The 514,225-nt window shown below is 41.1% G+C and overlaps 1 protein-coding gene across 5 annotated transcripts; it reads right to left on the bottom strand.

The window, feature by feature from the left end:
* Positions 1 to 39,800: 39,800 nt before the first annotated feature.
* PLCB1 (phospholipase C beta 1) lies at positions 39,801 to 464,867 on the bottom strand. 5 transcript variants are annotated; one of them, XM_075413470.1, is made up of 33 exons: positions 464,429 to 464,867; positions 452,897 to 452,974; positions 343,588 to 343,656; positions 207,149 to 207,289; positions 200,518 to 200,597; positions 190,269 to 190,322; positions 189,832 to 189,907; positions 184,039 to 184,139; positions 182,479 to 182,645; positions 160,241 to 160,387; positions 151,767 to 151,924; positions 147,451 to 147,533; positions 140,614 to 140,698; positions 139,947 to 140,124; positions 133,472 to 133,542; positions 132,772 to 132,868; positions 128,906 to 128,990; positions 127,690 to 127,814; positions 126,508 to 126,662; positions 124,597 to 124,761; positions 122,575 to 122,674; positions 120,494 to 120,598; positions 119,952 to 120,061; positions 114,773 to 114,905; positions 113,810 to 113,863; positions 112,034 to 112,253; positions 108,029 to 108,209; positions 105,772 to 105,848; positions 105,590 to 105,679; positions 103,238 to 103,295; positions 102,032 to 102,118; positions 63,564 to 63,628; positions 42,967 to 43,052 (listed from the first exon to the last, which is right to left on the bottom strand). In XM_075413470.1, the coding sequence occupies exons 1-32, from the start codon at positions 464,525 to 464,527 to the stop codon at positions 63,590 to 63,592; spliced, it is 3,468 nt and encodes a 1,155-aa protein (XP_075269585.1). In that variant the 5' UTR covers positions 464,528 to 464,867; the 3' UTR covers positions 42,967 to 43,052; positions 63,564 to 63,589. The 5 variants fall into 5 exon arrangements, with proteins under 5 accessions (XP_075269582.1, XP_075269581.1, XP_075269583.1 ...); XM_075413469.1 differs by having other exon boundaries at positions 42,968 to 43,058; positions 464,429 to 464,866; XM_075413467.1 differs by lacking the exon at positions 63,564 to 63,628 and having other exon boundaries at positions 39,801 to 43,052.
* Between the last annotated feature and the right edge of the window lie 49,358 nt (positions 464,868 to 514,225).

The raw sequence follows: 514,225 nt of genomic DNA, 5'->3' as shown, positions 1-514,225 counted from the left end.
CCTAGGAATCCCTGTGTGGTTTGTGTTCAGAACTCTGTAGCTTCCACTGGCTGTAAGGACAGACACTGTTATTCTGGTCCATAACGCTGTCTGGCTTTTCCTATGATTTCTTATCTCCTCCCCCCCTCCCAAATGACTCCTGCATGACAACAGGTCATGGCTGCCTGCCTATATGAGGGGATTTTATTCCAGGGTAAAATTCAGGCCTATTATTTTCATTATTGTGGTTCTTAAAACAGTTTTAATAAAATGTAGGGACTTGAAATTTTTTTATAACTGCATGAAATGCAGTCAAGTAGTGGCATTTCAGAATTTAGTGGAAATATAATTTCCTCAGGAAAAGCATTTATTTGTTCTTTCGCAGTCTTTCCCTTTCTGATGTCAGCTCTCTGACCTGACTTGGTCTTTGAAGGAAGGGCAGTTATCAAAGGAACAGTTGTCAGGACCATGGCTCTGCAAGAAAACTAGAGGTACTGACAATGTCAGTTTTAACAGCAAGTGGACTTCACATTAAAAGATGTTTAAAATCGTAAAAAGTAAGGACATCTGGAGGGTCTGAAACTCCCCACACAGCCGTTAAGTGGCAGGGTCAGGCCCACATATCAAGATTAATCCTCTTGTTACGAGGTTCATTGTGGTACAACCCTGTTTACACATTTGAACTTCTAAACACAGCACAACTGATGTCAATGGTTTCATCTTTGTTTCTGCACTAATTTCCTCCTGACTTCAGCAGTCAGTGTGACTTGGCCAGTTAGGGGTCAGTTAGGCGTGAATCTGAGGACCTCAGATTTTACAACTAGTTCTTGGGTTGACTTGCTGCCTTGGTGTGGACAAGATACAGCTGTACTGCTTCATTTTCCTTCTTGGAAGGCAGTATTTCCCTCATTAAGAGTGGCTTGTCAATAAAGGATAGGTTAGTTATAGCTTTACAAACAGTACATATAAACGTATGCAAATGCTAAGGATTTCACCCTTGTGACTTAGAAAAGACTATAGAAAAGACAAACAATGCCAACAATTCATGTCAATTGAAAACAAAATGCCCCAGGAAACACAGCAGCAAGGTCCTAACCTATGAAGTGATCAGTTGAAACCTGTTGCCTTTAAAATGGTTGTCTCTGTTAGGGGTAGAGCACCACATCACCTGATCTTGTCAGCAAAAAACTACAACTGTCTTCAGAGGAACCTACTCAATCTAGCAGGTTCAGACTCAAAATTATTTTTCCAAAGACACTGAAAGTTTGGTAAAGTCACATGATCTTTTGCTTTTGTTTCTTATCCGACACAAAGGTGCAGGACACTTTACAGTCACAACCTCGCTGTGTCTCAGAATATCCACACAAAGCAGTTTATTCTCAGTGGTTTATTTCCAGGTTGTCGAAGGCAAAATTTTTCTTGGACATCAGCGTGATTGAAAGTATGCAGTAGGTGTAGAAAAATGGTAGATCTTTCAAGTTTGAACATGTAAAATTCAGTGAGAATGTTGAAGCTATAGGTTTACATCATTTGCTCACAGTCAGACAATCTGTGATATAGCCCATGTTCATCTAGCATGTATAGTGCTTCTAGCTGATTTATACCACCTCTTGGTCAGACCATTAATTTCTTTATTTCTAAGCCTGGATGTTCCTAGTAAAAATATGTTGACATGGAATACTAAGAAAAGCTTTGTGTCCATAATTAAGCACTGTTATAAAATATTTGAATAAATGCCCCTTTCGCAGCTTTTATTTTGGTCTTCTTGTACATAGATACCATAGTACTGTGACACAAGTCGTTTCAGAGCTAGCAATACAAGACATTTTTTCTTGGTCACAGTCCTTAACATGTATAAGCTTAAGAGGACACTCTTCATCTTTTTTAGCCCACATCATTGAAAAAGCTTTGTGCACATGGCACAAAAATGGTTTCTTATGACATAGGTGGTTTATCTGCATAGGCTCTTGAGGCAAACTACTCTGCCTGTGCTCAGAGCTTACTGGAAAACTGCATTAGGGTGATGCTCAGTTCCTCACGATATGGCTTTATTAGCCTGGGACTGGGGCTGTACACAGTGGCTACAGTGCATGTAGCTACATGGCTTTGGATCTGCACGCTCCCCAGGGAGGACTTTGCTGCTTCTTCTGCCAAAAGGCTCTACTCAATCTGTTATCATCTGCCACTAATGGTACTGCGGTTGATATTGATGGGTAAAATACTGGTCTCAGTAAAGTCAATAACAAAGCATCCACTTATAGCAGTGATTTTCCAAGTCTTACATTGCAGCCAGATCTGCACGTCTTTAATGCGAAAGGCAATCCAATGGTCGCTCAAGAGGGAAATTGCAGGCTGAAGCAGACATACACTGATTTCTCATCTACTTCCAAAAAAATGGCTGGGGCGAATAATTTTGATTAAAAATACTTTTGTTTTTTTATAACCATTTTTGTGAACATTGCTGGACCATTTTGTTACAGCTTGAGGCAGACAGCAAGCTTGGAATATTTTTGTCTGGTAGTTAAAATTTTGGCAAAATACTGAAAGTCTTGGCAGTTTTAACTGTAGATGTCTCTACCAGCTCTCCCTTTCAAAATGCTTGGCTACACAAATATTTTGGTTAGGTAGGACACAGCAAAATGAAAGAGATTTTCTTCAAGAAGCTTTCCTTTTTTGCAGGGTTTTTTCCCAACGCCATTCGTTTTCCACACTTGTAAATACCATCCTGTTCCAGACCATTCATGGTCCCAATCATTTGTATTAGCTGTGATATTTTTGTGTTGTGGGCTCATATCCCGTCAAATCCTTTGATATCAAAAAGCTAAGGTTACCTTATTAAACACTAGCTCTCTTTACAAGCAAGATAGTCTGATCCTTGATTCATTATAAAAGAAAATTATCTGTAATTTTTCAGAAAGACTGTCACCTTCTTCTTAGGCTTTTCAGGACGCTACACACATGTGAAGATGCACGTAATAGGAATGAGTGGGAACAAAGGGAATGTTTTTCCTCTGCCTACAATATAATATTAATGACACATATTGCAATTATTATTTTTGAGGTCCTTCTTATTAAAATGAGTGAATGTCACTACGCAAAAATGAGATAGTGGATCTGTTCAGGATACTAAATAGTCTCCTCATTGTTTAGCTTTAGGCTTGTGCTCCAGGTCTGCTGAATACAGCAGAACAGAAGCATGATACTGGAGAAGTATTCCTCTAGCAGCTGGATAACGCAGCAGAGAGGAAGACAGAGCTTTCAGGATAATGCTGCTAAATTGATTGTGTTTTTCCCTTTGGATGTTAGAAGAAAGGGGTTGAGTTTCTTTTCCTGATTTAATGGCAAGAAATTCAATTTAGCATTGAACAATACTTTTTGAATCTTTTAAGGTACCAGTATCTGCACCTTCCAAAAAAAATGGCATCAGTATAAAAAAATCACAGTACTATTAAGCCTTTCAGACAAGGAGCGAGTCAGCTTTTATGTGTCTGAGATGAAGATCTCTGTCCTTCATCAGCATCCCTGTCCCCATCTACTGTGACCTGAACGGGGGGCAAGATTTATTGCTGTTGGACTTTGCTATGTGGCTCCTTTCTTTTCACTTTTGAGAGATCATTTCTCATCACTGTCTTAAGAAGAGCAAAGCCCCACTGAACCCAAACATGTATGAGAGAGTGCATTTCACCTCCAATCTCTCCCTCCATGTATTTACGCATCGCTGATGAGACTCAGATTGCCTGCTGAACTGTAGAACCTGCTGGTACTCCTCCCTCTCAGTTTACTAAGTGTCTCTCTGCAGTGGTGCAAACCAAGCTGACTTTTGTCTAAGTGTTCAGGTGAGCTGAAGGGGTTTGGCATTACCTGCAAGTAAATCGTTAAGAGTATCAACACAACCGCGCTGAAACAACAATATTTAGTACTGTAAATGATATATAGAAAGACAAGCAGATTATATAAAAATGGCTCATCGCAAGTCATAATGGAAAACTTGTTAATCAACTGTAACAAATCTGTGCTCTCTTGGAAGTACTCCAATTATTAATGCAAAACACAAGGACTTTTCCGTTCAGGATTTTCAAGTCTAAAGAAACACTTCAACCCTACCAGAAGACAAAGTGGTTCAACCTGTGCATCTTCCTGTGTGATTTTTAGTTTAGCAGTTGACTGTCCTTTGTTTTCAGTTCCATCAGATGTTATTCAACACCCATTTTCCTAGTATCTCAATAGCTGTGATTGGTTTATAATAATGAAGGTAAATTCACCATCAATAAATTTAAGTGGGAAATCCGAAGATGCTCTCTAACATTTGTGGCAAGTTTTTGCAGTAGCCCTTCAATGTAAACAGTGACGTCTAGAGACCCTTCAATTCGTGGTTTTTATGTTTTTGTCATGGATTATATGACACAGTGCTTGCAGTGGAAGGTCCTTTCCAGTCCTACATAAACATTTTCTGAATCATCTTCTCTATATTTTTCTTTCGATCTTCCAGGAAAGTAACTTGACTTATAACGTTACCCTGTATACCACTCCTACAGACATACCTTCCTGTTCTTCCTTTTCCAGGGCTCAGATTGTTTTATTTTTCTCGAAACTTCCCTGAGAAATTTTTGCATGATGTCATTGATCTTACTGAAGTGCAGTGAGCTTTTTGGTGTCGTCTCAGTCTGTATATGCGTTTGCACAATGCAAGTCCTGGTGCATGTGGAGTACTCGGACACTTTTGATACTGCCTCAGCATCAGAGATGTCCTTTGAAGGTGGCGATGTGTGTAATCAGACTGTGATTCTGGACAGAATAGTGAATAAACAAAAAAAAAAATTCACATCAGCAAACTGCCTAAATATCCTTGACACTTCAATTCTTCTGCAGCTTGTCACATTGCTCCTCTGGTACCATTGCAAAAAGTCAGTGACGTGGGGCGGACTTGCCTGCCTTTCCTCCCCAGTCGGGGAAGGTGTGCAAGCCCACTGGGAGCCGGCCAAGTGTGTTTGGTATGACAGCGAGTTGCTCGCTTCACCTGACAGTCAGCAACAAGGTGTAGGGCTGTCTGTTGGTGAAAAGGGAGGGTGGGAAGGACACTGCAGGGCACCTGTACACCAGAGGGGCCCGAGTATATTAATGCCACCCACTGCTGAGCCATCTGCAGGTTATTACACATGATAGTGACTTGATGGACAGTGAGTTATTAGAAGGGGGTCACACCACACGCACTGTGCGGGCTCAAGTGCATCTCCTCCTGCTATGCTGTTACTTATCTCTTCACCTTATTTTCAGCATTTGCTTTTAATTCATATACTGGCAGTGACACATGGCAGGAGTCCACAAATGCATAGCATAGCAGCTGGTTGAGCCCCAGAGGAACTGTCTTTTGGCAATAAATCTGAGGAGCAGACAGCAAACTACACTTCAGTAGGTACAGAGCAGGTTGGTCACTTGAATGCTTACATACATGCTTACTGCAGGGTATGTTGCTTACTCAGACAGGTAGGGTCAGCAAGAATGCGACATCAGTGCGATGCCGATGGCAGGGTCATTCCCTAGAGACCAGTGGGGTGGGGATTACAGGAGGTCCCTGGGACCTCTTTGACATTGGTGCAGGATGGATAGCCAGTGGGTATACTGCATGCACTGGGCGTGCACAAGGGAACTGCAGTTACTCACCTCCTCCCTCCTTTTGACATGAATAGTTGCCAGATCCTTTTCTTGAATAATTAAGCTACAGCTGAACAATTCAGAGAGATTTGTCTAATGTCTGGTATGGAGCAGTGGTTGGCTTGCTGCAGCACCATACAATGGTGTGATGCTCTTGGGTAACCTTTTTTAGTAGAAGGCCACAAGTATTTTTTTGCATCCTCTCTTCTCTGTGTTAATACTTACCTAACCCTGTATCTTCAGGTATGTGTAACCAACCTGCCCTTGCCACAGAGTGGGGAGCAGTCTCTACCATCAGAGCAGGGAAGAAAGGACGTCCTTCAAATATCACCTGGACAACAAGCTGCATCAAAAAAAAATTTGGTGTCCTTACTAGCAGCCTCGATCAGTCACACAATAGGAAGGCTCTGGCTTTCTCCTCAGGCTGCGTAACAGGATTTTATCCCCTGGCCCTAAAGAGCTGACAGTGGATGGGCTTGACGGAGCTGGAGAGAGGCTCTGGTGACTGCAGCCAGGAGGAGCTGAGATGCAAAGGAAGGTTCCCACTTCTCTCAACTACAAACCTGCTATGAGAGGCACATCTCCAATCTTCATCCCCACCATTACCTCAGTGGGGTGTTCTTGCCCTGCACTAGGAGTACAAGACCTTTTCCTGCTTGCCAGCTTGACCCCAGGCTGAATGGAGGGTGTGATACACCGCTTGAACTGAAAACTCAGCATTGCCAGCCTCAGAATATATTCAAAACAGATACTAAAAAATACTGTTTGTGCATTTCCTTTTTCTCATCCTCCACTCCCCCTCACTTTTCTTCCCACCGTCTGTTACTACTGCCATCTCCCACTCCAGACCACCTACCACAAGCCTTTTGCCCCCCATTCTGCTGGCCCAGCAAAGGAAGAGGCTCTGCCCTTGGAGCAGTAAGTCTGCCCCAGCAGCACAGGGGGATTTGCAGCAGCAGAGCCAGGTGCTCACTGGCTGCACCACGTCTCCAAGCACTGCCAGGAGCAGAGGAGACACATACCAAGACACCTGACCTGAGCAGACAGGAGATGCCAAGCAAGCAGTTTTGAGCAAAGGAAGTCAAATAAATTACTGATGCAATTTCACCAGTTTCACCAACTCTGCCAAGGATGGATTTGGCCCAAAGAAGCAGCAGAACTGCGACACATAAAAAAGTTAGACCCTGAGAACAGGAGTCCCATGCCCTACAACCCATGCTGACAATGCTGCATGCACATGAAGACAGCTGTACAAGTCTATGATTGCTCATCTTCAGTTCTCTAACTCTGTAGTATCACTCCTCAGACTAAAACCTTAATGACTGCTTGCCAAGTTCTTGTAATCACACCAAGTTTCATAATTTAAACATGTTTTGAAGCTCCAGAGAAAAAATGTACATCAGTGGGAACCAGCCATCTGGAAAGCTTTGGAGTCTTTTTTTGCTCATTTGTTTGTTTGCGATTCAGCTATTCCAGTACTGTAAGTGTAATTTAGTTAGTTATTTAATTTTAAAGTTTTTAGGTTACAACATGAGTTTGAAGGCACAACTCATGCAGGGATAATTCACCACTATGAAACGTAAATGATTCCCAAATGATGAATGAGGTTTGTGGTTATGCCAAGGTGCGATCCATACCCTTATGACCTGTTACTTCTTCCTAATGCTCTTTGCACAATGGTTTCTTGTAATGTCACCTTTCTCCTGCCTCCCAAGTTTTAAGCAAGGAGCAGGGTCTTGAACTTACTTAGGGTACAAAGGAAGAGACAGAAGCAAGCATCACCAGCCATGAGCTACTAAAAATATTATTGGTCAAATCATCAAAAAAAGAAGAGATAGCGATAAAAAATGCCTTCTAAACCCATCCTTCGGAATATGCCATGAACCCAGCCCATGTGCACTGTATATCATGTATTACAATATGTGCCAGCTCTGCCTTCATACAAAATCAAAACTGCTTTAAATAAGTGATTAGGTTATTCCTTCCAGGTTCACACCTTTTTTTTTAATTATTTATCCTTGCTGACATGAGTTTATGTACCATGTTATTCCTTTCTTGATACTAGTCTATAGATGTTGCATAATTCTGTTTAAAGAAAAATAAATCAGAGTGAAAAATAGATTTGTAGATTATGGTTTCATCTCAAAAATCCTCCCAATTTTTTTCGGATAGCCCTGCACCCTTCACACACTCCCATTCACACTGTGCAGGGAAAACTTCAGTGTCAGTCCTGCCAGCATCGGAAATGGTGGACAAAGCCGTAAGTGAGAGACCAGAAGAAGCAGCTGTAAGGTGGATTGCTTCTCAGTGCTGCTGTTTATTAGAGAAATCACAAGACTATCCATATCATACTGATATTTGAGAAGCAGCAGTAGCATTTTTAGAAGTAAAACACAACTTGGATGTTCCTTATGGGATGCCTTGATGTTACCTTAACCAGAAGGACAGTCTGATGTTATTTTACATGCTTATATTTTACTTTTCAGATCTGATGCTTCTAATATGATCCTCCCCACCAGTAAATAAAAAAAAATAAATAAATAAATAAAGAAAAAAGGTAGACTGAATTGAATAAGATCTGCTCAATATTCAGTACAGCTGTCCCCAGCGCTGTATGGCTGCTGCTTGTGAGGGCAGGAGAAGGCTCTGTCCACTGCAGGTTCTTGCACTCAGGGGGACAGACAGATGTTCTCCACCTTTCTGCCCAAAGCAGGAGCTTTTCCAGAAAATGAGGATGGTGGAGAAAAAGAGAATTAAGTTACCTCTTCCCTACAGCAGCTAGATAACCTACAAAATCATCCAGCACCTCACAGTTAGAGGTGGCAAAAGCCAGCTAGAGTGGGGCTAGGACTCCTAATTTCCAATCCAACTGCCTTTCTTTTCAGCCTCGGGAAAGTTTGAATACCAGGCTTAACCTTTCTCTTATTGCTCTCCATAACTAGGATGGTCACTTGTCCTAGTTTTGGCCCTGTGCCATCTTTTTCTGGCCAGTGTTTTTGTTTTGTTATTTTTCTTTATTTGTTTTGAGTGGTGCATTTGAGGCACCTAAATGAGAAAACAGAAGAATTGAACATGCATTAAAGTGTAGGAAGAGAGAGACAAGTGAGCTTTGATAGCAAAGACGACTTCTGTGGAAAGGAAAGCAGCATAGGCGTAGGAGTGGAAGGACAGAGAAGAAACAATAATGACAAGAAAGAAACAGAAGACACAGAAGTTGGCAAAAAAGTGTAACACCAAAGAAAAAGCTACACAATAATCTGCTATAAGGGAAAGAAAAACATTGGGCTGCAGAAGTAAAATGAAAAGGAAGTCAAAAGAAAACACAATTTTATTCCAAAAACAATTAAGAGGCCAATAAAATGTCAAATGTAGAATAAAATTGAATATTCCTTTAAATGGCAGGATATGACCTTGGAGGAGATGGCAGCAGTTTTAAGGGGGTTTTTTCCCAGCCATATCTCAGGCAAAAACTGTAGGTGTTGAGTAAATTTTTAATTGGGAGCATAAATGATTTACGTGTTCACAGCAGTGCATCCCTCCTTCCTCTACCACCAGAGAAATTCTTTCAGCAAGTATCAAATCTTGATTTCCAGTGTCCTTGCCATAAATAAAGGGTGGTTCTCTATGCTTTCTGTACCTTCTGAGAGTACATTGTTTTGTCCCCACTGCCAAGCAAAGCTCCAATTGAGAAATTTCTCTTTGAAAATGCATTTTAGTGGAACACGGCAACCTAATCAAAATAGCTGTTTATAGCCTTAGGAGGCAAAAAACCAACTGTTAACATTTGGATGATTTTACAATTAACATTTGTATGATCTTACATCTTAATGTGAATATATTTGAATGTTTTTGGGTGCTGCATAATAAAGAGCCAGTTACTAAACTTAGCAGCACTTGATGTAGATTAGACATTATAATTGATGCTTACAGAACAGGACCCAGAGAAATTAAATTTATGTTGCTCCAATTTCACTGGTTTAAATTAAAGAGTTATACAAAGGGCCTTTACCATGGGAAAAAAAAAGAAGTGCCTGTATTCATGGATGATCGCAATTGTGTTTATTTGTTCTCTGGAAGTGGGTGGATGTGTTATTATTCCTGCCCAGGGTGGGCTCCCCCTACCTCAGTGCCCTGTGCTGCAGTGTCGCTGCATCAGACTTCAGCCTCCTCCAGCATCCCTGGGCTCAGGCACTTTCCCTGTTTGCCTGCCCTCTGCTTCACTTCTTGTACACCGATGGCATTACAGCCTTGAACGATTTCCCCATCCCAAACGAAACAGAACAATACTGCTTACATTGTTTGTGGTTATTTTTCCAATCCTGTTCTAGCATTAAGGCCTTGGACATACCATGGGTTTTCAGCTCACAGTTCAGGAGCAGTAGCGGGGAAGGCATTTAGCCAGGCTGTCATTGGGGAGTATCTCAGAGAGCAATCTTTCTTTAGCTGGCCTAGACAAAGAAATGACTAGAAACCCTCGTATCCCAGTACACACTCCTCTGTCTCCATTCCCTCCCCATCCCTGCTCCTCTTCATGCTCCATTCAGCTCATCCAAGGAGTCCAAACATGTACTAACATGTGCTCCTGCTAGTCTAGGCTTTAGCAATTTTCCAGTCAAGCTCTGGCTCCTTGCACAAAGTTTGGAAGAGGAGGGCCTTATCTAGAACAGAAATACGCTCGTTTTTTTTCTCCAGAGCGTGCTCATGTACCAAGAGCCTTTAATAATCAACCTGGATAGGTCCACTGGTACCGCACTGTGTCTTATGCAGAAGAAAGACTGCCAGAGACATAAGGTACAGATAATTCATAATAGTCAGGCTGGAACTTGTATATTGGAATAGATAACCCAAATCATCCCAATATTATATTATACTTGGGAGACAATTTGCTGTATAGATGCCAGACCGGAGGCCAAGGAGCAAGATTTACACCTTCAGAGCCAGGAACGTAATTCAGCTGCAGCTGATCAATGAAAGCCTGAAGTAGATGGAACAGCTCCAGGATTGTATTAAGGTATGAAACTCTTAGCCCAAGCACAGGCTGCAGCCCTGGGCATCTTCCTCCCCAGCAGGTGCCACAAGCACTGACTCCTAGAGATGCTCTCATTCACTGTCTCAGCAAAGTCAGGAACAGGTTCTGCACACTCTAGTATGATCTATTGTGGTTAAGAAGCTCCCTAAAGAGATCAGCCCCTCCCAGGCAGTGAAGGGGCTTAAACCCAGGCTCCTCACCTGGCACTGAAAGGCAAAGGGGTACTACGACATTATGGAGTAAAGGAATGGCTTGGGAGTCTGACCGCCGAAGAATACTTCGAGTTATGCCGGATTCAGTACTCTAAGATACTCCTCCTGCTGTGAAAGGTGAGAAATCTCATCCTTCTAATTCGCATATCCTGGGAAGGAGTATCACAGGAGACATTTTTTATGTCGCTAAGGAAGAAGGAACCCCCCAAATCTCGAATTTAACTGCAGCACAAATAATCCTGAATCATCACCATCAACGAGCACTGATAATACTATTATGAAATTCTGTCCTAGTGGCTCCTAGTTAAGCTGGCCCATTGCAAACACTCTAATCTAAAATGATATTTATCAGGAAAGTCATAAAAGCAGGAACTCTAATAAACAGTGATGAAAGGAAGGAACAGATAAGATTTTTTGTATGTGTGGAATCCCTGGTTAAATATTGGCAGAAAAGGGAAGTGAAAACAACAACAGGCAGGGAAAAACCTGTAATCAGGCCTCATTAATACTGTAGCTAATTGATTTTTCTGCTTAGATTCCAAGAAGTGGCAGGAAGCTTTCTTTAAGGTGGGTAATAGATTATTACCCATTGGAGAGATGGAGAGGAAGGGAGATACTCAGATGTAAAAGATGTGAACTCTTCCACTTTTGAAAACTTTGACCATTTGCTTCAGAAGTCAGTATAAAACTCAGTGGTGCAGTTTTCATACCCTAGTTTAAGCCTTAAAAGAATTTTTTTTCCCAACTTTACGTGATAAAAAAATTATATAATTTTCACTGTTTGTGAAAACACCCCTCTCCTTTTATCATATCTGGCATACCATAAACTGAAGAATCCAGAATTCCTCATCTCTCTCTAATCGCTTGGCCTACATTTTGATTCTCTTTTCATGCAGCGATTCAGATGCTATGATTAGTGAGACATGGAGAGAGAAGCAAAAATTATTTTCACAGAATGAAAAAGGACAATAATATCCCAGGTGCTACCCCATCGTGCTGAAAGAAACACCAACACAGCTTGAACTGCTCTAAATTCTCAGCATTTGTCTACACAGGGCTGTTTTAATTCAGTTCAGTTAAACCAGTACAGACTTTTAAGTGATTGGTGCTGACTAAGCTTAAACAAGAGCAATACGGTGCCAGAAGGGTTGTCCAAGAATATTATCAAAGTAGTGGTCTAAACACACAGATATGTTTAGATGGGATACAATGGGACTTTATCCTCATACAGATGCAAGGCAGGTAAAGATGTCCCTAAAAGGCAGGTTATCTCCTACCTACCTACTTGTAAACACACCCTCTGAAACACTGTTGGATGCTGGGTATGGTAGAGCAATAGCCTCATCACTGCTGCAAAGCCTGTATGCCTTGTCTTTAAGGATGCCATTGTAAGAAATCAGGAATCAAGTGTGCACCCAAATGCTCACCTGCTATACCTATGATATTGCTGTGTACGTAGACTGAGTATTGCAGGCAGGCTCTGGTGTTACAAGAGTAGGCAGATTAGTGTTTATTGCATCTCGAGATAACTCGAGCCCAGGATGCAGTTCTCATGGTTGCTCTCAGAAATCCCATGCACCGTGTCAGTCCCAGACAGGTTGCAGAGCAGGGGTGTCCGGTGGCACGCCCACACGTCCTGGCTCATTGCCCTCCCTGCTCAGGGACCCTCCTGGTGACAGCATGCCTTTGCCCTTCCCCCAAGCTTTATTATCAATGCAAGGACACACAAACAGACACCAGCCCCATTATATTAGTGCTGAATTCATCCTGATAGTCTAAATCCAAGAGCAATGCTGCCTTACCTAACTTTCTAAGTCAAAGTGGACCTTTTTTTTCTTCTAAAATCTTTTCCTATTTATACCCTCCTTCAACAGCTGTGCCTTATTCCCCATTCAACATCCATTTTCCCTTAAGAAGGATAATTAATTTAGAACTCCAGGCAATAAGACATAGGTACAAAACCAGCTTTTCCTGGTGTTACCTTTCTTAACCATTGAATGGTGCAATCCTGCGTCACATTTACATGGGAATAGGGGAATACACCTAAAATCAAAACCAAAACCAGAAAATAATTCCTTTCAATGCTATGCTAACATAATGAAACACAGGAGGAATTGCAGAAGTCATATTCCTCTACTGCAGTATTAATTCATCATGGGTTCTTAGGTACTAAAAAAGTCAAGAACTGACAAAATTAGGCTTTGATGTGTCATCTTCACTTAAGCAACCACATCCTTGCCCAAGTAAATAGTTTCAAGAAATATTTTCAGGAACCTCAGGTGCAGGAGTACTTCAGAGATTTATTTTCCCCGTCAAAGCGTACCAGCCTGTCTGCATTTATTTATGCTTTCTGTACATGCTTCCTACTTTCTAGTCCTGAAGGCTGCTAGTAGTCAGGTGCTTCAGTTACTGAATGAATCTCAGCCCTTTCTTACCTGACATGATGGATCCAAAAGATCATATTGACCTCGCAGAAAGGCAAAGATGTGTCCCTAGGCTAAGGGAGCTGTCCCCTTAGGTCTTTTGTCTGAACTGGTCTTAGGATGCTATTGGCCCTTACAAAGAATCTCATCCTCTGTGACTGGAAAAGGAAGAGGGGAAACTGAGGAAGACTTGGTGTCATCCTACTCCCAGTCAGGTTTTAAATCCTCAGTTCTCCAAGGGCCCATAATCTGAGAGATTACCTCCCTCGCTGTCTTAGGTTACTTTGGTGTTCACAGCAAGCTCTCCCTGATCTCAGGGAAGCTGCAAATGCATGCAAGTGTCACAATAGGGCATAGATGTCCTGAGAACATATAACTGGGGACATATCGATGGTCTCAGTTATTTAGTGAGGCTTCTGCTCATGTGCAATCACCAACCTAAGACTGAGGTCAAAGCCTTTTTTGATTTTAGTGCATAGAAAAGCCTTTTCTCGATGATGTAATTAAGTATGTGTAGCTTACTCCATACCCTTCATGCAACAGGAGACTTCTGCTAGCCTACATTTTGCATCATTTCCCTTCAGAGCTAAAACCCGAGTCATCATGGTGAAAAAGACATTACCTTCCTCCCCCCACTCCCCTAAAAAAAAGGCATAGTATGTAAAGTATGGAAGTGAAAACATTCACGCATGGAGTGCTCTATGACTGTGACTCTACTTTGACTCCTCTTTTAATAAAACCCGGGTGATTCCACCTTTCCAACACAGCATGTGCATATGCTATATGTCTTGTGTTTTGCAGATGCTACGAGAGAAGCGTTATGGAGATAAATTTGCAGACAAGAGTGAGAGAAGATTACACTTACAGTAAATAAAAGCACCACTGACAGAGGATCGCTCAGCTCCTAGCCACGACCTTTGAAGCTGAAAGGACACGTAGCCTGGACAGGTAAGGGAATTACATTGCTGATTATTTCATGATTTTTTTTTCTGTAAAGCATGCTTGTACAAAGAAAGAGCAGTTTGCAAAACTGTGTTTAAAAAGAACTGGATTTGTCAGCTATGACAATAGCTAGGGGAAGATTTAAATAAAATAATAGGTGTTTTTCATCTTTAATGTCTATAGTTAGTTAATGCAGTGTAAAAACCAGCACATCATTACTCCTCCTCTCTCTGCTGGAAAAAAAGATCAACAAAGAAAACATGCAAACCCAGTATTTTGTTAGCTCATCTTTTAAGAGCCTGGTTCCTGCTTAGTATGCGTTTAGTGATGATGCATTCAAATTAATAATTTAGACCTTCGATGACAACTTTTCAAGAGCTGTTTTATCAATGTCAGACAGCTTTCCGTTTTTGACCATATAAACACAAGACAGGAATCACCTCTTGACACTATTAGTTTTGGCTCATCTTCCTGCTGTTTGGACAGGAAAACCCCATTTTTTTTCTAGTGGTGAATTAGCATCATTACTTTTAGAACTTCTTGATTGTAAATACTGAATCAAATGTATTACCATGAAAGAGAAAAAAAAGTCCTGCCTTGCACCAGCACTGCCAAAGTCGCAAAGCCAGACACTAGAATTACGTTTACACCATCTTAATTTTGCAGGTTACTGCACCTCTGTTCTTTAGCACAGACAGCAACCTTACTGGTAATAACAAGCCTGCTTACAACAGATACACTGATGCCACATTCACTCATACAGATGCTGAAAGCAGGAGCACGTCCCCACTTAGCAAAGCACTTTGCTTCCTTGGCAATACTTTTGGTGGCAGTTAAACACATATGTAAGTGAGAATTATCTTCAGCACTTGTATGTTCAGCTGCACACAACTGCAGCATATTCTGGTATTCACACCAACAGCTTCACTGGGAATAATTTTAAATTATGCAGGACATTGTATTTGCTTTTTTATGGGTGTATATAGCTAGCGGGTGCTCACCTTGTCCTGTACAAAACATCTCAGCTGAAGGCAAAAACAGCTCCAACCTGGTAAGAATTTTTTCCCATTTTTTCATGTTGTGGCTTACCATTTCGCTTTGTTCAGAGAAGCATATTTAGATTAAAAAGCACTTTTAATGAAAGAGATTAGCTAAAAAAAAAAAAATCACTAAATGTTTAGTATTCTCTTCCATATGCTCATAGAGATATTTTTCCCAGCTTTCTCTTTCCTGTTATCAACGCAATTTTATCTAGGTGCACACCCCACATAAGGTGCCAAGCTGCATGGTGTTCTGTTGGATTGAGTAATAGACTTAAATTTAACAATTTTCTGATTGAAAATAATGCCATTATTCATGTGCCCTTGTACCAATTCCCAAGCTACTGTGTGGCTCTCTTGATAATATTATGTTCCTGATGCACATTATCTCAGAGGTCAATGTGAAAGGAAAGGTGTTACACAACTCTCAAGAACAAATCCTCCAGGGAGGAGATCTCAGATAGGCACAAAAATGTTATAGCCTAATCTTGGTACAACATCTGCTGGGTTCTTGCACACTTTAAATATATGCAGCACTTCCTTTCTAAGTGTTACTTCTAGCTGAGACATCTGCACTTCTTCAGTACGCTTAATATAGTTGTTGGAATATCTGGCCACAAGAATGATAAAGAGCAGTGGTCTCATCGGTTGAACTGGGGGAAATATGAGCTTATTCTTATTTTTGAGGTTACATGGAGGGGTTTTTAATAGCTTATGTTACTATGTGAGTAACCTGCAAAGGCAAATACCTAAAGATGGCGATCTAAATCCAGAAGCAACTGAGTGATGACAGTCAGTTTGTATTCAGACTTTTGCTTCCCCTACAGGCCCAAATTTAAAATTCTGAATTTAGTTTCTTGGTGGCTTGATTGCTGTATCTGAAAATTATGTGTAACACTCTCTATCAGAGAGGGTATTGTGAAGAAGCAAAGACTAAAACTGTGTCAGCACAACAGTCTATGTGTGAGCACAGAGTAAACTGGAGGTAAAGAGCTTAAATTACCTTGGGTACTAGAATACACATTGGCCTGCGCTGAGCTCCCTGCTGCTGCGGCCAGGCACCTCTCAGCAGCCAACCTTACCCCTGCCTCTCTATTACAGCCCAGTCACTCATGCGACTGCAATGCAGGCACAAGTCAAGGCTGACGCAGCCTGGTTAGAAAGGGAGAAGCCATGCAGCTGCAAACAGCTGGCGTGGCCTGGGACAAGAAGCCATCGCCTAATGAGCGTTAATGGGGATGAGAGCACCTTTAGGTTTCTCCTCTCCCCTCCCCGCCTCCAGATCTGCAACTCTGAGCTTCTTCATGTAGTCAGTTGCAGGCAATTACGTATGAGAGCTGTCAAAAGCTGGAAATTAAAATATTTGATTTGCCCGAGAGGAGAGGACTCAATGCCACAAGCCAGGAATTGTGATGAGATCTTGTTTACCAGGCAGGTGTGGGGCTAGAAATCAATACACCACAATTGCCGTGACCAGAAATTAGACTCACTTAGTGAACAAAATTCATTAAGACAAGCTATGCCTCACAGCACACCTTTGCGTGACTGATTGAACACTGTTTCTTCCTTTCTGCTTTCTCCCGGAGTGACCCTTTTAGAGCAAAACAGTTCTACAGTGTCACTTGAAAAAATTCTGAAGGAGAAAATAATAAAAAAAATATTGGCAGTCCTTTCTAATGAAGCACTTACTAATAAAGACTTTAATTAGAATGATGTTGAAAAAATCAACAGAAAATTTTAAAAACCACAAATGTGTTTAGAAAGTCACTTGTGCAACACCTTTAGCAGTTGCTTTTAGAGAAGATTCAATGGGAACAACTTAAATATTTTTGCCTTATTCCTTTTGCTATAAACATCAGTTGTCCCACACTTGCGCTGGTTGTAGTCATATTAAGTAGGTAAAATATTGTCTTACCAGCACCAGGCTAGGAGTTTTTCTGCAAAAGTGATCTGAAGATGAAGAGAGAGTCTTTATGAACCAGAGAGGTAGCAGACACAATAGCAGCAGCATGTGAAATTGTAGAACAAGGGGAGAGACAGGAGTTGGTGAGTAGGTTACTGATAGAGCTGGGGAGCTCTGGAGAAGGGACAGGTGTGAGAGAGAGCCACGAAGTACCAGTATCTGATAAACTCCGTGTATCTCATGCTGATATGCCTTTCTTCAGGTAAAGGACAGAAAGCCCCAAGGCCCTGCTCACAAAAATCAGCATGGAGCTGCTGGGTCTAATGACAACTCTGGCTAATTTAGGCAAGCAGAAGATGACAAGCCCAATAAAAGCAATCAAAGGAAAATTTGTCTCTCTTGGGTCTTCCTTGCAAACTGATAGCTTTGGGGTGGCAAACAAGAGTTGGTAGAAGGGCCACCAGTTTGTGGTACAAGCATCTTGTATGTTTGCTGCATGTGCATTTTTGTAAAGCACATTTTGGGGGCTGATATTTCTTCTCTTTCCCTCCTCTTCCATGTTTTTCCTTCCAAACAGAAATCCTCCAGCTAGTGCTCGTCCCAGCAAGAATAGTAGGACATAGACTTGCAGATAGTGGAGAAAGAAAGCTTCAGTCTATATAGATATATGCACATATAGCTGGCATTCAGCAGAAAGCATGTGCTGTGAATTGTCTGCTTTCTCATAAATCCTCACCTACAAGCTCAGATTTCATCTGAACACACTAACCATGCAGTTGTGGTGCGCAGAATTGCCTAGCCCTCAGGCAGAGCTATATAATAAGATGTTAATTGCCAGCAGATTAAAATTCAGTTTAACACCTATTTGCCCACACAGAGCTGAACTGGCAGCAAAGCCAGATGAACGGGGATCTCCTTAGCACTCTGCTGTGCTGCCCTGCCGATCCAGGAGCTGATAATGGTTATTTTATCTTTGCAAAGTCAGTATAAAACACAGAAATCATTATGGCTGTGCCTAGACTGGGAGGCACAGGCGTGTCAGCACACCCTGTGGTGCTCGTGCCCCAGGATTTGGGATGCGAGGCTGGTCTGGGGAAGGGGTGGGCAGGGCACATGCGCCAGGGAGAGAGCAAGTGGTTCACTTGGGTCCAGAAGCTGAAAGATGCTAAGTGATCCTGTGGTCTGGTCATAACCTTAGGTAGCACCCAACAGTGAGGTAGCCACTGCTCATGGGCAAGTCCTCTGAGCTGCACAGAAAGAGTGGTTTTGTTAGGAAGAAATTCTCTGCTGACAAGGGACCGGTGCTATTGCCATTAAAAAAACCCCCAAACATAAGGAACTGGGATTTTAACTTTTGAAGGCACAGAGATCCAGAGCTGTATAACTGTGGTTGACTTTCATTGCAGTTGGTTTCAAACAGGAGTTTTAAGAGACTCATTCTTTGTGCAGATCTTTCTTTCAAAATATTCAGTAAAAGATTGGGACTAAGTTGCTTTTAAAGCTTGACCATGAGTCATTCGTGCATGTCCCACACATTTGGTAGACAACATATCATTGCATTATATTTGTCTTGGCCTTTCTGCTTGTAGCAAATGCAGATCTTTCCTAGGAAACCTACAGAAATTAACCAGTGATGAATTTGAAGTGACATCAAAAAAGTTGGTTTCACAAGAAAAAAAGAAAGTAAGAAAAAATTCTACTGATTAAAGTTACCGGCTTAAAATTATTTGTTCAAAGTTCATCTACTGAAGTGAAAACCCCTGTAAAAAAACTACACTAGTGTATATAGTGTATGCATATAATTTTAATAGCTGTCATTCAGAGCCAGAGTGGAAAATTAGAGACTACACACTCTTCAAGCTCTAACCCCAAGCCTCAATTTCTTCCACAGTCTCAGCACAGCTTGAGGGTTTTTTTTGCTAAATTTGTCAGCAGTAAAGTAGCGAACAACCGGGAAATATGAAAACGGCATAATTAGACTTCAGGCTTAGGAACCCAGGGACAGAAGTGAAGCAGCTCTGCACTCCTTGGAAATCAAAGCCTAATCTCAAGAACTATCACAAACCTGGCTGAAAGATATGTCACTTAGTGGTTGCATTTCTATTTGGAATAGTTAAAAAACCAGAACTAAATTTAATTGTACTTTTGAAAGAGAGAGTTCGAAACAGCTGCAGATTTGATTTGAAACTGATATACTGTTCTGGTTTGTTTTGCAAGTGTCTATAGATGTTGCACTTCTAGATGATTTTTTAAAAAATATTGGTGAAATATAGCAAAGCTTTTCGCAACAGTTACAGCAAAGCAGTTCTTCTGGGGTAGTGAGGTTATCGCACATTTTCTGAAGTATGTATTAAAACATTGGATAGGACTTCCCATAAGTGCCAAATCTCACTGACATTCTAGATTATCTAAGCATATCTTCCTGTTTTGGAAAAGAAAAAGGCAGTGAATTTTGAAAATTTTGCCTGTTTATCCTTTAGTTTCTCAAAACCCACTCCATTTAGGGCGATGTTACTGAAGTAGCTATTGAAAAAAAATGCTACTCTGATCTGAGGATACGAAGTTTCTCATGAAATCAATACCATGTGTTAGTTACCCTCCCCATCTCTGAAAAATCAAGTTATAAATCTTTCTGGCATCTCTGTTCATTCTGCTAATGATACTGTATAGCACTGATGAACAAAGCAAGCTTTTTTTTGCTAAATTGTGTGTGGAGAAGCTTGTGAGGGGGCTGTGTAGTTGTGAAGATAAAGTGTCTGACTCCACATTAGTACATAGTGGAAAAAGAAAAGAAATAGGAGCTGCCATAGAGTATGGAGTACAAGATACTCCTTGCATTAGCATTTCTGAGCTAGGTGGCAGAATGTTCTGTATTCTATTTAAAAAGTATCATTATCATCAGAGAACATTTAATATAAATCCTTCCTACATATTCCCTGCAGGAATAAGGTGGCCTAGCTAACAAAGCCTTGATTTATTCGATAAAACATACCCATTTTTTCTTTAAAATGTAGACAGGGCACCTACTTTTGCCATCTCCATGGTTCAGCTGCTACTGCACAAATGTTCCTTTATATCCAAGGACTACCTGGGCGCTACTGCATGTAGCAGTAGGTACAACGGTCTCCATACACACCCTTTGTGAGAAAGAGCAAACAAGGATACAAGCAATTGCTAAACACACAAAACTTATACAAACTCCCACAGACGCGTGATTTGCCGCCCGCCAAGATTTTCACGTAACAACCTGTTAGCAGGCACGTGAAGGAAGTCAAAACAAGAGCAGTACTTGCTGCCTTAGCTCTTCCCTTTGCAGCCTTGCAGGAGAGAACAGAGAACAGAGTCCTCACAACCCGTAGCTTGTACAACCTATGTCAGTACAGCTTTACCTGTTTACCAAATATGCTTTTTGTTCTCATTTATCAATCCTGCCCCATGAAAACGCTGTTCTATAGATACTTCTTGATCTCTCTCATGCATTACATGGTGCCACCAGGAGCACGAATGCCCCTTAACACCCATTCAACGCCTGCGGTTTGGGGCTGTTGTGGTTTAACCCGGCAGCCGGCAACTAGGACCATGCAGCCGCTCTCTCGCTCCACCCCGCAGTGGGATGGGAAAGAGAATGGACAAAAAGTAAAACTTGTGGGTTGAGATAAAGGCAGTTTAATAAGACAAAGGAAATAATAACAATAAAAGCAATAGTAATAATTAATATGAAAAAAGCTATACACAATACTATTTTCTCACCGCCCGATGACTGGTTGCACAGCCTGTCCCTGAGCAGCAATAGCGGATTTCCCGGAACTTGCATATTTTGCGGAGCTCATGGATTTCGGGAAAAAGACCAAACTCATGGAAAAGTAAAAGTTTGAACTCACAGCAAAGGATTCCTGCCCCCAGCCAACCTCCATTTATAAACTGAGCATGACACCTATGTTATTGAATATTTCTGTTGACCAGCTTGGGCTAGCTGCCTGGCTGTGCGCCCACCCAGGTCCTGCACACCTGCTTATCAGCCAAACACGGGAAACTGAAAAAGTCCTTGACTTCTTAGCAACAACTAAGACCATAAGTGTATTATCATCATTCTTCTCATACTAAATCCAAAATGCAGCAGCTATTTGGAAGAAACTTAACTCTATCGTAGCCGAAAGCAGGACAGGGGCACATCGCACAGCTGGGGCAATCCAGAAGATCTCCAAGAGTACAAGAGATGGAGGATCCCGCTAGCAATGCGTGTCAGGAGTGGTCCTTGGGGTGACTGAAAATAACATGCCCATAGACTGAGTAGGTCTTATTTTTCAGCATCCCAGTGGGTGCTGACCCACTGACAAATTCCAGCCCTAAATTAGGCTTGCAAGGAGCCCCGCTAGGGTCAGGGAGACTGTTCAGCTGAGCAAGGCTTACGCACAAGAGCTGCAACTGAAGCTCCTGCTAATTGCAATGAGAGCAGGCTTGGCCCCAAGGAAAGGATGTACCGAAAACATCGAAGAGGATTCTTAGGGCAGGAATCGTGTCCTTGTGTGAATTTATCTGTAGAGTACACTCCAAATATAAATACATAATAGGAATGAGTGATATAGAAGCACCGATGGCATCAAGAAAATACACCTTTCAGCCAGCACGCTGTCTATCTGATTATTTTCCTACATCCAGTCTGCTGTGTTACAGCCGTCCTTCAATCCAGCACCTTACCTTAGTGCAATGATTTTTCCAAAGGAGACTTTCACCGACTGTGCATCAAAAACCTGCTTTATGAAAGAAGTTGCAATGCTGTTTCTGATACAGTAATCAGAAACTCAACAGGGAGAGAAATGCAACTCAGGAAGCGTAACTCAGAATTACACTGCTGTAACATGTCTACTTTTTAGTGCATAACTGATCAAATCACAAATAGCATGCGGCAAAGAGCAACCTCCAGATGTTCACAGCTGAATCTATAAAGGCACATGTTACTGCTACAATTAGGCTGAGGACATAGTGGGGTTTGGTACCTGTGTTATGAATTAGAACAACAGATCACTTCCATTCCCATGGCTTTCACAACCTGGCTATAAGAAAATTGCAGTGTAGGGAGCTGGCAAGTTATGGTCTGTGTTTGCGAGAGAAGATGGCAAATAACTGCACGTAACATTTAGTGCTTTGCATTGGGAGTGCATTACACTATGAAACCCTCTCCTATTTTTCTCTAAACAATTATGCATAAAATAAAATAGCAGCCTGTCTTAATGCAGTCCAAACCCAGCCCCTCTCCAATATGTGATTTAAAAATGCCTAAACCTAGTTTATAAGCAGCATCTTTCTGATTAGGATTGAAAATTGTCCTGCATTCTTCAGTGGGCTTAAAAGAAAATACATATCAAAAAATCTTCACTAACCAACATTAGCGCCAGGATGGCTAAAAAAATGCTTTCTAAACATCTGTGATAATTCAAGGATCATTTGCGTTCGGGAAGGAACACAAATACTTGGTTACTTTGGGACAATACTCGCCTACCTCCCTTTGGAGACCATTTGTGCTATTAAATCATTTGTTCCCGGTACTGTGCTCAGCTGGCAGTACCATACATCAGCTCGTCTCTGAAGAGAAGATCTATATAAAATTTATCGAGTAGCATTTCCCCAGCGCAGGACTCTCGCACCTTGTCCTGAGGCTGAGGCATTGGCACAATACAGCACCCTCTGCTTCGAATTGATCAAGCCTTAGGGAAGGCTGGTAATTTCCATTTCCCCCCTAAAAACCCAGACCTACTTTCCTGTAAAAACTTTGATCTTTGCATCCTGTCCCACCCTCTCGTACACCACAGTTTCTATAATCGGCGACTTATGTAAGAGACCCAGAACCGGGAGCAGTTATTTATCAGTGTTTGCGTGCCCTCACTCTATCCCTAGAGAGCACTAAAATAACCTAACAGATCCCCGTTTGATACGCAAGAGCCATTGCATATCCTTGTGCCGGGTGGTACCCGCCACCACCCTAAGGCGATCGACGCTGGGGAAAGAGAAAAGAGGTTGGTGCTGTTGGCGCCATGGGGTCCGTGCTCCGGTGCCCCCCCTCTGCTCGCGGCAGGGGTCCTGCGAGACACAGCAGGTGTGCGTGGGTACCCTGCTCTGCTGGTGCCCTGGGTTTTGCACGAAGGGAGAGATGCGGGAAAGCAGGAGGGAGCATCCACAGCCCCAGATTCGCTGCAGCGTACAAGCCCGTGCACAGCCAGAGGGCATCCCGCCTTTGCCCTGGGAGCCTGTCCGCGTCTTTTATTGTTTGCCTGTTTGTTGTCAGGTGGCTCTTTTGCAGCCTTGTCGCTCAGCTGGTTTGTAACTGCCCTGGCAGGTTTTTACTGCTCTCTTCCTGCTCGCTGGCAGAACAAAGTCTGGGGGATTTATTGTGCCCCGGCTCCCGCACAGAAGCTGCAAGCAAAGCCTCCTCCCGAAGAGAGGAAGTTTTTGCTAACAGATGCCTCTGTTTGAAGTGTCCATGTGTATTTAGGCCCAGATCCATCAGAGCACGGGAGCACCCACTCAGCCTTAGTCAGATCTATATTGCTGTCACCATGCTATGTAAAGTAAGGTGGGTGTTTAAGTCTTTTGTGGGCTTAAAGCTTTGGTTTATTGTCCTGGCAGCTCATGCAGTCATTATGTAGCCTGCAGTGCTCTAGGTTGATGATTTACAGAGGAGCTAAAAAAGAAAGTTTGCAGCATGCACTTATTTCTGCAGTGAAAAAACACAGAATATCTTCTTTGATCCATTCTGGGGAAAGGCTTTTACAAGCAAACATGCATTTACCCTTTTTAATAGGTACTTTGGTCACAAAATTTATGAACTCAGCAGAGTTTTACCCTGTGCAAAGCACCAATAGTCAGGATTTGCTCCAGAAGAAGTCAGTGGTGCGTGCCCCATAAATGCCTGTTAGACATCATACAGGGTGCTGGGGCTAGCAGCAGCCTTATAGGGATAGATATGTTCTGCAAAATTTAGTCACTGCTTCAGTCCACCCTTTGTCTTCACTACTTGGTTCATGACAATCTCTTTTTTGTTTGTTTGGGGTTTTTCTGTTTGTTTTTTAAATCTCCCATAACATTGTCATGAGAAGTTACTTTGAGGGGAGCAGGTGGGAACCAGAGCTACTTCAGAAGTCTGCAACAGTTTCTAAAGAAGCCAGAAAAGTCTCACAACAAAAACAGTCTGTAAAATAATACTTTTTATAAAGAAAAATGTTTATTTTATTGTGAAGAAATCTCAACTTATTATCAGTGAGCCGACTTTTTGCTGCAGACAAACCAGCATCCTAGTTTGAGCTGTGTGTTACTGGTATCCTCTACTGGCTTTGGGCAAACCATTAATTCAGTGAGCTGCTGTAGCCTGGTGCCCTCAAAAGTTGATTGTCCCTGCCCCTTGCCAGACCATCTTCCTTCTGCTTCTCCCCCGTTTCTGCAGAAATTAACTCCAAAGACTGTACAAACCAAATTAAAAGACCTCATTTTTATAACTTGCCAACCAGACAAAATTAGTTTTGCTGATAGGGAAAATCCGGTTGTTTGCTGGAAGAGAGACGGGAAGCAGCCGTGACAGCTTGGGGTATCATACACAGCCAGGACTGGAAATAGCAGCACTCAACCTCAGAGTTCATCAGTGAGCCACTTTTTCAATAAAATAACCCAAACAATTTCCTGATGCTTCCCTAATTGCCGCTCCCTGAAATTCTTCTCCTCCTCCTTTGGCTTGAAAAACAGTACTGCAAGTCCCTTTTACCTTTCTTCTCTCAAAAACTCCATTGCTTTTACTGACAGGGTTGAAGACTTGCCTCAGTATTTTGCTAAAGAGAAGTTAGGCTTCTTGATTTTATTATTCGCTCAGCTTCCACAGTGGTAGTATATAGCAATAACCAGTAAATAGTAATTTTTACATTTGAAATGTAAAGCTACCTGGTGTTATCATTGCATAATCCAGGTTATAATAATACCTGGTTTTCACCTGACCTTTAGAAATCAGCAGTTTCAATTACTTGTAGCATTTGCTGAAGATCCTCCAGGGATCTCACCATAAATTATACTGTATTCTACAAATAGGTATGACAACACTAATCAGCAAATTAAATGACAGCAATCATTCCTGCAGAGATACTTAAATATCTGATTGAGCTGGCACATTGGACCTACGAAGCCTACAGCTTCAGTCTGCAAGTGATACTGCTCTCATGCATAGGAAATGCTGACCTTGCAACAGGAACCTGTAGGTTACTTAAGATGTCTGATAAAGGAACAGAGAAAAAGATGGATGCCTCCAGATGAACACTAATGGACATTGATGGATGGTGGCTCCAGTCGCTTCATTAATATTTTGCTCTGATGTTGCCACCCATTTGACTTTACACAACTATTTCCAGACTGACCAGAGCTGGACACTTTCTAATAACCACTCTTTCCCCAGAATGGGGTGAGGCATGGCGGAGCTGTCACTGTACTAGCACAGAGATGCTGCCTCCCTCCAGGCAGCCCTTGCCAGATTGACCTAAGGCAGTACCTGCTGGAGATGTACTCAATAGCCATTTCTCAGTGGATGTGGACCAGGCCTTGTCTCAAATCTGTCCTCATTGCCCTGTCAAGTTACAGGGGAAGAACCTTTTCTTGTTAAAACCCCACAACATCAACTGGCTGCTGCTGGGACTATGCCCTGTGTATTGCCTGCACAGCACAACGAGAGCTAAAATGCTGGGCAGGGACGGCAGGATGCAAAAGGGCAAGACTGTTGAGTGCAAAAGACCTTCTACAGGTCATGGAGCAAAGGAGACAGTAGTCGGGACCAGGTTTGGAAACATTTGGCAAACAAACGTGGAGGAGCCCGAGGCCACAGCTCCACTAGGAAAGTCAGCTGAGTGAGCACCAAGACATGTCCTATACTCACAGGCAGTGTCACCTTGATTTGGCCCCATCCTCAAGCCTTTCATTAGAAGCAGGTGCTGCAGGAGGTGGGGACAGCATGGAGTGGAAAGGTGCGATCGCATGCTCTACTGCAAGCTGTTATTTTGACAGCTCTATTACACTCATATAGAAACAACTCCTGGGAAGCGTAAAGCACTGCTAAAAAAGTCAGGGAAATCATCTGTCCTGCAATATGCCAGCTTTCACTGAGGAAGAGGACTAGATGCCAGTGAGAATATATACAATGGCTTCTTTCTCTGGGCATAGCTGGCTGCTGCCCACCTGAAAACCACCATTTCTTCTCCTGCTTCTGTCTACTTAGTTCATCTTCTGTGTTTCATAGTAGCCCTCTTCCCCAGGGAATTAATTCATTTTTAATATGGGCATGAAGATTTCAACCCCAGCTGAGGGGAAGAGGTGAATAGCCCTTTCCCAGGATACCCTTCTTGGAAAGATGCCGAACAAGCTCATCCCAGGAATCACAAGCTATGCTCAGAGTTGAAGTTTCAATTCCACATCCACATGAAATAGTACTGTTTGTGGGAGATACCGCAGTGATTTCCCACGCTAAGTGCCATCAGTGCCAGGTGCTTGTGTGTGATGCATGTTGTGCGTGTCCATACCAGGACTTTGATGAGGGGTTTTGTGGAAGCAGCTGCATTTCTTGGTTTAACAATGGAGTCAGAACCTGTATAGACAAAGACTTATCTCATATGAAAACACAGCAGCCCTCGAAGGAGCAGGATATAGCCTAGCCTGGAGCCATCTCTGCAAATAGAGCTGTGTGCTCAGCCCCACACGTGGCTGCAGTGAGGCAGGCCTGCTGGGACCCAATCACACGCTCCCACCACTCTGCTCCGCTGGGAGCCTGCCGCAGCACCTGGAAGGGTTGGTCACCAGAAGAGCCCTGCACACCTCTGGGTGATAGAGATCCATCTTCCTAATCCAACAACATGCTAGAAGCAGATATACCCAGCCACTCTAACACCAAAAATTCAGTATTCGATTTCTTTCTCCTTTCTCTTCTAACTTGCACATACTGCTTTGTAGCAACACCATCTGATAACCCAACACGAACATTCATGCTCATTTATGTTGCCTCATTGGCATTCTCCACAGAGACACACACACAGTTTTACTTAGCACTCCTCCCACCTTGGGGAAGCAAAGCAGCAGAAGTGCTGATGGAGGATCTCCAGGCACACTTGCTTCCAGCTTCTGATGGTATTTGCTCAACAGTGATAGTTTGTAAGGAAAAACAAATGGCTTGCGAGGCAAGTGTGTGTTATGGAGCCCTACCCAGAAGAAATGCCTGTCAAGCACTCCAGAAACTCAGTGACTTTGGTACATTTTTGTTTGACAAGAGGCAACCTGCAAAGTTTAAATTTCATCCCTCATTATTGCAGATTATTCTCCCAGCTGAAGTGCCTTTTCTCTTAGGCAATACACTGCAAATTGGTGCTGCATTCTGGCAGTCAAGGGAGGCTCAATCAGCATCTCGCTTCTGTCAAGGGAATGGCTTCAAGAGCTTCACTCTGCATCTGACACTTCTTGTGAAGGGGTCCTTACAGCAAAAGGGAAAGTTTTTAACCTAAGGAACAACACCTGAGTACTGCTGGCAGGAGGCATTCTCACTAGCAGTTTAGAGAAGCTTTAACTACTGCACAGACTGACATACTTAATCTCTTTCTTCCACTTACAACCCAATACACCATCAAACACTTCCACAGGAGATGAGGTTGCATAGACTCAACTGCAGGAAGTAACACTGCATCCTGCTGTAGCAAATCTGCATGCCAGCAGAAAGTGATTTCAATTTGGAACAAAATACAGTTTCATTCATTTCTACTCTCATTTACTTACTCACAAACAGCCAAGAATACACATCTGTGTGATACTGGTATCCAGGTTGCTTATCCAGGAGCTTTCATGGTGCCATGGAGGAAAAATGACAGAAAAAACCACAACCTCTTCTTAAGATGGTGACTACACCCAAGCTTTGGAGCTGCCTTTTTATACCCATCTGGAGCTAATGAGTGTCAATCCTTCCAGCCTGTCCCACCCATGAATCATCAGGATTGACTCACTTTTCCCCTGTCTTCTGTGTCAGTTGGCCTGAGAAGCTGCCTGTAGATGTATGTTGGCTCTTCATGGCCTACTAACATCCGTGCTGAAAGTACTTGTCTTCCCATTGCCCTCATCCTGTTGCTTGCTCTTCCTGGTGTTTTCACACCCAGGTGTTCCCATTCACACCAGGAACAATTCTACTTCTTAACACCTTCTATAACCATCTCTGCAGAGATGCACCAGGTCTGCAGCACTGCTGGCAACTTCATCCCATGGGTTCTGTGCTTTGGTGGTGATCTGCTGCTTGTTTAGGTTGTCCTGTGTTGTTGCTGTGGCATGACAGATGCTCAAATGTAGCACGTTGAAGAGGTGGGTGCACATCTTCCAGGGAGAAGATTGTGATTTTGCTGTTAAAGCAGGTCTCGTAAAGACTGAAGCTCTGTGCCCTTATTGATCTTTCAAGCCCACATTGTATGGCTGAGGAAGTCGTACTGATAGCTTCTGCTGTGCTTAAGCAGCACGTTTGCAATGACATTACCATTTCTCCTCTCAACAACACACTTCCAAGTGCTGGTGCCAACCTCAGCAGATGGCGCCGCCACCCTGCCTTCAGTGTTTTAGGGTGCCAAAAAGTGGCAGATATGTTCTCAAAGTTTAGTTCTTCAGAACCTGTGTGTACCTGCCAGCAAACCCTAATTCCTTGCTTCCCAAACTTCCTTTCTTTGAAGCCCTCCAGAAATCTAAAATTTTGCTAAGGAGCACACTCGGCCTCCATACTCCTTACAGGACAGCTCAGGGCTTAATTCCTGCAGGGAACCTCAGGGGATATCTATTCTGCCTCATGGGCAGAGGTGTCCTGATCTAGGGATTAGTTTTAGACTACCTCAGAGGAGAGGACTTCAAGCCCCACAGAGGACGGCAGCTTCTGGCCGACGCACTTTCTGTCCATCAGGAGGGTGGTATAATCTTGGAAGAGGTACTCCTAGCATCCTATCCCTGCACATCAATCTGGACTATGGGGAAAGAAAATGCTTTTGCTGAAGTGCAGCAGCTCTGCTCAGCCCAGAGGTACACTGGGAATCATGGCAACTTGAGGACATTTTTAAGTCTCCACTTTGTCTCCACCACCTTGGTGCTGTTTGCTAAGGATGGAGCGACAGGCTCCCAGTCCCACAGAAACTAAACCTTTTTCTCTTGCTTCCTTTTTTGTCCACATATTTTTAGTTCAGCACTTAGTCCACCGGGGCCACGGGCTTAGTCAGGGTTTTGTGGGAGGCTTGTCATATAATATTAATATAGTAAAAGCTACAAATAAGGCCTCTTGCTTTCTCCTTTCCCCTTCCCTGTGTCCTCTGCCACGGGTATCACGGTGTTGTTTTGAATGTTTATACAGCACCTCTTGCATCTGGGAATGGTTACAGGAAAAAATCAAGACAAGGCAGATATTTTAGCCGTGGAACACGAAAGAGAGTTTCATTTGTCATAAGCTGGAGTAATTAAAAGTAATTTTTGCGTGTTTTGGATGAGGGATGCTGACTTCAGTCAGGGCATGAGCTGTGCATAGTGCTTATTTTTATAGTTTTGACGTAAATCATAGAATGTTTTCATTCTTAATTTGGAACACTTGCCCCTCATGTTCCAAATCTCTGTAGATAAGTCCAGGCTCTTTTCTTCCTCACGACATACATCCATACACATTAAAGTCCCAGGGTTGACTGCCCGAGTCATTTAGCTGGAGTGAAGACAGGACCGAGGCATCTTCTAAAAGTGGTAACTTCCAACTATTTCGATAGACCACTGGCCCCAGGTGAGAACCATGATTTTGCTATCTAAAATCTATCTTTTTCTCTGCAGAAGTGCCATGGGTCATTCACTTAACCAAATAAATCCAACCTCCTCCCCCAAACCCAGCACATACATAAAAATAATTTCCTTGGTTACATTTTCCTCTGGGGATGTTCAAACTGTCAGCTTTGCTGAGCTACATTCTCCCCTCTCATTCTTTCTCTTGGAAGATGTCCTGTCATGGGGGACTCATTGCAAACTCATATTTTGAAATTTTCCAGAGGATTTAATATTAATGCACATACAAGAGACTTGTAAAATCTGTCTCTCTTGAAATGGAAATACGCTGCCAATAGTTTGTAGTGCTGGTATTATTCAGCTTTTGGAGCTAGATGAAAATATAGTCAATGCAAACACTTCTGATCCCAGGATAACACGGATATATCATTTTTGAGGTCAATCGCTGTCTCAGGATACGTGCACATGAACATTGGCTCACCGACATTGAGACCCATTTCAAATCAACCCATGTTATTGGTGTCACTTAGCGTTGAATGAGGAGCGCTCTGCATTTCCAGTTGTATGTTCTCTTGTCCATGGAAAGTCCTACCTTGTCATCAACAATAAACTCTTGAGAACGGTAGGGCGCATCTCAAACCTCTAGAAGGAAACGTGGGAGAACAAGAAGCTTTTATTTTGTTTAATCTAAGACATTGGCTAGGAATCAGTTATTGTACTGGACAGCAATACAAAGATTTGTGAACCCACAGGGCCTGTTTCATATGAATACACCCTTAAGAAAAGGGTTTCTTACGTGCAGTCTCAGCTGTGAATATCTGCACCCATGGTCAGAAGTAACGGTGCAAGACCACTACCAACACCCTCACTTTGAAACTTTGGCTCAGTATTTAACATCTGTGACAATCCATCAGTTAAAAGCCACTAAAATTCAATGCTCAGAACAGTTCAAGTGATTAATAATTAAAAGCTGCCTATGTAGGAATGTAATGTGCCAAAACACTGGCTAGAACAAGCAACTTTGCACAACAACTTGCTTTACAGCCTTTTAATCAGTTACAATAAAGAGGATGGTGCAATCACTATTTTGTTATTAAATGAATTCTTTTTTTTCACTAATGTTGCAGAAATGTCTTTGTGGCAATAGGAGGAGTCTTGGCAGGCTTGTGCCTAAATGGTGTGTCGATGCCTGCTCCTCTTGCCTTATGAGTCTCCCATAGGGAGAGCACAGATTGAGCCCAAATCCAGCCGCTGTGATCATGAGTGCCTGGCTGTCAGCATGCCTGGATAGGCTTCATCTGCAATCAAAGCCACAGTGTAGCTCCCATGAAAAGCTGCCCGGTAAATTGATGTGATTTATTGTAAGATGAGTCCCGTTCCTGCTGTAACCGATGGCAGATCACAATTTTGCCAGGAAAAGCAGGATCAGGCACTGGCGGCTGGTGCCTGTATTTCTGATGTGGTAAGGGAGTGGTAGCCAGAGAGATAGCCCAAAATGGTTGTGTAGAAACAGCCCCTATCCCTTTTTCCCCCTCTTTCATAGAAATACTGCACGCTTTTAATCAATTATCTGTCTTCTACAGCTTCCTGTGTCAGTGGGTTTGTGGCCTTCACTGATTTAGAGTCACTGGCTCTGATTTTACTGCAGGTGTTACGATGTTTATTGCTTTTTTTTGGAAGTAGCATCTAGAGCCATGTGAAAACAGTTTCCATTTCACAGCTCAGGAGCTGTCCTGCCTCTGCTGCTTGCCAAGGAAGGTGCAAGCATGCAGCCAGTAACTGCTGTAAGCACCAGTAATATTACTGGGGATAATATCATTACGAATAGAAATTAATTCTTTATTTAAATAAAGCTTCATGAACGTCTCAGTTTGGTTTTTCAGTGGGTGGTAGTACTGAGTGAACCAACTCCTGCCTTACTTGACACCACTGGTCCATCACCCTACAGTGTACACATTTCACTGATTTACACCATACACCATACTGAGTCTTACATCCTTACAAACCTGGCCACGATTCTGAGGAGCATGAGAAATTAATTCTAGTGGCTGATACTGGGTGCTGATCTTCCAACACTTGCATTTTTGCAGGAGTTTGTACCATCTGCATCCACGATGATGCTGGGTTGCTGAAAGACAACGTGGTTTGGACCAGATCCTCCTCTTGGCTTGGGGCGAGCACAACGTCATTTTCATTCCACTATCTGAAGGAGGCAGGTCTGGTGGCAATTTAAGAATCACACATTATCATAGGCTGTGGAAAGAATAATTTATGCCCTTAAGCCTTTCTCAGATCTTTCAGCAAAATCAGACATCTAAAGGAAAATCTAGTTCTTTGGAGAGACATAACGATGAGTAATGCACCCAAGAGGACTTGGGGTCCAGACATAAAGGGATTAGCGTAGTCCACCAGCGTGGTTTTGTCATCTGAGACAGACTCAAGCACATACTTCATGTCTCCTTGTTTCATAATGGCCATCTGGATGTGAAAATGGGGAAAGTCGGAAGCGTGTTTCATGGCTCTGGTTTGTCTTCTCATGGGCAATACATCAGCTTTGTCTTTTGCAGAGGGCTGCAGGACGCCTTTTCTGCTGCGAGCTTGCTTGTACCACTCCCTTTTCTCTCTGATACACATTGCTGTAGACTGCCACAGCCCTTGGTACCTGTCGCTCTGAGAGAGGGGAAATACTCCAGCAACACTTTACTCAACATGATCACAATAATCCAAAATGCTTTTGTGGGGTGGAGCCCACTGCTCTGTTGGGCATTGGTCAAGCAGTCAAACAACAGAAAAAAAACCCCTTGTGCTCCTCTAGGAGCATGCTGCATTCATGTCAGGAGTCACTAAGGCAGCTTTGCATCTGTTGGTATTTGCTTTCTGCCTAATGCTAGGATAACTTACTCCCCCCAAAAAAAATACCCCAAAGGCTGCCTGTTAATTGCTGCAACTGGGACAACTCCCATTGGAGATGGCGGGATCTATCGGCAGTTACCCAAGCGTGTGGCAATGGGCAGTCAGAGTCAGTTGACCTGAGGCAAATCTAAGATGATCTAGGGATTAAAAATAAATATCCTCCCTCCCCTCTAGAAATGAACAATACCATCCAGAACTCGTGCAAACGCAGGATTTCCAGTCGGACTCCCTCCCAGAACATTTGATGGTTCATTTAAAAAAAGAAAAGACAAAAGCAGAGCAGAGGGTTCCCTGGTGGGATGTAAGACCTCCAAAGGACTTTTGGCAGCATCTAGAGATATTATTAAGTTTTCAGACTAGGTATGCATGGCACAATAATTAGTTCCCCTGAAGAGACCCCAGTAATTGATGGAATTTTCTGATGTCTATTATGAAAGTACAAAACGGCTCTTCATGAAAAACAGTGTTGGATTTTTTCACTCTATATTCCAGATAGGCTAAAAATCAATGTTAATACCTGGCTAGTAAATTCTGACACTTAAGGAAGTTTGTAGCATGAAGAGCTCACAACACTGTGCGCTAATTGCCATGGAACTAATGAGGGGAGTGAGAGTGCACGGTGTGGAGGTGATGCTGAGGTGATGCTCCTTAGGTGCTGCTGCCTGTCGGTAGGTGGACACGCACCAGTGGAGAGGCCAAGGCTCCCATGTTCCTGCGTGGACACCTCACCAGAACCCAGAATAAACAAGGCAAAGCCGCAGGAGACCTGGTGCCTGGGGTGGCTGTGGGTGAGCAAGGTCCTACTAAAGGGGTGGCAGCAAGCACGACACACAGTGGTGAGACCCAGGAGGGAAGGAGGTTGGTCTTTTTGTGCACATGAAGCTGGTTTCAATCCCCCTCAATCTCTAAATTGGATTAGACAGGCTGCTCAAGAAATACTCTCTCTGTTTCTTTAAGAAATATCAAAGAAATCCCTTTCTGGAAGAAAAAGTGTTATTTTGTAGAGCCCGTTCTTTATTTCTGGTGATGCTCCAGAGTGCTCAGAAACCAAGTGAACAAGGAAGAAATGGGACGTGCACTGCACATCAGCATTGCAAACATCTTATCAAACATGGTGCAATTTTCATGCATTTTAGCATTGGGGCTGCAAACTAGCGAGTCAGGCAGAGAGGGCAAGCGCCATTCCCTGCCTGTCGGCAGAGCGGCTGCGGAGGCCGTGGGGTCTGGCAAGGCCTCCCCTCACCTCCTCCATCCTGGGTTTCTGCTGAGGCTGCTGCAGAGCGTCAGCTGGCACCAATGGATGGCAGAGGTTTTGAAAATGAAAGCACAACCCAGGAGAAAGGCAGGAACCTGCAGTAGGAATCCGTTTGTGCAAAAACCAGCTCATTTCCATTTCACATGCAGCTCCCAGGCCGGTTTTCATGCAACTGTTTTTAAAGTAGCACTATATATAGTCAACTAGTAATTTGCTGAAACTATCCTGGTGCTTGTAACTGATTGGAATACATGGAAGAAAAAAATACATTGCTCTGTATTAACTACCTCAGGCAAGATATGATAATTGTGTCACATTCACCTTAAACCATAGTAGAGAAGGTCCAGTTAAATAAAAAAAGACATGAAGTTTTTTTTTATTGCTATGTGTAACATTGGTAAACACCTGTCCCCATGCCCTGGCCCCTGTCCGGCACTGCCAGCACCCTGGTCTGCAGCCATCACACAGCACGTCGCAGTGTCGGTTTGCAGGTGGGGACCTGCAGCATCCCCCAAGGAGCTGAGAACAGCAGCATTTCCATAGAGAGCCAGATAATTTCCTTCTCATTAGTTACTTTGACACAAGAAAGTTATCACAGCTCCCCGGTCTGTCACCAGGCTGAGGGAATGGGAATTTGTAAAGCCAGATACAGGTTTTAAATTGTAGCAACAGAAAATAGTTTCTTCCATGGAAAGCTGCAGCACAAAGGGAAGCACATTCCTAAAGCTGAATTTCCTTTGGGAAAGCAGGGCAATTATTTTGTTGCTGTCAAGGCGAGAGCAGGGTGTTTTATTCCTATTTCTAGGACCCAAATATAATAAAAGGAGCTCATAGCAGCAAGGTGTAGGAGGCATTCACTGATGAATGCTCCAAAGCACTGGGCTAAATCGGGTCCTGTGTGAGAGAGGCAGCACAGGGTTTCTCGGCAGCGCACAGAGAGCAGAGACCCCGTGCTGCCCGGGCTCCTGTGCTGCCTGGGCTCTCACAGCACAGTGGTATTTCATGGCGTCACTCTATGTGTGGTACAAAGCTGGGTGACAGGAGAACACTCACACCAGCTCTGTGCCATCCCCAGCCCTGCCGAGGGGGGACCAGCCCCATCGCCCACCCAGCGCTTTCTCAGGTGCAGGAAAATACCTCCTGGGGAGCAGGGAAGGACCTTTCCCCCTTCCCTCCCTCTCCAGCTGGGCCTGGCAGCTGCCTGCAGGTTTCTGAGCGAGGCACAGAAGGCAGCGACGGTGTGAAAGGGCCTCTGTGGTCTCCTCCAGTCCATAAATCACAGCAGCTAACAGCCCTGCTGACGGTCTGCCTGCGGTCTCAGGCTTAACGACCAGAGGGAGCATTTTGCAGCAGCAAAGTGAAAGCAGGGCATAATATTTATTTACTGAAGGCAATACAGTGTGTTTCTTTCTTCTAGAAGTCCCCTCTCACCAGGAGAGGCTTTTCCCCCAGATGGAGAGGGAAGCTTGAGGAACCGAGCTCTCTGCTGAGATCATTGCACCCTTGGATGGAAATCGTGGCATGCTGCGGCTGCTGCCTCCTCCTCCTCCTCACTGGGGCTCCATCTCCAGCTGTTTCCCCAAGGCCAACAGACAGCACTCGATGAGTCAGAGACGCGTCTTACCACAGACTCTCCAGCTTGGGTTAGCTTCCAGCCAGGGAGTTCGTTGGCTTCGCTCAGCTGGTGGTGAGCTGCGAGAGCACTTGGGTTGAGTTTCCTTTTTATTGCTGAGGTCTCCTGGGAAGCCACCCTTTTACTGATTTACACCCTCGGAGAGAGGCAGCTTGTTTCCTGGGAGACATCCCGTACGGCTGAACTGCAGAGACCATGCTCAGGGTTACTTTACTGACCCTGGCAATTAAGAGGACATTACAAAGCCTTTCCAAAGGGAATCACAACCTTTTTGGTGATCACATGTGGAAGTGCCCTTCTGAGGCTAAAAAAACCACCAAGAGAAGAACATCATGGTAAGATTCATGGACCTTAAGGCTAGAAGACACTGTGAGATCATCTGGTCTGGCTTGTCCATCGCATTCCTCTCTGCTGCATCCACACTGACTGCATGGCGCGAGTAACACGATGGGGCGCCATCCTATGCAGTGCATCATCCACTTTCTCTGTCAGTACTTATAATTAATCACCTCTGATGTGCTTACGCAGAAAGGAAGAAAATAAAGAAGCTTGTGCTCTAACTCGCTTGCTTCCAGCTTCTGTCTGTCAGCTGGTGTTATGCCTTTCCACCAGACTCCAGTGGTTTCCCTGTGAAGCCCAAGTCTCAGCTGTCAGCCCATGGCCCAGGCAGGGCACAGAGCTGGCTTTTCTCTGCACTTTCCTGACAATGCCGGTATGAAACCTGGACAGAGTATTTCACACCTGCAACCTCTTTCCCCGCTGAAGGCAAGTCACCTGCCCTGCGTGCAGCTCCTGCCATCGGTAGATTAGATCAATGCAGCAACATTTACCAACTAAACTTAATCTTATACAAGAATAGTACAAAGCTTGATTCCCCCCCCCCCCCCCCCCCCGTCTTTTTTCTTTTGAAATGATTTGATCCCCATTACACAGGCTATAATCACTTATTTGAACAGGCCAATTATCCCACCGCAGCTCAGTAACTCTAATTACATTACAGTTCTCGGCAATGGAAGTTGCCAAGCTCTCCTGCTCATTAGCCAGGCTTCCTCCATTGATACAGCAGCAGGTTTTAAATTTCTTCCCTTCACATTTGACAAGTTGGCTTCAATTTGTTCCTAATTAGAGCTTGGCTCTTGCAGTATTACTTAAAGCCCTTCTATCTGCTCTGGGTTGGGTCCAGCTGAGACTATTAGCACCCCTCACCACACCATGGTCTCCTCATCATTTTTTACACCCACCATTCCACAAACCCCTGGCCTTTAAAATAGTATCAGTTGTACAACAGTTACTGTGTTACCTCCAAAATTTTCTTCTTTACTGTCTGCAAGCTGAACACTTGGATTTTTCATCTCTTCAGGTTTTTTTCCCCTCAGATCCTCCTTTCTCTCATGCTGTTCCCATGATACAGATCCCAATGAACTCAAGAACTGAACCTCTAAACGCACCCACCTAGAAGAAGTAAAAGGGAACTGCACTGTGGAAAGCAGCACAGGCCGCAGGCCTTCCCTCCCGCCCACTGTCCTGCCAGTGCACACCAGCAGATATAGCCTCTTATTTAGAGGACCTTTTTTTAATTCTAGAACGCATTTCTGCAGTCGGCTTCCTTAGCTCCACTGGTGACCATCACCTGCTGCTTTTTGCACGTGGTGATAATTTCCTGCACTGGCCCTTTTGCTAAGGAGCAAGTTGCTCGCTGCACAGAGACTCCTCCTTCTCTTGCTGAGCCCTTAAAGGAGAGCAGAGTAAGGCCAGTTCCCTGACTCTGAGGAGGAGCTAGGTCTAATGATGGCCAAGCAAATGCTGCTGTGTGTGTTTAGTGAAGCTCCATGTCTGGGCAGAGCTGGGAAGGGAGGTCAGCATTAACTGTTTCAAATCTGTGGGCAATGGCAGGGTCACAGAAGTGGTCTCAGTTGGCGGTCAGGTGTCTTCTGGCTAAATCCAGGAGAGGACTTGGCTGTTTTCACATTAAGTAATGCTACTGTAGCCAGAAATTACCTCACTCCTTGATGCCTGATGTCAGAAGTGAAATTCAGATTTAGAGTTAGGTTCTACTCCCTCTACAGTTACTGGAGCAAGCAAGAGGACTTTGAATGAGCACCCAAACCAGCCAAATGCAGTTGTCAAAGCCAATCTGTCAGTAAGAAATGCTGACCTGAATTTTGTAGCTGAAACATGGTGGCTTCAGGAGCTTGGGTACTTCAGTCAGGGCTGCCAGATTTGACTTGTGCAGCTCCCACACTTGGAGCAATCCTGAAGGTCGCGGGTATGATACAGGTTTTGGGTGTTTAAACCCCCATTCATGTCTTTCACAGGTACAGCTGCTTACCTTCAAATGATTTCCTAGGGTTTGAGTGCATGCCCAGGTCTTAGGAGGCCTGGCTGTACAACCCTTCAGCCTGCTCACCCGCTCCAAACCCTTCCTGCCCTGCTCCGTGATGTTCCCCAATGCCCAGCCCAGCATCCCTGTTGGATCCAGACACCCTCCAGCCCCTGCCTGGAAGCTGCATCACTGTGAAGGAAATGATGTAAGGCTCACGAAGCTGAGGATCAATTACTCGTGGTGGAACCTGGCACTGGCAGCAGTTATCAAAGCATTCACTTTGAGGACAAAATGAAGTCTTTGGTCACCTTCCCCAGCTGGTAGTAGCAGACACCTGCTGCTGTGGTGAGACTGGTTTTCCTCTGGCCATCACCAGGAGCATTTGCAGAATCCACTTGGAGTTTCAGCAACCCAATGGGCTTGCTTTGCATTGTGTCTGCATCTGCAAGAGAGCCCACAGCGCTGGCCCTGCTGCCTGGCCTCTGCAACACCATCTTTCTCTTGGTTGACCTCCAAACAGATATTCCACACATTACAGCCTGTCGCCCTCTCTCCTCCGCAGCCAAGTCAGTCTCCCGTGGCCCAAGCACAACAAGCGCTGAGGTCGCCTACTCAGCCGGCTGTGAGAATCCTGCCTCGCTGGGCCCCGTGGGAGCCAAGGGCTCTTTCTCAATCCTTCCCATGGCCTCCTGGCTTTTCTCTCTGTGCTCGCTGTCACCATCTCCGCCTCATCCTCCTGAAATTCTCACCACGCTGCCTCCCTGCCCCACGGTCCCGTCTGCCTCCCCTTTGCCTGCCTCGCTACACGACGGGCAGCTCCCTAACAGGGCCTGGGCAAACCCTGCTCTTGATTTCACACCCCACTGCTCCTCCTTTGGGAAGGAAGTGTACACAATTTTGGGGTTTTTTTTTTTTCACTTTTCCTCCCCTGTTTCTATTCTAATCTTATTCCCCTCTGTCAAATTCACAGGCCCGACTTTCAGCTCTGTTCCTCCCTTCCCTGCCTGCTTTTACTCCGTGCCGTGTCCATCCCCCTCGTCAGACCCCATCTCCCCACACTTTTCCCTAGAGAGCAATTTGACTCTAGGTGTCTTGGAGACTGTTTGTTTTAATAGGTATATCCCTTTCCACACTGGATTAATACACCTGCTTCCCTCTTCTCCCAGAGATAATTTTTCACATTGCAAATTAAATAGAGAAAGGCAAGTCAAAAGCCAAAGGAATAGATTTATTTTTCAGTGCTCTCAGTGGAAGGCCCCTGCGAAGGTACATTTCACAGCACATATATAATTGCATAGGTGATTAGCGAAACAGCTGGGGCAGTGGAAGAGAAGTAAGGCCGCGATAATTTGTCGAGTTTACAGGTATGGCTGAAAATCATGCAATTGCTCTTCTACAAAAGCCTGTCCTGTAAACCAATAAATTTTCTTACCAGTTCATTGCCTGCTGTGCACTTTTTTGGTTTCCCGTTGTTTCAGAGCACCAGCAAATGCACATTGTGCTGGGCAGGGCAGGGGATGCCCAGGCACGTGCAATTTCTTGTTCTCATTGTTGTGAACACAAGAGCCTGCAAGGAAACATCACTGACTCCTCATGGCACTGCCCTTCCCGGGGGCAAAGGGGTCAGGGTAAGGTCTTCGAAGTCAGTAAGGTCTCCTGACTCTACTGAGGCTTTTGAGTCAATGAACAGAGAAAACAACCGTCTTGTGTTAAGAAATTTTTATTTGTCCTTTGGATCTGTAATGTAAGCACATAAAATTACAAGTGGAAGAAACATCATGCCACAAAATTGCATAGAATTTTTACAAAAACGTGAATTATGCCTCTGAAACAATCATAGATTGAGGAACCGAAAAATATGTACATGTTAACTGAAAAATTTCATCCTACTTTGAAAGCAAATCATCAAGGACTAATCAATCACAGACACTATTAATACAATGTACAAGAGCAACACTGATTTCAAAGAAAGGCAGGCAATGATGTCCCTTTAGTTATCTCTCAGTGAATGTTTAGCTAATACATGAGCATTAATCAACATAATTATGAACATGTTAAATCTAAAATGTCTGGCCTTCATTAGAATTTTTAAAATTCTGTTTATACTGCCAAAACCAAGCTATTTTCAGTAGTGTAAAGATATCTGAAGTGCACGACCTAGTTTAATATAGACAGCTCTATTCTATACAGCAGGAAGTCCACGATACAGCATTTCCACACATTCAACACGGAACAAGGCAAATACATAAAAGGCACAAGACTTGCACATCATAAAGACCCTTTTTTTCATTATCTTACTCTAGTTCAAGTAATATCAATATTAAATGATATCTGTTTCACTGAAATAGTTTGACCAATGCAAGATGTACAGTATTACACACTACCTTACACCTGCAGAAAGTGGCACTGTACAGATATAAAAAAATGTGAGTACAGGAAATGGTCAAATACAAACGTCCTGTAAAATGACTACAGCTGATAGTATATTTAATCCAACCAGTATATTTATTTTTTTTTAATATAAATAAAAGGTTAATTGGTGTTTGCCCAAGATTCTTTGAAGACTGTGGTGAAGTCCTGGCTCCGCTGAAGTCCGCGGGAACGCAGCGCTGAAATTCAAAGGAGCTAAGATTTTACCAAAAAGCCTGCACTGTACAACAGTTTCTGTAATCCAACAGTCTTCAGTTTTATGTGAACACTGCTATCAGTTCATTCTTTTAATAATTTAGACAATATGTCATTTTTACTTTATAAAATGCAGCATTACATCTTGACTCTCTACATTTTCAGTGAGTGATTAAGATTGATTTCAAAGTGCAAAACGAGGATTAACAGAGGATTCACCTTTCCTAGCATTAAGATGAAAGTCAGAGTTTTGAATTTCACGTTCACTAATTTCATCATCATAAACCAGAATAGTTTAATCCAAAATATGATCTCCAAACAGCGTGCAATTTTTCTTTCTTTCTGCTCTAAGTTTAAAAAAGAAACACCAAAATACTGTTTGTTTTCCAAGATTTGAACTTATATATACATACACGCCATTACTTACACGCCATTACTTAACTGAAAACTTAACCGTGATTTGTATTTTATTGCTTAAATTTAAATAAAATAAGTTACTTTAAAGTACTAAAATCCTGAGGGAATGGAAGTAAAGTAACTTAACTGTTACGATGTATTAAAACGCCTTCCTATGTCATTGACTGCTTTCTCTGATTGCTTTTTAATACGAAGTAAGGCCGCGATCTTGCAAACGTACGCGAACATTATTCCCCAGCAGAGCTGCACTGAGCCCAGCGGTGCGCAGGAAAACGTGAGTTTAGCACGAGGCACTCGCTTGGGTACAAAGAGGAATCTGTCCGTAATGTTTCGTAATTCCCATTTCTGTTAGCACAGGAATCCAGAGAATAGCATTTCTTTACCTTTTCAAATATCCTGACTCTCACAAAGTCCCTCTGTCGTCTGATACAAATTTCTCAAAATGTGCTGTTACTTCTCTCATGCATATCATACAGTACACTAACTTTCATTGTTCTTATTTTAAGAAGTCAGTTAAATGGATTAATAGACATTTTTAAATAACAGTGATCAGGTTTTTATATTTTGCTTTTAAATTTCAGACCTTAGTAAAACTGAACCTCAGTCTTAAAAATAATGGAAGATTCTGTTAAATTTCAAATACTGTAGTCCTAAACATTTTATAATCCTATCAAATTCAGTAAGCTTAAAATATGATACTTAAAATCAATACTTTTGAGTCTGCAAAATATATATCAAATTTATATTCTAAACCTACTTTGATTTACAACACTAACACCACAAAAAAGAATTTTAGGATTCAATGACTATTTTATAGCAGTACAACCCAGATGTTAGCTTTCATAAAGGTTCTCTCTAGTCACGTATCCCTGAAACACTTCGTTTGGCCAAGAGACCACGTCAACTTCAAAGAGAAACATGCCGTGTGTGTATACAGGCGGATGTGCGTGCACATATAGCTCTATATATATATATATACACAAACATATATGCACTCACACAGTGTAACAAACACAGACATGCACGGACACCGACAATCTCCAGGCAGAGTTCTTCTCTTTGTTTTCCTCTTGTCCCCACAGTTCCAAGAATTTTCAGCAGCAAATACAATTTCTTTCCATGTGATAAACATAACACCGAGACGGCAAGCCACTAGTGCCTGCAAAGCTAAAAAGGATTAAATGTTTCAGTGCAAATGTAAAATGATGGTACAGCTGTCAAGGTGCAGTTAGAAAGAAGGAAACAAATATGACTAAGTACTCTTATAATATTCTCTAGGATTTGTATCAGTTTGGAGCACTTTGCACTAGCACTTCAAAAGGAAAGCTGCACACATTTGTCTCTGTACAATACACTGGTCTTCATTAAACATTCTTAACAGTGAACATGGCCAGAAAATTACCCATTGTAAATTGGCCAAAAAAAAAGAGAAACAAAAAGAGGGGGGGGATGGTTCACATTAATTTTCCCATTATGACTGCACTAAGCTTTAGAATAATAATAAGATGAAGAAAGAGAATGAAGACCTTTGCACAATACTTTTTATAAAATGTTCCTTTTGGGAAATGTGCACTTGAATGCAGACTCCGCCTGCCTCCCAAAGCGCTTCAGCGGCAGTTGACATCGGGAGACTGGAGACGGGCAGCTGGGGAGCGGTGCGCCCTGGCGCACTGATTGTTGCTTGGGCAGTTAAAAAGTAGTATCAAACACTTTTTCTGGATTATCTTCTTCCAATTCCTCTTCACTTTGCAGAGGTTTATGATTTGATTTTCCACTGTCAGATGCCAGGGAAGAGGGGGCAGAACTGTGGTCTCCGTCTTCGCTGATCTTCCCTTTCATGGCTTCCTGTACAAACTCCAGAATTTCCAAAGGCAATCTTTTGAATTTGTCTTGATACTCCTGATCCAGTTCCACCTGCAACTGCAACAAAAGAGACAAGCTGTCTTCCGTTGTATCTAGTGAGACCAGTGCTACAGTACGGGGAACGCACCACATGAGGCAGGGGGTGGAATTAATAACGCATTTTTGCCTGCTTCAGGAATACATTCCTTTCTTTTTCATACCAGCGCCACACATCCAATAGGCCCATTGATTTCCATGCAGCCGTTGCAAAGCTGAAGGGATGTGTGGTCATTTGTGCGTAAGGCTGGTTTTGGGTACCGGCCTTGGGTACCCAAATCCTTGAAATATATGTGGATTTAACTGTATTGGTGTCCATACTTGCACTGGCTTTCACAAGATCTCATTCAAGTGCAGTATGGATCACAGATAAGCCTCTGAAAGAGCAAGGCCTTAATTAAGCTTCAGGTAGTTAATCACACATTAATCACACCACAGACATTGCTCGGAGAACAATATAATAACTTTTGCCAGATTTCTTGGGTTGGAGAAACCATTAGGAAAAAGTCCGTTGTCAAAGGGAGTCAAAGAGGGAAGGAAAAAAGTTCAATTACATTTCTTAGGGCTAGATCATGGAAAGTTACGTTATCTGATTAATGCAGTATGTATCTTGGACGTTACCAGGGAAAAAGTGTCTTATCATCAACAGGATGCAAAAGGCATGCAGAAAGAAATCTGGCTATTAGTCTTCAGGAAGCTGTGGGTCCCTTCCCAGTATTTATTTGTATAGCCTTTGTTTTTAGTGCCCGTATTAGGAACATTATTTAAAAAACATTAATGTGTGTGAAGATTTCAACTGAAGACAAAGCCAGTTTTTGCACTGTGACCAATTTGAGCACGGCAGGAAGCAAAAGGGGTGAGTTCCAAAGCCAAACCTGCTCCATCCGTCTGTCCATCCATCCAACCATCCATCCAGTCACCTTCTTAAAAAGAAGGGGTCAGGTTCTGCTAACTGTAGCTGCAGCAGTTTCACAATAGTTTCTTAGGCAATTGTGCTTTGAGCTGTTTTTTTCCAGGATGTATAAAGGTGCTATGAATTCCGATCCTTCAGCTCTATGCTTGAGTCTATCCTGTCTGGTTTCAAGTCTCCTTCACCCCATTGCGATGGCTCTCAAAAGGTAATAGAAATTTTCACTTGAACATTAGGACCTACACAACTCTTACCATCCTCGACCTATCCACAGCATGTAACTTTACCACTGCCTCTCCCTCTGAGCCCTTCCAATCCCAATCCCCATGCTTCTGCCCTGGTTTTCATCCTGCATCTCTGATTTTGTTTTTGTGAGGCCTCTTCTCCTTTCTCCTGATGTGCAAATCAAAGTCCTTAGCTCACCCGGTCTAGTTCTACATTCCTAAATTAGACAAATTTTGCAGTTTTTCTTCCTCAAGATCTAAGATCTGGCTTTTTCCTGTTGGTTTTCCAGCTTAAGCTCCTTTCCTGCCTTGTTTCTGGCAATTTTCCTGCTGTTCTGCCCTCAGTTTCCCACCTCAGTGCCACAGTGCTGACAAACACTGAGTCTGAGACACAAACAGTTGCATTAAATACACCCTGCCTCTAAATTATGTATTTGTAGCACCTGTTCGACAATCACTACCATAACACCCTCTTTCATGCAGTACCTTTCTTTTTTTCCTGAACAAATTTCTTTGTTTTCTGGTTTTATGTCTAGATACAAGTTTTTGAAGGCATCCTCCTTTCGTCTCCATTTTGATAACACTTCCAATAGTACACATATTGTCAGAGGAACAGTGCCGTAGTGTGGTTGGTAGGAAAAACCCACAACAGACGCTGATCACCCCTCACTGCCCAGCTTACCGCTGGGGCCCTGCAGCCCTGGACTCCATGCCTGCTGCCCAGTGACTTTCTCAACCACCAGGAAGCTACATCTGCACTGGTCTCTACCTCAGAGCGACGGCAGCATGGCCCTCACGTAGGTCATACTGCAAATCCAGATTATGTTCTAGGCAAAAGGTCTACCACCATGGTACAATCATGCTTTTGGTTACAGTTCACTGCTAAATACCTGCACTGCTTAAAAAAACAGGAGGGAGGGAGGGAGGGGCAGGTGAGTCCTGTTTAGTTACGACAATTACCCAAAGATGCTATCACAGTTAGAGGGAGACTTACGCCAAGCGTGGCACAAAACATTCTCTGGGTTAACCTGAAACAGCAGCGATGGCACATCTTTGCCTTTTCAGGAGCATTTCTAGCCGGGCTCTGGGCTGCCGATGCAGATCTGTAGCAGTGTCCTAGCACCCAACAAAGCCAGCTAAAGTTCTTGCAGGGAGAGGCAGCTCTGCATGCAACATTTTTTATAAATCTGGGAATTGAGGGATAGGCTCCGTAGCACTGGAAGACAAAGCTTTATAAAAGGGCATGAATTTTTTATACAGCAGTGTCTGAGCCAGAGATGGGCTGCTGCACTTCCCCACATCATTGCCGTACATGGAATTACTGATTTTGTAAATTTTGGGCACCTCAGGTATAGAAGGAGGTATGCAAAATCGAAAGTCAAAGTCTCCTGGCTCTCAACTTCCTTCAGAACCTTGATTTGCTTAATTAGGTTTACAAGCGATAGAAATATTTGAAATCCCTCAGAAACTGAACATTATCTGAACCCTGTGCAACCGTAAGCATGTTGTTAGATAGCAACTGAGTCTAATATTCACCTCCTAAAGCGCCTCCAGTTGATAATCCCCCCTAAGTCGAGTGTTTAAGAGAAATGCCATGCATCTGGAGCTAGCTCTCTCTCTTCAGTGTCTCCAGAGACAGTCTATATAGATATCTAATCATGAGAAGGTTGAAGTTAGTTGAGAAGGAGCAGACAGTAGACAAGGAGGGGTGATTAAAACTACAACCATGTGTAAAAGTTAGTTTTCTTTCTCATTTCAAAGGCACTGTCAGTCCTTCCCCTTGCTTGGCTTCAGAGTGGCACCCCAGAGCCCATTCCCTGACCCCCAAGCTATCATGCAAGACCCCAGCCACAATGAAGAGCACAGGGGTGAGCCTGGGTGCAGTGCAGCCATCCCACTGCCAGAGCTGACCCCTCGCTGAAGGCTACTTTAGCAAGCCCGGGGCTTGCAAACCCATGGCAGTCTGACAGTGCATTGCCGTGTTTCTCCTTAAACCACCACCTCCAGGCACAACACTGGCAAACAGCTGTGGGTCAAGGTTAAAGAAACAAGTTGCCTGCTTAAAACCAGCTGGCTCAGAAAACCCCACTGTTTTTCTTTTAAAACCCTCAGTATCATTCTATTAGACAACGATAACCATATTCTACGGCTTTACAGGGACATTACAGTTCACTCACTAATGGAAAGCTGCCCTCCTGTTAGTGGCAGTAGTCACAGAATCATGGAATGGTAGGGGTTGGAAGGGACCTCTGGGGATCATCTGGTCCAACCCCCCTGCCAAAGCAGGGTCACCTAGAGCAGGTTGCACAGAACCACGTCCAGGTGGGTCTTGAATATCTCCACAGCCTCTCTGGGCAGCCTGTTCCAGGGCTCCGTCACCCTCAGAGGGAAGAAGTTCTTCCTCATCTTCAGACGGAACTTCCTCTGCTTCAGTTTGTGCCCATTGCCCCTTGTCCTGTTGCTGGGCACCATTGAAAAGAGCCTGGCCCCACCCTCCTGACACCCACCCTTAAGATATTTATAAGCATTTATAAGGTCCCCTCTCAGCCTTCTCCTCTTCAGGCTGAACAAGCCCAGCTCCCTCAGCCTTTCCTTGTAGGAGAGATGCTCCAATCCCCTCATCATCCTCCTAGCCCTCTGCTGGACTCTCCCCAGTAGCTGCTCATCTTTCTTGAACTGGGGAGCCCAGAATTGGACACAGCTCAGCTAGTTATGTATTCCTTTTACTAGGCATGCTGATGGCACAACAAAGTGCCATGTCAGTGTGTGTGTGCGTAAGTGAAAACCTCTCCGCACAACCAGCACCCCCCATTCTCCAGTCACGTGTGGCCTTACTATTCAGTTTGCTGTCTCCTTGGGTTGCTTCCCACCACAAGTACAACTACCCCGATTTCTCTACTCTCCAGCTAGTAGACAAAGTGACCTACACTTGCTTTTAGGATTTTGGAGCCAGACAAGGCGGGGAAAATGAGACTGATGATTAGGCGGGCAGATCATTATCTGGACCACTGTTCCCATTAACATGTAACAACCTTCTTCTTTCTATTACCTCACTGTCTCCCACAGATCCTCTGTCCTCTCTTTAACCCCCAGCTAAAGCCACTTACTAATGTCACCTCCAACGCAGCTTTAGTATCCCACAAGGGGTTGGAAACATTTCTTGTTCAGGTAAATCACACTCCCATGTATTTTACTTACAGGCAATTAGTTAATATTTTGGAGCCATCATTACGTGTTTGCAGGGGGGTCCTTGGGGACGAGATGAATGCGTTAGTCACTCTTGATGGCTGTGGCCAGAAGCTCTAACTATTGAATATATGCTTCTATCTACCTACCCTTTGTTTTTTACCCAACAGTGCTAGTTAAAAAACATCAGCTGATACTCGCATCAGCTTTACAAAATCAGTAAGTATCAGTATTATTATTCCCAAATTACAGATGGAAGGAGAGAAATTAAGCTTAGGTAGGGATCAAAGCTCAGGAGGTGCCATGCTCAGCTGCCTCTGGTTTGAAAGGGCTCTCCTGAGTTCTCTTTATATGATTGCTTATCAAACTAGACATACACCAGCACAGGCTTCCAACAGGCTGCAGACCACTGGGCCACCAAGTTGTCCTACTCAAAGTAACAGCAGATACAGTGAGGCTTTGACTGCGACTGTCCTGCCTCTGTTAGCTACACCCCACAAGAGTTCCACAAGGAAGCTGTGCCTGAGGGTCCTCCTTGATGTCAGCCCGCCGTTAGGTGGGTGACTGAGGGGCTTCGGCTCGTGCACCCTCACGCCCTGGACGAACACTACCGTATCCTTTGAACCTCGACTACAACCAACACAGCCCCTAGCCTTAGGGACGGAAAATGAGCAAGGCTTTACACGACTTCAGGAGCAGAGCTCCTGGTGGGCGGCCAGCCAGCTGCCCAGCTGATCAGCTCACATTCCCTCTCCATTCAAAGGGCTCTTCGGCATCCTTGGCTACAACCGCTTTCCAAAAAGGGTCATCATTCAGAGAGAGGCCTCAGCAACCCTTCCTTGGAATGTGGGAGGTGAAAATGAATATGGTTATTCGGCTTAAAGCAAGGAAAATGCAGTCAGGAAACAGATAGTATTATTAAAACTATTTATAGCATTTAGACCTAGCTGTTATTATTAAACCTACCAAAATAACATAGCATAACATAGCATTAAAATATTGACTGTGATCAATAAAGAATTACTGAAGCAGAGACTGTGGTTTCAGACTATCCTGATCAAGCCCCGGTAGACTTTTGCATACTTGCAATGTGATCTAATGAACTTCTGTTTTTACCAAGAATAAAAATAAAACAATCACATGAAAAATGCAACATGCTGCCAACACAAGTTACCAGGAGGGCTGCAGTTCACATGGAGTGTTTAGGTTAAAAAAGATTAGAAAAATTAAAAAATAAAAATGTTAAACTCCTTAATCCTTAATTATTCCACATTTACGGTGTTTCATATTATCTTCTCCCTGAGTTTAAACTTCAAATACTGAACTCCTTTCCCTTCTCACTACCTGAAATACATCTCATCCCTCTTTCCTGTTGCAGAATCTTTTTTTTTTTTTCATTTCAGGATTATTTTAAGATAACTGTGGAAAAGCAAACAAGCTGGGCTAATGAGGTATAAGAATCTAATAATGAGCTACCAGAGGTTTCAGATGTAGAGCAAAGTTAAGAAAAGTTTTGCTGTAGCTCAAGGCATGGGAAGTAGATATCTGCACAAACTTAAATGACATCCGGATCTAGGACCTCAGGTGTCAGAAGCGAAGAGCTCACCGTGTGTCTTAAAAACAACCAGCAGACTAAAACGTGACCCTATGACACACACAGGAAATTTGGGAATATCTCTGTGGGCTGGTGTCGTTGCCAGCATCTTGTGAAAGTCTGCTGCATCTATCCCACAGCCAGCCTCCATGGCTTGAAGACACGAGGTGGATACACAGCTGGCCGATAAGCAGCACCGTTTCCATCTCACCTCCTTCACTTCTCCCCGGCAGACCAAGGGAAAGGGAAATGGTGGGAGAAAACACGTCCAGCCCGTCTCCCTTCCTGGCACAGCAACACCTTTGAAGTTGCTAATGCGAACACTGCTGCTCCTTCCCATTGGATCTTAAAAGCAGTGTTTCGGAAGTAAGTAATGAAAGTGTTTTCCAAACAATTTCCCCCTCTCTTCCTTCCCCATACAGCTTGAGAAACTGCATGCTTGGCCTGCACAGCGGTGTGACCTCGTACCGTCATTCTCCTAATGTAAGATCCCTGCCAGAGGCAGTCAGTTAGCAAAACCAACCCGCTTCCACATGGACTGGGATTCATTCCAGCTCACATTTTTTTTAAAAATGTATTTTTGACTCAAAAATAATGGAAGGGTCACTACTTAAATAGCATCTAAAGAATTAATCTTCAAGCAAAAATGTTTTGCTAAAGTTATGTATAAAATACAACTGGTGAAGAAAACCCCACCAAAAATGCAATTTTGTTGAGTTAAAAACATTCATTACGGCCATACTTGTTTTGATGACATTCTTTCACTGCAAAAATTTGATACGACTCAAAATAAAGTTTTTTTAAGTCACACATTTTCCATTCCACTAGCAATTTTTCTGTAAGGCCATTTTTTTTAGTTTCGTATTTCTTTTATCCCTCCTTTTAAATCTACCTTATTTTGCGTTATTCATAAATACTTTGTTTCCCTGCCTGCACTCTTTCTTTCCCTGAATGATGCAGTGAATTATGAATGAAAAACAATCCAAATATCCCGGCTCAATGCTCCAGATAAAAATGCACTCTGAGGACTAACTAGTTTGGTATCTACAACAATGTCTGACATTTCCAACAGCGAACTATTTATGCTCAAATTTTTGACAAGATTTTAACAATTTCTGAGTTCTGAATCCAAATGTGAAAAATTTCTAAGTTGCATTATTTTCCCTTGAGGCAGAGGGCAGCAAAATATCAAAATAATGTGTTGGGTTTTTTTTTTAATATTTGGTTATTGCATTTTTTCACCAGTTGAAATGTGATACTAATTTGTATCCATAATTACTGTGGCACTACCCACATGCAGTATAATATTTAATTCCACATAAACAGTACCTGTTCTTTTTGTTTCTCTGATCAGAAACTCAACTGCATTAATTCCTTCTGTGCAATTTCAGCACAATGTATTTTGACAGGAGGCAGTACCTGGTTACTACACGATTTGTAACGAAAGGGGGACTGCAACCTCTACACGATATTTCTGTTTAGCAAAGCTCCCATTTTCTTTTTCACATGTCATTGGAGCTGTTTATTGTCTTAACACTGGTGACACTGATCTTTTTACTGGTCAGTGAAAACACATGGCAACAGAAATACTGGTAGGAGATTGTGGCCCCTCTTTCACTCCTCCCTTGTTTCTCTAGATCTGCTAAAGCTCCAAATACTTATTTTTCTTCCTGCAAATATTTGACCTGTGTGCCTAAAGACAATTTTGAATAGAGGATTTGGGGCTTTTAAGACTGCATCAGACAACAAATATGCATAATGTCAGTGACCTCAATTTAGCTTCCAAAATAGCACATAGAGGACTCCCAGATTAAGGGTACAGAGAGCAAGCAAGCTGCTGTTCTGCTGCTTTTCATTTTCAGAGCTTACTTAATTAGAAAGCCATTCTGGAGGGATACAGCATTAAAAGACATATGAGTAGAAAAAATTGTTAAAAGCAGATGGAGGCTCAGTAACAGGGAGAGTGAAATTGAGGAACAGAGCTCAGGGATCAAGTGATTTATAGGCAGCAATTTTTGTTTAATTGGAAACAGAAGGAGTTTCTTATTAAGGACCATGTTGTTCCCTCCACTATGGAGATTTCTGCTGGGAAGGCAAAGGAGTAACCACTGCTTAGTTTTCCTCGCGCCTCATGGCTGCAGTCCCTCTGCAGCACTCAGCGTGCTACAAGGGGCTGCAGGAGACAGGGACTTGAGGCGAGGATGATGGGTTTGAGGAGAACCCGGGACTCCTCTGCAGGACCTTTCCAAAAGTGATGTACTGCTGTGTGGAAGAATGGCCCAAAGAAAGCAGCTGGGAAATGCAGTTTCTTGGGAAGCTGTTTATCCAGGTCTGGGAAATGAGCTGGTATCTCTACATGTGCAGAGAGCACCTAAACACTCTTTTTCTTTTTCTCCCAGTGACGGCAAGCAAGTGCAAAAAGGAACATGCCACTGTGTCAACATTAGGGCTTAACATAGCTACTCAAGGACAATATAACTAAGCATGAGATGAAACTGTTCAGATAGCTGAGGCTTTACCTCATAAGATGCTGGATGTGGAATCACTAAAGAAAACCTAAGGGCACTCATCATCAGAGACAGTGCAGGGAACACCATTGCACTAGGCAGACAACAGCCGGTGCGGGAAATGTCTTTATGCTGACTGGGAAGCTCCCATTTATGATTCCTGTCTCCAGACAAGTACATCTCAGTCTTGGTGCATGCCCTTGGTGCGTTTTCAAAGAACGGTTACTTTTCAGACCATGACAGACATGAGAGACACCAATTCTAGGACCTTCTCTTCGCCAGCCCCACCCCACACCCTTTCTCTCCCAAATGAAGCTACCCTAGCCCTTGACACAAGGTCTAATACCCCAAGCCCATCTTCTCACCCCCCCAAGGTCTCCATGCTATTCCTGACACCAGGGACACTTGCTCAGGAGTCGCTGTATTTTTGACTGATCGACTACTGCTGCCCCTGCCTTCCCCTATTGACGGATTGCACAGTCCACATACTGTTCTTCAGAAATTGCCCCAAGGTGGGCTTGAAAAAATAACTGTAACACCCCAAGCATGTTACAAGCCAAGAAGTCTAGAAATTGTAGACTCTGTTATCTTCCCTTATTCCCCCTTTGGCTTCCCCGACAGTTATCTTCCATGTTTCAGCTTCGTGCCTCTTCCCGTTAAAGCAAAGGTGATTTGCTATGCCTCCCTGATGTACAACAAGTCCCCATATAAAAGAGTCCTTTAATATCTGCTGTCTCAAGGCATTAGTCTGTAACCTTAGGGCCTTCATCAATCTGTGTCTCCACCTTTATTAACTGCAACCTCAATTAAACCAATGGGACTGTGAAGAAACCTGGGACCTGGGTTCCTAGATTTTAGCACCTGTACAGAAACTCGTATCTTCTTTCTGTATAGTAAACCAACACCTGTTCCAAGAGGTAATGAAAAAATAAATGTTTGAGGGATGAGATGCCTATCTGTGTTCCTCGGGTTATACAGGTATTACACATACATATGCCTGCACTGTACCTTTGCTGAAAACTTATGAGTTAGAGAAGCTTGTTACAGCAAAAGCCTAAACTGGTGATCTTCTCCTACTGGCAGCTGTATTATTAGTAGTAATTTGAGATCTCTTGCATTTTCTTTAAAGAGATAGCTTGTACTGAATTCTGTGGGAAGATTTTCTTCACAATAACTTTTGTTTCCCATTTCTTCATCAGTACAGCAGTTTGTTCTCATGCAAAGCCGTGCTCTGTGCATTGTAAGCTGTATACTTGGAATCACTCTTCTTTTTGATGACTATTTTGTGTAATTGTTTCCCTCTGTGGATAAAATGCTTTCTTAAGCTGTCAAGTGGGGGTTTTTTTCTGACTATAAATACGTGACCTATGCATCTCATGATGCGTATGAATAAAGATAATTTGAGCTGGTATGAATGGGAAAAAAATCCCCTCTCCGTGAGCATGTATAACATTTTAAGGCTAGATTCTGCTCTTTTTTCATTATCACTGGAATAAGCTAGCTTCACTGTAAGCAAAAGAGAATCTGTTCAGTTTCAATGCAATAAATCCAGAGAAACTCCACTGAATTCTCATCTATCATCTGATACTGCCCTTAGTTTACTGGTGTGGATCCAGGATAAATAACTCTAGTGACATAGCTCAAATACAGCTTCATAATTGCTGCTTTTATAAAGTGCTGTCCGTATTTTAAACACAGTCTTCAAAACAAACAACAACAAAAAAAAATCAGTGCATCCATTGCCTTCTAGCAAGTGATTTTTTTCCACTTCCAAAATGCCTCCGAGGCACCATGTAAACAGGCAGCTGACTGTCTAACAGCACAGGCCTTGGAAGAGTAGCAGTATTATAGTTCTTAGCTCAAGAGGTCATAACAGTCCCTTGGAAACTACTTTTAAATGACATCTTGAGGTTACAACAGCAACAATATATTCCAGAAAAATTTCAAATCCCGGGTGGACCAGAGAACGCGGGACTCTGAGAGCTGTGCAGCACCACAGCAGCTGAGCAGGATGTCTCCAGGGAGCCCTGGAATCCGCAGGGTCACTTTATGTACAATGCGTGTTGCCTAAAAGTGGTGCTGTCCTGCAGAGCGAGAGACTGTGGCTATTTTTGAAAGAGGAGAGAGGGAAGAGAAGAAAAGAAAGCTTCAGGTGCTTAAGGCTTCCTGTGTGAGGGTTCTGGAGCTGACAAAGTACAGATCTGAAAAAAATGTGGTGAAACCCACACCACAGCTTTTGGATCCTTGCCTAAACTGAACTCTGAATACAGTCTAACTTTTTTCAGTCTCTCACCTCCACCTCGCTAATAGATAATTATAGTGTCGCCTCTGTCTGACTCTCGGCAGGACATCTCTAACAGATCCCATCAGCATTGCAGAAAATTCCCTCCAAGTACAGAGATTTCTTCTCAGATACAGCAATGAAAATGAAATAAATAATCTATTTCTCTGTCTTTCTCTAGTGGCATCACCGTGCTGCTCAATGGAAAAGGAACAGAGTCATCCTATGATTAAGTCTGGCACCTCCTTTTGCTGTGATGTCCCGCTCTGCCCTTCCTACGCAGCCCAGACTCTCAAGCCTGTTTAGAGTAATAAGAACTCCTAGCATACACTGAGGTCTGTGTATTTGTGACGGCATGTTTCTTAAGGTACACGCTCACTATAATTTCCATGTCATTGATAATTGTCAGGGAACTGAATGGAGGTTTAGAAGCAAGCCATCATTAGTTCAAAAAACAATATCACACTGATAGAGCCTTATGCTGCACTTTGAAGTTTACCGTGCACTGACTATACCTTTTCACATTAGAAAGCCTCTGCGGGATGAAGCCTTATTGAAAAGTCTGCTTGGAAAATTACTGAGGAGTCAGTCCTTCTGTTAATATCCTGTTAAAAATGAATGTTTTTAGACTAGGAAGCAAGCACTCTCTCCATAAAGATCAAAGCCTTAGAAGTTTCTTTGAAAACCTTTTCAAGTAGTTGCAGTTCTGTAATCCCTTGTAACAAGGAAGGTTATTCCAAAATATTTCCTAACTCATTAGCAACATGAATCTGGCTTCCTCTTTACTATTAACAGGGATGTGCATTGACTATCCCCAAACGATGAGCCAATTTAGTGACCGACCCATTATTTTATAACATAACAAGCTAATAAAAAAGATCTATTCAGAACCTGGCAGAAGTTTAACAGCAGAGACAGAGCTAGTGTCTCTCATTTTCCATCTTCCAGAAATGATGGTTCAGTATTTTGGCCTTTGTACTTCCAAGTGCCAGGAAAGTTTTGAGGCTGAGTTTAGTAATGACAAAAAGTTGGGACTCAATTCAAATTTATATATTGATGTATATGTTCATTATTATATACTTAACATCAACTGGAGATGTATCACTGCTGCTAAGGATACAGAGTCTGATACTGTTTATGGCTGCTCTGCGTTTCTATATTCCTATTATCTTCATGTCTCTACTGCCACAATTATTTCATCCATCTATCCACCACTTCTTCTTTCGTGCTATATTACACAACAGACTTTTGGGTTTTTTTGACTTGAGAAGCAAAATCAGTGTGGAATTTTAACTGCAGCTCTTAAAAACTTCATAGCTTAATGTAAAAGCTGCACTGCCCAGAGGTTCAACCTAATTAAAAAATTGCCTGAAGATTTTTACTTCTTAATACAATGAACTTAAAAGGAAAAAAACCTCCTCTTCTTGTCTGTACTGCTATTACTGGATTAAGTAGTACTATGCAATGGGAGGTTAACGGAGCCATCCTCATGATTATGTTTAAGGGATTAATATTTCAGTTCAGTTGCTTTTTATTTAAACATTTTTTGCAAAGTTCATATTAATGCCGACTACTGCAAACTCAGGCAACTCTCTAATCATCCACCGAGTTTAAATGAACCACACAGAAAACTTTATTTCAATGCTGTTCAACAAGCATCCTGTAATGCAAAAACTGACATATAAGGTAACTTTATAAAGCTAGATAAACAAGACACAGCCTGTCCCAGTGCTGCACAAAGTAGCTTGAACTCATGCCTGTTAAAGGGCATACCCAAAGTTCACTTCAGTCTACAAGAAGACAGTACTTGACTTTGATGGGTTTTGGATCTGCAGTACCGGCAACCATATAAGTACAGGCACAGAGTAACCCGGTCAGATGAAAGAATCACTGGCACAAGATGGCATGAAGTGCACGCTCCTCCCCAAACAGTGACCTGAAGTTAATCTGACTCACAAAGGAGCAGTGCAAATGCCGTGTTTCAGAGGTTCAGGATTTTCAACTGTCTTGTGCTAGCAACTTAAGGAAGCTGCAAAGCATGAAAGGGTCTAGGAAACAGGACCAGGCTGCTGTTTAAGATCCAAGCCTGCTTCAACAGACTGCTAGAGGTAACAAATTCCCACAGAGAAGGTCAGATGACATCCAGACCTGCCCACCTTTCTCTCTTTTTGCCTATAACCTGATATGGGTTTCTGTTGAGCACCTGAGCTCCATGAAGAAGGGGAACCTCTGAAGGTGTTTTGCTCTTTTAATGCTTAGTATGGGTGAAGGACTACCACCCTGAGCATGCTACAGCCCAACAAGCCTGCACAGATCCTGAGGTCAGCTATTCTCAAGTGCAGTGCAGCTTGTTCAGTGAGTTATGGTGACAGAAAATTCGTGTGTGTCACAGCGCTTGCATGTTTTAAGTCTGCACTGTGGTATGCTTTTCATCTTGCTGTGCAGTTGGACATCTTAAAGTCCACTTGAACAAATCTCTTAATGACATTGCCAATAGCACAGACGGATTTTGTGGTCAGACCTTCCTGTTGCTAGGAAAAGGGATATGCACATTCCCTAGAAGCCAGCAGAGACAGGAAAATAAGGGATACTACAACTTACACCCTCCCTCCCCCGCCGATCTCAGTGGGCCACAGCACGTGGAGATCACACTGGGGCCTCATCCAGATCTCAGGCCTACTACAGGAAGAGTAAGCTTGCCTACCGACATTAGTGTGTGCTGGATTTGGTCCCAGGCTTCTCTCCTTCTGAAGTTAATACAGTTCATCCAAGTTTAGTTCACCACAAGGTCAAGCCTGAACTGAGACGAATCTCATGGAACTTCACTAAGTCCTTTGCTTTTTTTTCCACCGAGAGGCATGCCATCAGAATGTATAACATGATCTCCACAGAGCTCTGATTTGTTTTTAATCTGATTTCATTTATGTGTATCACTGTTGGTAGCTTCTATCTTGGAAAAGTTTTGTACTGTGCAAAACCTTATTTAAGAAAAAAAAATTGGCAGGAGAACAAAACCTCTTTCCATTATAAGAACTTATCCTTTTAATGATCTATCAGTGTTTTATTATTACTTCGGTACTTGACATCTTCCAAAAGCATTAAAAAGTTCTTCAGATGTCTTACGACTTTACAGTGTATCCTGTGATGCCAAATCTGACCACAATCTATTTGAAGATAAGTTTAACGAACACTAGAAAAATAAAGGCCTTTCATAAGTGATCCAGTTATTTGAGGAAGCAAAAGAGTACTTTCAAAACATTGGTTGCTTGGTTTAAAGCTCTATTTAAAATACGTGTGGAGTACACATTTTTGTTGAGGATAACAGAAGTTTTTCTTGAATTTTGGGAGTGTTGCAAATGACGGCAGGCAAGTATCAGAAATGAATGAGATTATTAACTTGCAAAAAATCCTTTTAGAACAATGACTATAAAATGTCATCTTTTCCCCATCTCATGCAGATGTATTTAGAACTCTATAAATACAGACAAGCATTAGGTTTAGTGATGGTAAGTGAATAATTCAGTCATCTGCTACTCTGTAAAACAGTAAAAAGATTATTCTTAGTCACAGAAGTTATTCCTAAAAATTTCTTATCAGTTGTGTTATTTAAACTTTCTTACATATCAATTAGTTTGAAATAATAAGTCTTTAGGCTATCCATTAATTGCAGCACTGTATTTAAAATTATGCAATGAAAATTAAGCCGAAGCACCAAGCTGTCTTGGCTAACAAAAAAGGTTTCCTCAGCCCTTCGGATAAAGAAGGAGAGATAATGGGGGCACTGAATTCACAGGAGAACTCTTTCTCAGTTTACTGTTCTCTCTCATCACACAGACTACCGAAGCCACAAGCCGTTATCCACGTATTTAATTTGCAGTGTTGCATTTTCAGTGCATTCATTTTCCGATCGTTTGGTATTACTATTTTCAGACACAGAAAGAAAAGAAGTGACTAATGCAAAGGAAGGAGAGCAACATATATAACCTGAAGGAGAACTGATTAAGAAGATTCTGCAACAGGATCATTTACAAATGCAAGGTAAATGTGGACGGGAAATTTAAATAGTTTAGTTACTCTTGCGGCAGTTAGAGGGAGGCTTGTTGCAGAGGAACATCTGGTCTATACATCAGGAGAAGACACCACTTTTAGTTTCTATCTCTCCTGCTGTTATGGCTCTAGGCTCTCAAAGCAGGCTTCAACCCACTCTTTCAAGTCTTGCTAGTTTTGCAGAACAGATCTTAGGACAACTGAATTTCTCTTGTCTGGTCATATTTTGCTTCACTGATACACTGAAACTACAATTTGGCATTTGTACAATTATTGCTGGTTCATGCTGGCATCTGTCAGAGGCACACAGCATGGACTGCCACTTCAGTCACAGCTGCTGACCGCAGCCGCTGTTCTCAGTGGCAGCGACGATGGGAAGCAGGATTATTTTTAAAAGTGCAGCCATTAATTGATACGTTTTTTTCCCCAATCCTCTATGCCTGCAGCATGAATGAGGAGTCAAAGACAACATTCAGCTGACTCAAACAAATCTTGGAAAAAGTGTGTTCCTGCCACAGAAATTGGCAAAAGAGCAGCTGAAATATTCTGTGTCGAGAAGCGCGCCTGATGGAGGTAATCATACCCGAGAGTGATGCTTCCTTAAAGTCAGCCAAACTGCAGCAGCTCGCTGTCAGTCTTCTCTGCATGCTACGCCAGCAGTTACAGGGCTGTTCCACCTTACTGTCTCCTGTATCCTACGCTTAATCGTACTTTTTAATAAGAAAAGGCAGAGCACTGGGCAGTCAACTTTCTGTGTGCAATACAGCTCTTATCCTCAGACAATTGCGGTTTACACTTCTGTTCACAAAAAAAAAAAATATCCCTTTTAACACTCAGCCTAGCCACTTTGATATTTCCTAATGTCAGGATCCTGCACTCGATGTGTGACTCTCCTAAAAGATACTAAAAAATTTTCTCTATTATATGCATGTTTATTAAGAGTGCTCCTACTGATATTAATAAATGGTTATAGGAAGGAAATGAGGGTGAATACTGAGTCAATCCTCTCATGACATGTCTGTGTGCTTGTGGATGCATATACTCACAAAATCAGGGAAAAAATGGAAGGCATCTGATTATTTTTAAATAAATCAAAGTGATGACTTCACTGGCATAAATAGAGATTTTGTATAAAAATTCATGTTACTGAAATATTCATGCACAAGACACAGTTTCTTCAGGAGAACAGGTACAAAAAGGGTCTTTGGTGAGATATTTAACAAAGTTCTTAATTATGTTTCTGATCTCCAGCATATTGTAAGAGAGGGAGCTGCTGAAAGTCTCTGGGTAATGATAGAATTAGACACGAAAATGGACATGGTCGTGGTGGACACCTATAACAGATGGTCACACTAGGAAGACTGGGTAGCAAAGCTTGTGTAATTGCCCAGAAAACTTTTCAAAAAGGAATACATCAGGGCACAGAATGCTTCAATTTCTTAGCAGGCAAAATTCGTATTTACAGTATGTACTCTCTACTTTACTGGTGATTGGATGGGAAAACAGAAACCTATTTCACATAAAAGATCTGGACCTTTGAGCAGGCTTATTGTTTTTTTGCACTGTATCAATTCCTGCAGCAGCCAATAGAAAGGATCTTGGCCTATGTAATATCCTCAAACATAGTTCATATCACTGAACTAAATCTGCTTATGAGGGAGTCGTAACCATTAAAGGGAAGCTGATATTACAAGAAATTAACCCCAGTCTCAAAAAGAAAATCACTTAAAAAGTAAAAAAGCCAAGTAATAATTTAAAAAATTGAATTCATTTTCAACCAATTAGTATTTTGAAGTGTGAGCCGCAGCAGTGTCTGTCTGAATACAAATGGGAACGAAGGGTACTCCAGGCTAAGAGGAGACATTAACACTGACATAGAATTGGGGAGAAGTTACTGCAGAATTTATTCCATTATGCCATGGAGAGCATGAGCACCTGCTCAGAATTACAACGATTCCCCAAGAAAAAGACTGACAGTGAATTACCATTCCCAGGAGCTTCTACAATTTCCATGCTACTTAGCATTAGAGGCTCATACATCTATCACACCTCAACTTCAGCATCATCCAACCTATGCAGTATATGGTATATTACCAAAAGAACAGGGCAGGATTTAATTGCCACAAAGGCCATCAGTCCTGTCAGGATTCCTGAAAACCGATCTCTGCTTTGAAAACTGAACCTGCAGAATTTTCAGCAGAAAGGAGCATTTTAAGAGCGGAAATGTTACACTGAGATCTCACTGACCTATGTAACATCCTCCAGAACAAAACTCTGAACCAAACAGGCGCTTTTAAATAGACTAGTATAAATCATCTCAAGAAGGGTCACAGATAAGCTGTTCCATATACTAAGAGTTTCTAGAAATACTAACCTTCAGTATCAGCAGTTTGTGAAGAAATTTGTCCTCTGAGTGCCATGCCATATGTTTTATTCCGGCATTAACACTTTGTGAAAATAAAGCTGTCAGAATGTGAGCTACCACATGCAATATCATTCCCACAAGCCACACAGTAATTAAACGGAGGCTGACATTGCACTGTGCACAATTCTAGTGGTGTATAACAGCTATTAAGACTTAAAAAAAATGCTCGTTTAGAAAAAATGCCAGCTTGATTCTAGACAACACCTACACGTGGCTGAAGTCCCACTGAAAAACTCTGTCATGCACTTAAGGGTCAATCTGAAACACAGCTTAAAGGATGAGGAAAGTGTAGCAGTAGCTTTTAGGCCCTTCTTTTTAGAGCTCTCTGGAGCCTTCCCTACCCATTCAAAATATCCTAGTGGAAAAGGCATTTTGCATGGAATAAAAAGAGCTGCATGCTCAGAGCAGACTTGTAAGTCTACATTTTCTGACTCAAAAATTCTATCTTACGTTTCTGCTGTTGACAAACATAACTGTTAACTAAATGGAAGTTCATCCTATAGATGACTAACCTTTAGTCACTGGTGGATTCAGACAGTTCCTGAATGAAGTTGTAAATCTAGGTCATTTCTATAGATTTCCGCACAGCTGTTATCATGGCTTACAAGGACTATATACCTCTTTTGCATAGAAATATTCTCTAAGATCATTACACAGAATCACAGAATGTTAGGGGTTGGAAGGGACCTCTGTGGGTCATCTAGTCCAACCCCCCTGCCGAAGCAGGGTCACCTACAGCAGGCTGCAGAGGACCTTGTCCAGGTGGGTCTTGAATATCTCCAGAGAATGAGAATCCATGACCTCTCCGGGCAGCCTGTTCCAGTGCTCCATCACCCTCAGAGTGAAGAAGTTCTTTCTCATCTTCAGATGGAACTTCAGTTTGTGCCAATTGCCCCTTGTCCTGTCACTGGGCACACCACTGAAAAGAGTCTGGCCCCATTCTCCTGACACCCACCCTTAAGATATTTATAGACATTTATTAGGTCCCCTCTCAGCCTTCTCTTCTTCAGGCTAAACAAGCCCAGCTCCCTCAGCCTTTCCTTGTAGGAGAGATGCTCTAGTCCCCTCATCATCTTTGTAGCCCTTTTTCAAATGTTCACCGAGTTGTTTCAAGGCAGCTCAGCTCTATTCTTATCCTCCTACTTTTCAGCAAAGGAAGACAGAACATCCCTCAGGAAGAGGAATCAATATTCTGGTGACACTTAAACAACAAAGAAATCCCAGTTCCCTAGTGAGCAATTGCCAATTTAATTTTGCCATCTTCAGTAAGTCTGTCTTTTGAATGCTGTCAAGGTGCCAACATATTCATTATGGGCTCAACTTTCTTTTGTCACAAATACTTTGCTCAGGAAACATACACCTAGTCGCCTTGCCTGTGTCTGAGAGGAAAACAACATTCAATAAATCAAGGCCCTGCCTAGCAGTTTTAATCTCTAACCTTATCACAATGAGAGAACTAAACAATATTTAGAATTTTAACCAGTGTTTGAAAAAATGATCACTTACTTTGCATAAATAAAAACACTAAAATAAACCATAAGCACGTAATGTTATATATAGATACATGAAGAACATGTCAGTGTCCATGCGGGCAGACAGGTGATTCATAGCAAAAAAGCCTGACAAATCAAGTCATAGCCACACTTTATAAATCAGCCAAACTTACTTAGGATTTATTTGCCTTGCAGTAAAGTATGCAAGTCCATCTGTATTTTGCAAGGCACAAATGAAACATACAGAGTTGGTTCCTTCTGTCTTACCAGTACATGTCCATAGAAGTAAACATGGTAATTATTTAAGAAACAAACAAAATACCCTAGACAGGCTCATGAAACAACCCATGGGAAAGCACAAGGAACCACCACACTGATGCTGTCCAGGAAGCAGAACAGCGCTCACAGTAAATGTACACCTTCTCACCTCTACTGGCACCCCACAGACTGGAAGAGGAGTAGCCCCAAAACTGAGCCTTTGTTGTCATTAGGAAGGACTATGAATTACAGAACAACTGTCAAGACTTTGTGCGGGATGGTGAAAAGCTACAGAAGGCTCGTTTGCCTTGAGAAGGCTCGTTTTACTCCTGCACACATGTGTGAGTTGAGCCTGGAGACACTGAAAAGCAAACACTGCCTGCCTGGCAATTAACCGAAATCCTCTGCATCCAGGTAACTACAGCAGAAAGGCAGGTTTTGTTACCAAATACAGTCCTCACTGAGAAGCCACAGCAATTCTCTCCTCAAAGACAAGCAAAACATATCAAAGCATTCCAGAATAAAGCAGTAAGAGGTGAAATATTAAATAAAAATACAAAGCAAGCAGCATTCACTGATTCAGTAACGAAGGTGTGTGGCTCACTGCTACCCCTAGACAGTGAAAGCTCAAGACCTCCTGGCATGACTACATTTACAGAAGTTTTCAGGAACTTTGCTTATACATAATCACGTCTCCTGATAGCAGAGATACCCCTGAAATAGTACTTCATTCTATCAGCATGTTCTAATCATCAGCCTTTCCATAAAGCAACGAAAAAAACTCTTTTACTTTCCTCTTCTTTCATCTGTCTTCCAGGCTTTGCTCGCCTTTCCCCAGTCGTCTTTTGTTCCCTTCCTCCTCCTTGAAAAACTCACTCTCTTATCTCTAAATCTTCCACTTTAGGCTTACACTAATCCTGGTTTACTGATTTACATTCATAAATTCTTTCTCTTTGTCCCTCAATTTTTCCTCCTGCTCTGATGCCCTGGTTAATCCTTTCTTTATCCCATACTCTGGTGTCCCAGATGACAAATCCGTTATTTATCTGTTTGGTAAGCTTAATCTTCAGAGGTACCCAGAATTCCTACTTTCAACACCTTTCCCCATCTCATACCTCTACCTTTACATGCTCACAATTCCTACCCCCATATCTATCTTCTTTACCTCTTCAGAGAGACATTTCATAGTGCCTGGTTTTCTGATCTGAGAGTACTGCAGCTACTGTGAGCAGAGAACAGAGGATATTCTGAAGACCCAAAGGGCTGTGGGAAGCAAACTTGTACAATCATGCTGTTACACACAGCCCCTGATGGCTGCATTTAGGTGGGGCAAAAGCAGCAATAAAGAAAACAGGCAGGGAGACAATGGGGTGGGGTATGATTTGAAGAAGCCACAAATTGCTTTCCCGGTATAAAAAGGATGTAGTGGCCAGTGGCAGCATATGTTATGCAGCTAGCAGATAATAATCAGGGCTATAATTGCTCAAAGATTTCAGAAGAACCACCAGGCAGTAAATTGTGGATGCTCCTGACTTAGTTTTGACATGTGAAATGCAAACAACATTAGCATTACTAGATAAAAAGGGGAATGTTTCACTCACTTTCACTATAGTCTCATATTCCATTTCTACTTCTGTTTTTCCTCTACTTCTTGTTCTTCTATGCTCTTTAAAACAAAACCAAGGATCATTTCAATTTGATGTGATTAACAATTACTCTAAGCTGAAATTACATAATTCTGTGCATTACAGTAAAATAACATCTCTTTAAACTATGCGCTTAATGAAAAACAAAAGATTACTTCATGCTTCTGTGTGCTGGCTCATTAATATTTGACTAGGTACATGTTAGTCAGAGAAACCAGTCTATTTATCACAACCTGTCACTCCATACTAACAGAGAACAATGTTTCAACTGTGTTATGTGGGAGATCCGGGTTTACTTGAAGTTGCAGCTCATGCACATCACAAGAAGTGTGTCACTTTTTTCTGGGAAGGGGAAAAAAGCATCTCTCTGAAGGCAAAAAACGAGCATCAGCCATGCTACCTGAAGTATGTGCTTGAAGAAATACCTCTGGCCATTGCAGCAGGAAGGCCTCAGACTGCAATCATGACCAATCCCATGAACTCAGCGCCATTTGGATGGAAAACCGTCAAGGACATCATCACGTGCTTCCAAGAGCGGTGCTGCTCTTTCACCAGACAGCCTACTCCCTTTGAGTCAGTCTTGCACGAGTGCCAGGGTGAGCTATGGGACGTGCTGTTGCTGGAGATGTTACTACTGTTCACTCACCCTCATCCTGCGTTGGTGTTTATCTCTGGAGCTGAAACTTCTGTTTGACAGTTCAAAAGAGTGGCAGGATTTTCAGATTGTCCCATCAGCCTAGAAGACCCTGACGTGCTGTAGGCAGCTAGACGCTACTCTGAGCTGACTCACTGGGATAGCTGTGGCTCATCACGCACCACTCCGGGCACCCCTGAAATTAAACTCTCTTTATTGAAGAGGTCTAAGGTCTGGATCAGAGAAGTCCTGAAGGTAATCCAGCAGCAACCAAAAAGATTCAAGGTTTTTCGCTTGTGCAGCTACTAGGAGATGGCTAGAAAATTACAGCCAGGAACTGAAAAAAAGGTGACTTTTTGGCTCTTGCTAAGTGCAGTCTTTAAACAATGTTGCCATGCCATTTTCAAGTGGCTGCAGTATGTTTCATTCTCTGTCGAGTTAAATCATTGTGGTAACTGTCTTGTTTTCCTCTAAAATAAGTGTTATTGCAGTATTCAGCGATATGCTGCTTCATACGGATAGTGATTACATGAGTATATTGCTGAACTTCGTTCTGTTTGTAGAAGTTAAATCACAGCTCTTTTATGATACATTTGGTGCCACTAAAATCATGACACTTTCCACATCATATACTTTATACTCTATCATGTATTCAAGACAGTATTGTATTGACATTGTCCAGGAGCCAGAGTTGTAATGGCATCCAATGTAATATGGTGTTACTAGGTGAGAGTCAGCCCTGGAATAATTGCATGCAAATTCACTGAGGTAAACTGTATTTTGTCTTAGCTGTCAGGCTGGTTACAAATGAAATTGAAACTTTTAAAAACAAATAGAAACAGACAATAGCACAAAATAAAGTTTCTCCTTTAATATTTAAAGATTAAATAGCTTAATAACTGAAGTAGTACTTTTAAAATTTGTTACAAAACACTTCCTCTCAAAGCATTTTCTTAAACTGAATACAATTATTGAGTCACTCCCTTGGTAATGGGTGAAGGAGCAGAACAATACGTTTGAGCACTGTGTCCTCATTTTACTTTCATGCAGATTCATAAATGCCTTCTAATTGAGTCACAATGGCAGGCAAAAAACACAATTAGCTAACAACGTGGCTGGATTTCATTGAAATCCTGTGTAAGGGAACTTATGCCACCTTCTCATATTGTGTTGCAACAAATGAATGAAAGCATTTTAAAAATTTTCTCCTTGAACTCTTTCTCACCTTGGTAGCATTGGGCTGTAAAATTACTGCATTAACACTGACACAAATGGTGTTATAAGATACATGTTGGGTATAAGATGGTCAGGAAATGGGTGCCAGTGATTGTGGTAGCTTGCACCATTTTGACATGCAAAATGAATCTAAAATTTTAGCTGAGGAAGCAGAAGGTGACTGTGGCAGAAAAAACATAGAAGCAAGAAGGTGAAATGTAAAGTGCAAAAAGAAAACTACTTTGTTTTGCACAGTTCCTTATCACTTCTCCTGATGCACTTCATTTTTCCATCCCTTTCATCTATATACTTCACTGGTTTTGTGTTCCCACTGACACACAAATCAGATAAAGTGCCTTACTTAAAATCGGCTTTTTTTACAAAATTACATAGACGTTTGCAGCACACAAACATTTTGGTACTGTGGATGTTGGTCTAGTTACTTCAGTGAGACTTTTAACTACTGTAGGCAGGTTAAGGTTTGATTAGAAATTTCTTTAAAGCCAGTCTTTGAAAACACTACTAAGCATCCTCTTGCTAAATTCCTTAGTTTGTGCAGCATTATTACTTTTCCTTACTTTTGGCACCATTTTTAGCCAGCGTCTCTGTTAAAATACACATCTTGGTTTGTGAAGATGTGTGTCTACTTTGCATGCAGGTGACTGCGGGTACATATCGGGCACTGCTCACACGCCAGGATGTGGCTGTGCAAAGTAAGCACGCATTTGCAAATGTGCAGATTTTACCTACCTGGAGGATGAACATCGGGCTCAAAATAAATAAACATTTCAAAAAAAGGAACATCCAAAAATGATACCAAAAACATCTGCTTCATCAAACTGAGGATTTTCCCTTTGATTAGTTATCAAAACACAGTCCACTGAAAGTAACAGAGATATCTGGATAGCATGAATTCCACAGTGATAGATTATAAGGTTACAGGATAGAACTACTTAGTTGTAAGTAGGGTACACACCACTTGACACCTACAGTGTTTACAGAACTTTTAACAATATAGTCTGTGCACTTGCACCATTAGGATACTCCCGATCCAAATGACGCTAGTGTAGCAGACGTATATTATATATTAGGCGCACATATTTACCACAGGGGTGCTCACTAGTTTTGGAGCTCCAGTCATTGTCTTGCAGCGTAAGAAAGAGAAAGTCAGAGAGAAACACAGGGATTAAAACAGACACTGAATTTCAAGCTCTTTTCTATTCTGATGGTCATGACTGTAGTTGTCATAATTAGCTGTTCTTTAAAATCCCCAAGGAACTTCTCGATTCTAGTGAGAGAAGTATCTTTCTGTATGCACCGACATCGTGTTAAGCAGCCTTTCGTGAAATCTCTAATACGTAGAAAATACAATACAGATAATACATACACTTTCCAAATCATAACTAAGCAGCCAAATATCTATTGCTTTTATTAGCCCTGCGACAACATTTTAGAGAAGACACACAAGAGAACTAGACTGTAGAAGAACACTAATGACAGGGGGAAATGTTAAAACACTATCTACTATCAAAGTCAATGTCTACCTAATGCTGGTTTCCCAGCAGTTTTCTGGAGACACCAGACATCAGAAAGTCCAGAATTCAATCCAGTGCAAGTTTAAGCTTTTAAAATATTGAAGTAGAATATATTCTGGTTTATCTGATGATCCTAGATGTGTCCTCACTTGTGCAAAGGGCCACAAAAGAGGTTGCATTTTATATTTCTGGTTTCTAAGCTGTGGTGAAAAGCTGTGTTGTGTTCTCGTTTATTGTGACATTACTATAAAGAGCTTCTACCACAATTTGTCCAGATTTATATTCTTACCAGCACATAGAACTGTGGCACAGAATCATGTCATTCACCACAACAAATTGTGCTGACCTAATACCTCCAACCAAATGTTGTTAATATGACTATTCTTTACAATTACCTTTTATGAACCTTTAAAAACACAATAAAGAAAAGTTTATTGTATCAGGGAAAAGAAAAGAGAATACTGCTTATCGACAAGGGCTGCCTTACAGCACATCATGTAGTCCTCTTAATAATTCACACCTCTCAGTTATTCAGCAACTTTGCATGTGTTGCCATTGGCTCTGCCTTTGCATACGCTTACGGTGTTTTCCAAGATCACAGCAGCACAAAATCACCATGTTAAAGGAAGAAGAAAATATTTTAAAAAGCAGTTTGAGAGGAAATGTTAAAGTTTTAAGCAATAGTGCAACCCAAGTGACTTAAGATTTTTAGAAATAAAACATTCATGCCTAGCTCCTTCTCCTGTTTCGGCACTATATTGCTCTCATTAAGGGTTCAGTTAGCTAAAGGAGACCTCTTCACTGGTGGCAACTGGGGGGACATATTTCTGTTGAAACTCTGGCCAGTTGACTAAGAAGCAAGCAGTGTTCGCTGGCTACTAAACTGGGGGAAAAAAACAGGCTATGTGGAAAACAGCATATACTGTCCATTATTTAATCAACGGACCAAGCAAAAGTTTCTTGGTCTTTATGGAAAAACATCTGGCCTAAATTACTAAGCCATGACTTCTTTTCAAAATTTGTTTCCAGCTGTTTTGTGTGTTGTAGAGTTCATCTTCAAAATGGTGTGCCATATGTGTTTTACATAAGAGTGTTCTTTATATAGGTATCTACAAACAAAAGATTGAATTGCAAAACCATGTAAAAAAGGAAAAGATAGAGGGCACGCTTTCCCATGGGTGTAATCTACAGCAAGGTTGCACAAACAGACACTTAGGACAAAATCTAGCTCATGGCAACACAGAAACAATACAAAAAACTTTTAAGGTAGCAACTTGTATTCATATTTTGGAAGCTGTGAAATCTTGTTATATTCTCATCATCCTTGGATCAGAAAAGATCCTCCACACCCCTATCACAAAGACAATGCACATGTTGTTTTGCTTATTAATTGATCCGGGACTGACTGTGAAGAAGATAGATGGAGGAAAAATGCAAGAGGCAGAGAATGGTCCTGGCTTTGATATCACCCAGTGAAACAGTAAAACCAATTCAGATGAATTCTACTGCGTGCCCGTGAAAATCCCTGGTTTAACAGCAATGTGAGTGAAACTCACCACTATGCAATTTCACCGTTAAGTTACACATACACAATCGAACTGCAGCAAGAATAGTGTGTGTGTGCGCATTCCTGTTTCTCATCCTGGGCAAGAGAAGTACATTTCCATTCCTGCTTCTTATTGATTACTTTAGTTAAAACTTTTCTAAAAAATGAACTACTGTTATACAACACCAGAAGACGAAGTCATAATACATATTTTTCAGCTCCCCCCCGAACACAACTCCTAAACTTCAATACAAGGTCCAGGCAAAGTATCACTGAAATTCTGTAGGTACAAAACATTTTATCTGTCCCCTTTACTATATGTGGAATAACATTTATTAGCTTGCAAGCTAGCAAAAGATCAAGAGAATAGAATTTCCTTCTCCGACACATTTTTCCATTAATATAATGAACATTAGATACAAAAAGTCCAATCTGGGACTCTTTTATCCAGGGTCCATGTTCCTCTGGTCAAGCATGAATAGTTAATGCACTGCTGTAATGAGGCTGACAAGATTCTGTGACTGTCTCAGTGGATGACTTGAACTGAGTCTCAAAGACTTACCCCTTTAGGACACGGGCTTGCTCCACTGAAGTCAGTCTGAATTTTGCTATTGATACCAGTCAGAGTGCATTAAAAGTTCACTTCCCACTCCATGGGTGTATTTGGCAAATTGCCTTAGTCTGAGAGGTAGTCAGGCAACCCCTGTGAATCAACAACTCATCACAAAGAAGTCAAAATTACTTTTAAAAATGGAAAGAATGCTAAGGGAGTCAGTATTGCTATAGCTAATCCAGAACAGCAGGCTGGCGAGGGATTATTTTAGGGTTCATCAGCCGTTATGAAAGAATGCATTCCGATCTGGTCAATTAAAAGGAATGAGAGAATCAAAGAGACTTAGACTACCATTGGGAGTGGGCTAAACAAAGAAAGAAAATACAGAAGTATGTCGTATTTTTTACTAGGCAGAATGACTTTTTGTTATTATTCAGTAAGCAGTAAAATAACTGATGCCATTTCTTTCACTGGCCATGATGACAAGGCCACCAAGAGCTTCAGGAACTACTAACTTCTTTCTTACAAGATAATGAAGCCTTTTTAGCTGTCCTATAATGATCCCATTGTTGGAAAGCTGGATGCTTGTCGGAGACTTCTCTACAGAAAACAATCAGTGTTCAGAAAACCTGCTGCATCATAGGAGAGTACGAAGTTGTCAAAGACTTTATGCAAGAATCTATCTTACTGAGGATACTTTTCCTCCTGTAAAGATTTAGTCTGTCTAGATCACACATTCAAACATTCCTTTGACACAGATTAAGTATCCCAATATTTCATGCTAAGCAATACTGAATTCTCATTCATCCTTTAAAACTCAAGTATTGCAAAGATACATATATCTACATGCACATGTGTAAGAACGTAACAAGGACTGAGAAGGACCTCTGCTTTCTGAGGTGAACCATAAAACTAAGAGAAATCAGCTTAGCTCCATCATAAAAATAGCATTCTGTCCACACAATGCATAATTTTAAAATAAGGTATATAGTACCCAAAACTGGAACTACTTGTCTGATGCCTAGTTAAGCATCAGCTAACCTAGTTAAGTTATTTCTGTAAGAACACAGCCTGCAGCAGTATTCTGCGATGGCTCAGTCTTCCCTCTGTCCTTATAGTAAACAGGTCAAAGAGAGTAAAGCCCAAAAGCTTTTCAGTGAAACATACTCATTGTCCCAGTTTAGCAAGTGTACCATGTTATTTGATTGTTTTAAAGTGTAAAGTTTAACATGTGGATTTTGTAAGTAAATTATCTTCAGAGGATGTAAAGGACCAAGTCTTCTGATCTTGATGGCGAGACAGAAATCACTTTTCCATAAATTATACTCAAATTTGGAAGACTGTAAATTAAAGAAAATTATTCTTGTATTCCAAAATGTCATTCTAAATCACACCAGTACATATTCAAAGCAACACCAATAACATCTCTGAAATGATTATGAGCAAATGCCAGTGAAATTGAGATAAGCATCAGCCAAGTGGACGTCTCATTGATTCAATGGCTCATATAAATGAAACAGTTCAGTCGTCTTATCTGGCAAACTGATTTCCTTTGCAACTTTCCATAAGTCATTTCCCATCTGCAAAATTGTATGAAATGTAAGTTATTAGTTCAAATTTTAATACTATTAGAATCTGACAGCAATAGCATAGTCTTGTCTTAAAGAGCTAACATGAGAGCGTAGGCAATTTTAGGTCCTTCTCTGTGTTAAATATAGCAGATTGCACAGCTTTCCCTGCAGTAAAAGGAGATTAATTTCCTAAGTATGCTGAAAATCCAAATCCTTTTCCTAATGAAGTGTCAGGTAAAATGATCTTTTACACAAACACCACCATCAAGAAAACGCCATCTCCCAAAATTTCATTATACATTAAATGATTGTGAAATAAGCAAACAAAAATTTTGTTTTTTTTGACAAATTGTTATTAGTTCCATTTATTTTGTAAGATGCAATACATATGCCAATTAGTTCTTCAGATGATTACATGGGGGAAGTCCCTTCTGTCCCAATGCTCCATACTCTATGATAAGCTCATTTGTTTGTGTCTATGAACAGATTTTCAGCTTCATTCTTTTCTGAAACCAAAGTTAGCCTCGGACAGATAATGTAGCTACTGCTGATAAACTCAAGATGACTTCATATCAATTTGCTCAATGGAAAATCCTGCTTATTTTGAACTAATTTAGTACAGCAGTAGCTGTTTAAGATCAATTCACAGCAGACTATTTCCTATTTATTGCTAATTAAAATCACGGATTTCCTGTTCCAAATGGCATATAACCCTGAAAAATTAGCTACAAACCCAGTGTGTTATTGACTCAGCTGGTGGACTATGTCTAGAATTACCATCTAATTCTGAGGTTCATAAAAACAACCACTCTAAGTAATGGCAAAATGGCAAATGTGAGGTCAGGTGATGAGGTAAAAATAGGAGACAGTCAGATTTATCTTCTCAAAATTATGAAGTGCAGAATGGCCTAACTGTGTTTTTTATCTTCAGCCTGAGGAACCAAGAGCACAGTAGGCTGGAACTCTTTCTTGGCATGTTCAATTTGAGGACCACCCAGCCTTTCTGTCTCAATTCCAGCCCTTTCCAGCCTTGAAGAGAATAATACTCTAGCGGTGTGCCAAGGGGCTATCTGCAGGTGGCATCTGGGTTTGACGTTACCCACCCACACTTCTGTTGTCACGTCTATACAAAAACATTTTCAACTGATTGTGCTGGGTAGATACAGCCAAATTCTTTGAATTCTGGAACGCAGTTAAGTCAGGAAAGTACACAAGCATGGGAACAGCTAAGAAAAATGGATATATTGGAGCGGCCCTGAATTAAGGAAGATTCCACCCAATGCTTTCAGTACATTGCTCCTGAGCATTCATGTTCCTGAGATTTGAGCCTGTATCTGAACTGTGGAGTTACCAGGAAAGCAGTACCCACTGGACTTCATCATGATACCGAACAAGGATAAGGAGAAGGGCAGTGCAATCCCTGTCTTTTTTCACTAAACCTCATAAACTGAAAGAAGATGCAATTACAGGAAGAGTCTGCGTTACTTCTGCTTACTAGGGAATCAACTTTTTTTTTACTTCTGCAAAAATCTTTGCCTCATTCCCACTGTAAAAGGCTAAAATCTGCTTAGGCTTACCTTAGGGCGATCTAATCAATCACAGCAGCCTGAACTGCATTTCCACCAAAAAGTCTGAATTTAGGCTGCTATGCCAAAAGTGCCATACAAAGGTAAAAACCCTTTAGGAAGCAACCCTGCAGACTTCAGAACAGGCATGTCTTCAGAGCTTTGGCAAACCAGGTGCCAACAAATGTTTCTTTATTTGCACCAAGTCCAGCAAAGCCTTGGTGAGATAGACACACATCTCTTCTAAAGCTTTTATTCTGTGTGCTCAGATAAGCTAGCTGCCTGAGCATTGTACACGTCAGTAATTTTACAAACTCCAACCAGTAAATGTTATGAAAAGTAACATTAGCAAATGTCAGTCTGGAAGATTCCTAATTCTCAAAAGCTACAGTGATGCTTATCTCAGAGCAGTAAGATTCAGAAGCAATTATGAGACACCAGACCAAAACTGTACCAATTGTGGGCCAGCCGGTAAAACTCTCAAACCGTAAATAAGTGGAAGAACTCCTTATTCACCAGGCTAAATAGACTGTGAGGACTGATGCTAGGCTGCTACTATGTCTTAAAATGGTGCATTGAGTCTTGCAAGATTTAAAAGGCAAATAAAAAAATCTCAATGCTTTATAAAGCCAGGCCTAAAAATTTACTTCAAAAGAAATTCGATTTTAAAAGTGTCCAACTTTGTTACCAGCATTTTCTTTGACACCCCAAAAATACTTATTCAAACTGCTATCCCAGTCTGTGTCTTACAAGTTCTTTAGTTGCTGGATTTTTTTTTAGAACAGTGCTTAGAGATATTAATCACACTGCAAAAAATATAATAGGTGTATAATTAATCTAATAACCATGCTGAATGTATATTCACTAGGTTTAGTAAGAAAGAAGTAGTTCAAGTTGACTTTCATAACACAAGTGTTTAGTTCCTGCTCCAATATTTATGTAATTCATTTAGTTGAAAACGGTGTTCAGGAAGCAACTAGGGCAGGGACTGTCTTTTTGTGAGAGGCCCATGCAGAACCAAGCATTTTAGGGTCTCTGTTCCTGCACTGTGCTATTGCAAATTCATAAACACTATCATTTCTTGAAAAGATGGAATCTTACTACATCTGCAAAAATATATGGAGGCTAAAGTACTCTTGTCATATTTCACATTTACTCAGGGTCCAGATTTTTTTCAGAAGGAGGGCCTCAGTTCAAATTCATGGATAAATTAAACTGGTGTAGCTAAAGCAGATAGTATTCCTAGCAATCCTCATTTTCTCTCCTGAAGTTGATGCCATTCTTGCAGGCATGGCTGAGTAAATTCTGTATTTGCTTGCTAGTTGCTGTAGCTTAAATTAATTAAATGCATTAAGGTAATCTGCTGCCAACTGGAATTTACATTAACAGACAGGACCACGAATAAGGAAGAAAGTTTGGGGCTACTTATCTCACTCTGTCAACTGCAGGGAAGGGTAGGGCAGAAAGCTAAGGTCCGTGTCAGATGCAGCTCTTTCAACATACAGTTCTCGAACCGATCAAAGAACAAGAACCTATACATTGCCTGTGAAGGCTGATCAAACAGCAACTTTTTTGGTTTCCTTCAAACTCATTTGAGTAGTTCCACATGCCCAGCAAGTCAATAAAACCAGCAGTGCTGATACTCTTATGAAGGGAATTGTGAAGTGACAGTGGGCAGTTAATTCCCCCTGGGCCACATCTGAGTTCTGTCAGGAGAAGGGCTGCAACTCTGAAGCTGTTTAAATGACAACTTTCCCAGGGCTTTGTGGAGGTGTCTCGGCTGGGGTCAGTCAGTTTTGAGGCTGCTCAACAGCACTAACCACTGATGACATTCAGAAGCAATGGGAAGTGATATGAATGCAAGCAAATATTTGCAATAGCACTCAGCTTATGTGCATTTCTTATTAAAATAATGCAACCAAATTAATAACAATAAAATGAATATAAATATCAATGCATGTGTTGATATTTAGATGATGAAATGTACAGTTTCTGTTCTTTGAAAGCTTGAAACAGTCCTTCATTTATCTTTATCTTGTTTTCTGACATATTTATTTACTGTATGTCAGAGGAGAAACCTAATTTCTAAGGACATTTTCCAATCAACTTTCTTAATTAAAAGAAAAAGTTAGACTCATTTGGCTTGTAAATTGTATTATTTAAAACCACAAAATACTAAGATTCTGGTAAACAGTACTATCAGAAATGATCCAAAAACATTATTATCAGAAACGATCCCAACTGTCAATCTCTAGGTGTTACAGAAGTTGTCTGGCATTCTGAATATCTGCTCATTATTGCCTGATTTGTAGACAATTTCATTTGCCTCAAAGGTCTCTAACATTGTTAAGGAATTATTGTCCTCTTTGGTTTCTGTTAGACAGTGCTATATGCAAGTGCTTACATGGAAGTATGCACTGAAAACTATTGGCTTTAATGAGTTTTATGTTTAAGTCCTGCTCTGAATATAAATCTGTAACAGGTGCCTGCAGAGATCCAACTTCATGAATTTGTGCTAGAATCCAGTAATATCTTATGAAATGTCTGCTGCTGCACTGATTCAAACATCTGCCATTCAGACTGAGTTCTTCACAAATCAGTGTAAAAATTCACAGTTTCAGGAGGGACCATGATTTCATCTCAGATCCAGTGAAATCCTTAATGAAGTTAGCATTTAAGTCTTTCAAGTTGTAACTTTGAAATTAAACCAGACTCATAAATAGGACCCTAGAGATTACATCGCTGTGTCTGACTTGGTGATCAGCTAGAAACAGTCATCCAACTGAATAGTTCACAAGTACCGGAGAAAGAATTAAATCCAATAAAGTGAAAAAAAGATGACTGCAAACCACTCAAAAGCACTAAAATTACTTATTTCCCTAGCGCATTTATACCAAGTGAATAACCACACTCTTTGTGGATGCAAGGATATTTCACATCTAAAACCAACTTGTGCTGTCCGCTGATCACAAATCTAGATATACCCAAGGCAGCCTGTAGTCATAGGTCAATCTATAATACTTATGTAAAACAAAAAAGAAAATAAGCTTAAAGCCAAAATCAGACGTTATACTTTTCACGTATCCATCATGGACATACGCTGTGAGTTATCGCAAACTTTCTCTGAGACACAGTAATTTAGGTGAACGTACTTTACAGTTTCAGTACTAAACGACATTTTTTCCCATGTATTGAAAAAGTGACCTTCAGGGACAATAATAACCTTAGATTATGAGAATGTGTATTTTATTTCAACATTTGCCATTTCTCCTTTCGCAATGCCAATTGACTTTTAGCAAGAAACAACGTCAACCTCAAACATATGCAGGTGAGTAAACGGAAAGCAACACAACTTCTTACACCCTCACGTAAATGTTGGCCTGAAACATTCGTTATTGTGGGCGGGTATAAACATACGGCTAACTCCTACTCACATTCTGACTGTCATACAACAGCTTCACACAGCTTTTAAGCAGCAGTTTTCTTTGCCTTAGTACTACAGGAACAGAAATAAATGTGGTTTGATACGCTCACTGTGCAAGAAGAGAGTTTCTATGTGCCCATAAAATGCTTTCAGAAATAATAACAATAATGTCAAAAAAGCTGGAAACTCCAATAGGACCCAGCTGTAACTAGAGAAACCAAATAACTCCAAATTTTTAAGACAATTAGTTCACAGTATGTGAACACACATTTTAAATTAGCGTGTTTGCACGCAGACAACAGCATTGTGTTCTCATTTTGTAGTGGAATTTTTAACCACATGAGTCATAATGTGGGGAAGGCAGGCTGAGGAACCTGATGGCTTCCACGTTTCACAGTGTTCCCTTTGTTTAAGAAGAAAAATGCTTCATCTGTTCAGGACAATGTAAGAGCGAACTTCTTTACTGTAGGTTTAACATATGTTAAACCCATTTTGTAGATAGCATGAACCTGGAAATCCATAAATCTGCCTTTCCTCTTTTTTTGTTTTCCATACAAGGGAAACTCTGACTTCATTGTTAATGCAGTCAACTAGGAAAACTTGAGTAGACCACAAAACTGCTTCACAGGATTAGTGGTTTCAAAACAGGACTGGGAATCATCAGAACTGGATTCTAACTTTGTCGTGCAGACTTCTCACTCTGAAAGATGCTTAAGCCAAAGACTTTGAACATTGACACCTAAAGTAAGGTAGCAAAACTAGTTAACTATGCACTCCAGCAAAGCCTTTAATACACAAAAAATGCTGTACTGTTCTGAGTTGGAAGCAACACAGGGAAGTTCTATTATACATTGTTTTCCTTTTGGAATTTTCTATTCATTTTAGGTTTCAGACCCACATATTGAAAACTCACAGCCAAATTTGTCTTGATAGTGACATTTCAACTGAGCTACAAATATTTTCTGTTTGCTGGGTTAAGCTTCAGAGATTTTTAAAAACTGAGTGCTTCAAAAGCTAAGTTTCCTCAAAAACACATCCTTGGGTAATATCTGGAATCTCTCTTTTTATTAGCAATTGACTATAATGAACCATTTTCACTTTTATTTGGTGTTTTCCGCCTCATTTATACCTACCATGAATTTCAGTGAATTCTCAGTCATTCATACTCAGAAATGTAAGTATACATGTAATAATTAAAGTAATCCCTGATTTGAAACTAAACATAGTGACCGCTGACAAACAGCAGACTACCAGGGGTGGCCGTAATATTTCCCAGAATCAAGAAGCCCTACTTTCAGATTTCCCTTCGCGTGTTCTTGTGATTGCAGGTAACCCTCCTGTAGTCTCTGCTCAGTGGACCAATCCTGTTACCAAGGTCACCTTCGCAGAGTTATATTTGCATCCAGCTGACGTTGATTCATGTTACCAGATGGCTAAGGACAAAGCACAATCGCTCAACATGTGTGACCTACTTACCCGCCTAACAATCTGCTGTTTAATACTTTGGAAATGCATGGAGACTTTGATTAAAATTTTAATTTTGTTTCATAGTTAGCCCACATGTGGCAAGTACATTTTGCAAACCAGATACATCTGTTCCAACAGGGCAGTAGCATGATGCCTCCAACTTCTTTCTAAAATGGGGCACATGAATGCATAAGTGTCATTTCCTTATTTCCTCAAGGCACTCTGAAAAATAATTACAAGTTATTGGTTTACATATGGACAACTAACGAAGAGCCAAACACTCTCACACCGGTACCACAGAAGCAAATAATGACGACAGTAATATGTCAGCTCTAAAAAAGAAGAATGAAGACATGATACACACAAAATTCATGTAGAGTTTCTAATCAAATATATGGAGAGTCATGGGGAGACTCTCCTTCTGTGCTCAAAGTCTCATATATATTTACAGGATAAGTCGAATAATATAATTTGTGCCTTAACTACAATGTGAAGATATGTAAGAATACTAGAGATGACATTTGGTCATTGTAGGCCAGATTCCCGAAATTGCTCAGGGCTTTAGGAACTTAATAATTACCAGACTGAATCAGACCCAAGGTTGACCAAGAACCGCACTCTGCCTCTGCCCCAGACTAGTACCAGATGCTGTAGAAAGGTAAAAGAGAGTTCTAGAGTACAAGTAGCTAAAAGAATTTCCACCTTCGGGTACGCCTTCCTGGTCCTGATCTCTAGTAGTTAAGATTTATCTCCTTGCAAAGCACAGATCAACAAGAATTTCAGCTCTGAAAATATGCCATTTCTGAATCGGTCTCCAATCCCATTTTGAAGGTACTTAGCTCTGACAGATTTTCAAGGGCTCAGCACCCATAAAATGAAGCCAAACTGTTAAGAGTTTTGAGCATTCAGCACCTCCTGCTGCGAAAGTTCACAGCCAGACCCTCGGGAGAGTTTAGTGTGGTGTATGAAGCTCAGCACGTGTGACTCAGTAACTCTTCTAAATGAAAACAGAATGCTTTATAAAATGTAAATCCTCCAGACTATGAGAAAGGGAATCAGAAACCAAAAAGCCTGCAGAAAAACAAGTCTAATTTTACATTACAGATTAAGGAGGTGATAGATGCAAGCTGGAAATCGTCCCATCGCTTATCAATGTTATATATTCAGGGGGAAATGAGAAGGGAAAGCCAAAAGCAGGGAGAAGCAGTTGTACCATCTTAATGCAGACAGTGCTAATACGGTGACTATAGATAAGAGCATAAATGAAAATAATTGGCAGGACATAGACTAAATTAAAACTTTATGAGTGAACTGAATACTTTATGATTGAATAAAGATGTGAAGAGTCAGATTAAGGATCTATCATTACCTTATCTGTCATTCTCCAGTACTCTTGGTGAATACTACCTAAAAGTAGACACCAAATTAGGCTGAAGTGTACCAAATTCATAAGGGACCACTCCCTGACAAAGTTCCTCTCCAACTTGCAGCTCTTGTGAGCCTAATTTTGTCTAGCACCACAGGTTTTTTTCCCCATAGCTCTGCAAGGTTATTTCACCAGTAGAATCACAGGAGGGTGCATGTAGAAACACTTTGACCTTGCTGTGCACCTGATGTTTGCCACAAAGCCAGACATGGTGTTATTTTTACCAAAAAGTTCCCTGCCCCTCTAAGAAAGATGCCTAGAGAGGACATTCCAGCTGTGGATGAGAGACATCAGAAATATCTTAGAAAGCAAAACAAAAAAAATACAGCTATGAGTTTGTACCTATTATTTTCTCTACATCTATGCATTATAGAAAAGATTTACCCAGAAAAATGCCGTATCTTTAAGTTCTGTTACTTTGCCATAAACCAAGTTTTGAGAGACAAAATAATGCACACATACAGAATCCAAAAGAAGTAGTAGAAAATTAGCATTTATGTAATTATTGAGGAAAGCACAACTGTTCTGGAAAAAATACCAAGCACATTCTTCATGTGTAAATTGGAACTTTTACTATCCATGGAACAACAACTTGTTTTAACTTCTTACGTATTTGCAGGAATTATACTATAATTATTATGATTACTCTATCACACAAAACACAAGTATCTTTGTCCTGAGCAGTGCATCAGCCTCAGACTTTGGTTAAGAGCCAACCCTCAAGGCACAGGTCTAGATCCTGTCACTATGTCCATCTGGTGGACTTGATTCCACAGCTTCTGTTCTGTTCTGTGTAAACCTTTTTACACAGAAGGTCTTCAATTAGAGACACCAAATGCATAGCAGAAACCCTGTTTTAGCCAGTGACCCCATTACAAATTTAAGGTTGCATATTGCCCTCTACCCACAGCAAAGCTCCCATAGCTTTCAGAGTCAGAGATCTGCCCAAAGAACCAGGAGATGACCCGACCTTCATTCAACAACAGTGCTATTTACAAGCACACGTTATTATTTTTCTAGTTGCTGGACACCAAACATGATAATGTTGCGTGGATAACATTTTACTGCATCTGATTAAAACTTCCAATGTCTCGTGTCCATCAGGGCTGTGCAGTGGAATAACAAACACAGTCTAGTCCTGAAAGCTCAGACTAAGTGAATCGAGATAGGTCTCTCTGGGCTGCTTGGCAGAAAGCATCCTCCTCCTCTGCTGGCTCTGATTATTTTTCGATTTAAAAGTGTGTGGAGGGGGCAAAGTGTCTGTTTAATTTGCTGTTGTGTGGGAAAGAGGCAAAGGTGATGGGACACTATGCTGTGCTTGGAAACTGTTCTTGGTACAGTCTGCAGTTTTCAAGGAAGATCCCACAAAAACCAGACATAATTGAAGAAAGGCTCCTTAAATGAAAACAAAGGAAACAGAGATTCTTCATGAGAATTTACATCCCCTGGTCCTGCTTTTGCTGTCAAGCCCACTGATTCTTTTTGTCCTTGGTTCAACTTAAAAATTAATTACCTTTCATAGAAAATACAAGTTGTTATAGTTATGTTAAAAATACTTTGAAGAAAAAGGGTTTCTTTTGGCAAGTCTGTCTTCAAGAGAATAGATAAATTTAGTAAAAATCATACTTGCTTGCTCTTTAGATCCTTCAAACAGTAGTTTGCAATTGCTTCACGTGCATTGTAGCTTAATGTTTACATATGGGCTATGCCAACACATTTACAGGGAACAACAGCAGTGTCTGGAAGCAGCCAAGTGCAGTAGGACAGGTTTTGAGGGGTTCTGCCACCTGTTGACAAGACACGGCAGTAAGGGACTCGTGGACGTATGTGGAGATGTTGCAGGTGCCCAGTAGCATGAAAAAGTAAGCTTGCAACATATGAAGAAATTATGAGTAAAGCTCAAATACTCCCTCACTCCAATTATCACTAGTGCACAAAACATCTGTCGGTGTGGTGCCTTGGTTTAGAGAACACAGAAGAGAAAGATAACTCTGTCCGTTATGTTTCCCCAGCAGATACACCTTCCTTATGTTCTTTTCAAATTCTGCATCTATGGAATATTTAAATTTTAATCAAAGAGAAAACAAAGAAAGTAGGTTAGATAAAAATATATTGAATTTAAGGAGTGGAATAATTATTTCAAAATGTTTCAGTTTTGTCCCAGTGATTTGTAGGAAATAATGGCAAAACTAAAGCAGCAGACTTGAATTCTTTCTAATGATCTTTAGCAAAGCTATAGGAGACTGTTGGCTGTAGACCTGATGCAGACAAAATCTTTTAGTCTTACAAGCCTACTTGAATTTAGGATTCAAAACTGGAGTTCTGATTGTCTGTCTGTGCTATGTTCTGCTATGTTTGGGTTGAGAATAAAGACAGCAATGATAATTTGAGGTTACTTGATGGGCATTAGATATTATATTTTAATCACACTCTCAGAGGCACAGAGTATGTTAGAAAATATCATTAGTTTTACCACTCAGCTGTGGTTTGAGACAATCACTAAGCAATCAAAAAGGGAGAAACATCTTAAATAGTATGGAACTGGAGTAAACTAGGAGTAGCAATGCAATTGAACGGTTTTGTTTGGGTTAGTGCTCTGTTTTGTTTTTTTAGAAGTGTTAGATGGATCATATTCAGGATAGCTCTTTATTGAAGGAACAGAGAACACACCATAAATTAGAAAGTATAAATATTTAAAGTTTTGTTTAAAGTACACAACCAATCTATTACGGCTCAACTCCTTTTTCTAGGCAATGGCTACAATAGATGTCCTTAAAAGTGATCACTTAATATAATACTGGCCAAAGACCAAGAGAAACTCCGTTTCCATAATGGTGTACTGGAGAATTCTTTACTTTGAAGTGCCACATGCAATGTCTAGGAGCAAAAAAATTTATGGTATCCAAAACCTTTGCTTGGGCATACACTTCATGGCATCACTCTGTTAATCATACTGGAGCTAAACAGAGCTGTTCACCAATTAACTCAAATGATCAACTGCTTCAAAGCTGTCAAGCTTGATACCAGCTCTTTTCAGAACTGTACTCTTGACCACAAGTTTAGATGTGCTTTTAGGTTTATAATGAAGAGCAAGCTAAAAGAAAAAAAAAAGTGTTCAAAGTCCCATAGTCAAGCAGCAGGAATTTCATACAGTTCCCAATTTGGAAATCGCTGAGAGTAGAACATGAACACAACAAAAACCAGTCCCGGAAGCGCATGCTTGGAGAAAAGTATAGTTCAGTGAGCCTGCAAAAAACCTCCAAAAACTACAGGATAGTAAAGGATGAAGGCAAGTGAGGAATATCAGCACAGACTGGAAAGCACTGAGTTTTTTCCTCTCTCTGAAATCATTATAGAATGAATTTCAGAATTAAAAAGCATGGCCTGTCTATCAGGTATTTTCACCTATGGTAGATTTTTAAGTCATAAGCACTACTTTAAGGTTCCTCTCATTTTGTCTCTCCACTGTCTGTGAAGCTCTTCCCTGGGACTTAAAAGCACTGTGTTTCTGTAGAAGTGTGAGTACCAGGCAGGTTTCACCTTGATCACCAAGCTTTAAAACATTTCCCTCCCCTCTCATGCCTTGTTATTTACTGTCAGCTATGATCTGGGGTGATGTATCATCTCTGTGAAACTCTACTCAGGGAAGCAGTTAACACTCATCTTTGTAAACAAAGGAGAATGACCTTAATTTTTGCCCTCGCGCAGCCAGTGAGCAGAGCACGGAAAGCAGCTGCGCCGGGCCCCAGTGCTGCCCCATGTACCACCACGGCTCCGCATGGCTCCACACTGAGCATCTCACTGTCAGCTGTTCCCAGGGATGGCCTTATTCTGCTTGGGAAGTGAAACTCTCATCGCTTTCTGAAGACTGTGACCAAGTTTCTAGAAAATGTGCCGTTTTACACTTTCATGCCTCAGCATTTCTCTTTGCTTTGTCAGTAAAGCAATACCGCCTAATTCTCCATGGATGAGCAGCAATGGCAATTGAAATTTTTCTGAGTAAAAGCTTCTTCAACCAGTTTTAGAGGCTAAGCAGACACTGAGCAACAGAAATTCTACTGTTGTTCTTACTGCACTAAAAGTCAAATCAGGAAAGCCAAACTTGGATGTATACCTAGTTCTAAGTTGTTCACACAAGCAAAAAGACAGATGAAATATGACATGTCTTTCTTCTTGACAATAAAACCTACTCTTTCTTACTTGAATAGTCGCTCTTCAAATTTCTTTGATTCAAAATCTTAGTAATTTTTGAAAGGTAATGAGATATCTGAATGATCAAAACACTTGGCTGCTTCATGCTAAAGGTACGCAACAGAAATGCCTGTCAGTAAAACCCACATGTGAACAGATACAACATACACCTGTAGCACAAGCCTCTGGCTGTGTGTCAGGATACATATCAATGTATTGATGAACCTTTCATGCAAGTGGAAGAATTCTTCTCATAATAAGTCTTAAAAAAGAAAATAATGTCAGCTGATGGTATGCAATGTAAAATTCACTTCTTGTTTTTTTAGACCAGCTTTTACTAGAATGTCAGATTTCACTCTTTGACATGATTGACTTTAATTAAGCTCATGATTAAGGTCTGAATTTCTCTTTTAAAATTTTACTTTGTCTGAACAACAGTCCCAAATTAATAAAATGCAAGTGTAAAACATTGAACTTCTACCATTTTCTCTTTTTTCTGTTATTAAATACGGTGTATATAAACATAAAACGAGGACTTCTAACAGAATGGTACTAATTATAAATCCTTTTGATTTGAAGGCATGCAATGAAAGTCATAAATCTTATTTAAACTTTAACCTAAGATTCTGAGTACGCTTGGGGTCATTTAAGCTCTTTGGAACAGTATAAAACACTCAGAGCACATAGGCACTGCTTTGTATTGCCAGGCAACAAAACAGCTAAATAAGTCTCCCAAATTTCATCATCTTCTTGCATCTCTAAACATTCCCTTCCACAACATCCCCTGTGAACTGTCCATACCCCTGTTCTCTCATACATTTCCTACTGTTTTCTTCCTTCTATTCTTGATGTTTCATTTTCCCTGGAAGCTGAAGAATACATTCTAATAGAACTAATCTATTTTTTAAAATTTTTGCCTTCCTTCATTTCTTATACATGATTAAAACCTTAGGCCGCCTGAGTAAAGATGCTGTTGTTTCATTTTCTTGCTGTCCATCCGTTCTGAAAGAAATGAAATTCCCTGAGGACATGCATTGTGCCTCACTCAGAGACCGAGGTAGGTATAGATGGCCATTTAGAAAGGGGATGGCTGGGACCAGAGACTTTAGTACATTTACATTTAGTACATGACTTTAGTGGTGTTTATGTAAAAGTTTGAAAGTACTGCAACATAGTGTTATCAAATTCATTTAGAGATGAATAAATAGCTAACATAAATAACTTTTTTTTTGTTTTAAAGAGCCATTAAAAAATCTTCTTTAAAAGATAATCTAAAACCCAAGAAACGTTCTTCTAAAAACATTCATTTCGCAGACAAAAATTTGGTGCAGTTATTTTGAGGACATCCCATATTCATTTTCATGTACATCATGGAAGTTTCATGCCTGTCAGAAGAGTTAAGCTCTATTCATCTGTTGCTTAAGAAATGCAATGCCTGTCTTCTTAATTAGAGAGGTTTTTAGCTGGTTCTGCTGACACCATTTAAAACCCACACATTCAATATAATTTTTAACCAAAATGTATGACATGGGTCCTATTGGAATCTCTATGAGTTTTACGCTAATCTTCTCGTAGAGCAGGCATATAAAATGGGTTAGGTGAGTTGCTTCCTAGCACAACTTGGCTCTCTCAAAGCACTTGAGGACTTGCACAGGTACACAGGTTTCTTTAGATACCAAAATTCAGATGAGCTAAGTCTTACCTCCAGTTTTGTACCTATTGCCCTTGAAGCATTCTACAATTACATTAGACATAACATGATGTAACAAGACATGGCCTCTTTAATTAATAAAATTTTTTTAGAACTGTAAGACTCATCATTTAATTTTACTCAGTTAAAACAGCGCAGGAATGTAGAAAGATAACAGCCTTGAAAATAGAAGAAATGCAGGTAGAGTATCCCACTTGGTCAGTTCTTGAATTGTTATTCATCTCATCTGCACAAATCCACACAAAAATAGGAAAAGGTGAAAGGGATGAAATATTCCCAGGGTAACAGTACCATTTTGTATTGCTAGTTAGCAGCAGCATTAAACTTTAACAAATGATCTGCAGAACACACTACACTTCCACGTATGTGTAGAACCTAAGACCCAAAAAAACTACAAGGAAGCGAAATATTACCTTTATGATGAAACTTAATCTGTCTCTACTAATATAATAGTAATTATTTTCAAAAAAGTAATCATAATTTTCCTCAAAGTAAAAAAAAAAAGGATAAAAAAGGATGGCATGATTCCAGCCACTATACAAAATTAAATAAAACCTTTTAGAAATACGGAATGGAATGATCACAGCCCACAGCTGTCTGCTGTTTATGGCACTAGATGAATTTCTAACTATAAAAACAGTGAATATTCAACATACAGCAAGATATATAGGATAACATCACAGGCAGACATCTGGATGTCATTATAGGTAACATTTTCAAAAGGGCATAATTCACTGAAGTACTTCAAAGCTGGCATTTGTGTTTATAATTTTACCTTTACCTATTTAGCAACTCTAAAGGTCTCTATGCTAGGATCATTTAATTAGGAAAATGAAGTGCTATATGTAATCTTCTGACCACATAATGATCTACATGGTGAACTACGCACCACGCTCTTAAGTGTATGTGTTAAGAAATGAAATTTACAGTCTAAATAAGCCCAACTATTCTAAAAATAACCCCAAACCCCCTTGATTTAATGTATTGGAGGTTTTGAAAGTATAGTAGCCTAAAACAATAAATATGAAAGTTCAACAATATCTCACATATTAAAAAGACAGGTACCAGCTTTAAAGTTACTGCTCTGAATCAAGAACTTATAGTAAAATAAAAACTTTCATCTCAAAAGAAATAAAAAAAGCAATCAACTATTCAAATAATAAAAAATCAGGAGAAAATGTTGCCTCTTAAGATATGTTTATTCAAGTCTTCTTGTTCTACCAGCTTGTCATTATTTACATTACTTGTCCCATGGGTACCTCATGTGCGTCTGAAGTCCCTAGTACCGTTATTTGAGAAACTAGTATCGCCTGCACAAATGTCTCCTGGATGGCAAGAAGTACCATCTGCGATAGTCAAGAGCACCCTGAAAACTATTTAAATTTTTCTGCTGCTAAATGGTGACAGAGGCAAAATCAAACCACTTAATACAGCTCGTCTTTTGCAACAACAGAGAAAGACTATTCAACTGCACATTATCTTGAGTTGCGAAGAGAGTCTGGCAATGAAAAAGTACAAACTGGGGAAGAACAAGGAAAAAGTGGAAACTGGTAAAGCCTGACTTCTGGCAGCGAAGAAGAGAAACTGCTTCATCTAATGGGCTAAGATCCAGGGAAAGTTCAGCCTGATTCGAACCCTGTGAACGAGACAGATCTATACAAAGAGCAGTGCTGAGCTTCACTGCTGCACCGTGACTGTCTGATGCCTCTGAATGTCCCGAGAAGCTGCAAGCCAGGGACAGAAAACTCTTGAAAAAAATGCATTGGAAAAGAAATGTCTACAAAGCAAGTAAAACAAGGACAAAGGGAACCCACCACATTCTGCTCAATATCTTCGCTTGGTAGTCCCCCGAAAGGGTTACTTTCTATTCACGCCACAAACCGATCCCAAATATTAACATGCAACACTGCTATGGATTAATGCCGTAACTGAACATAGCTCTACAGAAATAATACCCAAATGTCACTCCCAAGGAATTAAATCCTAGTTTTTAACTTGTGGATAACAATAACAAAAAACCAAAAACAACAACAAAAAAAGCTATTTCAGTGGAATTAGAGAGTCATAGGGAGGTCAAGGACAACACTTTGGTGTGTCTTCCAATACAGTATTCTGCACCAAACAAAGAGGGAAGAGCAACACATATGCAGAGAAAGAAAGGGGGGACACACGATTAAACGGTAGGTTAAAAGTTGGTTAAGAGGCAGTTAAAAAATGTTAGAAATTTTGTTTCTTCACAATTGAAATGTTTATGTGACAAACTGCCTCAAAAGCCTATATCTAAGCGCATATTAAAAACACACAGAACTAAAATGGTAGCTGCTGAGTATTTAAAGCATTTTAAAAAGCTATTATGTGAAATCGAGTAAGAAATATATAATGTGTAACTGCTTCTGGACATTGCTTTATTTCCTCCCAAGCTGTGATGGGAAGCCTGACAAGAGCAATTTGCTCTATGCTGTGGGAAGGCTCCCCTGATAGCTGGTGTCTCAAGAGCCACACTTCTAGTAACTAACGATCCAGTACTGCAGCCTGTGCATGCACTCTTACAAAAATTATTTTAAGTCTTATGTATGAAGGACTCAAGTGTGAGTGACAGGCTAAAACAAGAAGAGCATTAATAGTTGCAAATAGGATTGAGAGGGCCAGCTGAGGAATATTGAGGACTCCTGTGTCTAAGTGATAGGAAACTAAGGGGGAAAACTGGAGTATTAAATAAGGGTAATTCGCTGGTTCATATGTCACAATAATAGTATAATGCACAGAATATAGGATAGCACAGATGATCCTAATTAAGGTACCTCCTCAGGGAAACATAAATCTGGTAAGGCAATAGATGAAGTGGGATCAATTAATGCTCTCAAGGCAGCTTTTCATATAAAACCGATGGCCAAGTTGTTACTATTCGCATAACGTGAATAACACACTTATAATTTTACATGCTATCTTATTAATATTGCATGTTGTCATGGACTTATACATCAGACAATAACTTTGCACAGATATCCGAAGGAGAAATGGAAGCCTTGACCTGAAAAGCCATCATAAAACTTACTGGAGAATATTGCTTTTAGTGGAAGCTGTGCAAAGCCATTTATAATCAAGAAAACAATCAGTCGGTCACCACAGAAAGGACATTCATAAGTGCCCTCTGCACAGTGAGGAACTCTGCAAGTGAGGCAGACAATAAACTCAACAAACCAACACAAGACGTTGGAGAATTTTTTCACGATATATTATCAGCTCTAAATACAACAATTTTCTGTAGTTTTGTGAGCTAGAAAGTAGCATGACTTTTTTATGATACAACAATCTACGAATGAATCTGACTGAAATGGCCTTGGGAAGGGGTTAACTAGATGAGCATTGACGACAGCAGCATTAGCAGTCAAGGTGATCATTACGAAGCTTTTGTACTTCCTGTGTAAAGAAGATTAAAAATGTTAGGACACAGCCCTTCAGCAAGATAAAAATCAAAGCAAAATGCAGGCGTTCAGATCACTAAAGGATGTCAATTAGCCTGCAAATGTACTTAACACAACTACATGAACAAGCAAGTTATAGCGGACATATACTTAATTATGCGCTTACAGCAGTAAGAAGTCCAGTACTTCTTGTCTGCATGAGCAAAAATTGACTATCAGAATACAGCAGAAAAAACTCAATGTAGAAACAGAAAATGTGTTTCATTATAGTAAGTATCAACATAATAAAGAATGTCAAACTATGAAACTACCACTATTAATCTGAACTTTGTCACTAGAAGTTCTCACTGAAAGAGCTTTCCCTATCTCCCACACCAGACGTGGCAGGTAGGGAGGTCAGGGCATCTAGGTAACCCCAGGAAGCCGGAATATCAGATTAAAAAACACGAAAGCAAATGAAAAATACCATTTACCATTAGAAAAATGGGAAAGCGATTGGAAGGAAGAGAACGTTTATTTTCAAGCTATTAAACTAGGTATTCACAGTAAACAGGAGTGAAAAAATAAACACATGTGAAGCTATTATTAAGCAGTACGGTTTATGTAGCTCTAGATGCACAGATTTATTCCATTAAGAGGAGTCTATGCATTAACTGGGAAGTCATGCACACAATGAATGCATGACAACATTTTGATGCTTCACTTGTCTTCTACCCTGCCAATCCACCCCTCTGGTTTGCAATCTGCCATTATTCACAACGTGTTAATCTTCAGGGTGAGGATATAAATATCTTTCAGGTCTTTCTGTAGGAGAGCATTCAAGAAAACAGGTACTTGCTTAAGCACTGCAAAGACTCTCTCCTTGGAGTGAACAGTCACTGCAGTTTACACAGAGACTGCTGAAAAGAGAATTTATGTTGTAGCTAATTTTCAATGAAACCCTCTTTTTATGGCTTTCTCCTATATTTATATCTAATTTGCATTTATATACCCCTTATTATCTAAACACCTCATAATCTCAAATATGCTTAACCTAACAAATCCCTAACATAATTCAGGAGCATTAGCGAAGTTTTATATAGATAAGCAGGGATGATGGTAAATTATTTTGTCTAACTTAGGCACCAGAGCTAGAAGCTTAGTCTTCTATTTTCAAAGGAGTAAAAGGAAGGAGATGGGTCCTCTGAATTGCTAATCAGCTGCTACCCTGGACATGTTCAAGCATGGGCTTCTTCCTAAGCTGTGAGAAGCACGCACTGATGTTCAGTGCTGTGTGTTGCCTTCTCTTGGGTTGAGCAGATCCCTGTGGCATTACACCTCTAACTCCCATCAGCTCATTGCCTGAGGTCCCTTTCCTCATGCCATTTTGCTGCGTTTGCTGCCAAGGAAGACTCCCACTGGGTGGAGAAAATTCTTTCCCCATTTATTGTCTTTCCAGAAGGGAAGCAGAGTATTAAGCAGGCAATTTTACAGGACAGAAATCAAAAAATGGGGGCGAATCAGAGTATAATTAACAGAAAGGTGACCACGCCAGTATTAAAATCACTAATATAATTTTATAATAATGAATTTTACATACTGCAAGGCTGTGAATAACTTTAACAGATGCATCCAAAATGTATATATCATCATATATATGTATAATATATACAATCTCTACAAACATAGCATATGCATGTTCTTAATATATCTAGTGAGCATGCATGCGTATGAATACATAATCAAATATTTCACAAGGGCATGCAGTGATAGGACAAGGGGTAATGGCTTCAAACTGGAAGAGGGTAGGTTTAGATTAGATATTAGGAACAAATTCTTCACTATGAGGGTGGTGAGGCACTGGAACAGGTTACCCAGAGAAGTTGTGGCTGCCCCCTCCCTGGAAGTGTTCAAGGCCAGGTTGGATGGGGCTTTGAGCAACCTGGTCTAGTGGAAGGTGTCCCTGCCTGTGGCAGGGGGGTTGGAACTAGATGATCTTTAAGGTCTCTTCCAACCCAAAACATTCTATGAAATATTTACTATCAGATACACAAAACCACACATTCATCAATATAAACAAATATCTACTCCATGTAAAATTTCCTTATAAACTTCCTTTGACTAAAATTTACACCAGCTGGGAGGCGGTTAGTGAGGTTACAGGTAACAGCCTGGCTCATGAGCAATGTTTCATTCATTAATCGTCAGAAGATGCAGGGTGCAGACAATCTGATCTCCTCTGTAGCAGATCAGGAATCAGACTCTCAGATGACAAACCCACAGGGCCATTCAGTATCTCGGAACCATGGGGCTGGGACACAGTCTGCTCCAACCAAAGCATCACTCAGGAGGAACTTACATAGATTTAAATTACATGTAGGCAGTTATGGTAATGCCTCCTCGTTCCCAGGGCTTTGAAGATGTGAATCTCTGTGCAACTGGCTATCAGATGCACTGTAAAATGTTATTGTGGTATTCCATTACAGGGTATCTGCACATTATTGCACGCATTTCATTTGTTCTGTGATATGTACTTGCAGAGTATATTTTGTAAAAAAAAGAAAGCAGGTAATATTTCCGTATCACAGAAATTAGCTTTTCTGTTTTTATCTCATCTTAATTGAGGTCTGTTTCTGTTGCCAAGCAAGGTTTAGTAGGCTTCCTTGATTTATAAATCAAGGGTGTTTGTTTCAGTAAAACTGGTGTATAATTGCTTGTCACCAGTCACCTTTGCTTCAAGAAATGACTGAAAGAAACCAAAGGAAATGTAGAATATTACTGGAAATTGTCGTTGAACAATGAATGGGACTACGCAAATATCTGATCAGAACCCAAAGAGGAAAAAGCCCCAAACATACAGGGAAGGATTTTGATGTAAAAATGTTTAGATTTATTCATGCTGAAAATATAAGCTAAAAAGCTTTCATTCTGATTTAAATGAAATTCAGTCAAAACTTTGTGTCTGTCTGGCCCTTCCAAACAAAAGCACAGCAATGGAGATGGTACGTGGGCTATTCACAAGGAAAAGAGGGAAATCCACACTATGAGCTATATATATATCAGTACTTCTGTATTCAGGATATTCAGCTTGTGCTCTGCCTAACAAGATTCAATCTCCTTCTGTGCATTGGGAAAATGGCCCAACCACTCTGACATGGAGTGGTTTGGATTAGGTAGTTCAGTGTCTCTGGAGCTAGTACTGTTCCTCTACAACCAGAATATTTAAGGGGCCAAAGGAGGAGTGAGGGAAATGATAGGGGCATGGGTGTAAGCGGATTACTTCCCTCTGCATCATATGACACTATTTTGCAAATTCACTTCTGGATGTATCAAACTCACATTCTGGAAGGAGGAACACATTATTTACCGAAGAATCTATTTCCACACCGCTGGGCTGCACAACCAAACAGAATGTATCTATCCTTTAGACTCATTCTGGAAATGTGTTTGTAGTTGCTCAACAGCTTCCTTTACACTTGCTCCAGCATTGGAAATGTCAAACAATGCATGCAAGACGACCAAGTGGCCTGAACACAACAGAGAATTCAGAACAACTGACAAATTATTGGTAATTTTCCTTAGTAGTTTGATACGTGTAGTGCACTGAGTGCAGCGCTGCTCAACTCCCCGTGTTCATCAATCCCGTGCTGCTCATGACCACTTACATGCCACACGCCCCAGCGGCCCCTCTCCTTATACAAAAGGATAACTAATCTGCCACTAATCTCCATGTCAGGGACAGCAATTTTCACAAGTGCTAAGCAATCCACGTCTAATCCACTGTCAGTCCTTGGCCTTGATCTCCAAAGCAGGAGTATAATTGCCCATTCCCTCAGTGTGCAACGGTAACTATAACAGCAGCATATCAAGAACTACACCTGTCAGAACTCAAGTGGTAGCCATAAGGTGCACCAGTTCACGGGTTGCACGCTGTTGCATAAAATTGGAATCATTAAACTGCTTGTCAGAATAAAGCCCACTGGGCTTACAGCTCACAGATTTCTGAGCAGAGAAGTCACGATTGCCACTTGGATAGACGCAATTCCATTGCATTTTTTACTGTGTTGGACTGGAGATAAAATGAAAACTGCAATAACTGATAAGGAGCCAAGAATCTATACTTCATTTCCCAGTAAATATCCTTTCATCTATATTTCTCATTTTCTCCCTGAAGTCTTCACTGGTTCTCAATCTTGAATCTAAATTCTTTAGGCCCACTATCACATTTTTTTTCTGTTGTCTTCTACTAGTTTCGGTTGAGGTTGTTTTCATTGATTTCACTTCAAGTATTACTCTTCCTATTACACTAGTTTTGGGGTGCTTATGAATGATCATTTTTTCATACATCTTTGGAACTTGTGTAGCATATCTTTTATCTGATGGAAGACTTTGGAATGTGTTCCACATACACAGTCAAGCTCACAGACATGCAGACCACATCATGTCAGCTCTTTTAACATCTCCTCTCTTCAGGTTTCTTCTTCAAATTTGTCTTCTAATTTGAAAGAAACACTATTCCTACAAGTACTTGTAGATACCTTTTGCAATTTAATAACACCAAGTGATGGCAAAGAGGAAGAGGGAAGGAAGAGTATAAGAAGTAAAGAAAGACTATGGAACGGTTATTAGAAAGAAATGACATACCATGAAAAGAATCTCAATGCAAGATGAAGCACGGCAAGTAGGAGAACAGGTAAAACTGAGGAAAAGGGAAAGTGGAGAAATAGAAGAAAGAAAGAAAAAAAAAAGACTGAGAAAATACTTCATACCATTATCAGTAGGGTATGGTATGCCTGATAACCCTTTTCTCTTTAGTGAATGTCTTCATTAATTTCTACAAACCAGAGGCCAGCCTGGAGAGCTGTAAAATGGATAGAATGAACCAAGACTGAGATTTCCTGTCCCTTACTCCTTAGGCTTGAAACGGAAAATTTTCTATCAGATGAACATCCAGACTCTGATTTTTCTTTCATTTTTTTACGGGGGACAAAAAGAATGTTTTCCTACAAATGATCTCTGGACTCACCACTTACTTGGAAAAGTCACTGCTACAAGAGTTTAAAATCTTGCCTTGACCATCCTTGAGCCAGGCTCCATATCTAACAGTGTCTGGATTAGGCTTCCCCTTCCTGGACACATCCACTTATTTCAATCAAAGCTTACAAATCCCTAGGACTCCATAAAAGAGATCATTTACAGGTACATAGGTGTAGTTTATGTGCTTAGTCACACTCCACAGTCTCTTGGCAAGAACCTCCTTCCAAACAACAGCTGAATAACAGGAAACGTACTGAGTCACTATAGTCAAACCTATATACTATGATCATCCACAACTACTGTATTCTGCAACTACTACAATTATACGCAACTACTGTCAGAAAATGTCGATTTGCTGGAAATGAGTCACAGGAGAAATTTAATGAGAAGTAATCTTTCCAGGCAACATCTTTCCCAGTTATTTTGCTACCGACTAAGGAGGGCTGCCAGGCCCTTGAAAGCTGCACCCACGTAGCACGGGAAGTACATGCTGAAACATGGCTGAGATGCTGGTTTCCCAGTCACCGTGGATGGGAGCACACTTTCTCTCCCTTCTGGATGTACAGGGTTTTCTTCCCCTATGAAGCTCAGTACTCTTAAACTGCTCAGAAAGATACCGCATCTTAAAATAACAACATTGTCTTGTTGCAGAAATTTTTGTTGTTTCTAAAAATAAACACCCCACCCCCAACAGAATTAGGATTTTCTTCATGATTCTAAACATACTTTTTAATCTAGCTATACTTTTGAAAATCTCACACCACTTTTGTTATTTGTTACCCTTTCTACTATTTATCATCCTGAAATATCTCACTGTAAATATGATAAACCCATCTTGTCATGAGTCTACTGTAACATGCATCTTTAACATGTTCTCCACTGTGCACTACTACCTCGTTTACAGAAATACAGTACTATTTTCATTAGTGGCTCCACTTTGCAGACTGATTCTGCACAAAGACAAAAGCACTGTCTTAACAAATGACTTGCATATACAAAGCTGTTCATATGCTACAGTCTTTTCAGGACCAGTGACTTTATTTCTCTGCTCATTAAAGAACATATTTTCTCACCATTTCATAGATTTTAAAACGTCTCTCTAATGTGTTTACATACTAAGCATTAATATTTCTTTTAACATTTTTCCATTAGCTGTGTCAAACAATCTCTTGTCAATTGTCATATTGCACTGAAGGTCTGATAATTAACAAATATGTTGCTGCTGTTGCACAATGATGAATGCAATTGTATAAGAGCACGTGGCTCTGCCTTTGTGGCAATTCTTGTTCAATCTGACTGACATAAGAGCGATGAACATGTGTGTAAGATGCTATATAAAGAACTGTATTTGAAGTATGTGTGTAAGTGCGCTACCATGCATTTCATATATACTATATATACAAACAGAAACTATGCATAATTTAGCTTATGTTTTACATTGTATTTTCACAGAGTACTATACCAGCTCATGAAAAGCTGAAGAAGAGTCAACAGCTTGTTGGTGCCCTGTTGCTCACCTACACTTAGCATACAAAACACTTGCCTTTGCAGAATGACAATTATTTTCCTTGCAGGGACTTCTCAGGTTTAAATATTGCACAGTCCATGCTAAACATCCTGACACAAAACGTTGGAAGTCCCTGGACTCTTCAACTTTCCCACATCATTTTCAGTTTTTTCTTCAGAAATAACAATGTTAACACACCAGTTAGTTTCGTGCTCTTTTTTTCTCAAAGGCACTTGCTGCCTTGCAGCTTGCTGGCCACCTGTCCACACTTTGGGAAATTTTTGCTGCTGAAAGCAATAAATGCTGAATGAAACTGAGTGCAGGAGTGGGTCAGAGGGATGCAGGTTACTGAATGACACCTGGCACTTTGCTTTAACCCTAATAGATGTGCTCTACATTTGAGCAGAGAATGGGACAGTGCAGATGAAAGTTCTTTGAGAGGTTACAGAGGACAGATAACGGGCCTTTTAATGTTACACTGCTCACTCCAGGTTGGTATTTTCTTGTCATCCTTATCCATCTGCAGTACACAGAGGACCATTTTCTGCACAAACAATGTGCTCTCTCTAGGATGTTATCATCCTGAACTTGACTTTGCAGAAAGATGCTATATATTCATTTTTCATATCCTTTTCCCAGTTTTCTATGGTAAAACACACTGCGCTCTTCTCTCCATAGGAAGTTCACTTGTTTTGAGAGCGATTAAATATTCACAAATGTTAAAGTTAGAAGTTAGGTCTACGTTAGTAATTTATGTTACAAAGGGAGACAAGATCATTTTTACTTTTTGATGTTTATTACACAGTTGATCATTTTTATGGCATTTTATGACTTCCTTTTCCTCCCTTTAATTGAACTGCTTTCTAACTCAAATTAAGCATGTAAGAGAATTACAGTAACAGCGCAGTATTGTAAAATCAGTTACTGTACAAATGCAAGTAATTGTCTTGCTTTTAACAAGTGGGCTTGTTTGCACATGGTGATGGTGTTCTGAAACAACAGCCCCAACTACAAGAAAACACATTCTGCTTTGTCATTTTGATGGATCATCATTGCAGCAGTCCGTTATGAATCAGGGACAAGCATATTTTTATCTGTATAATAGTAAATAACAACACATTTATAGCTTATTATTCATACCCAGTTGGGCTAATCTGTCCTCCCACCCAACACCTCCATGATACTACAGAAGCCAACAAGGGTGGTAAAGGCATGCAGCTTGCCCTGGAGGAGCAGTATGGCTGCCATATACTGCCTGTGCTGCTGTGGTCATTGGTGGATGCAAAGCTGGATGCCTCTTTGAAAGCTGAAAGGGGTCTTTTTTTTTTTTTTCCAAACAGATGGTAGCTGGAGTCTGAAATTACTTTTCTCAAAAAAAAGTCCTCACAGTTCTTATTTATTACCACGTTATCCAGGAAAATCTCACTAACTTCCACAAATCAAATCTGTCTGCCACATGACCTCCATTATGGACCATACTCTTGCCTTCACTCATATCAGTTTAAATCACCAGTGACTCTGCTAGCTTCATAATGTTCCTTTTGATTTACACTACTGCAAACTGGAAAAAAGCTTGCCCTTTCAAGTAATTTATTTTCTATTATTTTTGCAGCTCCAGATCAAACCCAAGATTTTCTCTGATTTCCAGTAGAATGATCCATGTGAGAAGAATATCACCCTCTATCAATAAACTCCAGTCTAAATTTCTCTTATTGTCACTCATGTCCTGTTCATTAAATTATTTCTTTATGTTTACAGTCTTCCTACAAAGGGTTTGTGACGTTTTCATTTAAAGGAAGTGACATCAGAATTCATTAAAAAAAATTTTAAAAGTATTTTGAGTATTCACACTGGAAATGTGATGCTACTGATTTCAAAGTTAGTGTTCCCAAGACATATGCATATGTACAACATCAACACTGGAAGATATTTAATTAACACAATAAATATCACCTCAAATTGTTAGATCTATCTTTTGTGACCTGAGATCCATTTCTCACATTGCCATATTTATTCTGCTGTAAAAATAAACAATCATTAAAAATGTGGATTTGTGAAGAAAGAATGTAAACAAGCAAGCAAGCAAGGTCTTAATTGAAAATAATCCTTTGAGCTTCCTGTTATTCAGGCTGAAGTCTTTTAATCTCAGGCCTAGTGATGAGCTAGTCACTTCACAGAACTTAAGGGAGTTTTATTGGTACAAACCTGGCATAGGATAAAGGTCAGTCTATTTCATTTGAACGAGTGAAGTGAGCTTATTTACTACTCAGTTTACAGACTGAAAGTGCATTCTGCAGGGTTATTCCATTGGGAGAAACAGAAAAAATGAGACAACCCTAGTTTGCTGAAAAAGTACTCTGCAACTGGGGAATGCTTAGCAATTGCACTAATAAAACATTTAAGTAACATCAGGGCTTAAGCTACTTAAAGCTTATTAGATAATTAGGCTGATTGTCACTTAGGACTTGATGCTGAGAGTTGCTGAGCAAAGTGCCAGGATCCTCAAGTGAATAGTCCATGAAAACTACCTTTTTCAATTTAAGTGCAAGCTCTGGTTCGGAAGTGGGAAGATACCAGATCAAGTCACAGGGAGATTTGGAAATCACAGCCTAGAATATATATGTTTTTTTGCAAATATTCCTTTTAAATATTTGTTGTTCACTGAGGCTAAGAAAATTCCATTCATTTTCTCTATGCTGTTGCCCATTTAATGAGGCAGAGAAGCATTTTATTATTCCCCTCTGAGGAATATACAAGCACCAAAACCCAAAGCTGAAGAGTGAAACAAACAGTAAATTATTTCAATCCTCTTAATTCTCTGCTTTTTTGGCAGATAATGCCATAAGTCTTTTTTGCTTAGCAGCCACGGATTCAAGAGAGATTTCTTTTTAAACATTTGGAATGTTTAAACTGAATGAACCAACAGAAGAAATAATTTTTACCTGAACAGGGAGAAAATAAAAGGAGAACTTTTCAAAATACTACAGTGGCTATCAACTAATTTTTTTTTAATGAGCCTGAATATTACTTTAGGACTGCAACTTTCCCCCATTCAATCCAAATCCATGCAATGCAAAGTCCCATGAAACTCAGTAAACTGAAATAACCTTTTCCTCCAAACTCCTTCCCCGAAATTCTTGAATAGTCGCCTGTGGTTGAACTGGAATGCATTTGGAAGGGTCTGAATTAAGTGCAGCTAGCCCAAAAGACAGTTTGGCTTCCTACAGAGGTGTAAAGGATAAAAAAGGGATTGTGGTGGACAGTGCATTGTTATTGTGAATTATGCAGCGAGCTGAAAGGACACTGCAATAGTCATCAAAGTTCCTAAGAGCCACTCTCTTCCAGATGAGGTAATAGAGTGGCTCTGAGCTCTGAGGTTAACTAAAATCAAATTTTACGGTGCTGTAAAATACATTTGCTGTATTTCACTTATTTCTAAAGTTAGAGGGGTGATTGTGCTGACCCTATTGTCAGTACCACCTCCACTTAACCCAACATGATCTGCATGAAGATGACCACAAAGTTTTACCTAAAGCACATATGACAAGCTGTAGCCTACGCAAAAATTGATGTATTTTTGGATATTCTAAGGAATCAGAAAGCATCGATCAGAAATCTATGAAACCATGCATTGGGTTTTCAAATATCTTCCTTTAAATAACAATCAGAAGGATGGACTCATTGTCCTGCACTGTTTCATTAACAGGCTGACATATGTGATTGCTTCTGAAAGCAGCTACCCCTGAGAAGAAAGACCTTGGAGGTCCTTTCAAGCCCTATGTAATGGAAAGACAACACTGAAGTTATGTGAGACTTAGTGCTGTAAATGATCAGCATCACATTAATTTGTTCTCTAACTTGAATATGTATCATTTATGTTCCTATAAATTTTTTAGGTACAGTGCTAATATTAATTATTGATTGGATGTACAAGTGTTGACTCCCACACGGTACAATTAATAATGCATGTCAAACAGAGACAATAAATGTGTGTTCTTTAAAAGTGAGTTAGAATGCATCAGATGCTTTTATTTTCCATCATCAAGAACTGATTTATAATCTTACAAAATTGTTTTCCTTATACTTTTTGAGGGCAAAAAAGCAATTTTATGCCTTAATGTTGTATTGTTTTCATTCATTTGGATGACCACAGATATGCAACACTTAGAGGAAAGTTGGCACATCTTAAGATGCCTCTGTAGAGCTGTTGCACCTTTTCCCACAGATAAAGCCTCACCCTGAACAGTGCTATTTTCCACCTCTCTACAGGAGCCCATACAATCTGGCAGGCCTTGGCTAAGCTGGGGTTGTGAACAGTGGAGTAGGTGTGAGCAGAGACATGAACATGGGCTACAAAATGAGGAACCACACAAGTTACATCTTCCTTGACAGCTGGGGCTGTAAGAATATGGTCCAGTGAAGCCAAAAGAGTCCAGTTAACTCAGCTGGTAGCAGGAGCTGACTGCAAGAGCACAAGAATCTCAGCTATTATATTGAGATTTAAATGTAACTCTGACCCATGAGCATGAATAACAAAAGTCTCAGTGATTTCAATCAGACGAGGCTTGGGTCTATTTACCGTAACTGAGTCTGTCCTCAGAAAAATAATTAATTCCTTGCATTGTCTCACATGTATTGATTTTTGTAATTACAATGAAATTGGAGGCAAGGGTGAGGGGAAGGAAATGCACTTGATTTATGTTTAATTTGATGCACAAGATGTCAAGGACAAAGAAACTGAGATGCAACGACCATGCCCATCCTCGATGCACTCCTCTGTGCTTAGATAACGAGTGCCAGACATGTTATAGTGGAGAATCTAAAAATCACACACTGCTCTAATGTACAGAATTCAGTACTGTGGTGTACAGAGCTGTGTTTCTACAGCAGCCTCCACAGCATGCAGAAGAGATGCCCAAGGGGAAGAAGATAAGGACAGGACAAGCTTAATCTGTATCAACGACTGAGGAGGAGACAAAGAATTAGAAGCTGTTGCTTTTAATAAAGTTGCCAGGGGATAATGTAAGGAAAAAAAAAAAAAAAGGAGTGAGAGAAAAGAAAATACATGTGGACTTGCTTGGTAATGATGCTGTTAGGAAAACGATAGCAACAGGAGAACATTTGCGTTTCCATTGTGCTTTCACTAAAATGGCAAGTTAAAAAATCTTTTGACCTAGTGTCTGTCAGTATTTGACTTCTTAATTAGGTGACAGTCTCCTTTTCCCAACATGTTTGTGAGAGTGGTTGGCCTGTTTCCATACACACACAGAGATTTGATGATAAGACTCCATTTCTAGTTTCCACAGCACCAGAAGTTAGTTTGCCAAAAGATATCCTCATTACTTACACAGATACAGTTCTGAGTTAAGTACTTTCATCTAAACACATGATATTTTAAACAAAAAGTAACCTGTCTGCCTCCAGTACAGAGAACTAATTTGCATCCAGTTTGTGCAGTTTCTAAAAGCTGTTGTATAAAATGTCAGCACCCTAAGGGAAATTTTACTCTGGTGACCTACACACACCGCAGCAAAGGAAGATGCAAACTCATACTTTGAAAAAAAAAAAAAACCCACCAGCAAAAACCCTCACTGGTGTGGCAGTCTGTTGGCAACACTTTGTGAAACAATATTCTTCCTGGCTATGAGAGCGCTCTGCACACAAAGCATAACACAACGAACTGTGAGTCAGTAATAAATAACCAATTGACAGTGATTGATGATGGCATCTGTCTCCAAAGGAATTATTGGTAAAAATACTAAAAATTCTTTTCCTCTTAATATATTAAATTCTTTGTCTAGGGGTTGAGCTGATACTGCCAGAAAACCCTTTTAACACAGCTAGCATAAATTTTAGTGGGCGTTTGAATACTGAAGCACAAGAAGTTAGCCTGTTAAAAAAGCTGCCCTTGGAAAGGCTGCTGTTTGCGTAAAATACATTGGTTCTTCTCAGCTGGGAAATCATTTGATCTATTCTGTATCATAAGCTCTGTCACTACAGACGCAAATATGGATATGAAATATGAACATGAAGTAAAACATAAAAAGAGACTCAATAAAATGAGTAATTATGTTTTGCTCAAATCCTCTCACACCAGCGAGAGGCACATACCATCACAAATTCAGCAAAGTCTGCCCATTTCAGTATGTGGGGGAAAAAAAAAAGGCAGCCAGGCCTTGTGGGGCACATTACCGCAGAGGGTATTCTCGGGAGAATCTGAGAGCACTGACTGAGGAGGGCTGATTACTGCAGAGCTTTAACTGATGGCCAGATGCAGGGGAAGACAAGGAGTCTGGAGCTGCTCTGTGCCATGACCTAACACTTGGCACGTGGACAGCTGATCAAAGAGTCTAACACTACTGGTCCAGCACAATCTTTCAAAACGCAGCCCAAGTCCTTAGTGACAAATTTTCAGTGCTTTATGCCATTTCCCAGTATACCGATAAATTAAAAAGAAATCAAGAAAAAAGGACACAGACACAGAGAAGTAATCAAGTACCTAAATATTTGTGAAAAGTCAGTGTTAGACGTACTAGCAGATTATTCTTAGAAATTTAAAATTCCAGCATTTAAATTCCAGTCTTTTTAGTTCACATGCCTGAGAAGCTCATGATCCTACAGTGCCAAATATAAAACTTAATCTTATGTATAGTCTTTACGCTCAGATGCCCACGACATTGAAAAGCTGAAGCTTTTTTATAAACATGATTTTATGAGTTTCTAGCTATTCAGACCTTAGCCTAATTTATTCTCTGAATATTTCACAGAAATGACAACACATCAGTTGACACCCAATGCTAGAATTCAAGCTGTATTACAAGCACGGAAACAACAGGACTGTGGATACAGACTAGAAATGAAAAGTGAAGCCCAGAACACACAGTTGAGCAAGTGCAGAAAAAATGAAAGCAGACATGACATAACGGGCTGTGAAGAATCACACTTGGATATGAACCCTGCTGAAAAGCAGTCTCCCTCTGTACAGAAGTCTGATTATATAGTTACCTAGGTCTTCCTACAGGAAAATCATGTAGAAGTGGAGGACTCTGAACCTCCCCTACTGAGGTTCAATGGCAAAACTATCACCAGCTTCACTAGGAGAAAGAGTCAGCCTGCAATCTTTATGATGAAAAACCGTATTTCAGAATATCACACGTAGACGTAGTGCAGAAAATGAAACAAAATTCAGCAAGCAATGTAGAATATTAAGCACTAAAATTATGAAAACACTGTTTTCCACAGAAATATATCCTTATCAATTATCACAAATATCTGTGGCAACCATGCTAAAAAGATATCTCTTTTTCTTTTCAATGTAAACTGTGTTTTGTTTTTGTGTTGCTAAAGCACAACAGAGTGAAGGGCACACTCTGCTGGACAGAAGCACCATTTACACTGAAAGCTTTCTAACAATATGAGTACTGAAAAATAACCCCCGTTATATGACATCTGGACTTGAAGTGGTGCTCCATAATAGGCTGCTACTTGACGTCTTTTCATCCTGAATATTAAAGACAATGGCTATGATGCTATGAATAGACTTTCTCATGTTTAAACATCAGCCTACCTGCTGTAAGAATACTTTCTTTCCTGAAGGACTTTTTTTAGCAGTATAACATTGTTCAAAAACCCTTTACCTTAGGCTTTTCATCCAGTATTTGCTGACGAATCTCCTTGTGTTTTTCTACAAGTTTCTCCTGTCTTTTACTCTGAGCATCTTCTAGCTGTAAGAAAAGAGCAGAGAATCTTCTTTAAGAGACTGCACGTCCTCACCTTCCCACCTCTTCCCAACAAACACTTCATCCATCAAAATTAAAATGTTATCATCAAAACTATCAATAATTCTAATACAAACTTACACATCATTTTCACAATCGTTCCAGAGCACAACTGCTCTACCAGTTGTATGTGGACAATGTATCTCAGATTTCACAAGTGATTTAGAATCAGAAGTGTCTAAAGGACTAATTGTAGACTTCTAATGCTATTAAAAGCATAATGCATTTTTAAAGATCGTATTAGTTTGCTTTAGCTTTTATTGTGTGAGCTGTACAAGATGGACCCTGTTCCTAGAAGAGGATTTGCATCCTAGAGTCCTAAATGAACATGCTGACAAATTTTGGGACTCATTTAATAAGCGCTCAGACATGTGTCTGACTCCAACAGGAATTAAGCAAACTTAATTTTCTAACTCTTTAGGTTGCTGCCTGAATCAAGGTCTCTGATTAAAAATGGGCCAGCTTTTGATCTGAACTATCTCTGCATTGAAATTAAGAGAAAATTCAATGGTGGCATATGCTTCATTGTGACTTCACACATCAAAACACTGCAGTGCACACTTTCAGCCCAGTGTAAACCACCTGTATCTTCAGAAAAGCTAACACCTGTACTGGAGTTCTTTGACACGTATTTACAGAGCTCACAGAATATTTTTTGCATTTCAGTATCTTAACAAATGTAATTAAGGTTAAAATATACTGTGCAATTAAATGTTTATTGACTTTCAGAGTTCCTTATGTAATCCTTGCATTCATGAGACAACAAGCCAATTAAACAAAATTGGTACATTTTCCACAAATAAACACAGGATATTCAGAGATGAAATCATAACCATATTAAAATCTGCCTCCTTTAGCACCATCCCCCAAACATTGACTAACAACTAATCAAGATTTGTCTGAAATTCCAGTTTTAACTGGAATGTGAAGTCTACACTGCATCTGTTAAAAATTGGCACTTGCAGAATCTTTATACCGAAATTTAGAATCTGCAGTTTAATATGACCTAAGATAAGCCGACATTTTACCCCCCAAAATGAAAAATAAACATACAGCCTGACTTACCCGTTTTATGTACTGCACCACCTCCTGGATATATGATCGAATCATTTCAGTCTTCTCTCTGGAGAGAAGCAATCAACAAGTTATTGTAGTCAATAAGATCACATCAATGTATTTTAATCCCCAACAACTCCTTAGAAAAATAAGTAAGGCCATGTTTTAAAAGTACGGATCTGCCTGCTTGACTTTTATCCAATTCCTGAACGTGCATTTCATAACAGGCTGCATCTTCATGGTATGAAGGGCTCAGACTTCCCCATGACCTGCCACAGCAAAGCCCCTACTCTTTCTCAACAGGCTTTTCCCATAGGATATTGCCACATCTTCAAAGTGATGGTGGTGTTCCTTAAGGCCCAAATGTCAGTCTAGGAGAGCGCACGATCATCAGTAGATGCACACTGCCACATTGTGGCACATTATATAGTAGAGAAATAGCCTCTGTCAGCAGCAGATACTGCTGGTGACATCTCAGAGACAACGTCAAACCTCCCACAAAGGGCAGGGCAGACTCCACTTTGGTCCCCAGCTTTGCTATGTAAACCACATAAAGCTGAACTTAGAGGAAATACTTGAACTTTAAGTGACTTGGTGAGATAGCTATTAGGTAACCTTTGGTCAAAGGCTGAACATGAGATCCCCCAAAGAGTTAAATGAACATAAAACAGCAATTTGCAGATACCTGAGTTGACCAGATTCAGTACACCACTCCAAAACCTAATTACAGAAATTTCTATCTGTTCAGGTGGCACTAAAATCTGATGGTTTCAGGTAGCCACGCAATCCCTGGGTGCATGCAAGAATTAGAAAAATTAAGTAACAATACAATGTATTATCTCTGTGTAATATTCTTTCCCAGATTTGTCTAAAAGCTTCAAATAAACAACAGCCTAGCCTGGATGAATCGAAAGGGATTCACCAGAAGGTCTCACTACTCTCTGTCCTACCGCAAGAACGAGGACAACCTGAGTTATTTGACAGAGGAAAGCTGAGTTTGCCATGTAGTTCCCATCTCACCTTTCCCAAGCGTTCTTTGAAAAGCCTGGCAAAGGAAACTCCTTGGGAAAAATGAGAAAAAAAATAAAAGGAAAACAAAAAAGAATTTCTACTTGTCCATTTCTAAGCCCTTCTCACTAGTGTCTCATTAACCTCTCAGCAAATCATTTTCTATTGCAGTTGATCTTTAATGCTATAATGTTTTCATCATGACTAACTACTTTTTTTCTAATATGACTTTCATGTCCTCTGACCAGCTCTAATCATATTAAGTATTTCTCCCTTTTTTTCATAATCCGTTATTCTCATTTTGTTATCTTTTTTCTAGGATGTTTATTAAAATTCTATAATATAGATTTTTAAATGCAGTTCATTTTGCGTGTGTGTGACCTTCTTTCAGTGTTACCAAACACACAGATTCTATGTTCAGAGACTCCAAAATCTGTATAAACCTTTTTACCTGTAGAAAACCAAACACAGTCATGTCTTTCGTACTTGGTAAGACTCGGATGTTCTGGATTTTTCTTTTGTCCTCCTGTATTTTTCACTGTCCTTAAATGTTACTAAAGTAGAGACTGTTGACAAGAATATCCCAGCAAACAATGTAAGATTAAAATGCTCCATTTTTTTTTCGAGCTGCTTGTCAAAACAAATGAAGGAGGACAAACAAACCTAGATGCTGTGCCCTTGTGAAGAATATAATCAGCTTGCACAACTACAGTTTGTAGTGTCTGGTGGTGCATAAAAGAAATTAATATTCCCGTTCCTGTTTACAGAAACCGCATCCTTAGAGATCAGCTTTCCTCCCTCTCCCACCCAAAGTGACTGCATGCTGCATAACACTGTCACTGGAGGAGAATCAGTAGCATGGCATCTGAGTGGAATTTGTCATGGAAGTAGAGCAAACCTTCCAGCGTGTTGCTGCTATTTCTTCTGAAGAGTTCTAATAGAGTTATGAAGAAAAGATAACTCACAAATAAAAACCTATGTTAAGGTGAAATCAAACCCTGCAGGAACTGAAGCCAGTAAGTCTATTTATACTCAGAGGAATAGTGTCTGGATTAGCAGCATCTTGGTGAATCTCTCTGTCATGCCACTCATAGGCATGTCTCCATACCACACATCAGCACCTTTGCAGCTGACCCAGACACTCAATACTTGCACAACAGGAGATTAGATTAGTCCCAGGAAATTAAACTAGTATCAGGGGAAGGAAGAAGGACTGCACTGCTCTGGTGAGGTATCACAGTCTGACTAAAAGGTGCCTTGTGTTTAGGGTTGAGACCTTTCTTTGTTTTTCCATTTGTGAAAAGTCTTGTTTCCTCATAACATATAAGGATATTGATCTAGGGATATACTTACTCTTCCATTTGATTTTTATCCTTGGACTTTGCTTCTGTGATCTTCTCCTGCCTCTTCTTGTCCATTTTTTTCTTCAATTCTTTCTTTTCTCTAAAAGCATAAAAAATAAAGGCAAGTTCAAATTGCATCTAAACAAAACCCACACAGAGTAGTAATCAATTATAAGGGGAATAGCACCTTACTTTTCACATGTTTCTTTCAGTTTCTTTAGCTGGCTGTTCTGACACTCCTCTGCTACATCTGTCAACTTCTGAATAAGCTAAAAAAAAAAAATCCCAAAGAAACAAAAATACGTATTTTCAGCTAAACATCATACATGCATCTAGGTTTCCCCAAAAGTCTGCAACAGACATGAAAGTGTTACACCATTCCCTGACTAATTACCAATGATCAAAAACCAGTAAACATTCTTATAGGTGTAAATGCATTCTTAACTTGCGGAGTCCAACCAGACTTGTGTATGTCCAACTTACACAGAAACTACTACTTCTCTGTACATCAAGGTGACATAGTTTCAGAATATTAAATGTAAAACCAAAATATATCTTGCAGATTTTACCTCTGTTAGGAATTAAAATGTTTACAAGAATTAATAAATGGTCACAAACTGAATTAATGCAATAAAAACTACAGATTGAATTCCTGTAGGACTGAATATTCAGGGTTCTCTGTGAGCACTGAAAACATTCCTCTTGAATTGAGCATTATTACATGGAACAGCTTGGATTTCAGGGTGGTCAGGTAGATATTGAAAATTCATGCACGATAGCTAAGAAAGGTAAGTATAGATAAGCATAGCCTACATTTTGATCACTGAATTATGGATTGAAAAAAATCTGAGTCATTGGTTTGAAATCTGCTGTGCAGCGCTGGAGCCAATCTCATTCGTGCTGACACTGCTAACAAAAAGCATGCTTGTAGTGGTGATGCTGACGGGAAAGGACACATGGACAGGGCTTGTGTGCAGCTTCAATGAACGGTGAATTAAAGTGGGAAATGCGACCAATTTGGTTCCATCACTCCCTCTAGTTTAAGTCTGATTCTGTAAAATAATCCTCTCAAGATGATGAACCATGGAATGTGTAATAACGCCTAGCTAGTCTGATCCAGCTTTTCATTCCTTAGATAAAAGAAGAAAGATACCGACAATAGGCTCTCCTCTAAAAGAAAGACATCAGACAGAATCTCTCAGCTGCAAGGCGGATTTTAATCAGAATATTAACTCCTGCACAGCTCAGAGGGAAAACTGTCTGAAGGTTCTGTGCTAAAAAATTAATTTATTCTGACACTACCGAATTGGACCATGCTGGAAATGTAACTTTGCTTTGAGAAATGCCATTTCCCATTTTGAAATGAGAAACAAGCTAGCTTACAACAGAAGTCCAACTATGTGGGTCCAAAATGGTTTGTTTCGATAAAAACTAAAATCTCTGAGATGCAGCCAGCAACTGTTACTTAAAGGTGGACTCTCTCCCTGCGGCACAGGTAACCGTGTCCATGCGCCCACGCTGGAGCAGCTGTGATTCACATACAACTGCTGATAAACAGGATGCTGCTTAATGGCAGCACCATGTGATGATCCACAGGAATTAATTTGTAAAAAGGCCTTGCTGAGTGATATCCATGCATATCACTGCTCTGACCTGCTCTTTTTGGATGGAAGGGCAGAACAGACAAATCACTTCACCCAACCGTAATGAGGCAAAACATCATATAACAGAAAAAAAACTTGAGAGAGGATTGTCTGGAGTCAAGGAACAGTTTGCACTCCCATAAAACCCTTTAAAAACTGCTCTCTTCTGCCTGAGAATATCCATCTGCATCAGCTGCCATCTGCCCAAGCTCTTCTATTTCAGCTCAGAGGGTCTATGATTCTTCTGTAGTCGTCGGTGAAACTCCAGCTGTAAAAACAGAAGCTGGCTTGGACTGATGGATGCAAAATATTTCTCCACCATATACAGATTATCCCCTTAGGATCCCCTTAAAGCATTCATCTGCAACAGGAACACTGTTTGGCACAACTCTGTGCCCTGGGGAATGTTTGAATCTATTTTCATTTTTTCATGGCGTTTCAATTTATTCTCCAGCTAATCCTGCCTCCTTGAGTGTTCAACATTTAAAAAAGTGGCAGAACAAAATGGGAACGTCATCCAAAAGCTGCAGTAAACCGAGACCCGTAACTAGAGTTAAGGACTCTCTGCATTAGCAGTAGTAATAATCCTGTTGCCTTTCTGCCTTCCATCCAAAGCGTTCTGAGTTGTTAGAAGTGTTAGTGACAAAGTGACACAACAACTCCTTGAAGTTGCAGCAGACCACAGGGAAAACAAGCTCTGAAATGGACTCCAAGCAAGAGGAAGCCCCACTTAGTTAAAATGTCATGCTGCTTTCATTACTCACCCTGAGACTGCTAAAGAAAAGCAGACGACATTACAAACGTACCAGCTTAATGTGCTCTCGTTTCTGGTACTTCTCACTGTAATACTGCTCCTGTCGGAGGTTTAGTAGCTGCTGTTGTTGCTTCTCCTTCAGCTCGACTAGCTTCTGGGTCATTTCAGAGTCCAGCGCAGCTAATTCCTGCTCAATAGTTGAAGAATTGTGATCGGGGCTACCTGTTTCAGATCTGCAAAGACAGACACGCACACATGACCAAGGTCTAAGTCACTAGGCATGTGCACTCTGCCCCTTATTTAAACCTTGGTTTTAAGGCAGCTGGTTATAGTAGCTCATTATGAAGTTTCTCTGCACCATATATAGGGCCAGAAGATGATTTTAGCTTTAGTAAGTCCAATAATGTCACCTTTTAGGAAAAAAAATAGTGTCAACAGTTTATTAATAGGATGGCTATTGCTTGTAAACCTCATTTTACTAACCCATCACGGTGGTGTGAACTGGACTTCGTATAAATGAGTTATAAATGCAACTGCCAAGATTTCCCATAAACATATGCCCATAGAACTTGTTTATCCACCTCCAGACATGTAACTTGAACTTAAAAGCTGCACAGTCTTCAGCAGAAATGATGAATGCCAAGTATTTTGAAAACCAAGTCATTCTTGCATGCACTTAGCAACAAATCTAAGAGCCTAACCTTACATCTGCATTTATAAAATGCTTAAAATGGTAGGAACATCCCTACCATCCATTTATTTGGTATCCCCCTCCCCCCCCCTTCAGGAAATGCCATGCATAGCACACACAGAGGAAAGTGCAGTATGGACTGCTGACTTAAGGAGGAAAGTTAACACCCCAGCGGGGAATAAACCTCAGAAAGGCAGCACGTAGGAGAAAAGGAAAAATACAATGAGGAAGTTAACTAAAAAGCAACACTAAGGAACAGTTCTGGGTTTTTTGTCTTTCTTAAGACAAAAGGAAGGATAGATGTAATTGTGAAAGGAGACATGATATGACAACACTACAGTGCTCAAGGAAAAAGTAGGTAAGTATCATTCTCAGGCCAGCAGTAAACTAAACCCAAGGAAAACATAAAAAATAAAAAATAGCTGTATCCCTGCTCTGCTTCTGTGTTTACTGCTGTACGCAGGAGTTAAATCAGTTGCCTGGGAAACCTCAGGAACAGTGCATGAGATGGACAAAACAGCAAAACCTTGAACAGAGTGGGCTGACACTGTGAGAAAAATGAGTTTGCTACTCAGAAATTTGCAGAGATTACAATGCAGAGAAATTGCTACAACTGGCTGCCTCTCTTTTCTCTCCCAGGTTCAAGTCTGCAGCTGTTGTCAATTAAAGAGTTACTTCAACTGAAATAATGTGAAGCTGCTTTCATCAGTGTGAGGACATGAACCAAGGTAGCCTCTTTTTATTTCTTGTATTTTTATTGTATTTGAATATTCTGCTAAGAGGTTAAGTGGTGTCAGTGTGATAGGTGAGGATAATTTAAATACAGAACCAGATGACAGCATTAATGAATATTAAAGTCAGCACATTATGCCACTACATTGTACATATTAAAATTGACATTTCTTCTGTATTTTTGGGAAAAAGAAATACAGCCTATTTCTAAATGCTGGCTAAAATACTAGGACCGTCTTTTAAGGAATATGATCATTCAAGAAAATTCAGAACACCACCAGCAAAACACTTGTGCATGTATACCAATAAATACTTCAACCTTCCTATAGACAATGGCTTTACTGAATCTTGGCCCAATTTTAGACAAGGGCATGAAACATTAATTACTTCTGACCAGAGACAACATGTTTTTATGGCAATCTGATACAGGGACTCCTGATGAAGTAGTGATTTATACTTTGCAGTTACAGGCAAATAGCTACAGTAATAATTTAAAATGATAAAAATCTCCTTTTTCCTTGAGATGCAGTACTCTGTTAGAAGTCTGCTGCTTGAGATAATACGTACTTGCAAGTTTGAAAATCCCTAAAAATATATTCTTGCCTTTTAAAAATTCAACCTCAGATTTTTTAACCTTCAGATTTCTCTGTATCTGCACATAAAACTTCACATCTCTGAAATCACTGTGACAGCTCTACATAATAGACTGCAGGGTTTTATTGCCTGATATCATGAATGATGCATAGTCAGATCATAACGAGATAAAAACAACAAAATCCTTCTTATTCAAAGACAAATGAGTAATTTTATTTATTCAGTTTGTTTTTCTGCTTGAATTTGAACAGAATATGCTAGAGGAAAGACAGAAACATGACATTGTTTTGGCTGCCACTATCTGTCACACACATTGATGATGGAAAATACAGTGGATAAAATACCACTGTGTGTGCAGTCGACAACCAGTCATTAAGGGAGCTTGTTAAACTCAAGTGTAGAACCTGGAAGCCTGGAAACTGGCAACAGTTAAGGCCAGCTGAACATAGATATATTATGAGTGTTAAGCTCTTATTAAGCCCAATGACATACTGTCATCAGGCAAGCATAAATGAATAAGCTCATTCCTAGGGACAAGTTATGGCCTGAATCCCAGTCACTTACAATTAGAGGTACTATCAACATTGTCGGCAGCCAGAGCATGCTTGCAGCTTTTTTCTCTAATAGTCTCCTACCAAAAAGTGTCAAGTAATTGTTTTAACATTCATTCAATGTCTTCATATTTAAGAATTGCAGCTATATAAATTTTATGTAAAAGTTAGAGGACTTTCGTGCTTATCTAACTACTTTCCAAATAAATTGTGTTTAAAACATGAATGCTGCACTAATATGAGAAGTAAGAATTCAGTTGTAACAGTATTAAATGCTGGTTGTACCTACACGTGTCTGTGTTTTGCCAGGAATTAAGAACTGATCTTTGTTAATACATAGCTCCTTACCAGATGAACAAGACCGTAATTGTGGAAAGATTCATAAGTCATAACAGACTTTGCATTTCAAACTGATAATGGTAAATACAGGTCTCCTTTATTATTATTACCTAAACAAGTAAAATAAAACTGTATCTGCATACAAAAAGAGATAGGGCAATGTAAGCCTCAGAAAGACACATGGCACAGAACTGGTGTGCATGCAGAGGCAAAGCCAAGCCATCATTAAGAGATCGCGAAGTGGTCTGGATCAATCATAATTTAAACACTAGTCAGATGTTAGTAACTTTCAGGTGTTTCTTTCACTTGATTATACATTTGGTGCCCTCTACTCTAGCACAAGTTTTTTCCAGGGCTCTAATTTGGAGACAATGCTCTTCAGCACCAAATTTAGAATCTCCGTTTTACCCATGAATAAGAGTACTAACTTTTGTTTCTGTTTCAACACTTGCGTCTCTTCCACCACCAGACAGCACACCGTGGTGGCCCAGAGTAAACTATTTGCTTAATATGGACAGGATGACCATATGTGCTGGCTGCAAAAACTTCTCCTTGCTTCAGAAAGGAACTACGTTATAAAGTTCTATTATTAAGTGTAGGGCAGAAGATTCCATGGAACTGATACTCCTTCTTCTGAAGGAAGTCAGCATGGGAGAAGATGGGATGCTCTGATAAAACATACTGCAGTTGACCTGAGCAGGACGGTAAAACACTTCATCCAGATAGGTTTGATTTCTTCCGTGTTGCAGTCTGGCTTCTGAACTGTCCCAGTATGTAGGTGATGCCCCCTCCCATAGTTTGTGATTAAGCTCACTTCCTAACTACTGGTCGCTGTTGCCAGTACAGCTGTCTCACCTACCCACACCAGAGGTCTAGGGAAAGTCCCAAGATAAATATTGCTTGCCCTCACTTCCAGGGAAAGAGGTGTAACATGGTGAACAACTTACCTGGCTTCTAGCAGAGATGCAGCACATCACAGAGAGGGCTTTTTCTGATGATTTCCACATCGAAGGCCCTGACTTCATTTACCTAGGAATTTTGCTGCTTTTGATTTTTTTCTGTGCTCTGATGTCACCTCCACATTGACTGTCTACTATAAAAGAAGACCTGAGTGAAGATCTCCAACATCAAGAACAGAAAAGCTACATACCTTTTCTTACTGTCTCTTTTTGCTGTTTTTTCTAAAACTGCTCTTCGTCGCAGGTAGTCACTTTGGATTTCATTATACTTTGCAGTGTGCTCTTTGATAAGGTCTGTGGTTTTCTTGTGGTGCCTCTTCACAAGGTCCTTCATTTCCTTGTAGTGCTTCTTCTGAAGCTTAACAAAAGACTTCTGCTGTTTTAGCTCCTCAATAGTCTGCGCTTCCACTTCTACAATGATAACAACAAAAACCGCTTCCATTTTCTAATAATGTCTGATTTCAATCACAGAACCCAGGAATTGCTATTAGCAGGAATGAAACAAAGCATGCTTGCTTACTGCTGGTAAGTGAAATGTCCTAGCTTCAACTAACCAAGTAGAATTCTCTGGAAATAAGCTAACCAGATTGAAAATACTGTGGCAAATTTAATTGATAGAAGATTAAGAAGTGACATAAAAATTTACAACACCAAAATGTGTAGTAAAATAAAAACCATGTACTTTCTCTCCTCAACCTCTTTCAGATGCAAAAGATTCCCATCAGCTAACATATAAAAACATGATCTTACATAGATATGATCACAGACCTTTTCTGTACCCACTGTACCAATGCTTCAAGTCTCCCTTCTCTCTGGATAGACTACGTAACATGCTGATGCCTAAATCCCCTTTGCAAACAGCACTTCACCTGCCTGCTCTCTTGCCATGACCTGGGCACTAGCTGGAGGCATCTGTCCTGGTATCATCACAGCATCTTGGGAGAGACTTCGCTTCTCTCTTGATGGAAACACTGCATCAGAGGAGTCATGGCCAGCTGGTTGCCAGTCCAGCAAAGGATCGGTAGCTAAATGCTGAGAACTTCCCTCCAGTGCTGTCACTCCAACTGCAGCTATGAAGGATGTCTTGCTCTGTGAACCCCGATCACAGCTCGAGCTAGGGTCCACTAGCCTGACCTGCATGAGCTCACTCCAAACCAGCAATTAAACAAACAAAAAAAGGTGCTGGAGGGAATGATGACTTGCATGATCTGGGGTCACACCTCTGGAAAAGCCAGACTGAAGATCCCCTCCCAGACAACAGACTGATTGTGTGAGGCCAGCAGGTACTTCTATAATTCAGACCAGTCTCTACTGCACATGAGGGAGACTGAATAAGAGGCAATCAACATGTGGCATTTCACATGTCTTATCTCTTTTCCACAGCTAAATGTAGGCCTACACAAGATCTGGACATGAAGTGAGTGCTAATGTAGGAGACTGACTATAAAATAAACTGAGTTAGAGTTTAGATTGCAAATCTCATAACTCCAAGCTGGAGGATGTGACTCCCAATTGGACGGCAGGGCATGATCTGACTGACAGGCCAGTTTGCTTAATGAAATGGTTAATTTCAGTTTTCTAGGAGCAATGGGAACACTGCAAGACTAATGAAGATAAAATGGTTTCACAACTATTCACAATATTCAGAGCAAATTTGTCTTCTGTTTTCATAATAATGCCGGTCTTTAGTCTGCATTAGATGGTAGCACTGCGCTTATGAAACTACAACAATGGAGTACTTTTAAAAAATTCCCTGTTGACACTCATTACTGATCTCATGAAACACATGCTCAAACATTTCATAACTTCAAAGCTGAGGAATAAAACATGGTATGAACATTTTCTATGAGTTACTGCAGTGCTAGTCACTCAAAGAAATGTCTAAGCCAGATTGTCTACTTCATAAAAAATGTTTCTCTTGACAAAGAAGTGTATCATTCGTACAGTGTAAACTGTGTATTTATTACCTGTGAGGACACTCTGAATAAGATCTTCTGTCTTTGCAGGTGCTTTCACTGAGCCTAGAGATAAAAGAAATGACTGACTAATTATTTTAAAACAAAAGCCATTATTGTGCTGCTTGACTGCATATTAAAACATGGCAGGTGACACAGCACATACACGTAATGGCATTTACTGTTCATTTGAGAAAACACATCTCTTGCGGAGAAGACTAGCAACAAGGAAAACAACGCTGATCCTGTGAACCAACACGAAAAGGCAACCTTCCAAAAACCAAGCTGAGCTTTGTTCTTTTTCTTATGAGGAAGATGTTATTAAACTCACTGGTACGACTCATACAAACCATTTAAGCAGTATTAGACTGACAACTAGTACAACTGCCCTATGTTATGCTGTCAGTGCAAAATTTCTGTACAGGAGATGAATCCAGCTCCTTGGAAGTCAGTTAGATCAAGCCTATGAAGACTGCAGCCATAAAATTATAAACCCTGTGGTTTAACAAGCATTTGTTATAGGAGATACATACATACAAAATATATAAGTATCTAAGACTGTATTTTGTGTGTGGAGTAGGATGTAACTACATGCATAAATTAGGCATATTTGTAAAAACAATTTAAAGAGATTCCTGCACTAAAAATGTCAGACACCACCAAAAAACCCCCACCAAATTTCATTGCTTGTAATAAACTTCAGTTCCATCACAAAAGCAACTCTTAAGTAGAAGATACTTGTATATTTGAACAAGACTGGCCCTAAGAGCATACTGCAGTATTGGGAAAATTTCTACCTATTTTATAAAACCAAACCAAACACACACAACCCCACCTTTGTTCTTTAAATGCAAAGCACATGAAGAATTATTATCCAGATTTATTTTGAAAAGATGGGACTTCTTTGTTTTCCTTTGGGTTTTTTGGGGTGGTAGTTTGTTTTTTGTTTGTTTGGTTGGTTGGCTGGTTTTTTACCTGGTGCTGGTTGGCTATGGACAACCTGAGTTGCTGGCTTCGGTGTAAGAGAGGCAGTGTAATTTACTCCATTTTCTGCTGGTGTTGGCCTAGGTTCATTGTTAGCTTCAGATTGTGCATCTCCATGGTCATTCTGAAAATACATCATGATTTATATTACTCTTCCCAACTAATAGACTTAAAATTATTTATTTGCAGGTCTAGTTTAGCCTCTTTTTTAATAATGTAAAATTCTGTAAACGTTATATATAAATCATTCTACAAGAAAAAAACCCCAAAATAAGATATCCTTATGAACCATGGTAATCCAGGTGGTTCATTTTTGCAGGACAAATTTCAAGAAGAACTAGAGCATGTATTATTCTGAAAAAGTATTTTTATTTTAAGTGGATATAACTCATCAGGGATGTCTTTCAGCACAGCATATATTAGGTATACCAGATGTGAAATCTGTGTTTCATTGAAAAGCACTGTTCTTTGCTATAAAACCTTTCTAGAAACAATGTAGAAGCTGGCATGAAAATGCTACTCAAATCCCTGCTGTGAAAAAAATGTGTACACAAAATTACTTTAAAATTTCACAGATAACACACAGCACTATCATTATTCACTGTTCTTACAGAACAGAGACATACTTCTGATTCCCCAGATCTTACATTCTTGCAATTACACTCCAAGGATAATATGTAAACAGTACCTCCATCCTGCTGCATAATACATCTGTGGTATCCAAATATTTAAGCATTTTCCACAATCTTTTCTTTCTCTCCAGTTTCCCAAAAGCTCAGGATTACAGTGTTTGTTGTACTATGCACTGATCATCTTCTAATTTTCCTTGTGACCATCAGGATTTAAGCAAGCACCCAGCATTCAGCAAACAGAAGGTCATTCAAAGCAATTTTTATTCTGAAATGGCCAAGCCTCTGTCCCTGCTGTCCCTGTGAGGAGCCAGCTGCCATGGTGTCTCAGGGTAGTTTTGGATTTGTTCCTTCAGCTGCTCCAATTTCACTGATTGATGGTAATCACATTACATGCAGAGGTAGGATACCACAGTTGTTGGGTTTTTTCCCCTTAATTACTCCACACTTGCAAAATATCAGCCTGCACTGCATCAACAGAGGCAAACCACATTTTGATCTGTTTTGTGCTGCTCCTGCTGCTGATTTCCTTCATCTTGGCCCTGACAACACACTGCATACTGCAGAAGGATTTCTGTCTCAACTGCCTATTTCCACCAAAATTATAGGAGAGAGATACTGTAGTCAGAAACATGATGCAATTGAAAACCAATGCCAACAACTTCATTTATATCAAGCAGGAATTACTGCAACAAAGTAAGGAAAACCATGATCTAGCCAACATTTATGACAGTAGCACAATGTGACTGGCAAAAGCTGTAGATACAGACAAATTCTCCTTAAAATACGCTCCTCGCAGGATGCAATTAATTAGTTTAATAAAAACAATGTTTGCTATATAGATCATCAACATTTAATACAAATAACACTGGAATTCCTAACTTCTGGCAAGTTTGTGCCCCAAAAGTCACTGCAATGGAAAGTGGGTATTATCTTCTTTTTTTCGAACTAGGTTTGCATGTGGTGCGAAATGCTGCATCACAGGTTGTTGAGAAACTACTAATATAGCCTGTCAGTTTTGGATATAAAACATCTGTTTTCTGAAACTAAAGCAGAAATGTGAGACAGGATCAGGAAGTGAATGAAGAGTAATTTTCACTATATCAAGCAATCTAATTCATTAAAAAGAACTTTCTCATCTCATAATTCATCACACAGAATGCTAAACATAATTTTTCCTTACTGGAGAATATTTTAGGCTCTTTTTAAAACATGATGTAATCCAGCCTTATAATTTATAATTTGAATATTCACAGGAAATGGTTTATATTCCACTTGTTGCCATGTCTTTTGCAAGACAGCAGATTTACTAAGAAGAAGGATACATACCCATACAGGTACATACAGATATGATCTATTTTTGTTTCTACAGAGAAAAGGAGCTGCCACGTATTGGGGTTGGCAGATCTCCTCTATGCTGTGCTGTTGGACTAGGTGGGCAGTTCTTATGTCAGTTTGCCTCTATCCTTGTCGGCAAAGTATAAGCAAGGTCTCCCTATAAGAAGTGTCACATCAACTTAATTTCCATTACTGTAACTTGGTGTGATCATTACAATTTGCAAAATTATGCCTGAATTTTTATTTTAAATAGTGGTATCACATATGCTAAGTGCAGCTGCTCTCCTGGAGATGTTTTTTGTTTACTTTTCCTATCAAAATCACTTTATTTAACCAGAGAAGCCAACTGGAGTGATTACACACATTTGATTTATATCCAGGCATGCAAAACAACAGTTTCCATTTCAACCCTGTTTTATGGGTAGAAACAACAGGTCAGACGCTCTGCTGCTTCCACGTCAGACACATTAATGAGACAGCAAGGCCTCCTGACTCCCTGACTGTGGCAGGAATTAACATGCAGCCCCAGTGCCATTACACCAGCAGGCACAGCCAAAATGCATTTTACTCTGGCTAGCTTTTCCTAAACCCCTACACGCTTCTGCTCCTGTGACTGTGGGGGTGAAAACATACAAACTAGTTACCTCAATCTACTTTTGGCTGGGATTAATTCACGCCAAGATAATCCCAGCTGCAAATTTCTATGGTTTATTCCTCCCATCTGTAAAGCACACCAGGCAGAGGAAGAGAAGGCAACCTTCGTTACCTGTATGCTCATAAAGATTTACTATGTGTTTAGATAAGTACACATAAAGGTGAAAACCCACAATGCAGGTATTACAATGCTTCAATTCTGCAAAAATTGCTATTCTAAGGCCAGTCTGGAAAGCAAGAACTGGAAGTTATGCAATGACCAGAAAGCTAAAGGTAGGAATGCACATTATGCTCATGTTGGGAACACTGCAAATAAATACAGAATAGATGCTGTAAATATTGTTGGTTCTTCAGCATTCTTCATTTATATTATTCCACTGAAACTAACAGGCAGTGTAATTCGAAGCCTAAAGAAAGGTTAATTTATTTGTTCAAAACAATTCACTATTAGGTAGCTTATTTAACTACTGTTCTGCGAGAAGCCTAGGGAATTTCTTACACAGATTCAGTTAGCAAAGAAAAAAACCTCTGTTTTCCTGTAACAGCTGATAAATAAATGTGTGTGAGGGGAGAAAAAGAGGTGTGGGGGAGGTGGAATTTGTACTAGAAGACAGAACAGCTTTGCACACAAACATTTATAGTGTGTGAATTTGAACCTGTACTTTGGAAAACTGAATGTAGGTGCACTCACGGGTACATTTCTGGCAAACATACTGAGGTTTATTTAGCTATGTTGCCAGTGAAGTGTTTCACAAACACAAAACAGTCAGCCCTGCTGAGTGATGAGGAAAACATTATCACGACATACCATGATCAGGCAATTCAGGATTTCCAAGTACAGCCCAGCTGCCAAATATCTTAGCCAGAATGGGCGTTTATAAATAGAGGGCAACAATGGTGTATTTATATTGACATTTCAAGCAGCAATCTTGTAATTGTCCCTTGTTACTGCATCTAACCGAATGGTTATATATTTTTAGCAAATGCGCCATACAATCATTAGAGTTTTCTTTCAAAAAATATTTCTCTGCTACTCCAAAACAGGCTCCTTTATTCTATGAGCTTTCAAGCTCCCTGACATATGGCAGTACTACCTAAGCACTACAGTTTATCTTTGCTTCTTCTCATCTGCTTCAGAAGCTACTCTGTGACAGAATTTTTCTAACTGACGAATAAGCCTATACAGACCAGGAAAATCTGTACTTTTTCAAAAGTAAAAATGACCTCTAAGGTATTTAAAGGATTATGTTAAAAAAAGACTTTGCTATTAAAATAGAATCTCATGTGTAGAGTGTCCTAGATAAATGTCTAAGATACTATAGAGCATTTCACAGTGTCCTCATTCAGCCGAACTTGTGACACTGCACAAAGAGTAAATTGTTGGCCACAGAATTGTAATGACTTTCACTCATCTGGTCTGCTTTGGGAATGTATTCTTGGTTACAGAATCTAGTTCAGTGAGGCTCTGCACATCTGAGAATTGAAGCAGACAGGCACCAGAGCTGAGGGCAATTTCAGATAATAGAGCATTTCTCCATCTTTGCCAGAGACCTGTACCAAGTGCCTTTTGATTCACACGATGCACGTAACATCTGACACAAGCCATCTTTAAAATACAAGGTTGATATTTTCAAACACTGCTAGAAGACGTCCCAATTACAATGTCTGGAACAGACAGACTGAACAACTGAATGTGCATAGAGTTTATCAGAAACCAAAGCTGAACTGCCAGTACTCTTGATTATGATCAAAGTAACAGCTATGCATTTGTATGCACAACACCTCCAATTATACAGAAAAATAGGGTTTACAGGTAAGTCCGTAGGTAACCACATATATCCAAACAGATACCTAACCACTGAAAATGTGGCTCCCATAGCTTTCAGCTACACTAGAATAGACATGAACATTTATTTACTCTGTAGTTTCCTCCCTCTCTATCTCTCTAAGATCTGTGAAGGTTCGGATCAGTTGACCACTAGAGGCTCCCTCCCATCTAAACTATTGTATGAATATACTGTGTCTCTTTAGAGCATGTTTGCTCATGGAGAATGTATAGACACATCATAATCTGATATACATGAATGTTTCTGAACAGAATAACCTCTCCAGAAACACAGCCTGAAATTCTGGAAAATTTGTAATATTTTCAGGAAAAGCCGCTGACACAGAACTGTGTCTTTTTTGTAAGCGGAACTTCAGCATCACACTGGAAAACAACAAGCAATGATTTGTGAAGATTTAATTTACTATGTAACGAAGTTCCAAATCAGCATACACATAACATGATTTTCATTCAGCTTTGGGTGTCTCGCTACCTCTGAACAGGAACTCCACGCACAACATGCTGCCGTCAGTGAAACCACACGCACAGTGCAATGCTTCTTGGCTGTAATGTACCCAAGTCTCCTTCTAGGAGAGATGTTTACAGGTGCTCAAGTAATCCATACATACAATTCCCAGGGACTTTCAGTATTTGTCTTTCTAAGCAACGTAGGTGCTTTTAAACACCATAGCATAATTTGCAGAGACTCTGAAACCTCACTTACCTCTTTCTTTACCTCTTCTTCATCTTCCAGAGTCAGTGCGGCCAGTTGCTTAGCTCTCTGCTCCATCAAGTTTACGTATCTGATTGGATTGGATAAGGCCTCAATCACGTCTAGAAATAATGCAAATACTTCAGTTTCAAACCCCCTATGTTATGGTTCCAGTGCTCCTCAGGTTTTAAGAAAGAGAATGTATTTTTCATACAGATCTGCTGTTGATGGGTAGTCCTAGGTCCTACAAACAACAGTGGAGGGGAGTACATCATCATGCACACCCTAACATGAACCCTCTTTGAGTTTGTGCTTGGGTCTTGTGGATGTGCTTTTTCTGCAGTGTTTTATGCTGCATTTTCAAAGCTTACAGTATCAGCCAACTAGGACCCTGCTTCACATGAGGCACAGAAGAGTATGAGTAAAAATGCTGTTTTTAAAAAAAGCCAAGTTCACAGGACTCTTATCCCAATATGGTAAGTCATCTACACCACATTCACTTTGAATTTCAATTAACCTTTGTATTTCCCACTAGGAAAATGTCACAGAATTACCTGCGTAAGTATCAGGTACATAGTCTTTGACCTCTATGTACACAAAGAGAGCTGGCAGTGTCAAAGGTTGGTTCCGCTCATTCCTCAAACAGATGTAGTGATAGCCTGCAAAATAAGAAACAACCAGTTCACAGCATAAACTCTTCCACAGGCGTTTCCAATGTAATTGTGTTATCATTTGTTATTTATAGTGTGGCTCCAACTGAGCAAGCAACCCTAGGGACTTCTGCTAGGGAAAGATTCACCTGAAGGTTTTCAGAGATAAGTATACAGACAAGGGGCTGTTAGAAATGCACATGGCACTGCAGTTTAAAATAGTTATTTGCCCTTCTTTTTTACATCTGTGAATAATGCTTAAAATTGTAATTTATATGTTTTGATGCATTCTATATTATTACCTTTGGCTGGATTTTTTTTTTAGTTTCGGAGCTCTTACTTGATTTTCAAAAATGACCCTTGTCAGTCTGCAATCTGAACAGCCAAGTAAAACTGAGATGTAATAGTCCATCCACAACACAGTATCTAATTTAAAAACCAGACAACGTACCACTATATCTACCAAGTGCATGTGTGTATGAACCCTATCATGTGACCGACCTTAGAAATATTATCTGAAAAAAGAGTATTTTCAGACTGTTTTGAAAGCTGGCTGTCTTGTAATAGCCGGGGCACATATTACAGTGCAGCTTAGCTACCTTAATGGTGAGGTACCACAGATGGGGCAGCCCCAAACTCCTTCTCCCAGTCACCTACCACCATCTCCTGCTCCTTCTCTGGTGCACTGACACTTTTCTGACTTTGTAGATAGGCAGGTCAGCAAGCTAAACTCCAGAAAAAGCAGCCTTCAGAAACTGTGAAGAGTCTTCCATCAATTTAGCTCCCCAAAATGCCTCACCATAAGGTCAGATGTATTAATGCCAGTTTAAAGACAGTGATGGAAGTGCACCAGTAGGGGTGGGAGAAAGGGACTTTCAGTCCCAGCAAACTGTTAAATGCATCACAGTGCTGCAAAGTTGGTGCTGGTGTGTCCCACACCATGGCTGAAGCTGTTCTTCTAGGGCATGATTACAGTCACACACATCTCCCATGGCTAGCCTGTGGGTGACCCAGGCCAGCTAAGACAAAATGGCTTGGAGCTCTTCTTAGCAGAGCCCTAACATCACCAGCCACAAAAGAAGGGACTGATTTACATATTACCTGAGATCAGGTCTTCAGGAATAATATGGTCAACAACTGTTAAGATACAGGGACATGTGAGTTTTGTGCTACTGCTGGGACTGGCTAGATAAGGTATGGGGTAGATACAGATATTCTTCCTTTTCCAGTGTGAGTGAAGCTGGGAGCATGTTTCTGGCCCATATGCTTGCCCTGATTTAGTTTGCTCCCCTCCCCTCCCTGGAAAAGCTGGAGCTGAAGTCGAAGGCTTCTCTTACTCAAAATGCCAATGCCACTATATCTTTCTGAAACATGATCTCTAATTCTGGACTGGGAAATAAGGGCTGAGTTGTGGCACAAGACAATTTTCAGTTAAATGACTACTAATTATAATTGAAATAATAATATGGTAACGATATTAAAAAAAAAATTTCAGCAATGAAGATGAAAGTAATTTTGGGTTGATTTAAAGGTGTAACAGAGATACAACAGCTTGCATATAGGTCTGTCCATCCTTGAATGCGTGTAAAAATTACATTAGAGGAGTATAATTTGCTTTCATTCCCAGCCATCTGCCATTCTCAAAAAGATGACATCAAAATTGGCTGTTGCTGCCCTCTTTCCTCTTAAAAGTGTACAATTGCAATTTCTAGCACAAACCTGTGAGCACACAGTTGATCTACTGAAGACGACTAAGTACCAACCATGCTTCTGCTGCTTTAATTCTGTTGGTTTTCCTGGATTATTATGAATTTAAATTTCTGGTGAAATATGGTGTTTTCCTTTTCAAAGTTGAGACAGATTATTCAAATCCCCAGTTGCTATAAAACTGCAGAGTGGCTGCTGATTTACTACAGCAGCTGAGATTCTGGCTTGCTGTTTCTTTTCTCTACACCATGTCTATTACAATGGAGGAAAAGGTTTACCTGGTCGAATTGCTGAGACTGGTAATATCCGATGACCAATAAATTTCCCTCCTTCTTCATACACTGCTAGCCTCAAACATGCCAGCGTAGGTAAAACAACCTAGAAGGTAATATTGTTGCATTATTAACTTTCTGTTATGAATGCAACAGCTCCTTCCAGACATAGGCTATACAGCAGATAGAAAGTTCAGTCCAGCGGACAGTAACATCTACACATCCATAGGAAGGTATACATGTAAGAGGTCAGGGGTGTATGCATCTATGTGTCAGATAACTCATGGAAACATTTTTCAGTCAAGAAACATGAGGTGGGATGTGTATGTTGAACCCAGCAATTTGACCCTACATTTTCAATATGATACAAGCGACTATAGCAGCTCAACTCCTATCACACTTGAATGCCGCCCTGTTTTCTGCTTATTACTCAAAGCCCTACAGGTTTTCTTACTTTGTGTTTGTGCCAATGGGATTACTTAGTCCTAAGAAAAGTCACTGACAGGCATATTAGCGTTGAAAAGTCAACAAGCAATTCAACCTGTTTTGCAGAGTGCGAATGTATGAACTACATGAACCATATCAATCCCAGTAGAGTCTTCCAGTGCTGCAGCATGCTCACTGGCTGCGTTAAAGAGGTTTAATCAAGCAGGATGTTTACTAGCATTGGATGCTTTCTTGGCACTACATAAGAAAGAAGGTCAAACAGTGAAACAAGAAAACTAGAAACTGGAAAAGGTCACCAAACTACCCTACTAAGATAGAACCTTTAATTTTACTAAAAAAAAAAAGTGTAGCATAATTCATTTCATTTTCTTACTTAATGCAAATATAAATACAAATACACATATTTTTAACCTGGGCACAGATATGCATTTTTTCAGAATGTATGCTAAAATTCATCTAGACAACGAAAGGGAAAAAACGCCCAAAACAATCAACAATCCAAAACTAAGAGCTTCTCTAATTTATTTTCAGCATTACTAAAAATAGTAATCTCTGCTTCTCTGAGCACAGAGGCAGTAAGACACAATTGTTAGCTGAATAGGGAAACGAAGTACACTAATTAGAAGTTCATTACAGAAGAAAAATGCTAGCGATGTTTCCAAACTTAAGCTCTGGCAGGCTGCCAAAGGAAAATCATTCAGAAGACCAAATATTCAGGGAAAAGGGCTGTTAACTCCCCAGAAAGCTGCGTTGCAAGTACCACTTGTATGAACATCTCTGTGAACTACATTTGCTGAGAGAAATATGAAAGAAATTGTTTTATGAACACCTGGACTCAGGATCCACTTCACCACAGTGCCCAATAAGCAAATCCCAGAGAGTCTGTTAGAAAACTGGCTGCACGCATGTTGCACAGTAAGACATTCACGTTGCACAATCCTAAAACATGCTCAGTATTTTCTGCTCTCTCAAAGTTCAGAGAGCTGAGTCTGAGTAACAGTGTTCAAATTGCATGAGTAACTCGGGAGCCTACATCTTGTTTCAAGTGAATGGGATTTATGTGGTTTCATCACCTAGTTTATATTTATGTAGCACAATCTAGTGCTAAGCAGAGGTAGCAGATTGCTTTGAATGTATTAGCCTGGACAGCCAGATTGTTATAGCTGTATTCACATTGTCTTGCTCGCAGGTTGACGGGATCTGCTTTTCAGCAGGGCTGTTCAGCCAAGGCAAAATGGTAATTCAGCTAAACTGCTGCTGGGATCTGTGCTTGCTCGTTCATAGCATGGCATTGCACCATGCCACGCACACGAGTCTATTAACACGTCTGCTGTTTCCAGCTGTGTCATTGAAAGAATCAAGGTGACTTTAAACTCATTTATTATAGTAGGAGCTGGCATGACAAAGAGCAGCTAAATTGCACCAAAAGTGGTTAAGAATAAACAGTTCAAGAAACAACTATTTGGAATCTCTTTATCTTCTGTCTAACAAATGCAAAGTTTCAGTAAACCACAGTATTACCCTACTGGACAGTGACAAAACAAGCGCAATGCACATTTGGGAAGTAAGTGTTACACTGACCTTCTTAAACACTATGGTTTCCTCTTCCCAGACGGGATTAACTGCGTTGCCTTGAGAGGTCTTGGTCTTCAAAGCTTTTCTTCTTGTATCCACAGGCAGGCCAAACATGTCGACTTCTACATAGGTACCAACTTTTTTATCAGAAAGAAACTGACCTGAAATTATCTAAAACCGAAACAAAGAAGGATCACTAAAGATGCTTTGGTGGATTAGGAAATGAGTGGCTGAAATGCAGATTGATAATTCTCACTAATGATCAGACAGGACACACATAAAATAAAACCAAAACAAACCCAAAACCACAATAAACAAAAAACCCCACTGTTTAATATTGCAGACAGAGAAAAACAACTTAAGAGGCCTTATTTTCTGTGATCCTGTGGTCCTGAATTCCCCTATGAGCGATAACGCAGTTGAGATTATGCTGCTGCCCTTCCCTCAGCAGGAATACTTGTTTGCATCTAGTTCCTCAATCTGGCTGACTATTTCCACAACACAGTATCTTTGAGAACTCCCATTTCTATCTAGTTTCAACAACAGGTTCAAAAAATGCTAGAAGAAAAGAGGTATAAGCAGTAGAGAAAGTACACACGCTTTTAACAGCAAGGGAGAAAACAAGCTAAAAAGCTGGTACTCTAACAAAGGCTCTTCACAGAGGGTGAGGAGTTTCACTATGAAAACAAGACAACTATAAAATAGCTGGTATTTTCTAGTTCTTATTTTTAACAGGAAACACAACTCTCAGCTTTAAAAAGGTACAGAAAGGCCTGCAATTACTTCAGAAAAAAAAACAGGCACAGAAGCATGTAGCAGTGTCACTGTATCTTAACAAATCCAAGTTTGCCTACAGCATGTCTTCATCCGTTCTCAGCTGTATCATGTATGGGCACTGACATCACAACCAGCAGAGTCCTCATCAGCGGACTTCTGACACCTGTCTCATGACTCCTGGATGCTCATTCCTATTAAAAATGCTGTGCATCTCCTAATAGCTATTGAATGACTTTCACCTCCATTTACTAAAATAGCAGAAGAAAGTGCCTCTAAACCCACAGGAGGAACTGAAAGCTTCCATGATTACAGGTCACTGCAAAAGGTCATTCTCACAGAGTCATCTTTTTTCACCATGCATGTCATCAGATTATTACTTTTTTCATATCTCCCCCAGCACTGTTCTTCTATGCTTGTGTGTGTAGCCTGAGAGGAAACACTTGTTTTCTGTCAATGAAAAAAGGAGGATACTTTGCAGGTGGATTCTGTAATGCGGATACTGTTGTAACGGACAAGTCCATTAAAGGAATAGCAGGATTTCAGAAAGTCTATGTTTTTATAACTAGAGATATACCAAGATTAAATTTGTGATCTTGTCATAGCCAATGCAATCTATCCTCCTAAACATTCGTACAAGTAGTTTTCAATCTGCAGATTCCTGGCGGTCCTTGAACTTCATTAGAGGACCTTAGAAAGGAATGAAGAAAAGCAAGTTGGCAATGAATTGTAGATGACATTTATGGTTCCACAGTTCCACTGGAGAACTTCTAAGGAACCAGAAAATTTATTTATACTAAACAGTGTACTGTTCTACCTATTCCAGGGCAACCTATCACTTCATAACAGCATGTCTTAAATTCAGCTCTTTGTTACTAAAAACACAGCCAAACTACTCTAAAATCCATTCACTTCCCAGTTACTTCTACGGAAAAAAATACATACAATAAAACCACATTTATTTACCCTACAATATGAAATGTGAGGCAGAAGATTCTCTGCAATTTAAAAATGAAATGTCACTCCATGAAATGAAATGTATTTTCTTTCCTTGACTTAGCATGGTCATTTGCTAGGCCACTGCACAACAGAATCTATGCTCTGATATCGTCATGAAAGCATTTTCACCAGCTGCGTACGTACCTTAACAGACAAGGTGTTAGCTACTATTCCATCCACTATACTTTCAGTAAATGGATCAAAGTGTTTGTCTGGTCTTCTCATGAATTCTGGCTTTAACCTGTATCCGCTTTTGCCATTGTACTCATACATTCCCATGTTTATTTGCATAGACAAATCTAGGTGTTAAAAATATTGATAAGAATAATGTTCTGGTTAGACAACAACTTTAAAAAGCAATAAAACAATACTACTTATTGTAATTTCAAACTGACTAATGTAAACAGCTACTTATGGCACACTGTTGCTTGTTAAAAGAGGTTTCAGGTGTGATCGCAGCCACTCTCTTGGATTGTTTTGACGAGAGAAAGACATCTGTAAGACATCATTCAGAGACTATTCAACAGATAATATTTTCAAATGTTAAAAAGTACTTACCTGATAATCAGGTTTTGAGTCCCTCAGTGTTGTACTGTTTTATCTGACCCAGCAGAGTTTCTAATCCCTTCTAACATCAGACACTGGGTGCCTGATAACTTGGTTGAAACTGGCGCAGAGAGGTTTTTATTACTCTGCTGAATCCCAGCCTGTGTAGCGTGTTTTGCTTTCTATGGAAAGGTGGTGTATACATGGGCACAATGGGAAAGGAAGAAGGGAATGATACCATGGTACCACGCGCCCAGAGGCAGAACTTGGCCAAGATATGTCCTGGGATGCAGTAGATGGGAATATTTGCATGTCTTGGAACAGACACAGCCTTGGAAGACAACACATTCTATTTCAAAAGTGATTCATGCATCTAGAGGCCCAAATGTCTCTGTTTCTTAAACACTCACTTTTAAAGTGGAATTTGCTGTCTAAGTCCCTTCTGTCTTGATATACTGAGATTTTGGAAGACATAGGAAAAAATTCCCTGCCAGATCTGAAATGCTGCTCAAAGATAACCACTTACAAATGATGGCAATATGGAGGGCATTACGGATGTGTATTGTACTAGCTACAGCACACTAATTATGAATATTCCTAGTTCAAAAAAACCAACAAAACTGTGTTAATGTTAATTAAAATGTTAATTAACAGCTCTATAGTACCATTCAATCACTAGACATCTTTTGATGCATAAGCATTTCCTACCGATGAATCAGAAACTGTACCAGAGCAGTGGTATGGTACGGCTTACAAAATCTAGAGACCAGCATAACTTACCTACAGTTTGGAAGTTAAGAGCAACCATTTGGCAGCCGGCGTTCCAAAAGACTTGTGGCATGTAGTTTGAAGAATCTACACGTGTTCCCTTTGGGTAAATACGGCTTAGCTGCATTTTGTTGTATCTAAATGGTGAGTAGTTAAGATACAGTATGTATGACAAAAACCATTTTACAGAGAGGTGCAACTGCAATACTGAAATGCAGGTGATCTTTACAGAATGGCCGTGGGCTTCTTATTGGATTTCTGCAAACATAATGCTTTCAGACATCCACAATTTTGTAGGAGATAGGATAAATATGGAGTAATTAAAGGTGCTGTTTGTTCCTCTACAGAGTACTCAAAATAAGCAAGGAAATACCACAGGCATATGCATTAAAAAGACAGCATTCGTAAAACTCCATTTATCACTATGGTTACTAATTTGAGAATCTCCTAAGATTGCATTTACAGAGGCCAAATAGCTGTAAACAGCAAATCTTTCTCTGGTGGGGGGAGAGGTGCTCAGTTAAAAAGTAAGTGCTCTTCTGGAATAAGCACTAGAACCGGCCTCTACATATGGACAGAAATGATAAGTGTGCACTTCTTATAGTTGAGTCTACAAATCTCAGAGATGAGAACATGCTGCAGGTTATCTGTGGAAATAGCTTTCCATTAATCTTCTTTAAAGCACTATTTTATCTTGACTGTTCATTCTTAAATGCGGGCATGATGAGAGACATTGAGAAACACTGAAAAGTCTAAACAGAATGCTCCTTAGCTTTTCTTTAAAAGTCATAAAAAACCTCTAAATAAAAAAAAAAAATGTGTGGCAATAAAACAGCTCAGTGCTCTTAGAACTAGAGGTGTGAAAAGAAAGCAAGCTCTCTTGTATGACTTTGCAAAAGTCACATTTTGACAATTTGCTCACCATAACTCCTACAACCTCATATAGAATGATAAATTTAATAATGAGAATACAAAGTATCAGGTCTTCATTATGTAGTTTATGCCTATTCCCTCTAGTCCTAGCCCACAGCAGAAGGACTCATGCCAGCTTTTAAATTAGCGCATCTGAACTCAGGCCAATTAATTCATCTAGGAAGACAGTCAAATCTACAAATTTCATTTGAGCTCCCTATTTCCCCAGCTTCTGTCTCCAAATTTCAATAAAGCCCTGTAACAGATCTCAAACATAGCAAAGCTAAGAAAGCAGCTTTCTGAAAGTCAAGGATACTCCACAAATTCCACAGGAGACTTCGTAAGTTGCTCAAGCCCTTTGGTTTCCACAAAGGAAGACATTTCAAAACTTTTGTTGCGTTCTGGAAGTTTACAGGGGAAATAAAAACAGTGATACATTAGAGCATGAAATCATATGCAATACACGAGCTGCAAACAACTGGTTTAATCTCAGTCCTCTTATCCCATCTACTGTTCACCAGCTCATTTCACCTCTGTTTCAAAGAATTTACATACACAATTGTTTGCTGACAGCAGCAAGCTCACTCTGCACACACTTCAGAACTCTGTCTGAACTCACATCAGCACTGCCCAAATTCAGGGTGTTGGTACTGCCTGAGGTTGCTACTGTCCAGCTGCAGGCAACAGAAATTCAGTACATGGGCAGAGATCTCTCCTGTTTGCTTGCAAAATACCATGTTGATGTATTTGAGAGGTAGAGCCCAAAGCTCACTGGTGAGATGCAGACACAATATGGCAGCTTTTGTGGGGAACACAGAGAGCCCTACTGGATCTCTAGATTGTCTTTGCAGGCAGATGCAAGGCCTTTGGGACAATTTGAAGCTATAATAACTAATGGCCGTATCAGATTAAACTAAGCAGTGTGCCAGCTGTGCCTACAGTGGTTCTTGTTATCTTCAGTATGCCAGAGTAAGATCACATCTGTCTCAAACAGTCATGAAAACACTGCTATCTAATCGAGCCTGAAGGTACACTCCTGTGTCCCAGCAGGTCTTCAGACCTGACCGCAGACTGATATGGAGTTTCTGGGATCTCTTTAATTTGGTCAAACTTTCTGACCTAACAGTGGTGAAGAGCTACTCCTAAGCTTGTAACTCCATGGGACTAAACACTAATTTGTGTATCATTTGTCACTCACCTTTGACTGATGTGTGCACAGCCTTTGAATGTACCCATGTGACATGCTGTAGCAGAGAGCCTAAGTTATGACCCTTCTAGCTTCAGTATTTTTTCCCTTTACACTTTTGTACAGAAGGTAAGGATTCCTGTAAAATAACAGCTTCCCATTTCATCACAATCAGCTGTGTAGATTGCCTAGAAGGGGCCACAGCACGGGGACGTCACATCCATTAGATATCTCAGCACTGCTCTCTCTAAAAATGAGGAAAACAGCGCCTGTGTTGAAACACGAACACTCTACCCTCCCCACTTTATTGAAAGCGAACAATAAGGCAGAGAAAAGTCTTGACCTCATCTGGTTTTAGAAGTAATTGTGCTGCAGTAATCCAAGCATGGCCAGGAGACCAGCCTGGCCAGCTCCTTGAAGTCAAACTGCGAAGCTGCAGGAGAGGGATAAAACTGAACAAAAGCCCTTGTCTTGCAGAGAGAAGCAGGACAGAAACAGGTGGGCACTTTCCTTACAGGAAGCCAAAAAGGAAGCAGTGGATCCAAAGAAGTGAGGAGCTAGTTTGTTTGGGCCAAGGGGAGAGGAAAATGTGTTGCCAGTTTGTGAACTACAAACTATGCTCAGTATATGTTGAAAAATCAGAGGATGACCATGCTGTGCAAAAGTGATTCTCTCCGTCTAGGAGAGCTGGGACACAGACTTTATCACGGTCCCTATTTCCAATTAGCAACCATCATGCTACTGCCATTATTCATAGCTGTTATCTCCTAATGGTGAAAGAGTCCTGCCATTCCCTAGAGGCTGCTCTCCTGTGACTCCTCTTCCTTTCCAACAAGCAATAGCCTCTCTTCCTCCAGATTCTGTTCCAGCCAGCTCGCCTCCACCTCAGCTCCTTATAAAGGCACTGGGATTACTCTTCTCTCGTCCTTCCCCCTTTCTAACGGGATAGCACTAGCAACACACATGTATAGCGGTTTTATTCTAGTTAGAATACAGGTGCTAGCATTTGTTGAAGTAATACACTGTAACTCTCAGCCTGATCTTAAAAGTAGAGCATCTGTAGGAAACCAGAACTAGTAGCTGTTAAATACTTGGTTACTAAATGTCCAGGGCTTAATCAAACTCCTAGTTAAAATAAGAACAATTATTTCCTTGTAGTATCTGGAGAGGAATAAGAAACCTGCCCTCAGAAGAAAAGACTGCAGAGACACATTTCTCTGTCATGATACATTACACTGTGCTATCTTATCAGAAGGAAGTCACTATGGAGCGGACAAACAACTCATTAAAAAACTGCCTGAAAAACTTGTAAAAATACAGCTACTTGCTTTCAGAGAGAGGGAACATCTCTAGTGAGGGCAATCAGGGGACTGTTACAGATCCAGTGCTAGTCAATTTTTCTGTTAATAAGTTGGATGTAAGACCAGAAAATGCACTTCTGTAATGTGTGAATGACACACAGGTGCTGTTATCACCATGGAAGCCAGGATCACAAATCAAAACAAATTCTGAATTAGAAAATGTTAAATTAGAAAAATGCTGTAACACTGAAACAATGAAACTGTATAGAAGACAAGTATGGAGCTCTACACTTAGGGAAATGAAGTCAGGTGAACAAAAATAAAATCTACCATAAGCAGCAAATTAAACAACAATCCTTATCTAACCCCTTCTTTATCCACCTCATCTTCGCTGAATTTAATGAAGGTTCAGCAGTGATTCCAGGCCAGGACTAAGCCCAGAACCCATAAACCATGCTGTGTGCCCACTGCTTTAACCAGCCAGCAACATTTACCACATACGGCCACTGCTTTAACAAGCTGGTCAGATTTACCACGTAATGATTTTTTCAGCACAAACATTAGGAATATTAATTCCTTAATATTACGAGTTCACAGAAACAGTACGATTGATCAAAGGTCACATCAAGACTGAGCATTAAAAAGTCAGCAGTTCTTTACAGAAGACACAACTCAGAAAGGCACAGGCATGTGAACAGAACAAATCTACACAAGACAATTTTATAACAGCTGCATCAACTCGTCCTGCTAGGATTCACATGGCTTCCTTTCCAGAAGGAGTATCTCCTTCCCACTGTGTACGTGTAACTCTCATTAGAGCTAGAGGAGATTATAAGCATCCAGAGGGACATTACTATAGGGAATAAGCATAGCTCTCTGCATGATTTTGTGAGTGCTTGTGTGTATGTCTGTATAAATACCCACATACAAATGAACTTGTAGATAAATTCTTCTATGTTTATTATTCATGATGAGTAAATCCAAAATCTTGTATACAGACACAGACTTAGGCACCAATTACCCGTCCTCTACCAAGGCCTCCACAAACCCATAATAAATTAGAATGCTATACACTTCTTTAACTAAAAAGCTCCAAGATACTCTTGCAACCTGTCAAAACAGAGTGAAAAAGGGCAGGCAAACAGCAGGGGGTTCTGTACCAAGAAAGGAAAAGATGCTGCCGTGTTTACTGAGGATGGCACTGAGTGCTTTCCTAGCAAGGCATCTTCTGTAAAAGCCAGCGGGGGATGAAATTATGGCCTTCTCTATACAATACACAGAGGCAGAAACGGGTGAATTTGCATATTGGGAAGGATAGGCTGCTGAATTCTCTATAAAAGTAGCAGAGGCAAACTATAAAGCACTTGCTCAGTCCAAAGGAATATTTATGCCCACCTTTCTCAAACTGCTTAAGCTACTCTTCAGTCATGGACAACAAAGACAATAGAAGTACAACATTTTCAAAAATGTTTTTGAAATGGCAGCACATTTACCATTGATAAAGTTTGATATTTAGACTAATACAGGTTTCAAAAGAAATATGGATTTATTTGGCTGGATACCAAGGGAACGTTTTCTGCCCGTGTGCCTGTACCTAACTGAGAAGCAGCCAAGTAGCATTTCTCCAGAACTTTCTTCCGAACATTTTCTAGGCAATTTCCAGTATAAGATATTGCTCATGCTTAATTTACTTACTTTTTGATACTTCAAATGACTCAAACTTTACAGGCTGAATGTAGTTCACCAGGTTAGACATCTCTTCTGTGGCCATAGCCTCACTTCCAGCAGTACCCTAGGACAGAGAAGGGAAAATACCGCAGTTTTCATCTGTCTGTGGAGGCCAGCAGAGGCCACAAATACCAAGGCCCAGTTTTCTGTCAACCGTGATATCTTTCACTGATCCTGGCTTAGTGAAGTCAGTGCCTCATGCAGGGAGCTTCACACAGTAAAGAAGAAACTCTGCTATAAAATTTAAATGTTTAATTAAACTGCTGCTGTATTCATGCTTTTTACATGGCTCCTAGGGCAGGGACTGCATTACTTTTACACAAGCATAGTGCTGAGCGCACTTCTCGATACTGTTGGATAAATAATAAATACAGTTCTAAGTTTTCAACATCAAGTTATTCTTCCAACAATGCTAAATACATCACAAGCAGCTGTCTAAAACAGTTCAGCTGTGGTGCTATTAATTCTCATTCTTCAGTAAATGAAAATATAAATAAATAAAGATATACTTCCAAACCAATTAACAACCAACTTCTGAAAGCTGGTGGCGTTTCCCAGTGCTCTGCCTCCCTTTCTCCACTAGATGGTAGTCCCACTCCTAGTAACACAAGCCAACCCAAGGCTGCTGGAACCGACCCATCACCATAAAACATATCTACACCCTTACTTCATCCATCGACGACTTTTTACAGTCATCATCATAGTCGTCATCATCATCGCTCTCAATCTCTGCTTCTCCTGAAAAGTTATAGGAAGATAATTACTGGCTGAAGCAATGGTCATAAATACCAGTGGTAAATTTGAGAAAGATGTGCAAGCAACACTGCTTAAAGGAGACTACATTACGCGTGTGCTTTTTGTCACAGCACAAATCAAATACACTGTCCCGAGGGATTCATCCATCCTCAGTACTGATAAGTTCTTATTGTCCAAGCAAATAAAATCTCTTCCTTTGCAGTTGCTAGATGCTCAGTGTTTGGAAATCATGGGGAAGGCATCAGCACTGAGAAAAGAATGTCATGGTGTGCACAGTGTGTGGGCATAGTATCACGAACTACTCTGAAGAGATGTTCCCATGCTTGCGGCATGGCCCTGGGGTTTGGGAGATGCGAGTTCAAACTCCCTCTCTGTTGCAGGATCCCTGCACAACCTTTATCGCCTCCTCCAGGAAGTGCATGCGCAACAGCTTGCACGGGGTGAAAAACTCATGAATGAAAACCGATGAGACTCTCATGTGCTGTGGTAGCAGGGCCTGTTCAGCACAATCCATCTGTTCTGAATGTATCACAGTGCATGTACTGAGGTAGAGCACCTGGCAGGAACAGGCACAGGAGCCTAACTGCAACACCTTGACTCCAACCGTAGTGAGCTGTGCCTTACTGCTAGGACTCCAGTGGCAGAGCTCAAATACACCGGCTGAGGGCAGTGCAAATCAAATAACGTGAAGAAGACGCGTAAGGCTCAGCCTTTCCCTGAAAACGTGTTGATGGAGCACACCGGACCAACCAAAACACATTTTATGCCTTGCTCCCAGTTGCGGTGTACTCATCAAATTCCTATGGGCAAGATATAGATTCTTCATTGTTAATTAACAAATGCCTCCCTTTGCCTCCAAATTTTTTTATTTGGTTGTGCCAGAAATTACACCATCAGGGAATATCAAGCTTATCTTTCTCTTTTGTGACTCCTCTTATGGGTTCGGCTGTCATGAAGTATACACTGCATCTTACGAAGGCTCTGAAAAAGAAGGTTTATACTTATTCTGCAGTCACCTACCCACACCTATAAGATTGACAGCTCTCCCTAAAGATTTTAGTCCACAAACCTTTCAGCTTTCTTCAGCAGTGGCAATTTTATTTTGGCAGCACAAAAATCTAACCACTGTGCAGCATTCCCAAACTCTCCAGAGAATGGTAATTTGGCCTCAGTTCCTCCTGGTCAATTTAGGGTCTAATCCAAAGCCCAATGAGTCAATAAAGAAACATTTCTTTGTTCCAGCAGGCCTTGAATCATGCCCAGTGGGCCCCTTCTGAACATGGAGAGCACATATGATTTAAATAATGAGTGTGCCTTTCACAACCAAATGATGACTACCCAGACTGCGTTTCCTTCCAGATGCAGATGTTGAAATGTCAGGCTTTTATTCATGAACACATTTCTTCCTGAACATTTCATTGAAGAAAATAACATGATTGCTCAACGGGCTCAAGGGATGGCTCAGGGAACCTCAACACATTGCGAAGAGCCAGCCGAGCTCTCACAGGATTTGCAGTGACAGTCTTTGGATGGGAAGCTCTCAACTGATTTAACCAGACTGGCAAAATAATACTTCACACAGTCCACAAAATGGGGCACACGGGCAGATTCCAGCCAACTTGCACTGCTGACACGCCAGGTAGGCTATGGCTTGCTCCTGCCCAAAGTGTCCAGGGAGGACAGTATGCAACATATTCTTCATTTCATTAAAAATATTTAACAGGAAAACTCCCAAAGAGCTGAGGTCTCATTTTCAAGTTCTGCATCAGACTGCAAAACCAGGACAAATAATACATAGGATTGCAAACACAGAATAAAAATTAGTAAGTGTTTTAGAAAGTATGACTACAGCTGCATTGCCTTTCACCTAGCAGCATGGTCCTATGGTCAAACCCAGCCTTGTTTTACCGTTACAACACTGGGAGACAAAGTCAGAGCAAGCCTCGGTCAGACTGAGGAGATGTCTGTGCTGCGGATGCCTTCATGCTCACCCTGCCACAGTGGTGGTGCGATCAGCTCCATGTCATCATTCCTGTCTCTTTCCAGGAGGGCACAGACACCGTGTATCATACATGCATGTGGGCTGGCCCATGCAGCTGTGCTGCAGGTCAAGTCCAGTATGTACATGTGAGTTTGTCTAAGGGACAACTAGCTGTAATTGCATAATTATTACTTTCATTTAAATAGGACTACAAACCCAGGTCAAAACAGGACCTGTCCATGCTATGTGGCATATAAATACAGTGAAAATACAGAGGTCCGCTCCAAGAGCCTGCCCATGGACAGACAGAAGAATATCAAGAAATAAGAAGATACTGCTCCTACCATAACAGGTAAGTTGTAACACAGATACTGTCAACCGCTCATATGCAGAAGGGCACAGGAAACTTCTCAGTGGAGTAATGGGGCAGTTTCAAGAATGTTTTTAAGGAGCTGCCCCTAGAGAGTGGAGCAGTATGGGGAAGGTATACAAGTGCTCACTGAACAACGTAACAAGTGGACAAAGGAGGCTGAATCCCAACTGAGGGGTAGAGGGATTCAACACAGTAATACTGAATGGAAGATGATTAGGAGAGGGGAGCTGGGCATGACAAGCCAAATTCCTGTTACCAAGGGTTGAGGAAGCAGAGTGCTAAATATTATCCATTCTCACCAGGCCTCAGCAGCGTGACAGATATTGAGAGCCTAATAAAACAAAAGGTTATACATTGCTGGAAATTCAGAGGAATTTGGTAATTGGCTTTCTCAGACCCCTTTAAAATAACAGCCAGAACAGATTATAAATGTAGTACTTGCTGGTGTAGCTTGTTAGCTCTGTAACATTTTGGCAGCCATCAGCATCTTGCAGGAAGACTTTTGTTTTTTCCACAGGCTGTACCTCAGCACTTGCTGATTTTTTAAAAAGGAAAAAAAGAACTTTGTTCAGCTTGCTAAAACATTTTACTTTATAACAGTGGGCCATGGCCTCAGCTGGCATGCAGCAGCAATGTACCAATGCATTTACATACACTGAGCCTAAAATTTCTGATCTGGTTTTCTATTTAGTCATCATGAAATGATGTAGCCAATTCTACCCTCTTTCTCTCTGTCTTCCTGTGACTGTCGCCTTGCAGCACCCACTACTCTGACAAAAACGTCATCCTATCAGTGAGAAATGAACAATTCACTCGAAAATTTAAATACTGTTCAATGAGCAAGTTTTGGCTGCTTTCAGCAGAGGCATTGTACTTTTCAGTACAATGTATGTACCTGCAGAACTGCCATGGTTCTCTTTGCAGCATAATCTAACTTCCGTGAAAATTTTGCTTCTTTATGTCCGTTCGCTGTGCTAAAACAGCCAGGTCTAAGATGCTTGTTTATCTAAATGACAATCTATCTCACAAGTGTTATCTCAGAAATTCTTTTTCTGCCTTGCCAGCTTTGCTGTACCTTTAGGGAAAGCTTTTTCCACTGACAGATATTATGCCCTGCTAAAGTTACTTTTTACATCAGTTTCATGAACATCTTGGAAGCCATTCTGCAAAGCTCATTTCAGAAATTTTTTAAATTATTATTATTGCTACTACATCACTACCACTCAGGTTTTTTTTTTCTATAAACATACCAAAAGAGTGGTTTATTTGGATTTAAATCTCACCTCAAGCAGTGTAAGACATAGTGAAGCTTGCTAACAACTGAAGTACGAATTTCCATATTTTTTGCACCGCTGTGAAAAAACTAATTTAAAATCTTCAAGAAGGCAAAATCAGCACAACTTTCTCCTGGAGATCAGCAGTAATTCTGACAGGAGCTATACAATACAATAGAGTTATTTGAATAATACACTCAACTTGCTAAATGTAAAGATTATATTAAGGTTGGAGAATCTAAACACTTCATGTTAATAAATGTTATGAATTAGGCTTCCTTTAGTGAGTCTTTAATTGCACTACTCTTCTCATGCTCCAGAAAGAAATTGGTACTGGGTACAGAGGAGCATAATGCATGCAATGCTCCAGCATTACATGTTGCAGATATTGAGATGCACATACGGAACAAGGCAGTCAAAATGTGGGTGTCACGGTGACTGTTGAGCACTGTCCCACAGAACCACGCTCTTCACTGGGTCTTGCCACAATGGTCTTATAAAATGGTGAATATTTTTGCTTGTTTTTTTTTAAAGTTCACACACAGAAATCTGGCATCTGATTTACAGATGCGCTGCATGCTCACAGCTGCAAGCTGCAGTTGAAATCTCTGGAGCTGTGGTCTGAATACTTAAAAATTCGAAGTATTCTTGAAAAATCAGATCCTAGATGTTCCTTGTCAGTCACCCTAAAATAGTTCTTAAGCTCTCTCAGACTTGCTGTCCTTAGATAAAATTGGCTTAACTTTATTTCACTTCCCACAGGTATTGTTCAGATAAATCCACTGCTGTTTGTCAAGTGCTCATATGCAGTCTGGATACCCCCACAGAAACTCACTGGAAGATGAGGATGCTAGGTCTAGGATCAAGTATTGAATGACAGAGAGGGAAAAAATAATTGACTAACTGCATTCTCCAAAAGAGGCACAGGTCCTAAAGGAGAAACAATGGCTGACAGCAGGATTCCAGGTAATACATTTTGGCAGTCACAGATGAACCACCTAAATTTCGCCATCTCAGTTCTAGCATTTTCTAAAATTTAAATGTTCATCTTCACAATCCACACTTAACAGAGGTTGTTACATAGGTAATACATATATAATATTCACAGTTAGTTTGTAAAATTACACACCCTATTATGTGACTGACCCCCCTGCCTTGTGTCATCATCAATATCTAGATTCACAGCCCAGGTCTTCTATAAAAGCTCATAGAAAGGCTCCTGGAAGACAAAGCTATTACCCTCTATGCAGATGAGGCAATAAGAAGAAATCACATTGCAAGAGAGATATACTTTGCCACTGGGTTCTCACTATGAGCTGGTAAAAAAAATGTAGAGTTAGGAACACAGGGATGATTTTGAAGTGTTGAAAAGGAGTCAGTGGCCATACACACACTTGTTTTTCTGTTGCTTGGGATTTGACTAAAAATCAAGAAAACAGTATTAAATAATTCCTCACACCAGGATGAATCTTCCTCTGAAATCCAAGCCCTACTTGAAAGCATGCCCTTTTTAAAGTTTCTTAACACAATAGTTGAAAACTCTTTCTTTGCTTCTAATAGGATAAATAATGTTATCCACAAATACAGCAGGATTTTTTTTTTTAATTCAGCTTGAGGCACACTGCTAGCATGAAAATTTTCAGCTCAATTAATCAGAGTTTAGAAAAAATTACAAACAACGGAAAAAAGTTTTTTAATGACAAATTGTAAGCAACTTAAATTCCAGTTTGCTCTATAAGTATTCTACTACTGGGGCTTAAATGTCTATGTTTTTAGCAATCCAAAATTTCAGTCTTAATAGGAAGAAGAAATCCTAACGCAGGGAACACACACTGGGCTGGGAATCAGGATATACAGATTTTGTTGTTTGTCCTGCTGCTAATCTGCTTTGTGGTTTAGACCAAATCCTTACTTTGTATTTTTCTCTGCACTTTTCTCTGTCTTTTCTGCTTAGGTTTTAAGCTCTTCAGGACAAAGACCATCTCTTACTCATTTTTGCATACCAACACTCACAATTGTTCCCTGCAGATCGCATAGGCATTAACAGAATATACGCATTAAATTATAGTAACTTATCTATTTCATTTCTGATTTTAAAAATTCTGCTAATACTGAACAAGTTAAATGCTAAACTGTGCTTTCCACTGACTACATTCCCCACTTTTCCTGATGGTAAGAAATATTTGTTTGCAGTATTATTTTTCGCCTGTTCTCTGGAACAGAAGAACATCTTACAGCACTTTGCATATAGGTCTGTGACCTGTTCCCAACTAATGCAGGACAACAGCGGGTTGAGTCTTGCCTGCCTGAGGAACAAATATCTCATTCATAGTTACCCTAAATCTTCAGACACTGCAGAACCACTGCAGTTCTCCTGTGCGATGGGTTAAGTCTGAAAGGGCGCCAAATGGTGGGCACATCTCAGAGGCAAGAGCAAAAAGAGAACATTTACATTTGCTGTCGGGCTTGGGCACATAGAAAAGGCACCCAAGGGTGGAGGAGTTGGCAGCTTGCTCTACTTCCTAAGCAGTGCAGATAAATGTTAGTACACATCACTGAGCTTTAGGTCACTCTGTAAGTGATTCCTCACCCCCGAGCCTTCTCACACTCCCGGATCAACAACACTTAGCATTGTTTCCTGCTGAGTACGACCCACAATGGTGTACCTTTGCCTTGCTAGAGGTAAATGGACTGAACTATAGCTGTAATTAAGCACTTGTGTTTTAGGGAGAAATATATTTGCAGTTCCATTTCACACCTGCACCGGGGGAGGAAGGTTCAAACATGCTAGATGCGTCACTGCATGTGTTGGAAGCTTGCTCCGAGAGCTTCTTTTTTGCACTTCCATCTGCAGACTTATGCGACTTCTTCTTATTCTTCACCAGAATTTTGTACATTAAATCCATAGGGCTTGGAAGAGGAACCCCAGCTTCAAGCTTGCAGAAAAAGCACAATAAAGTTGTTACAACAACAAAAGAAACAAACTTCTGGCAATTTCTTAGGGGCCCACATGGTGCAAGATAATTTCATAACCTCTATAAGCCGTGCTAAAATGAAATGTATTTTGCACAAAAGGTAACATCAACATTCAATGAAACAGGGCTACTGAGGGGACTTAAGAAGAAAAGAAAAATGCCATCCAAAATGTCTACAGTAATAACAGAAATAAGTATTAGTTCAAATATGAAAGCCCACATTATAAAGTGGCAGCTATGAGAATCAATTACATTTAGAAGATTACAATTCACTGCATCAGAACAATCTCTGCATCAGAAATTATATGCTTAAATCACCAACCGCTCACATTAACCCCCTCCTTTCAACTGTTTTGAAAAGCCATATATGAAGAATGACACAGGACTGAAACACATAAAATAAAAATTCACACTGATATTTGTGATCTGATAAATACAAAACCATATTACCGGGTATTTTTCCAATGGATCCATAAGTAATGCATCTCCAAATATTAATCTGCAGTACTCTGCCATTTTTGCCTGTTGTTTAGGGCTAAAGGGGAGAAAGGAAAGAAATAAATGAGTCCTACTAATGCTACAGAGTGAAAGCAGCAGTAACCAAATATCTACTATCCCTGAACTAGATATAATTTCCTGATCCAATTGCTGTGAATTTTTCAGAGACCTAGATATATCATGCACGTACTCTGATTCCTCTGATAGAGTTTATCAGAGGGTAATATATGAAGTAAAGGCACTAGTCAATTGAATAACAGTGAAGCTGAACTTTTAATAGAGGCATATTTTTCCATGCACTCAGTAGAAAATAAAAAAATGCGGCTGTCAGTTGCTGCCTTTAGGGAAATAACTGTTATATGAATTTGCCTCTTTCGGGCCACATTTTTATTCAAAGTTTAAATATTTTCCTCCTCATGTTACTTTATACGCATGCTAGGCACTCTTCGCACACACAACCTCACCTGGATTTCTTCCTCTTTTTGTCATACCTGACCTAATGCATAAAACCCAGAACAGTTAAACAGAAAGCAGTCTCCTGTGCAGGTGTGTCTGTTAAATTTCCCAAGCCAAGGGTATCTATCACCACACTCCGCATGTCTATGGCACAGCCATACAGAAGAAGGGGCAGAAGACATTACCTGGGTCTCAAAGCCAGCAAAGCTGCATCAGTTACAGGCGCTGGTAGAGAAGCAGCAAGTTTTACTGCAGATTTCTAAAACGCAGTTAGTTTTACTGTAGATTTTCTGCTAAAATGCAGCCCACTTTCCCACCTTATTTGTGGTAGCCTGTGTGAGGTGGGTGCTGTGCCTGTGCAGTGGGACAGCCCGTCCAGCCACAGCCCTGCCCAGAGCTGCAGCCACACCTCTGCGCTGCGCTCCACGACAAAGCACTGAACCATCCACACAGACCTCCTGGGCTGGGTTTGCACCAAAAGCTCGTGCTGCTCTCACCAGCTCACTCAGAAGTATTTCCCCTGACATATCCTCACTGGCAGAATTCATAGCGTAGATGTAATCGTGCTACTGCTAATATTTATTACGTCCATCTGCAGAACTGCTGTAATAAGTGCTGGTATAACTGCATTTTATATGCATATTATTACATGCTGCATGCATGTTACGTGTGTCTAACTGTGACCAGTGTATCAGGACAGCCTTCTTAGTGGAGATCTGGATGTAATAACAAGCTGCTAGGTGGAGCTGCTCAATGATCATTTTAGCTTGTTTGGGGATGTGGTCAGATTCCCTTTTTAAAAATTTAAAAATTTTTTTTAAAAATCAGATAGAGTGTCAAATTTTGCCATAGTAAATTGCTTCAGCAGTTTTCATGACATCCCCTAGAAGTAAATTGAACCTCAGTAAACTCTACTTATAATCAATTTTCGAAAGTGCAACCAAAGAACCAAATCATTCTTGCGTATCAGTGATGGGAGTTTTAGGACTGAAGACAGGTTATATCGCTCAGAAATATTACTCAGATCATCTTAAAATGCACCTTAGTGCTACAGTCACTCTTCTTCTGATTTTAGATGACTATTTTTGACCTGTGTGCCTGTTTAAAATCTGTAACATCTGAGTTTAGGTATGGTTAAAAGCTTCCGTTTTTGATACTCTGCTGAGAAGTCTTGATTAAAGGACAGTTTTATATTGCTTAATGTAACTTCCTCGACTACTGTTAATTATGATCTGCATATCATGGAAGATACATGAATGGTATAAGTGGCTATGTTACCATGGAGCTATTTTTCATGGCAAAATAGAACTGGCTATATAGGAAAAAAGGAGCACTCATTTTTCTCTTGCAAACTTAAGAGTACAAAAAGACACTAGACCACTGTGTCTAGTTTGTCATTAGCTACCAACTGAGCACCTGGCACTGAAGCCATTCCTGAGGTCAGCAAGGCCAAACCAGAGCTGAGATAAAGGCTGGAAGGCATTTGAATCAGAAAATGTAATTTCCCTGAGATAAGAAATCTGGATGTCCCTTGAAGCAGATATAGGGTGAACCAGTCATTAGCTCAGTCATAGACAAAGCATATTGCAAGGAGGCTTTAAGTCATTCCACAAAGCTATGCAAGTGCTGCATGCAGCTTAAATAACTGCAGCATTTCATTAATGCTTTCTTTTGCGTGCAGCCAGTTCTGCAAAAAAGCTAAAAGCCAGTTATAGCTGAGGACGGAAAACTAAGATGATGACAAGCAAGGCAGTGGAAGTAAGAACCCACAAGGGAGAAGGTGATGGGAAAAAGAATAGATCAGGCTACGACAGTTTGCTATTTCTCACCGCCCGCTACCAAGGAACATAAAGGCACCTCATCCTAGCAAGCCAACAGACTGAGTATTTGCTACAGGGCTACGGGTCATTACAGTGAATTTTATTTCAGTCTTCTCCACCTGTGTATACTTTGAATAGACCCATGCCCTTAGAACCCAGAAAGTTCAAAGGACATCTCCTTAAATCAATAGAACACAATTACTGAAATCTTCGTAACTAGATGTGACATCAGCATTTTTAAATGGGCACATCAACTCCAGAAAGAACTCTCAACAGGAATCCCCCAAAAATATGCAAGAGCTAAATCTAATTAATTTCAAACTATCACCACAACTAGAACAAATTCTTCTGATCATCTGTGTTTAATTACATGTTTATCTCAAAGAGAGCACAGTGAGAACTTTCATTTTTGCAAAAGAGAAAAATGTAATGCAAGATTATTTTGATTTAGCGTATAAATTTCAATGTCACTGCATCCCAGAGGCAGAAAGACGGAAAACGAAAATTATGTGACAAACTAACAGTTTTTACTACTATAAAAAAGTCTTGCAGTAGTAGACAAGGCCAAAGTAGGAAAATCTTGACAGTATAAAATTACTTGTCTTTGTGAACTGGACTATATGCACAGGTATTTTTCAAAGCTCCTCAGAGGCAATAAATAATATTTAGGAGTACCAGCATTTAACCGAGTGCTATTTTTTGTGTGTTCTCTCTCTCTCTCATACATATATATATATATTGCTTCAATAGACAGATGATCAGTAACAGTATAGATTATGAATTACTATTACAGTATTTTAAAAGTTGGAATATCACTTTCTTTTTATTTTCCCTTTTTTCAAAACTACGAACCAGAGCAACAGACTGAAATATCAACTTTTCTAATTCAACATATTTCCCCATTTGTGTAAGGGAACAAAAAGGCAGGTATTTCCTGGTCCACATATACTGTTACTGGAAATTCTCTCAGCATTCATGTATTGTAATGAAAATTGATTGCCTCAAAAGAGCCGACTTTATCTGCTTTCTGATTTTCCCTGTGCGGGCATGGACAGATAGCACATATAGACTAATTATTTATGCCCCCAAAATGTGCTAGGGCAAGGGAAGATAAAGTGAGAACATGATACCTGAAGATATGGAAATATAAAGAATGTTAAGAAATGTTTTCATTACCATTACTGTATTGCTTGTACTTTGTTTTACTGTGTTTGTATTATGCCTATTATGAAGGTCAATCACAGAGGCTCTTTGGCACTACTGCACGACTACTGCTTCTAACATTATATTATTGTCACTTCTGCAGAGATCCTTCTTCTGCATAAGACAAAGACACAGATGCTTCCCAGAAGAGTCTAAAATAATTTAAAGTGTAGGAAGAAAAAGTGATAAAAATCCTGTTAATATTTGAAATAACAATTACAGCAAGAAACCAGCAATATGAATAACTGTAATTAAATTTAATCTTGGAAGCAATCTTCTATGGATACCGCTCAAGGATCACTTAACCTTTTTGCTATGTCATCAGTGCATTTCTAATTATAGTGTCTACTTTCAGATTTGCAGATTGCTTATCTTCTTGCAAGCCCAATTTCAAACGTCAAGGTCTTCTTGAGGTCTTTTCAACATTTTCAGGGCACTTTTCTATTTTTTCATAGAACCACATCTTTTCTTAGCACTGTCTTTTTTTCAGACTGCATGTTTTGACTTCAATATAAATGATGGCACACATAATATTTTATATATTCTAAAAGTTATATGTCTGCCTCTTTTTCTAAACTTGTTACTGCATAAAACCAGGAAAGAATGAATATACTACACAGTGGAGTTACAGTAAAGGAAATGAAAATTCTTCACATGCTATTAAGATATCAGAGAGCAGTCCTACAAAAAACATTGAAAGAAAGTAAAATGAGATGACTAACACTATGTACTAATAAGCAATTTGTTCCGTAGGTGGACAAAAAGTGTTCAAAAAAATATTCTCATGAACATAAATCAGAAGGAAAACAAATCACATTTTAAATCCAGTGGTGATTAACATTGTCATATCTATGCTGGTGATGTAAAACTAATTTAACTCTGATAATCGCAGTCTGTTAAGCCATGAATACAGAACACAGGCTAAACCATATCTCTCTTTAAGCCAATGCCAAAATTTGTACTGATTTGTACGAGACCAGCATTTCACACATGAATACTGACTCTTGTAACTTGAAAATCATACGAAAAATTTGGTCACCCAAAAGTAGGAATTGATGTCATAGTATTTGTTTGACAGCAATTCTATAAAAACACTTTGCATTTTTCATTAATATTTATGGCAAAGTCCATCTTTAAGATCTAGGAGAAAAGCAACATTCCAAGTAAATGAAAAGACAAAAGGAGCATTCCATGAAATTAGGTGAAGGTTTCTGTGAGTGGCATGACTAATTGCAGATTTCTCTAGCAACTAGTGAAGAAATGAAGAGATAATTGTAGCAGTCAGTAAAATAACTAAAAATTATTTTCAGCCAAAGCAAAATTAGAAATCATACACATTAAGTCTGGTGATATACTGCAGCAAAAAATAATAAATAGCAATAAAGTCTAAGAAAGAGAAACTACTTGTTTTTGCAGATGTGCTTTGCTAAAAACCTATGTCATAGCAACGCATGGAAAAGGAAATCAAATAACACACTTAGAGATAATTCATTATTCTGTGACTGGAGTTTTCTGAAGAGAAAGGTCCAATGGCTTCGGTGGGGCAAACTGTAAAGTTTGGAGTGATGCACTAGTAACTCTGTTCCCTTTTTGACATGTTCCTGCAGTATCACACCACTTCTAATTTTTCCAATGTTTCATTTTATGGTTTTAAACCCACTTCTGTACATAACTTCCATCTGGCGAGTTTATATTATACAATTGTTTACTTTTTTTTTTCTTCCTAAAATAGAACAGATGACACTGGATTAGTCGAAGATTTCAGTCTTAATGACTTTAAAGGAAGAAAAATGTAACCCTTGTCGTTAAAATACATCGGATGTTGCTGCTTCTCTGCTTTATAGTAACACAGTGAATGTATACCTTAAAAAATACAGAATGATGAATATAAAATACGATACATTGAAGAACGATGGTTGAGATCTTTTCTGAAGACCAGAGGTTGCATTTGGAAGCACTGAAAAAAGCACTGTGAGTTAAACCCTACAGCGGTAGCTGAGCATAAGCAAGTCCAAAGTGATGTAACTTTCACAAAAAAAAGAAAGAAGTGAGGGAACTGAATAGAAAACGAAATTGAATACAGTAATTGTGATGTTCTTCTGAGGAAGACAGAACTAATTAAGCAGGATTTAACAGGTAGCCATTTGAATCATAAGCACGTGGCCTTTAAATGTGCACAGAACAAGCACATATTTGCCCATGAAAGGTAAACATATACTGTAAGGTACAGATGTAATGTAGTTCAGCTCTCAGATTTTAATTTTTTCTACCTACATCATTTTTGATCAGTATTGTCACATCTGTTCTTAAAAACATTCTTATATAGCTTCTTCTACCAGTTCCTTCCCTTATGACGAGAATGTTCTCCCTAAAACAATGGAAAAGCAGTTAGCCCTCACCCTTTTCCTCTTCAAGAAGCAGAACTGCCAACATCTTTTCTGGTTTGTATTAAATCACTCACAGCTGCCCCAAATGCTAGTTTTTATTTCACATTAAAAAAAAAAAAAGTTTCTCAGTCCAAACAGGCCCCAGTAGTGTTGAAAATGGTTTCACAGCAGAAAATAAAAGAATAAAAGGCAAGTGAAGTTAAGGCACATGTTATGTGTCAATGTCACCCCACTTGGAACCATGTGGTCTCTATATTCAAAACCTAAGTTAATGCCAAACTTAAAAGCAAAATCAGAACTAAAATAATAATGATAATAATACTAATAATGTAGATCGCTAATATGAATTTAAAGTGTTCTCACTTATTTTTTCTTTTCATACACAGGAAAATGTCCTTTCTTGTAATTAACAGAAAATAAAAAGAAAATAGATTAGGCAAACTGGTATTTTTTAGCAGAAACTGAACAGCTCCTGGCCTTCCATTACACCTATTTTGCAATCCTAGCTAGTCTATGGTTCTGGTCTCTACTGCTAACACACAAGAAACAGACCAAATTCTGTGCATAGAATATGCTTATAGTGCAGAACAGGGTCACAAGCAGGTGAAATATTGCTTCTTTTTCTTTGATGAATTACTGCTACATTCCAACAGGACATATTGAGACTGCAAATTTATGAGAATTTGTCTCAAAATTATACAAACTTTCGCTTTTATATAAAAGGTTCTAATTCAGGAAGGATTTTAAGAACATGCCTGATTCATTCTGATCTTCTTGGTTAATTAGGCTGATACAAGTTTCTTGGGGGGTAAGAGCTGTTGATCATGTCATATAATAAAACTGCCACAAGTGCATACATAATACTGTGTTTAGACCTTATAAAAAAATATAACACCATACAGGAAAACATGGTAATTACTTACGAATCCACATGATTTTCAAAGGAAAGGAGGATTGGAAAGGGTGATGTCTTAAATGCACATTCAGCAATAGCTTCTATTACTTCCTAAAGGATCAAAATGCATACAGTTACAAATTTATGTCTCTAAAGAAACAGGGTTTTGGTCTTTGAAGACAGAAAAGACCCAAAGAGGTCTGAAGTCACAGCCAAACTGCCTGAAATCAGACATTCCATTCTGAACATCCCAGAAAGCTCTGAATGTGCTTTTGCAGCAACCAAATTTTTCAACCTGAACTGTAATCAAATCTCCAAAACGTCTGATGAGCCTCAAGCATTGCATTTCTCAAGAAATGACTTATGTCTGCCTAAATCAATATTTTAAATGTAAAACTTGGTCTTTGTGTAGAGTTGTTCCATGCCTGAAGCCATGGCTTTCACAAACTATTTTGCATAATAATAAACAAACACATATCTTCTAAACATCACCAGCACAAGCACACATCCATAAAATCCTTAGTTACTCTGACTCACAAGCTTTAGTTCCCTCTTTTTTGATGAGAGAAATCCCTTTAAGGCAAAAAAAAGAAAGAAAAAAGAAAAAACATCACTCAGTTAAAACAATTGGCTGCATAGCAATCTTCAGAGGACTCCGAAACTGAAACTTCTGTAGAAGTTTCCTTTCAGCTCTGATGGAAAATGGCAACTGTAAATGTAGTAGAGGAATCATTTGATAACACTATTTTTAGTGTAGTGCACAATATAGTAATGCACTTACTGTTACAAATTATTCAATGTTTCCGTATTGGAACACAAATCTTTTTTCAAAAGAACTCAGAAAACACTGAGGACATTCCATGTGCATTGCTGTCAGACTCTGGAGTTTATAAGAACCCATAAGCCTGTTCCCTCCCAAATCATGAGGATGACTAGAACCTAAAAGATTTATTCATTTTAAACAAGCCTCCTCTGAGTATTCCTTTTGCTCATTTTCTGCACTTTTAAAGGCTCAATTGAGAAGCATATCAGTAAGAAATCCACTTCCTAAAATGAAAGCTGAGCTTCTGGTACATTCTGCTGATGTTGGGTTGCAGAATCCAGGGCTGGAAGGAAAGCACAAGCCATCTAAAGATTTGCTGATATGAGCTAGGATACAAACAAAATTTACAGCCTTCATGTAAGAAGAAAAAAACCACAGCTCGTGCACAAATTGTTGTAGTATCTCTTATAAGACGAGAAACGAGCTCTCTCAGCACACTCAGGTGGTGAATGACTATATTTAATAAACTGCAGTCACCAAGTATTTAAATACTTCACATATCACTAACCGTTTATGTGCTTCAACTAAGACCACTTCCAGTCTTTAAAGAAAGCAGAAAGGCAAAGCGTTTATTGGAAGAATAGTAAATGGTGAAGAAGGCTGGGTGAAGACAGGCAAGAAGCTGCAGTTTCACAGCAGTGCTTCTCCCACAGGGGAATGCACAACTGAGTGATTCCTGCTGCACACTTTCTTTCCAGCTCCAGTAAATCACCACGTGCTGGCACCACCTTAACACTGTTCAGAACCGGTGGCATTCTCAAAAGCATCTAAGGAAATTTTGCCATTACAAGGGAACAGCAGTGCTGAGAATCGGGTTACATATATTGAGTCTTCCCATCTTGATGCTCTCCATCCAGATCATCTGCACTGGCTTGGTCTCCATCCACCTGCACCCTCCCCGTAGTTATGGAGCATCACACAGGGCTTAAGAACACTTCAGGTTGGATATAAGAGGTACTGCTGAAAGCAGTCCTGAGGCCTGAGGCCTCTCTTGCTCCTACACACTGCTCAAGTAATATAATCCATAAATGTATTTTCAACTGCAAAAACGAATTAAATCCAACTTGTGTGGGGAAAATAACCTGAAAGAGTAAAATCAGGATTACACTGACGAAATCTGAGCGTAAGAAGCTCAGGCATTGGTTCAGTGGAGAAACAGGTATGGTGATGATTCAGTCTTGCACTGCATTCAAGTGTAAATGCAAATTCTTTACGGTCAGACAGGAACAACACAGTAAGTTCCACACTTTACTCCAGCTGCAGAATGACTCACCTGAAACCTGTCTCCAAGGCATATATAAAGTACACAAAGAGATTCCTGGTTATGGCATGAAAAATATTGTTGGTTCCCTGTAAGATCTCACCCTGGCAGCAGCTCACAATCTGCAGCTGAGAAAAACCTTACTGATTTCTGTATGTCATGAAGCAAGGTAAAAAGCAAACAAAAAACCCACAAAAACCCCAGCAACATAAGGATGGGGTGTATATATTGCTTCTATCTCCACACTTCAGAAAGCCTATCTGAGGCAGTGAAAACTGACAGACTGAACAGAAGCCTTATGTGCCATGGTCACGCCAAAAGCGTGAGCTGATAAATGATTCAGCATTCAAGACCTAATGATCACTCTGAATTGATTCACATACTTCTGACACATTATTTCACTACCATTTTGCTCCTCCTCAGCCAAGCAGCACACTTTCAGTGCTGAAAAGAAACCAGCAGTCGATACATTTTTACATTTTTCTGTATCGAGAAAAAATATTTGCCCTGAAGTGACAAAGGAAATATTCCTCAGTAGGTTTAAAACACCTTCCAGTATCTCTCCTGCAAACACAATGCCTAAGGCTGAACACGTAAATAACCAGGGATAATCCTCATTCCTGCTAACGATCCTTTTAGGAATTAGATTAACTTTGCTTTAAATTCCTGCACATGATCTAAGGCATTGAGAGATATTTTCCTTAATTAAAGGACTTCCAGCAATAAAATTCTATGTGTATAAACATAATTGGCTTCATATAAACATAACTGGAAAGTTAATAACAAACGTGCATGAAGGTTGTGTTTTACATTTTCCTGTGATTAACTCAATCAGTGAAGAGTTAGAGAAAACAAATTGAAAAAAAGAAAGGAGTGTTCTGGTGCAAGTGAAATTTGGTGTTTTGTCTGTGTGGCAGTATTGTTTGCCTTCTTTTCCTAGAGAAAGGCCCTAGAAGAGAAAAAACCCCAACAACTCATGCTTCAAGTGTGGGAGACATGCTTCAAAGCTGTAGCTAGTAGAGAAGCTACACCTAACACCTGTAACATAACCAAATTCAGTAATGAATATTTTTCCATGTCTTGTTGCGCACAGGTAAGTCTAGAAAAGTATTTCCAGTGTGAGTTCATGTTTTAGATGAAAAAGAATTATTTCTTCACACTTCAAAAATTATATCCTGATGTATCATTATAAGCTGTGCTGACTACCAATCTTAATACTATAGGAAAACACCTCCCATCCTGCTCCTCCAACACCTCGGATCAAAAACATCTTTAAGAATAACAAGAAGAAAACAATTTAAAGTTATTGCTAAGGGTATAGTATCTACCTTTTATTACAGAAAAAGGAAATGAAAGATGAAATTCAGAAATACGGGTGATATTTTTAGAGTGAGTGTCACAAATATCCCGTCATGCACTCCAAAGATAGTATTTTTTTTTCTCATCCTCCAGTGCTTCAAATCTAATCCCAAGTACCAGGGATAAGGGTAACATTGCACACACCATTATTCGTTTTTAAATAGTTCATATAATGATGACAGTCTGGTCCCTGTGGATGGGACGTGCCCAACTGGGCATGAGTAGCCTATTCCCTGCTCATTGGAGTTTAAAGGCTTGCAGGTTGTAGAGATTTCCATGCTAGCTGCTGTTTCCCACCCCAGTTCAGCACTTTTGTCTTCCACTCCCATTTACCATGCAGAGAAGTGAAAAAGAATATCCTGACACATTGCTTATTGCTGTTCAAATCCTTGCGACCTTCATCTCAGCTCTCCTCCCTGCTGCTCACCATGGAGCTGTAACACAAACCAGTCCTTCCTCCCTATCCTCCTTGGCTCCAGACCCTTCCGCAGACCTGATCCACACTGTGTAAAACCAGTTGTGCTAGCAATACCTGGTCTTTCAGCCCTGGCTGTGGTCTACCCTGTTTCTCCCCCTTCATGAGACTTGATGCAGAGACATGCACAGGAGTATGGACCTGGGCACGGAGCCCAGTCCCCAGATGGCACAGACTATTACATCATATAATCGCTTTTCCTCCTATTGCCATGGAGGAAGGCAAGAATCAAGACCTTCTCCTGTGCAAGGACCAAGTAGTGCAATTCTTCTTTTCCAACGATTCTTCTTAAAACATCCTTTTGCCCTCGCATTTCTCTTCCTTGCACCTTTGCAGTAATATTCAGCAATCTATTTGTGACGCATTTTAGACAGAAGAAACTGCCCCAGCTAAAGCCAACTACACCAGTGTGCTGTGCTGCTGTACCTTGAAGGATATTTCCGTTGTCATAGTGAATCCATGTGTAATGACTGGCTCTTCTTCAGCTGTTCGTCCTTTCCAGCAGTCCAGCTCCACACAGCGGCAGCCTGACAAAAGCACTTGCCGATACATCTCCACCGATGAGTTACCGGCCAGCTGTCCAGCTGTGACAGCACGAGAACATGAAAGAAGGGAAGTCATTTTGGACCTCAGGAATAAATACAAATAATCTAATGATAATTAGAGTTAACAGCATCTTTTACCCTCAGTTGAGAGGAATAACACTCACAGGCATACAAAAAGCATAAGAATGTAATAGAAATGACTTGGAGTCAATGTCATGGTTTGGATTCTACCCTCAGTTAAACTGCTGTGAGTGAGGAGAAACAAGCAAACCGAAGCCAATTCAAAAAATTCTGACAGCCTCAAACACATAAAAATAAAATAAAATAAAACAAAACAAAATAAAATAAAATAGCTTAATTCTAAAAGACTCTTATCCTTTGACAACCAACGTGAAATTCAGAGGCGACCCAGGAGAGCAGCACCACATTTTCTCATAACATGCAATGCAGTTTAATACAAGATAAAACAAACCTCCTGCAGAGTCACTAATGGTACCATTACTAGGTCTCAAATCAATATTTAATACACTAATCACCGCACTGAGTTGGTCAGTTAAATTTCCTGATACTGCATTATGTAGGAAGAAATTTAATTGAACTACCAGTTTCCAACAATGACATAATATAAATCTACAAATAAACAAGGAAAACTCAGCTTTTCCCAAACTCAGGAAGTATTAAAAAAAAATCCCCCAAACCCAAAACAACCCAAGAAAGAAATCCAGCTGTATTCAAAGAAGGATATCCAGCCAGGGTGTCTTCATCTGCTGCAGCAGGTTTGATTCCAGTCACATGGATACAAATTTCTTGCAGCAGAGAGGTAAAGATAATGGAATAATGGCTTAGTGCTTGTTTTAGAGTGAAGCAAACAGATGCAGTTTCCTGCTATCTAGCAGTCTTCCAGAGAAGACCTTCTTCCTGGATTTCTTGAAGGGAATTCACTGGTTTTTAAGGAGGCAGCAAGTTTATTTATGCTAAAGATTCTCCACTGATGGGGAACGTACAAATACTTCATCCAGACTGGTCTATAATACAATGCAGATTACTCTAATCCTCATTTTATTGCCTCTGTGGTTCTGTGTTTAGATTTTAAGCAGGGAACTACATGTTTTACGGTTTGCTTCGCTAAATAGCATTGTCTGCCTTCGCTGTGTTTTTACCTTCCACTAAAAACCGTAACAGAAAACCTCTTCTATTTGAAAATTCCTGTTTACCACTTGGTCTCTTATACATGAGCTGGAGCAATCATAAATACTCCACAAGGTATTAGCATTAGTGCTGTTGAAATCCATAAGTTTTCTCAGCTTCTGCTGGAACCAATGGGAAATACATATTAACAACAGAAGAACTTGGCCAGTGCTGGAAGGTTTTCAAAATCTAAATGGAGTCAGCAAAGTGACAACATGTCATTTTTTTCCACTTAACTTTCTCCTGTGTTTCCCCTTTCATTATGGCAGGTTATCTTTACTCATACAAAAGCCTTGTTGGTGCAATCTCAATGTCTGGGGTAAGCAGTGGCTCTTTTTCTTTGCAGAATGCAAACAAGCACAAATATGGATCAGGGTATAGCAGCATACATTTCTGTGTACGCAGTCCCTAAGCATCTGCTTATGAAAACGTGGCTCTAATTACACGGACTCACTGAACACTGCTGCCTAAAAAACTACACTCACCTAGAAAACTGTTTTCACGTGGTCTTTCTTTTCCCTCAAAGCATATTGAATTTTGATTAACAAACTATATTATGATTAACAAACTCTATTATACTTCCTGAGAGACTACTGTCCATTACTATTGCTAAGCATTTTGGACTGCAAGATCCTTAACCTTTAAAAGTGCTTAAGTAAATCATTACATGCATCGCTTGCCATATGACACTTATCCTCACTAACTTTTTAGTAAGGCTTAGACATTTTGGAAGGATTCCTGCTAAGGATAAGAGCATATTCAACTTCCAAAACATTCAAACTTCAGAAAGACTCCCATCAGAGTGTAAAATGCTAGCAAATGTTTTAATAGTTTCAGTAGCTTATTTTTCTGAAATATGGAATATTAGGAATGTTCCCTCCAATGTTTTTTGCATATATTATTTATAAATTTCTGTTGTGTGAGTCTCTACTTGCATCTAGTCCAAACTATCTCTTTGATAGATGCATTCTACAATGTGCTAACACAGACACTAAAGTGAATACTTCCAGTCTGATACTTATCATATCCTGAGTACAGATCAATCTTTTAATACTGGAAATTGAAAGTATTATGTATTCCCTTCTATAATATACAGTAATACCATACAATTTCTATCCCATCACCCTATACTGAATAAGGAAAAACAGATTTTGACAAAAACTCGCTTTTCTAAAAAATATAATCGGCCAAATCATACCTGACAGGACCCTAAGCAAACTGAGCCTGTGCTAATTGATATAAGCTGAGGATATGAGCCACGTTTCCCCATACAGATCAGTTCCACACTTATAACTTTAAGCTGCTTATTTCTCAGCAAGTGCGTGCTTGTTGGGTTCATCATTGTTTTTCCAAGTGCAAGTTATTTGCAATGCATGGACTTAAATTTGGTTACGATTTTCTGATGTATCTCTGATGTTTTTCTGATGTTTTCTGATTTACGATGTATCCTCCTAAAACTGGGAGATATTTGGATCCAGGTGTTTGGAATCATGTGACTCTTCACTACTCCAGAAACAGAAGCTGCTTCTGCCCCCTCGCTTGCCGATGACACCATCTTCTCTTGGCATGATGAAGTGCCTGTAGGCTCCCTTTGCCCTGCATAAGCATGCGTTGCTAAACCTTCTCTCTTCAGGCAAGTCCTGGAAAAGCAACCAGTGCTCCAGACCTTACACTGTAGTTTGCAGTGTGCAAACTCAGACCCTTATACTGCTGGGAGTCTGGCTCTTGACTCCAGCAGCAACAGAAGGTGCTGGCAGTGAAGTTTTTTTTAGACACAGTACATTTATCTCAATTTATTTTCATTCCGGGCTAGGTTGCCATGCACAGGACAAGCGAATTAGACCCCACGCTGTGACATATTCTGCTACTGCTTCTATGTTATTTTTAACACTTTACATTGGACCAAAGCAAGACATGCGGTCAAGCTTGCTCCAGCCAGCAGCAGGAATACACTTGCTGTCAGTACTGATTCAGGCCCACCCAAGCAGAAGATGCAACACTGCGTATGCCAGGAGGGCTGGGGCTGGCCAGCCTCTGAGTTTGCATTTCGGCTCAGCTGCTAGCAGTGCCCAGGCAGCTCCCACGCTGCAGCCAGGCTACGTGACGGACACTATCCGGCGCAGAGTGACCCTTGTCCTAGCTGTGGGACCCACTTGAGAAAGACACACTGCATGACCAGCTGAGTCTCTCCAGCTGCAGTGAGGGAATGGGACCCACCAGGACCTACTGACAGAGTCCTTTCCCTGCTGCTGGCTCTGTATCTTTGTCTTACAGAATTCAGCTATTTGAAGATCTTCAAATGCTGCTATTGGAGTCAGAGAGGTTACCCAATCCTCAGCACAATTTTATGCTCCTCGAAGTGGGGGTTTAGAAAATCACCTGTCTGTTACTTCAATATGCTTCAACTGGTTGGCCTAAAGAGGTAAGTAAGAGAAGGCACAGAGCATCCTGAAAACTCACTAAGCAGCAGTGAATGAAGTATTGTGTAAAAGAAACAAAACACTTTCACGATTTTGACTTCTCCTTCTTGAGAACCCAATATCTCAGATCTGACCAAACAATACTGTTTTTAACTCTTTATGTTCACCTCCGCTGCTACTGAAGGCAAGCTTCCTCTAGAAATGTTGGCGTCAGTTGCTGAGCTGTATTAGAATAATTAATTTTGCTTTAAGGATACAATTGACATGATTTCGTTTTACAAGGTTTCCACTCCCTTTTAAAAGTAGAAATTCCCTCACGAGTATGGCTTCAGAAAGAGGTAATTGGCATGGGTGAAGCTGGTAAGGAAGGACAGGTATCCCTTAGGACAACAACAAGATAAACTGAAGTTTAACAGTGCTAGCATCAACACTCCGCTGTCAAAATCAGAGCAGTCATCTGAAAACATGATAGCAGAAGACCTAAGGAATTTTTACTCAAAGTTTGCTTAATCGAGCAGTCATCTTCTCACAAAAGCCAGACTGCCTCAGAGGAAGATGCAAGAGAGTCAGGCAGAGGAGTACCACCATCTTATTGAGGCTATTTTTTATATACAGGGGTTTTTTTTGAAACAGGGCACCGAAATGGTATCTCGGAAAGTTTCACCTAAGACCTTCACACAGACCATCCTTCCACTTTGTGAAGCAACAACAGCTTTCCCTCCACGGATTTTTCTTTTTTTTAATGGCTATAGTCAATTCAATGATGTAACTGTGGAAGCAGCTTCCACAGTTGCACTAAACAGGCCACAGGGCCCAGATAGCGGTCTGTACTTTCCTTCCTGTGAGGTGAAGTAATCATGTTCAAATTAACTTCTTCTCTCAAAACCCAGCCATCTTCCTTAGTGTTACACAAACTCTTGACATTCTGAAGGGGAATCACAAAAAATAATGACAGCTGGAATGTAAAAAAATACCCACATAAACCGCTGACAGATAGGCAAGGTGCACAACAACCACCACTCCTCCTTTTTACCAGTTAGCCCTCCTGCTAAGATAAACTGTGACCCCAGTGTCAGGAAGAACCTCATCTATCTGCCTTAGATTTCTGGACAGCATTAGATGGGTCTGCTGGCGGGAGGACAGCTACGGCTCCTCCTCACCTCAGCTCCTTTCTGCTGCAAAAGCTCCCTGATCTTTCCTACCCTCTAGTCCCTCAGGAAGGACGTGGTGGGGCTGGCAGAGAGCAGAGCCTCGGGTCTTGCCAGCTGATCTCCTAAGCTCAGTGCAGCTTGAGAGGCACAAAGCAGCCAGTCAAAACCAGCTGTTGGTGGTATGACAAACTCATGCTTAGAGCAGGCATTGCCCCCCTTTCCTTCCCTTACACATGGTGCTTTCATCTTGAAAACTGTGAAGATACTGTCTTGGAGGCTTTAAGGTGAAGAAGGCTTCAAGGAAGTGTTGAATGCAGATAATAAGCAGCAACAGTTAGGACTAAGGAACTGCTGAGAACAGAAAAGCTGGAGGACTGTAGAGCAGAGGCCACAGCAGCAACAGAGAAGAGAACATGCCCTTCATGAGATACTTTTCTAGAAACAACTGAAAGTACTGGACTATAAGCAGGGAAACAGGTCCTGAGGGTGAGTGGCACAGTCCCACATTGGCTATATGCGCTAAACTGACAGCTCTGCAACCTTCTGCTGCTATTGTTTTTCTTTTTAGCCACAGAGAAAACATACATTAAAGGCTTGTGATTGTCATATTTTACATTTCACTTATAGAACAGCAAGTTGCATAGCTACTGAAGTGTACAATGCTGATAATGATACGTAACCATTTGTCTTTGTCTCTGGGTGCTGCTGAGAGACATGCTTCAAAGTCAGTCCCCACTGTGACAACAGCAGTAACCTGAGGTAAGACTGGTGAGAAACCAGAAAAAAGCTGGGTTGCACATTAAGGGTTCAAAGGAGTGAATAAATAAATATGATACTAGTGAGAAAAAAGATGAGACACTGTGAAAAAAGTTTCCAAAGAATGACACTTCTTTAAGCTAGTCTAAGTTCACTGTAAATCACTTCTTTCTTCACGGATTTTTACCTTTGTTCTTAAAAATTACATTTCCCTAAGAAAAAGCAAGCAGTAACACTTCTAAATAAATAATCAGGACTTGATGTACTGCCAAGGGCTTCTACTAAAGGGTAGGAAAATGATCAGGGTAATTAAAAATAAATTCAGAGTGTGCACATGTTTCTTTTTATGTTATAATGTTGCTTCTTTGTGCGTGCCCTTTCCGGGCTTAAGAAACTAACAAAGAGAGAGATAATTGGTAGGGCATTAAGCACAGTAATCATAAAGTCTTGCTAGACTGAATGGTTTTCTTATTGTCCTAATAATTACTACACAACTAGTTGCTCTTTCACAGCTCCGTTGAGGGCAAAGGTGTTACCAAAGCTTCCCTTCCAAAGGCATGAGCACTTGAGCAGACTCTTTGGAATCTTCTTGGGGAACAGAATAGTCTGCCACCATTAATTTTACAGTTTTAGCTGAACTACGTCCTTGTTGGAAGAAAGCAAATGGCAATGCGATTGCTGTATCTGGTCTCGCCTCAAAGCAAAATCTAAGGCTGTCAGTTTTTGTAATATGCAGATAAAAATCAAATCATTAATCCCATTCTCAGCCAGCTGCCACACATTTACTGAACATAATGAGCTCACTAGAAGGCAAAGGCATGTGTTTTATGCCTCTAAATGTGAAAATACACACTCAGAAAGAGAATTTGAAAGACACTAAAACCTTGAGTTTACTCTGATTTACGCCTCCCAATTTACTAAACCAAGAATATTATGTTAAGAATTGAGGATCATACTTCCAAATGTAGCTTCTGAAATTATCTAGAAATGCAGGCTAAGAAACCTGCAGATGCAATCTGAGATGATATGCAGACTTTCACATACAAGTCAAAGTGAATTGAAAAGTTTCAAGGTAAGCTTTCTTTCTCCTAAAATAATTAAATATGTTAGGTCACTTGTGGTGCAGTGAACAAATTTAGAATAGGCTGGACTAATCATGAATTCTGGTCCTTAATTCTTTGTCTTTGGCTTCTGTGCTTCTAGACCTTTAGACTCTGTCTGATCAGCCCTGATAAAAATCTGTGGTACAGTACTGGCTATAAATTCATGCTGATAGAGAGGAGAGTAGTATTTTATCTCTTCAGACCAACTTTAAACTGCACCATCTGTCCTCCCTGTGGGCCTATGCTTCCCATATTTGTCCAACAGCTTTACTGTTTTCTATTAGAGAATCTGTATAAAGCTGCAGCTTTTCGCTTAAGTGGGTCCTAATCCTCACTGACAGAACAAAGTCCATACTGGAGGTAAGAGGCCTGCAAAATATTGTAATTAAAAACTGCTTTTGCTTTGGACATGTCTGCACTCTTCCAAAGAGCATAAATTTCTGCATATTGGAATCATAACTTAAAAATGGCCACACTGATTTTCATTTCTTTTAATTCAGAGAAACAAAATAGCTGTCAAGCCAAATACTTGTATGACAAGTTTTAGCACTAAACACATTTTGCAGCCAAGATACAAACCTGAAAAATGGTGTCTAACGGAAACAATGACTGTTCATTCACCTTATGAAAGCACTAGAAGGTGCTGTGGAAAGTGCTATAATAAACACAAAACAGATGACAGTAACTACCACACGGTCTGTTTAAACTGGACATTGCCACTGCATGGTTGTATTTATGTTTTGGCATACCGGCATTCTGAAGAACTCAGTCAGTCAAGGCAAGTCTGCTAACAACATTAAAAAGCCTGCATTATCCATAAGCCACATTTTTAGCAAGCACTGTAGCAGTATTTATTTTTTTTTACATAACGCTAAGACATCAGCAAACATGACAAGACAAAGTAAACATGAAATCAAATAGAACACCCTGCACACATCTCCTTGTCAAGAATGTTTGTTCTTACATAAACCAACCTAAAATTGCAAATTTACAATTATTTTCTCACAGGTTAACAGCATCTTAGACTAGAAAATGGGTGCCAAAAGTTGGTTGCCTAAACTGTCTTACTTTTTTAGGACTCTTCAAGCATTGTTGACTTTGCTGTGCAAACAATATAGTTCAGACTCATTAATTCCAGTTAACAGGAGCTTCTGGGTGCTCAGCCTGTTTAAAGACACTCTAGCACCTAAAAATCTCAGTGCGGACATTAGATATAGTCAGAGACCAGATTCCCATTCCTTGCAGATATGAATGGACTGTGAGAAAGCTATCTGCCATACCTCTCTAATCTCTGAATCAAAGCAAATTTCATGGAGCTCAACAGACTGTCAGATTTAATGTTTAGAGGCAAATTTATTAGCTACAGAGATGTTTCCCATATTCTGCTACATACTTGTTTGTACATCCTTGGTTGTCATAAAAAGTACATCATTCCCTCTCCACCCCAAATAACGACCTTAATCTGGAATCATATCTAAGTTGAGGGAAAATTTCCGGGGACTTCACTGGGCTTCAGGCAGACCTTATCTGAACAACACAACTGCTGTTCACCTGTTACTAAGGTCTGTTTGATGTGTATGTAGCAGCTAGAACAAGAATCAAGTGCTACCCTTGCATCCTTGAAGACTAAGCTCCGTCATCACTTAGTGCTGATGATTTTGGTGTATTTTATGGTATCACTGCAAACATGCTATGAATTTTTGTAAGGTAAGAAATCAGATGTCTCCAACATTGTACCTGTGAGGTAGGTGTTGTGTGAGGAATTGATGAAATAGTGAGACAGTGGTTGAGACATATCTTCATTTAAATCCAGCTTCTCAGGTGGAACAACACCATTTTCTTCTCCACTCAGATATCGCATAAATCCATCCACCGATATCTGCCCTGAGAGAAACACAGATCCAGGGAAAGCACCAATTAAAGTACAGAGTTTGCTACATACAGATGCTACATTCAATATACACTTACACAACGGTGTGTGCGAAAGAGCGTATAATCATCAGACTGGCCTTTCTCTAGTTCCTCATACATTACAGAATCACAGAATCACAGAATCACAGAATAGTAGGGGTTGGAAGGGACCTCTGTGGGTCATCTAGTCCAACCCTCCTGCCGAAGCAGGGTCACCTACAGCAAGCTGCACAGGACCTTGTCCAGGCGGGTCTTGAATATCTCCAGAGAAGGAGACTCCACAACCTCCCTGGGCAGCCTGTTCCAGTGCTCCGTCACCCTCAGAGGGAAGAAGTTCTTCCTCATGTTCAGACGGAACTTCCTGTGCCTCAGTTTGTGCCCATTATTTTGTTACTATTACCTCATTTTCAGCCACATGAGTTGCAGGTAATACACATCCCTTTACCTGTACCAAAGATAAATCATTTCATAATCAGTGTCCACAGATAATCAAAGGACCAGCGGAATCAGAGTTACAGAGGGCTGTAAGAACAGAGAAAATAAATCAAAGCTTATCAAGGAAAGGGGTCTTCTGGGGACAAAAGAAAGCATGCTTTCCAGAGAAAACCAAGAAACTAGGAAAGAAAGCACCATGAAAACAGGTAACTTTGACCTCTTCTGAATGTGATTCAGCGTGTGTAAATGAATGCAAACAAACTGCAAAGCAAAGCAAATGAAATCAACCACCTTCCAAGTGGGAACTAAGCTTTGCTTTGTAATTCTTATATCTGTCTTCCAATTAATATCTCACTGGAGCGCCAGCATAAATGATCATTTCATATTCTGCTGGCAGATTAGAAAGCTGTGTCCTATCCTCAGCTTAAGTATCACCATTGATCTCAGTGGACCTGTTCTTATTACATCAGGATGAATTTCTCTGTCAAGCCTTCTGCATAAAGTTGATTTTAGGGTTAGTGTCAATTTGTACATTTAGACACCCCACCCCCCCAAAAAAAATCCAGTAGTCTATATTTGAAGATTAATGCTTAACCAAATCTGAGACTTCATTCTTTGCCATCTATTCTTGTTATTTTGTCTAGATTTCATCTGTAGATTTACTCAACCAATTAGTTTAAGTTAATTCAGTTACTGCCTATAGTAAAACAGATCTTCTGTATCTCTGAAGAAATTTGAAGCAGCTATGTGCCTTGGTGACTCCCAAAACCGAGAATTTCTTAGCTCATCCCCAGTCCAAAATATTCTGCAAAGTATCTCTATCGGAAAAAGCCCCAATCCTTTGTTGACTGACTATGGCACTGAAAAATGGAAGACTTCAGTTCTACTCCTAACTCTGCTACTCTCTCCTTTAAGGGTCAATCCCTTTTTATCCTAAAACATATAAATTTACACATATTTTTCTAGTATATGAAAAAGTAAAGGGCAACCCTGCATCATTTTTATAAAGCTTGTAACCACATGATGCAAATATAGCACGTAAAGCATTTACTTAAAATCTGTGCTTGGACCCTGGGAGTTGGCCCTTGATCAGAGAGGAAAAAAATGTAACAGTCTTCAGATGCCTCATTTTCATAACAACCCAAGATGGCACTAAATCAACCTATTCATATGACAAGAAATGTAGTGACGATACGGAGCAATGCAATTATCATGCATTCTTATGACAACAATTGTAAGACGGTTGGAAGGAAAAGCTTCGAGTCTATCCACTATTTTAAGACTGTAATCTGAGTGCAATCTTGTTAGGCTCCACAGCTGCTTTGTTATAGAGTAATTAATCATCCACAGACAGAGGCCTACGTACGTTTCACAACAAAAAATGTAAGATGCAGAAAATCAGGAAAAAAATATCCACCACTGAGGTTTTTCATGAAACTCGAGATTTGTGAACAACCTATCTGCTGCGTGAATCTACCAGGAGACATTATAAATGCAAACAGTATCAGGCACTATCAGGGAGTTAGCTTGAGCTAAAATTCACTCTGCACCATGTTCATGGGGATATAGATATAGTCTGTGGTGTACATTCACACTATGCAAGCACCATCATACAGAAAAAATGGGGAAGATCTGAACAGGATAGCTCCTACACGGGGAGCCAGCAAAGCCATGTCACGTTATAGTGATTTGCAGCCTCTGATGCTTGAGATAGCTCATTCAGAGTCATCTTCAGTATCTCCATGTTGTTTTGAATGTATTCCTTTCAGCCAGACTAGGAGGCTCCAGGCTAAAATGAAACACTGGTTTCCACACATATGCTTCCTCAAATAACAGTGGCATCATAATCACCCAGTCTTCAGAAAGAAAGGCTGCTATTTTGTTACATAGATACTCATTTCAATTCATGTAGACATAGTCTTCAATCATCTCAAAGTGATGCCTGTGTTTAGTCCTCAGAGTGGACCTGAAAAACAGGGTCCTTGCAGTCCTTGTTTTTCAAATGGAGACCTGAACCCAAGGCTAAATCAAGTGACTGGACAATATCCCATGGAAAACGTGTGGGTTAAGCTGGGAGTCGAACGGCGCAGTGTCTTGAACCCTGTTTGGGTGCACTTGAACATCTTCGGGATGAAAGGAAGCAAGGCCAAGGCCTGCGCTTCCTCCCTTCTCTCTAGTTTGTGGTTGATTCTGCTCCTTTGCTCCCGTCCACACTGAAGACAGACAAGGTCTTCAGAGTGGTCCTTCTGTGTATTGCCACTGGTACTAACATAAATCGCAGAAAGTATTATTCACACGTATAATTACATAGTTTCTGAGTTACAGAGTTATCTTAGCTTATGGTTATAGAATGCTATTTTCCCCCCATCATAATTAAGCAGTCAGCATTTCAGAAAGTGAAGCAATTTACCGGTTCAATTACAGCCAATATTGCACCAGTGAGAGTTTGACTGTGGAATGGAGGTGGCAGATGTCACTGGGACTTTGTATCCTGGATGTTAAAGAGTAGATTGTTTGTGACCAACGTCAATGACACTCTAAGGCCAGCTGCAGTGAGGACAATCCTCAGTGGACAGTCATCCAAAATGAAATGGCCTCAATTTACTGGTAAGATTTGTTCTCCATTTTCTTAAGCATATAACAAATTTACTGCAGACATTGCCAAGAAAAAATAATTTTTGATCGGTTCTTTCCATTACAGCTGTCACCTTTTATCTTCATCTATATATTAGGAAGATTTAATGATATGATTAGACATAAAATGTTAGAGGGAAAAGAAACACTCAAGGCAAAGACAGAGGGACACGACCGCTTCACATTTTTTTCCTTTTTCTATGCTTGCATACATTTGCCTTAAAATCACCTGAACCCTATGTCTTTGATGAAACTTCCAAAATAACCCATGTGCTTTACTTGCTTAAAATCGTGGAGTTAACTGGCTTGTTTTTTTTCACTCACCATTGCTGTGTTAAATTCAATCTGATGTCACTTATTTGGACAGAGGCAGACCCAAAGCTCACTAGGTGTTTGCTGAAATGCTACCGAAAACTTCAATAATGTTTGGTTCAAGAGCTTACTAAATAATCCTAAACACAATGCAAAGAAAGAGGAGACTCCAGATGACTCTCTTCTACCTATGTTGGCAAAGCCAGATGGAGCAGAGCAAACACAGATGTAAAGGTAGCACAAGCTATGTCAACAGCTACAGTACTCAGTGAAGATCCTTTCCTCTGTGCGATTTGGAGTTTACCAGCACAAGAAATTTATTTTCAAATATCTCTTCTCTCATTTATCTGATTAATTAGAATTTCCCTGTGGGGTCACTCAGTAGTGTGTTATTAAAAGGCTTAGACAGCGCAAACTTAAAAATGCCTCCTTTTTCCTCTGGTGTCTGGCCTATTTAAATGTCGAACACTTAACTCTTTCACACCATGCCACTGGAACGCCGCCTACTCTACAGAGTAATGCCTGCCCGGGCCTGCAGCTCCTCCTCCTCTCCTCTCAGGGCTCGCAGGGCCACTGCTCACACTCTTCCCCTCACTCCTTGCTGCTGGCAGCCTTTTGTTGGTTCTTGTTCTTAAACCTGCTTTCCCCATGCCACCGCCAGCATGGCTGAGGGGCAGGGCTGTGCCCTGCTGTGGGGCCGCTGGCGCTGGCCGGAACCGGCGCCGGGCAGCCCCGGCCTCTCCCCACAGAAGCCCCACAGCACCCAGCTGCTGGCGCCTGTTGGCCTACCGACAGCCAACCCAACGTGGCAGCGAAAACGAAGGATATTCTGCCCAAACTTTCCGTTTGCAACTTAATGCAAATCCACTTCTGCTCACAGGACGAGTGCTGTCTCAGCACCTCCCGCCCGAGAAGCGACCGCATAACGTGCCACAGCTGGATGAGCTGCTAGGTTGGTCAAAACCACCCAGCTCCTACACAGGATGGAAGATGCTCACATGCTGTGTTTGATGATTAACCTGGGTAATTTTCTCTTCTCTGGACTTGCTAGACTGAAGAAATTTGTGATGAATGCCAGCTGCAGGACATTTGATTGTCAAAGCACACGTAAGTGACTGGTTAAAGTTTTGTGCAAGCCAAATAAGTAACATCAATTTTCACATTTTTATTGTGCAATGGGAAGAGGTCTGTGAAATAAAAGAGCAAGTATTGAGGAGAAATACACAAGCATCTAATGTATTCTTAATCACAGACATTCCCAATACCTCAAAATTATAAATGTATAGCTGAACACTTGCCTATAAATTATAAACTTCTATGTACTTGTAAAAATGTATCTGAATTAAAAACTTACAAGAGTTAGAAGCATTGGAAATTCTGGAAATGCCTTTACATGCCTCTCCAAACTTATACATCTATATACCTTCCAAAATGCGTTCTCCAAATGGGAAGGAAGCTTCTAACAGAAAAGGACCTCGACTCCTGCACGTCTTTTGAACATTTTACCCATTACCTTCTAGGTATGAAATGCATGGCAAAGTACCCTCACAGTCAGGACTACCTGCTTGCCCACGCAAACTGTTATTCACACTATGAAGTCCCCAATGCCATCATTTCACAAAACACACCTAGTCCAAACTCAGACAGATCTACTCGAAACAGGTTCTGGCTTTATCCCTGCACTACTTTTCTGCACCGTGGATTTAAGCTCTGCTTGCACTTTAGGTGCATGTGCCAACAGTCCTTTTGTGGCATGCCTGCAATACCCTTCTCCTCCTTCACTTTTCATTTGGAAGCCAAACTTCATCTGCCAGTTGCTGGGCAAGGAGTTTGTCAGCAATTGTCCCACCCGCTGCATCGAAACTTCATCCTTTATGCAGAAAGGAAGAGGAAGCCCATATAGGGGACTCCAAAAATGTCTCCAATGTTTTACCTGCAGCAAAGTGTAAAGCAGCCCATTAGCAAGAAGTTCCACAGGACACCTTGAATGGCTGCTCCATGTGACCTGCTTGGTGGTGAAAATCGTGCAGAGATCAAAGAACCACCACCAGACTGACAGTCAAGTGAAGTCATCCAAATCTGCTATTTTCTTCACTAAAATTTGGTAGGAAGAAGTACTAATTTTTTGCTAGAAGAGTAATACATTTAATAGGGATGCTGAGAGAGTCTATTGAATTCCCCAGGCTGTGATCAGCTTCATTATGTGAAACACGTGAAGTGTTTGTGCAGCAGCCTGATCTTCTGCCTCCCTGGCTGCACCTGATTGCTCCAAGATAGTTACAAGGGAGAGAAAAAAAACAGTAATAAAAAAAAAGAAGTGGCAAGCTCTGAGTATTTCACATTATCTCCTTATTAGCCACAGCTACGTGATCCCATACTTTTCAAGATCTATTACATTGGATCAAAGATGTAAATGTTCCTGTATGCCAGTTGTAAGGAAAGCACAGAAAAATGTAACTGTTACTTTGCCCTTAAGAAACAGGGCTCCTTTGTGGTCAATGTCTGTCAGCTCTACAAGCCAAGAGAAGTCACTTCCATCATCCCAAATTCTTCTTCTTGGAAGCTGTCTTCAGACAGGGGCATACTGCTGGCAAAGGACCTATTGAAAAATCACATAATCTATAGGGGCAATGAAGTGAACCCTCTGTTCTATGGCTCTTGGATATTGTCAATATTTATCAATCACAATGTTTTCTTCTGCAGTTTATGGAAACTGGAATCTCCCCATTCCTGGGAGATGGTGTTTGCAAATTTGTCATGAAACAGGAATTCCAGCCAGTCAGTTGAACTGGTTGGTAGGATAGACTGTACTTTGTGAATATATTTCTCCGAGGCTCCTCTATTTAAAGGTTTACTGTGTTACCACAAGGCTCTTCATAATCCTCTTTGATTAGATCTAAAGAACCTAGCATATTTCTCTCATCAGGACTTGTGACAGTCCTTGTGTAGGGCGTCAGAGCGCTATGCACTTCCCTGTGCAACTGCAGACACAGACAATATCCTCGTGTAGAACTGCTCTCATGTAGTTTCCAGGGCTGGAAAAAGCATAGGCTGCTTTTGACACAACAATCCTCCTGCAGCTTAATGACACTTAGGTAACTGGACAAGTTCCTGCTTTCCCATCCCCTCCAGCGTGCCAGCATGACCGGCATACTGTTCTGGATGTGGAAATGCTTGTGGCTCCCTGGGAGCTTGCCAGCTCATCAGCTCGAGGATGTAAACAAACCCCTGCTCACTCAACACCTGCAACACTCTGCCAAGCACAAGATAAGAGATGTGAGAGTTCAAAGTGGGGCTGAGCTTCTAAAAGCAGCTTTTTCACCAGTGCAGCACCCTCTGTAGAGGCCCAGGATAAAGGTCAAAACCCCAGCAGTGTGGAAGTCTGGAGGAAATATAAAAGTACAGCTAATCCTGCAAGCTTCTCAACCGAACTGCTCGATCAAAATTTTGTCCCCCTCATTTCAGCAGATAAGCTGTATGTGCAGCTACTTGATTTTCCCCTTGTCTGCCCAGCAGGAGCCTTCCTGTCCTTTGGGCAAAGTCTTGGGTCAGAGTAGGGGACAAAACAAGAGAGCACAACTGCCGGCAGAAAAGGACCACTTCTCTGAACACTTCTCTTTGCACTTCAATCTTGCAACTTTAACATCAGCCTTTGCTTGTCTGTTAAAATTTATGGGCCTTTTGTAAAACAATTAAAATGTGCATTTGCTTGCAAGTAGTCAACTGGTTTGGCTGCATGAATCTTAAACATTTCTTCCCATACATTTGCAAACTTAATAGAGCCTTCCATTTGTTTACGCCCATGCTGTTATCCACTCAGTTATAATGTAACTGAAATGCACAATTGTGCCAAGAGATGTTATTAAAGTAAAAAAGAAAACAAACAAACAAAAAAGGAAGAGAGACAATTAATTGGCACCTCGTATCTCCCAGCCAGCAACACAGAATTATGTTAGTATTTTGTCTGACAGCAAACTCAGGTCTATTCCAATGCAATCTGCAACATTAATCACATTCACTATAATCCCATACAACTGAGCAGCCCTCTCAACTCAAAGATTAAAATCTGCCAAGTAAAGCAGATATTTTATAATCATGCAAGAGATCTGTACGATGTGCCCCACTGGGAATTCTATTTCACAAACCAGCACTGCAATTTACAACTCATTAGGTGTTAACATTTTGACGCATGGTGTAGAGTAGGATGCATATACCTCCGGTGTGTCTCTTGACACTGGGCACACATTAGCTACTCTGCTTTCTAGCTTTGTGAAGCAAGCAGAGAAGTTCACAAGGGCGAATTTACATAAAATTCACACTGTGTGGGACACAATGTGCCACAGTCACTCTGATAACACTTGCAGTATTTGCATCTAAGTGATTTTGGAAGTGATGCTGAAACCCATTCGGCTTTCCAGAAACACATGCTATTACTACATTGCTGTGGTGTAACTGGAATTTCTGTATGTATTCAGTTTTGTAACCTAGGGCAGGACAGAACTGCATTGTCCAAGCAACATCCTCATAACAGTAAAGGCATCACAAGGAGACAATGTGGTACAAGGTCAGCCCAGACTGAAAATGTCACAACCCTACAACTGCGTTACTGCACTTCACCCCAGGAATGTCAGTGCTGCTCCATTTTAGAAAAAACACTGGGGAAAGAAAAGATGCTTAGACCTCACGTCAGGACATGCAGATGCTTCAAAACATCTATGCACCAAGCTTCATTTACACACAACAAGCAGAAATCGTCAGTAACTCCTACATTTTAGCAATTTTTCAATGATCAGCAAGGGGTAAAATTCATGCTAGTCAGACAGTTTTATCAAATCAATAAGTAAGTAGAGGAAGAGCAATACATGTGAATCGCTGTATCTGAGTATTAGTGAAGCATTTAATAGAGTTTCTAAATTCTAATTTTTCCTTATTGGAAAAACCAATCTGCAGAAAGCACAGACAGAAATAAACTGAGGTCAGACTAGATCAGAGTTTCTTTGAATTTGAAAGCTGAACTGCATGAAACAAGCCCAGAGGCTGCCACACTGATCAGCAGTAGGTCTAGTTTCATAGTCTTTAATAATCTGAAAAAGTAGAACCAACAACACCAGGTTTAAAGAACAGACAGTTCTCTGGGAGCTGTTATCAAAACAAGATGGTAATGTTGTAATGAACCCGGTAAATGGGAAGAAATAATAATTCAAGCTAGGTAGCTGATCATTCAAGCACAGAAAAATCCAAAATATGGAGCTGAACCAGGAAGAAGATGCCTAGAAATCCATCACCCTGAAAAGCAGACCAGACGCAGAGAACAGCAGCAATACACTTGTATGCGGCTGCATCAAAAAAGGTGGTTGGAAAAAAAAATTCATTGTTTGGCAGGACATTTCACTAACAAGTCATTGATAAAGAGGTAAACATGCATAGCATCAAATATATCAACATACATATCTGTAACTAGAACTAATTATATAGGCAATCCTAGAGATTTAATGGACACAGGTTACATTTAACTATTGACAACATCAAAGATTTTAATGGGACCACTGACACTGCACCTGGTCTCACAATTCTAGTTTTTGACTAATTAATCTGTATACGAACACACCTGATACCATTTAGAGAAGTGTTATGAATAATAACATATGTCACAATATACGCCAAAACAAGAAAGATCAAACACGCAAAGCTGAAGTGGCAATAATACAATGGTCAACAAGTGTTTTAAGTGTAAATGATAAGGATGAGGAAGAACACTTACAGTGGCCAAGGGCAGAACCACGTAATGAGATCACAGTAAGCAGTAGAAAACCTCAGGTGAGTGTCTGAAAATCCTGGCAGTGCCACTACTAATTCTGCTAGGAAATAGGCTTGCACTGGTTGTCTCCTTGCTTAAATCCTTTAAAATCAAACCAAGAGGACATCCTGTCGTGTTCAAATCTCATTTCACATTTCTAAACTTAAAGGAAAACATAATGGATCCAATCCTGCTCTCAGTTATACTTGCTCAACTACTTTCCGTAATTAAGACAGTTACCTGGCCACAAACCAAAACAAGCTTTCTTTGGCAGCATGTTCTTGAAAAAGAAACAGAAAACTTAATAAGAAAGGAATAGAGCAAGATTCATTGCTCTACCCTTGAATGGGTACATTGTAACAGGACACAGGAAAGTCTGAGTATGAACAATCAGAGAATGGTAACTCCTATACAATAACAGAAATAAAGGCTTACTGAATGACAAGCAGTCAGCGAGGAAAAACATGGGAAAGTAAGCAGGTTGTTCTTAAGTAGCGTACATGAAAAGAGCTTGCTCAGTATTCGTTAATCCATGCAGAAATATCACATGCCCAAGGACACCAAGATCCAGAATATTTTGCATAGTAAGCATCATCAAGCAAGTAAAGCAGAATTCAGTATGTTTGAATCAGAAATGCTTGTCATTCTAATGAAGCTATTATACCCGTTTTGTCATCTGTACAAGTGCACAGCGAAAATCAACATTGTATACTTTTTTTTTTTTTTTTTTTTTGCAAGTAAATGTTTGCAAATAGAAAACCACTTTTCTGAATGGGTTTCAGAAGAGGTACTGCAGCTCAAGACACTTCAGGTAGGAGGTATTTCCTATAAGCTTCTAGGCAAGTCATTCCAAAAGCAAACCTCGTATTTTTTATGATAGAGCATTTTCAATCAGAATGAAAACTTTGGGAGCATTCCAAGGACACTGCCATCTCATAAGGGAAAGGAAGACAGAGTGTCACCTGAGAAGAAACAAACGTTTCCAAATCTCACTTGTGTCTGTTGGCATAAGCCATTCATTTTAACCAGGTGTTAGAATCACTGTGTGACGTTGAGCATGCTATTTATTTATCTCATTGCAAGCCACAAGTTTTTTCAGCCCTTTACAAACACCCAAGAAAGAAGGGCTCTAACCCATGGGGATAACAGCATATGAAATTTAGATATTTTTCCTCTAGCAGTGCCAGAAAACAGCAAACCACACACACAGGCAGGGAAGATATTAGATAATCAATATTTTCTCTTACTCTAAATTTAAATGTTGGAACATATTAATTTTAATGGATATTGATTATCTCAATCTCCACAGCAGCTTTAAAAACCTCTTTAACAAAGCATGGCCACAGTTCAGAGATTCTGGTAAGCAGAGGTATTGTGTTAAGAAGCACAATTATTGGAACCTCTTATACCTGTAAACTAGCATTTTATTAATTCCAAATAGTATGTGTATATATTTATATAGGATATGCCTACGATAGCTAACAAACACACAAGTATCCAGTATGTTGAATCAAGCACATCTGTGTTACAGTTCACATTTAACCAGATGCCTCCATGTAGTATCAAGCAGTTTCTTACTGGTTATCATCCTCTCTTTTGAGCCACAGATAGCTCTTTCTTTAAACAAAAACGGTTTTTAAAACATTAGCAGACATATATATATATACATATCTCTGACTATTTAGTAATTTTTAAGGAGTGGGAGAAAATCCCACTCTAGTGTACAGAAGCAAGCAATCTCTTCTAAGTCTCAAGACTAAAGCAGGGTGATCAGCATCATCTCCAAGTTGGACTGTGAAGAAATGCTACATCTAAAGTTAGCTAGAAAACCACATGGGACTGCAGCTTATTCCTTGGCAGGCATTTACTTTTCTGCTTTTTCTTTTTTGTTCCCTGTCCAAATTCAATTTTGCTTAAAAGTGCTGGCCTGATTTGTGCACACTTTACATTAGCAAGCCTCAGCTACTGTCTTCCAGGTTCTCGTCCAAGAGTGTGGCCTTGGCTATTAAAAAGACCAATGAATCTACATTTTGATGATTTCAGCGGACACTACAAGATAATGCATAGCAACACAGGATGTAAAAGATGTTCTTGCAGTGTCAAGGAACTCTGTCCTCAAGACCCACTTTCTCATTATAACTACTGTCTACATACAAACACATCTGCTGCTCTGGACTTCAGTCGAGGTCTAGAGCTCGATTCAGCAGAAGGAGGTGCTAAGGGCCCTGTCACACGGGCAGGTCTCATTCATTACATCAGGACAAATTAAGCAAAGGCAAACACAGTGAGCTACACCCAAGTCTCCCAGCAGACACCTTAAGCTTGATATTTCTGAACATTTTGAGATCAAACTGCAACCATCTACGACAATTACTGTGGACAGAAAGTCTGTGGGGTCACAGGGTATTACAGACACAAGCCCATTCTCTAGCTGCTCTTGACTTTTCAGCACACACGTAGTAAGAAACTGTTTCTGACAAGATACAACAGACAGTTTAAATCCGATTAAATCTGTAAAAACACTATGAAACCACACCTGCGTTATAGTTCCTAGCTAGCAGTGGAATGAGCACTTTACAACACGGCAGATATCTAAGACAGGCAGGCAACTAGCAAAGTGGAAAGATTTTAAATCAAACAGATAAAAATATCATTAATCCCAGCAATACTACAGTTATTTCTGACAGACTTGAAAGAGGGCCACTACTGGAATATGTCACTGTCTTCCCAAACCCCTGAAAAACATGCTCTGTAGAACGCCTCAGAGTGACCCTGGAAGATGTAATAATATTAAATGTTGGCTTATTTCCAATTGCTAAGTTGCATTAAAAGACATCTAAAAATATATACTTTTTTTCCTCTTAAAGCTATACTTCTCTACATAAGCTATTAATGCACTTGCCAAAAAGACTGTTCTGCAGTAGAACAGGAAGAGAGAAGAGTAGAGTGTGAGCATGTTATAGGTGGTAAAAAACCTAGGAAATGCCTTCATCGTGGCTACTATTTGTACTTCCAGAAACTCCTTCAGTTGAAGAAGAGATTAATATTAAAAAGAAGTGGAAAAGAATCAAGGCATAGCTCTGCAAAGACAGTTCAAATAAACTAAAAAAGGGACTTTAGTCCCTTGAGAGGGACTTTCCTGTCTGTTGCTTAAATTTGGTCCTGCAGCTGCAAGCACTGCATTACACAATCCCTTTCATAAACAAATTGAGCTCTATCCTAATAACAATTGCTTTTTTTGCCCTCTTTACTACCTCTGGTATACAGTGCCAAAACCATAATGTTATGAAACTTCTCTTAGTTTCCAGTCTAAATTTATTCAAGGCCACTTGACACCTCTGTGTTCTTCTGCCAGCATTGTCCTTCAGCCTACCACTTCTTTCTGCCTCCCCAGCATTTAACCCTGTTGTATTTATAGGCAACAGTCATTTTCCAACTAAAGGATATTGTTGGAATAGATGATTACATCTGACACTGTAAGGGAAACTTCCTCATATGGTTGTTGTATTATAGTAGTGCACACACTCCAACTATGTTAACAGCCCTGTTATGACAGATACCAAACATATCGAAAGACTCAGAGGTTATTGCTCACTCCTCGAGGCAGAGACGGTCTATTTAGTCAAGTCAACTAAAGGATGAGGCAAAAAACAAAGCACTTGGAAGGGGATGGCCAAAAGTCAATGAGCTCATTTGTGGCACAGCCAGGAAAATCACCCTCCTCTGCCACCAGCCCTAGATGTCACCCACTGGATCAGAGCAGCCTTCACTCCCTTTGTCCTCAGGGGCCCTTTCCAGCTGCAAAGCACTGCATTTGTAGCAGTCATAATGAAGAGGCAAACCCCACAGTGCTTATTCAAAGTTTATTTAAGTTTGTTTCCTTCAGCACATGAGTCCGTGCTGCTTTATGTTTTCAGAAGTAAACCTTATCTGATATTCATCTTCAAATAATAAATCCTGCTGCTAAAATTGAATACCTCCTTGTGTTCCATAGAAGGGGCGGTAAGGCAGCAACAAGCACAAAGAAGCTGTTTTACTTTTAGAGTAAGTTTTCTGTTTATGGGCTCTGACAGTCTGAGGCCCAGCCAAACTCAATGCAGGCGGGCAGCAGCAGAAAAACGCGTGTCCATAACCCCTGAAATGCAGTACTGATGTAAGACTCTCTTTACCTATCCCTGAGCAAAAACTCCAGCTGAAGGAAAGGATGCAGCTCTAGGTATACTTCAAAATCTCTACTAATGTTTCCTTTGCAGTCCTGTCACCCCAGGTTCTTTCATCCATTTTCAGTGTTAGGATGTAGGGTTTAAGTCTGCCTGTAGGGTTTGAGCCTGGGGTCCATCAAGCAGACTATCAGGTTTCCAGGACGTGGGTCAGGAGTTACTGTTATGGTCAGCTTCCATACTAGTTAGAGCAGGTCTGGTGTGACTGCTAAATTTACATTATCACGATCAGTTGATGCTCTGCAGCTCTGAAGATATAAATTCCACAATAAGTCTGTCCATTTTACATTCAGCACAGTTTCACTGACATCAGTGCAGCTATTCCTGGTACCACACACCAGTCCCAAAATGCGTTTCTGCAAAGCTCATGCTTCTTTCAAAGCATCCATGTTAAACACAGAAGATTAAGAAACTTGCCCTCCCTGGAACCCTAAACACATTTTTTATGAATGCTATCACTAATCCTAGTGCCAACACCAAAAACTAACTCTATGCGTAAGCATATGGGTCTCAGATCCAAGCTAGGTATGATGCTTTCAAAATGCAGCCGAAGAACAGAAGGTAAAAACTTTTGCTTATCACTAAGCCAAATCCATTACTACTAATCCACATCACTGTTCCATTTTATATTATCAAGTTGTTATAGTTAAGTTAGAAAGATGAAGCACTTTACCTGTAAAGCAGATGCAAAAACCCCTCATAACTGACTATTTTCCATTCTAAAAGATTTTTACAGGATTTAGTCTTTTACTTGAGATGCAATCTTCCAAACTACTGCAAGATCTGAAATGAATTTTACAGCTCAACTAGTAACTAAACCCCAAGAAACTAAAAAGAAAATACAATGCATTATAGAAACATATTTTGCAAATTCCTTTTGACAAGTATAGTTTCCATTAATTTATTTCTGGTGATGTATTATTCATACTAACATTTATTGCGTATACATATTTTAAAATAACAAAAAAAAAGGGCTGCGTGGCAAGCTACTTAGCACTTGTTGCTGACAGCGTGTGTTAGGCTACGACTTTTGAGTGGCTTACAAATTTTAAAGAGTAATAAATTGTGACTAGGATCTATTGTTCTGTCATCACTTGAGAATGAGAAACAACGCTGAGAGCTCTTCTCTTGTAGAACTGGAATGCTGGAAAGCACTGAAAATCCAAAAATTAATGTTTTTTTTGGTAAGTACTCTTAATTGCCATTGCTAGTTAGGTGGCCAAAGGGTTTCAACCATTTTGTAACACTTCCTACAAATGCTGCAGTGCCACAAAACCCCACCGTTTCACTGCATGGTTTATACATCAGAATTTATGCTTTAAATATTATGACATACATCTTCAAAGTGTAGCCACGGTTGCACGGTACTTGTTTTTGCCATTAAAATCTGTTGCTTAGGAAATGACCCCCTTCTGCCATTGAAAGGCTCCAATGCGTAATTATTCTTAAGCAGTTACTAAAAGGTGAATTTAATGTGATGGGATGAAAATATTTAAAATGTATTGATGTTTAAGGGAGGAAAAACACATTTGTGCTGAAGTGAATACTGCCTGGTGTTACAGCCACCATGAGAAAAACACATGTAGTAAATGCTGTATAAAATTGAATATATCTTCATCTAATGTTAATTGCTTAATTTATTTTATTACTCAAGAAAAACCCAGCACAACAACTACTAATAAATGTGCACTAGCAAAACAGAATTAATATTGGAATTCAAGGAGAGTCATGAAACCAGCTCACCTACAATCCTTCTAAATACATGTCTAACTAAAACTGACATACAGTATTTCCAAATAGGTACAACTGGGAAAATCTGGAAAAAGACAGACTGTGAAATATAAGAAGAAAGCTCTTTTCTTTCATTCAGATCTAAATGTTTGGCCTTGTAACATTAAATGGGCAGAGATATTATTTAAACAAATGCATACCTAAGAGAAAAAAAATAATATCTTCATGTTGTTATTTATCTCAAAGATGCCTTATAGTAAGTACCATCTAGTTATACAGATCCACTGGCCAGGAGAATCTCCAAAGCACTTCCAGACTTTATTTTCAAAGCTTATACTACAGTCAGGACAATCTCTCTCAATAAAAAACACTCTAAAAACAATGGCTAATTATAAACCTAACCTATGTCTTTTACTCCCTCCAACAAGGATGGTGGGAAGCATATATTTTACTGCTATAGCATGATTCCAGCTTTTTCACATCTCCTTTCCCTAGCAGGCCTTGGTTTCATATTCTTCACTGCTAGTCTTGTACATGGGTATAGCTCTTCTTGCATGCCTAGAGTCTTTAAGAGACACTGCGTGCCCCTAGGGCCAAGACTGTTAGTGGTTTTCAAAACACTTCTGGGTTTCAGAAGGAAAGGTTTAAACTCAGACAATGGGACTTGAGCTCTCAAAGCTCCGGGGTCCTCTTGAACTTAGAAACTTTTAGAAATGAATTGCACCGTTAAGTCATGAAGAACCAGCAAATTGCTACAGAATTTGCACCTAATTTATATGGCAAATTTCCCATATTTCTAGAAACCACGACTGTCGCTCCTGGGAGCCTGGACACTGCAGGCAGAGACACCTGAAACTCCACATCAATGTCCCATTTCCCATCCATAATGTAACGAGATCCTGAACAACTTACTTTTATACAAGCCTTCTTAGAAATAAAAGCAAATAAGGAAATTCCCAATCAACCCCTTGGCAATCAATTTATTGATATACATCCTCTTAGCAACATGATAACTTGAAAGGGAACATATTTAGCAGTCATGCCAGCCATCTAATGCAAATGCTTTACAGCCTGAAAATACCAAATGACAAGACGCTACTTAACCAGGCTTAACAGCCCCCCAGCACACTTTTGCTGACAGCAAGAGACTGCTCAGTAGTACCAGGAACTTCCTTCTGCTTCCACCCGATAAGCAAACGTGCTGTACATAGTGCATTAATTTCCTTCACTGTATGACACAAAGCATTAATCACAACAGCTTGCTTCAACCACAATAAAATACTGCTCCAGATGCTTAACCTATGTAGATATCAAGCGCACGTATCTGCTGATGTTGCAAAAGCTCAGTCACATCCCAGCAATACAATACCTAAAAATACATTAGCTACGAGCAGGAACATGGGCAGCCTTTTAAGTCAAAATTGTGCAATCTAAGGCCCTTCTACAGTAAGCACACTGGGATTTGATTTTACCAGGTACCTGAAAAGCCATGTTGAAGAAGTTTAAAAAATTATATACAGTTCTTGCTTATTGTTTTCAAAACACTGAAATTTAGCTGCAACAGGTGTAGATAAAAGGCCACAATGGCAATCAGAGGAATGGAGAATTATGAGATGTCACAAGCATTTGACTAGTGCTGTGAAAGTTGAGAGACAGTACAACCATTCTTTAGAAATTCATTTAATTAGCTATAAGAGAAGAATAATTAAGTTAAAAGACAATGTTGTTGTACACTGGATGTGCACATATCATGAATACAGTCAGATGGGAACTTAGAAGAAGATACAATCATAAAATGAGTGAAAGTCTAGAACTGTCCAAACAGGGCAGTGGAAGCAAGAAGTCAGCTGCTGTACAAAGGCACATAGTTTCTATTTTATGAATTTGGATTTAAGTTTTCAAGGAAAAATCCCCAATTCTATTTAAAAGAACTTTTCAATGCATAAAAATTCTGTTTGCTAAGAAATTTCACTTTAACAACACTGGGAAATAGGTAATCATGGGAATTAAGCTTCAACAGAGAATTAATATAATCTTCAAGGAAACAGAGCATAAGAGATTTTTATAAAACTACCCTTTCTTCCCACATCACCCATAAAGTTAAGCATTTGCATTAGTGATTTACTACATCGAGGCCAGGACATTCTGCATGTTGCAAACATGAAATCTTACTCCCACAGCATAAATGTTCTTACTCTAGTGAAATGCAAGCAGTAAGTATAAGTTTGCATCTTGACATGTGTGACTGCACACAGGAAAAAAAAAGAAAAACGATATATATTTTGTCAAACTTTGTGAAAGATGCTTAGACAGGTAGGCCTTGTGGCTTTATAGCATACCTTAAAAGCAAAGATGTTTACCACTAACTTTGTTTCAGGCTTTTATAAAAGCCATTTTCTCTGGCAGTTTAAACAAGGACTATGTAGGCTTTAAAGTTCCAGTGGAAACAGAATAGCTTGGCTTACTTCGTAAAGATGCTGAACATGAATCCCTTTTTTTTTAGTGGGACACCTGAACATGAGATAGACTGTTTAATATAGAAGTACTACAGAAATGACAATGAAAGGGGACAGACCTTCACTATTTATGTGTACATTTGTCCCTAACCTCTCTGCAATCTGATTTTATAATAATGAAATAAGATAATGAACGGAGCTGGTCAGAAAGGCAGCTTATGGAAAGAAAACAATATACCTGTGTGCAGGCATGTGTGCACAAACACACACGCACACACACTAAGCAGCTGCAAATGTTCAAACTCTATAACAACCTGCAGAAAGTGATTTAACAATCAAGAAGGTAAGAAGGCTCGCAATTTATATCACCTAATTCTCGCAAACAAGCCTTTAAAGTCTCTACCACCACAAAGCACTTCGAATCACTGATTACTCACCAGAAGCAGTTAATCACAACTTTTACATTTCTTTATGGTATTTTCTTCGGTACTGGACCTGTATCTGTAATTTACTTCAAAGGAGTAGCTTCTCATTGGAAAGAAAGAACAAATACATATACCATGCTGTCAGATCTTCTGGCTTGTTTCTTGAACCAAAACTGCAAAACTGCTCCAAAAGTCCAATTATTTAATTGCATTGCTCTGGTACAACAGCGATGAAGTCACCCTTAGGCCACCTGTAACTCCCTTTCCCATCCTGCTGTTTATCATGTTACTGTATCACATCACTACCTCTGCTCTGTGTGCCTTGTTACACTACTCCTCTCTTCCCTACGCTGCTCTTCTATTTTTCAGTGTACCCCATTAATCCTGTGGAGTTGTTTAGCTGGGACCTCTTCCAGCCCACTTTGAAATGCAGGAGCATAAAGGAACATGTAGACAATGATCCTAAGCCCACCTCTCTTCTTGGAGCTGTTGGGCCCCGTTTTCTTTGAGAACTATGCTGGATGAAGGCCTGCAAGTGGAAGAAAAGAAGGTTATCAGGAGTAGTCAGCATGGATTCACCAAGGGGAAATCATGCCTGACCAATCTAATAGCTTTCTACGATGACATGACTGGCTGGGTAGACGAAGGGAGAGCCGTGGATGTTGTCTACCTTGACTTCAGCAAGGCTTTCGACACAGTCTCCCATGATATCCTCCTAGGGAAGCTCAGGAAGTGTGGGCTGGATGAGTGGTCGGTGAAGTGGATAGAGAACTGGCTGAATGGCAGAACTCATCAGCGGCGCCGAGTCTAGTTGGAGGCTGGTAACAAGTGGTGTCCCCCAGGGGTCAGTACTGGGCCCAGTCTTGTTTAACTTCTTCATCAACGACCTGGATGAAGAGTTAGAATGTACCCTCAGCAAGTTTGCTGATGACACCAAACTGGGAGGAACTGCACCTGGGGAGGAACAACCTCATGCACCAGTACAGGCTTGGGGTGGACCTGCTGGAGAGCAGCTCTGCGGAGAGGGACCTGGGTGTCCTGGTGGACGACAGGTTAACCATGAGCTAGCAGTGTGCCCTGGCTGCCAAGAAAGCCAATGGGATCCCGGGGTGCATCAAGAAGAGTGTGGCCAGCAGGACGAGGGAGGTTCTCCTTCCCCTCTACACTGCCCTAGTGAGGCCTCATCTGGAGTACTGTGTCCAGTTCTGGGCTCCCCAGTTCAAGAAAGATGAAGAGCTACTGAAGAGAGTCCAGCGGAGGGCTACGAGGATGATGAGGGGACTGGAACATCTCCCCTACGAGGAGAGGCTGAGGGAGCTGGGCTTGTTCAGCCTGAAGAAGAGAAGGCTGAGAGGGGACGTTATAAATGCTTACAAATATCTGAAGGGTGGGTGTCAGGAAGATGGGGCCAAGCTCTTTTCAGTGGTGCCCAGTGACAGGACAAGGGGCAATGGGCACAAACTGAGGCACAGGAAGTTCCGTCTGAACATGAGGAAGAACTTCTTCCCTCTGAGGGTGACCGAGCACTGGAACAGGCTGCCCAGGGAGGTTGTGGAGTCTCCTTCTCTGGAGATATTCAAGACCCGCCTGGACAAGGTCCTGTGCAGCTTGCTGTAGGTGACCCTGCTTTGGCAGGAGGGTTGGACTAGATGACCCACAGAGGTCCCTTCCAACCCCTACTATTCTGTGATTCTGTGATTCTGCTACCCTCTCATCTATTTTAGCTGCTGGCCTGGGTGCCCTACAGTTTCCACCGGCTCTTTTAACTGACAGCACCGGGGCCATTCCAAACATCCTACTCCCATCCCTACCTCTCCACTGACTTTGTCCCCAGCAAATAAGGGGACATAAGCAATGCCACCACAAGAAATATAGCAGAATAACAGAGCAGCAGAGGTGGCAAGTTAAGGCCAACAAGTTCATGGGTGTGTAACAGCGCACCACATCTAACTGTGGTTTGAACATCCACAGGTCTACAGAAAATAACATCTCTGCTCAGTGGCCCAAGTGAGTGGCAGGGAAAGCGTCTCTGAAGCTTTGCACTTTGGCCTGCCATCCCTGCAATTCAGCCTACGAACAGTCCTTTCCAACATCAGCAAGCCTGCGCAACAATCCCTTTTATGAAATACCATATTAAAAGGTTAAATCATTATTTTGAATATGCACTGTTATATTTTGGTGACATTTTACAGACACGCAGCATTTGTTTGCAATTATTCTATGAGTGTAGGATTGAGCCACACCTACACTTCATTTAATATACAGTGAATTGCATTCCCAGCTCGGAGCAGATGTACAGAAAATACTGTGTCCCCATGTCATTCCTGATTAGCCAATTCCTGTAATTTTAAGGCAGTAAGCTTGGGATCTGCACTGGGGTCTGATTAGCAGAATGGGCCAGTTACCGCAGCTCAGCCACCAGACAGAGTGCTATATAAGAGCTGGTGTCTGCAGCATGGAGGTGACCTGCAGGTTGTGCCAGCTTTGTCAGAATTTGCTGGACCCCAGTGCACAGGTTGGAATCAGAAAAAACAACAAACCAACCACATGAAAGGAATTTACTCTCTATGACCCGCCTTTCCCTTCTGAAACTCAGCATTTTCTGTGAGAACTGATTCCATAAGATCACATCCAGGAAGAGGGACACCCACAGAAGGGCAAGTGCCTGCAGCAAATGTGTGCATCAACATAAGTTAGGGTAAGCTGGAGGTTTCCCACAAATCCTACCTGGAGGTTGCTAGCAAACAGCATTACAGCTCCCTTCTTTCTGAGGTTTCTTTCATGCTTCCTTCTTATTGCTAGTCAGAACGCGATTTCATTTTGACTTTGGTGTTCTGCTAGCACACCCCCTTCTAATAAATCCGCTACTTGGTTTATATGAAGTGCCAATATTTGCGTAATAAGAATGATCTTTACGGTACCAGACTTCCCTGTTGCTGATGTGAAATTAGGTAAGCACAGAGCAATATCTTTGCACAGATGAGAGAGGAGGTCACAACATGTTTTCATCTACTTGTGCTAGTATTCTCACTGACATCAAAAGACAGTTTGCATAAGCATGACAAAGAAGCAGGATTTAACTCTCCATCAGAACCTCTGGAAACACAAAATTTGATTTGACTAGAAAAACAAAAGCCTTATGAGAAAAATTAGTGTTTGCCTTGAGATAACATCAATCATGGCATGAAGAGCCACCAGTTTCCGTCAGGAAGTCATCTAGGTCAGAAGGTTTCCAGGGAGATGGGCAGGAGTGCCTTCAGTTAACCTCCAGACTTTTGGGAAAGATGCCTTTGTGTTTCCTCTGGATCTGAAGTCTCTGGGCCAAACCAATTTTTTTTGTATCAGTTCTGTTTTTCAGGATATTCCCATGCCCCTAAAATTTCTAAGGTATAAACACATTAAAAGGTGGGGTAATCATTAGGATATGTGGATTGGAATAAAACATGATCCAGACACAAGTTCAATACTATTTTAAGACTTGTGGTGGTAGCAAAAATCTGCAGAGATTTGAGCAGGAGTTCTCTCGCTGGTTTTGGCAAAATGCCCAGTTAAGCCCTGACAACAGTGGAGATATTCAAAAGGGATTGTCTGTGATTATGGCATGAAACACACTCAGCTACTCTCACATCTTACTAGGTGTACTACTTTATCAGAAAGCAGAGGGCTGGACTATCACTATTATTAAATGACACAATTATCATCATATTAGTGTCAATGCCACCAATTGTTTCTTTAAATTTCACATTTCAGATGCCGGTAAATAGCCATTGTGTTAGCTGAAGTTTACATACCAGAGCAACTGTTCTAAACTATCAATTACACATACTGAAAACTAAATGCTGAAACCAGCCCCATCCTTCCTGAGTTGATCCCAACCAAATACATCTAAAAATGAACCACACGATCTCTCGCAGGCTTGTACAGTCCAAAAGCAGGTAGCTGGAAATGCCGTTTGATTCTGAACCAAACTTAGCTCTAGCATGCAGATAAAGGATGACTGAGTCATTGTTTCAAATTAGAAACAGAGTGCAGTGAGAATATAAAAACCACTGACCTTTCTTTGCTAGATTATTGTTGGGTTCATACTTCTCAATCAGTTGTTGAACTTGTTCTTGTTTTAATGGTGGATAGAGGATTTCATTTAATCGTGGATCACGTTGCTTAAAATTTATAAATTCCATCATCTGATCAACAGTAAGGTATGGTTTGCTCTTGGCACCACTAGAGAAAAATTAAAGCAACAGCAAAGCCATTAAAATATGTTTCCTTGATGTCTTGTTCAATGTTCTGTAATTTCCCAGGGAAATCGAAACAAGATTCAAGCTAGCGTATAACAAAAACATTGTCCTACTGTGTCTCTAGACTAATTTACTTTGCCTGCATGTAACAACAAACTTTCTTCATCAAATATCTAGGAGTACGATTTTTAAAAGCATTCAGCATTATTGGCATCAATGGGAAGAGTCAGAGCAATGCTAAAAGCTTTTCACTCCTCCGAATTCCTGGAACTAAGCAATTAAAAGAAGTAAAAGAGAAAACGATGCGGAATTCCATCCTGAGCTTGCCACAAACACTCTGCTGGCATTCCTGGCCCAACTATTTGCTTTTGCTGCTGAATAACAGCATCCCTGGCTTCATTATTCCAGTATTTGCCTGAGTTTTTGTTTTTTTTTTTTAATAAACCTGATAAAAAATGCTAGGCACTCTGCAAAGCAAGCAAAAAGATGTCTATCTAGAGCAGAGTTTGGGTACAATTTGTACCCAGATGGAGCTCCAGGAAGCCTCCAAGCCAGGTGATGTGCTCAGGGCTGTCTACAGCACTTGGGACTGGCCTCCTCCTACTCTGCAAGAGAGTGACAGAAAGTCTACCCCTGGGTTCAATGGGAGCAAACTAGGTCACAGCTGAGTGCCACCAAAACCTCAACCTTAGAGAAAATAAGCACAAAAGGAGTATGTGAGCACATCCATGTTGCAAAGATAAATTCACTAATTGCTTTGGCAGTCTTGGGATGTATTTTGGAAATTACTTTGCTTTCATATTGCTTCATGTTCTGACTCCATTGATCAGGCTCTGCTGAAAGTGGGAAGCAGAAGGACTTGCTGCAAGGGGTAGAATCAACATGAGTTATGCAGTTTGTAACTGAACGTATGAAATCCGTTGTAGCGGGCTGCTAATTCAGTTTCACAGTGTGAATTCATGATGCACAAATCCTAAAAGTTGCTGCATTTTTCGGAACTCCTAATTAAACTTTTGGGGTGATTATACATATTCTTACGCCTATTGCACGCTGTTACTGCTTATCACTCTTCTTCCTTTGCCTTCCTGGAAGCCTAAACTATCCTAATCCATACAGAAAAACAAGACCCAGCAGTTCTGCTCCTGTAGGAACAAATCACTTTAAAACTCTGGCCATTAGAAACAGGGACGCAAAAGCTTGGGAGAGAACGAACCCTTGATCTGAGGTTAAATAACAGCTCTGCTTGACATTGAAATCTGTTCTTGGCAATCACTGCATGGTGCTGTAGTCTAAATAACCTACTTTGCCATCCCCATCCCAGAAAATCAGTGCAGGGTGGAAAATAAAGAAATAAATAAATGAGCGTATTTTCTTACAACTCAGAAAAGATGTGGTCGATCTCAGGCCGAGGGCAGAGGTTGTTTAAGAACACCCTGTACACGTCTGGTGTGAAGTCGTCTTGAGGGATCGAATCATTCTGCAAAATGGGAAAAAATAGTAAAAGAACAACACAGTACTTTCGTACGCTCTTTGTAAACAGATCGCTTGCTACTGTGCTGCTTTTGATTTGCTTCCTGCAACCTAAAGGAGCCCAAATTTTGAAGAATAATGAATTCCCCTGGACAACAGAGTAGCTTAAAGAATACCTCTTCAACAAAAATACAAATATGTTCATCATATTAGTTTCCACAAGGCAAATTTATTTCTTTCTCTGAGCACCTGTGAAGAAGAAAGAGAGGGCATCTCTCCATCTAACCCCATTACCTATAGCATAAATAGGTATAGCAATCCTGATGAAGCCTCCGAGCCCAATCGCAGCAGCGTGGCTGACCAGTGGTGCCAGGCCTGCACGCTCCAGCAAGCAAAATGGCAGCGTTCTATTGCACGAGCACATCACTCATCTTTCCAAAGCTTTCAAAGAACCAGGGAACAAATTGGGTCACCGACTCATCATTAATACACTTGTTCTGTGACAGCAGCAGCAATGTTTCCTTTTCTTTCCTGAAGATACATGTTCAAGATACCACAATTCTGGGCAAGCCTCATGCAATGTAGCTCTTCCATACCTCTTTGCCCCAAACACTCAGTGTAATGCATTTGGCAACTCAATTTCTTTTACAGAAATTGATAAAAATGCTCTCCTATAGAAGAGATACCAGCATTTTTTTCTTACATTTTATAAAATTTAGAACAATTTACATTTAATCCTCCTTCTAGATGACGCCTTCCTCATCCCTATTATACTTGCTGGCTTTTCTCTGAAAAAAATAGAATTACTGTTTTTAACTGGAGCGAATTAGTGGACTGGATAAGGAAAACAGTCCTTTGCATGAAAGCTCAAGAGCCCTCCTCCCACTTGCACGTGCTGCCTTCAAGCTCCTGAGTTTTTGCAGCAAGAGCTGCTTCTTTAGTGGGGCTGGGAAGAAATGAGGACCCCAACAAAGGTGCAAAGTTTTTTTCCACACAGAACAGTAACAGTGTGCTCACTGGCTTCTGCCTTTGCATTAGTGCACTGAGAAAGGAAAACGGCACAGAAGCTTGTATTTTGTGCAGAGAAAACCTTATAAAGGAACAAGAAAAAGGAAAACACAAAAAGCATGAAATGCAAATACTGAAAATCTGATTTTTTTGTTTCTTTCACACAAGCTACCTTTGTCAAAAGCTGTAACACATAGTCTCTGGAAGCACCATGGACGCGTGTGATGCCTCTCCACAGCTCCAAAATAATGCCCAAATCTGATGAACTGGAGAAGGAAAATTGTAACTTGGAAACAAAGCCATTTGCTTTTAACGCCGTTGAACCTGGTCATCTCAGAAGCAAGATGCTAACAGCGCAAATCATTGCTTTTATTTATTCCGCCTGTTTAACACCGTTGCCAAGGGAACTGGCAGTGTCGATTCAAGCCTTTGTTAGACGGAAGGAAACTTCTGTGTATTTTTCCTGCTTTAGGTTAAAATAAATAAATAAATGCCACAGGCGTCACTTTATCTCTCCTTTTAATCTATGAAACTCGCAGAGGCCAGAGAGGGTTTCGTATTGTGACCATTGTTCAGTGTTTCTGTCCACAAGCGTGGATTGAACCTGACCCAGCTCACACTCAAACTGAGCTGGACCATTTCCCTGCTCCGCCTGGGTATCCAGCTCCAAGCTTCAGTGGTCTGAGGTCACCAGTCCTTAGACCCTTGTGCCTTCCTTTTTTTTTGGCAGACTATGCAAGCAGCTGCAGGGTGAACTGGTTCCAAACACACCCAGCCAAAACAACCCTGTGCACTTCACCGTGGGATCAGTTCGCTAAGCCATGTAACTCGACAATGGCACAACTGCTAAATCCAGTGCAAGGGTGGGTGGAGAACCCACCTGAAGTTTCCTGAATTTCAGGGATGGAAATAGCCATATACCTGAAGTTCAAGGATGGAAATAGCTCTTTTCGGCAACAGCCGTTGGCGACACAGAACTACATGTGAAACTGCACCTACTACACTGATAAATTTGCACATGCGGTGCTTTCTGTTGAGAGTAGAACTGCTGATACTTGCATTTTCCTAAAGGCTGGGATTCATAAAGCTTGTGAATTTTCTTGTTACAGCCAGGACCCCAGTCACCTCTGCTCCCTGTACCTATAACCCTTATTCAGCAGGCTACTGCCTCTCAGCCAGCACTTCTCCTAAGGGCATTTTAAACGTTGATTCTGTAATTACCACAGAATTACAGTCTCCCATTGACCTAATATATTTTTTCCTTCACAGGGGATTTGAAAATACTGAACAGAATGTGGGTCTTTTCCAATAACCTGAGATGCAGGCTTTTATTTGCCACTCCAATTAAGAAAACATACCGCGGTTTCCCAACATGTATCTCCAAACGCCTGTCTACAAAGGAGATAACCAACACAAGTCTTCAGGCATAAGTACAGAACCTTTTAATAAATTATTACCTACCAGTAACATAATCGGTGGGCTATGAAACACAAAGATTTAGATGAGAGACGAAAGCCTTGCTGCAAGCATTTGCCAAACTCAGACAACTATATTTGGACTCCAAAAGCCTGTCTGCCGAAAGGGATTAAAATACACTGCCCCCTTCCTCAGCCTGGTCTGAGCCATCCACATTTCAGTGGAACCACCCACACACCTTATGTTCTCATCTCTTTTTTGAGACCAAAGAACAAATCACAAACTTTCTGTACCACATAAGAGCATCCCTCATTTCCAGCTTTGCTGAATATTGGCATTCAACTTTATTCTGTGTTTAAGACTCTCTACTAATTTCAAGCACTGTTGATTTATGTCTGGTAACCTGTCTGCTTTTATAACATCTGTATCTAGTCTGTTATATATTCGGCAGCACAACAGCTAATACAGATTATTTGCACAGATGGGACTCAATAGCTGGTTGTTTTATTTTAAGTTAACAGTCAAACTCACTGGTGCTTCATTGTGAACCTCTACATTAACTGGAAGGCAGAAACCAGTCTTCACAGACAGTCGACTAAAATAAAGCTCTTCAAACTCTATTTTAGGCACCTTTGACTAAAACTAAAACAAATAAAAACACCCAACAATAACAAAAAGCACCCTGCCTTCCCCAAAAGTAGCCAAGACTTAAAAAAAAAACCAACATAGGTGAAATACATGCCAAACTCAAAACCTCATTGGCGTATTTTAAAACTTCATTTCAATATTTATTTCAACATTCGCCTGCTTTGAGATCCACTAGGTGCTAAATGATGCCAAAAATCAGATCACACAGGGTTTGGCCTTGCAAGACCCTACATGTGCCAGGTCCAACCCAAAAATACATAAATAAATAAATAAATCCATGCTTTGAAAATGTGCTTGACTTGAGGTCCATGGGTCATCCCCCTGCAGCCACACTCAACTGCTCAGCCGAATCTGGGCTGGAGCGCTCAGCGCTCTAGAGTCTCCATCCCTTATTAAGGTCTCTAAATATGAAATAGTTTATTTTTGGCACTTCTGGGGAGCCTCTCTGGTGCTATTCTTCTATAGCAGGATGAAGGCAATTATCCAGGCAATGAGAACTCTTCCTCCTCTCGTACTAAATGCAGAGCCTACACATTGTCCCATGAGATGTCCTGGCAAGCACACACAGAGGGAAATTGCTAAAGAGCAGGGCTAGCAGATGCTGAAGTTTGTACTGTCACAGACAAGTCCATGCAGTGATACTATCCCCTGGCAGCACAGCTCCAGCTGCCCTATGCTCAGGTCACTGTGTAAGATGCATGATGGACTGTCCCAGCTTTGAAGCTATGAATCAGAAAGAGTGAGAAATGCTGATTTGGCATCCTCTTACGCATGACTGCGAATTTCATTTTGTGTTTTAGGGTCATCCACAGGTTCTGGGAGGTGCAGCAAAACATCCCATGAAACTCTTGGCCAACAAGCCCCGTATCTTCCTAGAGCAATGAGAAGTATGGAAACTTGGGGAGCAAAACTTTAGAGGGATCTTCATGAGGTATGAATACGAAAAACCAAAAAGCCTAAGCTGTTAATGTCCATGAGAGACTTTCACGAGTTCTCTGAATAATTTGGTGTGGTTTTACTGAGGACGATTCCCCGATATTCATGTCTTGCATGCTGCTTGGAGTCCAGTGCTCTTCAAGGCTTTACCAGAACACCACTTCTCCTGCAGTACAATGGGGCAGAAAAGCTGGAAGTTGAAGTTAAGAATCTTACTTGTTCAAATAAACAGGAACACAAAGGAAAAGAGCTGTAGTTGAAAAATTGATTTTCTTCTACTCCATTACCTCTACCAGATTCAGAGTTTCATGCTTCTTAAGCACTTAGCTTCTAAAATATTTTTTGCAAGACGATCAACACAGTTGTCTTTATTGCATGAAGCACATTTCTCTTTTGTCCCAACCAGAGAAAGGCTTTACTTCGTACTATGAATAATTTTCAAGATGGTATCCCAGCAACAAGTATACAGCAAGGTCTATGTAAAATTGACTGTACTCAAGTAAATTGCAGAAAAACATTGCAGTTTCTTTGAGGGACTCCAGTGATGTTTAGATCTTTTTTTCCTGAGATATGTAGTAAAGAGAAGCAATAAATCAACTGATTTAAAAAGCAATGCTTCCATGATTTTCTCCACATCTTACCTTGTTTGCTAACAATTAAATGAAAACCTCACAATCTTACTTCAGTTGAGATTGTTATACTCTTTTATACCTAACTTTACAGACATTCTTTGGAATTGCAAGGAATTAAGCTCCCAAATCTACAAAGAAAGGTCTCACTGGTAAGGGGTATCTGAGGTTTGGCTCATGAAGCTTTTGCCCCACTATTCTTCTGGAGCCGTAGGAACTGGATCTATTAAGAAACCATTGGGGTAGCAAAGGTTGAGCAAGTATCACAGCACAGGGTGTTGTAGTAGAGGAGATGCAGTCTCTCCTCTGCTGCAGGTCGGTTCTGCCCCACCTCTTGGACCTCCAAAGGTAGGATTTATCCTGCAAGAAGCTTCCTGGAGGAGAATCTCCACCTGGGTGGAAAGACTAAAAGGACATCTTCACTCCAGTATTAACTAGAACTGCCCACTCGAGCTCATTCCTCTTGAAAAAAGCCTTCCTCAGGGTGAGATACCATCCCTCAAATGCTCTGGGTTGAGGAGAGCTTCTGGATTAGCAGCATACAATGGCTGCATCCCTGTAGCATTAATACAGCATTTCAACATTTACTCCATGCACCTTTTAGATAAGCTACAGAAAGTTTAAACTGTCACTTAACTCAAGCTATAGGGTTTTTTTCTTTTTCCTTTTTTGAGAAGGAAACAGATTACACCATTAGCTACACCTCAAGCTAACACTGCTCTGAAATGCCTTGAAATTGTGTTAACAGTCACCAATTCTGAAAATATTCTCCCAGGATTCCTCCAGGAGAGGTCACACAACCTCCTGCCCTTTCCTTTAATCCATTCACACTTCTTCCAGGCACTCCTGTTCCCTACACAACTTCAAATCAAAGGTACTCAGATTTGCAAATGGGTATCGGGAACTTCTGTGTGGGAAAGAAAGACCTGCTGCTGAGGACCTATCCAGAAGCCAAGCCAGCACAGCATGATCAGCCTTGAACAAATTGTCCTCAATAGAGAGAAAACACTGCTGAATACAAGCAACACTCTGTAAGGGCCAAGAATAAATTCAGATGCTTACCCTGGAAGATGGAAGATTACAAGCTTCTAATGCGGTCTCTACTCGTTTTCTGTCAGCGGAAAACAAGCGGTATATGCTGCAAAATGAAGACAAACCAGAGCGAATTGGCTTAAAGACACACCGTGATGGCCCAAGTGGCGTACAGACTGAATATCACTTCCCAGACTATCACATCTTTAGCTATTTATTTCCCTTTGGCTGACTGCTCAGTAACACAAGCAAGTTTAATGATGCCCACAATGAGTTTAACTCTACCCAGACAAGTCCCTGTTACAGGAAATAGTTATTTGAAAAAGTCATCACTGCTGGCTTCATATTACCCCAGTGATACACAATTTGAACACATTTATCCTCACAACATGTCTCTGACATCTCAAACATATATTCACACTAAAAAGTCAGAGAAGAATGTGGCAAGGAAGGGGAACAAAACTTACTTCTTCAGAGGAATGCGCCCTTCTGGAGTCACCTGCAGCTTAAGTTTTGTGTAACTGTGGAGAGAAAAGCATCCTGTTTTATTTTTACAGCATTTTCAAGTACCTCCCCACCAACTTTACAGCTCAATGACATTGTTCTGATGATGTGGCAAGCCCCACTCAGCTCTTTTACCCAATATGAAAACCTGTTGGGATACCATTAATCAGCACATATCTTTTTCATCAACAGTAATGCACCTGTAGTGTCAAATACTGTCTGTCTTGCAACAGGACATTGCAAATACCATTAATGCACAAATTTATCATTCCCCCCGCTGCAAGCTCCTTCTCACCCAGGCTGCCTGCCAGTCTACCGGCAGACTGAATTGTGGCACACAGGCTACACAACTTGACTGGAAAGGTGGCTGTACTCCTCCCTCTACCAGGGGCTGAAATTTTCCCTGAATGTGGCACGCCAACATGCCTGTCTTCCTAAGTCCTCCTCATCATGCTTCTGTGAAGGTTACTCTGTTATCACTCCTCAGCTGAAAGGAAGTCAAATTGCTGCCAACTGAAATGTCTCCACACCAGCAAAAGTGTCAGTATATTTGGCAGCCCTGGGCAAGCCCAAGACGTTTCCAATGTGAAGCAATATGAAAATTACATGCTGAAATAATCTACAGACAGGCAGTTATGCCACTTTTGAACTGTGTATTTAGAGCATCTCAATATCTCAGAACCTGTGATTTCTCTTGCATGCTCATTTATGCAGCAGGATGGAGATGTATCTCTCTTTGTCCAAATCTTTCAACACACTGATTCAAAGCCTACTGAAACAGGAGTTTTATCTGGTAGCTTTAACGAGAAGCAGTTGGGCCTACAGCTGTTTTCTGATGATCCTCCTGGTATGCTAGGACTACTGGCTACCAGCATAATGTCTACCAGCAGCAGCCTGTAAAGAGCACAACTTTTTGAGTGCTTCAACTTTTCCACTCAAATATAATTAAAACTATAAATGAGTTTTTCAGTAATACAATCTGGTGAAAAATGTAGCAACATTTAAGTATCTCAGAGGAATATTTATTTTTTGAACTATTTCACTTTACCCACTGGCCTACCAAAATTAAAAGAAAGTGCATGCTTCAAATAAGCTTTCCTCCTCTTCCCAACTGAAAATGTCATTAGCAACCACTTCAAAAACAAAGTATGTGCTAATATCCCTAACTAGGATAGGAACATTTTTACTAATTGTTGTCTCCTCATATGCATCTTCTGGAAATTGAACTCTCATGTGCTACCGTGTCACCAGTGAAAAATATTAACCCCTCTGCCCCCAGCTCCCAACACTAACCTAATTAAAAAGAAAAAAAAAAAAAAATCATCACATCAGTTCGCTAAAAACTTTTCTTTTATTTAGACTTCTATTTTTTGAAACTTTTGAGTACCTTCTGGTCGCATTTAATGTTTTCCTCTACAGCCAAGACAGCTAGAAATAAAAGAAAATACGAGAAAAAAAAAGGGGATTTTGAACTTCAGTTAGAGCAATCTAAAAACGTTGGCTGAAGAACAGTCAACCTCCACCAGTACTTGCCACCTTTTTTCCTCCCAGATTCTTTCTTACACATGGAACACTGTTTCTTCCCCTACAGCCATTATCCATCCACCTGAGAAAACCAAGCATGTTACCCCTGTTAAAAAAGCTTGGTACGAGATAGTCCCCATCCATAGCAGCTGAATGGACTCCTTTTAGTAGTGGAGTGCTGAGTCCAAGAACGACAAAATCTGGACGTAACTGTCCTGGGTTTGGCCAGGACAGGGTTAATTTTCACCGGACTCCAGGAAGGGGCACAGCTGGGGGGGCTGACCCAACCTGGCCAAACAGAGCAGGGTATTCCATACCATGTGCCCTCATGCTGGGTTCTGGTGGGGGGCAGCTGAGGGGGCAGGAACGCTCTCGCGGCTCGGGAGGGCACAGCGGCAGTGCGGTCTGAGAGAGCGGGTCTGTTCTGCGGGCTCTGTTCTGCTGGTTTGTTTTGTGTATTCCCCTTATCTGTATCGTTGTTGTTACTGTTCCCTTTGTCTGCTGTTCTGTTAAACTGCCCTTATCCCGACCCACCAGTTTTCTGCCTGTTTCTTCTCATTCTCTTCTGCACGCTGGCGGGGGGAGGGGCGGCCGCGTGGCGCTTTTGTTGCCGGCGGCAGCCGAAACCAAAACATTAAATTTGGTGCCCAAGCGTGGGGCGGGGATAACGGCAGGGCTGAGCAGCGGGTGTTAAAACTGCTTTCTAGATTTTGTTATAACTTGTTGTACGTATTTACTGTGTTAGTTAAATAGTCGCCGGTAAAAAATGTTGCTGACTTTGCTCAGATGGCTGTGGTTTTTGAATCCTTATTTGCAGTATGTGTTTACTGCCATGCTGTTCATCATCACTGGAAAAAGGATTAGGATGATGATTTTACTGTACTGTATGATACTGACTTATGATATGATAACATCACTGTGCATGAAATTAGGCTTGTATTTGCATGCAGCACTGCGGTCATTTCCGTACCTCGGATCCTATGTCTTAGATTTTGTTAATAATCAAACCCAGTCTGTGGGGAAAACCGAAGGGGATACCTTCCCCCACTGTTTCACCCCCCCTCTCTCCCTCAGGCTGTTTCTAACTGCTTTTGAGAATTTCGAGTACCCGTGGGATGCTCAGGCCAGCACTCTCCTACTGTTCTGCCTCCTGAATGGGTTGCAGGTTTTGTTTAGGGTTAAACAAGTAGTTAAGAACATCGTGCAGAGACCTGCCCCGGGGCCGGATAGCTGTGAGTGGCTGGGTGTGTGGGACAGCATGGGCAGGTGTCTAGAGCAGTGGGCACCTCCGATGCTTTTTAAACTCACCCCTGAACACGTGCAGGATCCGGACAAACTAGTAAAATATCTGCAAAAAGTGTGCTGCCATCCTGGGAACTCGAGAGAGATACAAATCACCACAATGTGCTGGGGTCTGGCCCATGCCTACCGAGCTGCCCTGTTCAACCTCATTCAGTGCCCTAAAGGGGAAAGGGGGAGAAGCGAAGCGGCAGGCACTGCGGCTGGTGCTGCACCCCCAGCCGGCCCTGCAGCCCCTCCAGCCCAGCAGGCAGTCACAGCCCCCCCGACCGGCACCACGGCTGCTGCAGCCACTGGCGTTGTCCCGGCTGCCCCGGCGGGCACAGCAGCAGCTCCAGCCCCAGCTCCAGCTGCAGGCATCGCGGCTGAGCCCAGTGACCAACCTGTGCCGGTAGCAGTCACCCCCGTAAAACTAAAGAAAGACGCAAAGAGAGCAGATCGCTCCGGGAGGGATGACGATGAGCCAGCGTCATCGCGGGAGATAGAGACAGAGATCATCACCCGGTCCCTGTCCCTGGGCGAGCTGCGAGACGTGCGGAAAGATTTCACCCGCCACCCAGGCGAGCACATTGCCACCTGGCTGCTGCGGTGCTGGGATAACGGGGCCAGCAGCTTGGAATTAGAGGGCAAGGAAGCCAAGCAGCTGGGATCCCTGGCCAGCGATGGGGGCATTGACAAGGCCATTGGGAAGAAGGAACAAGTCCTCAGCCTCTGGAGGAGACTTCTGTCAGGTGTGAGGGAGAGGTACCCCTTCAGTGACGATTTTGTATGTTACCCTGGCAAGTGGACCAATATGGAAAGGGGTATTCAGTACTTGAGGGAATTAGCTGTGCGGGAGCTGGTTTATAATGAACCAGACGATGACCAGTTACCCACAGACCCAGATGAAGTCCAGTGCACACCATCTATGTGGAGGAAGTTTGTGCGGAGCGCACCCTCCTCATATGCCAACTCACTGGCAGTAGTAAACTGGAAAGGTAAAGAGGCACCAGCAGTGGATGAGGTGGCTGTCAGACTCCGGCAATATGAAGAAAGTCTCTCTTCCTCCCTTGTCTCAGCTGTGGAGAAACTGGCCTGGGAGGTCCGGCAAGTGAAAGAGAGTAGGTCCTACTCCCCTCCTGTACGAGCCAGTGTCTCAGCTGTTAGGGGCAAGCGTTTCTCTGCTCAGGAGAGGGAATATAGAGGCTATACACCACGGGGCACCCTGTGGTTTTACCTGCGTGACCACGGAGAGGACATGAGGAAGTGGGATGGAAAACCCACCTCCAGTCTAGAGGCACGAGTGCATGAGTTGCGAGGTAAAACAAGCACCAAAGGGGATTCTGTTAGGAAAGATGCCGCTCCAGTTTCTAGCAGCCAGCTCTCCAGACCAGGTAGACAGTTTGATTTTGATTCCGATCCTCTGGAGGGGACCTCCAAGTCATTTTTACCGCAGGTGAGCAGCAAATTCTCTGACCAGGATTAGAGGGGCCCTGCCTCCAGCCAGGTGGAGGAAAGGGACAACCGCGTTTATTGGACGGTGTGGATTTGGTGGCCTGGCACGTCAGATCCACAAGAGTATAAAGCTCTAGTGGACACTGGTGCACAGTGTACTTTAATGCCATCAGAGTTCAAAGGGTCAGAGTCCATTTGCATTTCTGGAGTGACAGGGGGGTCCCAAGAGCTGAGTGTACTGGAGGCTGAAGTGAGCCTCACTGGGCAGGACTGGCAGAAGCACCCCATTGTAACTGGCCCCGAGGCTCCGTGAATCCTTGGGATAGACTATCTTAGGAGAGGCTATTTCAAGGACCCAAAGGGGCATTGGTGGGCTTTTGGCATAGCTGCTGTGGAGAAGGAAGAAATTAAACAGCTGTCCATTTTGCCTGGTCTCTTGGAGGATCCTTCCGTTGTGGGGTTCCTGAGGGTTGAAGAACAACAGGTGCCAATCGCGACCACAACGGTGCACTGGCGACAGTATCGTACCAACCGAGACTCCCTTCTCCCCATTCATCAGCTGATCCTCCAGCTGGAGAGTCAAGGAGTGATCACCAAAACTCGCTCACCCTTTAATAGTCCCATATGGCCAGTGAGAAAATCTGCTGGAGAGTGGAGACTGACAGTAGACTACCGTGGCCTGAATGAAGTCACACCACCGCTGAGTGCTGCCGTGCCAGACATGTTAGAACTTCAATATCAGCTGGAGTCCAAGGCAGCCAAGTGGTATGCTACAACTGACATCGCTAATGCATTCTTCTCCATCCCTTTGGCAGCAGAGTGCAGGCCACAGTTTGCTTTCACCTGGAGGGGCACCCAGTACACCTGGAATTGACTGCCTCAGGGGTGGAAACACAGTCCCACCATTTGCCATGGACTAATCCAGACTGCACTGGAAAAGGGTGAAGCCCCAGAACATCTGCAGTACATCGACGACATCATTATATGGGGCGACACAGCGGAGGAGGTTTTTGAGAAAGGGGAGAAAATAGTTCAGATCCTTCTGAAAGCCGGTTTCGCCATTAAGCGAAGTAAAGTCAAGGGACCTGCTCAAGAGATCCAGTTTTTGGGAATAAAATGGCAGGATGGGCGCCGTCAAATCTCAATGGATGTCATCAACAAAATAGCAGCTATGTCTCCACCAACCAGCAAAAAGGAAGCACAGGCCTTCCTGCGTGTTGTGGGTTTTTGGAGGATGCACATCCCAAATTACAGCCAGATTGTAAGTCCTCTGTACCATGTGACTCGGAAGAAGAATGATTTTGAATGGGGCCCTGAGCAGCGACAGGCATTTGAACAAATTAAACAGGAGATAGTTCATGCTGTAGCCCTTGGTCCAGTCCGGTCAGGGCAAGATGTTAAAAACGTGCTCTACACCGCAGCCGGGGAGAATGGCCCAACCTGGAGTCTCTGGCAGAAAGCACCAGGGGAGACTCGAGGTCGACCCCTGGGGTTTTGGAGCTGGGGATACAAAGGATCCGAGGCCCGCTATACTCCCACTGAAAAAGAGATTCTGGCAGCATATGAAGGCGTTCGAGCTGCTTCAGAAGTGCACTGAAGCACAGCTCCTCCCAGCTCCACGATTGCCGGTCCTGGGCTGGATGTTCAAAGAGAGGATCCCCTCTACGCATCATGCCACCGATGCTACGTGGAGTAAGTGGGTCGCGCTGATCACCCAGCGCGCCCGAATGGGAAACCCCAGTCGCCCAGGAATTCTGGAGGTAATCATGGACTGGCCAGAAGGCAAAGATTTTGGAGCATCGCCAGAGGAGGAGGTGACATGTGCTGAAGAGGCCCCACTGCCAGAAGATAAGAAACAGTGTGCCCTGTTCACGGATGGGTCCTGTCGCATTGTGGGGAAGCAGCGGAGGTGGAAGGCTGCTGTATGGAGCCCTACATGACAAGTCGCGGAAACTGCCGAGGGAGAAGGTGAGTCAAGCCAGTTTGCAGAGGTGAAAGCCATCCAGCTGGCTTTAGACATTGCCAGTCGAGAGAAGTGGCCAGTGCTCTATCTTTACACCGACTCTTGGATGGTGGCCAATGCCTTGTGGGGGTGGCTGCAGCAATGGAAGAAGAACAACTGGCAGCGCAGACGCAAACCTATCTGGGCTGCTCCATTGTAGCAAGATATTGCTGCCCGTCTGGAGCAGTTGTCTGTAAAAGTCCGTCACGTGGACGCCCACGTCCCTAAGAGTCGGGCCACTGAGGAACATCAAAACAACCACCAGGTAGATCAGGCTGCTAAGATTGAAGTGGCTCAGGTGGATCTGGACTGGCAACATAAGGGTGAACTGTTTATAGCTTGGTGGGCCCATGACACCTCGGGCCACCAAGGAAGAGACGCGACATACCGATGGGCTCGTGACCGAGGGGTGGACTTGACTGTGGACACCATTGCACAGGTTATCCACGAATGTGAGACATGCACTGCAATCAAGCAAGCCAAGCGGGTAAAGCCTCAGTGGTCTGGAGGACAATGGCTAAAATATAAATATGGGGAGGCTTGGCAGATTGACTACATCACACTGCCACAAACCCGCCAAGGCAAGCGCTATGTGCTCACAATGGTGGAGGCCACCACCGGATCGCTGGAAACCTACCCTGTGCCCCATGCCACCGCCCAGAATATCATCCTGGGCCTGGAAAAACAAGTCCTATGGCGACACGGCACTCCCGAAAGAATTGAGTCGGACAACGGGACTCACTTTCGCAACAGCCTCATAGACACCTGGGCCAAAGAACACGGTATCGAGTGGGTGTATCACATCCCCTACCATGCACCAGCCTCTGGAAAGATCGAGCGGTACAATGGGCTGCTAAAAACCACTTCGAGGGCAATGGGGGGTGGGACTTTCAAAAACTGGGATACTCATTTAGCAAAGGCCACCTGGTTGGTTAACACCAGAGGGTCCACCAACCGGGCTGGTCCTGCCCAGTTAAAACCTCAGCGCCCCACAGAAGGAGATAAAGTCCCTGTAGTGCACGTGCGGAACATGTTAGGGAAGACGGTTTGGGTTAATCCTGCCTCGGGCAAAGGCAAGCCCGTCCACGGGATTGCTTTTGCTCAAGGACCTGGGTGTACCTGGTGGGTAATGCGGAAGGATGGGGAAGTCCGATGTGTACCTCATGGGGATTTGATTTTGGGTGAGAATAGTCCATAAATAAATAAATTGTATAAAGTTAATTGTTAAATAACCCTGTCACTCTCTGTTATCACTGTTACAATTGTTATGTGTTGTACCAGTAGTATCGTAGTAAGAATCGTCCAGATTAAGGAACGATGGACTTTTTGATGAAAACCTAGCAGAGCACAGCGATGATGGGACTGGACCTGGTTTTCAACAACTGGCACCCAGCAAATTCATCGAGATCGACATCTCCAACCTGCAGACTGTGGGCCCGGGCCGCACCAGATACATCAGCCGTGAGCTCCGGATGCAGCAAGTGACCGCCCATCACCACACATCACCTCTCCTGCCACGGAAGACCATTACGACAGATGGAGCCTGAAGTCATGGATTAAATGAACTCAATGGACACTTTAGAGTGATGATCCATAGACTAAGGGAATGATATCTGGAGACAGGAGAAGTGGTGGTGATCAACTGGACAATGGGGGACCTGGGCATGACGTAGATGGTATGGGATAAGGGGTGGATAATGTCCTGGGTTTGGCCAGGACAGGGTTAATTTTCACCGGACTCCAGGAAGGGGCACAGCCGGAGGGGGGCTGACCCACTTGGCCAAACAGAGCCTGGTATTCCATACCCTGTGCCGTCACTCTGGGTTCCGGTGGGGGGGAGCTGGGAGGCGGGAACGGTCTTGCGGCTCAGGAGGGCACAGCGGCGGTGCGGTCTGAGAGAGAGGTTCTGTTCTGCTGGTTTGTTTTGTGTATTCCCCTTTTTCTGTATCGTTGTTGTTACTGTTCCCTTTGTTTGCTGTTCTGTTAAACTGCCCTTATCCCGACCCACCAGTTTCTGCCTCTTTCTTTCCATTCTCCTCTGCACCGCGGCGGGGAGAGGGGTGGCCACGTAGTGCTTTTGTTACTGGCTGCAGCCAAACTAGAACAGTAACACTGACCCCAAGGTTTCCACAGCAGTCACCCTTTGCTCATCGCATTGATCAGTACTTCAGTTCTAATGTACTCCACCATCCCATTTTGCACCCCAACAAAAAATACACTGCACAGTTACAACAGAAGAATGAGCACTTTATAACCAAAATGGCAGGTTTTATTAACCATCCTCCTCCCAAATTAACTCTATTTTTCTTATGTGACCAAACCACAGGAGAGTTGCTCAAGCTGTTTATTATTGCACTTCCAATGCTGCAAGAAACTGAATGCCACAAAAAAAAATCCTCTTAATTCTCCTCTAATGCAATTTGATTTTCTAGTTCAACAAAAGTGTTATGATAGGACTACAACCAACCTTTTGCTTAGTACAGTAATTATAATGGGGAAATATTTTTAATCTTCAAAGTCAAAGATTTCTTAAATGACTCTGATTTGGCATCTGTGCAGAGGATCCTCGAAACCTTACAGTTCCAAACTGATTTATTAATTATGGAAAAAGAAAAAGACACACAAATGCCATGCTTGTCTGCTACTGAATCTGTGCAATGTGTCCAGTGACTTAAATCTTTAATTACCATTGCTTGAACAACTGCCGAAAAATGGCTCCAAATAAGATTGGCTCTACTATACTGTGTGATAATACGTTCCTCCTTTGAATCTGATATGAAGATGCCCATTAGGTACAGCCACAGTCCTCCCAATTACAGACCTGTTGGCAAAGTCTGCTGGCCACCTGGGGATCTGAGAGGTAAGGGGCATGGAAATAGTAATATCAGACTACCCCCGTAACTCATCTACAACCTATGGAGCTGCAGGCAGTCACCTTTCCTCTTGCTCTCACACTTGGGTCTGCTCAGGTTAGCACAGTGCTCTCTCCACTGTCAATATGCAGACCCAAAAGGAAATGTTAGATGTTTCCATCCATTTGCGATTTTGTTTGTCTAATATATCATTGCTGTCCCAACACAGCATTATCAGACACCAAGCTGTAGCTCCTGCAACATCCAGCCTTCAAAGTTTCTTCAAGAATTTCTGTTGACTTCAGCTGTGCCACTATGAACGCAGTGAGAAGGAAACACACACATGGACACACCCTCCCTTCCCAGAACAGGCACCTCTGAATACGCACATGGGATTAAAGTTAAGCAGCTGGGAACCTTCTGACTAAATACGGGTGCATCTAATGAAATTAGGCATGCGTAAACTTAGAAAGTCCAGAAGAAGGGTGGGTTAACTTGCTTCTTGGATGGAGGCAAGTTGTAGGAACCTAAGCCCCAGCTTGGTTTTCAGCTGGAGCGAGCCTTTGTCTGTGAGCAGAAATTAAAAGGCGTTTGGGGGAGACACAAAGCTGAATTTAACCAGCCAACTTGTAGGCTGGGCAGGGTGTATCTTCCCTTTTATAACCCCAAAAGCCCAGCACATGAAAGCAATAGAGATTAGACTGAGGAAAATGGACTTTTCGCATTTCTCTTTTGATCAGTAACAGAAAAAAGGGAAAATAAACCAGGGGCAAGTCAGTCCAGAATATTCTTCCATTTTAAATTGAGAGCTTCAGACTACAGCTGAAGCTACTACTTTTGTATACAAGGGGAAGATGGCATTTAATTCTGTTTTTTTTTTTGCTACAACTTAGCAGTTTGCAAGAACCCTAACAAGATTTTTGTTTAAATGACGTTTAAATAACAGGCTTTTTAAAACCATGAGAAAGGACAGTCTGTGTTTACAAAAGTGACAAGTCATCAAAGCAGAAACAATAGATGACAATGTGACTAACAAGAAAAGAGGAAAATGACGCGGAGAAAAGAGCAACACCCACAGCATTAAACACGACAGCCACTTACGCTTTTTCCAGAAATGCGTCCCTTGACATGTTCTGTGCCAACAGATTTGTTGCCAGACTGAACACTTCATCTGACCATTCCTATATAGAGAAAATTTGATTAAATGAGGCTTCATTTAGATGTTTACTTACACAATGCAAAATATTTTCAAAAATTATATCGTTAGCAAAATGTGCCTAGTTAAAGTCTGAACTTGATTACAGCTTCTTTCCTTGTCTGAAAGACCTGATTTTCTCATGCTGCAAAAAAATGAAGATGCTTACAAATGTTTTATTAAAAGGTATCTTATTCCACTGAACTGAAAAACAAAAAAATAATCATGCAGATAAATGTCTGATGCAGAACACATTCAAGTTCCTGGAGGATGTGCAATAAACACCCCAGAAAAATACATTTTCTTGTGTGTTGGACACTGCTCTGGTTGACACACTAAGGATAACAAAGGAGCCTCTAAACCACCATTCTTATCAAATGAAGCTGAAATGGGCTTAAATCTCTCTGAAGACAGACAGACCTGACAGGGTGGGATACAGACTGTACCATAGCAAGACTCTTGCTTCAACATCCCCTCTTGTAAGAGTTCATTGTGACAGCGTCTGCATCACTCTCTCCACAGATCGTGAAATAATTCAGACAACAAATATCACGCCTTATCTTTTCTGAGTGCCAGATTAAGAACTGTAAGTACCGACTCTAAGAATCTATCAGCCAACATAAGAAACACGCTTGAAAAACCCAAACCAGTAGAAATACATAGGAATAAATTTAAATTATTCTGATATACTGGGAAGAAGATGCAACTCCAAACAGAAAAGCTCTTCTCCCCCCTACCGTACATCCTTACACTGTGGTCCTGTCCCTCGCTAAAATTATTTTTCCCTCTTGCTACACTGACACAGAGAAGTAATGGCCTCCAGCTCCTCATGGGACATCTCCTCATCTTCTCATTTCTCTGCATGTTGATGAAGTCCTTCCCTTAGGTTTCTGCCCTTTCCCAGGTTCCCAGCAAGGCTGATCCATGATTATAATTTGAAGTTTAGACTCTCACTGCTCGTCCTGTCACTCTCCTCCCTTGCAGCTTCTCATTGACAACTTCAGCGCATTCTTCTTTGCTAACCTGGTGCTTATTTACAGTCTTTAACTGCAATCCTTTTTAATCACAACTGCAGTTTTGGATTGGCTTTGTTTCATCTCTATAAACGAAAGGAATGAAAATAAACCATGCCTTTGCAGACAATGTGATTTTCTTTTTTTTTTTTTTTTTTTTACTTGATGAAGTTTTCAGAGTTTCTTTGAAACTGAACCTGAGCTTCCTGTCACATCAGTCCACATCCAAATCTCATCACCACACACCCTTTCAGATGCATAGTCTTTGGAGGCATTGCCTCTCCTTGGTCCTTCTTCTTCTTGAGAAAAAATACAAAAGAAAAGAGATGTCATGCTGACAAAAATTGATAACGATGAAAAATATCAGTGACTTCCAATGAAACAAATATTGTTGTCACTTTGGACATTATGACTTCTTTTACCTAGAAAGTCTCAAGTTTCTGCGTGACTAGGTGATCAATTTGAGAGGATCAGAAGGTACAATTTTTTTTCTATTTTTTTAATGTGCTAAGATTTGTTCCCTAAAGTTATCAGATCTTGTTCCTGAAACAGGTCTATCACAGTTGCTCCCAACAAGGAAGAGATAAGGCTACCTGTATGCCTACTGTTACATGGGCCTTTGACATCCTTCAGCTACCAGATCCTTCAGCCCACCCCAGCACAACCTCAGCCCTAAGCAGCTGGGACAACACACCTCGCCGTGACGGGTATTTCTGGCAGAGAAACCTTCCTCCCTCACACTCAGACTTGTGTTTCTGGAGGTAAACCACTGCTGCCAAGATAGCCCTTCTCTCCCCCTCTAATGACTGGTTCCACTTTTTTTCTTTTCTTGTTTTTCCTTCTTAGGTCTAATTTGAAAAAAGACGTGTGTGAGAAAGAAAAGAAGGACTTGGGTTTGTTAGCAACATCACTGCTTTGCTGTGACTCCTGGAACTGAAAGAGTATTAAGTGCAGCATTTTTTTTTCTTCTTCTTGGCAACTCATTTTTCCAGGCTCAAAATAGGCTCATTTTGTAAACACTGCTTTGTTTAGGTGCTAATAATAGCAGTTAAAACTTCTCTCTGTGACAGTAATGGCTGCAAAGATTAATGGCAACATAAACTATCATTTAAAAATTGAAAATACATTGGCCTTTAACAGATCTTAATAGACTTTGCTTAGATCTCACTGACTCTGCTGGGCTTAAAACTGAAGTATTTTGTACAAAACAGAAGTAGGGCACTTCAGGAGCATCTCACACCCGAGTTCCTCCTTCCCTCTGTCCGAGCACTTATTGACAAGAATGTAAGCGGAACTCCATTTTTATATAAATAATGCTTTGTGACGGGCACATAAACAGTCTTTCTATGTTTCTTGCTAGTTTTTCCTGGCTTTTCAAGTGATCACATTGCTCTTGCCAAATACTTCAAGGGCTACCTCCAGACTGAGCCATTTCTAACGATGCAGGTGGCAAGTCAACAAGTCACAAGCAATACTTGCTCATTGCCATTCCCATTTTAGGGTCTTCATTCCAGCCACCCTAGAACCACAGCCAAAAAACCAAGATCAGAAAAATATGCTGAGGATAACATCATCTTTCCAGTCACTGGTCTGAACCCTCAGCAGGAGGGGAAACAACAGCCCTGAGCACAGACTCGAGGAAATAAAGGAGATGCTTTGGACTGACTTTGATGGGCTTGCATCAAGCTGTGAGCCAAGATGCATCTCACCACTTTAGCTACCAAATGGCTCTGTTTCCTTGGTTTTGCTGCATGGTACAGAGCAAAGCCCATACTCTTAACTCCTTGCATGATGCACTCTGCAGCTGTCTTTACCAGCAGCAGCGACTCCAGAAGGCTGCACTCGGTGAGAGCGCTCCGCAGGGTAGAAAGCTTTTATGTGTAGAAAGAAAACAGCCTACTGCGGAAAGGTTATAACAGCCTCTGAATCACCACAGTAGCTGCAGACTCCTATACAGATGTAATGCAAAAGGAAAATATAAATCTGGGTATTCTGAAATAGAACTCTACTAGTGCTAACAAACTTGTTGCAGACTGGAAGACTCTGATCCTGTCTGGTAGCAGAAGAACCCAGCCTTCCAACACTCCACTCTAAGCAAGTCCCGTCCATCATGATAAGAGCTCCCTGAACTCCATCTCCTCTTGGCTATGCCCTGTTACACCAATTCATATTTATATAATTCCTGTGAACTTTACTAACAAATTATTTAGCTGTTCTGTGCTTTGGCAGGTAGCAAATAAGCAGCAGTTCATTTGAAAATCTGTTGCTCAGTGAAGTAATTTCTCTCCTCTATTACATGCATCAGGATGCATACCGTAAGACATTTATCTGAACAGAAGAGATGAGATTTTTTTCATAAGACAAGACAGCACACATTTTTAAAAACACTTCCTTCAAATCAGAACTGACTACGTGTGAAGGCAATGTTTCTCGCACATTTGTTTTTGGTGGGAGGTTAACAAAGCAAGCTGCTGCAATTCTACACTTTTGGCATCCTTATGAATTTTACATTAAAAAATATATCAAATGGACATGAATTTATATGGTTTGTTTTACCATTTTATTATATTGATCAAGCTCTTAAATATGCCTATGGAGCTGGAAAAATAAAGACGTATGCTGGAAAGCATAGTATAGCACAACTTGTGAATCATCTTTGACTACATCATTTTACTTATGGAGGAATTTGTCAGCTCTTAGAGGTGGATCTGATCCAAAGCTCATCAAACTGAGGAGAAACAGAATTCCTTGGCTTCTGGATAAGGGTCTGTATAGCCAGGATGGACTAGTGTGGTGAGAACAGAGTTGGCATGAGAGGCACAAAAGAGAGCGAGAAGAAAGAGATGGCAAAAATGGGATGTTTGCTTTTGAAGTTACTGGATTTGGGACGAGAATGAAATGCTGTAGAGGAGACACAGAGGTTCACAGGTTGGACTTCTGCATGTTGGGAATGGAGAAAAAGAGGATCCGATCAGAATAAGGTTCTAGAATAAACTACTTTCTTTACCCTGGCTTCTGCAGTGGTATGTTTGTGGATGCTCACAAATCCTACCCCAAGACAGATACACCCATCTGAAAATAAGCAAGCACTGTATCAGTGCTTCGTCTCTTCATCATCAAGATGTGTATAGCGATCTGCCTTTTAGACCATTACCTAACGAATTTCAAGCTGCATTCTTTGAACAAACCAGCTGCTCAGTGCCCTTCAGCTCATCACTTGAAACATTAGTTACTTTTTCCTGCACGAAACAGTACATCACAACTACATCATCATTTCTAGCTCTGTATTTATTTCACTTAAAGCAAGCCGAATAGCCCAAGGCTTGTATTTTCACAAATTTCCCACAACCTGGCCAGTAGATGTGATGAACAGAGTTTGTAGCAGAACAGGAATCCTTCTGCAAAGCAAGAAAGCTCCACAATTGAATAATTTTAACTGCCTCACTAAAACCATTAGAGTTTACTTTGCCTTTATTCTTCTCCAGTGAAGGACGGATTGATACTTGTCACACAACTTGAAAAATGAGGTACCACAAAGGAAAGGTTAATCCAAAAAATATTCATACACTGAAAAGGGAAAGGTGGGGGAGATTTTCACTGGCACTTGCTTTCCCTGGAACATCAGCAAGAGGAACGGTCAAAATTTGCATGTGTGACATTGAAAACTTCCTGCATTTACATGCCTTCGCAGGGGTTTCTGAAGAGATGGTTTGTGTCTGATGTGCTTATTTATGATGACTTCTCTGAGTCACTACATGGGTCCTGGAGATAAGGACCAGATTCCATGGCCTAGCTCATATAAAGTTGGAAAACATGTTAAAAAATTAAGAATTTTTAGATGCATTCAACAGTGATCAAACTCTCCTCTCGTTGGAACAATCAGGTTATTTAGCATGATTTCAGGGCAAGCACAGCTAATCTGCAATGCTTTGAAAATCCATCCCCAGGCTACAGTGCTGATTGATAAAATATGGATTTATTTGGTCTGCAGCATTTACAAATAACAAGGAAGACTCTGATTCTTAGCTACTCAGATTGTGGGATTTACTCAGGATTTAGAGCAGCCAAGCTTTTCTAACATAATACCAATTTCTGCACTGTTCTAACAAATAGATTGTGGTTCACTGATTGCTGGCAAGACAGGAAAGAGAAAAAGAAGGACATACGCTTCTGATTTATGTGATTTTTCCTCTTCCTTGGTAAGGGCTAACAATTTTTGCTGTTAAACTTTAGCATATCTTTTCATTTTCCATCACATGCTTAGGTTTTTTCCCAAAGAATTGTTTCAATTGCTTTCACTTTTGTACCGTTAAGATTTCTTAACCACCCCTGTGGGGTATAGCTCAGCATTTTCAAGTCTGAGGACAGCACTTCCTGCTCAGCAGTCCAGGGACCACCACTCCTTTTGTTTCTGTTCTTTCATATCACAGAAACAGTGCAAACTGTTTTTACCAAATAGACTATCGGTTAATGAAACTTGGCAAACAAAAATATATCTTTCCTAGGTTAAGGTTTTCATCCTATGATATTTTTTTAACCTGGTGTGGCTATCCTTGTTGCCTGTGAGGTGACAAAGTAACTCTTTACTGTTGTTAAATAACAGCAGTCAAGGGAATAATTTTCTTTTTAGCTCAATCTAGTGGACTGGAGGATGTAAACCATATGAAAGTGTGTTCTCTGCGTGGTTATCTGGTGGCTGTCATCAGTCTATTTACACGAATGGAAAGAGGAGTAGCTTCTGAATGTCGATTAGGATAGGTAAATCAAAGAGCTCCCACTTCATTGAACACAACTGAGTCATTTAGAAAATGGAAGAATAAACAGGCACTAAATTCAGTCATAACTTTCTTGTCACACACAACTGTTTTACGTGGTGTGTTGGACAGAAACAAAAGGACTCTATACCTGCATGGAAAAAACCCTTTACTAAGGTAACGACATTGACTTCACAATTCTTATCAAGGGCTATCAGCAGACAAAACACTATGCTTCAAGTTATCCTTTGAACGCGAACAGAAGCAGTCACGTCCCTTATATTAAGCGTCCGACTGGTGACATACTTCAGTATACAAGGTAGAGCTATAGATTCCCACTACTCTGATATACGCCAACTTTTAAAAGGCAACCATTTACAACCCTTGATCTCACAGATGATCCATAATTTTCACACACATAGAACAAGCATAAAAGGCTGATAACTACTGAAAGATACTGATATATGTTTGGGGAGTCACAGCATGCTAATAGCTGAGTAAAAATTTGCATGTACCATTATTTTCACAGTGCTTATTTGGGCTTTACAAGCAATGTTCTGAAGATGAGCACACAGCAGGGGCACAAACTTTGCTGAATAAACTCCCTAAAAAAATGATCACACACTTCTTCTCAGGTACCGAGCGGCACAGCTCCGTACCGGAACTGAGGTTCATTTTACAGCAATCTCCACTTTTATCTCATTTAAACATCTCTCAAAACAATCCTTTAAAAACATTAATTTTATATGACATAGATTAATGTATATTACCTTTGCTATATCCTCTTGGAATGCCACCAAGTTCAAGTATGATATATTGACCAGGTCTGGACCATAGACAACAGTTATCATTCGATTTTCCAGTCGACCTCCTAGGTTCCCAGCATCCAACAGTTCACGCAGTTTCGGATCCTACAGGTAAATACATTACAAAATAGTTAAAAATCTTTTGCAAATACTTACACTAGAAGAGGTGAATATTTTCACAAATACTTCAATTTTGAAAAATTGTGTTATTTTGAACATTTTCAACATGATGGCAGTAGGTTTCGATCCAGATAATTATTAATTAAAATATTTAAAGTTATTAACCCAGAATATAAAGAAAATCACTACTGTAAATCCTTCAAAGCCATTGAGCTCTGTATTGGTACAGTACAGACTAAAAGCTGTCCAGCTGATGGCCACACATTCCTATTCTCAGCTATTTTGTCTCATAATTTAAGCACATGTAACTTCTTTTGCTTGTCAAAATAACACAATCTGTTCAAAGACTACTGTCCTCAGCAGAGAGATTCTCTGTGATTTTCATGGATTTTTGATAAAGCTCAAAATAGAACTTAGTTTTGCCTAAAGTACTGACAAGGCAGACGGGAATTAACTATCTTAAACACTATGCATTGAATAATGGAATTTTTGTGATGCCATCCTCATTCTTCTTCATGTCCAAAAGACCACACATTATTTAAATTATGAGAAATATTCCATTTATATTTAGATTTAGTAATTTTTTCAGGTTTATATCCAATACAGAAATGACTACATAACATTTCTGTGAAGGAAAGATATATTCAGTGACTTTTATCAGCTAATAATAGCCTGAACCACAGCTTCATTGGTCACATAAGCACGCGAGGAACAAGTGCAGGTTTTTCTGCAACTCTGCTACTTTCTCTTAGGCTGTAGAAATTCCAAGAAATGAGCTCAGTGTTTTTCAAGCGAAGAAAACTGCTTGGTCCTTGGCCTCAAGATGAAACTTATAAAGGCAAAGATAGATGAAAAGAAGCCCTGCATGACTGAATTCAATCCTTTGAATAGGGCCAGTATAATTTGAAAGCTCAGGTTTCCTAAAAGGCAGCATTTTTCAGCCTGGTACAAATACTAAAAAATGGCCAGCAAATAGTATTACTGTGGGACAACAGATTCTGTGTAGAGATCAAATGATTTCAAAACTGACACAACTACATACTGCAGTTTACAGTTCACTCTCATGTGAACCTTTTTCCCCCACTGTTTGCACACATTTAGTGTCTATGATACTTATTAATATTTAATTACTTTTGAATAAGTATCTAAATCTCCACTGACTGACACAAATTAAATGTAGTGTAACAGGTTGATAAGCTTAAGGTGATAAAAAGGGGCATTTTTCATGGATCTCACAGGAAATCCTATACCGACAAGACTATGCTACCACATCTGCTCGTAGGCAATGGAGTTAGTGTATGTTCACCAAATACTTCACAAGGTTTAGGAGAGTATTTTGAAGTACGGCACATTAAATGGAAAGAAACTGCAAGGCTGTCTATCATAAAATTCTGTGCCTCATTAAATACTGGGTATGATGGCAAGTGTTGCAAGAAAACAGACAAAATAATCCCATTTGAGGGTTCTGTAAAGAAGGAATATGATTGTGCTCTGAGACAAAGAAGATTTCATGGGTAAACAAGTTAATGACAGGCCTTCACGTAAGAGGAAAAACAGAAGAGGGATATAAAAATAGTAGTTGCATTCCAGAGATGGCGATCTGAAGGAGAAAGACAAATAAATTGTGTAATTTGTATCTAGCAGAAAAGCTAGAGAAAAGCCCTGAAGACGCTAACTTAGTGCTGGTGTATTACTAGATGGATTACTTTGTCTTTTGTTCACAGGCTGAATGCCACAAAGCTTTGTTTAATTTCTCTGGGAGATGAGAACGCAACTGCTTTTTACTCCCCACCATTTCAAACCCAAACTCACACTGATAAATGCTTCTGCTAACGAGCCTGTCCGGGAAGATCATCATTCTTTCTGAATGCATTGTCTATCTGGTTTCACTCTCACATATTTGTCACTCCTTTTTTCCCTTCTTTGGCTGAACCTCTTGCTCAGTTTCACTCTTGCTGATGAACTGCAATTGTATCAACAAAAGAAGAAAGAAGATAACCTTTTTCCTTCGTATTTATAGTGAACTATAGGATGTCTCTATGATGGATCACACTCTTCTTAGCCTAAGACACTCTTCAGCCATGCATCACAGAGTAAAAAAGAAACATATTTGAAATGGGATGTTTTTCCAAAGCAAATTCAGCAAAGATTCAAATCTTTCCAAAGCAAGATTTTCAGAAGTGCAGTGTAAGTGGCCAGTCTGGCAATGTGAGTAACAATCTGGTCTTCTAAATCACAGGACTTATCTCCAGGTTTTAAAGGCAAGAAATCAGACAGCTCATTCTCTTTGGGTTGCTGGGTTTAGAAGAGTAAAATGTCGAATTCTTCTATTCTGTTTAAGACTCATCTAACAAACTTTGAAGCATGCAGTCCCTTACAGCAATATGTTTTCTGGCCACCATCCAGCACCTGTTAATAAAGGGCATACACTGCATATCCTGGGCTAACTCAGTGTAACCTGCAATGTACTCCACGGATGTAAAATAGATATTTTTATTGTAAGTTCAGCAAAAGGGAGTAATTTTGATGCTAACAGGATTCACAACCTTTTTGACCCCTGCCATGGGTGTATTTGCCCTTTAAGGGTGACAGCTGCATTCCCACTTGTCAGTGACAACTTAGCCCTCAGCTGATGATCTAGGTCTTTTCTTTGGTCCTTAGATCTGAAGCTCCCAGCTACCAAAGCACCCTGTCAGCTCTTCACATTCCTCATGATCAGTTCTGCTCCCTTATTACCACAATTAGCTGCAACCACTACTAAGGAGATGAGCAAAGTACCCTTTCTCAAAATCTTGAAGATTATTGAAGCTCTATGCATCAAATCCCTTTTAAAATTGTCAGCAAGTTTTCCCTAGGAGATGATAAGAAAGCACATGGCAAAAAAAAAAAAAAAGGCAGCAAGACCAAATTTAGCTTCCTTTACGTAAATCGGATTATTTTGATTCTGATAATTCCATTTTGAGGAACGAGACTGAAAGTCTGCTGTTGTTTGGAGCTGCATTTGACATACTGGCTCATGAGCGGACAGATTGGCTTTTGGCGTAAGCTCTTTGCTAGACCGGGGCCTTATTATGAACATATTGAGCTCTTTGAGAGACACTCAGAACAATGACACCTATTGAATATTGATTATAGCCATTTTCTGAACACCTGAGCTTCTGAAGCTCTATCATGTTAGGGAACACATCCATGGGACGCTCAATAAACAGCAAGCTATTGACAGTGCCCACCTAACTTGCCCAAGTTCCCTTCGTAGCGCAATGATTTACGTCTGCTTCGATGTTTTCTGACAAAGGAGCATCCTTTCACCTCTTTTACTCAAAAGGTCTAGGGGTCAGCTTTCTTTTTCCCTTCCACTAAAGTCTAGCACGAGCTTCAGCGCAAGGACCGGAGCTGCCTGAAGACTTACCCTGAAATCCGGTCAGGAAAAACAGTGTTTCTGATGGGACACCTCTGCAGTTAATGGGCTCACAGATTCCCAGAGGGGGATGCAAATTGTGAGCAGAAAAATATAGAGCAGGCGACAAGGATGGTACTGACAGCACAAACAGCTTTAGAATCCATTAAAAATAAGATTAAGCATGTCATGTTGAGCCAAGAGTTGGCCAGAGGACTATCTGCTCATTTGGCAAAAAGTCCTCCCTATTTGCTGTCTTGACAAAACTGTCAAAAGAAAATATACCTTAAATCAATGTGAAACAGAAAATGGAAAAAAATAGCCAGAAACATGGAAAAAGTAATTAAAAAAAGATGATGAAATTTCTACAACATTCATGAATAAAAGCTGAATAATGATGTTTTGTTAGAAACCAGCATCCTGCAGACCGACAGATGAAAATACATTTCAATCAGACTTCCAAAACTTTCTCCTGTTGGATTTTCCTTTCACTACAAATGACAAAAATAATGTTAACTTCAAGGGGCTACTCAGCCATGCTACCAACAATCTCTGTGAAGACTGCTTTCAGCTGTGGCTTGTGTTACTAAAATGTAGCTCTTCACACTGAAATCCCAATTAGTGTGTGCTCTGCACATTGCGCTAAATGCCGCAAATCTTTTAATAGTATCCCCAGGTCTCTAAACTTTCTTCGAAAATTTGCAACACACCATCTGTCTGCAAAAATTCTCTGTTTTTATTACATGGCCATACATATGTATAAAAGGGTGCCATGCAGTTCAGTAAAACTCAAACACTGATTTAAACTTATGAAGGGGCAGCAGGTCAGCCAAGGTTTCACCTCAGATGTAATGCACCACCTTTTTCTCCTGATGCTTCTCCAAACTACAGCATCATCTCTGAAAGCAGCTGTCTCTGATCCCAGACCTACATTAAATAGTAAAAGAATCTGTCCGATACTGAAGATTGTCCTCAGGGTTTAACAGTTACAGGCAACGTGATGGCCAAACTGGGTGACTATCAAAAGACTCAGCCAGTACCTCTGGGTTGCTAAAACAGTTGTGCCATGAAAGTATAGGAAATTTTTTGGTGTTTGAAGACTTTGGTTTACAATGCAAAAAATCTAAAGGAGTCATTATAGACTCCACTACACGTATAGACTACATACAGTACATACTACATTATCTAGACAACATTCACTCCTGTGCATGCAGACTGCCATACACTCCCTGCCTCCAGATACCAAATAATTTTTTCACGAATCTCATATAGTAAAAAAAGTCTTTAAATTGTCAATTAAATACTTCAGTCCTACTGAAGCTAGAGTTACAAAATAGATCCCAAAGCCTCCAAAAAGCAGATGTCTAAAAAAATGCAAAAAACCCCAAAAACCTCACAACCCCGCAAAAAAACCCCAAACCCCACCAAACCATACACACAGACTCCGTGTTTATCAGCTATTTTCATGACTTCTGTCAATCTGACTTGTGATTTCCAAACGCTTTGTGTTTCTGGTACTAAAAATATGTCACACTCCTTACTTTAAATGACTGTATTTAATGAAGCAAAAGTTTATTTCAGCAAAGCATGGCTGGACAGAACTGTACATTTTGTTGTAGATTTTTAAACTGTATTACATATCTATACAGGTACTTCAGAATTTGTTAGACTCTATATCATAATCCCAAATTGTTCTGTTTGTGTCCTGATAGCTTCAAGACTGGAGCGGTTCAAAAAATTTGCAACAGAATTTCATCTTAGTTCCTCACCCATCAGAGTAAGATCTCCAAACATTCAAAATGGCATTTATATATTTCTAGCTCTTTATGTATCCCAGGAGAGGAGAGAAGGGGCGAAAAGCAGCATAATCAGATAGTTACATGTGCAAAGACTTTTCCAGGAAACATGCAAGTTTGTGCTTAAATTAAATGATGAACCTTGCTAAAATAGGACCTTACACTGTGACTGTCAAAGGCAAAACTCCCACAGATTTTCTTCAAATAGAACAAAGCCTTGTCTTCAGGAATGCCTTAGCACAGAGCGTTTATCAACAAAAATGTATATACACACATACACATAGCATGCATATATCAAATATTTGACCCAGATTTCAAAATACTAGATCTTAACACTTTAAGCACCAGGTAAGTAGCTGTAGTGGGGTCAGCATGAATCAGAAACACAAGTGTTTCTTAAAATCAGACCACTTACCCCTATGGCTAGCTAAGGACTTCAGCAAACTTCCCAAGCCCCAGCTCTGCTGACCTGAACCAACTGAACTCCGCAGTGCACGATGCTCAGCACAGAAGACCAAATACAGGTCAGAATAGCTTTCTAACACTCTGTCAAAATGATTTTGTACCACCTGTGGCAGCTAAAGCATACAGATCTGGTCTGTAAGACCTCTTGGGTCCACGCTGATACTTAAGAGTGGCTTCTTATCTTTGTCTCTACAGGTTAAGCATCTCATCTTGCCCAGTCACTCCATCTGCAACTACAGCCAAGCAAGAAGTGAAGCCCCTCCCTAGACAGATATTTCCCCACCTGTGTCAGAGAGGAATAAATCACCCACCTGACAGTCTGTGCTCAAGTACATGAGGTGCAGGTGCAAGCGGTGTACTGCAGAAGTCCAGCTTCTGGGGGAGAGACAATCCCACAGCAAGTGTCACACCCCAAATCTCTCCGCGCAAAGGGAGCATCACTCTGCATTGCCTCTTACGCAGCTGTGAACTGCTGCCGTGCACCAGTGTGACCCTCACAAACAAAATGCTCTTGGCTAACTGGGTTAAACATACTGTTAACAATCTCGACACAGATAGCAAAGCTGGTTCAAATACCCTTTCTGTCACACATCACCTAGCAACAGTACAGGACTAAGAACTTCCCATCACGTGGATTGACAGACTCATCCTTCAAAGAAATGCGTCTTTCTCTCCTTCCTTTGTTGAGACCAAAGCCAAAACTATCAATAGTTGATTGTTCAGCAATCCCTTTCACCGATTAAAGAAAATGTCCACACATGGGAATCACACCTACAACACTCAATGACAAGATTTTGTCTGTCTTCGTTAATGACAGTCATGTGAAATGAATATACTCCAATTACTACATCAAAGATACTCAAAACAGTGTTCTCCAAACTCTCTCTTCTATTATTACACAGAATTCACAGGAAGTTTGATACTTAAACATATTCAATTATATCACCAAGACATTCTTACCAAATTCATTATCATTAAACCAGAAATACATTTAGTCCAATAAAGATAAAAACTGCACAATGGCTTTTAATATAAATACACCTTCATGCATTTCACACAAGTGTATCAGATCAATATATGGCCAAAATACTTGCAAATACTTCTTCTGTGAAATTTGTTCTCATTTCTACGTTTTCAGAATGGATTCCAAATTTTGCATGACATCACCGTAGCGACCTATGCACAGAAACAGAGCCAACACCTTGTTTAAACCTCTCAGCCTTCAAGATACCATTTTTGTGCACATTAAGTCAGTGTGTACAAAACCAAAGGATGTTTCTTAAAAAATATCTCTCAATAATCTAAACCAGACTTAAGTTGCTCATCTGCTCAGTTAATATGGTGGAATATTTCTAGCATATAACACAGTATTAGGTAAAAGGAGTCAGAAATGCTTTAGATGAAGGGTCAGTCCCTGAAGAAGGAGATCAGAGATGCCCACTGCCTTCTAGGACAGATCTTGCTTGGTACCTGCAGCAACAGTGCATGCCTCAGATGCAACTAAAATCCAAGAGCTATTATTCCCATGGAAATTATCAGGGATGAAAGGATACCATAAATCATACATCAAACAGTCAGTCCTGACTAACTCTCTCTGTGAAACAACAACTGGTTTTAGCAATTCCATGCTTGAAGTGAGAACATCAATACATCCCGTTTACCAGGAGCAGGTTATGAAAAATAATAAAGCTACTTCTTTTTCTATTATGTAAAACTTTTGAAGAAGACAGATTATGTGCCAGCAAAATGCATGCTTTTCTTCAGTAGAAAAATAAGAGGTAAGCTGACTTATACCTGTACAAACGATATTTTACTTTGGAGAGGTCTCTGTCAATACGCATTTCCAAATACAATTCTGTGTTCTGAAAATGCTAGATGAATTCAGAGATTTCATTCTGACTTTCTACAATAACCACAGTTACTTAAAACCATAAAATTTTGATAATACTTACAAACACCCAAAAAAATAGTTGAGTATTATGTCAGCAACCGGGTCAAGAGGAAAGAACGCATCCGTAGCAAGTTTGCAGCCGACACCAAGCTGGGGGGAGCAGCTGATGTGCTGGAAAGCAAGGCTGATGTGTTCCTTCCAACCTAAAATTTTCTACAACACTATGATTTCTGTACCAGATGTAACCACCTGTGTCACAAGAACCTACCGGAGACGATACTGTGCACTTTCTGATACATACTCAGCGCCAGCTTTGCCAAAGATGGAATTTCTCCTTACAGTACAGAATCAGACTGACTTCTGGGGGAAAGGGAGGGATATACCCAAATGATGTCAACTTCAATGCTGTATTCAGTGAAAACAAGATTTTATATAACAACCAAAGAGAATGAATTGTATGTGCTAAGGAAAAGCCTGTAGACAAAAATAGGGCCACCTCCTTCCACTTTTTCTGACCTTTCTCACAGTTCAAGTGATCCAAATCCAGCTTCCCTGGGTCTCTCATGACAGAACATTAAGCAAATATTCAGCCTACATATTTGTTTCGTTCTCTTTCTAAACGTCCATATCTCTTGGAATTTTTTTTAGGTTCATGGTATTTTATTTTTAAAATGGTTGCAAGGCTGTGTTCTAACAAAAACCAAGTGACAGTATAAACTATCTAAGTAAAATCAGATCAAATGTGGTATTTTTCAGTCCTTTTCGATGTGGTTGTGATTAACACGAAAGTACTTTATATCTCACAGTGTACATCTTAATTTAAATGACAATTTAAAAAAGGTGAAATACCTAGAAGCTACAACCATGCACAACCTTCATCTAGATGTTTTCTAACTCGCTAACATTTCTATCAATTTTTATTAGCTGCAGATGGTCCATTATTTTTAAAATGACCTTTAAACACACACATTTCCTTTCACTGCCTTTTCTTTCTCAAAATACTTCGAGATTTTCCTCAATATAATTATAAGGGAAGAGATGAAGAGATAACGGAGAAAAGAAACTTCTCTCATTTTCATGTTACTTTTGTTAACTCATTTTCTTTGGTCTGTATGAGACTATTGGAACTATAAAAAGTCTTAGAATGAAATGATTTCTACAGCAGGTCACACAGCATGTAAGGGCAGGAACAGCTGGAACAGCAGCTTAATTTTCACTTATCTATAAATTTCTTATGCATTGTTCTTCCAATTCTGAATTGCTGCATAGAGTTATTTTAACAGAGTTACTTCAGAGGTTGAGGTACAATCAGCTATTCATTTATACATCATTTTTAAAAATCTAAGATGCTTGGAATGAGCTGAATGAGAGGTATTGCTTTAATGCCCACTACGCTTTTTGGAATGCTCCATAAGGGCTGGAGTATGATCACTTGCATTTTAATACTTTTTTTTATCTCATGGAAGTATGCACATCCAGACAGACTGTAATGCTGAATGCACCAACTACCCACCCTGTATAAAAATAACAGAAGAAACACAGAAAGCTATAACTGAAAACATCTGACTAACGAGCTGTTTATTATTGCAACATTTCAGTCACACTCATCAGGAGAAAAAGAGATGCTCTACTTGGCCACATGGGCAGTATTCTGTTCTTTCTTACCTGTTTGAGACACGTCTTGCTATAATTTTTTTCAATTACACAGTCATGTGGGATGCTTACTGGTAAAGGTTTCAATTTACCTGATCTTAATTATTGTAAACACTCACTATTCCCATTACCTTTAAGGATTTAATTCTAGAAAACGCATTTGCAGCATAGCAAAGAAAAATAAACCGTTTCAATGATGATGCAGCAACAACCCTCATTTCTTCCTTCTTGGGCTATACTAGATACTCAGCTCCCACAAATCAGACTGCGAGCTTCCAACAGACTCTTAATGGTACAACTATTTAACTATTGACTGCCAACAAGTTCTCATGCGCTGTCACTTGACACAAAACCTTCACTACTTCTTACTACATATCAGTAACACTAATTCAGAAGTAGAAATATATTTAGACTCTTGACATTTGAAAATTGGTGCATGATTAGCCAGCACAGATGAACTTCTTTCCTGCAGATCTCAGCAGAGGTGTCCCGGCTCATGGTGACTGTCCAGCTCAATGCGCATTAGAGCCAGGGTACCACAAAGGTGAGGGAGTGCTCATTAGCTGAATGGTGCCTTGACTCTGAAAATGTAACTACAACCATAAAATCAGCTAAAAAAGCACACGGCAAAATCATACAGCAGATGCCACTGCTTGGGATGGTAAAGTTAAAAGAGAAGAAGTAATGTACAATCAAAACAAATTATTGAAGACTGCTCTTTAAAAGTTGGTTGGTTTCAATTTACTCCAGAAAGAATGATCTTCTGTAAGTACATTTTAACTTGTTATATGAATATCTAAGAGAAAAAGACTAGAAACTGATTCCCATTTTAGAAGACAACATGACTACTGAAAAAAAGAAGTAAAATGTATGACGAGTATGAATAAGAACTACAAATACATTTTTTTGGCTGAGGGGAGAGAAAATAATGAATAAATACAGAAACTGGATTTCGGTGGTTAATTTTACTAACTGTGAAAGCACAGGAAATGTGTTCAGTCATTGCTAGGAAAAGAACAGCCACACACTAATGACTTTGACAATCAGTTGCAGAGAGAAGGGATGCCATGGACATTATTTTAAGCAGTTGGTTTTGTACTCTATGGTTTTCAGAAATAATCAATGAAAGGGATATAAAAAGGGTGGCTGGACTGATCTGAGATCAGACTCGAAGAAGAACATAACACATCAACTTGGAGAACAGTCCTGACGGAAATCCTGAGTACAAGATATGTCTGAGCAGCCAAACAATGTGAGAACACCAAGATAAGGATGATGGAAAATCAGTCCAAGACGAAAGTAATGGAAATGGTCACAAAAGAAAATGAACTATTTGTCATGAGGTCCACATGAAGAAAAACCCAGATCCAGACATTTGGTGCAGTGAGCAACTTTGTGCATCTGAATTATTCACGTTATAGAACCAAACTTCACTCCTAAATACATGTCTCTGCCTGTACATCTGCAGACACAGAGTATTAGGACAAGCACATTTAGAAGTAGTGTCAGCAGTAAGCGTCAGCAGTAACACCCAACTTGGTCCTTCAAGCTTCTCCATTTCTATTAGTGTCTCTTATGGTTCCTAGGAAAACCAAGAGGGGCAATATCTGTTGCTCTTTAAGAAACAGACAATACTCAGTGAGCACCTCTTCAGTTAAAAACATAACGGCATCCTTGATATCCATCAATAGCTCTTTCCCACGGTGGAAATAATCAAATGGCACTTTGGGAAAGTGCGAGGAGCCAAAGGATATTTGTCACCTCAAAACCTCGCACGATTTTGTGAACTTTCAAACCTCTGTCTCAGTACAAATACCAGCTGGTACACTGAAATGAAGAGATAACTGGAATTCTGCATTAACTCACATCCTTAACAACTCTCCTCACTTCAAAGAGGTTAACCTGGATTTACAGTAGTTGAGAAAGGGTAATAATTGGCAGAGGAAGTTTAACAGTTATTAATTATTTTTAAATGTGCCTTGTACAAACCATGGCAGCTTGCAAAGAATTCAATTTCTTACATTTAGAAGGTGGATCAGCACTTCTCGTCCTAATATCACTTGCTAAGTGCCACAGAGACTTCTAGTTATCCAAGAATTTAATGAACTACATCCAACAATTTAAGTCTGTTTCATTTAGATAAGAGGCTTTCCTACTTAAAGGATAAAACAGCCTTCAAAGCAGTGGAAAAAACCCCCACATTTTGGTGCATATAAACTATCCAAGTAGTTAGTTAATTCTAAAAATCACATTTTAGCTGGCGGAAGTCAAGTAAATGGGCTTGGCACGCAGACTAATGACAGCACAAGCGCACTAGAAGCTGGAAAGTCTTGCAAAAAGTCCAGGCCACACTTTGTGCTCCCCCCTTTGCTGTGTTCCCCAAGGATCCTCAGTGGAGTGTTTGACTGAGCTAAACTACGCACTCCAGGGTCTGACTAAAATATTTCTGAAAGGTTATGAAGTCCAGTGCTTTTTGAAAAGGGAATTAAAAATATTTCATGCACATAAGATTATGGCACTAAGGGTACACTTTATGCAGCTGGATCCTTTCCATCACATCCTTGGAAAAACAAATAGTTACACTGCACACAATCTGGAAAGGAACATTCTGCAAGTATGAGAATATCGTATATGTCACTTCCCCAAAACAACATCATTTGACACAATGGGTTTTAAGTACAATTTGCATAAAGACGTATCTTAAGTGGACACTAACTTCAAGACAGAATTTAGTAGCTTCTCTAAAATGATTCTGTTGTTGGAGCTAGATTTTCAGCTATTTTAAAAAAGTAGCCTGGTGCTTATGCAGTATTTTATACATTTTTTTTTTTATTCAGTCATATCAGACAAATCAAATTGCATAAAGCATTTGCCCTCAGAAAACATTAGTGAAAGACCCTGGTCCTTTTGACGTGATGAACCAGTCTGTAATATCAGACCACACTCACTCATGACATGAATGCTAGTCTGCAGATGATTTAACGTGATATTTAAATATATTAAATCACGTAACATGTGGCCTTTGCTCTGGAAGACCTCTGTGTTGCTCTGGAAGACGTCTGTGTTTCTGAAACACTCTTTTGTCTCTCCAGCTAAGGTGGGGACTTGTCGTACTTGCAGTGCAAAGCCAATTTCAACAATGATCAAACGCCAGCAAGGAGCAGGAGACAGAAGACTGGCTGAAAGTGCAGCAATTGTTGGAAGATTGATGAAGCCAGGGTTTAGGCTAAAGCTGAAAGGATTTCAGGGGTTTGGATGAGACTGTCAGGGAACGAGATGCACGATTAAATCCGTGATGCTGCAACTTGCTAAAACTGGTTATCCAGAAACACACACAACTCCTTCTCTGTGCAAGAGGCTGTAGGATCAAGCAAAGACACCTTGACCCTGACCTCCAACAGTAATCGTAATTTGGCTCCACCACACAGTTCTTACGTTGTACAGCACACATTACTATACTTTGCATTTCTTGAGGGTTTTTTCCCCTCCCTTTTTCCCTATCCTTTAACAGGAAATAATGAAACAAACACAAAACTTGGACATCTCTTGTGATAACGGAGGTCAAAAATGCTGAATTTCAGTGTCTTCACTTCCTCCCTCTGTAAATTGAGTTTTTCTCTCCTTCACCGCTCTTAACGTCTGCTGAATTTCATTTTACTTCTATTCACATCAACAGTTCTTGCCTCACTGAAAGTGTTAACACAGTAGAAGTCTTTTTTTCTTCAAATCATTTTTAGAAAGAGAAACAAATGTATGCTTCATGCTTAAACATCTAAACCGATTCTGAAGTGACGAAGCATATAACCTCACTGCATTAATGGGAACAGAGTTAAGACTGTCCCTTTCTGGCATGATTATGTAGCCGAGGATGCTGCTTTGAAAAGCCAGAAGAGCCCAGCCCCATATTGGCTGAGAGTAGGAGTACATCTTGCAATAGAAGATGGCGCAATGCCCTTTATGTATTTATACCTTCTGAAATTTAAATGCATCAAGATACAGCTGGCTAATAATTCTGTCAGGATGGTAGTGCTTCCCACTGACCGTGTCTGAGGCCCTCTCATTGTGCAAGGAGTTTGGGAGGGGATGCTGCGGTTTATCCATCCCCCACCAAGCAGCTGGGAGGGGGTGTGTGTCATGTCAGATACGGCTGTATATAAATGTACTTATTTCTTTATCCTCTCCTCCCCCCATGCAGCCTTTCCTTCCAGTGTTGTCACTGTTTTCTCCTCTCCAGTGGTGGAGGCATTACTGTATCATTTCTCTTTCTAGCTTTCAGTGTATAACGTCTCCAAAGATGACACAGAGGTGACATCTGTATGCCCCTGCTGAGGCAGAAGTAACATGTCTTAGGTCTGCTAAACATTTAAGTACCCTTTGAAGATTTATGAAGGTGACAATTTCAACTCTGTGGAGACATATACGACTGCTGAACGTGGTGTATATAGGAAACTACGGAGCAAGTGCTCCGCCGGTGTGAAATAACGGCATCTGTTTGCCCCAGGTTAGGGACTCACACCATTTCAATATTGAATTGCACACTTGAACTGCTCTGGTCTAGCCTTATTATTGCCCATAAATAGATCCGAAAGGCTAACGCGGTGCACTGCATTTCTAGTCTTTGAAATGTGTATGCAATACACAATATTACCATGCTGGCTCACAGCATATCAGAAAAAGCTTGGAGTTTCGTTTTTTTTTGTATACTTACATAAAGTTTATGGAAGCTTTCTGTGATTTTCTGTTACACTTAACTTTTCAAGGGACACTTCCAGAAAACTGAATCTCAACAGCACTTTGAAAAACTCTTCTCAGCCTGTGAAACCAGATCTCTACAGCAGTGTTGCTAACAAGGCTACCTGGAATGACAGAGACTCCCAACCACTGACACATGCAAAATAGGTGACTTACACCACATACTAAACAAACTACCTACAGATAAAAATCTTGTGTGTAATGGACTGATATTATAAATAGAGATCAATAGTGCCTGGAGTCAGCCTGAAAGCTTCAATTAATGACTCTCCAAAACAGCCGTAACACAAGGCCACGTAACACATGCTGGCACCTACCTGAGACTACAGACCGTGAGCAATGCAGGGTCAAAGTCCTCCAGGGACCTTTTTTCCCTTTTCCATACCATCTAGACACTTAAATAGGTTAGGGTTTTTTTCATTTGTTCAGCTGGCTTTTTTGCAAAAAGGACCCAAATTAATGTCTTCAGCAATCTGGAATCCTTTGAGAACACTGTATATTAGTTTTATATATATATAAAAAATAAAATATATACATATGTATATGTATATAACATAATTTATATTGGTAACATGATCTGTTTTTAATCTTTATACACTATAGTGGTGCTTGTGGCACCTGCCCCTTTCTGTGACTATTTGAAAGTGGCTACTTGCTGTGCAAGCAGAAGTAACAACAGGGAGTAAATTCTCAGCAAATTTTTAAATGCCTATTTTGATACTGGTTTGAATCCTGCCTTATAACTAAGCTTCTAGAAGAAGGGAACAACAATACTTTTTGAAAGAGGGCTAAACGTAACATTGGGAAACTTACTATTTGGGCAGGACAAGAAGTACAGCCTTCCATTGGAAAAATACTATGTCCGATAAAACAAATGGTGAATGGAAGTATGCCTAAGCAAAATTCTGGGCAGAATTCCCAGAAGAAATTTATTTTTGGCTTATCAAGTTTCTAATCTGAAACTAGGCTACTGAATAGGTATAAATCGTCTGAACGGTATGAAACTCACTACAGAGACAGAAACTTCTAGACCGCAATGGATGTCATCTACCCAGATATCTGACCTACTGAGCCCTTTAAATGCAATTCTAATGAGATACTACAGTAGCTGGCCAAAATCAGAATTGTATTAATGTTTCAGATAGATTTAAAAAAAATTTTAAAACCACAGTGAAACAAAATCACCACCCCAACCTACCATCGCTGCTGTTTTCAGTATTAAGACAAAGAACAGAGAAATTGAAATTATAGTGGAGAAAATTTAAATTACAGAAAGTTAGGACAATTCACACAAAGAAACTTACTACTGCCCCCAAACCAGCCTGCTATAGCCTATTATTTTGATAGAACCCTTAGCAAACACATCTTAATGTCACATACTTCATTTCTTGATGTTCTCCATTATTTAGCACCATCAGGCAGGTTACAGCCGAATCTGATACACCTTTCCTCCGCTACCCCTAAATAAAATGGAATTTCCATGTTCTTCATTTTATCTTTGTTCAGCTGTCAAACTCCAGAAACTTCATCTTTTTTTTTTTTTTTTTTGATACCATACCTGGCTGTTTATTCTCTGAAAACAAGTGTAGTCTGATTCAGCTGTCTAAAGAGCAATTGCATGCAATACCAACGTCACTCCTTCCAACACCTGCAGGATCAACTCTCCCGATAAACGTCCCATAATCCAGGAGAAAGCAGTTAATGACCTGCTATGCCACCTAGACACTTACAAGTCTATGGGGCCAGATGGGATCCACCCAAGAGTGCTGAGGGAACTGGCGGAGGAGCTGGCCAAGCCACTCTCCATCATCTATCAGCAGTCCTGGCTACGAGGGGAGGTCCCAGATGACTGGAGGATCACCAGTGTGACGCCCATCTACAAGAAAGGCTGAGTGGTTCATCTTGAGTGTGCCCATCGGGCATGTGAAGGACAACCAGGGGATCAGGCCCAGCCAGCATGGGTTCATGAAAGGCAGGTCCTGCTTGACCAAGCTGATTTCCTTCTATGACGAGGTGACCCACCTAGTGGATGTTTACTATCTGAACTTTAGTAAGGCCTTCGACACTGTTTCCTACAGCATCCTCCTGGAGAAACTAGCTGCCCATGGTTTAGATGGGTGTACTCTTCGCTGGACAAAGAACCGGCTGGACAGCCGAGCCCAGAGAGTTGTGGTGAATAGAATTAAATCCAGTTGGTGACCCGTCACAAGTAATGTTCTGCAGGGCTCAGTTTTGGGTTTGGTCTTGTTTAACAGCTTTATCAATGATGTGGATGAGGGGATTGAGTGCTTCCTCAGAAAGTTTGCAGATGACACCAAGCTGGGTGGGAGTGTTGATCTGCTTGAGGGTAGGAAGGCTCTGCAGAAGGATCTGGACAGACTGTATTGATGGGCCGAGGCCAGCTGTATGAGGTTTAACAAAGCCAAGTGCCGGGTCCTGCACCTGGGTCACAACAACCCCATGCAATGCTACAGGCTTGGGGAGGACTGGGTGGAAAGCTGCCCAGCTGCAAAGGACCTGGGGGTGTTGGTCAACAGCCAGCTGAACATGAGCCAGCATTGTGCCCACGTGGCCAAGCATCCTGGCTTGTATCAGGAACAGTGTGGCCAGCAGGAGCAGGGAGATGATCGTGCCCCTGTCCTCAGCACTGGTGAGGCCGCACCTCAAGTACTGTGTTCAGTTTTGGGCCTCTCACTACAAGAAAGACATTGAGGTGCTGGACCATGTACAGAGAAGCGCAATGAGGCTGGTGAAGGGTCTAGAGAACGTGTCTTATGAGGAGCGGCTGAGGGAACTGGGGTTGTTTAGTCTGGAGAAGGGGAGTCTGAGGGGGCACGTTATTGCTCTCTACCACTACCTGAAAGGAGGTTGTAGTGAGGCAGGTGTTGGTCTCTTCTCCCAAGGAACTAGCAATAGGATGAGATGAAATTGCCTCAAGTTGTGTCAGGGGAGGTTTAGATTAGATATTAGGAAAAATTTCTTTACTGAAAGAGTGGTCAGGCATTGGAACGGGCTGCCCAGGGAAGTGGTGGAGTCACCATCCCTGGAGGTGTTCAAGAAATGTGTAGATATGGCACTTTGGTGTATGGTTTAGCAGGCATGGTGGTGCTGGGTTGACGGTTGGACTTGATGATCTTAGAGGTCTTTTCCAACCTTAACAATTCTATGATTTTATGACAATTTGTAAGGCTGCTCTATTGCTTCATTGGATGGTCTCACAGAATAGAGTGATACACAGGAAAACATGAGATCAAAATAAATAGTATGTTGGAATAAGTAAGAAAAAGTGTTCAAATTTTTTTTAACACATACCTTTCCTTTAACAAAAAAGCACTTTCAAATGTCTAGTCTACAGCAGTCCCAGATGACTTTTTTGAGAAGAGTATTGTGTCAGTTTTTGCCTCAGTGCCTGACTTATCTGCTGCCATTTTGCAAACTATTTGAATTTTTGCTTCTTCCATCTGTAGACCAGGTCTAGTGATACCCACATCTCCTGTCAAGGATTCTGTGATCTATAAAGCTGGAAAGCGCTATCTAAGCTCTTCATTTATTTGGTACCTTCCAATGAAAAGTTGCATTCTCGACAGATCCATAGTGCATAATACCTAGTAATATCTTCCTCCATCTTCCTGACTGTGCCTCTTCTCAATCTCTATTTTCATTTCTTTAGGTTTTGTCCTTTGAATCCTACTCAGCCTATATGAAGTTTGGGATAGCAAATCAATCTCTATCATTTTTCTTAGAAGTCAAGGAAAATCATGGCCCAATTCTTATCTGTTGGCCACACTTGCTCTAAGACTGTGAGAGGAATACTCATACAGCCTATGCTAGGCACATAATCTCAGAGAAGTTACCAGAGAGACAGTTCTCCCAGATGAATTATTTAGTTTTATATGATGATACTCAAATGCCCTCAATTCCCTGGACATCCCATTGGATTCAGAAGGCTTGGCTCAGATGAGACCCTTTTGGTGACACACATGGAGACTCTGCACCTTTTTTCAGAAACCTACGAACATAACAGCAAGTTCGTGCTCCAGTGAGAAGAATGAAATAGATGGATAAGGAAAGCATGGAGCACAACCAACTTTTCTGCTTTTTATTGCACTCAATAGAACCTCTACCGATATGCAACCCAGCACCTTTGAGATGAGGAATCTGCTCCAGAACGATGCCCACTGACTTCAAGAACTAGGAAGAGAAACTAATTAACTGAACAGATCTCAGCTAATTCTGTGATAAGGAGAAAATTCACATCTTGCACCTCAAAACGCAAGGAAAAGAAAAAGACTTTCTTAGACACATCAACATGAGTCTTCTGTGGCTTCTCTTTGAGATCTCCTCCAAGATCCTTTCCAGACAATGAAGTATTCTTCCTGTTTCAAAAGAAAACAAATGCCTATCTAAAACCAAGTTCATACTTTTTAAAAGCTCAGAACAACTCCACATGCTTTTTCCCCTCAGATCCAGTTCCAGCAGCAGATGAACAAATACCTGACCACAGCATATTTTATTATAACGAACTGTCAGATAAATTCTCTTATTCCTTTAACAAACACCACAGTCACACACAAAAAAAAGAAAAAAAAGGAAAGCAAATCAGGAAGGACTTCTCTAGGTGGATTTCTATGTAGATTACTTAAAAAAAGCTTGCAAATACTAAATTAATGCCATTAATGGAAGCACTGTGTAAGAGGACTTAAGACATGCTGAATATAACATACAAATATAGCCTAAGGACTCGCTGACTACCTGCAGTGTGAGCAGCCCACACTGTGAACCATATCCATCTACCTTCTGGTTCATTCTGCAATGTCTAGACAGAAGTGGTAATGAAGCAAAAATACAGAATAAAATACAAATTTAAAGCTTTGCTCAAAAAGTAGCTCGTATATTAATATACTGTGTGGCTCAAGTATCAACATACATTCAGTTGTATGCACTAAAGGACAGCCCTGGGGTTCACCTTATCCTCCAAACCTCCAAGCCATCAGGACAGAGGAGCTCCTGGAGCCCACCACACTTCCCCCTTTGCCTACAGGTTCAGTCTGCTTTCAAAGCAAGGATATATATGCTCTTAAATTTAACCTCGCAACTACGTAGAACATAGGTATGGGGTACCCAGCTGTCCCGAAAAACTGGCATGGCTTCAGGACAGCAGTTCTAGTGACATCCAGGTGTTGTACATGCAAATGTGGTGCCATCCTAGCCAGTGAACAGGAAGAGCAGTGTCCAGGACTTCAGTGTGGCAACTGACAGACTCTGAGAATAAAAGAGCATTTGGGATGAACTATGCTGGTATTCTTTCAGAAATGAAGCTGTACCATGGGGAACAAACTGTAATAACGCTTGCTTTTGTGAATAATCCCATTGACTTTAACATGAAAGCCTGAGTGAGTAAGTCCCACATTCACAGGACAACAAAGAAAAGCAAATGCTCACAGAATACAGGAGTTAGGTAGGTGTGGGCTGCTTTAATGTGATGTTCTTAGAATACAATAGCCATGGGGCAATGGCTTCCCACTGATGCAAGAGTAATTAGGGAATAGTGAATCAAGCCATGAAGAAGCAACATGTCTGCCTCGTCCTCCTCTTGCTTTAATGGTGTTGATTTCTCTAGGTGTCTTTCGTGGGAGCTTTGCAGAAGAGGAGAATGAGTCCAGAAGCAGGCGAGAGATAAGTATTACGAGTTGCAGTTTATCCCTAAGTTTCTGGTCTAACTCCTGTTGATGGCGGGATCTGTGCACACACCCAAGGTGTAACCAGACTGTCCAGTTCAGCAAAACACTGAAGCAGATGCTTAACTGAAGCACCTGAGCAGTCCCATTAAAATCAGTGTACTGCAGATTCACAAGTAAGATGCTCAGAAATTTCACTTTGGGTTTGCTTGGGTTTTTTTGAAGGACTTTAATTATATTTACATTTACTGTAAGACCTCTTTATGTTTCAAGTGTGGCTTGAACAGGCTTTCATACAAAGAAAATGATTTTTTTTTTTTCTTTATTTAACGTACCTTTTGCTGACATATTTCTTTTTCAAAGGTGTGACATTTTAACACGGGCTTATGAAGTAAGAAATGCTATTTAGAGAAGGGCTCGTTTTTGTAAGAGCTCTGATTTAAAAGGAGCTGAAAATAAGCCCTTAAAAATCTTTAAAGAATTACATTGCTCAGGTACAAAATACTGAGAAAACTGATTAATTTTCAGGCAGTAGAAGAAATGAGTAAGTGGCTTTGATATTTACAGGACAATCTCACTTGCTTTTCCCTTTCCAAGCCTTATTTTAAATATTCAGATTTGAAAGTCGCAAGAAGCCTCTCCATGTTTTTAGACACAAAGAACGAAGTATTTAATAAGAGAAACAGAAAGGTATTTTTGTTAACCCACATGCTGTCTGGGATGGGGAGGATGGCTCACACATCTGAGACACTGTTTTCCAATTAAGACATTTTTCAAGTGTATTTTCTTAATAGACTTTTAACCTGACTCAGATAAACCTGAGACCCAGACCTGCTCTCATCAGGGGTTTGTTCTTGGAATTAATACAGGCCATTTTCTAGAATGAGAGAAATAATGTTTAAGAAAGATGAGTTCTTAGAGAAGAACGAATTTCTGCACTAAGATTCAAGAATTTGGCCAGTATACTTCCTGGACAGTAAAGAAGTGCTAAACGTATGAGATTCCCATTGAGATACCAGTAACTATAAGGAATGCTCTCAGAAGGTTTTTCAGAAAATAAGGGTCGTGGGTCTGGAGCCATGTTCCTAATTCACTCCCTTTTGTGTCTCAGTACTGCAAGATACAAATATTAACTCTGACTCCTTGGTAAAAACTGAGCTTAATAGGTCAGGACCTGTCTCCGTGGTCTTCTACTGACCCTCAGCCTCACTGAGATTATGTGGAAGCAAAGGGGAACCCTTGCTCTGCAACCACGTTGGTTTCACCAGGGCTTTAGCACTGATCCTGAGCAGTGGCTGCCACTCACTCACCTGAAAGTCTTTCCCAATCAGTCTGGACATTTTCTGCCCGTTATTCTTTCCCTATCATCACTACTTCCTGGCCTGTGCTTTGCTATCTCAAGTGATCAGCTTACAATATACATGTAGGCTTTTGTATTGCTGATTTCACGTTTGTGTATCTTAACCAACACTCTCTGCATACTCAGGGAAAGCTGTAATGGAAGATCCAGGTAGGATGGCTCATATCAAATATGGTTATATCCGTATCTGTGCACTTTCAAAATAAAGAAGGAATATGCCTGCCACGCAGTTGGAAGGAGACTTTTGCCACTGGCTCTGGTGCTAGTTTATTTCCAGATACACCAGCCTTCACGTACACAATGAGTGTGCATGTGACTATGCTTGCTCTGACATAGCTGCAATTTAAAAGCCAACATTTGCCAAAAGGTATAGATTTTTAAATTTATTTTATGAGAGAAAATGGTAGCATCTTAGGTAAAATCACCATCTCTGCTACCACGGACATAAACATTAGAAAGCTAGAGCTTTCAGGGTGGTATTTCACCTGCTTTTCACCAAGAATTTCCTACTCGATGCTGTATTTCAGTTCTTTTTTCAAATTTCTTTTAAGAGTCACTGCATACTTGATTTACCTGGATCATTGGTTCAGCCCATGTGGCTCCTGCTACATTCTGTCTTCTGTGAATTTCAGCAGCTGACATCCTTGACTTTCTTTGGTTGAAAGGAAAATTAAATATACATCATTTAATCAACCTGCATGTGCTACAGTTTTCCTTCACGCTAACTGTTAGGGTATAATAGCTTGGCCTTTCTTTGCAGCTAACAGGCTCATAATTGTTTTTGATAAAATAATGCAGTGTTTGTTCAGCTCTGCAAAATAGAAATACATAAAAATGCAAGCCAAAGGAGTTATATGGACAGCTATTAAGTGGAATCAAAAAGGGTTCAGCAGCTGAGTGCTTCTAGTCACTATCAGATTAAATCAGTGCATTAGTGAAGTTCTAAAAGAAGAATACGGATTTTAAAGTACTTCATAAAAGTACACCACGTTGTCAGAATGTCATTTACTATTATTTATCCACATGTAACCGCATCTCAGTCTTTGTTTAATACTATTTCAGTTCCATATTCACAACATTGTCAGCCCCAAGCATTCAAAAGCCATGAGTCACCTCCCTTTCAATGAAAGAAGTTACTTAAAATCCAGGAGATACATTATTATTGTTATTGCTGTTATTGAAAGAGCCTGGATGATTACCTTGGGCTCAATATCTAGCTGCTGGATAGCTAAAATTACGGGAAATGAACTTAATTTCATGAAACAATATGGATAACAACTGAGGTTTTCAACAGTTTAATGACCTCAGGAAGAGGAACTTTAAGACAAAAAATTATTCTTGACTCCGTGGGACTGATTTGAAGATCAGAAATATGCACATACCATTACAGTTTTGCTCCTACTTACTGAAAATGCAGAACAGAAAACCCAAACATGAACACCAAATGTCTAAAAGTCAGGTAATAAATACTTTGAGGAGAACACAGCAACCATTTTTTTGCAGGAATTATACTGCAATTACTTGCTGTGCAGATTCTGCATAGAGACATTTGGGGATCCATCCCAAAATTGTCTTCATTTTGTGGTTGCTTTTCCCATCGTGCAGAAATGCTACTTTTTCTATTTGTGGAACAGCAAATATATATTATATAATAGAAGTGTGTAATATAGTCTCTCAAAGGGAATTCAAAGGTCTCTCCAGTGTAAAAAACAGCATCAAAACTAAGCAGTGTAATTCTTCATTAGACAACCCATAACATAAGCACAAGAATAGAAAACTTTTTATTCAGTGAACTGTACGTCCCTAAAAATATCTGGCCTACCACCAAATTATACAAGGTGCAGTTCTCATGCTTTTTTACACAGCATACCAATTATACCTCCATTGTACTCTAATCTCATATTCTTAGCAATGAATGCATCCATACAAAAAGCTGATTAACTTCTCATCAGCATCTGGCACAGCACAGGCTATTCTTTTACAGGTAAGCAAAAGCTGACTATAATTTTTTTGCCAGCAAAAATGCTCCAGTGAACAGTACGGGAATATTTATCCCGGACACAATATTGTTCTCATGTTAACATGCTGCTGTATCTTGAGATCAAACTGCAAGAATACATTTAAGTTACCGAATGGCGAGAAGGTTTTCTGCAGAGCCTGCACACTGCCTCCCTTCCCTTTGGCAGGATGCCTCTGCATTTGATTGCTATTTTTTAAATACTAAGAAGTCTGTCTTGCTAATGCTAAACACATTCCTGAGGCAAATGAGAAACAGAAAAGAAAAAATCTTGCAATTAAACTGAAGTATTTAAAATCTCACTTTTGTCAGAAAATAGAAGTATATTATGAAATCTGAGTGTATTATTTTCTTCTGCTGTTTTTTTTTTTCCCTCTGGAAGTCTTAGCAATGATGACCCTCATGACTATTTTACCAAGCAATTCAGAATTCACAAGCGTTTCTGACACGAAGCCTGTATAACGTCTCATAAATTCTAAAATTGAGATCTTTGCCTCACTAAGTCGGCAGGATGGCAAGCAACGTTTCTCCTATAATCTAAAGGGTAACAGTGCGCTCTTTACAAGGTTTCCACACTGAGCTTGTCACGCTAATTCCAATGCAAATGCAGAGGTGGTTACAGCTCCTCAAGCGGCAGCTCTGTCTGCTTCTGCTCCCCTTTTCAGACTTTCGCAGACGCAGCAGAGTACCTCAGCATGTTAAGTAACCCTAAAGGGCATACTGCTGCCGCTGTGCTGGAAACTCAGCTGGCTCTCTCTAATTCCCATTTGACTATTTCCAATTTCTGTGTAGCACGCTGTAACTTCCAAATAACTGCTCTGATTTTTCCTCCCCCTCGTCCCCCTGATAACTCCATGGCTTCCCTGTTGAAAATCCTGTTTAGTGTTTAAATCCGCGCTATTTCTATACTCCTGATCTTTGGAGCCTCCCATAGCATCACGCTTGAGCTACCTGGCAGGTCTGACAGCATGGGTAAAATTGCCACAGTGTACGCACAGTCCCACTGGATGGAGAAGAATGACGAAACGAGTATCTGGGTCACTGCATCTGGATCGTTTTGCCAACACTTCTCATCCCGCAGGCTCTACTTGTCAAAGTTTTCATCACTGATGCGGAAGGTCTGATCAAAATGTTTGCCTTTGTTAATGCTGCTCTCAGCAATGTCTGGACATTTAATACAAATTTCGAAACCACAAAAAACCCTCCAACTTAAATTTCTCCAAACAGAATTGCAGAAGAAGTGACTATAGTAAATAAACAATACACAGCAGAGCTGCACCTAGGGTTGAAACCAGAAAGATTGAGAAAATTCCCTTAGTTAAGGAAATTAAGACAGACTTTGATTGCTATGACCCCAGAATACATTTCCAACACAGGCAGGCAAAGCTTTGAATGATGGAGTCCTTTATTTAAGTAACTGGTAGTATTTACAAAATAAGTTGCTAAAGTAGTTCAGCTGCTTATTTAATTTCCATTTTATTTATTTCTTTTTTTAATTAGTGGTTGTTTTAGATTTCCTTTGGAATATTTTGGCTTTTATTTTCAAGGCACTTCCATCCCACTGAATTTCTGCACTGAAATGGCAACAAACTACCCCACTGCCTAGGTTGTCTGGAGAGTTTTCAAATATCGTCTCATGATGGAGATTTTACTAGCAAGTTTTCATGCACTTTAAAAGCAGAAAAAAAAATGCAAGATCCTAAGCAAAGCTTCCTGCTGAATTCAGTCCAAAAGTCAGTAATCCAAAACAGTTTGATGCTGTGTTAGGTCTAGTTTAACTTCATCATCCATAGTAATGTCTAATCCAAGCCATCATATTTTGGACATGGATTCTTTATTGTTGTTACGGTTTAATCCTCCTACAGCTGTGCAGGCTTCAGCAGGTCGGTCCTGCCCTTATTGGTGTCAGTAATTCAACAGCTTTCACTGACAGCAAATAAGATAAATGTGGGAGCTGTATCTAAATTGGTTGGTGTCTATACAGTCACATTAATACGAAGCTATTTATATATAAGTTAGTGCCTATACTGACACTTGTTTCATTGCACATGATATGCCAGAAATAAAGTCCTGGATTCTCCTGGCATCATGCCTAACCAACTACAAGGAGAAGTATTAAAAAAAAGATGAAAGGAAGAGAAAACTTCTCATGCAGGCTAATATAATCTGTCCCAAAAGTGCCCGAAGGGAGCTATGAGAAGTGTGGTTACTGCTGTGTTGATCAGGTCAGCTTACCCATTTCTGCGTGAACGCCGGTCAAGAGATAACGCTGCCTGTTGGCAACCGTGTGGACAGCCCAGCCTGCACAAAGCTCACGTGCTTCTGTCAACACACCTGCATGCCTGCTCACGGACTTGGAAGATCTTCAAGAGCACAGTATGTACCTCAGCTTTTGAAAGGCTTCTCCTGGCTTTACGCCGAGACCAAGCTGTCTGCTAAGCAGGCTCTGATCAACAAACCCTGAAAAATCTCCACCAAAATCATCAGCCTTGTGATCCATGGAGTCACAAATGCCCCAACCAAGATTTTTCACCTTCCAGCTTACAAAACCCTTGTAATCAGAAGAAGATGTCTTCCTGCCACAAAAAACCCAAACAAACAAACAAAAAAACCAGAAACCCCATTTCCTGAAAGATATCACATTTTTTTTTTAATATTTCATTAGTTCATGGGTTGGGAGATCACTTTTCCTAGCATCTTGCAAAGTCTCTCATAAACACACAGAGCTAAAGGACAGAGATATTTCTGCCTGAAGAGATGTGGTCAGTATTTATAAATTATGAGTAGTGCAAATGATACATAATGAAATACAGAACCCACTGGGACCAATGATGAGATTACTAGTGTGGAAAACTATTGCCTGGAAACCACATCTGTACTTGCAAAAGTGCGCGGTTCCTACACAAGTTGCTGTCACTAATGTGCTCCTGTTGCCTGGAGTCAGCAAGCCATCCTCCATAGCTTCATCCTAAACACCCCAGTTCTGGCAATCCTGTCCTGGCAGAGGGGTGCCTCCCCTGTGAGATAATCCACAATTCATGGCTGGTTAGCAACTTTATGGACGCAGGAAAAAACTAGACAATACCATTTTTTTTCCCCCCAACAAAGTATCTACAAGTTTTTGATCTGAGTGAAAATGAATGCAAATTTGCAGTATCTGTTGTGGAAGTTTTAGCTAATTCAGAATGTCTTTAGTGCTTTTCTTTCTTTTAAAAAGTCATATTATACTATTACTGTACAATTGCTTCCTAATCCATGATCATAATAATCACATTTTAAATGACAAGGACATCTATGATCAAAGAATCTCATCTTTTTTGAATCACAGTATCTCCTGAAATAACCTGACACTGACTTAGACAAGAGGAGGCTTCGGTGTTAAAAACAAAATCAGATTCACTATTAGCCTACAGTAACTTTCGTTTCATATTAATAATTTCACTCCTTACCTATAAAATCATGCTGCATACATCAGGTGAATTCTCAGCAAGCGGCATCTGTATTCTGGTCTAATCCATGTTCAATCCATCCAGGAATCCCAGAGATAACCTGCAACTCCCTGCATAATGGCTCTGTCCCTGGATGATCATTTTGCATCCACTACGGCACGCGAAAAAACAGTTCTGCTTCTCCAAACTAATCCAGTTTTTAAAATAATTTTAAAATCTACAAGGCATTCATAGCCATGCAGATCGATGCGACAATCCTGACATCACTTCTGCTTCTGAATGGAGTTTATTTCATTTCCACTTCTTCCAAGTTCACAAATCCACTTCTATTTGAACTTTATAACTTAATTCACATTTTGATAATCTCATGCTCATTTCACTTAAATGGCACAAGCTGTAAAATGCAGTAAAACATATTGGCATCTTATACTGACTGCAGAAATTGCCTCACGAGGATTTTCATATCCCAGACTTTGTCCTGGATTTATCAGTAGCATGATGTTCCCATGATATGCGAAGCTCAGAGCTCCACACTTACTGCTTCACCAGATTTCCAAGCTGTTTTTTTATTCTGCTGGGTTTATTAATTGTGAGCCCAGAACATAAAATCCAAGGTAATTAAAGCTACCAGAGAAAAGGTGTGGTGAGTGCCTTGATCCTCAGGTATGAGGAGTGCTCCCTGTGCAATTACAGTAGCTGATTGCACTGAAGTAATTCATTTAAATTCTAAACATGGTCTGATGAGGTGTATCGTAAACAGCGAAGACTCACAGAGAATGACCTCTTCTTAAAATGCTTTCCAGCAACAAGAAAGCTTCTCGATAATCATGATGTTTCAGCATAAAAACAACAGTGGTAGAAGGCCAGATGCAAAAGACCTCCCCCACTGTGCCATCAACATTTTGCTCTTACATTTCTACAGCAAGTTCCTTAATGTTAGGCAACTGCCCAGAAAAAAATGGCACATGGATTAAACGCAAACACACTTGCATATGCCAGGTAACACAGCCAGCAAACGTGTTTTCACTGACAACTTTTCACCCAATGCTACTGCACCACTACAACAAGTGCATGAAGAGATACCTCTTCTGTCAAGATGTGCTTGCAAACTACAGACGCTTAAACAGACTTTAAGAAACTGTCTCGATTCAGCTTTCACAGTAACCAGTTCTAAGCATGAGCCAAGCTTCTCTAGCTGTCACACCAAAAGGATGACTTTCTTCTTTACTACAAAGACCTGGGCCTCCTGGGTAGGCTGGGGCAGTGAACGTCTAGTTTGAGTAGAAACTCTTCAAAAGTAATGGAGCAAGAGTGAGAAGATGGAGGAATGAACTTGCCTGGTTTAATAGAAGGATAATAGTCTGTTTAATAGCCATTGGTTGGGAAAACCAAAGGAGCAATGGGAACAATAACTGGAACACAGTATGGACTGCCATCATGACTGGGGCTTCAACTTACCAAACACGTATGAAATCAGAAGTTTGGCATTTTATCCAAACTCATTGTTTAAATCCTCTCTTGTTCAATGGAGACAGACAGACACTTCCAGAAGGAGATTGCTGCTACAGGAGCTGTGCCAAGAGACACAACCTGACTAGCTTTTTGGGGGTCAAGTAGGTGAAATGAGAATTCATGCAGAGCAACAACAATCGGACCTGAACCATACAATACCTCACTAATCCCTGGTCTTGGATCACTTTAAAACTCGTATTTCCCAACAGTTTGGCTGTCTGTTAATTGTGGAGATGCTACTGCCTGATGGAGACCCACACTGGAGCACTGAAAGCATCTGGAACTACCAAGAAAAAGCTCTTTATGCCTTTAGAGACTCTACAACTAAAGTTGAGGCGAGAGAGGCAAAAAAAGCAAATAACCTTTCAGGTGGTATCACACTTACTTATGAGGTCCCTAGAGTCTGAATGTCTTTAATGCTTCCAGATCTGAGCTGCAATTTTCCTGGCATGGCACTGATCGGTGGCCTAAATCCCTAGGCACTCCTGTGCCCTGTGGTATGGGATGGACATGCCCAGAGCCATAAAATCTTAAAGGTCAAGAGATAAGAGTCTTGTGGTTTTTTAAAGGATTGTTTTCTTTTAGTGGGGCAACATCCAAGGGAGTTTCTTCCCCCAAATCAACACTATACATTAAACAATAAAACCATTCTGCCTCAGAAACAAAATTGACAGAAGACAATAAAACTGTCCACTGGTCACAAATCAGGCACTTTAAAGCAACACAAACAGCAATAAAAATCTTAAAACATTATTTCTGAAAACTTTGCTGTTAAACCAGTATGACAGTTGTTCCTTAGCACACAGATCAAGTAGGGATTTTTTTTTTTTTAATACTTTTTTAAGAAGGAGCAAACTGTTCACTTCTAGAGACTGATAGGATGAGGCAGGCAGTTCAAACAAGACCCCCACGGTGTAGTGGGAGTTGTAACGTGCCCTGCGAATTAAGGAGTACAGCAGGAGCCAGCCCTCCTGTCTAACTTGACACCTGAGCTCTGCCCAGAGGGTGCAGCACCCAGCACCCTCCTCCCCTGAGATTAGAGCTCACACAGCACAGGGATCTGTTCTCTTACAGCATGAATCTGCCTACAGCCCCCAGAGTTGTCCCAGGGATAACGTTCAGCACTGGGATCAGAAGTTGCTTCATGTGATGTAACAGCATACAAAACCAATGCCAAACAAACACAAACCAAATGCTTCCCAGCATATAAAGAGAGTCTCGGCACTGGGCTGCAGAGATTAGGGCTCTGCATCAGCGAGCTGAAAGCAAGCAAACAGTTTCTGAGCAGCTTTTAATCACGGTGGTTAAAGGAAACCCTCCAAAGCAAGACAGCATTTGTTCCTATAAATAAAGGCTTTAATTTGTAAAGCACAAATGTCAGCAGGGACCAGCCTTTTGAATGCAGTGGGCCTGATCCCGCTGTCAAAACTCTCTCCAGGTTGTTGAAGCTCCAATCATTCACCAGGCTCTCAAAGCCACTGCTGTGGGACTCTGCATTCGGCAGAGCCAGCTAAGCAGCGAGCATGGCCATCTGGAAGACTTGCTCAACACAGACATTTTTCACATGGACTTATTTCCCACACAAAGAATAAGGTCTTTGCAGCGGTTAATGTGCTCTACTTTCCTTCCTTCCCAGTGAATAAATCCCAATTCAGATACTGTTGCCCCCATGGTTACAAAACAGACTGTCAGCTCCCCGAGGAATGGCTGTTGAGTGCAAGGACAAAAAAAACTTGGGGGAAAAAAAAAAAAAGGAAAACGTAAAGAAAAAATACAGTATTACTGCTTTCTGCAAGCAGAACCACCTTCTCTCAAATACTCTATTGGGACTGAAATTTAATAGCATTTTTGCAGTGTTATAGCATGTCAGAATTCACAGATACCAAAGAAATTGAGCCTCAGTTGCAGAGGTGCTCTGCTTGCAGGACTACTGAATGGATGCTTGACAGAGAAAATAGTTGCTAGTTAAAGCATTAGGGCTTTGGAAGCTTCTCACTGAGAGATGTTGTAACTTCTAAATATTAAATGTGTACTGGCTTTGAAAATTTATAGATCTTTAAACCTCTGAATTCCTTCTAAAATTAATATTATACTTTTACTTGGGAAAAAAAGATTTGAAACTCGACCTGATGACTGGGAACAGAAATGTCTTTGGATTGGAAGAAGAATCAAACAGACTTTAAGAAGATATTGTCAGATTAAATTGAGGCAGTAACTACCACAGGTATCAATATTTGATGTCAATGGAAGCAATTTTAAGCACAACCAAACAGACAGGCTTTAGCAGCTCCTACAATCCATGTGCTACAACCTTGTGCCATCAAACTGAACTGCTCCTGGGGAAGTTTGCAAAAAGTGGTGTTGTGGTTTAACCCAGCAGCCAGCATCTAAGCACCAGACAGCCGCTCACTCACCCCTCCCCTTCCCCCCAGTGGGATAAGGAGCAGAAATGGACAAAAGGTAAAACTCGTGGGTTGAGATAAAAGACAATTTAATAAGACAACAAAGGAAGTACTAGTGCTACTAACAGTTGTAATGATAATAACAAATATGCAAACCAAACTATATACAATTTTTCTCATCACCCGATGACTGATTTGTAGCCAGTCCCCAAGCAGTGATCATGGAACCCCAAACTCACAAATTTCACAGAACTCCTGGAAAAGATTGCACTCGCAGATCAAAGAGCATTTGAACTTACAGAAATGAGAAAGAAAGATTCCTGTCCCCGGCCAGCCCCCATTCATAAACTGAGCCTGACGTCCATGGTATGGAATATTTCCACTGGCCAGCCTGGGCTAGCTGTCCGGCTATGCTCCCTCCCAGCTCCTGCACACCTGCTCGTTAGCTGAATATGGGAGACTGGAAAGAGTCCTTGCTTTCACGGCAACATCTAAAGACATCAGTGTTATCAACATTCTTCTCCTACTAAATCCAAAACACAGCAGCTCCTGGGAGGAAAATTAACTCTATCCCAGCTGAAACCAGGACAAGTGGTAATGCCAATCAAAAGTATTACAAAATGAACACACTAACATGGCAAGTAGCAAGAACTTCTAGATTCCAGAAGAAATCCAGAAGAGCAGCATGAAGAAAATAAGTGTTATTTATTTATTTTCAGGGAAAAACTGAGAAATTCAAGAAGCGAGTGGTACAGCAAAGTACTACAAACACGACTAAACAAGCACCTCTAATGAGGTTGTCTTTGAGCCCTTAGAAATAAAACACCTCATTAAACCCAAGAAAGAGTAGGAAGAATCCTACAAATGTCTGCAGAGAAATTTAAAATCAACTACAACCAACTACCTAAACACTGTATGCCAGAAAGGTGAATTACATGAACCAACCTCACTTTGAGATCTGATTGCCATTACCTTTTAATTACAGGGAAAGGTTAATAAAATCTACCAGAAATAAATTTATCACACTTCGAAGACAAGACTTTGCTAAGTTTGCCTCCAGTTCTATCCTGCAGTGAGTGCCTAAGACAGAAATCATAACCTGTAACTTAAGAATCTTTTTTTTTTTTTTTTTTTTTAAGTAATAAATACAGAAAGGTATTGCACAGAAATTCTCCCCCTGGGGACGACAAATTTATACTGCAATGATTAAAGTCAACAAATGCAACAAAGCTTTCACAGCTTTCCAAAATCCTGTTGATTCTTCCAGGCAAAGCCCTCGAAGTAATAAAAGAAAACCGAGTTTTCCTCCTGTGGGGCAACACCGGGCTGGATTGCTTCAAATAACACAAACAAACCCCAAGTTGCTGCAGCTAAGTCCTTGGATGTCCTCTGCAGATCTCCATTCATTTCTTTTTTCTTATTTGCTCTAATTTATTTTGCTTCAGCACTTCCGGAAGATGAATGTTTAAGCAGCAGATGAGTTCCAGACTGGACTGTGGACCAAGCGCAAGTTCCAGGCTCCAACCTAAAACTTGGGTTCTCTTCTAGCCCTGGGCAACTTCCTCCTTTCACTGAGGTATAATGGATAATTAGACAGACTCAGCAGCAAAAAGTCAAGTGTGCCATCTCTGTGAAGCTTTCTCAGACTGAATTTTTCATGGACACAGTTTCATAAGAGTGATTATTGATATACAGTGCTGCAGCCATACCAAACAATCTCCTCTCTAAACCAAGACCAGAAAAATTGGCTCAACAATATTTTTTTTTGGCTTAGAAATGTCAGCAAAGTGGTAATGAGACTCAGCAACCACGACTGCATTGTATTTTTCTCTGCAGCCTCAGGTTCATCTAGTTGCTCCTTGAGATAATGCCAAAAGACAAAGCCATGTAAACTGGTATCTACGTCACGGAGGGCTGGGGCTTTGCTTCAACTTGCACCACACTTGCTCTACACTCCTATGTCCTCATATGACAAGTTCCTACAACCACAAAGGATCTTTGAAGTTGGAAATGCAGAATATTTTCCAAGTAGCTACAGATGGGACGTGCCCAGTACTCAGCAATGCCTCCTCCCATGCACAAATTCCAAGAGGGGAGATGACTGGTCTGTTCTTCACCCGAGGACCTGATATTATCACTCCTTTTGTACCATGGATGAAGATAGGCTCTGCTTTCCCCAGCTGCTGCAGCTACGCTGGATGTGCCATTGTGTAAGCTCTTCCTGGTGGCCATGGCCTTCTCATGGTCTCCAGCTCAGCTGCAGAAGCCACAGAGACGTGTGCCTTGGCCGCAGCCATCGCTTTCACTGGTAGTGAGACCGAACTAGGCAACTCCAGGGTTGGCCTCACTGAAAACCAAGCTCCTCTCCCAGGCTGAGCATTATGTTTTGTGCATCTGCCACAAGAGCAAACGCACACTACAACCTACACCCATGGTCAGCCTTGTGAAGGCACACAGGCTCCAAATGACTTTGGAGAACAAGTGCTGTCCCCCAAAACCAGCTAACTCTGATCTCGGCTTTGGCTACAACCACCATCTAAAGTGTCTGTTATCCATTGTGACCTCCCAGCACATGCTGCACGAGCTGCAAAGCCCAAAAGATTGAGCAAAAGCATCCGCAGTCACAGCAGATCAGGAATAAGAGCAGAATGAGGATTTATGGGTGTGTAAGACTGTTCAGCAAAGGGCTGGGGCTGAAGCATTTTGTGAAGAAAATGCTGCTGGATGAAAAGTGACAACATTTTAGGGGGGAGAAGAGGGGCACGTGTGCCAAATGACAGAGCTCGGGAAAAGACACACTGCAGACTGATGGCAACTGCAAGGAAAATAATTTGAACATAGTTATGTTCTCAGGTCTAAATTAATCCAGACTTTCAAGTCTAGCTTGCAGAAACCAAAAAGTAGGTTTGGGATCAGTATCGTGTCCTTCATCTGCTCAGAGTACCTCTAGTTATTAACAACATACTCAAACCACATGGAAGCATTCATTCCCTGCTGCACAGAAGACCCCTGTACAGCAGCCAGCTGCACATGATAACCACAACAGTGACATTACATAACCACAGGAATTCAAAGGAAATTCAATAAACTCCCATTTAATAAATGCAATATCCTGAGCACCTACTTCCCAAGCCTGATAAAGCCTTAATATATGCAGCTGATTATAAATGCCTAAAAAGTACACAACAGTAAAACGATGTTTATTCAGTGATGTTTAAATTATGACCCTAATCTTATTCACATTCTCCCTCCTTAAAAGAAGCAAATGTGCTGCTTTTCACGTCCCGGCCCTAGTCCATCAGAACTGCGTCAGTGGCACATCTGTATGCACTCGACAGCGGTTCGGCTGTTGTTTGTCTCTCTCTCCCCAGTGCTGACAACAATCACGCCAATTCTAAGCACCTGACACCAGGGACCCCATCAAAGCTGGGCATTTTTATTTCCTCTGCCTAAACTTCACTGGACTCTATTAAAATGCATTACAATATAATAGAGGAAGGGAATATACTGTGCACTTATGTAAACACAGGGAAAAAAATGATGAAGATGAGAGAAACAAAGGAAAAAGGAAAATAATTAAGAAGCTTATGCACTATAGCAATTCTGCTACTGCAATATCCTGCTCCAAGACACTCCAAACCACCTCCCTGGATGACGGCATAAGCCACCTCCAGCAGCAGTTATGAAATAATTTACTGAAAAATGTGCCTCTAACCTCCACAAACACATACTTACAGCCCATTCGATACCTTCCCCGCTTTTGTAATCCTACACAGCTACAGTGTTCAGTTCAGCACTTTGAACCTCAGATGCTTTTTAGACTCCTGTTTAGCTCACAAACACAATTGTCTCTTTTAGCAACCCATTTCATTACCTATAACTTAATGTAAAGCGTGTACTGACCTGTAGCTGTCAGATCAGACTTTTCTTGTTCATGGTGGCAGAAAAAAGCACAACATACACCCACGATAGTCTAATCCACTCTGGTAATCCACCCAGGGTAAGTGATACCCTTTCTTACTGAAACCCCAAGCGAAAATAGGTGAAACTCAATCATCAATCTGACAAGTAATTTGTGGCCTCACTTGACAAAGATTAATTAATACTGGAGAAGAAACAGGAGCAGGAATGATAAGCAGCAGATAAACTGATACACCTGAGAGATATGTTTTACAACTAAGAGACATATCAACAAACCACTGAATTTCAAAACCTCTAAAATCAGGACTGTGCTGAAGATGGCATCTCCAGCCCCATGTCTGCAGCAGCAGTTGCTGACAGACCCCTCCGGAGGGATACTGAGTCCAGAGCAAACCATCCCAGAGGCAGCAGGCACCTTCACATGTTGGGTGCCAGGCAGCTGTGGCCAGCTGAGCAGGACACCAAGGAGAGTGGGGTAGCCAGCCAGGCTGTCCCCAAACTGCAGGACACGACTGCCGTCACGACTTCCCAGCATCGCAGAGCAATGGGCAGCTCCCTCCCTGGACACACACCTGGTTTACAGTCAGCAAAAACCCGGAAGTGATGATGGTGCATCTCTGGTCTCCTCTGGAGAGCCATGACATCCTCCTTACCCCCACAAGTTAGATTTGGCTACAGAAAGGCTTTTGCTTTTTGATTCCACCCAGGAGTAAGGCTCAAAGAGTAAAAACCCAATCAGTCAAGTCTCTTTCCACTTCTTTCTCCAAACTTAATCTTAATTGGAATATAACTACATATATAACTACTTAAAAACATAGTAACATGTCTTTCCACACAAACTGCAACCACTCTAAGATGGCAGGTAGACTGGGGTGGGTGCTGTAAATCTACTAGGTGGGTGGCATTCTGAAGAAAACGTTTTACTTTCCTCCCATAAAACACATCTGCAAGGTCTGTAGACACAACTGGAGCTTTTCACAGAAATTAAAATTGCAGCATACATATCTGGCAACAGCACCCTCCCAACTCTTCCCAGGACAGGGAAAAGACAGCAAAAGGAAGCTGGTATCCAAGCCGCAATTTGGAGCAACTATCTGAGTGAGAGTGATATGTAATTACACAAATTTTCATACCACTAGATTAGAATTATTTACCTGGCTTCATGGTTGTAGAGCGGTGAACACTTCCCAATGTCAGCTCCGAATTAGGCCAATATAAATATTTGATGGAAGTTCACAAGTATGTATAAACAACAATACAATAATGACACGGAATTATTTTGTAACATTTGAAATGTGCTCTTACTCCTAATGAACTTACTGCATACTGAAATTATTTTAAGTTATTTGTTCTACCTACAATTGTTTTGCCATATAATAAGATTATGTTAATGAGGTGTAATCCTGATGCACAGTAACTTGTAGTGATGTGTAAAATATCAGTTCAATATTTAGTCATGTTAAAGGCATAACCATCAAGCAATCCTGAAGTTTACAGCCAAGTAAAATTCCACTGCTGACTGTAAATCAAATTCACAAGGAATCACTCCAAGGTTAGCAGCAATGCCTGAAGATTTCAGTGGGAAGAAAACTCAGCCACATTGCAGGTGCAATGCACACCCCATGCATCACTACCGTGACACCACGAGACCTACAGGGCAATTAGCACGTTTTAAACAAGCTGAAGACAGAGTCAAGACCTTTGCTACCAGTAGCAGTACTAAAACGAGAGCTTAATTTATGTCAGGTGTTCAACTGAACTGCAGCCAGGCTTCAGGAGGCATGAGATCCCGAGCACCGGCTGCCAGCTGTGCAATCTCCGCGCCCACGAAGGGGCTTCAGGATTAGACATTCAGGGAACAGGAGGAGGTAGCTACTGTCTCCAGAAGAAGAGAGTAGGAATTGCTCCAAGGCAGGAAAAATACCATTTCATCAGTCAGGCAGCCATAACAACTTTTGACAGAATTTGTACTTTCCTGAAGAAAATTTCGGCTGAAGCTGAAAGCAGACACATAAGTAAATGCAACACAAAAGCAATGTAATTTTTTCTTTTTCCATGATGGTTCTGTCTTCATGAGCTTGCTCTTGTACATCTCTTCTGAACAGCAGTCATGTCTGCCTCTGCTTTGGAAATGTCTAGCCGTTGGATACAGGATTTACAGTTGTCTTTCTCACTTGGGATACGGCGCTTCAGTTTAATCCTACACAGCAACCATTTTTTGCACTGTGTACTTGACTTCAAGAACACTAGTCAGTGCTATTAATTGGCTGCCTCAATAATTAATTAATCTTGTTGGTAAAACATCTTCATTCTGTGTAACAGGCATTTGGGCATTTGAATTTCCATGAGTTAATGAAAGTGGGATATCAATTAAGAGACAGAAAAAGAGCAACCTGGGGAAAACCAAACCAAACAAAAAAAAAAACCTGGAAAACAACCAGCAGAACAAATCCTAGCTTTGTTTCCCCACCTTTTTATCAAATACTTCTGTTTACCACTTTTTGCTATTTTTTTTTTTTTAATTCAGGAAGGTTCACACACTAAAATTCAGATGACACTTCAGGTGCAGACTTCATATACAGATGTTTCTAATTTATAAAATAGATAATAAACATTTTCTAAGGTGATTTCTGGTCACTTCTCAAAAGTATCTGCCTACAGAGGTATACAGATGTCCAATGGGACTCTTGCAAGCACCTGCTCCCTTTGCCATGTAAACACCTTTACAGATCTACTCTTCAATCTCTAAATCACGCAGAAGCTGGAGGGTGGTTTCCAGGGTCAGATCTCCCCCATACATTTGGCTTAGTCCCTTTTACATGGCTGCATTTAATTTTTGGTACTAGGACTTCTGACATGTTGGAAAACTCTAAGGCTCTGATCATCTGGTTCAGATGCAACCCCAGACTCGTAGACACCCACGTTGTGGGGGTGGCTGGATCCTCAACTACTTCAACCTTCTCTCTTCTTTCAGCATTACATAATGCATCTATTTCAGCCTGTGCCATCAAACATGAAAATTAAGAAAAGCCATGCTTCAAAAGTGAATAAAAAGTAACTTCTTGATGCTCACGTTCCCAGCATGTCCTACCCTAGGGACATTTAACCATACTGTCACCTACCATGGGCATATGTGTAAATGCCGTGTAGCAAACCTGCCTTCACACACTTGCTCTTATTTGTATGTATTTCTAGCAGTAATCTGGATGCAGGTGGACCTTATCCCCACATCCAGACATCTTTGATGCCAGACGTACTGACTTGATCCTGGACCCTACATGCAGCAAATATGGACTTCACCTGAATCGGTCCTGCTAACGTCCTTTTATTTTTTGCCCTGACTTCAATTACTGCTTTTGACACCAGTTTCTAGCAGCAAAATAAAACCTACTGATATGTTTCAGTGACAAGGTGGGAGCCAGCTAACAGTCTTAGGTCCCACTTTCTTGTAATTACAGTTTTAAAAACAAGTACCTGATTTTCTTCCTATGCAAGGACTTCTTTTTTTAATAAAAATTGCAGATACACATAAATATTTTAATGTACAAACTCCCGAGAGTGTAAGGTATGCCATTACTATGACTTGCCCTATATCCTCATAGTATTTCTTTAACTTCTTAAGGTTTTCTATCTATTCTTTTATTCCCAGATGACAATCTGTGAGATTTCTGATAATAAAACACAATAAAAAAGCTTAACACTAAAATTTAAATGCTTAATAAAATAGTAACTGGAAATTATATTAAAAAAGCAGCCCTTTCATAATTTATTCACAGTTTGGCTTTGAGCAGGGAAAGCTTGCCAATTACTTTGCTGGATTATTTATTGTAATGTTGCTGATTTTGAAAGAAAAGGCATAATTTTACAGCACAGTTGCAAGCAGGAAAACGTAGACAATCCCCACCAGCAAAGAGAAAATAAAGTGCTCTCTCCTCTGGCTCTTAACAGAAGTGAATGTTATTTGTTTTAATGAAGAATGGCTCATAGAAATGCTCTTTGGATCTGTTTTTTTGGAAAGACTTTTGTCAGATAATGTTTTAAAGTATTCTCAAATGTTTTTTATTATGCAGTCTACTCAACCCACTGTCTAATACGTAATGAAAAAGTCCAGATTCATCTGTACAGTAGAAAATACTTCTAAATTTAATGGCATTTGATAAATGACACCGTCTTCCCCAGCTATCCTGAACCCAACGTGGTTATCACACATCTGTCTACCTTGCCAGCAGAATATTCATTTCTGCTACCTCCAAGCCCTGAAAGCTCTCACCTGCCAGCTGATATTAAGCAACAGCCTGACAGCAGAGGAAACAAAATAAAACAAATCTGCACAATTCAAGAGGAACTGGAAATCTTCCTGGAGAGGGCCAGATTAGCACAAGAATGACTGCTGGTCATTAAAAGCTGTCGAAAACATTTTGCAGCATGGGTACCTGATATCTCACCTCTATCTACGCTAGGCAAAAGTGCTCTGCTTGCAGAGTTGTATCTATTTTCATACTTTGTGAGGAAAGAGATTCAATGGGTTTCACACTGCTTTAACACACCGTACCCTGGAGAAGTTTATCTAATGTTATGTAGTAAAATGGTTACAGCAAAAGAAAACACTGCCACACCTTTCCCTGAGAACCAAGCTGAACTTCTCTCAACATTAAGCAGCAATGACTGATACTGCATGCAGCTGGGAACAGAATCACCCACACCACTGTAGTGAAAATAGAGAACAATATCCTAACCCACACCGAGTACAACCAATTTGCAGGAGAGTGAGGTTTTCACCAAGTCATGAGCTACAATCTTAGGAGATAAGATGCGCTCTCAGATCCATGTCCCTGCTGTCAGTACAAACATTTCTATCTGCTTGCATGAATCATCTCCCAGAATCAAGCTGAAAAGACCTTCGAGGGCTTGGGACGTTCACCCCAATTCATTTCTCTGCCAGCAAAATGGTGCTGAGAACTGCATACGGAAAATCCGAGAGACAGATTCTATCATGGAATTCAGACTAGGAACTACAGGCTTACAGATCTCCTGAGTCCTCAGCCTAGGATCAACTTTCCTGTGGGGTTTGCCACAAAATTTGGCCATAAAGAGAACATTGCTGCATTCAGTAGTGTGGAGTTTATCCTCTCCTGGGAGGGAAGGGATGAAGACTAAGCAAGACCTCAGCTTCTTCAGATGCTGCCTCCCGGGGATCAGCTCATTCATACACACAGCTACGTACACAGCCCTGCCTGCACACGCTTCGCCCCGCAGGGTGCGGCACTAGCTGCAGCTCCTCAGCTGAGACTGTGGGACAGAGAGTGATGCAGGGCTCCAGTCCTGCGGTTTGAGCGCCTGAACGTCATTCCCTTGCATCTGCACTTGCTCCTGATTTCATGCTTCGTGAAGGTCTGTTGCATTTCTCTGTTGTGAGTTACAGCTACAGCATGCCTCTATTCAGTTGACCTAAAAACTCTCAGCCTATAAATCCAGGCACAGCTTCTTCACATGGCCCTGAAGTGAATAAGCCTCGCACACACACCCCGAAGGTCTCCCAGTGTCCACGGTGGAACTTTGAGCACAGCCCAACGTGGGTAATCTTGATCACGGACTTCATCATAGTATTAGACCACTTGCGAGTGCTCAGGAAACTCCCATCACCACGTGCCTTGCTGTTACGAAGGAAACAAGCCCTCAACCTTATTAGGGAGCAGCTGACCTCTCAGTTTCCACACTGCAGCTGGTGCTCAGACCACTTGCTCTGCACCAGCAGCTGTTGAACGATGCTGTTTCCTGAGCCCTGGCACTACCAGGGAACAGTGCTGGTAGACATCTGTTCCGGCATGATAAGGCGCCATAAAAGTTAGTTGATAGAGCATCACATGAACCGCTTCACTTGCACCATCCAAAACACAGGAAAAAGGCAATGGGTGGAGAATGAAACAACTGAAGAGAGGAAAGAAACTGTCTGAGACCGTCAGAAACAACACAGAGGCTCAGAAACCGTGTCATAAGAAAGAACATAACACTCGAGGCAGCCAGTGCTGGGCTACTCTAGAGCTGGCTGGGAAGGCCGTCCTCGGCATGGGAGGTTGCAAAGGTCCCTCCAAGCGGCGAGGTGCACACTACAGCCAGAGACGCCAGGACTGCTGCAGCCCAGGGGCTTTCCCAGTGGTACAGCATGTCGCCCAGGTTGGCAGCAAATTCTTACCATAAACACTGGGCTTTTATCGTTGCCCTCTTTGTTTGACAAACTTTTGCTAAAATTTTGTCTAATTGTCATAAAGCATATGTATTCATTTAAAAACACATCAGTCAAACAACCATTCAGCATACTTCGAAATAAATATTCAATGGGAGATGGGAAACTCAGCCTTCCTAAAAAACCTGAACGACTGTCCTCATGGAAAGAAATTTAATTAAGCACAAAAGCAGTAAATATCAAACCTGATCATTTATATAAACTGAAGAGTACACAGAAAGCCAAGTTATTTTCCCCTCCTTCAAAGATGACAAATGTAAAACACATTGGAAGAAAGAATCATAGAATCATAGGTTGGAAAAGATCTCTAAGATCATCAAGTCCAACCACCAATCCAACACCACCATGCCTGCTAAACCATACACCAAAGTGACATATCTACATGTTTTCTAAACACCTCCAGGGATGGTGACTCAACCACCTCCTTGAGCAGCCTGTTCCAATGCCTGACCACTCTTTCAGTAAAGAAATTTTTCCTAATATCCTAACTAAACCTCCCCTGACACAACTTGAGGCCATTGCCTCTCGTCCTATTGATAGTTCCTTGGGAGAAGAGACCAGCACCTGCCTCACTACAACCTCATTTCAGGTAGTGGTAGACAGCGATAAGGTGACCCATCAGACTCCCCTTCCCCAGACTAAACAGCCCCAGTTCCCTCAGCCGCTCCTCATAAGACTTGTTCTCTAGACCCCTCATCAGCCTCATTGCGCTTCTCTGTACATGGTCCAGCACCTCAATGTCTTTCTTGTAGTGAGAGGCCCAAAACTGAACACAGTACTTGAGGTGCGGCCTCACCAGTGCTGAGTACAGGGGCACGATCATCTCCCTGCTCCTGCTGGCCACACTGTCCCTGACACAAGCCAGGATGCTGTTGGCCTTCTTGGCCACGTGGGCACACTGCTGGCTCATGTTCAGCCCACTGTTGACCAACAGCCCCAGGTCCTTTGCAGCTGGGCAGCTTTCCACCCAGTCCTCCCCAAGCCTGTAGCATTGCATGGGGTTGTTGTGACCCAGGTGCAGGACCCAGCACTTGGCCTTGTTAAACCTCATACAGCTGGCCTCAGCCCATCAATACAGTCTGTCCAGATCCTTCTGCAGAGCCTTCCTACCCTCATGCAGATCAACACTCCCACCCAACTTGGTGTCATCTGCAAACTTTCTGAGGAAGCACTCAATCCCCTCATCCAGATCATTGACAAAGCTGTTAAACAAGACCGAACCCAAAACTGAGCCCTGGGGAACACCACTCATGACTGGCCACCAGCTGGATTTAACTCCATTCACTACCACTCTCTGCGCTCAGCCATTCAGCCAGTTCTTTATCCAGCAAAGAGTACATCAATCCAAACCACGGGCAGCTAGTTTCTCCAGGAGGATGCTGTGGGGAACAGTGTCAAAGGCTACAGTGAAGGCAGGACTCAGTAACCAAGGAAGCCATAGCATAAGATTAAATTCCAGATCCTTTAGGAATACTCTTTTCTAGTAAAAATGAACTAATAATTTGCCCTATTCCCTTCAAAAGGATTACTTAAGTGCAAAATTATGCGTGTACCTAAAAATATTTACAGGAATGGAAGTCTTTATGTAAACTGAAAATAAATTAATCAGTACAGCCACGCAACATTTCACACTGGCCCCCACTGAAGAGAGAACACATGACACTGTCTGAATAAAAGATGAGGCCATTCCATAATCTCTGTGAATTTAGTTCTTGATGAGGTTATGAATAATGTCAGTTCTCTTTATATCTTATGGTTGTTTGAAGTCATTCTACATCTCAGTATGCGCAAGTCAAATATCGCTCCATCTGGAAACACATTCCTTAAAGGAAGCAATTTTGTTCATGTAGAAAGCCTAATCCTACAAAGTCTCCAGGAAAAGATTCTGCCAACTTCAAAGCAGACCCTACTTCATGCAAAACATGGTAATAGTTATCCAGCCCTTCCACAGATCAGAAATATTCATTTCGTCAAGGTCATGCAATGAGATTTATTTGAAGAACTTTCTTGCTCTTTTAAAACTTGATTTCTGTATATTGCTCTGTGTTTAGTGTGAACATGAAGAACATGGTAAAACTCCCATGTTGTTAGATGCGAAAACTACCCTTGAACCCATTAGACTCATCTAAAGGGAGTTTTTTTGGTCTGGTTTTTACATGAAAACATGCATTTCACCAAACAGATAAATGTTAATTTGAAGCTCACACATATATAGGGAGATTAATCATTAAAGACACCAAAGAGAAAAATAAAATACAAAAATAATGAAGTGCATTCCTTAATTGCTATCATATCATCTAAGGTGCAAGATATTGGTGTGTCTTCATCACAAGCATAGAGTAAACTTTGGTGTATCCCAAATCCTCAAGCAACACATTCAGCGTTACTCAGATGCTTTGAATGCATACCTGCAAAATATGCAATCCTGTAAAATAATTTGGGTTTTAATATGTCTAAACTAAAAGTTATACCCTCAACATTGACTGAATCTCAGCGTGCAATCTGGTTTGGGAGATGGCTAATAAAAACAAGTTGTTAGTGGAAGACTGTTGATGGAGGAGTAGAGGATTTTTCGTCCCAAGCCAGGCAAGGAGATCCCTTTCCCTACAGCCCTGAGGAAAACCAACCACAGGTCGATACCACACTTGGAAAAGGGGAAAGTGCTGTACCAGGCTGTACATATACACGATCCGCAATGACACATACCCTATCCTAAAGAGATGATGATTTCACTAGAATTTTTAAATGTCTGAACCTTGTCTTTCCGGTGTATGATATCTTCAAAGGTGTATCAAGTAGCAGAATTAAGGACCTACACTGACACACAGTGAGGTTGACGCCACTGCTAATAAACAACTGCAAAAATAAAGTCGCAGCAGAATTGTATTTATTACAGTAATAACAGTCCTATAGGGGAAAGGAAGGCAGAGGGTTCCTTGTCAGCTTTTTGCAGCTTTTCTAGCACCAAACTTCTAAAAATGAGACATTCCTGCCTAAACAGAAAGCTAAATGGATGCAATCAACATACTCTTTAATTGTTTTTCCCATGGCTCACTGCAGAAAAAAAGCCCACACCTTTATTCTGCAGGTACTAATTTCAGAGCTCTGTATTTTTAGAAAAAAAAAAAAAAGCCATATGACTGACATATATTAATTAAACCCTGCTGCGATGTTTATTAGTTTGGGAATAATTATTTAATCAAGAAATAGCTGCCAAGCTTTTGATTCAGTGCTGATGAATAGATACGTTCAAAAAGATATTTGAAGCCAACTGAAGTAGGAAAAAATCCAGAATAATTCATTGGAATTTGAAAGCAGTGGATCAACGTTAGAACATTGACCCTCCATTTATTCAAGTTCTAAGTCTAAGACCTTTAGCTTCTTTCCTGAATAAACATTATTATGATCTGCAAATGTTTATTGGCATAACTGAGCCACACAAAGAACACTACCTGAAGGAAATGGGATAAAGCACTTGGCAGTTAGTAAGGAAAAAAAATTACGTCAAATGCATGTCCACTTGCTTTTCCTTCAAAAAAAGTGGGTGAGCTTTGACTTCTTGACCAGCATTAAAGCCAAGTGTGAAACACATTACACAGCTCTCCACTGTACTTTTGGAAGAAAATCTAGTTTTCCTTTTTCAATATTTAAATGATATATTTGACTTCTCCTGCCTTGGTTGTATTCACAGTGCAAACTCAAGCAATAATCCAGTAGAGAAATTGTCAGCAAGAAGAGCTCTAAAATATATTCTATATCAAAAATAACAGACATAGCCGGTTGCCCGCTGACTGAAATAAAAATGTTATGCACGTAAATTATTAAATCTGTAGGTCTGTAATCAACATCAAAAGGCAGTCTCATGTATTACTACTATTACAGACAAAACCACAGTCGTGTTGCATCTTCTTGCGAAACAAGGTATACCGCACACCAGAAAGCCTGCCATCTAATGCTGTCATTCCTGCAAGAAGCGGCTACAGAAAGACTACTGCATAGTGAAATGCAAAAGTAGGATTAAAAACTCAAAATTAGAATTAAAAAATCATATAATGAAAGAACAAGGAAATTCAGAAAGATAAGAAGGAGGAAGAAATGCCCTAATACAAAGCTTATACAATTTCTCTGCAGTCAACCAAATGTCATAGACGATTAAAAAAGTTAAAACTCTGCAGTGCACACACATATACATATGTGTGTGCATATATACATACACATACACATGTAACAAACCAAATACATGGCTTAGAAAATGAAAGACAATTGCTTTGACAGACATGTTTTTAAGGGATCTAAATCAGGGAACTGGAAGAAAATGAAAGAGTTTCCTTTCTGGACAAGTTATTTTGTGTCTTTCTGAAAGCAGAATAATAAACTGCAGAAGGGGTTGTCAATCCAGCAATTTATTTATACTTCTCTAAAAATGATAAAACCTTCAGAGGCTTGATCTTACGCCAGTAATGTCTGTTAAACCAACACTGATTTTCTCCAGAGCAGCAGGATGCACTGAGGAAGAAATTGTACCTGAGCATGAAACCAAGGGCTTCACAAGCATCTTGATGCTGACAGAGGAGTTGCTGGTGGCTTAACAACAGACTTGTCTTTCTCCTATTGAGATAACAGTCTTCTAATTTCAGAAGGAGTGGGAGATTCTGTGAGCCTGAACTTCAACAAAGGTTTTGTCTGTCAGAGTGAGGAGGTGTAATGGGAACTAAGGTAGGAGGAAGGCATCACGTAGTAGCAGAAGTGCCCGAACTCTCCTGAGCACAAAGATTTTCTCCTTCCCAAGCAACCCTGAACTCAAATTTGCCATGTCTGGGGACCCTCTTGAGAATATACCAACGGTGCCATCATTTCAAACCCGCTCTACTTGTTAACTAGTGTTTGGGATTTTAGTCTTGGTCTGCTTTGTTTGGGTTCACCTTCTAGTTCCTTTCTTCTAGTTCTCTGCACTTACTAACAAGGTGTGAATAATTCTAGCACTGTCATTTCTTGAGTATGCCTTTCCTGTTGAGCAAGCTAAGAGGCATCACACCGGCAGGGCAAGGGGCAGAGCACACACTAGATCATACACAGTCTGTCTCCTCCCACCTCTTCTATGTGCCTAAGGCAACCTTAGTTCTACCTTTTCTACGCTTTTGAGGAATTAATTTTGAATATCAACAGTTTTCTTCTAAGACTGTTTCCTGTGTTTAACTTATCTAGGTAAAACTAAGTACTGAATTAGGTACCTAACTTATTGATTCCTAGAGTAAATCATGAACAACGGTAACCCGGAATAAATATCTGCACTAAAAGGAGCACTCTTTACACAGCTAACTAATACATGGTAGTTGATTTAGGATCAAAGGCTAATGAAGATAAGAAAGTTTCTATTTTTCATGTTTAATCTTTTCTGTAGCACAGGACAGGCTAGCTGTTTATTTTGAATAGCCAATACATGCTCAGTCTACAGACTGGTCTCCACTGAGATTTTATTTCAAGCTGAAAAACCATTTACCAAAGACAAGATTTGAAGGAGTGTCTAGACTAGTCTTCACCTAGGTGTCATCTGTTTAGAAATACAGGGATATGTTTACACTGTGTAAAAGTAACCCAGTGTAGGTAGGAGTTACAAAATTTGTAAAGTTACAAAGCCCAAATAATCATCCACAAGATTTTCAGGAGACTAATACAATGAAAGGCCTGCGAAACCTTAGAGGAAAGGCAGAAAATTCAGATTCATGATTTGTAATATCCTGTTCCATATACTTGACATTTTTAAAGGGCAACCCTCTCAGCAAGGATTGCATGCACGAAGGCTCAGACCTAGCTCCCTTTACTGCAATATACTTTTACAAGCGCATGCAGGTGTGTGTTTCACCCCTACATGCATAAAAAGGACTTGAAGCTAAACTGGGTCAGTGTGTTACTGTGACAGTAGCTTCTATGCTGAAGATGGGCACACATGGTACACAGAAAAGAGACCAGGAGGACAGCAGACAAATTACATCTTGTTCTTCTCAGACACAGCCTTGGAAGATAGGCAAGCAGAATAAGTTGCTTGGCTATTGTCTTTTGCATTACTGTGTGTTGCTGGATGCTACAGTTGAACTGCTTTGTTTTATCTCTAATGGTTCCAGGTTGGAGTACAACATCACTGTCTCACCAAGAAAGAGGTTCTGGGCAAACAGATCAAGACCAAGTTACTATTCATTCCCTCACATCATCTTTCCCCTGCACCCCACTTTCCCATTGCTCTCAAACTCTTTTCCTCTTGCAGCTCAGGACCACAGCACATCTGACAGACACATACTAATGAAGGCCAAGCAGAGGTATGGCTCTGGTTAGGTTTTGCATCTCAACAGCCTTTCAGGACCATCCACCTCTCTCTGATTCTCCAGCTGCTCTTTAAACTGCTATGGATTGAAGGGTTCATCTAAAGCAAGGTATGATAGGTCTCCAGGCACATATAGCACTTGGTTCCATTTGACAGTAATCCTAGCCAGACAAATAATAAATATTAATACATTTCAGAGGTGTAATCTTGCAATTGTGATCAATCACCTGACTGCAGAGACATAATGGCATACATAGAAGACCATTAAAACGTCTAAAGGAATACAAGAAAACAGACCCTGGACTCCTTTAATGGCTTAACGTCTCAGGGGAAGGAAGAAGGTAAGCATGCTGTGAACACAGCAGTGTTTTGGTTTAAAAATACAATGCATGGTTAATTAATTTTGATGAAGCTTCTTGTAGAAAATGTTACATCTGCCTAATTTAAGAGAATAAAACATATTTAATCCTGATCCACACTTTTGTGTGCAGAATATTTTTAAGGAAGTGGCTGTGCTTTACTGGGTTGAAAACTGCAAGCAGCTGTGAATAGACTCAGCAGGATCTGTCTTCCGAAGAGAGCTGAAAGCTCAGCCTTCTGCTGGTTCTGCTGTAGATGGCATTATTGTTTCCTATGGACTCAGCCAAATGAAGTCACATTAAAACCAGATTATTCTTCAAAGACTGTATCGCTTCTCCTATTATATATACCACTACAAACAATTTATCTTAGCAGTGCTTTGACTCCTACCTAAGCTACACTTCAGAAAACGTGTAACGACATACTAAACAACAATCATATGAGATCTACATTTTGGTTTTATTAACAAAGGGATTGTGGAAACAATCTGTGGGCAACGGAACTGAAATAATCAAGGCAAAGAGACAGAACCATGCATACAAATCAGGTATGAACATTATCTCTGGTAAGTCTTGAGACCTGTTTGTCTGCCCACAATTGGCTCTGTGCAAGTAATAGGCATGTCAAATATTATTTTTTCATTATCACTGGAAGGGCATCTACCTACCTTGTAACATCAAGTTATGCATGTTACCTTTCTGTATTTGCAGACTGATACAAAAGCCTCCTGAGTATTTCATACAATAGAAAGGTTTATATTCATGATTTGAGATTGAAGGTGAACCCACACACTGAACCACACTCATCACAGAACATCACTTGGCTGGAAACAGACCACTTAAAATCACATAAATATCCTTGCTTCACAGCTTCGGGCCATTCTGCGGCTAGTCTGTGGCACTCAGAAACAAGGAAAAGTGCATTTTGCATTGCCCATTCAGCATGAATACAAAGCATATGATATGACATCCTAGCAGCTAGCTCACCAGGCAAACGTAAAGACATGCAAATACAACTTCCTAAAGATTTCCTTCTTACCTGCTGTGACAAACCAGTTTGATGTTTAAAACTTGGTGCTCTTAAGCAGAGTGGACATGAGCAGTGCTTGTATCCACTGCCTGCAGCATGCAGGATCAGAATAGAAACAGGAGTCTGAAATTCCTCTTGGCTCTACTTTACACATGTAAACAGCTCGTACAATGAAGTAAAACTGAGCATTATTTTATGGTAAGAAATGATGCTTTCTCTTCTTCTCTACACCCAAACTGTCTTAAATGTAAAATTTCATTCTTCTTAATACTTTACAAGCAGTTAGTATAGCTATAAGTTTTGGAAAGAGCTGAGTCTTGGGAAATACAAGAAATTACATTCTAATGCTGTACAGACATACTGCAGCTTTGTCAGGAGTAACCAACGGTGATGAATCTTCACCTACCAAGAGCTGCTCTCTGTTGCTGTGGTCATACATCAGTTGCTCCTATCTATTATTTTCAACCCCAGACTCTTCCCAGTCTAAATAAGAAAGCGTGATGCCAGCTGGAAAGCAGCCTGCATTACTTATGTAGGTTACAGTGGTAACTGGGATTGACACACTAGGTTTTATATGCCCCTCTGCCAAAACAACCTAGATAATAGTACTGTAGTACTTGACCCCCCCAAAATGCTACGAAATTCTCAAAGGGAAACAAAGAAAGTATCTGTAATATATGAGTATGTGAAAGAAAATGAAGAAAACTCCCACCTTGCTGCTCTCCAAGAAATGAAAGACTTTTCCTCATGCCTGCTCCATGTAGTTGGAAGGCTACGGTCAGGCCCAGGTAACAAACAGCACAATCTCCCCGTGGCACTGTTCTCTCTAAATATCCACTTGTTCTTGTTAACACCTTAAACTCAAGTGGCCTTTCCTAGAACTAGCTTAAATCCGGTGAAGGTGCCTATACCTGTGGTGCACAGTGATCATATTAGCTGCTGATGAACTGCGATGTGTCTGAATGTGCCCATCAGCCTCTGTAATGAAGCAAGAAATCCACTTTCGCACAGGTTATCTCAGGCTTCGCCCTCCTGAGTTAAGTATTTTTATGTATGAGCAGGAGTTGAGCGAGGGCCAAAGCGCAAAATCGTAATGTGAGTTAATCCCTGCAGCTACGGCCTTGGGAAACACAGAGAAATCAGCCAAATATTCTCCTGGTAAAAGGGAACTCAGCTGATTTCAGCTTGATGTTTGTATTGCTGAGGGACTTGGCTCCAGTTTTCTAACTGGCATACAGAGCCACGAAAAGCTTTACCTCTCTTTCCAAAAAATGTTATTTTAACCTTAGAAAGAATGGGACTTTTACATGAGTAAAGGCTACAGACTTGGATGTCTTGATATTTCTAGACACGTTCCATACTTTTAAGAGAATTGCAGGCAAAACCTTTTAGTATGTTTTGCGAGGGTGGCCTTTGTCTGGTCTCCAGTAAGAGCAAGCCCCGGGTGCTCTGCAGTGCACGGCCCGCAGCCGACAGCATCCCTGTGATGGCTCCAGATGCGTAAGCAGCACGTGCCTTTGGAGCAGGACCCAGGATCCTACTGGCTAAATCCAGACTTTCCAAGTATTCACAGCCTCAAAACATTTTCCGATGGTAACACTGTGTGGAGAACTTCAGGTTTTACTTCTCTTAAAAACTGAAAAAAATACTGTCCTTCTCGGGAGTGGAGAGGGAAGCAAGGATCTGTTAACATTAAGTGTCCCAATAAATAAAATTTATTCAAGTTATAAAAGCTGCAGCATTTTAAAAGAACACTTTGTCTTCTTCCTAACTCCTCTATCATGTTTATTGCATATTTCACACAGATTTTGGCTAAGCTGATAAAATCTACTCATAAAATGTTGACACTGGCTGGTCAACTAAAATGGCAGGCAAGCAGCCTGTTTAGGTAAAATCCCAGCCCTGCTTGTGCCAACAAAATACTGCTGTTAACATCAGTGAGGCTCAGACTTCACTTTTGATTCCCTGCGTATACAATTTCTGATTATAAACAAGAGAAAGGTAATGGCAGCATGGTCATATTTTGAAATATTAGCCTGATGGGAAATGAGACATTATGATTATTGTATATATATCCCATTCCAAACAGTAGATTTCTCTTCCAGAGCAGTAAGATGTCAGTGATCTACATCCTTCAGTACGTAGCAGTATGTATGTATCTACATCTTTCAGTATGTAGCATACTGATATAATTTCATCAGAAAGAGCCAAAGTTTAAAAAAAGGTAATAATAAGAGAGATGGAGAATGAGCATAAGCTTTCACAACAAATGCAAGCAACTGATCTTAAAAGATAATTTTGAGCTAGTTTAAATCAGTCTGTCTCCATAAATGTCAGGGAAACCACTGTAATGTGACCAAAAATCAACCCTAGCTTTCCATGCTGTACCAAAATCAGAGGAGACAGAAGAAAACGTAAATTCAGTTTAAATATGTGCTCACATTTAATTATACAGTTGTTGGAATTTGATGTCTCTGATCTGGACCAGAGTGAGGAAAGGGCAGTTGTTGTTACAGCGTTACATATAGTAATGCATAAGAAGTAGTTGCCTGCACTATTTATAAGTCAGGACACTCCAGTGAGTATTTCCAGAGTACATCCCACCAACAGTCAGGCAGATGTATCCCCCATTGCATAATTAGCATAATTTTTTATCCTTAAATGAGAATCTCACCACAACAAACTCCAAAGAGCAAATATCCAGTTTTATTTAAAATTATTTTAGTAGAATTTTAGCAAAAGAGTTTGCTCAGACTGTTCCTATTACAGTAATAGAAATTGACTTTTCATCCAGATTTTATTAGTGCTGTTGGGGGAAATGAAACCAACATTTCATGATAATTTCAAGCAGGAAAGCTCAGTCCCTTAATTTTCCTCTCGCTTGTTAAAATATTCTTCCCTCTACAGAAGAACAATAAAACGGTCTTCATTTCAGTTTAGTACTATATATGAACAGATTTCCGTGATCACCCAATATACCCTGGAAATACTACCTGACCAGTTCAGTGACGCACATACATGCAAAGGGCAGCCCCTAAAGCCCACAGGGATCCGAAGAGTTTCATTTTATATGTCACACATACAAGCTGACAGAACAACTTCAAAAGCTTTAGACAGGTACAGACAGTGGGTTTATAGCTCTCAATAGCTGCTATTTCAGAGTAAGCAGGGTTTCTTTGTGTGTAATACAGGCAACATCCTTCCCCCCCCCCCAAAGAAAAAGGTCAAGGAAGCAATGCAACTGAAAATGTGATATCCCTCCCCAAATTAGAGGCCCTAGAACGAGCTGGGCTGCCCTGGCGCAGCTCTCCATCCCTATTAACCAGCCATCAGCATTTCACTCACACAGGATCTCAGCGTCTGCTTGCACCCTCTGTACTAGCAGAGACACATTCCCAAATTAACAATTCCCTTAAGGGAGAACCCTGTTAGGAAAGTTACTCAAACAACTTACAGAAACTTCTAATTTAACTCCTCCTTCTTTTAAATAAATGGAAAGGTGCATGGCCTTGCTCTTGGAAACACAGACTTTTGTTCTCTCCACTGCCACTGTTTCCCTTGAATCTCTGTGGAATTTGTTTGCATCAGTCATGAAGAAATAGAGATAAGGGCTCTATTCTTCATTTCAAAGTTCTTTAAGTGATGTAAAAATAAAAATTACAGAGCTAAAAATAAGATAACAATTTCAATTTTTACAACCCTTTCTGACAGCAGCACCAATCCAGCTGCACTATTTCTGCACACGGTTTCTCTAGTTCCAAGGACAAAATGTAAACCTCCTATATTTAGTTGGGAGACATTATCTTGACTAAATTTATGGAAAGAAAGAAGGAATTTTCCTCACACAAAAACACAGAAAAAAGTGAAGGGAAAATTAGAACTCGTGGGGGCAAAATCACTTGCAAGCTGTGCAGGGGTTAGTTAAATATAAAAGCACGCTTAGAAACCAGCACTCGGCCAAGCAGGCGCCTAGCAACAAAACACGCAATGTGTTTTTAAATAGCAGAAAAACCCTGCGGTTGTGGTGTTGGTAAGTGAAACAAGAATTTCTGCTTGAAACATCATCTTGCTATTGGTCTATCAAATGCCAGAAGGCCAAGGGATGCTCTCGTAACATCAAACTGAATTCCTGAATTCTCCTTTTCCTGCTACATGTCGACAGCAGCTGTACCTTCTCCTTAGCAGAGATACGCTTTCCTTTTCTTCATGGGTTTTGTCCATAAAAGCAGAAAAATATTTAAAGGAACTGACGCTATGAATTTGACGTGGCTGCAACACTTCAAACCTTACACGTGCCATGAACGGATGAAGACGGCACTCAAGACAACACGCTGTGTTGCAGTGCTGCGTGAAAAAAAATCCCTTGAAGTGCAAGCCAAGAACGTTTCCACGGTTAAACGTGTCCCTGGGATAACGTCACATCAGTGCCTGCAACTTGGGAGAGCGCAGCAGAGGCTTAATTGGCCCTTTCCTTATTTTTCAACTTGATGTCCTGAAGAAAGATGCATGACTTAACCTGCAGTTAATCACTGTAATTATGGACACTTTTTAGTTCTGCATCTCAAATATGCATAAAACTGTTTGCACGCTGACAAAATAATGTGTAGCTTCATGTATGTGTATTAGCTTGAATTAAGATCTTACATCTACATTAAAAGATGTATAGCCATTAAAACATATACAATGATGAAAATAAAATAATGAGAAGAACAAAGGAAATAGTCTGTGGGAAAGGCTATTATGCACTTGTTAGTAATAAATGTCAACTCGGATACAGCTGTTCCCCTAAAAACAAAGAAGTGAGAACATGCCAGACATAAAAGACTGTGCCATGAAATCCCACAAGAAACACAGAGTAATGTAAGAAATTCTTCTGACATACATGAAAGAGTTAAGCTATCAGGGGACATAAACTGCCACAATTTAATAAATATAAAATGGAAATAAATGTTTCAAATTGTATAAAAATATAGCAGTGTCAGTCCTATTGAAAATGGAAAATAAAAATGGGAAGGAAAAAAAAAATGCACCAACCCATCAAGTAAGTTATGGGTCCAAAAAAACATCTTGCAACATAGCCATCCAACAGTAGTGTATAAATACCACCTGTGAAGCCCTTCTTTTCCACTTCCATGTCATAAAAGCATATTTTATCAATTTCTCATATGATTTTGAGGAATATTTTGCCTAGCATAACTGTTAAGACTGTTGGATTTTCTTACAGATGGATTATCCGATGCTGTCAATTCCAATGTCAGTGGGAGAGAGCTAGAGAAGTCACTTAGCAAGTGAAGTGGTTTTAGCTACAACCTGTCGCAGCTTTCCTGTAAAAGCTGTATTTGAGCAGGAATGGAAGAGCAGTCTTCATCTGGGCCACAAAAATAAACCACATTCTCTGAATCCCATTCTGGAACTCTTGTTCTTGTGGCACAGTACTTATAGAAGCTGAACACGCACTAGACCACTTCACAGGTAAATGCAGCAGCCTACAGAGGAAGCACATCAAGATTGGATTTAAAAGCAGTCCAGGTCTTCTATAAGTTGCACAGAGTCAGTAAGTTTCACAGGGAACTACTGTGAAAATCTGGCTATTAAGATGAAAAATGGAGTGCTCATTTTCTAAAAGAACAAGTTCTGGTTATGCCAGCTTGACACTCACAAGGGCACCTTTTTAGTGCATACATTCATTTATTTTATTTAAATGACTGAAAAAAATGTATTTTTTCTGTATAAAAAGAAAAAATTATCCAAAAAATCTAACTGCCACATTGGTTCTAACTCCATTTAACCCCTTTCTGATAGAAGTTTTAAGCCAGAACAACTATTATACCAGTTAATTTTGTGTGTGATGTGTGCCGAGGATGCCTAACCTACCGTTTACACATAGACAGATACATGCACGTGTGGTGCTTGCTCACACCATGAACATTCTATGTACAGAACATTATATTTCTCCTGGATAATGTTATTACATATTTTATTGACGTCAATAACTTTGTTTTTCAAGGACAGTAATATCTTTTGGCTACTTTTACCTACTAGCAGGAATTTGCAAATATTAGTTGAGGTCTATGACCCTTTAGCGTAATAGTTACCAGAACATACAGAAAGCAACATCACAACTTCTCCTGTAAATAACATCAGGCCAAGAAACAAATGCAAATTTAAGCTAGTATTTTGGTTGCTCTTACCATGTTTTTTTACTCTGCAAATTAGTAAAAGAAGCTATAATAGAACAATTCTGCTTCACCCTTTGTCATGTGATCAACTGTATTTGAGCTGGAAGAGCATAAGAAGTGTTTTGTGAAATGTGCAGGAAAGCAAAAATGACTAAATGATACCTTTTCATCTTTCAAAATGCAATGTGTGAAGGTAGCAAACTGGGTAAGGAAAGTGAACTTTCTTATTCTCTCCTCTCTGCCCCCGCGCAGCTCAACTCTGCTTTCACATCCTGACCTCGATGAAGATGGACAGTGGTGTTAAAAAAAAAAAAAAAAAAAAAAATTTTGCTCTGGGCCATTCTAAAACATCTCAGACTTTTCCAAAACACCTTGTTTCACTCTCACTTCCCTCTACCACTTAATTGATCTCTTTTCCTATTGCTTCTGGACCATGCCCACATGTTCTACTGATGCCCTTCTTACAAGATACCTAGGTAAACCACCTCCTACACGCAGCCCACACAACCAGCTTTTCTCTCTTGTTTTTCCACATCTCCCAGTGAACTTCCTTTTCTCCTTGGTTTCTTTCCCTTCCTTCCATTCTTCAGAAAATGAAACCCATCCAAGGCTACAGAAACCTGTTGCAGCAAAGAAAGCCAAAGCTGAGGTTACAGCACCTCTGGTGGCTGGAGGAGCTGAGAGGAACAGAGTCATTTGTTCAGGTCCTACAAAATCACCCCACCTCCTCCTCCTCCTTCCCTAATGCCTTACTTAAACTAGTAAATAATATTCCCTCAGGGCTCCATCTAATTGGAATGCCCCGCCGCCAGCCTTCAGCCTAACCTGTCCATGTGAAAGATGCATTTATTTTAACATTTGAAACATAAGAGTGATCAGTAACTTTTTAATGAGCATGCGAACAAGAACAGCAAAACCCCATTGTACCACAGATGAAGAGCTCTTTTGTACAGCAATAATCGTAGTTTTTCTTGTCAATACAGTAATTTGTTCAATTTAATGTTCACCTTAATGCATTTATAATTGAATCTTTGACTGCTTGGCTATGAATAAAGGATTAGGTCTGATGCAAAAGGTTGGGCTGACCTTGAGACTTATCAAGTTACAAGACATTTTAGTAATGCAGTAAACAATTCAAATACATCTTGGGAAGTAAAAAAGGTCCTAACGATGGAGCCAATCAGACAATCAAGTTATATTTCATTCTACAAATAAAAAATTTATCTTGTCTCTTACAGCTATGTTAACACAGTGATTTTATGTACTCTCTGTCAACTTGGCAACTCAGTTCAGCAATTATAGCTATTTCTTCCTAGCAGTTTCCATCATGTAATACTTGTAAACCCCAAAATACAAATCTTCAGCAATGCACATAAAGAATGCTCGCCTCTTTAGTAAATGACATAACCTGCAATAGTCTTTGTATAAACACGATCATACCTTTTACTTCCAGGTCTTCTGTAAATTAAAAGACAAATAAAAAAACATTTAGAAATTGGAGTTTCTGAGAATTTGAGGGGGAAATATGTCTCAAACATATGTCTCAAAGCTGATTCCAGTCAGAAAAGCAGACCCTATACTTACCTATAGATTGTTTCAGGATGCATTTCTGAACGTAACAGGGAAAGCACCCCAGAAGCAATGAGGTCAGCTTTTGCTAACTTCTGTGAATACTGCAAGTTACAAAATGCCACAGCTTCACTCCTGCATAAAATCACTATTTCTTTTTCTTTTTTTTTTTTCCTTCAGACTACTTTCTGGCAGCTGTTGACAAAAACTGACTTTTTAACTGCCTGCATAAACTTCACTGACAAAAGTCACAATAGATATAATACTCATGTAACACACATCATTGACAAATTACAATGCCCTCTAAGTTAAGATCACTGCTCCAATACTCCTGTATGCTCTTCACAAGACCATCAAAATACATTTATTTATCCATGAGTTTCAAATGAAGATTAACACTTATCCAAGTGAAGTTTGAAGATGGATAATGTAATTTTCCTTGTCATTTTCAAGATAAACCAAAACAACAGATCACAAGACTAAGTGCAGGTCACAGCAATGCTCTTGTGGTAGGCTTCGTTCAACTTAAATGGATACTTAGCAAGCTTAACCTCAAAAGTCACATGAAATTACAACCCCACAAATCACAAGCAACTGAAGGACAGCCAAAATAAAATACTGAAATGAAACCACTCTGGCCTGTCTAATCAAATGATTTGAAATGTAACAAGGATGGCCCCTGATAAAGACATTTAAGGAAGCTCTGCCAAAGTGTCCTGGGGCTCTGTTTGGCAAACAGCTCCTTCGTATCTGCCCCTGGGTGACTCGAGAATTTTGGGTATATCTACATAGCTACTGCAGGCTATTCAACACCGTTAGATTTACAGCCAGTCTTGGCATGGTCAGCAGCAATGTCTTCTGAAATCAGGGAAGATTTATTGACCTCTCAATTTATTGAAGGAAAGAGATACAGTAATCTCTTAAAAGAGACAAACTAGGAAAAAACAACAGAACTTCTACGACTAGTGCTGTTGGTAGGTCCAGTCTTTCGATTCCTGCCAGGGATTTTCTTGAAGGCATCCTATTTTTATTTTTTCGAAACGAAGAAAAGATGACAGACGTGAAATGATTTCACGTTCCCCCCGTGATACCAGACATGGCAAGGTAGGAGGAGGGAACTGAAGCAAGCCACCTGTGTTTGTCTGGAGGTCAAGGCAGCAAAAAGCAGATATGAGAAAAGCCTACTTGTATCTAAACCAAAAGCAACAACGTTTACTACGCTGTGGAATACAGGAACATCATCTTGGCATAGTGAAAGAAAAGATAGTGAAAAGCAGCACACAAGCAGCTTGCACATAGTAACACACCACAGCACAGCTGCCTCAGACCAGGTAGTGATGGCTATGCTCAAGCATCATTGGTAGCAGTGGGATTTATAAAACCATGAAACAGCAGACATGCACACTTAGCCATATCGTGGTAGCTCCAATTTCTAAAACCTGGGAGGTAAACACAAATCTGAACTTGTTTTCTGCTTCCTTTACTTAGTCTATCAAGAATATTGACGTACACTTTAGACCACACGACAAGGTTGGCCAAGTTGGTAATTTCTAAGAGAGTATTGAAGACTTGCTACCCAGCCCTATTCTGTTTACCTACCCGAGTCATTCCATGGACCTCTATGACACTAGTCAGGTAAGCTGAACATAATTTTGCCATTAAAGTGTAAATCCTACTGCTTTCTGGTGTTTACAATCAAGAAATTTGTGATAATTTTCTTCAATACTAGTAGACTTCTTCGGAACCTGAATTATAAAAGCAATTTTCAGTAATGTATGGGGTGTGTGAACAAGCCTTTACCATAATAACACCACTTATTTAAGAGGGATGATACTTCACAGAACACAATCACATTTGAAGAGTTCTTATTATAGTAACTCCTCTGTAACTGGAGCATTAAGTAAGTTCTACTGTGTTATTAAAAAGTCTTGAAAATACTCTTTGAAGTTACTTAAAGTTACATTATGACTCTGTCACTTCTCTTAGAAGAAATGAGGCCTGGGAATCAGGGAGAGGCACAGAATTACGTCGGCATGACAGCTCCACTGCAGGCAATTGTGTCACTGTAGGCAAACTTCAAAACCCCTTTTTAATGGGCAAAGCATGTCTGAAGACACAGCAAACCTGGCTTGTCTCCTTCCAGGACCATTCAAATGTCTTCTGACCATGCAATACGAGACCTAGTCCTCCGTGCACGTTGTTCCACTGCTTTCTGCTGCCTTCGGGTGAATCTTTTGACCGTGAAGCAAAGGAGGGAGGCCAAGAGCAGTGGTCCCTCCCTAAAACTGTCCGATCTTTTTTTATTAACTATATTTTTGATATTGCTTTTGATATGGCTGAGGAGAAACTGATGACATTTTTTGTCTTAAATCTTACCACCAGCTGAAATGTCATGCTACACATTGGAGTTCACACAGCAAGATGAAGAATACTGACCCAAACCTCTCACTTAAATACATATCAGTCACAGAAACATGACTTCTGCTCTTCAAATTTACGTTCTTTAGAAAATGAATCACATTAAGCATCATTCATAAAAGTACCTATAAGGAAGTAGCTAAATTGACTAAACAAAATCACTGCATTCTGCTCACTTGCATCCCACCAGCTTCTCCAAAAATTCATTTCACATGGAATTAAAAAAAACAAACAAACCCAAACTGAGGGGGGGATGCTATTACCCAAGGTTTAACAAAAATTCAGCTGGTGATACACGTGCAGCAGTGTTATGAACATATGCTCGTAAACAAAAGAAGTGAGAGGGGTATTTTCCACTTCCAATGGGCGGTGGCCAGATTTCAGCACCCTAAGGGAGTTTTTCAACCTCCACATAGTACTTGCAATTTGTGTTCCTACTGACTGTGCAACTCCCTCGTACGCTCTACATGAAGAAGCTCTCCTCAACTAATTGGCATCATTTTAAACCCTCAAGCATGAAAGCCTGGTTTTAACAGTTGTTTAATTCTTCCCAAAGGATTTTTTCAGCTTCAGTCTCTCTATACATCACCTAAAGACTATGAACCTGTTGTTCGAAACCGCATGGCCCCATTAAGGAATCTCAAGCTTTGTTCACAAAGTTGATAGCATAAAAATTGACGTCTGTAGAGCCTTGGAAATTTAGACAATAGATATTTTACATTCTCAGTTTTTTCACCTGGAGTGGGAAGTAGGAGTATTTTTCTGCTTCACTGGATAACGTTGGTAAGTTTAAGTCTCCAGTCTCAGTGCACAAATGAATCAGTAACCTTATTTCAAACTTGCAAGCACGCCCTAGTATGTTTTAAAATAAAATTCTTCTTTATGTCTGGCTTCCTAACAGTGGCAATGCATCACTTGTCCCTCTGTTATGAGCAGATAGTGAAAATTCAAGTGAAATTTTTGTCCTAGGATAGCCCAGAGGAGGCACTAACTGCAATATTGTATTCTCTGGGTAAAGCTTCACGATTTCAAGGTTCAGAGATTTCTCTATGTGTAAGCACACAACTGACAGCTTTGCAAAAATCAACTCCTGTCAATTTTCCACCAAATACAATCATTAGTCAACACAAATCGCAATAACATTTACATCCTTTACATCCTAAATCTGGCAGATGAAGGTCAGCAAGACCGACATGCTTTGCACTTACAACCGAAAAGCTCTAATATCTTAAATGTAACTTTACCCAGAATTGTGGGTAGCCAGCTCCACAATAAACTGCATGCAAGATGCAAAGGTACATCATTTTAGTATGTTTTTGATGTACGCAAGCATTAAGTTTAATTTCCATAGGGGCCAGAAACAATTTAACACATTTACTGGCTGCTTAGAATTAAGAAAATTTAAAGCACGGTTCAGAAGTGGAAACATCGCTACATAATCTGGCAAACTATGTTGTATAATGTGTTAACTAAACAAAGAAGAGTTTTGCCAAGATAATTAAAATTATTAACAGAAAGCATCCCCAGAGCCTGTTCTTATACTGTCAAATCAGCAAAATAAACCACGTACTTAGAGGAACATACGAAACACTCAAGCCCTTTTGCAAGTGGGAAGGTAGTCAGTGGGGGGACAGTACCAAATGAGAAGAGCATTTCTCTCACCCCGGTTTGTGGGCAGCGGGCATACCAGCTTCCCCAGCCTATCGCTGCTTCCCACACAGCCAGCAATTAAGTGCAAGCCTGCTCTTGCTCACCAGTTGCAGTAATCAGTATACAAACCAGTCATTAACTACTCTATAATACATATCATATCATAAAAATGAAAGCAATGGGTGCACGGGTTCGCAGGCAAAGCAGATGGTGGCACCTTCTCAGGTGCAGGTAACTCTTTGAAAGAGTTAATGCAGTAACAGCATATTGTGAATTCAGCTGGAAAATGGGCAATTACTCCTGGTGTTGCATACTGGAGGATTTCTGCAGACTAACCTTCCCAATCTTAGCACTGCCAAAATAATTACTTTTTACTAGCCTTTTAGCATTTTAAAGGCTCTGTTGTTGACAGTGTCTTAGATAAATGGCACAGTGGACAAAGAAACAACTAGATGTTAATTTAAGTTACAAAGCTGTGTTCAAGGACAGTTGCTCACCTTCTCTCTACCAATTTTATTTTGAAGTCCGAATCAGAGAAACAAAAATGGGGACAAAGAAGTTCTGGATCTGGCTGCTTCTCATCATAAACATCCACAGTTAAATAAACCTCTACCCCATTAATGGAATCAACATTTTCAAACAGAGGCCCTACTCTTATCTCAAAAGGTACATTTCTTTCAGTGGACTTTGTATGAAACCTCAAACACATAAATCCATCTGTATAAAAAACAAGGTTATACTAGTGGGCTATTTTTTTGCCTTAATAGCAGAAGAAACTCAAAATGAATCATTTTATGACATTATCTGAGAGGACACTGGCAACCTCTAACATCACTGAAACTATGGCTCCAAAAATACTTTTTTTCCTAGGGTATAATTTCATAACAAATTAAGTTTAAAAAGTTTGATTTATTTTAGCAGACCAAAACTCCATGTTCAGATCAGTCAATGATGAAATAATCTATCTAATAAACTGAGACTGCAAAGACAAAGTAGTTCAACTTTCTATATAAAAATTTAATATACATATTCTTACAGTTTTCCTCCAGCCAAGATGGAAAAAGAATCAGATTCGCGCAACCCCCCACAGGAAAGAAATTCTGATATTTGACTAACTTTGAAAAGTCAATCCTAATCCATTTTTCTCACACGTCATCTGCCACAGGTACACCTATAGCAAATTCCTGTATATAAATGGATGGCAGATTTTTGAGAGTTATTTCCTCAAAATGTTTCCCTAAAGCAACATGGTTAACAACAAATCTGCAGCAATCTCTTCTGAACAGACTGTGCCACCTATTTGCTTTTAAATTCTCAGGTGCCCTCTTCCTTCAGAGGGATATTTTGCTACTGTTAAGAAACAACCACCTCCTAATGACAGGGATGGTGGAACACAGAGCATATTTATTTGATTTGCAGGTACCATGAAGCCTGAAGTGATGGTGAATGCTCTGAGGCATAGAACAGACTCAAACCCATCCTTAGTAGCTGGGGATATGGTCTGGAGTGACAGGATGCTAGTCACGGGGCACCAAAAAACCTTGACATTTTAGGCTTGACAATCGCATAAATACAGGATGTGAAAAAAAATGTGGATCAGAAGATGAGAGGTAATCATACTGCTGTGAAAAGCCAGCCAATATCTATTCGTATGTATGTATACAAGCATGCCTGTTCACATAAGCACGCCCTATGAGACTGAAAGCTCTTCTGATCCCACTCAGCTCTAGGAAAAAGAGCTGGCTGGAAATATGCATCCGCTTTTGGGCACAGCTTTCAAAGGAGATGGGGAGCAACTGGAGATAGTCCTAAGCACAACATGAAGAATGAACCAAGGTCTAAAAGACATGGTCTGTAAAGGAAATCTGAGTTAACCGGGAGTCTCCAGAATAAGAAGCAAAGACTTCAGCGACAGGAAAGCCTGCTGCAGAGAAGGAGGAGCAGCACATTTTCCAGAAAAGGAGGGGTAAGCTCACAGGGCAACTGGGAAGGTACAGGGGGGCTACTAGGAAAAAAAAATAAAATAACACAGAATTGAGGACAGCAAAGCACTGGTAAAGTTGCTGGAGAAATGGGCAATCTTCATGAAAACTTTGTTTTAGGGATATGGGAATGAGGATCTTCAGTAAAAGTTTGTTTTAGCAACATTTAGCTCCTTCTGGAGGTCATCATTAAGCAAGTGGAGGAAAAGAAGGTTAACAGGAGTAGTCAGCATGGATTCACCAAGGGGAAACCATGCCTGACCAATCTGATAGCTTTCTACAATGGCATGACTGGCTGGGTAGATGAGGGGAGAGCCGTGGATGTTGTCTACCTCGACTTCAGCAAGGCTTTTGACACTGTTTCCCATAACATCCTCACAGGGGAGCTCAGGAAGTGTGGGCTGGATGAGTGGTCAGTGAGGTGGATTGGGAACTGGCTGAATGGCAGAACTCAGAGGGTTGTCATCAGCGGCACTGAGTCTAGTTGGAGGCTGGTAACTAGTGGTGTTCCCCAGGGGCCAGTACTGGGCCCAGTCTTGTTTAACTTATTCATCAACGACCTGGATGAAGAGTTAGAATGTACCCTCAGCAAGTTTGCTGATGACACCAAACTGGGAGGTGTGGTAGACATACCAGAATGCTGTGCTGCCATTCAGCGAGAACTGGACAGGCTGGAAAGTTGGGCAGAGAGGAACCTGATGAGGTTCAACAAGGGCAAGTGCAGGATCCTGCACCTGGGGAGGAACAACCCCATGCATCAGTACAGGCTTGGGGCCGACCTGCTGGAGAGCAGCTCTGCAGAGAGGGACCTGGGAGTGCTGGTGCATGACAAGTTGACCATGAGCCAGCAGTGTGCCCTGGCTGCCAAGAAGTCCAATGATATCCTAGGGTGCATTACACAGAGTGTGGCCAGCAGGTCGAGAGAGGTTCTCCTTCCCTTCTACTCTTCCCTAGTGAGGCCCCATCTGCAGTGCTGCGTCCAGTTCTGGGCTCCCCAGTTCAAGAAAGATGAGAACTACTGGAGAGAGTCCAGCGGAGGGCTACAAGGATGGTGAGGGGACTGGAGCATCTCTCCTGTGAGGAAAGGCTGAGGGAGCTGGGCTTGTTCAGCCTGGAGAAGAGAAGGCTGAGAGGGGACCGCATAAATGCCTAAAAATATCTCAAGGGTGGGTGTCAGAAGGATGGGGCCAAACTCTTTTCAGTGGTGCCCAGCAACAGGACAAGGGGCAACGGACACAAACTGATGCATAGGAAGTTCCATCTGAACATAAGAAAGAACTTCTTCACTCTGAGGGTGACATAGCACTGGAACAGGCTGCCCAGGGAGGTTGTGGAGTCTCTTTCTCTGGAGATATTCAAAACCCACCTACACAAGGTCCTGTGGAGCCTGCTCTAGGTGAACCTGCTTTGGACTACATGATCTCCAAAGGTCCCTTCCAATCCCTACCATTCTGTGATATTTGGAAGAACAAGAAGGGGAAAGAGGTAGAGGCAAATTGTCTTATTCTGACAGGGGTCCAACAGCTTCCCATCATACTGATTACATCCATACCAAGTCCAAACACATTCAGGTTTTCCCCTGATTTACACTGTTACAGGACAGGTGAGAATTTGGTGGTGAAATTAAAGATGGACACACTCACCTACAGGGTAACTACTAAAAATAGAACTACCCTGACACAGAGAATGTTATATACTGCCGCTTTCTTGACTGGCAAACCACCTGCTAGAAAACAGTGTGTATCCTATCTGTTTACACCTAGTTGTCTACTTTTCTAAAATTAGCTTTCCTATGACACCCATGTGAGGCTTTTAAAACCCTGTTCTTCTGTCATAGCTCCATATCTAAAGCTGGGAAAATACATAAACCTGTCACTAGCTGAAATGTTTTGTCCAAACGTTATTTGAATGAAAAATGTCTTTCTGTCCTTTTGTCATTTTTTTTTACTCTCATATATATACTTCTAATTGAATTTTCTGGATTTAATTCTTCATTAAAATCAAATAAGCAAAACAAACTGTGTCTTGTTAAATGTTCATTTTCAAAAGATGGAAAATGTTTTGTAAATGTTTCTTAAGAAGCCAAATAATGCTTGTTTCACATTTCTTCTTGATTCTGATAAATAAAACAAACTTTATAAATACCCCAACAAAATACATATGCAAGCATCAGTGCTTTTGGAGGGTGGGAGGCTGCACAGCTTGTGACTAGCAGAAGAGATTGCTCCGCTTGCACGGAAACGATCCCACTCTGGAAGCTGGAGGAAGGATGGGATGCTGCCGTTGGCAGTGCAGGGGACGCGGAGCTGACAGCTGTGGCTGTGTGGGAGTTGAGATGCACACAGCATGACAAGTTTTCTGGGCTGGGAGTGGGAAGAAGACATGGAGAGGAGGCAGCTCATGGGTGAATGTGTGGGAAAAAACAGAGAGACAATGAGGAGGATCTTCCCAGGTAACCGCTGAGAGCCTCTGTCCTGCCTCTGAATTGTAGAGAAGGTGACAGGTCTGAGTGTGCACGCATATACTCCCCAAATGCTAGCCTGGACACTTCTGAATGTAGTAATAATGGCAGAAATATAATGACCTGCACAACACAAAAAATTTTAAAAATCCACAAAAATCACACTAATTTACTAAGAAAATGAGATGCAGCAAATAAAGACCGCAGAGAAGGTGGGAGCTGGAAACGACAACCGTAAGGAGACCTCAGCCCTCTCAACTGCACTGAGTCCAAAACCCTTGAATAAACTACAGCCCAATTGTGCCGTGCCCTGGAAATAACACGGCTTTGAGATCGACTGCCTCAGATAAAACAATAGCTTTTGTGACTCACGACAGAAGCCTTAATGCTAAAATATCCTGCAGAACTCTTTGAGTGTGTGTTTTAGAACAAAGTGCTTATTACCAGGGACTTGTCGTCCCAAGATCAACCACAACCTTGACATCTGCTTATTTTCCTTTAGAAAAGTACCTTGCTTAGTTATTATATATTGAAAGCGTTGTGGTTGCCAGCGGTTAGAAGAGGTGCAAACTACCAAGGAAGTGCCACAAAGTAGTAATACTAAAGCTGCAGGACGCGAGGATGCTGAAACAAAAAATAAATACTATTAGTACAGAGACCTTTAAAAAGTAGCAATTCCTGATTTTCCAAAGAAAAATATAAGGCAAGCCTTGTACAACTTCATTCTACAGAAAATTTCCACTAAATATATCCCTTCATTTCTCATATTGCTTTGGCCGTCACTTAGCGAAGGCCGAAAAAGAATGGATGTCTCTACCCGCTGCCAGGAAGCAGCAAGCAGAGCGGTCTGGCTGGGCGAGGGTGAAATGAACATCTCCCCTTCTCACCAGCAACCTCTGACAGCTGACAACCAAGAGAAGAGTTTTGCTGTGCACAGCCTCAATGAAATACCCTGTAGAGCTGCAGGCTGCCAAAGATATTTCTAAAGCTTGTGCTAATGATACCTGTGCGGTTTTTTCTAAAACCTTCTTTGTGCCATATGTGCCACTGAACACCGGAACGCAGTCATCAGTGCGGCTCTCTCCCCTGCAGCTAACGACCTCATGTTGGAAGGTCATTAAAAGCCTTTAAGGCAGAAGGAAGCAGCCTACCCACCATCAGCCACTGCAGATCTGTCAGCACAGCACAAGTCTTTTCTCTCTTGCTCTGTAATTGCACAGTGCAAAACCCCTACCAGGGAAGCAGTGGAGAAAATCAGATAAGGGCACACAAGCCAAGAGGTCAGGCACCCGCATGGTGCGGTTTGCTGAGCTGTGCCTCCTGGACCTCTCCTGGGTCTGCACATCTCAGCAGTGCATTTTGGTTTCTTCTCACATACTTATTTGATGCCCACCACAGACAGGTTTCAGCACCTCCCAAGGACTAGTTTCAGAAATACATACATTTCAACACCTCCCTCTCCTCTCGCTGCCACAGTCCCTCACACCTGCAGGAGCTGTACACAGTTCTCTAGGCTTTTTCTTCATATAACAAGGTGCTGGAATAGGTGTAGGGGGGGCAAAAGGAATGGTGGCTCCTTCATAATGTCATAAGTTTTATGGGGATCAAGGAAAAACTACTTTAGTCAGTGACTTCTGGCTGAATTCTGCAAGCAGAGGAGCAGACTGGCTCTCTGTGTCCCAAAGAACACCAAAGTCCTGGCTGTGAGCAGCCTGGAAACCTGCTGGCAAATCAGTGGCTGTGGGAGCAGAAAATATTGCGCACCCTTCACTATGGATTTAATAGGACCATATATGCCAAGCTGCAGAAACTTGAAGGTCAATGGACAATATCAGAGATACTGATGCTTAGATTATACCGTAAACTGTAATTAAATGCATGTGAACTGAGGGTTTTGAATGCCTGTAGGATGTAATTTACCAACTGCTGGATGAATCCATGGCATTCCGTTGGAGTTTTTTTTAAAAAGACATTTCAGGGCTCATTCCAGCAGTGTATGATACAAAATGTCACACAGTTTTTCAGATTTAAATTAATTCAGACAATTTTAAATACATGCATAAATAAAGCAATATTGGGAACATCCTTGACAATTTTAATTACACTGGAGTCTGACACAAAATGTATGAAGGCATAAAAACATCAAGATTAGTATGAAAAAATAGGCTTTCTATAGGCACCATTTACATGCATGGTATGCTCTGAAAGGATACCGCTGTATTGCAAAGATGGTAAAGGCTCTAGCTCTGACGTAGGAGACATTCACTGCAGTGGGAAGAGCAATGGTTACAGAAGGCACAGGAAAAAAACACACAGTGAAAGTTCCCTGACTGTGCCTATGCCATCACAATATGGTTATTTTTCTGCCAACAAAAACTAAAAGGCGAACTCCGCTTTCCTTCCTCGCCCTGCTACAAAATACCAATTCTCACGCTCTTGGTTTCAGACGCTGTTTCTTTCTTGCAGCACCCCGCAGCAATACCCTGCCGGCAGTCCTATCCCCAGCCCCAAATTTAGCCTCAGAGCTTCATCAGCCGAGTCTTTCTCGCAGTTACTCTCAGCCAGACTCAATGTCTTTTGCCTCTTCTCCAACATCCTTTCCAAAATCCTACCAGACCAATTGGCAAAAACAATTAGAAGCTCTTGCCCAGCTGCCAAACACCCCTGTAAGTCTTTCTCTTCCTTCTTCCTTCCCTTACTCAAAATGCTCTCAGCAAAAGCTTCTCAGTTCCTCCTATGCCACTTCAATCTGGTAAAAAACAGTTTTGCTCCAGGACCCTGAACTACTGCCCTACCTCACAACTGTGGTCTTGGCTATTCCTGTAACTTATTTTACTTTAATTCCTTTTCCCTCTTCCCTCCTTGGTGCCTGCACCTTTTATTTCCTCCTTTCTCTGTGTACAACTCCAAGAGCAGAAAAGATCTGTTGTTTGCACATTGAGGAACACTGCTTCTGTGAAAAATGTTATTCGTAAGGACTGGAAGGTTTTTTTCTGATTAGCATTTTGGGGGAGGTTTTGGTGGTGGTGTTTTACTTCCAAATAGCTCTTTGAAAATTAGCTCAAAAAAACTACAGAAGTGAAACAGTTAAACAGAAATGACTTTCAGAAAACCCAAACTCTTTGGAAATGTTTTTCAAATGTACATGTGTGGTAAGTTCTGTTAACCCTCCAAGCAACTAAACAATCAATGAGCAGAGAATGCATTTTCTAGCTTCTGTATTGGGGTGAGATCGCTCATCCTGCCTTGGTTTTAGGTACATAACCTAGGTTGCCCCTAGATTATGTGCACTTTTTGACACATGGAGAACTTACCCTTCCAGAATTAGGTACTCTGAATCACACCTTTCAGGATGCATCACATATTTAGGTATAGTGCGTGAATATCTGAAGTGTCCATTGAAATACAGAGTTCTTAAAGCACCCTCCTTTCGGCAATGCAAAAAACATGAGTGCTTGAGCCTCAAGCCCCAGACTTGCATAGGTTCTGGTCTTCTTTTTCGAGGCAGATCTGCAGAAAGTTGATGTTACCAAAGAAAAAGAGATCATCATTACAAGGTATTGTGCTGATGTTGCTGTTAACTGTTTGCATACTGCTATGGGCTGGATGGTAATTGAAGGAAATGCTTTGACAGGGACCTGGGGGTGTTAGTTTTGTGTCCTGAAGAGCTACTGTCGTTCTTGGAGAAGAATTTCTAAAAGAACAAAGTCAGAGCAACACTCAGGCTCTCTGTTTTCTTCTGAATTACCAGGCCAGTTATATGCCGCCAGCAGGTCAGGAATCTGGCCCAGGTGCTAGCAGCAGAGGCAGTGGAAGTTTGACTTTCCTCTGATATTTCACCCTAAATAACGTATAAAAATGGTTTATTTTGCTTTGCCAACACAGAGCCTAGTGAGATCCTTGTGCCCTGTTTACGCAACTGCAACAATAGAAATTCAAGTGAAAACACAGGTTCTAATAACAGATGATAAACTCGGCGCTTATTCTATTCAACTGTCTAGCAAACGGAAAACAGGCAGCAGCTAGGTTTGAAAACTCACAAAGCGCTAATAAGAATCTGGCATTTAGTCTCAAAAACACAGGGAAAGACCCCATCCCTGTTACAAACAGCAGCAAGTGAAAGGATTTTCACTGGCCAGAGGGATGATAAGCTTCCCAGCCTATGGATCTGCCTCAGCATTGTTCCTCCACCACCAGCAAGATGAAGAGTGGGCAACAATTAACCGTTTCCCTTTATTACCTGATTGGAAAGAGATGGCAGCGTAAAGGGAATAAATAAATGTGGCAGTGTCAGGATACAACACTTTAATTAAGGGGATATGGGTCCCTCAAAGCAGCAGTGCCTCCCCACTGAGCATTCCTAAAACGTACCTGGTGTCAAATCCTGCCCCATCAATGGTGGGTTCGTTCACTATTTGTAGCAGCTTTTATTAAGGAGTTTGAAAATAAAATGCACATTTCTCTACTAGTTGCAAATCCTTCTTCACTTGGCAAAAAATGCATTTATTTTTCTCTCACTTTTACTTGTAGAAGCACTATTCTGTTCAAATTTACAGACTATGCCAGTTGTGTTTTTATCATGGAAACTGAAAATTCCAGAGCTCTCAGCAACATTGTCATAACTTAAACTGAGTCCTGAGAGGTCTCTGGGCTTCCAGACAAACGTCTTATCAGGAAGTTATTGCCACTGTTAAAACCAAAAGAAAACAAAATCACTTGTTAGGTTTCTGGAAAAAATAGCTACGGAGCTGTAACATGACATTTAATTAATATAACTTGTACTGTATAGATTACAAGCTCATTAAAGAATCAATAAGGTTCTTTAGTTTTTGTGGGGTGTTTTTGTTCTATAAAGACTATAATTTAATATGAAGATAATTATCTGCATTTATGGATTTCTTTGTCTTTATAGTTTGTAAATAAAGTATCAAAAGTTGGAATGAAAACATTCTACAGTAAAGCATTTCAAAAGGAACAGAACAGTCTACCAAATTAATTATGTGACTAATCGTAAGAACAAACTTCATATTTTTTTATATACCCACTAATTAGGTCTTGTTCTTGCTTCCTGAGCATCAAAGCACTGCTCTCCAAAAAGCGCTTTTAAAACCAAGATATTAACAGTTAATCAGATGGAACAAACAATTTCATCAGTGAATTCTGCCTCATGGTCAAAACTCTGACTGCACTGAAATAAGAAAATAAATGAGAAATGAAGAGTTTTAAGATTAACATCAGTGAAATTCTTCTACTGGTCTCATACCAATTGACTATAATGAACTTCAGGTGACAGGTCCACGTTGACAAAATTCTTAAGGGCGTGGTCAGCCACCGAGTCAGCAGGACCTGTTTTAACAGGAGCTGACCACGCTCAAATGGGAACAATTTCTAGTCCTTCCTCCACCTGCAGCACAGGTATGCCTATCAAGCAAATTCCAGAAGTAAAAGAGACATAGAGAAAAATTTAAGTGCGTGCAAAATTTCAAGAAATTTAAAAGACCTTTATACAATTTAAGAAACAGTATTTCAAAATCTAGAGACTATCACATAGCAAAATCACAGCAACATTTATATCATTTTAGGTAACGTCCTTTCCATATTTTCTGCAACTCACTGATAGGAAAAGAATCCAACTATCTTGTCTAAATAAAAAAGAAAGTTCTGTTTGAAACAAAAAAGAACTACACCGTACTTCCCTCTCCAGAAATGTGAATGGCAAAATAAAAAGAGGTCTTCTCTAAAAGATTTATTTGCTTTCTTACATTTGTGTGACTCATCTCGCACTAAAGGCAGTCTCTAAAACGTCTGCAAATGGTGACGAAAAAGGAGCACATGCCAAATACGAACTCACAACTGAGCTGTTTCCAAAGTGGATGCTACTCCATGGAAAAATGTGTAGGGATCCACAAACAAAGGAAGCTGGAAATCATTGTCAAACTCACAAGCTATCAAATCCATGTTTTTGTTAGCAAAGTAGTTCAGTTTCAGAGTCCCCTGTCCCTTTGCCTATCAGAAACAGGCTTTCTGAGGCATTCAACTAAGAATGATCAGCGTGTTTTATTTACTCCTTGAAAACTCTCCATACTTTTTGCTCCATGCTCTGAAAAACAATCAACAATTTTACGCCATGGGGCTAGGATTGAGCTAAAGCATAATAAAGCAGAAAACAATATTGATGGTGCTGCACACACAGGAATAGCAGACGATGTTATAGTTTAGATAGGAAGAAAATAACTCAGTAGAATCGAAACCGCAAGTAGCATTCTAAGTAGGCTGAATGCAGTATCTGACACCATTTTAATGCCATTTCTATTAACACATCTCTTTAAAATAGTCTTCAAGATGCTTTGGTTTCAGATCTACACAGTAACATTTAAAACTAACCCAATGTGTGTATGAAACTGCTTTGAAGTGTGTTACTTCTTCTATTGTACCTTTTACTATCATCCTTCTAAAAAGCTTGCAAAACAAACCAAACTGAAAACATTGTGCAAGGAAGAAATATTTATGATGGATGATTTTCAAATATTATGAAGTGAGCTTATAAGAACAATTCTGTTAATTTCTTGGGAGAAAAGATAAACATGACTTGGAAAAAAAATGAACTTTATTTTTGCACTTCATCCAAATATAATATCTCCAGCAACCCTGCCCACAGCCCCATGCTGACACAAGGCTGATGTTTAAAGCTGGATCATGCATGAAAAATATTTTATATTTTTATTGTTCAGAATTTAGCATATCACTCAGGGCCTACAAATCCATGACTCTAGATAGAGTGCCTTTATTTGCTGAGGGAGGGGGTCTCAGGGAACAAGGAAATATTTTGAGTGTTTTTTTACATTGTGTGAAAATTTAACACAATTACAGCCATGACAGATATGAAGGATGCAAAGTCTGGAGGGGCAAAAAAATCTTTTCTTAGAATAACTGGGGCGGTTGGAAAAGATATAAATTTCTGATACAGCACATTCTGCATTGTGCCATTTATGTATTCCTTGAAAATGTGTCTTGTTGATTACAGCTTTCCAACAAGGGAGAAATTGCTTCATTATCAGTAAAATATTCAAAGTGATGATATGCACAGCATTGTCAAATGTGGAAAATCAAGAAGGGGGGTGTGTGTGAAGGAAAAAAAAGATAATTCTAGATTTCATCTAACAGATTTTCAGTTCAAACTTCCTTAGCAGAGTAAGACAGATAAAAATCTGCACTTTTTCAAAGCAATCACAAACAGCTATAAGACAGATAAGGCAAAGGCCACAGCTAAATCTGTGTGTGTGTGCATCAGGAGGCCAAATCCTGCTGAACCATACCATAAAGCCTCCACAACTGGAAAACTTGCTATTACACAGACCTTCCAGTAGTTACTGGGGCACTTCTGTGCAAACACATAGACACGTTCCCACCTGCCGGCTCCTGCGGAAGTTGCTCATCTGGTAGAAGAGCAACCTGCTCTAGGAGAAACCTCTTCTGGCACCGGCAGCCAGCAAAAACGCCTTGCTGTCTTCTTCCTTTTCCCACAACCCCTAGTATCACAACCCATGTAATTCATAAGAAACATGTTGTAACAATGGCTCCAAGCAACAGCCTTCTCTCCAGAACAATAAAAAATTAAGAAGATGTACATCCAGCTCAAATTCTTTGGCTATTTAGCTCTCAAATACAGAACAATTCACATACGTTCATTTTAATAATGCATAAATGCTACTTCCTAGTTCCCAGGAGTTATTCCTTCTTTCAAACGATCTCCCAAATTTGTAACAAACGAGCTTAATTTCTTTCTATACTAAAAGTGCAAAGATTCCCTCTTAATTACCAATATATCTGTCGGAATTATTTCTATCCACAAAAGATTATTCAAAGCTCTCAAACTATTCAGCCATCAGAACTTAATTCATTCAATGATTACTTGCAAAACTGAACCTTTGATCCATTTCAATCAATTAGATTTTAATTGTTGTTTAGCAGCTCTGTAATAACTACAAACATTTTCCTGAATTGTGGTAAAGCTGAACTGAGATGTATAATCTGGAGTTCAGTTTCTCCACAAAGCATATTTAAATATTGTTGGCACATGTATATTTATAACATTATCTTCTGAGTGATTCTTCAGAATTATTTTTAGACTGACAGTATTTACAGAAAGCTCCATACATCTGAGTTTTGCCAACACTGTAAGTATTCGCCAGTTCATATTAAACTCAAAACCACAAAGGCCAGACCTTCAGCCAGAATAACTCAACACAGCTCTATTGATCACATGGCTGCTCATCTATCTGGTAAACAAATACAGAAAGAGCATGTTGAAGACCTCTTAATTCAGCTTTCTCAGGAACACTGGGTCATTTTGCATTCCACAAGCTTAAAATTTTCATATGCTTCATTACGAAGGGATTACAAAAGCATATAACTCACTTGACCATATGGATAACTCACACCAATTATAACTACGTAACCTCTGCCACCTGCCCAGGGCTGAAGTTTAAAAAACAAAAGAAAAAAAGAGAGAAAATAAATGACAAATGCTCCTGTTTAGATGTATATAATATTTTCAGTACCAAAAACTGCCTGGAAAATTGATAGCGTTTTTAGTAAGGAAGCATACATATAAGGTGTAAATAATGCTTTCTTATTTCGTCTGATATCAGTGGCTCCAGGTTTAAAAAAATAAAATATTCATCTCCGCCAGCTTCTCCACAACCTTTGCATTAATTTTAAGAATAAAAGTAAACGCCCAAGAAGAAAGCCCAAAGTACAGACTTATTTGGCTCTAACAGTAGTAATAAAAAGGTGAAAGAGTTTAAAATTCAGATCGTAAATTTTGAAGGTGGCACAAAAAAAAAATCACCGGCAGATGCTCCATCCAACCTTGTTCTTGCTTACACAAACCCAAAAGACGTTCTGCAAGAGACGACCCTATTTTCCGTAATTAAGATCTTCAAATTAGAAACTTAGGTGCAAGAAATTATTTCCAAACTAAATCCAAAACATTAAATTTCAAGCATATTTTTTAAAACCTGTGTCTCATATACAGGAATAAACAATAAGGAAAAAAAGAAAACACATTGTTTGAGAGGTGTTTAAAATGGAAAATTTGTACCTGCTCAGAATTCAGACATCTGAAGTTTTGGATCAATGAATATGGTAACAGCTGCTAGTTAGGAGAATCCTGCAGTGGCAATTAACAGATCTGGCGTCCTACCCCACATAAACCTTAACAGACCCAGGAAAACCTCTTTTGCTTATGTAATCTACCTGGAGGGGATTGACTAGTTCATATTTTGGTACTTGTCTTTGCAAGGCCTCCTTCTGAACGGCTCGTAGAAGCACCATCTGATGTCATATAAGCACCAGCTTGTCAAAATCCCCGAAAAACATAAATATGTTTACAGCCTTCAAAATTAAAATTCACTGGGCTAAGAGAGTCCAGAAATTTATTTCCTTCACGTAGGAAATGAGGAGACATTTTCGAACTTTGGGAGGAACTTCAGGTTTTAAGCTTCAGTAATTCAGGGTAATTCTTCTCCGGTTTATTGCAAACAAGCCATACTCCCCTTCATTGCAAAACTGCCTAACCAAGACTCATTTAATCCTTTAAGGGTTGCAGTTTCAGTTGTGTATCATAATGGTTATGGAAAGAGCTTGAGGGAGTCATTTTGAAGAGACACAAGAGTTTTAAATGGGATAATTTATAGATTATTTGAACTAAAGCAAATAGTTGAGTAGACCAGGTAATAAAACACTGTTAATAAGACAGAAGGGTAAGGCAGCATGACAAACGTAACACAATGCTGAGCACAAGAGGGAATTTAAATCATTATGTTCCCATTGTGCACATCCGCGATGAAGACTACTGTTGTCTTTCAAGACTGTCAGATGTAAATTTATTTACTTACAATGGCTCTGTGTTGAAGGACCATTCTGAACAACAGATACATGTTAAGTTCAAAAGACAGCTGATTCAGTAACTGCAAAGCAGGACCATATGGTGAATGAGATGAAAAAAACCACCCATTATCAATAAAACCTCTTGGAATATCTACAGCAAATCAGTTTAACAGAATTCAGTGGTACAATACCAATTTGAAATGACCAAATAAAAGACTCAAAATTAGCTCTCTCAAGCTTTCACATAAAATGCAAACTACCATGGCAGGGTTCACCAATTTGCTTAAAAAATTACATCTCCTTTTCAATTTTAGTATTTTTATATTTTGTGCCACTTCATACCTTAAAAGACAGTGGCAGTTAATTTTCTGAATTGTTAAAAATATTTATCATTCTTTATGTTGTCACTGATTTCTTTCCCCTCAGTAAAACTTCATTCGGGTTATTAAACAAAGGAAAACTTGTATTTGCCCCTCTGCTGTAGCACTGTCTTCTGGCAAAATGTGAAATACATCTGTTTGCCACTACTAGGATATTGACATTCAAGAGGAGCCAGAACTGCAAATCTAGTATTTAAATCACGTAACAAAAGCAGAAGAAACCTATGCAATTATACGACTTCTTCCTGATTACTATATTGTCTCATCCTCTTCTACAAATCTATTTTGTTTTCAATCACTGAAAAACAAGAGACCAAGCACTAGGTTCATTCTTTCATTGTTCTTAGTAAAGAAACTTGTATCAAAAGAAAACAAGAGCAGGAGGCAAAATGGCAATCAGGATGATGTGTCTTACGGCCTCAACACAGCAAATCTCCTAAACCCTCATGAATTCTTGATCCTTTTCTACAAAATGCTTTTAGTATTGTTAGCCTGTGTTAGGAGTGGCACTTTTCTATTAAGATAAACTTTCTCTTTTTTTCTCATTCTGATTCTGCCTCGAAGGACTGTCACCTTTCCGTTGATGGACTTTATTTTTTAATCTCTACAAATATGACCTTTCTCATGTTGACTGAAGATTTTCCCCTAGAAATTACAGTTTAAGAAAAATTGTGTATTGCACCTCATCTATATACATAACTGCCTAGTCTGAGAAAGAACTAACTATGTCCAAGCACTACATCTAACTACCTGATCATGTATCACAGGGAGGATGAAAGCTTGTAGAGCTTCAACAGGGGCACAGGCACCATTTCGCACCTCTCGTATTTCAGGTATTTTAAAGCTGACTTTATGATTATCTTTACAGATTACACTTTCCTTCAAATGGACATAATCCAGTATAAATAACCCTCACAGCTAAGACAAAGCAAAATAAACTGAGAACATTTAAATAACTCTTTCCCTAATACATACATTATACAGCCAAAAACCGCTAAGGAGGTAACATTAGTTCACCCTGTGGCTGATTGCCTACTTTACCCAAAAGTGTTTCCCTTCGCTGACGCTCAGATTTGATAGAGAACCACATGTTAGTGTAACTAACTGCAGAACGCCACAGAAATGTTTGAAGTCCATCAGGAGATTTACGGTGGATGAAAGCAGTTGTAGAGCAACTGTCCTGGCAAGAACATGCCCTATTGCAGCTTGAGTTTGACAAAATATATCTAGAACAAGCTCCCTACAGTCTTCTAAACATGCACTGATTTGATCTAATAAACCCACACATCTACAAGGAAACTCCCTGGGAAAAAAGTGCATCCTATTTGCTAGCTTAAAAACTTCCAGGTATTTCGCTCACTTCCTACACACATTCACCGTGCTACAGTTCATCATTTTAGATATAATTTAGGACAATTAGATCCTGGTCTCACACGTTGAAACATAATGACAATAATGGTGCTACTGCTACTACTAAATAACTGTTTTCAAGCTGAGTGCCTTCCTCGCCAGTCCTGTAAAGGCAGCGACATCTCAGCACCTGCAGTTCCTCAGAGATGCCAGAGAAGTCTCTCCATCAGATGACAAGATTTTTTCAAAAGTACACTTCTAAAAAATAAAAATAAAAAAGCCCAGCCTGTAGGTAATTTCTGTTTTGTTCACTAATTTATTTTTCACTGGAGCACACAAAAGTACAGTTTCCAACGGAGAAGGAGAAACATGGTTTTGGGAAAGGAATGAGAAACATAAAACTGCAGCTACTACAGTAAATCCCCAGAGAAGATAAGTTGTTTTTTTTTTTTTTCTTTCTCAAACAGAAAAGGGAAAAACCTCTTACAAAAAGCAAATATAGAGTTATGCAGACAAGATACTTTAAAAAGAAAATTAATTATAACTCAAAGGGCAATTACTTTAATAAGAGTTTTGAGATACACGAGCATTCAGTTCCTCAACAATAAGAGCACTATCATAGCCAAGCCAACTACAGCTACTCCCTGTATGAGTATCACCACTCTCAATGGTGTATGGCCTGATCAAGATTATACCATCTAACCAGACAAATACAAGGAAAATTTTAATGTTTGCTAACTAAAAACTGCAGACTAGAATCCCTCGGATGGTATAAACGACAATACAACCCCTGAAATCAAGAGAGATTCATTAACTTAATACCGCAAAGGACCTGGCTTTTCCTGTTCACAGTTCAACTGATTTTATTTTTTTAATGTGACTTTTCAGAGTAACAATTTTCCTTGGATTTACCTGCTGCAATAGCCAGCTCTTGCAGAATAACAGATACAGCCAAATCACAAGGGACCACGTCAAATTCTCCCCAGTTTGACACGCAGCCTATTTTGTGAATTAGAGCTAACTACTCCAGGTACTGATGCTCTCCATCACTTGCAAAACCTTCTCATAGGAAATAAGGAGATCCTCCTTACATTAGAAAAATGTTTTACGCTTTTTCTATAGAATTTCAATGAGATTTAGTTAAATTATGAAGTGCTAAAAACCTCCTCATTTTGCTTCTTGGGAAAATGTCAGCACTGCAGCTAAACGAGCAACAAAAAAATGGCACTTCCCAGTTTTCACACTTACTTTGTGACCTGCATAACCTCTAACTTTTTTCTTTGGTAACAAAATACATAGATGATAAAGAATTTAAAGAGTTAGGAATTAATGACTAGGGAAGTCAACTTCCATCACAGTTCTGCTGGAATTCAGCACATAAACCCCTTAGGTCTTCCAAAATTCTTAGGCATTACTCTTTAAACCAGCCATCTCCATATTCCAAAACTGAAAATCCACAGAGGTTTCCTCTGCAGGTGAGCTATGAAACTATTGAACAGGAAAGAATCTGCTGTACAGTTTGGAGTAGCAGAACAAATAAAATCCAGTCAGAGCAGCTGTTTTAACACCTGCAGCTGCACTTGCTTCTGTCAAACTGAGAATGATTCCTGTAATCAAGACATCTTAGGCTATATGGATCTAATTTGGTTTTCTATCATAAATTCATTTATTTGAAGCCTAGCTTTAGTAACACAATTCTCTTCAATTTTTCTAAATCATTTAGAAAATACAGTACCTGGGAACGTTAGGGATCATTATTAGGGATCCAGAGGGACTTATATATATAATTGTCAGAGTTATTGCAATGAAAGGTGATACGAAACCATGATGTAAAAGATAGAAACAAAATAGTACAAATCTTGAATTTTTCAAATATAAAGTATAAATATTGGGTGCATGCAAGAACAATGTAATTATTACTACACAGTTTAAATTTATTCCCTATTAGCTCTCCTCGCATCACCTGAAAAGTCAGCAAGATTCTGTGGAGTTGCAGAAATGTAATTACCAAGATCAATTCAATGCACTGTGCCATTAACACGCTATTATAAAGCGGCCACCATATGAAAGCATCTCATAGACAGGACTGTATTTTGCAATTCATAGTGCAATTAGGTGTAAGTCTCATTCAACGAATCTGGTCCTAAGTGGAATGCAAATTCTGGATGTCTTTGTACTCATATAAAGGTCAGTCATGTAAGTCAGAATTAACTTCACTGGGCAATTAACAGGAGAAAGCACTCTACTAACACGTAAAGGCTTTTCTAGCAAGCAAAGCTGACACTAATAGCAGCCATGGTTTAAAAAAAACAACACACACCCTGAAACACTGATACTTCAATATTTTTAGACAAAATATTTCTTGACATTTCCTTTTCTTTTTTCCTCGTCTTGCTTGATTTTATTTGTATCGTGACACAGACTTATGCCAAGAACGCAAATCTGTAAAGCTACATCAAAATTTGCTGCACAGGGCTTAAGACAAAGAATCCTGAATTCCTGTGTTGTGTATTCTAATGTTCGGAGATATATGTCTGAAAAATAAATAGGCGTATTAGTGAACTTTTTCTAAAAGCTAACCCATCAGTCCTCTGACCATTTAAGTAGAGGCTTTGAATCCTGCAGAAGTACTTCTGATATTAATTTTGAGTGTAATTAATTTTGAGTTTCAGCAACGTATTTGACCATTTTCTTTACAACTTTATAGACAGTCCTAATTCATAGCAGCAGCAGCACCAAATTCCCCCCCCCACTGCATTTATTGAAAGCTGTAGCTATGTTCAGCCGTGTTTCACCCTCAAGTATAACAGTTTTAGTTGCATCAAGAGGCCCGCGTGTGCACTTTGCAGAGCCTGAATAATTAGCAGTTAATCAAAAGTCAGTCCCCAAGCACTAAAGATACAACCACCTGAAATCAGATTAGATCATACTCGTATCAGATGACCCTTAGCCACATACGTGTTAAATGTATGAATGAAAACGCATTTTCTCCTTCTCTTTTTTTTTTTGACTCACGAATGTCCCCTACTAGATGGCGCAGAGTGAGCTGGTCTGCTGGCTCATTCATGAAAAACCCAAGTGATATTTCTAAGTACAGATCTACTATTATAAATCATTACCACCCCAGATTTTATAGCATAACGCAATTAAACTACTGAAAACCAGTGAATGCCTGATGCCGCTCAATTTTTGTATTTTGTCTTTTACAGCAAAACACAAACTTATTACGTTAAATAAATCAAAACCTGAGAAACAACTTCTGAGACAAAGAAATTGAGCACTTAAATATTTCCTTTGGATTCATATGAAATTCATTCAGTGACAGTAAGATGAGGTAGAATATACGCTGTGACTTCTGTATCTTAGATGCAAACGAAACACAGTCTCCACTATTTTTTCTTCTCAAAAGACCATAAACAGAGCCTTTTCCTCCCCTTTGTACCTCATTCTTCTCAAGCATCTAAAGCTAGAATATAACCCGACCCGAAAAATGAACATCTATTTGAGTTACATATCCTGGCTGAAAACACTTCTACTGGAGACAGAAGACGTCTCCTAAATTCAGTGAGAAAAAGAAGGCTGAAAACGAATACTTCAAACAGGGAATTGAATTTTACATGGCCTGAACACTTTTCAGCTTTATCAGGTAGGAATGTTGTTTTCAGCAAGTATTATAACGATATTCTTAAGCAGCTTCACTGACTCAGTGGTAAGTCTCTGTATCGCAATGTGAGAAGTTTGAATTTGAATTCTTCTTCCCCCTGGGTTGTCACTTTCTGATTCTTGCGCCAAAATGAAGACCCAGGTTTTACAGTAGAGGAGTTAATCGCATAGCTCCATGACACCACGCTTGCTGGGGAGGCTATGCAGGCCTGGGGTTTGCCTGGAGGGGGTTTGTGCTGAATACCACCCTGGAAGAAGGGTGAGTACCTTGGGGGTCTTTGGGAGGGGCTTAGTGCAAGGAAAAAAGGGAGAGTTTTGTTTCAAATTCAGCATTTTTCTTTAAAAATACAATGTGTTTAACAATTGCCAACTACAAATTGGGGCACAAAGAGTCAGATCAGCCTACCCTCTCTGAAGCTGATGATATTTTGTTCTCCAAGAAATACTTTTATTGAGCATCCTGCTGGGGCAAGGGTATTCAGTGTCTCTGGAGGTGCCAGAGCTCGAGGATTAGCACCTGAAACACGTTCACCACCCACATTCGGCTTCCTCCCAAGTCCAGTCTCCCTTTCTGCACCTGACATGACTCAGGAATCTCACTGGGGTGGGGGGCTCAGTCTTTTATAGTTTGTTAAATGTGTCATGAACTGAGCATTGTTGGGCTGTTCGCAAAGAAGACAGACATCGTACTAGAACATATACATAGGACCACAGCCTCCACAAAACAAGGGTTAACCAACAACCTTTCTTGAGCCTCACTCCGCTGGATTAGTTCGTTCCATGGGCACTTGAAGATGTGGGACAAAGACACTGATGATAAAGAAGAGAAAAAAAGCAGAGACAAATGAAACACAAACTGAATAAATGGAAGTTGCAAAAGGAGCAATTTTTCTCCTCATATATGACGAGCAAAGCAACAAGTAGTGAACACAAATGACAAAAGTAAAGACTTATGCTGAAACTCAGAAGAAGCTTTGGAGTTATCCCAGGCAGAAAGCTACCTCATACACTGCTCCTTTGACTGAAGGCATTCAGACAGGTGCCTTATGCAGTCTCTCTCCTAAAATATACCCTCTGGTTTTTAAGAGGTTTATTTGGAAGATAAGTCTAAATTAATCAAATCACTCAGTTGATCCTATAATCTTGGGCGTTACAAAATGACAAGTATTACATGAACCTTCGGGGACACAGACATAAGACCCTACACAAAATCAGTCCAGAACCTGGTCTCAACATACCCCACATAAGTCCAAGACTACCTGTAGCTGTGAGCCCTAGAGGAACAGCCTGGAGAGAAAGTGCTACAACCCTATATCCCTGGGCAAGTACAGGATCCAGCCACAGTCACTAAGCTCAAGGCAGCAGAGAGACTTTAACTGAGGTCTCCAGAACCACGAGACTTCCCAAGAGGAGGCGACAGGCCCTGTTAAACAGGCATACGCACAGGCAGCCTTGAGAGTTGCAAGTCTTACCCACTCAGTCCTGGGACTGCTGTGTACATAACTGACGGAAATATTTCAGAAAGTACTACAAATAATAGTAATCCAGACTTCTTACTGTTTAACTTTAAACTCAGCATTGTATGTCACCACAGCCAGTAAGGTAGCTCATTTGCCCTTTGGACAAGAGAAAGGAAGCGGTGTGAGAGGTAAATAACTAAAGCACTTCAGCTGCACGGCTCAATGTTCAGACCTTAAATAGCTCAAAAAAAAACCCTCAATAGAAGCTTGTGTATGAGCATGCAAACAGTCCTATTCTTCTGAAGACCATGTGCAAACTTGTCTGTAAGCCGATAAAGCCAGATTTGCTCAGTAGCTTGTAGGATTGAGCCATTAAAGCACAATCCACAAATATCAGCCTAGAAAGTAAGGCTAATTCAGTCTCATACATAGCATGAACTATTATTTCTAAAACAATATATTTTTAAATACCTTTAATTTGCAGCTTACACTGCAATTTCTAAGCTATTCCGCATATGCCAACAGAAAAGCCAGGAAATTTGTCGGAAGCACTTCATGTTTAGCAGAGAGACCCTCTAAGCTGCACTCACAGACACTGCTCTTCTTACTGATATTCTCCTGTTCTTCCTCTCTTTCAGCAGAGTAGTACGCTAGGGCCAGATCTATAGAAGAAGCTTCTTCTCCAGAGAGCAGTGAAAAGGGATGATCCTGTGGAGGGGCAAGTTGGGCTGAACAGAGAGGGGCCATTTTCCTGCTTAACATTAGCCTAGCCCATGGGTGATACAGCAAAAGTTTTACATCTTTTTTAAACGGAAGCAGAATTCTCTTTTTGTTCTGCAGTCAGAAAAAAAAAACCCTCCAGGAATTACTTATTTTCAGAGTGCTACAAAACTTGTCAGCAGAAGCGGGCACTGTGGGAGGGGAGGGGAGGGGAGGAAGGGTGTTAAAGTACTCCTGCACATATTTTCTTCAAGAGGCTGGGGGAAGAAAAAATGGTAGACAGAAAACAGATGAAAACCAACTGAAGGAAGGATTAGTTTAGCACAGATGTTTCTATGCGATATCCGTAATTTCATACCCAGCATAGTCATTGACAAAGGTGTGCTCATTACCCTACACTGAAAAACTGTGATTGCTTGTTAATGGGCTCTCTCCCTGATTAGGCTGAGGTTACAGTACTGAAAGCTGGACCTCCTGCTGACTGCAAAGACTTCTGACCAGTAACTCAGCATCTGGAATAAAACCAGCTCATTGTTAAGCCTGTGGGTGACGAGAGCCTTTTGTCCTATAACCACCTCAAGAACAAATACAAATGAACAAGCTCGAGAAATAGAACAGAACAGAAAGTACACTATATATTCTGTAATACGGGAAGCAAAGTAGGTAAACCATTTGGTTCAATTAAGACAAGCCAATACGGGAGCAACTTCATTATCCAGTTTGGTCCACAAACCACAGTTTTATTTGCTGATATTCTCATGCTCTTAGCTCCTGGGAACACTAAATTAATCTCTCAGGTCCATACACAATTAAAGCTCCATCCTGTTTTGGCAAGACTGAGGTTTCCTTTTTATTTAGTTTATTTGACAAGAGTTTTGGTAAAGCAGAAGCAAAGCAGGGTATTTAAATCAATACCTTCATATCATTTCTCTATGGCCCGCGACCCCATTGCTGTCCCGCCTGGGGCCATCAGTCTCTGCCCCAGTGGCACTGTAGGATGCTGGTCTCCCGCCCTGCCCAGCCTCGGGGCTGACATCCCAGCTTGACCTTGGCCCATCCCTATCCCCATGGAGGTGTCTGATGCCCTGGGGCAGGGGCTTCAGCCTGGCTGCCCCAGTGAGCCCCTGGCCCTCTCTGCATCCTGACACTTGCAGATTGTCACTTTTGAAGCACGCAGAGCTAGAAGGATCAACAGCCAAACCTGTCTGGCTTCCCCTCTGCCCTCTGCATCACATTTGAAACACAATTTTCACTATTTCACTACCACTACAAAAAAGGAAAACATGGAAAACAACTCCATATTTATGAAAGAACAGTGACGGGAAAAGAAATACAAAGCCTAACTCACTTCTGCACCCCACAGCTGTTCGCTTCATGCAAATTAAAGATTTGCTTCTGTACAAGAGGAACCAGCTTCTTTGCCCTCGCTGGTACTTGCCCGCTCCCCCTCCTGCATGTCTCCCTTCGCATTCGCCATGCCCCATCTGGCTCCCAGCATGGAGCACAGCAGCTGCTCCAGCTCCAGGATCAGGCAACTCAGCAAAGCCGAGGGCTCGGATCTAGCAGTGCTCAGCAACCGCCCCGGGAAAATCAGCATGTGGGTGCACCAAATGTGCGCACAATGCCTGCCGGAGATGTGCGAAGAGACCTCCATGGCAGGGAGGACAGGAGCTAGACAAGGATTTCTCATCAAATTTTGTTCCTCTCTAAATTTTTCTTTTTAATTCCTATTTCAGAGAGAACAGAGAGAATGGCAGATGGAGGTTAAAAGAACAGGTATGTCACAAAACGCTTGCAGTTTTATATGCCACACTATAAACCAATTATTCACATAGGCGAAAACATGGGATGGCAATGACCAGTTTTACTTAAATAAAAAAGATATTATAAAAAACGGCGAGTCTCATTATTCCTCCTTTTTTTTTAAAAAAAAAAAAAAGATCAGTAGCTAACTTCATCTGTACCAGCTGAGATTAAAACAAAGTTTTAGTGATTACTTCACTATCCTCACTGACCCGTGAGAATCATATCCCAGAAAATAGGATTTTAGTTATTAAATGGAGTATTAACTTTCACAGATTACAACTAGGTAGCTAAGAAATTGGACAAAATAGTCATTTAGAAGAAATCCTAGTGTTTCTTAATAGTCAACTGAAAAACATTAGCCATAAGTGACAACAAAATAACCATCAGCTAACATGTGCCAAAATCAGCCAGGACAGTTGAAAACTGGAAGCCATCTACAAGAAGAAACGGTGAAGCTGGCCGATCAGCTGGACAGAGCTTCCTTTCCAGAAAATACATAATCAAGTTACAAAAAATGCAAGTCCCACGTGCCCCGACTGTTGAATCTGCAAGAGCCCTCTGTATAAATACTTTCCCATTATCTTAGGAGCTCAGCTGGCACCACATCATTCACACCTTTACTCCCCACTCTGCAGGGATCGCTCCAGAGAGCCGGCCAACGCTTAAGGCAGCTGCAGGGCAGAGGGGACATAGCAGAGAATGGGCAGTTGAGGGAGATGATACGGGATTGTGAAGGGGCATATTGATTGATTCCCCCTAAATCTCATCACCTCCTGCCAGGGCTGTGATAAAATCTTCCAAAAACCGACAACGCTACAGCAGCGCCAGTGGGGAGACACCTCTTCACGAGGAAGATGCAGAAGTGGTACAGATGCACCACCGCACATGACACGGAGAGAATACAACCCAGCAGCTCGCATGAAATGCTGGTATACCTTTGCGGTGAATGCCATGTAACGTACACAAAGACCCTTGTCTATTGATAGCAATTTCTTGCTGTGTCATGTCTAATTTGGAGCATCTTTGCCTTGGTTCATAGTCCAAGCCCTGTGTATATCTGTGGAGCACTGTAAGTATTTACAGTTCTTTGTAATTAGTTAATAGCAATGACATAGATCTTTGAGGAGCAGTCTGCTGTGACCGAGCAGTTTTTAAACACAGAGAAATACAGGCTAGGACTTTGTTTGAAGCTATTCAACACTGCGTTCAAACACAGCAAGTTTGGGAGATGCTATTTAAACAGTGGAAGTGAATCACTTTTAACCAGCTGTTGATGAATTGATATAACATTAATTTTATTTTAATAATATTATAAAATAATGATCAGTAGACTGATGGGCCATGAATAGGTGATTACCGAGGATTACAAGAGTATGTTTCAGTGATGAACAGTAGATTGAGAAAAAAGTTAATAAGCACAAAGAAGGATGAAATTGCTTATGAAGAGAAATGATGGGTTCCTTTCCAATGGAAAACACAATGTCGCAAGACATACAGGATACTTAGGATAAATATTACAAATATACATGATAATTGGTCTCTGCTCTCAAACAGATACCCAGACCTGACTCTGCTGTATCCCTTGCTTATACAGCTCACAAGGTCAGGCCCTATTTAAACCACGCTCTTTTTATGCAGCTAGAAGGCACAGCAAAATTTTCTTCCATCACCTTTGAGACTTCCCTTTCCCGCTCTTAACCAGCAACATCTCAGTCGTGCTCTTCTTTGCATTACACCCAGTGGAGCAAATAGAAAGAACAGGAACAACACAACCTTCTCTGCAGCTTTCTATCAGCATGGTGTTCCTCCCTGACACGTTCAGCTGCTGTAAAATCACCATGTAAGCCTGGTAAGATATCTCCATATTAGCTGAGGGTTCAGCTTTCCTCCTCCTCTTCAGATAGTATGTCTAAACTGCCTGATCTTCCAGTGTGCCAAATACCACCATAACTGTACCATCAAATGGGAGTGCTCAGCCCTGGAAAAATGATGTCTTTACATCTGCATTTACATGCCTAAGCCCCTCAAAGACCTAGATACTTGGCTTTAGACAGTGACAATTGAAAAGTGATTTCAAATAAACAACTTGCTTGTGGGACAAACCACCTAAGGATTTTGTTGCCATTTTTAGAAGAGTGAGCCAACTGTGAAGGCATTGCCTCAGAACAAAGTAATTGCTACGGAGAAAGTGGGAGGATAAATGTGAGACTCCAGCAAAGTCGATGACAAACAAGGTAACAGGGCAGGCTTTTAAGATTTCAGTTATGAAATTAAAGGGTAGCTTAACCAACCGGAAAAAAGATGGAAGTAACCCAGTGGTATACTGGGAATAAGGGTTTGGTGAGATCATCTGGGTAAGGGAGCTGTGGCTGCAGGACAGGTGGTACCTTGGTCAAGCAGGGAGCCAGGCATCGCATGGCTGAAGGGTTGGCACTTCAAATCAGAAGCTGATACTGTCAAGTCAGCACTGAATTTCTGCACTTCTTTCTTACAGCTGTATTGTGCCCTTAGCCTGTGCAATTATTAAACGTGAAATCAAAAAGATTGAAGTGTATGAAACATTTACACACGCACACATACACACCTCTGTAATTTGTCCTATGGCTAGAAAATATCTTGGAGCTTCAAAACCAAATCTTCACAATGCATTTTAAAATTCACGAAACGTAGACTCACTTATCACATGAGATGCCCAGGGACAGAAAATAACACAGAGAAAACAGCTTGAGGTAAATATTTTCAAAGTATGAAATATGCCAGAACTAGGGAAATGTCTTAATCTCCAGTGGTGGAAATAAACCAAGTGAAACAGTTTGATATTAAAACAACTAATGTTTTTAGGACAGAACAAGTTCCCCAGTAGTATATTAACGCAAAATTATGCACTTTGAAATGGGAAGTGATTAAAAATATACAAAATAAAACCAAAGCACAGGAAAGCTTTTTTGATGGTAAAATCAAATTAGGAGCAATTTTTATTGCACTTGGAGGGAAAACTGTATTAACATCCATTAAAATCTATAGTAAACTGATTACCAACGATTGCTATGGTTTAAACATGCGCTTTGCAGACTTCTGAAAAGTATGTCAAAAATTAATCCAAAACACCCTCAGAGAGCCTGGGTATGACGCCTTAGCGATGGACAGACGGACAGATGGATGGATGGATGGAGAGTTTCACACCTGCAGCCTGCTGACACGGTTGCTGCTCAGTAACAGCCACAGTGGAGGAGTAAGTCACCCACCCATTGAGACCCAGACTGCCTAAAGCAATCTGGCTGCAAGGCAGTACACAGGAGACTCCTGTGCCTGTATCGTGCCCTTCATTGCAATAACCAGGCACTTGCACAGTTTTCTTAAATAAAAGTGTGCACCCGGCAGAGACACACGTTGCTAGTTTCGAGCACAAACACTTTGCAGGCTGCAGCATTTTGGGCTACAGAAGGCAAGGAGGTTGTGGCACTGCTCCGGATCGCCCTGGGACCACCACGGGGTACACAAGCCCTAAGGCTGCACAGCTTCACCCAACTGCCCCTGGAGGGGAGCACTGCAACCCAGCCCCACCACATTACTCAAGGCAGCAAGTACATCCTGCAATATGTGACTTGACTTGTGGTACGTTAAGCATCAGAGATAATAAACTCTGGAGACTTGCAATTACCGTACAAACCCTGGTAATAAGGAGACAAATGGCCTAAATAAAGCAGGCATCTCGGGGTGCACGAGAGATCTGCTAAGGTGACCCACACACTCTACATTTTCTTTATAGCATAAGTCTTGCACTGACCCCTATTCTTTATCAAAATAATATCTTCCTGTTAAAGCTGTCAGAGCTTTGCCCACAATAAGCCCACTAAGCTACAAGATGCATTCTTCAGTATGGAAATTTTCATTTGACCTCACTGTTACTTGTGTGCAGAACTAACATGGAACAATTTCCCAAGACACACTTAAAGGCAAAAATATATTTTTCCATACAGTTGTAGATAGACTTCACATAAAACGCCACCTTGTATACTTTCATCACATTTAACCAGTTGCATCACACTGTTTAAATGCAGGTTATGGATCAATGCAATCAAACAATGTGAGACTGAAAATTTCAAAGTCACAAGTAATATTTCAGCAATTTGCAGTGCCTTGTTCTTCAGCAGTCACTTAAAATGCAGGGAGCAGGTACAGTCTTAAACTGCTGAAAGAATAATTACCATTCTGACTGGGTCCTGAACATAATGCCACTCTACTGTATTTTTCTGACAAATATATACAGACATTTTCACAGATTCAGTGACATTTTCTTTTCTTTTATTAAATACTCTGTGTGGGCAAGAAAAGAAAAAAGGTTGCAGTATAATTTATGATACCATTTAATATCAATAGAACAATACAAATGAAGGAATTTTAAGAGAAAGTTACAACGTTTCTTCCAATAACTTCCCCTTTTGTGTTATCTGTAAGTCATATTTTTGATATTCACAAGGCAAATGAATGGTTTTTCTTTCTGAAAGAAAAGGGGGAACTCAAAGCACTGTCAAAAGATTATGAGGCAACGATGATGTATTTTAAAATTAACAGATTAACTAATTGAAGACTAAACAAGAAAAAGTCAAAGAGATGGTAGGTAAGTAAGTAAAGATAGGTAGGTAAGTAAAGATCTGAATACACGCACGTGCTTTACCATATGCCTAAGAATACAAGAGATGTTAGGAAAGTGGTCAGTAAAACCACGAAACAGCACAGAGAAGACAAGGGGGTGTCATTTATTCCCACAAGAACAGATGCAGAGAAAAGAACTTAAACCTGTGTAGTGCAGCACATACTTTTTATTTTAAGTCATGCTGTTGCAGTGAGCTGGCCTGAATCAACTTAGCATGTATCATCCTAAGCATGATGCATGCAAATTCTTTATTCTACATCCTTGCCTGACTCCTCCTCACGGGGATGGGACATAGGCCATCAACAGAAAATTGCAGGCTGAGTCCTTAAACCATGACAGCAGTCAGCTGCCTTTTTAGAGCACTTCCATACTTAGTGTAACAGGTAATATATGGCCAATACAGTATTTAAATGGGCATGTTCTCTCCATATGGGCATATTTAGATACAATGCCAAGATGAGGTGCAGATGCCCAGTTATAAAATCTCACTCGTAGGCTAGTTCTGTCTGTGCAACATTTCACAAGATGCAAAACCGTAATTTTAGATTTGGTAGAGACTCTCAGTTTTACATTAGACAACACAGCTTTTAAGTGACTTAGTACTAGAGCCCTAATAAGTATTGATATAGGATGCTCCCATCTGAATTTGATTTAAAATTTGTGGGTTCCACACACTGATGAAACTGTTAGGTAGTTCTTTACTACCATTTGTAATTGGTACTGACCTGGGGACAAGCGTTAATGTAAGATGCAAAGCTTTCAGAAACGTAAATACCAACCAATGAATCAGAAGAACTGCATTAACTGTATTTTTTTATTCCAATATTTCAACTTCTGCTAGTCTTCAGAGAATCCATTTTCAATCACGTCTCACCAACTTGCCCTGGGCAACTTTTAAGCTAAGAATGTGACGATCATTTATACTATCCATCAGATTAAAATAACAAGGAGGAAAATTGTCTGGGTCACACATATTGGGCAACTGATTTGCACACACCCCCAGGCATCGACTTACATGTATTTTCAACAGACTGCAAAACTACCCATTTCTCTGACTTTGTGAGGTTTTGCACATACTGAATCTATGAATTAATAAGCCTACTGAGCTGATTTATGAAGGCATATACCTGAAAGGAAAGAACAGACATACTAGTAAGATTTACCGGTATACTAATGCCTAAAGGCTGATTTGTTCAGCATCGATTAGAAAAAACTGTATGCGTTCTCTGGGAGACAAAAAAAAAGACTATTTTCATTGAAGTACTTGGAATTTACCCTGTTCTCAGAGTTATGTTGCCAAATAACCAACTTTAACAGGATGCTGTAACAAAAACATTTAGCAGGGGACCAGAAGAGATACTGAAAGCAAGAAATGCAGTGCACTTTGCAAACATCTTCTCCAGGGAAAATGACATCATGTCTTAACTGCTCTGTCAGACATTCTCATATGCTGAACAATTCAAACAAAATGGATTATATGTTGTCATTTTCCATTCAGAAGTTGCTGCTACTTTGCTGGATGACTGTGTGCTATCAATTAATGCTCTCCATCTGCCTCAAAGTTCTCAGCTGGCATGCTAATGATGCCTATCAACGTAAAGCCAAGATGGGACTGTCAGATACAACTTCTACTTGCACTGATTCCAAAATGACCTGATTTCTAATCCACTTGCCTGACCACAAAGCTTATATTCAGGCTGTCAATGCAACCTAGCATTGCACTTAGAGACAGGATAGAGACCTTATGTAGTAGTCTCTCCATTTCCTTTGCAGTCCAACCACAGTCAGATCATCAGACCAGAACACTTCTAAGCTTCAAAGAAAGAAAGCCTTTAAGTAATTTTCCCCCAGCAAATAAAATTGCATGAACATTGGAAATAAGATAATGTTCTGTAGAAAACCAAGTCAGATGCAAATTCTGGCCAGAGAAAGGAAGGAAAGGAAGAGAACAGACACACAGTCTTTCCTACAAGGTCTCTTCTCACTTTAGAGTGGAAAGAGGCAGTGTTCATACAATTTCTTGCCCTTGACTGGTACAAAAGTGTGAACATTTAGAGTCATTCTGTTCTGGTAACTTCACCTGTGTCTCCATTCCTGTAACCGGTCTGGAGCTCATATAGTGCTTTGGGCTACATATCTGCTACAGTACACACCCAATGGGTCTATGTTGGAGCCAGAAAGCAAGGCTGCTCATGCTGCATTTCTTAGAAATAGGGCTCTTCTGCTTTTAATTTTCAGTAAGTCTTAGGCTCTGTAGCTCATTGTGTAAATGATTTGTATTAACTACAGTCTGAAACACATACATAAAATGAAGAAATCAACACTGAAAGCTTTTAACACAGATTCCCAAATGCATCCTAAATCTGAAGATTAACTGAATTACTACAAGAATGCTCTAAGATAAGGTTTGTGCTGCGAATTCATCAACTGCTGCACACTGTGACAGCCCAAGTGGTTATCTCTTAGGATTAAATACGATTATTAAGTAGGTCCAAGTGAGTTGGAACAAGCAGCAACAGTTAGCAAGTAACACAAGAGTCACACTCACTTGTCACTGATGGTTCTCAGAAGTGACAACAACTTCCTCTCCTTTCATATCTCAGCAGCACGATTCCTCTTATTACTTCCACAGAGCTACAATGCTGAGAAAGCATCAGCTTCTTTATCTCATTCATATGAGAAGTCCAGCATTGAGACGTTTGCATTTTCTCTTGCCTTTTTCTATTTCTTGATGTAGGGATATAATTCACTGCTGTGGGGAAAACAAACGAAACAAAAACCCAAAACCAAACCACCAACCAAACAAAAAAAACCCAAAGAAAACCAAACCAGGCAACTCCAAAATTAAACTCTAATGAAACCAATGCACTCTTGCTCACCTGTGGAAAGTCTTCTATCTTCATGGGGCAATTGAAATACAATTTAGACGCCTCCGAAAGAACAGCAAGCCTGTCAGCTCTAATGCATTATGCAAGAAGGCAGACTTCACCTAATGCAATAACAGCATCCTGAACAGTACCAAAATTCCCTATCTCCATCTCTCTACTACCTCACTCTTCAACTTTCACACTTAAAATAGGCCTCTATTTCTTTTTTTTTTCTTTTTAAAGATATTATATACAACTGTGCAAACTGGGTATTAAAAGAAACCCATGATCATTTCATATTTACACAGATTACAAATTAACACAGAGCTAGGGCATTTCTGAGAACCCCACTGCATAATCTGTAGGGTATATAACTTCAGGCATTTTAAGATATAAAAAACTAAAGGTCACCCTCAGGAGTCTATTACTTTCAACATTAAAACTCAACTTCACTCACTCCTTAAAGCTTCTTCAAACACAGTTTAAGAAAGGAAAGCAGCAGCATTAACCAAACATCTAATCTTTTAAAGCAGAGAGGTCTTTCTACTCTACATACACAATCACTACAGATTGGTGTAGGCAGGGGTAGATGTGAACACGTAAACCTCCACAGGAGGTTTATGAACAAGAAGGAGCCGTATTACATATGTGTTAGCATGACAGGAGAGCAACTGCACAGATATTTAGGATTTAAAACCCCCAGACGATCTGAGACTACATCAGACAAAAGTCGCTAGCCAATGGCTTCCAATCTGTAAAACCAACTTAGACTCCTCAAAGAATTAAAAACCTGGATAAGATGAACTCGTTTGGCTCTTCCGAACCAAGCAACCTCTGTACATCAAATCCAGTGGTGACTTTCCCTTCTCCAGAGTCATCGGCTCTCGGTTAGTCACGACATGAGACATCCCGAGGCCCAGACCAGTCATCAGTACCTGTAAGAGCGGGAAGCCCACTCCTTACACAGGCATCACCAAGCAGTATGGGAGGATGATCTTCCAGCTATAACACAGACTGGGTCCTTGACACTGCAGGCTTAAAGACAGGAATGCTAGTTATATATTTATCCATTATTTTCTATGATAAGAGATTACAAGTTCACTACAAGATTATTCCACCTACCAACATTTAAAAATGGAGTGCATGTTTGAAGTCAGCTAAGTAAGTTGGTTCCAGGTAGGATTTGGGAAAACGGCTTGGGAAAGCTACACTTATCCTGCCAAAATGTGGAAGGGATAGTTCCCAGCCAGAAGGATCTGGCAGGTATGAAGCATTTACATATCTCATAGCAAAATGCAGAACATTTTTCTTAATATATTTTAAGACATAAAATACATATTTCAAATACTCTTTTATGAACTTGTGTTACAGTCCAGATTACACAACACTACCTCCATTTAAAAAACAAGCCTACTCTAAAAAAACCCAAAAAAACAACCCAGCCACATTCATGGTGTTTTGAAATAAGAAATGACTAGGAAATAGAAGGAAATAATGAAGAAAACACTCCTAGTCATCTTAAGAAACAAATTGCTTCTCAGAAATGGGTGTTTTAAGATAGAGCACAAGTGGCCATCCTCGGCTGCTGTAAATTATCACTGTTGCAGGGAGCTCTATTTTTACCCACTGAAGATTTGCCCCTAAGCATCTGTCAGTGAAGCAGGCCAGTGAACTACAGACATGTATATGGAAAGGCATTGATTCTAAATAATGACAGAAGACTTACAATATGTTGGACAATTCTGGGGACAAGGGGATACGCAAAAGATGAGGAAAGTCACAGTAAGTAAAGAAACAAGCAGGAAAGCAGAACAGCAATAGTGATAACTCTCTAGGCATGGCAATACTGCACTGAAATCTGTGTTATAACCCTCCCTTCTAAATCCTGTGATGTAGATCCCACATATTAACTGTGCTCAAGCATCTGGGCTGAGTCAGCATCTCTGGTTCCTCCCTACAGCAGTCAGTGACAGCTGGGGAATGCATTGCTGAAATCGAAACAATGGTTGCTCTGAACAGTGGGATAAAACGTTTACAGACCAAGATTTTAAGACAGTTATTTTCATGTGCATCTTAGCTCAACAAGTCTAGCCAGCGTATCCAAAACCGCCTCCTTGACGTCTGGATAGCGCATCTCCCTGCTCCGTACGCTGTGCTTGACTGGCTTCTTCCTGCATGGCACCAGGTGTTGTGCAATCTGGCTGAAGGCTGGAAATCAGCCCGTCCCTGTTAGTAACTCGGGCACTCTCCTGTAGTTCTGGACTTGCTTGCTGGAGGGTGGCCATCCTGAGCCATTGTTTTGTTTTCTGCTTGTTTTTCCCATAACCTTTGTTAGTGTAACCCATTGCAGTCACACGCCAAAGCCCGCACTTCATATGGTGTTAACAGACTTCAAAAGAGCAGCTTCAAGCTCATCACGCATGTAGGAAAGAGCACTTGAGAGATCAGCCAGCTACAGCTTTAAACAAAATACCTTCCCCAGAATTACGTGTAATGTTTCAATAAGGTCAGAAGACAAGAGAAAAGGAAAAAACCTTTCCTAGTATCATACATGTAAGCAGCATCTCTTTGCATCCTGAAAGCATCACCTTTCCTGCACTGACGGCAGGTACTCTGCTGACAATAACAACCCTGTTGCTTCCTTTGCAGGAAAACAAGAGACTGGAGCTGTCGCATGGTATTTGTAGACGTGAACCACACCAACCTAGCTGGGCAATGATGCCTTTTAAAACCATAAACTTTCATTGCTTGGAATATGTCACTTGTTAGATAAAAAAGCCATTAAAATGAGTAGCCCAACAACTGGTAAAGAGTAACTTTTAATTACACAACATCATCAGTAATTACCACTTATCCAGAGAAGAAGCTTTGATTAGCAAGTGATAAATGATGTGATTCTGAACGTATGGCAGTAGTTACTCACATCCCTGAGACACGATGGATATGTCACCACTAAGCATCTCTACTTTAAGTCTGGGTATCTTTCTAAATGGCCATTTACGCTCAAAAAGCAATGACAGACGTAAAAATCTGTGGAGGGAGGCAAATTGGACTTTAATTCAGAGCAGATAATTCTGTCAAGGAAACATTATGGGAATGATGAAAACTAGCAGAAGCAGATTATTAAATTTATACTGTGCTGTATTCACTGCCACCACTTTTAACAACAGGCTTTCTCCATCATGTAACCAAATATATGCTCATCTCTTCAAGACTTCCAGAAACCAAAACCAGATAAACTCACGATTGTCAGCATTTCAAAACTCACTCCACAATACCCTGCTTTAATGCCCTTTTCTTCCTGATTTTCATTTTTATTTTTATTCCCCCATGAAAGAAGATTTTAGCCTACTACAGTAAATACTGTAAGGTATTTACTCTGGACATCAAAGCGCTGGCGGTACTTCCTTTTCATTGTACAAGGCCAAGATAACAAATACAGATTCATTATTAAATGTCCCACCTTTCACACTATGCAAATTCACCCAGCCTGCAGCCTACTTCTGGCAGCCCTCTTTCCCAAGGGCCCTTTAGGAAGAGGCTATCAGCCAGATTAATTATTTTAACAATAGCAGCCTTTTCCTACTGCCATTTTTTCTGTCACCATTATATGACATAAAGCAGGGGGAAGGCAGAATGAATTTATCCAGTCTGTAACATAACCCAGTCCAAAGCTTCCCAGAAGCACTAGATTCAATGCGCGAGTACAAAGCCATCAGCCTGTGACTCGTTACAGGGGACAAGAGAGAACATCGCACATGCCTGCTTCTGGAAGGGGCCACATGGTCCATCTGGCTGGCAAGATTGGCCACCACAAGATGACAGACTGGGACAGCTGTTAAAAACCCGGAACTAAAATAACCTTCTCCTTCTTGTCGTCATTCCTTACGATACATTAGCTTTCAAACGGAAAATGTGGCAACTCCTAAATCCTCTGACGTTCAGTAACTTACGTATGGTTCATTTACTGGTCCTGCTCTCTTGACAGGTACTTGACAGGATCATAATTGTAGTGGCATGTGATCTCAGTGCAGCACACAACGAAGGACACACACTGACCTTCCCACGAGTCTCACATGGGATCCCTGACCCTCCAGGAGTGAGGAAAGCAGTTGTACAGCACTGCCTGCCTGCTCTGGGTACTCCCAGCGAGTACAACAGCCCAGGGCCACTGAGTCCACCCAGGAACTGGCCCAGCATTTGTGTAGCTCCTGCACAGCCAGGAAAGCTACTTGTGTCTCAGGGCATGAAAAGGAATTCTGAGGGAGCCGTATCACCTGCTGTAGGCACAGATGTAAGCTGGACGTGTTAACTGGGGGAAAAAAAAGTAAATACAGGCAATATTCATAAAAATGTAAAAATCTGTAATTTTCTTACTCTGAGATGACACCTGAAGTCAGCAGCCCAGAGTAGGCAGGATCAGACAAAACCAAGGATTCTCTTAACTCCGCATTTTATTTCTTTTTTTACAACTCAGAGCCACAGATCTGCATGGAAGGAGAACAAATCATTCCTCTTCCAACCTGAATGACCCTGGGTGTCAGGACTTGCCCTTCCCTGGGGTGACCACAGCCTCATGGCTCCTTATTCCAAATTTGATCTTGTTGCAGATACTGGTCCCAAAGATGCAAAACAATGCAGGCACTGGAGATTAGCTCATGTGAATGGGTTGTACTGTATGTTTTATTTCACAGAAAACCTAAAGCAGTTGGCACTGCAGCCTACTCTGTAATGTTTACAAAATTATAATAACCCCAAAGAAACGCCATCAGGAACTTCACACAAGTTAAACAAATCACCTTCAAAGTGGCACTCTTGACACAGTGGTGTCAAAACACATTTCCTTTCCCCCTGGCACAATCCTATTATTTCATATTGGCAAATGGAAGGGAGAGAAGCAGTTTTCAACCCATGGGACAACAACAAATTTACAGGGAGATCAGAGTGGCTGGTGAGCTCACAGAACTACTTGGGTTGAGGTTGGACTTCCTCAGGGAAAAGCTTCTGAAGGCAAGAGGTGTTTGACAGAGAAAAGACTACAGGATTATCCCGGAGCATCTCACCCATGTCAGCGTAAATCTGTGAAAAGACAATGTCATCTCCATGACTCCAACTGGCACCAGATCATAATCCCTCCCATGAAATGAAAACAATCTGATGCCCTGTGATCTGCCCCTCCTCAATACCAACAGACAAGCAAATGAGACTGAGTAAAAGAAATTATTTTCCCACTACTCCAAGAATGGCCAGTGTAAGCTTACACAGGTATCAACGCTTAGATAAGAAAGACTGAAATGGCATCAGACACTGAAGTTAGGCGGAAGTAGTTACATGGAACCTGCACTACTGTCCAATGTTCTTATTTTCTTACACAAAGTCGGGTGTGTTTTTGTACATCCCTTTCTGAATGTCAGCATTTTTAATGCTTTTATGATTACCCATCAGCCAGATGTTTTGCAGCATGTAGTCTCTCTAAATCGAGATATGATGCTAGTATTGCTTAAGAGTACCAAAAGAGAGAGGGCATATACGATCTTACACAATAAGATGTCACTCCCCCAAGTTGAAAAAGAAAAGAAATTTGAGAGGTAAGTGACCTCACACAATCACAGAATGTGCTAACCTCAAACTCAGCCTGCCATCTTACGCAGAATTTGTATGTTTATCAGATACCAGTTTATTAATTTGGCAAAGATTGCATATTAAGATGCAAGAGTGCCTTTTGTAAACAAACTGACACACACCCTCACAGGTAAACTGGAACATCTGATTAGGAGAGGGACCTGGCTAAGCTCTGGCAGTCAGGAGAGCTTCCCTGTCCCACACCACAACCTAGATTTCCAGTGCAATGCTGTATTTATTTCACTACCACTTTTCTTCAAAAGAAGCAATGCTTACAGAGCAAAAGACTAACATTTAAAGGAAAAGAAGTCAAACGTCTCTTTCACAAAGGAAAAAAATCAAGGGCCACTTCCTGCTGCACTTCAGATCCATGGGAACCACTGGCATCTCTCTCCCCATTTCTGCCTATGCTGTGAATGGTATGGATGTTGGTTGGACACAACAACATGTCCATAGAATCCAATGCCAGCTGAGGTCGAGATGGAGAAGTGAGCGGCTCAACCTATAATACTTTCACAGAGAAACTCAGGAAAGAAAGGAATTTAAAAAGTCTTCGAACTGAATTTTAGGACAAAAGTTTATGAAATCAGTGGGTCCAGCACCTAAAGACCTGATCAACCTGTCCCAGCTCTACCTCCCTCTGCAAGCACAGGGCAAGCACAATGAATCCTGAAGCAGCCATAAATGGAAAGTCCAGTGACTACAAGCTGAGTATGTCTAACAGTGCTGGCAAGAAAAAATGGGCTCTGTCAGTGAGATTAACATAATTTCTTAGTACAGAAGTCCAGCATAGGATGGTTCAACTTGAAGCAGGAGGGAAAAAGCTTAAGATATCTCTGACTATCTGTACAATACCAAGTAGTGAGGTTGCTAGCAGCAGACCTGTGGTGGAAAGATCCTGCTAGTGCTGAAAACCTGAAGTTCAATTCTTTTGTATCTCAGGGATGAGGAGGGGGTCTGCTTTAGCACTATAGATGAATGCCCATTAACAGTGGGAGCACATTAGGTATGCACCTGGAGCACAACTCCTAATTTAGTTTCATCCAGTTTGTGTACGCTAAGCCTGCTCTGCAATGTGAAACTGGGGAGATTTGCTTCAAAGCGTACTCCTCAAGCACTAGAGTGCACAAATTTTCTGTTGGCATGAAAGGAGCTAGCGAAGCATACCTGTGCGGTGCAAGCTGCTGGCTGCAGAAATAATGCAGTTGGACATACAATGGGAGCACTCTGGAGACCAAAAGAACAAGCAGTGAACCAAGGTGCTGATAAAAAGCCAAACAGTATTCAACACAGAAGGTGCCTTATCCAAGAACCAGTGACACCTGAAGTTACAACAAGATCCCTTACCCAAACACAAGAAACGTGTGCCAGCTATTAAAAACAACCTGTTGCGAGTGTTAATGTTTAAGGGTGACCGTGGCAGCAGGAACCTATGGGGAAAATCTTTTTAGCAAGGCCTGTTGCAACAGGACAAGGAAAAATGGTTTCAAACTAAGGGAGAGTAGATTTAGACTAGATATAAGGAAGAAATTTTTTTACAATGAGGGTGGTGAAACACTGGAGCAGGTTGCCCAGAGAGGTAATGGAGGCCCCATCCCTGGAAACATTCAAGGCCACATTGGATGGGGCTCTGAGCAACGTGGTCTAGTGGAGAAAGTCCCTGCTCACTGCAGAGGGATCGGGCTAAATGACCTCTAAAGGTCCCTTGTCCCTGCTCACTGCAGAGGGATTGGGCTAGATGACCTCTAAAGGTCCCTTCCAACCCAAAGCATTCTATGATGATTCTATGAACCTACGCATGCATATAGTCACAGCCACGCTGGTTTACATATATGAACAAACAAATGCATGAACACACAGAAAAAGTAAAAGACCCCCCTGAACAAGTGACAGCAATAGTTGTGCATTCAGCTACGTTTTAGTTGCACTTTACCAAAAGAGCTGAATATAGAGCAAACAGAGCAAACACAAATCATAATCTGCCAGCTCATGCAGGAGCACGTTATTTTATGTAACATGCTAAAAACATGACAAAATTACTTATTTGTGTTTTCTTTACTTTCCAAGACTACTTCCTTCTCTGTGTCTCAAATTAATTCATAACCTTGTTTTGCCTTGGGCTACAGGACAAACAGGGAGAAGACTGTCCCTTGAGCACCCACTCAAGTCCACCAGATCCTGGCTGGGAGATGTGCACCCAGCTCCGTCCCTTCCTGCCTTCTCCCGCACTGGGCATCACAGTGCTTCTGGACAACAGGACAGCTTCAACACATGGCTCTGCCCTAAAGCACAACCTAGCTCCTAAAAAGACCACCTGTCTGTGACCTTGACAAACAACATACTATTAACATGCCACAATTCTGGATATTTAGGAGACTTATATTTTTGTTAACATATGTAAAAGATTGGTGAAATGGCACTATTGCATTCCTACAACGACATAGCACAAACAGCTATCTGAAGTGCTGCTTATGTTGAAGACTGTCTCTCAAATTGCAACAGACTCAATAACCAGCCAGATATAGATGTCACGCTGCTAGGAAGATTATTCATAACTGTGGTGCACTCACAAATATCCCCAAAATTTAAGAAGGAAAAATCCAGGTACTTGATTTACAGAGCATCACTGAGTCCCTGCATCACAAAAGTTCTTGCAAAACTTCAGGCCAGTTACTAACACTAAACTCCAAAAATAAATTTGTACTCTATGACCAAAGTTCAAGGTGTGCAGGAACTGCTTTATCGCTTCATCTTCGTAGTTCACTGGAGGAAATTTGAGGCAATTGCAAGTGGGGACGGTGAAGGGGCGGAAGGGGAGGATGAGGGTCAATGGCACCAGTGGGCTCTAACAAGTCTATTTGCTGCTAATAATGATCATGTCCTTAACACACAGTATTGATTTTCCTCTTCTGCTTGCCAAAACTTCTAACTCTTGGATATCTCTGTTTTTATTGAGGGTTCCTAAGAGTTCCTGGAGCTGAACTGGCTCATTTCCTCAGAAAGCCATACACGTATGTGGGCACCTGACTTGTCTCTAGAGGCATCTCAGCTCAGTAATTAGGCTCCGCCTTTCACTTCCTTCTAGTTCCAAACAATGCATCTGCAGGCTTGCTCTAAAGCACATCAGCCATTTAATCACACAAAGGGATTTCTTCCCTCCCAAAGAAAAAGAAGTCAGATTTGTGAATTTCCTTGGGGGGGAAGCTATAATTACCAATCATTAGTAGCACATCCTCCCCCCACAAAAGGTTGAACACTAACATTCCTTAAAGGGTTTCCTGAGCCTTTTTTGCTTGGTAAAAATATCTGACAAGGGTGGAAAAAACCCTCCACAACATAAGCAGCATGAAGTCCCTTTGCTGCATAATACATTTCTTATTTTGATAATTACGAAAGGAAAGTTGGGCACTCTCTAAAGCAGTTTGTTCCAGATTGCTGTTGCTAGCTCCCACTGTACAAAAATAATGACCTCTTCACCACCCCATCAAAACAGTAGCACGCAATCCTGGCGGCACAATATCCCATTGTAGTGCTCTAAATGCCGTATTGGCAGAGGAACTGGTGCGAAGGAGGGAGCACAATCGCTTCTTTGCCCTCCTGCTGCTGCCAGTGCCAGTTCAGGGTAACATGACTCACAGCCGCTGCCAATATGTTGATCTGAGGGAATGGAGACAGAGGCCATGCTAAGATAAATGCATGGACAAATGTCACGCTCCGGCCTCATCTCCTTTTAGCTTTTGGAGGAACCTGGGAAAGGAAGTCTCTTCTGATGGAGATAAACAGCAGACACACACTGCTCAGCAAGACAGCCCGCTTCAGCAGCATCGCGTTCTCTGTTTTAGGCTTGGCTGCTTTAAAGAACAACCAATCTCCTTTTTCTTATGATCCTGTGGTATAAAACAGAATCTCGCTTTGCACACAGAGACAAGTTCATGATATTTAACCTGCATTTCAGCTCTCCTTGCTTTTTTGCCTTCTGTCACACCTCCCGTCCCCTGCCTACCTGCATTTATCAGATGAGTAGACGGACAGGTACAAAAGTCTCCCACAATCCACACTGAGCAACTGTGATGCCACCCTGAAGGTTCACATATAGGCTGAAGCCACCTTGTGAAAACAGAGTGCACACTGTACAGGAATGGAGGGACATAGCAACCCAAAGCAAAATCATATCCACCCGTTTCCTCTGTTCCATGAATAACACATACCACCACCGAGAATGCAATTTAAAAAAGCAACCATTGTGCTCAGGTAAAGCAAATGAACCAACAAATAGCATTTGTACTTCTAAATGTCTCAGCCACTTCAAAGGCTTCCCACCTCAGACAACACGCCCTGCAAGCCCCCATGCTGTGGAAGGCAGAATCCCATCACTAGGAGAGACTCATGGCAGAACTTGCCGGGCGAAGGCAAGAGGAAACACCGAGGCTGAGTGGTGCACAGGGTGCTGTAGGCCTTGCAGATGGCCCACCACATTCCTACATGGACTTCAGTCCCATGACTATCGCAGCTGCCGTTCCCCTGACTCCTATTTGGTGTCCTTGCATGTAAAGCCCAAGCTGATATTTCACCATCCTTTTTTTGTTTCCCATGACTCTCCTGACAGGACTTGCTTTTTCCACAAGCCAGCGATGGCGAGGCTCTTAGCTGATCGTTTCCTGCAGGACTTGGTTGACAGTTCTGTCTTGTTTATGGCTCCTTTCATTTTAGCCACATAATTATGTCCATTTGCAGTGCAGAAATGAATTCCAAGAATAAAGTGACTCACATTCATTAAGGCTGTTTGTACAGAATTTGACAATGTTGTACTCCATCCAGAAAGGACTCTGTGTCCATGTTTGCAGCAAGGCTGGATGGACGCATGACAATGATGAGATAAGTGGTAAACCGAGATGTACTCACCTCCGCCTCCACCACATGACCAGGAGCACACAGAAGGCTGGCACTTCTTGTACCACTAGCTTCCTTTGGTACCACAGGAAAACCTTCCATGACTCACCACAGAATTACAACCAAATTTTAAAAAAGGGGTAAAGGGGTGATGATGGTTTTTGTTTGCTTGCAGGTTTGTTTATAAATTTATATTTTACAGGACAATGGAGACCATCTGATACCCATACAAACAGCACTGCAACTTTAAACAGGTTTTGTACCTGACAAAAAATACATTCCAATTTTTCCGTAATTCTTTTTAGAAATTATTGGGAGGTTTTCGTTCCAAAAGAGCTACGACAATTTATTCCTATAGTCTTGTATCAAACGGCACGATTATAATTTAAGTTGGACGCAGGATAACACAGTATATAGTTTTAAAGTTGTCACTACATACACCACAACCACACTTCTGGATAGGCAAAGCAGTGGTCACATGTAACTCAAGCAAGGCAATGACACAAAGAGGGAAACTAACATGCTGGCTTGAATTTTATCCGCAGCCACGGAATCCAGCGGCATGTTCCCGTGAACCACAGGCTTTTGCTGGTACACCGATTAAAGAACTATTTTAGGAACTTGGAAGCCCCAAACTCAGGTGCAGCATGAAAGCTTTTTTTTTTTTTAATTAAAAAAAAACCCAAACAAAAACTCACAAGCTTATAACTTACTATCTCTTTACATTCATTCTGGAATATTTGCCCATTAAAAGCTACATAGTTGACCCTGAGGTACTTCATGGAAAATTTAATATCGTTCTTCAAGAATTAGGTCAGAACCTGATATTTTGACCTTTATGCACTATGGCTGAACAGTATGAGCAGAAGTCACTATAACATCAGGCTTTCATTATAGGGTCGGCACCTCTTTACTGTAAAGTATTCCAACTGACCCCAAGGGGATTCAAGCTATTACTGGATATTCCTTCTCTCACACAAACTGTCTCTCCTCTCACCAACAGCAGTATATAATATTTCCATCAGCAAAAATACATTCCTCAATTTAGAAAGAAGACGTCCTTCTCACTCACAATCAGCAAGTGTCATCTCTGACATAGTATCTTGTCCTCCGGCAAACACAGCAACTGTTTCTGTATTGAAGCGGCAAGTAAAATCTGTATCTGGTGCTGACTTGAGTTAGAAAAGTGTTTTGGTTTTAACAAAAAAAAGGGATCTCATTTTCAAAATCACCCAAGTAACACTAAAGCTGTGTCCTGCTGACTATCAATAGCAACTAAATCTTTAGGAGATAACATAATAACAAAATTATTGAAGAAGCAGAAACTAACAGAAAGATATCAGATTGAAAGTGGCTATTTGCAATTTTTCATAACACATGTAAAAATGTGATAGTGACTGCACACTACTATGCACAGAACATTTTCCAGAAAATCTCAAGGGAATACGCACATTGGCTTTGCTACATGAAAAGAAAACCAGTTGCACTGACCTGAGCTCTGGACCTGGTTATATTTTGACTAACAGGTACTGCTAGACTGAAGGAGAACTGACAGCTTTTCCTTCCTTAAACTTCTGGGACCACAAAGTTCATATATTCAGGTTAAATGCGTCTTACACATCTACACTGAAAAATGTGGTTTTCTCCGCTCTTTTTTCCCATCTGCCAGAGAGCAGGAAACAGATAGCAAATTGGATTGTAAGGCTGCACCACCGATAACCACCTCACTTTATTCATTCCTCTGCAAAAGACTAGTATTATTTGGTTTTCCAAAATCTTGATTTACTACTTCCAGCAATCTGGATGGGAATTAATTGGGAGAAAATACAAGCGCTGTCCAAACAGAAGACTGACACAAGAGCTACTGCCTGAAAAGCAAAGCCAGACTGAGAGCTGGAAAAGGTCACATCTTTTTATTTCTGCAGGCAATTAACCATCAGAGTGATTTATTCAGGGATTCGATCCATACTTCAAGCAGAAAGATGGAATAACTTTCTCTATTTAATACTGATATGCAAATTCGCTATTGAGTTAATGCAGCTTGAAACTAATTTTCAAATACCTCACTCACCTCAAGTGTGGATTTGGCTCAGGGATCACGGGATGAATTTCCACAGCTCCTCCCGGGCAGGACACCAGAGTGACCAGGCTCCGCGTCTGTACGCATGCACCACTGAGGCGCTCGCAAGAGCTGAACACCTTGTCATGCCACACGACCGGGGCTGACCTGGTGAACCAGAACCGATGCGTTCAATAGCAGTCTGGAGAAGGAGAGCTCTCCTGGGGCAGTAAAGCAGATGTTACAACCGAATGGCATGAACCTCCTAGGGTATGAAGCTCAATAATGTATTGTAGAGGGTAGAAACTGTCAATATCTTTTCTTTTTCCTCTACCCTTCTGTTTAGAAGACTATTGGGAAATAGATTTTTTTTTTTTATGTCATCTTCTCACAAAACCTGTGGTGTATGACAAAGTGATACCACTAAAGCATTAGAACCATGAAGTAATATATAGTCATGAATAGCACTGAGTCACAAAGCACTAGCATTTCTCAAATCTCCCTTCCAGCAACATACAACATAAAAATTAACAAATAAAAAATAAAAATCAGAATTTTTAACACTGCTGCTGGCAGCTCCAGGTCAGCTCACCAATCTGAATTAAGTCTATTAAATTCAGTGTCGTTTCTAATAGTTTGGAGACAGCTACCAGAACAGGATGAGGGACTAGAGAAGATAAGGAGCAAACAGCTAAATGAGGCACACGCTTGGTGCTTGGGACAGTAACGTCACCAGTTCCAACCACTTCACGTAGCCAGATGACTTTGTCCTATTGCTGAAACCAGGATCTGCCTGAAGACAACTTACTACTTGAAAGGATGGCAAATAAAAAACGATACCAGAATAAAGGCAATTTAAATATACATTTATTTTAAAAATATAAGAAAGCCTCAATTGCTCTGTTTTCAGAGAACTTCCTATTGAAATAGTACCATAAGCTTCACAAAATGATGCAAAGACAAATGCAGCACTTTCTCTTGCCATCAGTTAAACAGAAAAAAGTCTAGGCAAAAAAAGAAAACCAACACGTTAGCGAGCGTTCAGCTTCTACAGAAAGCACTACTGCTTTTAAGTTTTGTAAGGAAGCCAACCAATTCACTTAGTATTTTCTAGTAATAGGCATTTACCCACGTCAGCTATGCCAGCCTTTTGTTTAGCACAGAATTATTGCCTGTATGTCTTGAAAATCGAGCCTGTCATACAGATACTTTTTTAAACAAAATCCCACACTCATTTAATAAATGCAGGCATCTCAGAGATAATCATAAACTTGCACAGAGCAATCAGACATAGGAACGTGGTCATTTTATGGAGCACTGAATCAAATGCACTTGTGTCCAGCTTCTCCCTCCTTCCCTTCACCAACTGCACCCTGACATTGCTGAAATATGCATGGAGCAAAATGCAATCAGCTCAAACGTGGGTATCAACATTTTACTTAGATGCCAACAATTTCATATAGTAGAGCAGTTTCATAGATAGAGGTAAATATTATATATGGCACATCCTCAGCTAGCTTAAAGCCACATGGGGCCCTCCAAAGCTGCAGGCTAGGTTTACACCTTATCTTAAAACAGGAAAGATTATTTGAACACGAAGATACAAAGCCACTTGCCATGATGCAGATGGATGATGATTGAATGCAGCTAGTCATATGAAACGTGACAATACATATAAATGCACCCATGTATTTGCATATTCTTTTTTTTCATATGGAGATAAAGTATTGGCTGGTACAGGATGAGAATATAAAGCTGAGACTGTAACAGAGTTCACTCATTGATATTTTGAAGATGATTATCAATGTACAAACAAATACTTCTTGCTCGGACAGGACAATAAAAATCTGTGGAGAGCACTGATGACAACTCTCAATTACACAGCCATTACCAGGCACGTTGTACTTATACTAACTTTACCTTTGTAGCAGCTTAGGTATAGCACATTTTACGGAATGGTGAAAATTTTCTACACCAAGATAACAAAAGGAACAACAACCAAAAAGAAAGCCAGCACCACAGCTAACAAGTTGTTTTCTATGCTGAATATAGCCAGCGTTTTCTGCTTGATTCTTCACAAGATAGATTATTCTTTAGGTTTATTAACCAGAGAGAAGAACACATTTTCTTCTGCTGCTATTTTATATTCAATAATGTATTTTCAAGCACTCCTTGAAGTTCTCAGTTACCCCAACCTAACAGAGTTTAGGTCCAGTAACATCTTAACTACATGACACTAAGTGTTTTTGACAAGCTCTATTATAATCACATTTAAATGTTTTGTTCTAATGCTTGTGTTTGCCGAAGTCTTTGATGGGAGATTAACTTACCTTCACCCTAAAATCCTATAATAAATAAAACAGAAATGTAGTGTCAATTTGTGTCCAAATCTGCTTACAAAAGAGAATTAGCTCAGGCCTTTGCTCAGCCAAGCGCTTAATCATGTGCATAATTTTCATTACGTCAGTATTCCCACTGATGTCAGTGAACAATTGAAGCTATGATCGTCAAGTTATATACATGCCTGAGTGCTTTCCTGGACTGGGGCCTAAGAGAATTCACAACACACTGCAGTGACTCAGGACAGACAGTCCAGGGAAAGTCTCTTGGGACAGACGTCAGGCGAAAACATAGCACATAGCCTGATGCTCCCTTACAGATAATAAGAAGTCCTGCATAATAAAACAGATGACAAACTTCAGCTACATTTTCAACATAAAAAACAGCATTATGCTGGCCTGAGTTGACGAAATATCATCCAAAATTCAGGCAATTAATTGATGATTAGAGTAGTGCCAATTAATTAAACCAAACCAGGAGAGATACAAAAACTGTTCTTTACTGCATTTCTGCATAACCAAATGTTACCTTATCATGTTTCATATAGTCCAGGGGAACACACTGACATCCCTAATTCCTGAAGTAACTTGTGCCTTTCTAGTACAGCCTCCCTGCTGAGAGAAGAGTTCACATGGATGAGCAGCAAGTGAAGATGTCTGAGGCATCTCAAGGTAACACGCTACTGTGTAAAGGACTTTCAGGTCATTGGGCACTTCCCTGCAGAAAAAAAGAGGCTTCCGTGGACTCTCTTGCAGTCTCCTTGTGCTGATCAGCAACGAAGATTTGTAAAAAACACTAGTGAGACCGCATCCTGAATCTGGAGACGAGGAAACCAGAATGACTTGAGAGACTTTTCATGAATACTTTCATGAAAAGCTTTCACACTGACAAAGTTTTGGTTTTATGTAGCGGAGAGCAGACTGAGAGCTTCTACAAAGACAGACATTTTTATCTGTGTTACGGAGTTGAAAGCAGGCTTAGGCAGCCAGGAAAAAGGATTTAATTATCACTTCTTCAACCATATCCTGCCCACAGCAAGTGCTGCCTACTTTGATGACTGCAGTTGCTGCCACTTGTTCTCTGCCAGCAAACAGGAGGGGAAGATAAGGTGTGTTTGGGTTCTTTTTGCTGGAGAGAATATTGTTTTTCTTCTGCATGTTTTATAAACTCCAGCTCTGTTACATCTCTTGGCCATTATTCAGCCAAGTGAAAAACAAATAAATATTTCCTGCTTTCTGCCTGAGTCAGTAATTGCAGTGTCATAATAATTTGTATTGTTCTTCACCAAATTTCCTTTAATTTGCAGTATATAGTGTGTGTGCATACACACAACATATATATGTTTATACATTATATATACTATTTACATACACACATAGATAATTTGCAATACTGTACCTGTATCCTCTAGATTTTTCTCAGAATTACTGCTCACATACTTTTTAAGCCACAAATTTTAAACGGTAAGTCATTACTTAGTCATTACTTACTAGTCATTACTAGTACAAAGAAAAAAATTACAATTTTAATTCCAGAGACATGCTTAAACTCATCCTGGTACCACTAATTATTCATGCTGACCAGTACCTAAACTTCTACCTACTTGAGAAATTGGTGAGTTTTCTCCAGTTTTAAATATCTTGTTCTATGTTTAGCTTCTGCAGAACAAACATATGAAACTTTTGTGTAACTGTTTGTAAATGCCAATCTTTGCTTTGAAGATAAAGTACGAAAAATCCTCTGCTTGGTACCCAACTTCATCCATCTTGTACCATTATTCTTGGCTTGATGACAGCTGCAGCTTCAAACCTTCAGGTGACCAAAAGAATGATAAACAAACCCTTCCTAAGCTTCATGCCTAATAAAATAAATCCAAAGCATCACAATATGCAGCGCAGTCCATGCAGAACAAATGCTTTAGTCTTTTTGTGCTAGTGGTTTCTTGTTCATACATAGCAAAATGACATTAAAAAAAAAAAAACAAAACACAACACATATACGGTGGGTCACCAAAACATCAGGCACAGGCAGACATCCTGACAGCTGAAATTGGTGCTCTTGTTGATATTCAAAGAGGATGAGCATGGGATTTTATTCGTTTCTTCCTCCTCCCTTAGGAATGTTTCCGACAAAGGACAAATTTAAGAAAAGATTACTATATTAAGAACTGAACCTGTATTAAGTCACGATCCTTCACCAAGCAACTGCAATATATACAGACACATATGGTCCAGGAGATCCCTTTTTATTACTTTTCTGTTTGATTTTAAACTTTCTTCATTTCTTCATACACTTCGTTAATAACACTTCAAAAATAGTAAGTATTTCCTGGGGAAGTTGAGCAGCAAGGAGCATAAAAGTATTTCACAAGATTTTGTTTTTGCACAGTTTTTTCACCCTGCTGTGAAAACTTCTGGGGAATTTTTGATTCTGTGGCTGTTTCAGCTTTCTTTCTAAACAGACTGCTTACCTTTGAGGTTCAACTTTAATTACTTTTAAACGATTAATCGTCAGCTAGCCACAGACCAAGCATCTCTATTAAATAAAGTCCTGACTTTGTTTACGAAGCCGGACGAAAGAAAGATCTCTGTGCTGCCCATCTAACATTACTCCCCAGAGGACCACGAAACAGCTTCGGCTGAGGCTTAATCCTACATCAACTAATGACAGAGAAGGCTTACAGAGACCAGAGAGTCTGAAGTTAGTCTATAATAGTAACCAACATCCACTTTCTCACTCTCCCACAAGCATCGTCAGAGCGCAGAAGGTAAACCTGTAAGTCAAACCAAAACCAATAAAGGAATGGCACTCTATAGGATAGTCCCAATTGTTTAAAAAGCTGTTCGTATTAATTTTTATGTGGAACTGACATAACTGTAAATATTTTTCTGTTGTATGCCCTCATTAAAAAAGACACATTTTGAGCTGTTTTAAAAAGACAGGATTCTTAAATTAACCTTGTGAAGATAAATGGAGGTACTTGGCTAAATGGCTAAATATGCAAAATGCTGGAAAAACGGCAGTTCTCACTGTTATTTTGTTCTAAATTCTTAACACTAGTCCTAGAATAATAGATTTGAGATTTAAAATACACGTGATCTTCACATTCTGCTCAGTTTCAATAATGTGAATTCCAGACAAGTAAATGTGGTGTTTTTTAAACTACATCTCAAGACCCTAAAATGGCATTTTCTAATTTGAAGCATCTAAAATTAAAAACTGAGATCGTAACTGCATAACTCACCCATACATTTAAGGACACAACATTCCATAGCGCTAAAATAAAATGTTTTATAATTATCTGCTGTAGATCAGATAAGATGCCTCGTGCGTTTGGCCTCTGCACTAAGGAGCCAGAAAAAACCCCCACAATAATTCAGCCTGAATAGTTCATAGACTCCTTTGCCAGTGCCACGATGCTCAATATGGTAAGAACCAGGCATCACAACACAGTACTTTCCATTCCTCAAATTCAAGGTTAAGGGACATTTCAAGGGGCAGAAGAAGAGACCACAGTATTTTAACAAGATTTCCTGCACTACGGTACTGAATAAACTGAGCACTTGCTGACAACCTATGGACCTTAGCCATAACCGTCAGAAATGAATGGTGCCCGAGTTACTCCCACCTTTCACATTCTCAGTCTGACATATCAAATGCGCCTAACTATGAAATGTAAAAGCACTGTCTAAATACGTGCTTTTGAAGAATCCTACAAAGAAAGAAAATCCAACCACCATTAATAACAGAGGTCCAGAAAAAGCACGAACAGTCCTCCCTGTGCTCCACAGAGTTTTTGAGTGTACAACCTGAAAACAGAACAGTTAAACATAAACCTAAATGTTTTACGAGGACTTTCTTTGTTTTTTAATGCCCATTCAACTTCCAGACTCCTTTGCTGGTTACTGAAGCTGGTGAAGTGGGCATTTCTTCAAACCAAGACATGCGGGTTCCTTCCTGTGCAGTTTACAATGTTCAGGGTCACCTCGTCTTGGTGCCAGAAGTCAGGAATGAACTAAAGACTACCCAGAAGATAGACAACACATAAAATACACTCAGCACCACTCATTTCTAAAATGAGACTTCAATTTTTTGTCTCTTATCTCCAGACTTGAACATTTTACTTAGGAAATGACAGGACACTACAAATAATTTGTTTCCAGTTCTTGAATTGTCTTGCCTAGGGGCTAATTACATTAACAGACTTCCCTGGGATTAATTAGTATTTTGTCTAACCCCAGTTGATTGTTAAAATTTCATTTAATCTGATCACTAAAGTACATATTTTAAGTCCAGATGAAGGAATTACAAGTGTACAATTACGACTGAGTGGATGAGCCACTAAATTTAACTAAGACCAGGGCATTTTTCACTCCTAAATTTCATTTCAGTATCTCAACTCCATTAGTGTGGATTGCAGAATCTTCCTCATCATTTAACTGACAGCAATGATAAATCACAAGCTCCTGTTTTGTGTATCAGAGACCCTAATTCTCAATTCCTGTCACTTAGCAGTCACAGGCGGCTCTTCCCTACACAAAACTCAAGTCTGCCTACCTCTGAGCCTCGCTGGTAGGTAACAGCAGACGTCTCGGTGCAGACATAGCTTCGTGCTAGCAGTAAGTTATTTTGTCAATACAGTCATTTCACCGAAGGAAATAAACTTCTGCCAGTGAAAGAACTGTTCTGCTTCTATGGTTGTGTTTGTACTAGGGCTTTGTAATAGGGCTTTTACTACCAAAATTTTTCTAGCAAAACCTCTAAAAGTGTATCAGCCTTGACATAGCTGAACCTCCCAGACGGTTTCTGACGAGCTGTGCTTTCAGGCGAGTTAGTGGACTGACAGCTACGGAGGCCCAAGGGGGAATCTTTGCAAGCCCGAAGTTCTCAGCAAACATAAGTCCACAGCTCCTTTACCGTGCCTGCAGGGACATATTAACTCCTTTTCAGAGAAGTGTTATATGAAGGCGTAAGGACACACACTTCCCCGTTTATATGAAGTGCAGCTACTTGTGGAGACTCACTGTGGAGTCATACATCCTGCAACTCCCAGCAGGTGGGAATAACGACACGTCAAGAAGCAATACTGTAGCTAAAACAAAATCCTGAAAACATGGCAAACCTGGATTAAACCAATACTTTTGGAGGAAATGACAGCATAAGCACATACACGAATTCAGCCGAAACAACAGCAAGATCAAAGCCTAAATTTTCTGTATGTATTAAAACTAAAATCAAGCAACAAAACCAACCCCATCTGCACTGTTTTATAACATAATCCTGTACGTTACGTAGACCTAGGTAAAGCCCCAGAAATGGGCGTACTACACAGAACAGAGAATACTTTTATAATACAACTGGACCCTGGAGAGTTGTAGGCACATCTATATACAGCATAAACTCAAGTGAGAGAGCCTGCCTCCTCCCATAAGCTCATACGTACAAGGTTATACAGGAGTGTAGTGTCAGAGGTGCTTTGGGTAGACCCTTTGTGGGACAAATCTGGCTGTAATGACATAAACCAGCCACAGCGAATCCTGTCATCTGCTACACCCAGAGAATTGCGTTGTCTCCTTCAGACGTGCAGCTGCATTAGACCAAATCCTCATCTCAACACGAATCCTTCAAAGTTAACAGTGTTATGGCCACTTGCAGGAACTGGGCTTTGTATACTGCCTGTATAGGTACAATTTTGTCACAGGTGTAAATGTGCCAAAGTGCACATAAAGACGTTTTACCTCCTGAAGACAAGTAATTAAATCCATCACATTTAATAAAAGCCACTTATAACAAGCTGTGGTGTGGAGGTCATTACCAGAGCTTCTGTCTTCCTGCAGCAGATTTCTCTACCAAAAGCCATGTTTGGTGCTTTCCCTACAAACGCTGGCGATACCTCTGCTCCCTACATGGTACAATAACTTGTAGATTTAACACTAAAGTGCCAGCTTCTGAATTTACCTATGTGCTGATTTATCAGCACCTGCTATAGGATAAACTTCTAACCATTAGACCTCTACCCCAATATGAAACCAAATAACAAAAAACTTAGCAACTGCTGTGTACAAGGCTTTTTTTCAAAAAGTTCCAGTGTACTTGTTTGTTTCTTCGCATAAGGCCAATTCCACAAAACAAACAAACAAACAAACAAAACCACAACAAAAACAAAACCACCTTTCACTTAATTGGCAGTTCTGTCTGCATGACAATTTATAATGTACGGTCTTGGTATGTTTAAAGTTGACGGTTGGACTTGGTGATCTTAGAGGCCTCTTCCAACCTATGATTCTATGAAAACAACTATTTTTCTGGTTGTGCCTAAATACCACCTCTAGTATTCTATTACAAGGCTACTTCTTGAATACCAGGCTTTTCCCTGATTTCTAAATGAACTCTGATTTTGCCTAATATCATCAGCCTATGGAGACTCAACTCCATGTGACTTGCAATCACTGACATAAAATTAAGGCAGTACAACTTTCTAGTGAAAAATTTTCTAACCTCAACGTGAAAATGCTTCCTATAGATTAATGAAGGTTCTTCATTGCTGATGCTGCTTACAGTATTCTACTATTTAACTTCTGTTGTTAGAATTGTTCAATAATTATTCTCATCAGGTAGTGGCCATCTATTTCTGTTACTGCCTGTTATCTCCACTTCAAAAGAAATCACAGTGTTTCATATGAAGCTTGACACCGGGTAAGTTACAGAAGCATTACCTCCTCTCCTTATGTCTCACTTCTTTATAATGCATGAAATACAGCTAACATTTCTGTGATAAAAGGAATTTACTCGCAGAATCTCTGCTGCTTGTGACTACCAGGAGACTGATTTTGCATGATGTTGAGTTCTGCTGTCTAGGTGCAGAACATCTTCAACTCCCACTTCTTAATTTAGTTTAGATGGAAATTTTATTCTGATGCTACGTTAAATCTTGAATAAATTGCGGCTAGGTATTGAATCTTGTGTAACTCAGATGTTTCAAAGGCCTTGCTTACATACAGTTGTGCTAGCAAGCTTTAGGTTAAACTGAGAACGTATAAAATTCAAATAATTGTTTGTATTTCCAAGAGTTTGCTTTAATTGTACAATATTTTAATAATCTGCTTACAGCCTGTCTGGTTCTGTTTATCTGGAATAACGCAGCTTGCACATTCTCTGTAGATGTCTCCAATATGCAGAATATTTTGGTCGCTGATGTTTTTCACTGAGGCTGTGCTTCTCTTTCTACACTGAAACCATAATACTATTCCTTAGGGGAAAAGGTTATTCGACATATGAACAGCTTCAGATTTTTTTCTTTTAAATATTTTGTTGCAGATCTGAATTCCTCTGGTCATTTTTGTTCGCACGAATCTTTCCTACCAAGTATTAGTCATGCTCTGATTTCTGTTAAATATTTCTGATGAGCAGAATTCTCGTAGCTGGCATAGGGGCTCAGAAACAAAATGAAGCTGATTTGCAAGCATTCATGTTATCTAAAGTCTGTAGCTCAGCTGCTGATCCAAAATTCCATTATAAACTTTGACTTGCTTGTAAATCTTAGGAAAGATCTTTTGATTATACCACCAACCACCAAAATGAAAATTCAGTAAGAAAAAAACCTCTGTTTTGGAATATTTTTTTTTTAAATTAATCTCTTACTCAATCTAGTACTTTAGGAACTAGATTTCTAGATACAATTACAGGCAATTAAACTCCAAAGCTTCAGAAGCACACTCTGACGACAACAGACTATGGCAGAAGAAAAATCAAGGACGAAATCAGAGCTCTGTTGAAACTGCTGACGTTTTGCCTGCCTTTTGCTTTTAAAATACACAATAACTGCGCTGAAAGAAATTATGCTGCCTGCGATTCAACAGCTTATATGTGAGAGCAGAATCGAGCAGCTGCGTTTTCCATATTCTGTAACTGCTAATCAAAAGCAGAGAGTTGGTATCACTTCCAGAAGAAACTACTGTTTCATCCTCCCTCTCTGTAAATCAAATCTTCACATGTGGTCCTTCGGACCCCACCCACTGCTTGACAACATCATCAGGTTTCCAGATATCAGCACCAGGCAATTTTTATTCTTGCCAAGGAATATAACCTTATGACATGCCCTTTACAGTCTACTCCATTTCCTGCACAATTAGCATGTGGTTGCGCATCCTTTCATGAGCTGAGAGCCCCTGTTTAATTAACATCATCCTCAGTCAGAGATCACTCCATGATACAGAAGGGAAATGCCTCCATGGACATCTGACGAGAGGGGAGCATTTGCAGAAAGGTCTCTCTCCATTGAACACCTTGCCTGTAACTTTACTCCTGGGGCACCGTCTATCAAGCCACTGCTCCACTTGAGAGTTTTTCAAACACCTCTTTCTAATTTGCTTCCAGGTAGAGTCTTATCATCTTGTTTTAAATATTACAGCTTAACTCAAATAGCTTATTAAAAAAACATCACAATCTTCTATAAAAAAGGAACGTCTTCTTGACTGGCAAGGAAGGGTGGCATTCACACAAACGCTCGAGTCAAGCCGCTTGAAGAAGAAACTTGCTCTATACCTGTACAGAGACCTCTGAAAAGGGAAGAAGGTTCAAGACAGAGGATCAAACAAGCTGAAGGTGGAGAGGAAAATGAATAGAACAGGGCCATGTGTAGCATCCTTACAGGCTGATGATTTAAAGAGTTTTCTGTTCTGTTAATAAATGATCTCCAGTCTGCTTCTCTCACTCCACTTCCTTTCCAAAAAATACATTTGAGTTCTGCCTCTTTTTAGTCTTCTTTTTTTTAAACAGAAAAAACAGCATCCCAGTGTTAATACCATTTCCCAATAAGGAACTAAGTAACAAGCAACAAGCAACTAGGAAAGGCATGCTATCAGGACATTTTACATTCTTGATAAAGTGACATATAAACTTCGCATAAATTTCATTTCAACAGTGTCATAGTGTGAACGCTGCATCATTTACTTCTCTTCAGCTGCTGCAAATCCTCAGAGCCAGAGGATGGAACTAGAACAGCACTAACTCCAGTGTTTCTGTGTCAGGTGTTGCCTTCGGAAGCTGCCCTTCTGAAGGTACTCTTTCCAAGACATCTTTATTTGGTGTTAAACAATTAAGAACGGAAAGCCAAGGAGTTGTGCAAACCAACAGCAGTAATTCAGTGGCAGCAGATGTGTATCTTCCTTCAATTATCAGACATGTACATAGCAAGAAAGATTATTCAGAGTCGCAGCTATGCCTTCTGCATAGCTTTAGAAACCTTCAGCTTTCCAGTTTCATACTTGCTGGGCTTTGACAGTTAACACCACTCTCTCTCCAAGAAAAAAGTATCTGATGACTCAGAGATACACAATTAGATTGAAATATTCCAGGTTAGGGAATTAAAATGAAATAGCATGTGTATCAAATATGACAAGGTTGTCAGGATTTTCCTCACAGATTTATGGGAACAGATGAGACATCACATAAATTCCTCACTGATAACTGAGATTAAGCTCTACTGCAGGTCATCAATTTAGAACATTTTACTATTCTGACCTTAAAGACTTACTTATAACTACAAGCACTCTCTTCCATAATTTATGGTTGTCGGACAAAAGAATAAATTAGAGTTTACTTTTTAAAAATAAGATTCATAAAATTGAAGAAATGTAAACTTGGAAAGGACTTGAAAGGTCATCAACAAAGTGTAACGGAGAAGGAATACATCAGTAAAACAAATATGTATGCCGTTGTAAATGCTGTTTCTACTTTTCATTGCTTCATTCCAGTTTTAATATACCCACATTTATCCCTACTTCACTGTAAAAAAGGAAACAAATACTGAGGGCACTGTCTGATATAGTTACTACTGGAAAATTGCATTAGGCACAAATCCCACAACAATAACTATGCTGCTCCTTGGATTTTAAACAAAACATACACATTTGCAAACACTTGCTACGCCACGCCTGCTAGCCTGCAGTTTACTGTAGAGCACAGCAAAAAGACTAGATTGATAGTACTGCAGATAACATATCTTGATCTTTCACTTCATCTCTTTCATCAATGAAATAATCTCAATAAATAGTCATACAGCTACAGAAGTAAAAATGGCTCAGCCTTCAAATACTCCAAGATAAACTTGAAAATATTTGGAATTAGTTTGTAATATTTTGTAGGGAAAGATAAGACTACCAGGAGGTCACATGATTTATTTATAACCATCTTCCTACCTAGCTGGTACTTTAACCGCGTAACGTGCTGAAAGAGGTTAATGGACAGTTAGTGAGCATTCCTGCTGCGTAATTTGGACAACAGGATGACATGAGGTTTTTCATTAATAGAAACATGGGGGCCAGCTTTCTAGGATTAGACAAATTGGATTTTAGCTCTCAAACATGAAGTGCACTGTCAAACATAATTTCTTCTTCCAAGAAACATGTCATAGATAAAGGAACGGAATTGTAAATAGATTACAAACCATACTTAAACTGATTGTAGGTTAACGCACAATCCTAACCGAAGACATGCAGTGGTGCGGGCTGCATATCATTGAAATGAGCTCCTGTTTTAGAGCAATTTCACACGTGATTTTCCAGAAGCAAGACTAACTACGAAGAAACTTTCTAAAAGACAGAAATGCATTAAAAATACAAGTACACTAAGTATAAATACTTCGGGGGGTTGGGTGCAGGTAAATAAACTGACATCAATAGAAACCCTTAATTAAAGGTGCTTCACACAGCACTTCAAACCACTTCACAGTAGTAAATGTTTTGATTCGAGCTAGGAGTAAATAAATATAATTGCAGAAAGATTAGAGAAATAAACACATCGACACAATAAAATTCCTCCAGCATTATTAACTGCTGTTTAGTCGACTTCTTCCTGTCTTAGCCAATTCCCAATAAAAACTAAGTAACTGCTAATACTGCAGACAGTAGCAGGCTTTCCCAGACGCTATTCAGAGAAGCCACGTCTCCCACTTCCCATCCCCTGCTCCCTGCTTAGTGCTCCGTGCCAACGCGCAGGCTCACCTGGCTGCACAGCAAAAGGAGTCGGGGAACAGATCCAACTGCAATGACCCTAAGGGGAAAAAGCACATCTGATTTTCGGCTCTGTGACTCCCCTAGCTTAGGGTATCCCTTGGCGCAAAAATGCTTCTGATGCTAGAAGTGAGTCCTGGCACAAGGTTGAGAATATGGCGCCAAAGTAAGTGGGTTAAGCCCCACAGCACTAAAAGCACTACCTGGTGCCAGCTTACGTCCTGAATGTGAGTTTAGAACTCTGCCCCTCTTCTTGGGTCTCCCTGGCCAGCTGGTGTTTGCAAGGACTGTACAGCATTTCAAGAGAGGAAAAGTAATGTTTACCTAAAGGTTCTTCGTGACAGTACAACTTGTCTTTCTGTTTTAAAGGAAAAGTGGTCTCCACCTTTCCCAATATAGCACATGGAGCTCACTCTCATGGCTACTTGACACGCAATGCTCTGTGTCAGGCCCCACTACCGCTGTTTTCATGTGTTTTACCCCCCCCAGCTGTCAGTTATTAAAATAGACTATCCTCCTCTGGTTGGTCTTTGGTTGCGTCTCCAAGATAATTGCAGTCAGATGCCGACGCTTCATTCCTACCAGACAAGGCATGTGATCACCACCCATCTCTTCTCCTGTTCAGGAGAAAACGTCACTTATAACAGAAGACAGGCATATTAAAAAAAATAAACCAAACAAATTCCCGTATTTCTAAAGTGGTATTTAGTAGTATTTTTTAAATTTTTTTAAAATTTGAATTTATTTATCTCTAGTCTACCAAAAAAGATGACTTCCATTGATATCAATGATTTCAAAGGAGCAAATAAACAGAAATACTTGCAACAGATTCAAATCAGTGAGTTTAAACAGCTATTGCTTCTAAAATACATAAGTTTTCCTCAAAGTCTCCTTTGTGACGGTGTTTGCTAAAAATGCTCATTAGAATTTTTTTTCATTTCATTCACTCCAGTCTCATGCTTAAGAAATAAAAATTATTCTACATGTAAACAGTCCACAGAGCTTTTACTTAAGCCCCTAATGTATATATACAAAGAAATCAGAGCAGATGCATCAAATTACACTGAAAATCAAACAAAAACAGTTGAATTATTAACAAGACTGGCTGAGCTTTGTGTGCCCAGCCGGCGCACTGCCCTCCCATCTCAGGATTTGCAAAAGTGATTTTAAAGCCAGTGTCAGCTGCTGCCCACATCACTCATCTCTGCACATCAAGAAAGCTTTTCAAACACAGTAAGCCATCATCTTTCTTTCCCAGACATAGTTCCAAATATTAGCCCTTTTGTTCCTAGTTTGTACATTATTTACCCTTAGACACATACGATGCGCCAAGTCAGGCCATTTCTTTGCAAGGCGACGACATTTCTTTTTGTTATATCCACTAATCAGTGGCAAGAGCAACTTGGGAAAGAGTGATTCAGGAAATGCAGAGCCCAATCAAGTTGGCTTTTCAAGCTAAGAACTTATTATTTGAAGTCCAATTAAAAACAAGCCAATCAACTCACTCTGGGTGATGGGAATTTTAAAGAACACATATCTCAAGAACAAGTAACACTGAAATATAGGGGTTTTTTTTTCCCTTTCCTTTGGTGATTTGCCTGTTGATTGCCTGTTCATTTCCTGCAGACATTCCTAAGCTCTCTACTTCCCAAACCCAAACAAAATCAATCCCCCTGCCAAGGTACAATCATACACTGATTTGAGAGCAAAGAGCTGAAGGCAGCAAAGGACACCTTACGCCTGTTGCCTACGTTCACAGTCCCAGTAGGAAAAGCATTTCTTTCCTTATTTCATTTTGGGGCTGGCCTTACTCCGCCATCAAGTAAACCGGAAAACACATGACATACTGAAAAACACCCTATAAATCGATTTTGGCTTTACCCAAGAACTCTTGATTTGTGGCAACTGACATAAATAAGCTCTAGCTTTGAATCCTGTAACAAACAATACTCTAAACCTAGTTGGTTGTATGAACAACTATCTCTGTGACGCAAGCGAGGATGAAAGCCATCCCTCTGCTCCCCCTGTCCAAAACCAGGCACATGGACTTCAATCAGAGCTTTGACCTTTGCTATTTTTTGTGCATGCTGCTGAAATCACAGAACCTATATTAACACATACATGGTGGTCCCGGACCTGTGGTGTTGCAATTTTCAAGCATAATCCCATACAGAAAGGCACAGAAAAACATGCATTTCTTAGCTTTCCTATTTCCAGTCCCCTTGTTTTCAGCAGGTAGAACAACTGTACAATGTTCATCTGGCCAGACTGGACTATGTATTCATGCAGTTCAATTCTGTGCTCCCAGGAGCAATCGACAATGTGCATCCAACGGGAGAAAGAAAAATATCCATCTGCATCTACAGCAGGGTCCACTGTTTTCACGCAAATAAAAGCATTCTCTCCTGACCTTTTTCTCTGGTTTACAAGCAAGTTAGAATTCTAAGTCTCTCTCTCACATTTAACTGCAATTGAAATAACTTTATATCAAACAGTTTTATATCACGTTTGACATTAGCTCCAAGAGTGAAGTAACATGCATTTTTTTCTTATACTCTAAATAATGCTGCAAATCGTTTTGAATTTGTCATCAGGATAAACTGCATGACTAACAGGCACAGTTATTACTCACGGGAAAGCTTCTGACAACACTTTTACATTCTCATCACTCATCTTAATTCTGGTCTACTTAATACAGAAAACTCTTTAAACGATGCTTTGTCTCCCAGTTCTCCGGTTCTGGGATCACACCTTTCCTGTATGTGCAAAACAAATACTTGGTCATTATAGGTTTTCTTCCAACAAGACTTCTGAAGCATATGCAAAGCGCTTGGATGAATCAGGCTCTGTAAGCAAACAGGATAGCAATACATTTCCTTTAAATGGGATGTGCGTGGTTCAGCCATCTAAAACCTGCTCAGACAATTCTGTAGCTATGCTTGTCGGCTCTCATCACAAAGTGAGTTCACAGCGGATACTGTACATAGGAGGAATCTTAAACAAGGGAGAGCAAACTGGTGTAGCAGTGCTAGAGAGGTGCTCGTATCTGTGCCCCCTGACTCTGTGGAGTTGTAAAACCTCTTCAGTTTGTTTTCCGAGTGCTAGAACAAAGATAACTGAGCAGATAATTTGAATAATTCTTCCAAATATTCAAACAGTTTTAAAATATGAAATTTCCTAAAGCCAGCGTGGAGGCATCCACAGTGCCAACAGCTGGTCTGATGTGGGGGCAGGGGAGAGGGAAGCTCACAACCCCATCACCTACAAGCATAAGTTCCAACAAACATTGTTGCCCTACACGCATAGGGTCCTACAATCGTTGAGGCCCCATCTGGAGTACTGTGTCCAGTTCTGGGCTCCCCAGTTCAAGAAAGATGAGGAGCTACTGGAGAGAGTCCAGCAGAGGGCTACAAGGATGATGAGGGGACTGGAGCGTCTGTCCTATGGGGAAAGGCTGAGGGAGGTGGGCTTGTTTAGCCTGAAGAAGAGAAGGCTGAGAGGGGACCCTAGAAATGCTTACAAATATCTGAAGGGTGGGTGTCAAAAGGATGGGGCCAAGCTCTTTTCAGTGGTGCCCAGTGACAGGACAAGGGGCAATGGGCACAAACTGAGGCACAGGAAGTTCCGTCTGAACATGAGGAAGAACTTCTTCCCTCTGAGGGTGACGGAGCACTGGAACAGGCTGCCCAGGGAGGTTGTGGAGTCTCCTGCTCTGGAGATATTCAAGACCCGCCTGGACAAGGTCCTGTGCAGCCTGCTGTAGGTGACCCTGCTTTGGCAGGGGGGTTGGACTAGGTGACCCACAGAGGTCCCTTCCAACTCCCAACATTCTGTGATTCTGTCTCTCTGTTCTGCACAGAGAGACAGAGACCTCTGGAGAACAACTTGTGGCTCCTCCACCAATGTGGCAGAGCCCATGACACGAGCACCACCACCTCCATCGCAACTTCTCTCCCCTGGGCAGCACTACCAACTGTGGGAGCCTCTCTTATAAACGTTCATTTTCCATATTGCCATGAACAGCACTATTGTAAAGAGCATAAAACTGTCTGAGGGTAATTGGGTTTTGCCAGATGGCAGAAAGCTAACAGAGATTGTATAACGTTTGCTTACAGCCTGATAAGTTTTACCTTGGCATTTGTAACTTGCCCAGAAAGTTTTCAAATAAAGTAGAAAACACAGTACCCCCCTTTCAAATACAGGGGCATTTAAATGCTCTTAATCAAGCTAGTACCTGATACCTAAAATACCAGTAAAAAGTTTCTTTTAATTACATAATTTTCAAGTGTCATATGCAAAGAACTAAATTAGCAATATCAAGTGATTATGCTTCCAGAGTACAAATCACTTTAAATATAAACCAAAACGAAAAGCCAAGCATCATCAAAATATGACCAGATCTCAGCACAGCTTTCAGTTTCTCCCTTTTTATTATGTAAGTAACAGTTAAATAATCCCACTTCTCCTCCCACCATTTGCAACTCTCCTGACTCTAACAAGACATAAAAAATACAGTGTAAAAAAAAAAGTTAGTTCCCCCAATTGAAATACTGCCACAAACGTATCAGTGTCTTAAAAATGAGATAGATCACATTCAGTGTTACCTACAACAACTTACAGCAGCAATAGTTCCTTTGAAACATGCAGAAGTGTCACCACTTTGACTACAGTGGGAAACACGATGCAGTGATTAAAGTGTCAATGATGATGACTTGCAACCGAGGACAAAAGTCACCCCTTTAAGAAAATGAAAGGTCACCACCTGCAAGGGCTTGATGTTCTCATAAGACCCAGGAGGAGTGAAAAACTTCTTTTAACTTAAACTACTCTAGTGCATACTAGCATAACTCTAACACTGTCACCTCTACAGCAAAGATGTTTGGTTCATACTGCTGAAAGGCAAATTCCACGTGTAGACCATGAGAACAAAAGCTGACCTGTAGGCACTGACCAAAGCAGGAGTGAATTTCTACACCATCAGCAGCTTCAGGTCCCGAAGCACTCCAGGGCCTAGTGTCACCACAGCAGATCTCTCAGCAGGACAATATGAAAGAAACTCCAAAATAACTTCTCCTCTTCTTTAAGCTAAAACCAAGCAAATCCAAACCTCTGCAGCAATTCTGAAAATGTTGTTCCTGCACTGACTTGTAAAACACACACCCCAAAACCTAAACAACCTCCTCTCCTCCCCTTCCACCTGCCACTCACCCATCAACAACTTGCATGTTTACCCTGGTAGCAACAGTCCATGGCTGTGAAGAAAGACTTTACCACTGTTAAAAACATATAGCTATAAATATTTCCAGAGAAAAAGGTGACATTCTGTCCTATAAAAACACAGTGTTTTCTGAGGTGCATGTAAGCACAAACAAAGAGAGGGGGAAAACTGGCGGGCGGCAGCTCAGCTCTTACTTCTGGGCATGGAAGCATCAGCCAGGGCAGATACCCGGAGCCAGCTTTGGGAGGAAGGGCAGAAAAGCATATTTGTGCTTATCAAGACAAAACACAGCAAAATGGGACTAAATAGGTTAGCTTTCCTTCTCAAATTGACGAATGACCATTTGGTGGTTTAGAATTTTTTTGCCAACAAGATACTGCAGAAAACAAGTCCGTGTTGGCTTTGTTTTTTAACACGATGAAGAGAGCGTGGCTCTCACCAATAGCCAAAGCAAAACTCCCACCGGCCTCGAAGGGCTGGGATCTGCTGCCACAGATCTATCAGCTATCCTGACACACACCAGTTTCTTCTATTGGTCTCAACATGCAGGTGTTCAAGGAGTCTGCTTTAGTTTACCTGAATTCGGGTTTGTTGTTTTCATCAAACATTTTAATGACATGAAAATTGCTACCATTATTTCAGATATTCATGTGACTGCCTTTTACCTTTATATCGTGACCCTACGTAGTACGACTGTTCTGCTTCTGCCACCTCATTAGCAAACATCATTTTGAAGCCATTTATACTACACACTCACAACTACAGCATACAATTTCTCATACAGATTTTTTCCTGTATTTCATTAATCTTGGAGGAAGGAGGTTAACTCAGAGTGGCAACAACAACAACAACAAAATCTTTTTGTAATTTCAGTTATGGCATTATCAATATTGGATGTGTTTCAAAACAGGAAAAAAGCACTTGGGATGCACTGCAAGTCAGACCTGCAGTCACTGCAGCTCTCCTGAACTACTAGAACCTTCCACCACAAAATTTCTTTTTTTTTTTTTTTTTTAAAAAAAAAAAAAAAAAAAAATCACTGAGCTGGTAATGCTTTTTTTCTGTATTTGGACACAACAGAAAGGTCTCATTTCCTCTGACCTATTTTTAAAAAACTTCAATTATTTACCAGCTGAGATTAACTATAATGTTTCATGCTGTCCCAGGACCAGGACTGGATATAACTTTCTTGCAAGAAAAGGAAAAAATTCTGACCCTAAGCCCCTACATATGTCCAAACCTTTCCAGATTCACAGCTTGAATCAGCAGCTCACCTTCCTGTCTGCACATCACATACGCTCTTTATCGCAGGTACTGACTATCACAGATACGGCAGAATCCAAACAACCCAGACTAAGATGTTAGTATTTGCAAGTTCTAATGACAATTGTTTTAGGATTCCTCCTGTAAAAATGAGGAAAAAATGTGTTCTTTTAACGGGTGTTACAGTGATTAACCATCACTGGAAGTCTAGTATCTGGAATCTGGTCTCCCTTCACGGGAATGAACCCAGATGCAGAGGCAGTGCACAACAGAGTAGAAAAATATCAGCTACCATCTAGGCATGTTCCTAAATTGCACATTTGCAAGTTCATTCTCATTCCAAAAAACAACAAAGAAACTGGATATTGAGAAATACCGCAGCCAAGAACTCACAGCCAAGGATATTTCTTCTCCAAAGTAAGGTAATTGGGTTTTTATCCAAACTCCCCAAGTTAAACAGTAACTCAGAAGCTCACAAACCTAAACCACATGGAATCCGCCTTTAAGAGTGAACCTGCATTTTAGTACATTGCTGTAATTTACAACTACACACTCGGGTTTTTTCTGCCTTGTTTGGCTGATCAATCAAGATCATTCTACTAACTAAAAATAGAGCTACACTGAACCTTTGCATAGGATCAGCACTGAATCAGCCCTTTCTGCACACTGTCATTCTAGGACATGCCACAATCCCAGAGTACTGGTGAACTGTCAGTATTTCATTTAGATCCTTGAAATTTTAGGCTAGTTAATAATTCAATCTACATTTCGGAGGTGTGAACTCAAGTTCATAGTCAAGAGTAGGTAAGTTCTGGAAACGTGTCATTCACCTACTTTCTTACACATCCCGAATAATGATTTCTGTAGGACAGGAATGACATAGGTCCACGTACGGGATTTCTCAGCAGACTGATCTCCTCAAGAGGAATTAAGACCTGATTTTTATCACCAAAAGACAACATGTGAAGGACATTGGACACTTACAACACTAATAACAATACAAAAGGCCACCCACATCCAGAAAACAGCCCCTCATTCTGTCTATATGCACCGCTAGTGCAGATCAGCCCTATCAGGGATGGGCTTCAGCAATTTTGCCCATTCAACATTGTAGTGGTAGAAATGCTTCTCCTTGGGAAGGATGTATCCACCGTACAGTTGATAGCCAGAAAAACCTTGCTAAATCAGGTGTAGCTGCATATCAATCTTAAGACACAGCAGTCTTTGCCTGGAATGCACTCCACTTGATTCCAGTGAATCATCAGAGGTTGAAAAATGCATTAAGCAAACCTTTGGCCCCCAGAAAAAGTTCTTTTAGCACTGACATACAAATAACTATTTTGCTCCCATGTGCGCGTATTTGTGTATCAGAGTGTTAGTGTGCCATCCATTTTGCAGGAACCTCCCTGCAGATGGCTCATTAACACCCCAAGAGTGGAACAGAGTGTCTGAACTCCCCAGTGGCAACTGCTGATAATTTTGTTTATTTAACTGGGATTAGGCTGGGAGGCGACAGCACTGAGAAAGCCAGAGACAGGCGCCTCACGCTCAATACAGCTGTAAGGTTTTTTGTTATAACCACACAAACACTACCCACGATTTATTTAAAAATGAAGTATTCGTATGCCTTGCTTGGTAGCATAATCCTATTTGTAATTAAATAGGAAGGGTGTTTGGTTTTGTTCGTTTTCAGAAATATCCTACTGTATTAAAAAAACCTGTCATATTTTGGATGCACTTGCCTCTACCTTCTTGTATATCCACAGCAGACTAGGGCAAAAGAAAACAGCCTCATTTCTACCTGACACTTTGGAAAAATGGTAATATGGACTTAACATTAAATTGCTTACATTATTACACTGGAGACAGCCATAGTTTCCTGCTGCTTTGCATTTCACATGGACCCTTGGCTATTTCCATTTGCTCCTTCCATTAGCTGCCTTAGCTGTAGCTGACTCCTCTACATCCTGCTTTCATATTCCTAATAAAATGTTTCCCTGAGATACTGGTAGAGGTCTCTCTGCAGGACACCTGCATCGCTACGAGGCACAGCAGTACATCTGCCGTGGGTATCATGTCGCTGGCGCGGCTGCGGTGTCCGACCAGCACAGACATGCCTTGGGACACAAACAAACAGACCGAAAAGCCACAGTGATGAAACAAGGATTATTTATGGTAGGGGCTGTAATTACTTTCTGATCAAAGTTTTAGCTTGGAGAGCCAAGTTTCTTCCCATCACTTTTTCTTAGACACCTGTGCTGGACAGCATACAAGTAGGGATTAACAAATGTTAGCCGAATGTGCAGTTTTACAGCCAAGTGTGCTTAGCTACAAGACCAGGAAAGTGCTAATGGAAGTTAACGAACTTTGACGCAGGAAGCTGTTCTAAAGGAGTTCAAGAAAGCTTAAATAACTTCATTATTAAAGAAAACTTTTTTTTGCAACTCCTCTAAATCTCAAAACCAAATCTCTTAAACTACAAGCTCTGACCAAAGACAGTTTATGCTTATTTAAACTCAGTCACAAATTACTCAGTTCCTGCCATTAGCCTGAGGGTTTCCAGGCAGGGTTTGACATCCACTACAGCACACAGGCGGCCCCATCCCACACAGATAATGACTTACCAACTACGATCACCCTCTGCTCCTCCTCGGCTATTCAGCACCCTGCTGTCCTGTTGCCCGTGAAACAGAGCTGAGTAGGGGTCACGTTCCCCTGGCTGCAAAGAAGCTGGCATCTCTGTCAGCCATGGTGACTCTGGATCTACACCTGATCCTTTGGCTTTGCAGTGGTCTCTTTTCTAAGCCTAAATGTTTTGCTCGGTTCCACGAGGAGACAGTGAATGAGCCATTTACATGCAGATGATAACAACTATATCAAACCTTTGCAACTAATTAAAACCTAGCAGTTTTCTCCAACCAGTTATTTACAAGACAAGGGATGCCACGGAAAATCACCAAGCTGGATTCTGATAAAATGGGGAAATTTAAATCATTTGTTCTAAACAACTGCAGAAAAATGTTTCTGCGTTGGCATTTTCACTTGAGCCTCTTGATTCCACATTTGAAGCTTGAGGGTACTGCATTGCCATCAGACGTCTCTCTAGATGCACAGCTCCACACTACTGCTAAAATATATACTTTAATATTTATGAAATATTTGTAGATGGAGATTACCGCACAGACGGAAAGACTAGTATGACTCCGTTATTTAGCACCTTCACATTTTTCCAATGAAAAATTCTGAAATTCTTTCCAGACTGAGTATTCATGACAGAGGCTGAAAGTAGCATTCCTTATTTTTAAGGAAAGCAACATTTTATTTATTATTTTTTGTATAAGTATTGCACTTAGGAACCCTACTCATGAAACAGAACTTTGCTCTGCTAGGTATTGAACCAACACTGGAAAAAAAGGGCCGTACTTTCCCAAGTCTTTACGATCTTAATGCAAGTAAAAAGGTAGCATGGGGATATGAACAGGCAGAGGGTGCACGACAAAAAACAGATATTGGACATTGACAGGCAATATTAATATCTTAGCATCGCTAAGAGCACCTCCAAAATAACTTTACATTGTCTCAACAATTTTTAAATTTCATGCCAGCGACTGTAAAAATGCCATTTATCAGATTCAAGTGAGCCAGCTTTATCACGATTGACAGTGGGTGTGGGTTTGTGACAGTGGCAGCTGGGCATGCTGTCCCAGCTGCATTCTCATCTCATTAGCGTTATTAGTTGTGAAGGCAGGAATCAGACATCCATGTCCCATATTACTGATCAGCAACACAAATGTTGTCAAAAGGCCGCCGACATTGGATGCAGCCTTGTCACCAAGGTGAGCTGGTGACAGTAAACCACCATCAGACCCAAACGCACAGGTGATGGATGCCGAGGGCAGCAGCTGTGAGGCTGACCAGAATTGGTACCTACCAGCCGAGAGATGCCTCTTTGCAACCCACTTCTCCTCCTGTGAGCCCTATCCCGCAGCAGTGAACAGCAAGAAGAGGAATTTAAGCCTTCAAGCTGAAAGAGCGTGGAGGTGATTACAATGAACTACGCTATCACAGGAAACACTGCCGTAGCACTGAACTTTACATCTGCATGAAGCACATGCTCAGTTAAGTGACAAGTCCATGCCCTCCAGTGTGCTACTTTAATTCCCACTGCCGCAGCCCGAAAGCTCACGAGAGTGGCTTATATATGGATTTAGAATAGTTCTGGAGTATTATGGGTGCCCGAGAGCATACAAAGTTGTCTGTCAATCTCTCTTCAAGATCACACAGAAAGTCATACTAAAGGAGAAAAAGGGAAAAAAACTCCAATGTATGCAGGTTTATTCAAAAGCTTCTTCAGCAGTAGCATTTAAAGCACAGCTTTACTTACACTCTCCGGTGTTCTCAGCAAACTCAAATATCACATATTTAACTGAGCAGTGTCCTCGTCTACCTTTTCAAATGTAAATGTCAAGTTTTAAAATCACATTTATAAAATGCCTTTGTGTTTCTTAAAATACAGAATTTCTTGTTACGTACTTTGTACTGTGTACTTTGGCACAAAAGTACACAAACAAAAAGAAGATTAGGTTTTATAAATATCACAAAGAAAAACAGAAAAGCAACTGAAACCATCAGTGAGCAGAAAAAAAACAACAACCTCCATCTTTTTGGCAATGATTCATAGTGAAAGCCTTGGACAAAACCCTGTGCTTTCTACCATACCCTGAATAGTAGGAAATAGTGAATGCGATGAACTACCCAGACAGAGCTAAGTTATACAGTTGATGACAAGCTTCTGAAAAGCTCCCAGCTCCCTAAGGAATAGAGGGTTGTCAATAAAGTCACCTTCACCATTTGGCCTATTCTGGTGGTGCACCGGGATGCTGATTGTCTCGGAGGTGGCCTCAGCCTCAGGCACGAGCAGCCAAGTGAACGGCACCCCGCGGCAGGCGAGGAATCTCTGCAGGCTTCACAGTGCAGGTGCAAAGCGCTTGTGCTCATCCACTTCGCTAAGCAAGCCATCGTGTTTGAGACATGACTTGTGACCCGATGAAGCAGAAAGAAAACGGCTACTATGCTGCTATACTTAATGCCCCAGGCTTGGTTTGCGCTTTCAGGAAGCTCTGCTTTGCTTCCAGAAATAGCATGAATAATGTTTCTGACGGTGACATTTCTCCAGGTGATGGAGAAGTGACAACCTGCTCTCCATGCTCCCTGGATAGCAGCACTGACAGCTTTATCTTTGGAGATGAGATTCTTCCCTGAAGAAGTTAACTTTCAATAGATTTAAAAAAAAAACAACACACCCCAAACTCAAAAGCATGCTAGCCATACAGAAACTTGCTTTCTTTCCTGAATAAGCAGCAGGACTTCACTGTGACAGCGGGGAGACCTTTTCTGAAAAAAGTCTGCACTGATGGGGAAGGTCTAGCAGAGCGAAAGATGCCAGGTGCCATTAGCAGCCTGTTCAGCCTGGTGAAGTGAGGCAGCACAATGTTGCAGGGAAGCGGGCAGAGAAGGGCAGAGAAAGGCTCATGCCCCCAAGGAGGGTCCAAGGCCAAACTCCGTTGCTCTCACAGTGATGACAGCTCCCACGCTCTTTGTGGCATTTCAACTACTTGCATTTCCCAGTCTTTAAAACTGCGATCGCATGAACACTGGTCAAAGATCATCCAAAGAAATTAATCTTAAACTTCCTTAATAAAATAAAACAACCTAGAGAAAATGTTTATGTAATTTAATTATTATTATGAAAAAAAGCAATGATGCAGAAGAACAAACAAATTGAAGGGGGATGCTCCAGGATATCACTGTTATCCCTAAGGTGAGTGGGAAGAAGGTGAGCTGCATGCATATTCCATTTTTATTTCTTTTTGGCAGAAACAGAACATTGCTTAGGCATAATTTACATTAGAGTTTCTAATTTAGCACCAAGGTTGTTGAAGGGATAGCAACGTGCATTCATCAGCAGTTAAAAATAACAGCATTTGAGCCAGGCAGAGCAACAGAAGTCGGTGCTGCAAAGGGCAGGCTTGTTGCTCTCCTGTGCGATCCATGTAGGCAGCTGACTTTTTCAGAGAATTTACCAAGTGGATCAAAAAGAGAAAAAACAAACCAATAAACAAATCTATCTGCCGTTTCCCACACGCAGTCTAATCAGGGTCGTTATTAAACACAACATAATTGTCTCAGCACACACTTTATCATAAAGAAATTCATAAGTGCTTATCTTTCAAATATTTCGGAAGTGACAGAGGCGTCTCTTGATAAAAGGAAAAAAAAAAACCTGACCATAAAAATCACGGACTGCCAGCAAAAATGTAAGTTCAGATACCATAAGGAAATCAAGTGATTGAAAAAGGTTTATTTTGACAGGTTCTTGTCACTGGACTTGTAAATCAGAAGTTACGCACCTTATTCGGAGGCAAATCAGCCAAGAGTTATCTGTGATTTATTTATTTGTGCACGTGTGCTTTGAGTGGGTTCACAAAAAGTTCTTCACCTGCATTTGTAAACTCAGGCAGTAATTTAAAAAATAGAGAAAGAAATAGGAGATTATTAGCAACACGAGAGAGAGCAGTCTTACTTTGTGCTTCTCTGCATAAATTTTACCCAAACATCAGTAAAAGCCTCCTGATTCTAAGTCAGCGCAATGGAGTACAGAAGCAGACACAGAAGACTGCAGTCTTGATAGTTCTGACAATTCAGACTTGCACATCCTTGTTTCTCTGAAAATCACCAGATTTTCTGTTAAATCAGTTTCTTTGTTAGTTTTTGAGCCCATCTTTAAATGTTGATTTTTCTCTACAAATGGTGTTAGAAACCAGCAAACCCTCTGCAGTCAGGAAGAAGCATGTAGTTTTTAAGTTACAGCCGAGATACGCCTGAAATCATCTCACTCTGCTTAAGCATTTCAAGAAAACCCACTGAATACAGAGAGGCTGGTGGTGATATTAATAGCAGTTGAGGTCTTGGCAAATTCCTGACATTAAGAAAGCTTAATTATGTTTCTCTGTAGAGCTTAAAGTGAGAAAATTTGGGCCAGGAAAGCTGCGAGTGTTTTTAAAATTGGGGACTACACACTATAAACATTTTGGCATTAGAGTGATCCCATCATTCATAACTTCATCTCCTACAGGTTCTATAGCATATGTCATTTAAAGAAATTAATTTCCTGATGAATGATTTATGGCATCTTTCAGGGAAAACAGACTGATCAAATGCATCAAAAGTTTTCAATAAGAACATTTGCCATGGGGTTATTGCCTTATTCCTGTCAACTCATCCTGGTATTTCTTCTTGCTCCTAAAAACACTTCTACAGTTGCATTAAAATTTTAGTTTCCATAGAAACTGTTATTGGCTAAAATAAATGCAAGATGGTAAAGAGTGTGACTTTCCTAGTCCTGTCAGCATGCTTCCAGCTGCCAAATTTTCACCACCTAACCTTTCACCAGTATTTACTGATGCATGACATTTTTAGCTATGTCTCCCTTTTAAGAATGCAAACTCTCTTTTGAGTGGCTCTTCCACGCTTCACAGAAGGTATACGAATATTCAGAGCTATTTCTTTGCTTCACTGTATAAAAATGTACATTTTTGTTCACTGCTCATTGTGTGATTTTATTTTGCAGACCTCTTAGCTAAACTTTACAAGGGAAAAGACATCTCTGTTAGTCTGCAGATCAAAACAAAACTCAAGAGTGTGCTACCACGTAATGTATGAATAAAAGGAAATAACTGCTTTATCAAAACTAATGGTTTTCACATTCCTTCGGCATTTCAAAATACAAACAATGTGAGCCCTGAGCATCCTGATGCTGCACCCCTGCTGATGCCAGCGGCAGCTCTGAGCCTCTGAAAGCTGTGAGAGAAGGTATGCCATGCTTCAAAGAGGCTGCACTGACTTTCTGGGTAGTCATGTCATCCAAAAGAAACAATGAACTGCGTATTAATCTCCTGTTCTCAAAATTTCTCTTGCTCCCTTCCTAAATGATTCTAATGCTTACTAAAAAGGCAAAGTCCTGATAATCATCTTATAATTCCCTCATTCCTGTATAAATTTCATTGTATTTTGAATCCAGGTACTTTTTCCTAACATACACAATTAATAAGTCTTTTCTTGTTCTCTTCAGAACATTACTTTCATTTTTCTTCTCATTTAGAGATATGCTGCAGTGCTCTGTTCTGCTTGAGATTTGCCCTTATTTTAAAGAGTAAGCCTTTGCATGTATATTGCACTGGGACAGAAAACTCTGTTATCGTTTCTTAAAATAGCAGTTGAAGACAGAAGGACCGATCCCTGACAGAACGTGGAAAAAAGAAAGCAATGCTGAAGCTTCTCAGTAACACAGGGGTCATTTGAGTCAACTATGTACTGATTTTGGGTTGCAGGACAATCTTCTCATCCCCCATCTCCCTTCCACTTCATTAGAAACCTAAGTTCCTATAAAAGACATACAGGCTTATTTTCAGATTTTTAATCTTTATGCCCCACTTCCTTTGTTGTAAAACCATTCTGACCCTCTGCTCAAGACCCGCAGGGTATACCTAACCCTCTAAATCCACAAATTTCCTTTGGCTGCCATTAGGAATCCAAAGTAGGATGGAAGCTTGTGCAAGCCTCCTGAATTTGTCTCATCTTCCCAGCCTTGAACACCATTTGGAAGAATTGGTGGACTCTGCTAAGGGTGAAAACAAGTTTTGAGTTTCCTAGAAGGGTTAACACAAAGCCACTCTTACACCCAGAGGAGCTGAGGTGAGGCTCTAGGCTTCACACCATCCACATGGTAACAGCCACTCGTTTTCTGAAGTATGAGAGTGCAGACAAGAATTACCATCAGCTGATAAGACTATGACCTTGGCTCTAGGACTGTGGTCTAGTGCTCGGCTACTCTATGTAGTTTCAGCCAGGTCTTCTGGGTAACTATTCCTGAGATCTGCTCAGGAAGGTCTTTCTTTTGCAGATGCCTTTCCGAGCTACTCCCATACAATGCTGTCATGGCCAGGAATAGTGTTGGTGCTCTGCTTTTAAATCTCCCAGCATCGGGAAGAACGAGAGAGAGATTTCAAGACACTCCAACAATCATCACAAAACAGAAGCTGGAGAAGGACAAGTGGTTTTGCACTCAAAGTGCCAAGCAGAGCTGACCACCTGCATAGCTGCAGCCTAGTGCTAACATACCAACTTTGAGATCTCAGCTTGTTTCTCGTGCTACCTTAACATGACAACTGGAATAAGCTGCACTTTTACGCCTTTGAGGGAACTTTTGAGGCTAAACATAACAGAGAATGGAGAAATGAACCAGACCCCCTGGATGAGAAACCCAGAGAGAAAAAGCTCTGAGTTTATGAATGCTGTATGGTAGCATAAGTGCATTTATGTATCCTGTTTTTGGAGTCCACCGTTGCTGCTCTTCACACACGCTACAGCCTAGGGAGTAATACAAAATATGAGCGTGCCTAATACTACCTTTCTCCAGAGCACAGACTATGCCCACTTAGCCAAAGCATTGCAGAAGACAATCCATAGCTTGGGCTTAATTGCTGGAGCAAAATGTTAACACATTTTCAACACATTTAGGGACACTGTGAAATAGGATAAAACAAAAAGAGCACCACGCCTTCTAAGCAAAAACAAAGCATTTGGGTCTTAATCGTTCATTGATGAAAACTGCTCCAAAATGAATAAAGCTTCTTTTTTTTCCTTATGATAATAACTAGAAGATGCAACAACAAACATGAAAGAACAATCACAAAATGTATACATCTAGACTTACGGAAATATATTGTGAAAAGCAAATGTCAACCAACAAGGCTGAAAGAGAAGCTAACTGAAACTAACTGCTTCTCTTTTTCAGAAATCGAGAATGCTGATGGCTGCACAGAAGACACACTGAATGCAGCATGAGAACAGACTCTGTTTCTAGCCATCAAAAAGCCCAAGAGCTTGGCAGATTAATTAAGCTACCAAAGAAATGTCCCCGATGGTGGATATGGCAGCATATGGGGAAGAAGTGTGTATTCCAGATGGCAATGGGGAAGAAAGGGGTTTTTTGTAACTACAACTGCTTGTAGTCCTCTAAAGCCATTACTTGCTGATGGTCGTCTGTAGCAGCACACCCAATAGGTTTGGCTAGCTTACTATGGTGTGTTCAACACACTGAAATTTAGTTTACTATAAAAATAAAAATGAAGTAATTTTTTATGTTTAATAAAAAGTCAAGGCTTATTAAAGATGACACTTATTTCCGTAAAAAAGATAGCACTAGATCAGAAATACACTAAATGAGGTTTAAAGATTCCCATTAGCTGCTTAAGTTTTTAACGACAATCCAGAGATAATATCCACTCAGAATTCCAAAAATAGACTTAAAAATTTGCATAAGCTGGCAGAAGTCCCCTAATGCAGTATAAAAATTGTCCAAGACTATGGGCAGAGGGAGGGGTGGCAGGGGAATGACGAGAAAATCTCCTAACTCTCTTGTTTTACAGTGAAAGATGCACCAGTGCACAACAGCATGTTGTCCTTCCCACCTGGCAAGGCTACTACAGGAAGCAAGTTCTCAAGTCAATGATGATCCCACCAGATCATAAGCAATTAACTTCTGAGATAGCTAATAAACCTGTGTTAAGTGGCACCACAGCAGTAAGAAGTATTTGCTGTTGAGGCAGCTAAACTCCATTCCACATCTGTGGCTTATACCATAGGCCGTCACATACAGGGCAGGAGGCTCTGCCGGTACCAGTAAACCACAGCAGAGCCGTTTTGCTGGATACAGCTCAGACTCACCATCACAACATAATCATGTGCATCACACTTTTACCATACAGCAAGCAGATTCTGAATGACTTCTACATGAGGGAAGCTTGCTTTCCCACATGGGAAGTACCCATAACCATAGGCCATTATTTATGCTCACTTGGGTGCAAGGGTTGCTCCCACCTGGAAGTAGAGCTGTGGAAAAGAGCCTCGAAAAGCTGGGAACTTTGGCAAGTATCATACATATGTGGTGCTCCTCTCTTAAGCCAATACACCAGAGTTTTTACTAGAAACCTCCATGCAATCACAAGCTGCTACTGCTTGACTTAGAGCCAAGCCTTCCTGCTGCTATATGAGTTTTAGATCTTCTGTGGATGTGACACAAACAGGGCTTCTGTAACACTCGCTCACCTGCAGTCAACACTCCTTTGCTCAGCCCCACAAAGTGGCTCAAAGCAGAACTGGCACAACTGGCCATAAAATGAGTTTTTTGTTTCACACTATTTGCAAGATCCCATCAAAAGCCAACCCAGGTGCCGTTTTCATTCTGCCCACACACAAATCAATGACAAAAAGCAAACTCGTTCACACAGGTGGTGCATTTCACCACCCTGAAAGTCAGGATTTTCTCATACCTTTCATTTAATGCCACTGCTGTCAAATCCATAACATGTTGTAACAAAACAGCCTTTATGTAACCTAATAAATAAAAGTCACCAAGGCAATAGCTATGCATAAATTTTAGCTAAAAACATTTTGTTAGAACATGAATGTCCTCTGTAAAGCGGGGAGCATTTTAAAATAATGTTCTAGCCATTGTTAATACTTTATTGCTATTCATCACAGAACCATTAATCATGGTGAACTCATTTGGTATTAATGTGGATGTTATAAAGTACTTCTGTTGCATTTCAATTATAACTCAGCCTTTAAAATGCTGCCAGCACTACACGGAAAGCTTTGAAAACCAAATTTGAATAGTCCATTCAGAGATAACTACAATCACATTCTGGCAGGGACAAACAACCTTTTCCATTCCTAATGCCTACCCTCAAGGGACCAAGGAGCCCGTGGGGCTGTGCCCTAACCCAGTGGAAGGAAGAGGGAGCCCAGCAGAAGGCTCCAGGTAAGCCACAGCCGTCCAAACCCAGACATGCTCCTCCCCCGAGATGAGGGAAGGAGAAGCATTCATTTGGGCTGCTTCAACCTCACCGGTTCAACCGTGGGCTAAGCGGCAGCAAGGCCATACTTGCAGACCCCTAAGTAGATTTCCTTTTTTCCTATCACACCTGTGATTCCCCAAGGCACTATCTTGCTTCCAGAGCAGATTGCTTTGGTTTTTTCTTTCTGATGTGTAGCGTCTGTCCAAAGAAAAACACCGGAAAGAACACATATCTACAACCTACTGTCTTTAGAGACAGCAAAGGAGTATGCAATATATCAGAGTGGACCTAAGGGAGCTGATACCCTGACCTCTCTGCTGAGAGTTGAAAAAAAAAAAAAAAACCCCCACCTCTTTCTTGGCCTCAAGAGGCACTGAAAGAGAAAAACAGGGAGCACAAATCGCAACACGGACCTAAACAACTATCAGCTCCTTGCCATCAGGGAAGCCAGGAACTTGAAACCAGAATTTTTGTTCCCTTGCTGGAGCAGAGTTTCCAGCCGTGTTTGACATACTGAATCAAACAAAAATGGCTCAACAGTCGTAACACTGCTCATCTTACTATCTAAGGGAACTTTTTTCTTTAATTCTTGCATACAATTCCTGTTCTTTTTATCTAGGTCATCAATGTAACATGTAAGCACACAGCAAAAATTCCTACCTTGGGAGCTCTGGCATGTTTTCCGCATCTGGCATCCTTGACCAGGCTGATATCTAGCAGCTCAGTCTCCTAGAAGGAAAAATTGCAACACAGATAATTATTACATTAGTCAGAAAACCTTGTTGGGTTAACAGTGCCCTACTTCCCACATCTGTCGGGGGCTCGCCTGTTTGCAATGACGCCCGTTGAAACTGAGAACAGTTTCAAGGAGTGCTCTGTTGCACTTAAGTTATTCTAACAGCAATACTAAGACCTCAGACACCTAACTTGGTTTCCTTAAAAATGTGCATACCTCTTACGATATATAGAATATAGAGAAGCCATATGAGTCAAGCTTATTTCTTGGATCACTAAATACTCGCTGCTGTGCTTTTTTTTCTTTTTAATACAATTTTAGATTTTGATGCTTGTCACAGTGTGAAGAAGGTAACCTTGCAAACAGAAAACCCTGCCTCTGCAACAGAAAACCTACTTGATTATTGCCAGAACATTTTGAAAAGTGCACATAAAACCCAAGAAGTGTTACATCTACAATGACAACAGGTTCAAATAATTTTAGTGACTCCTGCTCAGTAAAAAACCTGTACCTTTGACAAGCATTTCATAGTTCATCCGTTACTCTCAAGTTGTGGGTTATGCAACACAGGTCATACTTGGAACAAAACTGGTATGTGATGACAGCTTCTGTTAGGCAAATTCCTGTCCTCCCCTACACATGTGTAACACGAAGAATCTCCTTTCACTGATAACCTCTTGGCTCTCCACCCTCCTTGCCGGTGCCTGGCAGCACAGGAAGGATGGAGGCTGAGGCGAGCCCATGGTGCCCTGGGTGCGCCTGCCAGTGCCAGCCCAGTGGGATGCACCCGCCCCTCCGGGATCAGCACAGGGCATTCACCTCTTCAAACACACAGCAAATTCTAGCCTTCAGCCAACATCATTTTCCCCAGTCTCATCCTGCGACAGGGCATTTTTGGATCTTGCCATGTTGGTTCTTTCTTGAATGCCTTAACTCTTATGGGCAGGGAGGGTTTGGAAGGAGGAAGGATGCAGGAGACTCGAGCAGCACGATTCCCAGCATGATTCCATGCGGCATTACGTGTGCTTTCCCAGAAGCAGCACCAACTGCCCTGCGAGATACAGCGAGAACATCTGACCTGATTTAGCATTACTTGACAATCTTAAAGCACATCTTAATACTGTCCACCTCATTTACACTAGCATTTGGACTAATAGCCCATGTTACCATGGCTCAATTACATACTAAATATAGTCTAAAAGTATTTCAGCAGGAGTGTGGCCACACTGCAATTAGAGCTACACCAGTTCAGTGCATTTCAGCCTTCCAGTAGTAATTGCAAATGCTGTGTGGAGAATTTGAAATCTCTGTGCTGGACAAAGCCACTACTTTTTTTTTTCTTTTTAATTCCAAGGAGAAAACAAAAATATTTTCTCATGGACATGTTATTTTGACATAAGTTGCTTTGTATCCTCATTTCTTTTCCATTTTAAGGGACTCGCTCCTGCACAAGTCTTGTAGAACTTTGTTGTCTAATAAGACATGAGCTCTACCACCACATTTTCACACGACTGTACATTTGTAACATTTCCCTCCATATCCTGTATCAATTCCAATTCTCTTCTGTTGTAGTACCAGCTGAACTTGCATGAGCATTTTTTCAGCTCTTCATCTAGCCTGTTTAGGGGAAACTTGGACTTCAGAAATCTTTATTTTTTGCTCATATTTGCCTGAAAAAGGACAAGGGTGTCAAAGCTTGCAGGGATTAGGAAGAAATATAGGCAGGGTCATGAAAGGTGATATTTTGTAAATGTCCTTAGGAAATAACCCAAATTAAACCAAAGCACAAGGCATATAGACATGAGCACTCTTCCAACAGCGCTGCAGCCTCTCGCATGGACGGCTGATCAGCGTACATGAAAGCTTGCCTACAGCTGTCCCTGTTCCAGCTCAGCAGCACCTCACGGTCTGTGAACCCAACATTCATGCCCAGTTTGAAGCTGATCTTACTTCCAGATCCTAACTACGTTGGTCCTTATCCTGCCCAACGCAAGCACAAGTGACGCAACGAGTTAGGGCAAAGCTCGATACTGGGTGCAGAAAAGCCCTTAATGCACCAAAGGCTGGGTAAGCTCTCACTATTCAATAAGACAACTGCATAAGGAATATCTAAAAATTGCAGAGGACAGCGAGAACTAGCTTTCCCTCTCCCAACGTGACTGGTCTCCAGGCCTGGATGAGGCCAGCTCCTTCCTCATCAAGGGGAAATTGGTTACAATGGTGAAAAAGCAATGCTGAGTTTTACCAGCCACAGATCTGTTCCTGGGTTTGATGATAACATTCCCACACTCATATCATTCCTCTCTCAGTGGAATTTATGTCTTGAGTTCCAGAAAAGTTGGAATAGTGCAATACATCTCCACATATTTTGTTTCTTCTGAAATCTAGTCCATACCACATTGTCATCTCAAAATGCAGCATGATACTCTTAGTGCTCGTGCAGATGCTACAAATTATTTGTCAATTAAAACAGAATTTTTACTCCCTGCCGTTTCTTTTAAAGAAGTGTTGGGAGAAGGGAATGATTCTGTCACTCTCTCAAGTTGCTCTTGTGAAACATGACGTTGCCAATGACATCACTTTACCACCTGGGATGCACCTGCAGTGGAAGGTAAACTTGCTGTTCAACACAGAATAAATGAAAGTTCTTCAAAGCAGCACTATGAAATAGCAATGTGTGCAGGTATGGTAGCAGGTGTAACTTTACATAAAACAGGAAAATAGCACACTGGAGGGCTTATCTTTGAGTTAATGCATGCGGCCATTCAGATACTGGCAGAAGTGAAACTAATGAAATATGGCAGACCTACATTTGGGTTTCTCACACTTGAAGCAAGAACTAAGGCGAGAAACAGAAGAGTCATGACATAATTACAGAGAGAAGGAGACCAGAAAACTCTGCACAAAAGGCAAGAAATCAAAAAAAACCCCAGGGCTGAGAGCCAGCATATTCCATGAGCATCAAGCAACGGGAAGCCAAGGCAGGGCAGAGACAGGCTGAAAGTCCATCAGCAGAAACTGCACAGAGCAAACATGCAGCATGGAGCAGAGACATGGAGCAGGCTTTAACAGCAAACACATAAGAGAAATGAAAGATGCCGAAGAAAAATGGATCTTAAACAAAGATGCTGAGCCACACAGACTGAATTTCAGATTTTTTTTGGTTGGATTTGTCTGGAATTTTAGCTTTAAAAAAAAACCAACAGTAAACAGAATTAATAATTTATTCACTTTCAAAAGTGCAACTAGACCTCCCACAACACAAACATAAAAAGAACCTTTTCAATGGACTAACACATTAGAAAGAGACACAGAAAAAGAAATGGCAGTGACCAGCACCCCCACGGACAGTACAAGGAACCTGAATAACCCTGCTCGGGTCTGCATCCTCCCAGATGGAGGAAGCTGAGGAAGTATAGGGCTGTTTTGGAGTTTTGACTACTACTTTCAAACCGCTTGCATGCCACCAAGGCACTTGTAGAACATGTGATAGCCTGAGGACCCAAGACCTAGCAAGGTCAGTCTCAGAAGAATAGGGGAAGAGTGGAGTTTTGTGTGGCTACTTTGACAAGGCAAGCTGGCATGGCTGTAGGAAAGGCTGACCCCCTGAACGTCACGGCCTTGCTGCACTGTTACCTCGTTGCTGTGCTACCTCGCTGAAACAGAAAGCAGGTTTTATAATCCTGTCCCTATAATCCTTTATATCCCTGTTTGACACGACCATTTCATCTGGGGGGATTCTCTCCTAGGTGGTAATTACAGAAGCCACAGGAAAACAAAGTCCAAAGGCTCAGCCGTCATCAGGTATCAGAAAGGAATGGTCCAGCTTCCATAAGTGCATTTGATACGTATGTTCAGGTCTGCAGAAGCAATAGCCTGATAGGTGCTGTAGTCTATGCTCTAAATTAAGTAGATGAGAGCAGGATATGCATCCATGTAAGTGCCTCTGCAGGCAGCATTCAGCAGGGCTTGGATAAATCAGAATTCATAATGGCCCATTTCTTAGAAGTTCTTTGGTTCAAAAATACCAAGCCTCCTGGAATTCCCTGGCCCCCGGGCACTCGCTTTCATCTTTCAAACAACTAATTACAAGGACACAGAGCAACTTCCCCCTCAAATGAGAGAAAAAGTAATTTCCTATTTCCCTATAGCAAAATGTGGCCAGACTTTTGTAAAGGGAAAATACACTTAAGTGTTAGACAGAAAAATGCCCCATGTCCTGTGCAGCAAAACAGCGCAAGCCCACCTCTGCTCAAGTCAACAGGAGTTTTGCTACTGACTTCCTCCATGCAGGCTTGGAAACTGCTCTCTGTGTTGCACTGGGCACGACAACTATAGCAACTAGAAAAAGAAAAAATTAAAACGAACAAACAAAAAACCTCTGCAAGTCCAACTCTTCCCTGTTTAGAAACCGCCAGTCATTGCCGTTGGGATTTATTAATCTTGCAATAGAGTAACATCTCTTAATGTAAGTGGTAGATCCCCCCCCCAGTAATTTATAATACAGAAATTCCGTAGAAGTGAATTATTAATCCTACCATGTTTGTTTTCAATTAGCAGCTGAGACAGAGACACATTCATATAGGGCTAGATTGTGCAATCTCACTTTTATGGGTGAGCACATACTCACAAAAGCAATAGATTGTGCAACTCTCCGTGACTGCTTCAGCACTTATAATTAGGTCTGCCTGAATTTCATATAGTAACACCAATTTATACCAGCTGAGGATCTGGCTCACTCTTATTTTACACTGCCCAAAATGATGCCTAGTGAATCACAGTGTCTTCGGAACTTGCTCGTAACAACCCCAGCTACAAAGCAGGACTCCTCATTGATCCCGCTGGAAAGCTCTGAAGAGCCATCAGCAGCACAGCAGGCTGAGAGCAGGATCAAGTGTCCTACAGAATTCCACAAAAACTATGTCAAGGAGACATAGCAAAAGTGGGTGTGCATTACAACAGCTGCATGGGTTAGTTGGTCCAGATTACTGATTACTTGACTTATATGCCTAACAAAAATAGTTCCACTCTGCTCTGACTGCTCATTGTGGCTGAGTAGTCAAGTATTGCTCTGATCCACGTTTGTTCAACCTCCATTTCTATGTCCCTTCTGGTCAGATGTTCTTTTTTCCCCATTGTATGAAGTGTCACGGCATGCTGCCAGCAACTGTGAAGCACCGTTCTCATGGTCAAGTTGCTGTAGCCATTGTCATTTAGGGATACGCTCTAAGTGATCCACAGCTAATTAAAGTCTAAAAACTAATCTTCCACTTAGCTTTGAAATCTGCTGGTTCTAGTTCCAAATCTGAAGAGGAAACTGTGCCTGAAAGCTTATCTACTACTTATAAACATTACTAGTCCATCTAACAGAAGACACAACATTGCCTTCCAAGTTTGTCTGATGCAGTGCTTGCAAAATAAACTCTGAAAAACTAAGCCAGTTTTGCAAACAAGCACCATCCAGTGCTACTGAATGGCAACATCTGGTGAAAGTTTTCAAAGGGAAAAGGCCATTTTATGGAAACAAACTTCCAACAGAGACTTAAACAACAACATCTGTTGAGAATTGTTAATCATAATGAAACATTTCTTTAACTCAGAAAGACTCAATTTTAACATTTCCTGAACATGAAAGCATTGAATATTTCTCGAAACAAAAAATTATGCAGTTCTAGGTTACTTTTATTTCTATTCTGCATGTAAAAAGTGTTACTTAAAATAAAAACATAAATTGCTAATTTCCTTGCAACTTGTTAGAAAGAAAATACTAAAATCAATGTTTGAATCTGATTTGGAGCAATCACAAGTTATGCTAAAGAAGTATCTGGCCCTATAGATTCAGAGTAAATATATATGCAAACTCAGCAATTTACAACCATTTGTAGAATACACCTCAACCAGGTTTCAGAGATTTTGACAGCATGCTGATCAATCAGCCACACTCAGATTACTCCAGGACTAACATTCTCTGCAGTGAGAATGATCATTTAGTGCTAATTTAGAAAGGGTGCTTTCACAGCTACAGGATGTCATATATAATCCCCCTGTTAAAATCATATCTATTTTTCCCCACTATCATTAAAAACAAATTGAATGAAATATCATTAAGAATAAACTGAATGAAACACTGACTTGTTTCCTCATCCCAAAGGAAAACTGTGGAGGACTGGTGAGGCTGATTTAACAGAAACCTGCATCAACAGCTACAAGAAGAAATAGCAAGGCTGTCAATGCCATTAATGGAAGCTGAGCTAAGGTAGCGCTGTGTTCTCCTGAAAGTCCTCTTATATAATTCATAAGCTGCATCCCACTGGAGACAGATAGTCCCTGAAGAAACTGTCTCCATGTTTCCTCCTGGCAGCACACAATTCAATTATCAGGCATCAAAATCATCTGCTAAGTCAATAAGCAAACAGCACAGTAGCACGTACACGCTGAAGTCAACGGTAAAACTCTCCCTGACAATAGCAAAGTCTTCCTGCATAAAGTTGTTCTTCACAAGTTCAAAATATTTTATTACTTTCCCACCTACTCTTTTTAACAAGCCATTGAAGATGATTATATTAATTATATTATATAGATTATATTATTATATTAATGCTATAGCTCGTCAACCTGCTCAAGGCAACCAGACCTCTTCTATCTGCTTGCATGTGATGCTTTCCTCAGAGGTTATGAAGAAGCAATTGCAAGACATTCAAATGACGGAACAAATACTCAGGTTAAACTGAAGATGTATTTCTAAGTTAGCCATTAGCTTCCCAATGGGTTATTAAAACTTTTTGAGTGTTCGAACTTAGTTAAAGCGATTCCTGAATTCTCTGCCTTCTAAACATCTACTAAAAAATTTCAAAGCACAAAACAAATCCACCACCTTGGCACCCAAAATGAAAAATGAGCAAAGTACAGCTGTTCCTGAGAGGTGAGAGAGACAGAAAGCACTGCGTTGCCTCCACTACTTCACTCAAAATCACTATTTTCCATCTCTTCCTTTCTGTCCAGCAAATGCTGGCAGAAGAGCACCACAGCCCTGTCCACTTCACGCCCATTCAGAGCATGAGGCTGGGAACATTTCACCATACACACAGCGCAAGTTCAACTCCTGGACCTTTGTCTCTTGGAGTTATTTTAAGTGAGGAGCTGTTTGCCATCATGAGCACTACATCTTCCCACGGAGGTGGTGGAGGCACTCTGCCCTTTCTTTTGCTGCCTACGGTGCTAAGAGGTATCCCCCGAGGCAGGGAGCAATGGAGATGGGAGGAAGAAAGTAGATGTGCCCGTCTAACACAGCGCAGCAGCTTGGCCAACAAGAAGGGATGCTTTTAAACATTTGCTTTGACCACAGGAGTGCCTCAGGTCTGGACTAGCATTTCTCACCAAATAGTCCAGGCAGACACTCGCTCCCTTTATACCTTGTGGTATTCATCCCTGATTCAGGCAAGTGAATGCTTAAGGTTAGTGCTTCATCTGATTCAGAGTACAGCTTTGACCCCCACCATCCCACCTTCTTCCTCTTCGGAGAAGTTCCCTGCTTGCTTCCTCAGCCTCTCCTGTTCTGCTTTCTGCGAATAAATAAATATGGTTGTTAGACAAGGAGAAGAGTGATGCATTTGGGAACTCGTTATACCTGGCTCCCCCAGGGGCTCTCCCAGCACTCTTGGTTAAAGCACTCGATGAGGTGATCACAACTACAATCAACTGTACCTGGATGATAGATGATCTTCTCCAAGTAAACAATTTCAAGGGGTTTGGCTTCACAGGGAATGCAAATTTTTTGATAATTAATTGAACAGAATGACTTCTTACCACCCAAAATGAACCATCTGCACATCCTAGCCTGAGCTAAGCTTTATCAGGTGGTCATTAACTGTTCTTAACTCAAAAAGAGCTGGAGGACCTCAGAATCTGCAAGACAAGAACTAGTATTTATGATTAGATTCAGCTGCTCTGCGAATGAGCTCCAAATACCTTGCAAGGTTTCTTTGCTTGAAGGTTCTTCTTGAAGTGCCAAGTTACATGACACCCCTACTGAAAGACCCTTGCAGCAAGCACTCCTATAGAAGAGTAAGCCACAAACTGAGAAGTTTTTGCTATCTTAATAATACTTAGTTTCTCATTGTATCCCTGGAGACATAAGAACGGCAACATTTTCTAGCACAGAGAAAATAGTCTGTGGTTCATATGAAGCACTGGGCTATTAAGGAAAAAAATGAGAAGGAATTTTCATGCTAAGTACCCTTTTAATAATGAAAGTAAAACAAGTCTTCTACATCTATCCATATAGTTCTTTGCTGCTTCATTAAGGAAAATTTCATTTACTTGGATTTACAGATGCTGTGGCTAAGCAGTCTAGAAACTGGTGCATAGATTTTGCAACGCAAGTCTTAGCGCAGAGAAATAGTCAGGAAGCAGAAGAACACACAGAGGCAAAGATTTGCTACCTGCCTTCATCACAGCAAACTGACTGGCGCAAACAGGTGAAGGACAGACCAGAGTCAGTGTGTTATGATCAGCAATGATGTCAGACTTTAAAAGTAATGCACTGGAAAAATAGAAAGTTTCCATAACAACAGGTAAAGACTTTTGTCTGCCCCCTCTTCAGACTTGTCTGAAGCTACAGTTCTAGTCCAAACTCATCAGTGCTTCACAGAGTATAAGCTCAGCTTGGTATATAAAAACAATTACTTCCTCTGTTAAAGTATCAGTTTATACTCCACAAAACCAAGTCATAAACCTTAATCTTACAGCCTAAATACACAAGCCAATCAGTGAAATGAGAAACCATATGTGGAGTAAGCTCCCAGCAGGACAGAAGAAAACAGTGGCAAAGCTGGAGAAGTATCTTCATATCTTCGTCCCACGCCCGTTAGCATGCAACCTGCTTACCATGCTGCTGCCTTTGCATAGAACTCTTAACTGCCAGTGCTCTACCTCTTCAGGCAAGACATCGTGCCCTGGAGCGACTGAGTTGGACACAAGCTTGTTACACGAGAGTTAGGAGCTTTACAACAACAGGAACCTGATGGTTTTTAGAGAAATCTGTGCTCAAACAAGGCTGGTTACAAGCAATGTGCCACAAACCAAGTGAGAAGTCAGTTCCTGGCAGAGCTGGAAACAGGTCCTTGGTCATTTAATTTCCCATTAGAGCGTGCTACCTCCCCTGGCCAGTCAGCTGTGGAGAGCTGTATGACTGCTTTCTTGTTTTAAATGTTTCAAGGAGCTCACCCGAGACTCCTTCAGAAGCTGCATCCCACCACACTAAGCTGCAACACAACAGGAAATCCTGCACCAGAAGTTTCTCATCCAAACAACTTGGTTTTCTTGCAGCTGGCAGTGGGAGTTGCACAGACACAAGCACCTCTGATTGTACTGGTTGGAACTGGTTTGGTTCTTCTAATATTGCCCTTATGGAGCTGCTCCTCCCACTCACACAACTGGGTAACAACAGGAGGAAAAGGAGAAGTGATGAGGTGCAGCCATATTCAAAAAGAAAAGAGCTGGGGGAGGACCTGGTTCCAAAGAAAACAACAAAGCATATTGTAGGCAGCCTTCATAATGGGACTTGACTGATTTTTATTCACATAACTGAGAATAACCTGGCAATTTTTAGCTTTCGAGTTGTAAGGGAAAGTACAGTGAATGGAAGTTTTAAGCAGCAGGTAAAAAAGCAGTATTTCTATTAAGAAACTTCTCTTTTCACATCAAAAGTCATAATCATGTGTGATTATGATGATTAAACACCTTCCCAGAAGAGGCCATATCATATTTTCGGGTGCCATTACTTCACGCTGACAAGGGATCACAGACTACATAAACTAACATTAGAGTTTTTCTTTTGAAGGAAGTGTATTCTTTCCATCAGAGTGCCCCAAAGAGTCAACATCTGGAACAGAGACTTTCACCTCAGGTGAAAGAGTCATTGTGTAACTCCTGCCTACTGCCCCACACCACATTACAACTGCACCCGACGCTGCAGCTCCTCCTCAGGCAAATCTTCTATCAACATAAGATTTTTTCCAAGATTGAACAAGATCAGCTCCTTTGAACTTCTTCTATAAAAGCCATTTTCTATTCATGCAGCATAACTTTGGTCCATCCAAAAGAATACCAACACATTTAAGGCTGTGAATACACATTTTTAGAAAAGTCTTCAGCAGGTGAGAGTGCTTTTTGGCAGAACTACACTGTCCTGCAATGGTTTTCTTTCTGACTAGTTGTTTTTTGCGGAGGGGTTTGCAGACTGTACATTTAATTAATGTCAACAGCCTGAAGCTTTTGGCTTCTTTATAATAAAACAATAATACTTTTTATATATCTAAACTTTAAAAAAAATGAGAGATTAGGATACTGGAGTTTCTCTGCTCCCTACATAGCACAAGGAGTTTTCAGGTTAAGGCTCAACACTGCAATACATGCCCCACTTACACGCCTATGACTTCCATGGAGGGATAAGGTAAAAGGATAATCAACTGAAAACTGTACACAAGCAGAATGTAGATTCCTGCCAACTCCTCTAGCTAAGGCCCTGGCATGTCCTACTTAACTGGAAAAACCACAGTCCAGGCACACTTCCAACTGGAGACTCCAGCTATAACATGGTGCTTAAGGACTAATGTCAATAGTTGAAAACTCACAAATTGACCTTTATAAATAAGTGCACTTCATGCTTTTAGGGCCCAAAGTCTGGTTTCTGTGATGCATTGAAAGCCAAAACTGCACTTAAAGATACATTGTCAAGATTTCTCCCCAAGACAAGAAATCTCTTGGGATTAGTTATTTTTGTAGCATTTCTGTTATTACAGGGTGAAGATATCTCACCGAGTTTTTAAATTAATCATCCTGGTCTTACATCTAATCCGTAACAGACCTGGACACTGAAGAAAACCTAAGCCATCTACATTTTAGAAAACAGAAAGGCAGGGAAATGACCCCAGCAGCCATAAGCACATTAGTCTGATAGGTAAAGCTTTAGACCATATGATGAAAGCAGTATAATAATGTAAGATAAAACAACAAAAAAATAAGAGACCGCACGAGCTTGCCAGCCAGATCATATCTAACTAAGCTGATAAGTATTTTTCTTGGCCCAGGAAGCTTTGAAGATCTTCTCTGCCTGAATTTTGACTAATTACATGAGCCAGAATTGACATATCATTACCCAAAACTCTGGTCACCAGTACTCAGAGGTGAATTTAACTTAAAGTAGGTATAGAGAGGGTTTCAAAAGCGATTGCAGAACTGGGAGTATGCTCTTATTAGACCAGACTAAAAGAGCTTGGCTTCCACAGAACACCAAAAGGAAGGCTAAGAGGGGTATGACTGTAAATATATGCATTGTACAATCAGTTAAGGGGAAGAGGACCTATTCAATCTAGTAAGAAATAAGAACTGAGCTATATAGATTCTAGTAAGTATGGGCAAAATTAGGAATATTTTTCTTTAAACACCAAAAGCAAAAATCACTTCTAAAATGGAGGTTTGACGTGCTTCTGAATATGAAAATAATACATGCACTAAACAATATCCAAAAACATAGAACTAACACAGAAAGCCTTTTTCTGTAGTATAGACCTAAAGGAATCATATTTATTTACAGCTTGACTTCTCACCATTCCAACCACCACACAGCTTTATCTATAAAGTTACCACAGGACAAGTGAGAGAATAAGTCATTAAATACTAATTCTTCAGTGGCCTATCTTGCAGGTCTATCCCAAGGAAAATTTATATTTCCAGGCTCTTTACGTGAACAAAGCAGAAGCTGTACATGCAGAAAGAAAAGCTTTTCCCAGCCAGATCCTCAACAGTTTGCTCCTCTCAAGGAGGATAAAGTACACGAACAGCTTCAGTATCAGCTGAAGATGTCCACGTACAGCCAAACAGATGAGAAACATTTAGGTGAGTGCACAATATAAGCATAAGAAAGCACTGGTTTGTCGTAAGGCAAATCATATTTTGCTTCCTCCAATGTACATAGTACCTAGTGCAGTAACTGAGCAGCAACTCCCAATGGCCACATTCTTCTGTGCTGCGCCAGCAGACAAACGATTCTCCTTGTCAGAGAATGCTCACTCCATCCTCCTGCAGTCCATTTCCCTTCACCTGCTGTTGCCATATTTTAATCTCCCTTATTACCTCCATTTGCTGCTTACCTTGTAAATATAAGTGAGTTTAGGGCATAGTTATTTGTTCAGTATTTATTAGGGAATTAATTAGCGGGGAGTAAGAATTTCTTGCTAATTTATATTGTACAAGCTCTAATCATTATTATTTTTGCATACTCCCAGGGTTTATGGATAAGCACATTTTAAAAATCAAAGCGAAAAAAAAAGAATCCCCAGATCAGAATCAGTGGGTGAATCTCTAAAGATTTAATTTACATTCATCTGCTATTAATCTGAGTGCATAGTAGTCTTCAACATTATTTTATAAATCTCTAGACAGATCTGAGAAATTATTTTTATTAAGGTATTTGCATGTTCATGCCTCAAATTCTTCTCGTCTTGGCAGCTATACTTGAAATTGCAATTCACACTGAATGAGGAAATACGGGTCATTATGGAAACACAACAGATATGAAGTCAATGGCAACTTGTTGGAAGACCTTGAATTCTTGCCAAACCACATTTCCCAAAATATTTTGCCCTACACCACAATCAAGCCTCAATTACCAGCTACTCTCTCCTGCAGGACCTAGCTGCTCTGAGCATGCAAGACACACACACACAAAACGTAACCAAGTCATAATTCTGCAAAAAACCTGGCAACAGAGAGATATAGGCTTAGCTCTTCTTATCTTTAATCAAACTGAGCAAAGCGCTTTTCTTAGTAAGGACTCACTTCAGCCTGCACCCTAAGTGTGCTAATAGTTGGTTGTGTTCAGCATTACACTTCGTCATGCTGTAACACACACATTTTACATTTGTTTCATTGCCTCCATCTAACAGGTTGGGGGCTGCTACAAGGTTGGGTTTGTTTGGTTTTTTTTTTCTGTCTGTGACTTGTCTCTACATGTTGACAGCACAGACAAAAAAAAAAAAAAAATCATTTTTCTCTCCTATCAGGGCACTCTTTGCTCTTTACTGTTTATATTTTGTTCCAGTATGCGGAGTTAAATGCAAAGCAGCAAACCCAAGGTTAACCCTGTTGTCTAATGATGTTTCCTTACTTAGCAGTTAGTTTTACTGCAATCTTCTGGTTTCTCCCCCACAAATGTTCTCAGTTCTGTTCTCCGGAGTGTAATTATTGTAAGTACCATTCCCCCTGCAGCAGCATACTAATACTTCTTGGCTTTTCAAAAGATGGTTTGTCTTCTTGAAGGTGACCGAAACACATCTTGAAGAAAGGATCAAAGGGCTTAGTCCTGACAGGGTACTACAATAGAAAGTTAGGACCCAAATACTTTGTGGAACCATGAGACTGAGATACTGAAACCTCTAGAATATACAGCACAATATGGCAGTCTCTGCATTTCTGAAACATATGGAGGGCAGTTTCCACAGGCAAAACCAACCTGCAACCCTGAATGGCATTTAACACCCAGGCACGCTGGTTTGAACCCGTTCGTATTTCATGTTACAGAAAAAACTTTATCACCGCATGCACTTGTCCAGAGCTCTCCATTATATGACCTGGGTGTCAGCTCTGCATTTCTTTGCCAAACTTTAACCATTCAGCATGAAATAATTCTGCTGGATGATTGCCTGGGCTGGGGTTGGTTGGTGGTTGTTATTGTTAAAGTAGCAGTCAGGGTAATTTTACCAATTCCCTCAAATGAAGCTGCAATTTCTGAAATAAGGCACGTCTCTCCAAAGGAGATTAATGGGAGCCAAAACGGTTTGGAAAGCATATTTTATGCATGTTCTAAAATATCAACTACTTCTTGTATCTGGGAAGATCTAACATCTTCCTGCTTGGAGAAATAGCTCTGGATTTTAAGTCAAACACGTTGTCTCTTCCTACCAGACCTGTGAAAACACAGCCAAGTTTGCACAAACTAGAACACCAGAAAATCTCAATTTGCATATAAAGAATATAAAAAGTAGCGGAGAATATATGTTCTATCATTCTGTGATTCTGTGATTCCTATTACTATTCTCAAAATGCATAACGAAGTTTATTCTAGCATTTTGTAACTTCTAAGTGATTAAGTTTGCAGCCTAAGTACTCTCTTAACAAGTGTCCCATTTCTTCCTAAATAAAATTTCACATGTAATAGAATTGTTGTTAAGAATCAAGTGTAAGAATTAGCACTTCTTTCAAGGCAGGCAAGGCTGCCTACAGAATGACACCAAAGAGGGCTATTAATCGGTAAAAGCATGCTAGTTAGAGGAAAAAAATCCTGGCAGACTTAGAAAATGGATGCTTTTTCAGTAAAGATGTGGACTGAGAAACAGCTATTTTTGTCAACATCTTCAAAGAAACTTTTAAAGTTATGGAAAGTAAACAGATGAAAATCAGCAAGCACAGTGTGGAGTTTTTTTTTTCCAGAAAAACGGCAGTTTGAAAACCAACAATGGAAGAAGACAAATCTATTTAGGAGAACAAAGAGAACACCACTTGGGCAGAGGCTAGGGTTCATGAAATCACCTATCATGACTTTAATCCATGCACACATCAGATCAGGCATTTTACTGATGGGATTTTAATTGGAGCTTGGTCACCCTTGAAAATCCCTCCCATAACACATAGCTAGGCTGGCTGTAAATCAGGACAGTAGGGATGATGACACAAGATAATAAAAATTAGAAACTGCCTGACAGCTAAGCCTGTTAAAACATGCAGGGGAGAGAGCGGATAAACAGGAACTTGCTAGAAGGTCATATTTGTATGTTTTGTAGTCAGCTCTTGCAGCTTTATGATGACAATTGTGATATTTAGGGTTACATTTTGTCATTTTTTTAATTACTATTTATAAGTCCAAGCTCCTGCATGAGAATTACAGGATTACATGGAGTGTGATGTGTATATGGCTACAAGATTTTAGGCACATATCTCCTGGCTTTTATGTGTATTCATGAAAAATACTTTATCCAATTAAACCAGACAGACTCTCAGGTTCTCATCATCTTTCCCCAGGTACCAATGAGCTACCTCTATTAAGTACAGGCCACATTTCACCATGTTCTCTCCCCCCCCACCAGGTGTTTTAAATGAAACCACTGGTGGCAAATCAACAAAGCTTCTCACAGAAGGGTCAAGAGTGACCGCAGTGAACATATTTTACTTAATAATGAGCAAACATAAAATGTGCATAAACCCTGACACAATCATTGGGTATGTGAAACACCTGCTTTCCAGTAACCCTGGTTTTGGCCTCACTGGGCCAGATCCAGAGGTATTAGTCAATACAGATTAGGGAATCCAAGTCTATGCTGCCACAACAGAGTTTTTCCTGTTATGTATGAAGTGTTAAGTAAACTTATTCATTTACTCAAGCCAATGACTCATGTCAAACATGCAACTCTAAATTTCACTGTGGAGCTTTTGCAGAGCAATTAGCTAGCACAAATCCAAACTTAAAAAAGGCATTTTGGCCATGACTCTTTGACAGCACCACGCGACACGCTCTTAACCCCAACTTAAAAAACTTGCAAATATAAACATGGCTCTTACTTTCTTCTGATATTGTTCCCATGTATGAAGAGTTTTAAGAGCTTTGCTATAAACGTAGCGATTCTCTTAAAAACAAATAAAAAAAGTGGGACTTGTGACCCTCTCTCTTCCACATCTTCTAAATGTATTCCAGTTACGAAACTTGCTTCTTGTATAACAAAGAAAATCCCCCATGCAGACTCATGATGTAAAATTTTATACTTCTTTTTCAGTCTGGATTATATTCTCCAGGATCTTCCAAACATGACTCCAAACACTAATCTGCTTATCAACAGCTCTTGGACTGTGGGTGTACAATACCCAATGGCACACCAGTTTCTTTTCCTAAAGCAAATACAGTTTTCCATTTCACAAAAAATTTGCAGAAACAGCTTTAATTTCTCTGAAAATGTGGCTTGACATGTCAATCCAGACGAGAATTTACCTTTTTCAGTACAGAAAGGCCTCTTAAATTCTAACAGCATTCATCTCTTCTTTAAAATAAGTTTTTATTCAGGTTAGTAGAGGCTTAGAATAATGTGGCCAATTACAATACAGTATCAAACCAGATTAAACATGAGACTGATTTCTTGAATAAGTACGTCCCCAAGATGGCAGAAGTCTTCAGCAGTCTGTTTTACACAACCCAGTGTATCCTTGTGATTACGGTCCTGAAGGAGGAAGACAGATCATTGGGTGTTGTGAAAGCCCAAATGTTTAAAACCACATAACTGTTTCAGCAACAGTAGGAGTGGTATTTTGATTTTTTTTTTCATTATTTTGAATAATTTTTATCACGCGCTTAAACTAATTTGTGCTTCAGAAAGATCCTATCAGTATTTGAGTAGTATGTCTAACCTTCACCAAATAAATCAACTGATTTAGACCCTTATTGCCCTGGACATAGTAGCTACATTTGATCATCTCATAAATTGTTGCTCACCTCCGATTCTCAGAAGATTTTGAATAATCCATTATCAAGCAAAAGCCTAAATAATGTAATACTGTTTTTCCATTGATGGTATATAGTTCCCCCCACCACCACCCCAAAATTCAGAGTTAAATAAAACTGTAGGCTGGGCATATCGACTCTATTCATTTCAGAAGCACTGGAGGCATTTCTTTGCTTTTGCTATACTCGCCATACAGAGACAGGAATCTGCACATTGTCTTTTCCCCCAGCAATAAATCCCAAGGAAAGATGACAGCAATGCAGAGAGTATTTCTCAACATCCTCTACTGCCAGATCAATTTTATTTCTGAAGGGGTTTTTTGCTCTGTCAGAGTCTGAGGCAGGCTAAATGCCAGGCAGTATGAAGGAGCAGGAAAGACTCACTTCCTGAATGGATTTAAAAGGAAAACTATAGAAATAGCCAGAAAATTACCACTTACTTTGGCTACATAAATCCTCCTAGAGTTTCCCTGGAATACAGAAATCCTCCCCAGGACTGTCTTAGCATGTTTCCGCATTTGGCAGCTGCTGCAAAAATGGTTTCACTTCAGGAGCAGATGCACCAATTCCTCCTGAGGTATCCCATATAAAATATGAAAATATGTCCTGTACATGAGCGGTACATGTTGATGAGGGAAGCGCATCTAATGCTGCCACACACAGCACACGTTATTGACTGTACACTTTTAGTGCTTGCATTATGCTCCCCAGTTCACTGCTGTTGGGACTTACCCCAACCCTTTGGACAGCTTCCGAGGCTGTTACAAGGAATGCAGCCCATGCCCTTCTCTGCTTACAAGTCCAGGAACCAACCATGCACTTGGTAACAAAATGTGTCCTCTGGGCCTACAGAATCATCACTTCGCCCTTTACACGCATATGCAGCAAGTCTCTGTCCCTTTCTCTTCCAACCTCAAAATTAAATTGTTTCCAGAATGCTATAGGTTATATAAACAGGGGGGGAAAAAAAAAAAAAAAAGAAAAAAAAAGAAAAAAACCCCCTTGCTTCTGATACCTGATAGGAAAATGGTAGGAACTGCCACCCCCATAGGCCTTCATACATCTGCATTTACAGCTCCCTGAGCACAAGGAGATGGAAAAGAATCTGATTTGAATTTATTATGTAATTTCTATGGCTTTTATGGAAGACATTTTAACAATTATCTACTATGCATGCAGGTTAACATATGTCTCATATTATGGAGTCAATATCCCACCCAGTGTAAATCTCAAAGTTCATCATGCCCCGCATTAAATTCTGTAATGACTTCTAAAAACAACAGTATAATCTGTAATGTCAATACCGTACTGTAGTTCAGGGTTATAATTTGTTAGGTCAATAATTCACCACAGTCTCCTAAACTTAGTACTGTCTTCCTCAAAAGCACTAAAATAAATGCTGAAAAGGTTCCCAACAGCATATTTATACTTATCTATAGTTAGCTCTGCAGCATCACAGAAATACATCACAGAAATTCTATACATAAATCAGACCACCATCTCAATTTCACACTTATTCTCCAAGGAGTGGCATAAACAATTGCAACTGCTCCTCTAGCTCATGATAGCCTTAATCCATAGCACAGTCTGCAGAGTCAGTAAGACTCCTTAACGTTTTGTTCTCTTTTGACTACATCCAGAGTTTGAGCAGAAGCCAAAGGCTGATTAATATCTAAGAAATAAGAGGATAGCTTCTGATTAGAAAACCTTCTGATTTCACTTTGTAATTCAGCCCCAATAAGCAGCTGAGAGTGGTCAGGTCTTTGGACTGCAGTCATCACGGAAAAGGACTGGCTTCAGGATGACACCGGATTAAAGAGATGTGAAAGGGAAAGCATCTCTACCCCATGCACCACAGAATTCGATAGAGGAAAGGTCCATCATGCAGAGGTCCTCCCCTTACTGGAGCTGCTTACTTTATTCATGCGTAACCTTCCGGGTTACCTACAAGCCCTGTTCAAAATCAGTCAGTAAAACTAAAGCACTGATTTTCAATAAAGGGATGAACAAGTGTCAGCTTGGTTATTACATCACACTATTATTTAAAAAAAAAAAAAAAAGAAAGAAAAAAGATAGTATTTTTTTCTGTTAGGCAGGTAGGACTTCTATGGCATGCAGAAGTCTACGGATGTGATCTGTGGTGTCTGAATGCTTTCAAAAGCTTGTCTCTACCTTTGGAATAGATACGAGTTCCATGAAGGGGGGGAGAGGGGGGTGGTGGGGGAAGCCCAGCCAGCAAATGTTGATGTACAGCAGCACAAAACTTTTTTACTGCAACTTTTGGGAGATCCAGTCAATATCCATTGTAAGCAATTATGGGTCTTTTTGTGTGTGTGTTTCTGCTGCAGTATCTCTGTAATTGCCAAGTCCAGATAGGCCTTCACCATATAATTATTCACAAAGTTCATTTAGTAAGTGATGCAGATAGAATATACAGGAGAAAAATAGTACCAGTCAGTATGAAATTACATTCCTAACAGCACTTCTGCAACGTATCTCTCTAAGCAGAAAGTACATGGCAGGCTAGGACTGAAAAACCTCTATGTGGGCTCGAGACCCTTTCTTCATGTTTCTTCCGTACTTCAACATCATTTGTTTTCCTAATCTAAAGCGGCAGGCAGCAGCCTGGACCTGCACTTGCAAAATCCCACTTGTACCACCGGGAAGCACAGAAAAGACATCACACATCTTGCTTAGAAAAAAACAAATGAAACAAAACATAACTGAAGTCCTGTACACCCGTATTTTAAACGGAACTGTTGCAAATAACATGTGAGACGTCAGAAACAGGGAGGCGGGGAGCGCATGGGAACTTTCCTCAGTCTCCTCAGCGTATTTGCTGTAAGCAACTCGCTGGCGTGTTGGTGACAGGACGACCATGCAGGCACACTCTGCACAGCACTGCAGGAACGCCTCTGCCTCCAAATGCAAAGTCACTCCTGGTCTGGGAACACTCTTAGACAGGGGGACAAGTGAGGACAAGGAGGAAGCAGAAGAGCGCAGGGAAGAGGCAAGGGCATAAGTGGTTGGCAGAAGAGACATTAATTTTGTTACTTACTCCCAGAACAACTTTTCTGAAAAATCCCAAACATCAACAGGAAAAATAACCATAAATAACATTCATAATTTTAAAGATATTACTTGTTAAAAAAAAAAATCCAAATATTTTGGATGAAGGTGAAAAAAGTTCTTTAAAAACAGATGTTCTTTTAAATTAAAAAAAATACATGTACCTACAGCCAAACTCTTCTTTCCCTTCCAGACCAAGAAGACAAAGCCTACGAGCCTACTGTCCAAGAGCAATATACCAATGACAAAGAGCAAGGGGGCACCTTGGCCAGCTGCTAGAATAAAGAGCGCCAGAAGAAAAAGCCCGTGCTCTGCACCAGGGTGACAGGGACAGCAGGGCTGGGAGACAGCACCGGCCGCCATTGGAGGACCCAGCACAAGCATGGACCTGCTGCCTCCAAAAGTTAGTTCAGAAGCTAAACTCAGCTTGACTCAATTCAACTGAACAGGAGGTTATGGAGTGACAAATTTTTGATGTGACATTTCAGCAGGGTGACAGACTCATAATAAGCTGATACAGTTTGTCACATGACAAACCCATCTAATGGCCACAGGTCTTGAACTTTCCCTCTGGTTAGCTGAGGACAGATTAGGCAGGTAACAGTTTATTACCCAGCTACATCTGCGCTTCTCTCTTCTGCTTCTGGGACAGCGAAAACTTTTTCTACAGAAGGGTGAAAAGGAGGCATGGGGGGGAGCCAAAGCAGTTTCAGCATCAAATACACGACATGAAATACACTCTGTCTGTATGTGCTTTCAGGGCTCTGCAAGGAACCATGTCTTGATGCATCTTCCTCACTTTCACTCATGACACGCTCCTTTTTGCAAGCATCTTCTAGCTAGTGATAAGAGTAAGCTTCAGGCTGGAATTAGCAAATGCACTGAGTGTGGGAGTTGCTCAGCTCCCCCTGGAATAAATGGTATAAGTACTATCAGTGCTAATGGAGGAAGGCAGCCAAGAATAATTCCTCTGAGACACAAGCTTGTATGAATTACCTATCCTGCTAAGACCCTTGGAGGACAGAGGACTGTCTGGCAAAGCTACACTTCGAAGATCTCTTTCTAAGCCAGCATTGCAATAAAATTTGTGTAAATGAATAGAGGCAGATCAAAAAAAGCTTCAGTAAGATCATTTTACTGTGTGTTAAATATAGTACAAGTGTGTGCATTCTGTTCTGAAACACAATTCTATCAAAAAGCAAAGAGTAACTTTTAAACCGTATTTTAACGCTTTCCTTTACATATCCCATCTAAAGATGAAGGGTCAGAGATTTCCCGGTCTTTTCAGTCCTCGAGGGAAACACTGCAGGGTGACACCACAACACAAATAACCACCATTGCGACACAACCAAGAGTGGCAGCAGAGTCCTGTACCTCATACACTGTTCAGGCAAGGATTACAGGAAACAAAACTGGAAGAAAACGTTGCTCCTCAGCAAGCATGGGAATGGACTAGCATAGTGCTACAGATTCCTCAACAAATCCTGTGCAAGTTCTGCTTCTCCTAACTTAACCAGGTGGTGGAAGAAAATGTACTGCTAGTTCAATCACATACGTCTCACCGATGCCAAGTCTGAGCAGCTCCTCTAGCCACTGCAGAACCAGGCTGATGTTCCTGCTGAACTGCGCTGCAAGACACCTACTCCAGGCAGGCAGGACAGCTCATGGCTTCTCCAGGAAAGAAGCTGCCGCACACCCACAGACTGCCAGTTACGCTTCAAAACTCAGCTGAGAGCACCCACTAGTCCTTGTCCCTGCTTCCACAGGTGATGTAACCTGATGATCTCAGTCCCACTCCAACAGGAGAAATAAAAGTTCACACAATCTGGAGAGACAAGCATTTGAGCAGGCTCCTGCTGGAGTCCTGAACCGACAGATCCCATCATTTCCCTTCTCCAATTTTTGTTGTCTGTAGTTAAGAAGTGGCTGAATACTGAGGAAACGTTAAGGGTCAAAGAGACTAAACTCCCTGTCCAGCTCTGGAAGCCCTGCCAGACCTGCCTCCTGGCTAACAGCATCTCTGCCTAAGACGCTGCCAGCGCTTCACAGGCAGGAACTGTTCATCTCTCACTGCAGCTCCTATCTGATTTACTCCCCTTCGTTCCTTTCCTCTCATCCTTCCAGAATACTTCTTTCTTGGCACTACCTCCTCAGGCTCACCGTTTCCTAACCCTGCCAAGCCACCGCTTCTCTATTCCAAGTTTTTTGTGCGTTTACAAAAGTGACAGCGTGACCTCTCGTAAAAGTCACTTTTACAGCACATCAAACAGACAGCCAGAAGACAAACACGCACTTCTCCATGCACACGGCATCGGCCTGACTCGCCGGCATGGGAAGGAGAAGGAGCTGGGCCTCTTCTTCCCTGAGCTAGCGACTTCTGCTCACTAGTGTCCTCTGTCCCCACGCGGCACTGGTTGGTGGATTCGACTGCTGCCTGCAGGGGTTAAGGGAAGGTTGTGCACAACTTGCTGACAGCTTCTTGCAGGACCGGATTAAGCCAGAGGCAAGATCTGCCTGGAAGCTAAGTTATCCGAGTACAGGTGCATTTGTGGTCCAACCTCACCAGTGTGAGGTGAAAGGTGTCACTCACACGCAGCATGGCCAAGCAGCAGCTTTTTCTATGTGCAAGAACAGCAGCGAGAAGACCGCTAAGTCCCAGTAGACTGCCTTGGTTTTGAATTTCCAAAGCTATTCAGCCAACACTTTCAGCCACACACTCCTTAAGCAGAAAGCTAGAAGTTATGATCATAGCTAATTGCCATAGCTACAGATGCCTTCCCCCAGCAAGCTGCTAACACAGCACAGGGCTCTGAGCGTGCAGCGGTAGCCAAGAAGGACAGAGAATTTTAAGACCTGATTTCTATTTCTGCTAGTTCTTGTATTTGTTAATATCTGCTCTAAAAGCAGCAACATAATAGAAGTGATACTTTTAGGGCCATTCTCTTCTCAACAAACACAAGAACTCTTATAAGTCATCACTAAACATAAATGTAATACTAAGCATATATTTACATAATTTAATTCTAGATGCTATATATGGGTAGTGTCTTAAAACCCTCGAAAGATTAGATGGGAATGCTAGAAACAGACACCTGTTGAAGTTAACAGCCTGGCATTTTGCAGAGCATAACAGCTGTGCTGATGACATGTGGGAGCGTGTAACTTTGGAGCTCCTTCTCCCACTTATCTGCCGCTCCCTTTCCATAGTATCCTCTCCCTCTTCTGGAGTATCAAGTGTAAGTGGTCAGGCTAGCAGTAGCTGCATGCAGATGAAGAGAAAGATTCCCATCCCACAAGAGCAGAAAAGTCCCCCAAGGCAGAGCTGGAGAAGGGTACGGCACACCTGCTCCACGCCATCAGCAGCTAGAGACCGCCTTCACCCCCTGTCCTCACCATGTTACTTGGGGACTGTCCCTACTCCAGGAGCAATCCCTCCCAATGCCCGAATGTGGGCAAGAGATCTCTCCTATCCCCAGTGATATATCGATATCTGCTCCATCTTTGCTGACTTAAGGAAGCTTGGGAGCAGTAGCAGTGTTGCAGTGGGGTAGTTTTGATCTTTCTTGTTTGTATTTTTTTTTTCAAAAAGGAGACCTATAAACAGCTGTAGAGCTTCCATTTGTGTGGTGATGCTCCAAGGTTCAATTTCACTTGAAAGTAGCTACAGCAGCCAAACAGACTTGCTGGCAACCGTTCATGTCACTTGATACACCGCAATAACATTCTCTGCCAGCAATTTCATCTGCACAGAGCCCGAGCTGGATTCATATGCGCAAGGTAGGACTTCACAAATGACTCTTCATGCAAATAAAATCTCCCTCCCTCACACAAACCCCCAAATATACCATTATTTCAAGCTCAGGATGTTCACTCTGACCATAATGAAGTGCCTCGGGTTTATTTAGCATGTCATTACGTATTAAGGTGTGGCAAGTACATCTTTCGACTGACCAGCACACGTGAGCAAGAGACACATGGACAAGGCTGTTGAAAGGCAGTCTCCTGTACCTGCCCTCTCCTGCAATTTATACATACTTGTAGGGCACTTGGAGTCCGAAGAAACTGAAGTTTACTTCAGAATGTTCACTTGGAAAAAAGGTAGGGCAAGGAAAAAGCAGATTTCGATTTTAAATAAAAAACTTGGGGAAACATTCTCTTTTATTGCTGACTAAACATTTTCTATGAGAAGATAATTAATTGTTTTCTCCTTTCTGCTTCTCTAAAGCAGCTCATTTCCTTCTAGTTGCTATTTTGCAGAATTACTATGTATTTTCTCACAAACCTCTTGCTATCAGCATCTGAACTTGTCTTCAGCAACGTACAGCAAATGACAGCATGTGGCTGTACTTGAAATCTGAAAAAAGCAAATCACGTTTTTCCTCCCACAACCAGGCAAGCCAAAATAATTTGGGGGTTAATTTTAAATTGCACATGTGTTTAAAAGCATATATAAAAAACTACTTTTGGTTTGTTTGAACCAATGGTGCATGTCATGGGCCATCAGCTTCAACTTCTCCTAGGCTTTGATAGCTTGTTCTTTAGTCACAAGAGAGAATAGGAAGGTATTTCTTTTTTCAGAAAAAAACAAAAACAACCCCCCTCCATTCCTCCAAAGCCACTCCTCCTCACATACACCAGAAGACCCAAAACCAATCAAACAAAAGCCCCAGAGGAAGTCAACATTAAAAAAAACAAACAAGCATGAAATTCCTTAATATATCACCTTTGAAGAGAACATTTGGCAACCGCTTCAAAATAACAAATGGGGAAATGCAACCCATACCATGTCTCCTCCCTTTGCAGAAATAAACTGAGAAATCCTGTGACTCTTAAGAGATCCATCAGCAAACAGACAGTGGCATTTTTGCATGTGCGTGTCTGCAAAGACTGAGGTCAGCAGACCTACAGTGTTGGTTGATTCTGCCATCTTCAAAGATATTTAATCTTGTTTGAATTGTAGCTCATTATGTAAAGTTGGCAAGTCACATCTTCTAAATTAGCCAGAATTACATTTAAATTGGCTGCAAAAAATACAAATGTTTTGGCTATTCTCTGCCACCACCAAAAAATACACACCCAGGGCTCCATCTACATGACACCTTGTATTTTATAGTTGCGTCCAATGACCCAAGAAAATCTTTAAACAAGCATATGTATTATATGATTTTAAAAATTATGCATTTAAGCCTCTGTATTATTTGCTCTTAGTCTTTTTTTTAAACTATTTCAAAGTTTTCTTTTCCCCTACAATGGCAAAAAAAAAAAAAAAAAATCCTTTCTCAAAACAAGCAAAAATCTGACTGTTACACAATTATGGGACAGCAGAAATTAGGACTTTAAACAAAACACCAAATATGATGAGGCTTAGGCTATACTATAACTTCATAGGATCTATGAACATCTGAAAAAACAGTTGAAAACAAAGGTAAAAATAACAGCACCTCTGACATCAACGTACCACTGATTTCAGTAGGACTACACTTTTCACATTGTCTGGCCAAATTTCAGGGGTTTTGTGTTAGTCAATTATGCCTTGGCATCTTGCCTTCTTGTTGCAAGTCACCATTCGTAAATGAGTTTTCAAGGTTAAAAAAAGTGTAAGGAAATGAGATTTCCTACTGCCAAACAATAATCACAATGAAGTACTACAGTAGCTTTCCCAAAAGTTCACATTGGTCACTCTTCTGATAAGAAAACATTAAAAATAAAATCCAACAGGTGACTCATCTGCCTTTTACCGCAACCCATGGCAGCACAGCCCTCCTCCAGGGAGATGGTCTGACCCACAAAACGACAGCTGCATTAACATCTTACCATCTGTATTTTCATCTGTATGTGCTCCACAGCAGCTGCCCCGAAGATGCCTTCACCACATGAAACAAGCCTCAGCAGAAAGTAGGTGTAATGGGGAAAAGATACACGGCAAAATTCAGGCAGTAAATGCTCCTCTTCTAAACACAAGGTACATTTGTCTGCTCTACAGGATAATCATTGTCATCATCATACTATGTCTCGGAAGAAATCTGGAGTCGTATCTTGCTGTCTGTTTTGCAAACAGAGTTAATGAGAGTCATGTGGATAATGTTTTTCATTAAATTGAGGATATGAGCCTGATTCAGCTCCACTGAAATCAATGGGAGTCTTTCCATTCATCTTAATGAGGCTGAATGAACTTTTATAACACCAGAACACAAAACCCTTCACTCTTTCTGCCTCACAGAAGGTATCCATTATTTTCAGAAGAGTCTAAGGACAATTTTACCACACCAAAAATGAGTCAAGTTGGGTCACAAGAAAAGAGCATGCATCCATGAGGGCATTTCCACATGGAAATGCCTTAAGTCTGTAGGAAATATCTACATATTATCTTTACTCTAGTTTTTTTCCCAGGGTTATCTTCACACTAAATGAATCACATATTCTTAAACATCATCTGAAAAACCTCAGAAGGTACTGACAGAAGTAATGTGCATATGTGGGATATGTGCAGAGAACTGAAGTGTAGTGCAGTCTTGCATTTTTATATAAAGCAGTGTTCGTATCATTAAAGTAAGGAAAATAAAATACAGTATTTAAGAAAAAGCTACAGAAAATGCCTCATTTTTTCCCCAATAGAAACAGCCCGATTAGTTTCAAGCACTCATTTACTAGAAAAAGGAAAAACAAAGGAAAACAATGCTCTCCTCTACATAAGTTCTGCAAATGATGTATTTTAACAAGTATATAAGCTATTTTCGGGGGGGGGGGGGGGGGGAAACCAAGCCAGAGTATGGATTCTGACTCCAACAAAGGACTCCTGTGTTCTCTTGTTACCCTTGTTTAAGGGCAGTAAGTGGCAGCATCTTCACAGGTAAGTTTTTCCAAGTTTCTTTTATGGCTTTTTTTGTTTTTATACTAAATAACGGCAAGGTGATGGGCAGGAAGGGAGGGCTGCATCAGACCAAAAGCATGTCAGGAAAAACTACAAGGATGGATAGGATTGTTATTATTTGTACCCCAGCAGTGCCTGGAAACCCATGCCACGCTCAGGGCTGTCTTTGGCTAGGTCCAATGCAAACACCCTGTAAGACAGACCCTACTTGCAAGAACACAAATTACAGTGATGCTAATTTAACAGCTGCCAACTGGATATAGATTTGGAATGAAAATATTTTTTATTTAACTGTTGACTTTTAGCTACCTCAATGGCAGCTCTACCACTCCTGGCAAATAAATCTTGTCACCAACTCTGAGCAACTTCCTCCCTCCCTAGCTGTCCTCATTGTTAGCAAAGACATCTATATTATTTTTAGTCCTTCTTGCCTTCCTTGTAAACTGCGTCCATTATGCCACCCCCTCTCCCCGCCCTTTGGAAGCTCTCCACTTCAAAAGGATAGAAACTCATCCTGTGGATTACACGCAACTTCTGTTACAGTTAATGAGCGTTATGTGCTAGAAGTTCATTTGGGGAGGCTGCTCTAGTTCCTTGCCCATTTCCTGTAGCATTTGGGGATGTAATTCATCTTGGTCTAGTGCTTTGTCAACTTTTCACAGTTCTAATTACATTATTATCTGCTTCACTACTCCAGTCAAGCCTTTTTGTTTTCTACATTGCCTTTCAGGGTCCTATTGCTCATCCTAGGGAATACTTTTTTCCACCTTTTCTTCCTGTCTGTGAAAAGCAGTGCAGATAAACCAAGTGAACTTGCTCGGTGAACTTCCCAGCTCTTGCCCTGTTGCAAGCCTGAAGGCACATGCTAATTAGGCATATGCCAGACACATCACATCTGATGCCTCATGCTTTGCTTTCTCCAGCTGATTGCCTTTTATCAGCACCCTCAGTCATCCTCAGCTTGCTTTCTTTTTCAGGTCTTCATGTGCCTGTCACTTCACAAAGAATTATTTTAATAAGAAGTATCTGGAGACAGACAGGATGGAAACAGATCTGAAAATGTAGGAAACTGAATACAGAAAGAACCACAGTGATGGTGACATCACACTCCCAATTCTAGGTTTCCATGGCTAAGAATAAGCTATATGTGCTATCAGAAGTATAAAAAGGCTCTCTGGAAGGCAGAACATTAAGGATTCAACAAAAAGACAACCAACTTCTATTTGCAGTTTATCCCATTAAATAGAATTGCTTCCCTTGCATCTACAGAGTTGTATCTAACAAGGTGTCCAGATCTTCTCTACTCTGGATTGAAACACAGTGAAGAAGAGTCTGCACCTCACGAAAGTGGATCCTGGCCACTGGTTCCAGCAGTGAGCCTTTCTGCTACTGCCTTCTCCTCACAATTCTCACTTTCAGCCCAGAAAACTATCTTCTCATTTTTTTCCCCAATCCATTTCTCCCGCACCTTTCTACATCCACTCCAAACATGGCACTGTTGGCAGAAGACCAGGCTTCGGCTCTACTCTGCCATAAGCCTTCTCTCCTGTGATACTGATACTCCTGAGGCATTAAGTACATCCCCAGTTGATTTACTCAGCTTTCAGTTTATAAAACATATGCAAAAAAAGGCATCTTGGCAAGAAAACAGAGCTACAACTGTTAAAGGCAATTAAACTCACAAGTGCAAGTCAACAATTTCCTCTCCCCCCCCCAAAAAAAAAAGAAGAAAAGGGTTGAATCCAAAAGACTAAAGCCAGCATTTGATTCAGCACACCTTTCAGGAAAGAAGAATAACCCACCTTGATGGCCATGTACCATGCTGAGTTTACACTGCTAGCTGGTAGTGCAACTATATTTTTATTTCTGTTAACCAGGAAGCACCAAACTGAGAATATAATGAACATGGATCTCCACATGGTCAGTGGCACAGAACAGTGTCAAAATACTTCCAAGAAGCTACAGACAAAACCCTGGAACATAAATACACAAGGCTCAGAACATGGAATATATAAAGAATACGGGTTTCCAAAATCATTACTGATTATCTTTACTGTGACAAGATGCCCATGAACTTGTAACCTGCTCAGATTAGTCTTCAAGCACACAAATTCAACAAGATGCTGACTAGTTACTTTCACAACAAGTCAGGTCCCATTTAAAAATTATTTTCAAAAGGTCCCTCCCTTAGCAGATGGAGATCTTCTGAAAATGCTGATTTCGGTGCTGGCATGATCCACTAACAGGTGCAGTTTTTAAATCCCACCTTCTCTTGCCTAATCTGACATGAACAAAAGCCTAGTGCTGCTGTAGATGGGGAGAGCTCTGGGTCTGAAGTTGTTTCATGCCCAGGCACTACTGGTGGGCCAGCCAGGGAAGCTGCCATGGGAGCAAACCTGCAAGCCAGGGGAGAGTAATGCTGAAAATCCAGCCCTATGTTTGGGTGCCAAAATCCTTCCAGGTTTTCTGAAGGGCAGCTGACAGACTGGAAAGTACATCAAGCTGGAGGGAAGGAAGAGTTATCTTCTCCTCGGTTTTCCTCTCATTCTGTTTTTGCTTCCAGCAAACACCTCTAACCTCCTGTTCCCATGATTTGTTACTTCTACACGTTAATTGCACCTATTCTTTCTTTCTTCTGTTTACCCTTTCACCTGCTTTCTTTGGCCTTATTTTAGTCACCCAAACAGCTGATTTCCCTCCTTTTATCAAAAAGTGCCCTTCCTCTCTTATCCACATAGTCCCAAAACATACAGCTCTGAAAAGCAGCAAGGTTTGGGTGCAGAGGATTTGTTCTTGCTTTCTTTGGTTTATTTGGGTTTTGTCTTCAATCACCTCTCTTCTGCTCTAGAAGCACAAAGTTGCTGTGGGGGACCTGTGTGATCAGATCTCTGTCAATGAAAGTGTGTTTCCTGATGGATTCTTCACACCCAAAAAACCACAAAAATCAAAGGGGAAAGGCCAGGCAAAAATAGTTTTTGATCTTTGGATTAACTAAATGGCATCAGTCCTCTGGGAGGGGAACCAAACAACAGTGGAACAAAGCCCTTAAAATAAGTTACAAAGGAAGACAGCCATTAACGCAGAAAGGCAGCCACACCAGCATGTAGAGAGGCAATAAAGCAAGCCAGCTACACCCCAAAGGATGGCTGTTGCCACAGAAGGAATTCAGGCTTGGAATAATTTACAGAATTTTGATCTCACCCATGGCCAGCACTTCCAAACCATTCAACGCTCACCACTGGGACCAAAATTCTGAAAAGGGCTCAGTCAGTTCTCATTTGGGCGAAAAAGGAAGCAGCCAAATTTTTCTAAGAACTCGACATCTGGCAGTGAGCTACTCTAACATCTGTTTACATTAATCTGGTGTTAACATATGCTTCCCTCATTACTCTGCAACTCTCCTGAGTTTGCCGATTCGACCTCATCTTTCAGGTATGTTCAACACCCACTAGGCTAAACTTTTCTGTTAGCTCCTTTGCAGCCGTTTCGCTTCTAGTCTCACATCCTCAGTCATTACTCTCCAAGTTACTAGCATTGTTCTCTCCTTTGCCAGTTCACACGTATTTTGACTCTGGAAGCAAGCCAAGGCTAGCTGTACATGCATACTTCCCTGTTTATTTCCTGTTTAATGGAACACAGCCTCTGGTGCCCAGGTAGCAAAATCCTTCCATCATCTCACTGACCTTTTTGCATGTTTTAAGATGTTATTTTGTGGCTTGTGCAAATAACGCAGCAGAGTTCACAGAGATCTGTGCTGTTATCCCCACATCCTCACCTCTCCCATAATGTGGCTCTTCAGTGGTCATCTCACAATCAATGAATGGTCTAAGGCAGACTACTCCTGTTATATGCAAACTGTAAGATTTTGATGTGATGCATAAAGAGCAACTGCATTACACCGGAGCAGACTGTGAACGACCTTCTGCTAGAAAAGACCTAGGCCACAGCAGAAGGAATGGAAAAACTACTGTACTGAGGAATAAAATAGGAGAACAGAAAAATACAGGACTGCCTGTACGTAGTGCCAAGTTCTGCAAGTGTCCTTCCTACGCTCCTGGGAAGCCGGAGGCGTGACAGGCTCTGGCGCAAACAAAGAGAGGAAGGCAAAGGATGCCCACCTCAGGGGGACTGCTGCAGACAGGAAGGACCGAGTGACACTCAAAAGCTTGGCAAGGAGTCTGCTTGGCGTGCGAGCCAAGGCTGCTGGCCCCCATAGATAAGACAACTGCATGAAAACCCAGAGATGAAATTCGAAGGCCACTCCTTCTGCAACTGTAATTGCTGAACACTAACTGGCTGGCTGCAGTGCCGGCCTCATACAAGACGAGGCCTTCTGGAGCACTAACATCCTTAACTCTCACTGAGCGTGTGTTCAAAAGGAAAGCTAGGTTTATACTTACAGCACTAGATTAATATTCAGGAGATTAACATTCATTTTCTGTCTTTGCTAAACCCATGGTAGGATTGCTAGCAGAAGAACAATTTGCACTGTGTTTCAGATTCACTTCTGCAAGATGAAAATAGTATTTTCTTCCATTCCAGATTTTTGTCATTTAAGAGTTTGCCTGTTAGTTTTTCCAGAATAAGGACTAAGTTCTACGCTTTTTTGGAACTTTCTATCTACAAATGAAACATAAATAATAAAAAAGTTTAAAAATACATCAAAAGAAGCTGCATAACTCAGTACTTTACAAGAACAACACTTTAATGACAGAAATTTCATTTTCATGCCAGAATGGAAATTCACCCAGTTTAGGAACACACCCCGATGCTGTGCATATGCACCAGTAATATCTCTGCCATTCCTAAGCAAGTTTTCAGTTCTGCAATATTAAATAAGGCTCTTATTAAACATTTATCACAACCTGTCCCTTTGCATCTGGTGGCTGTGTACCACAAAGCTAGAGAAGCACAGCAAAAATAAAGTAGCTGCCATAATGCCATCCACGCTCCCTGTGAGTTCCAAAATATCTTCTAACACCAAGCTTGCCCTGTAACAAAATATAGAGCTACTTCTATTTAAAACTCCTAATCCATTAAATTAGTGTGTGGAATAAGAAGGGAAGGGAATGGGAAAGGACTAGATTTTTTTAGTTTGTTTTGTTTTTTGCTTTTGTAAACATCAATATGAGTTAGAGTGTAATTTAAAAAAAAGTTTGCCAAACCTTACATCAAATTTCAAATGACCTTTTAAAAAAAAAGTTAAAAAAGTTATTCTACTTCAGTGGAGACATTTGATGCCTAGAAATCGTCCTGGAGCAAAAGAAAAAGATCAGAGAAAATTTTCATAAGTCACTACACTACTGAAGACCAAAGAGAAAACCAAACCAGACTCAGAGGTAAAATAAAGTTAACCTACACAAAAAGGCTGGACAGAACTACAGCCACCTATTAATAAATAGCAGGAACTGCATCAAGACAGGAGGGATGCTGCTTCCTTGCACTGCAGTTGTTTTGTACCTGATCTAACCTCATGTCAAAATAAAATTAAAAATAAAATATTTGCCTTTTGATCGAAAGCAATGGTGAAATTTCCCCCCATAATTCCAAATATTCTTCTTGTACTACAGCTGAATGAATGCAAAACGACTACTCTCAAAGCTGGTATGGTTGCTAGGAAAACAACTGTGAAAACCTAGAAGTCTGCAAACAAAATGTTATAGCATGTTCATGGCCCTGATTGCTCAGAAAAGAAAGGCCTGTTTCTTAGAAGACCACGATGAAGAAAGGCAGCTTGTACGTAGCTGTTTCAGACACACATGGAGACTTGCATGCACTTCATGTGACAGCAGTGGGACAGACTCCTTGCCTCCAGGGCCACCGTGAAGATCCCCACACTCCAGAGGTTTCAGTTCTATACCATAGAAATTTGATCAGATATTGAATAGCAGTTTTTTTGTTAGGAAATACACACCTCTTGTTCTTAATCTTTACAAAGAGTGCTGATTAAGCTTCTCTCCCAAATCTAATTTAGAACTCTATACTCACAAAATATATCACAATCGTATTTTGTTATAAATCAATAGGGATTATAGGGCACATAATCAGATCAAAAATGGAGCACGCCACTTGCACAGCAGAATCCCGATACAATAAACCTCCCCATTAAGGGGTAAGTTGTGCCATGGGAAAAGGATGTGCGCTTCTGGCCAGCTTGTACTGGTAAATAGGGACAAAGGCAGACAACAACTGCCGTTTGTATTCAGGACAAGCACGCAGCAGCAGAATACACAGGCCACAAGTATTCTGGCAGCCCATACCAGCACAGCACTCTGTTGGCTTTCTACATTATCCTAAGACTCTCAAATCAATAGTGGCAAAAGGATTCAGCTTTCCCAACAGCATCTCTATGACTCCATTCCACAGCTGCGCTACATCAACTATCACTAAAGAGCACACCCCACCCCAAATTCCCAAACTATACACAAACTCTTGGAGTATTTAAGGATCTTTGGGAAGTCCTACATGAGTGGCAAACCTAATCAGAGCAGTCAGGAGCTAGTGCCGATTCCTTAAGCACCTGGCCAGTTTTCATTCACAGGACCATTCGCCCCATGATGAAAGATGAAAAATTTCAAATGAGCTTTGAGACTCAGAGAAAGCTCTATACTAAATGAAAAGAAAGGACAAAGACAGCACTTACCATTTTTAAGATTCACACCTATTGCCTTCCATTTTGTTTTGGTTTTCCCTGTGTTTAAACATGGCACCCCACATTTATTTAATACCTGTTTAAATGCTGTTTAATCTCTCGATACTCACTGCATGCATTCTTGTTAAGTGGGATTTATGGCACTGACCTGATTAGGCAACAACCATTGGCATTGATAATCATTAGGCTAAGATGGTTCCCTGGGAGATGTCCCAGTAAAAGCGGCTGTCTCAATTAAGCACATTGCAATTAAGTGGACTATATCTATAGGTTGATCTCACAAGGGGAACAAGGCATTTCAAATACCACCTTTTTTTTTTTTAATATATTTTAAAATGCAAAATTAGTACTTTCGATTGGAGAAGAGAAAACTAGTTACACTTTTCGCTAACAATTCCTTTTTCTGTTAACTGCAAACTCTTACTTCAATTATAAAGATTTCCTCTCCAATCCCCATAAATCTCCATGTGTCTGGTTCGCCTGGCCCAAGAGGCACAGGTTGCACTGGAAGCTTTGCCAGCCAGAGCTGTCCCAAGAAAGACTCCCTTTGCCCAGGGGATGAACAAGAGGGAGAACAATCGCAGAATGTGCAGCAACAGAGGCTACTGCCTGCTGATCTCTGCTTCATTTGTTAGGGGAATTGAAAGAAAACAGGAAAATGAGGCTGGGAAATGCAGGAAGACAAGCAAAAGTCTTATGGTCAAAATCAGTTCAGTTTTGCTGTCAGCAGTCCTCTTTCCCCCTCAAGTTTCTAGGAGATGCCAAGCCAACGTCCCTGGGCATGCATAACGAAGCTATTTTAGTCCAGTATGCAGAGGCTGGTCCCAAGCCCCTTCCATCTACACACAGAACTCTTGCGTGACCTTGGTGAGCTGGCTAGGCAGCATGATGGGCACATGCCAAGAATCCATTTCTATTTTGGCTCATACCCAGTCCTCCCCGCAGCAGAGACATATATTAGCCCTCCTGAGTGCTGCTAATCTCCAATTCTGTCCCAGTCTGCACGACGTTTAGGAAAGGCGAGCGTTTATCCCATCATTCATGGGAAAGAATCATATGGCAGCTCAGCTTACCACTCCGTGGAGGACCTCAGTGGGCACAGTCATTAAGCCATGGGTTTTCAGGACATCTGAGCCCTGCAGACTGGATGCCAAATGCCCCAGAAATTTTACAGTGAGACGCATTTTAAACCTTGCATAAAAGGCTGTCGATGATGCATTCCCCATTTCAGGAAAAAGGGAGAGGATGCATAAGACTGATTTGCTGCAGGGCCAGTACCTTTAGTTCCAATCAAAACCAATGGGAGCTGTGCTTGACCATATAAAATGCTGCCTAATTTTAAGGAGCCTGCAAAACAATCCTACCTACATGTGTCAAAGTCAATGGACACATTCTGCTTACTTACTCTGTGCCCTGCTTTCTTAATATGCAATTGAGGTGAAAACATCTCCTGCGTGACAGTGCTACAGTAAAGAGAGATCAATTCTTTATGGTGGTTCTCTTTGACACCACAGTGAGGTTTGCCATATACTATATCACAACACAATTAACACTGCTGTCATCTATGCAAAGCTTGACTGTAATGTTCTGTATAACAGATGGATACTGGACACTGAGCAATGAGATGAAAAGAAAATGTCAGGTAATCTCTGTCTGTTCAATGAACATCACCTACATGGGTGCTCTGAATGAGCTAGAACCCACAGAATAGCTAATGCAGAAACACATGATTTAAAACTGTAACATAATGCACGCACATAAGAAGCGTACAGGTTAGGTTCTCAAAGTAACTTCCACTTCTGGCATTTTTAAGCTTTTAACTTACTGACCGAACAATCTTCTTATGTCATTCCAAAAGTGAAAGAGTTTGTGTATATTCTGAAGTAGTCAGGCAGTCATCCTTCTTTACAGGAAATATTTGCGGTACACTTAGAAACCACAAAACACCCATGGCAAATACTTCTCTCCACTTATGAAGGTTTAATCCCCTCCTGTCTGCTGCATGTGCCCACCAGCACATCAGCTGTTCTCAGCAAAGTACCAGAGATGACTCTCACAGTATTGTGCCATCAAATGGACTGCTGAAATTGAAACTTCGGACTCTAAATTACTGGAGGGGGAAAAAAAAAAAAGAAAAAAAAAAAGTCATTTTTAAAGTAGGACTTTAATCTTCTAAATCATCAAGATTCTTGAAAATATTACCCTACACTTACAGCTTAATCCATAAACTGTAGGAAAGAGCAAAGCAAAGCTTGCAGTAAGACAAAATTACTTTTACTTTTTTTAGATATAGTACAGCGAGTCTTGAGTCCCCGGCATCAAGCTTCTGGGTAGCTGAAGTTACTGATTCATACTTCATTTCTGGCAAACTTCATTGAACCTGTTGACCTCATACCTCTTTCCCAGATGAGAACAATTAACACCGTAAAACTGCACTAGGCACACACTCCAGAGCTGCTTCCATATGCAAAGCAGTGCCATGGAAACAGAGAAATGCCAGTGTGGTGGTAAGGGAAATCGGCAGTCACCAGATGAGCAGTGAATCAAGGGCTGAGCAAAACAGCTGTCAGCAGGATTACTTAAATAGATTGCATTTCACAGGGCAGCTCACATTAATACTGCAGTATGGTGTTTAAAAGTCGGGACAAATTTGTTGCTTCATCATTAGCTACCATGTCACCACTTGCCTGGCCAGATAACAAAAGGGCAGTGGCACGACCTGCAGTCTGGGGAAACAAAGGATTCAGCTTTAGCTTTATCTCTTCATTTCAGTAGCCATTCTACTTGCTTTCTCCAGCTTGTAATTTTGCACTTCTCCATGCAATAAAACATAAACAGCTGTATTTTGTTTTCTTCCTTTTTGTTTCCCAGAGAAAGAAAACAGAGCAGCCCCTGTATATTGTCCTAGTAACACCTTCTGGCTTTAACAGCAACAGACAAACCACTTCTTTCAAAGCACAAGCTGGTAGGACCCTTGGTATCTTCTGAAGCAAACCTGCAAAAGACTCAGCTTCCCCAACGAGCTGAGCAGCAAGAGGGGCAGCGTCCTTCTCTACCTCCATGCAGATGCAAATATCTGCTTCTCTCTCCTGCAGGACCCGGTGACATCTAACCAAAGACTTCAGAGAAGCCTGCTCCTTCTCTGCTCGGCATCGCTTCTGATCACTCACAGCATTGTGAAGCAAGGGTTACAGAATCACAGAATCACAGAATAGTAGGGGTTGGAAGGGACCTCTGTGGGTCATCTAGTCCAACCCTCCTGCCAAAGCAGGGTCACCTACAGCAGGCTGCACAGGACCGCGTCCAGGCGGGTCTTGAATATCTCCAGAGAAGGAGACTCCACAACCTCCCTGGGCAGCCTGTTCCAGTGCTCCGTCACCCTCAGAGGGAAGAAGTTCCTCCTCATGTTCAGACGGAACTTCCTGTGCCTCAGTTTGTGCCTATTGCCCCTTGTCCTGTCACTGGGCACCACTGAAAAGAGCTTGGCCCCATCCTCCTGACACCCACCCTTCAGATATCTGTAGGCATTTATAAGGTCCCCTCGCAGCCTTCTCTTCTTCAGGCTGAACAAGCCCAGTTCTCTCAGCCTCTCCTCGTAGGGGAGATGCTCCAGTCCCCTCACCATCCTCGTAGCCCTCCGCTGGACTCTCTCCAGTAGCTCTTCATCTTTCTTGAACTGGGGAGCCCAGAACTGGACACAGTACTCCAGATGAGGCCTCACCAGGGCAGTGTAGAGGGGAAGGAGAACCTCCCTCCTCCTGCTAGCCACACTCTTCTTGATGCACCCCAGGATCCCATTGGCTTTCTTGGCAGCCAGGGCACACTGCTGGCTCATGGTCAACCTGTCGTCCACCAGGACACCCAGGTCCCTCTCCGCAGAGCTGCTCTCCAGCAGGTCCACCCCAAGCCTGTACTGGTGCATGAGGTTGTTCCTCCCTAGGTGCAGGACCCTGCACTTGCCCTTGTTGAACCTCATCAGGTTCCTCTCTGCCCAGCTTTCCAGCCTATCCAGGTCACGCTGAATGGCAGCACAGCCTTCTGGTGTATCTACCACACCTCCCAGTTTGGTGTCGTCAGCAAACTTGCTGAGGGTACATTCTAACTCTTCATCCAGGTCGTTGATGAAGAAGTTAAACAAGACTGGGCCCAGTACTGACCCCTGGGGGACACCACTTGTCACCAGCCTCCAACTAGACTCAGCGCTGCTGATGACAACCCTCTGAGTTCTGCCATTCAGCCAGTTCTCTATCCACTTCACCGACCACTCATCCAGCCCACACTTCCTCAGCTTCCCTAGGAGGATATCATGGGAGACTGTGTCGAAAGCCTTGCTGAAGTCAAGGTAGACAACATCCACGGCTCTCCCTTCGTCTACCCAGCCAGTCATGTCATCGTAGAAAGCTATCAGATTGGTCAGGCATGATTTCCCCTTGGTGAATCCATGCTGACTACTCCTGATAACCTTCTTTTCTTCCACTTGCTTCATGATGGCCTCCAGGATAAGCTGCTCCATCACCTTTCCCGGGATGGAGGTGAGGCTGACAGGCCTGTAGTTCCCTGGGTCCTCCTTCTTGCCCTTTTTGAAGATTGGAGTGACATTGGCCTTTCTCCAGTCCTCGGGCACCTCTCCTGTCCTCCAGGACCTCTCAAAGATGATGGAGAGTGGCTCAGCAATGACATCCGCCAGCACCCTCAGCACTCGTGGGTGCATTCCATCGGGGCCCATGGATTTGTGGACGTCCAGATTGCTTAAGCGATCCCTCACACAGTCCTCCTTGACCAAGGGAAAGTCGTCCTCTTTGTAGGCTTCTTCTTTTACCTCCGGGGCTTGGGATTCCTGAGGGCCAGTCTTAGCACTGAAGACTGAAGCAAAGAAGGCATTCAGTAGCTCTGCCTTCTCCGCAGCCTCCGTCACCAGGACACCCGCCTCATTCAGCAGCGGCCCCACGTTGTCCCTAGCCTTCCTTTTGCTGCTGATGTAGTTGAAGAAGCCCTTCTTGTTGTTTTTGGTTGAACGCTATCAGCTCAGAAGGGGAGAGGGGTAAACATAATACAGAGGAAACGAGAAGAAAAAGAGGCAACGTGCTGAAGAGGTGGGCAAAGGCTCTGACAGATGTTCTCTGGTGAAACATGCTGTGGACGTGTCAGATCTCACTGTCCGCGGATGTCGGCCCTGTTGGAAGGTAACAGGGCGCTGGGTAGAGGAGAGGAGGTGCCACACTCAAGGCACAACCCAGGTGAAGCCAGAGGTGAAGATATTTTATTATATTGTATATTTTTATTTCTTATACATTATTTATTGTATATATTTATTATACATCTTAGCTATTATGCCAGACTGACCTGCAGCAGCCTTTCTGCCCATTCTGCCCTTGGTGAGGTCTTAAACCACCAAATTTTACTACAGGACATATGTGAGCGCCCAACTGTACAGTGCAACTTGCATTATAGAAAATATTTCAAATTCCCTCTGTGTTCAATGGGCTTTGACAGCCGCTGCATCCATCAAGCTTGTCTAAGTCTTATTGATTTCTTTGGTAATGTTTGATAATCTTGTAACCAGTCAACTGCTAAAGAACACGCACACCAAAATATCAGAGAAACAGCCATGTAAAACTCCTCATAACTACTTCACTACTGTTTTACCAGCGCTACTGCAAGGTGGTGAGAATTTCTCAGGGACATAGCTTTTTCTGGTTTCAAACACTCTGTCTTCAAATCAAATGCTGCATATGTATTTGAAGTCCCACTGCAGACATTTACTGCCTTCAAGTTCCAAAGGGCACTCGTAATGTTCTGGATCACCACAATGAGAGCCAAAGAAAATGCAGGATTTTTTTCCCCCCTTAAAACCAAAACAAAACACCCACCCACCCCTCGCCCCCCCCCCCCCGAAAAGTCTTTCCAGGGCATTTAGTCTTCAATACCCTGAGGACCAAGGCACCCAAGCTCACTAGCGGCAAGAAAAATTGCCTGAGCTTATGAGGCTGTATTTTTCAAAACCCAATGCAAACCTTGTGCAAGCTGCAGCGATGCCAGATGTTGGCTCTGTACCACCACTGGGCTCTACAGAGGAAAGTAAACGCTGTGCTCCAGCACACCTGACACACTCTTCTGTACAGCAAACACCTAGAAACCCCGCAGCCACAGCACCTCAGAATCACAGAATCACAGAATAGTAGGGGTTGGAAGGGACTTCTGTGGGTCATCCAGTCCAACTCCCCTGCCCAAGCAGGGTCACCTACAGCAGGCTGCACAGGACCTTGTCCAGGCGGGTCTTGAATATCTCCAGAGAAGGAGACTCCACAACCTCCCTGGGCAGCCTGTTCCAGTGCTCCGTCACCCTCAGAGGGAAGAAGTTCTTCCTCATGTTCAGACGGAACTTCCTGTGCCTCAGTTTGTGCCCATTGCCCCTTGTCCTGTCACTGGGCACCACTGAAAAGAGCTTGGCCCCATCCTCCTGACACCCACCCTTCAGATATTTGTAAGCATTTATTAGGTCCCCTCACAGCCTTCTCTTCTTCAGGCTGAACAAGCCCAGCTCCCTCAGCCTCTCCTCGTAGGGGAGATGTTCCAGTCCCCTCACCATCCTCGTAGCCCTCCGCTGGACTCTCTCCAGTAGCTCTTCATCTTTCTTGAACTGGGGAGCCCAGAACTGGACACAGTACTCCAGATGAGGCCTCACCAGGGCAGTGTAGAGGGGAAGGAGAACCTCCCTTGTCCTGCTGGCCACACTCTTCTTGATGCACCCCAGGATCCCATTGGCTTTCTTGGCAGCCAGGGCACCTCTCACAGAGGTTACCTGGAGCAAGTACTGAGAATGATCCACAACAGAAAGGGTGGGAGGTGGGAACCTCCAAATAGCACATGTAGTAGTTAGAAGACCTAAAATCTGAAATCCAGAGAATTCAGGCATTTTCATAATCTGGCCCCTAATGAGTATTTGTTCATCAGAAAACCTTTCTGTGAGTGAGGTGTGTCGCCCCCTTTCCTCTTTCTTTTTAAATCATAACCCTTCAAGCAGCATGAGAAGAAGGGGAAGAAAAAACAAACCACCACAGAGCCTTTCACAAAAAAAGTAAGAGGGTGATGCTGCCACTTCAGCTACATTCCTCATGCCTTCTCCTAAAATCCTCTAATAATTTGTTTATTTAAACACTGTAAAATGAGACTGTTAACCATTTCTATTTACACAGTATACGGAATTCCAGTGAAATGACCAATGGCAAAATTTCAATAATTGCTCAAGAAATCTGGATTTTTAAATTAGTGATTTCCTGTTTTGCTCTCACTATAGGACTGATTCAGATCTCCCCTGAAGCCAACGGAAAATGATTTCAGTGTTTATCAGCCCAAGGTTCCCATATTCTGTAATTCACAGATCTGAGAGACAGAAGTAGTGTTTATTTGCCTAAGAGCTGGCCAGCTGAGAGGCTTGTGAAAGAAACTTAGTTGCCTGCTCAGGAGAAGCCCAGCACTCTCTTTACTTCCCATTTTACTGGTGGACATGAGCTATAATTGGGATGCTCTTGGTCTTCTAAAAGGTGTATATGAAAATATATAAAGTATCAGCAATATATTTATTCCAAAAGCATCATTTCTTTAAAACCTCTTTAATGATAAGAAAGCATGTCCTGTAGTAAATGTCCCAGGTCAATGAAAAAATTTTAAGGTATTTTTTCCCATTACTGAAAGTACACAGCTAAGAATAATAACCTTTTTATCACTTCAGATTTTATATTTGCATTTGCAAAATAAGTAAAGCCAGAAAGTCTAGATCTTTTTACAAGGAAGCATACTAAACACATCAGTCTCACCTGGAATGCTGCAGAGACTGGGAAAAGCTACCAGCCAGTTGTGACCAGGACCATGAAAGATTGTTTATCTGGTTTTAATGCAGAGTTTTGTTCCAAGTTTTGAAAACAGTTCTGCACATTTAAGACTTGGATTTCTAAAAAAAAACAGTTTAAAGTTGCTCTGCCAATAAAAATGCTAACACTTTATTTCTAGAAATACTTTGCTCACTTCCTACAGCAGAACTGATAAACTTTAAGTTGTGTCATTTAATAATGGGCAAATAAGTAGTATAAACAAATTAAACATAATACAAGCAACTGAAGGGAGCTGAATACACACTGTTCTAACAGAAACAGCACGTTCTCCTAAAACAACCTGACACTTCCACAAATCAAAAATTCTGACAAACACTGGTCCTCCGTAGTGAATAGTTTTCCTTTCCAGTCATTCATCAATTCTAGATTAGTAATTTTATGTAGGATTTTTTTTTTCAAATGCCTAAGTCCTACAGTGAGAAGAGATAGCATTAGGTTTTTCAGATGGGTGTGAATATATTAACTTCTAGGCACAACAGCAATAAAGGTGAAATTTCTCAGCTTCATTCTGTACAACTGATGTTTGTCATACCCATATCCTCAATTCTCTGTCTACAAACTACCCCGCAAGCTTGCAAGAAATACAGCTGTTACTTTGAAATATCTACAGCCAGATGCTACTTTGGATTACTTTAATTTTCTTTTAGATTTTAGACAAAAAACCCACAAGTGCTTACTGCAAAACTTTCTCCCCTTCCCTCCCTCCCCTTCTTTTTGGCTTTGATACATTTTTATTTTCAGGTTGTTTCTTCTGTTGTAAAGGCACATCAAACCAAACTTTCAAACACAGCCACATGGACAAGGAGGTAAAATGCAGGTGATATTTATGAGAAGTTTGGCAATTACTTTTCTCACGTCATCTTTTCCCTTCACACCCCAACTCCTGCTTCATTTGTTACATCCATTGCTCTCCAAGATTTATGGTGCCCTTCCCTCCCTGTGCACCACTGGAAAGGCAGAACTTGCAGTAGCTCAGCAAGAGTCCTTCAAACCCATCACACAAGAGCTTCACCCACTTTGTGAATGCCAGCACTTGCCACAGCTGCAAGCTGGGGACCTCAAACCACAGCTGAACCAGTATTAGGTTACCTGCAGCTGTGTAAACTTGACAAGAGCATATAAAGCCTTCTGGCAGACCTCCAGTCCCTGAATGTTTTCCTCAAGCTCCACCAACAGCTTCAGCATAACCCCGAAGCAGCCTCTGCCACTTCCACCCTTCCCAGCTGCAGCTGCTTTGCTTGCCAAAGAATTCACCCTGTTGCTGAGGTCCCATCTCTGTTGCATGATGTCCCCACCCTCGGCTGGACTCTGCTCCCAGGTGACAGGAACCAGACTCCAAGCAGAGAGAAGCTCGCTGCTGTCTCCTGACTGAAACCTCAGCAGAGTTTCTCTTCTGCCCTGAACACGGGTACTGGCTCTCACTGACATGAAGGACCATGATGATGTTATGTTGCTCTGTATCTACAGGGCTCAATCCTTTCTAGGGAAAGAAATGCCAAAGAAATAAGAGCTTTGGCGTCTTCCCCAGAATATTTGGGCTTCTGGGTCTGACCAGGACACTTTGTGCATCTCGTACGGCTGTAAATGAATAAAGTTCAAGTTCAGGCTGTAGAAACACAAGAGACCTGAAAGTCCCTGTTCCTGAGGCCAAGCATTAGTCAAACATCAACCATGAACCCTGAGTGAGGGACAGGTTACTCTCCATCCCTAACAGACTTTGTGAAAAGGCTTTGCTTTCATTTAAAAACGTCTTTCTTCTGCCTTCTAGCTTTGAAAGTAAGGAAGAGGAGATACGCTACACTTCCCCTACAGCTTTCAGAACCAATAATTCTGTTTCACAAGTCTTTATTTTATCTTTTCAAGAGACAATAAATCTCAAGGTATAAATTGGGAGCAGATGGAGTGGGATGTTAGACTGTCAGCTTCCATTAACAACACCACAGCCAAGCTGGAGCCTTTCACCTCGCCCCTGCACAACTGGTGGAAGAGCTACTGACAGAAGAACACGAGTTGAGACCAGATTTGACTATGCTGACAGCCAGCCAATTTTTGTTATAGGATGGCTTTACCCATAAATCACTAGATCGTGGTGCTATCTGACTCATTTTTAAAGCTGTCAGGAGGTTGTAACAGGGCTGTGAAACAGACCAACAGTGATAAGCTGCCTGGGAAAGCAGAGGTGGATCTCCAGCCTCCTGACTCTCCTTCCCTTCAAAAATGGCAAGCTGCACTGTTGAAATGGGGCATTTAAGGAATAGGGAACAAGCAAACTGTGACGCTACTCTGTGCTGTCCCATGCATCTGTAAAAAAAAGCTGATTTTGATGAGCAGCCCCTCAAGCACTTCCCAGTCCAAAGGACGGTGGTTACAGGCATCTGAAAGCTGGGGAAATGCAGCAGGAGCAAGCGAAGACTCCCCAGGAGAGGGTAGCACCCTCCAGCTTCTGAGAAAGAGCAGTTCTCAGAAAAGACAGCACAAACCTCCTCTCTGGGAAAACCACACAGAGTTCATAAACTAAAGTGTGATGTTTAATGAATACCAAACAAAGCAAGCCTGAGGGCCCCTGTGTTACTACCACATTTGCTTTTCCCAGACTTTCAGGAATAAGATGACTGCACAAGGGAGCCAAGCACAAGGCGTTGGCTCCTTCCTGCTGCCTTCTCTGCTCTCCCTCTCTCCATTCCGCCACAATTTCTAGAGGTGAACAGTGTGCCCGAGACTATTCGGTAACAACCTGTAACTCTATGCCTCTGCCACCAGTGTCAAAGGTGGCTTGCCCTTGTTGAACAGTCACCAACTTTACCAGCCAGTTTCCATTATCATCTGTTCCAAATCTAATTATGTCCTGCCGCATACATGTGATGCCTGGGGTCGCAAGCACCCCCCTGCCACGAGTTGAACTCCATGATGGTGAACAAGACACTGCCACCCCAACAAGGAGGCCCAGACCTGCACATCCTTCGACACTGTAGAGTCATACCTTGATTCTCCAAGACACTTAAATAATTTTGAGCATGAGAAGACACTCACAGAGACAGATTCACAGTATTTCTCCTCTTTTTTTTTTTTTTTTGAAAAGACAAATTGCAGGGCAACAGAGAAACTGTTGTATTGACTCTGTACCATTATACATCAACCAGACTCCTATACACAGTCAAAAATATCATCAGACTGATGCATCACTTCAACAGATGCAAAGCTTAGATATTTTGGAAGGCAAAACTCTGGAAATATAAAATGTTCATTTTGGCGCCACAAGCTTTCTCCAAGCCTCTTTCCCTCTCAGCTATTTCCTGTTTAATCACCAATACATCTGTTAGGCAATTTTTGCAAACTGAAGAGCAACGCACTGCTTTTATGAATAGAATGAATGTAGACATGTTGACAAGAAAAACTGAACAGAGAAGGAAAAAAATTTTCAGCAAATTCAGTGACTGGATAACAAGATCCATTGGTCAATGAAAAGAATCCATTTTGCAAATATTGAAGTATCATCTCCAAGGTTGCGTACACTCCACAAAATTAATAAGAAATGCTTTGGCAGAAATTCAGTTGGCACATGAAGGCAGAATTAAAAGAAGGTATTTAAAGAAAAAAGAAGGGGGGGAAAAAAGGATGTTATGTTTCAATTCCTAAACCATTAAGATACCTCTTTCACGATGTGAGAGGTCTGGAGAAAAGACTTCAGTTCAGCCAGTAGATGACAGTAAGCGCAACCTGCCAGGATGCATCTTATCCAGTCTCTATTCCTTGACAATCAGTACAGCGGGTCTTTCAGCATCTTCAGTCCTGACTTCATCATTGTAGCATACTGATTGCTTGTGACAGGTGAAAAAGGACACAAAAGGACAAGAAATACTAGGGGCAGACAGCTTTTCCTCAATCTTGCTGATCACAGCATGAAGTATTTTTGAAGTACTATGCCAGCACTTTGCCAGAGTCCAAAGAAGGAGATAAGTGTGCAAAGTCAGGGTCAGATGGATTACCTTGTCAGATGAATGTCCTGGTTAAGCGGGGTTGTTTGCATACTGTGAGAAACCCAAGTATTTCCGGTAGTGGCTCTTTGTCCTTGAATCAACCAGCTCAGTCTTTGGCTTCCAGTTGCAATATGGCCTCTCCTGAGCTGGGCTCACTTACAGCACTCTATTTAACATAACTGCTAACAGTGACCATAAAGTGCTCTCCCAGATGAAAAGGAAGCAGGAATATTTCATGGTGAATTCAGGATGGACTAGTTTATAAGTCAGACAGACAGGAACACAGGCTGATTCTGGTTAATGCTTGTTTTTTCCACCCTTACCACTAGTTCGAGCCGAAATTAGTCTTATTTCACCTCGGACTCAGAACTGGAAGGGAAATTAAACACTGGACAGATTCACTTGAGTTTCAGCAGAAGGATTTAAGAAAACACACACTGTAAAGGCAAAAACAATGCTCTGAGTAGCATCAATGAAAGAATTTAAAGTAAAACCTTTGAATTCACCTTTTTTCTCTCCAGTAAAGTGGATAGTATTCTGGAGACTCAGGGCTGTTAGTGGAGTTTGGAAAGCTCTAAAAGGAACAAAAGATCCTGAGATACTTATGAATAGTTAATTTAAGCTCAACTTCAAGGAATGTTTTGAGAAAACTGGAAGGCTCAGGAGATGAACACTGAGTCATTGAGCTTTTTGCTTGCAGGCAGTCACTGCTAATCCAGCCTGGGTAGCGGGCAGCAAACCCTGTTGTTACCTGCGAGTGGTTTGTATGCAATGGTTACTCACCAGCCTCCTCTGGAGCCTCCCCACTCTTGTTAGAACAGCTGCAGGCAGGACCATCAAGAGGAAGAAGTACTTTCCTCTCCACACGTACTGGTTTAAACTAGGTAGGACTGCTCATTTACACACTGTGATTTTTGACAGAGGGACAATAGTCTCTGGCAAAGCTTGTCTAACTCCAGGCACCTTATTCTGAAAACAGGAAAGGTCCACATGGATAGAAGTGCAATGTGATGAAGCTTTGAAACCACAGCATCAACACAGAGCAGGCTAAAACGTCACTATTAACCAGCAGTGACTTAGTTTACCACAATAAAAGCTGTTTTGGCCATTTGAATCATCATGAGGGCTCCAGCCATGCTCACACCTTGCTGAGAATGTTTAACACTAATGTGAACTTCGCAGGCTGCAGAGGCGACAAGTGCAGGCTGGACACCACGCTGTTCTCCATACAGGATGCCAAAATACCTGATCTGCCTGCTCCGCATATTCCCAGGTATGTTGCTTTGTGAACTGCCAATATTTGCCAAGGAATTTTCACCAGTAGCAACTGAAGCCTTTCACTCTCTTCCTATCATAGCTGTCAAGGACCTGTTAAAGCCCAACATCAGCCTTGCATTAGTCATGCTACATCCTCAAAACTTTCTGCAGACTTTTTCAAATGTTTGGCAGATAAAACACATCTGCTCCAAATCACTTTTTAGCTGGTCATGGTATCATACCTGAAAATCACTTGTCTTTATCCCATTTTAAAGAACCACCTTCCATGTTTTATCAGTAAACCAGCAATTAAAGTCGTATTACTTGGATGCTTTACAAGTAACCACATCTTATTTCAATCACATGGTTCCCTGATTGCTCTGTTAGACTGAATGCAATGTTTCTATTCCATTAAAATGAGGAAGGACCAGTGTCTGACAAAACTTTAATCAATGAAGTACGCGCTAGTTCCCTGTCAGAGGGCCCTACAAGCCACCGTTCTGCGTGGCACCACTCAGAGCACAGCAGCGTCTGCAGATGGTTTTGCTGCTGCTTTAACTTTCTATCTCTCAGCAACAACTGAAGAACAACTATTTCCCTCTCCCCAAAATATATTTTCCACTATATCATCAAAAGTAGCAAAACCAATGAAGAACCTGTCAAAAACCTCCTTTTGCTAAATTCAAACGGCCACCACAGACACACCCGACTGTACAAGTAGTGTTAAGCAAACAAAGCAAATGACAAGGAGAAATTTGTCAGCAGCCCAGACCAGCACTCGTGCCCATTGGCCACCAGATGAATAAGTGGAAAACACAAAAACACAAATAAAAACACAAAGTAGAAGCAACCTAGAAGACACTTTCTGGCATATTCAAATGATAAGATTTAGTTTGGCATGTGGTACTCCCACATCTTACGAAAAGCTGAAAAGTTGTTTTTTTACTGGCAGTCAAATAAGCTTTTAATAGAGTCTGCTCTCCAAGAAAGTCAGCGGCTTCTCTGCATTTTGCACGTAACTTATTTCTGTTAAAAGTTATGACTACAGGGTCTCCAGGAGACCCCGATTACATCAGTTTAAGTGCTGTCTCAAAGAGGTATCAACAGAGACAAGACATTAAGGAAGAGAGAAAGGAAGTACTATTAATCCCCACATTGGAGAGTGAGACCTGAAGCAAAGCAAGGTTAAGTGAACCTTCCTCGTTTACCCAGGAAGTCTGTATCTAGCCTGGAAAACAAGTCCAAGTCTCCTAATTTCCAGTCCAGCCTCTTAACCACAAAATAGATTTCCTTCCAACTAATAAAGGCTTACGGGAATTTTAGTTCCACATTTGCACACAGGCAAATCAGTAAATCTTTCATAGCAGGAGACAGAGCGCAGATGTACACAGAAAAAAGCAGCAGATAAAAATGCTATTTTAGATCTTCTTTTTAAGCATTTTTTCCCCGTCCTTTCCCGACCCACCCCCTCCTGCCATCACACAGGCAAATAAATTATCCTCTATCCACATAATGTGCACACAGCTTGTTTCACTTGCTGCACTGTTGTAACTCTACTGAATTTATCTTTATCTTTGTTCAGGGAGACAAACGGAGTAAGGCAAAACCTGTTAAATGAATGGCTTAAAGCTAAAGGAAAGACAATTAAACAGTGGATTGCAGTAGTGTGAACTAGTTTGAAAGCTTACAGGGAGCTGCTGAAGTGCAGCTACCTTCTCAGGAGCGAACGGCCGTCGCAGGTAGCTCTGCAGACTGGAAGCTGCGAGTTTCTCCTTAATGATTATAAAAGTTACTGTTCATTATAACATTGTCTGTAATCCTCATTATGAAAGCATAACCTTCTAGGAGTTCTAGCAGTGGTTTGAGCTTTACGAGGACACTGCAGGGCCAGGTTCAAATTAAATCAATACAAATTAGTTCTAAACTGAAAAGTTACTATTAGTTGACAGATGAAGCTATTTCACCCCGAGAGGACAGAAATGCATAAACCCATATTCCCTGTGCTTGAGTCTCCCTGTCAGAGAGATGCTTCACTGGTGTCAATGCATTATAGCTCATTTGACAGAAAGAGTTGCATGTAACATATTTCCAGCAAACAGAGAATTTTATCTCTTTGTTGAGCTGACATCCCAGTTTGCAGCAAGCCTTTCAAAGTCCACCAGGAGTTGGTCTGGGTACAGGGGGTGCTCAGGCTGCAAAGTGACAGCTGGCAATGCTGAAACCTACCACTGGCCTGATGCATGTCTCTGATTACTGCTGACACGACTTGTTTACACACTCCTGTGCAACACATTGAGAATACTACCCTACAGGGTGATGCTTATTTATATACGCAGAATACACTGTCAAGTTAAAAAAATAATTGGTTTGTGTGTGAAAATACCTACACTTGGATTACAAAAGCACATTCTACACTCTGACAGGAGAATGCATCTGTTACGGCAAGTACTCGGATCTGCTGCATACCTGAAAGTGGTCAGTGAGTCCTGCGCAGTCAGTGTGCATCCAAAAGAGCTTCTGAGCTCTGCTCCTGTCCCGTCAGCAGCGTTTGCTTCTCCACTTGGATGGAAACCTTTGACCTAGTCGGAGTCATTTCCAGCCATAGTCCAACAGCACTGAACGTTGTTTGCAAACTTTCAGACATCACAACTTGTAAAATTCAAGTCAGAGCCCATGGTATGCAAGTGCCATTTTAAAATGAGTAATTTTAAACTTTTCTAAGTATTTCTAGGAAATAACTGGTAAAACTCCTTCAGAATTCTATTCCTACACAACAAAGCAAATTTTACACATCAGGAAACACATTTTAAATGTTCCTTTGCAGTATCTGTTCACTAATACTACTATGGATTAATGTTACCACATATTTCTTCCAAAAAGAAATAAACGCAGAAGGCATATAATGGCTACCCAGCCAATCAGCTCAGGAAAGGAACTGCTTTCACATCCCTGCACACTAGGTTTGTAAGACGTAAATAAGGGCTTTCACATGACCTCAGAGTATACATATACGAACTGGCCAATCCTATAATATGCAGTATTCAGAATTACAGGTGGTTTCAGTGAAGGCAGAGAATATCAGCTCTGTTAAAAAACTTGACATGGAATCATAATGGGGTTTGATGCATTTTAGCACCAGGCTGGTCAGAGAGCAAGCAAAGGCTCATCTAGCCTGACTCCCACCAAAGCACCATTTTCCTCCTGGCCAGGTATTCCTGAAGACTTGCACAGCATGAAGCCTAGACTAGGCATGGAAGACTTCAATGGAAATTCAGGATAGATGAGGCTTTGTAATTGCACAGCAGGATAAGACTGCGATGGGAGGCAGACTTGCCCTACACGTGGAATAAACTAAGTCAGGTGAAGAAACCTATGTTACCAAGGGCAGCATCTATTTGTGAATTGCTAGGTATCAATGATGCAAAGTAATTTAAATGCAGCTCTTCTGACATATACCTAAACATTAGACTACGGTAAACAGAAAAGCTAACATACTGCCATATTAACTCCGGAGACATAAGGAATTAAAAAGCTGAAATGCAGTAAGATAAGGACAATCATTAGATGAAAACAAACAAAATTATCTTTGTCATAGGGAGGCTGTCTCCTTTACACTCTGGCCATAAAGGAAAGATATTTAATTTCCGTATCCTTCAGGTGAACTACAATAACACCACTTAACCTGCATAATTCAGATGCAAGACTTTATATCCAGCCTGAAACAAAATCACAACAAAGTAGAAAAAAATGTGTTCTTCAACAGACTGGGTGAACAGCTATACAGATTCATGCAGAAATTTATTTATTTATTAAAAATCTTACAACTTATTAGCAATGAAGTGTCTGAATGGTATCCATTTGCAAGGAATTGATCCCCGGCCTCCCTCACCTACCCAGTTGCCCTTAAGCAACAGGTATGGGGCTCTGGAATGTGAGGGACTGCCCACAGAGGATGTGGGTGAAGGTGAGGCTCCATCCAGGGGGTTGCCTAGAACGAGTCAGACAGCCCCAAGAATTACGACTGCCTCAGCTAAGAAAAAAAGGAGGGTCATTATCATAGGTGATTCCCTTCTGAGGGGAACAGAGGGCCCGATCTGCCAACCGGACCCATCCCACAGGGAAGTCTGCTGCCTCCCTGCGGCCTGGGTTAGGGATGTTGCGAAGAAACTCCCTGGTCTGGTGCGGCCTTCTGATTACTACCCCCTCTTGGTAATGCAGGTTGGCGGGGACGAGATAGCAGAAAGAAGTCCCAAGGCCATCAAAAGGGACTTCAGGGCACTGGGGCGACTGGTTGAGGGATCAGGGGCGCAGGTGGTGTTTTCCTCCGTCCCATCAGTGGCAGGGGACAGCACTGAAAGGGGCAGGAAAACTCACGTGGTTAACAGGTGGCTCAGGGACTGGTGCCATCGGTCAAATTTTGGCTTCTTTGATCATGGGGAGGTGTACACAGCACCGGGCCTGCTGGCAACAAGTGGAACTCAGCTATCACAAAGGGGAAAAAGAATTCTTGGCCACGAGCTGGCGGGGCTCATTGAGAGGGCTTTAAACTAGGTTCGAAGGGGGAAGGGGATATTGCCCAGCTCACTAGGGATGAGCCTAGGCTTGGAGTGCCAAGGCCAGGGGTGAGACTGACAGCCCAGCTCAAGTGTGTCTATACCAAGGCACGTAGCATGGGCAATAAACAGGAGGAGCTGGAAGCCATTATACAGCAGGACAGCTACGACTTGGTCGCCATCACAGAAACGTGGTGGGACAACTCGCATGACTGGCATGCTGTCATAGATGGCTACAGACTCTTTAGGAGAGACAGACCAACAAGGAGAGGTGGGGGAGTTGCTCTATATGTGAGGGAGCAACTGGAATGCATTGAGCTTGGCCTGGGGGCAAGTGAGGAACAAGTTGAAAGCTTGTGGGTTAGAATTAAGGGACAGGCTCACACAGGTGACATTACTGTGGGTGTGTACTACAGGGCACCTGACCAGGAGGAGGAGGAGGTTGATGAGGCCTTCTACAGGCAGCTGCAAGCAGCCTCACAGTCACAGGCCCTGGTTCTCATGGGGGACTTCAACCACCCTGACATCAGCTGGGAAGACCATACAGCTAGGCAGGCGCAATCCAGGAGGTTCCTACAGAGCATCGATGATAACTTTCTGATGCAAGTGGTGGAGGAACCAACAAGGAAAGGCGCGCTGCTGGACCTTGTGTTAACAAACAAGGAGGGACTGGTGGAGGATGTGAAGGTTGGAGGTGGACTCGGCTGCAGTGACCATGAAATGGTTGAGTTCAGGATCCTGCGTGGAGGAAGCAGGGCGATAAGCAGGATCAAAACCCTGGACCTCAGGAGGGCTGACTTTGCCCTCTTCAAGGAGCTACTGGGAGGAATCCCGTGGGCCAGGGCTCTCGAAGGCAGGGGGGTCCATGAGTGCTGGTCGCTCTTTAAACAACACTTCTTCCATGCACAGGAGCAATGCATCCCCCTGAGAAAGAAATCGAGCAAAGGAGGCAGGAGACCTGCATGGTTAAATAAGGAGCTTCTAGCGGAGATCAGGCAGAAGAGAAAGGTCCATGGAATGTGGAAAGAGGGACAGGCCACTTGGGAAGAGTACAGAAACATGGTGAGAGCATGCAGGGATGCGACGAGGAAGGCCAAGGCTCACCTGGAATTGAAGCTGGCAAGGGATGTCAAAAACAACAAGAAGGGCTTCTTCAACTACATCAGCAGCAAAAGGAAGGCTAGGGACAACGTGGGGCCGCTGCTGAATGAGGCGGGTGTCCTGGTGACGGAGGCTGCGGAGAAGGCAGAGCTACTGAATGCCTTCTTTGCTTCAGTCTTCAGTGCTAAGACTGGCCCTCAGGAATCCCAAGCCCCAGAGGTAAAAGAAGAAGCCTACAAAGAGGACAACTTTCCCTTGGTTGAGGAGGACTGTGTGAGGGATCGCTTAAGCAATCTGGACGTCCACAAATCCATGGGCCCCGATGGAATGCACCCACGAGTGCTGAGGGTGCTGGCAGATGTCATTGCTGAGCCACTCTCCATCATCTTTGAGAGGTCCTGGAGGACAGGAGAGGTGCCCGAGGACTGGAGAAAGGCCAGTGTCACTCCAATCTTCAAAAAGGGCAAGAAGGAGGACCCAGGGAACTACAGGCCTGTCAGCCTCACCTCCATCCCGGGAAAGGTGATGGAGCAGCTTATCCTGGAGGCCATCATGAAGCAAGTGGAAGAAAAGAAGGTTATCAGGAGTAGTCAGCATGGATTCACCAAGGGGAAATCATGCCTGACCAATCTAATAGCTTTCTACGATGACATGACTGGCTGGGTAGACGAAGGGAGAGCCGTGGATGTTGTCTACCTTGACTTCAGCAAGGCTTTCGACACAGTCTCCCATGATATCCTCCTAGGGAAGCTGAGGAAGTGTGGGCTGGATGAGTGGTCGGTGAAGTGGATAGAGAACTGGCTGAATGGCAGAACTCAGAGGGTTGTCATCAGCAGCGCTGAGTCTAGTTGGAGGCTGGTGACAAGTGGTGTCCCTCAGGGGTCAGTACTGGGCCCAGTCTTGTTTAACTTCTTCATCAACGACCTGGATGAAGAGTTAGAATGTACCCTCAGCAAGTTTGCTGATGACACCAAACTGGGAGGTGTGGTAGATACACCAGAAGGCTGTGCTGCCATTCAGCGTGACCTGGATAGGCTGGAAAGCTGGGCAGAGAGGAACCTGATGAGGTTCAACAAGGGCAAGTGCAGGGTCCTGCACCTGGGGAGGAACAACCTCATGCACCAGTACAGGCTTGGGGTGGAGCTGCTGGAGAGCAGCTCTGCGGAGAGGGACCTGGGTGTCCTGGTGGACGACAGGTTAACCATGAGCCAGCAGTGTGCCCTGGCTGCCAAGAAAGCCAATGGAATCCTGGGGTGCATCAAGAAGAGTGTGGCTAGCAGGAGGAGGGAGGTTCTCCTTCCCCTCTACACTGCCCTGGTGAGGCCTCATCTGGAGTACTGTGTCCAGTTCTGGGCTCCCCAGTTCAAGAAAGATGAAGAGCTACTGGAGAGAGTCCAGCGGAGGGCTAAAGGATGGTGAGGGGACTGGAGCATCTCCCCTACGAGGAGAGGCTGAGGGAACTGGGCTTGTTCAGCCTGAAGAAGAGAAGGCTGCGAGGGGACCTTATAAATGCCTACAGATATCTGAAGGGTGGGTGTCAGGAGGATGGGGCCAAGCTCTTTTCAGTGGTGCCCAGTGACAGGACAAGGGGCAATGGGCACAAACTGAGGCACAGGAAGTTCCGTCTGAACATGAGGAGGAACTTCTTCCCTCTGAGGGTGACGGAGCACTGGAACAGGCTGCCCAGGGAGGTTGTGGAGTCTCCTTCTCTGGAGATATTCAAGACCCGCCTGGACGGGGTCCTGTGCGGCCTGCTGTAGGTGACCCTGCTTTGGCAGGGGGGTTGGACTAGATGACCCACAGAGGTCCCTTCCAACCCCTACTATTCTGTGATTCTGTGATTCTGTGTATTCAGAGTGGAGGGACCAGAGCAAGCCTTAAGATAAGGAGCCCTGGGCTGAGCTGTGCCATCCTCAACCCTCCTCAACAGCCAGCTCTGCCATGGTCCCCCAAAACACACACAGCAGTTCCTGACGATTTGAGATCTGCAAAGCAGGGGGAGGATAGAGCCAAGTAAGATCTTGATGTTATCCCATCTGGTCTTGTCTACCACAGTAGATCTCACAGCCTTGTCTGTGCAGACTGTGCTGGACTCGCTCCGAAACGCCAGAAGTGCCTTGAAACACCTACACAACGGTCTCCAACCCACGCCGCTGCTGAGCATGCAATGCCAAGGTCAAGACCTGAAAGCACTGGTACGCACAGCAGGGCCGTGGGTGCAGTAAACAGGCACAGTGCATGAGCACAGAATCACAGAATGGTGGGGGCTAGAAGGGACCTCTGTGGGTCATCTAGTCCAATCCCCCTGCCAAAGCAGGGTCACCTACAGCAGGCTGCAGAGGACCTTGTCCAGGCGGGTCTTGAATATCTCCAGAGAAGGAGACTCCACAACCTCCCTGGGCAACCTGTTCCAGTGCTCCATCACCCTCAGAGTGAAGAAGTTCTTCCTTATGTTCAGACAGAACATGAAGAGCGTCTATTTCTGCATTTACATTACAGCCAGGAAAAAGCAAATGCTTGCAGCAGGTAGCAACTTATAGGGCTTGCAAATACCTGTTCTTTCAATCTGGGTGCCCAGGGTTTAGGGCACAGATCAGCAGAAGCTGCAAGCTTCATGCAGTGAGAGAGTATAAGCAAATGTACATTCTGCAGCACTCTTGCAAAGCCTAATTTTTCTCAGGGGTTGTTGCTATAAAAGACCTTCAATATACTTGATCTCATTTACTTAAAAAAGACTGTCAGAAAGACTTGTCAGCAACTTCTTGGAAAGGCAGCAGAGGGAGGGGAAGCAGATTGTTAATATTAGAATATCACCTACCATCTGGATGTGTTTAACATAGGATCAGATATAAGATTTGGACATAAATTTACAGTCCTTGGTCTCACGCCCAGACAAAGCTTGAACTCAAGAACTTGAAGACATGTTCTTGTATGTGGGATGGAACAAGTTAATAAAAGCTCCAAACACTCAGACGATTTCACTGTACATATTCCCTTCCACTTCTTTAAAAAAAAAAAGGTTAAGTGCATTTGAAAGAAAAAAAGAAAAGTATAAAAAGCCAATGACACCTACAAGCTCTACTGTACACTGAAGAAAAAAAAAAAGAAAAACAGACAGCAGTACTGCAATCCCTGAAATTCTGCAATTTCAAATAGTCAGCGAACAAATGGAGGGCCACAAAAATGATCAGAGGGATGGAACACCTCTCCTATGATGACAGGCTCAGGGAGTTGGGGCTTCGAAAAAGAGAAGGCTGCAGGGAGACCTTATTGCAGCCTTCCAGTACCTGAAGGGGCCTACAAGAAAGCTGGAGAGCGACTTTTGACAAGGGCATTTAGTGATAGGACAAGGGGTAACAGCTTCAGGATGAAAGAGGGTAGGTTTAGATTATATATGAGGAAGAAATTCTTTACTAAGAGGGTGGTGAGACACTGGAACAGGTTGCCCAGAGAAGTTGTGGCTGCCCCCTCCCTGGAAGTATTCAAGGCCAGGCGGGACGGGGCTCTGAGCAACCTGGTCTAGTGGAAGGTGTCCTCTTCCCATGGCAGGAGGGTTGGAATGAGATGATGTTTAAGGTCCCTTCCAACCCCAAGCAGTCTACAATTCCATGAAATGGACTTAGTGACAGGCACCAGCTGAAAAGAAGTCCATGACTGATGCTTACTTAACAATGATCTCAGTCCCAGTGTCTGCTTTTGAATAGAAGGATTAGTGTAAAATGTACTGAAGAATGGAGAACACAATAAAGTAACCATATACTGGACATGGAAGTATTTTTAAAAGATACCTAAAATATAAAGGAACTAAATGCTGCATTCAGTGAGGTGGCTTATTACTGACAAACTGTTTTGTAGCATCTGAGGAACTATGATCTGAATTCTCTGTTTTAAGAACAGAGAATACTTAGGACTCACCACATCATATTCATCAGGAATTCCCTGTCACCAGTTTCTCCCCTTCTCCACCTCTCCCCATTGTTAAACAGATTAAATAAATACTTCAACACGCAGAAAAAATGTGGCTTTGGCTGAAAATATGAAAAATTCAATTCACCTGGTCTGTCAGGTACACTCAGTCCTTTCAAAGCAGCAGGACTTGTCCAACACACCAAGCACCAGTCAGAGCCACCCTGCATCAATTCTTTAGGTGCACTCACAAGACCCTTCTTTAAAAACAACCGCAAATGAGTAGCACAGTAAAATAAATTTATGTTAATTGATACTGGGTAAAATGAAGAAGGGCATTATTCTTGCTAGCAAACAAAAGTAGAAAAATCACTTTCCAGCCCCATAGACCTGGGCCTATTTCTTAGGCTCACTTTCTCCCTGCCTGCTGGCAGCAGGAAGAAAGAGCCCTCGCCCTATGTCATTCAAAGATGCCCTACTATTTTGTTAATAGCTAGATTTATAGACAGCACATGACATAATTACTATGGTGAGCTCTGAGCACTTTTAATAGCTCTTATATGGAGAACACATCAATGTGAAACGCAAGTCTAATACCAAGAGCAGGTGACTGTCTTGTCAGCAACATGAATTCACAAACCCGAATTAAACTTCTTCAGGAAAATCAGCACCAGCCTTTCCCTCACAACTGTTCCTGCCTCTCTGCAGCCCAAACCAGTATATCCTGGGTAAGATCTCCTCCTCTACAAAAGACCTTTTAAAGTCAAATAAAAAGCAAAGCATAGAACTTTTAGTGCACTTTTTAAAATAAATTACTTCTACATTTTAAATATTTATTGTCAACACCACCACCCAACAATAACCCACCAGTACCCATCTGAGAAATACCATTTATGTTTTGCACTTGCCATCACAGTTTCCCATATTTATTTTCTTAAGTAAACAGGAAGTCAGAGCAAGAACAAAACAGATTTTTCTGGATGGAAAACATCATTTGGTCATGAATTATTTTCTCTCAATATTGTTCTTTTTAAAGGGAGAGACAGGAAAAAAAACATTTCACATCAGAAATTGCTAAAGATTAAAACAAAAATTTAAAAAATCCAAACGTACTCTAAACCAACCCACAACTTTTGCTGTAGCTTTTAACCATACCCATTCCTTACACAGCCAAATGGCGCTGCAGATGTAACTCCACCACCCACATAATCAGCATGTCACTTCCCAAGTCATTTACTGCCTGCAGTGCTGGCAGCTTTACACCTACATGGGCTGTCTTCACTGCCACAGAAGGTAGCTTTCTGCCACGGGTAGGTAGCATACGGTCACTACCTGGTAAAAACCAAGCAAAGACACGTTAAAATAGGCAAAGTCAATGGAAGGCAGCTAGCAAAGCACTGCCCTTGCCCACTTATCTTACACTAAAAATGATGCACATCCTCACTGCGGTACGAGTGGTGATGTTGCACCAATGATGATTTAAGCATGCAGGAGAAAAGTGGCTTTTAGTAAGTTAACTGAGCAAGTGGGTATGGACAGGACAGGCCTGGGGAAGGGACTGCGTACCCAAAAGTCTGTCCTTTACCAGCTATCACATTGCCAAAGCGCACACTTGTTTGCCAAAGAGATCATTGCCATCTGTTCAGCAGGCCACGAATTGCTTATGTTTCTGATCAGGCTGCACGTAACAGAGGAGAAGCTGCAAAACAAGAAGCCCTTTCCCTGGGTTAGTCGAAGAGTTGATAAGCAAGCGAGAATTTTTCCCACAAGAAATTTTGATGAAAAACAACATGTTGTCAGACTTTTTAAAAAAATATTTTGTTGGTGAAAAAGGAAACATTTTCACTTTGATGGTCCAAGAAAGGAACAGTTCCATATTTTCCAGTGTAACCATACATATTTCTTATGAAAACAGAAGTGTTTTATAAAAACTATCTGATGAACTAAGCAATCTCTGTTTAAAAAAATTTACCACCTCAAACATTTGGAGAAGACATGCTCTACCAGTTCTACTTAAGAAAGAGGAGTAACCTCACAGTAAAGCTCTTAAAATGCACAGAAGATCATGTTCAGAAACACTATATTTCACAAGAACTGGTCTGGAGGGACTGCAATTAAAATACGCAGTTACTGCTGGAGTCATGGGATACGGTATATGCTAACACAGCAGTATTAGCTCCGTTATACTCTGTGTGTGTATATATATTTGTGTGTCTGTGTACATAAGCATATGTATATACAAACATACACATGCATATGTGCATATATACACATGTACATCTGTATATTTCATGGTATATCCAGGCTAGGATTATAGCTGGTTCAAAAGGCAAAATTTTTTAAGTAAACGATCTGCTGGAGCAAAACATTTAAAACGTTATTTCTTTTCCAGCCGCTGTGACACAGAGCTTAGCTGGGCTGTATCTGAACCACAGCCTTACTACCTCTGTGGAGTGCATTGACTAGCAAGGCTGTATTAACCTAAGTCAGATACACAATGTTTCTCTCTCTCCCTCTCTTTTTTTATTATTTTATTTTTTAAGAAAAGGCATAGCAGAAACTACCAAACACTTCACAATAAGAGCCGCCAGCCCTCAGTACAGCAATGCAGGTGATCAGGTCTGTAAGGTACCATATGTATAATCATGTAAATAAGCAAAGTGTATAGCAAATTCATGTTTCATAGCAGGACTTTTTTCCAGTATATATATGCCAGTATAGCATAACACAGTAGGGTAGCATAAGGTTTCTTTTGAAGCATTTTAAGATTCTGAGAGGAAAACTATTCTCTGTATAAAGTCTATTACTATAACAATGTAAAGCTAAATTGTAAACTCTCTAAAATACATGTAAACAACAACATTCCTCAACTGATCTACTGCATTGATATTATCTCATCAGCCAGCACAGGGGACTGTGTGTGTTAGGGAGTGTGTATGTATGTGCTAGAGCAGTGTGGGAGGATAAAATGGGACCCACATTAAGAAGAGCTGTGCAAGACTTCCCTTCACTATGAAAAAACACTGCCTTTCAGATGTAATATTGACATTGACGATATATTTCCACTGTGTTTTTAAACTGAAAAGCCCCACTTGGTCACAAATTATTTAAAATATGAACACTCCAGTCCCAGCCCAAAGTTGGCCCTGCCAAAGCTCAGGGGAGTTTTGGTGCCGACTTCAATAGAGCCTGAGTTTATTCCTACTGCACTCACATTATCCAGTTTCCTTCTACTATCATTCAGGGTCCCCTCCAACCTGAAGCGTTAACCTTGCAGTCAAGGTATGCTAAAACTGTTCACGGAAGAAAAGTACACTTAATGCATATTCAGGCACTTCTCAGCACTGACAAGGACTCAAGCTCCATCAGACTTCTGAGCTACAAAGCAACATTTCATCATCTCTTACCGCACTGAAAGGTCCTTTAAAATAAACATATTGAAACAGTTTACAAAACAACTGTCACGCTACTGTTCCCGCTAAAGAATGCCATGTGAAATTAGCTTGTTCTTTTAAAATTGTAATTTAGCCATGAACAAAAACAGTTAGATGCATTTTAGCTATTAGGTATCACGCGCAGTCGTCTTAGTACCCAGACCCGTTTCATCAAATTGGCTTTCACTCATTACACCCAAGGAAACTTATATGAACACAGTGACATCCACCCTACCCAGGAACAGGCTAAGTGCCTAATATAACTTCTACTCTGATGCTACACCTGGACATTGGAAAGCGCTTCTGAATCTGGACAATACAGTCACTAAATACATGAGAGTTAAATCAAACCAAAGCAAACCAAACCATCAATCCTTATTCATACGAGGAACTTGCCCTGATTAAAAGTTGTGTTATTTTCATCAATAGCAGCAAAACCTTTAGCTGCTCTATACCATTGCGTAGACTTTCATTGGCAAAACAAATTTGCAAGACAATTTTTTTTAAGCGCCTGAGATTTAAAGGATATGTGTAAGTCACAAAGAAAAATCAATTCCCAAGCAAAACAAATGCTGATTTTCAGAGTACATGAGATTCTATGTCATTTAGTTGCTTTATCCTGTCTGCTTTGACAGGCGAACTTGTGCCATAAAAAAAGCCTTTTTAAAGTGTGATTGTTTTCCATCCTTCATAACTGGTCCTTGTATTCCCCGGTTTGTCAGCTTGGTATTACAGAATAACAATAATTTTCTATTATAACATAGTACTGTAAAAGCATTTAACAGTTCCTGTCTGCTACTGAACAAGACACTGCACTAATTAATTGCATTCCCTCTGTTTTATGTTTCATAAAAACTTTAGCAGATATTTCAAAGGCACAAAAGGACATTTCAACAGCCTACACTCCATAGAAAACAGCCATGTGCGCCCTTAAAAATTTTGTCCTAAAAGAAATGGCCACAACAAATGAAGTCAGAAAGATTTCTGGTTTAGAATGACTTAAAAAAATTGTGTCTAGTTACAGCTAGCACTTTAATCCTAAAGACGTTCACTCCCTCCAATTTACATTTAAATACACTGAGTAGGGTCTGAATAGGGCCAACATATCTCAAAAAAAGTACACAAAATTATAACAACAAAACCCAGCTAATTACGTTCTGATTTATCCATAAATACAGGATGGAGTTATTTTCTGGCTTTCAAAACTACAGATTATAAAATTAAGAAAATTAGAATAAATACATCAAATATTAAACAAATCTCCACATATATCAGTCAGAAGATTAAGGTGTGTTAAGGTATAAATGTCTTATGAATAAATACTTTCTCTAATGACCCTAGTAATATCTTGGGGCGGGGAGGGGAAAGAAGGCAGTGCAAGCTGTAAGCTATCTGAGAAATGCTGAGCATGATGGCAACAGACTCTTATTTAACAAAATATGAAACTGTGTATCAACATCAACCAGCTGTAAATTAATGCATTATAAAGTACGCTTTGTTCATTTCATAATGTGTTACTGCAAGGAGGTAAAATAGATAGATAATCTACCTATGCTGCTTCTTATCCCTCAAGCATATATGATTGGACACTTTTCTTTCTTATATAATTAGGACGTAGGATGCCTATTACTAGGACACCTACGTAAATATTAAATTAGGACATTCATTCTCCTCAGTTATTACAGTTAACTCACTATAAGAAATTGTTTTACTTCTACAAATCTAGCTTTAATCAAACTCTCAATAAAGTACAGCTACTGCAAAAACATCTTGTGGTCAGAGGAACTATTTAACTTTGAAGTTTAAGTCCAAATAAATATTTTTCAAAGATTGTGAAATATTATAATCGTCATTTTGAGATTGTCATTCAAGGAGAAGTCAACACCATGGCCATAAAAATGCAGCACCTGTGTTGCATAGTGGCTATACGCCTGGTATGCTCATTGTCAGACTGTCATTATTTCCCATCAGTGCAGTTACCGTAACAAGTAACCTGTATCTAAGCCATGGAAATTATTTAGTCCCTCAAAACTATAAATGCTAAGTACTTTAAACAAAAGACACAGTTTATGCTTATCTCTGTTAGACAAACTGCATTAAAACAGACAGCATCACCACAGATAGATGTTCGTTTAGAAGAGAAAATGCTGTAATGGGGGGTAAGCATCCGAGAGCCACTTCACGGCATTTCTTTCCACTCACCAGGTCAGGGATTGGTTTACTTCAAAGTGGGTTAGCCCAGCCCCCCTGAAAGACAGGGGTTTCAGAAGACTAATACACAGTCCCGGTGCATCTAGTACCCCAGCTCGTCCCAATAAATTGACAGATGATCCAGGCACTACCTTCAATCTAAGGGATATTTTGAAGCCAAGGTTTTATCCTCAATCTTTTCTGTTCATTTTTTAATGAGTAAACAGATAGTGTTTTGTGGCTTGATAAAAAAAAAAATTATTAGCTATCGGTAGGTCTCTACTTGCAAACAAAATACTCTCAGTGAAAGGATAGCCTTGTATATTTGTTGAACTAACTGTGCAGCACATAGAGGAATTCCAAGGTATGTCAGCGAAGCCCAATTTTAGAAATGAGAGCACAAGATCACTCTGGTGAGCTAAATGCAGTAGATAAGCACAACAGAAAATTCAGAACTAAAACCAAAGGCTTTTGTAAGGCAAGGACTGATAATATCATCTAATAAAAACACCAGAATCCCTACCTCAACATACCATTGCAAACTTCTGCTGGAGAATTCAGTATGCTGCAAGCAGGTCCAGTGCTGAAAAGAAGTGAAATCCTATAAAAAATTGCTTACGTTCTTCCAGCAGAACTAACAGCCTCCCACTCTGTTAACCAAAACTTCTTCTGTCTGTGGTTTGGACACAAACAAAGCGAACCCAAAGCATTTCAAATACCTCAAAACCAGCTTTCCTGTCTGCATCACCCACACAAACAAGAAGCCCACAGAATTGCTTCACCTTCACTCTGCAATACAGGAGAGTTTGGTTCTTTCCTCTCCTACATAAGTAGTCATAAATAAAATGTGTGAAGGCTCAAAGTGAAGCATCATGCTGTCTGCCTCTAACAAGAATCCTGTGTTGCATTACACTGACTGACCGGCCGCATTCATGCTTGCTACCAGTACAACACGTGCTACCCGCGTGCTCCACACTCGCAGAGGTTGCTCTGTCTCGGACTCGCCCCCCGAGGTGTGGCGGGGCAAGGTTTATATTAATGGCCTCCATTTCGGGTCTCTACAGTAACTTCTGGGCTGCAGCTAGGAAGCGCTGCCCAGGGAACGCCCTGAAGCAGCGCAGGCTGGCCTGACCCAAGGGTCTTGTTCCCAGAAGCTCCCAGCAGCTGCCCCCAGTGCACAGTCTGGTTGGTATCTCGGCAAGCGCTGTATCCTACTGAACTGACAAAAAACAACTTTTCCTTTTTAAAGCCCCACTATTTCCAGGAGAGCACTAAGCAACTATTTAGAGATCTAACCAGCTGGGTCCAGTCTAGATGCGATTAAACTCCTGTTTGTGCAAAACTAAAGGTCACCAAGTTGGACTGCAGCGTGACAGAGAGGTGAGAGTGCACTGCCCACACAATGCTCTCAGGGGGAGCCCTCTAGCTCTGCATTTCACACCACGGGATACCTCCTGCTTGTATCAATTCTGGCGATAGACTGCAAAGCACATCTACCTTGAAAAGTTTCTCACGCAGAAGAGAAGACGGTTGGGTAAACACCTCAGCTGGAGTGAAGTACTGGATTATTTGTCGCTCAGCATGGCTGTGCAGTTTTAAAGGCAAGACCAGCTTCAGGATTTTATCTGTTACTATAATAAGGCTTCACCCATGACACAGCTTCATTGCGTTCAGCTTTGTGTACAGGCTAGGATGATGTCTGTATTTAATAAACTTTGCCATAACACCTCAGTCAGGAATTACAGACAAACTTATAGTAACTATTTATGGTTTAGCTCTGTCAAACCCAGCAAAACAAAATGTGCTGTACCAAGAAAAACTAAACGAAACATCTTTATGCTGGTATAGCCATGTTTATGTCAGGGCTTTCATCAGTATAAGGTGATAAAAACAGAGTTAAAGATCCTTGTGCTCTCACACAACTTACTGCTGCGAGACAAAAAGCAGCAAGTGCTGACTTGGGCAGGGTAAGGAGCACTCCCTACCCTGAAGAGCTTACAAATTACATCAAGAATTACAGAAGGAAAAAGAAAATGTTACTTTTACTCCACTCCTGGGAAAAAGGCCACAGATAAAGTGAATTGCCCAAGATGAAACCAAAGCTCTATGGCTGAATGGAAAACAAGACTATCTGTTCAGGTTGCTCGGGTTTTAACCCACAAGACCCAACCCCTCTGTACTGTCAGAGTGCAATTTTAAACATCTAGAATTTTAGCTTTGTACCTTTTATTTTAGGAATGTTCCTCTTTTATTCAGACGAATGCATGACATTCATTCACACTGAATAAACAGTCTGGAGAAGATATATAATCAACTCAGTAAATGATGAATCACTTGCAAAACATTCTTCCTCTTTACTACTTCATTGAGAAATGCAACCTTCCTAGAAGTCGAAATACCAGTATCATGCACGTTTACGCTAATGGCAACGTGTTTCACACTGCCATCTAGTCTTGCCAACAGCACTGTTAACAACCCAGGGAAATAAAAACCCATATATTTCAAACACAACAGGCACAAACACACAGAAAACTGAATCTGGAGAGACGGGAGGCTTGTATTAGCCTGGAAGAGTCCCTGTTGTCGGATCATCCACATCATGAAATAACTGACCAACTGCAAGAAATGCAATAAAACATGTGAATTCTGCATTGACAACTCTGGAACAATTTTTTAGCAAGCAAACAGAAAAATCCATGATCTGATTCTATTAATGGGCGAGGCTGCAATGAACAGATGGGGTGATGCAGGGAGGAGAATCCTCATGATGACAAGAAATAGAAGATTCTCTTAAAAGAAATGAAAAGACCGTCAGCAAGAATAGCCGCCAGACAGGGCTATGCTGGATCTGGTGTGGTCTGGCCAACAGAACATGCCACAATGCTGTGTAACCATCCATCAAGAAAACACTACAGAGTGAAGAGCTGTCCCTGAAGAATAACCACGAGCAGGTCGAAAGCTTATGGGTAAGAATCAGAGGCAACAAAGGGAACCTAGTGGTTGGTGTCTACTACAGGCCGTCAGATCAAGAGGAGCTGACAGACAAAGCATTCTTCCTCCAACTCCAGGAGGCTTTGCGCTCGCAGGCTCTTGTCCTACTGGGGGACTTCAACCACCCCGACATCTGCTGGAAAAGCAACACGGCAAGCTGTAGGCAATGCAGCAAGTTCCTAGAATGCATTGAAGACAACTTCTTAAGCCAGGTAATAAGCACCCCTACCCCAGGGGATGCGATACTAGACCTGGTGGTCACCAATGCGAGTGAGCTTGTTGCGGATGTCAAGATCGGAGGCAGCCTGGGCTGCAGTGACCACGTGCTGGTGGAACTAATGCTACTGAGGGAAATGGGAATAACGAAGAGCACAGTCAGGACTCTAAATTTTAGGAGGGCAAATTTCCAGCTCTTCAAGGAGATAGTCAGAAGGACTCCCTGGGAAACGGTCCTCCGGGACAGGGGAACAGAACAGAGCTGGCAGGTCTTTAAGTATGTATTCCAGAGAGCGCAAGAGCTCTCAGTCCCCAAGTGTAAGAAGTCGGGCAGAGAAGGGAAGAGACCAGTATAGCTGAGGCAAGAGATGCTGGTCAAAATAAGGAAGAAGAGGGAACTGCACAGGCAGTGGAAGCAGGGACTGGCTTCCTGGGAAGAGTATAGGGAAGCTGCTCGGTTGTGTAGGGATGGGGTCAGGAAGGCCAAGGCACAGCTGGAGCTGAACTTGGCAAGGGATGCAAAAAATAACAAGAAGGGCTTCTACAGCTATGTCAGCTGGAAAAAGATGGTCAAAGAAAGCGTACCCCCGCTCATGAGCGAGACCGGCAAACTGGCAACAGCAGATGAGGAGAAAGCTGAGGTACTCAACAACTTTTTTGCCTCAGTCTTCACTGGAAACCTCTCTCCTCACCCCTCCCAAGTCGATGGATGGCATGAAGGAGACCAGGAGGGTAAAATCCCTCCAGCTGTAAGTGAAGACCAGGTTGGGGACCTCCTGAGGAACCTAAATGTACAGAAGTCCATGGCACCTGATGAGATGCATCCCAGAGTCCTGAGGGAATTGGCTGACATAGTTGCCAAGCCACTCTCCATGATATTTGAAAAGTCATGGCAGTCAGGGGAAGTCCCCAGTGACTGGAAAAAGGGAAACATTGTGCCCCTTTTCAAAAAGGGTAGAAAGGAAGACCCTGGGAACTACCGACCTGGCAGCCTCACCTCTGTGCCTGGGAAGATCATGGAACAGATCCTCCTAGAAGATATGCTAAGGCACATGGAGGCCAGGGAGGTGATTCGAGACAGCCAGCACGGCTTCACCAAGGGCAAGTCCTGCCTCACCAACCTAGGGGCTTTCTATGATGGTGTAACAACAAGGGTGGACAAGGGAAAACCAATGGATGTCATCTATCTGGATTTTTGTAAAGCCTTTGACACGGTCCCCCGCAACATCCTTCTCTCTAAATTGGAGAGCCATGGATTTGATGGGTGGACTGTTTGGTGGATAAGGAATTGGTTGGATGGTCACAGCCAAAGGGTAGTGGTCAACGGCTCAATGTCCAGATGGAGACCAGTGACGAGTGGAGTCCCTCAGGGGTCCGTACTGGGACCAGTGCTGTTCAAGATATTTATCAATGACATGGACAGCGACATCGAGTGTACCCTCAGCAAGTTTGCAGATGACACCAAGCTGAGTGGTACGGTTGAGACACCAGAAGGACGGGATGCCATCCAGAGGGACCTGGACAAGCTGGAGAGGTGGGCCTGTGTGAACATCATGAGGTTCAACACGGCCAAGTGCAAGGTCTTACACCTGGGTCGGGGTAATCCCCAGTATCAATACAGGCTGGGGGATGAAAGGATCGAGAGCAGCTCTGCTGAGAGGGACTTGGGGGTACTGATAGACGAAAGGCTGGACATGAGCCAGCAATGTGTGCTGGCAGCCCAGAGGGCCAACCGTATCCTGGGCTGCATCAAGAGAAGCGTGGCCAGCAGGTCAAGAGAGGTGATTCTGCCCCTCTACTCTGCTCTGGTGAGACCTCACCTGGAGTGCTGCGTTCAGCTCTGGAGCCCTCAGCACAAGAAGGACATGGAACTGTTGGAGCAGGTCCAGAGGAGAGCCACAAAAATGATCAGAGGGCCAGAGCACCTCTCCTATGAGGACAGGCTGAGACAGTTGGGGTTGTGCAGCCTGGAGAAGAGAAGACTGTGGGGAGACCTGATTGCAGCCTTTCAGTACTTAAAGGGAGCCTATAGGAAAGATGGGGACAATCTTTTTAGTAGAGCCAGCAGTGACAGGACAAGGGGTAATGGTTTTAAACTAAAACAGGGTAGGTTTAGGCTAGATATAAGGAAGAAATTCTTTACAATGAGGGTTGTGAAACACTGGAACGGGTTGCCCAGAGAGGTGGTGGAGGCCCCATCCCTGGAAACATTCAAGACCAAGTTGGATAGGGCTCTGAGCAACCTGATCTAGTTAGCGGTGTCCCTGCTCGCTGCAGGGGGGTTGGACTAGTTGACCTCTAGGGGTCCCTTCTGACCCAAAACTTTCTATGATTCTATGATTCTACTAAAAGAGCAAAGACCTTTAGAATGCATAACCAGGTGCAAGGGTGGGTTAAGTCAGGAGATGGTAACCCTGTCCCACTTGCCTGGTAAATCTCCGAACTTTCAAACACAATTTGTTTGTGACACAGCTTTTGACCCATTTCAGAATTTCAAGGCCACCATGCCACCTGTGGATGGGGCTGTGATTGCTGATGGTTGCAATTCACACACACTAACTAACAGGCTGTAAATTCTCCTCTCAGGTCAGAGATCAGCTGCTACGATTGCCTCTAAACCCGCAAAATGCTGCAGCACACAGTAGTCACAGATTAATCTCCAGGACAGTATCCCATTATTGCAAACAACTCCCCATCTCACAAAATATCCAATAAAGCAAGGCATAAGCCCTCCCTGCCATGGCATTTTTCAGACAGCCTAGATGGTAAATTAGGTCCCAAGCTTACCTATTCTTATGCCAGTGTTTCCCTGGTATGCTCAAGAGTTAACAGAAGTACACTGAGCTCTTTAAACAGAAGTAGCTCGTGTTCCAACTCTACTAATGCCTTGCAAACACTGGCTTCCACACACAGTCCCAGCCACAGGGTGCTGAAACCAAAGCCAATATTCCTGTAAACATTTTGAAGCCGGGAATTCAGCATTCTCCTCTTCCTCTGATGAATGTTTTCAACACCGCTTTGCCTTAAAGTGGGGCACTGTAAAGCATGATGATGCAAAACCAAAAAAGCAGACCAACTAAAGCTGCTGTCAGAAATGGTCGGGATCAGGGCACGTGTAGTATGGTGTACATCTCCTCGGATTTCTGCTTGCCAAACAGAATGCCAGCTCAGCTACAACCAGATACCTTGGAGGCTTAATTCATGTACTTTTAACATTTCTATCTGCCAAGGTATTTTCAAGCTATTTCTTTCTGCAGCATCCCGAAAGGAATATATCAAAATGTAAGGGTTTTTCTTGAGGTTTGAGGTCGCTTCAAAAACACCACTGAGGTCAATACAAGTCTTTGTTAAGCTCGAGCTTAAGCCTTCAGGAAAAACATAAAAAGAAAGAAAAGTTAACACTTGCATAGAACTTCTCGAATAAACCGGTGCCTGTCCTCTGCTAAACATTCCTGGGACATCACTACCAACACTTACAAAGTCTTCTCACATTGGATCACACAATTACCTACCAATAGCAGAAATTAATGAATGCACTTAGTAAGTGATGTATCTTTTGCTTTCAACTTTTTCTTGTTTTCTGCATGTCAAGATCTCAGCTGATGTTTTACTGAATATACTGTGCAATGCAGTGGTAGCAGGACCCCTCCTGTACATTCTTCATGGCTGCTGCATTGGTACTCCAAAAGTCACGCTTTTTCTGGGATGATCCCTGGCTACAGGCCAAACAATACAGAATAACTGATATCTGCTTACTGTCTCCACAGCGGATTAGTCATGACCAAGTGACCTATGCGATGGACACAACCATCCCCTAGACCCTACCCTGAGCTTCTCACACCTTGTGACATGTTTATTATGTTTTGTGTGCTCCCCTCCCACCCAGAAAAACATACAAAATACTCTGAAAGCTGGGTCATCGCCTCCCCATAAAATACCAGCTGCGACCGAGTGCTATAGGGGTGGTGCTTTGTTAGAGCAACAAGGTGGTTCCAGTGACCTGGAAACACACATCTGCATTTGTCTTTTTCAGATACTGCCAATTAAAGAAAGAAAAAGCACTTACATAAAGCCTGATTTTTCATTTTTTAAAACCTACAAATGAATTACAGAAATTGGTTACAGCTACTTTATCACAACCAATCCGCAATGTTTACTGTCAAACCAGTAATACGCGCCAACATGTACTCTGTCTCACCTGTAATAGAAATGTAAAGTGTACTTTAAATACTTTGGATGTATTTTTATTTCAAAAGGCTGCAATAGTAAATATGCATACTGATGAAACAAATTATTATAACCTACCACTCAAAAAACATTTCCTTGGAGCTTCATTAACTCAGTACTAAACCAAATTAGGATATAGCAAGCATATCTACAGGGTAGAAATTACTGACATATTTTCATTTTAGTCACACCATAACATTATGCACTTGGGCCTGACTGCCACCTTTATCTGAAATAAAATTGTCACTGAAGTCGATGGAAGCTCTCATATAAGGTCTACAGCTCTCGGGGCACGACTTCGCAGGGATGCTTGGGGAAGTCAGCTGGCATTAGTTTAACATATGATCTAAAGATTATTAGTTAAACTCTATGTGGATGCTTTCCTTCAGAATTAAAGTGACTTTAATATGATTTTGTTACTTAAGATTGGAAGTGGAGTGAACTAAATCAAATTAGACCACTTTAACAGTGAAGAAAAGCACCCACACAGAGTTTTGATGCAATGCAACGAGCTGCTTTAAAAATAAACTCATATTAGTTTTCCCATGAGTCCATTAATTCCTAAAACGTTTAGGAAGGCTATAGTTTTAAAACTATTAATCTGATTAAATGAAATTTCACTTTATCTAATTACACAATTCCACTTGCTAGTGTGAAGAAATCACTAAATATTAAAGTGAGCTCCCTAGAAAAGCCATCCACCTCCAGAGGAAACAGTATTTTTGCTATGGTATTTCAGTGAGTTATATTACAGGACTACATAAACACTCACCCCTTTATAGAATTTGATGAGTGACATCCAGTGCAGTATTTCAGGGAGTAGGAAAAGGGGGTTGAAGTACCTTTTGGTTTTGCTTTAAAGCAGAGCAACTTTATTAGTAGAGAGCATGTTCCATATCTATTAACACAAATCACATTTCCAGCTATAAGACCTCTAGCATCTTATATAGCCTTCCACGCAAACTAACTCAGGCAAGTCAAGTAACAGTGGTTAAGTCACTATCCAACAGCCCAGAGGAAAAGACAAGGCAATTAAGTAAGGCTGAAAGGATGATGTGACACATACTATCTCAAGAGTACTGGGCCAGTGGACACTGTATTTTATAACCCTTGTTGACAGAGAAAGAATAGGGGAAGATGAATCCAGAATGAGCACTAAGATAATTTCTAATACTCTAAAAGTACTGCTTGCTTTTTTTCCTAGACCGTTTGAAACCTCAAATACTTTCCCTTCTGTCATGTTTGCACAGAAAGTCTGCACTCATCATTACACTAAAGGTGGAGAGGTCTCTCAGTAGAGCTATGAAAGAAACATCTATTCACAGAACAGATGTTAAACAGGCAGGGCATATATATGTATTTTTATAGCATCTTCTTACACAAATCTGTTTGTCTCCAACTGCACCAGAACATGTCGTGTTTTAGATACATGTCGGTTTCTTATCCGAGATGAGCTAGTAGATGAGCTACTCTCAGCTAGACCTTGCACTCTTGAACAAGCCAGACACAGCTTGTATCAGGATCTCAAGCTCTCAGCAGAACATGACGAGACCCTCCGTAACATGCTCGTGCGTCATGAAGAAACGGGGCACAACAGCACATAATTAGGTACATCACAGAAGTCTGCATTTTCTTTAAACATGCCCATAATAGCCACATTCAAAACTAAGCTATCGGATGGATCTGTGAGCTATTTTAAGTGCTTTGACAACTGCCCTCCGGAGTCTCACAGAAGTTAGCAGCGCTTACAAGTAAAGTAAAACTAGTGGGCTCAAAAATATTATAACACAAAATAACAGTAAAAACAAAATTAGTCATTTGCAAGCTTCTTTTCTTTACATCTTCCTGGCTCACTGAATTAAGAACAAGGGACAATTTCAGCTTTACAGCAGGTTTTCCAGACTGGATGTTTAGGATGTGGCAGATGCATACTTAATTACAACATGTCTGAAGTACGTATCAAGATCAAAAGGAAAGAAATGTTACATTAAAAAGGAGAGAGTTGATCTGAAGCTGCAATTAAAAACCTGAACTCCAGGGAAAGAGTTGTTTGAGTTGGTAGGGGAAACATTGTACACAGAATTAAGATCAGTATTCCAGTTTTAGAAATGAAGAAAGCAAGCTAGATAAGCAGCAGCACATAATAATTGAGTATTTACACAGCTGTAAAACATCTACCAGGAGAATTGTGAGTACATGTGTTTGGAATGGTGGCAGGGGAAATCTTCTCCACCTGATGCTGTACAACAATTTGCTTTATTGCCTTGCTGCTCTTAGTTCCTACAAGAACACCAGGAAAGGTTCATTAATTTAAGCCACATGTATCTGAGGAAACTAACGATCCAGTTTATTTAAAGGGGGTAAAAAATTACCAGTAAGACTATTAAAGCTTAAGAGAAGAAAATACTGAATTAAAACCTGAAATGGAGGAATCTTTTGCTTAAAAGCCTGGAAATGGAATTGTTCCTACTAGTACTGGGAAGAGTAACTCCACTACCTTGCTTACTACTGCACTGCGCACGGAAAGACGGATGCTGGTCAGGTCGGCCAGGAAACTGGCTTCACAAAAAAGCTCCTCCGGGAAAGAAAGTGCTCAATGTATTTATACTAAGAGGCCAAAGAGTTCTTTCATTAATTAGTCCTGGTTTATCAGCAGGATGTTTACGTAACCATAATTTATTAAATTACTATGTTTGTTTATTAGACATAAAAAGCATTTTAAACTTTCTCAGGTTCAGACTTCTAATAACCTCAGAAACTACTTCATCATCATTGCTGAATTTAGTACTGTGCTTTAATACAAAGTATTTTATAGAAGCTGGTGATAAATTTAACACCTAGATGAAAATGAAACAGGTATTGCAGGAGATAAAGAAGGACTTGCTCACACCTGCTATATCCTCTGCCGCCTTCTTGCAGCATCTTCAACTTACATAGGAAATAAGCATTACTAGTCATCAGTACAACATTCAGCCACAGGGATCAGACTGGCTATCTCACACTTGCTCACTTCTGCCCTACCAGCCTTGCAAAAGCTATCTGTGAAAAATGCAGCTATGGACATCAGCAACTTCAGTCTTAGCCACTTACAAAATGTTAAACTTTTTTAGCAAATGCTGAACGCACTTTGTTGTGAAGCAACTACAGAAGGAGGCAAACACCCTTAGCTTTCCTGGGAAGACTGAGATGCTTCAGAAGAGGCTTGTCTGCACAACAGCTGGTGCAAGCTTCCCAATACAGTCACAAGCAAAATTATAGGGAGTTTTCCCAATCTACAAACTTGACTTCCTCCTCCTCTTTGCCACTTGGTCCCAGTATCTGCCATAACTAGGACACATTCTCTGTTGTGTCCTACTTGCCTTCTACCTCCCTGTTGGCACAACAGAAGGAGAAGAAAGCCCTGCTGCCCTGCACATTTGTTATACAGCTCCAAGATGCTCCACGGGCAACTCCGAAATTCCTTTTTCGGCAGCCATGCTCTCTTCACAGTCCCAAACCCAAGAGCAGGAAACATTTGTTGGGGCAGAGAGCAAATGCTGAGATATATCCCTGCAATCTGAAGGAAGCAGGTGGTTCCTCACAGATCATTGCCAGTTCCCGCATCTCAGAGCAATCCGTGGCCTGGGTGTCGCAGAGGTATAATCAGTCCTTAAACATCTTTTTCTCCTCCATGCTGCCCAGCCCACACACAGCAAAGCCTCTGTTTCGTTAGCTCTGGTGACACCACAGTAGCAAAGGGATTCAAGACAAACAAGTTTCCTGTTTTCATTGTTTAGTACACTTTGGCAGCGATATGCTCAAAAACAACTGATTCAGGTCATTAATCAAATCAACAGAGAGCTGGCTAACAATCTGTTTCAGCTCAGTTGGCAACTGATAGCTGTCTACATCTCTGAATTTGTGTAGCCCCCGCTAGTTTTAATCAGCTGCACAGCCATTAAACAGTCCTTGTTCTCCAAATGAAGGAGACAAAATCTGGAAATTAAACTTCTGATTTGAATAGTTGTACTTGCTCGTTCAGGGAGCTCTTACTGACAGTACTCCATGTCTGTAACTCAAAATTGGCCATTTTTTTCAGCGTTGCTGCCAGTAAGCTGCTGAAAAATGAAAGCCAAAGGGGAACAAATGCAGGCAAGTGAATATCCAGATATGGTAAAATTTTGAGACCTTGAACACAGTCCAAAAATTATCCCTTTGCCAACACAAAAACACATCTCAAATTTAGCCCAGAAAACTAAGATGTCTTTATCTGATTTAGAAACAGCGACTGTCAATCTCAAGAGAAACACACTCACCTTAAAAGAAAAATTAATAAACTGTTATAAAGTACTGATAGTAACAAAAGTTAAAATAAATAAATAAACCCAAACAAACAAGCAAAAAACCCCTAAGTTATTCCACCTTATCAAGCATGTGCTACTGCAGGACTGCGACCAAACAGCTCTATTTCCAAATACATGAGACATGCAACCTATAAACAAACAAGTTCATGATGTGCATTGATATCGCAGACACTACCCGCTCACTCCACTGTCCTTCACTCACCACAGCCCATTTCTGGTGTTGTCTTTATTTTCTTCCCCTTCGCAGGCATTAAGAAATTGAAAGAAAATGATGCAGCCTGTGAAATGCTATCAGGTACATTAGCACTTGTCTTTTACTCACTTCATATCATTTCTCATCCTGCATTTCTTGTATTCAAGTAGTGCCTCCCAGCAAGTGTCAGCTCATACATCACTCTGTAGGATGAAAGCTCCATAGATCTTGTGTTAAGATACTAGTTGTTCCTCAGAATATTATACACATGCTTGGGCATTTTAGTTATTATTATTTTGACAGTACAGTGCAGGCAGGAAGAGGCTTATCAAGAGGTCAGCATCTATGCACCCAAAGCTTCACTTCAGCCACTGAGGTCTTTCCAGAGGTAAAATTATTTCATGTACATATTAATTGGTCTTACTGTATCGTGAACATAAGAAAAAAAAAAAGTTCTGCTTTGGAAAGTTGCCATCATGTGTAAAAATCTAGGAACTCTACATGAACAATTACTACTGTTACTATGACCAGCAAGTGTATGACAGATTTCCACACCATGAAACTCACAGGGTCAGCCTATGCATTTATGACCCGGTTTACAGTCTTCCAAAGTGCTTGAAATTAAGATAGGAATGGATGCAAATTAAATGCAGAATCTTTGAAAACAAGCATCAATCAGCCAGTCACAGTGTAAGCACGTTTTACGGTCATGACAGTAAAGCTCCTCGGAGCTTGTGTAAAGACAACGATTTTGTTGGAGATTAACACTAGGATTTCTCGGGAGCCTCAGATTAAAAGAAAACTATGCAAATAATTCCAATCACCATGTAGATATCTAACATGAGTTCTCTTGAAAAACTAGAAAACAGCTCTGCTCTAATGTTCCAGCGTCACAAAAATCAGTAACTAAGTATACAAAAGGAAACTAATGTGACTGTAAATATTTTATGTCACCTAGAAAGAAACAAATGCTTAAAAAAAAAGCCTTCTATATTTGCATACAGTTGAGCCACAATCACATGAAGTCACATTCAAAGTCCTACCATCATTATGCAATGTCATCAACCAAAGACATTTCTTAGGTGAGTCATTTAAGATCTTCCAGAACATAACATTTAATTTCTACTAAACAGTTCTGCTAAATTTCAGGAGCAAGGAGCACAAAGGTGTTCTGTGTTTCTTCTTCCCTCCTGAAAGGCCAGTGCTAAGGGGATGCCCAGGCAGCCTCAAGAGAGTTTCCCTGAATTTCTAAGAGGCCATCCCACGTGCTTCTGTCAGCATTGTACCCAGCCCAGGCGAGTACATGATCTCTCTCAGAGATGCCGATTAGCTCAGGCTCAGCACAAACTAATTGCAGCGCGAGTCTGAAGTCTTCTAATATCCGCTCACTGAAGACTGAACAGACATACCTCACCAGAGCTGCACCACAAAATTTTAGTGTTTATGACAGCAGCAATTTCTCAGAAATAGTTTGAAACTTGACACTGTATAGTTTCATTCTAACTCAGTCGAGGTGCTCTTCTGCACAGATGACAGGAATACACCCCTTGAGTCTTCTCTCAAGCTCAGAGGACCAAGCTTGGCCTGCCTTCATTGCCTTTTCCACAAGCACTTTAGGAGAACGATTTATATAGCCTGAAGTTAATGGAAATCTTGAATTCAAGCGACATTACTGAAGGTTCTTGGAAACAAGATCTGAACTTGCAAGTGCTACTTTGAACCGAAACCCCAGCTGTATCAGAAGTTACACTCATCAACAGGGAGAACAACTCCGTAACAGAGGCCCTATACAAAGCAGCCTGAAGGTCAAAAGTTAGGTACACTTTCCTCATTAACAATTATTTGAAGAAATTACCCATCCAATAATTTGCAAATGTACACACTCGATTCTCTGTAATGGCTGATGCTGAGTTCTTAAAAAGGAAAGCAAGCCAACTTCACTGAGGAGAGAGTTTGGAATGACTTCTGAGGGTCTGGCTCCAAGTATTTTCAGCAGGTGAACCTGTAACACGGGAGGCCTGCAGGCCAGGCACAGGAGGCCTGCTCGCTTTTAGTAGCTGCCAAGTGATGGGTGGCAAAGCCCATAGCTGCAACTAGTTATTTATTTCCAAGCTTAAGGGGCTCGTGGCTTCTGAAGATTATCACACATTTTTGCTCAGGAAAGCAGGCAGACAGTTCTACAGACAGCAGTGGTATTTCATCAGCAAAGACACTACTTACACATTATGAAACTTGCTATGAAAAATCATGTTTTCCACAATCCTGGTATGAAGTACTCCACCAGATTTGTTAGATAACCTGGCAGCAGTAGACCAAACTTCTAAGGACAATGATCAAGTAAATGGAACCCGTAAGTGTTTCTGGCCATGTCTAAAATAACCAGGCAAACCTCAACACATGCCCACCCACTGCTGAAGCCACCGCCAGTATTCCTGGTAGACTCCGCAGCCTTTCTAGCTGAACAAACAACATACTTAAAAACTCGATAGTAGAGCTGGAATTGGATAGCCTTATAAATCTGCTGGCTTCATAGCTTACTAAATAAGTTCTGCTTCTGAGGAAGTGAAACGTCTCCAAAAATAGTAACATTTTATCTTAAAATGTTAAACTGCAGTCTTCTATCCATACAGCCTCAGGATCCATACTTCATTTTCTTTCTTAAGTGAATGCTTTTACGTGTTCACAGCATGTGTGAAAAACAGTAACACAAAGGGTTAATACATTAACATTTTCACTGTTAAAGAAGAAACCTCAATGTAAGAATCCTATGTGTTTTTGAATTCTTCAGTTTTTGCTAATATATTGCATCAACACTAGGGTGGGGTGGCTTTTTTTTTTTGTATAATTTATTATCCTCTCACCTTCAAATCATTTCAAGCTCTTTTAACAGATCTCACTACAAATCCCCAGATGCAAGACAACAGATAGTGTTCCTCTATAAACAAATCTGTCTTTTTTTGTTACTAATGCCATAGCAAACACCACTTTGACACAGACTGACTATAAGCTACTTAGCATTGCCCATAGTAGAAGGAGACAATGAACTATAAATGAATTTGATCCCTTCACACCTTCTTTTCTGTATCCTGTTCTGCAGTGAAGCTAATACCCAGCACCATGTGTAAAATACACTTGGCAACTGAACGGCTGGAGCTGCCAAGTTTCAGAATTATTTCTTCCCATCTCAGCAACAGTAGCAGGAACACTATCACAAGGTTTTTGTCCATTTCTGGCTATCCCATGAAAGCACTGAACTCTGTTGTATGTCAGTAATGGAGGCACTTCTAGCAGAAAAAATATAAGCATAAGATCTACTTCGGTGGTTTTCATGTAATCAGAAAAAAACATTTACTTGTTACAGGTTAAATTTAAATTTTTATTACAGCATATGAGAGACAACTGTCCTATGTTTTAATAAACCTCAGCTACTGAGCTTTTGGGAGAGACATCACCACAAGACCCAAGATATTTGGTCACCCCACCTGGCTAGTGCTCACATCTGCTTTGCAGCAAGTGACAGCAAACGAGCCCCAGCTGTGTACCATAGTTACAAAAGAAACACCATGCTCATCTTTGTCTGAATAAAACACCACAATGTCATATATCAGGTTTTAGTATGTTTGCAGGTAATCAATACATTTTTTTGTCTGATATGACACAATACCAAGTGGGATGTTGGGACCCCTGGAGTAGCCTCATTGTTTGGTGAAAGAGATGGAAAGTAAAAGACACCAAAGATGAAAAAACAGCAGCAACAGCAGCAACACCATGCAGAGTTTTAAAAGAAGAGCTAACCATTAGAAAATGCAGCCACCAGTTTTAATAACAACATTTTCTGACATAACAGACATAAAAGAAAAGCACTACCTGTCAACTTCCTCATGCTAAAAAAATTTATCAAAGTTACAAATGAGAGTTAAGTATAACAACCTCCTCTGCAGTACCTGGGGAAAGGTTGTCCTTTTACACCACCATACGTAAACACATTAATTCAGTGTTGTTCAATGCATCGATCATATTTCATAGAGGAAAGGAACTTGTTTGAAAGTTACAACTCTCATAGCTCAGAATTTAAAGTTTAAAACCAGCAACTTCTGTGAAGAGTACAAGCATCTAGATTATCCAGGAGTTCTCTTTATATTCATATAATGATATTCATTAAATGGTAGTTCGTCCAGAGGTAACAGAAAGCAATTAAAAATGCTCTGCCCTGGCTTACAGCAGAAGCTGCACAACCCAGCAGGACTGGCCATATGTGATCAATGGCCTTGCCTGGGGAGTGAAGCCAAACAGGCCAAGAGGAGATCCCAAAGCTCAGCCAGTCACTGGAATCACACAAAGGATTTTGAGAGCCATAAGCAAAAAGCGGAAGCTGGTTGAAGCCACGGGATTAAGAACATACCACTGCCCTCCTCCCTTCACTCATGCCAAACCAAAGCCAAATGGATGGCACCCAGCCTGCTGCACAGCCTCCTAATGGCGCTCACACCAATCAGGCAGCAGAGAGCAGATTTGACTGGCAGTTACATTTCTAAAGACTAATACTGGTATGCTACAGGACTTCAATAGCTATGGGCTAAATCCATTTGAGAGTATGGAAAATCCTGTATTTTGTTAACCCATAAGACAGCACGGGTTCTAGAATCCTAGAATTAGGCACTGTGTTATCTCACTCTTCCAAGTAGCTAACAAAAAAATAAAAGAAACATCACAAGACTGCGTTACGGGCATTATTTTGTTTTCTTCTAAGTACACAAGAATATTTTTTCCTAAGTATTTACTTATCATGCCTTTTTCCTCATTTTAGGTTGTGTTTATTTTCATTTAAATGTAAGAGATTAAATATTTAACTTCAGTGTAAAGAATTTATCAGATAAATCAAATTCTGGACTAAGTGGGCCAAAATAAATCAGAGATAGCTTGCATTCTCTTTATTGCTACTGTTATGATCTCCAAACGATAGCACAACCTCTTACTGCAAAATGCAGTGGAGAGTTTTCCCAGCTAGCTGGAGGGATAAAAGCAAACTCGAGTCTTCTCCTTACAGCACCCAGACAATCTGATTTAATCCTAATTAGACTGTTCATGGTCAGGGGCTCCACTACAATATCACATGCATCTTTATGATCTGTCTTCTACCTGTATGGCAGCAAGGCTGTTGATTCCAATAAATGCAGCTTTAATTGTGGCTATTGGATATAAAAAGCAGTTTTCACAGAAATAAACCATTATTCAAGTCAGCTTCTCACAAACAAACTCTGGTCTTATATTCCTCATTCTTGAAGCAACACCATACCTAGGACTTACTCTTACAAGGCCCCTAACATTGCTCTGAAAACCGAACACCTTTAATCAAACAGGACATTTTAATAAAATCATGTCACTGACAAACTCATTTTAGTGTGACAGATGCTTTCCACAGCAAGTATACAATAAAGCCTTGCATGTGCAAGCTATAGAATTTAAAGAATACAAAGCATGTTTCAAAAATGTGATTTTATACTGTCCTCGCAGCTATAGTGGCTGTGTAAAATCCCAAGGAAAAACATCTTTTCTGCCAAATCAGGGCAATATCGCATGTATTTAATGACCCTGAAATAGGTATCTAATATTGTCCTCATAGTTGGCAATTAATGTCTCAACCACAATTAATGGTTAATGCACTACTTATCTCTTTAGCTATGTGGACTGTGATTGTTATTAGGTAACTGAGTAACCTGCATCAGACAGTAGAAAGTGGAAAGACTCTGAAACCTAGTTCCATTATCCCACTGATTTTCTGTATTTTACAGATACAGCAGCACTAACTGGATCATGGGTAACAGAGAAAGAAGACTTGCGTGCTGAGTTTCTGTTTGTAAATACACCAGAACAGTTCAATATTTCTAATTAAGCAGTGATCAGAAGTGCCACGGCCTAACAGAAATGCCTTTGGCAATGGCTTATTAAATCATATTTCAAAAATATTCTTGAAATTAATCTCTGATGATCACTTACTGCCAGTACCTTCTGAAATATGTGGCACACTCAATCTTTCAGACAGCAACAGCAAATTTCATGATGACATTACACAAAATTGAAACTTTTGATTGAACAGTTCAGCTTTTGTTAACTGCACAATATTCATTAGTTGGTCAAGTCGACTGGCTGACTGTTGCCTGTCAGTTTAGCCACTGGCAAACAGATAGAGAGGTAGATAGTATAGTCGCAGTCTAGGCTACCAGCATAAATCAGTCTTCTGGCCTTTTTAAAAGCTCCCCCCACTGCACACTATTTTAGCAAGAGAATGCAAGGATATTTGTGGAAGTAGTCCTGTTTTGTGCAACCTAGTAGTCTCCTTCCCTCTGAAAATAGCATTTTGGAAGCTATCAGACAATTAATGTAACTTCATAAGGACATACTATGCCATTGAAGCAACCGGACTGAACACCAGATGCCTAGAAGCATGGAGTTTAGGTGCAGTGAAGAAAATCCATGGGTTTCCTTTTTCTGCACCAGACACCAGTGTGGAAATCAGCTTCAGAAGAGCAAAGCCTCACTGAACATGACAGCGGGCAGTGTCAAGCTCTGGCTGTGAGACCCTGAACTCTGTACAGGTACAGCAGCTCCCTGCAGAAGCACTGGGAAGGTTACAGCACAGGTCACAGGAACAAATCGCTTCTGATTGTAAATACCAGGAATTTACCACTTTTCACCAACCCCAGGAAGCACTGGACACAAATACTGTAGTATTAGCTTCAAATGGAGTAACTCCAGTGCTTAAAACTAGATTAGGTCAGGCTCTAATCTAGGTCTTGCTTCACCACTGGACTAGACAACTCAGTCATCAGTCCATATGAAAAATGGCATTTAAGACATTTCTAGGATGATGAACTGATGATACTCAGGACCCATGGCTGCTCTGAACACCTTAGAGGAACAAGCAAAACAAACCCAAGAAAATCCACACACAAACAACCACCCCCACCCCACCCCCCAAAATTATGAAAACGCTTTTAATTCATCCCCCTGAACACAATGACTGGACACAAAATATGCAAAACTGTCAAGTCCTTCCTTTGGGCACCAGACTCATCTAGAACTAGGATACCATGGAAGTGGATTCACTAATCCGATATATCTGAAGACTTCATGTTACTAATATTACAATTGCATACAAAGGCAAAGGATTTCACACTGCATACACAAAACAATGACCCATGTTCTTTTGAGCTGCTTTTGCTAAAACAGGAAAGAACTAGATTACAGCTTAGAAGTGTCAGGCAGGCTGGGGAACAGATAGAAGGATAGAAACAAAAGGGAAAATTCTCTTTCTAAAGATAAAATAGCTACACTTAAAAGGTCAAGATCGGTCTGTGTCCTGAGTGAAAGAATAGTTAGAACATGAACTGAAACTCAAATGTAAACTGGCCTATAGAGTGTATCTTTGATGGACTAGCAATCACCAAAACACTCCACATCACTTCCCAATTCTTCCTTTCCTTCCTCTTCTACCTTTGTCACCTAGACTGTTTACAGGAAAAAAATCTGAAACTGCTTGCTGTTGAAGAAGTAATAACATTTTTAGTCCAGAACATTAGTGACAGAAAAGTTATTTTATTCTGCTAAAAGCATATAACTACTAATTGAGAGCGAAGCATGAATTCCAACGTCATTTTCCATGTGTATTTTGATGCTGCTGGTCCAACCGACAACAGCTTGCAGAACTCCTTCTTCTTACGGTTAAAGAAACATGCCCTGCCATCCCCACCCTGCCCCTCAGAAATGGGGATTTCTTTTCTGATCTAACCAGCATCTCACTTGGCACGTGCTCCTGGTCCTCGCAGTTCCCCAGAGAAAACTAATACCCTACCTGTCTTTCCTCCCTAAAAGCACTTTCCCCTAAATGTGAACATACACACCACACGAGATCACCCAACACAGCAGGGGGCAATGGAAGAGGTCGTGCCCGCTTTGGCCATCCCAGTGAAGGCTGGTGAAAAGTAGCACACAGAGATGAGCGCTGCTGTGCATTTTCTGTGTAGAAGACCTACTATCACCAGGACACGTCCAGAACCTGGAAATACTCAAGTAACATGCTCTCGATACACCACATGAAGCCAGACAGATGACGGGGTGTAGCCAGCGACTTGCTTCCCATGCAAGTCTGCTCAGGTTTTCTATTAGCTTGTTTTTCCCTCAAAATCAAAAGTTGTATTAAAAAAAAGTTAGAATGGTAGTCTTCAAAGGAAATTCCACAAAACTTTGAGGATTTCACTTCACCATTTGAAATAATTATTTTTTCTTATATAGACATCTTAATAAAGGTACAAAAATTGTATTGCAAGTATTAATAATTCTTTGAGAGCACACATGAGGATAAACAAGATTCTGGTTGCTGGCAAAGGAAATTGATTATTTAAACTTTCATGGAGCCACAGGTCATTTATTTTCTTAAAATTCCTTCTAGCTTAAATGTAACTACAATACCTTTAAGTTTAAGTCGAACTGGCATTTTAAAACACTTGGCCTTGGAAATGGCATTTAAAATAATGTGGGGATAATTACTGACATTTACTGTGCTGTAGGGAGAGCATGCAGAAAAGGAGCAACCAAGCATTTGAGCTATGCACAAATGCCCAATAGTTCAACAATGTTATTAGTGTCAGTACAAGCCCACATTAAATCTGGTACTCCACATCCATTCCAAGTTTGTAGACACTTAAGGAGCACTTATCTTCCAGTAAATAAGAACTCAAACACTGTTCAAAGTACTTGAGGATGAATATTATAAACTTGACTCTGGCACTGTTCAGGATTATAGATACAAATGATACAGCATATTGCTCAAACGAGTAAAAGCGTTTTGCAGGCCTTGGTATTTCTAGCCTGAACTACCAAATGATCGAAAATATTTGCAACTAGCCTGTCAACAGAATAAAAACAATTTCATGTTAAAGTAAACAGTTATTTCTACCATTTTGTCTTGGAAAGTTACCTGGAAATCTCCAAGTAAAACCTGTGTCATCAATTGCTGTAGCTGTTTTAAAAAGACCTGCTGAAATTATTTACAAATACCTGAAATCCACCTAAACCACTCAAGACACAGAGTGCATTTTTTGCTAGTCAAAAAGATGCAAGTTCTTGCAAACGTCAAGACTCTTGTCACTACAATTCCCACCCTAATTATCTGAGAAAATGACAGCAACAGTGGGTGCCTTTTCTAGTGATCATCCCAGGCTCTGCTCCCCTGTATTTAATAAGTATTCTGCTTTTCTTTGCGTTGTTTTCTTAATGCTAGTCCACTGTTAAAAACACCACCTTTATTTCCATCCTCCAGAAATTCCCTATGCAGCCTACTGAACCTCTGAAAATATTCCAGAAGGCATTCCCTATTCATAGCACCCCAGGAGCTCCTGTTCCAGTGCCCATCCCATATATTGTAAAGAAACAAGCATCTCTGAAATAGGGACCATATCCTTTTTTCTTTCTCCTTTCTCAGCATGCCGTAAGTTTGCCACTTGTGGGTATTTTGGCGCATGGAGCCAAATCCTTTTACTGCCTGACAACTGACACAAGTCCTCCAGGTTTCAAAAAAAAGCCACAGAAAGGCAGAGCTTTTCATTCTCCCTGCCACTCGAATCACATGCCCTGTTACATGATTTTTACCTTAATTTGGCAGTGACATCCCCAGCAAAAACTTCCAAGGACTGTTTATTTACAATGGCATTTGAAAATTCTAAGTATGTGAGGTACTGCTCTCTGAACACAGACACATACATTTCAGACGTTATCTGGAAGACAATCACTCAATTTTCAAGGTCCAATTACCTCAAAGTTCATTCTTTTGGAAAAAAAATTCAAAGGACATGAGTGAGAGCAAAACTTTCCCAAAGCTTATCAAAAACCTCATAAAAGATCACCCCTTTTCTCACTCAGGATAGTAAGGACTACAAGAAGCAAAAGCACTGTGCTTCGGACAGCGTGCGCTGCTTCTGCAGCGCTTTTACACATACAAGACATACAGAATCACAGAAACACACAGAACTGCAGGGTTGGAAGGGACATCTGTGGATCAGCTAGTCCAACCCCCCTGCCAGAGCACAAAGGTGGGACTGTAAGAAGGTTCTTGGGAAAGGCTCTATACATAAGAAAGTGGCAGCAGGATGGTGGGAGGAAGGACGACTTAACAGCACACTGACTTTTATGGTAATTTCTTACAGGGTTCTCAGCAAAAGCAATTTTTTATAAGACTAACTGCCTTTCTGCAAATCCCTTTTACCACTATTAAAAGCAAACAGCCACGGTACCCACCACCGCCACCCACAAACACAATCCCTACAAAATCAAAAGAACACCTTTTCTGTTCTTGCAGGGATGTGGCACCCCTCACAACACAAAAGAGGTAACAAGCTAAATTCTTCTGCCTTGCAAAGGTCATCCCTGGTCACAGATCCAGCCTTTGAGGCATATGGAACCTTCCCCCACTGATCTCTCAGTATTTGGGACTGAGAACTTCGAAGGAAATCTCTGCTTGCACGGAGCTCTTCAACATATCCTGACAAAGAGACAGAGAGACTCATCCAGGCTGGAGGATCTCCCTGTAAGCATGCTCAGAAGGGTGACTGGGTGGAGGCCCAGTCACCCCACTGCCTTTGAGAGTCATCCTCCTCAACAGATGCTACCAGCACAACACGCCCAGTACACTGCGGTACACATCAATGGATGTCTGATGGGGCCGGCTGGAGACAAGAGGGTGGCTGGACAGCCACGTGCAGAAGGCACACAGGAAAAACTTGGGCTGGCTTGGCCAAACTGGGGAACTGCTAAACACAGAAAAGACAAACCACATTCTTTAAATTAGCATGTCGTGTTAAGGTTTGGTTACTGGCTTAAGGACAATACGCAAGTTGAAAAATTGAATGTTTGGGACAGCAGTGAATACACTTAAATTTGCTGTTATCCCTGACAGCTATTGTTTATCTTGGAAGAAGTACTTGCAAATTACACATTTCATAATAAATATCTGATTAATTGGAAAATAAATCTCTATGTTTAGCCTGACTTAAGCTTGTCTTGTCTGTTTACGTGTCTACTTCTCTTTTTAGCAAGTGCAACAAAAACTTCAACAAAAACACTAACCGTACACAGACATTTCCTCTGGAACTTTCCATCAAGCTTGACCAGGCCAAGTCTTGCTTTATTTATTGTATAACTTTTCTAGGAGGTAAACACATATTGTCCAGGAAATAACAGCAGAGTTGTTTTCTCCTGACTTCATCAGCGTGGATAAAACTGCTAGGGAACACAATCTCTGAAAAAAGGAGTCTTCTGATGTCCCAACACAATACGCGGCCTAGAGGAAGGCGTGTGAGCATGCTACACTGGTGTGTTCGACTCCCACAACCTCTAAGTGCCTGCTCTTTCTGAGCTCTAAAACCGCTTGACAGTATGTTTACGTACCCAAAACAATCCTTTCCCATGGAATTTCACCAATTTCATATGCCCTGGGAAATGAAGAGCTGGCACACATTCAACACAAGCAAATACATAGTAAAACAAGCTGAGGGCTCAAATGGCTGAAATTTCTAGAGATGATATATAACAGAAGGCAACAGTAAATTGTTTACTATTATTCTCTATGCAAAGTACCATAGCATGCTTCATAATCAGAAATATATATTGAATCTAATGGAAAAGCTGACATTAGGGAAAAGGGAAAAAGCAAAAATGTTGCATGAACAGGAAAAATGTTTTAATTCTTGAAAGGATATCATTTGGGTAATGATTATATGGAAATGCTGGATGAGTTCCAAGGTTTCTCCCCAATACCATACACTACTATGCCTTCCAACTAATTACTTCCTGAATTTCTTTCAGGTAAGCATTTAAAAAAAAAAAAAAAAATCTCATCCTAAACTTCCACTGGTTTCTAAATGTCTAGTGAGAAGTACTATAATAGCCAACACAAAAACATTTTGCTGGCATCTATTAAAGGAGCTTTTTACATTTGGCTTGAGGCTTTAAATATTAAACATAGACTAGAGACTGCTAAAAAAAATATATTATTATTTGCATTGCAGTGGTACAGGATGCCCAGTCACAGTTCAGGATCCCATTCTCCCAAGTATGCAATTAGTTTACAGCTGGGACTGGGAGACAGCAGGAGTACGGCACTATATCATTTGTCATGCAGCCTTGAACATTACAACCTGACAGAGGGGGACTCTCGGCCCATCCACCAAGGTTATAACCTGCCTTTTTTGAAGGAACTATTTCTTCACAGCAAAAGGGACCTTGATTTAATATTTCATCTGAAGGACAGAACTCCTATTAGCAACAGGCTCAATCTTACTTCTGTTGAGTACAGGTTAGCTATGAATTTTCAAGGACTGCATTAAAAATTCTGGAATTTTTCAGTATACGACACTGTATTAGAGCATTAGCGTTGAGAATTAATACAAATATCGAAGTGGACCTTATAAAACAAGATTCCTCTATGATTTCTGTTAAAAATATTCTAAAGTGTCTATATTAAACTACTCAGTGTTTTACTATTGACTTTTCATTGCTTCACCTGAACTGCATATTTTCACAAACTAAACAAACAGTACAGCCCAGTATTTCCAAAGTATGAGGTTGCAGTCAACACAAAATAACGGAATAGCTCTATTGACTCTCACCGAATTTAAACGTGAGGTTTTAGAAATGTTTTCTACTTCTGGAAATACCTGCTAATATCAAAATAATACTCAAACAACTCAAAGAGCAAACGAGTTGAATTCTGTTACTCTAGCTCTTACAGATCAATCTATAAAAGCTTTAACATTTCAAAAGGACACAGTAATATCTGCCACAATAGCTGTATCCAATAAATACTTTGAAGAATTTAAGTCTTACTCATTCAGCTCCAGACATGAATTTTCTCACTTTTGCCCACTGAATTTAAGAAATTCTTTCAAAGGAACCTTTTGCCTTAAAACTACAGAAAACTTACTATATTAAGGCCAGTAGAAAGCATCTAGGAATGCTTTTAGTAACCACTTTTTGATGAGTTAAAGACAAATGCTATAGGTTTCATATGAATACAGTTACCAGAACTTTCAATCAATCTCTCACAAAGTAATGGCAATGAACTCAACAAGACTTCAGATTCTATTTGTCAGCTTTAATGACATAAATTTACATTCATTAATTACTCCAGTCAATCACAAAGGAGAAAATCAACTTCTCTATCTAATATTTCTACTTTTCTTCATTGAACACATGGATTGCAGCAGTGGTCCAAATATGCTAAGAATCTTTCAAAGTGAAAGTACTGCCTCCAAATACACAAAACAATCATAGAATCATAGGTCAGAAAAGACCTCTAAAATCATCGAGTCCAATCAGCAACCCAACACCACCATTCCTACTAAACCATATCCCCAAGTGCCACATCTACACATTTTTTCAAACACCTCCAGGGATGGTGACTCAATCACCTCCTTGGGCAGCCTGTTCCAATGCCGGACCACTCTTTCAGTAAAGAAATTTTTCCTAATATCTAATCTAAACCTCCCCTGACGCAATTTGAGGCCATTGTCTCTCGTCCTATCGCTAGTTACCTGGGAGAAGACACCAACAGCTGCCTCACTACAACCTCCTTTCAGGTAGTGGTAGAGAGCAATAGGGTTCCCCCTCAGCCTCCTCTTATCCAGACTAAACAGCCCCAGTTCCCTCAACCGCTCCTCGTAAGACTTGTTCTCTAGACCCCTCACCAGCCTCGCTGCCCTTCCCTGGACACGCTCCAGCAACTCAGTATCTCCCTTGTAGTGAGGGGCCCAAAACTGAACACAGTACTCGAGGTGCGGCCTCACCAGTGCCGAGTACAGGGACACGATAACCTCCCTACTCTAAAGCTAACAGAAACCACTGGTCTTGAAGTAAGATCTGCAACCTACCCATCACGACATTACACAGAATTAGAATCTGGTTATCATAATAATTCTATCCCAAATTGACATGAAAGACAGCAATCCAGCAAGATGTACCTCGTTCATGCGACTGCTCTCCCAGTCCTCCACAGTTCAATTCATGGCTTTCCATTTTCCCAGGACTCAGCTTCAGTTTTAACCTCCCTATCCATGTAAACTAACAGGTCATTCATCCTACAAATAAGTGAGTACAGTCATTAATTTATTCCAGCATTTTCTTCAGTTGATACAGCGGGCTGCATCCTGAACTTTAGAAGTCATACCAGCTCACCCAGCAAATGAGACTGCTTCTGTAATCACACAATGAAGTCATTTTCACTTCACACTAACAGAGGACAAATCATGAATGAGATTTAAATCTAAGACTGCTCTCCCCATTTTCAAAAAAGTTTAATTAATTCTGTGTGCCAACCTAAAAACAAACCAAATAACATTCATATCTCAAATGCCTCTTTTTATTTCTCCAAAGACAATGACAATACTAGAAACGCTACAATTACTGCGTTTTCCACTACAGCTCTACTTATATTTTAAAAATTTTGAGTTGTGTTGTTTTTGTTTTGTTTTTTTTAACGATAACATTACTTCATTGGACAAAGCTTTATTATCTATGATAGCCTGAGGAAAATCTCAGCATATGATTTACTATCAAATGCAACTCCATGTATATATTGATGTGGCTGCACTACCACCTGTGCAACCCTTTAAATTTGCTTGCTGCAAACAATGCTTATGCAACAGCAGTTCGTGTGCCTTGTAGTTTCCCCAACTCTACTTTCCAAGAGAGAGCAAAGAACTACAGGATGAAGTCATCCGAACTGCAGAGGAAGTTATAATAGCAATAATGACAAAGAAATCACCAAATTATGGCATGCTCTGGATTACAGTTTTTCTTGTTTTGCTTTTACACCTCTAGAGAAGTTCAGCATCATTAAGTACAAAACTTTTCACCAAGTCTCAAGGGTTACACACAATCAACCACCAAAACACTCTAAAAGAAGTCGACATGCCTGGAAGTTTTGTTAGCACCTAATATCCTCTGTGCTGATAATTATTTCCAGTTACTTTAAAAGGCCACGTTAATGATTACACTCATAGTAACAGGTGTGGATTATACACAGCTGGCAGAAATCTTTTCCTCTGCTAAATTATGCCTCATTGCTATTCATCTGCAGAAACAGGAAGCCAAATGCCCTGGGGAGAAGATTCAGACACAGAGCTAATGATCACAAGTGTGATACAGATAGAAAACGTACCCCACCAGCCAAGACACGCCCTTGTGAAGATATGAAGGCTTCAGATGGTTTCAGACTAGCACTGCCCAAGCACACGCTTTATTTCCACTTTCTAAAAGTGCATCTACGCTCACCCTTGAAGGGCTTGAAGCAACTGTGCTCAAGCCAGTCTGTTTAACATCGTCTGCTCCTGCAGCAGTGGTACAGTTGTGTATTCAGTGACACTGAAGAGTTACTTTGTGGCGAAACCTCAAATAGGAAAATCTGATCTCCCAGTGCCAGTAATGTTGTCTGCACTGCCAAGAGACATTAAGACAATGCCTTCATTCTGCAAAAATTAGTCTTTGGTAGGAAGACAAGCACTGTTCCCAGAAGATGCCACCAGGAAACAACTACATATAACTTCTGGCTGGGAGTTTCAGGATTCTGTTAGAGGCTGCCTGGTGGCCCGCCTCTCCTTTCTACCAAAGGACAAATGACAGATGAAACCAAGTTTCATTTAACTACAGAAAACTCAAAAAAGCCTAGCAAAAATATAGTCAGGGTTGAAATAATCTACCAATATATGGTATGTTCCATATTGCCTCACCAGATCTTCCCTTTCCTACATCTGCTGTAGGATTATGAGGATGGAAAGAAGTTTAGTCCACTGCTTTGAGAGTTTTGCAATGCAGGTTCAAATTATTCAGGCAGCCTGTGATCTGTCACTCCAGGATAAGACAACTACAGGTGATCACAGAATCACAGAATGGTAGGGGTTGGAAGGGACCTCTGTGGGTCATCTAGTCCAACCCTCCTGCCAAAGCAGGGTCACCTACAGCAGGCTGCACAGGACCGCGTCCAGGCGGGTCTTGAATATCTCCAGAGAAGGAGACTCCACAACCTCCCTGGGCAGCCTGTTCCAGTGCTCCGTCACCCTCAGAGGGAAGAAGTTCTTCCTCATGTTCAGATGGAACTTCCTGTGCTTCAGTTTGTGCCCATTCTGCATCAGTATCTACATCGTTTTAATTGATTTTTAAATTGTCAAGGAATAAAACACTGCTGCCAGAAGGACAGATCCCAGAGAAGAACCTGTCCCATGGCAGCCAGCTGGAAGAGGCAGGAGTTAAGCCAACAGCTGCAGTTATCGGTCAACAAGAAGCAGCCTTGCTCACACATAGGGTAAGCAGGCTGCAGGGAGAAGGCCAAGACAAGCAGGATTTAAGTAAAGAAAAAAAAAAAAAAATCCTTCTTGTCTCTCTTCCCTCCCCAAACTCATGAGGTGCAGTGAATCCTGCCTTAATAACACAGCTGTAACCTAAATGAATTACTACTCTCTCCTATGACCAGGAATAAGGATGCTCAGGAGAGCTTACTAACTGCACCTCAGCTCCACATCCCAGTATTAGCTTTTGCATCAGAGTTAGCCCACACACTGCTGGCTCACGCTGCAGGCCCAGCAAGCTCATGTGTGGCATAGCATAGCCACGATGCTTCGGAAAAAAAAAAAAAAAATATCAGCACCTGGCTGATGCTAAGAAAATGTATACAATACATGAACAAGGGCTTAGAAGCTGGACAATCCATGTACACAGCACACAAAACAAGAATATGCCTAGTTTACTAGGACACCAAATTAAGCACCACAAATTCAGCAAAAGGCAGAAGCCTCTGAGCATGACTCTTACCATTCTATGCAGCAGGCTGGACAATGTTTGTGCCTGAGGACACGAACTACTATCCCACTGTGTGTTGGTGATGGGGATACTCGTGAATTATCACTTAAATTATCCTCTACTACAAAGGTTCCTTGCAGAAAGGAAATCTCTGGGCACAAATCTAAGACAACACACAAAAAGCTTGTCTCAGGAAACCAATCAAGCTTCAAAGACCAAGCCCTATAACTGACTTTCTGTCTTCACAGCATGCATACCATGAATCCACTTAGAAAATACTGCATGACTGCATTTTCAGAGACACAAGAGATTTATATTGCTTGCTCACAAAAACCCAAAACAAACAAACAACCCCCCTCTGCCCCCTCCCCCCAAACCAACAATGAACATGTTTTCCTTCTTCAGTGAAGGACCGGTCCAATGCCCAGATGGACAACTGTAAAGCCATACGTCTTCACATTACTCTGAAGTTTACAAACCACAGTTTAGCTTAACTACTTAGAAAATGGTCTAACTGAAAAAGCCTCTAGAGTTCAAGCAAAATGCTCTACGCTATCTCCCCATGGTTTGAAAAGGGAGGTCTGGTGTTGGATTTTTTTTTAACTTTTATGCAATATTCATTAGTTATTTGCATCCCTATAACATTTCAACTCCAAAAGCTCTCCATCATCAGTGTAACATTTTGAAGTGGATGCAAAACAGAAGTCTGCTTATAGCTCTGAGATTGCTAGGTAACAACCAGTATTCCTCCATCCCCAATTCCCCTTCTCACCCCTGCACACCAGCACTTTGACTAAGACCAGCAGTCCAGCATGGCACCACGTGTCACTCGACAACTTCAACATGTTTCTGACTCCCTGAAGCATCTCTCATACACCAGTACTAAGTTACTTTCTCTGTAAGGGACAGAAAAAAAACCTAGAGGATGCAGAAGACACTCAAGAACAGGACAGGTCAAAACAACACTTTATGTAATAGGAAAAGGCTTTTCTACATTCTGCAAGCGTATCAAGTAATGCACGTCATTCACTTTGTGATCAGCGTACATCAGTTTGACAGAATTCATAGTTAAAGTAGATTTCCAGATCATACAGGATCTTGTAATATATTGGGTTTGGGTTTTTTTAATCTTGTTGATTTATGCAGTGGTTTATTAATTCGTAGCTGTCTGACTGGAATTGAGTGTCTGGAGCAAGTGTTGCCATTTGTATCATAATGGTATTAACCAAAGACATTCTCAGTCCTCTTCTAGGAGAGCATTCATTGTACACGTATATTAACTTCTTGTGAGTTGAGGGGAAAAAAAAGCACATGCACACAGGTCTGTTTGTGGCACATTTACAACTTCAGAATATCCTTCCAGACAATCTCTGGGGAAAAAACAACAGGCACATCTATACACAGGTGATATGATTTATCTCAAAAGTACACAGAACTTAACTTTATTAATCCACACTAGAATACAGCCTGTACCTTCAAACAAATTCAGGTTAGAGTATTGTATCTTCACCCCAACGAGTAAGTGCAGGGATAACTACAGATGTAGACAGAAATAACATCATAATCTTTGTCTTTAACAAAATCCAAGAAAGTTTGGATTTAAACCAGAATTGTTCTTTCTGCCTTACATGACAGTAAGCAGATACTAATATCTATTCCTATTCGCCATGACTATAACTAAAGTCAAACATGACATTCAAGATTTCCAAAAGCATTCCATTTGGTGCAAGGAGGCTTCCTTACACTGAAAGTAATTAATGTGATTCTGCAAATTATCCTATTTAGTTTTATATACACCCACAGAATCAAGTACAAAAAATTAATTTAAAAAAACTCTATCAAAACGAGGGAGTATATCTGCTTTGCAAACAGTCCTGAGAAGACCCACTCTCAAGAAGTAAGAGCTCCCCAACATCCCTAACAGGGCAGGCAGGAACCTGTGCTACAAGTAGTCGTCCATCTCCTCTGGTGCCCACACAACTCGTTGGTGTACATAACACAGTATCCCCTGGGCCTTCTTGATTAAAAGACAGGTAGCTATAGTCTCCCTACCACAACCATAAGGGCAACTAACAGTCCTGCTCTGAAAGCCAACATCCGTTTCTCGGCCATGTGCAGCCTGGTCCTTACAATACCATCCCAAGCTGACAGGTCAGACAGTTTTCCTTCCACAATAAATATCAAAGCCACCACTGTGGCAAGCTGCATCTTAGGCAGCGATCAGTTCTCAGTGTTAGCAGGATTCATTCGTAGGTCGACTGGCAAGATTCCCTCTGAGAGCTCTTTCCAACCCAGTGCATCTGATGGCAGGGGGCAATGACAGATGATAGCAAGCGATCATCTGTCACTGCCCATAAGAGCTATACTAGCACACAAAATTACCTCTGTTGCAATTCTTCCAAGCTAGCAGAAGGGAAAAGAAGAAAACAAAACGCTGAAGTGAACAGTATCAACTGACTGGTAATAACCCCTCGGCCCCTAAGTGGAGTCCTCTTCATGCTCACAGTTAATTCTATCCAGTTCAATCTCCATTCTGCTGAAACACACAGGTTAAATTGAGTTTTGTGATTTTCCAGATGTCGTTGAGCTTCAAAGCCTGGTACCTCCTGCTTGCACACACCCCTCTTCTGCATAAACACATTACTGGTGTATTCAATCAAACACCATGCACGCGAGTAGTGTTTACGAAGAGTTCACTGCCTAGCTGGAGAAAGAAAAACTCTCCACCTTTACAGGTAAGAAATAAAGATGTGAGAGAACAGGGCTTTTATTCAGCAAGCCACAAGTCAATTCCTTTCTTGAATGACATGAAGTTTGCGTCCTATATTTGCTAGACCTGCAATGGGGACAAAAGTAGCCATTTCAGCTCAAGTCTTCAACTTGAAATGATGCTATTTTGTTTGGCATATGACTTTACAGCTCATAACACGCTTGTTCCCATGTTCTCAGGCTAATTCTGTAAATCAGTAACAGGACAATTAAGGATATCAACATATGAACATTCAGACCACCCAACAATCTATATTCCAAACATAAAGCCAAGCCAATTAAACAACATATCTAATGATGCTAGGATATTACACAAATGGAGCAGATTTTACAGCTTCTGAAACAGTCCATTAAGATTATGTGTGAAGTGCTTTTAATTCCCCTAGATCTCACTCTTTCAGTCATACCCATATAACTGCCATCTTTTTAGTCCCTGGGGTATTTACTGTCAACTTAAAATGCCCTCATGATTCAGAGATTATCCTCCTGTTGGTGTCATCATCATGTAGATTAAATTCAAATGTACAAAATTAATGCACAGCTGGAACAGCTCAGTTTCACCAATCTCAAATATAGATGTAAAAGCTCCATACTTCAAATCCCTCTTTTGAATCAGGCAGAGTGAGATTGAGACATCTTTCTAGACTCTGAGGGATCTTGCATTGGTCAGTCACTCTCTTCCTTTATGCAACAGGAAAACTGCAGCATGCTGTTCTCACTCTAGGAAAAGGTTCACAGAAGGAGTCACCACCTGCAAGCTTCACTTTCATCTCTTTTTCTGTTCACCTCCCAACCCACTTTGGAAGCAGGAGGTGCGACCTGCCAGCCACCACCACACTCTGCCCCGTGTAGTCAAAGCTGAATAACAGACTCAAGTCTGAGAACCCCAGGAGGCAAATGCAACTCCAGGTGCTGGTCATCTGTGCTTCAGGGGATATAGGCTGAGGCCACACAAAACTGCAACAGCAATATGAACCAAACACATCTTATGGCACATGACTGTTTTAGCAAGTTTGGATTTGTAGTTCAAGTCTTTGAAATCCTCAGATGCCAACAATGTCTTGAAGTCATCTACAGAGCACCCTTTTGTGTTACTACTGATAGCAAAGAACTATTCCTTAGGCTCTGAGCTGAGACTGTTGCAGACTGGCACTTTTCACTTAATTCATTAAAATTACCACTTCTGACTCTGATCGTTCTGATAACATAATACCATAGCAACAAATGAGAAGCTTCAAATTATACCCGTGACTGTGAAAGGAAGTACATGGTTCCTGTATATACAAACTTTGATCTACTGCAGGATGGTCAACAGCATCTGTTACTCTAATATCCCACATTATTATAGCCATTTAGCTACACAGATCATAAAAAGATTGTTCCATTAGCCATCTTCCTGGCATAAACCCAGAGAAGTTGCTCAGTGGCTATGACCAAGTACCAGCATAAATCTAAAGGATTTGGATGGCTGTGGCTAAATGCCTGCATTCTTCAACGGTAGGAGCCTTATGTTGTTATTTCCAAGCTCACACTTTCAGCTACAATACGAGAGTGCTCAAATGCACGTATAAAGAAGGTGACACAAAGTGACATGTCATACACAATTACATTTGTAATTGCCAGTCCAACTACATGCAAGTCTCCTTCACGTTCTAAACCTGCTCTGAAGGCAACCTGTACAGCCCCTTCAAAAACCAAAATGAAATTGCAAAAGCCGTCCTCCTACACAGACAAAATTCCTGCATGAGAAAACAGGACATGCCCAGGAAGCTCAGATACGAATCAAGATAAAGCTGTGGACACAGATCCTATCAGTTCTGCATGAAGCAAAATTTGAGGCAGGAGGAGCAATGACAGGAAGGAGGAGACACAACTTTAGCCTGAACCCTGGTAAGTCCTCCATGAAATACCAGTGGAGGAGGGGGGAAGGCTTCACTCTGCATTATGAAATATCTTATGCTACCTCTCAACCAAGAGAAAATGCATTTTCAAGGAATTCAGAGATCTTGTTTCAACAATCAGCTTTGCAACAGGACTTCTGAAGAGGCTAAGATACTCACCCAGCCACAAAAGGGTAGTTAATTCTCCCCTTACACAAAGGCAATGAAGCCAGAACAATTTTTTTCAGTGAAATGCAGGAACACTGGGGATGAGTGCAAATACATCAGACATATTTCAGTCTGCAAGTCAGAATGGCTGACGACCTCCAGCTTTATTTTACCTATATCCCCTTCCTGTGTACTCTTCTTCATGTCAGCAAAAATGCTAACTGAAAGGTCAACATGTATGAAAGAGGGACCTAAATCTGAATATGCAACACACTGATATGGCAAAAGATACTGGTATGAGTTGTCAGTGATAAGATACATCTGCAGTCAGTACACTGAAACCCTACTTCTGGCAGCAGAAAAGCAGTGCCACTTTTCAAACTGATTTTCCACATTTAAAAATATATTGTATGCAAGTCTAATGAGAGAAGCTTTTCACCTCATCCATCTAGTACGTATGACATCATTATGCTCAAAGAGTACTACTGCAGCATCTGACAGGCTCCTCCCAGCAACTTTTACTGGCAAAAATGTCTACAGGTTTCTGTCTTCCTGTATGTCTGCACAAGGATACAACGCACAGCCAGAAATTTATCCGAGATAATTTTAGACTATGACACTTACTGATAGCATTTGGCATGAGTAAGTCAACTTACCCCGCACACAAGTAGTTTATAACAAACTCAGAAGCACACACTGCAGAGAGGATGTACGTTCCACCTACAGAAAGCACACTGTCTAATGAGTTCCTTTGAATATCATTTTTACAGGGCATTGATACATGCATATTATTTAAAACACAATCACTAAAGCATTTTACTTTGTTGTCAGGTACCAGTTACTTACCAGCCACCTCACTGAATTATGGATTGTTGTAATATTATAACCAACCACGTTGCTTTTGAGGCAATGCCAGTAAAAAGCCGTCGTGGATCCGCACCTAAGGACATTTCAACTTCAGTGGACAAGCCCCGAGCTAAAGAACTGAAAGGCACAGTTCCATCTATTCTCAAATCCCAAAAGTATCATAGCAACCAGGAATTCTCCTGGGGCAGGGGAAGCATGTATGATATTTAATGATCCAGTCTAGCCCTCTACTGTGGTATGGGACTGCTAGGAAGGGGATGACAGCTGCAAGACTCAGACTGTCCTTGGAACCACTGCACTGTTGCTGCTCACCACGCATGATGCCAGCTTCCCTTCAAGCATGTTTAGGAAATTTTAATTAAAGCATGGGCTAGTGACAGAGTATAAAGATCTGGGGTTATGGGAGAGTGGCTGGCAGAAGCACCTGACAGATGACTAAGATGCACCACTGCAACATGGACTTCAGTGGCTAGGGGAAAGAAACAGCTCAAGTAAGTCCTAAGTCTTATCTCCATTTAGAAAGGTGTTCTTCACAAACAACAGTCCTATGCTTACTTTACTATTTAGCAAGCAAATCTGGATTAAAAGCAGAAAAAACACCTCAATTTTATGAACTCGTTATTTTTTTGGAAATTACAGGATAAAGACATCTTTTGTAAAATACCATATTGTTCTTAAAGTTTCCTTAAATACAGAATATTTTTTATTTTTCTGTGGTCTCAAAGCTGAAATTGCCTAAGATAAATTCTGTAAGTTTCTCCAACGGCACTCCTTGGACATTTTTTTGGCCATATTGCAAACTTTCAGGCATTAGCGTTCCACTTCATAGTACTTTTTATTAACTAAGGCCTTATGCCTATCTGTCCTGAGTAAGCCCAGTGCAGCTAGAATAAAAGACAAAAAACTTCCTTCAGAATTTTACTACTGTTTCAACAGGGGCTTCAATGAGCATCGCTTAGTACCAGACAGCTGTACCATGCTAATCAATATTTTATTATTTCTCTTGTTAAACTGCACTTACTGCTGTTTATCAATCAGAAATAATCAACTCAGAGTAGTAAACCACCTGTCCAAATTATTCACAGTCCTCCTAAGTGAGACATATTGCACAGGTAAATAACTTACAATTTACACCGTTTATTCAACATACTGTTATCAGCAAGACACCATTCGCCTAGGTCAGCTGCGAGTTAGACTTCAACAAACAGCACTTGAAATAGCTGGCAGCACAGCTGTGCCGTGTCAGCTAACAACCCATGGACTTCTCCAATTCTGAAGCAGACAGTCATCTGGAGCAGCCAGGGATGTACTGCTAACCAGTTTGCAGCACATCATTGCTCTGATGGTGTCTGCATAGGTTGCAGCTGCAGCAGTAGCAAAAGGCTCAGTAAAGCTCTGCAGGCACACCGTGACCAGCCTTGAAATCAGGGGTAGGTTCTAGTAATCCCCAGCCCCCAGACAGTACGAGAGCTCTTCGTAATGTGGCACAGGGGTAAAACTTCACTTTTGATGTATAACTGCAGCCTTGAAATAGCAATGTTATACATATCTCCCCAGACAAAACTGTTATTGGACTAATTGGACAGCTGAGTGTTTACTATGTCCTGAAGATTCTGGATTTAAATATGTTTTCCAACCACTAACAGTTTGCTTGTACATTAGTACCTCTTTATCCTCTCACATGATGCAGAGTGCATCTTGGATAAAAGGCATGTGCCGGTCTTAAAGCCCGGCTCAATCTCCACACTGGAAATTCAGATACTGGAAATTACTTATCCTGGGATGTGAATGAAGACAGAAGCCTAAATCCTCTACATCACAGCCCCTACTCCTTCTCCCCAGCGCAAGTGCATGAGGAATGACTCGACATCAGCAGGGCTACAATTATCACAAACTAGGTATCAGAGATGAGAACATACTAACAAAAAACAATAATAGGCGTAAGTGAAGGATGGACAATGATGTCAAGCAGTCAGAATGCACTGGAAAATGTGCCTAAGTGGAAAGATTAATTAGAAGCAGTAATGAAGATGAATATTCATTTCCCACCTGGTGAAGAGTCCTAAGTCCGAGAAGGCAAAAACATCAGGAAAACGGAAAGACAGGCTGCAAGCAAGAGAATATTACACACCAGTGGCAGAGGCTGCCTGCAGATTTTACAGATCTTCTAATGCAGCAGAGTATTTGGAGGAGACTGGTGATGTAAACAGCATCCGTGTAGTTGCAAATGCTCAAAAATACAACCGCACACAGTGAACCTAAAACTCCTATGACTTGCAGTGTGAGGTTGTTTGTGTGTCTTCCAGTACTGGGATATAATAATAAGAGTTGTCATCAAAGAAGATGGGACTGAAAGACAATTCTCTGTGAAAGGACCCTACAGAGTGTCTTCTGTCCTTACACACTAACCCCAAATCAAAAGGAAGGCAGTGTTGTACAATGGAGTACATTGTAACCACTGTACATACAGGCCAAGGGCTTTATCATTTCTGCTCTGTACGATGCCAACTGCAAGTGTGCAGAGCTGCTATAAAATACCAAGACTGTAGAAGCAAGCAAACAACAGGAGAGAGAAGCAGGGTCAAGTCCACATTTTTAATGGTAAAAAGCCTTAAAGCAAGTAAGGCAAGTATTTGTGGAAAACTGACATTTATTGCCAGTCACTTGTATTTCAAGAACTTTTTTCAAACTCCTTAAAAAAAAGAACCAAAACTTCCAAACACATTTATCACATAACACTGATTACTAGTGGAGTGTATATGCTTACATAGGAAGATCACATGTATGAAGACAGAATATACATTATTTAAAAAGATCACTATTTCCAGTACACTATCTCTTAAAGAATTTAAAAAAAAAAAACCACACATGCAACAACAGAAAGCATAGTGAGGAGGGGAAACAGCTAGGATATGAAGCATTAGAGAGAAGTATCTGAACTGGCAGAGCTTCAACAGAGAAGGCAACCTGACAGGCACGCTGAGAGAGCAGTTACCCTCCCAGCAATCAGGAAAGCTGATGTCCTAGAAGCCAGTTTTTGAACTGTGCTAATAATAGGTCAGTCAGCAAAGCCGTCGCTGCATATTCAACCAAATCTATGTGCAAGCTTTGGGCATGAACACAAGAAACTTTTTTAATTAAGGAGGAGAAAAGAGACTGAGGGCTAGCTTATTACACACCATTGGCTCCATTTACCGCAAGCCCTTCTCAGCTAGAAGACATTAACATCTCCAACACCAAAGCAGCTGTACTGCAGTGGGTTGGAACCATGCTGTACCAGGTGCTAATTAGGCAGTAACACAGCGTCCCTGCTGCAGCCCTATTCACAGAGGGCTTCTCAACTAGACGAAGTCAGGACAGAAGTGGAAACAGGCACAAGGATGTAGAGCAGCTCATTGCCAAGTAACAGCAAACCATGACCAAGAAGCAGTAAGTACCCGGGTCTCTCAACTCCCAGATGTTTTGTGAAAGCATACATTGCTTTTAGTTAAGGCCAAGTATATACTGAAACTTTATATGACATTATGGCCTCAGGAGATGTGAACAGTATGAAAATTCTTATTTAAGTCCCATAGCAGTTGAAAACTTGACACAGACACCCATTAAAGAAGTGACTTTCATGTATGCTAGTCGACTTGACCACAAGTTATCTTCACCGAAATATTTAAGTTGAAAAATGTAACAACAAAACAGTTTCCAGCAGCCAGATCATGAAGGTCTCTTGCACAAAAACTCAAGTCTCCCATCTTTTTTATAACATTTAGAGTTATCTATAGCCAAAGCTTACCAAGTCTCGGCCCATCTCAACAAAAGACAACTTCCAATCTCATCTCCATAGGAAAGTCACAACCCACCTTCATTTAGACAGCAAGGATAATATTCTTGCACACCACAAAATATCTTAGAAGCATTCTCAATACTTGAGAATTCAACAGTACCTAAATTTGGCTGACTCCAAAGTTATCTTCCCTTTTTGAAATTCTTTGGTTTCCTCATTTCAGAAACTGGACCTATGTTGTGAATTAAACTCTAAACTCATTTTCTATTCCTGTCTCCCTCACAATAATAAGGGAGATATTTAGCAGTGGGAAATACTTATTAGAGATCTGCTGTGTTTGATGTAGCACTGTTTCCCTAATGGGGCTTGAACAATTTCCATGTTATGAAAGCAGAGAGATTTCCTTTTAAAAATGAAATCAGTCTGATGGGAAATTGACCTCCATGAAATATTTCCTTCCATTTTCATTGTCTGTGGCAATCCCCTACCACTTTTCCCATCTTCTTTTATGCCACTCAAATGCCAATTTTTAGGTGGTTGTAAAAAAACATGAGCTACAACTTTCAGGTGACCATGAACTGTTGCTAGGTTGACTCTCCTACTGCATTAACTGCTGAGCTAGAAATCTTCCCCACTTCAAAATAAACAATCCCTGTAGTGTAAGTCAGCAAAGAGGCAGTGTTCTTCACTGGCAAAGGAACTGGAACACACTTTCCAACATGGACCCATCAGTGCAGGTACCAGCTCATTATTATTATTTCTGAACTCCAAGGTACTGATTTTAGAGATACAGGTGAGGAGTTATTTATATATTAAAGAGGAAGCAAATGCATACAGGTGAGCTTTCCAGGATTAGCACTCGGGCTGCTACCAGAGCTAGCAGTTCAACCTTTGAATGTTTTGCCCTCAGCTGCCTCAAGCCAGTGCCAGGACCCCCAGGATGAGAACTCCTATTACAGATTAGTTAGCTTTCCTACTTTTGACAAGTTAACTTTTGTGCTGCTTATTGCACATCTGGATCTTCACTAGAGGACGAACTCACCTTTAAGATTTCGCTTCTGATTTCTGCACTGCTCAGCCTGCTCACCACTCAGTTACAATAGTCCTTCAGCAAGTGCTGCATCCTTGAAGAGATTCTCTTCCATCTCCCATTAAAAATGTGACAGACACACAACTCTGGAATTTGTGGGTCATTTTCTTATCCAAAAACTGGCATTTCAATTCCAGCAATGCCATCCCTGGTCTCAAGCTTCTAATGCCACTATGGCAGCTCCTAACATTACACCTCAAATTCATGAAATCAGGATGACTGCCACACCCAGAAAAACGCCCAGATTACTTTCTATGCCACCACTGTTGCTTTACTAGCTGCTTCAGGTTTACACCCAAATTCCAGTGCCAATGAGAAGCAAAACTTCACACCACCACAGCTCCTTGTCCAAGTGGAGTCCTCATCCAGATTTCCATTGAAAACTACTCTCTGCCACCTCTTCCAGCATGTGACTGACTAGTTTATTTGAAAAAGAGATTCCAACTCAACACCTTCTAGTTGTGCCAAAAGACTAGCATCACCTTCTCAGGGCCTTGTCCACCTTCAAGGGCCTGACAGCCCTCAGTCCTTAAATTCCTAGCTGAAATACAGTGAGGGACTTCTGCTGTCAAACACCAGACGCAATCCACTTCTAGCTTCCCGCTCAGTTCACACACACAGTAAAAGGATAAAGGAATAATGCCACATAGAATCATGAAAGTTCTGGGTCAGAAGGGACCCTAGAGGTCATCTAGTCCACCCCCCCTGCAGCGAGCAGGGACACTGCTAACTAGATCAGGTTGCTCAGAGCCCTGTCCAATCTGGTCTTGAATGTTTCCAGGGATGGGGCCTCCACTACCTCTCTGGGCAACCCGTTCCAGTGTTTCACAACCCTCATTGTAAAGAATTTCTTCCTTATATCCAGCCTAAACCTACCCTGTTTTAGTTTAAAACCATTACCCCTCGTCCTGTCACTGTTGTCTATACTAAAAAGATTGTCCCCATCTTTCCTATAGGCTCCCTTTAAGTATTGAAAGGCTGCAATCAGGTCTCCCCACAGCCTTCTCTTCTCCAGGCTGAACAATTACAGAATCATGGAATGGTAGGGGTTGGAAGGGACCTCTGTGGGTCATCTAGTCCAACCCTCCTGCCGAAGCAGGGTCACCTACAGCAGGCTGCACAAGACCTTGTCCAGGCGGGTCTTGAATATCTCCAGAGAAGGAGACTCCACAGCCTCCCTGGGCAGTCTGGGCCAGTGCTCCGTCATCCTCAGAGGGAAGAAGTTCTTCCTCATGTTCAGACGGAACTTCCTGTGCCTCGTTTGTGCCCATTGCCCCTTGTCCTGTCACTGGGCACCACTGAAAAGAGCTTGGCTCCATCCTCCTGACACCCACCCTTCAGATATTTGTAAGTATATATTAGGTCCCCTCGCAGCCTTCTCTTCTTCAGGCTGAACAAGCCCAGCTCCCTCAACCTCTCCTCATAGGAGAGATGTTCCAGTCCCCCCACCATCCTTGTAGCCCTCCGTTGGACTCTCTCCAGTAGCTCTTCATCTTTCTTGAACTGGGGAGCCCAGAACTGGACACAGTACTCCAGATGAGGCCTCACTAGGGCAGTGTAGAGGGGAAGGAGAACCTCCCTCGTCCTGCTGGCCACACTCTTCTTGATGCACCCCAGGATCCCATTGGCTTTCTTGGCAGCCAGGGCACACTGCTGGCTCATGGTCAGCCTGTCGTCCACCAGCACTCCCAGGTCCCTCTCCACAGAGCTGCCCTCCAGCAGGTCCGCCCCAAGCCTATACTGATGCATGGGGTTGTTCCTCCCCAGGTGCAGGACCCTGCATTTGCCTTTGTTGAACCTCATCAGGTTCCTCTCTGCCCAGCTTTCCAGCCTATCCAGGTCACGCTGAATGGCAGCACAGCCTTCCGGTGTGTCTACCACACCTCCCAGTTTGGTGTCATCAGCAAACTTGCTGAGGGTACATTCTAACTCTTCATCCAGGTCGTTGATGAAGAAGTTAAACAAGACTGGGCCCAGTACTGACCCCTGGGGGACACCACTTGTTACCAGCCTCCAACTAGACTCAGCGCTGCTGATGACAACCCTCTGAGTTCTGCCATTCAGCCAGTTCTCAATCCACTTCACCGACCACTCATCCAGCCCACACTTCCTGAGCTTCCCTAGGAGGATATCATGGGAGACTGTGTCAAAAGCCTTGCTGAAGTCAAGGTAGACAACATCCATGGCTCTCCCGGAGCAATGCCATTCATGGAATGAATTTAACTTCCCCTTCAGTAGGAAAGGATTATAATCTGATATCACAAGGGTCCTTCCGATAAGAAATTTTCTTTCCTAGCTTTGGTATTACTCCCCTTCATGCCAGATTGACACGAGAGAATGTGCGTTATGTAGATTATACGTAATGTTTTTACAGAAGTCCATGAAGAAGCACCACAAGTACTTGAGCCCTGAAAGCATAAGTCATCTAATACAGAATTTGTTACTAATAAACCAAAAAACCCCACTCCATAAAGACCTAAACATACAAGTCTTGTTCAGTGCCGGGTAGAATGCCAGTGTCATACATGGACCTGAGTCATTCTGACTCCTGTGTTTTGCAGCTAAAGCAAAGACAAATCCATTCGTATGACAAACCATGTGACAGAGGCCCATATATGCAATATTCATTATCAAACAGAACTATGAATAAGACATGTTATGTGCTGAAACACTAGAGACGCTACAAGAATGAGGAAGAAGAGCAAGGTTCTCATTATAGATGTTAAAATAATCCCTTGTGTGGAAAGATGTGCACCATTTTTTCTCATTCAAATAACAATATTTACAATCTCAGTTCTTCAAAGGCTCTAGTTATTTAGCTTTTTTTTTCTTTAACACGCCAAAAAGAGAAGTGTGCATACATATTTAATGATGCACTTCTTGGATGTTTTCAGCAGTGAGATGCATCACTGAGTAACCTTGCTTTTGAACAAATTAAGCCAAACAGCTGGGGTTTGGAGCTGGTATTTTTAAAAGTTGTACCATTAAATATTACATTCTTCTCATTAAATTATTAGGTTTATTTTAAATATTGATATATTAACTTCAGCCTTTATTGTGTGCTTGTCAAATGTACTGTAAAACCTATACAGATGTAATGAAAAGATCTTTGACCCACAAGGCAGTACAAATATTGACCCAATTGTTTTCAAGCCCTGATTCAAAACAGACACAAAATAACTCTCTTAAACAACACAGCCAAAATCCCTAGCAGCTGGAAAAATGCCACATCATCTTTCACTGGATGAGGGCAATGGGATTGCCACAGAGTTTACAAACACGCTGAGGCCAAGTCTAATCGAATCCTACCTACTACAGGCACAGCCCTTGGGCTCCACTTCATACATTCACTCTGCGGTCTGTGCTGGGTTTTCAAGCCCAAATAAACTCTTGATCACCTGAGAACACAAGAAAGGACCTTCCATATCAGAAAAATCTTCTCCTCTTTTGTCATAAGGAATCACTTCTTACAGTCTCATGACATGAGAAACCTCCAGCTCATGGTACAGTTTTATCGCTACAGGCTCTTGTACTGAGCTCGTATTATGCGGCTGAGCTACAGCATATTAGTACCAGATCTGTCAGCGATGTTCACACTCAAAAACAGGTCTGTCCCTACAAACAACCCCCACTCCTTTCCCTGAAAACTGCAGAATTGTCATTTCTAAAAAGCTGTAACAAGCAGAGGCACTCAACCTGTAATCTGATCAAGCCAGAGCTGGGGCAAACATCCAGCTGTAGGTACTTCTGTACCCCTATGGTCTCATCACCCCACCTTCTCTCAAATACATTTAAAAGGTTGAGGTATGAATCATGCAAGCCGGCCTCTGAAGCAGAGACGACTTCTTGGTAAACCATTTGGTTGGGAATGTGCTACTACTGTAATGGCAACCGGCAGAGGAGGGAAGCTTCAGTGACACAACCCTTCCTATGGGGTAAGTATCACCCTCAATACTACAGCAGTAGTTCTCAACACAAGCTTCCTTTGGACAAATGGGATCATCATCTGTTCACGACAGCATTTCTGCAGAAGGCGTTAGAAATCACCGTTGACTTCCCAGGACTGGACACTTCAGTTTCCAGACACAGATTGTTAGCTGATCTCCCTTCATGGTGCTGTGGATGCGACTGGGTCTGCACTTCTATGTTTTCAGCATGCTGCCGTGTTAGTGTGGCAACCTAGCTTTAAAGAGGAATAAATCAGTACATGCTAGTGAGATGAAGAGGACAGCATATTACACCGTCCTCTGATTTTTAAAAACCTAAATGGCTCCACCATAAAAGCAATTAGTTGCTTTCCTCCTTTTACTCCTTTTCTTTGCCAGTGTCAGAACTGCACCGAGATAACAACTAAGTGTCTTCTCCTAACATCCACTTGATTGTGTAACATCACTTCCAGCTAAAAGATACAAGAATAATAATGCACAAACTGTCTGACAATACATATTTCTTTTCCTACTCTGCTTATGCATCCATCGATATATTTATTCATGGACAGAAATCAGCCTTTCCCTGGCTTTGCTTTGCAAGTCAGGCTAAACACACCAAACATTTCCAGCCTCTTCTCATCTACAGAGAAATGCTTTTTATTATCACTCCTTTTTATTCTAGTAGACTTTCTCTTCACCTGGTCAAGTTTTGATTTATCTTTCTTCAACATTCATGACCAGAATAAACAAATGAAAGAAAAGGCATTCCTTTTTTTTAAAAAAATAGCAAGGAGATACATTTTAGTCAGGTCAAAAATACGACAATCCAATGGACATTGTCTGGTTTTGCTATAGTTAAGAAATATTACAGAAACCATAGCATATAACAGATGCTATCTCGTCACATTAGTTTTTCTTTTTTAAAAACCACGTTGAGAATCATTCAAGTAATAATATGAATGAAATCAGCCAGCACTCTGCATACAGATGAAGCAAATATTCCAGAACCTTCAGCAACAGAAGAATTTCATACTGAAAAATACAATGAAAATCAGAAAGCTGTCCTGCCACTTGTTTATGACAAAAAGTTTTAAATTTCCTTGTTGTTATCAGAAAATAACACAATGCTATGTAAGACCTTATTTTGGAGGATCACCTTTACAGATCACAGTAGAATATACTTAAATATTCAAATACACAGTTAGCATGTTGAACTGCAGGATACCACATTATTACTATCAAATTGTAAGATCAGCGCTTAAATTACTTTCAGTGAAGGTCTGTTCAGGTATGTCACACTAGGATGGGCAGCAAAGGTGAACCTAGCACATAAAAATCAAACGGAAATGGCCCACAGTCAGAAGAACTTCCTGCACCTTCATCCTAGGGTACTGTTTAGTTTGCTGACTAAAGTCATTCAAACAGAGAAGTTTGATCAACCACTTTTTAATACAGCTCTTATTAATGTCCAAAAGCAGCTGTGCTGGACCTGGGTCCCTGGCACGACACATCGGAGCCAGCCCATGCATAATTAAGTGGTCAAATCACAGACAGTCATGAAGAAACAAGCAAGGTACACGGATACTTGTTTTGCATTGAACAAGTCTTGAGCAATTAGTTTACTGTGTGCCTTGCCTATAAGTTGTCAGATGCCCACTCTGCTGCAAAGCAGGCTTCTGGGAGCTCTTTGTCTCCTCAGCCTGGCTTCTTTCCAAGTTCTGTTCCTGCTCTTAGAAGTAAATGCCAAGAAGATGGCTCCGCTAAGCCTGGCTGCCACTGGTATCTCATACAAGAATGGCCATCCTTACTGTTTCACATGAGGCGTAACACATAAGTGGCATGGATCTGAAACTACAGACCTAGGATGATTTCTTAGGAGCATATGGCTCCTGCACGCATGAAATTTGCTACTGACTTACCAGAAAGCTACAGAGGACAGCAAGTGAAGAGTCCAAACTGGTCACATATACAAAACTTCTTGGCAAGAATGACTTAATCAGCAGTCTTTCTGACCCATCACCTGTTCGACTCCAGCATATTCCAGACTCGCCACTTGGGTTCCAAATGCTGGGAGGATTGCTGGTTCATGGAGACCTACAAGATGGGGTCAGTGACACTGATGGAGGGCTGCACCAAACATGCATCTTTACCACGAAGTTTGAGCTCTGACTGCACGAAGAACAATCTGAAAGACTGTCCAGATACACACTGCTAGACACCAGACACCACATATTATTTTCCTTTCTCTACACAGAGAAGAAGCAGAAAAGGAAAGGAACAAGAAAACAATGCAAGAAGCAGCTCAACTGGCCAACAAGTTTGAGATAGCTGCAGAGCTACAACCACCAATTCCCTAAGCCAAATAAAAAATTAGCACAGGGGTAGCGGCTTTTTTTGTTTTGTTCTCCCAGCCTCCAGCTCAGTGATTCATGTAATTTTTTTTTATAATTTTACTGATAAGGCAGCAGCAACCAAAGGAGACAGATTCCTAATTTAAAAGCCATGCCATTTATCCAGGCAGTAATTTACTGCTTTGCACAGTGTCTGGCAAACAGGACAGTCAAATGGCTAGAAAGATGACTGCTACATGTGCCTTGTCCCCGATTTTTAATACATTTGTATTTTCAGAGTAAACATAAACTGAATCATTCTCTGCAAAAGCAGAAAGTGGCATTTCCTTCCTGCTCCTTGCACTATCAGCACCTCAATAGAAATATATTTACTTTCTTTAAATAGACACCGCTAGGATGGTGTTAGGAACAAGCTTCACCCAGTTGTCATGAATTATTAACCAGAAAAAATCCCTCTTGTTGCCCTTTACGGAGGCTTGATTTGCAAGTTTAAAAATCAAACTGACACGTCTCTTACACAAATACCCAACCTTTTAAAAAATGCTTTGAGCATTATACATTTTTTCATGAATATGAGAACAACAATTCTATAAATAGCTATTCACAGAATCGCTTCAAGACATTGTTTTTACAGACAACAGTAGGAAACTGAAGGAGGTCTTAGTGCCAAACATATTAAAATTGAAATAAACTCTCCAATCAACTCTGGGTTTCCATTTGCTATTACAAAGTTCGATGTTATTTTTCGGCTTATACAATTAGTTTATGCAATGAAGGGAATAAAACAGAAGACTGCACTGTGTTCTGGCATAGCTGTTGGGTTGGTGTAAATCACTCGCAGTCTTCAACTCTGAGGGCATTCACTTTGCTGCTTTGGGCAGTAATTTAACAACTCTTAGATTGTCAACAGACGAACCCGCTATTAACCACCACCACCACCACCTTGTACAAGCACAAGCAAAGAAAGAGAAGATTTTTATCATGACTCCATGATATGATTTTCAAATACACTGACTCCAAACTGTGCTCCATCTCCTCTAAAAAGCAAACACAGGAAGGTAAACACGATCTAATGTAATAGCAAATTGCCTGTACAGTCTGCACATTTAATGGTTGCTACCTCCTACATTTTTGCATTGGTATCTACGTATAAAATCAGCAGGAACTCCTGAAAAACAGCTACACAGCTGGTATACCAGGTTTCTGTAGCCAGAATACTACAAGTATGTGTTTAGTCATTTAGGCATATTCTCCAACACAAGGCCAAAGCTCAAGCACTACCAAATTCTAACACCATTTTCAATGGGGAACCAGTACAAGCACTTACTTCATAAGTACTTGAAAATTCATCTGTAAAAAAAGGAGGAACCCATGCAGTTCCCAGTTTTGATAAGGTATTTTGCTATAACAAATTCAACAATAATTTGCTATTATATATCTGATGTGCTATATGAAACAAACTGCACCCAATTGCTCAGGTTACCGATACTCTTTCACCCCGATGCAGCTCCACATTCTCCAACAGCTGGAAACATGCCAGCAGTGATTTCAAGGGGTGACACGGATGTGAAACTGGAGTAATGCAGTGATGAATCAGGCCATGAGCTTTCCCAACAGCTCCCCAGCCATAACAGTGATCTAACCATACCAGAATGTTTTCAAAAGAAAGCAAGTGTCCAGTGTGTATTAGTAAGAACTTCGTGACGTGGCCCACCAAGCACGGCCAGGGAGCAGGCAGCAGTTCAGGAGGAAGAATTCAAAGGGAGCTCTGGCCTCTGGGAATTCTGGGTTTGCCATGCACCACAGCCAAAAGCCTCAGTGTATGCAAGGCAGGACAGAGAAACCACAAGCCAACTACGAACCACAACAGCATCCCAAATGGATCCTTGCCTGTAAACCAGGACAACTACACACCTCATCAGCCATGAGACCATTAACATGGCTGGAAATTACCACATCTTCCACTCATCTCTCCAAGTTTTGTGCACCAGGGATGAGCCACAGTCCCATTGTATTTACTCCCCAGAAGAACAGAAGAACATATGCCGCGCCAGAACTGGCATGCCAAGCCTCCTGACTCCTGCCCAAACCACAGTAAACAGAAAGAACCATTCTGGAGCAGGAACCTTTTCTCTTACCTTGTTTTGGTCTGTCCAGTAAAAGAAAAATCCCTGTGGATCTGTTCTGAGAATAATTGGAGTCACAACAGTCGAGTCCTGGAAGAAAAAAAAGGACAAACAAAAAATCCATGTCAGCACACAGAACACGTAATTATGCACTAGCTGCTTTGCCACCCATATTAATGAATTGCAACATCTAGAAATTAGCCCAAAGGTATTACTAACAAGATGTCACTAAAAGAATTTAGTATCACCTGCCTGATCTCCATTTTTCTGACATAACGTATCTCCATTACTGAGAAGACAGCACTAAATAACTCCAGGCTTGTCAACACATGGAGTTACTCCAGAAAAGCTGGAAGTAGATGAAGTTAAGAGACATAACAGACCAACTGTCAAACCATAGCCCACATAGTAAAGTGCTATACTTATCAGAAGTTCCCTGCCCACCTTGATCAAAATTAACCGCCAGATATAGACAAGAGCTAAATGCCTGTAAGCTTTACTTTAATATATAAAGACTGAATTTGCCTAGAAAACCTGGAATAATATCCACTACATCAAGACTTTTGTCACTTACTTTCCATTAGTATTTTTCTATTTTTCCTACAATCCACCTCTGAAGTTCTTAGTAATGGAAGTATATACATTTCACCTCACCTCCAAATCAGTTGAAAACCTGTCTACTTTTAACATCTTGTTGTGGTTTAACCCAGCAGCCAGCAATTAGCACCAGAGAGCCACTCGCTCACCCCTCCCCTTCCCCCCCTAGCGGGATGGGAGGGGGAGAATGGACAAAGGGGAAAATCTGTGGGCTGAGATAAAGACAGTTTAGTAAGACAAAGGAAAACACTATTACTAATAATAATAATGAATATGCAAAACAAACTATACACAATACAATTTTTCTCTCACCGACCAAAGACCAATAGCCAGTCCCCGAGCAGCGATCACAGAACACAGAACTTGCAAATTTCACAGAACTCCCGAAAAAAGACTGAACTCCTGGAAAAGTTTGAACTCATGGGAAAAAAGAGGATTCTTGCACCCCCAGCCAGCCCCCATTCATAAACTGAGCATGATGTCCATGGTATGGAATATTTCCACTGGCCAGCCTTGGCTAGCTGTCTGACTGTGCTCCCTCCCACCTCCTGCACGCCTGCTCATTAGCTGAATATGGGAAACTGGAAAGAGTCCTTGATTTCTTAGCAACAACTAAAAACATCAGTGTATTATCAACATTGTTCTCATACGACATCCAAAACAGAGCAGCTCCTGGGAGGAAAATCAACTCTATCCTAGCCGAAACCAGGACACATCCATAGCTCAGGTCATTTAAAACCAAGCACATTTGTAAGTACTGTAAGTAAGGCAGCCTGGTTTCCTACATGTTCACGTATTCTGACTGACAGCAGGTATCTGACTCAAGAGATAGAAGCTCTAACTGAACCCTTTCCTGCAGGTGGGCGTTCATGATATCTCTCATCCATTGGGATTCCCTGGCGCTTAACAATAATTGACATCAGTGCAGCCCGGTCCTAAGAGGATTCCTCCCCTCTTTCCTCTACTATTTTTCACGACATCTGTAAAAACGCTGTTGTCTTGAGACCTCTATCCGTTTTCCAGACTCGATGTAAAAGTTATGGAGGGAGCATAAAAACAAGAAGGAAGACAGGCGGACAGAAAAATTGCTTAAGCCTTATCTCCACGGGAAACCAGGCTAACCACACAATTCCTGCTCAAAAAGGATGTATGTTTCTATTAAACTGTTACAAGTATATTACAGCTTTAGCATTCACCTATTTCCAAAGCAGCAGTATATGAGGTCAGCCTACATTCCTTCAAGGAAAAAAAAATGGGCTCTTACAGGTTCAAATTTAAGTTGAACATATTTAACTGTGGTTTTTCTAAGTGCAAACAAAGTTGCTGGAAGTGACGTTATTATATATAAATAAAAACTAACTTATGCAAGTGCCATTTCTAAAGCAAGAAGATAACACTTGTTTATATTATGCCACCAGTACAGTCCTTTGTGACAGAGCACTGAACTCCAAGCAACGGGCATTCACAAAACAGGGAAGTTGAATCATTCCCAGTTTACAGCTGGAACACGTGAGACCCAAAGAAGCTAAGTGACTGGCCCAGCACCAGTCAGAAGCCTGCAGGGGAACAAGAAGAAGAATAAAATGGAGTCAAGCCTGAAGCACGTTTTTGTCTCAGCACAGTAATACGAACAGAACAGCAAGTTCTACACTAAGAAGAAATACAAGATCAAACCCTTAACTGAGTGTAAAAGTCCTCTTTGTACTGGAAGATCCTGGCTGTGGATTAACTGTGCCACAGGTACACTGACACTCTAACGGGTGGCAGGTGAGCTTTCAGAGGGTGGAACAAGTGCAGCTGTACCAATGCCAGTCAGTGCTATGGGAATGTCCCATCTGGGATCGGAGCAAGTCCCCAAAGCGCCACTGACGCTTCTTTCCTTCATTACAAGAGCGTTGTATGCACGTCCCCTAAGAGGACGGACATACGGAATTTGTACCATCTGTTTTTTTCCTGCTTCTCCATAGTTATCTTGTACACCTGAGAGTCAGGTACTAGTCGAGTGCAATAGGCAGATTTATTTAAAAAAAAAAAAAAAAGCCAAGTCCTGAAGAAATGCTGACTGCTGTTTATAGCCACAAGCTTCCACAAAAGTGTTCTCAAACCTCTGCCTTTCAGTAAGAGAAAAAAAAAAAACAAACTGCTCTGGAGAAATAACTCTCCTTTTATAGCTTATTTGATTATGTCCCATGCAGCCTGTGTGTAAATACGTAACATGAGGAAAGAAAAAGACTTAAGTGTCCTTCTCCCTTGGGATGAGATATACACAGCTGGGGGGGAGGCAAGAAGGAAGTGATGGGAAACAGACAGGCATGAAGCAATTATATCTAGAATTAATCAATTTTACTGGTTAATCACTTCAAATCAGTTGCTTCAACCCAAAAAAGCTGTTTGGATTTGTCTGTGCTGATGACATACAGCTGTCAAAGTAATATTTTTGTAGAAGTAAGCTGTAAAATATTGACTACAAAAAGACTCAAAAAAGTGGAGGATGGGGGAAAGAGCCTTCAATATCTATTAGGTGACATAAAGGAAATCTCATCATGACAGGGATAACGATGAATCTTAATTTAACTTCCTGGAACACAGAGGACCTTGTTTGGTGGTTTGGTTTTTTAAAATCAGAAAGAGGCAGTTGTGTATTATGCCTCTTTTCTACATTAATTGTGCTATCCTTCACGTCGGAGTAGTGTAGTTAACATGCTGATGAACACAAGCACCCCATGCTGCCATCCTGTATACAAACACAGGATCTGAGAATAACTTTGAACACGTGAATGTCTACATGTGTCTTCGGAACTCTTCCACACCCTTGACAGCCGCAATGAAAGTCACGTGCACAGTATCTTATACATTCTACAAGCTAACTATAACTTGTATAAGTCTCTGCCACCAAAAGCCACACTCCTTAGTTCTGGATATAGAGGAATGGAAATAAATTTCTCTCGTCCGCTCTGCAAGTCCGGCTCCTGACTCCACGTTAACACTAAGTCCTTCGTCACGTGGAACAGGTCTGTTGCTTTTACACCGCTCTGCAATCAGGGTTTGCAAAGGCAAGCAACAATTGAAAAGACACATGAAAAAACCTTTTATATGGTATACATTCAAGAAGAGTGGCAAGGCTCTGAAATAGAAACTTGTTTCAAATGACAACTGTCAGGTATATTTATTTACAAAAACTATTGTACTATATGGGAATAACTGTGGTTTGTTACCCAACCTGCAGTCATTCAGGAGAGTGTCCTGAAGCCCATTAATTCAATCTCATAACTCCCCTGAACAGATTTACCAACCATACACAGCTCTGAAGAAGTGGGTGACAGACAGGACACAACAGACAAAGGGGAAAAACAAACAAATAAAACTTGAGGAGGGGAAATCAGTGTTGTGCATCTGTGCTGACGGGTTTGGACATTAACACATACTAAAATGTCTGGTAGGTGCATAGCTCTTAGAATCCTCTGGATGTCAACAAAGCAAGCAGTCTTTTGCGTAGGAGCCCCAGATTCTTGGGACACATCCAAGTATATAAGAAAAGAAGCAGAAGGTGGTGTCCAAGGCAAAAATCAGCTGTGAGCAGAAAGAGGAGAAGAGAAAGGTAGAGTGTCCCAGTCAATGGTGCAAATGGCTGTGGGTTATCAGGCTTTTTAAAAGCCACCTGTGGGTGCTTGTGCCAAGCAATGGCTTGGTTTCTCACAGATTGCTATTACAAATTCCTTGAACAGAAAGACTGGGAGTGGCCCTAACCTGGCAGTCCCAGTGTGCTGCATATCACACCAGCCTAAACTTCAGTGAATAATTTTTTAAGACCTTTTAATTTCACCTTTAAAAGGCCCCCACCTTTTCATTTGTTGACTTAGGGCCAATTCACTACTTTCCTCCAATTTCATAGCCTCAAATGAGTAACGTGGTTGTTCTATACCTATTCCATTAAGTTGCCTCCTAACTGGCTGTAAAACCTCAGACCCTGCATTAGCAATATTCTTTACTTTCTACCTTTGAACAAAAAGGTTTCAAATTTATGCCCACAAAGTGCCACAGAGAACTTTGGGATCCTTACCACCCAGGCACAGCAGAACACGGGCATAAAAGATCAATGGACAAATCCATATTTAAATGTCTGCCAGGTAACCATTTCAAGGTCTTACTTTAAGTGTGGGTCCCCTAGACTACATCTAGCATCAGTGAGCAAAAAGTGCCACCTCCATTTTAATATTACTGACCGATAAAGACTACCATACAAAGCCAAACAGTGAAAAGAGTGGAAACCTTGGTTTAGTTCCTTTCTGACTGTACGCCCATGCTTCCTAGCCATCAGAGCACCCCTCACAACCAGGCTGGGCATCCAGCCCCAAGGGACGGAACCTACTAACCATGCAAAGGAACAGAATGCAAGAAGGGAATGTTGCAGAAGGTGAAATGAGTGCTGGAGGCTGGAAACAGGACAAAAAAAATCAAAACTGGAACTGAGTTTACAGGACCCATAAAATGACATCCAACTTGTTCAGCAGGAACATGCAGGAAAATATTCTTCACTATTAGAGTGGTTAAACCCTGGAGAAGTTTTGGTGATGGCACCACAGGACAGAAGTCATCCTTCTGCTAAAGACTAACTTCCTGCAAGTTTAAAAGAGCTACCTTTAGTGGGATTTCTTTCTCAGAAGCAGACTATCCCATCTCATTTCTCAGGACATCCATACTCTTGGGCTAATTATAGCCTTACCGCATGTAGTCTTGATTTGACTGCACGAGTCCTTATTTGTTGTAGATGTTGCAAAGTACACAGTCAAGAAAGAAGGAATAAAGGGAGAATTTTATAACAAAAGTAGCCAAATGCCAAAAAGGAGGATTTTATCTCTGCCAGAGAGTTCTTAATGACGCCGAGCGAATCATTTAAACCAGTCTGTTCACAGGCATAAGTGCTGTATTCTGATTTTGAGGGAATACTGGAACTGTACTTCCACATTTCAATTTCTAATTTTCAGAGATGCTGAGCCCAAGTTCATCTGAAGTCACTGGGGAGGCATTCTGAACATCTGACTGTATGGTGCTATGCAGTCTGAAAATTAGGTCCAAAGTATCAAACCACAGATTAAAAATTAGTGATTTTTCATGTTGGTCTTTTTTTGGACCTACAACAGTACAACTGGGAAAAAATTCAGTCATCTAATGGGTCTTGTGAAAATAAATTTAAAAGTGCTTATGAAGCATTTAATTTATAATAGATAAAAGACTCCATAATGATTAGTTAACTCTCTATTTCACTACTGCCTTTGCTAAAAAAAAAAAAAAGATCTTGAGCATTCAAACATTAAAGTGAATACAGCATACAGTGCACAACTTAAATTCACTGTTAGCTTCTCTTTCACAAAGAATTCCTCATTTATGTAAGAGCTGTTTTCTGGTTTTCAGTTTTCTAGGACCTACCAACACTCAAAAGGGCTCAGACACTACAATAACACAGATTTTGTCTGTGACTTTAACATGTGAAGTCTTCACCAGATCTTCCCAGACAGGCATCTAACCATTCTGCAGGGGATCCAGATCTTTTTTCCCCCAAAGCTGAAGTCAGCAGGAGCTTTCCGATGGAATTAACCAAGCTCAGGCTTTCCCCTTTACTAAATGTTAACTGTCGAGAAATTTTCAACTCAATCTGATTATTCTTCTATGTTGCAAAAGACCAAAACGACAACTTGTACTCATTCAGATAAAGTATTTTTATATAGCACAGAGCTGATATTAGTTTACTACATAAAGATTAGCAACAAAGAAATAAAAAAAAAAAAAAAAAAAAAACACTCTAGAGTGTTGGACTAACTTCTTCCCTCCAGACTGAAAACATTCAAAAAAATAAACCCTTTTCAGTTTATTGTTTTAGTTTTACACACATGGAACAAGGGTTGTTCATTTTTCATGGACTCAGTAATGCACTGCCGTGACAGACTTGTGCAGAGTTTAAAAACAATGACAAAAAAAAAGGCAGGAAAAAACCCAAGTCACTTGAGCATCAACATCGTAAAATCACTTGCGAAAATGTCCAGGCCTTTTCTTTGTTTGATCTCAGCTTATCCATAATAATGACACATCCTCTTTAACCTTACTCCTGATAATCTTCATTAAAAGATTGTAAACAAGTAAAGAAGCCTGAAAACTTTACATAGCCCTCACTGTCTGAGCTCAAAAATGTTTTATAAAGATGAACAAGTGCTCTAAGAGAAGGGCATTAAAACAGAAGTTAAAAGACCTAGGTTCATTCTTGCTGCTGACCTAGTGAAGTGCTGCAGCCACTAAACAACACTATCTATCAGGAGGTTTGTTTCAGTAACTAAATATTTAGAAAAAAAACATATGGCTATAAAATTGGAATCACGTCCCTCAGTTTAGGTAGAGTTACATTACCTTACTGGTACAGTTAACTTGCAAGTAAAAGTAAATAGTGTAAGCCACAGAGAGACCAGTCAAATTCTTTACGCAAAGTACATATTATCACTAGGGAAGATAAGAAAGCCTTTAAGCAAGAACTGGAAACAAATCTATTTTTGAATATACACCGTCATATTAACTTGCTTCAGTGTGCCAATTACTGCTCTTCGAAAACATCAGTTCAGCTGGGTTCTAGCTGTTGAGCTATTTGTTAACTCGGCTATTCTATCTTGTTCCCACTACAGGCTAGCAAAAAAAAAAAAAAAAAAAAAAAAAAAAGGGAAAAAGACAGCCAAGGCAGGTTTCAGACCCTTCAGACATCAGATCAGTCCTCAGAGAAGCTGCCCTTTATACTCAGGTTTCATTGACCTTCTCAGCTAGCAACACATTCTGCTACATTAAGTTTAAACACACACACACCCCCCCCCGCCCCCCCCCAAAAAACTTCACCCATGGACTTAGTTGCATCCTTTTTATTTATTCATTAAACTGTTCTAAAATTCTCATCAGGAAGAGCTAGTATAACCCGGGTTTCACTACAGCAGAGTGGATCAAGTCCATTCTTCTTTAAGCCTTCCCTCCCCCTCACAGCTCTCGCTTCTCTCCAGGAATAAGAGAGGCATCTGTTCAAAGACCAGACCAGTCCTTAAGAGACTCAGAGTCTCTTCCCAGTAGTAAGGGAGAAGTGGTTACAAAGGCCCAACTGAAGGCAGCATGAAGCAACAGGACTTGAAGGAGCAAGTGCTCAGCCAATCAGTGTCTTAAACCAGTCACACACGTGCATACATCCACAAAAACAACACTGAAGCAACCGGTCGCTTTTATGTTTCACCTGTTCAAGTGTCAACTGTTTCTGTTCACTCCCTTGTGAATCCAATCTACACATCAAGAACAAGAGTTAACTCTAAATTTTTCTTCCAACCTGTAATAGTGTTATGGAATAAAACAGAAACAGTGTGAGGAAAAGAAGTTACAGGACAACAATCGTTTGTTTGACTTCAGTGCTTTACATCCTGATCCAAAATGGAATTTGTGAATAGACTGCATTAGGCACTGGATGGCGTGAGTGATATTACATCCAATCCCAATGCACAGAAGTGTGACTCGTCTTGCAAAGCTGAAGCTCTTTAATTGATCCTAATGCTTTTAGAATTTCGAAACTGAAGATGGTCCGCAGAGGAAATGGAGTTTCAACCCTCCTGAGATGCTTGCCTTCCACCTGCCTGTATGCAATCTTGAGTGGTTGGCGCAACCTCTTCCTGCCCTCACAGCAAAGCTCAGGCAAGGCGTTTTTCTTTCCAACTGGATCATCGTCACACTGGGGGGGTGGACAGGCACTGGACAAGGTTCACGTGTAACATGCAGCAGGCTTCACTGCTGCTCCTCAGAGAGGAGGTACATATAGCAACATCAGTACCGCATCTGCTTATCAGCAGCCTCAGAGTTACTAATTAGGCATAGAGCTACTAGAAGCTCAGGACGGGAAGTCCATGGATGGATCGGTTCTCAAGGCTGTATCACCACAGTGTTTGTTAGATTGTTCTGCACACCACACTGCAGCATCCTTCTAAAAGCTGCCAAATACATTCTTTAACAACTGTTACTCTACACACCATGAAATTCCTTACACGCCTCTCATGCTCTGGATTAAAACCTTCCAACATTCCCATTTAAGAAAACCACTTACTTTTCAGTGGTTTATAACTCAGCTGGAAAAATTTTGCTTTGGGCTGAAACTTGGTCCAAGTCATAGGAATCCAGCAAAAACACTCTCTTGCTTTATGAAATGCGAAGAAAAGTCAAGAGAGCCATCTTTAAACTGCAAAACAAAACAGCAGGGAAGCGTACCACAAGGGTATGCCTTGGACAGGAACGAATGCTGCCTTAGTGCACAGGCGATGCGGAAGAACTGAACTCCCATTCTCACTCAGTAAAGAGAAAATGGTGCGTAATAAACATCAGTATGTGAGCCTCGCTTTTCTGAACAGCCCTGTTAGCACAGCAGATCCAAAGTACTCATTATGGTCAATTCCATTTAACTGTTACATTCTGTAGTTTACTATTTCTCATTACAGCCTATTGTTTCACTGGAGTGTTTGTGCATGCTTATTTACATGACAGACCAGAGGTTCAGATTAATAATCATAATTTTTAAAAACCCTTCAAGCAGATTAATTTGATAGAAAACAAAGACTCTGAAGTGGATATTGGCTACACAATGGCAAATACTTCTCAAAGTCACATGCATTCACGTCTGAAGACCTTCTTACAGCCAGAGTGCCAAAGGAGATTCGTTTCCCTTGAAATCTTTGATTTTGTGGGGCTTCCACTAGTGAGAATAAACACTACGGGCAAGACAGGGGAGCTGGTGGGCAGAAAATACGTACATATACACACAACGCAGGTCAACAATGAGTTAATGCTACTATTCTTCATTACACTGTGAGGCTCAATACGCATCAACTTTCACAAGGTCGCTGATGAAAGTGCTCACTAAACACAACAGGACTCTCTCCCCTCAGTCACGCGTTCCAGGTAATACCTGTGTATTGCCGAATAACACCTTTAACCCAAAATGCACATCTTTTACCAGAATTCAGCCGTATTTTATTACTGCAGCCTTTAGAGATTTACAATTGAAAATCTTTTTCCAATTAGTCTATAGCAGACACGTTAGCCACCGAACATCCACTGTGCATGAAGAACACCTCTTCTCCCCCAAATTCTACGTATACAATACACTACCTGGGAAAGAGCACTTAAAAATAATAATTTAAACTGCTACCTAACTGCTTGGACTTCTAGTCTGGAGACTTAAATCGGTGTTAACTTGACCTCTGCATATACCTGTGGAAATTTCTTGGTAGCTTACCAAAAATAAAACGATAACTGCAACGACAAGGCTAAGGTTATGGTGCCTTTTCCTCTACTAAGGAAAATATCAAATGAAGGAAAACATTTTCTCAGGCAAGACATTCAAGCTTAGTTCCCATCTGTCTTCTGAACACGCATAACCTGTGTCAAGCCAATGTTTACTACTGCGGACAAGGTCAGGTGCTGAGCTTCTTCAAAAATGTATTAGCTTATTATTATAAATAACATTTCGTACTACAAGTAGTTCAGCTTTTTGGTGTTCTTTCCCTCCTTGAGAGTGTTTATCACAGGTTTATAGAGGTCAGGCTCGCACATTCGGCTGCTGGACAGGCTGAAAGCAATGGCAAAACAGTGATACCTAACAAGACAAGAACAGTTGTTGGACACATGAACCGCTCCTTCTCCCCCTCTCTGTTGTCCCTCCAGTTGTTGCTGTGGATGTCTTTAGCACAGCCGAATTCACAGAAAAAAAATGTTATAGCTGCGTTGAGGCTCTCAAAACAAGTTCTCCTCAACAACTCTCCTGACATTCAAACTGCCTGCCTTTTTTCCCAGCTGCTCCTCTACCACAGCTCGAGTCTCACTGTGCCCCTCTGTCTCCAGACACGATTCGCAAACAGACTTTCTGGGGCACCTGCTCCTCCATGCATAACCAAGACACAAATACCCGATGCTGTATTGTAGGAGCAAGGCTAGCAGAGAACATGCCCTTTCTGTTTTCCTTCTCTGCAGCACAGCAGTCTCACTTTCATGCTCTGAGAAAAGCAAAGCTGAACAGAGAACGGCTGCCCTTCTCTGAAACAGTCCCGGGCACAGCCTACAAGTGAAGAAATCCCAGCTGCTGAACAGCTGGGCTACCACAGGTGAAGTGAAAACCACATTCCTCTCCTACGTGAGGCAATGCAAGCATAACGGGTCGGGAAGCAGCAAGAGGTAAGAGGAAAGCGGATGTGATTTTGAGGCAAGTCTCATGCCCTAATGAGCCCAGACACAAGAGTGCCTTCTGCAGAGGAAGGAGGACCAGCTGGGGTACACAAACAGAGAGCCCTGGAAGAACGCGTCCAGGGCTTGACAACCCCACCAGAAAGAGAGAGACAACGAGCAGGGCAGGAGCCAGAAGGAAGGAGAGAGGCTGGGAGGAGGAAACCGGAGATGGAACAAGAGATGGAGAACAGGCTGGAACAGCTACGTTACGGCGACAGAGACGGCAGCGCGTGCAGCAAGAAAAGGGAGGCGGGAGCGAAAGCGGCCAGCTCAACAGAGCCCGCACCGGCCCAGCGGGGTGAGCCGGCGGAGCCCCTGCAGAAAGTTTGCCCGGCGGCCGGCCGGCGGTTTCGCAGCGCCCGTCGGCTCGGCTCGGCCCGGACCCCGCGCGGCCGCCGCCGCCGTCCCCGCCCGGCCGCCAGCTCAACTCCCGCCGCGGGACGGCCCCGCCGCCTCGCACCTGCCCGCCGCGGCTCCCCGCCGCCGCGCAGGGCAGGGCCGGGCCGGCCGCAGCCCCGGGCGGCCGCAACACGTGCGCCGGAGCCCCGCTGCCCGATCGATGCGCCCCGCGCGTTGCATAACCCCGCCGTGGCCCTTGCCGCCCTGCGCCGCGTGGGGCACGGCGAGGGGAAGCGGGGGGGTGGGGGAGGGCGGGGAGCTACTCACGTCGTCCCACTTGACGAATTTGATGCCTTTCTTCAGGGTGTCGGAGACGCAGACGGGCTTGAGCTGGAGAGCGTGCACCCCTGGCTGTGCCCCGGCCATCTGCACCGCATTGACGCGCTCCCCCCCGGAGCGGAGAAGCCACGGGAGGCGGCCGCCTCAGGAGGGACGCCGGAAGCGGCCCCAGGAGAGAGGCCGGCAGCTGCGCTCGGCGCGCCCGGAGCGAGCAGGGAAGCGGCTGCCCAGGCGGCGAGGGCGAGAGGCTTCACTGCCGCCCGAGGAGGGACCTGGCGCGGCAGCGGCCGGGGCGAGCCATGCAGCGGCACATCCTCTATATACAGCCGGCTCGCCACGCACGCACGCACACGCCCGCCCGCTCGCTCTCTGTCTCTCACACACGCACTCACGCAGGGGCACGGAGCGAGAGGCGCTGCCCGCTCCGCTCCCGCCCGCCCCTCCTTCCTCCCCGCCAGGCTCGGCCCCCGAGGTTCCCCCGCGACGAGGTCAGCGCGCCGCGCCAGCGGCACTGCGGCGCCACCTGGCGGCGGCGGCTGGCGCGGCATCCGCCGCGGGGCAGGGCAGGGGGCGCCGCGGGGCCGGGAGCGACGGATCTCGGGCTCCTGCCCGGGGGGAAGCCCCCCGGCCGAGCTCCCCCTCGCCGAGCTCAGCTTTGTCATAACACAAAGGGGCTTCCTCAGAATGGGATCCTGGGGTGCATTAGGAGGAGTGTGGCCAGCAGGTCGAGGGAGGTTCTCCTTCCCCTCTACACTGCCCTGGTGAGCCCTCATCTGGAGTACTGTGTCCAGTTCTGGGCTCCCCAGTTCAAGAAAGATGAAGAGCTACTGGAGAGAGTCCAGCGGAGGGCTACAAGGATGGTGAGGGGACTGGAGCATCTCCCCTACGAGCAGAGGCTGAGGGAGCTGGGCTTGTTCAGCCTGAAGAAGAGAAGGCTGCGAGGGGACCTAATAAATGCTTACAAATATCTGAAGGGTGGGTGTCAGGAGGATGGGGCCAAGCTCTTTTCAGTGGTGCCCAGCGACAGGACAAGGGGTAACGGGCACAAACTGAAGCACAGGAAGTTCCGTCTGAACATGAGGAAGAACTTCTTCCCTCTGAGGGTGACGGAGAACTGGAACAGGCTGCCCAGGGAGGTTGTGGAGTCTCCTTCTCTGGAGATATTCAAGACCTGCCTGGACAAGGTCCTGTGCAGCCTGCTGTAGGTGACCCTGCTTCGGCAGGAGGGTTGGACTGGATGACCCACAGAGGTCCCTTCCAACCCCTACCATTCTGTGATTCTGTGAACAAAGGCATGTGACCTGAAGTCGGTTTTAGGTATGCTAAACTCAAAGCGCAGAAAGGTGGCAAAATGTCCCCTTGCCCAGCAAAATCCTAAATCCGGGGTTTTTAAGGAAAGGTTTTTGAAGAACAAAGTTACATTTGCTTCACAAATGACCTTCTATCTGTTAGAGCCCCTGTGCAGTTGTAGCAGAGATCAAGCATCAGATGACACAGCACGTAAGATTTCTAATTTCTCTGTAGAGGTTTCCAATTGACCCTTATGATTTAGGGGCAGCAGGTCAAACTGCTACTATAGACAAAGCAAACGATGTAGAAAGAACATCTTTAAAGAAAAATCAATTTCAAGTCAGAGGAACGATATTTCAGAAAATTACTAGGTAAAAATATATACAATCTGAGTGGGGAGAAGTTTTTTTTTAATTAAAAAGCTACAAAAATGGTGTATTGCACTCCTGATTTGCTCTTACGCTTAGTTACAGAATTGTTAAAACTCTTCCTCTGGGCCTCTTCCAACTTTTTCCCCTTGGATAAGAAACTTTTCATTGCCTTCCATGGGAGCTGAATCTGCTCCTTTACGATAGTCTGTGCAGGCAGCGTACACGTTCCAAGGCCAATTAATCCATTTGATCTATTTGTTTATTCTTATCAACCTTCCATGCCAATGCAGGTGTCACATCAGTCAGGATGAAAGTCTGCTCCCTCTCTCTGCTGTGCTTTAATTTCTGTTCATTTGCCATGACTTAAAGACACAGTAACAAATTCTGGGTTTGACTGCACTAAGTACAGCATTGCTTTATGATGGTGTAAGGGGGAAGAGATTTTCAGCACCGTTTTCACAACTGCCTTTCCATCCCAGTACGTCATATACAAAAGAATAAAAATTAAATAATAACATTGAAATCTCCCAGAAAATAAGAGCAAAGAGCATGGATGCTACAGTACTTATCCATGATCCCTTAAGCACTTGTATTCACAGCAGTCCACCAAAATCAGCTGTTCGGAAGTTGTAAAGCTACCATGGATGGTGGCACCTCTGTGGCTGTTTCCTCAGCAAGTCCATAATACATGTTGCTCGCCCTAGCCTTCTTTATAGTCTCTGTTAGGAAAAAAAATAATCACAGCTCACGATGACACCTCATGATTCCCGATGATACCATAGGCTCCTGGCAATGCATTAGTCTGAAAATGGAAGAGATGGTCCTATAGATCAGTATAGGCTCTGATACTGGTATCTGGTATTTCAGATATGAAGTATTGTTTGGAGCAATTTTGTGGCTTTTCAGACTTAAGTATTTTAATCTGATGATATTTGGCTGAAGAGAAACATGCCTTTTATATGTCAGATATCTAATGGATTTTGTATCAGAAGGAGGAAGAAGCACAAAAGGAAATGGCACTATGACTGTGCTTTTCAAACAACAGTTCTGGAAAGTGCTTATGATTCAGCCTTTGCTGAAATCCTGGGCTCAGTGAAATCTGTAGGAATTTTAGTTTCAACCCAGATAGCTATCTTATGTGTTATCGCTATTGCTTAATTAGCATCTGCTCCAGCTAAGAATACATTTCTTGGTACGTAGTACATATTGCAAACACTTAAATTCAGTGCATGTCTAAATTCCAGCTTTCTTTTCCACAACTCATGGAATCAGTGACCTGGAAACCGGCTACACTCAGCAGGATTGCTACACCCAGAAAGAGTACGAGTACCTTATCCTTAGATGGTTGGACCAAGTCTGGCAAAAGAAGAACCAGACACCTTTCTCCAGATGTGCAGTAAGCCTCATGAAATATCTAAAATATTATGCATATATTCTATTTCTTGTTGGCTCAGCCCCTTCTAGTTCCAAGAAATTAAAGGAAAGATTTACTGTTAGAAATAAACTCAGCAGTGGGCTTATTCGGGAAGTTACTCAAAATTGTACATATCAGATGTGATACATGCTGGTCTTATATTGCTGCAGGAACTGATTTCGGGATGTTTTCAGTTCAAAAAATCTCAGCCTGGACAGTAAAATTATTGCCTCGTGTAAATAGTACAAGTTATTTGGATGCAATATACCCATAAAGCATTATTTTTTATATCTAACATGCTTGGGTACTGATATTTCATTTCCAGGGGAATAAACTGAATACACAGTACGTTTTAGATTCACATGTGGAAATATATGTAGACAAATAGGAGAAAGGAGCAATAACTGACTTAAATGACAGATGGCACTGATCAAAGTCAGGTCAAATGAAGATACGGCAAAACCTGTACTGAAAGCCTCTATCATGAAGTGATATGAGAAATGCATTAAAACTAAAATCTACACTTTTAAATTTGATTTCACAGAAACGTATATGAAATACCTCAATGCCACTTGCTGTCCTGAGTTTATTAGTGTAAGTCTACATTTTGAAAAGAAACAGTGGCCTCAGACTTGAAAATGCTTCAGTGCAATGGTGCACCTGACATACTACAAGTTAAACATAAGTGGCAGCGTTTGCAGGATTTAGATAAACTCAGCTTCAACAGAATTGTATAATCCTAATTGCATTTTAAATTGGGCCAAATTATACTTTAATTATCAGTGGGAGCAGGATCATTAAGTTCTATGGAACAACTCTCTAGAAAAGAAATACAGAAAATTTGACCCTATCTTTCTGATAAAAGTTCAGTCATTCTGAGAAAGGCACCTTTCGAATCGGGCAGACAGTAGAACTCAAATCTTACCAATGAGAGACATGTGCCACAAGGTGTAGTGAAGCTGACTTGTGAGTGACTGTTCTGTGAAGAAATGAAACCTACTATAAAGCAGTACTCCCAAGAGAAATCATAAATTTTTCTTGTCACTCCTTTACTAAGAGAATTCACCTGTTAAATTAATACTTCCATAAACTCACAGCCAGTGGCCACTGGATTATGTCTATATTTAATTTGATCCATTTACTACATGTCATATGTAAATAACATCAGCAGCCAGATCTATTCTTTATCTTTATGAGTGAAACTGTTAACTTATGTGGCATAGCCACTCAGTCAGGTGACTCTTCAAGAGTGAATATAAAATTCTGGCACACAAAACACCACCATAGCAACAAAGACAGCCTGGCAACAGCAGCTGCTGCACGAAAAGAAATAGGAAAGGGAGGAGGAATCTTGTACAAAAGTCCATTTCCTGTCAAAATCATTTTTTTTTCGTTCCTATCAGCATCGCAAATGTCTTTAAAATACTGGCAGAATAAAGATTAATGACAATGTTTGAAATTGCAACACAGATAGTGGCTTTGTGTATATGAAATGACCTAGTCACTGCTACACTCATTGGGACCATATTTTACTCTGGTTAGATTGACCTGGTACACAGCTGGCACCTATGGATCTCCATGCTGCGGGAAACAGTCCTCATTTCTCTGTACAACACCCTGTACGAGGAAGAACAAACCCCTGACGGTTTGGACAGAAGATGCTGCCGAACGGAATATCTCACCCACTGGCACGTGAGACCTCCACCATGATTCTCTTCATGTCATGGTAGGATTAATTCATTGCTGTGGCAACTAACAGAGCTCTGCGCACATGCTTTTTACTGGGGCCATCAACCTCTGCCCCAGTGATGCTCCAGGATGCCTGTCTCTTGCTCCACCACAGCCCTGTCTAGCCGTGGGCCCACTAAGCTGGGCCCAATCCATGGGCTGACATCCTAGCTTGGCCTCGGCCCAGCCCCAGCCTCATGGCCCTGCCGTGCTGGGGATGTGTCTGACCCTGCTTCCCTTCACTGGTCTGATCCTGACCCCTACCCACAGGCTAACCTCCTGCCCCAGTCCCATGGAGGTGCCAAATGCCCTGGGATGGGGGCTCCCCCCTCAGCCTGCCCTGCTTTTTCACTGGGAATGGTGGGGTGGGCTCTGGCTGGTGAGGTCCTTCCCTGCTGCCCCTCCATCCCATGGGACCCCCAGTGGGCCACAGCATCCCAGCCCCCAGGGAGCCACTGGCCCTTGTGGTGCCCTGACACTCCCTACCTGACCTGTATGTTAAAAACTATTACCAGAAGAACACTAAATTAATCCAATACTTGCACATTTAGAATCACAGAAAAAGTCAGTAGATGCATTCCCTAGAAAGTGATAATTCACCCTTTATGTAATATAATCTGTTCTTGCTTCACTGTTAAGTTTATAGCATAATACATTTTTGCAGATTGTTAAAACCAGTCCATAAAATATATAACACATTTAAGAATGCTGAAGTTAGCTGTGAAAGACTTCACAGCCTACCAGATTTGTTAAATCACAGCTGGTGTAAACTGTCAAAGGTCCACTGACTTCACAGCTGTGTATTTGTTTATACCAGTGTAATGTCTGCACCTTTCCCTTGGTTTTTTCTTCTAGCTCTTAACTATTGTCCCAGCTGTGTATGCTGATTAGAACCAACTGGAAAGCAGACTGTCTCACCTGCTTTTATTTACTTCCAAGTTTAGCTGTGAGTTGAACTAAGACAGAAACATCAAATGGGTTGCAAAGCAGAAATTTCCTTGAAAAAATCCCCAACCCTTTTGGAAACCCAAAATTAGGTACTCCGGGCTCTGTAGCTGCCAAATGACCGGGACTTCTGTGCTTCATGCAAAGAGGAGACTGCCTGGTTTATGCTTTTCTTGCAGTGCCTTAAAATTACAGAAATACTCTCCTGGTTTCTTTTGGAAGTGTAATGAGAGAGTCAGCGTGCAATTTCTCTGGATTCCTCTCCTAATCCCCACAAATCTATTATGTGTATCGCTATGAGAAAGCAATATTCTGCTTCTAGGAAAAAGGAAAATAGCCCTCAGCTGTATTTCCCATTACCGCAGTGGAGTCCCATCCCATGGAAGCTAATGAGTTTAGGCCTAGGTTAAAAGTTTGGTACTATTTTAGAATAATTAATATATTAAAGTTGGAGGCAGGATTGTTTGTCTTTAGATAGGATGTGAGATCATAAGTCTAAAAAAGTGAATTCTGTTCTCAGATCTGCCCCAATCTTCTTTCCTTAAACTCAAATGAATTACTTAATTTTTCAGGTCCCTCTGGATGAGCCTGTTGCCAACCTAGTTCCTAAAGGCAAGCAGCCCAGCGTATACACACCCTGGATTTCTAGAGACCACCATAGCTCAAGGGCTTGGTTTAAGTAGCTTAAAAATTACGGGTCTGTAAACCAGCAGGTGTACTTCACTTCCATTAAACATTTATAGAAAGGGTTTTATAATTCTTTCAGATGATAAAAAGTTATGGAGAAATTTTTTGTTGAGTTTGTTGCATTGGCAATTTGACATATTTCCAAATTTTTTTTAGATCTCCTAAGTGCTGTTGGGTCTTTTGATGCTCCTCACTAAGTCAAAAAGATTTTGATGGTATACCTTATCTTGAAGTAAAGCAGCTCATTTAAAATGTTACATCATGCTATAATCCACTCACATTTTTCTCTATTATCTTTTCAGAAGTATTCTTGTAACACACTATTCTGAATCATCACAGACTTCTCACTCCCATTCTGGCTATTTTACAGAACTTGCAGTTGTAAAGGCTGAAATTCCACAACTGACGAAACATTAGTCACAAAGCAGCAGAACACCATTTACGTAGTTGAAAACAGTTGCTCTAAACCGTATTTCTTAAGGCTTGGAGCAATTGGGTTGTGATGTATATCTTGAGCCACAATATCTCTTAGAATGAATTGTAACTCTTAATAGCAAAAAAACAATTCCAGGTTACATTTCAGAGAAGCAGATTTTAATTTAATTCGTTTCTTAATATTGCTGATCTAAAAAAAGCTCTGCTCACTAATAACATGTCTAATGGAAGAAAGGACTAGTTTGTCTCTTACAATCTACCAGCAGCCTAAGCACGACTTCCAAAGTCAGATGAAGTAACAACAGCAATGTCCTCCATGATCATAAAGCTCAAGCTGAGCCAAATAAGCTAAAAGCTATTATGGCCTATCCAAATTCTTATGCTGCCTAATCACTAATAATTTTAGTAAGAATTTTTCAAGATTTAGTGCATTCTCTTGAAAAATATAGAATGCAATTCACCAGGAACTAACAGTAGCTACTGCAGTAGTCTAGGACTTCGGTAAAAGCTATGAAGCTAGAAACATAGGTTCAATGAATGGTTCAGTTGATGTCTTGTACTGTGACTCTGTGGCGAGGAAAAGAACTAACAGGTAAAGTACTTGGCTGTCTGGGAGGCAATCAGCTCTAACAGGATGCCTGCTGAGCAATCAGAAACATTTACCAACCTCCCAACCCGAAGGCATTGTTAGAAGCATAAAGACATTGTCAGAGAAAGGTAGGAGGTTAAATGGAGGAGGAAAAATGCCTTTTTAAAGAAGACCACAGGCTACATCTTGGTGTTTATGAGCAAAACATAGCTAGCAGGAAGAGGAAAGGAAGAAACAGCCAATGTCTGTCTGTTCCATAACAGTACAAGATCACCAACAAACAGTGCTGGTCTCCTTACTCCCATTTCCTGTTCACATTCTGTATCAGGCATTAAGCTCCACAATACCCAAAGTCCTCTTGTTCCAGGAAAAGCGAGCTGAAGAGGACTAAGAGGTCAAACTGAAGGGCCCAATCACATTTCCGTTAAAGTCATTCTATCAGCTTTGATGGGAGTTCAAATAGGCCCTTTGAAAGCAAATAACATAAATTATCTTGCAATTATCTTTTTATGAGATTATGCAACAGTTTTGATGAAACAGCTGATGATTAATTTAGGATTCAACATTCATTTTCCCAGTAGTCTTGTAAATATATAAAAGGTCATGGCATATAATTTCAGAAAAGGAAGAGCAATTATTGTAAAGAAATCTCATGTTTCAGAGCAGCCAGCAGATACAGAACTGTGAGCAAAACAAAGCTAAAAGTGAACATCACACACTGTAGTAAAGAGTATCTCTTGACTTTTCTAAACACAGTGAGATTTGTAGTAGCCATCGGGAATATCTGGCACATGCACTGATTTGAATTAATATTCCCACCATCAGTGTTGCCAGTATTTCATAGATCATCTTCAAGCAGACTGTGTGCTTACAAAATTAATCTCAATGTACATGCTGATTAAAGAAACTATATTTTTATTTATTCAACAGAAGAACCAAGAACAATAGACATTATTTGATTTTACAGTACCAAGAATATGTTAACTTATTTATAATCTTGTGATACACGAAGAATTCAACCATGAGTAGGGCCTCATTTTGCACATACACATTGTTAGCTGTTTGGACAAGGGCTGTTTATTACTATCTAAATCAGTGACATAGACAAAGAGAGGACTTGTGCTCAGAGTGAGTATTATCACTCCCCTAAGAGACCATGATCTTACAAGAAATCTTAGACAAGCTGAGAACTGAGTCCAGATTTCCAAGAAACCTAATCAAATACTGTTTCTCTGTTCTACTTGCCTCACAGCACTGATAAAAAAACACAGATGTTTTTGATATGATGCAATAGCAAGAATTAAAAGAGCAGTATAGGGTGGGGGAAAGGATCTTGTGATGAACATTATATAAACATCAATCAATGGTTAGCGTTTAATATTTTTTTGTACCAAGTTTGTCAGTAAAATTCTAACCATTGATACTATCTCAAAGCTAACATAGCAGGAGTTGTTCTCAAAGAAGTATTTGAGTTAAAGCATAGCTGCCTTGCAGACTACTTCAGGAAAAGTGCATAAAACAAAGCAGAGCAGAAACACAGAAATGTGACTTCAGCTTGGCATTTCAAACCAAGTCACCAAAAATTCAGTAATGTGAGCTCATCTCTATAAAGCCAGAGCAGTGTCAGTCCTGCTTCGAGAGCTTCAAATCTAAGAGCCTAATCATACACAGCACTGATCTTCCCTGGCATTTCACTGCAATCCATTGAGCTGTAGGCACTGATTTCTGCCTGGGATCAGTTCACAAAAGGTGATTATCACAGACAGAAACGGGACATGGGCCCTTAGCATGGAGACTGCATCTATTTAAAAATCCAGAATTTTACATGCAAATTAATGATGGGCATCCATTTTTGATAGGAGATGCAAAATGCTAACATTTGACTGTATTTGCACAAAGGTAGGCTTTATATGCTGTGATGCAGGCATTTCAGAGTCAGATCTCCCTTCTTCTTTCCTTTCTCTACCACTTTTCATCAGTGAAAACCTCTTCGTATCTCAGATTACTGATCTAGAAAATGGACATGGGTATTACCCAACAAGCATCTTGCAAGCTGTAATTAGTATGTAATTGCACCATAGAATGTTGCTAAAGAAATGCTACCTCTATTGTAGAAAAATATAAACCACAGTCAATGTTGGCAGTGCAGACACAGGCTTTGGTTTGGGGCAAGTTTGCTTCCCTAGCAGAAAACTGTTTCCTTCTAATGTGGAAAAAGACATGTCTTTTATTTACATAACCGAGTAGGTGAGGAACACAGTGTCCAGATTCTACGCCCTCATATTAGCTCTGCATCTTTGTCTCTTCTTTATCTCTACACCTAAGACATCCCTACTTCTTTTTTCAGCATCTTCCTACACCAGGGAACAACATGTACATCTCGGCTCACCCCCATGCTCCTCATGCTCCAATATTTAGCAGAGAATCACTTCATTTTGTACTAAAAATGTTTTAATACCAGACTGCTAATACAGGTGAAGAATTCCAGGTATTATGGGTGTGAGTGTGGAAAAATTTTGTAATCAACAGAAAATGCAATGCAACCTGCAAAGACAACAAACTGTGAATCTGAAAATATTATGATGATTGTAGAGAAAAGTTCATGAATAGATAAGTATCTCTTTTTTTGTACTGTGTCTAACAACAATCTTCTCAGATTGCTGTATATGAAAGTTACATTTACATTAACAAGTAATACAACATGATCAGAGTTTATTAATGCTGTGGCAACATGCTGAAGGGAAGGGTTTCACTAAATGGAAGCAATAAAACAATAAATCGTGTGGCGTGCATGCAAAATCTGGAAAAAACACAACAAAGATCTGTAGAAACAGTTTCACAGAGCACCCTGAAACATTTATCATCACTGGAAAACTAGCGAGTTCAAACCAAACTGCTAAGATGCAAGAATGTCTGATTTCTATATAGCCCCTAGGAGGATACTCCAAAAGTGCTTTAACATCCTACACTCACTGGTAGGAAAAGGCTGACTTCTGAGAAGCCATGGAGGTGCCATAGTGTTCTCACTATGAGCCTAGGCTTGGCGTGCCAAGGCCAGGGGTGAGACTGACAGCCCAGCTCAAGTGTGTTTACACCAATGCATGTAGCATGGGCAATAAACAGGAGGAGCTGGAAGCCATTATACAGCAGGACGGCTACGACTTGGTTGCCATCACAGAAACGTGGTGGGACAACTCACATGACTGGCATGCTGTCATAGATGGCTACAGACTCTTTAGGATAGACAGACCAACAAGGAGAGGTGGGGGAGTTGCTCTATATGTGAGGGAGCAACTGGAATGCATTGAGCTTGGCCTGGGGGCAAATGAGGAACAAGTTGAGAGCTTGTGGGTTAGAATTAAGGGACAGGCTCATAAGGGTGACATTACTGTGGGTGTGTACTACAGGGCACCTGACCAGGAGGAGGAGGTTGATGAGGCCTTCTACAGGCAGCTGCAAGCAGCCTCACAGTCACAGGCCCTGGTTCTCATGGGGGACTTCAACCACCCTGACATCAGGTGGGAAGACCATACAGCTAGGCAGGCGCAATCCAGGAGGTTCCTACAGAGCATCGATGATAACTTTCTGATGCAAGTGGTGGAGGAACCAACAAGGAAAGGCGCGCTGCTGGACCTTGTGTTAACAAACAAGGAGGGACTGGTGGAGGATGTGAAGGTTGGAGGTAGACTCGGCTGCAGTGACCATGAAATGGTCGAGTTCAGGATCCTGCGTGGAAGAAGCAGGGTGATAAGCAGGATCAAAACCTTGGACCTCAGGAGGGCTGACTTTGCCCTCTTCAAGGAGCTACTGGGAGGAATCCCGTGGGACAGGGCTCTCGAAGGCAGGGGGGTCCATGAGTGCTGGTCGCTCTTTAAACGACACTTCCTCCACGCTCAGGAGCAATACATCCCCCTGAGAAAGAAATCTAGCAAAGGAGGCAGGAGACCTGCATGGTTAAACAAGGAGCTTCTAGCGGAGATCAGGTGGAAGAGAAAGGTCCATGCAATGTGGAAAGAGGGGCAGGCCACTTAGGAAGAGTACAGAAACGTGGTGAGAGCATGCAGGGATGCGACGAGGAAGGCCAAGGCCCACCTGGAATTGAAGCTGGCAAGGGATGTCAAAAACAACAAGAAGGGCTTCTTCAACTACATCAGCAGCAAAAGGAAGGCTAGGGACAACGTGGGGTCGCTGCTGAATGAGGCGGGTGTCCTGGTGACGGAGGATGCAGAGAAGGCAGAGCTACTGAATGCCTTCTTTGCTTCAGTCTTCAGTGCTAAGACTGGCCCTCAGAAATCCCAGGCCCCGGAGGTAAGAGAAGAAGCCTACGAAGAGGACAACTTTCCCTGGTCGAGGAGGACTGTGTGAGGGATCGCTTAAGCGATCTGGACGTCCACAAATCCATGGGCCCCACTGGAATGCACCCACGAGTGCTGAGAGAGCTGGCGGATGTCATTGCTGAGCCACTCTCCATCTTCTTTGAGAGGTCCTGGAGGACAAGAGAGGTGCCCGAGGACTGGAGAAAGGCCAGTGTCACTCCAATCTTCAAAAAGGGCAAGAAGGAGGACCCAGGGAACCACAGGCCAGTCAGCCTCACCTCCATCCCGGGAAAGGTGATGGAGCAGCTTATCCTGGAGGTCATCATGAAGCAAGTGGAAGAAAAGAAGGTTATCAGGAGTAGTCAGCATGGATTCACCAAGGGGAAATCACTCCTGACCAATCTAATAGCTTTCTACGATGGCATGACTGGCTGGGTAGACGAAGGGAGAGCCGTGGATGTTGTCTACCTCGACTTCAGCAAGGCTTTCGACACAGTCTCCCATGATATCCTCCTAGGGAAGCTGAGGAAGTGTGGGTTGGATGAGTGGTCAGTGAAGTGGATTGAGAACTGGCTGAATGGCAGAACTCAGAGGGTTGTCATCAGCGGCGCTGAGTCTAGTTGGAGGCTGGTAACTAGTGGTGTCCCTCAGGGGCCAGTACTGGGCCCAGTCTTGTTTAACATCTTCATCAGCGACCTGGATGAAGAGTTAGAATGTACCCTCAGCAAGTTTGCTGATGACACCAAACTGGGAGGTGTGGTAGATACACCAGAATGCTGTGCTGCCATTCAGCGTGACCTGGATAGGCTGGAAAGCTGGGCAGAGAGGAACCTGATGAGGTTCAACAAAGGCAAATGCAGGGTCCTGCACCTGGGGAGGAACAACCTCATGCATCAGTACAGGCTTGGGGCGGACCTGCTGGAGAGCAGCTCTGCGGAGAGGGATCTGGGTGTCCTGGTGGACGACAGGTTAACCATGAGCCAGCAGTGTGCCCTGGCTGCCAAGAAAGCCAATGGGATCCTGGGGTGCATCAAGAAGAGTGTGGCCAGCAGGACGAGGGAGGTTCTCCTTCCCCTCTACACTGCCCTGGTGAGGCCTCATCTGGAGTACTCTGTCCAGTTCTGGGCTCCCCGGTTCAAGAAAGATGAAGAGCTACTGGAGAGAGTCCAGCGGAGGGCTACAAGGATGATGAGGGGACTGGAACATCTCCCCTACGAGGAGAGGCTGAGGGAGATGGGCTTGTTCAGCCTGAAGAAGAGAAGGCTGCGAGGGGACCTAATAAATGCTTATAAATATCTGAAGGGTGGGTGTCAGCAGGATGGAGCCAAGCTCTTTTCAGTAGTGTCCAGTGACAGGACAAGGGGCAATGGGCACAAATTGAGGCACAGGAAGTTCCGTCTGAACATGAGGAAGAACTTCTTCCCTCTGAGGATGACGGAGCACTGGAACAGGCTGCCCAGGGAGGTTGTGGAGTCTCGTTCTCTGGAGATATTCAAGACCCGCCTGGACAAGATCCTGTGCAGCCTACTGTAGGTGACCCTGCTTGGGCAGGGGGTTTGGACTGGATGACCCACAGAGGTCCCTTCCAACCCCTACTATTCTGTGATTCTGTGATTCTCACTTTCCTTCCTGAACTGCTTTGGAAGATGAGGGATTTCCACAGGCTTAGACAAAGTTGAAAGAGCTGATGGTCTTTGAAATCTCCCATTCTCATTTGGAGGGCGAATCACTGTTCCTTAGTGCTGTACCAGCCTGAGTAACCTATTCACGTTGCCTGCTAGATGGGATTTTGTCTCTCTGGGTGGATAGGCATTGCCTTTGAGAATCACAGAATAGTAGGGGTTGGAAGGGACCTCTGGGGATCACCTAGTCCAACCCCCCTGCCAAAGCAGTGTCACCTACAGCAGGCTGCACAGAACTGTGTCCAGACAGGTTTTTAATATCTCCAGAGAAGGAGACTCCACAGCCTCCCTGGGCAGCCTCTTCCAGTGCTCCGTCACCCTCAGAGGGAAGAAGTTCTTCCTCATGTTCAGATGGAACTTCCCATGCTTCATTTTGTGCCTGTTACCCCTTGTCCTGTCGCTGGGCACTACTGAAAAAGAGCCTGGCCCCACCCTCTTGACACCCACCCTTAAGATATTTATAAGGTCCCCTCTCAGCGTTCTCCAGGCTAAACAAGCCAGCTCCCTCAGCCTTTTCTCGTAGGAGAGATGCTCCAGTCCCCTATCATCTTTGTAGCCCTCCTCTGGACTCTCTCCAGTAGCTCCTCATCTTTCTTGAACTGGGGAGCCCAGAACTGGATGCAGCACTCCAGATGGGGTCTCATTAGGGCAGAGTAGAGGGGGAGGAGAACCTCCCTTGACCTTCCAGCCGCGTTCGTCTTAATGCCCCCCAAGATACCAAAGCTTTAGGAAACACCGGTTTGTAGACACTGTGTACAGAGGCCCGGGAGGGCTGGGCAGCAAATTGCAAGTGTGCTCCCTTGCTTGTTTCTGGCAAGACAGCGTACTGTTTACTCTCAGATAAGTCTGTATGTTTCTGAATGGTTTTCACTAAAGCTAGAAGTGTAACTATCTGAGAAATACTGTTTATTCCTCCATACAAAAAGAGCATTTCAAATAAGACTAGACTGTGCTCCTGTTCAGGTTGCCAAACAATTTTTTTCAACCCTCTGTTCTCATGCACACAACTTCTATAAGAATTAGCATTTTGGGATACCATTTTCTCAGCGCACTGAGGGTTTTTTTAATAAAAGCATTGAATATGAGCACATTAAGTAACTTCTGAGGTATGAGAAAGGGAATTCATAAGCCTTTTTCCCTTTATGTGGATAAAATAAGTGATATAGGTATTGTGTCTATGCATGCACACATTCCTACTTACATGAAACCGTAAAAATGTTATGCCTGGAACATGGCATACAGGTGTGCCTTCATGGAGAACTAGGCCTCTCGCTGCAGGTTTTTTTTCCTCATTTTCCAAATCAAATTATTTGAAACACTACAAATTTTCAAGAGGAAGAAAAATTATTTTCCTCTCTGCAACACTTAAATTCTCAAGCCCAATTACAGCTCCTTTTGACAGCCTCTTAAAACTTATTTCTGCCCTTAAAGAACTAGCCTGCTAGACTGCAGCATGGACCAATAGATAAATCACAGCTGAGAGCTGTTTATGAGGCTGTTAGTTTAGGAAGCCACTAGCAACCACTTCCCAAAGGAAATGAAATCCATCAGTTCTTCATCTCCCTCCTGTTTTAGGGGGCAGCAACTAACCCTTGCCACGGCCACCTCTTACCCGTGGCCTGCACCTATCACCTCTCAGGATCCAGTGGGAAAAAAGAATGGAATTCATATGTGGCCATGCTCTAGGCATAGTGGATAGGTGCTGGGATTAGTTGCTTTCTCACAATCCAACAGTCTGCTGCACTCAGCTGGGTTCCTCTCCCCTTCACCTGTGCTTGTGGCTAAAAAAGCAATTAATCTGAAACCATGTATGCAGAAGGCTAAGACTATTTATGTATGTCAAATATTAGCCTGATGATTGGAAGGCATGTCTGGCTGAAGCACATTGCAAATCTGCGAGGGACAGAAGATGCATCTTCTTCAGGATTCTGCTGCCAAAATATGAGTTTGGCCCCAAAATGCAAACAAAGTTTGGTGACAGGAGAGGTGAATTGACCTTGCTTTTTGGTGCTTCAAGATGAGAGATAGAGGACAAGGCTACTCTTAAAGTCAGCAGTTGGTAGTGTTTTAATCATACCAATCCACAATTGTTATATTTTCAAAGTGTATGTTGTATTCCCAAATAAAGGTTTTCTTGTTTGACAAATCAAGTTAAAGTTTGAGTGAGAGGATGTGTGTTAAGATAACTGGGGAATATATTTGGAGATACTTGACATTTTCGCAACAGGGGAAGTTTCATACTTGGGTAGCACATGCTATATATAGCAGCTATTTGAATTTGGCCTGTACTGCTTCCAACAGTTTAACTTCAAGAGATTTTTCTGCATAATTCATTTTTTAAAGAATCTCTCTAAGAGCTTAAAAAACAAATAGGAGTTAGACTTTTGCTTGAATGTATAAATTTGTGTACTCTAATGAAGGGTCTTAACCTCTGTGGAAGACTTCTTTCTAAGAGATACAGACAGCCACAGTCCACCTCTAATGATAGCATTTCTATGGCCTGAGAAAAGGCTATTAGGAAGATACTGCCTTACAGTGCTATAAAAATGAGTTAAAAGCCATTTTGCTGCTAGGTATTTTATATCTACAGCTACTCGGAAAGAAACCTGTCATCTCTGTTATGAATTTGGGAGTGAGAAACATGTACAACACATCTTTAAAGGTAAAAAATGAAAAAGAAAATGTTGTTTTATGTATAATATGTAATACCACTGACAGTTTTCAGTATATGAAAATACTATTAAATATTTAAAGGGATATTATGTGTGTCCCTTAATACCAAATGATGCAAGATCAGCAATGCATGAAAAATAATGGCATTATCAGTGAACTGTATCTACTGAAGATCTTGTGTAACTGTAATAGAGCTGCTGCACTTTTGTCTTTTGAGATACTTTCATTCTAACTTCCTGATCTTGGGTGTTCAGTTGTCTGCAAAAAACACCCTTTGGTGTCACGTTTCTTTGCCTTTCCTGAAGTTACACTTTCAGATATGGGCATGCTACATGCATAGAGACTGCTTTGCTCTCTAGTGGATTTGTTATACTGTGTTATTTAATCTGTGAAGACTCTCTAGGGCTAACTAGGCCTGACACTGTGGCAAACAGGGGTGCTTTGTCTGTGCCATGGCATACAAATGAGTTTCCCCAGATACGCTAAGAAATTGCTACATTGCATTCGTGATCTTTTCCCGTGGTATTAGTATTCATTCTTGATTAGCTCTGCTTGCTTTACCTGTATCACACATTTGAGTCAAAAATTTCTTTCATATTTCAGGTAAGCAGCTTTGGGGACAGCTAAACATTAGTGAGGTGTCTGCAACATATGCTCACAGTCCCCCTCTATTTGTTATTTAAAAGCCAACCATTCTGGCACAGTTATAGCCCACATGGAACAAAAAGCGGCTACCAAGCAAAGTGCATACAGAGTTCTGCCAGAGCCTCTGAAGGAAATTGTATAGTATTTCTACACTTCCATCTGCCCATCCCCACATCAGTTAGCTAGAGAAAAATTTATACTCTGTGGCAACCAGTATAACCCACCACAGAACATAGAAACTGCTTTAGATACTGACAGGTAAAGAAGAGACTGCATTTTGAAGCCCAAGGGTCTCTAAACCATCCTGGCTGGCTGTGCCAAAACAGCTCTGATGCACTCCTAAAATATATCCAGTTGACAGTGCTGTATCAAAACCTAAAGAGCGAGGTCTTAAAGATGTGCCTGATTTAGCAACTTAACCAAACACATTCTGAAGGACGGGAGTAGTTGCCCAATGAAGAGAATTCACAGGCTTACTAGTAGTGTGTCAAATAGCCCAGTGATTAGGGAACATGGTGATCTTCAAACCCTCCTGCAATAGAACACCCTAATATTTGTCTAAATTCAGGAATCTGCTTGTTATAAATGTAACTGCCATGGTTTGTGATCCATTAGTGAACTATTTTATATAAAACACGGTAATAGCTTTGTGATTTACACTCACTGTTAAATGTTCTTTCTAACAGCAGTATTTTGGCAGTGATTTGCTTGTTGTAAGTATTCAGTAGAGAATAACTTTCTTCAATCACTAATTGCCACATCTCAAATAATTCCAGCCTTTTAGTATCGATTTCAAGAGAACTTTTTGAGAAGTTACATATGAATATTCAAGAAGTATTATATTATAAATATAACTGGTGGAGTACAATATATCAGATTAAGAGAAAGACCCTTACTCATTACAGTGTACTTCTGGAATACAGCAATATTAATTCCTTTTATTTTTCAGAAATAAGGGTCTCAACACTGGTGCTTGGATTTAAATCAAGCTTATTCTCAAACGATCAAAGTGTTTGTAGTATAATTGTGGCACATACTATTTTTAGGTTGCACTTATAATACGTTTGCTTTACTCCAGGTTTAGCCTTGATGATTTTCATAAATCAGTTAGTCTTTCAGCTGAAAGCTTTCTTAATGATGATAAAATCAGAAGCTAATGCGTATTTGCTATGGATAGCTTGCCAGTGAACAGGCATTTACAGCAGACAAGTCTTTTACATAGAACTGTGAACTGCAAAAGAAAAGATGGACAACCAGAGCTGGCTTCCATTAACAAGACAAGTTTCTTGACTGTTTAATCAAGGCTGTACCCTGTTGTGGCTTCACAAGACAAATTCCTGACAAATGCATTATTTTGAGAAGCATAGGAAAAGTGCAAAAATGGTGTTTGTAGAGCCAGAACTTGTGCAAAAGGACCAACTTCAGAACGGTAGCTTCCGTAGTTTGCAAGATTAAGAGAACACAGGAGCAAAACACCAAAGGGACACTGAGAGCACTGTATAGTAAAGTGTATATATCATGTATAGTAAAGGCCTATTGACAAATGTAAAGCACATATAGCCTTCAAAATTTCATACAGAAAGGAAAGCAAGAGGTGAGAGTATGAGCATTTACCACAAGTTTTCTCCCAGTTGTATTTTAGACTTTCTCCATTAAAATTAATTTGCCACTTAGAAGTAAACCAAGATCCTCAAGTGACATGAACTGTTACAAAGCAACAAAGCAACACTAATTCATAACCCCCAGAGATCCAGGGCAAAATAATTGAGCTCATTTTATTCAATAAAAGCTAATAATCTTATAGTTAGACTAGTCCCAATGATTACACAAAAACAACTTCTGAGACAAAACATGACAGTTAAAAAGGGCAGAACCTGAGACTTAATGTTTATGGCAATAATTTGGAAAAATTATTAAACATATTTGTGATCAACAGAAAAATCATATAAATAGAAATACAAATCTATTATTGGGACAAGGAAAGTAAAAGGACCACAATGCTATTATGACAAGTTCTAGCCCATCTTTTACTCATTTATTACATTTTCAAGAACACCACACACTATAGGGTGTATAATAATCTAAGGGATAATTTATACAATATCCTAAAGCTATAAAAACTTACGAATACATGAACAGAGAGAAAGGAAGATGTCTATATTGATAAACAGTCTTATCTGGAACAACATTTAGTAACTGATAATGCTTTTTCAAAGAGATGTTATAGAGATGACAAGTGAAAAAAGCAGGATATGCCTTTCAAGGATCCATGCTTGCATGGAATATCAAGACATTAGTCACTGGCTAATGCTATAAAATACTGTTTCTATTTAATGCCATTTATCAGAACAATACGAGCAACTGGCGAAGAAACACAAGCGTGGTTACAGACATTCCTGTTCTTCTGTCAGCTATGAAGGATCCTAAATTTATTCCCTACTTTACATGTTTATGCTGACATGAATAAACAATACATTCTAATATACCAGTGACTTAACCTTTCTCTTTAAGCAAATAATTTTATGACATAATTACGAATAAACATTTAAAATTTGCTTAGAGTATAAGAAGAGTTTAAATGCATAAGCAGACAATTGAAGTGTTTAATGTTTCTTTACTTAGATACCTCTGAATTTGTCATAACACAAAAACTAAAAATTCAATTTCCTAATATGTTTCAATGATATTTAAAGAGATACAGAAAATTTTCCTCCAAAGTTTGTTCACATGGCATGGTTTAAATAAGCACAAAACCTGCTGTAATTACTGTAAGACAGCTAAAAAAATGATCAGCCTGGGCGTAGCTAAGTGGGATTAAGAAAGCTCTGGACCAGATCAGCACATGCTCTGTGCTTGTAATTGGATCGAGACTTTCACAAGACTTCTAATACACAGTTAGGGATTTGCAGTGTCCCATCAGAAAGCACGGCCAGGTACTTAACTGTCTAGGCTGTATGCAGAAATCCATCTCTTCAATTTGGATGCTGAGCTATTCTTTGAATATGGAGCTCAATAAACTATTTAACATCTCTGATTTAACATGCTGCCCACCTCAAGGATGGGAGCAAGTAGCTATAATTCAGCTTAAATTTGCTTTAAAGCTCTCTAGGTTCTAGAATACTTTCCCTGACTTTCACATTCCAGTGGCTTTGTTTTTATTAGTAATGCAACAGAAAACCACCGTACAGTACTCGCACACATGCCAACGTGCATGCCTGCCCCGAGGCAGGGGGGTCCCCCACTTGCTGCACTGGTACTGGCAGTGGCCCGCCTTGATGCAGGCTACTCCTGGTATCCGCCACAGAGGATGCTTGGCCAGGCCCAGGTGGGGAGGTCTCGATGCCACAGCAAAACTTCCGACAGTGCCAAACCCAGTTCTGGCAGCTGCTGCTTCTGCTTCAAGGTCTCTATTCTCCATAGTTGCAAGTTTTTATGTGTTTTTTAATGCTACTTTTCAAGCTGATGCCTTCTTTATTTCAGAAGTATCTTGATAATTCTGACTCATGGTTATCTTCCACTTTCATATGAGCAGTTTTGGACAAATGTGCTCACAGCCCTTCGGGGAAGCCCAGTCACACACCCTGTTTACGCTGCTGCTCCTACCTTGGCAGGTGGCATTATCCAGGCCATTTGCCATGGGTAGGCTGAGACAGCACATTGCATTCTTTCAGTTTTTGTGGACATGGACATTTAGAAACAAACCTGAATTAGTTGAGATGACTTATACTACAGGCAAGAATAGGGGAAATCATTATGATTGATGAGTTTAATTTTTTTATAGAAAGCTACAAATTTCACTCTGTCCTTTCTGTGTAGCTCAGTGTTTTGAACTGCTAAGTATCACCATACTTAGTATTAAGTTTATTACACCAGAAAGTTATGATGCCTCCTGCATCCGCATAGTGTTTCAATATCCAAAGATCTATTATCAGTTCTGACAGCGGAATTGGAGTTTTTCTTTCTTTTCTATAGAACATCTACTGACCATTTGAGGTTTGACAGTCCTGTTTTTCTACAGGTATGCAAAGCTGAGAATACAGGAAGCTGTATTCCCTTGCAGCTATGCTTCAGTTTTCCCCTCCTCCCACCTTCATTTTATCTACTAAAATGAATGTACACCTTGTTCTCAGAACGCTTGCTCCTCACACAAAAGTGCATGAAAAACGTTGGGAATGCTAAGTGGCATCTGAGAACATTTTTTTTGAATAAGATTGAGCCTGAAAGCTCTTCAGAAGTTCAGACTTACTCTTATAGGAAAAGAATATGAAATAAGTCAGCCCCAGCTACTGTGACCACTCATTTATGCTAATGGACTTTGATGGGAACTTCTCTCATCAACAATTTTTAATGCCTTTTCAGAGTGTTTCAGATTCTTAATAGGCCTAATAGTGTGGGGAACCAAAAGACATCCAGATGAATTATGCTTTCACAGTAACATTATACTGTCATTCTCTCACTGTTATAACTTCAAAACCATACTTGGGGTTAGAGTGATCTCAAATGCACATCAGATCCTAAGCCATTTTGAGATCCTTTTAGCTTTCATTATAACTTGGTTTGTTCTGCAGACACAACTTACTCTAAAAATTCTAAAATCCAATCTTGTAAAGAAACAGGAATTGGACTTTAATGTGAATATGAATAGCCACAGCGATGTTGACTAGAATAAAAAGCATTTATGAAGGAAAGGCATTCATCTTTTAGAACAGCCAGTGTCCTCCCAGGGTGAAGAAGAAACTATCTCAATAAAATGTTGGGACAGATCCCAGTATAGTTGGCTTATGCTGCTCCATGCTTTAAGAGGAGAAAAACTAACCCTTTGTAGGATTCTCAAATGCACAAAGCAGCGCATAGGTGAAGACAAAGTCAACAGATTAAAACTGCACTCCTGCAAGGCAATTCTGGAATCTGGCCAGGACTTTCAGCTTACTCTGGGTCTCTGAGCAAGAGCCAAGCAACAGCTATACAGGGGTCACTACTTCAACTTACCTAGGACCATACCAGGCCAGAAAAAACAAATTGGCAAGCTAAAAAAAGCACAATTTATCCACTTGGGCTAATATTTCTGCCTTTCATTATTTTTATTTTTTTTAAATGGCAGAAGTTGGGGACTAGATTTGTTCTGGTCTGGGTTATTTTTAGGGTTTTTTTGGTGGTGGTTTTTTTTTGGTTTTTTTTGTTTGGTTTTTTTTGCATCTTCCTCTGGAGTATCAGCCTGTTGCTTGGTATGGGGGATAAGATAAGATTATCCCAATTTTCCAAAGACACATTGACTTAAAAGCAAAATACAGACTCTAAGAGAGACTTCCTGAAAAGCTCTTTTCTCACACGCTTTCACAGATGAATAAGGAGGAGGAAAGTTCAGAGGAGCAGGCACAAATGATATCATAACACTTACCAATGTTTACAAATAAGTAGAAACCGTGACAGAAACAGAAAATGGCAATATGTATGTCATCTTTTAAAAAGCAATAATAAGGTCAGAAGAATCCATGAGATTTTTTTAAATTAAAAATAAAACCAAACTAAATCCCTGAGGGAAAACAAGCTTTCTGCTTCCTGAAGGCACAAAGATACCTGTGAAAAAAACAATCAGGCAGTTATGGAAAGCTCAGGAAAAGAAAAAGATAAAACAGTGTACAAAGGAAAGGCAAATTATTACCTCTATTCCTGCAAGCTTGGACATGCAAAGAATAGATGGATCAGAGATAGGTCCATCTGTCCAAATTTTGAAATCTACAAATGCTGAGACAGGAGCCCATGACTGTTTGTGGTGCACAGCAGCAGAACCTTACCAGGTTGGTATTTGGCAGCTAATTCATTTAAACATAGAGAGAATCACTATGGCTGATCCACAAATGTAGTTGGATCAATACATGCCAATAGGGAGAAGGTCTGAATTAAGAACATTCAGGAAAGAGCCCCTTTTAACATGCAGAGAATCTATGAAAAAAGAACAACAAAACAGTATGCTTATCTATCATATACATACTAGCATATTGAAATCCTTCATAAGAAGATTGCAAAACCTAGCATTAAACGCTGTTCCACCCCGATTAACAGAAGCCACAAAGTAACTCAGGTTGTGTGTGTAATGAAGAGAACATAATCAAGGGCTAGATGCCACTGAATTTGTTGTATCTGCTGTTTCTTACTGATTGGCTCCAGCACTTCACAGCAGCTTCGGAAACACTGGGACATATATATGGGTTAGATCAGACAAATATGTGCCATCAGGTCTAATCGTGTTCATGCAGTTCTGCCTTACACTTAAAATACACCCAGCAACATTGAAATAGCAAATGAGAATACCACCTGCAAGTGCAATCAGTCAGTGGAATCACACAGAAACAGGAAAAAGAAGTCAGAGATTTTTATACCCATGCCAATTCAGAGCCTACAGCATGGCAATTTTGAGAAATGTGGGTTCTTTTAATTAAAAAGTTTTAGAGAGTTTTCAAAAAGGACACTCACTCCCTGAAAAAGGCAGGTCTCCTGATGGCAAGCACAAAAAAAATAAAGCCATCTAGGATCTTTGTCTAAAGCTATTCTTTCTCACTTCAGTACTATAAGGATACAAGTTTGTTCATTAAAACCATAACTATTTTTTTCCCAAGAAAGAGAAGAGAAACTAGCTTTATAAGTGGTGCATTCCTTCAGTCATAGGTAATTAGCAAACAGAAAACTGTCAGAAGATTTTGGCAAGCCCAGGCAATAATGACTCACAACAACTATTTTTTTAGCCAAGAAGCTTTTTCCATACCTCTTCGGTCCTTCCTTTCTGTTACGTTCAGCATGGCTTTCAACTTTTCATTTGGTCACCTGCAATTGCTTGTCTCATATGTGTTTGGGCAGTATGTAAGTCAGCCAAATGGGGTAAATTTGTCAAGAACAAATAAAGCCCCACTCCCCTGGCAGCTGTGGGTCCTTGCTAAGCAACAGCAGGACATTCTCAGTGTAAGACCTGATGACAGCATGCTTCCATTCGATACTTACTTGCTCACCTCTGTCATCACACTGTGATAACCAGGGAATCCAGCCCTCAGATAATCCAGAACACTCTTGGATTCTACTGACCTAGTCCTTGTTTTAGCAACTTTTTACTGGAGATAAAGGAAGGCCTATTAAATTGATCACAAGACAAATACTAAGCAATTTGAGGTTTAGTTCTGGATTTCATATTAACTTTGAAAAAACACTTCTTGTAAATGTATTTCACATCTGTGATAACAATTGTGCTCTGTAGATGTGCAAGGGTTAATTAGTTATAACTCCTCTTGAAAAATGTAAAGTGCTACATAAGTGCTAAATACCATAGACTTTTCCAATAATAAAATGGCATAATTCCTAGACCTGATTACAACCTGTCCAAAAACCATGCATAATGCATACATACTCAAAAATGTACATCATCCATTATATATGACCTCAAGCAGCCTAGAGAAAGGGTATTAGCCTAAGTAATCCACTAAGTATTTTGCTCTCTCTAAAATGGTCCAGAATTAATAGACTGTAAAATAAGTATCTTTATTCTCCCTATCTTTGCTTGCAGTTAGTATGGTAAAAAATATTGTTCCTTTAATACAGTATGAATTATGAAATGTTCGCATGCAACAAAATTAAAGTGGCATTCATTCAGTTTGGACAAAATGCAAAAATAGTTAAGGAGTAGTAACGCTGTTCTGATTATATAAGTAAGTTGTACTTAGATACTATACAGCAAGGCAGCTTGAGAGCCTTACAGGAGATAACGGATTACAACATTCCTATAAAAGGGTATCATCCTCATGTTTACAAAGAGCGAAAGAAAAGGATGAAGTGAATTAAATGAACTGTCCAAGGTGAAATAAGGGCCAGACTGAGCTAGAAAATTTGGTCAGTCTCCTAAGTCGTTGGTTAGCAGTCAAACCTCCAGCTCTGTCTTATCAAAGGATTTCCTTTCCAGTATAGCTATTGTTTTATCTTGTTATTTGTCAAGAATGAAAATCTCCAGAATGGTCACGTGGAGATAACGTAACTCTGAAGGAAGTAGCTATTAGTATTAAAAAAGCAGACAATGTAGTGAAAGAGGGGTAAAGGAGACAAAACACACCAGACTGAATTTGCAACAGAAACATAAATATTTGTGGGAGAAAGTCCCTAAAAGTAAGTTCTTGGATTGTCAAAACCAATCAAAAAAAGCAGTCTTAGGAAGAGAAGAAGCATAGTCTTGGAAGCCCTGATTTTATTTCACTTGCTTAGTAACACAAGAAAATCTGGTGCCTCGATTGCATTTATACTTGCAGACAATAAGGACTCTGGCTTCTGGGAGGGACTTAGTTTCTAAAGTAAGACCCTAGACATCCGTGGAGCCACACAGTGGGTATATTACTTCAGTCAATGTATATTTGTCCTCTTGGGCAGTCAGCACTGCTAGTAAATTTTGGGGGAGATTTTCCTGAAAGCTTCAGCTCTGGGCTGGCTTCAAGGAGTGATAGTTCTTTAGGACTTTCACCCATGCTAGTTGTAATGAAAAGCACGAGGTGACAGAAGGCTCTTGTCATTTTTGCCACTGCAACTCAACATCTCATGAATTTCAGGGAGCAAGACATTCCGAGTCCCTGAAAAGGAAGAACAGGACATAGGAATCATCCTCCCAAACTTACACTCCCATGCTCTCATGCACAGTGTCTGAGCTCACAAACAGAACAGCAAAAAGCTGCTTGCCCGTTTGCTGTCCTGTTAGCAGAAATGGGTTGGAAATGAAACTGCATGCCTCCTACATTTCTCTGCTCATTAGTCGCCACCTCTGAGTTTGCTACTGTAATTAACAGCAGTTACATGCTTAGACTGAGGGCATTAAACCTCAAGAGCAGGAAGTGATTGATTTAGGCATATCTGTTTCAGGCCCTTCCTAAATTACAGCTGGACAGGTGCAACTTGCAAGCTGTCCTCAGTCTGTCTGAAGCTCTTAAACCTTTGCTTGAGCTGTCAATGCATTTGGCAAAGTACGTGTCACTCCAACCTGATTCCTATGCTCAGAAAAGAACATTCATCCTGTTCGTGTTGTGCCAACTTCCCAGAACACCTTCTGCAGACAGGAGCACAACCCTTCCCACCTTCTTCTGGCAATGCACTACACCCTGACCTGGACACTGCCGCTTGTCAAGAACGCAGTTAATCCTTCATGACTATGTGGTCCTGGGCCTCTCTGAGGATTCCCCAAAATGTCAGGTAATGCCAACTACACAGCTCTTCTGAGATATGCCACTTGATGGCTAAGAGAATGGACTTGATTCCCACTATTTCCAGGAAATGCTGTCCAATAATAATTTAATTTGCTTACAGGCTGTATCTCAGTTCAAACCAGAGCTAAGAGAAGGCACTGGAGAACTCTGCTACCCTGTTAGCAGCTCTGAGTCACTCTGATTGCTCTGAACCCTGCATCAGAACTGTTTATAAAACCCAGCTTTATCAACATGCATCTGGTGAGAACTTGGCAGACAACTTTGCCCAGTGGGGGAAAAAAAAAAAATCTATTTAATCCTTGGAACATTTGCAGTCTCCAGACAGCCAACCAAATGAATACTTAGCTGCTTTTCCTGAATATGCATTTGTTGGCGGTTTCCAAAGGGTTAAGAGCTAGATCTAATTGCTAATAAAGTCAAATGAAGTATTCTCAAAGGCATTAATGGTAATTGTTTCAGGCTCCAAATGAGTTAAACCAGTTTTTAATTAAACAATATTTAATAAATAACATCTAAAACAACTGAGCTGCTATCTTAAGGCTTACTAAGGAAAGGTTGATTCTTAAAATTGTGTTTTTTGCAGACTCTGTCTGCAACATAGAGGAGGTTGGACTGAGCTTTTATAGTAGAATAAAGCATATATCTTTGTGAGATCAACCTTGCCGTGGTAACTTTGATTTCAATTGAATTATGCCATGTTCGCAGCAGATCAGAATATTTGAATATTTTATAGAACTCTGAGCTGATATCCATGTAATAAAGTGCAAGGCTCTTCCTTACATAAAGACTTTCATATTAGTACATTTTCAAATCCAGCATGTTGAGACTTTTAAGCTCCTGGAGCTGGGACTGTCTTCATTCTGTTTTTGCAGCGCCTAGCAGAGTGCAGTTCCAATACACAAACAGGGCTGATGGGTATTCCAGTAATACAAACTATGAGTGATTTACTTACATTTCACCTGTCTTCATGTCACAAACCAGATGCTTCTTCTGTCATGTGCAAAGGGTTGTATGTAATACACTTCTGACTAAGCAAGTGTGAAAGGCGTCAAAGACCTACCTGACAAATTATATGGCAGATTTATTTATAAACTAGTGTTCTTTCAGATGTACTGCCTGAGAACATGCTTGTCAAACAATAGCGTAGTCTACAAACACACAATAGTCTTAATACGGCGGGAAATGTAGATAAAATGCATCCAGACTCCAGCACCCTTGCTGGCTCCAAGTTCCTTACTCCACCACAGTCCCACTGAAACTAGCTGTGCAGCATGCCCAGCAACTATCGCCAGCCAGTCATCAAGTGTTCTAATTCCAGTATGATAGCAGAAGGCATCTTGATCCACTCCCCCTGGTCATACCTACTCCTATCAGTTATGAGTCACTGCCATTCTTCGCTCCACTCCGACTTGTGTAATTATGACAATCCCTGAAGGAAATGGGATTATTACCTTGGAAGTCAATGTGCTGACAGGCTGTGTGAGCTGCCACCGTTGACTGGGACCTGCTTAGAGCTCTCAGCAGTGATGAATATCCTAGTGACAACATTTCAGTTAAAATTTGTCAACTAAGGAATATGACTTTTTAAAAATGTCATGTGCATGGTCTGAAAGGGATACTAACAGCCACAAAAAGAAATTAGCAAGAGAAGAATTCTATTCACACCACATAAGCAGTATGAAACTTCCTTTTCCCCCCATAATGTATTTTTCCTTCTGATAAAAGGTTTCCTTAGTACTGTAATACATAGAAAATTCAATTCAAAAGATTTCTTCAACTATGTTAAGTTTCCATTAATGCAACAAAAACAATGATTTGTATACATTAAATACTAGCAAAGCAAAATTCTGCAGACCTAGTGCATACACTACTGGATTGATGATTGCTCTGCACAATGTGCAAGGAGTAAGCCTGCAGTGAGTTAGAAGCGCAGAGGAATCACAGGGATTTTCTTCCTTTTTATTTTCTGCGTATTTACACAGGCTCTTTGTGTCAGGGCCTACAGCATATCTCTCCCCTCTGATTTTCTCCAGGCAAGTGAGCTGGTAAGCTCTGTGAAGAAAGCTAGGAGCTGCCTCAGCAGGTCTGCTAAGATGTCTTGTGAGGGTTCCCTGCTTCCTCCCTTGTCAGCTGAATCTCTCACCCCTGTCCCCTGCCTGAGCTATGTCTCAGCTGTGTCTCACAGCTGTGCCCATGCCTGGCCATGGATCCCCTTGATCCAAACACTGATCCACAGACTGACTGCCCAGCTGACCTTGGCCCATGCCCACAGAGGTGCCTGATGTGCTGGGCTGGCGACTGACCCTCTGGTCTGCCCTGCTCCCTCGCTGGGGGCAGTGGGACAGGACCTGGCTGGCAAGGAATGCGCAGGAATACCCTGCCACTTCTGGTTCCCCAGCCATCTGTCAGTCCATGCTGCACCCTGATATTTAGTGTTTAACAACAGTATGTCAACTTCTTTTAAATACTAGGAAATACACATTTCTGAAGTGTCTCAAAAATAAGATGAAAGCAAGAAAACTAAAAAGCACCCAATACAGACAAGCATGATTTCCTAAGGGACAGAGGCACAGGTCTTTAATTGATATTTTAAGCTTCAAGACTGAATTAGTAACCCAATTACAACTCTTAGCATCAGCATCTTAATACTTCTGTCTGAAGAATTCAAAATTATTTCCTATCACTAACAAAAGTATGGAGGCTAGGATTTATTGTTTCTAGTTGAAGCCTATTTTGACTTGCAGTCAAAACATAACTTCCATTCCGTCAGCCATCCTAACTGCAGGCAGAATCAGTTCTATTCTAGAGGAAATCATCTTTACATCGGCTTTAGTTGTGAGTGACCAAGACACTCTAAAATAGCGTGCTCTTTCTGGTGCAACAGAGTCACAGCAGAGGTTTCAGAATGGACAAGACGTAAATGGGGCCATTTCTGCTTGCCTTCCTAACAGAAATACAGTTACTCAAGGCACGTTCTGCACAAGAAAAGAAGTCAAGCCGTTCTTTACCTAATGTCACTAGTAATTTTTCTCCTGCTCACAGATTTAGGCAATTAGCTTGCGACCTTCTCAAAAGATTTCTACATCTAGAAAGCATAGCAGACATTCAGATCTCTCCTATCACAGACTAGGTGGGAAAGCACAATAAAAAACGAAGGGTCAACAGTGGAAAGTATCGCAGAAGCTGCAGACTTTGTACATAGTGTCTGGCTAAGGAACTGCCTATCACTGCTGGAACACACTTTCATTCACTTAGAAAACTGAAGTGTTTCTTCCTCATCTGAAATAGTCTATATCTTCATAGACCTTCAGAGAACACCAGCTAAATTCTTATTCATGCATTTGTTCTGTTCACACTCGGTGCAGGGCTAGATGACAACCACCTTGCAACAGTCAGTGTAGCAGTTTGCTCAAAAGTGACCTGCTTTTTCAATTCTTTGCTTCCTAATAACACTTGCACAACCCATGGCAGAGGCACCCATACCATAGACAGTGGACAAGCTATATGGAAACTTGCTGCCTCTGTGCAGGCATTGTCTGAGTCAATGTTAGTGCCTTCACATGTGTCATTCATGAGTCTTTGTTTCTTACAGAAACTCACCCGTAGCTCTGGTTAGCACCTACCCAGCAGCAGGGTCTGATCACTGGCAGCCCCACATGTCCAAATGAAACATCTGCAGCCACTCACTAGTGTCTGAATGGTGATGGCTTCTAGACTGAGGAGAGTTGCTTCTCTGTTTCGAGGGGTAACAAAGGCCAGTTGCTGCAGCAATTGCCGAATGGTTTATTGGAAATTTCTATCAGAGGCAATCCTGTCAAACTCAACTTGGCAAGCCCTGATCCTCTTTAAATCACAGAGGATATATCACTAAATCATATACAGGCATCTGAATAGGTATTCCAAATTTCAAATAAAGGATGATAAAGTTTGATTTTAAGGTAACATCCACTGAAGCTCATGCAGAGGTCTTTGTGAATTTCAACAAGTACTGAATCTACTCCTTTGTAACCTCCACACTCAGTCTGTTAGAGACAGATCTGAACAAACACTTACAGGCGAGAGCTGTGCTGTGAAAGTCACCATGGATGCCAGATGAGGAATGCAAATTCCTCAGTTACTGGGCCTTCACTACACCATCCACATATAAGCCTGGGGATGTCCTTGGTGCAATACCTAAGCACTGGGTAAGGGCCAATCAGTGCTGCTAGAAACAGGCCAAGACCACCCCAAGAAATTAATATCAACACTTTGAAATATATCAGGCAACAATCACGGGTTGATTGTAAGTACTGAAAAGTTTCTGACTTCATGTGTAGAAGACATCACAGCAATTCAATAGTAACATGACAGAGAAATTAAAAAATGAGGCCTCAACACAAGCAAAGACAGCAATGTTTTTCAAAGCACCATTTGCACTAAAGGCCCTTTAAAAACAGAGAAAAAGATGTTTGTCAGATCTAATGGTAATCCAGGAGCACCTTCAGATTGGATATCTTTGAGAAAAATGCATTAAAATATTTGAGACAGTCCTCAGAGCATGCACCGTGAACTACAGGGATAACTTCATTTCAGAATTTTTATTAGTTGCTAAATGTGCTACATCTTGGGAATTCTTTTGAGTCCGAATTGGTGATGTTCGAATAAAATTTAGTTAACCATTAATTCAATTACTTCAGGTTCATACTCTCTATTTGTAATACTCTGTATTTTTATCTAACTTTTCTTGAATGTAGTCAGTGAATAATCTTATATTAGGATGGCTACATATATATTTTTCACAGAATATATTTCAGATTGTTCTAGAACAAGCTTTTGCCCCCTCCCAAAAAGACATACAGAAGATAAGCAATTTTATAGAAAGTGTCTGAAAAGAAAAAAGATTGCTCTTCAAAGAACTTGAGATCTTAAATCAGACGAAAAGCAGTTGCATGCAAATGTGTAATGCAATTCCAAGATTCAGCCCAGCCCCCTTCTATACAGCTGCAGCTGATTTTCATCCCCTTCTAGGTAGTCAGGAAATAAGTTTGAAGCCTGCTGCTAATACTTCATTTGGGATTTTAGGATTCGAAGTTAGCAAGTGCATATGTCTTTGAGGCTTGATATATCAGGCAGGGGGCTTGAAACACTGAAGTGATTAACTTTGTCCATCAAAGCAGCTCTAAGCCTTCTCACTGAGCTTTTAAACTTGTGGAATGGAGAATCAAAATAGGATGAAACACTTAACGCATGGAAATAATTGTTAATACACTGGCAGCACAAAACTTTCAGTAAACACATCTCTCCATAATTCACAATAGAGGTCTCTAGCTTTATTAACTGGGTTTAGTAAAGTCATGTTCTTAGAGTGAAGACTTACAGAAGCCAAGCTAAAAAATGCTGGTGCTGAGGAACAGGTATGCTAGAAAAGCTAGGCAAAGTCTCAGTGGTGTTGGTTTAGCTGACAGGACTGCACATTGGCAATTGCACTATTCAGCAGCCCTGAGCTTCTACGAGGAAATTCTAAGGGGAGAGGGCAGCAAAGAGGATAAGAATGATTAATTTAAAATACCCATTTAATCTTTTTACTCAGAAAACCAATGTTCAAATAATAACATCTATGCTTAAAAGATAAAGGTGAAGCGGCGGAGAAGAGCCAAAATCCATTAGTACAATGAGTACTTCCAATTTTAGTAGTAGCAAGCAGAGCCCGTTCATACAGAGGTTAGCTAAACAGTTATTTTAAGGACTCACTGTCCTTAGTAGAAAATTAATAAAGCAAGTGTCAAAAGCCTTTCATGATTTTAAAAATTAGAACAGTCTGTCTCCACTGGGTATCTGTCCTGCATAGAGAGCTTTCACCTACTGAAATGTAGAGTGTAAAGTTTATTCAGCTTCTAGAACTTAGCACAGCTGTCATGAAATCATAATATCTACATATCTCAATCACACATGGCATTTGGTGAGCATGCTGGCTACCTAGAGCAACACAGTTCCTCCGCTCAGGTCATTTACGTCATTCACAGCAGTGGAAAATTTAAAATACAGTCACTCAGAAACAGAGAATCACAGCACACTTCAAAAACCTCCCTTTCTTGATGGAAGACCAGTTATTAAAACTGCAGAAGAAAACAGTGGAGGAAGGAGATGGAACACAGTGTGAACTTCTTCCAGATTTGAACTTAAAAGCAAAAACCAAAACCTGAAGTTTTGCATTATGTCAGACACTGAAAGTTTTGCTAATCTTTTTTTGGGGGGAAATCACACAGGTGTATTTGAAGGTAGAACTAGTTTTAAAACAACCATGGCTCCGAGGATCACTTGATGCTTGCTTCTACACATCTCATTTGACTTCTGCAAGAAGCTGAACATGCTTGTTAATCAATCCCCTGACCTGCAATGGCAATTTTCACTTGCTGTTCAGCCCAGCATACATAAGTTCATTTTTGGACTGCAGCTACCATCAGCTCCCACTTGTCTGTGGGTGGTTTGCCCAAGTTATAAACTAACAGTGCCACCTATTGCACATACATTCTGATGCAGACATGAGATTTGTCTCTGGGTAGGGCTAGCTCAGGTTCAGTGTGATCCTTTAGTACAGGTGCAGTGCTGTGCAAACCAAGTACTTTGCTTCTAAAGCTGGCATGGGCTTTGAAGTAGAATGCCAGTCACAGCCCCAGCTTAGATCTAGCAAGGTTTGTTTACTCCAGTTCCACTGGTCTTGCATGGGTTCTGGAAGAAGCCACTTAGTCCCATTATACTGCTCTCCCCAGCACGTCTGCTAGTAACAGGATCACCTCCTAACAGCATTCTTCTTTTACATAAGGCAACAGAGAAACACACTGCACACTCTTGCAAGTTTCTGACACATACCTTGCTTTTCCAGCCATCTATTAGGAATGTGAATTTAAAGGTAAGAGATATACAGAAATGTTGAGCCCTTCCAGCATTTTCTGCCACAGGGAAAGCTCAGCTGGTTTTGTCCACTATTGCAACGACAGAAAAGAAGGAAAAAGCCCTTTCCTGGGCTGTGGCAGATGAAGCAAGTCCTGCTGTCTCCAGAACTGGTCCCTCATGGCTGTTGCCCCTGGGTCTGTCACACTTAGTGGCTGCTCTGTCCCACTAGGCACTGTCAACATCCCAGAGACCATAATCCCCCCAAGCGTAACACTGCACAATAGCCAAACAGCAGACACTAACGGGGTTCTGTTTTTGGAAAGCCAAATCAGAGAAATCCAAGTTCTCTCCCTTACGTGCACAGTCAACTATTTTCTTTTACACTTTCTGTCCTCATACTCTTCTACCAGCTACTGTCACATATTTCCTAGTAGTTCAGTTATTCTACCCAAACAGTAAGCCTGCTCACTATCAGTGTTCATTAGCAGTAGCACCAGTATAACCATGTGTTTAATTGGTGCGGTACAATTTTAAGCACTATAGCTTGACCGTTCCTAGCCTGAACATCCTCATCCCACAATATTACAAGTTGCTTGCATGCACCACTTGTTTTATTTCTTCAATAGACCACAGATATTCTAGTCTATTATCCAGCTGCTCTCAGCTGTACTCTCACGTTCCACATTACACCATCAACAAAGCTGCAATAACAACATTTATTTTTAAGGCCTACATTGAGCAGAGCTTTAATCCTTCCAGCCCAGTGCAAGAGAAGGCCAGAGCCTGTGTCCCAAGCAGTTCTGTTCCTTTCAGGTCTGGACTCTGATGCATACATACATGATGAGGACAGAGGAAAGGAGAAGAAAGAGTGATCTCTTGTGACATTACTAACCTCAAGATTGCATCTACTATCCAATATTAAGCAGTTAATTTTAACACAAACTTAATGGAATTGTATTCTGGATCTTAATTAAGCTTCTCTGCCAGAATGAAAGGTATATTGCATCTTTCTCTTGCTTGCCCCTACACCCCTCAGCCATTGACAGTAGTCAAGATTGACTGGAGAGTGAACTGGAACTGTTAATTTTAGTTAAAATTTGAGCTAATGTCATATTTTGACAAATCAATACTTTCCAAAGTTTTTTACTACTGGCTCCAAACTGTTTTTCAGACTTGTGTATATATTCAGCTTTACTGCATGTTTATAAGGAGAAACAGACAGGAATGTTATATGACTGTACACTCAGCTTTGCCCTGGTGAACATCACTTTATAGGTAATTTGATTATATGGATCAGATAAAAAGTGCAAGCAGATGAATATGTGTTATCATTAATTCTCTATTTCTTGTTCCAGCATTCTAAGTAAAAAGCCCCTTTCTCTTTTGATCTGCTTGAATCAGCACATATCTGTCACTCAGCTTTTGGTAGTAAATAGTGCTTCATTTTGACCTCTGGTCAGACATAAGGATAAGACTGTTTCGGCTTGATGTTCCTTAGAGAACCTTTTATTTATTTTTGTGCATCATCTCCACATAACCCATAGTTTTGGTATTCAATAGCAAAATAATATCCTCGGCATAACTGTAATTTAGCTGTAAAGTTGTTGATGAAAGTGTATTTCACAAGAAAATGACTTTTCAGATATCATAACTATTTGGATATTCAAGTCTAAATGCCAATATTATGCACAGCTGCACTTCAAACCCATTTTGGTCCAATTACTCGAACAATTTAATTCTAAGACAACAAAACCAGCAAAACCCCCACATCTAATAAGTAAGCCTCAAGAATTCTGGTTGAAAGTTAACCTTGAAAACAGTTTTACAATGAATTTGAATTAGATTTCTATTTAGCAGCTAAAACAATTTCCCATAAATGACATTACGCCAAATGTGATCTCTGTTGTCTGTCTAGTGGCAGAAAACTCATGACTGTAAAAGAAGTGTGAGAATCAAATGTTGTCGTGCACTGCAAAGTGTATCCTGGGGGAAACTAGTAACTTGCTGTGGAGCTGGAAATTAGATACTTTTTTTTTCTTCCTCCCCCTCCCCTTCTTTTTTTCCCTGTAAAACAGCAGTAATTATGCATCAAGGGGATGCTCTGCACTTGTTACTTCTGAATTAAAAAAAACAGGCTGGATGAGCACGTGATGAAATTGCTCAACATTAAATAACAGCGCATACATTCTTTGGGATCTTAAAATAATCTCCCAAGGGAACATTGTGATTCTTCTTTGAGACTGAAGACTACACGAATGCCAAATAAAGTTTCCATGTACTGACTTATCCACTAGCCATCTATCATTCTGCCGGCCTGCTTCCAGTTCTAATTCTCTTTGTCTTTTTCTTGGCCTAACTGAATCACTCATTGTCCCTTGGAGTTGCTACATACACAGCAATGACAACAGGTTTTCCTCTTGGAGAATCTCCCATCAAAACACATTCTTCAGTGACCCCTATTCAACCTTTAATGCACACGTAACTGCCTTGCTCCCAGTATTTTCAACCTGAGCTATCCAAGGCATTTAGATCCCGTTCTGCATTTCTCCGTGTGTACCTGTGACACAGTAACTTAAATGAAGTGTATGAAGGTCTGGAAAAACACTTTCTAATTGTTCATCATACATACGGAATGAAATTTCTCCTATTTCTAGGTAAGACAGTCCTTCAACTAGAATGACAACTGCAGTGGTGTAAGCAGTTAAAGAAAATCCACACTGTATCATAAAAATGTACAGCATTCAATAGTCTCATTATTCAGAAGTAATAGATCTGCTATGACTCATGAGCTGGCAGAAAATTTATCAGAAGGTAAGTTTTTCAAGAGAAAGCCAGATCTTTAAATAAAATCTTTCATGGAGACTTTTTTTGGCAGAAACGTCACTTTCTGAATAAAAACTGAATGCCTGAAACATGGTAAATATTAGCCTGAAATTAAAATACAAGAGAAAGTTCCACTACACACCTTCAATTATATAAAAGACCAGGGAGAGATGACTTTGAGACACTTTGATGGCAATTCATAGCTGAAATACATCATTTAGGGTTGAAATGCTTTCACCAAAACTCAGCTTCCCTTGTGAAGCTAGGCCTAATTTACTGACCTTCAAAGCTCTAATTGAAATCCTTGTAGTTTTGGCCTCTACATTTTCTAAGAAGTGATTTTTAAGTTTAAAAAGTTCTTCATCATTATCTCTGTGTGAATCGAAAAAACAGTAAGAAACTCAGTCCTCCAGGCCCCCCGCCGACTTTATATTGCCAGAATATTTTTTTTTTTTTTTTGGTCTAATTGATTACAAATTCAAAGCTTCAGAGCACAGCAGACTTAAATGCTAGTTTTTAATCCTTTCAGGGACTGTGAAAATCTGGGACAACCATAATCTAAAACACTAGCAGGGCAATGGCCAATTTAACTGTACTGCAACTGTTGTCCAAGGTTTCTGCCAGTGATATCCAAAATATTAAAATCTTTGAAAATTCTTCTTATCCTAATGCAGCAACTGTGAAGAATTTAAGATGGTGTTTGTGGATGCAAAACCAAAGAAGGCAGGATTAAAAGCAGCCAGAATATATTTCAGTTCTAAAAAATACAGTTCTGAACATTTTGAATATTATCATGCCTACAGCATTTATCCAATGTTCAGAACAGTTGATGAAATCAATTCCACTGGTTTCAATTGACTCTGAACTAGATCCCAAGCACCATCAACAGCAAAGAATATTAAAAAAATATAGGCAGAAGGCAGAAAGCAAAATGCTGTGTTAATCTCATTCTACTGTAGTCACCTGTGTTCTGAGCTTGTGGCAAAGTGCATGAAGCAGCTTCCCAGTCAACATAATTTGAAAATGATAGACCCAGCTGTCAGCCCAGAGCACATTCCCCTTCCAGGAGTGCAAAATGGGGGAATTAAGTAGTTGAGCTGGTTCAGTCTAAGGTCAGTTCCTTTGCTGATAAGAGATTTTGTGAAGTAAGTTAGAAACGAGGGGCTACCCCTCCTTTTCTTGGGAAGTGATTTTAAGCAGAGGCTTTACTGCTGGCCCTTGCCTCTGCTCCATTCCAGCTGTGCATCTGTGCCCAGACTCGTATCTCCATGACTCTGACCAACACCCACTCTGCCTGCGCTTCTTGGCTCAGCCTCAGACCTGCCTCGTCACTGCTGATGGCCACCAGTCTATGTCGGATCCTGATCCCTCTGGTCACCCCTCCTGCCTGCATTATCATCATGCTCTGCTCCTGGCTCCTCTTTCCCTGCAGAGCAGCTGGTTCCTACTGCTCCCTCACGCCAGCTTGGGATGGGAGACTTATAACATGCTTAAACTTTAGCACTGATAAAAGTATAAGTCATTTGTGATTTTTAGACTTCTCCTCTGTTTTCTCTGTTGGAAATCTTAGGCCATTCTTTATGCCTACAGACTGTTAATGTATTCCCAATACACAAGAAACTGAAGATGCCTGCTGCAAAAATGAAAAAAATATAGTTTAAAAAGTAAAGCCTTGAAAGTCAAGAGTTGTAAACTTGCCCATACTAGTGCAATGTAGACTGCATTAGCTCTCAAGAGTACATTTGTAAAACACATTTTAAATAATTTCTTCTTTTTCTTCCTCTCAAATGTATTTCTCCCACCTAAACCTTGGAAAGTATCCAATATCCAAAGAATACAAAAATCCTTTATTACTCATGTGCCCAGAGTTTTAATTTTTCCTACACAATTTGAGTCCATTTCACCATTTCCTAAAATAAATGTCAGTCTTGCCAAAGTAGGGTTGGGATCAAATCCTTTATCTAAAACCAAGCATTTATTCACTCACGTTTGGTAATGATTAACACTTTCATATTACCTTTTGTATGGGCTAAATAATTGCTTTGTGCACATAATTAATATATTAAAAATGAAAATAGTATCCTATGGTCTGCTGCTCTTCTCCAAAGATAATGTGATCTATTAAAAAGAACTATTGTTTCTACAGAGAGGCCTATGACAGGACAGATTTTAATTTCTGGCTTTCATTTCTCTTTGGATGTTCAAAGGCAACACCCCTCCTCTTTCCACTTCATTTTGAAGTACCTCTCAACAGTTTGTAGTGCAGGGACTTGTGTGCATCACCAAATCAAGTGGAACTGATAGTAGTGAATATGCAAAAAAGTAGACCAAAAGGAATAGGTGAGCATTTTTAAATACTCTTTTCATTTCAATATCTGCATACGGCATTTCACTAGAGTGGACATTTCTCTATTTTTCTACCATGAAAAATTTTGCCATGACTAGCAGTCCCAGATTGTTCGTGTAAGAACATACTGCTAAGGAAACTAGGGACTATTTGTCTTTATTTAATAACAACGAAAACTGGATAGCATGGAGCTATAGGGGATGAATTGTGCCATCCATTTCTAGCAGAAATGCAGCAGGAACTCATTACTTTTTACAAAGAGTTATTTGATTTTTTCAGAAGATGAAGGGCCTAGAACATTTCCATTCAGTAAGTGCACTTTTACATTTATCTAAAAAGTAATTTGCAATTTACAGAGAAAGCTGTTTTTAAGAAATTCTGAATTTCTATAGGATGCTTTGAGCATTTGTATGTCAATGAAACAAAACAGGAATACATAGTTTTCTTCATATTTACAGTTACTCTGTACTGAGGCTTTTAAAAATAATTTCTCACTAAGGTACTTCAAGCACAATGAAAGTTAAATCAGGATCTGTCCACAGACAATCACACTACTTACAAAAATGCCAAGTGACTGTGCCATTGCTAGTTAACTATACTCCTTCCTAAATGAAAAATACAAGATCAGACTCTAATGGCAGTAAAACCTTTGGGAGTATATAATTGTTCTCTTATGCATCTTTCTTTTACAGAGAGCTTTTTATCTGTGCTCCTCAGTCCATTTGCAGTCAGGGAAGCAAATACACAAGGAAGCAAGGTGAATTGTTCAGAGCCGCGGAGAAGGGACCAGAACCAATTCTTCTGACCCAACTGGTAGCTTGATCCCCCCTGCTGCACACTTCAGATGTTGCCAGCCCAAAGCAAACATCTGTTCAAGTAGTATCTTAGCAGAAATGGGCTAATTTTATCAGTTCTTTTAAAATATGTACATGTGTTCCATTGTATGATCTGACATTCAAAGCTGACTAAATTACACAGTGATCTTAAGATATTTTTAGTAAGTTATTTTACAGCTGGGACATCCTTCACAAGTAGCCTGCAGAAGCTTTTCAGCTCAGACCTTACTGTAGTCCCCAGTACTTTTTTGGCTTCTTCTTACCCTTTTTGTCCTTGTGTAACATATTAAGTCAGCTGTGTTTGATTTAAAAAAAAAAAAAATAAAGAATCCAAATTCACACAGGAAAATGCTTCATTTCTAATGCTCAGCCTGAGTACCTTCATAAACCTGGCAAAGAGCCTCATTCTCTTGGGTTTCAATAAGATGCAGGATACAAAGTGCTCAGTATTCACTGAGCTTTTTAAAAACACAGATTATATCCATAAGAGCTTCCTGGTTGCTCAGCAACTCTCAGGCCAGAGGGTAGGAGAGGAATTTGAAAGTCTGCTTATTACTATTATCTCCATGCCCCTGGAGCAAGCAACAGGCAAGCATGCTTCCTACCATGCTTCCTGGCATGTAGTGGGAGAAGCTGGTGGCAGAGAGTGAAGTGGGCATTTTCACTCCTTCCAAGAATGTACAGTAATTCAAGTCTCATTCTGTCACGATGCCTTGCACAATTTAATGTTCCTTTTTTAGAATCTTTTTTCTTTTCCTTCCAGTTATTGTAATTGAAATAATGCATTAAGAAGCAATGTTTTGACAAGAAAATCAAGACGAGACTATGGAATTATTCCTTTTAAAGTAATTATCCAAGTCGAAATTCATTTCAGTAAGGAAATCTGAGGTTTAACCTGGTAACTAATGGAGATGATTCCAGAAAGAGGACTAATTTTTCATAAAGTATAATGACTCATCTTGTTTTCCATAAAAAAGTTGAGAAGGCTTATGAGCATTCTACTAGGTTTCAGCAAACATAGACTGTTTAACACCAAGGCCTCCAAGAAGCAATTTTATTTCCTATCTTTATATGCAGCTGAATTTTCTCCAGGGTAGAGAATGTAGACTGACTGTCAAAAGCTGAGAGCTGCAAAATCCAGACACAGCATATTTTGTCATATTCAATTTATTCCCCTTGTTTTTAAAATAAGAGAAAATGTTGCTAAAGGTGCAGGCAGATAATATGGCTTGTGTTATTTTATTAGTTTTACTTTTAATTGGGATTGAAATTTATAATGTGTACAAGGGCACAAGGTGAAATGAGTTCATTACTTCTGTAGAGGCAGCAAAAGAATTTTCTAAATATAAATTGGAGCAACAACCATCAAGAGTCCAGTAATGAGCTCACATATGTCCCAAGAAGAAAACAGCAGGTTACTAACACCCTATTTATTTTAATAAGATTTTCTTACATACATTTTTATGATTGAAGTCAATAAAGTTTAACTGCAATGCAAGACCTACATGGAAATGTCCCCTATGGTTTCTGCTCTCCAGGACACACAAGTGCGCAAACAACTTGAAAAAGCCAATAAAAAAATTCTAGTTTATATGAAAATTCAGGTCTAATGTGTCTAATGATACTGGCCCCATTGCTTTTTTGCCGTTAAAACAGGAATGTTAGAAACCAGTCCACTGCAACTGGTAGAGCTCTATTACGGTAAAGTGTCTCTGAACATGGAGTTCATCAAGCACTCTGCATGACAGAGGTCATTCAAGTTTATACCTGTCCTGTAGCAATTCTCCCTGTACAGGAAAAGTCCCAGTAAAGTAAATTGCAGAAGTGATTTGTGCCATAAAGAACAGGGGTAGAGAGGGAGAGGAAGGGAGGAGACCTCAGTAAAATATTCAATAAATATTTCATTGTGTTGCATACTTCTAAAGTGGCACAAAACAAAGTGCACCACCACATTTCTCTCACAAAAGCAAAGTCAAGACATAAAATTTCCAAACATTAACAAGCTCAAGTCAGATCTCTGAATGCTTAGAATATTGTATTTTCTGGAATCGATGGATCTTGCAAGAGATTTATGGCTGTATTAGGGGTTATTCTATCCCTGAAGGAGAGTACGCTAACATCTGGTCAATATGCTTTCATGTGGGCATACTGATTTTACACTTTTAATTGCTTCATGCTAAGCTTTCTGAATAAGTCTTAAAACATTATGGGTCGGATCATATGAAATATTATAAATGAACTCTTAGGGTATGTCCCTTCAACATTCCTTCCAGCCTTTCTTCCCTATACTATTCCCTAACAAAAACAGAATGCAAATTGTACACAGCAGGCCAGGTAAAGGAGATAAGCAGCATGAATAGAGAAAAAAAAGTTAAACAGATGCTAACTCCTGCTTCTGCCTTCAGTCATGTAAGTTGTGTGCACATGGAGAGATAGAAGGATGGATGTAAAAAGACTTTCCAGGCAGATTGGCCTTAAGAGCCTGCTTGAACTCCAGCAGCATCTCCAAACTGGGATATGGGTTGCAGTGATGCTTAGAGTTAACAAAGTTCAGCCTTCTGTCTCCAACCTATGATCCTTGTTTTTGCAGTGCAGCATATGAGGAAAGTCTCCACGGGCACCCTTCCAGCTGCCATCCCAGTTCCAGGCTTGAAAAAGTTTGCCCCCTCTCACCTCTACTCTGTCAACATGGAAGAGAGAGCAGAAAGGACTCACCTTGAGCCAACACACTCAATTTATTCTAGTGACCTACAGTTTCTAGACAAAGGAAGCTGAGAAAGCCATCTTTACTTTGTACACATAATCGGATAATGATGTTCAGAGACTGATTAGCCTCCCAGGAGTCCTGGGCACTTATGCATACCTGAAAATGTGAGCATTAAATGCTGCCTTTCCAATTTGGTAGTGGTCTCTTCCCCACTCTACATTGATAGAAATATTTGCCATAGCATTAGCCCATACAGCTCTCATTACCTTACACAAAGTGCAGACACAGAAATCTCAAGAGTTTATTACTATTTATCCTTAAAGCACTCTGTGCTTCTATTTGTCTCTTCTTATAAGCTGAGGAAATGCATAATCAATTGCCTGGTACCTGCACCATTCTCTGTACCAGAGAATTGAATCTGTAAGTATACATTCTAAAATGCTACAAACAAATAAAAGATGCTAGAATACAGTTTGGTCACATTGGAGCATAGATGGAAAAAAACAAGCATCAGTTTAACATCAGAAAAAGCTACAGCAAAATGTAAAGGGTCTCCAGAAATACAGATATTTCTTAATGGGGATTTGGAAGCAAGCATTCAGAATGGAGGGAGAAAGAACCAGTCATTCTACTTGCTGCTACAGACATGCCTCTGGCGCATCTTAAAGAGACAGCTGAACACTTAGGAGTAAAGCCTTGTGGAGACAAGGACAACTAAAAGTACTTAAAAACCTACAGTTCTGCTAAAGAGAAAGCACATACGCCATTCACGTATAAGCTTAGACCACACAACAAAGCTCAGTCAAAATCAAACCTCCCCAGGGACGTGGTAGAGTCACCATCGCTGGAAGTTTTCAAGACACAAATGGACAGGGTGCTAGGTAATCTCATCTGTGCTCCCTTTTCCATGAAAGGCTAGACCAGATGATCTTTTGAGGTCCTTTCCAACCTGGGCTGTTCTATGGTTCCGTGATTAAAATAGCTGCTTCACCTTCTGTGAAGCAGAGTATTTTTCCACAGTCTTAGTGACTTAAGGCTTGATTTGTCATCAAGACATTTCAGGGCCAGTGTTAATTCCTCGTCATTGTGAAGGAAAATTGAGAAAACCTTCAGAATCTCAGAAACTGCAGCAAAGCAAAGGTGCTGTTCCGACTGAGGCTCTGCACAGCAAGAGAGGCTAGCAGTACCAGCAAGGAAACCAAGCTCAGCCTGGAAACAGAATGTCATTACCAAGGTGCCGATATCCTAAGTGAAGCAAAATCTACTTAGCAGGAGGTGCTATCTTAATTTTGCTATCCTGTAATCAGCTGTTGACAAACTGTTAATTGACTGAGCACAGCATCCACCAACACAAGCAAGTGTTGAGGAGGACATAGGTTGTCTCACTGGATGCATTCCCAATCTGTCATCACATTTGCAAAAGATAAGTACACAACTGGTTCATCACACAGAAATGGAAATCACACCTGCTCCAAGCTGTCATTAAGATATTACAATACCAAGTGACTGGGAGAGAGGTAGAAAATGAGAGTTGCTTTTGCATCTAGAGGAGGCATTTTCTTTCACTTCATAAATCAGCAGCCCAGATTCCACTACAGTCAGTGGAGCAGCACTCAGTCTATAGAATGCTAAAAAGAAGGGGAAGGAAAAGTTTGTTATCTAAATCATACAATACTAGATGTAAGAGACAACCCACTGGTTATGAGGCCACAGACCTTACGCACATACAGGAACTACTTTTGCAATAAAAAGCACAATTAAGTTGTGGAACCTACTACTGAAGGACCCAAGAACTATGAACAAGTTCAAAGAGGGGATAAGCAAATTGACAGAAGTCAGTCTAAATTAAACATGAAATAAATGCTCCAGAAACCCTTATTAGTGCCAGCTGTTTCCAAGATAGAAAAGATGGTATTCACAGCCTGAGCATGTAGTCTTTCCCTACGAATTTGTTGCTACCTACTGTTGAGACGGGACCCTGCCGCTGCTGAATGAGGCGGGTGTCCTGGTGATGGAGGATGCAGAGAAGGCAGAGCTAATGAATGCCTTCTTTGCTTCAGTCTTCAGTGCCAAGGCAGGCCTTCAGGAATCCCAGGCCCCGAAGGTAAGAGAAGAAGCCTACAGAGAAGATGACTTTCCCTTGGTTGACGAGGACTGTGTGAGGGATCACTTAAGTGATCTGAATGTCCACAAATCCATGGGCCCCACTGGAATGCACCCACGAGTGCCGAGAGAGCTGGCGGATGTCATTGCTGAGCGACTCTCCATCGTCTTTGAGAGGTCCTGGAGGACAGGAGAGGTGCCCGAGGACTGGAGAAAGGCCAATGTCACTCCGATCTTCAAAAAGGGCAAGAAGGAGGACCCAGGGAACTACAGGCCGGTCAGCCTCACCTCCATCCCGGGAAAGGTGATGGAGCAGCTTATCCTGGAGGTCATCAACAAGAAAGTGGAGGAAAAGAAGGTTATCAGGAGTAGTCAGCATGGATTCACCAAGGGGAAATCATGCCTGACCAATCTGATAGTTTTCTACGATGGCATGACTGGCTGGGTAGATGAGGGGAGAGCCATGGATGTTGTCTCGCTAGACTTCAGCAAGGCTTTCGACACTGTCTCCCATAACATCCTCACAGGGGAGCTGAGGAAGTGTGGGCTGGATGAGTGGTTAGTGAAGTGGATAGAGAACTGGCTGAATGGCAGAACTCAGAGGGTTGTCATCAGCAGCGCTGAGTCTAGTTGGAGGCCGGTAACTAGTGGTGTCCCTCAGGGGTCAGTACTGGGCCCAGTCTTGTTTAACTTCTTCATCAATGACCTGGGTGAAGAGTTAGAATGTACCCTCAGCAAGTTTGCTGATGACACAAAACTGGGAGGAGTGATGGATACACCAGAATGCTGTGCTGCCATTCAGCGTGACCTGGATAGGCTGGAAAGTTGGGCAGAGAGGAACCTGATGAAATTCAACCAGGGCAAATGCAGGGTCCTGCACCTGGGGAGGAACAACCTCATGCATCAGTACAGGCTTGGGGCGGACCTGCTGGAGAGCAGCTCTGTGGAGAGGGACCTGGGTGTCCTGGTGGACGACAGGTTAACCATGAGCCAGCAGTGTGCCCTGGCTGCCAAGAAAGCCAATGGGATCCTGGGGTGCATCAAGAAGAGTGTGGCCAGCAGGATGAGGGAGGTTCTCCTTCCCCTCTACACTGCCCTGGTGAGGCCTCATCTGGAGTACTCTGTCCAGTTCTGGGCTCCCCACTTCAAGAAAGACGAGGAGCTGCTGGAGAGAGTCCAGAGGAGGGCTACAAGCATGATGAGGTGACTGGAGCATCTGTCCTATGAGGAAAGGCTGAGGGAGCTGGGCTTGTTCAGCCTGAAGAAGAGAAGGCTGAGAGGGGACCTTATAAATATCTCAAGGGTGGGTGTCAAGAGGATGGGGCCAGGCTCTTTTCAGTGGTGCCCAGCGACAGGACAAGGGGCAACGAGTGCAAACTGAGGCATGGGAAGTTCCGTCTGAACATGAGGAAGAACTTCTTCCCTCTGAGGGTGACGGAGCACTGGAAGAGGCTGCCCAGGGAGGTTGTGGAGTCTCCTTCTCTGGAGATATTCAAGACCCACCTGGACAAGGTCCTGTGCAGCCTGCTGTAGGCGACCCTGCTTTGGCAGGGGGGTTGGACTAGATGACCCACAGAGGTCCCTTCCAACCCCTACTATTCTGTGATTCTGTGACCCTTGGTTTGACAGAAATTTGTCTGATCCAGCCTTGCAATCCTTATATCTAGGTTTAGTCAGGTGAGAAAAAGAAGCCAAGTCTTGGAGTCCATAAACAGGCAAAGGGAAATTCAACAAATTCACTTAATCTTAGCAACTTTTTTCTTTCAACTCCATAGATTCAGGATGAGTTGGCACATGTTATTTGCTATAATTTCCAATTTTTAAGAAAGTACGGCAACATTATTAACATCCCTCACTAGGGTATTCTGATACATAAGCATTTCTAAAGGCATTCACCTTTACAAGGTGTTAGTGATGTATGAAATGTTAGTGACCAGTAGGAAAGAAGGGGAGGTATTGGAAAAAATCTTAGCTCAATTTTAATATCATACAGCTTGACAAGTACATCTGAACAGAGGTAAAACACCCCCCAAAATAGCCAGTATATTTCAAACCAAAATCCTACATCTGTCAGGAACATCTTTCCTGAGGACAAAATAAAAAAGGGCTGCAAAAACACACAACAATACAACATTGTCCTTACATGAAGAATGGCTATTTAGAAATTGAAGAGCAGTAGGTATTTACTTTGTCCCAATGAAGTACTGAGAAGACATGCAGAAAACACAACTGAGTTGTTAGTACAATACAACGAAGCAAGCACTCTCTCTCTCCTCTACTCAGATGAGCTTGGTGACCTTGGGTTGCATTAATAATTCTTTAACTGGATCAACTTCGCTAACCTTTCTGAGATATTCAGGATAAAAATATATTTAGGATGTGCACACAGTATTATGTGTAAGAGGGCTTACACAGACCTTTTCAAGCCTCTTAAAACCAGAAATTACAAAGGAGACTGATTTGCCCCTTTATCTTCATTAACATTAAACCCCTCGCAATGTTACTCTCACCTGGATGCCTTGAGAAACAGACAACTGAACAAAGACTGCAAAGCAGCTCAAAGATAGCAACACATACTGCAAACTGCTACAAGACAGCAAAATTCACTGTAAAATGTGCTGGCAGAGGGAAAGATATGTTTCAAGTCAGAGATGAAGGAAATTTTTATTTGAAGAGACATTTTTACTGGGCAGTCATCTTAGAAAGTATAAGAGACTTACACTCCCATTGTTTTCTCATGCCTCAGGAAAGCTCAAAAGTCCAAACATTCCCTCTAACTTTTTTCCTCCTTCCAGCTTGTATTTTAACAAACAGGCTTTCCAGTTCTTCAGAACAAAAGTAGGTTGACAGTTAAAACTGTGAAAGCAGCATGGCATTCTTATGAAGTATGCCAGGTTTGATATACTACCCTGCAGAAAAATATAGAGTGATGCTAATTAGAATCCAGCCATAAGTAGCTGGGTGAATCCAATTCTATAAGTACTGAAACTGCAACACTTTCAGAAGCTTTAACTGCATCTGGCCTAAGTATAGTGGTATATACGCTTTTCTTACCTAATTTCTCTGGGAACCTGCTGCTGGCCATTCATGGAAGCAAGATACTCTACAAATGAGTGTTTGATCTGAATATGACACTTGTATTCATACTTTCTGGTTAAGATTACAAGATGCACTAAAATCTCTGGCTGTAGACAGCATTCAACATCTCACTTCTCAGCTCTCAGTTCTCTTCTCTTGAGAAACTGTCAGTAATCTTCATTCCTCTCCAGGCTGAAAGTAAGTAGGTTCTTTCAGAAGATTAGTTTAGCAGCCAGTAATCTGTTTCTCTGAACAACCCATTTTGAACTACGGAAACAAATCCCACTGCCTGTAACCCTGTTGGTTTCATTGACGGGAGTCTATGACAAGCATACATCCTATTTCAACAAAATACCATGCAGCATTTACCATTTGAGAAATATTACTTCTCTCCCTTCACTTCTTAGGCCATTTCAACTCTAAAAAAATGAGGGAAACAGTGGATAGCTCATTTCTAGAGATTTTCAAACCAAGACTACATACTTCTCAGTAACATTGAAGTCTCAGAAAACTCTAAGTTTGACTTTTAAAAATCACACTAACTTTTGTCCTGTGTTGTTTCATTCCAGCTCTAGTCTATCTATCTTCCCACTTCACATATCAGACAGCAGCAAAACCAGCATAACCCCATGAGCAGGGCTGAGCCAGGACGTGAGGCAGACCCCAGCAGAAACCTAACCAGAACACCATCCTGCAGTATCTGAACATGACGCATAGTACCAGCTATAGACAACAGGATTCATCAACAGCCCCAGACACAGAAGGAGAATGAACTAGGCCCAGAGACCATCCAAGCAAGCCAGAGAACAGTGATAGAAGTCAAAACTACAATATAAACACTGGAGACAACCATAAAACACAGCTAGAAACTAGCATTCCTACAGCATAGCTCAAACCAGCATATAAGGCCCAGGCCTGAGCTTAAATGGGGCCCAAGGGCCTATGGAAAGGAGTGTGGGCAGCAGTCCCAGCTGAGGCTGATCAGGGCCAACAGAGCTTATTAGCACCCTCTGGGCCCTAGCATAGCTGTTTGAAAGCAGAGGACTTCCTAGAAAGGCTAGTCACCATGTAAGTTTGTAAGCATGTAGACCTGAAACATCCTTTTTGTCTGAGGAGACAGGTTTCAGGCATGTAGGAGACAGTGTACGATGAGCTGTAGCTCACAATAGGTTTTTGATGTGTTTTGTTAAAATGTAATTGAGGCTTGCTTTTTCATAGCTGTGTTTGCTATTCTATCTAGCAAACTTTTGCCAGCATTCTTGGTTCTTGCTGTCTGTAATGAATGTGTAATTAATTTTATAGGTCTAAGTAGGAAAATGCTTTTTTCTACATGCTGTAGCTCTTTACTGTATCTGTTACAATGGTTTCAAAATCAGTAGTTCTTTAGCCTGTCCATCTACTGCAGTGGTCTCTGGCTTTCTGTGGAGCCTAGATTAGTAGACAATGCTCTGCGCATTTGGACCTTGTGAAAGCATCACAAAACTAGCTCTGTAGGCTACTGGGGTGCTTTTTGCCTTCCACAAAGATTCTCTGCCTAGTCAAATAGACTTTAGGAAGCTAAAAGCAGTAGTCATATTCCTTTTGTTGTTAAGCCCCTTCTGTAACACGCCTTTTTTCGCTTTTTGCCTTCCACAAAGATTCTCTGCCTAGTCAAATAGACTTTAGGAAGCTAAAAGCAGTAGTCATATTCCTTTTGTTGTTAAGCCCCTTCTGTAACACGCCTTTTTTCTATCTATAGAATGTTCTGGTGGTTACTTTGCTGATAAGCAAATACAGCCTAGAATGCGAGGACTAGCTGTTTAGAAGTCTTCTGTACCTCTACCAGAGACCCTTGGCAACTAAAAATAGAATGTAAAACCAGTAGAAAATTGGTGCTGCAGTAACCTCAAGGGAGGGGCTACACCTTCTCTGCAGTCCTCAAGCATTATTGAGCTTTGGTATTTTGCTTGATATTTATGTTAAGGGACAATACTGAGCCTCAAAAGAAATTTTGGGTGTTAACCCCACAATCCTTCTTGGGCAGAGGAAGCAGTCAGCACCTGTTAGCAGACAAAAAGTTGTTCTAATTGTCTGGCATTTTGTTCACAAAACAGATTTTACTGGAAATAACTGCACCACAAGTAGCAGCAAATGGTAGGCAGACAGTTAAGAGGTCTTACAAAAATGTCTGTTACATTTCCAAATGGCAGCTCTCTGTTTTAGTGAATGACAGCAGAGCTTATTTCTTAGGGTGTGGTGGGACTTGGGTGACTCCCTGCACATTCTTATGGCTTTTTTTTCTGCCTTCTGCAACAGAAATCATGTGGTTGCATTTAAGAAATTGCTTGGAGGGTTCAATAATTTAAAATAACTTTTACTGTTTTCTAAACTGCAATAAAGTATTTTTTTCTTCTTCCTCAGTGAGGCATGTAATTCAGCTTCTTCACAAAGATGTGCAAAAGGAGGAACAAGAGTGCTGTTGTGTTAGGAGCTGTGATTTAGCATTCTATGCGTATGGATATGTATCTAGATCAAAATGAAATAGGTAATTTATAGCTACATCCTCACAGTTTGCCAAACATACAGGTCTCTAGGAAGCCAAATCAGCAAGTAATTTTCCAATTATTACGGCCAAGGGTCTGTTAGCTTTACAATTGTCTGCTCAGCCATTTAATGTGGCTGTTTCAAGATACTTTTGGCTTCAGTTGCCTTCAGGTTTACAGTCTTGGTGGTTTTCTTAGGTTAATGCACCTTTGAGACAGAAGCAAAATGTCTGCCTGTGGAGTTTTAGATATAAACTGAGAAGTCATATTACAAGGTCACAGAATCACAGAATAGTAGGGGTTGGAAGGGACCTCTGTGGGTCATCTAGTCCAACCCCCCTGCCGAAGCAGGGTCACCTACAGTAGGCTGCACAGGATCTTGTCTAGGCGGGTCTTGAATATCTCAAGAGAAGGAGAATCCACAACCTCCCTGGGCAGCCTGTTCCAGTGCTCCGTCACCCTCAGAGGGAAGAAGTTCTTCCTCATGTTCAGAC

This window comes from Opisthocomus hoazin, chromosome 2 (assembly GCF_030867145.1).
Source record: "Opisthocomus hoazin isolate bOpiHoa1 chromosome 2, bOpiHoa1.hap1, whole genome shotgun sequence".
In the NCBI taxonomy this organism is placed as follows: domain Eukaryota; kingdom Metazoa; phylum Chordata; class Aves; order Opisthocomiformes; family Opisthocomidae; genus Opisthocomus; species Opisthocomus hoazin.
Note: the sequence above shows the minus strand (reverse complement) of the source record. Positions and strands in the feature narration are given on the sequence as shown.

Coding starts and splice junctions, on each gene's coding strand:
- PLCB1 (XM_075413466.1), bottom strand. CDS start 464,527: ATGGCCGGGGCACAGCCAGGGGTGCACGCTCTCCAGCTCAAGCCCGTC. Junction 122,675..124,596: donor AAACCATAGTGTTTAAGAAG/GTCAGTGTAACA, acceptor ATTACCTTCTAG/GTTGTTTTACCTACGCTGGC. Junction 120,062..120,493: donor TGTACCTGATACTTACGCAG/GTAATTCTGTGA, acceptor CATTATTTCTAG/ACGTGATTGAGGCCTTATCC.